This window comes from Melanotaenia boesemani, chromosome 4, assembly GCF_017639745.1.
Source record: "Melanotaenia boesemani isolate fMelBoe1 chromosome 4, fMelBoe1.pri, whole genome shotgun sequence".
NCBI classification, from domain to species: domain Eukaryota; kingdom Metazoa; phylum Chordata; class Actinopteri; order Atheriniformes; family Melanotaeniidae; genus Melanotaenia; species Melanotaenia boesemani.
The window spans coordinates 12,134,014-12,706,403 of NC_055685.1; the positions used below are offsets into that span (position 1 = coordinate 12,134,014).

The 572,390-nt window shown below is 38.8% G+C and overlaps 22 protein-coding genes and 2 long non-coding RNA genes across 51 annotated transcripts; 13 read left to right on the forward strand and 11 right to left on the reverse strand.

Moving 5' to 3' along the window:
- Window positions 1-10,479: 10,479 nt before the first annotated feature.
- Window positions 10,480-21,763, reverse strand: crmp1 (collapsin response mediator protein 1). 2 transcript variants are annotated; one of them, XM_041983710.1, is made up of 14 exons: window positions 21,284-21,763; window positions 19,484-19,572; window positions 18,184-18,368; window positions 17,918-18,082; window positions 17,099-17,160; window positions 16,890-16,970; window positions 16,221-16,289; window positions 16,004-16,124; window positions 15,724-15,880; window positions 14,187-14,328; window positions 13,915-14,085; window positions 12,842-13,021; window positions 11,854-12,019; window positions 10,480-11,746 (listed from the first exon to the last, which is right to left on the reverse strand). In XM_041983710.1, exons 1-14 carry the CDS (start codon window positions 21,632-21,634, stop codon window positions 11,655-11,657), a joined length of 2,031 nt encoding a protein of 676 aa, XP_041839644.1. In that variant the 5' UTR covers window positions 21,635-21,763; the 3' UTR covers window positions 10,480-11,654. The 2 variants fall into 2 exon arrangements, with proteins under 2 accessions (XP_041839644.1, XP_041839645.1); XM_041983711.1 differs by lacking the exon at window positions 21,284-21,763 and adding an exon at window positions 20,477-20,689.
- A 2,646-nt stretch (window positions 21,764-24,409) lies between these two features.
- Window positions 24,410-37,491, forward strand: wfs1a (Wolfram syndrome 1a (wolframin)). The gene is made up of 12 exons (XM_041983709.1): window positions 24,410-24,534; window positions 25,057-25,650; window positions 29,440-29,519; window positions 30,628-30,772; window positions 30,859-31,032; window positions 31,288-31,365; window positions 31,443-31,576; window positions 31,677-31,811; window positions 31,905-32,150; window positions 32,525-32,803; window positions 34,153-34,316; window positions 34,421-37,491. The coding sequence occupies exons 2-12, from the start codon at window positions 25,062-25,064 to the stop codon at window positions 35,610-35,612; spliced, it is 3,216 nt and encodes a 1,071-aa protein (XP_041839643.1). The 5' UTR covers window positions 24,410-24,534; window positions 25,057-25,061; the 3' UTR covers window positions 35,613-37,491.
- Window positions 37,492-39,788: 2,297 nt separating this feature from the next.
- Window positions 39,789-47,165, reverse strand: ppp2r2ca (protein phosphatase 2, regulatory subunit B, gamma a). 2 transcript variants are annotated; one of them, XM_041983733.1, is made up of 10 exons: window positions 46,880-47,165; window positions 46,124-46,317; window positions 45,886-45,983; window positions 45,588-45,771; window positions 45,228-45,340; window positions 44,833-45,010; window positions 43,727-43,891; window positions 43,463-43,632; window positions 43,104-43,195; window positions 39,789-42,861 (listed from the first exon to the last, which is right to left on the reverse strand). In XM_041983733.1, the coding sequence occupies exons 2-10, from the start codon at window positions 46,185-46,187 to the stop codon at window positions 42,570-42,572; spliced, it is 1,356 nt and encodes a 451-aa protein (XP_041839667.1). In that variant the 5' UTR covers window positions 46,188-46,317; window positions 46,880-47,165; the 3' UTR covers window positions 39,789-42,569. The 2 variants fall into 2 exon arrangements, with proteins under 2 accessions (XP_041839667.1, XP_041839666.1); XM_041983732.1 differs by having other exon boundaries at window positions 46,124-46,444.
- Window positions 47,166-48,120: 955 nt separating this feature from the next.
- Window positions 48,121-62,991, forward strand: pde5aa (phosphodiesterase 5A, cGMP-specific, a). Its single transcript, XM_041983731.1, has 21 exons — window positions 48,121-48,344; window positions 48,429-48,744; window positions 49,102-49,771; window positions 50,471-50,554; window positions 50,753-50,833; window positions 51,005-51,094; window positions 51,223-51,375; window positions 51,497-51,564; window positions 51,664-51,812; window positions 53,395-53,570; window positions 55,299-55,349; window positions 56,036-56,182; window positions 56,453-56,581; window positions 58,591-58,685; window positions 58,860-58,947; window positions 59,273-59,373; window positions 59,471-59,548; window positions 59,638-59,701; window positions 59,805-59,879; window positions 61,179-61,262; window positions 61,427-62,991. Exons 2-21 carry the CDS (start codon window positions 48,497-48,499, stop codon window positions 61,670-61,672), a joined length of 2,877 nt encoding a protein of 958 aa, XP_041839665.1. The 5' UTR covers window positions 48,121-48,344; window positions 48,429-48,496; the 3' UTR covers window positions 61,673-62,991.
- Window positions 62,992-63,147: 156 nt separating this feature from the next.
- On the forward strand, window positions 63,148-68,620 carry LOC121638132 (histone PARylation factor 1). Its single transcript, XM_041982646.1, has 8 exons — window positions 63,148-63,232; window positions 63,970-64,153; window positions 64,844-65,030; window positions 66,439-66,537; window positions 66,720-66,873; window positions 67,805-67,892; window positions 67,999-68,171; window positions 68,298-68,620. The coding sequence occupies exons 1-8, from the start codon at window positions 63,194-63,196 to the stop codon at window positions 68,430-68,432; spliced, it is 1,059 nt and encodes a 352-aa protein (XP_041838580.1). The 5' UTR covers window positions 63,148-63,193; the 3' UTR covers window positions 68,433-68,620.
- Window positions 68,621-71,097: 2,477 nt separating this feature from the next.
- ank2a (ankyrin 2a, neuronal) lies at window positions 71,098-151,138 on the forward strand. 4 transcript variants are annotated; one of them, XM_041982642.1, is made up of 50 exons: window positions 71,098-71,472; window positions 90,252-90,353; window positions 95,822-95,920; window positions 97,324-97,422; window positions 97,525-97,623; window positions 97,722-97,907; window positions 98,276-98,299; window positions 98,781-98,789; window positions 100,187-100,285; window positions 100,665-100,763; window positions 100,886-100,984; window positions 101,082-101,279; window positions 101,503-101,601; window positions 101,722-101,820; window positions 101,912-102,010; window positions 102,196-102,393; window positions 102,540-102,638; window positions 103,949-104,047; window positions 104,174-104,371; window positions 104,508-104,606; window positions 104,728-104,826; window positions 104,931-105,029; window positions 105,131-105,229; window positions 105,359-105,431; window positions 106,102-106,228; window positions 106,376-106,454; window positions 106,564-106,667; window positions 108,246-108,281; window positions 108,767-108,991; window positions 109,157-109,255; window positions 109,762-109,916; window positions 110,156-110,367; window positions 110,701-110,908; window positions 111,031-111,127; window positions 111,258-111,486; window positions 112,356-112,481; window positions 112,594-112,716; window positions 112,823-112,855; window positions 112,947-112,968; window positions 123,324-123,401; window positions 123,574-123,705; window positions 124,516-124,656; window positions 124,743-124,953; window positions 126,090-126,168; window positions 144,461-146,101; window positions 146,577-146,666; window positions 146,989-147,072; window positions 147,161-147,325; window positions 147,461-147,634; window positions 149,138-151,138. In XM_041982642.1, exons 1-50 carry the CDS (start codon window positions 71,341-71,343, stop codon window positions 149,150-149,152), a joined length of 7,290 nt encoding a protein of 2,429 aa, XP_041838576.1. In that variant the 5' UTR covers window positions 71,098-71,340; the 3' UTR covers window positions 149,153-151,138. The 4 variants fall into 4 exon arrangements, with proteins under 4 accessions (XP_041838576.1, XP_041838577.1, XP_041838578.1 ...); XM_041982643.1 differs by lacking the exons at window positions 144,461-146,101; window positions 146,577-146,666; XM_041982644.1 differs by lacking the exons at window positions 98,276-98,299; window positions 98,781-98,789; window positions 108,246-108,281; window positions 109,157-109,255.
- A 2,555-nt stretch (window positions 151,139-153,693) lies between these two features.
- camk2d2 (calcium/calmodulin-dependent protein kinase (CaM kinase) II delta 2) lies at window positions 153,694-209,610 on the reverse strand. 9 transcript variants are annotated; one of them, XM_041981963.1, is made up of 22 exons: window positions 209,038-209,610; window positions 205,065-205,159; window positions 175,167-175,226; window positions 174,168-174,222; window positions 172,460-172,525; window positions 171,850-171,922; window positions 169,438-169,540; window positions 166,565-166,648; window positions 166,343-166,437; window positions 165,870-165,992; window positions 165,635-165,718; window positions 165,345-165,387; window positions 163,081-163,118; window positions 160,185-160,244; window positions 158,893-158,937; window positions 158,187-158,235; window positions 157,620-157,718; window positions 157,113-157,133; window positions 156,611-156,686; window positions 156,422-156,516; window positions 155,401-155,629; window positions 153,694-155,300 (listed from the first exon to the last, which is right to left on the reverse strand). In XM_041981963.1, exons 1-22 carry the CDS (start codon window positions 209,097-209,099, stop codon window positions 155,297-155,299), a joined length of 1,659 nt encoding a protein of 552 aa, XP_041837897.1. In that variant the 5' UTR covers window positions 209,100-209,610; the 3' UTR covers window positions 153,694-155,296. The 9 variants fall into 9 exon arrangements, with proteins under 9 accessions (XP_041837897.1, XP_041837896.1, XP_041837899.1 ...); XM_041981962.1 differs by having other exon boundaries at window positions 163,081-163,121; XM_041981965.1 differs by lacking the exon at window positions 160,185-160,244.
- Window positions 209,611-213,506: 3,896 nt separating this feature from the next.
- Window positions 213,507-214,904, reverse strand: cxcl8a (chemokine (C-X-C motif) ligand 8a). Its single transcript, XM_041983059.1, has 4 exons — window positions 214,674-214,904; window positions 214,410-214,542; window positions 214,227-214,313; window positions 213,507-214,118 (listed from the first exon to the last, which is right to left on the reverse strand). Exons 1-4 carry the CDS (start codon window positions 214,738-214,740, stop codon window positions 214,106-214,108), a joined length of 300 nt encoding a protein of 99 aa, XP_041838993.1. The 5' UTR covers window positions 214,741-214,904; the 3' UTR covers window positions 213,507-214,105.
- Window positions 214,905-218,344: 3,440 nt separating this feature from the next.
- On the reverse strand, window positions 218,345-223,482 carry LOC121637620. The gene is made up of 3 exons (XR_006009910.1): window positions 223,336-223,482; window positions 221,079-221,090; window positions 218,345-218,355 (listed from the first exon to the last, which is right to left on the reverse strand). It is a non-coding gene; the product is annotated as an uncharacterized LOC121637620 (long non-coding RNA).
- On the forward strand, window positions 222,053-223,262 carry LOC121637619 (C-X-C motif chemokine 5-like). 2 transcript variants are annotated; one of them, XM_041981784.1, is made up of 4 exons: window positions 222,053-222,225; window positions 222,379-222,511; window positions 222,670-222,750; window positions 223,124-223,262. In XM_041981784.1, the coding sequence occupies exons 1-4, from the start codon at window positions 222,174-222,176 to the stop codon at window positions 223,143-223,145; spliced, it is 288 nt and encodes a 95-aa protein (XP_041837718.1). In that variant the 5' UTR covers window positions 222,053-222,173; the 3' UTR covers window positions 223,146-223,262. The 2 variants fall into 2 exon arrangements, with proteins under 2 accessions (XP_041837718.1, XP_041837719.1); XM_041981785.1 differs by having other exon boundaries at window positions 222,056-222,225; window positions 223,113-223,262.
- Window positions 223,483-229,549: 6,067 nt separating the features above from the next.
- fbxo10 (F-box protein 10) lies at window positions 229,550-236,273 on the forward strand. 3 transcript variants are annotated; one of them, XM_041982990.1, is made up of 11 exons: window positions 229,550-229,755; window positions 230,139-230,754; window positions 230,931-231,743; window positions 231,953-232,102; window positions 232,331-232,467; window positions 232,616-232,686; window positions 232,779-232,931; window positions 233,031-233,381; window positions 233,469-233,779; window positions 234,673-234,857; window positions 235,139-236,273. In XM_041982990.1, exons 2-11 carry the CDS (start codon window positions 230,170-230,172, stop codon window positions 235,317-235,319), a joined length of 2,937 nt encoding a protein of 978 aa, XP_041838924.1. In that variant the 5' UTR covers window positions 229,550-229,755; window positions 230,139-230,169; the 3' UTR covers window positions 235,320-236,273. The 3 variants fall into 3 exon arrangements, with proteins under 3 accessions (XP_041838924.1, XP_041838923.1, XP_041838922.1); XM_041982989.1 differs by having other exon boundaries at window positions 229,552-229,683; window positions 230,128-230,754; window positions 233,472-233,779; XM_041982988.1 differs by having other exon boundaries at window positions 229,554-229,683; window positions 230,128-230,754.
- polr1e (RNA polymerase I subunit E) lies at window positions 236,061-239,364 on the reverse strand. Its single transcript, XM_041982991.1, has 12 exons — window positions 239,225-239,364; window positions 238,864-238,967; window positions 238,683-238,759; window positions 238,513-238,598; window positions 238,325-238,377; window positions 238,066-238,210; window positions 237,859-237,969; window positions 237,647-237,743; window positions 237,425-237,555; window positions 236,949-237,030; window positions 236,679-236,810; window positions 236,061-236,471 (listed from the first exon to the last, which is right to left on the reverse strand). The coding sequence occupies exons 1-12, from the start codon at window positions 239,286-239,288 to the stop codon at window positions 236,306-236,308; spliced, it is 1,248 nt and encodes a 415-aa protein (XP_041838925.1). The 5' UTR covers window positions 239,289-239,364; the 3' UTR covers window positions 236,061-236,305.
- Window positions 239,365-240,812: 1,448 nt separating this feature from the next.
- LOC121638399 (zinc finger and BTB domain-containing protein 5) lies at window positions 240,813-247,598 on the forward strand. 3 transcript variants are annotated; one of them, XM_041983144.1, is made up of 4 exons: window positions 240,813-240,878; window positions 242,015-242,228; window positions 242,301-243,134; window positions 243,563-247,598. In XM_041983144.1, exons 2-4 carry the CDS (start codon window positions 242,019-242,021, stop codon window positions 244,727-244,729), a joined length of 2,211 nt encoding a protein of 736 aa, XP_041839078.1. In that variant the 5' UTR covers window positions 240,813-240,878; window positions 242,015-242,018; the 3' UTR covers window positions 244,730-247,598. The 3 variants fall into 3 exon arrangements, with proteins under 3 accessions (XP_041839078.1, XP_041839076.1, XP_041839077.1); XM_041983142.1 differs by lacking the exon at window positions 240,813-240,878 and adding an exon at window positions 240,890-241,333; XM_041983143.1 differs by lacking the exon at window positions 240,813-240,878 and adding an exon at window positions 240,890-241,172.
- A 111-nt stretch (window positions 247,599-247,709) lies between these two features.
- Window positions 247,710-251,020, reverse strand: grhprb (glyoxylate reductase/hydroxypyruvate reductase b). Its single transcript, XM_041983145.1, has 9 exons — window positions 250,793-251,020; window positions 250,254-250,387; window positions 250,080-250,152; window positions 249,844-249,960; window positions 249,662-249,750; window positions 249,473-249,577; window positions 248,433-248,568; window positions 248,022-248,152; window positions 247,710-247,919 (listed from the first exon to the last, which is right to left on the reverse strand). The coding sequence occupies exons 1-9, from the start codon at window positions 250,963-250,965 to the stop codon at window positions 247,798-247,800; spliced, it is 1,080 nt and encodes a 359-aa protein (XP_041839079.1). The 5' UTR covers window positions 250,966-251,020; the 3' UTR covers window positions 247,710-247,797.
- A 916-nt stretch (window positions 251,021-251,936) lies between these two features.
- Window positions 251,937-263,826, forward strand: uba6 (ubiquitin like modifier activating enzyme 6). Its single transcript, XM_041983140.1, has 32 exons — window positions 251,937-252,570; window positions 253,070-253,158; window positions 253,330-253,424; window positions 253,541-253,569; window positions 253,660-253,754; window positions 254,187-254,298; window positions 255,281-255,361; window positions 255,503-255,625; window positions 256,194-256,317; window positions 256,434-256,537; window positions 256,652-256,714; window positions 257,427-257,503; window positions 257,696-257,762; window positions 258,263-258,406; window positions 258,623-258,769; window positions 258,860-258,940; window positions 259,038-259,115; window positions 259,202-259,383; window positions 259,852-259,957; window positions 260,077-260,166; window positions 260,275-260,355; window positions 260,442-260,570; window positions 260,705-260,756; window positions 260,857-260,920; window positions 261,003-261,072; window positions 261,146-261,217; window positions 261,315-261,438; window positions 262,071-262,264; window positions 262,646-262,773; window positions 262,883-262,970; window positions 263,114-263,208; window positions 263,300-263,826. The coding sequence occupies exons 2-32, from the start codon at window positions 253,118-253,120 to the stop codon at window positions 263,439-263,441; spliced, it is 3,078 nt and encodes a 1,025-aa protein (XP_041839074.1). The 5' UTR covers window positions 251,937-252,570; window positions 253,070-253,117; the 3' UTR covers window positions 263,442-263,826.
- A 992-nt stretch (window positions 263,827-264,818) lies between these two features.
- Window positions 264,819-287,162, reverse strand: polq (polymerase (DNA directed), theta). Of its 5 annotated transcripts, none has more exons than XM_041983137.1 (35): window positions 286,900-287,162; window positions 286,659-286,758; window positions 286,051-286,286; window positions 285,714-285,949; window positions 285,062-285,238; window positions 284,634-284,764; window positions 284,381-284,537; window positions 284,136-284,247; window positions 283,849-284,050; window positions 281,422-281,563; window positions 281,108-281,254; window positions 280,795-281,007; window positions 280,563-280,705; window positions 280,183-280,372; window positions 279,839-279,981; window positions 279,490-279,683; window positions 279,183-279,307; window positions 278,603-278,846; window positions 275,893-277,378; window positions 274,196-275,801; window positions 273,875-274,009; window positions 273,588-273,790; window positions 272,028-272,235; window positions 271,748-271,941; window positions 271,532-271,660; window positions 269,768-269,942; window positions 269,501-269,624; window positions 268,812-268,912; window positions 268,618-268,700; window positions 268,439-268,540; window positions 268,237-268,348; window positions 265,943-266,067; window positions 265,697-265,832; window positions 265,514-265,620; window positions 264,819-265,410 (listed from the first exon to the last, which is right to left on the reverse strand). In XM_041983137.1, exons 1-35 carry the CDS (start codon window positions 286,962-286,964, stop codon window positions 265,297-265,299), a joined length of 8,097 nt encoding a protein of 2,698 aa, XP_041839071.1. In that variant the 5' UTR covers window positions 286,965-287,162; the 3' UTR covers window positions 264,819-265,296. The 5 variants fall into 5 exon arrangements, with proteins under 5 accessions (XP_041839071.1, XP_041839070.1, XP_041839069.1 ...); XM_041983136.1 differs by having other exon boundaries at window positions 273,875-274,006; window positions 280,171-280,372; XM_041983135.1 differs by having other exon boundaries at window positions 280,171-280,372.
- Window positions 287,163-288,331: 1,169 nt separating this feature from the next.
- ptpn9b (protein tyrosine phosphatase non-receptor type 9b) lies at window positions 288,332-309,609 on the forward strand. 2 transcript variants are annotated; one of them, XM_041982977.1, is made up of 13 exons: window positions 288,332-288,406; window positions 291,550-291,693; window positions 292,987-293,076; window positions 295,806-295,930; window positions 296,232-296,337; window positions 296,448-296,558; window positions 296,640-297,526; window positions 297,643-297,739; window positions 303,858-303,927; window positions 304,329-304,407; window positions 306,304-306,454; window positions 306,621-306,828; window positions 307,010-309,609. In XM_041982977.1, exons 1-13 carry the CDS (start codon window positions 288,374-288,376, stop codon window positions 307,231-307,233), a joined length of 2,325 nt encoding a protein of 774 aa, XP_041838911.1. In that variant the 5' UTR covers window positions 288,332-288,373; the 3' UTR covers window positions 307,234-309,609. The 2 variants fall into 2 exon arrangements, with proteins under 2 accessions (XP_041838911.1, XP_041838912.1); XM_041982978.1 differs by having other exon boundaries at window positions 288,381-288,456.
- A 1,981-nt stretch (window positions 309,610-311,590) lies between these two features.
- Window positions 311,591-320,209, reverse strand: adamtsl7 (ADAMTS-like 7). The gene is made up of 12 exons (XM_041981929.1): window positions 320,075-320,209; window positions 319,390-319,519; window positions 319,128-319,303; window positions 318,930-319,035; window positions 318,260-318,448; window positions 317,722-317,851; window positions 316,260-316,482; window positions 315,573-315,746; window positions 315,242-315,415; window positions 314,974-315,153; window positions 312,754-312,898; window positions 311,591-312,019 (listed from the first exon to the last, which is right to left on the reverse strand). Exons 1-12 carry the CDS (start codon window positions 320,207-320,209, stop codon window positions 311,865-311,867), a joined length of 1,917 nt encoding a protein of 638 aa, XP_041837863.1. The 3' UTR covers window positions 311,591-311,864.
- A 5,112-nt stretch (window positions 320,210-325,321) lies between these two features.
- Window positions 325,322-336,393, forward strand: melk (maternal embryonic leucine zipper kinase). Of its 2 annotated transcripts, none has more exons than XM_041981830.1 (18): window positions 325,322-325,438; window positions 325,663-325,787; window positions 325,862-325,947; window positions 329,533-329,649; window positions 329,723-329,866; window positions 329,983-330,051; window positions 330,254-330,346; window positions 330,599-330,697; window positions 330,844-330,912; window positions 331,195-331,293; window positions 331,577-331,663; window positions 331,848-331,973; window positions 332,143-332,304; window positions 332,538-332,817; window positions 334,760-334,856; window positions 334,986-335,142; window positions 335,385-335,488; window positions 335,578-336,393. In XM_041981830.1, exons 2-18 carry the CDS (start codon window positions 325,706-325,708, stop codon window positions 335,753-335,755), a joined length of 2,049 nt encoding a protein of 682 aa, XP_041837764.1. In that variant the 5' UTR covers window positions 325,322-325,438; window positions 325,663-325,705; the 3' UTR covers window positions 335,756-336,393. The 2 variants fall into 2 exon arrangements, with proteins under 2 accessions (XP_041837764.1, XP_041837763.1); XM_041981829.1 differs by having other exon boundaries at window positions 325,672-325,787.
- Window positions 336,394-348,059: 11,666 nt separating this feature from the next.
- Window positions 348,060-406,096, reverse strand: pax5 (paired box 5). The gene is made up of 11 exons (XM_041983976.1): window positions 405,614-406,096; window positions 392,287-392,452; window positions 387,007-387,204; window positions 386,331-386,395; window positions 383,593-383,718; window positions 374,754-374,938; window positions 366,252-366,384; window positions 361,503-361,604; window positions 357,596-357,682; window positions 356,924-357,010; window positions 348,060-355,027 (listed from the first exon to the last, which is right to left on the reverse strand). The coding sequence occupies exons 1-11, from the start codon at window positions 405,660-405,662 to the stop codon at window positions 354,945-354,947; spliced, it is 1,281 nt and encodes a 426-aa protein (XP_041839910.1). The 5' UTR covers window positions 405,663-406,096; the 3' UTR covers window positions 348,060-354,944.
- Window positions 406,097-414,030: 7,934 nt separating this feature from the next.
- Window positions 414,031-469,444, forward strand: zcchc7 (zinc finger, CCHC domain containing 7). Its single transcript, XM_041983734.1, has 10 exons — window positions 414,031-414,129; window positions 419,271-419,860; window positions 421,603-421,828; window positions 446,490-446,551; window positions 447,126-447,263; window positions 447,361-447,531; window positions 450,643-450,678; window positions 462,902-462,997; window positions 464,353-464,470; window positions 467,917-469,444. Exons 2-10 carry the CDS (start codon window positions 419,369-419,371, stop codon window positions 468,504-468,506), a joined length of 1,929 nt encoding a protein of 642 aa, XP_041839668.1. The 5' UTR covers window positions 414,031-414,129; window positions 419,271-419,368; the 3' UTR covers window positions 468,507-469,444.
- LOC121638766 lies at window positions 442,183-464,025 on the reverse strand. The gene is made up of 3 exons (XR_006010068.1): window positions 463,830-464,025; window positions 444,247-444,257; window positions 442,183-442,192 (listed from the first exon to the last, which is right to left on the reverse strand). It is a non-coding gene; the product is annotated as an uncharacterized LOC121638766 (long non-coding RNA).
- Window positions 469,445-472,630: 3,186 nt separating the features above from the next.
- Window positions 472,631-484,634, forward strand: pgm2 (phosphoglucomutase 2). The gene is made up of 13 exons (XM_041983010.1): window positions 472,631-472,826; window positions 475,247-475,414; window positions 476,030-476,221; window positions 477,047-477,130; window positions 477,307-477,500; window positions 477,679-477,868; window positions 477,985-478,082; window positions 479,076-479,256; window positions 479,884-479,977; window positions 482,598-482,727; window positions 482,816-483,008; window positions 483,248-483,381; window positions 483,674-484,634. The coding sequence occupies exons 1-13, from the start codon at window positions 472,752-472,754 to the stop codon at window positions 483,774-483,776; spliced, it is 1,836 nt and encodes a 611-aa protein (XP_041838944.1). The 5' UTR covers window positions 472,631-472,751; the 3' UTR covers window positions 483,777-484,634.
- Window positions 484,635-484,833: 199 nt separating this feature from the next.
- Window positions 484,834-549,950, forward strand: tbc1d1 (TBC1 (tre-2/USP6, BUB2, cdc16) domain family, member 1). 4 transcript variants are annotated; one of them, XM_041982483.1, is made up of 23 exons: window positions 485,380-485,407; window positions 485,521-486,137; window positions 506,033-506,629; window positions 511,662-511,751; window positions 511,837-511,941; window positions 513,206-513,338; window positions 513,677-513,768; window positions 514,706-514,822; window positions 515,012-515,137; window positions 518,416-518,564; window positions 518,776-519,039; window positions 520,085-520,201; window positions 520,490-520,603; window positions 520,775-520,905; window positions 527,667-527,867; window positions 533,994-534,155; window positions 534,847-535,005; window positions 537,840-537,940; window positions 538,089-538,232; window positions 541,298-541,457; window positions 542,535-542,704; window positions 547,403-547,579; window positions 548,533-549,950. In XM_041982483.1, exons 1-23 carry the CDS (start codon window positions 485,395-485,397, stop codon window positions 548,848-548,850), a joined length of 4,257 nt encoding a protein of 1,418 aa, XP_041838417.1. In that variant the 5' UTR covers window positions 485,380-485,394; the 3' UTR covers window positions 548,851-549,950. The 4 variants fall into 4 exon arrangements, with proteins under 4 accessions (XP_041838415.1, XP_041838417.1, XP_041838414.1 ...); XM_041982481.1 differs by lacking the exons at window positions 485,380-485,407; window positions 520,085-520,201; window positions 520,490-520,603 and adding an exon at window positions 484,834-485,112; XM_041982480.1 differs by lacking the exons at window positions 520,085-520,201; window positions 520,490-520,603.
- Window positions 549,951-572,390: the final 22,440 nt, after the last annotated feature.

The window sequence follows — 572,390 nt, forward strand, 5'->3', positions numbered from 1 at the left end:
GTTTTGGTTTTCTGTCTAATTATAGATTAACACACTTTTTTGTCCTGTGCTCATTGCCCCTGATTAAGCTCACCTGGTTCAGTTATCTCATGAACTTCACCTGTTCCCTGTTAGTTATCCTCTGTATATATATACCCATTGGTTTGTGTTACTCATTGCTAGATCATTGTTGTTGTTTCCCTTTGTTCCAGGCTGTGTTAGTTTACCTCGTTCTTTGGATTAAATCCTGATTTATCGTGATCATCTGCCTCGTCAGTCTACATTTGGATCCTCACTTCCGCTGTCCCGTGGCAGTTTCGTCTCATGGTTTTGAACAAAGAAACTTGTCTTCAGTTACAATCAACTTTTTGTCTAAATTACCGTTTCCAACAAATCAAATTCAGCTTGATTTATAACGTGCAGATCACATTTATTCATAATTAATATATTGTTCAAATATTAAGTGTTCCTTTACTCTCACCCAAACTGGTGAACGTGAATGGCCACACTGCCTCAGCGGTGACAGTGAGAATGTAAATGTAGACTTAAGAAGGCAAGATGATGAAGAAAACAGCATTTCATGAAACTTGTCAACAAAGGACAAAGCAGAAAGGGAGTCCATATTTGACGCTTCTTTCCATCTCTAATATACTGAATTCACTGAAGTACTACACAACTACTGGGAAAATGTTCTAATAACTGGTTTACATTTGCATGAACTTGTTTGGGAAGAGCTATTTGGACAAGTTGATCTTCCAGAAATGCAGTTTGTTCATATTGTTTTGTATTTACAATAAGTTTGAAATGAGTCCAACCGTCCAAGTGTGTCACCAACAGTATATCAGTGTAACATGCCCTCCTCTATAACCAGTTTTTGTAATGGAAAGCCTTTTTTTCTCCCCCAAACCAGTCACCAGAGACAAATGTGCATCCTGAATTGCATGAAACATTAAACATCATTTGCATTTTTTAGAAGTGGGGAAGAATACAGCAACAACAACTTGTCTTTTGGCAGCCATGCCTCCAGGATTGCAGAGAAAATGGGATCCAATTAAATATGTTATATATGCATGTGTGTACAGTACGATTTTAAGCATATGCATCTTTACTAAACCACAATGTTTTTTATTTTCTACTTTATTTTTTGTTTTAAATTAAGGATGAGTTTAAGAACTATTTTCATTCTAGGAAAAATAATGAAAGTGGTGGATGTCTACAAATACCTGGAAGTTCACCTGGACTTTTGCAACACAGAGGTATTTCCTGTCCACAGCCAGGAACAGAGCAGGCTATTTATTGAGGAAGCTTAGATCATTCAGTGTCTACAACAAGATGCTGCATATCTTCAACAAATCTGTTGTGAAGAGTGCAGTCTGCTTCACAACCATCTGTTGGGGCAGCAGCATCAGAGCCAGGAACCCAAGAAGCTGAACAAACGGAAAAAGAAAGCTGGCTCTGTGTAGGGGGGCAGCTCTGGAGCCCCTGGACCCTGGAAAAAAAGACTAGACAATACAGTAATGAAACAGCAAAGTATGGTCATTTAGAGGCTTCTTCTGGTCTGCTGTAATGGGAACATATTTGACTTAAAAAGCCTATTTCTGACCTTTTAATTACAAAAAATAAATATAAAATAAAAAGAAGAAAGAATGAAAATATTACAGAATAATATTTTTCCTTTGGGATTAATTATTATCCATTTCCTTTTCTTTTAATTGAAGTAAGGTTAAATAAGTAGGCTTGGTTACTAAACTTAAATCACTAGCAAAACAAATATAAAACATTGGATGAAACATTTTCTAACAGTATAATTATTCATCCACCTCAAACTCGATGTTGCTGTCTCTACCCAACTTACTGAGAAATAACGCTAAAAGGGACAACCAGATGTAAACACTAAAGGGTTAATTGTTTTTTTTTTTTGTCAGATTTACAGGACGTTTTCTTCAAGTTCACAATATCTGATCTCTCCTTTCTGTACTCAGCCCTTTGTGCTTTGGCTTTTCATTCAGTAAAAATGGAAGTGCAAGGTTACTTTAATTTTTTACCCAGAGACAGTCACCTCATTCTCAATTCTGCTGTCATGACTCCTGATAGTTACCTACCTTTACAAGCCAATCAGTCAGATTCCCATTCTCTGAAACTGTCCTTTGTTCTGTTGTTTTCTGTCCCGATCTGCCTCTTCACCATGTCCATCTCTATCAGATCTCCATGGAGCCTCATCACAAGCCTCTGACACCATCTGGCTTTCCCCATGCAGGTGGTGCTATCCTGGTTCATTTTGTTCTTGACCATTTAACTGATGATCCAGCAGTTTAGTCATCAAACAAAAACTGTTTTATATTCGTTTTTGTACATCAATAAATCATATTTCATCTTTTCAGCTGATGTTTCCTTTTTTAAATGGCATTTTAATATGAGCCAATAAAATACCATTTGTAAGGTCAGTACTTCTAAACGACTGATTTTCATACTTTTGCACCCCTTACCAACGGCTAATCAAGCATCCATCTTGCATCCTGTCTCTTCTCAGAGCTCTCTCCAGCCAGTAAAACCCAGTCCAATGTTGACTCTCATCTTATCTCTTACTTTCTCTCTTTCTTTTCCTTGCTTCCTCCAATCATTTCTTCTGGGGTTTTATTTGCTGAATCTTGCATTCAGCCTGCCCAAAACAGCTATTGTGTTGCTATCCAGTGTGAGGTGGTGTAGAAAAAGCGTGTGGTTTCTCAGTCTTGAGACACTGCAGGGCTCCAAGAACGTGCATAATGAATGTTAGTCTGCCATGGAAATAAGTCAGAAGCACAAAGTTTTAAGGTCAGAAATGTATGTAGTGTTGCTTTAATTGGACTCCAAATAAAATTGAAAATTTATTGTCCTTGGATCTATCTTACCACTTGCATCTAGATGTAAATGGTCTGTATTTATTGTGTTGCTGATGTGTCTTGTAGATGTCTGTCTTGTGAGAGATACTGTACTGTAAAATGCAAAGAATATGTCTGAATTTAAAATCTCTCTACTCATCTGTAACAGCCTTGACTAAACGTAGAAACATGTTTGCATACTGACCAAGTCCTTTATATGTTTCAAAATAAAGAAATAAATAAGACCGTTTAACAACACATTACATTGACAGAAAGGACCAGTTGCTCAGAGACCAGTGAAAAGATATCAGAGATACTGGCTATAAGGGAAAGTAGTTGTGAAGCATCACACACAGCATCTTTAGATGGCAGCTTAGCAGCACATGGGCAGATTTTACTCTCAGAAATATAAAAGACTTTTTGGCAAGGCATAAAATCCCACAGTGAGTCTAAAATCACTATCAGCCACAATTCAGAATCAGAAAGCCTTTATTGTCATTGTAAACCGGAGCATACAACGAGATTAGGGGGTGCTACTCCTTATGGTATTTGCATCAGAATAAAAAGAATATCAAAAATATTAAGAAAGAGCCTGAGTGATGTGCACTTGTTTAACTCTCTGTTGACCTTTTCCATAATACACACAGATGGTGTGTTGTTGCAGTCATAGTTGAATAACTGCAATAAAACAGACATTTTTTAAAAGCAAAGGGGAAAAATATGTCATTCATTGACATTCTTACCAAAGTTTATAAAGTTTTCAGGCTCTTTCACATTGTTCAAGCTTATTCTAGCCTTATTAATTAAAAAAAAAAAAAAAAGCTCTGTTGCATCCTGTTTCTGTTAGTGGCTTTTAAGGGGGTTTTAAAACTTGAGTTAAATTAACCCATGCTTGACTGGAATTACTGGAGGTAACTGGAAAAGATACATATGAGAATGGATCTTGTAAAGCAATGGATCTGAAGAGGGATATAAGAAAACTTCAGCAGCATGAAATCATCCATAACTCATATGAAAAATCATTTTAAACCACATGGAACCAAATTCAGTTTTAAATCCCTGTGACATGCAAACAGCGGAACAATGAGGTTTTTCTTTTGATTTAGTAAAAATCGTCATTTTTGTTTTCTCTGCATTAAGCAGAACCAGATTTCCTTGAACTCGTAAATTCCTCAAAAAACTAAACAGAAAGGAACAACCTTTGGTTAGCCGCTGGTCACCGCCAGTCAGATCCAGGGATTGCTGTTGAGATCAGAGAAATTATGAGAACCATAACTGCAGCACTGCATATTTTGCCAATGCATAAAAACCCAAGAATCAAAGACCTCTCTTGTACTTTTCAATTCAATTCAGTTAAATTCAGCAGTTACAGACAAATCAGTTCAAGCCAATTCATTGTGATCTAACCAGTATTCATACAAGCCAAATCATAAAAGATGATGGCCTAGCTAAGTAAACCAATGGATTGCATCGTATATTAACTTTGATTCAATCCCTCATCCTGAGCGTGCACAGGGTGCATTATTGATAATCCCAAACTTTTGAACGGTAGTGTACATGTCTCTTTATCATTGTTGCCACAGTTTGTCTGTTGGCCATGGAACATTTACATTTAGATCTAAGGAGTGAAATTAAACTGTTCTAAAATGCTATGCACCAATGCTCCCTATGGAGCCAACCTGCTGGAGCTTGAACAATTCTGGCAACAAAAATAAGAGAAATTTCCAAATAAAAGGTGTGCCAAGCACTGGGAACTCAAGAAGACTGGAGGCATCTGTTGGTGCAAAAAGTGCTTTAACAACATGAACTGAAGGGTCTGAATACTTGTGTAAGCAGAATATATAAGTTTTCTTTCTAAATACATTTTTAAAAAATACTTTCAAAGAATTGCCTTTGCTCTGCTATGAGTAATGTTAAAAAAATTACTGTACTGTGTAATACTGATCTATTAAACCCTAAAGCTTGAAGTACTATGGACAAGAATCCTCATCTTCCAGAGGACAGGAAAATCAATAGCAAACACAGCAGGTTATTTGTTGAGACATCTTTCTCCAGATCAGAGTATTGAACAGAAGGCTGCTGTCAGCTTATAGCCAGGAGCGGTCTTGCGAGCATTAAAAAATCTGTGCAAAGACTACAAAAGTAAGCAAAAAACAGATTCTTAATATGTGCCAAAATAAAACATTAATTTCTTAAAATGAACTAAAAATAAGTCTGCACTGCCCATTAACATGTCTTCAGATCATATTAAAGATGTCTTGTTGCTTTCAAACAAGACTCAATCCGAAAAGAAAATATGTAGTCATCCTAAATTATTAACTATACATCTCCCAAAATCAACAATGCAACATTTTCCTTTAATTATTTCAAAATTCCTTTTGAGTTGTTTAATCTGAAAACTTTTGTCTTTTCTAGTTTCTTTAAACCCAAAGGCAGTGTTTTGTCTCGACCCATAAAGATTGTGTTTTAATTTGATGTTTACTTGTTTCAGAGCAGTTTATTATTTACCTCAGAGAGTTTTTATTTTTCACTTACAGACTCTGAATGTGTTTCAGCTCCTTTCCTTCGGAGAAAGAATAAAAATGTTTTTCATTTCATTCATTTCCTTCTTTTTATAGTGTTCAGACTTTTATTATTGTCATCACAAACATAACTTACAGCTAATGATTTTTCCAAACCTAAATTTGTAGTTGGACAGTTTCCTGTAAACACTGCAGTCTTGACAACAGTCTGATTCCAATTTTGTCATAAAAAATGTCACACAGTATAAACCCTGTATGGGGATGGAATTATATCAGTTTAGCTTGGTTTAGTATTTATCTGTACTAAACAAAGGGACAAAGACAATGACCCAATAATGGATCTTGTGCTCTAATTGGAATCCTACTATTTATTTATTTTACAAAAAAAAGAAAAAAAAACTAAATTAAAAGCAGAATTAACATTATTCTGTATTCTATGCTCTCACAAAAATGCTGACAGATCTTAAGCATGTGTGTCTGGTACTTTGGCTGTTTTTTTGCTTATTTGTTAGAAACCCCTGATGATTGTCAGCTTTGTTTTTCTTTAAAAGCCGGGAAAATTCTGTGTTGTTCTTTTGTACAGGTGTAGCAGTTGGTTGTCTGGTGATAGTTTGAATTGAAGGGTTGTTGCCTTTTATCTGTTGTGTCTTTAAGTCCTCTTTTTTCCTTCTGCTTTCCTTTTGGCTTCTTTTCGCTGTCCTTTGTCTGTCCCCTCCGATCAGGTCCAGCAATATAACACAAATTCCATAATTCAAAATGAATAAATAAGATTTTTTTTAAAAAGACATTACAATTACTCTTGTCTTATCTCTGGTTATGTCTCTTTCTCTCTTTCTTTTCCTCTCTTCATCTGATGATATCTTCTTGAGGAGCAAAATGGCCGGTCTGTTTATTTCTGTTTGCTAGCATGTGATGCATAAAGTGAAACTCAGCTGTAATGTCAGAAGGCAGCCTGGACAAAATCAAGTTGTACAGTGTAATTTCTCAGCCTCAGGACACTGCTGGGAAGTGAGAGCTCCAGAAATGCAATAGATGTCTCTGTGCCATCAAACGAGCCCAAAATGTGTCTGTAAAGTAGCCTTTCCAGTATTACAGAAAAAATTTTAAACTTCTTATTGAATGTATGTACTCAGTTCAATAGCAACTGCTCTGATAGCAATTCTCTGACATTCTTCACTTATAAGTACAAGTTTTTTACAGCTTTTCCTCCAAGTGTATTTTTGCTGTTATACAATAATAGTTCTTATAACAGAAAATTGGGTTTATCTTATAACTGGTAATGCCAAAGTTCAGATAGCATTAAAACAATATATACATATATATATATATATATATATATATATATATTAACTGAATTTCCCTTTGGGATTAATAAAGTATTTTTCATTTCATTCATTTCATTTCATATCCATTTCTCAATAACAACCACATATCTGACCAAACTGGACTCTGTTGAGATGGAAAGATCTTGGCCCTTATTTATCAAATGAACATACAACAGAAACCAAATCTACACAAGGTTTGGCATTTATTTATTTGGGAGTGTGCATAGAATTACGATCAAATCTCATGACAGGCCTAAAATCGTGTACACAAGTTTGAGTCAGTGTAGATTTGCGGTGCAGCACAGCAGACCCTGAAAATAATTATTAAACAAACCTCAAGCCATCATCTAAGCATAAGCAGCCACATATTCAGTACTCAGATTTAACCCATTTCTAAAAAAAAAAAAAAAAAACATGTTAAAATGGATTTCTAAAAATGAATAAAATAAAATACCTTATTGATGTCACTTGGCGTGCACACAACACACTTAAAAATGATTTGTGAAAATAACTAAAATGATAAACAGCCTAAGCCCACACATGACACTTATGCTCAAATTTAATGAATAGGCCCATAAAATACAATATAGTTTGAAATAATGATAAATACAAACCAAAATGTATGTTTGCAAACAAACTCACACCTATATGCACTCCTGGAGCATCTCATCACCCCGCTGGCATCACCTGTCACAGTACACACATGCATGCATATCACGGTGGAGTGCTGCTCCAGGTTGCTGAAGGACAGGTGGTGGTGTCTCGTATCAGCGGGGGGGACGCTGCTGTATCTCATGAGAAAGTCTATGACCTAATTCTGTCCTGTGCAGTCCTGCACACCATGCTTACAGAGCCTTTTGATGCCCCAGCACAGCCACAGTCAGTGGATGCCCAGGGAACCGTGTCCAACACAAGGGGCTATATGAAGGAGACAGGAGCTGATCCGTCCTTTAGTAAAGTAGTCTATACCTTAAAGTTGTATAAGTACTGTATTCCCATGCTATGCACTAAAGACATGTGGAGTTCTTTACTACAAGTGGAAATGCTAGGCTACAAATTTTCTCTTTTGTAGACTAAAAGAAAGTGGTTTCATATAACAATACCTTGAACACAATAATGCTTAGCTAATGCAAGTAAACACAGAGTGTTTAGAAGTTTGAAAAAGTTTTATTCGCTGTTTAATGTTTTCAGAGATGTCTTTTAGCATGTTGTTTATACTTTCAAGTGCACAAAGTAAAGAATTGTGAGTTTGTATTACCAGGCATGGGCTTTTATTCAAATTAAAAATGTATATAGAATAAAACATTAATCACGGTTATATAGGCTACTTATTCAGAATTTTATTCATACCTCAGCCGGAGTCCATCCAACAACTGCGAAACTATTGATCCTCTTCCATGGCGTTTTTGTGCATGCCATTGACTCCAGTTTTCAGGCTGACCTCATTATTCTTTTTCACCTCACAATTAAGGATTTCAATCTCAACCTCCGAAAGGTTCCTTTTTTGGGAAGAACATCTCTGAGCTCACTGGGCCTCTGGACCACAAATAATTAAAGGCGTAATAAACTCAGATGGATTTCCACCACTGCATTTATCAAGGCCTGATCATTCGTATGCTGGGATCGGCCAGATTCAAATGTTTCATGAATCACATGTGGATCTAATCGTAAGATCATTCCTGCGATCAGGTGTGCGCTCATTTTCACTTTCATCTGATAAAAGAGGGCCCTCCTGTTTTCAATGGGACGGTTAGTAGCTGACTTTAGTGCTAATGAAAGTGTAGTTGACAATGGAAGAAATCCAACCTTCGTGAAGAGCTGTTCACTTGTTCTTCAGTGGAATGAAACTACTCGTGACTGAATGTGTGCTTTAACCATTGCATGATTGCATCTTATCTGGATGTCTATGCTAAAACTTCTAAAATGCGTCTTAGAGGGTGGTTATTTAACTCATTTTCTTCTAACTGATCTTAACCTAAGAACTTAATCCAGCTCAGCATATGCTTTGGCTTCAGCCTGTAAACAGATGACCAGAAGGTACAAAGGAGGGACAGGATCAAAGCTGTGGATAAACTGAAGAGAATGTGTACACTGTGTCCAGATACACTATTGTTTGTAAATCAGAACTTAGATTTATTCTTCTGGGTGATGGCAGCCGTCAGACAACTCCTCAGACATCCATACTGACAATCTGAACCCTACAGTTTATTTATGCTGTCTGACATATATGGTGGGTGAAGAATTTATCACTGGGGATAAAAACAAAACAAACGTAAACATGTTTAATTGGACAGCAAGATTTAAGTAGGAAAGACCTGACTAGATTTTTGTGTATTATGCATTTTTCCAAGACTACTTTTCTACTGGCAAGACATTCACACAGATCTAGAAGTTATATTTGAGGTCAATATCCATTATTTGTGGTTCTCTATACCTAGGGAGTATTTCATTTGGAGAGTGGTACACTTACGAAAAAAAATTAGAACTGATAGCTTTGTTTAAAAAAATGACTAATACAAGAAAATGGCTTGAACCACAAACAACTAATGAATGGGCAATATAATATTTTAAATATTAGTATGTCATGACGAGCCGTTGATACCTCATAATGTACTTGTATTGATGACTGCAAAGACAAAGCTTGATTGGTCAACGTGTTTAATTTCTTAAGCCAAATGTTGAATAATTACACATAGTTTAAGTTAATTGATTTATTGGTTTATGGTGTGTGTGTGTGTGTGTGTGTGTGTGTGTGTGTGTGTGTGTGTGTGTGTGTGTGTGTGTGTGCGGTAGCAGAGGCCAGAAATCTTCCATGTTATGCTCACCTGCAAAGACAAGGTAGATTTGATTGGTTTGGCTAAGTAACTAGTAAACAGTGCACTGATGATTTTAAGTAAAGTATTCAGTAAAGATACTGAAAAGTTAATTTAATATTTGTACTTACCTCTGGCTGTTTTCTGTCTTCCATGAGTGGTGCAGAGTCAAAAGATGTCCCCAGGTGTTCATGCGCCATTTCTTTGTTCCGGAAGGAGGGAACTATACTTAATAGACTTTTTATGGTTTATTTAACCATTGGTTTGGTTATTTAGTACTATTTTTGAGTAATTTGGGTTTGTGTAAATATATGTATAGTCTCTGGAAAACTTTTAGTGTAAATATTTTCCATTATTTTTTTGTATATAGCTGTCTTTGGAAACCCATGTAAATGAGCCATTTAAGCTTGTCTATATAAGCAGTCAGCTGTAGTCATTCTGGTGGTTGGTGTAGGGTGTCCTGGTGAAAATGTCAACATTAAAGTAACTCAACGTCACGTCCAGTCTTTTTGCCTCCTATGTGTTTTTCTCCATGTTTGCCTCCAAGACTGTGTACTGAAGCTGACAATGTAATGTAAAAGTTGCTATTCATTCTGAAAAGTTAACAGGCTGTAAATTATTTATATTTGATTTAAAAGTATCCTGATGGGCTTGTATGTATGTTTGTAAAGGTTTTAAAAAATATATCAAATTTTATCCCTTTTTGCATTTTTTTTCTTGATCATTCTAACCCTTCTCATTATGTAAATTTAATTAGACTTGAGTTATATTCCCTGTAACAACAACAAAATGTAAGTTTCCTTTCTTTTTTGGTATAAAAGCTTGTTTTGCTTTGTTTTCTTTTCCAATCAGGTTGCAATTTCCAAACTGTGCTGTAAAGATACAGCTAAAAATATACAACTTTGCCGCAAAAATTGACCTAAAAACTTGAGCAAGAATAATATTAGTGTTTGTTTTGCTTTAATTTACCATCATTTTGAACAACAGTCAAGTCTTTATTAATAATTAGTGGTTCCATTGGAGACATCAAACAACAACAAGAAAAGCAGAGCGGCACAGAAACACCAAATATAACATACTGAAGAAAACACCTGGAAATAATGAAATGAATAAAACAATTATTAAAAAGATTGTCAATGAAGTTTTGAAGAGCGGTGGTAGGAGACAAAGCCCTTTTACAGCAGTAAATTCAGAATATCATTATAAGAAGCGAAAGAGCAATTGGCAGAAAACGATGACGCACACGGTGAAGTCTTTGCTGTAAGCACATCATGTAATTCAACTGTTGTTTCCGCTTAGCTACTGATCTACTTTCACACCTCACAGAAGAGCATTGACATTGCATATAGTGTCTGATGGAGGAGACTCGCATTGCTTTTATTGCAGATACAGTAACATCTTATAGATGAATTCATGTTTTGAACAGGACAGCTGTTTGCATCCAAAGTAAATTCCATAAAATTTTCAAAGCATACATTCACCAGTATAATATGTTTGTGCTGTTGAATGCAGATGTGCTTTGATTACTATTTTAAGTGCCCCATCATTTCTACAATTATACACGAGTAGTGCAATGTGTAAAGTGTTGTCCATGCAGTACGTATAACTAAGCCATTGGAGTGACATCAAAATATACAGGAAAATGCTAAAGAGTTAAAATCAGATGCAGGAAAAAAAACTGATATTTCTTCAGCTGTCCACCAGATGGTGGAAAAGGAGCACCATATCTGAGCAGACCCATACATTAAGGAGTGGAAGGTGAGTAAGAACAAGTAGGAAGTCATGCTCAAGAGAGGATGGAAAGAAAAACATACATAAAAAAAAAACCCTACTAAGGTTGTGTTTGAGTGGATTGAGGCCGGATTTGTTTGTGTGTGTGTGTGTGTGTGTGTGTGTGTGTTAACATTAGCTTCTTCTAGATTTAAATAGTTGACTGTGAGTCACACTGTTTTTGGAAGTATTCATATGCATATTGCAAATGACCATGTCAAGCTCATAAAATTATAGTGGTCATCAAAGAGTGCATCACTATTGTACAAAAAAAATGGGCATTCATTCACGCCAGTGTGCTCACACACTCAGTCATACACATACACTTAGGCATACACTCAAGACCCCGTCCCAACTACCCCAGCCACACTGTGCACAGTCAAGTGTTTAGCCAAGGCTGGTGATGTTGGAGCGACCACCAGGGGGTGCTACAATGCGGTGGCCAGATCTGCGAGGGACGTTGTCGTCAATCTGAGCACCTGAGAGACAAAAAGACAAATTTAAACAGACATTCAGAGCCTCCTTAATTTCGTGCAACTGGAAAATTTCTGTATTTTTCAGTTCTAAGTGTTTTTATTCCAGTAACCTGAAAGGCTGAAGTTGGATTGATGAAGATTGCGAACTGGTGGTGGTTGGTGAGATGTGGGGGAAGTTTTAGCTGACGGAGCAGGAGTGATGTATTTGGGAGTGGGAGCAACATCATACACAGGGCCATCATAAATGCCACGAGTGACACACTGCAGCTTCTTCACCTAGATGGAAGATCCACACCAACACAAAACAAGCAAATTATAAATCACTGTTTAGAAGAAGACTATAACCTTTTGTTCACTATAACACAGCATTGAAGGACTTGTTTTTTAGCTAAGTCATCTAAATTGTAAACTGAGAAAAAAAGTGTTCTTTTTAAGTAAATCATAAACTGCTTTGTCCATGAATTTTGAGGAAATTCCCTGAATAGAATCATAGTACAGTATCCTTCAAGTATAAGGACACAAAAGTCTACTTCAAATCTTTAGATTCCTAATACATATTCTCAGAATTCACAGTTGTGACAGTGGAATTTGATAAATTCCCATCATGAACTTGAAAGTCAGGACAACATTTTTCAAGTTTTTCTTTTCACCTTTTTTGATAGAGCAGAAGACTTTCACGAAATACATCTAAAATAAAATAAATGCAGCCTATTTGCTGCAGTGTTGATTCAGTGTAAGCTTCCTGAAATTACATTAAATCCATTAAAACAGTTGAAAATAGCTAAATACACAACATTCCCATGACATTTGTGTCGTTGAATGATATACGCTTATATGTAAATTTTCCTGTATAACTGTATGATCAGGGAATTTGCAAGGATTGTAAAACTAAAAGCACTCAGAGAGAGCAAATGGCAAAATTATCCTTATCTCCCCATAGCAAAGAATCCTTTAAAAAAAATCATGGATCCAGGCAGAGATCTGGATCACCCCTAAAATCTAATACATTTCTTCCTTATTCCATTTCTGAGATTTATTTAAAAATTGAATCAAAGGAGGTAATTAAAAAGAAAAGAAAAAGTTCTCAATAAACCTTACCTGATTTCTGAACTTAACGCGTTGGTAAGCGTAGTCTGGGAAGGGCTTGCGTGGAATGAATCGACCAGTACCCTGCTGAGCCTGCAGTTTGCCCCCTTCACAAACTATCTGACCATGACTCAGCACCAGTGCTGGCCCACCGCGGCACTCCAGACCCTCAAAGATGTTGTATTCTACAGCCTATGAGGAGAGGGAGAGTTTATGAGACAGAGAGGAGGAATATATGAACAATATGAAGGCTAATTGAATGAGCATTCCATTAAAGGGCTCAGTAGATGCAGCAATAAAAAATAAATGGATGAGTTGTCGATATGGGAGATGGGTTGGCAAGATGGTAGCACTGAATGGGTGAGGGGTGAAAGGGGAATTATTACCTAAAGCTGGCACCAGTCTGGATAAGGAGCCTTTGTGAGATGCAGCACAGCCTGAATACATCAACAGTTTCTCTGCATTGTGCCAATTTTCTCGAGGCAGAATTTTTGATGTTAATTCTACTGAGTTTGAATGCATCATTTCATCTGTGAATATACAGAGTATATTAAGTCAAAATGTATTTACTACCATTGCCAATTAGATTTGCGGATTGCTTTTCTTTTATTTTCTCCAGGTTTTTTATGGCTATCCCAGAGGTATCTCTTGCCAACCCTAATTTACAGTGAAGTAAATGGAGCTTTGCTTATGATGCCCAAAAGGATCAGAGAAAATGTCCTGAAAATCCACAGAATGAACATTCTCCACTGAAACTACTTTCTGTGGAAGGTACAGTTATTTTTAAGGGCATTTTTAGTTGTTTCAGAGTGATTTTCACACAAAATTCAACTGGGCAAGGATTGTTATAAAGTAGAAAGAGAGATACAGTTTGGATCTTTTCAAGCCTGATAATAATATGAATTAAAGATGCCACCTAAAGTAAAGTTAAGATTTTTTTTTCTCTTTTTGTAGTTGAATCAAGTCTTTTTAAGACTCCAGTATTTTAGTTTTCCACTCTGCACATTTCACACCTGACAGACAAATCCTCCCTTTTCCCTGACTACCTTTTCTTTCCTTCTGCCCTACTTTCTTTGTGTCCTCACCGACTGCTGGAGTTTGGCAGTGATGGTTTTGATGCTGTCAGGGTCCCAGATGACAATGTCAGCATCGGAGCCCACGGCTATGCGACCCTTACGTGGGTAAAGATTAAAGATTTTAGCTGCATTGGTTGACGTGACAGCCACAAACTGGTTCTCATCCATCTTCCCCATGGCCTAAGTGACAAATAGGTTGATGTTAAGAATAATAAACAAAAAAGTCATTATAATCATTAATAGCAGCACAAAGTACATAAACAGACGCAGTCATTGCTCACCACAGCTTTGTCCCAGACAAAGCCCATCCTCTCCTCTACTCCATTGGTTCCCTCGGGGATTAAGGTGAAGTCGTCTTTGCCAACTGCTTTCTGGGAAGTGCTGTATGCACAATGAGCGCTGCCCACCACCTGAAGGTCCCCACTGGGTCGGGAAAACAAAGTAATACAACAACCATTATTAAAGAAAGGATTATAGGAAACTCATGCCAAGAAAAAGAAAAAGTAAAATCATTTTAAGACAATTATTGTCCTGCAGGTTTTAGATGTTTCCTGGCTTATTAACAGGTACGTGCAGAACTTGACCACCAGCTGTTGGAGATCAGTTTAATTTTAATCAGGTGTGTTGCAGCTGGGAAACATATAAAACCTGCAGGACCTTGAGGAACGGATTTGCTGACCCCTGTTCTAGAGGATAACACATAGACAGACGTTAATTTTAAATTAGCCACCAGGTGTCCTCATTGAGCATTTTATGTGAAGTCTGTAACTTAAAACCAGTCACCTGAACTGGTCAGAACATGTTACACAGCTAAAACCTTCACCATGAAATACAGTCAATGCACACACTCACTTTACCTCACACTCTAAAAGTGGCTCAGTCTAACTGATGAGATGGCTTAATAATCATTATCTTGAAAGCATCACATATTATTCAGTCATTAATTATAGTGATTAGTCTGTGATAGTGCACAGTGGGATCATCGTAATGCCAAGAGTGCTTATTACAGAGACAATAGGCCTTGCTGAAAACTGAGAAAGTGCTGCCATCACTGAAGAGGAGCCTCCTAAAAATAGACCCCATCATTTCAGGAGAGACTCAAAGACAACAGCAGTATCACACCACCAGGGTGACAAAATAGACCCGCCCTGAGAAGCTGGAACTGCAGACGAAGGCTGGAAGAACAGAGGAGGAGGAGGAGAGGGAGGAGGGGGAGGCAGTTGGTAGCCAAGGCAACAGATGATGAGGAACTTCAGTCCTTGTTCTATTTATGGAATCGGGGACGGTCCAAAATATGCAACTGGAAGATGCTAGTGTGCGTCTGTAAGTTTGAGGTGAACAGGTAGATTTAGTCTGGTGCACTTCATCCCTCTCTATGACCGGATTACAACTTAATATCAACAATATAATGCAGTTTATACCCAGTTAAACTGATTAGTAAATGAACATGTCTGCATAACCAAATTTCTTTCTGCCCAGCCTCTCTTCACGCATTCACCTTCTCTCCATCTGTTTCTCCATAATACTGAAGCTGATGTGACATTGAGTATCACACTAACAGTCATCTGTGGCATGAATACCAAATTAATGTGCAAGAGTAAACAACAGCTAGATCTTTGCACTTCCTCGCTTTTCCTGTCATCCAGCTTATTTGCATTTAACATTGTGCAGAGGTTATTGCATTAATTAGAAAAGTTTTTAACTGTTCAAGTTTGCATATAAACAAAGGCTAAATTTGTCATCAAGATTTAAAAAGCATTTCAGACTATACTTTCTAGAGGGTATATATATTATTCATTAAAAAAGCTTGAGTCTTACCAAGCCAGCAGTGTGTGGAGATGGTCTGGGGTTGTGGGGTCAGGACTCAAAGGTGGAGAGGTCACATAAGCAGCTGCTTTGGCCCAGTTTTTGCTCCAATAATGAGAGCCGTCAGTTGCCAAGCTAGCTGTAATTGGCTCCCCAAATACCACAGAACCTGTATAAGATGACAGTTTGACAGTTAATTTCTGACTTAAAAAGAATCCCTCACAAAACACAGAAAATAATGTTTTACAATTAAGATCCTGGTGACAAAAATTAATGGGAAAACAGAGCTTACCTTTCCTCCGAGCCTGAGTGATGGTGTCAGCTGCACTTTTGCTCATCACTTTTGTGATGTAGACAGGACAGTTCACACGGTTGCCAAGAACGATGGCACGAAACACCGCCTCAGCCTCCAACTGCAGGGAGAGGGGATAAAAACACACTTCTGAACTGTTCACTGATAGGTTTATTAATGGGCAGAAAGGCTGCATAAAAAAAAAAAAAAAAATCACCTCTTCGGGACGACTCAGAGGATGGCCTTCAGGACCAGTGATGCCCATTCCAAGGATTTTTCTCTGCTCCTAAAAGACAAATTACAGAATGAAATACATGTTTGCTATGAACCTTCTCGGTGCCTATGATGGCATCTCATGCCATCTCATGTTATCAGTAAAAGAAGAACTGTAATATTAAAATGTTGAGCTACTGTAGGGAACTCGTGTTGGAGACACAGATTGTGCTTCTGACAGTGCTGTCTGCACAACAATAAACATTTGTATTGAAACCTGTATTATCTATTTAAATTTTATTACTAAAATGAGTATCATTATCATACATTATCACTTCTCATTATGATATTATCATACATTTTTGTCTAAATAATCCTCAGTAAACTGGACCATTGTCTCCCTGACTGCAAGTAATAGTTGCTGCCCAGCATTATCAGCATCATCACCCTTGCTTTCTTAATCATAATTACATCATCATCATTATAACCATTATAATCATAATGTTCAACAGTAATTGTGGCCTAAGTTAAACCTGTCATCCTCTGCGGTTGCTGCAGCAGCGTTCATCCTCTATCTCTCCTTTAGAGGAATGAGAAGTTACATAACAAGAGCATTTCTCAACTGCAGTGCAGGTTGAAGGCAGATATGAAGGCAAGAGACTGCAGCACGTACCTGAGCGATCAAGTCTCCATTTTCAGCATGAACTAACACCACCGCACCCAGCTGCTTCAAGAAGGAGAACGCTTCATACATCTACAGGGGGTACAAGCAAAATACGAAGAGTAAGGATCACACACTAATGTAATTTGCATGACGAGTTAAGTCATTAATGAGCTTATAAAAAATAAGTAATTAATATTTTTCATTATTGTGAACTGTACCTGAGAATCTGTCATCTGGTACACATCCTTGTAAGCCATGTAGACTTGAAAGGAGTTAATACCTGACAGGAGTGGAAACAACAACGGCATTGTGATGACAATGTACACTGGCAAAAAAAGAGTCACCACCTGGATTTAACTAAACAACTTCACTTTGCTAGGAAGCATAATGATTGGAATCTGGAGCAATGGAAGAAGGTAATGAGATCTGATGAGTCTAGATTTACCCTGTTCCAGGGGGATGGGTTCAAGAGAGGCAGATGAAGTGATGCAGCCATCATGCCTACAAGCCTGTGGGGGCAGTCTATGATCTGGGGTTTATGCAGTTAGTCAGGTCTAGGTTCAGCAACATTATGTGTCCAAAAAATGAAGTCAGCTGATATCTGAATATACTGAATGAGCAGGTTATTCCATTATTGGATTGCAACTTTTTAAAATTTATTTATTTATATTTTTTGGCCAGGCAGTTTAATTACCAGGCATCAAGGATTAAGACAAATTGTGGGAGCAAAAACTTAAACAGAAAAAAAATGTAATCTGATCTACAGTTTATTTTGCAGCTGCCCCAAAAGAAATTTAGTTTATTTTTGCTTTAAAAAGATTACAAGGAAAAATTGCACCGTGCCACCATGACAGCATTATGACACAAACAATGGATCTCCAGTGCGCCTTGGCTATAAGAGGATTCAGCACTTGGCCAAATTGCTTCTAAATCTGTCCCTAATGTTCTTGTGAAATGTGTTCAAACATGGGAAAGAAGAGTTCCAGCAATGATGCTGTCACTGAAATATAAGAAGGAAAAATTAGAAACCAATATACCTTTATCCTGCACCAGCAGCTCCAGCTCATCTTTAACACTCTCATTCCACTGGGGGATGTCAACGTGCAGAGAGTAATCGCAACATGCCTTTTTATCTGCAGCCTCCTGCCAGCGCTCAAATGCCTCCAGCAGGCTGTCCCCAGGATGAGGGGTCACATGATCAACTGAAAGGTGGGAAGGATCAAATGTTAGGATGCAACACTTAATCCTACATGTTATGCTGCAGCTGACATGTACTCTTTTGTATCCAGGTGTCCAGACTCACTAATCATGGTGGTTCCCCCAGCAAGGGCAGCCTTAGTTCCCTGAAGGAAATCATCAGCAGGCTCTGTGCCCAGGTAGGGCTTCATCAGGCATGTGTTGACATCTATCCCCCCTGGTATTACCATGCGGCCATTGGCTTCAATCACCTTGACACCCCCCGGCACAACCAGATTCTCCCCCACCTGCCTGCCAAGGATTAGACACACAAAGAGGCAAGTGGATGGATGGCAGAGAAGAAAAATGAAGGTACAGTGATAACAAAGATCTATGTGTGTTCATGAACATACATGATTGTAGAGGTGAAGCATCTGCAAAAAGCAGAAACTGCAGGAAATGAAATGAAGTACTGTGCAGAAGTCTGGAGCCACTTTTCTCTTTCTTTTTTCTTTAGTGGTCTAAACTAGAGCAACACTTCTCCAGGCTTTCTGATGATATTTCTTTCTTTTTAACATGGCTCCTTTCCACTCATTTGTCAAAGACATTAAACAATGTCTTTACCCCAATAAGGCAATTCCCAAAGATCAAGGTAAACATCTGGCATATCTCAGCATGATGTGCAAAATGTCCTCAGAAAATTTGAGGAGGACAAAAAGGAGAATTGATAGGCCAAAGAATTCATCTATCTACAGCAATTTAACAATATCTGAAAGTGACATTCTTTAAAAAAAAAATAGGGAAAAACTTTTAAATGCCTTAGACAGGACCTGAGAAATGCATATGGTTAGTTAATCGATGTAGTTTGAAGCTTCATCAAAAATGTTTTTAGAGAGAAAGGTGGCTGTCAAGAAGCAATTCTTAATGAAGGGAAATGTGAAGAAAAGTATGCCACATTATAAATGAACTGGACTGAAAATCAGTGGTAAAAGGTTTAAGGACTGATTAATCTTCACCTTAGCCTATATTTTGGGATTGAGGTTCATATACACCAGAGAGTTGATGCTCCTGTTGTGAGGCTGTGATCAAAAAGTGAAGTATGTTCAGTCAGTTTTTCCAGCTCAGGTCTAACAAAGAACTGTACAGAAGGTCATTCCTGCACTCAGTTGTGCAATGGCTTTATTATAATGAGCAATGAGTAATGATTGCTAATCTCATGGGTTCTTTATCATGCAAAAACTTCATTTCCTTGGTTAAATGAAGTATTATTCAGTTAACTTAAGTTCAGTTTAGTGTATTTCCATTTATGTTGGCACATTTCAATAAATGCCACAACTTTATAAATTTTATTGCTCTGTTTAAAGAAATGAGAGACAGTTAAGACTTGCATAATGTAATACACTCCTGCAATGTTTCTACATACGCACTTGATGAGCCCATCCTCAATGTAGACGTCTGCATAGAAAGACTGGTCATCATTGACCACTCTCCCTCCTTTGATCAGCAGTTTTTCATTCTGCAGGACAGAAGAGGGAAAGCAGGTGTTTGGTAACTTGCACAATCAGTTATGTAGTCAACAACCTTACAGCAAGTATGGACAGTAAAAAATAATATAAGATAAAAAAAAAATCCATAGCCAGAAAAGTGTTTTGCATCTCAGAATCTCACAAAAAAAGAAGTTTTACTATATTTCCTTTTCTTAATGATCATCATAATAGAGTATCAGCATATCTCAAATTCACAATCTCATAAAGAATATTGTGAAGAAAGTTGTTAAATTATGCCTTTTTTTCTCTCTCTCTGACTACTATATATCCACACCCTTTCACCATGGAGAGTGCCTGGCAACAGGATTGAGAGGATGGTAGGTTTCCATGACAACGAGTGATCACCCATGGTTCCACATATTGACGGTTGGCAGTTTGCTGAATTATCAGCATCTTAAAAATGTATCCTTGCAAAAATAAAATAAACAAACAAATAAATATGCACATCAGATTCCTCTGAAATAATTAACGATATGAAGATGCATGCTTCATTTAAGTGGAGAAGGAATGCACAGTTTTTACAAATAAAGCCTCACATCGCGTTGTTTCTTTGTGCAAGCGATTCCAGTGCCATACTTCTGATTTGACGGTCACGTCAACCGATTTAATCCCGAAGGCAGGCGGTGGGATTACACAACACTGTCCAACCCAGAGAGAGTACAGGCTACCCACAGCATTGGGCACACATACAGAAGACTGTCAACTATCTTGGTAATTGGGCAAAAGTCTCACAAAGAAAGAAGCGACATACATGAAAAGGCCTTCTGCTCTTTGCCATTCACTAAGAATTTAATCCCCTTTCAGCCTTGCAGCAGGGATTTGCATACAAGAGAGCCTATCCACTTGCTGCTCGTTTCTAACCAGGTCTCTTACCGTTAGGTGGGGGATGCTGTTATTCCCCTGATAACTGCTCCCAGACATGCTCTCTCCGTCGCTCTGCCCCCCCCGACAGTCAGCTCAGAAGCGGATTGGGATGACACCAGCACCCCGTGCGTTCTGTGGCTCTTTATCCCTCTGGTTATGAGTTGGTTATTGTTGTTGGAAAGACCAGAGCGATGAATCCACCGCCGTGCGACTGCGTGGGCTTGCGTGGCGCGCGCAAGTGACAGGCAAGTGACGATCCTGTGCGTGCGCGCATTCGGACACCGAGTGTTTTATCCGGTGGCGTTCACGGTATAGAAGAAAAACATGGTTGTCAACGTCTACGAAGCGTACAAGCATCCCTACAGGCACACGCGCACACAGACGGTTCAAGGGAGAAGGCACCGAAACAATAGCTGTGGATGCTGACTGTCGCTGACCAGTTCAGCACCACAGTGAAATGTTGCACTTCGGTTACGTCTTTTTGGATGGATGCTTGTTTGAGTTGCGTAGACTCTGGAAGAGTCAAACTGCAGTGCAGCACAAGTTCATCATTTATGCAGACTGAAATATTTTCTGTCCTGGTGGGTGAGAAATTACTGAGGCAATACAACATTTCTGCACACTATTGATTATTTTTTTAAAAAAATGTATGGCTATTTTCATCAAATGAAAATTCTAAATAAGTAGCTAGGTTTCCACCTGCTATAGGCGATGGGCGTTTACTGTTGTCGTTTCTGTAAGCTTTGACTTATATTTACTGAGAACAGCCATTGGAAAATAGGTCACAGAACCCATGCGTAAATTCAACGCTCCTACCTTTCCATTTGGGCCTTCTTCTTCCGAAGAAAATCTGATCTCAATACCAGCCCGCGCATCGTCTGTCTCCTCGGGCGAATTGGTCTGTGACCCCCCTCGGGCCTCTCCGGGCGCCCTCTCCATGGGGTCAACAGTGTCCAAGACCCTCTCCCGACTCCCACTTCTCGGCGTGCGGCTCCCTTTCCTCCCCACAGCGTAGTTATCGAAATCGATGGTCTTGCTCTCAAACGCCCCCTCCACGGAGCTGAACATCCCGTAGGTTTTCCTCTGGTTTGGCCCGGTGGTGATTGGTCCCGCCAGGTACACCGGGAGCTCATCCTCCCGGTTCCACTGCCTCCTGCAGTCGGACATCGTGGCTTCTACGGGAGACTTGAACTTCCCCCAGTCTGAAGCGATACAGACAGTTTTGCTAGTTTTACGTCAAACCGGGTCACAGTCCCGCCTCTCCAGGCAAGCGCACTCATTCGACGCTGGGAACTAAAAAAGCGGCTCTCTTCGGGCAACCTAGAACCATCTCTCTCCAAGCACTCCAGTGATGCAATGATCCAGTTTTAAAGGGGCTGCTGGTGTGAGAGTGAACTCATTTTAACGTGTTGCATTAGTGCAGCAGGAGTATACCTATACCACTGTGGATAAATTAGAACAATACTGTTCTCATCGTGTGCGTGAGCAGGTCACTCCATCAGTGGATTAAAGCAGCATGTGTCGTCTTTTAACCCACATCTGCATGGGGCGTGGTGGGGGATGCAGTCTTTGATCTTTTAGGGTTAGCTGTTGTCACACAAAAAGCTGCTCAATATCAAGAGACCTAGGTTGAGTAAATGATGTAAAGTATACCCCTGTTATCATACTTTCCTGAGATATATTACATGCATGACCAAATACTTTTGTGATCCTTAATTGTTAGAAATTGATAGCAAATCATTCATTTAATTTGTCTGTGCTGTTCATAAATAAAATCACCCAAACAAGTTGTCTTTTTACTCGGTAATGTGAATGCAACCACAAGATGCTTTCACTGAGCACAAGGCAATTGTAATATCTTGATCACATCTTAATACTGAGGAAATAATTGGCTGATTAATTTATTCATTTAATCACAATACAATGCTTATGTATTGCCTAAGAACATCATTTGTGGCTCATGTATTACCATATCAAGACCATACCTAACATCTTAGCTGTCAGTTTTTTATGTCATAGTGCCAAATAGGAGACAGCCACACTCGATTAAGTGCAGGCTGACATATTGACCTAGAACCCCATAATCTACTTAAATAAAGGGACCATTCCACAGCATTAGCTGAATATAAAGCACACACTGTTACTGATGTATGTTTTAACAGACATCAGTCACCAACTTTTCCACTGCTTTTTAAACATTTAATGCATTATTATAGAAGTCTTGTGTTCAGATGCAACTTTGGAAACCTAAACTGTGCTGCCATGTTTCTCTTGCAAAGAAGAAACTTTTACACTTTTTCAAATTGTATAGTGATGAACTTTAACATTTAACAGAGACCTGTAGAACCTGAGGTGTAGTTATAAAGTTTTCACTGTTTTTTTTAATATTGTACTGCCTGACTTTTAGGTAAATTTGCGGGACTTTTGGGATTATTGGCATTTTTTCCCTTGTTTTCCACTGGTGAATACTCTTTCTCTGTGGGATGATAAACTACACTGTTTGAAAATGTCTGGTTTCCCGTTTCCCAGACAAGGTTTGAAAACTATAGTTGTCAATCCATCAAGATCTATGAATCATTCTTCGTCTCACCCCTCTAGTGAGAATACTGTCCTTTCAGAGACCCCACCAGGGGCTAGCACAGCCCTCAGGATCTTGAAGGTACACAAACCCCTCCATCATGTTAAACCTGAGATTCAGCTGAGGTGGTTCAGACATCTGATTAGGATGCCTTCTGGTTATCCTTCGAAAGTTTTCTGGCCATATCCTACAGGCATGAGACCCTGGGACAGACTGAGGAGAGGGATTATTTATTTAGAGAGGAGCTACACATTGTTGACGAGTTTTAGTATCTTGGTGTGACTTTGGACTTGACATTATCTTTTAAATATCATGTTAAAAAATTGTAAATTTTAATCTGTAATTTGAGACAAATTAGATCATTATTGTCAGCAAATACTGCTAAAATGTTTCTTTATTGTACGATTTTTTTTCACATACTTTACTAACTGGTCACTGATAAACATAGCTACTTTTAAACCAATAGAATCTTTATACAAAAAAGCTTTAGAAAATATTTGATAGAAACTGTTTTTGTTTCATCACTTTCTAATATTTCAGAAATACAATATACCAAATTTTGAAAAATTAAAAAAATGTAAAGTGGCATGTTTGATTTATAAAATGTTGCATGGGCTCTCTCCACCATTCTTGAATGTAAGTTTACATCCGGTATAAGTGGTAAAGTAACCAGAGCCTCTATTAGAGGCAAAGGAAGTGAAATTTTGAACAGCATCCCAGCTGATATTAGAGACTGTGCCACATTCAAAATATTTAATACAAAACTCAAATGTGGGTTAATGAGGAAGCAGACATGTAACCACCAATGACTTTTCTTTTATTTATGTCTAATCTCCCAAGCGTTGCATTGTGTAGATGTTTTTTGTCTTCAATTTTCTGTCACAATTGTTGTAACCTGTTTTTATATTTCCTGGACCTGCCAGGGACTACATGGAAAGTAGCTACTGGCTAATTGTGGCATATGTACATTTTTATGTCCATTACTGTCCCTTTTAAATAAATTAAATCCTTCCTCCTTCCTGCCCTGGGAATGCCAGTCTAGGAGGAGCTGGAGTGTGTCACAGGGGAGAGGGATGTCTGAGTTTCCCTCCTGAACCTGTTGCTTTTAAAGAAAGTGGATGGATGGATATCTATCTATCTATCTATCTATCTATCTATCTATCTATCTATCTATCTATCTATCTATCTATCTATCTATCTATCTATCTATCTATCTATCTATCTATCTAGTATTTCCAGCGATTACCAATGAGTCACCGTTTCGATGGACGTTCATCTTTGCCTATACCGAGAGCCTATTTTAAGAAGGCGGGTCACAAACTTGTGGCGTTGTTTATAGAGCAGAGTTTGACGGCGACAAGTGTGCGTCTCTGGTTTCGTGGAGTCGCCAGGTGCGGGCTAGAGCCTGCCATGGAATAAAACCTCTAAAATCTGGAGGATTATTGTCTTGTATGACTGTTCAGAGGAAATCTATCTGTTTAGTTTTCAAGTAAGTCTCATTTACGATATTTTTTTGCTGTCTTGGTGCAAGTGTTTTGGATAAATTGGTCGTTAAGTTCGTAGTCCTCGTGCACTCGCGATGCGTCTTTGTACGCGTGCAGGACCGTACTCTGAAAACAAATGTCATTTTATGGCTTATTCTCCCATAACTTCATTCATTTTTGTGATTATTTGCCACGTTTTTATCAATTACATTCTATTGCAATAAAGGTAAATAAGAATTTAAAAAGAATTCGCATTACTATCACAAAGAACAGAGTTTTAGCTGTATTAGTTGTGTCCAATTGGATTTGTTTCCTTTTTAAAGTAGAACATGTTTAAAAACACTTTCTTTTTCGCAGAGAAGCTGTTTTAGATTCAAAATATTAGCATGAAAATATTTTCAGTTTTCTGACAGAAGTTGACTGTCAATCTGTGTCTAAAACTGCAGCCTAAATTATTTTCCTGTGTTTGGTTCAATGACAAGATACTCTAACAATTTTACTTTTTTATTTATTTATTTTTATTTTAGGAAAGATGGAGGAAAATTCCCCATCAACACCAACTGCTGTCAACACCCAGTCACACTCTGTCCTGGAAGGACCCTCTTGCTCTTCCTTCAGACAAATTCCTCCTTCACTTGGGTCCAGTTCCCCCTCTGTTCCTCAATCTCAGCATGACAAATCAGCAGTTTCATCAGATCTTAAACTATCACTTGATTCCTCTCAGCCTTCCGCACATGCCACCTCCAAACAGATAGGCCCTCTCCCTTCATTAGATAAGTCAAAACCTGGATCTCCTGTTTTCTCTGAACCTACATCAAAAATGGAATCATCTATAACCCCCTCTCTTACTCCAAACAAATCTTCACCCCCTCCTTCGCCCAGCATCTCAACCCCTCAAATATCCAAAGTTTCTTCCTTTTCCCAGCTCAGTTCTGCCTCCTCTACATCAGCCAGCTCATCCTGTAACACTCAGACAGATTCCCATCCTTCTTCCTCTGCTGATGCCTCTGTGGGGGCCACCACTGCCCCCACAAAACGAACCTTTGCGTCTGTGGCCAAACGGGTGATAATGCAGGAAAGACTTAGAAAAGCAGAAGAAGAGGATGCCAAAGATGAAGAGGGTAAGAATGAATTCCTTCTATTAGAGTTAATGATAAATTGACTCTTAAGCCTCATGGTGCATATTTGAGGGGTCTTTCCACTTGTAGAGCAGCATAAACACCACTCTGGAATCACTTTAGAAAATAACTTAACTTTGTAGAAAACAGTGCATAAAAATGAATAACATAGAAATAAACTGCAGTGTATTTAATATAAAGGATGTATAGCCACATGTTGTGATTACTGTTATTACATTTAGATCCCAACTCATCTGGCTGATTACTGTTTAGTATTCAAAGGAATTTAACAGACAAGCATTGCATAAAACACATTATTACTATTTCTATTAAATGAAACGCACACAGACAGTTTTACAGCTGCAAGCCTTTTCTGTTTTCATGCATGAAACAGTCATTGCAGTCCAGACTGAAATATCTGACCAACTAAGAGATGAATTATTGAATTGATTGTTTCTGAATCATCTGAATCATTCTGAATCATGTTTTAAGTGTCAACACAAAATTTAATTCACAAAATCATCTATATAAAGATAATTGAAAAGAAATATACTATTATCTTTTTTCACAAGTCAGCACAGTTTTCTGAAGTCGTGGTGAAGTGTCTGTGACATGCTGTGGTCAAAATATCCCAGGGACACAGTACACGAAGCCATGAATTAACAGCTCTTTTCATAGTTACTGGTTTTTAAAAAATGATCTGAGCTATTTTATTTTTTTATTTATTTATTTTGCATTAGAGGTACAATAGAAAACAAAGACAACTTAAGACTTTTACCAGAAAACAAAGGAAGTGATCCATCATTTATCCGTCCACTTTTCTTGAAACTTCCCGTGTGAATCTTGCATAGCTCATACCATTCCTTTTTTCCATCTAACACCCCCTTTCCTCCCTTTCTCTTGTGTCTTCATACCTGCTGCAAGCTCAGAGCCATTATTTTCCTCAGTTGTTGGTGCACCTTGTGTTTCACCATCTGATTTTTTTTTAATTATTATTATTATTATTTTATTAAATTACAAATTAAACCATTTTTGGAGCATATAATAAAAACCAAGCTAACATTGGTTTTGCTAGTGGGCAAATGTTGCAAATGCATTCCAGTTGTTTCCAACTCGGAATTCTGAGGAAATTTTGCCAGAAATGTCGGAAGTGATCACATTTTTCCAAATGATGAACTCAAAAGTTTCAGAGGACCCCGAGATTCCAGATCTAAAGATGGCTTCAACCAGTACCACTCGTAGTCTATTGTTGTCTTTATTACAATTTCTTTATAATATATTTTATGTCTCTTAAGTTTCTAGTGTGAATCTATGTACATACATAGATTCCATGATTTAAAGTAAATAAATAAATGAATCAGATTATCAAGAGGAGCCTTACCCATAGGCCTCCCCTTGGCAGAGCAAATTTGTTCAGCACGATACAGCAACCAGATTATCATTTTGCTTGCTATGATGCTGGACAGGACATGTTAAAAAAAAAAACGTTTCTAGTGTGAACAGCAGTGAGTTGTTATCGATAATTATGTTATTATGGTGGGTTTGTTCATTAAAAATAGCATCAACATGTGGGATTTGTTTAAATCATTATCAGCAAAATTGGCTGCTGTTGTCTTGGTGCACAATTTTACAATGGGTTTGGGATTTTCCAGTTTTTATACTGTGTTTGTAGATGCTCATAAATTTGCTGTTTTGGAGGCGTCTATTTTTTCCGAGTTTATGCATCTGGAACACCAACTACCTGGTAATGACGTCACCAACTCTCGACCGCTCAGAATTCCGAGACAACTGGAACGCACCACAAGCACTGCTGCTAAGTTGACCACAATTTTCTCTTTTTAGCAATAAAACTGCTGCGTGTGTAAATCCAAATATTGCAAGGATATGCTGCATGTCTCATGCACTGTCTGCTGTATATATAGATTACATACATTTTATTGTACCCACACAAACCTACTATTTATTAACCTGCCTGTCATAAAGCAAAACTGTGTGGTGCAATCTGGGAACGTTGAGCAGGCTGTAACAGTTCCGTGTTTGTAATCTATCCTGCCATGTTGTGCTTGGCTGACATAGTTATTTAAAATCCTTTTTCAATATATTCACTGCCTGCATTTCATGAAATAATTAGTTACAATGCAAGCAACAAAATAACATGGCAAGCCATTGAGGTTTGTGCTTCATGCAATGACTAGCACTGTTTTATGCTGTGGAGTGAGTATCAGTGACTCAACTTCCTTCCCTTATCTTCCAAGTGTCTTAACTGATATCTGTCCAACAGCTTTGTACTCCCATTAAAAGGTCAATTTGGACATAAATTGCACTAAATAACTCTTAAAGTTCATTCTATCTAATAGTACTGATACAGTATCATATTTATCAATTAAGTGAAGTTTATAACTTCTGTTGAGATTTTCCTGTTCATAGCAACACAAAAAAGCAAAAACAAATGAATTTCAGCTTCCCATTTCCAAAGTACAGTGAAAGCACCATGATTTGATCTTGAAGTTTAGATGGCAATAAAAAAATCTACGAAAGATTTAAATAACACATTTTCAGACCTTAAGAACACTTTATAGAAGTGGCAGGGAGGAGAGCTTTTCAGGGGGTTTTGAACTTGAATTGACTGCAGACACCAATATATGTCCCCTCAAGCAAAGAAAGAGACTATTTTCAATGTTCTATTTTTATTTCCTATAAAATAATCAAAGAAGTGGCTTCCACTGGAGATAGAAATGGAAAGGCTGGACAGCTATTTCAGAGCTCCGCTAGTAGCTGATATTACGGCACATGAGAAACTGACACATTTCAAGTGAAAAGGTTGAACCTTTTTGTCTAAGGACACTGGAGACAGAAACATTTTTTTAAGTTCACGCTATCAACAAGTACTGGTGTGACATAAGACCTAAGCAGAGTTGCTTGAGCTCTGGGGTCTTGTCGCAAAGTGTCTTTATGGGCAGGCAGATGCAGACATGTTTCAAATAGATATTCTCTTGCATCTGCTCCACCTTTGACATTTTTGTTGTGCTCAAGTTACTGCAAATGTGTCAGGGGGATCACTCAAGGCTCTGAAGTTACTGTGTATAGAAATCAGTACTAGATCGAGACTCATTGCTCCTACAGTAATGTGATAAAGTACAAACATTTTCAATTAAAATGTTTTACATATCAGAATATAAGAAATAAAAAGAATATCTGGTCCTTCAAAGTTTGTTAAATAGTGTCAGATTAACAACAACACATAGAGTATTACATCATTACCTCTGCCATGGTGGAGGTCATGTATTCGGCAGCATTGGTTTGTCTGTCTGTCTGTTAGCAACATAACTGAAAGAGTTACGGATGGATTTTGATGACATTTTCAGGAAATCTCAGAAATGGAATAAGAAGCAAGTGATTAGATTTTGGGGATGATCCGGATCACCACATGGATCCAGAATTTCTTATTTTAAAGGATTCTTTACTATAGGGAGGTTGGGATCATTTTTCCATTAGGGCTTCTAACTCAAAAATTAATGCTTACAATCACTGGAGAAAAAAATTATTTATATTTATATATATATATATATATATATATATATATATATATATATATATATATATATATATATATATATATATATATATAATGGCTTGGTGGAGGTTTGCACTTTACTTGGTTGTTGAAGAAATTTTATTTCTTATCTTAAAGGCTATAATAAAACAAGTATATTTCTAACTATTTTATTCAAAAAGATGTTTTCGATGGATTGAGGTTGATCGTGACAGGCATCTCCTGTTTTCCTTCATCAGATGAAGAGCCAGAGGAGGAGCTGAGTGTGGAGCAGTTGGAGGAGAGGGCCAAAGCTGGTGATGCGCGAGCTCAGACCCGGGTAAGTGAAAACCCAGACTGGCACTTGGCATTGTTGTGAGTCCTGCTGGATGACTCAGCCTGGGTGTAAGAGAGTTTCTATTTTCTGCCACTCAGAAATTGATCGCAGTACTGTAATGTAATACACCGATGTGTGTGCCACACTTAGAAATGCTTAAGAAAATAGGTGGATGGGTGCTACAGGTGAAAGCTTTTACATTTAAGACCTTTCGCATCTGAGAGGGGAAATTCTTAAGTGTCTAGTCAGGCAGCTTTAAATTCTTAGACTAGATGACATGCATTCATCCCCTAAATAAAGAAAGTGTGTGTATGAACATGCAACTCGAGCACAACAGAACTGGTCCAGTGTTCCAATCCTCTCTCATGAATCAAAAGGCGAGTTACACATTATAACAAATATGCACTAGTGTTAATTAACTTTAAGTGTGTACCCTGTTATAAGTAATTATAATCAGTATAGCAATGCTTTGGCAATACTCAATTTAAAACATATACAGTGTTAAGCGATATCTGCATAATTACCACACATACAGAACAACTTCAAAGGAAAACTAACCTCATCCTGCACAAATGGGCACATTTGAAAATAAAAGTGTGAGAAGGAGGCTGTGTAATGCCAGTCAAGATTAGAAAACAGTCACTTGATATGCCACTGGTGCCTCAGCTGCCCCTGTTAGTCAGCCATGACAGGAACGCTGGAAGCAATGAGAAGGAAGAATACTGGATTTTGTTGTCATCTGTCTAAAAAGAGGCAGCATGTGTTACTGCAACTTCCCTGTTAACCAGATCTGTTTCTACCACAGAAATCCTGCTATAAACCCAGTTAGCCTTTGAGATTTTCACAGGAAGTCAAGTAAAGGTTTTTGTTGAATTTAATTTTTGAATACTATGAACATCACTTGTACTGTATTTATTTATTCATGTGCAAGTTTGCATAAACTAATCTGTAAAGTCAGTGAATTTTTTTTTGTTGTTATTATTTGCCAGTTGTTTTGTTTTTGTTCATATTTTCCACATCAATCCAGCTTTTTTGGAAACTTGATGGGACATTTTTAGTCCCATTCAAAGACTGAATGAATTTCACATTTCACTTCTCTGCTGTATTTCAGCTCGGTCAGCACTACTTGATTCTGGCTGAAGAGAAGGAGGCAGAAATGAATAATGAGCAGGCCGTTGACTGGCTCATTCAAGCAGCCAAACAAGGAAGAAAAAGTGCAGCAAGACTTCTTCAGCATTGTTGGATCCAGAAAAAAGGTTGGAATGATTAAATTTGTTAAATGCATCTTTGTATGTGTGACTTTACGTAAGCAGTTCCATCACAATCTGCCATCTTTGAGTAGGAATCACCCCAAAGAACGAAGCTGATGTGCGCAAGTTGTCGACAGAGAGTAGGTTTGAGCTGGCAGTTCGCAAAGCAGCCATGATGATGTACTGGAGACTCAACCCAGAAAGGAAGACGAAGGTGGCCATGTCAGAGATGCTGCAAAATGTCAGCCAGGTTAACGCAGTGCCGGGTAGGAGGCATACACTCTCACAGACACATTTGGATGAAGGTTCGATACCAAAATAACAAGTATATTTTGCACAGTGACAACAATCCTCTGTGGTGTACTACAGGCTTCTCAAAGTGCTGCAGCATGCTCCGATATAATAATCCCATTTATGATCTTAATGTTTGCAGCTGTCTTAGTGAACAGTTTCAGATAACAGGCTGGTGTAATGGGAATAGTTTGTAATTCACCGATGTTGTGATTATTCTTCACCAACAGGGGTCGCTGCAAACAGGATTCCTGCCCCAACTTCAGGCCAGACACAGAAAGTGTTGGAGAGCATGGTCAGCAGTGACTGTAAGTATAACAAGAGTGAGAAAGTGGCACAACATAAGTAAATACTTTATATAATTACCTGCTTTATACCCTAATAGCCAATACGCTGGTGGACCTGGATGATTTTGTTGAGATGACTAAAAGGTACGCACAAGGTATTGTCCCAGCTGTTCCTCGAAATGACAGCCAGGCCAAAACTGAAAGATCTGAATCGCTTTACACTGGCAAGGAGGTAAAAATACCCAGCTGCTCTGGCTTACATTTCTAATCTAATAATTAAAGATATTGTGTGTACATGAAGTTGTAAAAGTATGTGTGACTGTGTTTTAAAGCACAAGACGGAGTTAGTTCCAACAGGATACAAGAAGCTCCACAAACATTCATGGAGTTTTGACTGTAGTGGGATGCTGGATACCAGGCAGACTGGTGCCATTCAAAAGGCCATGGACATGAAATCCCGCTTAATGGTATTTTAATTTTACTGCTGAATGTCACACATTATAAAACATTTTTACATAATGTCTTTTTTTCATATATTTACATCTCTCTCTTAACTCCAGATACTGCAGTACCCACTGCAAGCTGTGCTTGAGATGAAGGAGCGCCTCATCGACTGGACATCGCGGGCTGGTGTCGTGTGGCTCAGCACGATCATCCCCACGCAGCACGTCAACGCGCTCATCTTCTTCTTCATCATCAGCAGTCTGACAGTTGACTTGTTTGCTTTTGTTATCCCTCTGCTTGTCTTCTACCTTTCATTCATCTCAATGATCATCTGCACTCTGCGCGTTTTCCAAAGCAGCAAGGTGAATGTTTTCCTGATTATTTCTCATTTGTTTTTGTTTTTTTGACATAGTAAGGCAAAAACATTTTTAAGTGTAATATAGTTAATATTACTAATAACTCAGTACATTAACATATTTCCATGAGAGAGACCTAATGAATGTTTTTGTTAATATTCGTCTTTTAGGTTTGAAACATGTTGGGTTTTGCATTTTTTCCATAAAATGGAAATTATCTCACAGTTGTAGACACTGTGAAATAACTTGATAAAATACAGAACATTAAAAAAAGGAGACCAAGAAATATTAGTTGCTCGTTTTAAATGCTTGTTGGTTTGGTTTTTTTTTTTCTGTGACACCCTCCTTGTCATTTAAAAACCTTTGCTTTTTGATTCTAGACTTGGGAGAACTTCAGAGCCCTGACTTCTCTGCTGACACGTTTCGAACCTGGTCTTGATGTGGAGCAAGCAGAAACCAATTTTGGCTGGAACAACCTCGAACCATACCTTTATTTTATTATGTCTGTCTTCTTTGTCATTTTCTCCTTCCCTGTTGCTGATAAGAAATGGATCCCTTGTTCTGAGCTCTCCACTGTGGCTATCTTCTTTACTGCTGTCAGCTACCACAGCCTCAGCCCAACCGCTGTGGCCTACGCACGCCGGGCAATGTTCATTGAGGTATTAAATTTGAGCAATTTGTATGACACCAGGATAGAGACTTAACTTTTACCTAAATTTGGTAACTGCATCACCGTATGCGACATAAGTACAAAACAATATAGATCAATTTATTTGGATTTTGCAAGTTAATTATTCCAATACTTCAAATAAAAAATAGCACTTTCCCACGATAATGGCAAACTGTAATTGTTTAATAGTTTTGTTTTCTTGAGATCATGATTTGATCAAGGTGAGCTTGAAACTTTTAATTGTTGCAGTTGGTGAGAATCTGTAACAGTAAGTTAAGACAGATGTTGTAAGATGTTGTCTTCTCTTCGCTTCCTGGCACTGACTTTCCAGAAGTTTAAGTTTAACTCGCTTTGTTTTATCTTAGTTTTTGAAAATAATTAAACCATTATCTCAAGAAAAATATGTTTTATTTTATTTATTTAAAAAGAAAAGGTTTAAATAAAGCTGCTCTCGTTTCGTACTCCATGATTTGGTTGGTCATAAGAAAAATCTAATTGGTGAATTATGATAAGCATCTCCACTGGATGTAAAAGGCAAGAAAAAAAATTATGTGCTTTAAATTTTAATCCACACTTTAAAAGTTTCGATCTGACAGCCTGGTGGATTAAATCAGTACTTGTGTTTCTGTCACACATTTAGATATGATGTTATAAATTACTAAACATATGTACAGGTTCTAAACCTAAGTTCTTATCCCAGCTTCATAGATGTAAAGATTACAATCATAGTTTTTCATGTTAGTACAACTTAATGGCAAATGCCATAGTCTGTTTTAACTATAAATGTTTAAATCAATAATAATAAGTTATAGTTTTTGATATTAAAATCAATAATAACTATAATTGTTCAAATCAAACACAACAGTAATTGTAAACTAATTTTACATCTTCCTGAAAGGAATTAATTTAATTTGTTTCAGTTCTGTTTAAAAATCGAGTTGCAAATGCTTTAAAAAAGCCTTGAAAAAAGTCTTTAAAATGCTCCATCACAACATAGTGATATTATCTTTATTTCAATTCAATTCAGCTTTGAGTGATCTCAAGGCACCTTTACAGACGCCGTATAGCTCATTGCAGTCTAATTACATCATAATGCAATTGAAACATCCACTATATGATCCATATTAGTCCAATTTTATAACTGTGTAAATAATAACTGACCCAGCCAAGGAAACAACAGACTGCCTCTCATCTTCTCGTCAATTTTCCCTTTTAGCATGATAGTGTTTTTAATATATTTTGAAGCGATGCAGATGGAGTTTTTCTTTAATCAGGATAAATATTTTGAGGTTTAATACAAAAAATATCTATATTATTACTGAGCTTTCTTCTCTTCAGGTAACATCAAATCTGTGCTGCCTGACCCAATTACTGCCGGAGAACATGACTGTGCTTCGCTTCCTGGGACGCACCTTCACCAAGTTGCCACTGGGAGACTCTGTTGTGCTGAAGCTCAGTCTGCCATGTCTCTTGTATGTTTACCTGTTCTACCTGTTCTTTAGGTAAGTGGTTATTTTTTTCACTCTTACATATATTGTTAACTTTCAACAAAATGTCTGTGAACTGATTTTTTTTCCTCTCCCTGTCTCTTTTCTTCCTTCGTCAGCATGGCGAGGACACGTGGTTTCCGGGGAACTTACTGCTTCCTGATTCCGTACCTTGTGTGCTTCATGTGGTGTGAGTTCTCAGTGGTCCTCCTCCAGAACTCCTCTGCTGTGGGTTTAATCCGCACTTGCGTGGCTTACTTTCTCTTCCTGTTTGCGCTGCCTGTTCTGGCATTTGGCCTTGCCACCATGCTCTTCATCCAGCTCTTTAAGTGGTTCCTTGGGTTAGAACTGACAAAAATGATTGTGACCCTTGTGGTGTGCGCCATTCCTGTCACCTTACAGCTTTGGACTCGGTACAGCATGTCTATTCTGGATATCATCCGATCACTGACCCACCGCGGCCCCGTCAAATTAATATTACTTTGTACATCTATGGCGATCTTGTTCTTCTCAGTATATGTGTACCACGCAGAGGGACAGAAGGTGTACAACTCCACCTTGACCTGGAACCAGTACAGTCAGACTTGTGGGCCCCCTGCCTGGGAAACCAAAGGCATTGCCAAGACACAGATCCTCTGTGGACACCTACATGGACACAGAGTCACCTGGACTGGGCGCTTCAAGCACGTCCGCGTAGCCGAGACAGAAAATGGGGCACAGTCTGTCATCAACATGCTGCCAGTGTTCATGGGAGATTGGCTACGCTGCTTGTATGGTGAGACGTATCCCAAATGCGAGCCAAAGAACGCGACGTCTTTAAACCTGTCAGCTGCAGAAGTAGCCACCAGTCCTGCAACTGCTGCCATTCCACTGCCAATGCTGCTTCAAATGCAAGAGGAAGAAGAGTTGTGTCAGGTCAAGGCTCTGGCCAAACACACCTGCCATGTCAAACGCTTTGATAGCTACCGATTCGAGGTAATGGTGGGTATGATCAGGGATGGAAGTCTGGAGGCAGAAGACCCAGCCAAGGATATAATCCTAATGGCCAGCCATGAGTTTAGGCAAGTTCTGTTAAATCTGGACTCTGGTCATTTGGTGGAGTTCAGCACAAAACTAGAGGGCCGTCTTGGAGCAAGAACTCCAGCTTTTGAGCTGAAGGCTATCCACTGTCTGGACTGTGTCCCTTCTCAGCTAACTGGAGGCAGGCAGGTGAAGATAGAGAGAGACTGGAGGCGTACCACGTTGAAAGCCTTCAAGTTTGCCTTTGATTTTTTCTTTTCACCGTTCCTATCAGCTAAACTCCCTGCCTGAGAAGAAAAACAAGAGAGGAAAGGCAAATTGATTGTGACACATCTGAACCTTAACTTCATCCTCTCCCTTCTGATGTGACTATAATAATCCAAAATCAATTTAAATTATATATTGACCGAACATGGATCTACAAATTCAGTTTGTGCACAGACATTTCATCCTCGTAATGCATGAGTTTATGTGTATGTAGGAATTTCATCAGTATACTGTGAAAATGTTTGCATTTACTGGACATCGACATCTAAATGTTTTTGCAACTGTGTATTTTTAAATAAAAAAAAACTTATTTATAAATAGTCGTTAAATAAATTATATATCAGAATATGCAATTTAGGTAATAATATACTTGAGTAAGAACACAGTTTTAATCATTTTGGTTCTGGACACTGGAGAAAATGTAGAAAAGAAACAATGAAAATGCAATTTAAGAGCACATTTTGAGGTTTAATACAAGGGTTCACCAGTGTCTGCTTCTTCTTTTGTTTTCTTAGTTAATTTTTATCAGTACCAGAATTTTCACGGTGGATTTGTTTTGGTTTTGTAATTTTGTAATTTATTATTTGGTAATAAAAATAACAACAAAACATTTCCCTGAAAAAGAAGGTTCTAAATTTTTCACCAACCACTTCTCCGGTTTTGATGCAAATTCCCTCAAATAAAATTTTGCAATCTGTATTTTAATATCCTGTCTGACCTAAATATATAATTTAATGAAAGTTGTACCAGTGTCCAGATATACAGTATACTGATCTAAAAATCTTCTGTTAGGCTACTTTCTTTCTTTAGATATTTTAGTTCTAATCAGATATCTCTAAGTTTTGCTGCAGTTCAAAAAATTGTTTGTTACAAAGTCAGACACCAACGATGGCATTGCAGATGACCAGAGATTCATCTTTCAGTAGGTTTGGCCAAACGTCTCACACATTCACCTCAGAGGTGACTTTTAATCAAATTAGTTTCCTAAAAAATCCTCCTTTTATTGATAGAATTTGTATTAAAAAACTTTTAGACATTTTGTTTTCATTCCAAACTGATCATCCCTTGTGTGAATAATTCATGTATAATGAAGTGGTTTGTTTTGTTTTAGAGCTTTTTCTGATGTCACGCTAGTTTAGAGACATTTATGTCAATAACTATAAAAGCATGTTCTTCAATCATGGAGATGAATCCTACGCAGGGAATTTGAATTTTTGACATATAAAGTAAGTAAAGAAGATGATTTTATATTTCTTAAAGACAGAGGTAAAGAGTTATCTCCTGACTGTATAGTCAGGAAGCTGAAAAGCAGATAGAGTTTTACATGTGGACACTGTTAGACAGTATTAAACTATATTTAAGTGTAACCTTAATGTGTGTGTGTATGGTAATTGCTGCTTATACCGTGTGAATATGTCTTTTTATTGTGTGACAAAGTTAATTGGGGGTGTCAGTTATTATTAAAAAATTTTAAATTGCTTTTGAAAGGTTTTATTTAATCTGATGACCAGGAAGTGCATTATAGGGATGATATAATTAAAAATGCATGGTTTAAAAAAAAAAAAAAAAAAAAGGAATGGTAGATTTTTTTTTTTTTTACATCAGCTTTGTTTCTCATTGTGCATCCATTTTTGCATCAATCGCATCACAAGTAGATTTATTGCATCAATGCTGCCATCATGCAGGAGTAAATAAGCAAAAGACACTGATATAATCCCACAGAGCCTGGCTGTTCCCTTCATCTGTGGTCTGGTACACACAGTGTCTATTTCTTTTAGAAATACGGCATGGCTCAGTGGGTAGAGTGGTCGTCCTGCAGCCCAAGGGTTGTCGGTTCGATCCCGGCCCGGAGAGCAAATGTCGAGGTGTCCCTGAGCAAGACACCGAACCTGATGGCTCGTGGTTGAGCGCTTTGCATGGTAGCTTCCGCCATCGGTGTGTGAATGTGTGTGTGAATGGGTGAATGTGACGTACATGTAAAGCGCTTTGGATAAAAGCGCTATATAAGTACAGGTCATTTGCCATTTACCATTAAAATATCCAATTGATCTGACCACAATACAATACACAATACACTGTGTTCTGTTCTATTCTATTCTATTCTATAGTCATTTAGCAGACGCTTTTATCTAAAGCGACTTACATTTGAGATCAAGAACAACACAAGCAAGAATTCAAACAAGATGGGACATGATAATTAAGTGGTAGTCAGACTGCTGTGAGTCCAGTTGGACCCAGGTGCTGTCATGTAGTGCTAGAGGCAGTGCATATATATATATATATATATATATATATATATTTAGTTTTTTGTAAGTCATTTTGTTTACATACAAGATCACGATTTCATCAAACAATATCAATTTGGGCATAAGTGCACACAGCTTATTCAGTACTTGGTTGAGCCAAAGAGCTTGACAAAAATTTTTCTAACTCATTCTGTTTAGTAGAAAAGTTAAGCTAAGTGCGGAAATGCTCCTTAAACAACTGATTCTTTGCTCTTAAAAGTGGATAAAAGTGGATATATCCCATGATCCCACCAAGCCCAGAGAAGTTAACAGAGCTAAATTTAATTTTAAGAGGAACTTAAAAATGAACTTACAAGTTAAGTTAATAAACACATTTCATATTTGTTGGTCAAATTTAATCATATTATATCACATCAATTTATATCTTTCCATTGAATCCAAATATTTAGATAAGTGGAATAAAATTTGTTTGAATTCATCCTACATTTGTTAAAAGTTAAACTGAATTCAATGCTTGTATCTGAAATTATACAAACATTGATACACACATCATGGAAATACTTCCTGGATTGCTTGACACCATTTTTTTTAGGGAGTTGTAGGCTCTCTTGGTCTTTATTTCACAGTCGCTTGACAGGAAAGGGGATCAGAGATAGTAGGGAATGACATTCAGCAAAGGGAAGGTCAGGATTCGAGCTTATGTCAGCTGCATCAAGCTGAAGCATTACTGGTGCAACAATGCCCCAAATTAGCCGACACATGCACCAAAGTCTCAAAGTTTCAGCACAGTACATCCCATCACCACTCAAGAGTTGATGATTTGAAGTAATTATTCTTAACTGGACTGAAGAAAGGAAATCTCGTTAATTAAATTTTTCATTGTTTCATGGAAAACCAACAATAAATAATTATTTGTAAACATAAATCCAAACTGTACAGGTTAAAATAAACAAATTTCCTTTTAGCAAATCAAACAGGTGCCTTAGCTGACATAAATGTATTCTGCAAGCAAAACAAAAGTTTAATTACATGTAAAATCAAAATTTTTCAGTTATTTTCCTTTTTTCTATACCATCTTTACTTGTATAGAATTATCTTTGCCAAAAAGTCACATTGCAGTTGATTTGCCAACAAATAACAGTCAGAATATTTGGGTATTATTTTGTCATGCTGTAGTTGACCTTTGGCCATTTGGTCATACACTTGCTTTATTAGGTCCATCTTGCTAGTACTTAGTTGGATCCTCTTTTGCCTTCAGAGCTGTCTTAATTCTTGGTGTCACAGATTCAACAAGGTGTTGGAAACATTCCTCAGAGATTTTTCTCCATATTGATATGAAAGCATCACAGTTGCTGCAGATTTGTTGGCTCCACATCTCTGATGAGAATCTCCCGTTCCACCACATCCCAAAGATGCTCTATTGGACTGAGATCTGGTAACTGTGGAGGCCACAGGAGTACAGTGAACTCGTCATGTTCAATAAACCAGTTGGAGATTATTTGAGCTTTGTGAAATAGTGCATTATTCTGCTCGAAGTCGCCATCAAGAGATGACACACTGCATTCATTAAGGAATGGACATGGCCAGCAGTAATAATCAGGTAAGCTGTGGCTTTTAAACGTTGCTCAGTATATACTAAGGGACCTAAAGTGTGGCAAGAAAATATCCCCCACACCAATACACCAGCGGCAGCCGGAGCCTTGATGCAAGGTTGACTGGATCCATGCTTTCATGGTATTTACATCTAATTCTGACCCTACCATCTTGATCCGACCAGGTAACTTCTTCCATTGTTCAGGTTTGGTGAGTCTGTATGACGTGTAGCTTCAGTTTCTTGTTCTTAGCTGAGAGGAGTGGCCTCCAGTGTGGTCTTCTGTTGCTGTATCTCATCTGCTACAAGGTTCATTGTGTTGTGCGTTCAGAGGCGCTAGTCTGCATACCTTGGCTGGAACCAGTAGTTATATGAGTCACTGTTTCCTTTCTATCATCTCCAACCAGTCAGCCCATTTCCCACAGACATTAACAAGACATTTTTGTCCAGACAACTGCTGCTCACTGGATATTTTCTCTTTTCCAGACCATTTTCTGTAAACCCTAGAGATGGTTGTGCATGAAAATCCCAGTAGATCAGCAGTTTCTGAATACACAGACCAGCACATCTATCGCCAAGAACCACATCACATTCAAAATAATTTAAATTCCCTTTTTTGTTGTTGTTTTTCTGATGCTCTGTTTAAACTTGAGCAAGTTCCCATGTAACCATGTATTTGCCTAAATGCACCAAGTTGGTACCATGTGATTGGCTGATTAGCCATTTGTCTTAGCAGGTAATTCAACATGTGGACCTAATAAAGTCAATGAAGTACATTTTATATGTGGCACCTTGCATATAAATTCTAGATTTGTTGTCAAAATATATTACAGGAGCTCACAGAAAGCTATATTTTTTAAGAACAAAGTCTTGTTAATCTTTGAGTCAGAGCAAAATTATTGTTTTTTTCAGAGATTTTATGCTCATGAGGCTCAGCAACCAGAAAACCTTATACCTGGTGCAGAAGAAGAAAATGTGCCCTACTACATGTCAGAACACAGACATAAAAAGTCCAACACATTTTTTTTCATATTTTTATATAATTTTATTAATGCACATTCCTTTCATTCACCTCATTTGAGTTATGATTTTGTACCGTTAGATTTTCTTTTTTTTTTCTTCTTCTTCTTTAAAGTATGATATACACGCTAGTAGCACTGAGTAATGGCAACATGCTGCTGCTGTGATCCTGAACAAAAATCCTATCTCTGGTTTTACTTGGTGGTGGTTATGAAGCAATTACAACAGACTAGACCACACTTCACTGAAGGACTGACCTCTGCAGGATGCTTTGGTGGCCAGTCACTCTGTAAACTCTTCTCTCATAGGTTGTTATGTTTGTGTTGCTCTGTGTTAAACCAATTAGAGCTAGATTGTGTCTGCATTCAAGAAAAAAGAGGAGAAAGGTGAGGAGAAAGCAGACAGCTGGAACAGATTTGGTGATCATTTCACCTTTTTCTGGGAATAAAGGTTTGCATGAGTGAACTACAGGTGCTCCATTAGATTTTAGATTTTGATAAGGTGCAAAGAGATGCTCCACCTTTTAACCTCATTCTCTACTGATTACAGTTGGAATCCGGACCAGTTAACAATAATCCTATCAGGACCAAGGTCACTTGAGAACAAAGTACTTCACTGTAAGCAATGCAATCTTGTCAAGCAGTTCAGTCCAACAATGGCATCACCTTAATGCTGTGCATCTTCTGCTTTCAGTGTTGCACTCCAGACTAGCATGTATCATTGTGAGGTATATGTTATGACAGCTGTGATACAGTATGATAAATCCACTTGATGTTATAGTTTGGACATGAAAAGACCTTTCAGTGATGTACATAAGGAGATATTGCACTGATGATCACCTCAGACCCTCAAACACATTCGACACAAATATAGTCATGTACAGTTTTGTTGAGTTGAATCAGGGGTCTCATTTACAAATAATGTACATGATTTTCTTAGTTGTGAGATCCTTATAAAAATGTGCTTACTCATCATAAAATGAACTATGCTCATTTCTGTTCTGCACATTGATTCCCAAGTAACCTTTTTTTTTGTCATTTTTTTAACGTTTGAACACTAATTAGCCTAAATGAGCAAACAATGGAGAACTCAACATTAATGAAGACCTTCTCTTCATTCTTCAACACGTATGCATGTAGATTTTAGACAGGAAATTATTTTTATATGGAAATTAGAACCAAATATACTCTGTAGCCATCAATAACAATCCAAGTATTGCTTAACACAGAAATTGTTTGATTCCAAAACCTTCCCATAAATGAGATCTTATGTACTCAACAAAATGTGTTGACTCTCTGGGAACCAAAGTGGTATCACTTGGAGAAAAAAAATAATAATACAGAATATTTACAGCTAACTGTAAAAGATTGTGTGTAACCTGTAGAAGAAAAGCTCATGTTTTAAAGCAGAAATACTACTGCACTGCTCTCTAGTGCTATTATTGCAAAGTGAATAGGGCAAAGATTATGAGTCAGTTATGCTTGCAATCTCCAGGAGCACTGCTCCAAAGGAGAGGTTCAATCGCTGCTGTTGCTCAACAGAGAAAAAGAGGACGTTATGTTGTGAGGAACTATACAATAACACCATTCCACATTCAAAATGCTTAGATGTTGATGCATTGTCTAGTAAAGTCATCTCAGCTGTCTCAAGTACGCATGTCTTGCAGCATCAGAAGCTTGTTCTCTGATGCTAACAAGCACTTATCTTCCATTTTAGTGTGAAAAGAGTACATTAGTGAGCGGTGCAACATTGTGTGATCAACAGTACTGAGTCACTGGAGATGGAGAGGTGTCCCTGCACCTCATTCACTGCCCCTAACTTGGGAAATTATGCAAACATCTTCAAAAAGTGGGAGTAGAGTGCAGCAAAAAACATGTCCCGATAGCCACAGGAGATGGCTAAAAAAAATTATTATTCACCTTCTTTGAAAATCAAATAAATTTGATATAATAAATAGTCTTGCAATTTTATCATTAATCTGATCTGAAGAGGCTGTATACTTGTATGTTGTGATACAGCCTGACTTACTGTTCTCTTAAAGGCTCTCAGCTCCACATTCATATATATCTGAGTTTATAATTTAGTAACACTTTGACAAAATGACTCCGTCTCCCAACATTCTCGTCACTGCATGTCGGTGTTGACGCGGTCCTGAAAGATGTACAAGTTGTTTGTGGCTGCTATAGCGATTATATTCTCAGATGGGTGCCAAGCCATGTGTAGGATTTTCTTGGTGAAGTCCAGGCTGTCGACGCCCACATCACCACGGCGACGCTTGCCACCGGTATATACACGGCGGGTGCGCAGCACAGCCCGAGGCTTGCTGCTCTCCCGCCATGCCTCCAGGGTTACACCTCGGCCCGTCTCCCTGTCAAACATCCGGAAGAAGCTGTTGTACGCCCCTGTCATGATCACACTGGATCAGAGAAGAGGAGAGGAGGAATGGCAGGATAAAGAAGTGGGAAAAGTAAATCAACACTGAAGGCAAGAGGATTGATTTGACATCTGCAAAGCTTGTCTCTGACATTGATTTAAATGTCAGGGAACAGTAGAGGGAAGGTATTAAGAAAATCACAGTAAGCACAGACAGGACCACCTACGTAGCGTTCAAATGCACTTGCATATACTGTTCATTATTCGTTTCCAGCAACTACTTACTTGTCTGAGCTGTTCCAGACACACTCAAACTTGTCAAAGATGCAGTCGTTCTCATACAGAGAACACAGCTTACTCCTCAGGTATTCATGGACCTGTAGATGGAGTGAAGATTCAGCTTTCAGGGATAACTTCTACAACACTGCATGGGTTCAAAATCCACATGAATCTCAAACTCCTCTTTTTTTTGCTCACGTAATAATGCACAATATTTCCACTGACAATACCTGAACCCATGCAGTTTAGTCTAACAATGAAGGGCTTCCTTTATTTCACAGATTGATATTGTTTAAAAAAAAATGAAGCAAGTTTTCAGTAAAAGAAAAGATATGAACACCAATCTGGAAACAGTGCTATCTTACTTGGTAGGTTTCCACCGGGCCTTTGTCCATATTCAGGTCCCACACCTTTGCGGTGAGGTAGTCTCTTGTCAGCAGGTAGCGCCCGCTGTGGCTGAACTTGACATCCGACACAGAGGAAATAATCTCTGAGAAGAAGGAGCGGCTCCCTGGATCCTCAGGCTCCTCGAAGACTATTAAACACAGAGTGGTTAGTTGCATTTCATTGATTTTATGCACATATCAATTAACTGCATGTAATTACAAAGAAAAGCTCTGTGAGCTCACGTTTGGTGTGTTTGTCACAGAGTGCAGAGGATCTCATGTCACAGAGGCGCAGAGTTCCCTTGCTGCTGCTGTACACAAACAAGTGGCAGTGCTGAGGGTGGAACTCTGCTGCTGTTATCACCTCCGTCAGATCTTCCATGTTGGCTGGTTTGATGTCAACAATATCTGAAAAGAAGGCCTGTAAAGGAACAAAAGACCTGGGGATGACTGTATTCATGTTTGTCACTCGTATTCGTTCATCTTTCTCAACCACGGCAATTTCAGACGAATCTCTTATTTTTCAGACTGACTAAGTTCCATCATCAAACCTAAGTACATAATCACAACCAAATAACACACCCCTACCAACCCCCAATATGCATGCACACACTGTTCCTCACTTTGTCCTATTTGTGGTAGTCCTATGTGGTTCAGTAGAAAGTGTACTGCTGAGTAAATTATTTAGACTCGTCTCCTCCATAGATGCCGCTATGATTTTCTGGGTCAGCTTCCATTTGAATGGAAAACACTAAAGGCAGCCAGTATAGCACGCTCCAGCCTGAGCTGAATACACACAGCTCTCCAATTGAAACATATCTAATCATACACTACTTATGTACTGTTTGCATTAGGTTTTGAGGACGATTTAAGAAGAAAACAAGTGTATTTTAGCTGTGTGCTAAAAGCTGTGTCGACAGTATAATCTTCAAATCTGTGAAAGATGTGGAAGACGTATTGCCACATTTATAGATGCTTGTGATTTACATGCATTTATGCTCAAACCAAAACATCATCACATTCTATGAATTTTCATTTGGGAAACTATTTACATAGATGTGAACTGAACCTAAAAATATCATTTATAAAAATCAGTAAAAAGCAAATGTCTTGCAGACATGAACTTGCGGTTTATTCTTCCTGTTGCAGAAATTGATTTTTACTATTCCAAGAGAAGCAAAGGATCATACTTCTCTGCAGTTTGGGGAATTTTATACTCTGACACCTGAGAAGCACCCCCCCAGTGATGGATTGAGTAGCACACAAAAATTTGAGAATATTTGTGACAGCAGCATTAAAACTAAAAACAAAACGGGATAAATATAGCCCAAGATGGTTCCAAAGGATACTAAAACTGCGGTCTGTGATGCCCAGGTGCCACATATTGATCCGGAGGTCATCGGCAGATAAGTAGGTTTCCCCGTCACTGTTGACAGAGATGGAGTTGACATGGTAGGTATGTCCATTTGAGAATACCCTCCTGGGACGGACCTCCACCATCAGATCTGTTGGTTTCAGTACTGGCACCTTACACAGAGAGATGTGGAAGATTGAAGGTAAGAAAAAGAAGGATAGAAAGACAACAAGGAAGACAAGAAAGGACATCAGAGGACAACAGAGTCAGCAGTCACACAAGAGACATCACAAATGTGTAAAAGGCAACCAACTGGCTTGCTCATTGAATGCCAACCTGATCCACAGATGACTGAACAAAATGAAAGTGTGTACACGTGTGCCATTGTACCTGCAGAGAGGTGATGGTAGAAATGTCCTTGATCCGTCCCTCCTCATCTTTCAAGTTGTATCCCTCTGGTCTCTTGTCTCTCTCACTCACCTTCCACAGTTTAATGGTCTTATCTATGACAGGAAGCAGGATATTCACATCAGGAATGTGCATTTGGAAAAGAAGGTAAATACATTTCTTGCAGTTTTAGAAAACTAGATGATCAGTGTTTCATCCTGCCATGGTAATATAAGGTACAGTCAGACTTAAATCATTTTAGGCTGTGGAGGAAGGTGTTTTTTAAAGCTCGATTGTGTCATTTTCAAAACCATTTAAAAATCCTCTTGTTACAGTTTGAGATGTCACTATTGCAATTCTCACCATTGGTGGAGAGCAGGAAATGTGCGGCATTCTGCTGTGGCAGCCACCGGATCTTGTTGATCTTCTCTTCTATTTCCAGACTCTTCAGGTAGTCAAAGTCTGGCTCATGGCTCTGGAAGGTGCTGTAGACATTGTACTCCCCAGAATCCCCTGTCTCCCCTGCCTCCTCTGCCTCCACTTTAGTCTGCAAAGTGTGACAAATACACAAATATCAGTGAACACATCTACAATCCATGTATGTATACCTGATAGGGACACTGCTGGGTACAGAGCTCTCATTGCTACAAAGTAGCCTGACCTCAGTCTCTCTTTGAAAGATGACCACTCGGCCACCTTTATCCCCTGTTGCCAGAAGGTCCCCGGTCTGGTTAAATTCCACCGTAGAGATGACATCAGCTGGGAGGGAGATAGGAAATTCAGATGCAATAAACAGAATGAGGCGATTAAAAAAAAGGAGACAAGGATAATCAAGCAGAAAAGTAGATGTGAATTTGATAAAGAAAAGATGTTTTTGCTGCCACAAACCAGCGACTCACCTTCAGTGACGTAGTCTCGCAGAAAGGTGTGGTTGATTTTGGGGCTCTCAGCGTCCTCGCCCATCTGAAGCTGAGGGAGGGTGACCCGCCAGTGCGCCCGTCCTGAGAGGAAGGGTCCAATCCGTGATCTCTCTTCCTGCCCAGCCTCCGCCCATGCTGCTAGGGCCTACCAGAGCGGCCTGAAGCAAGGCATCCTGGGAAACCGGCCGGCCACAATGAGAGGAGGTGTGAGGAGAAGATGAAGAGGAAGGAGACGGGGGTTTATGAAAGAAAAAAGGAAGTGATGCAAGAGGAGGGTGAAGAGCAAAATAGATGGTGAGGCTGGTGATGAAGGTGGATTTGGAAAGAAAAAAGGAGAGTTTTCATTAAGTAGGTTGGTAATACCTGCGCACAGCATCCCAAATGGTGTAAACTTAGAAATCAAATGCACTGGTTAGCAAAGACACGTGTGTAGAAGGCCTATTAGTACAGGAGCAAATCCCTGTGATGCAGAGTGGAGGAAAAGACAGAAATGAAGCCTTGCGTAACCTCTGGATGCATACAGAAATAAGTACAGGATGAAGACGGCATGAGCATCATTCATTCTGTGGTAATAAATGATCCCAGGGTGTGGTAATCATCTCCCCTACCTCTCTTGCTCTTTCACATTCACACATATACACTTCTCAAATAGATAGTCCTTGACGGAGATCAAAGGAGAATGCGATGTCTTGCCTGTGCTGTAGGAGGGAGTGTGGCAGGCCTCAGCACACCTACCAGTCCGCCTGCTGCTTGCTATTCCTGCTGCTGGTGTGTGTGCACGGTCCTCCGCTGCAGTGTGCTTGGGCAGGCCTGTGTGTGTCAGTCGAAGGGAGGGGAGAAGGACAGAGAAGAGAGAGCAAGGGTGGTGGTATGAAGAGGAGAGGCAAAGGAGGAGAAAAAAAGAGAAAGAGAGAGGGATAGCGAGGAGGATGGAAGACCGATGCCTGCTGATGCTGTAGATCTGATTCTGTGCAGCATCCACTGTGTCATGGCAGCCTCCTCCTCCTGGACCAGCCTATCACAGCACAGCTGTCACTGGTGGTTCCACCCATTGCAGGTGGTAAGGAGCATGTGGGACCAGCAGAGGGAGCCCTTCAATGCTGAGTGGTGGGCTGTAGCTGGACATAGTGTTTTCACATTTTATGTGAACAAAAAGTCACCAATTTTCATATATATAGTGTATTTTATTAATAAAAAAAACTATTTTTGTTCAAACACAATGCTTTGGTTTTTGTCTTAATTAAAGATTTGAATTATGCATTAGAAAAATAATTAAGGCGTTAAAAAAACAACAGCACACTGCTTTTTCAACTAATTTCTGTTAGGTTAAGATTTTTCTTTAAAAACACAACAGCAGCATTTTAAGCCTGGATGAGATGCCCTCAAACACTGCTCTTTATATATCCTCTTGCCTCTATAGAGAGAACAAGTCCCTATTATGATCATAAGTGATAATGCTTGACACTGATCTTCAGATTCTAACTGAACTTGACATTTCCTTCAAAAGTTTTCAGTATAAGCTATTCCAAAACAGTTCCTTTAAAATCCTACATGCATGATGTAACATGAAAAACATGAGTATGAATCAGCAAATGTTGTGGTGCCATTTCAAAAAGAACTATGCCAAATTTAGGACAAGCATTGGGCTACATATAAAAAAAAATCAGATATGATGACTGTGCAAGGCTAATTAGCTAAAATGAAGAAATACTTATCAAACTTGTGATTTGGCACAAAGCAAGTTTTTATTATTGAAGTTTAAGTTTTGATGCACCAGTGATTCAAAGCACACAATGCAGTAAATAACTAATGGTTAAAAAAATGATATCATTGGCTGTTTGCTTTCACAAAATTTCACTTTTTTTGTCTAAAAAAGTTTCATTTACACCTGCCACCCTTTTCCCGGTCTGTGCCACCGCCTGGTCCCCCCCTTTAAATTTTATAGCCCGCCCCTGACTAGCCTATGTAAACAAATGAAAAGCGACTTAAGACTTTTGCACTGTCACTGTTGACCGAGACCAATCAAACACTCAGACCTTCTGGTAGCCGGATGCACTTGATAAAATTAGATTAACAGTGGCCAATTCCTGATGGAGCAAAGCCTGAGCCTTCACCCAATCCATTAATTCTGTGTTGAAGTTTAAGTCGTTTACCTGTTCTGAGTAAACCTGTAGCGCCAGCCTAGCTAGCCTAAATAAAGGTCAGAGGATTATCTTCTTCGTAGATGTCGCCCTGCTCGCTGACACGTCACTAAACTGCCTCTCTACCTCCTCCTGCATGCCAGGTTTCTCCTTTTGCTCTACACGGACTGGGGGATGCTTTGCCAGCCTCTGAGCTGAAGCACCAGCGTTCATGGAGCCTGGCCGCCTGACTCCCCGGACATCTCCGGCTCCTGACGCTGGCTTGGACAAGTCTTTCCGCAGGATATCGGTAAACGACTCGCCGATGGTACAAGGATCGGGATGGCTCTTTTCCCCGCTGTGGAGTCCTCGATCAAAGATGCAAAGCGAAAAGTTTGGAGGCAATACGTCAAGCGATCAAGCATGGCTGGATGATCACTCTGACTTTACCAGGGCGTACTTTTCACGGAGAACTTCGGTGTAAGTTTTTTGTCCTACCCTAACCTAGGGACTTGACTTAATTGGCTACTATAAGTTTTATAATATTTAAAGGCAATAATATGCCTGAAAATGATTTAATTTGATTTATTTGAGCCTTTTTAAGGGTAGTGCATATTAATATACATCTATAATGTAAATATGTAGGATGATATCAAAGCTATTTTCTATTCTTGCCAGGTCAACACAATAAAATAAGAATAATAAAGAAATGAGATTAAGGTGCACAATAATAAGAAAATTAAGAAGGAAATCTATCTATCTATCTATCTATCTATCTATCTATCTATCTATCTATTCTACCACGTGAGTCATGTAATGTGTGCTGACTGATTCCAGGGTGAGTGGTCCCCAGCCAGAGATGGCCCCACATAGCCCCAGGTTTCCCAGGAGCAGTTCAGAACACTCTAACCTCCTCATGATGTCCCCTCATCGCAGAACTTCTGCCCCAGTTACCAGCTCACACCTGGACATGTCCTCATCACCAGACAGGCTCAACCCCCTCACTTCAAATCTCATGGCCCCTGAGTGGGCAGAACACTTGTGTCACTCCCCTTACTCTCCAAGATCTCCCCGCATCTCTCGCTTGAGTTTTTCCCCCTACCGTCCAATTTCTCCTATTTGCCCCTGCTCCCCAAACTTGTCCTACAGCCCACAGGTTCTGCCGCCAGTCGTGCCAAAGGTCGCTGCCTGTGGCCGCGGTGAGGGCTGCACGTGGATGATGGGGCTGCTGGGAGGAGGCCTAAGAGGAATGGGCTCTGTTGTAGAGCTCTGCCAGGGGGCTGTCAATCATGTTGCAGAGCTGCTGGTAGCTGAGGGTGGCAGCCTGTCACTTGTGATAAAAGACTCTGGTGGAAGGAGCAACTTGGAGGAGGTGATGAGCTTAACAGCAACTGGATGTTTGAGTGACAGCAGCCTGTGCAGTCATGCACATCAGGAGCTGTTAAAGGGCATCATGGAATGCGTGTTGGCTACAGGTTCACCAATGAACCTGAGGGATGCATCTGAGGTAAATCGTTTTGTGGATAAGTTGCAGTTTGTTGTAAGCTTTTCTCCTCACACAGCACAAAGTTGCAGGGGATTTAAAACCAGGAATAAGAGCTGGGCACATTTCCTGTGGCCTGATTTTAGGTGACAGCATGGCTGATTCGTGGAATGTTGGAGCGTGTCAGGGAGTCCCACATGATGCACCAACTTTTAATCCTTTTAGAGTCTACTTCCAGTGATAAAGCTCTGATTAAGCTACTAAGATGGTGATGTGCTGTCCTGAAGTGCAGTGCGTGCTTCACTGGCATGCCCTAACACATACACACCTGCATAATGAGGGAAGATGGCCCAACTCACTAAAAGGCTTACAACTGGTGCACTCTTCAACCTATTTGTTTTCACTGCCAATGTCATTAGGGATGAAGGCCAATTCTTAGCAGAGTTAATCCCTGGACAGCATGGGTGTGGACTGGTATTTCCAAGGCTGGTGAGCAATATCAATGTGGTTGCTTAAGCACACATTAGTTTAGATGACGCTAAATTGGGATAGGCGTTAAAATCTGTTGTTGCCAGATTAGTTGAAGATCTGAATGACGCAGTGGTGCCATGCACATGCTTACATGTCTGGCACATGTCTGCATGCTTGTGTCAAATTAGTATATATAAGTGATGTGCTACTCTGTGGTGTTATCTAAACATGCTTTCTTTCTTCATCTTGCAGGACCCCAGATTTAATGTATATAACAATCAGTCATCAAAGATCAGGACTGTTTTGAGCGTACCCATCAAGAACCACAGGGGAGAGGTAGAATTCATTATAATTATTTTGAGTGTATGTTTAGCATGTTGTGCTATTTTCTATTTGCACATGGCTCATGTTATTTATGGTAGATGTATTGAATATGTTTGTACTATTATGGGATAATTCACTGGATAGTGTCCATAGCAGACATTATTATCAAGGTTGTAAAACCATAAAAGCATGTCCTCTTTTTGTGGATAGGTGGTTGGCGTAGTGGTAATGATCAACAAAAGAAACGGTTGTGATGGCTCACTCTTTGCATTTACTAACATGGATGAAAAGGTGATTAGAGGTTTGGCTTTGTGGTAGTTGTTTTTGTGTTTGTTTTGTGTTTTTTTTTGTTTGTTTGTTTGGTTTTTTTGTACATTTTTTTTTTCAATAGTAACCTTAATTATATTTTTTTAGCTATCATCCAGCAGTAAAACTGGATTAAATTTGAATTTTATTGGTCAGGTGCTGTCAAATCATATGGATGTGTTGGGAATGGTTCTGGATAATGTTCAGCTCTATGAGAGCTCAAGGCAGGAGGCGAAACGCAGCCAGGTAGTTCAGCCACACATATATGGCTTTTTTTCTTCTTTTTTTTTTTTTTTTGCTATGATTAAATAAATGTCCATAATATCTGTCTTTGAATTTTTGTATGTGTGTGTGTGTGTGTGTGTTTCTGTCAGGCTTTAATAGAGATGGCAAAAGTATTATCAAGGGAGCATTATTCCTTTGAGGTTCTGCTGAGTAAGATGGCTGCCACTATCATGCCCTTCACACACGCTCAGTATTGCACCATCTTTATTCCCAGTGATCACTCTTCAGTTCCAGAGGATGAGGTGGATCATCCACATTGACTTAATTATTAGTTTAGTTTCTTAACAAAATTCTGAATCAAATCTTGTCTTATATAAGAAATTCTGTGTTTTCTTTTTTGTATTTTTCTGGCGACTAATATAGATTTTATTCTCGCGTGTGATACACTTGGAGTGTGAGGAGCTTGGATCAAGTTGCCAGATCTACAGAAGGTATTTCCTGCACACTGTGAAAGGCCATCATGTCAATAACTTTTTTCTTTCTGTTTTTGCTTTTGTTATCTAATACCAAATGAGTGGATTATTTTTCAGGGAGCGTGACATCAGCGACGTTGATCCATCGTATGCCTGTCGAACACTGATAGCCATGGAAACACTTAATATGGCCAAGAGCTCTGAGGAATCAATAAGGAGTATCATCTGCTGCCCTGTTAGGAACGAGAGGTCTGAAAATGTTATCGGTAAGTTCCTCTTTTGAATAGCACCACTGGATACTAAGGATTTATTACTCATCTGTTAGCTCTTCACATGGTTGCATGTTATAAACTATTACGCTTTCAAATGCACCAATAAGATCTTGTTTTAAAACTGTTTATATTCACTGTGTTTGTGGCTGTAGGCATAAAGAATCATGTTTATAAGATGGCTATTTCTATGTGAGTATAATTTGGGAATTATTGGAACTAAAAAGGATTATTTATTTATTTATTTTTTTTTGTAAGGTATGTTTTTTTAGGAGAAGAATTTAGGGTTGGTAGTCCTCAGCAACCCTGAACCTTTCTTTTTGGGGTTTTAAGCTGATCTTATGAGAGTAAAAAGGTCTTTTAATAATAAAAAAAAGAGTCTGAATTGGCAAGTTGCTCTTGTAAATATGCCCCAGCTTCTTTAACTATAATGGTTAGGAGTTGACAAATCCCCCTCGTGACCCTTGTTAAACCTCCAAAAAATCATCTTGCAAAATAGCCCTGCTGTTGTTTCCGCCGCAGATTTGATTAGATTGGTTAGATACGTTGATCCAAAACTGTATTTTTGACAGTCGTTGGTACACTGCAGTTCTTAGGTATAAAAAAAAAAAATCTGCTGATTATTGTTTGGCTGATGATGCTTTTTCATTTTTAGGGAATCAAAGTGAGTGCTGTTGGTATCCCTGACTTACTCAAAAGTTGTTGGTGTTGGTGCCCCTGACACAATGGGTGTGGCAAGATTAGCTTCATTATGGAGCTTCTAATCATGGCCAAGTGGCAAAATTTGATAGTTGGGTGGATTTCAATGTCCACCCACATCAGGTCATGTCTAATTTATGTTATTTCCACTCACAGTTTGTAACAGAGAACAGAGAGAGAACAACGACATCATTTCTAGTTTTGGATTCTAACCAAGAGCTGTTACAGCTAAGCTAATGCAATAGTTAATTAAAAATTTTACTTTCATCTTTACATCTGCTCCCTTCAAGATGTCATGAGGGCTTCCAATTTGCAGCAACATATAGATGTCTTTATTGTGTGGGTTTAATTTCACTTAACAATGCAAAATGAACTTTTAAGCATAGCAGCATACTGATTATTATCTTCTCTCTAGCTCTAACTGAAGAAGTTATCCGAATGATTATTATTATTATATTATATACGAGGACAAAATGTGAACTAACTGATGCTCACATCAGCTGGTACTTGGCTCCAGTGGATAAACTAGGATATCTTGTATAAAGCTGCATTATTTAGGTAGTTTAATTTCAAGCCGCTCCCATTTTGGTTTGTATCCCTCCGTTGCAGTTCACAGATAAGCCCCTGTAACAGGAGAGGGAGGAAAATCACAGGCTTTTTAGACAGCAGACCCAAGTTTGAGACTATATTGGGAAAGCTATGTATCACTTTCTTGTTTTCAGTTTACTTTTGGTTTAATTTTCTGTTTTATAGACTGTTGGCATCACAACTGCATGTTTTGTATTTAAGGTGGGCCAGTCTGAGATGGGATAGAGAAGATGGGACACATTTAATATTTCTTTATGACTTCTCCACCCTCTGTTTCTCTGTTATGATTTAGCTGTGTGTCAGCTCATGAACAAAAGGAGCAAAGACTCGGGTGAATTGGAAGCCTTTAATCGATATGATGAGCGGCTCCTGGAAGACCTGGCTGTGTACTGTGGCTTGGCCTTACAGTATGTTCAGGCTGTGCAGATCACTGAGGTGCGAAGGGCCAGTATAGAAGTCACACAGGAGGTGAGGAAACTATCTTATCATTATACTATTCATATCTTCAGCTGAGAGATTTGCAGTCCCAACCCTAAAAGTAAAAGTGCAATCTTTGCAGCACAGCTTTGGTTTTAGTTCCATTTCATTAACATTCAGCACTGTCAGGAAGTGCTAAATCCTATTTCTGAATGTTGCAGGACAAATCAACATGAGATCTTTTGATTCTTCAAAGTAACCACATGTGGTTCGACCACAGTTCTACAAATCCTGAGCATACTGCTAGGAAAGGTTTCAGGGTAGCTTTTTGCAGTCTTTCCCCATGCTATTTGAAGACAATGTGCATTTATTGGCTGCATAGTTCAAACCCTACAGGCAAGCCCATCTCAAACAAGTTCTGTGGGGATAAAGTTGGGTGACGGGCTGCAATGATAAGACTTATAAAATGATCCTGCTCTTTCTTTCCTGAGTAGTTTTTGCACAGCCTAGAGTTCTGCTTGAGGTCATTGTTGTGGCTTGTTAAGTGAGTCCCTAAGGTTATACCATGCCAACAAGTATGTCAGAGTTAAATCTGTCAGTTGAGTATGCCCTTGATTTGGTTAAGAAAACCTGCAGCAGAAATCCCCAAATGTTCCCTCATCCTTTCTTAACAGTGCATTTCATGCACTGAGTAATTGGGCTTTCATCTGTTCAATAAGCACAACATTCTGAGCCAAAGGTCTCAAACCTGGACATAGAAATCTGTTTTAGTCATCCTCGGTCCATTGGAGATGTTTCTTTTCCCACTTAGGTCTTTTCTACTTGGTTTGCTTGGTTAGAGTTCTTCTAGAAAATCAGATAAGTCAGCCACTTTTAGCCGTCTGTAGTGTGATGCTGACATGTTGCACGTGTCATTAGGCTGAGCTTTGAGCTGGGAAAGAGTTAAGCATCTGTCACGCAGACTGCAAACACAGAGAAACTCATCCGTTGAAGAGAAAGTTACACTGGTTACACTGTGGGACAGGTCAAAGTGCAACACAGTGAGCTAATGCTAATGCTAAACTACACCTACTGATCATTTCTTCTTCTTCTTTTCCTTCTTCTCCTCCTCCTCTTCCTCCTCCCCCTTCTTCTAACCCTTCTCCCCTCACCTGCAACTCCACTGTAAATATTATGTTCTTGCAGAATGACAGGACACAGTCTATTGATCCTGAATCTTTGGAAGCAGTTGCATTCCTTTCTAAATACAAAAAATACTGCCTTTAAAAGATGCTTAAGAACAATAATTGCACAGCTTTAACATTAAATATAGCTTTTTGTTGTGTTGTTGCTGTGCTGTTTTTTCATTGATCTATTACAAATCTACTATATGAGTTCACAGTAGTTAAATTTATAGTAATTGTGTTCATATAATAAAAAACCAAAGGATTGTGTTGTAGCTTCTCTTTGATTCAATGTCCCTTCATGGGTATGTACAGAAAGAATTAAACTCTCTTTTAACAGAAAGGAAGACTTCCAGTAGAACACCCTTCAGGGAGGGCGGCTATATGCCTCGACTGGTTGGGGGTGAAGAGGACAGCAAAGAGTAGTCAAGAAGCACTATAACTCTAAGCCAGGGATCCCTGCTGAGCAAAAAAAATAAAATAGAATAGTATACTACATGTAAAAAAAAGTAATATTTTACTAAATCTGTGCTGCAAAGCTTGAAATAGGTCTTTTTTGGTGTATTTAAACTGTGTTCAGCATTCAGATGTTTGTGTCTTTGCTTCGGTCTTTCAGGTTCTTGCCTATCATATCACTGCAGCAGAGCAGGAAATCCAGGCGTTGCAGGTGACTTTTAAATGAGGATTTTAGTCTTTGTAAATCTGGACTTGAATTCTTCATCCTTTAGTTTCTTAATAAAAGAAAAAATGTTTGGTGTCTATTCAGTTTTGCAAGAGAGCATTATAAAGGCAGCTGCAGTGTAATCCAGTAAGCAGCAGTCTGTGTTGAAGTTTTTACAGTTTAAGTCAAAATGAAAACACAGAATACGAAAAGATGCATTGTTACCCATTTAAAGAACAGCTACCCACAACTTCAGCATGTCCCAGTGATCTATAAAACTTAAACTGTTCTTTGTTATTTTAATCTGTCAGGTAGCATCTACATTTTCAACATGTCATCTTTCATTTATATTTTTCCAGATGGCGCTCTACTTCTTTTCACACATACTCTGTGGTGTGGCTGCTCTGTTCTCCTTTTTTCATTTGTTTTTATCAGTGTCAAAAAGTTGTGGATTTTGTCCCTTCAGGAGTGATAAACAGGCTTTCATCCTTAACATAAATCTAAATACTCTTGATCAGCTCTTACGTCTGCCTGAGAGTAGCTAAAACAAACCTTTCATTGCATGTAGCTTACACTGTACAAATAGAAAAATAATCACTTTTTATTTACTGAGAGTTTGACAGGAACATTATCTTTTTATATTACATTGTTTTGCCTATTGTTTGTTTGTTTTTGTTTTTTTCTGTTTTCAGGAGGCCAATATTCCCTCAGCTGAATCATTGAGTATTCTAGACTTCCATTTCTCTGATTTTGGCTTACCAGAGGATCGAACCGCCCAGGCCACTGTTCGCATGTTTCTGGACCTTAACTTGGTGCAGGATTTTAACATTGATTACAAGGTAACTGACATGCTGGTTTTTTACTAAAATAGATTGAGATACTGGAAATAATAAACTGGAAATAGATATTGTTTAGCCATAATATCATTTAAATATGAGGGTAAAAGATCCATCCAGATGGGTTTAAACAAAGATTCTGAAGCTTTGTTGCTAATAAAATCAACTAGCAATTAGACAGAAAAAAATCCCATAACCTTCTTAAAAGATTCCCAAATCATTTGACCATTTTCCTACTATTCACCACCTTTGATACATGTCCTTTGCTCTCAGAGTTTGTGCCAGTGGGTCCTAAGTGTGAGGCGTGGCTACAGGAGCAACGTGCCTTATCACAACTGGAGCCATGCACTGAGCACTGCTCAAAGCATGTTTGCCATGCTCATGGCTACGGACCAGCTCCAGGTTAGTGCATCTATATCTATCAAATCTGATTCTTTAATTGGAAAACCAATTTACAGTTTAGGCATGCCTACCCTGCATCTCAGGAGAGTAGGCCTTTGATAACTTCTTATATTTAGGTTACAATCCATTTTACTGTCTAATAATGGCAATATTTTGTTATTTGTTCATCTAAGTTTAGAAGCTGAGGTGTTTAGTGCAGCTGTATCAGATGTGAACTGACAGGGATCCTTTGTGGATTGTTCTCTGAATTTTTGTTGCAGGAGGTTCATTTTAAACCTCTCCTATTAGCTGCTTTGTGTTAGCTGCTTGGTGATTTTGTCCTTTTATATATTTTAATGCTGTCACTACAGCCATATGAAATTATCACTATGTAATTATTGTATGTATAATCTGTCTTAAAGTGGGATGTGCTTTGGTGTATGTTGTCTATGGTTTTGGGATTAACAAACATGTTATATCCAGTGTTTAAAGGTGGCCCACAATTCTGGATTCTTTGGGTCTGTCGCCAAACCTGCTAAGTCTTGTTGTGGAAATCAGTGTTTTGTTTTTTTGTTTTGGTCTAATTAAAGCACAAATAAGCACACATCACAGAAAATGGTGTAATTAACACCAAAAACATTAATGATTTAACCAGTCAAAACCTATTTTTAAAAAAATGAGCAGCGCTTTTACCAGTCTTTTACCATCTACTGCCATCTTACACTTGGTTTTTTATGCAAAACTTGGACTTTAAATTGATTTACCTATAGGACCTCAAAATCTCAGTCATATTACACTTTATAATCAGCATAAGTCCTTTAAATATATATGGGATCTAATTTACGTAATTCCTCCTCCTGATCATTTGAAGGTTAATATTTTAATGCAAAGTATTGTTTTTGGCAGGACCCTTCTCTAACACAGTAGTTGACTGGTGGTACATTAGTTATTTAGCAGACGCTTTTATCCAAAGCGACTTACAGTGGTTAGGCAGTAGCATTAAGGATCTTGCCTAAGGAGTCAACTAGGTCACCCACCTGGGAGACAGATGCCCTGGCAGCTGAGCTAACCAGTCCCTAAACAGGGTGGTAGACAGGGTTTATATTTCGGCTATGCAGGGGCAGATCTAAAAAAGTTTTGAAAGGGGGCTAGGCAGTGGCACTGACCAGGAAAAGGGGGGCACAAATGAGACCTTTTTTAGGTTTTTTAGGTCTAGATTTTATGAAATATTGAACTGATTGTTACAACTAAAGTGATCATCTAATGTAAAAAGTGAAGAAAACCTAGTTAAACAAGCAACCAATGATCTATTTTATCAACAGGTGTTTACTTTGATTGATGCTGCTGTAGGACTTTTATCACTACTGCACAAACACTTCAATGGCTCGTTCTGTTTATACAATACAGTAAATGGGCAAATTTCAGGCATTGTCGCGATTGGGGATTAATCATGATTAATTTGTATGCTGTGATTAATCATGATTCATTTGAAAGCTGTGATTATACTGATTAAAAATTTTAATCATTTCAAGCCATACTGCCGACATTTTCTCAATGACTTAATTATTACTTTCATGCATGTAATTTTTGGAATTATCCATCCATCCTTTTTCTGTACCGCTTAGTCGTGGGGGGAGCGGGAGCCTATCCCAGCAATTAGCAGGCGAGAGGCAGGGTCCACCCTAAACAGGTCGCCAGGCCATCGCAGGGCCTTTTATGGAATTAAAAATGTGAAAATTATTCATCTCTGTTTTGCAAAGATCAAGCTCATGTGTTTGAACTGTTTGTATTCAGTCTTCACGATTATTTGAATCGAAAAGTAGCTGTTGTAATAGCTGGAACAAACAGTAGTTTCCTGAAAAGTAAAATTATTCTTTTTATTCCATCTCACTATGTATGTTTTGCTGTTTCTAACTAGACCAAACTTCCTCTGAAATGATGATGAAATGTATATAAAATACAGCTATCAGCATACAGGTTTCCCAACTTAAATAGGTTTTTATAGCTGTAACTATTTCTTTGTATCTCAGGATATATTTTCCCGTCTGGAGATCTTAGCATTGATGATAGCCACCCTCAACCATGATATCGATCACAGAGGAGTTAGTAACTCCTACATAGAAAGGTAAGCTTGACCACTTTGCTGTTTTAATGGTTTTCATGATTTACTCTTTTAGAAAAGTATTATTATTAAATCATATCCTACATTAACTCTAAATTTATATTTGGTTCTAGATTGTGAGTCACTCTATAAATTTGCAGCTCGTATAGTATTTTTTTACTCTGTTTTTTCTCATAGGTCTCAGCAGCCTTTATCTCAGTTGTATGGACACTCCTCCCTCGAGAACCACCACTATAACCTGTGCCTCTTCATCCTAAATAATACTGTAAGATCTCATTCACTTATTATTATTATTATTATTATTATCTTGTCTAATTCTTCTTTTTTTTGTTAATCTAGAAACCTGTAAACCTTTTACTTTTTTCAGCTAATCTTCCCACTTTTCGATCATTCTTTTTTTTTCCTATTCCATCTCTATTCTTTTTCCTGTCTGTTAACTTTTAGATTATACTTTACCTGATGCCCATCTAGACAAGCTGAGCTAAGATATTCACATAAATGAACATATGCATTAATATAAAATGAGATTAACTTAAATTCATGTGTTGTTTGTACCCGGCTGGTCACTAAGTGGACACTCTGTCTTCCAGGGGAGTCAGATTCTCAGCAGTCTGTCAAAGGAGGACCACAGAACTGTGCTGCACATGATCAAAAGAGCAATCCTTGCCACTGACTTAAACGTCTACATGCAGTATATATCAAAACATTTAGTTTCATAGTAGCTGCTACTTAAGCTTTGTGTCAGACTCGTTCTGACTTGATTCTTGTGACTTGTTTTTTTCTTTTAGGAGAAGAAAAGAGTTCTTTTCTCTTGCTGAGAAAAGCAGGGTGAACTGGAATAGTCAGAAACACAGAGATTTGTTGAGGTGAGAGTCAAATTCAGGGCATATTACAGTGATGCGTGTGATGGAACAGATAGGGGAGTTATCTTTTAAGTTATGTATTTACCCGCCAGGTCGATTCTGATGACAGCTAGTGACCTCTCTGCTATCACAAAGCCTTGGCCTGAACAACAAAGGGTAGGTCTCAAAAAAAATTTATTAGTCATATATAAACTCCGTGCTTCATCTCTCAGTTGTTTTCAGTTAAACTAAAGCTTAACCTCAGATTTCCTCCCTTCAGATTGCCAACCTTGTTGCCATGGAGTTCTTTGCACAAGGGGACAAAGAGAGAGAAGAGTTCAAAATCAAGCCTATTGTAAGTCGTGCCAGCTGGAGTTTATCTGATAGATAAAATGTCTGGACAATAAAATCTACAATAAATCCTGGTATGATGTGTGGAAACAGAAACTACATATAGATCATGGATGCAGATGGATGGATGAGGCCAAGGTGGATGTGGCTCAGAGGCTGACCGCGCAGGACATTTGTAGAAAATCAAAATAACTAAGAACAAAAATAAACGATATAGGCTTATGGAAAAGTAATCCCTCACTGTGTTGTCTTCTGCTCCATAAAGGATGTGTCTGCGTTTTTCAGTCCAGACACATACCATTGTTCATTTGCTCATTATGTGCAGTACTGTGTAAAATTCCTAAGCAAGTCTTATATATTGCCTTGAAAAAAGAAATAGGTGTGGGGCTTTATTGAAATGTGCGAAAAGAAATAGAAATACAGCCCAAAAGTAAAGAAGAGAGTTTGTAGAATTCGTACAAGCTTGAAAGTCAATATTTGGCACGATCACTTTTATTCTCTAATACAGTTCGAACCCTCATAGACAAGGTTTGTGGTATTTTTTAAGTAGTCTTCAGAAATACTTTCCAGGCTTCTTGAAGGACATTTCAAAGCTCTTCTTTGGATGTTGGCTTCCCTTTGTTCTTTTCACTGTCAAGATGATCCCACACTGCTTCAATAAGGTCTGAACTCTAGCGAGTATTCATCACTCTATAAGACCTGTTACCACTGTGCAGTTCAACTCTAATGTTATTTCATATACCTCATCCCCTTCACCTTGAGTTGTGTTGTCTGGCCTTTACTGTTCATATCACTGCAGACAGATTGTCTGCAGTGATATGAACTCTGTCAGTATGACAAAAATGATCCAAAGAAGTTGCCGATTTTAACTACACTTTCACTCTACACTTTCATCTTCACAAATAGCTACAAGGTGTTGGTCATGACCAAATGAATGGCATGATTAAAAGTGCACTCTGAAGGGGGATTGGGATCATATAAGGTGACAAGCATAGTTATCCAGAAAAGGTTCAGAGAAGAATTTCTGCTCACCAGCATCAAAAGAAGCCATTTGAGGTTGGTCAGCGTCTGGTCAGGATGCCCTCCAGACATCTCTTAGGGAAGGTTTTAGGCAGACACAGGACTCATCAGAGAAATTAAATCTGTTTCTTATCCGGTTAGATGCAAGGCCACCTCAGTGCTCCAGCAAACCAGCTGGAGGATGTGAGTGGTATTAGGGAGGTCTGAGGATGTTATGTTTTTTTCCCATGTTAGAAAAAGGATGTGGTTTTCAAACTGTAACAGATACCTTTTTTCTTCTCAGGACATAATGAACAGGGAAAACAGCACACGTCTGCCATATATGCAAGTTGAATACATTGATGACATTTGCTATCCGCTCTACAAGGTGCGTTATAGCTATAGGTGTTCAAAGTGTGTGGATGAATGCACATTGTACAGTGCATGCTTGTATTTACTTGTGCACGTTTTTAAGGAAAATCGTACATATTTCTACTCTCTCTTAAATTCTGCTCTTATCTTCATGAAGCATTCACTGTTTGTGATCCTCAGGCTGTATCAAGACTGTTTGATGCCTGCTCTCCATTGATGAATGCTTGTAAGAACAACAGAAAAAACTGGCTGCAACTTGCTGAAGACAAAGAGGAAGAAAAAGAAGAAAGCAATAGTAATTCAGTCTTGGAAATACAGAAAAGCAGTGAGGAAGAAAGACTCACAGAGGATGAAGAAACACAGGACGAAGAAAAAAGCACAGAGGATGATGAAACACAGGATGACGAACCACAGACAGAGGATTAGAGGAATGGACAGACAATGAGGATGGATGACTTTTGAAGCAGAAAGAAATTTTACCAGGCAATCTGTTGGTCTCCATCTTGTCTTTGACACATCCTCTTAATCAGTTTAAGTGGCAAAGACTGTCAGGCCTACACATTATGCTGGAATTATGTCCAAAAAGATTTAAAGCAAATTCAAGCGTAAGTCTAAACTCCACTATATGTGGTGTCAGTGAGGTCAAGTCTTCAATCTGTTTTATAGGCACTGAAGCTGTAACTGCCAAATTAATTTGATTCCATTCTGCAATCTTTCTGAAGAACTATTTTGATTTAGTCACTGACATTTACAAATTTGCAAATGCAAAATGCTAAAATGTGTGTGCAAAATCTAACATTTGCTAAATGTAGTTCTTCCCTACCTCATGTTATCAACTTAATACAATCAATTTGCAGTTTTACACAGTTTTTGATGTACTCAGGGAGTAGATTTGCACTGATATGAAATAAAATGTGTTATTTTTATAATAAATAAATAGGCGGCCTATTTACAATAGCTAGTGTTATCACTACAATTGTAAAACAATCAATTTAAATATTATTGTGAGATTGTGTATTGTTCTAAAATTTATCTGTAAAGTATATATTGCCGACTTGATGTGTCCCTACCCCTTAGGGCGCACCCTTTGGTCTTCAGGCCAGAGCTTCCTGAAGGTCCTAAAGACCCGTTTTAAAACCTGAGAAGACCTGGCTTTTCAGGCTGTAGCCCCCAGATTCTGAAATGACTTGCCCCTGTCCCTCTGTGTGGTCGACTCTGTGGACTCTTTTAAAAAGCAGTTGGAAACATATTCAGGAAAGCTTTTTGTTGATGGTTATTTATTTTATTATGTTATTTTATTGCACCCATTTATTTACAGCACTTTGTGATTTTATCTGTGAAAAGAGCTTTATAAATAAACTTACCTACCTACTTTTTGAGATAGTGTTCATGGCTGGTGACACTTCCTCCAGCAGTAGCTGAGGCAGCAAAGTTGGTCAGATTGTTGGTTCAGTCCCCAGCTTTCCCAGTGTAGGTGTTTAATTACCCTTAGACAAATTTTTTAACCCCACATTGCTCCAAGTTTGTTGACACTGTGAATGAAAAATATTATTCTGCTCTATAAAAGTATTAGTATGAGAACCTGAAAAGTGTTTCTGCAGTTAATGTCACTGTTGATGCAGTGTTGTGATAAGCCTTTGATTCTGAATTACAAGCACAGTTTTTTTTTTTTTTTAATGAATAAATGTGGATTTATTTCAGTTAGGTCACTTTAAATAACTGACCAAACACTATTGTGCCACAGAGCTGAATCATATATCTATTTTTCTGAAAATAAAGAAATTATCATTTCTGTTACGGCATTCATTCATTCGTTCGTTCATTCCTGTGAAAACAGCATTTAACCTCCCAGGCCTCTAGGGGGCGATGATGTTCTTTAACGCTGCGCCGCTGCTGCCCTTATTAACCAACTGAAGAAGACAACAACGGAGAGACAAGAGGAAGAAAATGACAGGGCGCGCAAAAAGAAAACCCAGATCAGTTCAGGTAATTTTACTCAGCTTTGACCTCCTTTGTTGGGTCGCAGAAACATCAGTTTAAACGTCAGGTTTCGTCAAAACCGTAACTGTGCGGTGTGTGGTTATCTCGGGTGTTGAAGCAGCATCTGTGTAATGTAATGGTCACAACTGCTGGATCCTCTGACTGAACAGCGGTGCTTAGACAACATGGCAGCAGCAGCTCTGCTGACTGGTGCTGCAAAGCAGCTTTTTTCTTTTTTAATGATGCTTATCTTACATTTTTAACGGTGTTTCAAATAAGTAGCATTAATTCTTTTGCTTTTGTAGAGTACTTATAGCAGCTAGGTAAAGCTCAAGTTAAAACTCTCGCTAGTTAGCTGCAATAAAATTGGTCTTTATTTTGTTCAGTTTTTTTTTATCGCCTGTCCCCTTTTAAAGATAGCATTTGTAAGCTAATGTTTCTTATAACATTGTAAATATAAGATGTCAGTCCTTACACTCTCCTGTTGGGTACAGAGTACACAGATACACTTGCCTAATAAATAAACTTATAAAATTACTGTTATAAATCCAGATCCATCACGATTTACATCTGTTGTTTAAACGTGTCAAGTAGGTCTCCTAAACCAGGACAGAGGAGAGAAATAACATTTTATGAGTACCTGTCATAATAAAACAAAACAAATCAAGTTAATTGCACGGTTGCACGGTAGTGTTGAAACAAATAAACTGTCAAACTATAACAGTTGCTTCTCATTTCATCAGGAGTCAGGCTCAGCCAATGGAGAGGCGAAGAAAGCCCGAACCGGGGAAGCTAAAGCTGGGACATTGTCACAAGTGAATTCAGAGCAACGTGATGAGATGGAACAACTGTACGGTTTCCAAATGCCAGAAGATCTGTACCACTTCTGGGATTTCTGCAAGGAGCTTTGCCCTGATAACCCACGTGGTATATTCTCCACAATATCTGTATATTTTATTACTGTAGTACTGATGGGACAAAATGTGCATCGGGAATTTGTTTTCACTAGCCAATTCAAAGTCTGCAAAGATTACCTTAATGTGTAGAGAGCAGTTTTTAAAAGGTAGATGATAACAGTGCAGCATCTGAGTCATTCTGTGTTGGATGCTGTTACATTGGCTAGTTCATTGTGCTTGTCAGAGGGTTTTGTACAAAAAAAACCCAGTGTTGACAACTCCTTTGAAGTTAGAATGTTCATTTAGGTTGTGAAGAATCACAAAAGTTTGTTGGTCCTTCATCGATAAAACAATAATCTTCAGCTCAGATGTTAAACTGGTCATCCTGTGTTTTGTAAGGCAAGGGGAAGCTATTGGAGTATATGGTTATTTCAACCAGAGTAGGCCTGCTCCTCCACATTTAGGAGAGTTAGCGAAGGCACTTTTAGTACTTCCTCCAAAAGATTTGTTTGGCATGTAGAGACAGGTGGAGGTCTGGGCCTTTGGCAGGACTCATTAAAAGCATTAAATCTCCCAACTAGCTAGTAAGAGCTGGAGGAAGTTGTGGGAAAGGGAGAAACTTGGGCATCTCCTCTAACCTAATGACTGGAAAGCAAAACTGAGAACAGTTGACACTTTAATTTTTATGATTTTAAGCTTATATCTATGCAAACCTGTGTAGGTGCTCTGAAAGACACACTGGGTTTGCAGCTGGTTGGACCTTTTGATGTTCTGGCCGGAGCTCACAGAAACGCCAAGAATCCTCAGCCCAACTTCCACCTTCACTGGAGGTATTTTTATGACCCTCCAGAGTTTCAGACTATACTTCGGGGGAGTGAGGACAGCAAGCATCACATGGGCTACTACAGGTATTTTATAACAGTCTTGTAGGAAATATTGCTTCACATAATGTCACATCCACCTCATTCGCTAAATCTAGACAATCAGTTGTTCAAATTATGAAATTAATCAAGGTTCCTCGTAAAGTCATTTAAAAGATAGCGCAAGCCAAGGCTTTTATGAAAAGTCTTTTAAACAAAAAGTGGCTTGCAAACCTTTCATTCGGATCAAAAGAAGCTGAGTCATGTTTATAAATCTCTTTACTTCAGTTAGTAAGGGTCCTTCTTTATTAATTTCAGCTATTTTGGGGGTAAATTTAAAGCTCATGGGTTGATAAAAGCCATAGTTGCTTTTTCGGTTTACTTGTCAAGACTGCAATTATTAGGCAAGGAGTTAACGCGTGGGTTGAGCTAATATTTTTGCTTCACTCTGCAGGGTGTCTCTAGCTTCATTCATGATGAAGACAACATAGACCGGTCTGCTACAAAGCATCTAGGCTATGATAGCGTGAAATAGCCAGCCACAGTTTGTTTACAGCATAGACATATAGCAACAACTCTTTTCTTCTTTTCCTGTTATCTTTTTCCCTCGGGGGTTGCCACGACGTATCCTTTGCCTCCATGTAATTTAACTGATCCACATATTGATTTGGCATATATTTTATGTTAGATGCCCTTCCTGACCCAACCCTCTCTATCCAGGCTTGGGACTGAAATAAGGAGACATTGGCTTGTGTTCCTTGAAGGAACATTCAGAGATGTAGCAACGATGCTATAAAACACCAGGATGCACAAGCATAAGGGTCTTAATCCCAACTGCTTTCAGCAATCTACACACAAAGAAGTTATTGGCTTCCAAGCGTTTCCGTCTTTTAATCTGCTTTGCCGTTTTGCACACACACCATTGCTGAAATGCAAGAGGACATTATTGAAAGAAGAGTGGAAAAGAAAGGGAGAAAGTAACAGAGCTAGAGTAAACATTAGCCTGACTTGTATTGACTGGAGAGAGCTCAGGGAAGGGACGAGATATATATTATATAGACGAGATAGAGATATCGCTGATGGCAATTTGGCTGTTGTTAAAGAGTGCCATGTTGTAAAAAATTCTGCCAAAGTTCAGTGGTGCTACTTTAAATCTTACTTGGATAACTTGATCTATTCCATCACATGACTCATCATTTTTTAGGCATCTAATACATGAACCCACATCTAAACTTTAAGCATACTTGGGCAGCGTCTCACTTCTTTTTGACTTCCACCACTTCATTGGCTAGAGGTACATGAGCCTGCAAAAGTCACGTTATTGACTGCAAACTAATCTATCAGCTAAAGTCTGAGTGCAATTCAGGTTGTTAGAAATTCATGTGGAAACAATAATGTATTTTAAAAAGCATGAATGGGTTTAATTTGTATAAAATGTCATTGTTCGATATGCCAGAGATACTCCAGACTCCTTGCCTTCGTTTGTTGGGGAGAATGAAGCTAAGAAGGGCTGCACTATAACACAGATGGGGGATAACATATTTGCTGCTGCTCGGTAAATATTCTTAATTCACCATTTACTGTCTTCTTCTGATCTCATTCACCTGCCTGGTGTCTAAAGAAAATTGTTGAATATTTTTTGTTTTTAAAACCTGTTTTTTTTTTTTTTTTTTTTTAAGCTTTTTTCTTTTAGTGTGTTTGAGTTTCTGTTAATCGTTGCGATCTCTTCTCCATTAGGCTGTATCTGCTGAGGAAGAGGAAAGAGAGGGGCGGTAAAAAATCTGAGGGCGAGGCTTCGGAAAGCTTGGAGGCAAAGCTAAGGAACAAGGCAGAGACTCTAGGATTTTCTTTAGAACAGAAGACCAAAGGCATGAAGGAGAGAGACAAGAAGGTAAGAAACACAGAAGGAAAAGGGTAATTATCTGATGCTGATTATGGCTCAAATAGCTCCGTATTCTGCTTTGTACCCTTTCATCTTTTCCATCTTTTTTTATTCCAAGGGGAGTTTACTGCAAAATTCAAGTCGGTCCTCAATTCAAAATCCTCAATTTGTTTTGTTTTTTGTGATTTTCACACCAAATTTGATTTCCAATTTTTAAATGTTCTTTTTTTTCTTTGCTAATAACATTTTGAATAAAGAGAAAAAATATGTAAATGACTTGGATAAAGTACGACTTTTCCACTGTATTTAAAAGGCAACGTATCTTTAGCGACACAGTGCGACCACATCCGTGATGTCTTTCCACCGGGACTCTTTCTCATCTTACAGGAAATGATTTCCCTCATGATGTTTGTCTCTTAGCGGGAGTTTGTGGGCTGCTGCTGTCGTGTTCATCTTGTCGAAAGCAGCATTTCTCACTGCAGTCAAGCGTGCAGCTGAATTCCGCCTGTGAATGACTTCACTGTATATCTGTTAATACTTTCAGACGGACATCATTCTGGCTCTGACTCTGGCTCTGGCTTTGTTCTGGAGTCTCAGAACCAGGTGCTTTCTGGTGAACTGGCCTAAGTTTAGACCAGTTTTAACTCACCTCAGGTCTCAGCCTGCCGTTAACTACAGAAGCCCAAGTCGAGCGTTGGCAGTGCATATTACAGGAGAAAAAAGTCCAGATCTATGTAGAAACAAATAAATTCTAATTAATCAATGAAATCGATTTATTGCCCAGCCTTAAGTTCGCTGCTTCCAAACTATGTATAAACTATAGTAGTTTAGTATGACTAGGTTTCCATAACCCTTTCATACTGTGTATAAAACCAGGGCTTGGACAAAATGATTGTACTTTGAGTTGATTCTTGATAATAAGTCTGGTATTAAACTGTAGGTGGTCACCAAGACTTTCCACGGCGCCGGCATCGTTGTGCCTGTAGACAAAAATGATGTAGGATATAGAGAACTACCAGAGACGGATGGTGAGTTCACTTTTTTTTCACACAATTGGGATTTTGTCTTTTTTTTTTTTTTCTTTAATTTCATTCATTAATATTAATATAGTATATCTATTCCTTCCTTTCCTAGCTGGTCTCAAAAAGATCTGCAAAGCCATTGCAGAAGCAAAGAGTGATGAGGATCGTGTCAAAGCCTTTGGACCGGTCCAGGAGATGGTCACTTTTGTTCAGTTTGCCAATGACGAGTGCGACTATGGAATGGGTTATGAGCTTGGAATAGACCTCTTCTCTTATGGATCTCATGTGAGTATTAAAAAGTGCTGCATGGTCATATAATGCTTATTTGATTCCAGTCTGAACTGATTGAATGAGGATTTGAGTTCAGCGTTGGTCTCTTTAACTTTTGGTTTAATTTGTCTTCTCCTTCAGTACTTCCACAAGGTAATCAAGCAGCTCCTGCCCATGGCCTACAGCTTGCTGAAAAGGAATTTGTTTGGTGGAATTTTGGAGGCCCACCTCTCCAGCCGCAGCCATGACAAGCTGGACCAACTCTCTGCACATTAAAAAAAAAAGAACAAAACAGAATTGATTCCTAACAGAGTCTGTTCTGGCTCTTGAAAGTTTTCCCAACATGTCCTTTTCTGTTGTTTGTCATAGTTAATGTTTTTGGTGCTGCTGTCTGATGGAAACCAGTTCCGTGAAGTCTCCTTGTAAAAGTTAATGTCAAATAAACATTTTTTTATATATTTTTACATGATTGGTGTTACTGGCGTTTCATCGGCTCTGTGAATCTAGAGTTAATAAAAGTAGAATATTTTTATTCAGCAACTGGCTGAGTCGTCTCACAGGGTGGGATGGGGATTTTTAATGGTAAATGTCTGAAGACCTTCCTGTCATACCTGCCTACTGACTGGCACATTGGAAACGTAACAGCCTCTGAGAGTGAGACCAGATGAAGTGAATGAGCATCCAAAAGCAAACACTGGCCATTCTCAACAACGTAAAAGAACAATGGTTGCCAGTTTGATTGCATTTAGTCTAAAAAAATATATACCCATTGTAAACTGGTCTCGATTAATGCACCATGGATAAAGGTGCAGCACTTGGATCCTCTTCAGCAAGGGAGTAGACATTATAATTAAGGTCCCTGTTGATGAGTTTGAGCTTTTAAGTTCTGGAACAATCGTGCACTTCGCTGATCAGGCGAGATTAGAAGTTCTCAGTCCCTATCAACCAAAAAAATCTTCATATAGAACAAATGTCTCTGCCAGTAGGAGGACTGAGGAGACTTTTGCTGCTTTCCTTTTTTTTTATCTCATTTCTTTTTGTTTGTTTACAAAACAAACTTGCACCCTTTCAAAAAGCCACAATTACAGTCTGAAAAAAGCTTAGTTTTCACTGTGGGACTGTAGAACAGCCTGCCCATTTCATTACACTTTGATTTAGTAGGTTTTTTGTAAACCTTCGCCTCTTCATATACTTTCTTCTCGTCCAATGGGTCAATCGCAAATTCAGATTTAATCAAATAGACTTGCAGCTAAAATTAGTCTCTTGCATGCAGGTACTCCTCTTTTTCTTGATATATTACCAAAGAACAGTGCAAATGTGTTTTTTTAAACCTGCACAAACAATTTGAAACACACTATGAGGAAAAAATCATGTATTCAGCTGAAACAGTTTAGAAAGTCAAGATCTGGCATTTTTCAGCACAATCTAAAGCTTTCTTGTATTTTAGCTTTCAGCAGCTCTTCTCTAGGCTTCTTGAAGGATATGTCAAAGCTCTGCTCTGAACGTTGACTGTATCCTTTTTTTTTTCATTTTCTGTCAAAATGATCCCACACTGCTTCAGTTGTTTAGGTCTGGACTCTGGGAGGGATTAATCACTCCATAAGACCTGTGACATTGATTTTCAGTCCACTTCTTGTGTCATTTGGCAAATCTCACTCTTTTCCATCAGTTTCCCTTCTTTAAGACTGGCTTCTTGGACAGAAACTTATCTACTTTTATATACTAGTCAGACAGTTATCTTCAATATTTTTCACAGATGCTGCACAAAAGAAAAAAGGAAAAAAAAGGCAGAATTTAAAATAGGCTCTAGTTAATTGTCTGTTATGTGTCGATGCAACACTTGTTAATCCCTTGAGTTAGGTGCTTTTTATATGCTTGAATGATTCATGGTCAGTGGTAAGTGGCTTAACAAACAAAACAACAGCAAAAACAAACACATTCCACTAGTACTATATATATATATATATATATATATATATAAAGAAATATTTTGAAATAACTTCAGACAGAGAAAGGTCTTTCACGATTTCATGGCCTTCAGACAGTCATGATAATGAGTATTTTGAAGAAAGTCAGATTTCTTGAAAGCAAAATATAAGAAAAGGCTTTTGCAAATAAACAACAATAAACAAATAATCAGATGAATACAGGCAAAGTAAGTCACTGAAGACCAAATCTTCCCCTCTCCTTTATTCTCATTGTTAACTGCCACTTAAGGCAAAGGTAAATTGGTGTTTTCATATCTAACTTTAAAAACCAACTCTAACAATTTGCCAGCTGTGACGTTTATATGTCTCCTCTGTGTGTATCTTCTCTGCCTAAGTCCTGCTTTTTTCCCTCCATGCCTCCAATATGTGTTCTCATTGATTTTGCCCTGTCAGCCTGTATTACATTTACAGCTTAGTGAAGAAGCACAGGACAAGGTGGGGGCAGAAGAATACTAACAGATAAGATTACATTATGTAAGGCCAACCCTGTGTGTCTGGGTTGCCATGAGTGTGTGTGAGTGAAAGCAATGTTACAGCTTTTATACAATGATGGGACATTATGGACAAAACTGGCAACTTTCACGTCAGAATCTAACGAATGCTGCAAAAGCACCAAGAGGCGGGATCAAGAAAAAACATAAGTCTATGGGACGCACTGCTGTAGGTGCATTCAAGTCCAACTTGAAAACAATTTAATCACTATTTCCTATATGCTTTGAATTATTGGTACATTTGTAGTAGCAGAGCATGTACAGTTTGTGTTATATCTGAAGAAAAAAAACGTTACGTTTTCAGAAACTGGAATATCCACAAATCCAGTTTCTGTACAAAAAAGTCTATTTTGCACGGTGTCCGATTGTCCTTGAAGGCAACACGGATCCTGCGGAGTTTCGGGGAAGCGCATCTGAAGGAGGCGCGTTCATGTGTCTGTACACATACACACGCAGATAAAGCAGCACACCGGGAGCATCCCTGATCAGAGGGAATGCTCGTTTTGGTCTCGCACTCTGGAAGAATCGCTGTATTGGCTTTTTTTTAACGTTTGACAACAGACTGTCACTGACGACGCAGAATGATCCCGGGTCCAGCCGAGCCCTGTGGATTCTGAGGCCCCGCACAGAAATCCACCTTGCACCGGCAAAAAAAAAGACCCTCACTGACTGCGTTGCTATTAGTAACAGTCTTTCCAAGACGGAATGTCAAGTAGCCCCGAAGAAAGTGGCTCCAGGGGCGGCGGCTCCGACCGTGATTTGAAAACGGCCTCTTCGAGCAACACGTCCCTGGAGGGTGGACCTCCACCACCGCTGCACCAGAACCGCATACGGCAGGTGGGTGTCTGTCCGCAGCCTGCTCTCTCTGCACTAAGTGGCCCAGTCAGCCGTGTAACGAGGTCTTCAAACCGCTGCTGATGCTGCGCCTTAGACAGAGCATTCAAAGGCGTTGCCGTCCTTTTAACACATAGGATCACTGATCTGACAGTTTTTTTTTCTCAGTTTGTTACACAAATTAGCTCCTAATAAGTGAAATCCAATCTGTTCTTGTTAAAAGATTTAAAGTGGCCTGCTTCAGCGGGGTATAAAAAGACTCAGAGCAGAACAGAGCAGCTGTGCCAGCTGATATGGCCACCATAACAAACATCACATCTGCACCGACTCTAGTTTACCATGACAGGTTTCAGTGAGGAATGTTTAAAACTTTACTGGTAGCAGAAGAGCTTCACCTTTCTGGATGATGAGAATCACAGCTGTGACTCTGACGGGTTTGCTTTATTTAACATAATCCAAGTTTAAATAGGATACCAGAATTGTGTGCATTTAGGCTGTCTTTATCACACATTTGTTGGTCCTAAGACACACAAACATACAGTGACACACAAAGTCAGACCTATTTGTGATTATTCTGCTTCAGTTTTATACACTGACTGTATGTAAGTGTATGGATGTGACCTCTGTGTGACTGCATTGGCCATCGTGAGTGGGCTGGGCTGCTTTTGTTGCATATCTTGAAACTAAAATTATGATACAGGTATGCAGATCCACCCTCTGTTGTTCAGGTGTGTACAACAACATGACCACATACCTCTATGGCCATGCCCTACATAATGTATGTCACTTTAAAAAAAAAACAGGAATAGATAAAATTTGTTTTTTATCCACAAGTCGGATTTCAGTAGAAGAATAAAACTAAACAAATAAGGAAATTAGTGACTGTTAACATCTTCTCTTCATCGAGTTATGTGTGTTTGGATAGTCAAGTCGGCGTATGTGAGTCAGGAGATGGTAAGAGGGTTGTTTCCTGTCTCCATGCACCCTCTGAGGATAATGTGATTTCAGTAATGGACTCCTGTTCTACATACACACACACACACACTTTAGGCTTTTCTGGCCGGGTGGAGCCTTTGAGATTGGACACTTGAAGGCAATCAAGAGTTTTCATGATACAAGCTTTTAAAAAATCAGAATTGTTCCAGTTCTGAAGGAAGTTTAGATATCTGTGTTGAAATTTGGGGGATTTGAGTGCGTAAAGAGGGAAACTTTGTTTTTATTTTTATTTATTTGTTTGTTTTGTTTGCTTGTTTTTGTAATGATTTGTAATGTAACTGACTCTTTAAACTGGAGGAGACTCCCTGAAGTGTAGCAGATGCAAAAATACAAATCAATAGAGGATGCAGTTTAATATCGGGGAATCATTAAGATTCAATGTTGATATTGCTACAGCAATATTAACTCTATATATTTGAGACAAAAAGAGAAAATAACAAAGGGGACATGTGATGTGAGGATCTTACTTGCAGGGCTAAAAATACTGCCTGTCTCCAGCGTGATAGTCCTGGAGAAAAATAGCTACTTCCTGGCCAAGTGTGTCCACATCTCTGCATACTGGTCTGCGTTACTGGCCGGGCTTATCCCAGCTGCTCTGGGGTGGTGTTACATGGTTGCTTTCTGCAGTCAGCTCTTTCCTCTTTCTGATAAAATAATTAGGCTGTGTCATGATTTGTTAACTTTGTGTGTCACTGAACCTTCCTGTAGAAGAACTGTGAATTCTTAGGAGAACAAGAAGGTGTGTTCATTACTGTCTGATGAAAATATTTCAACTTGAGGTTTCAGTTGAGACATCTTGCCCCCCTTTAGGGGCAGACATTGAACTAAACACATATCTGGAATGAATTTGTGTCAAGAGATGACTCATAGTTTTAGGCAGCTTTACTTCTTTATAACTGACTGCTTGACAGGAAGATTCCTTTATAAGTGCTGTTTCCCTGTACTTAACAGTTCCTGTAGTCCCACTTTCCCTCCACACCTTGTGGTCAACTTGCCATTCATCCACATCATCCCCTTAGAGCCTTCCTCTTCTGCCCTAATATGGGGGTTCGGCACTTTACCCTAGTTGTCTCCTTGTCATCTTGGCTGTCATTCCTATACCCATCTCCCATTTCCCTGCAAAATACCTGCTGCTGCTCTCTCTCTCTCTCTCTCTCTCTCTCTCTCTCTCTCTCTCTCTCTCCCTCTGCACCCTGTCTGTCCCAGTCTCCTCCCCACTGGTCCCAGCACCAAGGTCCCGATATGCTAGGAGGTCAAATTACACTGCAGCCTTTGACATTTTCATCACCCTGTTTTCCGCCTCTCTGTCTGCATCTCTTATGCCTTTCTGTATCTGCCTGCCTATCTGTCTGCCTCTCTCCACTGGGAGTGGTGTGATGGGACTCTGCAGGAAGAGAGTATTAATGGAGCCATGGCCTTCATTACATTACTTCAGAACAACTACATCAACACACACCCACATATGACTACAGCTGCCTTCCCGTCCATGATATCAAATAGAAATGTTTGGTGGAATATCGGTGCAGTTATATAGAGTGAAGTCCATACATATGACACCGTCATACAATGAATTACAAGTCAGTTTACTGGAGCCATTAGAGCTCTTGCCTGTTCATAAATGCATTTATAGACACCTGTGAATAACCACACTCAAGCACTCCAGTACATCTACTGATGTTTACCAAGTATTTTTAAGAATTTGTAACTGCTTCCTATAAAATACTGGAGACCATATTGTTTGGACTTGTTATTGTGCTGACTTGATCAATGGCTCAATTAACCACTTATTGACTAACCATATTCTACACACCATATAATCAGCATGATTCACCTTAGGTTTTAGATAAATCTAAACTCCCTATGACCGAGGTCATAGACATGTCAGTCAGACATCACCTGCTGCTAGTCAAAAATGTAGCTGCCCATCCCCTGACAGGAAAGAAGAAGAGAGCCTGCATTACTCATGTGCTGTCCGCCCTTCACCAGCTTCCCGTCAGCCACGTAATTAGTTTTAGAATATTATTGCTGACTTTTAAATCCCTAAGCGGACTTGTGCCACCGTACCTCACCAATCTGGTTGATTTCTCTGCTTTAGCCCGTTGTTCTAAAACTAGTTAAAATGAGAGGTTGTCAACTGTTTGCTACCCCACCTTCCAACCCTTTAAATAGCATTTCTTCTTTTCTTCTTTTTTCTTTTCATTCATCTTGACAAAGTAACCATTTGTGTTTTTAAATATATTTGTCTATTTTTAGTATTTTATTATGTTATTGCTATTATTTATATGTTGTCGTCATACCATTTCACTTTGAGCTACTTTGGTCAGCTTAGGAGGTTTTAAATGTTCTGTATAACACAACTCGATGTAATTTAGGAGACTCTTCTTCTCCCAGAAATGACCCCATGGGTAAAATGTTTGTTACATGTTTGTAGTTTTAAAGACAGGCCTGCACATCGTTAGTCTGAAACACTCAATCAGTCAAGAAATAAGGAGCACATCCATTTCAGAGATCATTTCAGCTAATTTTAAAAGCAAAATTTACAGAAAATTCACTGGTTCAAGCTGATTAAATTTGAGAACAGTTCACTTTGTTATTGCACAGTATATTGTTGCGTTTTGATCAGTGAATTATTATTTTAGTTCTTGTTTAATTATCTTTTTTTTATGCTTAACAAACAGTCTGATCTTAAGATCTTAAGACTGGTGGACTCACACTGAAATAATCATACTTGATAAATTAACCTCAAACTGAAGCCATGTTAGGTTTGACACTCATCTCCCCAAACACCAAGCTCTGATGCAACCTACAGGCAACAGTCATACAAAGTTATCAGGGTCTAGCATTTGTTTCTATGCTTTGTAATGGTGATACACTGGTATCCTGTGGTATTGGCATTCCTGTCCCAGATTCAAATTGGTGCATTAGCATGTCTATGTTTGGGTACAAACAACTTCTTGACACTCCTGGACTACCTCTTTCAGTCATTCAGTCATCATGGCTCCAAATAACTGGCTTGTCCTAGTTGTGTCTAACACCATTTTGCAATGACACATTTTCCCTGCTGGAACCTCAGTGGCAAAGATGGCATCTTTTGATGAGTCACGTTTTGCCATCATTGTGCGTTTTGCAATTAAATTGAAATTGAAAAAGATAGAGAAGTCATTTAACTTTGATATAAGGAGAGAAATGAGCTGAGAGATTGCTGTGACTCCCCACAGCTTGTTGTGTTGGTTGGAGACGTGTCCTCACCTTCACAGAGGGCAGGTGTTTTTGGAGTAGGGCCAACAGAAGGCATTTTAGATGTAAATTATTCATTATGACCGTATAACACTTTTTCCAGTTCGTGAGAAACAGAAAAAGGGAGAGATAGCCGGGTGTGGTTGGTGATCAATGGACTTCTCAGAAGCAGAAAACACCTTCAAGTAAATGCGTCCTGTCTTGCTCTTGTCAGCTCCTTCCTAATGTACCTCCTCTCACCATCTCTCTGCTTCCTCTCACATCCGAGTCAGAGAAAGTTTTCTCCCAGGAAATAAACACATCACAAATGTTTTGCTGGGTTGTTGAGAGTTGTGCGGCTTACAGCACGGAATAGAGAAGGAGACAAACAAACACATAGCAGCTGAACATCAGACTGCTTTTTTCAGATGCTGATGACGCAACTGCTAACCCGGGCATTTGGAGAATTGGAGTGCATTTTACCTCGTCTGTCTTGTTTTATCCCCAAATTCTTGTTGTGTTTAATTATCTTGCTTCCTGAACCCAAACTGAAGCCCAAAAGAGAAATGAAAAATAATGAATGATAAATAAATCTTAATCAAACCCCATCTGTTTTATTTAATCTCCCCCTCACAGTGTGTTTTATTCTGTTTTTTTTTTTTTCTCTATCTCTCTCTTGGTCCAACAGCATCACTCACCATTTCTAGTCTGACCATACACTGCAGTAACGTTTTAGGTCACACGCTTCATTATTCATCATACATTTGACTTGGAGTGAAATTAGTTTCTGCCTCAATACCCTTTGTCATCTGAGGCTGCATGAGAGCAGCCAATCAGACAGAATACATTTAAATAAAAAAAAAAGAATAAGATTGTGTTGAGTGTTGGATGATCTGAGGGGAGAAGTCAGGGTTAAAGGACATATATTATGGCTATCTGAAATATCGATTCTTAATGCTGATAGTATCTAGAATTGGGTGATCTATTTACTTAAGCTTTTTTTGTTTTTTACTTACCAGTGAGCTCAAGGCCTCTCTTTCATCTAATTAACAGGAGCAGTAAGCTGACATCATGTGTTCCCAAGAGACAGGCTGCACTTCAAAGAGTAATGGGGGAAAACCATAAATTAGTGTGACTGCCCTTTCAAAGGTAGTGGGGATTGTAGCAACTCTCCAGGTCCACAGCGAGCTAGTAGATGATAGAGTTGCAGGATCAAATCTGATTATTCATAGCTTTTAGATATAAAATCACATCAAACCTGGTGTCAACTACAAGCGCCAAGTGATGTGTTTATGGACCTTAGCAGTTGCATTTTAATAATCTTATAGGCTGTTTGTAGTTTTCTCTGAACGATAGAAAAAAAAGCAGTGAAGTGATGAAGTGATGTTAATGTGGTAAAGCCACAAATCAGATGTCTCCTTCTATGAGTGAATGTGGACGGTGATGTGTAAACACAATGCTGCTCCAGTAGCGACAGGGCGTGGTCTTCTGGGTTTTCTCCTCCTCCAGCCAACTTTCTCTTTGGTGTATCATGTTACTTTGTCAAGGTTATTCGTCCCATCTCAGTGAAGCCCCTCCCACGCATCAAGTGGCTCAGCTTCATTATTTACTTGGCTTGGGTGTGGTCTGGTCTGAACTTCTGACTGTCTGCTTTGTGTGTTTGAGATCAAATTTGACTTTGTAATTTGCAAATAGAAACAAGTAGAGAGGGGGAGAGAAAATGTGGTGGACTTTGTGGCTCTGACCTTTTGTGAGCAGTATAAAAGGCTGAAAGTGACTGGATGGTGTGAACCAATCCTTCACTGCTTCTGTTCTATATTTTGTTCATTCTGTTACACAAGCATGACTAGGAGAAGACACGTGATATACATGCAACTGTATTTGCAGTTTGTTTATAACCAACAACCTGCTGCAAGCCATGTCAAATCTTTAGTGCGAAAATTATTTGATTTAGAAGCGGTTTTTGTGCTTTGTGTGTCTAGATTTTGTTAGCACATTTATGAAATTAGAATTACAATTAGAAATTAGACTACAATCAGAGAATAACTTACCTAAAAGTTTATATTATTTTTTTGGTTGTGCAGAGGCATACTCACAACCTGAATAAAAGGGGTACGATGCAGTAAAACTGTTTTCTCATGTTACAGTCATGTAGTGCAAAGTCACTGCAGCCGCAGTGTAGAAACAAAGGCTAGAGAGTAAAGGATGGTTTAGTGGTGTGTAACCATGTGCATATTCTCAGCATGCTTGCCTTGGTGTTGTCTTTAGCACAGGGCGTATATATCAATTATCTGAATGCTAAAGCCTCGGGTGCGGGTGACATTTAGCTCAGCTGTATGCTAAAGCACACCAACATGCACTTTGCTTTAAATTGTTCATTACCCTTTGTTGTTATTTATTATTTATTGCTCAAATTGTCCATTACCTCTTTCAGTACCACTTTTCTTTTCTTTCTGAGATGTAGTTTTGGATTTCTAAACCACTTCCTTGTCTGTGCATTAAGTAAAGAAGTGAAGTCAAGCTATACTGTACTGACCACCATCTTTAAAGTTCAAAGTAACCTCAGTTTCTTTTGTTAAATTCAAATGCCTTCCTTTCACTAAGGCCCTTTATTAAAACCCTTTCCTCACTCCCTGCTTGGGTAAAAACTGGTGTTTAGTTAAGGTTAGAAAATGCTCATGGTCAGAGCTACGGTACATTGTTTGTACTATAGCAAAGTTACTTCAATGGATGCCATTGTAAAGTGTTCACTCAGTCTAATGACCACTAGAGGTCACAAATGCTTTAAATGTATTTATAGGAAACTATTTCCTGAACCCAAATGACCCATGGGCTATTAGCAGGACAGGCTCAGATATGACAGCTATTATTTCACATCTGTTCTGTTAATAACACTTAACCAAAACAGTTTTGTTACATATTGCTTGGATTAGACAACGCTGTTACTCCGAAAGGGTTAAGAACCAATAATGTTTAGGACTAAAATACATTTTCTTTCTTTATGGTACCGTCACCTAAATTGAAGCTTTAAGACCCCTTTTTGCGCTGACTGGTCAACTAAATGGTTGGGTACATGCTCATTCTTTGAGGTTATAGCTAGCCACAAGCTGTAGTTTAGTCATGAAAAGATGACAAGAGAAAAAAAACAAAGTGTAAAAGATGGTTTAGCAGTGTCTTTATAGAAAATAATACCTGCATTTTAACTACCAGAGAATAAAAAGAAAGGTTCTTATGCAGTTTTAAATGGTGCAAACACACTCATTGGTAGCTGATTGTCCTTCACTTGGGAAGCACCTGATTCTACATACTGCTGGAAGATGCTGAGAGATTTCTGAGTAATAATTATATATGACAATAATATGACATCCAGACAATATTTTATAGGGAACAGTTACAAAGTCTTAGTAGTACTTGGTAAACATCAGTAGATGTACTGGGGTGGTTGATTGTGGTTATTCACAGGTGTATATATAAGCATTTATAAGCAGGCAATTATTATGTCTGCATTTTATCAAAGCTTCATACAACATTTCCCAAAAAAGATAAATCACAGTCAAAGGAAAATAAGAAAATATGGATATAAAATTATATATGGTTTAAAAGGTCTAAATGAGTTGTCCAAAAAAGAAATATCCTCTTTCCTAAAAGTGCAGATGCATTATGCAGCTTGACAATCATCACAAGCAGAACTTCATCGTCAGCACTGTAGCTCCTTTAGCAGGCAAACAAATTTTATGCAACTAGCAGATCAATCTTATGGCAGAGACATAAGTTAGAGATATATATGTTTTTGCTTATTTTGCAGCAAATTCTGTGCAACACATTTCATATAACTATTTGGTTCAATCAGGTTATTTTTCCTTTTTTTAACCTTTAGTTTATGATGTGTGGTTATAAAATATAAATTAATATGGAATACCAAATTTGAAACGAGGCATTTGTATTTGTGTGACAAATGCCTCGTGTGACAAGTGTGTGTGACAAAGGACTTGTAATCACATATTTGCAGTACTGAACAAGCACTTGCAGAGTTGCATGTGCCGGTCTCTGCTTCATCCATATCTGTCTATCAAGAAATCCTAATGGGCCAAATAAAAGCCTCTGGATCTATAATATGGAAAGCAGACCATTACCCCCTCCTTATGTATCAGATCCACTAAAACAAGAGAAACAAGAGCTCACATCAGCTTCTGTCTGGAGACCTCTGTCAGTGAAATTTGACTCTTTAATGGACAATGCACTCAGACACACTGTTTGAAATTTTATCATTTTTTTTCCATATTCTTATTGTCATGCAGAACTGATAAACAGAGGCATCTGATAGAGCATGGAAAGCCTAGTTCTAGATTTTTTTAGCTCAAACAATGGACCTGGTCAGTTGCGACAGATTTTCTTTCTTAGATGTCAAGTTTCAGAGGTTACGAAATGTTTAGATGGGCTTGCAGTCTCTAATAATGTCCAGAATGCTTCAAAAGAAAGGTACATTAATTGTTTTTAGCATACCAGATATAATAATAATAATAATAATAATAATAATAATAATAATATTACATTTTATTTGAAAAGTGCCTTTTAAAATACACAACAGTGTACAAAAAAAAGCAATTGCAATAAGAGTAAAATTCAAGGATAAAACAGAAGATAAATGAGAATAAAAAAAATAGATAACTAAACTAGTGATGAAGAGTAAATGGAGTTACGTGGGATAAGCAGTTTTGAACAGATAAGTTTTCAGTCTGGATTTGAAAGAGGAAGGTGATATTTCTGATGTAAAAAGAGATGTAAAGAATTCCAGAGCCGAGGAGCAGCAGCTGCTCTGCTCCCCATAGTGGCGAGGCAGGGAGAAGGGACAGAAAGATGGAGAAAGGAGGAGGATCTGAGAAAACGGGATGGACTGTTGATCTGAACTGAGTCAGACAGATAAGGAGGGGAGAGGTGATGGATGGCTTTGAAGGTATACAGGATTTTGAAGTTGATACATCTAACCAGTAGCCAGTGAAGTTGCTGTAGATAAGGGGTGATGTGGTGGGTGGAAGAAGTTCTGGTTATAATGCGAGTGGCAGAATTCTGGACTAGTTGATTTTTTAATAAGACCATACAAGAGCGAGTTACAATAGTCTATTTGAGAGGTGATGAGCTTGTGGACTAGGATGGCAGTGGTATGAGGGGAAAGGGCGGGTCGAAGGCGATTGATGTAACGTAGATGGTAGAATGCAGACCGAGTGACGTTCTTGATGTGAGATTGAAAAGACAGTGTGCTGTTGAAGATGTCACCCAGACTCTTGACCTGAGAGGAGGGGGTGGAGTGAAGAATTGCCAACAGAGATTGAAAAGCAGTAAGTTTTGGATAGTGTAGATTTAGTTCCACCCAAGAGAAACTTTGTTTTATTGCTGCTGAGTTTGAGAAAACTGGAAGCAAACCAGGATTTAAGTTCAGTAAGACAGAGAGAGAAGGGGGGAGGTGGGACTGTGGAATTTGATTTAGTGGACAAATAGAACTGGGTGTCATCTGCGTAACAGTGAAAATTAATATAATATTTGTCAAAGATATTACCGAAGGGAAGGAGACCCTGTTGATAACATCATGCGTATTTATTTATCTATTTATTTATTAATTCCTTCAACGCAGGCATCCTCAGAATTTGGAACCAAAACCTATTAACAGAAAAATTGTTTTACAAAGCCTTAATTGTAGAAGATTTATGGGGATTTTATTTTAAGATGGTTATAGTTTAATTATAATTATAATAAAAATGTGCTTTAAATTTAAAATTGCTCTCCTTTAGAAAAAAAAATTAAATTCTATATTTTTTATTCTGTAGTGTTTTACTTTGGTGTTTGTTATATATTTAGCATGATTTATGCATATTTTAAAGTTTTCTGTCTATGTCTCATCTCTAGAATACACAGTATCAAGTCACATATCTCCCTGCATGATAACATGCTTTAAAGATTTCTCATCATTCATACTCGCTAAAGTAAGTGATACACAACTTTCTGGCCTTAAAGATCCGACTCATTTTGATGGTACACTTACATTCCTGAGGTCATCATTGCTCTGCAACGTCCAGCAGCTGAGAAACTGCATTTCACAACTTTTTTTTTTTTTTTTCCATTCTATAGCATCATATAATAGCAGAGTTTTGCTTTATGACACCAAATCACACTCCAGCAACTGGAAATAAACACAATGATCGTTTTAAACACGACCGTGGCTGATTCAGCAAAGAAACACAAGAGAACATTATTAATGTATAACAGAAACATATAACAGAAATATTATGTAATTTTCTACCAGCACTTTTGTTTACTCTGAGTTAATTTTAATCCCTTCTGTGCATAAAAATGTGATCATCCTTATTATTGAATCATAATGCAAAATTAAATATTTTCGTCCATTTTCATCCCCACTTTATTACTCTGTCTTCTCTTCTGTGAGGTTAAATCTAAACTCAACAGATGTTTTCAGTGTCACCAGCAGAGAGTGCTGGAGGAACAAAGTCTATTCACAAATGTGTCCACTGCTCCCTCACAGCAGGTTTGTCATGTCACTAAATGAAGCACTCAGTTTCAGAACACCAGAGTCAAACACATTTTAGACTGCATTACACAGTAGTGTGACTCAGCAGATCTGTCCCATTCATGATTACTAGTGGAAAGAAATGTTGCTGATGCTGCTGTTGTTGACTGAGCCTATGAAACATATCAGGCAGAAGGTGTGAATAGAAATAGACATAAGATAGTGTCCCTGTCCCTGGTGCTGCAATTTCAAACTGCTAACATTAGCTGCTTTGACTGAGGACCTGGACAGTCATCTGCTGTCATATAAACACACACCCACTCACATGCATAAGCCGTTAAATTATGTTCTATCAGCTGGCTGCATAAAGGAAGATGCAGTTGAGCCACAGACCTGGCCACTTTCTCTCCATGCAGGGGGAAGTTTATGATCTGCAGGTGTTTGGAGGCTACTGATGTGCTTTTGCTGGTCCCCATTTAGGTTGAGTGATGTGTCCTGTTTTTGTGCTGGCTCCCCAGAGGACTGCTTGTACCCAGTTTTACCCTTCCTTCCATTGTTTCCTCTTTTATCTTAATTAATTTAATTCATTTCAATGCATCAACATTTTTCACTGAACTTTCTACTCTTTTTTTTATTCCTTAAAGTTGCAGGATGGTGTAATTAAATTATGCATCAACCATAGCGCACACTCTTCTAAAATGTCTTCACATCAGCATTAGTGAATGAATTAGTGAGATTTTAGAATAACTGACTCTAAAAAGCATCAACTTCCTGCTCGTGTCACAATGTACGAACATTAATCCTCTCACATCTTTTGTCAGTTTAGGCTTAATCGTGTCACTTGGGTTACCAACTGTAGATGATTGTGCTACACTTTGCAGTAATTTGCTGGTTCGGTCACTACCCACCCATCCTCCCACCTCCTCTCCTGATGTGAAGCTCTTTAATTCAGGATGCAGAGTGTTGTCCCTGCAGCTGTGGCTGCAGCAGTCAGCTGACTGTGGCACGCAGCCTCCTTAAACGGCTTTTATAATAAATACTTTCCTGTGTAGGTCAGATATTCAGAAGCATTCACATTCATGATCCTTCCAGCACACACACACACACAAATGTATTTCGCAGGTACATCTGTTCACAGAGTAGGGTTTTCATGTACATCTGGTCAGGATCATTCCCTGTATTTGTGCCAGCATGTGTGTCAGTTGGGACATGCAGTGAGTGATCTTGCTCTCGTCATTCAACAGCTCTTTTCATTCATCATCTCCCTTTTTCATGCTTGTGCACATTTTTATTTGGTATGTATGAGCAAGAGGACCCATATTTTGATGAGCGTGTGGAGATCCAGCTGCTTTTTCCTGGAAGAAGAGAAAATCATAAAGACTTTTTTTTTGTTTATCCTTTTGTCTTTTTGAGTTTGGATAAACTTTCATTTAAATGTTATTTTGTCATTTTTTTTTCTTCATTACTTTTAGTCAGTTTTCTGTTTTCTTGCAAAACTGAGGTCTTCTGGTACTTTAAGTACCTAATTGGAACAGGATGTACAAAAAGTGAACAAAGTGACTCTTCAGCACATGGTTTAAGCACTTTTTGGAGACAGATTGGATTAGAGAAGTGAGGTCATGGCTCATGCTGCCGCCCACCTGAAGAAAGCTCGTGAGCTTGAGCAACATCTAGAATACAGAGCTCTACAGAAAGCCAGGGAGAAGAGGAAACGGAGGCGGGAAAGAGCTGAGAGAAAGCGCCAGGTAAAACATGTCAAGTAGTTGCAATTTCTTAAACATTTGCTTAAAAGCTCATTGTAACAGCAAAATTGTCAGTATTAGGACAGAGTGTAACAGAAACCTGTGGGGGATGCACATTGATGTCATAGACGTTATGTGGTGCTGCAGCTAAAGTCAGGGATAGTATATGAATTAAATATGGTAAAAAAAAGTGGGAAATTGGGATTAATTGTCTGTTTTGGCCTTTTCTTTTAAACAGTGTCAGTCGGTTTGACAGGAAAAGAAGAGAAGAGTCAAAATAAGAAAGCAGCAAAGGATTCTGGCTTGACGTGAACCTATGCCTTTGGTTTATGATACACATGCAAAATCCACTGGACTACTATAAACACATGATTTGTCACTGCTGTTGACAGTGATGAAGCTAGTGATCTGTTTTTCTAGCTATGATAGCCAACAGATTTATGTGTACATGCTGATATTCAGTGCTTATAAAAAGGTTTTAATGTCATGTTGGCAGTTTTTAATGTTTCAGACTCATGCGACTCATGCTGACTTAGTTTTGTTTTGTTTTACATCACTGTACTCCACAATGACAAAAGGAAATCCGATTTTTTTGTAGTTTCTGTATAACATCTGCTTGCCTTCATTTGCACACCTCACACACTAAATGTGAGTCCGAAGTGTAACTGTGAGTGAGCGTATGGGCACTCTATAGCAGGGCTCTAAGATTCTGACCATATGTTTAAGAATTGGAACATATCTCTGTGTAGTGCTTCTAAATTGTTTCTACATATGTGTGACAACCTGGTTTAGCTTTCCACTGCCCCACAGAGGGTACTGCGCAAAATATGGAACAGCTTGAAATGTAAATTCTTCTGTGTTTCCTGTTGTTGGTTTTTGCTCTTTGCTAATTCATTAGCTTTTCTGGAGAAAAATCTTTTCTGTGATAAGCGAGTGCTTAAAAGTACAGATTGCCATAAGAGAAGGTTGTCACAGGAAATACTTTTGTGTTCATGAGGGTAACATTTCTGATGCTTTATACTGTTTGTTATAAAATCATTTGTTGTCAGCCAGAGTCTGGCCTTCCTGGCTTGAGTTTACTTTAAGCCAATCAGCATTTTATCAACACTTTGTTCCACACAGAGCCCGTGTTGTTAGGGTTTTGGGGGATTGCACATCTGACTCACTCAAACATTACCCAGAATGCTTCAATCTGCAGACACTAAGAGTGATGCAAAATATAAAAATCATTTAATAGAAATACTACTGAATTTTGGCAGATTTTCTCAGTGAGGTGCCCCCTGATGACGGCTAATCCATCTTGAATCCTACCTGTACTCTGAGCTCTCTCTACGTGGTAAAAGTCAGTCCGATATTGACTCTTGTCTTATCTCTTACTCTGTCTCTTTCTCTCTTTTTTCCCCACACTTCCCATGATAATGTGCTCTTGTGTTTCTTTGATGAATCAGCCTCTGTGTTTGTTCAATATGGCCAGTGTGTTGATATCCAGTTGCTAGGGAGTGATGCGTAGAGTGTAATTCAGTTGTAAAAGGATGCAGTGTCCCAGAAGAAAAAGTTGCAAAGTTGCAGTTTTTCGGTTTTGTGGTGCTCCTGGGCAACGATGGCTCCACGTATATAATAAATTTCACTTAATCATCAAAATGAGTCATAAACACACATTTTTAAGTTCAGAAAGTTACATGATGTTAATTTAAATCAGTTACAGTTATAAACCTCTTTAAAAAATAGCCCTTTCCTTAACTAGGCTATTATTTTTTACGAAATGGCTTACACTGATTTGTCTGTAAAGTTCCCTGAGATGACATTGTTTTAAAGTGCTATACAAATAAAGCTGAATTGAATTTAATTGAATTTTAGGATTAGTTATTGAATCTGCAGAAAATTTGCCTGAATGCTGTTGGTGGAAGAACATTTTTACTGTTTTGTTTCTGTTCTGCTCAGCAATACATTTACATAGTACACTTGTAACTTAGGAACTGTTTCCACATATGTGCCCACCTTTCTTTAACACATGCAGAAGCTTCGCTACTGTAGCTGATTTTGTTGATGACTCACTGGCACTGCCAAAAGTGCTGGGGGAAATTTTGTAAATGTATTTCCACAGAACATTGATTAGCCTTCATACCATAAAAATATCCTCACAACTGCACAAAAAATATTCATGTTGTAATAGTTAGGAATGAAGACACCCACTAGCAGACCCCTAGTCTCCCTCTTCCTGCTGCAGAAAAACATTCCCACAACACAATACTGCCACCACTGTGCCTGACTGTTGGGATCATATTAATGCTGCTCAGTGAGGCTCACTGTTGGGTTTTCTCCATGTGTGCTGTTGCAGAATTAGGGTAAATCTTTGGTTCATCAGTTCGGAGCCTTTTCTCTTACAGATCTAAAAGTATCTTGCTGTTTTCAGACTTCTTCCGTGTCAAAATGATGAGGGCAGCCATTCCTTTTTTGTTGTTATTGTTACGTGCATGAGCTTGGACACAGCTTTGTCTGTTGTATAGACGGTTCTCTCCACCTAGTTTTCTTGGTTTTCACACATCTTGAATAATAAAACCTTATATGCACACTATTTTGCAAAGAATGTCCTGTGAATTCAATTTGATCTACACACCAGACAAGCTGTAGAAGCACAGTGTTTAGGAGAAGGATGTACAAGAGCACAACTGAAAGTGTGTGAATGTGTGCAAACTGCAAATGGGATACTCTTTTGTTTTATTAAAGTTTATGATTTTACATTTAAAGGAACTGTGTATAGAATAAGAAGAAAATAAATCAATGAGCCTGAAGCTCCAAAATGTGAAAATCTTGAAAAGATCTGAGCTTTCCTGCCAATGAGCTCTAAAGTGTTCAGCATGTACTTGAAACAGTGTTACCTCACAACTTGACTGACTTAACATCAATCTACACACATCATGTACTGTAGCTAACTGTTTTTTTCTCTGTCACTCTGATCTGTAGTTGTAAAGTTTTTAGATGACTTGGATATGTGAATTGGCAGTTAATCGAAAACACTAAGGCCCAATCTAAGTTCCTCCCTTTTCAGCTATCAATACTTTTGCTGAGTTAAAGTGCCCTTTTTCCTTTAGGGGTGAAAGATTAGTAGTCATCTAGTCCTTCAGCCAGGGCTTAAAAGGGGCATTAAGATTTACCACTGAGCCCTAATAGCTATAAGAAAAAGGGCAGTTTACCTATGCAAAACAGGGGGTTGGGGGCAAGTGGCAGAGCCAAGGAGAGTATTTGAGATTAGTCCTAAAACTAAGCACTCATGCTCATGCATAACTCAGTGCATCAGCAATCTGATACCATATGAATTCAGAAAGGATGTTCTGATAAATATTACTCATCTTTAACATAAGAGCCTCTGCAGAGTAGTCTTACCATGCACACAAACACACACACATTTGAGTGCTGTGTGCATTATAAGCTGTTTTTACAATATTGATCACAAAGACTTAAAAGCACAGCAGAACAGCAGTAAGAGTGCTTTTACTGTCTGCAGTCTAAATGTTTTATAATAATATATAATCTCCTATGTTAGTGGATCGCAGTTAAGAGTGAGGTTTAGCAGTCAATGCCAGTGTAAAAAAAAGGTAGCATTTGATATTTTTGCTGGACATCTGGTGTTTTGGTGTTTCTGGGGAGCCTTGCAGACCATGCAGCCACATTCTGACTGCAACCCCAGCTGTCTCACACCCCACCCTGGTCACACAGAGCAAGGGACCGGGGACTTGGTAGCACTGATGATCTGGAATGATAAAAATAGCAAAGGCGGGAGAGACGGTGAGGGTTAAATGTTCAGTTGTTAACCTACTGAGAAAGAGGGGAGGTAGAGGAACAACAGTCAGCTTAGGGCCTTGGATAGATGAAGAATACAAACAGAGACAGAACTTGACTGAGGGATTTGGTTAATGGAATATGAGAAAGGTTATGGAAGTATTAATGGAGAATGAAGTAAGATTTGCCATGTTAACATAGTCTGGACCAAGAATTTGCAGGTATCAGGGGAATAGCAGAAAGTCTTTCACCTTAGGATGCAAGACAAGCTGTAAGGATTGGATTTGGGTGAACTGTATAAATATTATATAGTACAGTGAGTAAAGAGGGAGCACAGTATTCAGGTAACTATGGGTAATGCAGCAACATGTAAAGCCTGTGGATCAGCTAAAGCTTTAAAGGTCAATGGGAGTGACAGTGATTTAACCCAGCATACTGATTACTACAAGGCTGCTGACTCCGGACATGAACTGGATGATTTCCTGGTAAGATGTGAAAAAGCCGGTTCTGCTGCTTTAATGACTTTATGTTTTCTAAAACTTAGATGAAAAGTTCTTTTGCTAAGTTATTACAGCTGTTAGCCTTCACGTATGTGTGTGTGTTAGTGTAAGTGTGTGTGGGGATTTCTCATGTGAGAGGTTTGACCTGTGACCCCACACTGAGGTGTGGCTTCATCCACATCATGTAATTAGAAGCTCATAGAGCTTCTGAACACCCACCAGTTGATGACTTAAGCAATAAAAAGGAGGTTAAAACTTGTCAACATGCAATAGACCATCTTCAATATTTCTAGTTAGAATTAGAGTCTCTTGGGTATCCCATTTCATTATTATTAGCCATTGATTGTTACAGTTGATTGACGACTATTTTGATTATCTGTTAAACGTTTTTAGTTAGTTTTTAAGAAAACATGTCATTACTGACTATGGTTTTGATCATGGTGGCATTTAGCTGCTCTTTTCCCCAAAAAGGGACAGAAAACTTTCTTGTTTCAAGTTTTTGGCTGCTTTCAAGTTTTCATATACATTTTTTTTACAATGTTCAAATGTTTTATTGACTTAATAAATTAGAAAAATACTTATTTTTTTTGTTTTATTATATAAAGAAATAAATTAAACATTTAAAATGATTTAAATCAAATATTAACTCAAAATTTTATTTTGAAATTTTATTTTTCAACTTGTATTTGTTAACCATTTGTCACCAGAGTTGTTTTATAATGGTATTTATTTATAGTTTTACCTTTCTTTTTTCCCCTGCCACTAACATGTTATGGTTGCTGCAGTAGTATATACAATCTACATGAACTGTTGTCAAATTGTTTCTAAAAATGTGCTATAAAGAAAAAATGTTTGTTAATATCTTTTTGAAGGACAGTTTTGTTTCCCACGTCTGATCCTTTTGGACCTTTAAATATTCACACTGTTTTGGAGAGTTATTTCTGTTCTGCTGTGTGACTGGAATGTTAAGGGGAGGGGGAGTTGATTTTATTTCCAACACAGATGAGAAAGTCACGTGTAGAGCAGTTCTTCTGTTTCATCCTTTGTAGAGTTAAAGTAGGAGATCAACATTTTCTTTTGCTGGTTCAGTGTGAAACTTTAATTTAGAGGTTACAGACCTCATGTTAAATAATGACTTACTAAGAGAATTTCAATCTTTAAATCTTTTTTTTTTGTGTGTTAGAACTTGATTTGATGTAGAATACTGAGAGTCTGCAGGAAGTGAATTTTCATGTACCAGGATGTAAATGTGTGTTTGTGTTGCGACTGCTCTCTGCAGCTAACTCGTGGTTAAATTTAGAACGGCCTACAAAGATACTCTTACAAGCAGTATTACTTCCACAACCCCCCACAACAATTTCTGATCCCTCTAAATTAGCTCCTCATTTGCATTTTTGTTTTCAAACAATTGTATAGAAAATGTTACATAAGCATGAGACTAAAGCATCGTTTTAAAAAAATGATAAAGAATATTTTAAACAAACAAAAATTAATTATGACAGATTCACAAATAGCCAAAAGTCCACATGAGATCTATCTAACAAACCTTAAAAAGAAACGTTTTTTTAAGAGTATTTTATTTTCACATTTTTAAGAAATAACAAAAGACACATACAAAGCAGAACACAAACAAGCAAAACATCATTTTAATCCCTTTACCTTAGCCACCCACTAACAAAATAAGAGGCAGAATAAAAAATCTTATTACTGATGACAAAGGCTAATTCAAACTATCATTTCATAAGTTATCCAGAATGGGGATCGGTAAGGTGTCCATGTAAGTCAAATACGGCTGGCAAACCTCTACAAAAAATTGTAGTCTTTTCTAACTGTATGTAATCTTTTCAAGAGGAATACAACATTTACAAGATGGTCAGACGTCTGTGTGATGCTATGCACTTCCTGGCAGCAAACAAAGCTAATGCTAGTAATTTCTTCTGAGCTAAAAAAGAAATGTTGATTGTTTTGTGGAAATAATATCATGTTTGTGTTAAATTTTCTAATATGAGCTTTTTTTCACCTCTCCAGTCTGACAGTAACACCAGTTTCCTCCGGGCTGCTCGAGCGGGGAACACTGACAAAGTCCTTGAATTCCTCAAAAATGGAGTGGACATCACCACCTGTAACCAGGTAAGAAAACCTCTTACTAATGCTAACATAAGCTAACATCAGTGATGGATGGTAATTTTATTCATTTACTTAATTATTTATTTTGCTGCTAGTGGTGTGCATGCTACTGGTTTTGTTCAAATCGTGTGTTTTTAAACACCATTTATGTTTTTATATTGCAAACATATGAAACTTTACCTCAAGACGCCATAAGATGCTGAAGTTATGTAAATAATATTCACCATAACGTAAGCAGTGAATATCTGCTGACTCACAGAACATTTTCCACCCAGTTTAGGTTGATAATGTCATGGCTAATTTATGAAAATATTGCCATTTTTCAGTCTGAAACCGGCAACATTGACATAAGTTTCTGCGTCTTTTAAGTGTTGTTTTATGTAGAAGTGTACTTTATAAAGAGTTTTACTTGTTCACACATAATCATGTTAGCAAGGTTAGCACCAAGGCGATCTTAGCTAGGTCTGCTATGTAAAAAAAGAGCAAATGGGCTCATTTTCATGAAACCATAAAGGCAGTAGCACACAGCTAAAAGCCCCTGTGACGGTCCAGTCAGTGAAAATCTTAACTTGAAAGGTTAAAATTTAAAAAAAAAAAATTCTAACTAACAAAAAAAAATCTTCAAAAGTGTTTCTCAAAACATTCAGTGTGAAAAACAGCCTTTACATGTAGGTGAAAGCAAAGAAAAATCTGCAGTTATCAAAGTACTTGTGTTTATGTACAGGGCCACAATCTGTTGTGTAGGTTCTCAGTTAGTTTTGCTTTTGTTCTTTCCATACACACAATTTGCCAACTACCACATGCTTCTGCTGTGTTACTGATCTCCCCCGTCAATTCTTTTGCTCCATCAGCTCTGCAAGTTTCTACATTTCCTGCTATAAAAGCATAATTAATTTTCATTGAAATCAAATAAATCATTAGTCTACATTTGGGGCCTGGACTCCACCTCTTGTGCTGCACATTGTATGGGAAGTAAATTGTTAGATGTAATTTTGGGCAGATGTTGAAAAGGTAAAGATAGCTGATTCTTGCACCAAAGTGGTTATCAGGAAAACATTAACATACGTCTCATTTAAGGTAGAAACATTAGACAACAAAATATTTTCTGATGTCTTTTCTTTAAAGGCTACTGTGCACGTATTCTTAACCAAACTCAGCATATGTCCTTTAAACCAGTAGTCAAACCAGTTTAAGCTGACCTTCTCTATGCTGTGTCATGTTGGCGTCACATGAATTGGCTCGGTCAGCACATAACTAAACATACTAGGGCCCATTATAAGCACCCTCTTATCTAAAATTGCATCCCTCCACCACACCCACCCTCTCATTTCCAACACTAGCAGCATTTGAGGGGTGTGTGTCCCCCGCTGGCAGCTGTTCTTAACCCCCATACCCTCCCTCAGCCACATTCCACCAAGTAGGGATATAGAGGGTGAAATCCTTCCCCCCTGCAGCTCTGTCATCTCCTCTGCCGCTATGATTTACAGCAGTCACAAGGCAGCTTAAAAGGAGAGTTGAGCTAACGTGTTCGTGTGCATACCTTATATTCCACTGTCTCATTGCTGTTGGCCTTTTGTAATTCTGCAGCAAATTAACAGCAGCTATTTATACACTCGATTGCAATTGGCTGGTTGCAAGGAAGTGGCAAGTGACCACCCATAGCTGCTGTTTGTTGGCATGGACACCGTAAGTTTTGTTTTTGTACCAAGAGGGGCAGCTAACTCTAAAGGGCTGTGTTTGCGCGCGCGCACACACACACACACACACACACACACACACACACACACATGCAACTCCCTGTCCTGCAACATGAGAGCTCTGCCCTTGATATTTCATAGTGTCAGATGATCAAATTTGAGACCCTGTCGGGTGATCAAAAATGTGAATGACATTTTCATATATACCCCAGTCATGTCTGCACTTGGTCCTGAGGCCAATAAGCCTTAGCATAGATGGAATTTTTATTAGTCAATATATGTAAACACCCCAACGGCTCTTTTTAGTTTGGAGTGGAGATTTGATCACAGATCTATCTGAAATTACAGATTTGAGCATATTAGACATTTTTCATTTCTTTGTTATTGTCAAACAGCCACTCAGATCTACACTTGATTAGTCTGAATGAACTGGTTTGTGAGTTTCCATGAGTAGTTGTATCAGCTGTGTACATTCAGTTTCTTTTTTCTGTCAATTGATTGCACTCTTTCAGTGTCATATTCAATGCATCCTTATCTGCTTTTTGTAAATTTCAAGAGAAAAACCGCAAATGTCTGTCCTCTTGAAATTTGCAAAAAGCAGATAAGGACATTTAAAGTGTTGTCATGTCTTTAGTTATGTACAAAGGATCTGTAGCAAGTTTACCTGAAGCTTTTTTTAGAGTTGATGATGTGGTATCACTATCCTAACATTGATGATAATGATATTTGAATCTGATACTAATCTTAACAACCATAACAACGCAACCTTTCAAAGAAATGAGTGGGCCAATGTAGCATTAGAGGATAAGCAATTTGAGTGCAATTACAGAGACATTATCAGTAACAGGGCCATGAGGGATGTAGTCTCACTGGTCTCACTGATCTGATGAAAATACCATCACAAGGCATGAAATCATACAAATCTAAACAGAGCTGTATAGTTTATCGGATGAAACAATCATTATTTCTTTAAAGTTAAACTTGTGTGTTTTCTCATCACTGGTGTTACTCACTGTACATCTGCAAGTCACCCTAAATAGCTGGAAACTCTGCAGTGTGTTCATTAATAACTGAAGAATCCAGTCCTCGAAAGCAGCAACCGTGTGGCACTGGCCAGAGCCTAGTGCCAAAAGAAGCAGCCCTTCCAAGTTAGTAAAAGAGGAGGAAGGGGATATATTCCCACCCTGCCAAAGCCACAGTTGTACTACGATGCTGCTCTGTTGGACAGATTTTCTGAATGAAGCAATCAAATACAAATAATTCTGTTGACAGAAAATTTTATCATCAGTTTTTAAGTAGCATATCTTTTTTATCATTTTAGAGCTGCAGAGAAAAGAAGGGAATGTGCCATCTTGGTTTTAATATAATAGACTTATCTGTTTGTGTATGAGAGTGTGCATGGGCTGCATGTATGCAAGCTGTTCTGTTCCACAATTAAAGGCCAGACTTTTCCGCTAATCTACCACAATATTAATCCTTGGTGAGTGATATTACTCTTTAATCTGTTTGCATTTATATTATTCATTTTTTCTCTCAAAAATGTTTCCTTCTGTGACACTTGTGCCCTGAAAGCAACACCATATCAATGTGAACAGATAGGTCAGTGGTCAAACGTAGCGTGAGTTCAATCAGAGTTTCCATCCTGCTGGGGTGGGGGGGTTACGAACTGCTGAGGCTGAATGTCCATTAGCTAAATGAAGCTTTCAGTTGCAGCTCAGCTCACAGGAAAAGGAGCTTTAAATCACTTTGTGGGACAGAATCTGTCCACATGTGTGTCTGTTGGTGGTTTTGCTTGTCTCTCCTGGAATACATAATGGTTTAAATGTGATTGAAACACTCTAATAAGATTGACTCTTTTTTGCTGTGTCATGGTCCTCCATTTTACAGCTGATGCATTACACAAACTCTCTGCTTGGTCAAATGTCAGCAAAGAGCATCTGGTATCGCATTTGTACATTGTTTTGTTTCACTGTCGCAGTGAAAATGTCACCATCAGACAAGTACAACAAACATCTCAAGTTCAGGATAACACACCCATCACATGATGAATGGCAAAGATTATGGTGACAGTAACATCTGTGATGCAGCTGGTATGCTAGTCAGTGACTTATCAGTCAAAAAAGTGTAAGTGCCCATAACCATGTGTATTACATGTTAATATTTGTGCAACCAGAATCTCAGGTTTAATTATGAGCTGATTTAGAAGTAAGAATATTTTAAAAGTTAAAACATTACTTTCCTACATTTTTCAGTAGTAGATCATTAAGAAAATCTGGTTTTAAGATAATTTATGCCTAATTATATTATTTTAGGAGCAGCACAGCAGTATAGTGGGATTTTTACCCTTTAAAGTCATATCATATGCCTCTCAACTGACCATCCACTTAAATACTTTGGCCTTTCAGGAATAGCCTTGTTTTTTTTTTCTTTTGAAAAGGTTGACATATTCAGAGGCTTCTAAAAATGACTATCTATGTTTGTGTGTGTGTCACACATCATCTCTATGACTGTGCAGAAACATTACACCCTGTTGGCTGTTTGGCATTTGACAACTCAAAGAGGAAGAGGGAGAGCACCTATTTTTTTATTTGTATGTAGCAGAGACGGAATAGGGGAATGATATAAGCATCAGCAGCATAACAGCTCCTCGTCTACATCACAGTCAAGAAAGCTTCCAAAGCTGGGACCCAAGGTTTCCTTCTCTGTAAAACATCTCACTGAGCCTGCAGCTGGAGAGGAAATAGAGAAGGCACAAGGCGGGGAACTGAATCACCTCTAATTCCAATTAGGAGCACCATTTAAGAAGGCAGATGATAGCGAAGATCAAAAAAATCATGAGAAAGCAGAGCACTCTTGACAGGAGAAGACACTGAACGTAGAAGGTTGGTTTGACAAAGGAAGCAGGAAATCTGAAGGATAAACACAGTTTTAAGTTCTGTTTTTTCAAAGGGACACAGTGCAGAATGGAAAAAAAGGAGGATGAGGTGAATCATTTTTCTCTGTGTTTACAAATGTCTGTTTTGGAGGTGCTATATATATATATATATATATATATATATATATATATATGCATGTTTGTTGGCTAAATAGGTCAGTTGTGTTGTGAGCGCTTGTCAGTGTAAAACATTTACACACCACCGTCCTTGCGTGCTGCTGCTGCTTATCTGTAGCCCTGTTTTAGTGGATCTGAGGCTTTGATGATCCCAAAGGGGGGGGGGGGGGGGACTAAAACTTCTTTTGTTCCCTCTGATGAATTGAAGAATTTCCTGAGTATAAATAGTCGAAATAATTTATAGAAATGTATCTGTCTCAAATTTGTTGAATTAAAAAACATTATCACAACATGATACTATTGTTTTTAAGATGTAATGTTGGAGTGGCTTCAGTAAAGGGTCAGATGATGGGCTAAAATATTACATATAATTATGTTAAGATAGTTAAGATATTAAGATAATTATGTGTTTATGCAAGATGCTTTTTAGATCATCAAGTTGCACTGCCTTTCTATAATCTCTCCAAATCTATTGGATTCACAAAATTTATGTGCTTAATTGCAGAAATATTACATTTAAATGCAAAGGATTGTACAATTGTTAGTAGTCTGTCTATTTTTTTTTATGAAAAGCCTCCTGTCTTGCGGGAATATACATTTCCCAAAGTGTAATATATGATCTGATGTTTGTCAGTGTAAATTCATATGTACTCAGTAGTAATATGATAGCTGCTTTATCATATCTGGTTTATGTTATTCTAATGTTAATGTTTTCTCTCTAGAATGGACTCAATGCATTGCATCTGGCAGCTAAGGAAGGCCACACAGATTTAGTGGAGGAACTGCTGCAGAGAGGAGCACCTGTTGACTCATCCACTAAGGTATGCATGTAAATTAGTGCAATGTTAGTTGCTATTAACTTTCCCTGTACGACTATAGCAGAGCATTTAGCCCTGCACGGGGGAAAAACCAGAACAAAAAGAAGTGGGCCCATACTTCCATAGTATAGCGCTATTCTACTTTCAGCTAAATGGAACAAGAGGAATGAGTGAGTGTGTAGTATGCTGTTGGCAAGCTGTTTGATATGAGTCAGTGAACGTGTCATGCTTCACCTTTAACAGCTAGGCAACAAGTAAACAGCTGACATGGAATCTGTCACCATGCTGCTTATGTCCTTGGACTGACATGAATATGTTCTGTGGGATTCATCATAGAACTTGTGTCCTGATTTGCAACATACATGTGGTTTAGTTTTGAGAAGCATATATTAAATTGGACATTTCATACTGCATTTTTCAAATTTAATATACTTATAAATCAATATTATATGCTTTTCAAGTTTAAACTGTGTCTCCTTTGGCACTGTTATAAAAAGTTACAATATCTGTAACTTTAAATGCAATTAAACTGCTGCTCACTGTCTCACTGTGGAAGAGAACTGTGTTTCTCTGGTTGGGTGGTGCTTGAATGCATCGGCTGCGATTGGTTGTTAAAGTCAAACCCCAGCAGTTATTAATCCTCTCACCCGTGTTCAGTAAATTTTTAAAAAATTTTACCACAAAAAGGTTAACAAAAAGAAAAAGTAGCTCCTGTCAGCCAGACAGAGATATTGCTGTCAATGGCTTGATCAACCAACAAGCTGTACATTTGTCATTGCATTTACTGTTGAAAGCAACAGAAAGTTAACAGAATTTAGTTGTGCATCTTCTATTGTTACCATGACTGCTTGAAGCAGCTAACTACTCTTCATAGCTTGTGCTAGCTAAAAGAACCAATGCTTGCAACAGACATGCTGAAAAGGTTTAATATTAGTTTTTTTATCAGACAGGAATTTAAGGAACTAAAATTCTGGGTTTATTTGTGTTTTTAAGACCTAGTTAATAATATTTATTTTATATATAACTACATTTTTATTGTGTAATCTATAGGTGATTTATAGAAAATAGACAATGATGTATGGATTTGAGTGAGAAACCTCACTGACCATTTCTAATCTGTATTTCTCGGCTTAAAAAACCTTCATGGGGGCAAAAGGGTGAAAGACTAAATGCTCAGCACAGTTTCAAAATGAAAGGCCACAAACCAATGGATGATATCAGGATGCTTCATCCATCATACAGACAATGACAATGATTTTATAACTTTATGGCTTGTTTTACAGGCAAGATTTCTGATTTTCTACGTCTATTACACATTTAATATTTGAGCTTCTTTGAATCTGATGTTTATATTCACATAGGATGCATATTTGGTTGTACCTCTTAACCTTAGTTTTGCCTTGCAGAAAGGAAACACTGCCCTCCACATTGCCTCATTGGCTGGACAGAAAGAAGTTGTCAAACTGTTGGTGAAAAGAGGAGCAGATGTTAATTCTCAGTCACAGGTGAGAATTATCAAAAGTAATTAGTAAGCCATTAGAGCAGGATGTTAGTTTGTAATAAAGTCTCAGTGAGCAACGATGGACTTTATTCTCTTGTCTCTACAGAATGGCTTCACTCCGCTCTACATGGCAGCACAGGAGAATCATTTGGATGTGGTGCAATACCTGCTGGAAAATGAAGGAAACCAAAGCATTGCAACTGAAGTATGTTTGTTTGTAATATCTCATTATGTTGAATTCATTTCTCTATTTTAAAAAAACAATTATTACACCCTTTCCTTTTTGTGCTTTTTTTTCTCCAGGATGGCTTCACTCCACTTGCTATTGCTCTCCAGCAGGGTCACAACTCAGTTGTCTCCCTGCTTTTGGAGCATGACACTAAGGGTAAGGTCCGTCTGCCGGCTCTGCACATAGCAGCTCGCAAAGACGACACCAAATCTGCTGCACTACTTCTCCAGAACGACCACAATGCTGATGTCCAATCTAAGGTGAGGGAGGGAAATAGAAATATATTGTTCAAGGAGGGAGAAGCTTTGATGGTAGGGAGTAAGTAATTAAGAGAAATCAGGAAAAAGGAAGAGAGGGTGTAATTGTGAAGGCAGCATTAAAGCATAAATGACAGAAGTAAGCAGGAAGAAATGCACAATAATGTATTTAAATGCCAGTTTTATTCATTTTATTGAGTATATGCATGCACATTACTAATTTTAATAAAACTGGTTGACCAGGCCCCTCTTAATATGCCTGGTTATGTGTGTTCTTGTATTTGCCTGTGTTTTATATTACAGTTGTGAAGTCCTTTCCTTAACAGTCCTACACCCTATCCCCCCTTTCTCTCTTTATGCATCCTAACCAGATGATGGTCAATAGGACCACAGAGGTATACAGACTTTCACCTCTTCATCTGATTCTCTTTTATCACTCCTGCCCATCTCTTTCAGCTCTTTTGTCCCAATGTTTTCCCTTTTTAATGGATACTTTTCTGACATTGGGAAATCCTGCATGTCAAATTTGTGTAAATGCATGGATTTCACTATGCTGTGCTACATTCTGCATGGCTGACAGAAATAATCATTCCAAGTGTATGCTATTTCATTGCATTTAATTACTAATGACTTGTTTTCAGTTTTTATTTTTTTACTTTTAAATGAGTCGTTCTTTTAAATGACTTTGTGTTACAGATTTTTATTCCTAAACTCTGACAAATAAATTTGACATCTTTGTTCATGACTTTTTCTCTGCATCACCCACAGCATGAGTACTTTTAAGCATGTTAGTATTGTTGTTTTTCTTCTCTGAAACACTTTGTTGATCTTTAAGTTAACTGTGTTTTTTTAATTAAATTGCACCATGACTATCAGAATGGGAAGGTAAGGAGTTAACCGACCTACAAATGTGTACTGTAGATGTTTTTATTTGTAGCTTATATGTAAAAGTTCATCTTGTCTGTCCAAGCAGGTAAATAAACTTAGTACAAAAGCAAGGAAATTTGTGTTTGGTTGATTAATTCTTTGTTGTAAACATGCTTCATGGTAATAAATCTAGCATCTGTTTATTCCGCTTTTTAAATGGTGCCTTGTTTGTAAGGAAAATGCATTTGTGGGATGAGCAACAGAGTTGAGTATGTGGGTTGCACCCATGAAAACTTGCCAAATCTTCTCTACCAATTCTACTGTCTCAACTGCCCTTCAGCATCAGGGCTGTTTGTGTTGTTGTTTTCAACATGTGCACTGGAAGCTTGGCATGTGAAGGAACATTATGTCTAGTGATGAGTTTAGATTATGCCTACAGCAAATTGGATCATTTGCCCCAAGTATGGAGAAGACAAGGAGAATGCTATGCTGATTGTTGCACCAATAGGGTAACAGTTTTTGGTGGAGGCAGTTTGATGATGTTGAGCGCCATCTCCCTCACTGGAAAAAACTTAACCAGTGGCAATCCCATATCTCCACACTGTGGAACTGAACTCTTTCCTCCAAGTTTTTTTCAGAGACTACCTCCAGATTTTTGCAGTGTTTGAGCAAGTTGGAGACCAACATGAGGCAGAGGTGCCTTGCTGTTGTGGCTGTGGATCATTCGTCCAAATACTAAAGGCCCTGTTTGTTAAATGAATAAAAATTTTTTTAAATTGCCAACGGGTCTTATTAATTAAGACTTCAATCATCCCGTCCAATTAACCACAATAAACAAGAGTAAATAGTGAGAAGATTTGGCAATTTTATCCATGTTTAAGTCACACATTCAGCTCTGCTGATCATCCCACAAATGCATATTTTTTCCAAAGGGGCACTATTTAAAAAAGGCAATAGACCAGATTTATTGCCAAGAAGCATTGGCAGACCAAAGAAAATAATGAACCAAACACAGATTTCCTTGCTTTCTGTGCTAAGTTTAGCCAACATTTAGTTGCTCTGTGTTCAGTTTTAATTTAATGTCCTTAATTTCAACCTTTTTTCCAAAAAGACATACTTTAGTGTTTGTTGCTCTTTGTTCTTTTTTTTTTTTTTTTTTTTTTTTGCTTTTTTTAAGCAAGCACAGCTGATTTAGAAATTCATGCATGCATAATGCATCGCATGTGATATTTTGGTTTATCCTCATTTATTATGTTTCTTCTTACACGACTGTCTTTTTTCAGCATGCTGCCTCATCATTGCACTTAAATAGAAGCACTCTTCCTTTTTTCTTTCTTTCTTACTTTCTGCTGTTTTGTGTGTCCTCTCCCTCTCACCCTGTTCCTCTGCATTCTCTTATTGTATGTCATAAACAGAGTGGTTTCACCCCCCTGCACATCGCAGCTCACTATGGTAACGTGAACGTCTCCACTCTGTTACTGAACAGAGGAGCTGCTGTTGACTTCACAGCCAGGGTAGAGCCTCCTTTCTTCTTATTATTAGTTATTAAAGCTTGACATGTGTGGCTGCTTGTACTTTGACCATTATAGAGCAGTGTAGTTTCTATTTCACACCTTAACATTCCCTTTTCTTCTAAACTTGTAACAACTGCATTTACCTGTAACATTTCAGAATTTCTTCTTGCTGGTTTTCAGCTAACAACATGCAGGAGAGCCTGCATGTACATAGCTAGGGATGACCATTTTTATTTCCTTTTGCTCTTATTGAAAATTTCCTTTTCAGTGATTTTAGCTTCCACTTATAAAAAAACAACATATTGTTGACTTGAAAATGTAATTTGATCAGTTTTCTAGCAAAGCTAACTTCCCTTTGTGTGCTTATCTGCCTTGTCAGAATGGGATAACACCTCTCCATGTTGCATCTAAGAGAGGCAACACCAACATGGTGGCTCTGTTGTTGGATCGAAGTGCTCAGATAGATGCTAAAACAAGGGTGAGGCTTGTTGACATTCTGGGCATCAGCTTTAATTAGATTCTAACTATTCAGCCGTCAGCTTGCAGTGACTGCTTGACTGAGTGCAGTATCTCAAACAGACATTTATTTGTGTCCCACAGGATGGTCTGACGCCCCTGCATTGTGCAGCCAGGAGTGGACATGACCCAGCAGTGGAAATTCTCTTGGAAAGAGGAGCACCCATCTTAGCCAGAACCAAGGTAGTGCCCAACTTTGCCAATACTGTCTATGAAAAATAATCTCTCATCTCTCCCACAGCTTTCTTCTTTTTTCTAACCTGTCTTTGCATCCATACAGAACGGACTGTCCCCACTGCACATGTCAGCCCAGGGAGATCACATAGAGTGTGTGAAACTCCTGCTGCAACACAAGGCGCCCGTTGATGATGTTACATTGGACTACCTCACGGCGCTACATGTCGCAGCTCACTGTGGCCACTACAGAGTTACCAAACTCCTCCTAGACAAGAAAGCCAATCCTAATGCTAGAGCGCTGGTAGGGACATGAACAAGAACATAAGTATTATAAAGGATTGATAAATAAATGCAAATTGATGTTTACAGAGAGTCAAATGTCTGGGGATTCACCAGAGTATAGTTTATAAATAAGTTTTTCAATAAATGTCCATTGGTGAAGAGCAATTAACATTAGTCTAGCTATAAATCATACAGAAAAGTAATGTATACCAGTTAAATCTTCAAATGTGCTTCTCTACTAGAATGGTTTTACTCCTCTCCACATTGCCTGTAAGAAGAACCGAGTGAAGGTCATGGAACTGTTAATTAAATATGGCGCCTCCATCCAGGCAATCACTGAGGTGAGTTTTATGAAGATGGTATGTGGAAAACCAATTTTTTTCCTTTTATCGCTGCACATTTAAAACCCCTCACCTATCTTCTTTGTTCCCATATCTCTCCTCTCTCTTTTTTCGTTCCAGTCTGGATTGACTCCCATCCATGTAGCTGCTTTCATGGGTCACCTCAACATTGTTCTACTTCTGCTGCAGAATGGGGCCTCTCCTGATGTCCGTAACATTGTGAGTAGTGCCCACAGCTATTCTAGCATGCTTTGTTTTTCATTCAGCTCTGTGTATTCATGCTCTTTAATGTTGTGTCTTTGCATATCAGCGTGGTGAGACAGCTCTTCACATGGCAGCACGAGCAGGTCAGATGGAAGTGGTTCGCTGTTTGCTGAGAAATGGAGCGTTGGTGGATGCCATGGCCAGGGTGAGTCAGCATTATTAAACACAGTTTCCTTTGGTTTAACGGTAAGACCCGTTCACTGATTTGCAGAAAAATCTAGTATATGGCTACATTTTTGCTTTTTTTTTCCTACTCCATTACTTTCATACTTTTTTCTCCAATTTTCCTTCTCTGCTTACACATTCCACCTTTCCAACTTTCAACCACAGGAGGACCAGACACCACTCCACATTGCATCCCGTTTAGGAAAAACTGACATTGTCCAGCTGCTGCTACAGCACATGGCCCATCCAGATGCTGCCACCACCAATGGCTACACTCCTCTCCACATTTCAGCCAGAGAGGGTCAGGTAGAGACTGCTGCCGTACTGCTGGAGGCTGGAGCCTCACACTCACTGGCCACTAAGGTGAGCCAAAGGTAGAAAGTGATGCATAAAGACAGTGATTGACAGACAGAGACACAGATTGTGTGATTATGCAAATTAATGCAAAGACAACAACACAGAAGTTTGGAAACGTAGTAGATGAATGTGCCTCCCTTCTACCTCCACAGAAAGGATTCACTCCCTTACATGTAGCAGCAAAATATGGAAGCCTTGATGTAGCAAAACTTCTCCTTCAACGTAAAGCTCTTCCTGATGATGCTGGGAAGGTAATCTGAAGACGTACAGTTGCTTTTTTGTCAATGTTTCAGGTTATGTCAGAGTGCTATAAAGTTCTCATAGAAATTGACTGCTACTTTCTTGTTGCATTTTTTTTTTTTATTTCAGCACTCAGTTGTGACTCACTATGCTCAGATGAGATCATGCATGTGCTATGACTAACAAACTCTTCCCCTGTCCAGACCCTTCCAAACTCCTGACCCCTTGGTCCAGATTCCTGCAGCTTTGCAGATGTTTCTCTGCTGCAACACACCAGACTCAAATCAGTGGGTCATTAGATGCTTGTGCTGTACTTGACAACAAGCTGTTAAAAAACTTTTATTTGAATCAGGTGTGTTGCAGCAGGGAAACATCTAAAACTTGCAGGACACCGTATCTTTTCCTCTGCACAGATACAAAAAACTTAGATGTTGCTTTGGCCACCAATGTAAACTGAAACCATGCATCTGGTCTCCAGAGTGACTGTGACTTGCTTTGTTCTCTACCAAATTTACAGGCAAGGCTTTGTTTGAGCTTAGAGTTGCTATTAGCATTTATTTAGTATTTTAGCTTATGTGATTTCTTCTGTTTATGTAGATCTCCTGGTTGATTTATAATGCATTAAAAGGCACATTGAACTTTGATGGAAGTCACTCAGTAACTTGGTACGGAGTAAGCCTCCATAGCAAAGGCTAAGCCTATACGTAAATACAAAGTCAAAATAAAATATTTTATTTTCAATGATTTATGTTAAATATTGATGATGCTGACTAAAAGGTTATAGTTCAGCAATGATTGAAAATGTTAATATTTGAATTTGATACTAACATATGACCACTGTCTATGTTCTATAATTCCTTGTTACCCCACAGTAAAAAGTGACAAGGCTGCTTTCCTTTCCAATAAAGCCCAGACTGGTCTGACTGGTTTGCTGTTGCCTGATCAGGCTCTCCCTATCAGTTCTTCAACAATTAAAAAAGAAAATTCAAGAAAAGGTTGAACTATGTGCAAAATAAGTATCCGTCCCCCTTGCAGAACAAGTCATCCACATTTTTAATAATTTCCAGAACCTAAACTATATAAAATTGACTCACCACACGCTGGTGCATAAACAATGTCTCATGTAAGACTGGTCTAATAAAACCTCTGAAACATCAGTAGGATGCTGATATAAGTAAGCGATAGAAACAATTTGTATCTTTACTATGGATTTATTATGTAACTAGAATCAAACTGGTGTTTAGAAGGAAATTTGATGGGAAAATTATAAAGTCATGTTTTATCATAAAATATAAATTAAGTGACTTGCTCTCTTTGACAGAATGGCCTTACTCCACTACATGTAGCAGCTCACTATGACAACCAAGATGTGGCTCTGCTGCTGCTGGACAAAGGAGCATCACCTCATGTCACTGCAAAGGTAAGTCAAATTTAAACTTATTTAGGTACCCGAGAGTAAGAATGAACTGACATGCCATGTTCATTTTAGGAAGCATTTGCTCATTGATTTCAGATAGTATTGAACAGCTAACTTTCTCCTTTTCAGAATGGCTACACTCCTCTCCACATTGCAGCCAAAAAGAACCAAGCAAACATTGCATTAGCACTGCTGCAGTATGGAGCAGAAACCAATGTTCTAACCAAGCAAGGAGTCAGCCCTTTGCATCTGGCAGCCCAAGAAGGACATACTGAGATGGTCAGCCTACTGCTGGACAAAGGAGCTCATGTCAACACTGCTACCAAGGTGACACATTCGAAAGAAGCTTTCATTTTCATTTATGTTAATATTGTAAGCCACTTGCTTATCCATACACTGTGAAGATTTGCATGCCTGCTGGTTGCAAATGTACACTGACAGATCTGAGCTTTATGTGTTACAGAGCGGGTTGACTCCTTTGCATCTCACAGCCCAAGAAGACAGGGTCAATGCAGCAGAAGTACTGGCTAAACACGATGCTAACTTGGACCAACAAACTAAAGTACTCACAAGCAGCACTTGCCTAAATCAGCTATCATGTTATCATGTTTTTCAAGGCTGTCGCTGAAGTATTCGTGTTTGGAAATAAATACTTTTCCTTTTTCTGTGCTTTCACATCACAGCTTGGATACACTCCTTTGATCGTGGCATGTCATTACGGAAACCTGAAAATGGTGAACTTCTTACTGCAACAAGGCGCCAACGTCAACACCAAAACCAAGGTAGAAGTCATATCACTGTAAACTCATCTTAGTTTAAACTGCAAGCAGAGAATGTTACTTGTTACAGCAAGTAAACTTTATTTCACCCTTTTTTTATTGTACAGAACGGTTACACACCACTGCACCAGGCGGCACAACAAGGGAACACTCACATAATCAATGTTTTGCTACAGCACGGGGCCAAACCCAACACCACTACAGTGGTAAGATAGAAAAGACCATCTGGAGTGTTCTACTCTCATTTAAAGTATCTTCTATCAGAGAAAGAAAATCACATCTGGTTTTCCCAAACTCTGTCTGTAAGAACGGGAACACTGCCCTGTCGATTGCCAGACGCCTGGGTTACATCTCTGTGGTGGACACACTGAAAGTTGTCACTGAAGAAGTAATTACTACCACAACGGTGAGTTATCTTTAGATTAACAGATCTGGAGCCACTAAGTTTTCTCCTATATTTCATCTAATCTAACTGAAACATTCTGTGTTTTTGTTTTGTTGTCTTATTTTTGTCTATGAATGGAAATTGTGTCAGACGGTGACAGAGAAACACAAACTCAATGTTCCAGAGACCATGACTGAGATCCTTGATGTGTCTGATGAAGAAGGTTAGTTATTCGTAACGGAGGAAGCAAAAAAAAAAAAAAAATCAAAACACATGAACTTACTCTGCCCCAGTCCACATAGAGCTCACTGTTTAAAAAAAGAACAAAGGTTGAAGTTAGTGGTGTTATATAATCACACCCTGAAGAAGAAAGTGTCATCCCCTGTTTTTCTCTGTGCAGTGACAATAAATAATGCAGTTTTACATGAGTCCTTAAAATTGTCATATTTCATAGCTCTGAAAGTGGAAGAAGAGCCTCTATCTGAGATGTCAGTGGAGCTGGAAGGTACTGCTAAATGCTCTGCTTTGCTGGCTTGGTGTGCAGTGTTACGTCTAATTTCTGAAAACACAAGACAATTAGAAAAAGAAAAACAAAAAATCATGAGAATTTTGTCTTTGACCTTGTGCTTTCTACTAAAGCTCTCTACAGCTCATAGACTGTAATAAACTCCTTCTTTGCTCTGACATTCTACATGAGGATTTTGGAGGACATGGGAGATGTAAAGATGATTGTAACAATTATGATGACTGCTTTATTTTAAGCTGCAGCATGCACTAATTTAATAACACTGAATCTTCTTAACCAGGTTCTCAAAAGGGTTCATTACCTGATTTTATTTGCTCATGAGAATTGTTGGAATATTTGTAAGGTAGCATATATGTGTCTTTGTCAGGTGAGGACACTATGACAGGTGATGGAGGAGAGTATCTGAGAGCAGAGGACCTCCGAGAACTGGGAGACGACTCTCTGCCAGGACATTATCTGGATGGCTTCAGCTACATGAGCCACAACCTGGACAGGTCATAAAGAGCACACATGCATTTTCTTTTTAGTCTTACGTTTGATTTTTTTTATGTGATATAAATAAAGGTGATGTCACCTCACGTTTACTGACCAAATACAAAGATATTTATTTCAGGGAATCAGAATATGTTGTTTCCCTTCAGGCCCCAGCACACTCCTATCCATCAAAGCTTCCACCAGAGAGACGGAGTTCTCATTGAAGACTTGTTGACAAGCCACCAGGTGAGTGCAAAGCACACAAACAGTTGTATGTTACTATTTAACCTAAAATATCTTCAGACATAAGACTTGGATTCCACCAACTGTCCTGCTGATGTTTGTCGGTCGGCAGGTGTCTGCGCTGTCTAGAGAGCATGACAAGGACTCGTTCCGGCTGAGCTGGGGTGCCGAACACCTTGATAATGTTGTACTGTCCTCCAGTCTGCTGCACTCTGGGTATACCAATACACACACATACATACATGTTTAAATGAGCTAAATTAAATTGAAATGTCCAGACTTCACACACTTGCAGACTTAACAGCTGCTTTCCCATAATGTCAAGAAGTGTGGAGGGATTTCCAAATCCAAAAGAGGTCTCAAGTTGACTTTTTGTGGATTTTCAGAAGATCTATTTAAGGTGCAGACTTCGTCAGTCATTCCTAGAGAAATTATGCTCTATCTGATTTCATACTGATGTAAATTTGTAAAGTAAGAGTAGAAAGCAGCTAAATGAGAGAACATATGTGAGTTTATTTTGGCCTATTTGCACATTAAGGCTCCTGTGACATTGATGTTGATGCTACTTATGCAGCATTTTAATTTAACCCCTTAATGCTGTATGTATCATATATTATACAATTTCTGAGACACTTTATGGTAAAAACTAAAAACCCAGTTGTACTTGCTCTGATACTTGTTTTCTGCCCCCTGGTGGATATTTTTGACACTACAATAATTTTGATAAAACACACAGTAATAAACTAACTATACAAAAAAAAATTTAATTTTTCTTTAGAATTATGTTACAGGGCCAAAAGAAACTTCAGATTTGTTTTTTGGATCAGGTTAAAAAGGGTTTAGAGGGTTAGGAGAACACAACAAATTTGAATAACTTAAAGGATTCTGTGTAATAAAGTAGCCAATCTCATGCACAAATTGCATTACATTACATTAAAATTCTGTAAAAAAAATCCCTGAGAATTCTCTCTTAAATGAGCCAAACTTTCCATTAATCTTCATAGAAACACATGATGCAATTCATATCCTCACTGTCTGTAACCCTTGCAGACTTGGCATAAAAGAGGAGCATATCACTGTATGTAGAAAGGTTTGTTGGGGTGTTTGCAAATTTTTAGGAGGGACATTTATATTCAGACTAAGAACCTTTTTCAGTGTGCAAAGCTGTACACATTAGGTTCATAAACTATAACTGTGAACATCTGCTGTTTTGCTTCATGTATGTGCACCTGCGCATCATGTCTAAGTGGTGGCTGCATGCTGCAGCAATCACAGCTTCACACTGATTTTGTATGACAAAATTTAAAAAAAACATCTCCTGGCTTCTGAGACTTAAATTATAAAATTATTCTTCAGGCCTATGTTGTGTCTCTGCAGTGTTTAAGACACATTTCTATAAAAGAAATATCACATCAAAAACAGCCCCATTTATGAGCGTTTGCATCTGCATAAGCTAAGTAAAGCAAATTTCATGGTCAAGAAATTGAACACATTGTTCGTTCTGCTTGTCACCTTGACTAAAAAAAGGCCCCGACAGAAATCCATTGTGTCACTGCCGAATCAACTTTACTTTTTCTTCTGTTATTTCTCAGCCTTTCACGTCTGTGTTTCCTGCTTCTTCTTCTTTAATTTATGCTGCTGTGTATTCTTGTGTCCAGTCAGATTTGTCTCACTTTTACTCATTTTTTATTCTCTCTTTCTCTTTTTGTTTACTCTCTTGTCACTTCTTTTCCATTCTACTGTCTTGGTTTTGTTTGTGGTTGTGTTTGTGTGTCTGTTGTGTTCTGCTTCTAGCCGTTCCTCTCCATGCCTAGACCATGACAACAGCAGGTGATACTCTTTATTTTTTGGCATCGTTCTCCTTTTTATATCCTTTGTGGTCTTACTAGTTATCAAAAGCAAACTCCTCATAACCATCCTGATTCTCTGCATGATTTCAGAATGCATGACTTTATATTACCTGGCCTCAGTATTTTTTTAGCTAAAGATACTCATATCAATTTTTTTTATCCTTTTATGCTGATCTGAATGTATTAATCTTGACAATCTCCTGACAAATAATCACAACAGGATTTATATTTAATATATTTGGAATGAGTACACAGTACTTAGTAGTACTTGCCACTTAAGACTTAATGTTTGATGTTGTTGTGCTAATGTCTCTACTTGTGTCATAAATGTCGCCTGTGGCTCTTTGCTTTCTTTGCTTTGTCTGCATGGAGGTTTCTCCAACAAACTAAACATATGTTTATGTGTTATATTAATCAGTTGAGCCAAACTACCAGTTTATCCTTTGCTGGAATGTCTTTCTTTAGTTTCCTGGTCAGCTTCATGGTAGACGCCAGAGGCGGAGCTATGCGTGGTTGTCGTCACAATGGCCTGAGAATCATTGTACCGCCAAGAAAGTGCTCCGCACCTACGCGAGTGACATGCAGGCTGGTCAAGAGGCATCGTTTGGCCTCAATGCCCCCTATGGTGGAGGGTGAAGGGTTGGCTGGTCGAATCATAGAAGTTGGACCCACTGGAGCTCAGTTCTTGGGGTACGTGAAGGTTTTAGTGTGTGTGTGTGTGTGTGTGTGTGTGTGTGCGCGTAGACTGTGTCAGAGTTTGTGTTTGTGTATTTGCTTGTGTGACTGTGTTAACACAGTTGTGTTGTGCGTTCATATTGTCTTCTTCGCTTCTTCTCTGTGCTGCGTATGGATTAGTAAGCTCCACCTTCCTACAGCTCCGCCCCCTCTGAATGAGGGCGAGAGCTTGGTCAGTCGCATCCTGCAGCTGGGTCCTCCAGGAACCAAGTTCCTCGGGTAGGATCATGGAAAAGGGACACTGTGCCACTTTGGAATCCTGGTCAAATGCCCACCCATATATTTTCCCATCTGTGCCCCTTAAGATGTATACTTTTTCATAATTACACTATTTTTAGAAGCTTCTTTTCCCCATTGTCATTATTTTGTTAGTTTTTCTTCATTTCCAATTAGACATTTTTACTGATAACCTGAAGCTACCTGATGTGTCATCGTATTGTGTTGACCTACCTCCATGTTTTTCTTTGTTTCCAGTCTTGTTTCTATTTGGATTCTGCCCGTCTGATTTGGAATTGATGTTCTCTTTGTGTTGATGTGTTCTTCTTATTACTTTTCATGACTCTTTGTTGCCCTTAGCATGAATTGTTCAAATTTGAATTATGGGTTCTTTTTTTTGTTTTGTATGATCCTGCATATGTCCTCCCACATCATATCTGATGTTACATCTGAAGTCAACTCTTACTAAGTCCAATTTGCATTTGATTTCACTTTTTAACCTCTTTTAGGCCCGTGATTGTAGAGATTCCCCATTTTGCTGCTCTGCGGGGCACGGAGAGAGAGCTTGTCATCTTGAGGAGTGAAACAGGAGAAAGCTGGAAAGAACACCACTGTGACTTCACTGAGGAGGAGCTGAACCAGATACTTAATGGCATGGATGAAAGTACGGGACTATGATGGGAAGCAGTGATTGATGATCGGATATCATATCACACAGCATTTCTGATGCAAGAATACATGATGGCAAATCAGTGCAGGAACCTGCAGCCACAAAATAATCAAACAGGATCCAGTTACACAGCGAAACAGGACAGAATTTATATCTTAAAACACTTGGATGATAATATGAAGCAGGACTAATGGTGAAGCAATTTACTGACAATGCATGTTTATTTGTCACAGAACTGGATTCCCCTGAAGAGCTTGAGAAGAAAAGAATATGCCGCATCATCACAAGAGACTTCCCGCAGTATTTTGCTGTGGTGTCCAGGATAAAGCAGGATAGTCATTTGATTGGTCCAGAGGGCGGGGTCCTCAGTAGTACTCTAGCGCCCCAGGTCCAGGCTGTCTTTCCTGAGGGCGCCCTTACAAAGAAGATTAGAGTTGGACTTCAGGTACACACAGAACAGAAAAATTGTGTTCAGACTGATGGGTAAAACAATGTGGAAACCTTATGAATATTTCTCCATATGTTGGTTCTTGTTAGAATACAGGTTGTGAAAAGGTTTTGGTGTTTTTTTATGTTGTCCATGTCAAAATTACAAACAAAAAATGTCCCAAAAATCTGGTCCCATTCCCTCTGATTCTGCAGATTCATATGCAAAATCCGCTCAAAAAGATTACTAGTGTACCAGCAATAGCAGCAGATCAATAAACTATTCAGAATTATAGCTTCTACTAAAGATGATACTTTATTTTATTTATTTATTTATTTTACTTTGTTCCAGGCTCAGCCCATCAATGTTGAGGTTGTAAGAAAGATTCTTGGCAACAAAGCCACATTTAGTCCTATTGTCACATTGGAGCCAAGACGGAGGAAATTCCACAAACCAATCACCATGACAATCCCAATTCCCCAAAGCTCCAACAGTGAGGGACCCAGCGCTGTGTTCAATGGGGAGACACCTACTCTACGTTTACTTTGCAGTATTACAGGTAAACATGGGAAAACTCTTATTAACCTATGTTTGGAAGTCATATTTTCCCTTTCCAAAAATTACAAAAACTGAGCCAGTGTAACAAACTTAATTAGAAGCCCCCACCACTTTATGTTTCAGGTGGAACCACTCCTGCCCAGTGGGAGGACATTACTGGCTCCACACCTCTCACCTTTGTCAACCAATGTGTTTCCTTCACTACAAATGTGTCAGCAAGGTAAGCACTTTATTTATCTTAAAAAAAAATGAGGCATCTTACACCTAACGATGTAATCTATTTCTGAGCTCGGTGTTCACCCTGAGTATATCTGCCAGTAACAAACTAAATGTCTGCTTCCTGTTTACAGGTTCTGGCTGATAGACTGCAGACAGGTCCAGGAGTCTGTTAGTTTTGCCTCTCAGCTCTACAGAGAAATCATCTGTGTCCCATACATGGCTAAATTTGTCATCTTTGCTAAGACGCTGGACCCCATTGAGGCTCGCCTGCGCTGTTTCTGCATGACAGATGACAAAATGGACAAAACCTTGGAGCAGCAAGAGAATTTCACTGAAGTTGCCCGCAGCCGAGATGTTGAGGTGAAGTGTCATGATGGGGAAAGCATAAGTAGAGGGAACAGTGAGAATAAGTCAGGACTGTTTTGTACTTCTAACAAAACGCAGGAGAAATTTGGGAAAGTACCAACATTATAAAAGAGGGTCTTGCAGAAAAAGTTTGGGAACCACTGTTTTAACTCGTGACTGAAACCACACTAAAGTAAAGTTTTCAAATTTTCAAATAATCTGGCTGGAGATCGAATTACTGCTGTGTGCATATGTTCAGTGGGGTTAGGACTGGCTTAGGCTTTTAGCTCATGCTGCAAAGTATGGGCTTTGATAGTACCGGAAGAACCCAATACACAGAAGAAGAAACCAGAAACAACAGAGAATAAATAAGGACTGCGTGCAACAGTATCTCAACAGGAACCCCAGTCCAATATTTTCACCCATTATAACAAAGTCTCACATAATTTGAACAGTAATTTTAATCATGTCCAGAATTTATATACTAGAATAAGAAGATTAGTCCAACTAAATGGCCTAGATGAACTGCAACTGTAGCTTCACTTTACTGTATATGGAAAATACATGAACTGGCAAATTAGTCTGTAGCCTCACTGAGGTGGGATTAAAAATAGAACAGATTAAAGAATAAATTACACACACAAACACACACACACACACACACATATATATATATATATATATATATATAAATATATAGTAAACTAAAGGTTACATTTGTGGAGTAAATTAGAATCTGCTTCAGCTTATTGAAGCTGAAGCAGATTCTAATTAATGCTGACTTGTATTTGTGTATTTAATGATATACCAGTGCTGTTTTAAAATATTATACGTAGACCATAATGGATGTTTGAGCTTTAAAAATGTGTTTTATCCATACACAGGTGCTGGAGGGAAAACCTATATATGCCGACTGCTTTGGAAACCTGGTGCCACTTACCAAGAGTGGACAGCACCATGTGTTCAGTTTCTTTGCCTTCAAAGAGAACAGACTGGCCCTCTTTATTAAAGTGAGACTGCAAAATAAACTAACACATTTGGAAATTCACAGTTCTTTTCTCAGAGATTCAAAAATCAAAAGACATCATATTTCATAAACTAATAAGACTTAATATTGAACAGATCAGGGACACGGCACAGGAGCCATGTGGTCGACTGTCCTTTACCAAGGAACCACGCACATACCGATGTCTTAACCACAATGCTATCTGCAACCTAAACATCACTCTGCCAGCATACTCGAAGGTAAGTCTGAAAAAGCTTAATTTGCACTGAAATAACAATATTCATCACCGCTTCTAGCTTAAATGACCACAATGTTGCTTTCATCTTGTTTTATTCCCTTGTCCAGGAGTCTGACTCAGACCCGGATGGAGATGATGAGGTAAACAGAGTTTAAATAGCAACTGTTTTAAAGAAAGAGGGATACCATAATTAGTTTTGTGACTAACTAGTTTTTAATCCTGTTTTTGCAGAGTGAAAAAAGCGAAAAGAAATGTAAGTTTACGTTTGACTGTTAGAAATGAATGATGTGTAGTTTTTTTCCACAAACAGTAATATCTGAAATGCATGAAGGATTCAGACATTCAAGATCAAAAACATTTTTAAGGCTCTCATGATATATGTTATAAAGCATTCTTTAAAAATCAGAAGTAAAAAAAGATAAAATTATTTATCATAAAGGTTGTGATGTCTTTGTTAACCTGCTATGTTTGTTTATATTAATTCTGCTGTATTATTTTGCTCTACTAACACTGTATTTACATGTTTGTTAATGGCAGCTATGCTATGGCTGTATACCTTCAACCCAGACACTACTGACTCTCTCCTCCCACTACTATTTACACCTCTTCAATAATTTAATTTGTTTTGTTTTTTTGTTTTTCGTTAATCATGAAGATCAAAATAATACTACTTATGCAAATCCACTCCAGACTACTTTGATTTTGTGGTATTTATATATAAATTTAGTCTAAACGTAAAAACAATACATAGTAATATGTAAGAAGTATTAATTTTGATCTTTTTTTCCACTTTCCATCTCTAACAGTATAGCTTAAAAGAAAACATCTTTTGTTCTGTACAAACATAATTAACAAGCATTATACAGTTGTTATTTATTCCCAGTGTTTCCTTTTATTGCTGGTTCATTCTTATTGCTATCAAACATTTTGCATGACTTTGACCATAATACACTTTTTTTAATTTAATTTCCACATTCAGTTTGCATTTTGCATTATTTCATTTGCATCAAAAACACAACAAATTCGTTTCTATATAAGTTAATAGAGCTATAAGGTCACAAAACATAACAAATATAAAAGCATCATTTACAAATTCTCAATCTTGTAACCAAATAAAATTACAAACATCATAAATAAAATGTTAATTCTACTTTACACATTTTACAATATTGCTTACAGATAATGAATATTTTGAGTAGAGCATTATGAGTGACATTATTTGACATTATCTAACTGCTTGTCTCACATGTTTCTCTAAACCCCCTTAATTTTATTTAAATGATTCTTATAGACAGACATAACTTTGTCAGCAGCAATTTTGAGAAGGTTTGCTTGTCTGTTATCGCTTCTTGTTGTCCTTCTGTTACATATGAGAGTTTCTCTGTTTCATTTAGTCCTGTTTTTTGTGTCAGACATCCAAATACAAAGTATAGATTAATGTCATTCTTGTCCACTTTCTACCTATCTTTTGTTTCTCCTTGTGCTTTGCTTACGCTGTTGCTGCTCTTCTCCCCTTCAAACTTTTCTGGACTACTTTATCATCTTCTTTTTGGCCTTCTTTTCAAGACCTTCTTATCTTCTGCCCTATCAGTCATCTTCTTACTCTGTGAACTTAACATGGATTTTTGATGGCATTATCTTGATGACAGTTTTCTGATGTCTCTCTTTCCCACTTCATTTGTCCCTTATGTCCTTTACCCTTTTTGGTTCTGAAACTTTCCTCATTGAAGACGATGAGTCTGCGTCAACTGATACACTCTCCTTGAGAGCTAATCAACCTCTTGACCCTGCAACTCTTGCAAGTCCAGACCTTCTGTCAGACATTTCAGACATCAGAAGCTCTGCAGCTTTTACTGCAGATGTATATAAGGAGAGAATTGAAGTTGGAGGGTTGGAAGAGAGAGACCAGTTTAAGCCAGACAAAGGAGACTATTTACTGTATGAGGCAAAAGTTTCTGAACCACTCTCAGAATATTTTGTTAAAACTTTAAGCAGAACTGACACAGAGGAGAAAGACTTAACAGACATGATCTCAAACTTCCATACAGACATGGAAGACAGCCTAGAACAGAGACTTGCTCTGACATATAGTTCTCAGGAAGATCTTGCTCAAGACAGACCTGAGCAGGCAAAGCGTGATGGCAAACGGCGTCCCCCTGAAATCAAGAAACCTATAAGAAAGAAACTTAGAGATAGAGAACACTCTAGATGTAGCAGCTCTGAAGGAGAGCTACAAAGAATGAGTTCTGAGGAGTCTTTGGAGGGTGATGCTCTTCTCAAGGATAGTGCTCTTGTAACCACCTCATTAATAGAGCCTCCAGCCTCTCCTCTAGTTGTTGAGACACCTATAGGGTCAATAAAGGACAGAGTTAAAGCTTTAGAGAACAAAGCTGAAGAACAGGAGAGCCAAAAGAAAACTCTAGGTTTAGCAAGTGAGTCAAAATCTTCTGTCACCACAAATAAGGCAGAGGAAGTAATGCCAGAACTTCCCAAAGTTCCCAAGTCACCTAAATCTCCAAGATCGCAGACAGAAAGATTAGAAGAGACTATGTCAGTACAGGAGCTCATGAAAGCTTTCCAAACAGGGCAGGACCCATCAAAATATAAATCTGGACTTTTTGAACACAAAGCAGTAGTTTCTTCTCATACTACAACAATGATATCTGAATCAGCAGATTCTGAAAAGCCAGAGGAGACAGAAAAGCATCCTACACATGAGCCCGAATCACACATCGAGACTCAGACCCCCATCACTCTCCGTCAACAGAGTGATGTAAAGAAACGTGATGAAACAGACATAAGGGATGAATCTAGAAATAATGTTGAGGAAACTCTATTAACTTCAGAAAAGGTTTCCACTGGAAAGACAGTTACATTTGCTGATACAGTACTGTATGATGTTGAAAATGATAGCCCACAAAGAGAGGTGCATGACAAGGAGACAGTGTCCGTGAAAGAGCGGATGAAAATATTCCAAACTGTGAAGGATATCCCAGAAACTAAGCCACAGCCTTCAGAACGCAAAACAATGGCTCCAAAAATTATATCTGAATCGGAAGCCTCTGAAAAGATACAGCTAACTGAACCCCATGCTGATAAATTGCTGGTAATATCAGATGACACCTTTTCTGGACAGATAACACAGTCTGCAGATAAAATTCAGTATGACCCAGGGTATGGTGACCCACAAAGAGAGGAGCCAGAGAAGCAAACTATGTCTGTGAAGGAGTTGATGAAAGCATTTCAGAGAGAACAGGACACTTTGCAAAGTCAAATTGGACTACTTGAATCAGTACATCCTGGAGAGATTCAGGGAACTGAACAAAATTATATCTATAAATATGAAACACTGGATGGAACTACTGATGAATCCCAAAGTTCAGACATTACTTACTTTGTAAAGACAGCAGAAAATGCTGACAGGATTCAGTTTGGTGATGGAAGGGTTAGCCCTGAGAGAGATGAGCAAGAGTTGCAAGAGACAAATCTAGACAGGATGCAACTACAGAATCCACCAATAAGCACTGTTCGGAGCTTATCTGTTGATGCTCAGATCAGTCCTGATCGCAGACCTTCTGAGGACTTTAGTGCTGACATAAAAGCTGAGCTGGAGGACAGTCCTGAGTATCAACTGTTCAAGAAGACATCAACGACTACCAGTGTCAACTATCAGCTAGAGGCACCTGAGGATGAAACTTTGGCTGATTTCGATGCACATCCAGTATCCATCTACAGTCCCTATTTTGGTGAAGAGAGTCCTGAGAGTCCCAAGCATGAAGGCCTGGCAGAGTCCTCAGACACCACTTGCTCCAGCTCAGAAGAGAAAGAAAGTTCTGAGAGACTTCCAGCAACACATCGCATGGAGAACTTTAAACAAACTACTTTTTCCAAGTTTGGTAAATCATCAAGTGCTGATATAGAAGATGAGATAAGTGCAGAGACACAATCTAATATGGTTGAAGATCGGATTTCAAGTATGGTATTAGAGAGTCCAGTCAAAGAAGTCTGCATCCAGAGAGAGGTACAAGAGTCTAAAGCTGAGAAGAATGTGGAAGGGATGTTGTCTCTTCTTAGTAGTGACCTAGATGAATACCTGAAAGAAAATCCAATGGCAACACAAAGCCACGCAGAGAAGGATCTTGTCCATGAAAGCTGCAAAGAAATAATACGGAGAAGTGGAAATTTCCAAGACGAGATAGAAGACAAAGCAAAAAAAGACTTGCAGAATGATGAAAATGAGCTTAAAGAACCAACACCAAGTTCAGTTTCAGAAACTCCATTCAAAGACGTTCATATCGAAAGACAGGTGTACCAACAGTCTGACAAGGATATGTCAGGCATGTTGACACTTCTCAGTTGTGACTTAGATGAATACTTAAAAGAAAATCCATTGGCAACTCAAAGCCACATAGAGAAAGATCTTGCCCATGAAAGCTGCAAAGAAATTATCTTAACAAGTGACCAGTCAGAGGATCAAATTAAGGCAGAGGGAAATGTAAACCTGCTGAATGATGAAGCTGGAGTCAAAGAACTAACACAAAGTCTTCCATCTGAGATTCCATTCCAGCAAGTTTACACAGAAAGGCAGGCACATCACCAACACCCTACAACTGAGAAGAACATGTCGGGCATGTTGTCACTTCTCAGTAGTGACCTAGATGAATATCTCAAAGAAAAGCCAGGGTCAAAACAAAGCTATGCAGAGGAGGATCTTGTGTATGATAGCTGCAAAGAAATAATACTGACAAATGAACATTTGGAAGACAAGACTGGGGAGAAAGCATACTCTGCTACCGAGAAGAATATGTCAGGCATGGTGACACTTCTCAGTAGTGACTTAGGTGAATATCTCAAAGAAAAGTCAATGGCCAAACAAAATTATTCAGAAGAGTATCTTGTCTTTGAGAGTTGCAAAGAAATTACACTGGCAAGTAAAAGCTCAGAAGAGCAGATGAAGAAAGAGGATGATGAAAACCTACAGACTGAGGTAGCTGAAAGCTTTGTATGTGAGACTCCATTCCAGCAAGTTTCCATTGAGAGACAGGCACATCACCAACAGTCTGCAACTGAAAAGGATATGTCAGGCATGGTGACACTTCTCAGCAGTGACCTGGATGAATGCCTCATCCAAAAGCCAGTGTCAAAACAAAGCCACCCTAAAGATGAATATGTCCATGAGAGCTGCAAAGAAATAATACTGACAAGTAAACATTTAGAAGACAAGACTGGTGAGAAAGCATACAAAGGCTTGCAGAAGGATGAACATGAAGTCAGAGAAACAACACCAAGTTCAGTATCAGAAGCTGCATTCCAAGAAGTTGACATCAAGAGACAGCCAGACCACTCTACTACCAAGAAGGATATGTCAGGCATGGTGACACTTCTCAGCAGTGACCTGGATGAATGCCTCATCCAACAGCCAGTGTCAAAACAAAGCCACCCTGAAGATGAATATGTCCATGAGAGCTGTAAAGAAATAATACTGACAATTAAACATTTAGAAGACAAGACTGGGGAAGAAGCAAATCAACACTTGCAGAAGGATCAAACTGGAATCAAAGAAACAACATCAGAATTAGTAACTGAGTGTCAATTACAAGAAGTTCATATCAAAAGACAGGTATACCACCAGCTGTCTGCAACTGAAAAGGATATGTCTGGCATGTTGACACTTCTCAGTAGTAACCTAGATCAGTATCTTGAAGAACAGCCAATGGTAATGCAAAGCTACTCAGAAGAGGAAATGGTCAGTGACTGTTGTGAACAAATTATACTGACAAATGACAATGTGGCAAGTGAGACAGTAGAAGAAGCAAATGAAGACCTACATACGGATGAAGCTAGAATCAAGGAACCAACATCAAGTTTGGTATCAGAGCCTCCATTCCAACAAGTTCATGTCAAGAGAAAGGTACAACACCAAGTGTCTGCACCTGAGAAGAACATGTCAGGCATGTTGTCACTTCTTAGTAGTGACCTAGGTGAATATCTCAAAGAAGATCCACTAACAAAACAAAGCTACCCAGAGGTGGATCTTGTCTATGAAGCCTGCAAAGAAACAATACTGACAAGTGGAGATTCAGTAGAGAAGACTGGGGAAGAGGCAAGTGAAGATTTGCAGACTGATGAATATGGAGTTGAAGAACCATCGCCAAGTTTGGTATCTGAGCCTCCATTCCAACAAGTTCATATTGAGAGACAGGTACAACACCAAGTGTCTGCACCTGAGAAGAACATGTCAGGCATGTTGTCACTTCTTAGTAGTGACCTAGGTGAATATCTCAAAGAAGATCCACTAACAAAACAAAGCTACCCAGAGGTGGATCTTGTCTATGAATCCTGCAAGGAAACAATACTGACAAGTGGAGATTCAGTAGAGAAGACTGGGGAAAAGGCAAGTGAAGATTTGCAGACTGATGAATATGGAGTTGAAGAACCATCGCCAAGTTTTTTATCAGAGCCTCCATTCCAACAAGTTCATGTCGAGAGACAGGTGCAACACCAAGTGTCTGCACCTGAGAAAAACATGTCAGGCATGTTGTCACTTCTTAGTAGTGACCTAGGTGAATATCTAAAAGAAGATCCACTAACAAAACAAAGCTACCCAGAGGTGGATCTTGTCTATGAAGCCTGCAAAGAAACAATACTGACAAGTGGAGATTCAGTAGAGAAGACTGGGGAAAAGGCAAGTGAAGATTTGCAGACTGATGAATATGGAGTTGAAGAACCATCGCCAAGTTTGGTATCAGAGCCTCCATTCCAACAAGTTCATGTCGAGAGACAGGTGCAACACCAAGTGTCTGCACCTGAGAAAAACATGTCAGGCATGTTGTCACTTCTTAGTAGTGACCTAGGTGAATATCTAAAAGAAGATCCACTAACAAAACAAAGCTACCCAGAGGTGGATCTTGTCTATGAAGCCTGCAAAGAAACAATACTGACAAGTGGAGATTCAGTAGAGAAGACTGGGGAAGAGGCAAGTGAAGATTTGCAGACTGATGAATATGGAGTTGAAGAACCATCGCCAAGTTTGGTATCAGAGCCTCCATTCCAACAAGTTCATATTGAGAGACAGGTGCAACACCAAGTGTCTGCACCTGAGAAGAACATGTCAGGCATGTTGTCACTTCTTAGTAGTGACCTAAGTGAATATCTAAAAGAAGATCCACTAACAAAACAAAGCTACCCAGAGGTGGATCTTGTCTATGAAGCCTGCAAGGAAACAATACTGACAAGTGGAGATTCAGTAGAGAAGACTGGGGAAAAGGCAAGTGAAGATTTGCAGACTGATGAATATGGAGTTGAAGAACCATTGCCAAGTTTGGTATCAGAGCCTCCATTCCAACAAGTTCATGTCGAGAGACAGGTGCAACACCAAGTGTCTGCACCTGAGAAAAACATGTCAGGCATGTTGTCACTTCTTAGTAGTGACTTAGATAACTACCTCAGAGAAAATCCAGTGACAAAACAAAGCTATCTGAATGAGGATTTAGTCCATGAGAGCTGCAAAGAAACAAAACTTTCCAAAGACTGTATAAAAGAAACTCGTATAGTCTCTCATGAACAGACGATTTCCCCAAAAGATTTAAGTTCTAACACAGCGAACATCCAGGAAATGGAAGCTATCGAAAGTAGATGGCAGGCATGCTCTGATGAAGATGAGAGTCCCAGCAAAGTCCCATCAGAGGAGGGTGATGTTAGCGCCTTACCAAGGGCTGCAGCACCTTTTACTGAATCTATTGAAAGGGCAGTAGATTTCAGGGAGTCCTACAAAACAACGACTGGTAGTGAAATTGATCAACAAGATGTCAGTCTAGATGTTCCTTATTCAGTTCTAAAAACACAGGATTTTTTACAACTATCAAGTAGTTTTAACGCACCACAACGACCAGCTGATTTAGAGAACATTATGACTGCTATGGTTGATGACCCAGATAAAGAGCCATGTGATAAAGATTCATTAGAACCAAGTCCTCTGATGGAGGATAGGTCCTCAAAGAAATCCCCTGACTCTATAGAGCCAAGCCCTACCAAAGAATCTCCATGTCAAGACTCGCTTGAAGCAAGTCCTACTCAATCACAGGACACAGAACTTATGATGCCAGCCAAGACAGCTGTGTATGAGGACTATGCTTCCCAGGTCAAAGCATGTTTTGCTTATGATGATAAGCAAGAAACCAATGTAGAGATCACCCAAATGGACAGTGAAATAAAAAAAGACAGTTATTCCAACTCCAGAGACAGAGCAACTGATGGCAATATGTGCTCTACCGAGAGTCTTCACATGCACATCAAGCAAGACTCTGTTGATACCGATGACAGTGAGAATGACACCACCAATAAACAATTCACTCCAGAGGAGGAGATGTTCAAAATGGCTGTAAAGATTAAAACATTTGAGGAGATGGAACAGGAAACTAAAACTCACAAAGAGGAAGCTGATAGAGATTGTGGGGGCTCTGTGTCTGTCATAGCAGAAAAAGAAGCAGAAATTCACAAAAACAAGACAAAAGATGTGTGTTCCTTGGTCACTGACACACATTTTTCCCACTCTGTAACAGATGAGCATTATTCACATGATGACAAACCAGTTGAGGCACCGCTGACAGAACTAGAACATCATGCAGGATGTGAGAGCCACAAAAATGTAGTTTTCAAGTCAGAGGCTGAAGAGCCTGAAGAGCACATTGATTGTGGTTCCAGAGAGGGGCAAACAACACCAGAAAAAATGCTTGTTCAGACACCCGGTAGTGAGAAAAGCCCTAACCCATTTCAGTTCCAAGAGGGGAAACTATTTGAAATGACCAGAGGTGGAGCTATTGACATGTCAAGAAGAGCCTTTGATGAATATGGGGAAGGTTATGCATTTTTTCATATTGGGGAACAAACAGTTGATGAAGTTGCTCAAGAAACCTTAAAGGAATCTCAAGTAAAGTCTATAACTATCCAAAGCAGTGATTCTATTTCAGACAAAACCATTCAAGGGACCCTAAAATCACATCAAACTCAAGCTAGTCCCACATCCAAAACTCTAATCAGCCCCTCGCTTGACAAACCGGAGCCTGAAATAACAGCAGGCATTCATCTTACTTCACCCAGTGCTCTAAAGAGTCTATCAAATGTTCAAACTGAGGGTGGAGGTCTTCAAAGCATCGGGCTTGACTATCTAGACTCCACAATAGCAGACCTTCAATCAGATGCATCCACAGTTGCCCAATGGATTTCCCCTGAAAAGGATGATGATTTTTCAGACTCTTCCTCTGATGATGATGAGTTGGGGGAGGATGAAGATGACCTGTGCTCAGTCATAGAGATGACTGTGCAGCCTGGCATTCAAGGCCATGATTCGCCGTCACCCCTGTCAATCAAACCAGGCACTACAAGTAGAGTAGAAATGACTGAAACTGACTCACAGATATCAGAGTTTGATCAAATTAATAAAATATCAGGAATAAGTTCAACAACCTATCGTAGGACTAGATCTGAAGCCAGCAACACAAGTAGAGTCTCTAATAAAGAAAGTAGGAGTTACTCTGACAGTAGTCCAGTCATATCCAGCCATTCCTCTTCCAAACTTGCTGTCACAATTCAAGAGAAACCTTTAGCTGACATGACTTCATTCTCTCCCCCAAGAAAAGACACCCAACTCTCCAACATTTCAGAACTATCTGTTCACTCTTCTTTGGAAACTGATGATATGAGCAGCGCTAGTCACATGAGTCCAGATTCTGTTATCTTTACATATGACATTCCAGCCTCACACAGTTCAGATTCTGATGGCAGTCAGTTGCCAGTTACACATCCAACTGGTGGGACAGAGGATGTGTTTGAATCCAGGCCTACCTGGGATGACTCAGTGGAAACTCAGATGCAGAGAATGGTTGATGATCAAACTCCAGAATGTACACCAGGTATGGTCTGACCTACAGTGGGCTTTTGCTTTATCTAGTTTGTTTCTTAGCAGTGAGATGTTTTTTTTTTCTTTTTTTCTCTCTCTTTCTTCCAAAGAATTACATCACTATCACTCATTTGTTGTTGATTTAACAGTATGATTTGTTTGGTCCCATCTGTTTTCGTATTCTGTGTCCATCTTTGTGCGTGTTTGTGTGCAAGTTGATTATGATATTTGGCTTTTTGGTAAGTTACTTCTCCCTCTGAGTTTGTGTAAATGCATTTTCAAGACTGAATGCCTATGTCAGTAAAAAAGCTTGCTTTGAAAATTTTGATGCAGACTGTTGGTATTACCAGAGGTAATAATGCAGCTTCACTAATATTATTGCACTAATATTAACCAGGACATTAACAACATTGCTCACACTAATGATTAAACGCATGTTGGGGTTATTGTGACCAAATGCAACTTCTCTAAAATCCAACCTTTATGTTTTCATTCATGTCACATCATAGATCCACATTTAATTTACAGCCTATAGCATAGCGTCTTCAGGAAAGTAACATGTTGTACCTGCAAAAAAAAAAAAAAAAAAAAAAAAAAAAAAACAACCAAAAAAAGAAACTTTATATATTATTTAAGGCTTTGAACACCTTGAACACATGTTAAAATGTTTTTGTTTTGTTTGTTTTTTTTGGCTATGATGAATCTTTTAGTTGATTGGCAGGATGATGCTGACAGAAAAGAGGAGACATTAGCGATCATCGCAGACCTTCTTGGCTTCAGTTGGACTGGTAAACTGTCAAATTAAGTTTTTTTTAGATGCTTTTTTGTTGTTTTGTTTGTTTGCTTACTTCATAAGTAAATTAGCAGAAGTGGGCAAACATATGCAAAGTATGCTATATATAGCATAATTGTTTTTTTCTGCTTTATCATCATCCCTTGTTATTTTATCCATCATCTCAGAGCTGGCAAGAGAATTGGAATTCAATGAGGATGATATTCAGCAGGTGAGAACAGAGAATCCTAATTCCCTGCAAGAGCAGAGCCATGCCTTGTTGCAGCGCTGGGTTGAACGGGAAGGCAAACATGCCACAGGTACTTGCAATTTTATTGGATCTTTTCACTTAATATTTTACAACTATGCAGTTCTTCAGACTTTGTCCACACTGCTAAATTTTTATTTCATACTGAATAACTTTGGCTAGGTTAAAACCTTGCATGACATCTGAATCACAGACTTTTGGAAAACCTGCTGGTCAAAAGTTAGTTTAAATACTCAAGGATTGTGTCTTAGTGTCATTCCAGTGAAGAGACTTCTGGGCGCAATGAAACTGGTAGCCATGCTTGCTATTGGCATTTTTTCATTTGTTGCTGCATGTCTGTGATGATCTATGTTTTATCCTAACCCTGCTTTGTGTGCCATTTTGTTAATTTCCAGTCCAATCAAAAAAATTTTATGTCCTCATTTTTATCAGAGCTGCTTTTCTTCTGTAGAACCTCCTAAAATTAAGCATTAAAGACCCCTTCATGTTTCACCAATACTGGTGTGCCAGTTGCTTGAATTCAATATGTCACTCCTGCACACAAAATTAGTCCCTCTGGGATAATAGAGACTTTTTGACTAAATATATGTAATTTTGAGCCAAATTCTTCCAAACTATAGCAGAACTAAAGACACTAGAGCCAGTTTTTGGTTAGGAGTATGAGCTATTATAATAACATGGCAGTGCAACCTGATAAAGGAGACGAAGATTAAAATTGAATTTAAATGACCTGTTTTGATATTGTGAAAAATTGATACAGTTATTCAACTCTCTAACTAGAATTCTACTTAAGAATATTGTAGCCTTTCTGCTAGTAGACTGTCCTAAAGGTTGTTAAATTAACAGGATTATCCTTCCACAGAGGACTGTCTGGTTAAGAGACTAACCAAGATCAACCGCATGGACATAGTCCATCTCATTGAAACCCAGATGAACAAGTCCATTCAAGAGCAAACATCTCGGACTTACGCAGAGATAGAGAAGACACTGGATCACAGCGAAGGTAGTAAACACCCTACTAAAATGACATTAAAACACCAAACTATTTTTATGTTTGCTTGCACTCTGATTTCTTGTTGGTGTCTTCAGTGTCAGTAGCTCTATCATCTGTGCAAGAGGATGCAGACAGTCCCAGAATTGTGAGGCGGGTTGAGTCAGACCGCAGACCACCCCCAGCTGTTTCTGAAGAAGACCTGTCAGTCGCTTCACTACTGGATATTCCTTCATGGGCAGAACCTGTAGGACATGTCCACTCAGAGAGCATGCATGGAGACCTTTTGGAGGAGCCTGAGATCCCACAGTAAATATTTACTTTTAACCGATTTAACCGATAAACCGATTCTTGACTCCATAACACAGATCTGCAGTGTAACATGAGATGTTTTTTACACAAGCCATGCAGCGTGAAATTTTATTGACATCACCAGATAGATAGATAGATAGATAGATAGATAGATAGATAGATAGATAGATAGATAGATAGATAGATAGATAGATAGATAGATAGATAGATAGATAGATAGATAGAATGACCTGAAAAGTAATATTTAAGTCTCTAAAACCTACATAATGACATCGAATTAAATTTTTAGACAAAGTCAAGAGGCTCAATTTCATGACCCAATTAGAAACTGAGTGTGTGTGTGCAGCATACTTTTTGCATCATATTTTGCCTCTTATAAGCAGCATTACTTGCCTAAACCTAAAAAGTATTTGGACTAGCAAGTACATGACTGAGACTAACAATTTTCTTTTGGATGCTTAATTTCTAGCAAAGACAAGGTATACAAAAAAAAAAAGAAAAAAAATGTTGGTTTTCTGGAAGTCATTATTTTTTTCTAACACTGCCGCTGCTTGAAAACAGATTGTGGTTCCATGTCCTGGCACCACAGAATTATTAAAAATTGCTACTTTTATTTTAGTAAGTAGACAGTATGCACCAAATTCTAAACTTGGTATTTCTAGCTGGAATGGCATTATATTATATATATTAGAATTTTATACAGATTGGATTGAAGGTTCAGTTTCAACTTAATCCCACATGTATGTGGACTCAAGCGCTTTCAAAAACTGTTTTTTAAAGAATTTTCAAAGGGTTGTAATTTGAGTCTATCCAGGTTTTCTCTTGCTTAAAAACATCATGACTGTTTGAAAATATACTGTAACTGGTAAACTCCCTCTCTAACAAAGTCTTATTTTTTGTGTTTTCTTTCTCTAATGTGTAGATAGTTAATAGCTAGATGTTTTTCTTGAAAAATAATGGCTAGGCGCACTGTGAGTCCCCCCAGCTTTAACTTTAGATATGCCATCAGATTATATCAGCATTAAAAGTACCGTCAAATTGTATACCTTGTTTAAAAAAAATAAAAGACCAGCATAAACTAAAAAGTTGTTATTTAGCTTTTTTTTTAAACATGTTCTTTTATGTTTCCACAGTGAATCAAACCCTGATCTCTGGACCTCTGAGGATGCAATTTCACAAGAACCTGCAAGTCATGACAACTCAGATGAACAAGTAAGTACGCTACAGACTTCGAAAGAAGCAGCATTGGGGAACCAAGCAACTCAGATTTATGTCCCCAAAGTGAAACATGCTCAAGTCTGCAGCAGAGTTGAAGGTCGAGCTGTCAGGTCTTTCCAAGGTGGTCCTCTAGTCAGAGATGACTGCAGCCAAACCTTACCATTGAAGCAGTTTGGTTGTGAAGATAAACAAGGCCAGTCACATGAAATCCTGAAGTTGCACTCACATATCTCAATCAGAGACTTTAGCCTGAGTCTGTCTGAGTCAGGCAAGGCTGAAACTGACTTCAGTGAGCTTTCTGATGAGTTTAACTTTGCATCTCAGCTTGGCAGTACAGAGGCAGCCAAAACCCCTGTAAGAAGAAGCAATGAACCAAGGCTGTTGGCCTCAGCACCACACTATCCTTATCCAACTTTGGCCATGACTGAAGATGACACAGACGTAGTTCAAAAGCGCAGGCTCTCTCAGAGGAGTACTGATGAGCTCACAGCCCAGTTCTACAAAATACAGTATGGTCATGACAAAGTCCCACATGTTTCAGATGTAGACGTGGGACTCAAACGCTTCAAATCAAGCAAGGAAGACAGCACAAAAGCCCGAGTACAAAAGGATGGGTTTCCAAAAAACTTGCCCTTCATTGATGAGAGTGATGATATACAATCAGCTGAATCCCTTACCACCACAGCTAAGCTCAGCATGGTGAAACCAGAAAAAATGGAAGTAACAGCAACCATTTTGCCAAGCTGTCTTACAAAAAATTCTCACATGGCTTGTGACTCAACTAACAGATCCTGTAGTTGGTGTTGTCTTGGTCCAGGTAGTGACGATGCCACAGATGAGGCAAACACGCCCTACATCTCTAAACCGAAGATTGTCTCTTCAGGGCCTTTAACCCATCTTACACCACAAAATGGGCATAAGACAGTTGAGACATCGCATTCTGCTTTTAAAGAGTACCTCCCTTTAAACCTTGATTGTTTGGAGTCTGAGAAGCAGCATGGTTCACTTTCACCTGATAATGAAAGGGATGTTTTCCCTACAAATGCATGGATATCAAATAACTCCATGTCTAGACTGTCGTCTCCTGAATCTGTCATGTCTGTTAGTGACTATAGAGCAATGTCACCTGATTCGCCCCTGGGTCAGAAAAAGGTTTTACCTTCAGACTTTTCTAGTATATGGGAAGACAGTCGTGCTTCTCCAGTTTCTCCAATGTCTGGGAGAAGCTGTTCACCAGAAGTATTATTGAATTTTACTGAAAACAAACCCGACCCCCAACAGTTACTCACAGACAAACCCAAACAACCATTTGGTTTGAAGGATTTTACCATCCCTGCAATCTCATACCCTCATTGTTCTGAGTCCCTTGAATCATGGAATAAATATAGGCTACTGTCACCTGACTTTAAAGTACCTAAATATGGTCAAACTGTACCTGAATCTGAACATGTAAAGACAGAGTGCAGAATAGTCTCACCTCTGATAACAGATGTTGAATGCGATGAGATTTTCTGTGAAGATATCTCTCCTGACAAAAAAACATTTTCTTTGGACTTACTTACATCTTTTTATGTGTCAGAGAGGGATGGTCGACCATTCTCCCCAGAGTCTCAGTCCTCCCAGTGCAGTTTCTCATTTCTTGAACTCTTGTACTCGGAACCAACCCGCGCTCAACTGAGGCAGCAGTACTGTGATTATTTTCTTCTATATTCAGGAGAAAATCCAATGGCTAGTCAGGACTCAGCGAGTACGAGAAAGCATGAAATTTCATTGGCATGCCATGCTGAAGTGCCTAAAATCCAAAAAACAGAGACAAAAAATACTCAGTCTTACCTCAGTTACTGGTATGAGAAATTGGTACCACAAACTTCTACAAATGTTGCATCATCTAATCAGTTGGATAATGAACTAAGTAAAAGAATGAACTATTCAAACAAAGATGAGAAAACTTTGCATAAAGGTAAATGTTCCCTAACTGACTATGATGCACCCTCACCAAAGCCAATGGTGTTTGATTTAGTAGAGAAACCAATCTATGTTTTAGACTTTCCACTTGAAAGGTCAGCTGTCCAAAAAAGAGAAAAATCTCTATTAGAAAATGAAAATACAAACTACGTTACTGGCATATTAGAAAGTGGAGAAAAGAAAGAAAAATGGCTTGTCAAAAAAGTGGATTCACTTCCATCAGGTTGTGCAAGTGTAACTGTAACTGCATCTCCACAGCTGTCTGCTAACAGACCTCTGACATATGCAGATGTTGTGCGACGAGGCATTACAGTTCAAACACAAATCGAGCCAATTTTGACCTTCAGCGCTTTCCAATCTAAAGATTTGTGGCCTCAATCTGTGTCATCAGAAGATCAACACAGTCTCTCCTTCATAGATGATTGGATATCTGCCTTAAGACCAGATTCCCAGGACTCCATGGACTCTGAGGATGAACTAAGAGCCCTCTCTCCCGACTCACCAGTTCCTCAGTTCAGATGTACCCATATTGATTATTGTGCTGAATCGTCAGGATCCAGGTCCTTTACACCAGTATCTACATTATCAGACTGGGAAGACACTGATTTATGTCTGGAAGTTCTTTTTGACCACAACAGACCAGAGTCTCCACAGTCATTTTCATCAGACTTTGAACTGGAGAAGGTATTTAGTAGCAGGGTGTTGTCCCCAGAGTCCTTGTCCTCAGATTTTGACTATTCCCATTTACATGAATGGCTGGCTGACTTTAGAGCATCCTCCCCAGAATCTGTAGCATCAGATGAAACTCAAACTTTCACTCCTCACGTGACATTTGGCCAAACGAACAATCAGCACTGTGACTATTATTTACGTTATTCTGAAGATAGACCAACATCACCTCTGTCATCATTGGCAGATGGTGAAGATTTTGACTTTTGTCTCCAGGACATGTTTAAGGAATGTAGAGCAGATTCACCAGATTCACTACCTTCAGGTTTTCATGCCAAACATTCAAGTGTAACTGTAACTGCATCTGCACAACTGTCTGCAAACAGACCTCTGACATATGCAGATGTTGTGCGCGGAGTTGCATATGAAAAACGAGAGCCGATTTCCAGCTACAGAGCTTTACATTGTAAGCGTATGATGTCTCCTTTGGAGTCAGCAGATGAATACAGCGTCTCCTTCAAAGACGATTGGATATCTGCCGTAAGACCAGATTCCCAGGACTCCATGGACTCTGAGGATGAACTCAGATCCCTCTCCCCCGACTCACCAGTTCCTCAGTTCAGATGTACTCATATTGATTATTGTGCCGAAACGTCAGGATTCAGGTCCTTTACACCAGTATCTACGTTATCAGACTGGGATGACACTGATTTCTGTCTGGAAGTTCTTTTTGACCACAACAGACCAGAGTCTCCACAGTCATTTTCATCAGACTTTGAACTGGAGAAGTTATTTAGTAGCAGGGTGTTGTCCCCAGAGTCCTTGTCCTCAGATTTTGACGATTCCCATTTAGATGAATGGCTGGCTGACTTTAGAGCATCCTCCCCAGAATCTGTAGCATCAGATGAAACTCAAACTTTCACTCCTCACATGACATTTGGCCAAATGAACAATCAACACTGTGACTATTATTTACGTTATTCTGAAGATAGACCAACATCACCTCTGTCATCTTTGTCAGATGGTGAAGATTTTGACTTTTGTCTCCAGGACATGTTTAAGGAATGTAGAGCAGATTCACCAGATTCACTACCTTCAGGTTTTCATGCCAAACATTCAAGTGTACCTGTAACTGCATCTCCACAGCTGTCTGCTAACAGACCTCTGACATATGCAGATGTTGTGCGCGGAGTTGCATATGAAAAACAACGAGAGCCGATTTCCAGCTACAGAGCTTTACATTGTGAGCGTATGATGTCTCCTTTGGAATCAGCAGATGAATACAGCGTCTCCTTCATAGACGATTGGATATCTGCCTTAAGACCAGATTCCCAGGACTCCATGGACTCTGAGGATGAACTCAGACCCCTCTCTCCTGACTCACCAGTTCCTCAGTTCAGATGTACTCATATTGATTATTGTGCCGAAACGTCAGGATTCAGGTCCTTTACACCAGTATCTACGTTATCAGACTGGGAAGACACTGATTTGTGTCTGGAAGTTCTTTTTGACCACAACAGACCAGAGTCTCCACAGTCATTTTCATCAGACTTTGAACTGGAGAAGTTATTTAGTAGCAGGGTGTTGTCCCCAGAGTCCTTGTCCTCAGATTTTGACTATTCCCATTTACATGAATGGCTGGCTGACTTTAGAGCATCCTCCCCAGAATCTGTAGCATCAGATGAAACTCAAACTTTCACTCCTCACGTGACATTTGGCCAAACGAACAATCTACACTGTGACTATTATTTACGTTATTCTGAAGATAGACCAACATCACCTCTGTCATCATTGGCAGATGGTGAAGATTTTGACTTTTGTCTCCAGGACATGTTTAAGGAATGTAGAGCAGATTCACCAGATTCACTACCGTCAGGTTTTCATGCCAAACATTCAAGTGTACCTGTAACTGCATCTGCACAGCTGTCTGCTAACAGACCTCTGACATATGCAGATGTTGTGCGCGGAGTTGCATATGAAAAACAACGAGAGCCGATTTCCAGCTACAGAGCTTTACATTGTGAGCGTATGATGTCTCCTTTGGAATCAGCAGATGAATACAACGTCTCCTTCATAGATGATTGGATATCTGCCTTAAGACCAGATTCCCAGGACTCCATGGACTCTGAGGATGAACTCAGACCCCTCTCTCCTGACTCACCAGTTCCTCAGTTCAGATGTACCCATATTGATTATTGTGCTGAATCGTCAGGATCCAGGTCCTTTACACCAGTATCTACGTTATCAGACTGGGAAGACACTGATTTGTGTCTGGAAGTTCTTTTTGACCACAACAGACCAGAGTCTCCACAGTCATTTTCATCAGACTTTGAACTGGAGAAGTTATTTAGTAGCAGGGTGTTGTCCCCAGAGTCCTTGTCCTCAGATTTTGACTGCTCACTTTTACATGAATGGCTGGCTGACTTTAGAGCATCCTCCCCAGAATCTGTAGCATCAGATGAAACTCAAACTTTCACTCCTCACGTGACATTTGGCCAAACGAACAATCTACACTGTGACTATTATTTACGTTATTCTGAAGATAGACCAACATCACCTCTGTCATCATTGGCAGATGGTGAAGATTTTGACTTTTGTCTCCAGGACATGTTTAAGGAATGTAGAGCAGATTCACCAGATTCACTACCTTCAGGTTTTCATGCCAAACATTCAAGTGTAACTGTAACTGCATCTGCACAGCTGTCTGCTAACAGACCTCTGACATATGCAGATGTTGTGCGCGGAGTTGCATATGAAAAACAACGAGAGCCGATTTCCAGCTACAGAGCTTTACATTGTGAGCGTATGATGTCTCCTTTGGAATCAGCAGATGAATACAGCGTCTCCTTCATAGATGATTGGATATCTGCCTTAAGACCAGATTCCCAGGACTCCATGGACTCTGAGGATGAACTCAGACCCCTCTCTCCTGACTCACCAGTTCCTCAGTTCAGATGTACTCATATTGATTATTGTGCTGAATCGTCAGGATTCAGGTCCTTTACACCAGTATCTACGTTATCAGACTGGGAAGACACTGATTTGTGTCTGGAAGTTCTTTTTGACCACAACAGACCAGAGTCTCCACAGTCATTTTCATCAGACTTTGAACTGGAGAAGTTATTTAGCAGCAGGGTGTTGTCCCCAGAGTCCTTGTCCTCAGATTTTGACTATTCACTTTTACATGAATGGCTGGCTGACTTTAGAACATCCTCCCCAGAATCTGTAGCATCAGATGAAACTCAAACTTTCACTCCTCACATGACATTTGGCCAAATGAACAATCAACACTGTGACTATTATTTACGTTATTCTGAAGATAGACCAACATCACCTCTGTCATCTTTGTCAGATGGTGAAGATTTTGACTTTTGTCTCCAGGACATGTTTAAGGAATGTAGAGCAGATTCACCAGATTCACTACCGTCAGGTTTTCATGCCAAACATTCAAGTGTACCTGTAACTGCATCTCCACAGCTGTCTGCTAACAGACCTCTGACATATGCAGATGTTGTGCGCGGAGTTGCATATGAAAAACAACGAGAGCCGATTTCCAGCTACAGAGCTTTACATTGTGAGCGTATGATGTCTCCTTTGGAATCAGCAGATGAATACAACGTCTCCTTCATAGATGATTGGATATCTGCCTTAAGACCAGATTCCCAGGACTCCATGGACTCTGAGGATGAACTCAGACCCCTCTCTCCTGACTCACCAGTTCCTCAGTTCAGATGTACTCATATTGATTATTGTGCCGAAACGTCAGGATTCAGGTCCTTTACACCAGTATCTACGTTATCAGACTGGGAAGACACTGATTTGTGTCTGGAAGTTCTTTTTGACCACAACAGACCAGAGTCTCCACAGTCATTTTCATCAGACTTTGAACTGGAGAAGTTATTTAGCAGCAGGGTGTTGTCCTCAGAGTCCTTGTCCTCAGATTTTGACTATTCCCATTTACATGAATGGCTGGCTGACTTTAGAGCATCCTCCGCAGAATCTGTAGCATCAGATGAAGCTCAAACTTTCACTCCTCACATGACATTTGGCCAAACGAACAATCAGCACTGTGACTATTATTTACGTTATTCTGAAGATAGACCAACATCACCTCTGTCATCATTGGCAGATGGTGAAGATTTTGACTTTTGTCTCCAGGACATGTTTAAGGAATGTAGAGCAGATTCACCAGATTCACTACCGTCAGGTTTTCATGCCAAACATTCAAGTGTACCTGTAACTGCATCTGCACAGCTGTCTGCTAACAGACCTCTGACATATGCAGATGTTGTGCGCGGAGTTGCATATCAAAAACAACGAGAGCCGATTTCCAGCTACAGAGCTTTACATTGTGAGCGTATGATGTCTCCTTTGGAATCAGCAGATGAATACAACGTCTCCTTCATAGATGATTGGATATCTGCCTTAAGACCAGATTCCCAGGACTCCATGGACTCTGAGGATGAACTCAGACCCCTCTCTCCTGACTCACCAGTTCCTCAGTTCAGATGTACTCATATTGATTATTGTGCTGAATCGTCAGGATCCAGGTCCTTTACACCAGTATCTACATTATCAGACTGGGAAGACACTGATTTGTGTCTGGAAGTTCTTTTTGACCACAACAGACCAGAGTCTCCACAGTCATTTTCATCAGACTTTGAACTGGAGAAGTTATTTAGTAACAGGGTGTTGTCCCCAGAGTCCTTGTCCTCAGATTTTGACTGCTCACTTTTACATGAATGGCTGGCTGACTTTAGAGCATCCTCCCCAGAATCTGTAGCATCAGATGAAACTCAAACTTTCACTCCTCACGTGACATTTGGCCAAACGAACAATCTACACTGTGACTATTATTTACGTTATTCTGAAGATAGACCAACATCACCTCTGTCATCATTGGCAGATGGTGAAGATTTTGACTTTTGTCTCCAGGACATGTTTAAGGAATGTAGAGCAGATTCACCAGATTCACTACCTTCAGGTTTTCACGCCAAACATTCAAGTGTAACTGTAACTGCATCTGCACAGCTGTCTGCTAACAGACCTCTGACATATGCAGATGTTGTGCGCGGAGTTGCATATGAAAAACAACGAGAGCCGATTTCCAGCTACAGAGCTTTACATTGTGAGCGTATGATGTCTCCTTTGGAATCAGCAGATGAATACAGCGTCTCCTTCATAGATGATTGGATATCTGCCTTAAGACCAGATTCCCAGGACTCCATGGACTCTGAGGATAAAATCAGACCCCTCTCTCCTGACTCACCAGTTCCTCAGTTCAGATGTACTCATATTGATTATTGTGCCGAAACGTCAGGATTCAGGTCCTTTACACCAGTATCTACGTTATCAGACTGGGAAGACACTGATTTGTGTCTGGAAGTTCTTTTTGACCACAACAGACCAGAGTCTCCACAGTCATTTTCATCAGACTTTGAACTGGAGAAGTTATTTAGTAGCAGGGTGTTGTCCCCAGAGTCCTTGTCCTCAGATTTTGACTATTCCCATTTACATGAATGGCTGGCTGACTTTAGAGCATCCTCCCCAGAATCTGTAGCATCAGATGAAACTCAAACTTTCACTCCTCACGTGACATTTGGCCAAACGAACAATCTACACTGTGACTATTATTTACGTTATTCTGAAGATAGACCAACATCACCTCTGTCATCATTGGCAGATGGTGAAGATTTTGACTTTTGTCTCCAGGACATGTTTAAGGAATGTAGAGCAGATTCACCAGATTCACTACCGTCAGGTTTTCATGCCAAACATTCAAGTGTACCTGTAACTGCATCTGCACAGCTGTCTGCTAACAGACCTCTGACATATGCAGATGTTGTGCGCGGAGTTGCATATGAAAAACAACGAGAGCCGATTTCCAGCTACAGAGCTTTACATTGTGAGCGTATGATGTCTCCTTTGGAATCAGCAGATGAATACAACGTCTCCTTCATAGATGATTGGATATCTGCCTTAAGACCAGATTCCCAGGACTCCATGGACTCTGAGGATGAACTCAGACCCCTCTCTCCTGACTCACCAGTTCCTCAGTTCAGATGTACCCATATTGATTATTGTGCTGAATCGTCAGGATCCAGGTCCTTTACACCAGTATCTACGTTATCAGACTGGGAAGACACTGATTTGTGTCTGGAAGTTCTTTTTGACCACAACAGACCAGAGTCTCCACAGTCATTTTCATCAGACTTTGAACTGGAGAAGTTATTTAGCAGCAGGGTGTTGTCCCCAGAGTCCTTGTCCTCAGATTTTGACTATTCCCATTTACATGAATGGCTGGCTGACTTTAGAGCATCCTCCCCAGAATCTGTAGCATCAGATGAAGCTCAAACTTTCACTCCTCACATGACATTTGGCCAAACGAACAATCAGCACTGTGACTATTATTTACGTTATTCTGAAGATAGACCAACATCACCTCTGTCATCATTGGCAGATGGTGAAGATTTTGACTTTTGTCTCCAGGACATGTTTAAGGAATGTAGAGCAGATTCACCAGATTCACTACCGTCAGGTTTTCATGCCAAACATTCAAGTGTACCTGTAACTGCATCTGCACAGCTGTCTGCTAACAGACCTCTCACATATGCAGATGTTGTGCGCGGAGTTGCATATCAAAAACAACGAGAGCCGATTTCCAGCTACAGAGCTTTACATTGTGAGCGTATGATGTCTCCTTTGGAATCAGCAGATGAATACAACGTCTCCTTCATAGATGATTGGATATCTGCCTTAAGACCAGATTTCCAGGACTCCATGGACTCTGAGGATGAACTCAGACCCCTCTCTCCTGACTCACCAGTTCCTCAGTTCAGATGTACTCATATTGATTATTGTGCTGAATCGTCAGGATCCAGGTCCTTTACACCAGTATCTACGTTATCAGACTGGGAAGACACTGATTTGTGTCTGGAAGTTCTTTTTGACCACAACAGACCAGAGTCTCCACAGTCATTTTCATCAGACTTTGAACTGGAGAAGTTATTTAGTAGCAGGGTGTTGTCCCCAGAGTCCTTGTCCTCAGATTTTGACTATTCACTTTTACATGAATGGCTGGCTGACTTTAGAGCATCCTCCCCAGAATCTGTAGCATCAGATGAAGCTCAAACTTTCACTCCTCACATGACATTTGGCCAAACGAACAATCAGCACTGTGACTATTATTTACGTTATTCTGAAGATAGACCAACATCACCTCTGTCATCATTGGCAGATGGTGAAGATTTTGACTTTTGTCTCCAGGACATGTTTAAGGAATGTAGAGCAGATTCACCAGATTCACTACCTTCAGGTTTTCACGCCAAACATTCAAGTGTAACTGTAACTGCATCTGCACAGCTGTCTGCTAACAGACCTCTGACATATGCAGATGTTGTGCGCGGAGTTGCATATCAAAAACAACGAGAGCCGATTTCCAGCTACAGAGCTTTACATTGTGAGCGTATGATGTCTCCTTTGGAATCAGCAGATGAATACAGCGTCTCCTTCATAGATGATTGGATATCTGCCTTAAGACCAGATTCCCAGGACTCCATGGACTCTGAGGATGAACTCAGACCTCTTTCTCCTGACTCACCAGTTCCTCAGTTCAGATGTACTCATATTGATTATTGTGCCGAAACGTCAGGATTCAGGTCCTTTACACCAGTATCTACGTTATCAGACTGGGAAGACACTGATTTGTGTCTGGAAGTTCTTTTTGACCACAACAGACCAGAGTCTCCACAGTCATTTTCATCAGACTTTGAACTGGAGAAGTTATTTAGTAGCAGGGTGTTGTCCCCAGAGTCCTTGTCCTCAGATTTTGACTATTCCCATTTACATGAATGGCTGGCTGACTTTAGAGCATCCTCCCCAGAATCTGTAGCATCAGATGAAACTCAAACTTTCACTCCTCACGTGACATTTGGCCAAACGAACAATCTACACTGTGACTATTATTTACGTTATTCTGAAGATAGACCAACATCACCTCTGTCATCATTGGCAGATGGTGAAGATTTTGACTTTTGTCTCCAGGACATGTTTAAGGAATGTAGAGCAGATTCACCAGATTCACTACCGTCAGGTTTTCATGCCAAACATTCAAGTGTACCTGTAACTGCATCTCCACAGCTGTCTGCTAACAGACCTCTGACATATGCAGATGTTGTGCGCGGAGTTGCATATGAAAAACAACGAGAGCCGATTTCCAGCTACAGAGCTTTACATTGTGAGCGTATGATGTCTCCTTTGGAATCAGCAGATGAATACAGCGTCTCCTTCATAGATGATTGGATATCTGCCTTAAGACCAGATTCCCAGGACTCCATGGACTCTGAGGATGAACTCAGACCCCTCTCTCCTGACTCACCAGTTCCTCAGTTCAGATGTACCCATATTGATTATTGTGCTGAATCGTCAGGATCCAGGTCCTTTACACCAGTATCTACGTTATCAGACTGGGAAGACACTGATTTGTGTCTGGAAGTTCTTTTTGACCACAACAGACCAGAGTCTCCACAGTCATTTTCATCAGACTTTGAACTGGAGAAGTTATTTAGCAGCAGGGTGTTGTCCCCAGAGTCCTTGTCCTCAGATTTTGACTATTCCCATTTACATGAATGGCTGGCTGACTTTAGAGCATCCTCCCCAGAATCTGTAGCATCAGATGAAGCTCAAACTTTCACTCCTCACATGACATTTGGCCAAACGAACAATCAGCACTGTGACTATTATTTACGTTATTCTGAAGATAGACCAACATCACCTCTGTCATCATTGGCAGATGGTGAAGATTTTGACTTTTGTCTCCAGGACATGTTTAAGGAATGTAGAGCAGATTCACCAGATTCACTACCTTCAGGTTTTCATGCCAAACATTCAAGTGTACCTGTAACTGCATCTGCACAGCTGTCTGCTAACAGACCTCTGACATATGCAGATGTTGTGCGCGGAGTTGCATATCAAAAACAACGAGAGCCGATTTCCAGCTACAGAGCTTTACATTGTGAGCGTATGACGTCTCCTTTGGAATCAGCAGATGAATACAACGTCTCCTTCATAGATGATTGGATATCTGCCTTAAGACCAGATTCCCAGGACTCCATGGACTCTGAGGATGAACTCAGACCCCTCTCTCCTGACTCACCAGTTCCTCAGTTCAGATGTACTCATATTGATTATTGTGCTGAATCGTCAGGATCCAGGTCCTTTACACCAGTATCTACATTATCAGACTGGGAAGACACTGATTTGTGTCTGGAAGTTCTTTTTGACCACAACAGACCAGAGTCTCCACAGTCATTTTCATCAGACTTTGAACTGGAGAAGTTATTTAGTAGCAGGGTGTTGTCCCCAGAGTCCTTGTCCTCAGATTTTGACTATTCACTTTTACATGAATGGCTGGCTGACTTTAGAGCATCCTCCCCAGAATCTGTAGCATCAGATGAAACTCAAACTTTCACTCCTCACGTGACATTTGGCCAAACGAACAATCTACACTGTGACTATTATTTACGTTATTCTGAAGATAGACCAACATCACCTCTGTCATCATTGGCAGATGGTGAAGATTTTGACTTTTGTCTCCAGGACATGTTTAAGGAATGTAGAGCAGATTCACCAGATTCACTACCTTCAGGTTTTCATGCCAAACATTCAAGTGTAACTGTAACTGCATCTGCACAGCTGTCTGCTAACAGACCTCTCACATATGCAGATGTTGTTAAGAACAATATCGCATGGTCACAAAAACAACCTGTCCATCCTCTAACAGAGATTTCCTTTCTATATAACCCTTTTTATTTCAAATTCCATCCATCTTCTACTGAGCACCCTTCTTCCCTGCAACCATCACCAAAAAAATGCAAATCTGTACTTATTTCTCATTTGTATGATCCAATGTATAAAGGAAATTGTTCTCGTTGCCTAAGATTATCCGAAAGCTTTTAAAAATTGTTTTCGCCTTTAGTCAGGATTTTGGAGCGTATATCAGCAGTAATGTACAGCTCCTCAATATCTCTTATATGTCAACTCATTCAACACTTTGTCCCCTTTCACTAAGGTTAGCATTTTTTAGCATCAATAAACACTTTTAAAATGCAGTGTCAATAATGCCCCCAAAAGAATACAATGCCAACACAATTGTTACTGAAATGTAAATTCAAAATGTTGTGATCATTATAGCTAAATTTATTGCGTCTTTCCTTTCCATATAGTTAATCTGTAGGAAAATTGTTTTCATGTAACATCTTGACATCAGAACTTTCTCCATTCTAACCTATGGGATGCATGTCTGGATCTTGGCTTCACATACAAAAGAAGTCAGAGACATAACATTTATAGATGGCAGCACAAATATTAATCCACGTACCAAAACACTGGAATGATGAGTTGACTCCCAGTTACCAAAGGCTTAGCAAAGGAGAAATATTCCAACACACTAATGATCCAAAACACCAAAGTCAAATTATGGCACAGCTTGACTTAAAGTTCTGCTGAAAACCATGGAGTATTTTGTTTGTTTATTTGTTTGTTTTATAGAAGAGTGCAGGGCTGCCAACTCTCACGCATTTGAGTGGATTCTCACGCTTTCACGCTAATCTTCCGATTTCTCACGCTGAAACATACATCAAGAGCAATACCGGCTAATCGGGAGGTTCGGTAGGACCAACGATGCACAGCTTGATGTGTGTGTGAAGCCAACAAACTTCATTAAACATTAGAGAATCTACAATCTCTATAAGCAGAGGTGATGAGGCGAAAGAGAAGAGGAGGAGGACAGGTCTCCTCCCGAGTCCTTTGGCGCGCTGCAGACAGGTACTATCAGAGGGAGAAAATGTGGAGCTAGTGGATCCTGTATGTGCAGTAATGTTACTGTTTTGGGGGGAAGTGATTTACGTCTGCCTGCTTCTAGATCTAAGTTTTTGTGTTGATTTTTAAACAACAGGGGTCCCTACAATATTAAAGTTATGGCTTCCTGTTAAGTTCAGGTGTGTAGTAATAAATATCAGCCACTCAGACATTGCTAACAGCTGAGTTTATTTGGAATCTGTCTGTTGAGGCTGAAAAAGGCTTTTGTGATCAATAAGTTATGCCTACAGAGACTGAGGACAGGGACATTGCTAGACATAGGGCTTTACAGGGGCCCAGGCCCCCTATTACTCTTATTTATGAGCATACAATAAACAGTGTTATGTTCCATCTGCTTCCCTTTGCTAATCTGACTGTTACTGTTGCTTCCAAACCACTGCTACTAAAACTGAAACAATAAAAAATAAAAAAATAATAAAAATAAATAAATAATATGAATAATAATAATAATAATATGGTTGTAATAGACTTTCTAGAGACATCTTTTTTTGTAAGTTGTCAAACAAAAGTGAAACAAATAGAGAATTTATAATCTAATCAAATGTATTAATTCATATGGATTTAAGTTTGAAAAAACTTTCAGATAAATATCAGATTATTGACTGACAGAGAACTGTCTGACTGTGAACTTATTCTACTCTGTATCTTTCTGATTCATCCATCCATCCATCCATCCATCCATCCATTTTCTATACTGCTTAGTCCAGATTAGGGTTGAGGGAATACAGATCATGAGAAATTATGATTATTGTGAAATTCCCTCTGTCTTGTCTCAGTGTCACTTCCTTTGTGTAGTTGAGTTGGTTCCTGTTTTATTTTAAAGTTTCTGTTGGTACTTTAAAGACCTATTAGTAACCCCCCCCCCCCCCCCCTTTTTTTTTACATGTTGTTACTCCTGAGCGCCATATTTTATGATTAAATCGGCACAAAATTATGAGTCTTATGTCTTGCTGCTGTGTAGATTTTGGTTGGTTCCACCAAATCTCACTCCAAGGATTATTGAAAAGTTGGCAGCTCTGGGAGAGTAACTGTGTCCACTGAGTTCTCATTGTTGGCCAAAGTTTATAATGAAATAGAACAAATCGTTTTTAAATTGCTGTCATAAAATAATCCATCTTTCAGCTTCATACAATTTAGAGTTAATTGGTATTTAAATTCCTGGTATAGTAGTAAATATAATTGCATTTTAGTTTTCTACACCATAGAAAAATATGTCAGTCTATTTAACAACCATTAGTTAATAAATCATCTTCAATTTTTATAGAATGATAAGAAAATCACTATTTATCAATGCTCTGAGACATATGCTTGACTCCAGACAATTAAATCAATCGATGTTCTGAAATAGACTAATGAAGCTGAAAAAGGGGTAACAGATTGACAGTTCCATCTGAAATCAAGCTAACATGGGGTGTATCTACTGCTGATACTGACTGAGTTTAACAGATGTCAGACCCGCTCAAATGAAACATCCCAGTAGGCTCTAAGTGACCAAACTTAACACTGTTAGGTTTGAGACTGTTTGAGACTGTTGATAGGAGACTCTTCAATTTCTATCCGTGGACTAGACTTCTCACTAAAGGTATCATCATTAGCTAGCTAGATATCAGAAGGTAGCATGGTTTGCTAGTTACACTTGTTAGCATCAGGGACTGCCTGATCAATATGCTTCACAGCATCGCTGGGTCTGGACTTCTGACCTGTAGAAAAATGTAACTTTAAACTGTACTGAACTGTAACTGTAACAGTTCAGTACATCATATTTCTTGATATTTTCACATTTTAAACAACAATTATCAACGATATATTGCAGTTTTTCTTTGAGTTCGCCAGTCAGGGATTCTTTTAGTGAATAAGGTTGTAATAACTTCTGTTGTAGCTATATTGTACAAAAGATACCAAACAAAAAGTTGCAATATAGACCATATAAAGTTTTTTTCAGCGTCTTGCAAACGTTTTCTTTGCCTATCAAATGACAACATTATAAATCTTTCAAAGAAATTGTCTGTGATATGCTCATTCTTTGATAAAGGGATGAATATTCAAAATATTAAAGTTAGTTGGAAAAGCACATATCCTAGTTGGATGTTTTTGAAAATTCCAAAGTTTAATTTCCTAATAGCTTACGGTAGCAGATTCACATTCTTATAATGATGACATGAACTGAGACACCTCTAACAGGATCCTTACATTCAGTATCAAACACAAATAAAGTATTTTTTGTTAGGTCTCTTCCCAAGAGACCAAATAATCTAATATTGTTAGTTTTGCATAGCTGAGGCACATGCCATTTTGTAGAATTAAAAAAATGGTATCATCATGCTGTCTGGCTTGAAGAGACAGGCCATGGACAAAGAAATAACATGTGAAAAAAGACCACTTGTGTACAAACATAAATGGACAGTGACTGAGTCACGAGTAAAGAGGACATCCATCCAAGATTTGGTACCCCAACAACGAAAAGAAAATCCATGTGCAAGAACAAGAAAAAAGGTTCCTTGGTCATGGTAAGACAGCACAAGCTCTTGCTTGTCAGTGAGTGCAGTGTTGCTTTCAAAGGTTTTAAAGAACATGGCAAAAAAAAACAAAGTTTGAATGTATCAGGTGCTCCTCAAGCTTCTACTAATAAATATAAAGGCTCTAGTGTCTTGTTGTGGCATGTTTGCATTTCAGCAGATGCGATGGCCCTGTTGTAAAAAAAAGCTAATAGAATTTACCTTTTAATGGTGCCAACTTCATTTTTTTCTATTTTTTTTTATCATTAAATGATCAAAATTTAAATAATTTGCTTTGCACTCTGAAGGTATTTCTTAACAACAAAGTTACGACTGTCAGAGGCATGTGCTGTTTGTCATGCTTGTTCCTGTTCGTAAGCACATGCTCTTCTTAACAAATATAAAAGGATTATTCAAACATACCCCTTTACTGGCTCTGGAAATGTTCAGAGGCTATTCCCCGGTGGTAGCCATACAGTAATGCCAACTCATGAATTCACTTCAAATCCAAAATTGAATGGGATGACATAACTACATGTCTGGATCAATATGCTATTCCCCTCCACACATATTTTAGCTGAAAACACAACATTATGGGTTAATCAGGTTACTTCTTTTCTTCTCTTTTTGTTTGTTTTGTCACTAAAGTGGGTGGTTATTATTTTTATGACAAGCAAAACTGTTTACCCTTCAGGAGATGGGGCAGACCTGCAGACAAGTACAAATTTTTCTGACCTGGAATTATCTACATGTTTACTATTTGTTGTTCCAAATCCTGATTTTGACTCGTTTATTGTGTCTTTCAAACATTTGACAAAAGAACATTATAATGATAATATAATAAGAATGTTTGAAAAATACCTTTAAGCATCTTAATCAATGATGTCTTGCTTTTTCAATTGTATGTCATTAATTGAATAAATGTTATTAACATACAGACAGGTGAAAAGATAAGGGGATAAAAGCTTTAATGAGGTGTTTACCTCAACCCAGAATCACCAGAAAACATGTTATACATTTTTCCACTTGTGCAAAACAAAAGCATAAGCTTCATGCTTGTATATAAATCATCAAGTTGAAACTGGTATAAAGACATAGGACATTAATGTGCTGGTAGAAAAGTAATTTTGCAAGTGTTTAGGGAACAGAGTAAGAAAAAAAAAAAAACAGTGACTAAGTTTTTAGTATATATTGTGTACTTATATTTAGTATATGAATATTATGCTCTGTGAACATGTCATGAGATCAGGTTGCCTGTTCCACCATGTACCATTAGAACAGCTTTGATGCTCCTTGAAAGGGATTCTTTGCAACTATAAGTGGTGCGTTGATGATTGCAGCAGTGTCCTGTCAAAATTTCCTATGTGGGTTAAATTGGGTTAAAGACACTATACAGAACATTTTTCTAACTATCAGCGGCTAATTCTGCATCCTTCTTGGATCCTACCTGTACTGTGAGCTCTCTCCAGCCAGTAAAAGACAGTCTTATGTAGAGTCTTGTCTTATCTCTTGTTCTGTCTCTTTCTTTCTTTTCCTATCTCCTTCCAATAACCCCTCCCCCCCCAACATGATATACTCTTACTACTGACAAGATGAGGGGTTCAGATGTTTCCTATCTTTTCTCATCTGTTTGCTACAACGTCATGTGGCATCACTAATGAAAAAGTTATATAGCTCAGTTTCTCAGCCCCAGGACGCTGCTGGGCAGTGACAGCTCATAAATGCTTGATGGCAAGAAAAATGTGCATAATAGACATCACTGTGCCATCAAATGAATCTGGAACGCTTCGTTTTAAGATTGGAAAGTTACGTAATGTGTCTTTAAGATATGATCATAGCATATGATTCTCAAACTGTGCAGTGTCTTGTGTTCTATGGGAGTATTATCAACCCGTATGAGATCATTTCCATCAGAATGAAAGGTTTCATAAGCTTCTATATATCAGTTTGTTCAACCCATTTGACTCTTTAATCCATAAGGGCGAAATAACCCAAACCATGCAAGCAACTCCCCCCAACATGATATACTCTTACTACTGACAAGATGAGGGGTTCAGATGTTTCCTATCTTTTTTCATCTGTCTGTTTATGTTAATAAAATGTTAATAATTATTACACGTAAGCATGTGGACTACAAATGACATATGAGACCTTGCTGTCATTCTTAAACAATCTTTGTGACGAATGCATGTTTCATTTGAGGTTTTTCATCACCAAAGATACCATGATCATTTTTATTTTTAATTTGTTTTCCCATTCCATTTCACCATTTCTTTCAGATTTCACCTTCATCTTCCAAGATCAATCTTTCACAATCATCAAAACCAAATAATGTAGAGTTAGGACAGACTAAGGTCTCTCCGACTGAGACACCACTCTTGGCACGAGATTCAAATGCTCTCTCCACTGCAAAACTAGAATTAGCAATTCCAGATATCTTGGACTTGAGTAAAACACAATATGGCGTGACAGTGACCAGTCAAAGTAGCTCACCACAGGGAAAAGAAGATGAACTCTCATTGCCCAATCAGAGGGAAGAGTCTGGCTTAGATAAACACGCCTCTGTGATACCAGATTCACAAGACAGCCCAGACAAACTCAACCTCATTTCCTCAGACTCAACGCCAACCTCACCAGGGTCGGGATCCCCACAGCTTGATCAGCTTCTATCAGATCTGAAGGAGATGAAACTTAAGTTTATACAAGAGACACTTGACAAACCTCTGTCAGAATCTACTGTTAACAAACCTGAGGCTGAAGAAATGTACTGGTTTCAAGACCATTCACAAAGAGATCAGTACCCTACAGAAGAGCGTGATACCCAAGGAGCCAGCATGTCATCTGTTGCACAACTTGCAGAAGATAACACAAATGCTGCAGTCACTTCTAATATGACAAAAACTTCAGAGGCAAGTTTTGACATTAACAAAGAAAGTTTTGTATCCCCTACTGAATCCCTCCCAGTTTCAAAATCTCCCAAAAGCTTCAGTGAAGAGATTAAACCATCCAGCAAAAACACTGTAAATGTTGAAATATCTCCTTCAGTAGCTGGTGCACCTGAGAAGAATCTGACTAATCTTTGCAGGGAAGATTTTATGAGTGACATTCCTGTAGATCATGAAGGACATGGCTCAACCACACAATCTAATGAATTAAATGGTGTGATACAGAAAACATCAACACAGAGTATCCAAGAGAATTATTTATGCCATGGAGCTTCCTTTGAAACTATTTCCTCTCAGTCACTGTCTGATTTGACTCCTGAGACGGTTACAACTGCCAGACATTTCAGCTTTGACGAGCTGGCACTAGATCCTTCCTCTGGGAACTTTGAGATATTCTCTGATGATGGAGGTCTAAGGACCTGTGAGCAACAGTCTGAAGAAACTCCGACTCCAATCGGCCATGACTGTTCTGCCATTCAGTCTGCTTCAGTCCAATCAAAAACCGACTTGGCCTCATCAGCTTCTGAAGAGGAGTACAGCGTCCCTCTTGGGAATGTCGACACCTCCTCTGTTCACGATGCCTTTACCCACATATATCTAGAACGTGCAACAGTAATGCAACATGGCACAGAAAGCCCAACCGTTGAATCTTCTGACCCGGAGTCTTACTTCGACTGCAAACAAGGGGTGTCTGATTTCTCTGAGACTGAACCTGACGGATTTGAGGCAAGAACTAAATCAAGTGGAAGTCATGGCGGCCATGTTGGAGTGCAGGAAACATCTCATCAAAAAGTGCTGTTGTCTTCTGGAAGTGAAGATTATGAGGATGCTCCTTTTGTCCACACACCTCCTCTTCATGTGGACAAAGAAAATGAGGAATCCCTGCACTCTTCAGAGACTTCAGATGAAGAAGTCACCTTTTGTGAGACTTCACAACTACGTGGAACATTTGACATTAATAAATCTCTGAGAAGGGTAAGATGACCTGGTGAAAACTTGCAAGCTTTTTTTCCCAAAGCTAAGCTTTTTTTCCCCCAAAGCTAAGCTTTAACATTTGCTTCAAAGATAAATGACTGCTAACGCTCTGGCCACACAAGCTGGATCTAAAACTCCCTGTAACCCTATTTTTTTAAATTCAGAATCATGCAGTTCTAACTCAGCATGTCATTTTGTTGCTTCTAATTAGCAGTATAGTGATCAAATGAGCTGTTTATTTTTTCACTTTTTTCATTAGCAGTTTGTGCATTCTTTATCTAAATAAGTAAAAGCATGGTTTCTTTTACAAATGCTTTTTACATTTATAGAAATTCCTTGTCATACCTTCCAGTGGAACCAGAAAATGCCGATTGGAAAGTGCGCTTCTGTTTATGGCTTGCTTTGCTGCAGACACAACTTACATACATTATATTATCACCCAGTAAATCTGAAAGAATTTGTGTTGCTTGCTCAGGAGATCACCACAGAGCTTGGATCAATATCAGAAAGTTCAGATGAGGAATTTTTCACCACCAGAATAGTACGAAGGAGAGTTGTCATTCAGGTACCCGACCTGGCGTGGATGGTGGTGCTAATTCCTAACCAGGCCATGTCTTCACTGGTTAATGTCTAACAATGTTTAATGCATTCAATTTGAATAATAATATGCCTTACTAGACATATTTTATTTGCACTGATGGCTGAAGTTGACAGTGTAACCCTGTTTGTGATTTCTTAAAATCCCTTCGTGTCACTGAACCTTGAGTGCTAGTTTCGTGTCATATTTCCTCTCTAGCATGTGTTTCCATTAAGCACCGACTTAAGCACATGAACATCACACGGACCCAAGAAAATGTTCCTAAAAGTTCTTCCTGTTTTTCTTACAGGCTGAGGAAATTGCTGACCTCCCTTCACAGTCAGTAACGGAGGAGAGGTACAAGGATGAAAATGGGCACATAGTTGTGAAAAGGGTAACGCAAGATTCTACATATGCTTCAACAAATATAGTGAGTTATTTCCTTAAATGAATGCATCGTGCAAATACATTATCCCAATCAGGTCACCCGTAAAGTTATACGCAAGTGTGTTTCTGCGGATGGTGCGGAACATGAAGAGGTGCCACCAGAAGGAACTCCTCATGGGTCCGTCACTGTTTCGGAGAGAGATGGATACTCAAAGGTGGTGAAGCGGACTGTAGTGAAGAGTGAAGGAGATCACACAGAGGTGTGTAAGATGCACATTGCTGTATATGCCCATTATCATCACCTTCAGTTTCTCTTTTTAACAGATTAAATCTGAAAAATAATATCTGCACTAATAAATGCCTTAAATAAACCTTAAGTTTTCATTTTGACCAAGGTAACATTTGTCGAGCGTGAGGGTTTCCACTCATCAAGGCAAGATGGTGCTGAAGCTTGTAAGGTCCGCCGCTCAGAAAAGACAACATTGTTAGAGGGTGACAGGACAATGACTTCCCAGGGAGATCTGTCTTTGGCCTCCGACCTCCCATCAGCCAACGATGACTTCAAACAGGTGTGTCTATAACCTTTTTGTTATTATTCTTCAACCCAGATTTCGTGGCTGAGATTTAATATACAGTTTATTCACTTCATATATATTCATTCAATCTAATTTCCAAAAGCTGAGACACTGTGTAAACTATAAATACACATAAGTGATCTTTTAAATCAGAATCAAAAAACTTGATGACAGAAATTCATAAATAAGAATAAAAACCAGACCATTCAGCAATCATTCATGTTTAATAAAAGTTGAGAGGATCATATGAATCAGTGTGTTTTATCTTTTTCATAGAGTTAGAGATCAATATCTGTGGTTCTGATAGTGATATGATTACTTAATTCTATCTAAATTGCTTAATTTAAAAATTTGAGATGTCTTCTTTCCTGTTTTCCATCAAACATAGAACTTAAATAATTAGTAAATTATTGCTTTTCGTCATCATTTGCATATTTCATGGTGTCCCTGCTTTATGAAAACAAGAATAAAACACGTATGTCTCATTATTCATCAACATAATGCAGCTCAACATCCATCCCTGTGTATTTTCTTGCAATGTCTCCCTTTCATGCCACCAGGCACCAGGTTTTTTTGGTGGTTTTTGCGGAACAGAGCTCCCTCCTGTGGTAGAGCGAGAAACTGTAAGAGAGGATGGAACTGTGGTCAGGAGGTGTGTGTGTGTGTGTGTGTGTGTGTGTGTGTGTGTGTGTGTGTGTGTGTGTGTGTGTGTGTGTGTGTGTGTGTGTGTGTGTGTGAAGCAGGGCCCCTGTTTAATCATATGTGACTGTGTGTGACTACTTTTAGTGTAGGTGTGAGTTTTCAGATTCAGTAAATTCACTAAGTTTGCTAATTTAGCTGTGGGTAGTGAACTGTAATGTTTTTTTTTTTGTTTTTTATCGGCCATCAGAAACATCAGCTTCAGAAGAAGATGTGACACAAAATAGAAAAGAAATATTTATTACATTTCAGTTTATCATTCTGCTTCTGTGGACATGACATTTTCTAAGATTAGTGACTTTTTATACACTCTTTATATCCAGAGTGAAATTACATATTATCCTATGTACCAGCTGGAATTACATTTATCACACAGTTGAGATGGATCTTACTGACCATGACTGTCTAATCTGTTTCTATTATTTTACTGAATGGTATTGTAGATGCAGATGCACTGTAGCAGTAGAAATGTAGTTTGTTAGGAGTCAAATTTAAGTCATTGCTGCATAAACTTGAGGCATCTGCATATAAAAAGCAGCTGTTAAGTGGCATGTGACACAAATTAATGCTGGATTTAAAAAGCATGACGCAATCTGCATGGGAATTTACCATTTTTCCTAACAACCACCACAGCAGATGAGAAGGATTTAGTTGACTCATCTGGTTCCACTTTGTAATTTATACTACTAGATGATGTCATCACATCCTTCACACTGAACATTCAATATCCATTTAGCTACATAAGACTCTGAATTGTCCTTTTTTTGTGTTTTCTCTCTGTCCTTGCTTTTTCTTTAGGGCCCACATGCGTAAAAGTCGCACCCTCAGACGAACAGTGGTGAAGAGAGCTGGGCAGAACCAAGAGGTCCTAGTAGAGCAAACAGATATCTCCAGAAAAGAGACAAAACCCTGTGACCTCTAAAAGCAACTCCACCAGCTCTTTCATCGCTGCTATGAACAAGGAGGACAATGATAAGGACGAAACAGAGGAGGGAGAGTAGAAGAAGAATGCTTAAAACTCTCCCCTGCTCCTTGGCTCGTCCACGCTAAAGTCCCTGCTAATCCTATGCATCAGCCACATGCAATCCCAGTGTGTACCTCGCACCTCAGAGTTACCACAGTCTTCCCATTTTTCAACCTGGAAGATGACCTTTTTGTTAACAAAGAAGAGTTTTTCTTCCCTGACTGGTATTATGTATTTCTAATTTTCTTTTCATGTTCTGATGTTGTTTTGCCTTTTCTGTGACCAAAGAAAGCCTTCTGTTGTTTTCCTGATTCATTTTATTATGAATGTCAAAATCTTGTCTTAGTTTAGTCTTTATCCTGTGGTAGAGCAACAAAGAAAAAAAAAATCAATTAAATACAAGAAAACAAAGGAACACAACTAACATTAGCCGTCTTACAAACCTCCCGAAGGTGAAGAGCATTTTACAGATAAAATACTGCTACTGCTGTCTGAGTAGGTGCTCGAAATGAAAGACAGTATTTCACATTGCACTGCCTCTCACAACTCAGATATTCCTTTCTGAAAACTTTCACTCACTTTCTAGCCTCTTTTTTGGTTATTTTCTTTCATTCAGGTGGTCAAGATGTCACAAAGAGAAAACCATGCTGTATCGACACCGAATTTAACTGCTGCTGTCGTGTTTCGTGTAGACTACGTGCATTCTGTCTTTAGTAATTGTGTATTCTCTATAATCTGAAAATGACTGACATCTATAGCCTAGGAATTATTAATCACTCATGTGAAGTAGAACAGGCATGACTAATCAACATCTGTCAGTTTGATCCTAGCTTTGACTGCTTTGTCATTAAGTAGATGGTCCTTTAGCCTTTCTTTCCCCACTGTGTGTCTCTCTTGATTGTGTGTACCTCTTTCTTTCTTTTTTTTTTTGCTCTTTCTCTTAAATGTTTGATAGACTCATATTGTATGGATGGAGAATGTGTGAGTGAAGCTACACTGCAGGCACTGAATGTTTCTCTTTGCATGTGTTGAGTGAAATTTTGCATTTTGGTCAGAGGAGAATGATGCTGGTAATATCTTGACAGGATTATGAATTCTGTTGTTTGAAGTTGTCTTATTTTAGAGTTTATCATTGTTTTATTTGTATGTTGGCTTAGTTTACAAGTTATTTTAGAGTATTTGTTCATTTATCAGGTCCCTCATTATTGTAGTTGGGTAATGAAATCATCACAGACTTCTGATATGGCATCTGTGTTGAAATCAGTAGGCATTAACAGTTTTATTTAGGAAAAAAAAGCTTTATTAGTTCACCTTTTTCAATAAGGAAATGCTGGACTAAGTTTGTAATATGTTTTAGAGTGAATGGATGTATGTATGGTTGAAAAGTGTATGTTTATTTTACACAAATTTTACACTCTTGAATGTCGGGTGGAAACACTTCCATGCTTTCTGTGCACAGGATATGAGGTATATTAGAATGATAAAGTAACACGGGACAAGCAGATTGAGAGCTTAAATATGCGGTTATCCACACCCCTGAGCATCGCTGATGTATGTGTCTGCAACATGTATTTATTTCACTATCACTGTTTCTTTGTGAGTTAGAAAAATGTAAAATACAAATTAGTGGAAGTTCACTGTGACAGGTATGCTTATAATTTGACAAATCAGCATCCCTTTTTTCTGTGATGACAGTTATATACATATACAGCGCATATATAAATAAATAAAAGGGCATGTGTTACTGTATCAAAATTCAAAAATGACAAAAAAAACAAAAACAAAATGACTGCAGTGTATCTATGACAGATAGAGAATAAAAATCTACAAACATACTTGTGTTTGATTATATCTTATGAATATGTTTATCATTTTTTAAGTTCTCAGTATTATTTGGAATAATCAGTGCTACTGTGAAAAGACTTTAAACTGATTAACCAACTGAAGAACAATGTAAGCAGGACACGCCTGCCTTGAGTTTGAGGGGAGGACACACCTTGTGCTGCCCCCTGCTGGACATCAGGAGAACTTCAACAGGAGATATTAGTCAAACCAAGTGTATAAAATTTTGGTCTGAAATATAAAATATGACATATTCTACCTCAGTCAACATATTTATTAAGACTCAGTTTGAGAAGAAATATCAATTCACATAAACAGAACAGGGTAAAAGTGGGATGGGAAAAACATTTTCCATCAGTTCACAGGCTGTTTTTTAAACTCTTTCCACTTCATGAATTAAAGCAATAATGGATCATTTTTCAGTTCTATTTTAGCTATACATACATACATATATATATATATATATATATATATATATATACTGTACACATACATACATACATACATAAAATCAGGGCCATTATCCAAGATGAAACATCTAAACTCCATGAATATAACAGGAAGATGGCCCCACTAAGTGAGTGTCTCAGGCAATGGAACCTGGAGGAGAATGAAATGGAGGAACCATCATGGGAGAACAAGCCTCTGCATGGGATGTACCACCGAGAGATAGCCGAAGTTCTACCAATGGCTAAAGAGGGCTGGACTGAAGGATAGCACAAAAGATCTAGTCATGGTGGCACAGGAGCAAGCCTTGAGCACCAGGGCAATCGAGGCCTAGATCTACCACACCAGGCAGGACCCCAGGTGCAGGCTGTGCAAAGGGGCCCCTGAAACAATCCAGCACCTCACAGCTGGGTGCAAGATACTGTCTGGCAAAAAGTACATGGAACACTATAACCAAATAGCCGGCATAGTGTACAGAAACATCTGTGCAGAATATGGACTGGAGACCCCTAGGTCCCAATGGTAAACACGTCCCAAGGTAGTGGAGAATGAGAGAGCTAAGATCCTGTGGGACTTTTAGAAACAGACTTAAAACAATGGTGGTGGCCAACCAACTGGACATTGTGATCATGGATGAGCAGCAAAGGCAAGCCATAGTGATCGATGTATCCATCCCCAACGTTGGAAATATCAGGAAAAAAGAACACGAGAAACTGGAGAAATACCAAGGACTCAAGGAAGAGCTGGAGAAAGCTGGAAGGTGAAGAAAACAGCAGTACCAGTGGCCTCCGGAGCACTGGAGACCATGCCCCCAAGACTGGACAAGTGGCTCCAACAGATACCTGGAGAAACATCAAACATCTTCAACCAGAAGAATGCAGTCCTAGGAACAGCTAAGACTGCGTAGGACCCTCAAGCTCCCAAGACTCTGGTAGAGGACCCGAGATAGAGATGAACAGCCACCCAGCCTACCCAGGGATGGTGGGTGTGTGGGGGAAGAGAGTACTATCTGTGAGGGACATAGCTGTCATTTAATGATGTGACCAGAAGTCTGGTCAGGACACTGTTCTTTTAGCTGCCCCTCTGGGACTGAGTACAGTTGTAAAAACATATCAAAGGACCTTATTACCCTCCTGCTGTGGTCGGTCAACGTGAAACCTCGCTCTTGGGGTCCTGCGCAGAGATAACAGCTCCCAGATGGGAGCAGGGTATATAAAGAATTGTTCTGAACTGGAAGTTCAACATTATCTGTCAACCTGTGGGTTTAAACTCTGTGTGAACAGCTGTGTCTTCTCCTCAATCTGAGAGTCTGTTGTTCATTGAGAGTTTTTTCCTAACACAAAGATATTTATTTTGGTCCTCTTTACTACCAAAGGAATTAGATTCTAAGAACAACCACTTGAAGAGAACAAAATGCTGTTTTTAGTTTATTTCTGTGTAGTTTTTAAGCAGAAAATTAAATGCAAACAAAACATGAGATCAGTGACAACCATGTCCTCATGTTGCATTCATGTACTTATAATACAGTAGCTTTAATGGCTCGATTCAATTTAAATGTGCTTATTAATATAAATATAATACCTTCTACAAAACTGTAGCTAATAAAACTGCTGACCGATTTATTAACTTGTACTACAAGGAATCCAACTTGTGGTTTCAAGAAGTATGAGATAAATACAGATTTGGACAAACTGAATCATTATTCCTTTCTTTTACAGAACAGCAACTACTATGGACCTGCCGACATTTTTATATTCATTTTTTAAATGAATTAATTAAATTGTTTTTATTTATATTATTATTTCTCTAAATTCTTTTCCACATGGCTTTCACGTTTGTTATTTCTCAGTGGAATCTGAAGATTACACACAGAAGCAAAATTTTAAAAGCAATGCATAAAAGGAAAGAGCAAAAGCAATGTGAAAAGGAATAGGGAAAATTATATATACTAAACTAAATCATAATGTAATTTATAAAATTAATAATAATAATAATAATAAATCTCTTTAGGTTCCTAATTCATTCAAAGCATTTTGTTCTGGCGCTGCTTGCATTCCATACTCATTCCATTACAGCAAATGAATCAGCCACTCAAGCCAGGTTCAAACTCATTCTTTATCACACCTTTTAGCTGATATATTTATTTCTTAAACATGTTAAGCCATCCATTGCCATGCTGGCAACAGGTACACACCATTTAAGGAGTGGTGCATTGCATTGACATCATACTTTTTGTCAAAAGAAACATTTATCATATTTTTCCCCCTTAAAAAAAGAAGAGACAAACCATTCTGAAAATAGCAAACAGTAGGGACAACAAAGACACTGTCGTAGTCCTGCCATGGTGAAACCACTGGCTAGCAGAAGCACTGATCAACAAGGAAGACATTCCAACTTTTACCACCGTCCAACTCTTGTTTGACACTCCTTTACTCTCCTGATTGCAACATTTTTCAGTCCAATCCCTTTATGACGCTCTCAGGTATTCACTTGAAATGATGGAGATGGAGGGGGCCTTGGCTCCATCTTCATTATCTGCACCTTCTCTATGCAGCTGGCAAAGCAACACTGGTATGACAGCAACAGAAACCCTACAGACAGTCACACAATACAAGTACAAACATTATGAAAAATTAACTTGTTTTCTTCCAGGATTTATACAAAATGTAAGAGGTGCTTCGGCAACCAATACTTTATTTTTCCTCTTGTTCGACACAAGCTTTTGATTGCACTGGATGCTATCCATAACAGTGGATTATTGATTCGACAACAGTTCTGTGATACTGGAGGACATAAGAAACATTTGGGAAAAGACGGATGCACAACAATAACAAATGGAAACAAACAAATCAGTGATTGACAAATTAAACAGAAGATATTATAGTTTCATATGATCTTACTCATAGGAACACCCCCTTCCCCCATCATGCACTACACAATAGTTTTCATATGTTACATATATGCTACATTCTCTTATTTCTTATTTCACTGATATAAAGGCAAACATATCTCAATGCAAAGTGTAAGCTGCTTTGCTTTTCTTTACATTTAAATTAGTACTATAGTTTGAAATCTGACAATTTAAACAGTATGACTTGATTCATAGCAAACATAAATGTAGCTCATTAACTGGATTTTACGTAAACTCCTCTGATAGCAAGAATAGCAATTTCAGTGTTTTTTTTTTTTTCTTTTTAAATGTACTTTTCATCAACAATCACAATGTATATACATCACCAGAACTAAAGCAAGCTCAATTTTTAACATTCTGATCTTCCAAATGTTTTTTTGAGTTGCACACACATAAATACACATAAAAATACAGAACTTATTTCTGGGAGAGGTTACAATAGTAGAATTTTTTTAAACATCTCTATTTTATATTTCAAATGCATACCAAAACATCTTAAAAAACAAACAAATAAACAAACAAAAAAGGTCTTAATATGCTTGTGTCGTTATGTCCAAATACGGTGTGCAGCCACCCTGTGGTGGTTTCAAAGGATGTCCATTCATAAAATGCCTTAACAGTAAAATGTAATAGTATTTGTGTCCTGTGTGACGTCATATCCTTATAGAAGGGTCAAAGGTCTAAAGAGCAGTCATGGGTTGGCTAGTTGACTGCTCCACTAGATATGCTGATGGGATTTCTTCTTTTTTTGTATTTTTTTTTTCTTTTTTGTTGACCACTTATTGATATTCCATTAACTGCAAAAAGAGAAAAAGAACAAAAAATGTGGAAATAAAACATTGGTGGGTGTGACAGCAAATTTTCAGATTAAAACCACTGTTGTTGTGTATTTCTTACTGGGAAGGGATGCTGGGGGAGCCTGAGCGATGGAAGTGAATGTTCTGCCACTTTCCATCCCGGCGGTGCCACACACGGGTCTCTTCGGACTGCATGGTGCGTGGCATGCCGTTACCATCCATGTACTGGGTCAGACGAATATAAGCGATACACGCTGCATTTTCCCCAATAAGGTGGACATGTGGGTTCAAGAGGATGGTGTGCACTGGCTTATTCCCTTTGGACAGTGCTGCAAATGACAGATTACAGAAAAAGAAGAGTGAGCGAATATAATTTCCTCACCTACAACTCAATGTTAGACACCTGTTATGATAATCTAATGCAGCTGCATGGCTGTTTGCCAGCAAAACAGTGATTATTCCTTGTACTACTAATTTACACGAGGAACTGAACTCTCCATATGTTGTTTTTGGGTAGCAGACTAGCACAGGCTTGCCAAGTGATTGAGGTTTCTGGGACATATCTGGTTTATCTGAACTATTTTTACCCAAACCAAGAACACTCTGCCATTTATGGCAGTCATTATTCATTAGCGATTCTTTGCTCCAAGGTTAGCCTGTGCCCTTGCAGCAAACACAAACTGTAAACTGATAGGACTAAGCAGTAGTCTATTTCATAACATGCACTTTGCAGATCTCTGCTGGAAGTTAGAAATCTTTTGAAATCCACTTTAAATTCATTGCACTGAAAATCAAGTCAACAGGAAACCAAAATGCCTTTCAGCAATTTCCTCATGTAATAGATCATTTTGTTTAAATAATCCCAAGCAGCTGAAAAAAAACATAAATAAACTGATGGGAACAATAGAGCATTCTTTTTACTGACAACAAATTTTGATGGCTAGCTAAGTGGCTTTTGCACAACTGGGAGCAAACTCAAGTTCAACTTCCAGCTACTTTGCTTAGCAGCAGTATGAGAATGATTTTGATCTCAAATGGTTGTGTCCTAAAAATGTGCATATATGGGGCCACTTTCAGCTTATTGTGTGTCAATATTCAATGCAAAATTTTCTTAAACTCACCATTCTCAAAGTAAAAACGATGGAAGTCATGTCCTTCCACCAGATTACCCAGGGCTTCAGGCTCAAAGGAAGTCAGACCAGGATCACAAATCTTCCTGTTGCACCAAAAGTGGACAGAATCAGAAAAGGTAGTAGAAAAAATTCTTTATAAAGTTAAATATTATTGCAAGTAAACATATGAGAACTTACGCATAGGCTTCAAAGTCTCCATTGTTGATAGACTCAATCAACTGTTCAGTGACTTTAATAATTTCCTGTTTGCGAGCTACAACAACACAAAACCAAAGATTTCATCATCAACAAAGATAGAGAACACACCGTGGCTTATTTTTCAAGCAAACGCTCTGAGTGCAGATAAAGAAAATCTGACATCCAATCAACTTCAAATGGGTTCTAGTCTAAACATCTGCAGGATTTCAAAGGTATTAGAAATGGAAGGCGCTCAAAAAAAGAAAAAGCTTTTCACATTTTCTTTTTCGTTCCATATATGTTTCATATCTGAGTAACTAAAGAAAGAAAGAAAGAAACAGAAGGAAGCCTCCCATGACTAATAGTGATATCAGGCAGGGAAATGCAGGATGACAGGATTTCTTTCACTCAACAAAGCTGAAAAATGGACAGACAAACCAATGCTCAGATGCAATGTATTTACTATAAAGGTAGTTTTCACTACGTATGATTTGACAGTTACCTTTATTGTTATTGGTGCAGGCTGGGGGACATTGAAAAAATTACTTAAATTGTGCAAAAAAAACAGACATGTTAAATAATAAAAACTGCCCGCCAATTTTAATTCCCTCACAGACAACAAAACTGAATGTATGGGAGTGTATATGAGTTAGCTCTTCACTGTAAGAGACTTTTTAGATTTGGTCAGAACAAAAGGCAAATAGAAGAAAAAAGGAGACCTCTATCTAGAAAGCACAAATATGCAAAGCAGAATCTTTTACAAACAGCAGAAAACGTAAGGAAAAAAATATTTAGGGATCATGAATAGAAGTTTAATTTTACCGAAAAAGGGAAAACGACTGCAGCAACAATAATATCAAACTACAGACAATATTAAATATCAAGCTGTATAAGCAAAACAAATCATTCTAAAATCAGGAGCACGGGATTTGAGACACTTTACAGAGAGGTCATGGTTCTAGATGATGTAAACGAAACAGGGCATCTCCCCTTCTGCAGAAGGACTTACTCTGAACTGAGGAGGTGGGAGTCTGTCTCGAGTCAGACATCTGTGAGGAACGACTCTTAGAACTCAAGATACCGCTCACTAAGCCGCCCAGACGAAGGGCTGACAGACGTAGCATGAAAGATGGGCGTGTGATTTGGGTGTCAAGTGTTTGTATTTGTTCAGGAAAGGAATTAATGAGAGGGAGAATGATATTTTCAGCAAGACACAAAAAAGGGGGAAAAAATAGAGAGGGGGCATTAAAAAAAAAGCTGAAAACATAAGATCATACACAGAAAAAAAAAGTTGTCCTTAACATTCTGGTATCAACTTCAGGCAATAAATGGGGAAAAAGAGGATGCATTTGAGGGTAAGTCAGGAAAAAAGAATGAAACAATGAAAAAGAAAGAGAAAGAAATCAGGGAATTTTGCAGACAGCCAAAAGGAGAGCTGCAGTAGTTAACTTGATATCAACTGTGTGGTTAAACAGAATGAAGAAACACATACAAAGGAGTGATCAGACCGGTTGGAAATGAAGAGGGCTGGCTGTTGTAACTGCTGTGTTGTACAACTCTTGAGGGTCTTTCCTACCTTTAACATCTTCATCCTCAATGGTAGTGTTGGCACTCTCAATGGACTCCTGTCAAAGAATGATAAACACATCATGTACTTGTAACGGACGAATATTTAAAGGGAAAAATCCACTTATAAATCAAATGTAGACAGTCATGGAATGAGATTGTGGATTTTTGAGTGGAGGTTTGTGAAGGGGGTGGGGTGCTTTTAGCTCCAGATAGTTCAAAACGTTGCAGTGCTTATATAGCCTTGTGTTTAAGTACATCTTTTACCAAATTAATTTATTTCAGCCGATATATGAACTAATCAGAGCCCTAGAAATGTGCACATGACTTGATTCATCCTAAAATTTAGGTCGGTAATGAAGAAGCTTCCTGTGCATGGGCATGTACATTGTGAAGGTGTGAATAATGGAATTTTCTACAAAGTTTTTCTTCAAAACAGGCGGCCAAGTTGTTCTTCTGCTAATCATCTTTTTTTCCTGAATATAAAAACATCTAGCCCCACTAGCACACTCAGCTGGCATGGGTTTAAATTGTTGGGCTGTGTGGAGCCACGTATAGTGCAAATGATGAAACAGGCCTTGTTGTAATGGTGAAAGTGCTGACAAGCCCTCAGTTAAGTGATATTCACTTAATCCAAACCTTCAGAAAAATTATAAAGACATATTGATGAAAATGGTGGTTTTTTTTTGTGTTTGTTTTGTTTTTTTGGGTCGTACCTTGTTTCCATCCACAGGATTGTGAATCACAGTTGTCTGTGGCTCCTACAGAGAACACATAAAAAAGAAGATGTGGTATCAAATAAAACAAACAAAAAACAAATATGATGGCATTGTTTATGGAAATGTGTATGTGTACTTGATGTGTACTTTAAGATATTTAGTTTAAAACTGTAAACACTATCTATCTATCTATCTATCTATCTATCTATCTATCTATCTATCTATCTATCTATCTATCTCATTGTTGTCTTATATGTGTGTGTGAATGTTCTACATCAGTTGTCTGAATTTTTGTTGAATCGATCCTGATGACCAGCTGAGTCCTTCTAATCACTCACCCAGATTACACTAGATTATAACATCAGCAGTCTCTACTGTGTGTTTGCATATATATATATGTGTGTGAGTGTGTATGTGCATGATGATGAAGACAGAAAGGAGGATAGAGAGAGAGAAAGAGACAGATGTCATGTGCCTGTGTTCATGCGTAATCAGTCTGACAGCAAATGAGGGGACAGAAAATCTTCAACATCATGCAGAGCAGCAGTCATATGGCCTGACGCACGCAGCCAATGAGCAGACAGTACGCAAAAGCCAATCAGAAACAACCCAGGAGCCCACACACACACACACACAGCCATGCACAGATGAACTATGCCAGCAACAAATCCTGAATGATGCACATGTAGAATCTTGTCAGGAATTGGTGCTAGCCGGAATAAATAATGTTACTGACTCGGAAAGAGTTCATGCATGGAATGGGCAGAAAAGACAAGGAGAGGGGGTTTGGCATGAATGGGGGTTGCCCTAATCACACCAATTGAAGTCCAGTGTGTTAAATAATGATATTATATTAAATTATGTAAAGCCCAACATTAGCTTTGCACAACTCTATATACTCCAAGCATGCTCTGCTAATTCAGATGAATGTGTGAATGAATACATCAATCTGAATTCTCAACATCTTTCAAGGTTAGCTGTATTAGCTGTATAAAAGACTTTATAGGACATGCTAGGCACTCACAATTTGTTTTACATACTACTTCATTCAGGGATAGCCTGACGCTGAGCTAGACGGCTGTTTAACTTTATGTTACTTCCAATGATTTTATCAATATTCTCACACAGCCTGTCAAGAATTGAAATCTCGTCAAGCAAGGTGGAGATCAAAGAGAAAATAATCTAACTTTCAAAAAGCAGTGAGCCTGCACCTCCTGCACAGCGGGATGTGAGGTTTAGATGTTTTATGAAAGAAGGTGTGGGGTGTGAATGAGACTGAGTGTGTATACCAGTGCAGGGGCAGGGCCTGTTTCTTTAGGACTGGTCACTGTGTTGGCTTTGTTGTTGACCTGCAGGGGGCAGTGTAGAGGGGACATGACACACATACACACTTTCAGGCACGCAGAAGCACATCCTCTCACTCTTTATCGCTTGCTCTCTCTCACTTCCAACCCAACTCATGTGTCCCAAAGGTCTGATGCTACTGAGCATTACTTTAACCAAATTATGGAAGTTGCGCTTCTTACATAAAGTGGATATAAGGATGCAACGTGTATGGATTAAAGTTATGCGTCATTTGTTGGTAGCAGCAATTAAACTGAGATGTCATGTAAAGCTGAGCTGTAAAACCAAACTTCAATGTGCACAAACTCACTATGCATATAGGACATTTTCAATTGAATATAACAATAAGGACATATGATAATAATGAGTATATTTTGACCCAAAATCTTAATATTGTCATACTGGACTTTGAAGAGACATGAATTGGGCCTATTCAGAGGAAAACCACTAATTCTAAATGAGGTGATGATGTAGCATGTTTCATACTGCTGGCCCTCTGACCTAATGTGCACATGCATTTCCTGTAAAGTGAAAGGATATCATTCCTAAACAAAAGATATGTACTTTTGATTTTCTAAATTTAATCTTAAAGAAAATGTTGTTGTAAAATGGGACTTACTCAGAGAATGTCAAAGTTTATTTTCATTAATGTTATTATTTTTAAACTATTATCTCCCCCTCTAAAAACTAGAAACTTCATCTCACTGAAGATGCTAACACTAGAAGGGGGAAAATAAACTAAAAAATTGCCTAAGTTTACTAAGTCATAAACATGAGGGGGGAAAAGAATTATAGTGTTGTTTTAAAGTAACCACATGGTTTGATTTAAATAGTTGGATCAGTATCATCACACTGCTGAGACCACAGCTTCCAAAGTATCAGTAGGTGGTTAACTACATTAAATTTTATAGACAGTTTACCAAATAAAATGTTGCCTTTAGGCTGCTTGAGATTTTAACCAAAACTTTGTAAACAACTGAAGAGTTTTAAATAACACTTTCTAAAACACTTTTCATGCACTTGTGCAACCCAAAGTGCATTACGGAGCCAAATAAAAAACTCAAAAGAACACAACAATGGAAATAAAACAAATATTAAGAGGAAAGTAAGCCAGTATACATAAAGATACAACCCTAATTCCAAAAGAGTTGGGATTCTGTGTAAAATGGAAAAAAAACAAAACAATATTTGTAAATTTTGTTACTCAAAACTGAGACATTTTTCCATTTAATGGAAAATATTAGCTCATTCTGAATTTGAATAAGTTGGAACAGAGTGATGCTTAACATTGTGTAGCAAGAAAATTCAAGTGTTCGTCTGACGACTGAACACTTTTCCATGTTGCCTCTGACCATTTTAAATGAATCCCGGTCCAGAGACGATATCAGCGCCATTTACTCGTGGCTTTTGCAGTGTGATGGCATTTATCCAACACTTTTTAATAATGTATAAAAACCTACAATGCTCTGATTTGGTCATTGTAAACATAGTGCAGTAAAATGGAAGAAAACATGTAATGAATAGCTGACCACTTGTGAATATGTGAAAATGTTTCTTTAAAAAAAAAAAAAATAAATAACAATTTTTATCCATGAAAGTGTTTCAGAAAAATGTGCAAAAAAGGCCCTCTAAATACAATATAAAATATAGATAATCCTTAATAGTGCAGAGGTTGCCCTTCATTTATTTATTTATTTATTCACTTAACTTTTTTTTTTTAACTAAATGAGGGTCACATGGTTGGGAATAAGGTCCCCGGGATGGATCTTGCCATGTGATATACTGTAGACCCGATTAAAGTCCAAACACAATGATGCTAATTTAAAGAATGTAAGCAAAGGTCCAATATCAAATAAACACTGAACTGGATGAAAAACAGACACTCAGAATCAGTCAGTTGAACCAAACTCTTAAAATCTTTACAGAACCTGCACAGACATCAACACATGCATCTTGCTTGTATGCCAGGTGCAGGAAAATACACTCAAAGGCCTTGGAGAGCCGCAAATTCAGAAAAAAGGTCAGAGCATAATAGAGCTTTTGCAGTAAAGATTAAATGATTATGGAAAAATATGAGACATGGTAAATTCAGGAAATACACACAGGTAGGAAACTAAAGAGACTTGTAATGAAACTAAAGACTAACTCCTATATTATTTTATATTTTAAGTTTGACAGGTCTATTTATTCCTTTCATGCTCAGCTATTGAACTGCTTTCTATATAAACTCTGCCTTCACAAGCTGCATCTATATATTGTCTGCTTTACCCCAAAATTGTGTTTCCATCCTGAGATTCACTGCTGCAGGGACAAATGTTCTGCACAGCCGTTTCAGCCCTTCTACTTGCTTTCAGCTTCTTCTCTGCAAAAACTTTGGCTTTGAATTCTGAAAGACGTATTTCGTAACAATTCAAGAAAAGCAATTATCTGAATGTTTCAAGCCCAAAGAAGAAATCTGAAGGCATGGGAAAGGTCTCAAGTTTGAGCAAACAACAGGGAAACTGAGAGTGGAAACAGATTTTAGTTGAAACAGAACACATGTGCATGCAAGCCAGAACTTGATAACAAGGAATGCTGCTTTTAAGAAGAAAAAATACACTCTTGACTGAAGACATAATCACCATCAGTGTGGTCTGCTGTGTCTCAAAACAACATTAATATCAAATGAAGAAGAAAAAGAAGAAAAAGAACACTTCCTGCAGCTTTGAGTGACTGTCCCTGAATGATGATGTTAAGTGCACAATGCATCTTAATAATCAATAAGGCCCCACCAACGCTGAACATTCCAAGAAAAATAATGCAAAAAACAAGCAATTGTCCTCTCTGTGCAAAGCAACCTACCTTAACGCCATCTGGCTTCTTGTTGAGCAAACTCTTAGCTGCTGCAGAGGCAAAGAGGGAGACAAGAGTTCAGCACTGGAGTTCACAAACAGAGTTACATGCCTGAAGCTTCTTTAACATGCAGCAAGCATATCCATTAACAGTGCTCATCGTCAAACTCCAGTTGCGAATTCTAACTGCAAGATCCATAAAGCAAGGTAAAGAAATGTTTTGTGTAAAACTGATCTTTTATGCAAGGCTGCTATCCAACTACATACTAATTCATAAGAGAGGGGCTGAAGAGATGGTGGTTACTGCAGATGATGGGAAGGACAGCTTATGTGTACCAGACTTACAAAATCCTTAAATTCACATTCACACACATGCACTTAAAACCAAGCAGTGAAATTTACCAACACACTTTCAGTAAGAGAATTAAAACATTAAATTGCCTTTGAAAATGCATGCCGCATCCTTGATTAAAATCATGAACTTGTGCAGTTCAATATTACTATTTAAAAGAATGGATGTCCAATCTTCATGCATCTTTAGCAGGCCTTTAAAAAGCCTAGTCATCAAAACTTATTGGTTGGACCCAACCCCACACATTTCCTTTTCATTCCAGAAAAGTCTTACCTCAGATGGATACCAAAATCCAAAACCAAAAAAGGAAAGAAAAATGAAAACAAAGAAGAAAGTGATGAATAAAAAGAGATACAGATGTTCTGATTTCTCTGTAAGAGTGAAGAGTGAAGTGGGCTAGTGAGACCCAGAAAATTAGAAACAGATCAAAAGGAAACATGCAAGAAAGTATGGTAAAAATAGAGATTGAGCGACAGAGCAGCTATAAAAAAGATAAAAGGGAGATGTTTCTGCTTACAAGGGGCCTCTTTTGTGCCAAAATCCTCTTTGTCCAATACAAAGAAAAGGCTTTTCAGTATATGGTAAACATTTGTCCTTCTTTTGTTTCCAGAGTTATGGTTTCTCCACTCTTTTAGAAGGTACATGCTACGTTGTTAGCAGAAGCAGAGCTGGAGGGGTGGTCAGGGTGGCATTGGCCACTTCTAACATCTAATTGGACAACGCAGCTTCCACCTGAGGTGATTGACAACTCACTGGAGGAGACAAGCGTGGCTCACCAGCGCCACTACACCAGTTTTAAGCTACATGGCACTGCTAATCAAGTTACATGGTAGCACGAGATTAGTTTTAAGATAATTTAGGGGAACCATGTCATATTTAGTTTTTTTAGTGAAGAACTGTTTACACCACAATGCTAAGACAGTAAAATGCAAAAGTTTTGTTGCATTCTGGCCTCTTGTTTACACAGTAAGAAAGTTTTGGGTGGATTAAACTGAAAATATTTGATAGCTATTTTTGACTGATTTGCCAGATTTAACAGCCTTCAGAGTGAAATTTTCCTGCAACACAACAACACTGGCAGACCTCATTGTCATATTTGTGCTGCTATATCTTTTTAATTCGTTTGGTCTGTAGAAGCAAAACCTGTTTCTGGTAGAGTATTTATGCCGTCAGCAAAGACGCAGAGGTTACATGCGTCATATAACTAGCGGCTGACACATAACGCTTCTGCATTAGGCCCATTTATCGATGCAGACTGACGGACAGTTTCATCTATCAGTATACGCATGAAATTTGGTCCATTTGATGCTAGTTATTTTAAAAGTAAGCTATCACATAAAAATGTGGCAAAATATAGCTTGTAACAAACTTTACTTTGTATAGACACCTATAGCAATAAAGAAACGGGGAGATATATCTGACTTTTTGTAAAGAAAGACACAGATCAGGCATCAGCAGTCCTGACAGCTCCCACCGTGGAGCGTCATATACTGCACCCCAAAATTAACCAACTTATCTGTGTATGGACTTTTTTTTTTTTTTACTTGTAACAAATATTTCAAATTATTGATTCAGATTATTAATATAAAGATGTTTTATTTCTCATGTCTCCCTAATGTCTAATGTCTCTAATGACCAGTTATCACAACAGTGTATGTGAGTGTGTGTGTTAAAGAGAAGAAATCAATAATTTTCCTTCTTAGTAAATGGCTCCCCTGATAAAGTTGTGCCCACACTCTGACACCCCCAACCATGTATAAAAGTATAGCTTTGCCAGTGGCTGTTAGGAGAACAGTACTTTACCATACTACAAAAGTATAAAACCCTGAGAAAAGGTCACTCAACCTTCTTATTGGACTAAATGTTTCTATCTTGTATGTTTTGGAAACTGGTTCTTGGATACCAGGCTGAGAGAAACATACCTGAGAAGTTTCTTGTGACCAGCAAAGTGGTCAATATTGCTCCCTGCAGTGACAGAAGAGAAGGAAAAAAGGAGGAAATGACGATGGACAAAAAGGAGGAGGACACAGAAAGGAGACTGATTATAAGGTTGCAGCAGGAAAAAGAGAAGCACGGCAACAGGGCAACGTGGCTTCCAGAAAGTCATTTTAAAGTTATAGCAAAGTCTGGAGTAAGAAAGACAGAGAAGGGGGGAAAAATGGCTTGATGGCTTTATCTGCATTAGTGGAAACATGACTGAGAGAAGCCTCACCTTGAGTTTCCTCCTGGCATTAAATTTCTTCAGGCACTCCACAGTCTCCTGCCTGTGCATCATGGAAGCTACAGTGGATCGTTGCTGCAGGAAGAATAGAATTAGACATACTATGGGTAATGCAGTATTTACCAAAACTTATATACTGAAACAAATCATTATTAATGTTACTGTGTGTGCTAATGTATTTCTGTATTTTTATCTATGTGTGTGTGTGTGTGTGTGTGTCACATACGCAGATCCAGGGGTGTTTGAGGGCCTCGGCAGCAGTGATGCGTTTGCTTGGGTTGATTGTTAGCATCTTGTTGATCAGATCTTTGGCCTCAGGAGTAACGGTATCCCACTCTGGGGATGGGAACTGTGAAATAACATTTCACAACATTACACAAAAAAAGAAAACACTCAAGAGTAGGCCACAAAATTAATAGACCATGCTAAAGGAAAGAAACACACAGAATGTGTATCCAGCCATGCCCCTGTGGAGCAAATCAATTGAAGGAAAAAATCCAGATAAAAGATATAATTCACTAGAGGTTCATGGTTATAAATATATATATATGGGTTTGTTTCTATGTGTTCAATGAGCGGGTTTCTTTGTTTTGTCTGAGAAAGAGAATAAATTTTAACAAATTACATCTGCTTGATTTTTTTCTTTATCAATGTTAAGCCATTTTGCACCAGTTCATGTATGTTTGTGCACACACTTACATCATAGGCCCCAGCCTTGATTTGCTGGTAGAGGCGATGCTGATCTTCATCCCAGAAGGGAGGGTAGCCCACCAGCAGGATGTACAAAATGACACCTAATACAAAGTGACATGTGAAGTCAACTCATGTGAACCTGTGTGTATGTGTGTATACATATTACAGCTTTTATAAACAGAAGCAGTTTTTTTAAACAACATGAAGGTGTCTGTTTGAGTTGTTTACCACAGGCCCACATGTCCACTGGTTTCCCATATGGATCTTTCCTCAGAACTTCTGGAGACAAATAGCCTGGAGTTCCAGCAAAGCCTGGAGGAGTAAGAAAGGAAGTAGCCAGTAAGGAATGGGTGTGTGGTTAAAAATTCCAGTATGTTGCTCTTAGTTTGAAATTCATTGGAATCGTAAACAGACGTTTAAAAAAAAATTTAAACAAGAAACATCTGGTAGGAAATCTTTACTGCGCCCCACAATTGGCTGGACGATTAAGACTCTGATTTGTGCACACACTTAGGGAAATCTCTAGGTTGAATTAGGACTGAAGACGGTTTTATATCCTGCACCTTTGTCAGTAAGTTTATCAAAAAAACACCCCACTCAATAAAGGGCTTAACCATACAGTCCCATTCAAAAATGCTGGATACACTAACAGATTAATTTTTAATGAAGTATAATAATAAAAAATATTAAAGAAACCCAAAACAGTAGAGCCACTGGGATACATTCACAAAAGAAAACTAACATTTTGATTTTTGAAATATCCTTTACTAATAAACTTTTGTGCACATTTGTAGCCCCTCTGTGATCTAATCTGGCAATCTGGTCTGTAAAAAGGCTCCAAAATGGAAAGGATAAAGTCAAACAGCGAAAAATGGCAAATCTGGAGCATACATATTAGGAATTTAAAAACTCCTAGGGAGAATTTAGAGTGACCAAATAACCTAACATGCATATCTTTGGATGGTGGGAGGAAGCTGGAGTACCCGGAGAGAACCCTCACGGGAAGAACATGCAAACTCCACACAGAAAGGCCACTGTCTGAACTTCCCTGCAGTCAAGGCTCGCGAGGCCGCGGTGCAATACAGATGTATGGACTAAAACTTTTAACTGATACATTAATACAATACTTGCCCGATTCCCTTTCCTGTTTCTAAGGACATCACTTTCAGATACTATTTCTCTGTTGTAGATGGTGTTATATTTGTCATTTTTTGTAGCTGCAGCTCAAGAAATGAACAAATTATGTGCCCTTGCAACAGACTTCCAATTAAAAAGTTTTTTCAGGCATGTTATGTATAGAGAAAACATTGGTTCATTACTTGAGTTAGCAGCCTTTATTATGTTTGAATGGTTTATATATTAGTCTTAGTGTTAAGTGAAGAAGAATATAAACAAATGAGAAAATTTGGAATTTATTTGTTGTAAATCTGGAGTTAAATGTATAGAAGTGCTACCGGAGTGAAAATGTCTGGCTCACAGTATGAGAAAAACTCATAAAAAATATTTCTAAATAATAAAAAAACATAGCAGAATATTTGAAAAATCAATATCTCACAAAAAAAAAAAAAAAAAAAAAAAAAAGAAATCTGGACTGCATCCTGAATTTGTTCCATAAAAAGATTTTTTTTTCTCACAGCTTTTTATTTTGAGCATTTATGCAACTGGCCTGTTGATTATAATATTAACTTACCTACCAAGACTAGGAAATGTGAAATGGTTCCCATTACAGTTAAGCTATGTTTTTATGTCTGGGCAAAATTTTAAATTTTAAATTTTAAATTAAAAATCCCGATGTATGTTATGTATATGTAGACAAGATATCTGTCCCTGGAAGCAAACTGACAGATGGTAAGTAGTTCTGGAGTCTTTTAACTTGCCTTGTTTCCTAAAATCCCTTTACAATGTTATGCACACATTCATACACTCATTAATACAGTGTTTTTTATTATTCTCCCACATGCAAAAACCACACATGCAAAAACCAATAATATGGAGAGAAAATGCACTCAATATTATTGTCTGTGTGTGAGTGTGTGTGTGTGTGTGTGTGTGTGTGTGTGTGTGTGTGTGTGTGTGTGTGTGTGTGTGTGTGTGTGTGTGTGTGTGTGCAATATATGATTTGCAAACAGTATAAACTAATTTGTGTGTAACTCTGGGTACTTGTATGCGTAAGACATGGTTTGTAAACTATATAAACCATGTTGTGTGTAACCTTGGGTATTTGCACATGTATGTTTAAATACACACACAAATATCTAGAAATTACACACACATAAATTTACACATGCACAAATTATGAAAATGCAAAAACATTCATATTTTAAGCACAACTTTTTCACCTTTAACCTCATAAATCTATTACTTTCGTTTTCAAAAAGGCTTCTGCGCATACAAATCATTAAATATCCATGCACAAATCCTAGTACACACAAAACCGTATTAAATTATTTTTAATTAGTTTACAGAGTTTGCAAATCCCTTATTAAACATACACAATGACACTGACTCGATTTTCTCTGCATACAATAACCACTTTTAGGGGTTGATGTGGGATGCAGCATCTTTGATGCAGTAACGTGTCATATGTAAAGACACATATCTGTACTTTTGGATAATTATTGGTTGTGTTGTGATTTGCTTTTGATTGAAGCGAACACCTGAACCCAGTGTTACAAGTTCCTAAACCATACCTGCTACTTACATTTGTCTTCAGTTACAATTTCCATGAGTTGCAGTTTATTAAAAAATTTTCTTTACTTCTGCTGAACTTGATGTATCTCCACTTTTATCATTGCCTTTCAGGCTAGGTTGTGACCAAATGGGAATGTGACCTTCTTTTTCTTTTTTAATTTCATGTGGCTTTAATATTTGGGATGTTACCAGTATGTTGATCAAAAAATTAAAACAAACATTAAAAAAGAAGATAAAGTTGGGATGCTTATTAGCATGGAATAACCCAGTCTGAGCTGAATTTCTCTTTATTGCTACTAAGAAGAAATTCCCCACCACTGTCAACCATCAAAATGAGTAGCGGATCAACTGATTGGTTGTTTGAGTGACAAATTGTCTATGATTGAAGAAACAGATGGGTGAATACTCACCAAACCATGCCTGTTGGTCCCCCTGTACTTCGATAGCCAGCCCAAAGTCAGCCAACTTGACCGCCGCCCCCTTCAGCTTACTGGCCAATAGAAGGTTCTCAGGCTGGGGGGGGCGGAGTCAAACAGGTTAGAAGTGAGAGGTCACACGCTCAGGGACCAAGCTGCTCACAGACACAGATCTAAAATCAGATTAGCCAAACCAAATCCTAATCAAAACCATTAGGGGTCAGTGACACTAAACTGCTCTTAAATCAGTGTCTGAGGCAACTCCCTTTCTGCCACACAAATGACAGAGACACAAACATGTGCACGGGACCAACTCTCTAGGTGACCATGGACATTTTGTATGCTTGAGCTGTGGACTTGTTTCCTCAGTCTCATGGATTCAGAGGGAGTGACTTGGCAGTGGATGTGATGTTTACGTCCACAATACCACCAATTCACCATTAAAATCCATAAGTGGGAACAAATTGCACAGTGAGGGGAGAAAGATACAGGGGGAAGGTGTGGTGTCACAGAAGGTGTGAGTGTAAAAACAACTGACTCAGCCACGTAACAACAAACACACTGCACACTAACGCAGTTTTGCACAATCATGAATATTTCTCAGCCCACAGCAGCAAGACATGAAGACACACAATCTCATACACACACATGGGCACAGGTGCAGAAAGGTCTTTGCTAACCTAAGGCCAGAGAGACAGTGTGCTCTTATGAATAAAACATTTCCTAACATTTAGAGACCCTAAACACAGACAGCCTGCAAGCAGTCGGCTTATAGACGACATATAACTTAACAGGACACAGACACTAACTGACAACACAATTATTAGCATGATGATGAATAAATCGTCCTTATTATGAAAGACTTAGAAAACCCCACATCATTCTAGCAAAAGGTCTCTCTCATGACCAAGTCTGCAGATTAGAAATCTAACAAGCAATTATAACTCTTTAAACTGTTGTTTCCTGTTATAGTAAATATATTCAAAAGAGCTTCTCTGTCCTCTCGTTCCTCCACATCAAAAATGCTGATAGGAAACAATGAAAATACAAACCAGCCACTAGAATATTCATGACATTAGAAAATCTTTTCCATTCCAACAAAATGTGTACATAATTATGCAAATGATGATAATTTCTGTCCATCTTATTGTTGACTGCTTCTATTGTTATGACCACCACTATAGCACACATAAAAAAGCACAGTAATGTAATATCAAGCTAGTTTGAAAGTGGCAGCTTGAGTACTAAACTAAGAATAGAGACTATTTCAACAAGGATCAAACATTAAATTCCAGTATTTAAAAAATAAGGTTTTATGGTTTTATGCATCAGGAAATGATTAAAAAGTATCAGATCCAACCAAGGTGTCTATTAAGCAAATATAAACTCAGATAAAAAATATTTCACACTGCACAAACCAAAATAAATGGATAATGCAGAAGCAGTAAGAAGCAAATTAAGTCTTTATTTGGTCTTTAAATAGAATGTAAAAAATAATTATAATAAGGTATTCACCAGGGGGACATGTGTCAGATTGCAAACAACAGGATTCTGAGCAAAGTTTTTACCATATGGTGATGCAATACGTCTCAGAAACTGTATGCGTCAAATATAATGTATTAAGAGTTAAAGGGTCTCATCACAACATTTCAATAAGATTGGCATATGAATTTTGACTGGAACACTGCGACACCTTGATTCTTTTATTTCCAACTAAGACTTTCTTGTTTGTCATTGTTCTATTTCATGACCCAAATCGAGCCAAGCTTTAGCTGTCAGACAGATGGCCCTACATTTGACCTCAGAATACTTTGGTATATAGAGGAATTTGTGGTTGACTTAAAGACTGTAAGATTCCCAGGTCCTCTGCCTCCAAATCAAGCCCATATCAAGACCCTCCACCACTGTCCTTGACCGTTGGCATGAGGTGTCATCTTTGAATTTAACCAAAACATAGTGATGTACATTCTGTCCAGACATGCCCATTTTAACCCTAACCCATCTGATCAAATAATAAGGTTTGATTAGCAGCCTTCATTATTGTTAGATGAATGATGTGGCGTCACATTGTGTTGTTCACTGGCATTTGTATTAACCTATTTTCATTGTTTTTAATCTAATCCTGATACATTAAACCTTAAAATTGAACAAGAGTATACTTTCTTTTATGTATGACTATAGACCAAGAAAATAGGGTCTAAAAAATATGCCTCCAAAGTATGCTGCGAACAATCCATTTAATGATCATATGTTTTCTATCAAATGAAAAGAAGAGAGAAAAAACACATCTTAAATTCATCAAACTTCAAAAGAAGCAAATGACAGAAAGATAAAGAATGCAGATCTTTCCGAATGTTATTTGGTTCGAATGATATGGATTGCAGCTACATCTGAGGACATACAAACCTTTAGATCCCTGTGAACGATCCCGTTAACATGGCAGTGATGGACGCTTTCCAGGATCTGCTGTATGCAGTGGCTAAGGGCAAGGCATGAACAGGTTTGTGGGTGGAAAGAGAGAGAAAAACAAGGAAACAAGACAGAGAAAAAGAGTAAATGGGAGATGAAAAAAATAATAATAAAAATGTGCATTTTCTCATAAGAACCTTTATATCTGACATGGTTTGCTTGACTGATGGCAGAGAGTAAAATGACAGCAAGTCACATTTCACTAGATTAAATGTATTAAACTGTAAGGTAACACCTATATGAAGAACACTATATACACTCTTACTCTGTCTCTTTCTCTTGGGAGGCCATATTACAGCAAAAAGCTAAGGTAGGTTGTGTATGATTAATACTGCAGACTTTATATCATTAATCATCTGTATAAATAACTCTATGAGATGCTGCAGAGACGGGGTAGCTGTATCATACCTTTGAGACGACCATATGTGAAGCACACAAATATGTAAGCACATAAAGTTCCCTCCATTGGCAGACAGAGATGCATGATGGCTGCTGAGCTCAGCGGTGTGTGCCTGTGTGTGTGTTTGTGGTGGTGGTGGGGAGTTACCTGGCATCAGCTTCACTGTAGTACTCCCTGGCTACGATGTCCTCAAACAGCTCTCCTCCTGTCACCCTACAGGGACACAGAGACAGCAAGGCTTTAAACAGGATTCAGTTTTTCTCTGAAAGAGAACTGAAAGAGTACACATTCGTGTTCTTCAACTGAAGGCTAGCAGACACGTATGGCAGCTTGTGTTGTCATAAACATAATCAAACAGCATAAACTTAAATTACATATGCTAAATGTAGCCAAATCTAAACACTAGCAGGCATGCTTCACTTTACTCTAAAAAGGACCTGCTCACTCTCTTTCTCCATCACCTTAGAGGATTACTTCCAAGCAATCTGTTGCTTCACACCAGTACAAGTCTTCTGGAAAGAAATCAGTGATAAATTGTCCCTCTTATTTGATTGCCAGACTCGACTTACTAATAATTGCTTTAAAAAATTGAATCCAGACCGTATTTGATATTGAATCTTTGTGTTTTAAATGTGTATTATAGTAAAGTTGAAACTTTTGTATTTTAAAAATTTGTTTCCTTAATTCATTTTCGTAGGTCAGTTTCAGTTCTCTCCATTCAAATTCAGATCTGAAATTCAAATTCAGATCTGAAATTCAAACTTTTGTGCCACACATCCGGGACCTGACGTGAGGCAAAACTAGTGGATCGCAGATGGAGTAACGTCCGTTTTGTGCGGTTGTTCTCAATTGCTACCAGCAGAGAGAGGGCGAGGGGAGGGTGGCGGCGGGGAGAGAAATTAAGAGTCACCGAGATCCAAAAACAGCAAACGGCCAGCCACTCTCACTACAACGTCAGTTACCATTCTTGCAATGGCACTTGCCATTTGTGTAGCGGTAGTTGCCGTTTCCTCAACAGTCTCAGCGGTTTGCCACTGTGGGTTGGTTGCAGACTTTTCACATTAGTGGTAACACCTAATACACTAAAAAGTGATAATGGGCACCTATAAAAGAAGTTCCGGTTAAATAGCCTTATTGTTGCAAATTACTGCGCTGACTAAACGTTAGTTGGTAACCATGGCAACAGAAACTCAGCCGCCAGGCTGGAGACACACCAGATCATGTTTGACAGCACATCGCTGTGAAAGCAGCCTGCAGGTTTATTGAGTTCCATCAGTCCAGGACAGACGAGAATGGAGCAACATTTTGTTGTGCCGCAGCGTCCCAACCAGCAGTGGTCAGGGTCCACAAACGTTAAATCCCCGTCCTTCAAACGCCACTATGGACATGTCAGTATCTTTATAAAATGTCACAATCAACAGCAATGTTGCATTTAATTTTAAATAAGTTGTCGCCTGTCTTTCTGTCTTGATTACCTTACTTACTTACTTGCTTGATACAGAGTGAATGGTGGACAATATTATAAAAAGGATTTAGGATAGACTTACTTGAAACACTTTTTCTTATGAAAAACTTATGATTTTAACAGTAAAAAACAACATTAACGCATTAATAATTTATTTAATATTTTTTTCTTTCGTAAGTGACTATGGTGAAAGCGGAGCGGGATAATGCCCTCCGAGGTGTCCATTATCATAAATTAATGGACGATGCAGAGGCGTGAACAGTCCGACACAAAGCAATACAGTTATTTCATATGGTGTGGGGGGGGTTGAGTGACGATAAGTAGTTGAGAATGTTAAAATGTTTGTGTGTGTGTCTGAAAGATACACAGACTAAGAGCTTGTTTACTCACAGATCAAACACCAGATAGTGGAAACCCTCTTCTGATATGCTGTCATGGAGTCTTACTGTAAAAAAAAATAGATTTAACAGAAACAGTCAAAGGACAGATAACAAAATCAGGGACAGACAGGAAAAAATACACTGGCTTAGCAAAAAAATTCCAATTTAAAAATAAGTCATTTCTTGGAAGAGATTATTTTAGAGCAAAGATGGGAAAAACTACAGAAAATAACTCAGGCCAAGTCAACCGCAAAATCTGCCATCAAAAAACATCCGTAATTGGTTCAAATCTTCGTGAACTAAAATTTAGCTTTTAAATTATTAAAATTAAGAAATCCTGTGGTGTTCTTTAGTAATATAGTTTCAGGCTTGGATCTTTGCAGCTTTGATGACCAAATGTGAACTATTAAAATACAATTATAGTGTATTGAGACCGAAGCTTGTAAAGTTAATAAAAACCACTGAACATTTGTTTTTTTTATAATAAAAACTTATATTTTAGACTTTTTACAGTATTTCTGTCACAATTTTCCCCCCTGCTTATATTTCATAATATAAGGCCAATGGATCATAAAATTCCAGTCATGGTTATTGTCTGATTTTATATAAGAACAGTCATCTTGAAAGGCTGAATTGAAATTAATAGAGAGATCTGAAACAGTAACAAGGAAGAAATGAAAGAGCTTCTGTAGATGAGTGTGAAAACAAAAAAGAAGAGACAGCTTTTATCAAAGGAATAATGAGGAGGAAAGAGTATAGAGGGTCAGTGGTTTAGAGAGGGGGCTCCTGTGTCTTTCTGATGACTCAGCGGGGACAGCATTATTAGATGCATGAACACACACACACACACCTCCACAAACTTGTTCTCTCCTTCTCCCTAGCTGTCGCATAACTATGTCTAGAAGATGAATAGCCACAGCAGAAATCACAAGAGACCTGAACGAAATGTGCGTGTCTTCATGTGTGCAGTTTAGTGTGTGCATTCAGAGACTGAGGACACTCCGCTCACCGATGTTGGGATGCTTTAATAAACGACAAATCCTCGCCTCTCTCTCCAGCTTTTGATGATCTGAAAGAAAAGCAGAGGACACACAAACACAGACGGGTTACTGTAATGCTCTTCATTGTTTCCCGCAATGACGGGCTCGCTAAATCATCTGACATGAAGTTGGCCACTACTTAGTTTTGCCTCAGTGGAGGATGCGGTCCAGTGTTTGGGCATCAGCGTCAGTGTGTGCTGGCTTTGTGTCAGCCTGCCCTTTTCCTTATCAGAGCAGAAATACTTGACAGAAATAATGTGACCTGCTATGTGTTTGGTTAAGTGCCACAAACAGGCAGGCCTCAGCAAACAGCCAACACAATGAATCAGCACAGTGGGTTCATAATGACCTTTGGTGTGAAGCTAAACGTCAGCTGCCATAAGGAGTTTCAAAATTCAAAAAGCAGTAAATATAAAAACTGAGATTTCCTTTCTTTTTAAGTAATTTATGTGAATTAAGAATTTGGACCCACTTGTTCCAAGGGTTTAATGTGGGTCAGAAAGATAACTGGCTTTAATCAGCACATTCCAGATAAAGAACTATTTAAAATGATCAAACCTGTATTACTAGTCCTCTAAATTTCCTCCAACAGCACTGCAAGGACTCTCTGTGATGACATTTATCATTCAGCAGAGCCTTTTGAAGGCTTGGCTTTTGACAGGTTCATCTCTGTGTTATTTTTTGTTGTTGTATCAGAGTGATAAATGATCATTTATTTTTTTGCTTGATACTCATGCTTGTTTGGTTGGGTTACTTTATGGGAACACAATATAATTTCATTAATTTAATTTCATTACTTAAATACAAAAAAAGCCTTTATAGACAACTTTGTTGTATTCATCTACTTTATAACAACTGAAAATGCTAAATATATATATGCATAACACATGGCAAAAGTGTGTTATCATTTGACCAGTTTTATTATATTAAGTTAGTAAAAATCCTTCAATAAGGAATAAAAGTTTTGATAGTCACTCACTAAAGGTTTAATCCAGATATCATTACAGAATGAGATTTCATAATCTTTTGTTTAATTGAGCAAACTTTTTCTAGATTTGATCTAATCTAACAGCAGGAACCCAATCAGAGTGCAAACAGAGACTTTGGCAGGGGAAAGTGCTACAAACCAGTATCTCTTAATGGTTATAGATACCCTGTGGTTTGGATTAAGAATCACTGGTTGTGTGTTTTTAGCCACAAATTTGGCCACAAATTAATAAGATCAAATCTTGAAAATCATTCCAAACATTCTTTATTTATTACCTTTTCCAGGGGAGCTATTTGAATTAAACCTGTATTAACATTATTATGTATTAATACAACAGTTTGTCCATTCTAGATTAGTGTTGATCATAGTTTACTATACCTGCCTGAATACCCCAAACCCCAACCTACATGTTTAAGTTTGTGAAGTAAACATTAGTCCTGTTAAACTTTTTAAGCTACCATAGAAACTATATATATATATATATATATATACCGTCAATGGACGATAGACAATATGGGTTGTCTTTGTCAGTTATCTTCCCAGTACAACAATGAAATCCACATTCTAATTGGATTACAACATATGCCAAGTTAACAAGCAGGAAAACCACTCAGTTCTATGAAGTAAACAAAGGAAAGGACAACATGGAGGTTACTGGTATTCATGCTCTGCTGTTACGGAATCTGAGACAGGAAATGTGGCAGCATACACTATCACATCTATCTTCAACTAGATCAGACTGATTTTATCTGACATTCTTGACGTGAAGTGACACACAAATCTGTCTAACAAAAGAAATACAAGTCTAGAGACTCTGGTTCCGAGAAAGGGAGTCAGAACAGCAGTCATTACAATGAGCAACACAGTATGGTTTTGAGGCGACCCATTTCAGCTTCGCCTCAAGGCACAAGGAGCTGGAGAAAGTGCAGGAGAGAAACAAGAGCAGCAGGTTCTGCTTTCCTATTCCCCAAATAAAATAGGACGCCTATTTTTTACTCTCATCTGTGTTCTCTCCTCCTTTTTTCGAGATGTTGTGGAAACTGCACACTCTGTGTAGCACCAGGAATTACCAAAAAAGAGACCAAGCAGCTTGTTGTCATTAAAGACATAATCCAGCTATCAGTTTGTGTTAGTGTGCTGTGCATTGACGTAAAGCAACAAGCATAAAACCTGTAAAAAAAAAAAAAAAAACTCAAAATCTAAAATGGAAATCAAACTTGACAGGGAAATGGAAAACATATGAGTTTCATGAGCTGTTGAGGCACTACTGTTACAGTGAAAACAGAAAAAGAGATTGTAAACAATTAACAGCTGTGTTTGTAGAAGACTGACAATCAGTGTCTTAACCTTTGAAAAAATTATGACTTTGAATGAGCAGTATATAATAAAATATATATTGCTGTAAACTAAGAATTTCTTAGGTATATATTCTAGCTATATATATATATATATATATATATATATATATATATATATATAGCTCTGTTGATGTTGCACCCACACCAGAATCTGCCAGGTCCACACCCTTTCCAACCATACACCACAGCAATCACAATGCTGATTGTCCACACCTGTCCCAGCCAGTCACTCTACAGACTCCTAATCTTCCACACCTGTACCCATTCTAATCACCCTGCTACAAATACCCCAGCACCACACTCACTCCTCGTTGGACCTTGTTTGCACCTACATAGACTTGTCCTCTCTCCCTTCCTGGCTCTGTGGTTCCAGAATGATCGGTCTACTCCTCAGGGTCAGCCTGTCGTAAGTCCCTACTTCTGTTATCCTGAGTTTATTTAAAGTCTGTTAAAACTCCTGTCTCCGAGGGGTCCATGCTTAACATTTGAGTTGTCATAGAAATGTATAATCATGAAAGGTTGTCTAAAGTTCCTTATTCTGAATAAATCTAAAATAAAATTTAAAAAAATTATTTGAAAAAAAAGCTTACCATTTAGATGGTTCTTGGCAATGCCAGAGGGTTTGATTTTTGCCTATGTCTTTTATAATTGTTTTTTCTTAATTACATTTCCAAGGAAAGGAAACGTAAAGGCCTACCTCGCTGCATGAGAACTTGATAGAACAATTAAATTATGTCTAAATCCGTCATCATTTCATCACCTATGAAATGCAGCAGCTTGCCTTTTTGACAAAAAAGAAACACCTGCATTTGTCTAACTAAACGGGCTCCCAGTCCATTTCAGGGTTTAGTTTTTTAAAAAAAAACAAACAAAAAAAAAAACATTTTACTTGTTTTTGATGTTCTAAAGGGTATGGCACTGTCATTCCTGTCCAAACTTTTAAACTATTACCTTTCAGCAACTGAGATCTAAAAACCAATTTTTAAACATTTTTCGCTGGCTATGTCTTTTTTTATATTTCATAAACAGATGAGCACATATGTTTTTCTGGTTGAATAACCACAACTACAATTTTTTTTATTTTGCTCTTGGTTTATTTGACTTTTGTTTAGTTAGAATTTAGTTATATTTAGTGATTCTTTTCATTGGTAAAACTAATACAGCAAATCAACTGTCAGCTGAGATTATTTTAAATGTGCTTGGGGGGGAAAAAAAAGCAAATTATAGAAAGAAATAAACTTGATCTTCAAAATTCTTTCCTTACAGGCTTTGCAGGGGTAATGAAGAAGACTAAGTGGAAACGACATAGAAGACCCATCTTTATTCCTGCACACTCAATGTAATGCAGCTCTTTTGTGTGGTTGCAAGTGTGCCATATTGCCTGTGAGAACACGCCAATTCCAATTTTGTTGAAGTGTCCTGCCAGCTGTAGAGACAGGCACAGCAGCATGGAGGCAGAGCCAGAAACAAGGGCAACTCAGACATTATTGCATTATTAGCAGGACCCTCTGAGCAAGGTCACTAACCTCTCCATCTCTGTCTCAGTTTTACCATGACACAGACTAGCACGTTATGCTTTAATGTCTCTCAGTCACAAACTCTGTTTCTCATTCACTAACTTCATACATTTTTCTTTATTAAAACTATCTTTTTCTCTAAATCATAAACTTAAATTTTCTTTAAGCTTTTAACTCTTTTTGTCCCACATTTGTTTGCTACAGCCACAGGGCCTTACAGCCATGTTGTGGACATGACTACTTTGATTTTTGTGTGAATACATTTATGGTCTTTTATAAAAATGCTAATGTACAATGATTTTTATCACTGCATATGTTGTATTTTCTTCAGTGTCCTTACTGGCAAAGGGAATTCTATAACTCAATAACTATATATTTTATTTATTTTTTTTTATTACCCTTTCCATACCCGTAAATGTAATGTATAGGGACATTCACATTTTCCAGTGTTTTCACATTAGAGCAGACATAATCCTCAAGTTTTACTTTAACAACTTTTTAAGTCCTCCATAGGACAATTGGGGGTCTCTCAACCAACCTGCTGTTTAAATTTTATTTTGGGTTACTTTCATTAAAAGTGAGAATGCTTTACTAAAATATATTTTTCACTTCCTGGTTTAAGCAAAAACATTATTTGATTAGGGAATAAAATCAAAACTTCCTGGTTAGGATTAAATTATATTCACTGCACCATTTTCACACTCCACATGCATCTGGACCATAAAACACTCCACATTCTGTATTGTTCATTTGTGTTACCATATTTAAATTACAGTGCAGAGGTTTGGGGAAACATTTATAAAACTACAGTACAATCACTTTACCTACTTCAGAAATGAGCACTAAGAATAATTCACAACACTGGTTATAGAGATCACAAAAATTCCCTATTCTTAAAATCAAAAATATTGAAATTTAATTAACTTGTTGACTTTCAAACAGTACTAATCATGTAATAAGCAATTCATAACCTGCTCCCTAATAATATTCAAAAAATATTTTTTCACAGAGATGGTGGGTGTAACTTAAGGGGGAAATTACATTTAAAGCCTCTGTGTGCTCCTACAACATTTAAAAACTTTTTGTGTCTCCGTACATGGAGTAAAGTTTTGGAACAGACTGAGTGGGGCGCTGAAGCAATGTCAAAGCATGAACTAGTTCAAAAAGCGCTACAAACACTTGGTTTTTACATGGTACAGGAAAGAAGAAGGTGTTGACAGTTATTGGGGGATTACACTTATTGCTATATGTTTAAGTTTTTGTTTTATTCTATTCTACAGTCAGTTAGCAGACGCTTTTAGCCAAAGCGACTTACATTTGAGAGTAAGAACACGAGCATGAATTCAAACAAGATGGGACATCATAATTAAGTGATAGACTGCTTTGAGTCCAGTTGGACCCAGGTGCTGTCATGTAGTGCTAGAGGCAGTGCATATATATATATATATAATTTTAATGTTATGTAAATATTATCTTTAGTTGTATCTGTAAACATGTTAAAACAGGATATGAACTGATATAATAGCAGACTTTTGATGTAAAATGGAATATGAGGTAGGATTAAATAAGCCTATACTTCTTTCTTCTCAAGCGGCAACCTCCGCCGGTAAGATGGGAAGCCTATGCGGAAAAATTGCAGTTCACCCCTCATCAGCTAGAGGCTGGCTCCGAAACAGAGCAGATTCCCATAGACTCCCATGTTAAAAAGACCAACTTCACAGTAGAAATAAACATGTTTAAAGCCTGGTACAAAAATCCATTTTAGGATTAATAGATCAAGTTTACGTTCATGACAAATGTGAGGGGGGTGAATTTTTTCTCATTCATTTGGATGTTATTTGATCTTGAAATCCAGCATAATTAGGGGTGTGTTCTTTTGACTGACAGGTATCCAATACCCGCAGCAAGCACAAACGCGGTTTTAAGCTAGCTAACAGCGCACCTTAGCTTTAGCCCACCTACCTCCGTTAGCTGGTTAGCTACCATTAGCTCCGGGTTAGCTTGGTTAGCTCTTAGTTACAGGCAGCTCGGAGTTTGATGGGTGTCAATCATCCACCCCCACCTTCATAATTCCCCTCTCAGCTCCACCTCTTTGTCCATTTTTAGATTTTCTGAGAACAATGACACATGTGACGCTGCCAAGATGGCGACGATGGGAACCGCCCAATGAACTTCAGTTCAGCTCTTCAGAAACCTACGGGTGACATCACGGAGGCTCCATCCATCTTTTATATACATATATTTATATATTCCTACTCCTTTTCAAATGTGTTGGTTAGCAATGTTCCATGAAGCATGTAATCAATCCATGTAATATGCTAACATGTTTGACATAAACATTCACTCACCATCATTAAGATACTCTTGCGACTAGTAGAGCTGCATATTCTTTGAAAATAATTATAGGTCACAACTGCCTGTGTTACACCCTGGTACCTCGGCTGGACTCTGCTCCGTGACGGCTGTAATTGGAGATTTAAGGAAGGACACTCAAGACACGATGCTTCATCTGCAGCAGCTCTGGCGTGAATTTATTTTCATTTTTGAATTCTTCACAACCAAACAAATCTTCTTATGACAAACAATAACATCCGTTATGAGCATTTTGAATTTAGTGTCTGTCCTCATGAAATAAAATCCATTTCCCCAAAAGGCAAGCTAATCGCTTCTTATATGGTGCATCCTTTTTAACAGTAAATCCAAACAGAGTTGATGAATAACATAACATAATAAAACACAAAATCCACTTGAAGATGAGGAATAAAATGTCAATATTACATACCACATGTTCGTATGTCTACCAGTTAACAGACTAATAATTAGTGAGTTAATCACTTGCTCATTCTTGAACTGAATACATTTATAAGAGCAGTCGCACATCATTTGTGTCTTGCTGGACCGCACAATCACAGCGCATGGTATGCTTGATGTAGCTAGGAGAAACGTGGTTGAGCTAGCTGCTAATGGCTGACAAAACTGTGCAAACGGGAATACATTTTCTACAGAACACCCTTAACATTCACTCCACAACTACAACTCATTTTAACACGTTTTCCAACGGGTTCATGGCATTAACATATTCACGTCATACCTGTAATTGGAGATTTAAGGAAGGACACTCAAGACACGATGCTTCATCTGCAGCAGCTCTGGCGTGAATGAAGCATGCGTAGAGAGCTCCCTCTCCTGATCTCTACAGGCATTACCAGTCCCATCCGGATAATTTCCCAGACTTAATTAGTAGATCACTGATCTCAACCTCTTACATATGAACAGATGTCATCGTAGAAAACTATTAATTTCAACAAGTATAAGACACATCACTTCAAGGTTTAACTAATCAACAAACAATTATTTAAAGTAAATATACCTATTACACACTCCCCTGCAAAATTAGATGTCGTCCCGACATCACAACATTGGCAAACAAAAGTCCTTAAGTTCAAAACAAAAGTTCTTAACTTGGAGTGCCCCAAATATCTTCTTTGTTTCCAAGATAAATAAAAAAACATGTTTAACAACTGCCTAGTTCCGTGATCTTTACTCTGTATTACACAGCTCTTTTAGTGTACTAAACAATCCAACTTAGTCATCTAGTACCCCTGTATAAATAAAGGCTGGTAGACTTGAAACGGGTTCACCCACACAGGTTGAACTTCCCTATAGGTTACAGGGTGATAATGGTGACATGTTTCACTTGCATAAGCTGTGCTATAGCAAGTGGGAGACCCAAGCTCATCATAAGTGAATATTTTAGGGGCTCGTCTCTCTCTCTTTGGACGGTTAAACCTTTGCTCTCTGCTGTCATCACTCACATCTGAATGTAATGTTACCAGGGTCTCATCCTGGGGATCTGGAGCTGGTTGCACACATCTGCTCTGATCCTCAGTTTCCTCCTGCTGCAGTTCTGATCCACCTGTGTTTGTATCTGCTATGGATTCCTCTTCAACTGCAGGTCCGTCATCATCCAATGCTGGTGCTTCTGTGCTATCATCCCTATACTGCTCACCATGGTTGTCCATCCCAGTCACTTGAGGATACAGGACAGATGGATAACAGTACTCATCCTCATCCTCATCACCTTCCTCCTGATTTGCATTCTGTGTGTCTGTCTTTGTTCTCTTTTTGCTCTGGTCATTTGCTGCCTCGTGTTGGATATCAAGGGGTAGGTGATCACACGGTAACAGCAAATTGCGATGAATGACCCTTGACCTCCCTCTTCCTTGTTCAGGCTTGACCTCATAAACGGGGATGCCCTCACCAACTTGCCGAATCACAACATGGATAATCTCCTCCCAGTGATTACGAAGTTTTCCTGAGCCTCCTCTTGGTGTCAGATTCCTGACAAGCACACGATCACCTGGGTATAGGACTGAGCTTCTGATCTTCACGTCATAATGTCTCTTTCCCCTTTCGGCTGACTTCTTTGCATTTTCTTGCACAATTTTGTATGCCTCCTGCATTCTTTGTTTCCACTCCTCCATGTATGTTCGATGGTCTGCTTTCCCTGTCTCAGAAGTGAGACCAAAAAGGAGATCAATAGGCAACCTTGGGGACCTCCCAAAAAGAAGGTAGAAGGGAGAGAAACCAGTTACCTCGCATCTTGTGCAGTTATACGCATATATCAGTTTGTTTAAAGATTCTTTCCAGTTTGTCTTTTGTTTGTCTGTTAGTGTCTTTAGCATTTGCAGTAAGGTTCGATTAAATCGTTCAACCTGCCCATTTCCTTGTGGGTGGTAGGGTGTCGTCCGTGACCCCAGAACACCACAGTTCTTTTTGAGTTGTGCAAAGAGCTGGTTCTCAAATTCACCACCTTGGTCATGGTGAATTCTTTTTGGCAGTCCAAACTTAAGGGCAAAATCATTGAATATACGATCAGCAACTGTTTTGGCAGACTTGGAGGTAGTAGGGTAAGCCTGAGCAAAACGGGTGAAGTGATCTACAATGACCAGTATATATTCATACCCACCTCTACACTTGTCTAAGTGCAAAAAATCTATTGACACAAGTTCAAATGGCTGGGTGGTGACAATACTAGTGAGAGGTGCCCTTGTTTCTTTGCTTGGAGTCTTTTGTTTAAGGCATGTACAAGTGCTGGCTACATAATGTTCAATGTCTTTTTGCATGTAAGGCCAATAGAATCGATCTCTGATGAGTGATGTTGTTCGATCGGTGCCTTGATGGCCCATCTCATCATGTAGCTCTTTCAGTACAGTAGCCTTGTACTGTTCAGGTAGCACAAGTTGCGCTTTGTTTGTTGTCCTCCGGTGGAGAATGCCATCTTCATCAAAGCTAAGTCTTTCCCATTCACGCAGCAAACACTTGCTTTGCATACTGAGGGCATTAAGTTCATTTCCTGCAGGCTTACTGTTCCTCAGTTTGTGATGTATGATCGGACCAATGTTGTTGTCCTCATTCTGTGCTTGTCGAATCTCAGCAGAAGACAAGGGTTTGTGTGTGTCTTTACTCACAGCAGCACACTGAACGGTGTCAAGTGCTGGGCAGACCCATGATGAAGTGGGGTCTTGAACCTCAGTAGCTTGGGTTATTACTGCCACACAGTCTGAGGCTAACTCTGCAGTACACTGTCCCATCAACTCCTCTATGTCTACAGGCATCCTGGACAAACTGTCAGCGTCCACATTTTCTCTACCCGGGCGATATCTGATAGTGAAATGAAAGTCTGCTAGCTCTGCTACCCACCTACAACCAGTTGCATTAAGCTTGGCACTCGAGAGGACATATGTAAGTGGATTATTGTCTGTAAAAACTGTGAAAGTAGGGGCATAATAAAGATAATCTCTGAATTTTTCAGTGACTGCCCACTTGAGGGCGAGAAACTCTAATTTCCCTGAATGGAGGTGATAATTGCGTTCAGAGGCAGTCAATGTGCGGGAGCCGTAGGCTATTACACGGAGTTTGTCATCCTGTCTTTGGTATAGAACGGCCCCGAGACCCTGGTTTGAGGCATCTGTGTGGAGAATAAACGGCTTTGAAAAGTCTGGGAACCCAAGAACAGGCGGCTCAACCAGGCAGCCTACTAGCCTCTCTAATACCTGTTGGTGCTCTTCAGTCCACACAATTGGTTTGTGTGATGGTACGCCTTTGTTCTTTCCTTTAACTTGCCCTACACTAGTCCTGTTTTGTGACATACTGTTGTCTGTCGTCCCTTTCAACAACTCATACAGTGGCCCTGCAATACGAGAAAAGTCCTTTATGTATTGTCTATAATAGCTCAATAAGCCCATGATAGCTCGTAGCTCGCCTACATTTTTCGGTCTCATATCTTTTAAGGCTGTCACTGCAATAGTGTCTGCTGGGTCAATTTTGCTGCCTTCTGCTGAGACAACCCTCCCCAGATAGCGAACCTCTTGTCTGAATAATTCGCACTTACTGGGTTTCAGTTTGATCCCGCTCTTTCTCAAAAGTTGAAGCACTCTCCGGACATGATTCACATGGTCTTCAAATGACTGACTGAACACAAGTGTGTCATCAAGATATGGGACACAGATTTTGTCTCGCACTTCCTCCAAGCATTCCTCCATACAGCGTTGAAACGCTGCAGGAGCATTCATGAGACCAAATGGAATCCTTATCCATTCATAAAGGCCCCATGGAGTCACAAATGCCGTCAAATGCCTACTGCTCTCATCCATAAAACCCTGATGATAGACCTTTCCTTGGTCTAGCAATGAAAACCACGAGTTGCCACCAAGGCTATCAAGGATGTCCTGTACTCTAGGAATCGGTTGTCTATCAGGATAAGTCTTTTTGTTCAGCTCTCTATAATCTATACAGAGGCGGAGGCTGCCGTCTTTCTTTCTTACACAGACAACCGGTGAAGAATAAGGTGAGTTGGATTTCTTCACCCATCCCTGTGCAATAAGGTTGTGCAGATAGTCCTTCATTTCTTTGTACAACGGCTTCGGAACTGATAGATAAGTGCGTGCTACAGGGTCCAAATCTTTTAATGATATGTTTAATCTTAGCTTTTCAATGCAACCAATATCATCATCGGACTTAGAAAAGGACAGACACTCTTCACGAAGCATGCTCTGTACAACTACTCTTTCTGATTCATTCAAATGGCTTAGGTTGATTGGTGGATCCCATGTGACGTCAGTGGTCTGCTCGATCTCTGTACTTACTTGACTCACCGATACGGGGGGACAGTTATCAGGTTTTTCTAAAATAGTGGCAGGATACACTGCCTGAACTTCTTGTAAAGTACCCACAACAGTTCTTCCTGACAACTCAATATCGTGATCAGTGGGATTTTGCACATCAAGAACAATGTAAGGTGAAGCACCACTCCTTAGCTTGACTAAAGTCTCACAAAACTCAAGGCCTTCAGTCCACTGAGGGTTTACATCAGGCTCAAAAAGGAGTGTAGCGTCTGCTTTAAGTGGCCGTGTTAGCACCTTACAGTCAACTTTAACAGAAGTGTGTTTTGGCACAATGACCTTCTCTTTTGTTGTTTTCACAACATAGTCACATGACTGTTCAGCAGTCATCAAATCAATTAAGGCTGCCACACCTCCTTTCTCAAGGCTTGGAAAGGCTGCCTTTAATGTCTCATGTAACTGCTTCCTCCTCACAACATCTGGCAGTTCTGTGGTGCTGCTTTTTACAACTTGCTCAATGACATTAAAGCCTAGAATTGGCTGTGACAGGTTTTCACCTCTCATCACCAGCATGGGGACAACAAGTTCTTTGGGGTCTGCTCCCTCTGCTGCCAATCCAAAAGCGACCTCAATAAAACCCTTATATGGCATGCTTTGGCCATTAGCAGCTGTGATTTTCAAATCATCTGGTGCATCAAGCAACTCGGAGACATCTCTTAGTTTCTCATGCGGCAAATATCTCTTTTTCCACCCCTCATCGATAATACTAACTTGAGACCCTGTGTCCCATAGTGCTTGGGTTCTATGGCCGTGTATGTAGCATTCAACCATGCACCGCTTCCCTATCAAAGCAACCGGATTGGACTGACTGCCATCTGTCTTTTTAGGGGTTATTTTTGCCTTTGCATGAGAGTACTGAGTTGACTGTTTTTGTGAATGTTTACAATGCTTTCTATGTTTTGGCCAGTGTTGAGCTTGACAGGTTTTGGAACAATAAATGTCTGTTTTACAGGATGCACATTGTCTAAACTTTTGCTCTTTCTCACTGAGCCCACAGTAGGAGCAACAGTATTGGGACATTCTAAAGGTTCTGGTTACTCCCTGTCCCGTGGGGGTAACCCTCCGTCGTTTAAAGATTCATTTCTCTCATGTCTGGTTCCCCTCGCCCTACAACCTGCCAGGAAGTGTTCATCACTTCCACATCTGTAGCAATGACTACAGTACTCACTCCCATTTTGCTGGCAGCCAATACATCTTCGCAGACGTGCACGATTTCGGGTGGGGTAATAGTGCTGTGGTGCAAACCTCTGTTGGTACTGAGCAGTGTCTCCTCTCCGTCCTGGGCTTGGCGGTGGCCAACAGCTTTGAGGGGGATGCTGGAACAGGGGAGGGGGGAAACATTCCTGCGTTACTGTTGGGGCCAGGTACTGTGCCTGCGAGGGGTTGGGGGGTCTGATTGACTCTTTGATTTGTGCTACTTCAGCACCGAAAATTTTTAATGAGGCCATTTCAGACCGCATCTCTTTTAACTCATTTAATACATCAGACTGGATTTTAGTGCTGTGGTCCACGTTTGCATTTTTCCCTTTCTTATCTGTAGCCATGTCATTAGACTGAAGTGAGTGGACAGTAGCTGGCCGCTGTTGGGTAAGGAGTTTCTTTTTATTTTGTCTCTCTGCTTCATTTGCACATGCAATGTTAAGTTTCTCAAGGAGCAGCTCATCACTTGTCGTTGTTTGTTGCAAGTATGGTTGTAGATCACTTCTGATGCTGTCATTTTGCAGGCCTGTCAGAACTGTATGGCGAAACATACTCTGTACAAGGGCAGGATCGTATCTTAAACCAGATTCTGCTTCCTGTGAAGCAAAGAGGATTTTTTGCCTCAGGTCTAAAGCACGGAACAGGAAGCTTTGTGGGGTCTCCTTATTATTTTGGACCTCTGAGGTGAGCTGTTTATACAGTTCTGTCGCACCCTTCTCCTGGTAGTGGGACCTGAGAATCCTCCTCAAGGTAGGTAAAGTAAGGTTGCCTTTGCCCTCAAGGTAGCTGCGTAGTTGTAGACCTGGTGCTATCGCCCTAATCACGGCATCAACTATTTCAATTTCAGGAAATCCCTTGGTGATGCCTTGTTCAATTTGATGTGCTAGACTTGAGAAACTGAGTTTGTCCCTCTGCCCTGGCTCACCAATCTGGCCTGATATTTTGAATTCTCTTCCCCACTGTAAAGAGACTCGATTATGGGGTATGGACTGAATAGGGGATTGGCCTTGCCCAATACCGCTACTTTCATCACTCAAAAGAGTTTTGGCCTTGTTAGTTTGACTTTGTTCGTTCCGTAATGACAGAGCTAATGCCACTTGCGTCTCCACCTCTTTCCTCAGTTCATCTTCAGTGAGTTGAATAGTGTGCATATCCACATCTCTCCGCGTTGAATTGGGAGCTACATAGTCTGATGCACTATCTTTAGCAGATTGTTGTAACTCTACAATTTTATCACTCAGGCTAAGTAGCTCTGCCATACCTTGGTCTTCTAGTTCAACCAACCCATCTCTCTCCAGGTGCCTGGTAATATGTGAAATGAGAGAGGATCGATTTTTGTCTGAGTCCTTGGTAAATGCTGAATCAGCAATCGAAAGAAACCCAAAAATTTCAATTAAAGCATCTTTTGTCAAGGTGTACAAAGCTGCACCAATATTGAGTTTTAAGTCCTCCAACTCTGATGAATCCATTTCAATCATTGAACCGAAGACAGTGTCAGTATGATGAAGAACCTTCTCTGTGCAAAGAAACGATGCAGTTCTCCTGGTACCTGATGGTCGACCTCAGATTCAATGCAAGTCCCTCTGCGCAGCTCTTTCACCACCACACCTTATCGTCGTACCAGGTTGTAGATGTGAAGGGTTGAATGATGACAAGGATGTCTATCTGGGACAGCTGACCCTCATCACCTTCATCCCAGCAGTGCCTCCAAAATGTTACACCCTGGTACCTCGGCTGGACTCTGCTCCGTGACGGCTGTAATTGGAGATTTAAGGAAGGACACTCAAGACACGATGCTTCATCTGCAGCAGCTCTGGCGTGAATTTATTTTCATTTTTGAATTCTTCACAACCAAACAAATCTTCTTATGACAAACAATAACATCCGTTATGAGCATTTTGAATTTAGTGTCTGTCCTCATGAAATAAAATCCATTTCCCCAAAAGGCAAGCTAATCGCTTCTTATATGGTGCATCCTTTTTAACAGTAAATCCAAACAGAGTTGATGAATAACATAACATAATAAAACACAAAATCCACTTGAAGATGAGGAATAAAATGTCAATATTACATACCACATGTTCGTATGTCTACCAGTTAACAGACTAATAATTAGTGAGTTAATCACTTGCTCATTCTTGAACTGAATACATTTATAAGAGCAGTCGCACATCATTTGTGTCTTGCTGGACCGCACAATCACAGCGCATGGTATGCTTGATGTAGCTAGGAGAAACGTGGTTGAGCTAGCTGCTAATGGCTGACAAAACTGTGCAAACGGGAATACATTTTCTACAGAACACCCTTAACATTCACTCCACAACTACAACTCATTTTAACACGTTTTCCAACGGGTTCATGGCATTAACATATTCACGTCATACCTGTAATTGGAGATTTAAGGAAGGACACTCAAGACACGATGCTTCATCTGCAGCAGCTCTGGCGTGAATGAAGCATGCGTAGAGAGCTCCCTCTCCTGATCTCTACAGGCATTACCAGTCCCATCCGGATAATTTCCCAGACTTAATTAGTAGATCACTGATCTCAACCTCTTACATATGAACAGATGTCATCGTAGAAAACTATTAATTTCAACAAGTATAAGACACATCACTTCAAGATTTAACTAATCAACAAACAATTATTTAAAGTAAATATACCTATTACACCTGCACAAACAAAATGACCCACGTTGTTATCACAACTTCGAACTTTTATGAATACATTATTTAAGACAAAGATGATGTAGCCTTTTGATGATGTAGCATAGTTTGTTGGCAGACTGAGGGCACTTGATTTGTCTTGTTTTTTTTTATAGAAGACCCATAAGGCTCTGCTGTACGCACAGCCCACCGACTGCACTCTCCTGCTCTGCCCCTGCACTAGGCTCCTCCACTACTTCTGTTTTGTAAATAGATAACAATTGTTATATTCTTTTACATCATTAATATCATGAGGTAAACGTTAGGAACATTTAAATATTACACTTGCAAAGGTACTCATCAATATCACTTCCTGTTGTTCTATTCATCAGAACTTGAAGACATAAAAGTCAAGAACATGGAACTTCTCCGTTATCTTATGTAACCTGACTCTTCCTTGGGTTCCTTACTCTTTCTTTGAAAATATTTTAATAAAGGCTTACCTTTATAAAAATGCACCCAAGAATGATTCATTACAGAAAGCAAACTGACACTGGTTGAGGTTCTGAAAAAGTACAAAAATGTATACATCACATTTTGCATTTAAAGACATGAACACGGCCGTGTGCACAACCTTGCAGTGCCACGGACAAAGCTTCTCGTGAAGTATTAATTGATCGGATCAAAATTAAATTTATTCTTGTTTTTGCGGCCTAGAGAACAAGAACACAGCTCTCATTTCACATGGAGTATGTAGCAGGCTTTACTCCGCTCTATCACCTCTTTGTCACCACACTCGAGCGAGCTGCAGTAGAACCAGACAGGAAATTGAGTCTCCAACGTTAGTTTTTTTTTAAATTAAATTATTTGCAGAGCAGTGCCACATTTTCTGAGTACAATTTCACACTCTTATTATGGGCTGTAAATGTACGCAGATATATACTTTATGTTCATTTGTATCCATTCATATAATTTACATTCGTAACATCTGGAAAAAAAAATTATTCTGAAAGCATGGCGACTTTTATTTTGCTGTGGCGGTGCCCAACGATCATTTACATGTAGCGGAAACCCTGGATTCATCACTGGGAGGAGGACATTCTCTGAAAACACACCTGGCTAGCAATATTGATGCTGTAGCAATTATGCATTTCCCAAAATAAATACGACTTGGCAACCTGAAAATATGAAAACTAGATTACCTTTGTACTCCATAATAGTTCATTTACATGCAACCAGCAGGAGCAAAATTATGCTTTTCAAACAGGGAATTCTATAGCCATATAAGATGTAAAAGCTCTGAACCTGTATAAAATATCTGACATCCGTCGTTTTTTGTTTCTTTGTTTTTGTCATTTGGTCTCTGCGAGGCGCATCAATCCAGACTGTGACTTGAATTCTTAGGAAATGTTACAGCAACCCACATGCCACATCAATCAGAAGCAAATAACCAAGTTTGGTGTTTTATGAGAAAATGTTTTCTCTTTTAATGAATTAAATCATAACTTGTTTGTTTGGGGGGGGGGGTTTGTACTGGTTGATAAACTGAACATTGCAAACATCTGTCATATGACAGCTTCAGTTCTTCTCTCCAGCATTTTCCACCTCCACTTCCCCCACTCTCTCTCTCCTTCCTCCACAGGTAGTACACCTCCTAGCTGGCTGGACATCTGTTGTCTAGCAACTCCTGCACCAATCACAGCGTCAGGCCTCCCCTCTCCTCTGCAGTGGAACCAGCCTTGCATGCAAATGGCAGACATCCGAGAGTTCACACACAACTAGCAAACTCTACAGGACAACAGACAGAGCAGCAAAAATAACTACGTCAGTGGGAGCATGTATATATCAATTCAAACACACCTGATTTTGAGAAATGTAACATGGAACACACGTGTCAACTTGGATAGCAATGAGTGGTGCAGAATTGAGCTTAAAAGCAGTTAAATTTAGGTCTCTGCAGTATTTTATTTAAATTATACAATATGAGCCATAGCTAATTTCATACAGATGTGGTGGTAAAAATGGAGCAGTTACAGCCTCTGCCAAAGTTGGAAAATGTGGAAATACTATAGTGAACTGGAGTTTTGCAAACAACCACTGTACATTACATAAATTAGTATTGAATCGCAAAAACCTGTTTCAAAATTTCAAAAGTATGACTTGGTCTAACTGGTCATTATTACATTTTATTGGATGAGTAAATAATTTTTCATTTAACATGTTTCCAGCTGCAAGCAACTCTGAAATTTGGCTGACCTAGAAAATAACTAAACCTGACAACAATGAGCTGTGACTGGCTAACAAAATGCTTTAGAAAACCTAAACATGTGCAGGTTTGACTTCTGTTGCCACACACACTTTGAGGGGTACTTTGCTTACGTGGTAAAAACTGACAGCAGCATTTCCACAGAATATGTAGCCGCTGTAATTGTACAGACAAATGGAGCTACTCCAGTCAGCTGTTTTCATTCAGGAACGTCTGGAGCCATTTAGCCTGATCTAAACTGACTGTCTGAATGTCTGTCTGTACGTTTGTTAGCCTTTGCAGATTTACTGTATAAATACTGTGATAGTTGGTCACATCATTTACAAGGTAACACTGCATCGCCATGCATTTTTTTTCTTTATTTGTCTAACCCAAATGTAGATGACAGCCACTTACTAAAAATGAACAAAGATAAAATTTACCTACAGTTGCATGCAAGCTCGATGAAATAACCTCGTTTGTTTCCAATCTTTCTGCAACGTTTTTCATGAAAAAGGGGCAGATTGGTCAAAACCCTTTTACCCAATTCAATGTGGATGAGCATATGTATCAGAAAGCAACAAAAGATCACAATTATCTCTGGTAACTGCAGGTACACTACTTACTTTTTATCAGAGATCTAAGTAGGCACAATGTTGTGCATAGCTGTAATAAAAGTGCAGATGTCACAAAGTAGTAACAAAACTTTAAAGAAGACTAACAAAACATTTTGCATTGGCCAGTTTTTCAAGATAACAAGATCATTTATTCCTTGCTAAGAAAAGTAACTCATTACAAGTATTTTTACATAACAAAAGAACACTTTGCATTTCCTTGTCCACTTTAGTTTCTTAGAATACATCTACAGTAGGTATGGGTATTTTAGGTGATTTTTCAAGTCAACTAGGTAGAGACTCTGCTGTAACTAGAAGAGCTGTGTGGTGTTTATTGCTAAAGCTTGTAGCAAAAGCTTTCACAGATAAACAAGCAGTTTCTCACAGCGACTTTCTCTGATCCTACCACCCGCTCTGACCCAGACCTGTGCTGTGAGTCAGACCAGCTGTCTCTCTCTCCCCCTCTCTAGCTTAACTTTAAAGGGACCACACTGTTTGTTTGTTTGTTTGTTTTTTAACACAGCAGCGTAAACAGCACCATGTGTCTGTGCGATGAGACATAATTTTCTTCCAAACAAAACCAGCAACTTTTAAAGAAAGGTTGTCGACTTTGTGCACCGTGTTAACTAATCAATTAGTCGATTACTCATGCAAATCCCTAATCTACGGTCCATTGTATTGGTTCTATTTCAGTAAAAAAAAAAACAACAACATGCCCTTTACAGCATTTTATTGATGACTAGGTTGACAAATAAAGATCAAGCGTAACCATCAGTGCATATTAGTTTGAACAAGTTGCATGGACTTGCAAGCTACACAACTGAATTTTGAAAGATTTTCACAATTTTTGGCACCCCCTAATGAAATTAATAATATATGAGGGTTTAAAGCTAAATGGTTACTGCATTCAAATTTTAGATGCAACTAATTTAATAACATTATATTGTAAAATATCTATATTATGATAATACTGCATCCCCTTGGTGAGGATTATACATCCATCTTGTATCCTGCCTCCTCTCTGAGCTCTTTCCAGCCAGTAAAAGTGATGCCCTGGGGTGGGGCATCATGCCACCAGAATATTGCAGGGCAATGACATGAATATATTGAATGTCAGTTTGCCACTAAATTTAGTCAAAAGCACTGTTGAAGTGAAGAAATTTATTTAGTATTTCTTTAACAAACCATACAAAATGATGGTATCTCTACACTTGATTGTGTTTCTATGATTCTATGATAGTATTTCCTTAAGCATACAGTATAACCACCAATGTATCAATTTCCTACAGAGCAGCAACTTTAGCCAAGTTGAAAACCGACTGTTGTTGTTTTGGGGTTTTTGCATCACCGGTGATGTGGAGCTGCACTTGCTTTTGTCTTTTCACTGACAGATTTAAAATATTGCAAGAAATTTCTTAGCATAAACTTTGCTCTGCCTCCCACCTCACTTTCTTTCTTTCTTTTTGTTTAAGTCAGTTTCATTCTACAAAATGTTGATGACAAATAAACTACTGACAAATTATTTGAAATGAGAAACTAACTCATTAGAATTCTTGTTAAAATAAATAAATAAATAATAATAATAATAATAATGTGAATATTTTAGAATTCTGTGAAATTTCTTCAATACTGTTAATCATTAAGTTGTGATGGCACTCATAAACTGTTTTGCTTTTTTTTAAGAGTTGCATCCATAAAAAAAAAAAAAAAAGCGACATGACATGATGTAAAAAGTATGCTGTGGACATTGATCTGTTTTGGTTGCAGCACATTGAGAACAGCAGACGAGGCTCTTTGATAACTGTTTTTAGTATTTATATCAAACCTTTTTGTATTTAAGCATAACCACAGTATCAAGATGTGCTGGAAAGCAACATATAGGTCAGTGAAATAAAGCATTACACAACAACAACACCTACCAACAACTGGAGGTGTGCAAAGAATTCAATCCATGGCTGATGTAACAAGAAGAAAATATATGATTTAGATATCAGCTTAAAGACATACAGACATGAAGTTATTCTAATATACAAGCACATTTAGGGTATACCGCTTATATTTTCACTCTTTCATTTTAACTGTTTAGATTTACTGCAAATCATCATATTAAAGAGTAAGTATTAAAATAATTTCATAAGCCATGAGTGTTGGCAAACTTGTGGCTCATTGCAGTAACTAATGTGCTTCCAGCAGAAGGCTGAAAAAGGCTGGGAGATATGAACCAAATTTCATATCTTAGTCTTTTTTTTTTACCTGACTCATGATATACAAATAACCAAAGCATTCTAATTTACAGCCTTGAGTGCTAAATGTACCTTTATTAATAAATTAAAGTAGCTGTGTATTAAATTAAATGCTCTTATAACAAAATTAATGAAAAATACTTTTCAATGACCATAACAAAGTCATTGTGCAAAATGCAAAATGATCTCATGATCTCAAAACAAGCTATCTCAATATAAACCATATTCCCTCATTCTATATCGTGAAAAAGTCTTGATGTATTTAAAAATCTTAATATACTGACCAGCCCAAAGTAAAAGTATCTGGAATAATGAATGAAAATCCTCTCAATCTGCATCCACCTTTGGCTGTGTTAACTGTGTTGTTTTTTTAATCTGGTATATTTCTGCATTTATGTATAATCACGTGTCTTTAAAGTTGATTTTGAGCACAGTTAAAACAGTGTGAGCAGTGCAAGTAGTATTGAGGATTGTTGCTATACAATATAGTCGCCCTGACCTATTAAGAATTGCACTGTTCCAAATTTAACTGACAAGGGACAGCGCTTACTATGAAGATATTTACACTAAACACAATTCCATATATCTTTGGGTTTTGAAAACTGTTAGAAACAATATCCGTAATAGTTTAATTGTGTAAAAGAATCATTATTGTATGCCTGTAGGGCCTGCAAACTGTATCAAAAGACATTAGCAGGTACAGATGTATTAGAAAACGTGGTATTAAAACTGTGATTAACATAAATATTTCCCTTAACTCTTATTATAAACAACTTAATTTTTTATTAGAATTTAAGGATGGATTATCTCCTGTTAGCATTGTCCTTTTGGCATGTTTTGTAACTGTATTCTGTAAAGATCTTTAATGTATCTGAATGCAAGATAGTTTGCTCAGACTCTGAAGAGAGACATGTTATTCATCTGAAGCTCTCTTAATAACTCTTTACAGGTATTGTTAGCAGGAGAATGTGTGAAATGATACCCTGGAAATGACCACAACCCACAGAATTTCTCAAGAATTTCCACAGCATACCCCTACAAACACCCATCCCCTTTTGGCTCTCCCCACTGCTGCCTTTTTTCTCTTTTAGTTTCTGATGTGTGGAACCGCACTGCAGCAGTGTACTGTCTGTGTTTACTTTGACATCCTGCAAGTCCAATGCTACCATATTTAGGGACAGACAGAAAGGACAAAGAGAGTGAATAGAAAAAAAAGGTACTGGGACTAATTGAGATTCAGCTATAAAAACAGGTTAGCCACATAGACAAGGTTGATTTTTTAACAAATATAGAAGCGTGTGTATCTAAACAGAGAAATATTTCCTCAGACAAACGCAGTCTAATAACCGGGCCGTTCTGGTTTTAAGAACATATTTGTAACATACATAACTGCTGTTCACTTTTCACCATAATTGAAAATGCTATTTTTCATAGAAGTAGGAAAACTACAGAACAGGTTTGGTTGGAAAGAAACTGGAGAGATGCTTCTAAAAGGAGAAAATTATCAGATTCGCTTAGCTGCGGTTGTGGCAACAGTAATTTTGTCACAGCCGAAGCAGCAGAAGACAAGACAAGGACAGACAGGCTGCATACAAATCAACACACTAATGCAAATATTAGTTATTTTGATTCTGTATCGGTTCTGTAGGCCTGCTGTTCAAACACCACGGCTGCTTTTATTTCCCTGTCTGTGCTGGCATGAACTATAATCTTCCTGCTTTGTAGCTTCACTCTCAAGTTATAATGACTGTCTGATTTGTGTCTTATTTCAGAAATCAGGACTACATATTACTGTCAAGAACTCATTTTCTGGAACCTGACAAGACCAGAATAACTTGTTGCATTTAATGTAAGTAGCATCTATTACTGTAGAAAGGAAATATTTACATTGCTTTATTAAAAAAAGCAGATTATTGGCTGACCTGATGTTCTCCTCAGCATATTCAGTGTATTACCAATCATCAGGAGAGTTAATACCAAATAATTATTGAAAATTGGAAGAAGTAGAAAATGACTATTATTCACTTCTAACCATTTTATGCTAAAGCTGCCATGAGTTGTCCCGGTCTGATGGCTACAAAGTGGTTGATGGTGGTTGATAAAACAACTAATCTTGTTTGATGAAAATGTAATCTGTTTTAAATCATTGTGGAACCATATTTGACAATCAACATTAAACAAAAAGGGTTATCTGAAGTCTTACACACACAAACACACAAAACAGTTGCAACAAGTTGTGGTAATTGCTGTGCTGCAGTTTAATTAAGACTTTTAATTAAAAAGATGCAGTGGGGCAAAGGTAACATCTTCTGTGGCCAGTGGCCATTCATCCCTCCGTACGGTTCCATGCTACACCTTGCAGAACACAAGGGCCTAATAAAACCATCAGAGGTACTGAGACACTGTCATCCTCGGCTGCTTCCTAATAGAGGAAGAGTTATGAAACTGATAACTCCCTCCTCTAAGGAGAAACAAAAGGTGGCTGGTGTCAGAGATAAAACTGCTCAGAGAGTGTGTCTTGGAGGTTCATAACTTCGGGAAATGTCTGCCGTTATGGTACACAGTCTAATCCAGACACACACATTAGACTAATAAGTAAAAGAGGCTTAATTGGAGAAGGATGGTCTGAAGGCATCCCAAAACCAAGGAAAAGAAGGCAACACAGACAAAGTCACATGTAAATTTAAATGCATCAACACCCTATTATGCAAGCCATTTTTTATTAGGATTATAACCACAGTACTGAGCTAATAGTTATGTGCTGCAGCTGAGGTGCACTGAGAACACCAAAATACCAAAATATAACCATGATCATCCTAATACAAACAATTCAGCTTGGAAATAATTACTAGTTCTGACGCTGTCTGACTGAATTCAGTGATATGCATATCTCATTAACTTCACACACAGCATCCCGGATGAAATAGTTGAATAGGGCGGTTTCTCAGCCTTGGGATGCTGCTGGGTAGCGACTGCACAAGAGATAAACATAATTGGTGTCACTATGCCATTAAACAAGTCCGAAATGCAGAGTTTTAAGGTCAGAATGTGAAGTAATGCTTCTTTAAAGAGGTCACATCATTCTTATGAAATGGCACTGTTTCGCATCTCTCCATCTAACTCTCCTGCAGCCACAAACAAAATTTGTTGAACTGGTAAAATAGAAGCCAACTTTGTGCACTATTTGTATTAAGAGCCATTGTGGAAGGTCCAGAGAGCCACTTGCTGCTCCAGAGCCACAGGTTGAAGACCCCTGAGCTAGGAAGAGGCACCATCAAAGGTGAAGGGCATATACAGGTTTTAAAGCAACGTCTGTTCCGATCTAGACAATTCATTTTCAGGGAAGGCCTTGCCTCTTTCAGCAACACAATGCTAATCCTCATATTGCTGCTGAGCCATTGGAATCCTACATCAGACAAGAAAGGGACAAGATTTCTCTCCTACACATCGAGCAGCTGGTCTCTAACTGCTGTTAAATGAAGAGGGAATGCAGAACATTGGTAAACATGGCCCTGTTCCAACATTTTTTGAGATGTGTTGCTGCCATCACATTTCAAGATAAGCTAATATTACCCATCAATCTATCCATTTTCTGTACCTACTTATCCAATGCAGAGTCACACAAACTAATACCAACTAATTTAACCCCTTATCAAGCGGGGTCATTATGGCAAAAATGCCAGTAATATGAACTCTCCAAATTAGAATTACTGCTGTTATTGAACCCTCTGGATTGTAAGTACAGGCTTGGGCTCTTTGTAAAGGTAACACTCTCTAGTTTCACCCACAGCAATCAGAATCACTGTAAGTATTACTGATAAAAAGGTTATACACTTTAGAACACACAGAATTTTTTTTTTTTTTTTTTGTCCTCGCCTAACCTGTATGGACAGAGTGAGACCAATCTTGATGGGAATATTGATGTTTGACCTATACAGAGCCCTCAAAGGTAAGGAAAGTCAACATTTAAACTTTCTGCTTTTCAGTAAAAAAGGCTTTAGTGTTAGCGTTGTGGTTGTTGCGTGTCAAAATGGTTTATATCATCGGAAAGACGAGACTTTGAGCTTTCATTTGATGTGTATATTGTGGGCATTCATGACGGAGGGGCTTGCACACATAGCTGCAATGTTGTTGATTAGTAGTCATGTACCGGGACCGGTACGTCTGCATCATAAGGGGTTAATATTTAAATGTCTCATCTTAAACATTTGATATGTTTTCTATGTTATATTATGAGCAAGATTTTGGTTTATGAGATTTATAAAGTGGTGCTTTCTTGTTTTGTTGTCGTTTTTACATTTTATACAGCCTCCCACTTTTTTTTTTTTTTTAATTTGGTTTGAAAATGAACAACCGTAACAAAATGTTTCCCTGCTTAAACAGAACAGACTATCTAGTCTTGGAGGTTACCACAAAAACTGGCAAAAGATTGAGGTCTTGTGGATTCCATAACTGAGTAAGACCTACATGCAGAGAAAACTTTCTATCTCATATCCTCTGTGTCCATGTACATCAAAGCTAAATTCTTTTTTTATTTAGCCTCACTGCCTTCCAACAATCCCCTGGAGTCTGTCTAAACATTGAGATTTAGCTTTTCACTCACAGGTTGGGAAAGCAATAGTTTAAATGTAATAAGAGGTGAGTGTTGAAGCTACACTGCTTTCCACAGCATATACAGAAGTAATATCAGTACATCATTTACTTCTCTTTGTGCAACAACAGTGCCAAATCATACATCTAGAGAAGGCTTGCACAGCTGTACTGACAACCAAATGTGATCTTTATGGTTTATATTTTAAAAATTGAATGTGTGGAAGTTGTTGATCTGTATACAAATCTCCATCTATTTGAATGGCATCATACACAATGTTAATAGGATTTAGCTGGAAAAATAATAAAAAATTACATTTTGAACAAACAAAATGCTCTTCATGGGTCATTGTTGAAGTCTTTAAATAGGTGGCCTTTGACTAAAAGCATATCAACATCTTTTCAATCACACTAAGCAGCGCTTTGTGCAACAGCATGAATTGTACCCACCTGCAGAAAGAGATCAGAGACTCATGTTTAAAATACACAGATAGCAGCTCTGCACTGAAAACAACATAATGCAAGTGAAGCCAGGCAAGGAGAAAAAATAGAGGCTGACATACAATATGCAGAGAGGTAGGCGGCACATACTGTGTAATTAAGAATGCCCTTATGTGCAGTTTATTAAGCTTGTTAGTCACACTGTGGGTTCTTTACAGGCTGAACAACCTATTTAAATCTTGAATTTTTAAAATGTAAGAGCTTTTATAATAGCTTGCATAAACAGCAAAGTTTTAGGAAATTAGATTTTTCTCTGACAACAATCACTTTGCAGTTTATACTATTGCCAGAAATGTTGAAGCCTAGGCCTTTGTCTTGTTAAAAGACCTCTCCAAAGTACCTTTTAACGTCTCCAAATCTTTGATTTTAAGCAACAGCAAAAGCACTAATGGCTGTTTTATGTTTGTACTCATTTTTGTAAACTCATTGAGACCTTCCGTGGTATAATCACCAACCTTGTTGGTCCCAATAGTCTTTACAGGGACCAAAGCCTGATCCTAATAAAGAAAATTTTGTTTTCTAGGGTCCTGATTAGGGTTATAGCTAAAGTAAGTATTAAAATTAGGATAAGGTTCGGGTTAAGCATGAACTAGTTATGGCAAAGAGTAAAATAATGAAAAAAAGCAGCGCATAATGAATGAAAATCGACATGATGTCCTAATAAGGCTACATGTCCAAGTCTGCACTTTTCCTAGGCTTTTTGTTTCCTCTTCCTCTACAAATTTCTAATATGAGTGAAACTCAGTGCACTGTAACGTCTCTTTCTGTCTTCCGTGATGTAAAGGTCAGGTAAAATGTGACATTACCACTCAAACTGAAATTGGTTTGAAAAACATCAGAAATGTATCCGATTTAGTACCACATACAAAAGTGGTCTGGGTCAGATTTGAAATAATCCGGGTCACATATGGACAAGAAAGTCAGATTTTCTCCACTTTTGCCTGCAATATGAACCCAGCCACATTGTGGCTTTAAAGCAGGCCAGGGTTACTTGCTCCGCATACCTACACTTAAACGTACCTTCACGTAATTTACATACACAGTTTACAGGTAACTAATCTAATGTCTTTAAGCACTTGAACATTTACTCATAACCTTTAAAAATAGTAGGTTTACAAAAAAAACAACAAAAAGATTTCATTTCCAGATTTCTTCCACAGCTTTAAACCACATCAAAAACCCTGAATCAGAGAATGAGGTTGTTTCATTTGTCATAGAGATGATTAGGTTGCTTTTAAATGGCATAATCAAGCTCACTAATAAGGGCTAGGAGGTGAAGCTTAAGTCTTTGGAAGAAATAGTCACTGGCAATGTTAGTTGCATAAATTTGACATGTCAGTATGTTATAATTTAATTTAGTCAAATAGGTTTGGAATTCAACATGGTGTTGATACTTTTATCACATGGTAATAAACACCTGGAGTTGTCAATCTACTGCATTGAGTTTCACTCGTATTAGAAATATTGAAGTCAGATTTTTCATACAACACCTGTGTACTCTAATATCTAAATGTCACGCATGCATACATATGTATACACAGGCATACAGTAGATTCTCTCGGAGCACGATTCCTTATGTCTACTGTCAGTCTGGTTTGCACATGGGGGCATTGGCTGAAACCAGAAGCCTGGCTTCTTTTTAAAAGATGGGATATTTTCAATACTGTGTACATGCACATGTGTGCGAGTGTGTGTGAAATAGAGACACACAGCGTGAAAGCACGGACGGCATTTATTTTTAGCCTTCAAGTACCCAATGAGTCATGTGATCCCCCTCCGAGTCACTGATCCCTCCTTCCTTTCCTTCCCCTCCTGTTTCTCCATCTCCATATCTTTGCCTTTCCCATAATCGCACACCCTCCCTTGCTCCACTTCTCCTTCAACTCACTTCAAAGTGAAGCGAAACAGGGTAACCGTGATACCTGAAAAACACCAGATTAGAAACAATAAAGCAAAAATTATGTAACTGATCAATATCTACCTACATAATGAGGGAAACCACCACATGCATAAGAACACAAATAAAAATACAGAAGATATCTCTGCTGGCATGACACTTTAAAGGTCAGTTGCAAATTGGTTAGCCAGGACTGAGATAATTCAGCCGCATAATACACTTGAATGAATATGGAGAAAATGAGAAAAAAAATTTCATCTTACAAGGAGGATATTCGAATGCTCAAAACAATTATTATTTCTCTCTTTTTTTTAAAGAAATCTAGACACTTTTGCAAAAACACTCAGATAAGGGATTTTAGGCAAATACAAGCACCACCAAAGCTGCACACACACACACACACACACACAGCACACCACAGGCAAATATTAACTGACAAGAGATAGCAGACAGAGCTGTAGTGGCAGACACTGACACATGCATGAAGGGAGAGGACAAATATTCAACTGCTGTGAGGAATATTCTGAACGCAAAACAAAAACTCCTACGTCCTGACTTGCCATCATCATTTCATTCTTTCTCTCTATTATTATTTGTCTCTGTCTGTCTGCCTCCTGTTTCTTTCCCTCTTCATCCCCACTGCCTCCTCTCATTCACTGACTCATCCCCTGCTCTTAATGAAATGCTGTATAATCAGGATTGTAGATTGCAGGACTGTGACTGGACCTGCAGGCCCACCACACATGCGTGCCTGCATAACCAGAAACATACAGTGCTTTGATCTGCCTGCATTCAAGCCACCAATCCTATCCTAAACCCCTTTCAATTATATATACTCGTGCACATGTACGCACATACATAGGCAAACAGAAAGCAGTGGAGAGTGGTTGGGGGAGGTCATGATCCTGCCAGAGAGAAGGGAATCAGAGTTGCAATTCTAAAGCTTATCGCAGAAAGAGGCTAAGACCATATCTGACATGCCAGCATGTCCAGTATGTAAACCTTGAACAGACTTTCTTTATATCTTTGTGTATGTGTGTCTATGCAGACACACATGCATAAAGGGGAGAGATTATTTTATGCGGTATTCTTGGAAAATCTGTCAATGCAAATGGCGAGACACTGATCCGTCTGCAGAGGTATCTTTTAGCACCATTGCAATCAGTCAGCAGGAGGATCAATATGGACAGAAGACAGACAGAAAGCGAGGAAGAGATAAAGGGCTGTTGAGACAAGAAACAGGAAAGCAGAAAGAGAAAACGAGAGATAAGACAGGATGCAGGAATAGATGGTGGGGAATCTGTGGAGAAAATATGCAAAAAGGATGTGATGGGTACAGGTTCCTGGTGAAAAACTATAAATAGAAGATTATAAAGGAGAGAAAAGAAAATGCCCAACAGCTGAGAACAAGGAGATGGAGGTTGTAAAGTATACAAGCGATACTGGTGGAGTGAAATGAAAGGTCAAATACTGCAAACTTCTTAATACGTACATCAATTACTTAAGATAAAACACAAAATTGTCACATCACAACGGGTAAAAACATTTGGTATACAATACCCAATAAGATGTGTGATTATTGTGAATTAGATTACACATAAAAAAGCTAAGATCACATCTACAGAAGTCTGACAACCTTGAACCAGATCCATGAAGGTTATGTACAAAAAAATAAAAAGATGTGTGTGATTCTATACATCGTACTGGGATAAGACGTCAGACTGGCTGCTTATTTGCGGCATTGCAAGTTTTGATGAATTCTTGGATCATGCAGCGAGGCCAGTCTGCCTTGTTCTTTAGTTAAATCAGGAGTGTCAAACTCCAGTCCTTAAGGGCTGCTATCCAGCAGGTTTTTGTTGTTTCCCTGCTCCAACACATCTGACTGAAATGAATGGGTCATTGTGAAGAAGTTGACAAGAAGCTTTTGGATCCATTTGATTTGATTCAGGTGTGTTGGAGCAGGGAAACAACTCCTAACCTTTAACTGAGGTGCTGTACATTTGCAATTCTAAGTAATGGTTGGGTCAGCAAACTGCAAGGCCTGGCCTCACTGACAGACCTTGTCGAGGTATTTGCAGTCTAACAATTTATTTCTATGACATATGCATCCTTCTGCTGTTGTATGTCTGTATGGTTTAGTTGCTATAGTTGTCTCATGACAGTCGCTGGTTTTGACAAAAAAAAGCAAGTAGTGACAAAACTCAACACTGGCTGAAGAAAAGAAGAAACCTTAGAGGCACAACACACCATTGGTTAGTATTCACAAATAGGCTGGGTCATATCTGTGCTTGAGCGTGCACGTTTGAGTGTGTTCTTATGAGCTAGTGTATGAATATGTGTGTGTTTGTGTCTGAGTGTCCCAAGCCTTAGGCAACCAGGCCAGCGGCTACAATTACAGTGACGGATGTGAAAGAACTGGGTCGGCTTCGCAAGAGATCTGCCCCTGGGACAACAAGACCAGCCAGAGCCCTGAATCAATACGGAGCACATGCACACCCACACAAGTTTGTGCGTGACAAACATTTACATAGAAACCAAAGGACAAATCTGAATAACACAAAATGAGGAGAGAATCACACCACATAGAAAGTCCAAGTGACCAAATACAGTATGACATATAATTTGATGACTTCCCCATTTTTTCAACATACACAGAAAAGTTAATCACCAAAAATCCAGATGAGTCTCGTTCTTTCTATCTTGGCTATTTTACTCACTGACATTAAGAGCTGCATAAATGTGCGTGCGTGCGCACACACACACGTGTCCTCTTTTGGAGCCTCAAGCCTGTTTCAGGGGCAGCAATGTTCAGAGCTCATCAGCATGTAATGCAGTGACACTCAGTGAATGTTTTTCTGCACATGCGTAGTGTTTTTGTTTCCTACCTCTAGCAGAAAGCTTCTTGGTGTTGATGATTTTGGCAGCATATTCCTGTCCAGAGGAGATCTTCACGCACCTCCTGACCACAGAGAATGCACCCCTTGAAAAGAACACACACATAAAGTCAAGTTTTTTTGTTTTTTTTTTTGCTTTTAAATGTCAGAAAAGCAGGGCTTTATTTGAAAATCCTGGTTTGAATGACCTGTAAATGTCCCTGTGACTGTAAACCAGAGATTAAGGTTCTATTTTTAATTAACTTTTATCAGAGGCATTTGTCAGACTGTCATGGTTTGGACATTTAGGACATTTTGCTTCTTACTTGACTGCTTAGGAGACATTCCAGAATTATGCTGAGTTTCAGCTTGACTGCTAGATAGCAACAAAAGTTGTGAAGCCTGAAGCTGGATTTATACTCGCCCAACATCTGCGTGAGGTCAGTTTAAGTGTCACCGCCGTATGCTCCACGTAGGTCCACGGAGGCTTGAAGCGCACCTCTTCCAGACCTGATGTGCACCCCTGCTTGCAGAGTGGTTATTCAGAAGTACTCCATTGTGATTGGTTGGTTTGTGATTACATGTTTTGGATTTCTAGAGCTTCTCGCTGAATTTGTGTGGTTACCATGGTAGAGAAACTGCAACATGAGGCCGTAACCATACGCTCTAGTGCAAGAACACATTTCACTGGCATCAGCTGTGCTGACCCTACGGTACGCAGTATAAATCCAGCTCTAGGTGCACCTACTCCTTAAAACTAACCCAATCAGGCTAGTTTTGATGAGGAGACGCTTCGATTTCAAGTTCGAAGGTAAACTGTGATTATAAAAAGTCACGGTTTTTGAAAAACCACTGGCAAAAGAAGGTGAGCACCATCCACAATACTTCAAATATGATTTCACATCTATGGCAGCCAAATGCGAGGCAGCACTGTCATGAAATGAAAATGGCTAACATGGCTAAAGCTAACACCAGATCTGTACATAGGACATCAAACTGCTAGCAGTAAGTTTTTATTATATTTCAAGACTCAAGATTAAGAAAGCTGGCTCTGTGCTGGGCATGGACCTGCAGCTGCTGGAACTGATTGTCCAGAGAAGAAGTCCAGGAAAAGATTCACAATGAATTATTCCTTTTTTTTTTTTTTTTAAAGGTTAAAACCCTACTTAATTATATTTTCAGGGGATTAAGGAAGTATTTTTCCATTTCATTTCATTTTATTTCACTTTAAAGACACAGTGAATGCTAACACTCACTACTTGGATGATTTTAGAATCACTAATGAGCCAAACATGCACATTGTCAGATGGTGGGAGGAACCCAGAGCTCCCAGTTAGAACACATGCTATAACATGAAGAATATGCAAACAACACACAGAAGCTTCAACCAAGCCAAACCAACCAAGATTCAAACCAGGGTCCTTCTTGCTGTAAACTGTGGAATTTTGCTTTAGATTATCAAACCGTCATCCCATACCTAGTTTGGAAATGTGTTACAACTTAAGTAAACCCTCCTTATTCAGCAGTGTTTCGTTATTGAAATAAACCTCTCACATGTTTAAAAAGCATTAATTATTTTCTGTAAACTACTTTATAAAAATGACCAGAAGTGCAGATGCAGCAGCTACGAGATCAATCGCAAAAACTCACTCCTTCACCACTCTTCAACCCAAATTTCTTCAAATAACTATTAACACCTACAGCACAAATGTGCTGTATTGTTTCAGCTATGTGCTGTTCTCGAGTGTCAGGGACGTGTATGAAGATCAAAAAACTAGGTCATCTATATTTGAAGGAGGAGAGGAACAGAGTGCTGCATCTCTCATCTCTAAATGCAGCCATGGAGCAGTCCACCTACCTTAAATCTGCTCATCTCTGCAGCCATGCAGGCAGCTTTAGTATTCAACTTCACTTATCCAGAAAATATCAAACTGGGAATGCTCACCCTGAAAGCAACCTTCACATTCAATTATTCTACTTCTAATATCTAATAGCTGTGGTTACTGCACATTATATTAGTTTACTTTTATCTGTGTTGCAATATGAGAGATAGATACTTTGAGTCTCTGTCATGACTAGCTGGTGCGTACACTATGATGTGTACTATGAGCATGTTACCTAACATCCTCTGGAGTGAGCAGCTTGCCACTAAAGCTCTCCTCTAATTTATAGAGGATTTGTTAAAGGAAAAAAATCATAGCACAACATGTTACATAAGAATTTTAGCTTACAGTGTAGTTGCATAGCGTGGTACTGTGATGAACATATGTTTGTAGATTCCTACAGGAAAGAATATACAGTAAGTGCTCGTTAACTGAAAGTAAATAAGGGCAAAAGGTGAAACCTAGTTTAAGAGTTAGAATATGAACCATCTGTCCTTGATCATTTTTTTTATCCCATTTGTTTCCCCCTGGTTCTATCACATATGGATCCTAAATTAATCCTAAATTAAATGGAATATGAAGCAGATGATGGGACTGGCCCATCAGGTCATTTAATTATATACAAATTATGAATGAAGATGAAAATACTTCTGCATACACATGCAGAGAAGTAATTTTGTAGGAACCAAAGGGCACAGATAAATAATAGGGTAACCCAATTTAAGGTAAGGTAACCCAATATTTAGCACTCAGTATGAAAGCATGTTAACACTTAAGATTTTGTTAACTGATGTACAAATAGAACCAGAAATAAAAAATATATTCCATAATTTTGTGTATCAGGAAAAAAGTTATATACATTAATATTAGTAGGGAGGTTTTAAAAAATGTAAACATGGTGGTATGGTACTTTAAAAGCTGAATCCTAATGAAACTTTTTTCTATATTCACTTTACAAAGATTTCTATCATCATGCTGTAAATACTATTTGTTTTCATATTATAAAAAATGCATATTCAAACATTTATCAGTAAATGGTGCTGCAATGCTAAAGAGATCAGGTGAGTTTAAAGGTACAATAAAAGCAACATGATCATATTATTATTGATAGATTGGTGTAAGATAAATCTGTATAGGATTAGAAAGGAAGAGGGCAAAGATGTAGAACAGATTCCTTCTTCAGCACTAGAAACGCAGGCTTCCATCAGGTTGATAACTAAGAGACCAGCATTTCAAGAAGAAACTGGGTAACTGGAAGTACAACGTTAGAGGCTAAATCTCATTTTTATAGAGGTCAACACGAGCTGCAGACATCTGGGACTAAGCACAGGGTGCTGGGCTGACTGCAGGTCAGGCAGCACATGACCATCAAAACACACACACGCGAAGGCCTAAAAGATTAGCATCAACCTAAAACACTGATTTTTAGAAATAGATCCAAACATCTGCATATGCGTGCGAACACATGCAGGTCCGTCCACCTCTCTCAGAGGGGTTCCCTGCCGGAGTCTGATAATTGACCACAGGTCGGTGCTTGTCTGAGGAGTGTGTCATCTTCAGCTACATGGTGTGCAATCGCATTACAGAGTGTGTATTTCTGTCATGTGGGTGGAGGGTTTCGAGAGGTGAGCGATGTAGGTAGAGAAGGTAAGGAGGGGTGGGTTACCAAATCCCCCCTCCTCCTCGCGATGCTTTCTACCCTGGTTGAGCTTTTTAGGGGACAGGGGGCTCCTCGCCTTGCTGTGGCCTCGCAAATGTCGAAATGCATCAGCTTCTGCAAAGGACGAAGAAAAATGACGACACGCGCTCAATACATCTTCTTTCGTAAGAGCGAAACGTCAGCAGGGCTTCAGATGTGGGATTAAAACAAACAGAAAGCCTTTGCAAAGGCCCGCAAGATACACACGACAGCGTATTTACCCCGCTGCATCATAGGCTCCTGGCTCAACTATCAGCGGCGCACACACGCACGATCACAAAAAACAGACACTCAAGACTCAAAATCCGGGCTCCTAAACCAAAGCGGCCTATTGCATAACAAGTTGACATTTCACTGAGGGATGATGCCAGGTGATTTTGGGGGAAATAAAAAGCTTCCTTACTTCCCCAGCTCCTCGAACAGCTGATATTCGTCGGTAAATCGTGTGCAGATCGTTAACGCCATTCTGAAGCTCGTGCCAAGAGATGAATGGAGGAAGCGGATAAGGTGCACACACAAGCTGAATCCCCCTCACTCGGTCGTCAACACCGCCCGGTTTTGTCCTGAACCTGCAAACCAAACGGAGGGACTCATGCACAGCCAAAGCGCATCAGCAAAGAGCTCTGCTGGAATGATTTCTGCGGCAAGAAGGCTGCCTGCGCGAGCTGCTTCGGTCTGGAGCTTCCGGGCGTTATCGTTGGTGGTTGGTTTCCTTTCTTCACATCCAAAGGTTTGTCACAGCTCGTGGACGCAGCATTTTGTGTGCATTTCGGTGTCACCGGAGCGTGTCCGTCCAGAGCTGTGAGTGTTGTCTTCCTGCGCGCATCAGACGCCGCACTACCGCACCTACCCCCCAACTGTGCGCTCAGTCCCGCCCCTTTGCCTGCATCCTCTCACAAACCAATAACAGTGAACACAGTCTAAAATAAAACGCGTTTAAAGGCAATATTAACAACAGTAACCTTACAAGCTGAGACTATTTACAGTGCAAATGTAATTAATAACCATGTTGCATTTGCCTAAAATCAAATTAACGTACAATGACTTCACTGAGAGCTAAGGTGTACAATAATTATTTGTTAAATAATAATTATAGTTATTTGTTTTTGTTATGTAATAATCCGATTTCAGAGCATAGCACAGACAGCGCTATTGTTCAACAGATCAAAAGACTCAGAGAATTCCATTTTAGTTCTGCAAGATCTCACTTTGGCACCATTGAGTGTTACTTCTAATTTCAACAACTTTATGACTCAGTTCACATTTAGGTTCAGAATTGGTTTCTGTCATAATTAGTTTACATGTTTCAATAGGTAGTTTCAGATTAAAAAAAAAATAAAAATTTAAAAGGAGAAAACATCTCTGGGATTCCACAGGGCTCAGTTCTTGGTCTCTTCTCTGGTATTTATACTAACTATACAGTAATTATATACAGTCTTGACAATCAACATCAGCACAACTGCTTTACGGTGAAATCAAAAGGGACATTTTTATCAAACTGACTCTGACAAATTTATGTATCTTCCAAATTAATAACACTTTATTTGGATAGCCAAACTATCAATGTTTCTATAGTACTGATGTGGTGCTTTAGGTCTCTCAGGACATCGATCGGCCTTTTATCTAAACTACAAGTCTTTAAAAGTGTAATCTATTTTCCTGTATCATTTGCTTTGTCTGTTGTTATTAGCATATAGGATCTATGCATTATCAGCTGATATACTGTCATTGTTTTTTACAACAAATTATATTTGGGGGGTTTTGTAAATTTTAAACTTGTGCATTTATAAATGTGTAATTTGGGTTATGAATATATTTACATGTACATTTGTATGTTTATGCAGCAAGGTATTATATGTCTTGCTTTTTTTTCTCCTTTTTCATAATACTATATTGTGCACATTGAGTTTACGTGTAATCAAATGTGCTATATAAATAAATTGCCACTGCCAATTATTAAACTCTACACAAGCTTTGATAAAACAAACTGTGTTGACATGAGGATAAACTCACAAAACCTCATTTCACTATCCTGTTGATCTTGTTATTATTAGTGATGTTCTTGTGAAGTGTTGCAAAGAGTGCTCAAGGTAAAGATCTTCTGTTTTCCAAACTTGCCATCACTGTTGTCTGGTTAGGTTTTATCTACTATAGTTTGACCTAAAACGTTAAAAGAGTCAAATTTTGTGGATTAGAGGAGAAATAGAGATGATGAAAGAGAGACAAAGTGGACCTTAGCTACAGAAGTTGTATACCACTCTGTGATTTATTTATTAGAATGGATTATTTATTTAATTAATGCTGAACATCCACCAAGATTTAATGAAAACTATGTTTTTGGATTGACTAAATGTACTTTAAAATTAGAAGTTAGAAATCAAACAAAGCCCACAAACAGTTTGCATGGTATGGATAAGATGTGCTAATTACATTCAATTCTTTTTTTTTTTTCTTTTTCTTAAAGTATACTAATTCTAGCATGTTCAAACATATTCAGTATTGTTTTCATATGGTGGAGTCAGTGGGTGTTAAAAGTCACATATTATTAATAAAGATTGCTCTGATTCTGTAACTTGTCAGATTTTTTTTTAATTTAATGAACCAATTTAATGAATACATTTAATGAATTACAACAGTGTGTATTACAAACCAAATTAAAATCCATTGCACTGTTAAGTCAGCCTCACACACTCACCAGCAAGTCAGCTATTTTACAGTCCTGTTCAAAATTTAAAAGGTAATGTTTTGTCTATGAAGCAGTGTACTGCAAATTCATCATGCCAAAAGTAGTATACAGAGGCTGTGCTTTGTAAACAGTTACGCACTGCAGTCTGGGGGCAGTGGCCAGAGAGCATGCAGATCCTGCTAACACTGTTGTCCAGCTCATTATTCTTTTCCACCACCAGAGAATGTTTTAGCATAACAATTCCTGTAATGTTCTAAACTTTACGATACATACTTATGAATACCCGACACAGCTGGAGTACAGCTGTCCGTGCAGCTGCCTTTACTTTGTAGTGAGAACTTTACAGGAAACATTGCATAGTGAGTTGCTGAGTGAATTGATGACCACATGTCAGTGCAGACCATCATTGCACAGACATCCTCTAAACAAGTGAGTAAAATAATTAAGACATGACCCACATCCTGTGTAAAGAGTATGAGCTCAGAAAGGAGAGTCCCTCAACTCAATTTAATATACTTAGAAATGAATTCATTCCTGTGTCAATTAAACTTTTAACATAATTAGATAAAGCTAGAGACAGATCAATTATCCTAGTTTAACTTCTGTCAACTTGACATATCTTGGTTTGGTTTGCAGCGTAAGCTTAAAAACTGGAAAAGTAGAGAACAAAATAAGAAGAAAAACAAAACTATCTTAAGCATCACAAAAATGGACTGAAAGTCAGTGGAAACAGGTCTCATGGAGTAATGAATCCTCCTTAGAGTCCAGCGTTCAATACAATTGAAGCAGTGTGGGATGATCTTGACTAAGAATGAAACAAAAGACAGACAACATCCAAAAAAGAGCTTTGGATTGACTTTCAAGAAGCCTGAAGAACTTCATAAGAATTATGGAAGACTACTAGGAGAAATAAAATAAAATGCTTTCCTAGGAGGATTGAGACAACACTGAATAATAAATGTGGCCTTGCCAATTACTGATTTTCATCTGCATTAGAAATGTACAAACTCTGTTTTTGCCTTGTATGCTGCATTTCCATTTATGTTTGCACATTTCAATATTAACCACTGTAGATATTTTCTGTTTCCTTGGCAATATGTAAAGACATTAGGGGAGGTTCAAGACTTTTGCACAGTACATGAGTTGAATGAATGAACTGCCGAAAGTTGACAAAATTATTATATTACATATTTTCAAGCTGCATCAGCAGAATAGCAGATTTTCCAGCATGTAATATGCACTGAGCTGAAACTCTCCACAGACTCAGTTTGAATAAAACATACACCAGATGGAAACTTGCTGTGTAGTTATCATGCCAAGTTAAGATGTCTTCACGTCGTAATTAGAAAACTAACTTCATCATGATGAAGGCCCAGTTATTAGACGTTTTTAAGCGAAACTTGAAAACATTCCAATTTTATTATAATTTTTATTATTATTATTATTATTATTATTAAACTCTGATTGCTGGACTGTTGACATTTGACAGAACTCCGTGCAGACTTGTTTTTATAAAACTGTGATTAGAGTAAAAAGTCATCAGGCATTAAGAGTTACTCTGTGTACATCTTCATAACTCAGGCGATAACTTTTTTATCCTAAGTTTGACCAGATGTTACATTTACAGCAATAGATGTCATTTGTACTAGTTTAGATGAAACAGTTTATGTTTATTTACCCATGTTACTATTAAATAGGAATATCTGTAAGAAAGCAACACACTGATTTAAATAAAGTTGTTGCATTAGTGCATCAAGAACTATAACACAAAGTTCAGATGATGGGATGAATCTGGTTACATTAGATTCAAAGATTGTGAAAGTTTTTTTTAGCTACTTATACTTAATTTTCAGTACATTTGTGTAAAAGCCTTGGTTACTTTTGTTATTTGGATTTTTAAAAAAAAAAAACTAATTAAATAAAATAAACATACAGCCGATACATTGAGACATAGGGACCCACTTCTGGTGAAGCTTCTTGTCCCATCACAGAGTTCCTAACCATTTCACTCATAAAAAAAAAATCTGTGTGAACTTCTAACTTAGTTTAATTTAGATTTTAGAGTCCCAAATAGGTTATATTTTTTTATCAAGAAAAAAAGGGGGAAAACCAAACCTCTGTGGAAGCTCTTGACTAAAGTAGAGAATAGACAAACTAGTGAAAACAAAAGCACTTACACACTCAGACATCACTAATAACTGTTTAATAATGTCATACACTCACATTTACATTGTTGAACAGAAGAAGAGTTTGAGAATTAAGTAACCTTACTGTTAAAACTTGTACTTAAGGCAGGAATCTTACTTTAGATAGACTGTTATGTCTATATAACAGATACATTTTACTGTATCTGAGGATGAACTTCCAAACCAGCTTTAGATATCCAGATAATATTTCCTTACAAAGGACATACAAAACACAAAACTGCTTATAATGCTAACTTATAAACAAATAAAACATTTATATAGTTGATTAAAGGTGAGTATTTAATTTAAATAAAACAGAATGCAGAAATAATTATATTTCATAAATACATACATAAATAAATATGTTAAGCCATAATAAAAGAGAACAGTAGTGCAGTTTTACACCTAACAAATGCAGCCAAAGTGAGACACTGACCACAACATATGTAACATACAAACAGACAGTGGACTAAAGTGTGTGTTTGATACAAACAGCTTGAGTAAGTAAATTCTGTTGTCGTTTTCAACAGGTGATGATCTTGGAAATGTGTTCTGGTAGTTTCAATTTGTTGACTCATGAAAAGTTGCATCTTGTTTCCTCATTTCTTTTTGCTGCAGGAAAAAAAAGAAAGAAAATAATTATTATTTTGTCTAAAAGTGGAGACAAATGCTATATGCTTGCATAACTTTTAGCAGACATATTAATAAGATAAATCTTACTTTGACAAGATCTTCTCAATAACTCTCTTCACCCAGGGAGCGTTGGGATCCAGGCAAACCTTCTCGTCTTTCTTTTTCAGGGTAGCACTGCAACACGAAGCAGTAAACAGAGATGTGAGACAAAATCTGAATGTGCAATTGTCTTTTTCACCATCAAGTTAAGATGAAGGCTTTGCTTCTTACATGATCTCAGTCTCCTCACAGTGGGAATTTGCAGGAATTAGCTCCACCTTCTCAATATGCCGACCGATGGGTCTGCTCTCCGTCTGGATGCAGCGACAGTGCTGCTCCACTCCCAGACTTCTCAGACTCATCCCTGCACAGAAACAAGAGTTGCATGTAGTCACAAAGTGCAGCAGAGTATACTGATGGGTTTAGGTACATTAAGGAAAAGGGGACAGAGACAAAGAGAATCACTCATTAATGTAAATATTAAATGAGGTTTACCTTCACTGATGGCAAGGAAAGCCAGGAACACCACGGCAAAGGTGACAATAACTTTGCGGCTCATCATTTTTCCCCTTTACAAATTCTGCAATACAATATCAATGAAAGCTAAGAAAGAGAGAGAATATGTTCTATATTTTGCTGTTTTCTTCTTTTTTTCTCAGTTGTTTTTTTCTCCTCTGCCTTTCCAGCTTCTTCCGCTGCTCTCTCCTGTTGTTTGAGTGTAGCACTGAGAACTATCCCTTTTATAGCCATCTAAAGGAAATGAGTCATTTTCCTGGTTCAAACAGATTGCGCAAGATTGGACTGTCACTTGCTGAGTGGGAATTTACATGCACGAGTTCTTCTAAACCTCTTTTATTGTCGCTGATTAAGGAAAGATAAGGTGTCATAAGGATAAATACTGTGATTCAGGTATCAGTAATAACGTGATTGATGTGACAGAAATTCTTTAGATACAATCCTTTTTTCAATTGTACCTCTGTCTTTGTGTTGTAACTTGAAATCAACCTGTGCTCACACCAGGCTTGCAGGTCAGAGATTGATCAACTGAAAACTGATTCAGAGATGGCGCATCATAAAAAGAACAGCTGGATGCAATGGTGCATGAGAAGCTGATGAATGTTGCCATAAATTTATGTCATAGCACTATAACTCACAAAGAGGAATTTGTCAAACTTTAAGTTGGCATGTCTCTGACTTTGTCACCTACATTATGAATACTTTCAAATTTACAGCCGCTTACCGGCCACTTTATTAAGTACAATTCTAAGTAAATTATTAAGTACTATTCAATTAGTGTTAAAACAAATAAAAAATCATCCAATCACATGGCAGCTACTCAACATATTAAGGCATGTAGACATGGTCAAGACAACTCGCTTAAGTTTGAACTGAGCATCAGAATGGGGAAGAAAAGGGGATTTTATTAAGTTTGAAGATGGTCTGAGTATTTTAGGAACTGTTTATTTGCTGGAATTTTCAGACAAACATCTCAAGATAGAGTTTCAAGAGAATGGTTTGAGAAGAGACTTTATCCAGTGAGCGATTCTCTGCACAAAAATTCCCTGTTCATGTCCGAGGTCAGAGGAGAATGGGAAGACATTTTTTGAGATTATAGAGGTCAAAAACCCCCAGGTTACAACCAAGGTATGCAGAATACCATTTCTGGAAGCTTAACAAAAACCTTGAAGCAGATTGGCATCAGAAGCAGACCCACGCCAGATGCCACTCCTGAAACTGAGGCTATAATTTGCACAGACTGACCAAAACTGAGCAACAAAAGAGTGAAAAGAAATGTCTGATCTGACCATTCAGTTGAACTGTTTAGATGGTAGGGTCAGAATTTGTTGTATAGTAGCAACATGTTCAGGCTAATGTTGGTGGTGTAATGGTGTGGGGAGGATAATCAGCCTGTCTAAGTATTGGTTTTGGACATGTCCATCCCTTTGTGACCACAGTGTATCCATCGTCTGATGGCTTCTTCCAACAGGATAATGCACCATGCCATAAACCTCAAACAATCTTAAACCGGTTTATTGAACATGATAGTGAGTTCCTTGTAATCCAATGACCTCCAAAGTCACCATCAAAGCAGCTTTGGGATGTGGTGGAACAGAATATTCTCATCATGGATGTGCAGCCAACAAATCTGCAACAACTGCATGATGCTGTCATGTCCTGTCAATGTGGAGCAAAATCAGATGAATGTTTTCATCACCTTGTTCAATCTATGCCAAGAAAAATTAAAGCATTCCTAAAGACAAAAGGGTTTCTAACCAGGTAGCAGCAGGTGTACTTAATAAAGTGGCGGGCGAGTGCACATGCACACAAATACAAATCTTTCTGTTAGGAGAAAATTTATTTATAATTGAAGGAGAGAGCGAGGTAAAAAGTTGATTTTCCAAGCTTGTTTTTACAAGACAATTTCTAGACTCATCAAAAAGTTTTGAATTAGTCATTCATGGATTTGACCGTGGTTTTTGGCAGGATTTAGACATGGATTAGGAAGTATGTCAAAAACTTTCATGGGATCGAAGCCTGGAGCAATCTGAACAAGCTGGAACACAACCGTTATACGTCAAAGGGGCACTCTCACCAAGCAGAGGAATGTCTTGAGTAACAAGCTGACAATTGTGGCTGTTTTTCACATAAAAGTTGCCTCACATAAACCACATGTTTGAAACTAACGTTTTTGGTTAGAGAACAAAATTTGGCACCCAGAAATGTGACCTTTTAAAATAAATGTAGTTGTGATTATTTGTTCTTTTCTTATTGAGTGGAAAGTGAAATAACTCTGAAATGAAAAAAGGCCACCCACAGTTTATAGAATGTTTCCTTTTTTTTGGTCTGATTTAATTTTATACAGCAGCATTGAGTGATTCATTGCAAATTTGTTCGCTTTGACACACACACAAAATAAAGGAAGCAGACACTGACAGCTGAAGGCAATCACAGAGGAAGTAAGAGATTTCAAAGAGGAAATCAAACAGGATGATATAATGATTTTTGGATATTCCAAAACTCCTGACCTCAGAGAAAGTCATTAGTGCAGGAAAAAAAATCCCTCAGACATGACAAATATATGTGTCAAATCACAAGGTACTCAGAGATTAATCTTTTATCATTTTAATAAAAATGACTTGGATTTGCTCAAAAATATTTAGTCTCCTTTTCTTCTTAAGCAGTTTTCATCAGATTCAACAGACAGGCAGATTTACAAAAAATACCTCAACCTCAGCTCTTTACTTGATGGCAGAAGTTGGTTTTGTATAATAACTTTTTATAATTTAACATTATTGACTAGGAAATAAAAACACAAAAATTCAAAATTAGCCCAGAACTTTAAAAGAGATTTTACCTCACAACTTTCCCAGATCTTTATATAAACATTAGTTTAAAAAGTTTATAATATTCACATTTTGGGTGAAATTCACAGAAAATGTTAAACAATCATACCACACTGATATTATATCATAAATGTAGGTCATTTAAGGAGAATGAAGCTATGAAAATTCCTTCATCTTAAGCAAATAACAGAAACAGGCTAACAACAGTGAATATACAATGTCTCAATAATAATGTCATGTGTTTAATGTCATTTTGGTCTTCTAATGGTTAACATGTAAACAGTATGATAAAGAGGACTGTTTTTAATACAAGCTGTCATTGAACCAGAACATTTAGTGGTCATTTCATGGTTCAGACACTTTTTTGTGAGCAATAAGTAGTTGAGAGACATTCAAATAAAACATACCGCTTAGTGTTTAGGTATATTCTGAAGAGCAGAACATCACAACATTTTTGTGATTAGAATATGTGAAATTCTTTGGTCAAAGCCTTGTCACCTCCAGCCTGGATTACTGTAACTCTCTCCTCTTTGGCCTCCCACAAAAATCCCATCAGAAACTCCAAATGGTTCAGAACTCTGCTGCCCGCATCATCACCTGAACTCCTTCCTTTCATCACATCACTCCCATCCTGCAAGAACTCCACTGGCTTCCCATCAAGTACAGGATAGAATACAAGATCCTCCTCCATACGTACAAATCCATACATAAACTCTCACCCCCTTACCTCTCAGATCTTCTCCACATAGTCACCCCTTCCAGATGTCTTCGCTCCTCCTCTTCTATCCATCTCTCTGTCCCTCCTGCCCGTCTCAGCACCATGGGGAGCAGAGCTTTCAGTCGCTCTGCTCCCCAGCTCTGGAACGCACTTCCTCCTGACCTCCGCAATACCGACTCTCTCCTCACCTTCATCTCCAAACTCAAAACCCATCTTTTCAGAACAGCATACTATCTGTAACATTATCTTCAATCACATCCTCGCCACTCTGCCCTTTATGTTTAGGTTTTTAGATTGTGTTGTATATGTCTGCCTCTCCTGTACTGTTAATGTTTTATTATTTGTTTGTACAGCGTCCTTGGGTGCCCTGAAAGGCGCTTTAAATAAAATGTATTATTATTATTATTATTAAAACACCAAAGAGATAGAATTCAGCGTCTCCTTTTTCAAACATGTTTATACAGCTCTGTTCATAGCTGCTGGTTTTATAAAAGTGAAATGAGCCACTTCACTTCATGCTAACTATTTCTTAATGAAGGTTTTCCCCTTTTGAGATTCTTTTAAAGCTTTGCATTTTGTTGCAAATGTAAATTATGTCACAAATCACATGCACTCAGTAACACTCAAAGCATATTATTGTCATATGAGGAAGTGTACAGTATCTGGCACATGAGCTCTCCAGCACTCCAAACTGTGGGGATTTCATTCTGAAAAACATATTTTCCCAGTCTGCAGTTCAGCCACAGACAGTTGGCACTGAGCCCTCTATGTGGGCACAAGTTAAATGTAAGTCCTGCATTAAACTAGTACAGCACCACAAAGAACACTGAAGTAACAAACAGCCAGTGGGTAACCAAAACCAAACCAAAAACATGAAACTTCTCTATCAAAAACAGGCTTGATAAACCCCTAGCATAACTTATGGTTCATCCCTCCATATTTGAAGTTTTTAGAGGTTTTAGAGATATGTTGCTTTTTATACCCAAGACTTTTTACTAAGATTTACAAGTTGGTTTTTTTTCCAAATGGTGAGCTTCACATTTACACTTGTGGTGCTTTATTAAGTAAATAAATGAGAAAATATCAACGTAGAGATGTCAGCTTTCTTTGTCAAGATTTGAAAGAATAAACAAACCATGGGTGAAGCATCACAGCATTTTTATCAAGTCAGTTGAACTATGTAGCTGCTGTTGAGAATTTGCTCTCAGCAGCAAAACAAAGGGAAAAAGTATATGTTCTTATAACCCATTCCCAAGGTTCAGTGAATTCCACAAGATCAAAAGATGTGGTTGAAGATATATAGTGATAAAGATGGGGAGGCTAATTCTAACAGGATTTGTTTTGTGTTTTCCTCCTCCCTCCTCATAGCTCTTCTGTGTGGCTGATCTTTGGGCACAGCTGTTCCTGATTTGGCTCCACCATAGAAACCTGAGATTGCTCTTAATTCAGCACCAGTTTGTCTTCTTACTTGCAGTATTCTACGGCCATCTAACAGTTGAGTTTTATTCTCTGTTTTGACTTTCAAGTGACCCTGTTTGTTTTTGTCCCTCTCTCTTCAGCTTAGGTCAGACTGTGTGACCTTTTTGTTTTTCATTTCGTGGATTCAGCCACCAGATCTTCTGTATTTTGTGAGAACTCCAGCCATTCTGCATCACCACAGTTTTTTCAGGACTTGACCAATTCCCAGATTTTTGTTGTAATTAAACCTCTTTTTACGTTCATCATCTCTTTGTTTCTGTGAGGTTCTTGCCATCCACCCTTAACCCTTAACATTACAAAGCAAATCTGATATGCTCACTGAATAACATTTTTTCAGACTTAGTAGCTACATCCCAAGTAAAGCAAAAGCATTGTTTGAGGTCAACATTTTTGAGTTGGAAACCCAATTATACAATGACTGTCCATTTTTATTAATTCAGCGTTGGGGTAGGTCCTTTTTTTATGTTCAGAACTGCAATAAATCTTTCATGAAAGGTTTAACACCTTGGAGTGCATTGTGCAGGCCAATGAAAGGTTTAATGAGACTTTGGTCCATATTGATATGATAGCATTACACAGTTGCTGCTGATTGCCCACAACACACCCATGATACCAAATCCCCCGTTCCACCACATCTCAAAGGTGGTTTATTCGACTGAGATCTGGTGACTGTGGAGGCCATTGGAGTTCAGTTAACTCATTCTCATGTTCAAGAAACCAGTTTAGGAGGATATGAGCATTGTGACATGGTGCTGGAAGAAGCCAACAGAAGACAACAAGTCACCATGTCTCTGTCTACATGACTAAATGTATTGGGTTGCTGCCATGTGACTGGCTGATTACTTATTTGTGTCATAAAGCAGCCAGTGAGTCTATATTCACAAATACTGAAAGTGACATTTTCTTTTCATGTAAAATTTTTTGACGGAGTGAAATTTGATCACTCTTTAGCTAGAAAAAAGCATGATGTTAAGCTTTTAAACCAGGTAATTTTTAAATATGCGTCTGTAAATATTTAATGGATGTCAAAAAATTGTATAGATTTGAAAAGTTCACAGGTAAGTAGGCTATATATAAATTATGCAGGTAAATTCCAAGAAATATGACGGCCGTTGAAATGACTAAATGGGAAAGCGACTGATGAGATCTTTCACTGTTTCTTTGTCACGTGTGGTTTAAACCAGTCTGCAAACAAAACTTTGCAAACTGATTACAAAAGCCAGTGATAATGAGGCTGAAAACGAGGACTGGGAAAATCTAAAATATGTCGCTGTTTGTGTGTGTTTGTATAAACCAACAGTGTGTCACTTTAGTGTAAGTCACTTCCATTGTATTGTGTTTATTATAGTATGCAAATACTTTAAGCAATGGCTAAATTGTTGCTTAACCACAACAGGTGCATGTGACAGCCTGCAGAAAGGAGACTCAGTGGCAATTAACCACTGCAAATTTCTGGAAATGTTGGAAAGTTTTTAGACTTACCAGGAGAAGAGGATAGATATAACTAATTCATTACTTACCCTTTTGCCCCCCTTGGTACTCATAATTTGAATTTGGGGTATCTATCTGAAGGTCAGTGGCCCTGCAGGTTGCATTCCACTCATGTACAGCGGTATGTCTCTGACGTTAAGTGTCTTGTCAGGACAAGACTGTTGGCTTGTAAAAACAAAACTGCTGTGGATAATAAAAAAAAAAACACACACACACACACACACACACACACACACACACACACACACACACAGAATGAATTTATGAATTTAGATTTGCCTGCACAGCAGTAACACAAGTAATATGTTCAGTGAAAGTTTAATGCTTTTGTGTGTGTGTTGGGGGAGGGGGTGTGACTTTGTGTGGGTGGTTGTGCATGTGTGTGTCTGTGTGTGTGTGAGACTTTGTGTGGGTGGTTGTTCACTGTGTGTGTTTAAAATGTTTATAATAAAGCTTTTTTAAATTTATAGCTATTTAAAAAGCCACAAGATAAACATTGGCTCATGGATCTCACCAGTTCCAGAGAACTAACAGCTAAGAGGTCTGGAACATAAACATGACTCCTCATAAAGCACTGTGTTGCAGCTTTGGCAAACTCAAGAAGAAACTAAACATCTGTAAAGTGAAATTATAACTTTAATGGTAGAGAGCAAAAATGACATTCAGATGAAGAATAAGAACAATTAAGCAAATTTTTTTGGATTCCTGTATCCCATGTGGTCATTTTATTTCCCAGAAATCTAAACAAGTGTTTTAAATCAGCCTTGCATAAAGTACTTATCACCAGTTCTATGAAGCAATAAAAAACCCCTCCCTCCTAAATGAGTGGAGGAGGGCCATATAAACAGAATCTGCAGAGCAGGCTTGCAAGAGTTTTTAGCTGCAGAAAGAACAGTTGAGCTTTGTGCAAATGTTTGCAGTTTAGTTAAATTGCTGAAATCTGAGTTCACACTCAGGGCAGACATGTCCTACATCACTATCGTGGCACTCCTGGTTATTTTTACCATCCCTGAAGGTGAGTGTATCTTTCTAACTAAGCTTATCTAAATTCACATTCAAATTTAAAATCTGATGTGAGCATGTCATGTGCAAACAGATGCATGATTTCCTCTGTTTGTCTATGGATATTTATTGTTTGAATATGACCCTTCTCTATTAAAAATGTCAGTTAGCAGTGAAGGGGATCCAGGAGCAATTCTGCGATGTCGCTGCCTCATCATGGAGACTAGACCCATCGGGCGTCACATAGGAATGGTGGAGGTGAGCCGTCCAAGCTCCCACTGCAATCACACTGAGATTATGTAAGTTCTCTGGACAAAGTTGTTCTGATAATTTGTGATCATTAAGCAGTTCCAGGCATTTCTAAAGCAATTGCCTTTGGCTTAATGTGTATGGGATAATCATTAGCTTGTGCGCTCTCAGACTGTCTGATGTTTGGGATGTGTCTTTGATTCTGCAGTGCGGTTCTTAAAAAGGGTGGGAAAAAAGTCTGTCTGGACCCTGATGCTCCATGGGTCAAAAAAGTGCTCAAACATTTAGGGTAAGTTTATCTTCATTTTTGTGGGTGAGCAAAGCTGTATTTGTAAGTGAAGAAGGAACTTTGCTTTTGTAGTCTGAGAAATGTCATGCAAAAGGGTGTTTTGTTAAATTAGTGTCAAGTAGATGGCAAGTTTTTCATGTGTTTTTCAGTAGTTATTCAAACATAGTCGTAGATCAGAGATGGAAGACAATGTTTGCAAAGGAAATGTTAAACACTTGAACATTCCAGATTAATTATGAATCAAAGCCGAGTCCATAAAGATGTCAATGTGATCCAATAGCAAGCAGAAATTTTAGATCTAGTTTGTGTAAGTAAATTAAATTAACTTTCCCTATAAAATATGTTAATTTTTCTCTCTACAGGGAGAAACCTTGAAGAACAAACCCTCACTGTGAGGATTTTCAACATGGAAGCTCTGGCTGCAATGTTGGAACACAAATCTTGTTTTATATGATGGGAAAAGTTTGTGTGGCAGATGGAACATTCAAGCAGCAGTTTTTGAATTGTCTAGACCAGAGATTTCAAACTCCGGTCCTCCAGGGCCACTGTCCTGCCCATGTTTTAGATGTTTCCCTGCTTCAGCACACATGATTCAAAGTAATGGGTCATTGTGCAGAACTCAACAACAGTTTGTTGAATCTGTTTCATTTGAATCAGGTGTGTTGGAGCAGGGAAGCATCTAGCCTCCAGAACATGGGATTTCCATAATTTGAGCTTCCTTACATATGCATGTGGACACAAACTCTTTTCTGAATAAAATATTACTCACTTTGAAAGAGCTTTTTTGTAAATCATTAAATGTTTTGATTTTTGTTTATTTCTACATGATGCACCAGTGTTTGAATGAAAACAAATATGTCAGGTCATTTGCTGCTTTGATAGCTTTGCTCTTGTGTTTTTTCAACAGAAGGGATCAAGCATATCATAAACAGCCAAAGTCGAGCCCGTGCCAATGTTTGTAATATGTAAAAATACACTTACTTGTGCTTTATACGGTTTTTATTTTGTGAATAATCTGATATTATTTTTATATATCCATCTAATCTATATATATATATATATATATATATAGATATATATATAATCAAAACAACTGTTAAATTCCCTACACTAGAACTTTATTTCTTGCATTTTATCTATTTTATTTGAGCTTTTTTCTTTGTTTTTATTTAATTTCTTTGATTTCTTTTAAAGTTTGTTTTTAATGCACTTGTTATTGCTTTCTGCACCTTGCTGTAATGCCTTAAATGTTTTATGTAAAGCACTTTGCATTATCTTATACATGAAATGTGTTATACAAATAAATTTTCTTTGCCTCGTCATGCCTCGTCATGCCTCGTCTTGCCTTCTTTGTGGTAACCTTGTGACAGAATGGTGACCCACTGTAATATTAGTAAGCTTCAGTCCTCTTTGACCATGAGCAGGATAAAGCAGCAATATAGCAAGCACATTAATAAACTTTCAAGTTGGACTTCCTGTTATTTTGCTTAGAATTCAAACAAGATCTTTTTGGGTTTCCTTCCTCAAATGTCAAACAGAATAACTCACCAAAACTGTTTAGATTTGTCTAGAAAAGCTCATCATATTTTCTAAAGCCTTTACCAAAGAGACATCCATCTTGACTGATTATCCTTTCCTTCAAAAGTGAAATGGTAATAAATATTTCTTGGAGTGCATCGTGCAGGTCAGTGGATGTACATCGCCATCTCTTGGACATTGGCGTTCACTAAAAGGAACTTTAATTTGTTTAGCTGCAACATGAACTACTTCAGTCATGGCAGACATTATTTTATTTCAAATAGCTTTTAATGAGGTAATCTTAAAGTGCAAGAACTCAGTCAAAACATCATTGCAAGAACCAGCAAACATTGCTTTCTTTTTTTATTTGCTTTTGTTAATTATCTTAAAGGACTGCCATTCTACACATTTTAGATAATTCTCTGCTCCAACACATTTGAGTCTAATTGAATGGATCTTTTCAACTAAACACCTGATTGTCAAGTTCTGCCCAAGCTTGTTAATAACTGATTAATCTGATTCACATGTGTTGAAGAAGGAAACATCTAAAACCTCCAGGACGGTGGCCCTTGAGGATCAGAACTGGACATCCCTGTCTGAAACCACTCATTTAGGTGACTGAATAATCAGCAACTTTGTTTCTGAAAAGGTCTCCTCAGGAGATGTAAAAGTCTTGTGTTTTTGTCACATTTTTAAAAGGAACTCAGTGAAACTGGACTATCAGTGGACTATCAGGGCCTCTGTATTTATTTATTTGTTTTAAACCTCTTTTATAACATCATTAATCTAGGTCCAGTCTCTCCCACCTGTCCCTCCCAGTTTCTTGTAACTTCACTGAATTCACCCACCTGCATTTCAGCAATCAGCTTTGTCGGTAATCTCTGCCAATTTCTAAGAAGCCCTGAAGCTAAACAGTTCTGTGCTTATGCGTGTTTGCCTGTTCTGAACTCTAGCCAACCCAAACAGAATATAAAAAGAAAATGGTAAATGTGTTGCACTTTTCATGTCATGTTTGATCACTCAAAGTGGTCTAATATCACACACCACATTCATCTAATCATTTTCTATACATTCATACCCCAATGGACACATCAGGAAGAAATTAATTCCTGGCTATATGCACTTTGACTTACATTCAGGAATCAATTCAGTAACCTTCCAGACTGTAAATGACTACTCTTCCTCCTGAGCTACAGCATTGAGAAAGACCAAGAAAAAGAACAGGGAGACAGCACTGAAATTTTAGTAAAAATCATACATTAGGTATAAAAAGTAAAGCTGGATATAACAAATAAAACTTTTTTACACCCTTCTATTACAAGTGTTTAATTAGGGCTTGGCAAACTGGAGCCCAACACAGCTTCTCTTCCTGATCCCTCTTTGAGCTCTGACTCCTCTGTATCACAACACTACCAAGTGAAACCAGCTTTCAGACACTGTGTTTGAATAATTGTTGATAGTCAATTTCTTTTCTTTGACTTCTGTAACTTGAGTTATTATTGACATCTTTTGGTATGTCACTTTAATTTCTCATAACAAAAAATAAGTTATTTTTCATATAAACAACTTTTGAGTCATTTATTTATTTATTTATCTGCCCATGGACAAATTCTGGACGACAACCACCCATCAGAGTGACTTTACAGTCACGACAGAATCAGTCCCAGGATGGATTCTGAAAGGACTTGAAAAGCTGGTGGAGTGGGCCCGGATGCATTTTTAAACTTGCCAAGTCAAGATCTATGGTGCCAAGGAAAGGAAAGGTGGAGAACAAGTTACAGTTTTATATAACAGCCATCCTGACAATCACAGAGAAGCCAGTTAAAGGCTTAGACAAGGGTTTTGATAGGTCTCAGAGCCACAGCATCAATTCAGTCAACCTGCAATGAGTCCAGCTTATCTGGAAAGGTCAAAGCCTGAATCTATCAATATGGCATTCTTCCCAAGATTCTAGGGCCTCTTCTCACATCTATGTTATCCCAATCTCTACAGTTCAGACCTTAGATGTTACAAACCCCCAGCTCGTCAGGTAAAAGGGGTTGTAAACATTAAACCTACAAACAAAGTTCTAATTAAAAGTATTTATTTTCAGGTGATTTGTCAGTGACAACAAGGCAGAATATTAAATGCAATAATAGAAAGTATGTCTCAGTGAAACCCAGAAGCTCTGCAAGCCAAACACAAAATTGGAGGATTAAACAAAAGGGCCATCAATATAACAGCAATAGAACAGAATATCTTTATTGTCATTGTAGCAAGTACAACGAGAATTAAAAGTACCATTCAATCAGACACTTTATGTATAAACTTAGTATAAACCGTACAAATAAAAGCAACATAATAAAACAGAGACTCATTACTCATACACAAGTGTATATTCTGCTTTTGCACTCACCCCTTTGTAAACATATTGCACATTATATGGCAAGGCAAGACAAATTTATTTGTATAGCACATTTCATGTACAAGACAATTCAAAGTGCAGAAAGCAATACAAGTGCTTTAAATAATACAAAGATAAAAAGAAACGCAATTAATGAAATAAAAACAGAAAGGAGGTGCTAAAATAAAGTAGATAAAATGCAAAAAATAAAGTTCCAGTGTGGGAAAAGACAATATTAAAACATGATCCCATCTTAAAAGAACCAGATGTAGATTATGACTTCTAAATAAAAACTAGTGAAATGCAGCAGAGAACAGGTGGGTCTTTAACCTGGATTTAAATAAACTGAGTGTTTCAGCTAATCTGAGGCTTTCTGGGAGTTGGTTCCAGACATGTGGAGCATAGAAGCTGAATGCAGCTTCTCCATGTCTGGTTCTGACTGTGGGAACTGATAAGAGACTGGAACCAGATGACCTGAGGGTTCTGGTAGGTTCAAACTGGGTCAAGAGGTCACTGATGTATTTTGGTCCTAAACCATTCAGAGCTTTATAGACCAGCAGCAGAACTTTAAAATCTATTCTCTGATGAACAGGAGCCAGTGTAAAGACCTCAGAGCTGGACTGATGTGATCCACATTCTTGGTCTTAGTGAGGACTCGAGCAGCAGAGTTCTGAATAAGCTGCAGGTGTCTAATTGATTTTTTTTGTAGAACCTGTAAAAACTGTTACAATAATCAAGCCGACTAAAGATGAAAGCATGGACTAGTTTTTCCAGGTCCTGCTGAGACATCAGATCTTTTACCCTTGATATATTCTTAAGGGGATAGTAGCCTGACTTTGTAATTCCTTTAATGTGTTTCTCAAAGTTAAGATCTGAGTCCATCAATACGTCCAGATTTCTGCCTGGTTGGTGGTTTTTAGGTGTATAGACTGAAGCTCTGTGGTGACTTTCAATCGTTTCTCTTTGGCTCCAAAGACAATCGCCTCAGTTTTGGTTTTGTTTAACTGAAGAAAGATTAGAGACATCCAGTCATTAATCTCCTCAATGCATTTACCAAGAGCCTCTACAGGGCCTCGGTCTCGTGGTGATATTGTAATATATATCTGAGTGTCATCTGCATAGCTATGGTAACTAATTTTGTTTTTCTTTATGACGTGTGCCAGTGGGAGCATGTAGATGTTAAACAGAAGAGGCCCCAGGATGGAGCCTTGGGGAACTCCACATGTAATTCTTGTCTGCTCAGATGTAAAAGTACCTATTGACACAGAGTATTTTCTATTCTCTAAATAAGATTTAAACCAGTATAGTGAAACTGTATTCTGCTTGACTCATATCCTTGGATAAAACCAAAGTTAAATGAACAACATTTAACCTTAAAAAAGGGACAAATCCACTGCTCCATGATGTTTCTCAAACACATTTTCTTGGTTAAATGTTGCAAGAAAACTCAATGTTACCAGGATATAGATAAATTGCTCCACTGCTATAGCTCCACCAGCTTACTGACCTCACTAAACCACTGTACATGGATGAAAATTGATTGGATGCACAAGTTGTAGCCTTATAAGGGGCTTTGTTTTATTTTTTATTTTTGACTAAGGATAGATGTGTTAAAGTGTACCCTAACCCATAATAACCCTAACCCATAGAAGATTTTGATGATCCCCATTGATTCATCTGGGATCTGATTTACAAAGTTAGGGTTTTCATACTCCCGAAACACCAGTTCCATGTAAACAAAATGTCCAGATGACTTTTTTTTTTTAAATGAGCAGACACTCTTCGGCTCATCTCTGTTTGGACATGGTCTTAATTTTTAATCACAATGGCTCTGAATGGTCAAAGTCTCGGGGTCACCCTGTGCTCTTTGGGAGACCCCCTTGGAGGGGGTCCCAGACCCCAGGTAAGGAACCACTAGCATAGAAAATGTGGAAATGTCCTTGTGATGTCACAATGTATAATGGTCCTTGTGCTATCACATTATAGGATGTGTCACAATCTCCTTGTGTTTCTATAGTGTAGAATATGGTACAATCTCCTCATGATGTCATAGTGTTGAATGTTTCACAATCTCCTTGTGAAATCATAATGTAGAATCCTGTCTATTTTCATAGGGTGGAGAGTTGAAAAGTTCAGCAGGTGTGCGTGTGTGGAAGGTTTTTGTTGAAAGGAGCTGGTTTAAGTCAGTTCTGTGGTCAGGACGTTCTTATCAACCCCCACATTTCTTATCTTTCACGGGCAGATAAAACAGTCTGCGCTCCTTTTCTGCTTTCCCGGAGAAGTTCGTCTTTGGATATAGATGTGCCACTCCCAATGATTGGCATAACTTACAGTCTGCTTGCAAGCTTGCTACTCCTTTTCTACTGCATGAATACACATTCTTTCTCAGAATGCCCTAATGAGCTTCTACAAATGCAAATGAGATATACTTGTAAATTATAATATACTTGTATAAATTGATTATCCCATTAGGATACTATCATTGGTAAATTCATTACAGTTATTAAAATTTGCCTCCACGTATGTGAGAGTGTAGCATATGTCACAACTTCCTTGTGTTGTCATAGTGTAGAGCAGTGATACCCAAATTAATTTCCTTGAGGACCCCCATCATGCAAATACTAAAAAGCCATGAACCCCCTGCCCAACGTGAGCTAAACCCATGCTTGGTATTATGCTTTCAAAAATGAGATTCTCACAATAAATAGTGTATTGTGGCTGAGTCCCGTCCTTCAATAAAGCCAAAGTAAAATTAACAACAAACCTGATTTCAAATGTTAGAGTTTATGGGCTTCCAAAAACGCCGGTTTCACAAACGCTGGTTAAATAAACCTGTGTGCGCGCGTGCGCGTGTGGTGAAGGGTTATGGTAAACGCCCACTTTTTGGAAGCGGAAGATGCCGGAGATCTGTCTCTTGCCGTAAAGTGAGAGCTTTCGCCTGAGCTCCATTTCGATGGCACATCTGCAGTCATCATGGATTGTTGTGAAATATGATGGAGGCTGTGAGGAGAAAGTGTCGCAGACATGTACCGGTTGGTAGATAGCTGATGTAAACATTGAGTCACCATGTGTTGATTCATCGAACTATGGCAAACTGCTAAAAGGTAAGACTCATTCATCGTGTTTGTGGCTAGTATTAGTTACGCAGAGACTCGCAATAACTAGCCTTACCTCGCTAGCTAACCATCATTTATCGCTGCAAACTTTGAGGAAAATGTTGCAGGCCTGTGTTTCTCATTGCTCAGTAGAATTAACTTTAAGGAAACAAACCATGGCGGTTGTTCATTGTTTTTGTTTTTTGTTTGTTTGTTTGTTTTTTTTTTCCTTTAAAAACAACACACGGCTGCTAGTACAGTGAACACGCATTACGAGCATCAATAAACGCAACTCTATGCTCGGATATATTTATTATTGTTATATAACGGGTGAGCGGTATTATGTTACTTTAACTGCGCGTGCGTGTGTATGCATTACACGCTGTTTCCAGGTACCCCCACCGTGACGGTGTCTCTGCTGCCATGGAGGTGGGTAGCCTCCCCGTGGAGCTGTGGAGGGTTATATTGGCCTATCTTCCACTCCCTGACCTGGGCCGCTGCTGCCAGGTGTGCCGTGCCTGGAGGGAGCTCATCCTCTCCCTGGATAACACACGCTGGAGGCAGCTGTGCCTCGGCTGCCCCGAGTGTCGGCATCCCAACTGGCCCAGTCAGCCCCACCTAGAGCCCCCATCCTGGAGAGAGGCACTGAAGCAGCACGCCCTTGCCATCCGCACCTGGACTCGAAATGGACCTGAGCTCCAGTCCTCTGCTTGCCTCTTCTTCTTCCGTCGGAGAAAAGACCGCAGGGTTTGGCACGTGGGTCCTGGGTGTGAGTATGAGACCCTGCGCGGGGCTCTTGGGGTGGTGGGGCCATATGACCGTGTGGTTCTCCATCCAGGGGTGTATGAGGAGCAGGCTGAGGTGACGCTGAAAGTGCCTGTGGAGCTGGTTGGTCTGGGGCGACTGGGTGAGGTGGCCCTTCTAGTGTGTATGGAGCAGCAGTGCCCCACTGCCAGGCTGTGTAACCTGGTGTTCATGCCACCCTGGTTCTCCACGGTTGTCTACAAGGTGGAGTAACAGTTTGTCATTGTCCTTTCTTAAGAGCATGATTTCTCATTACAGATTTGACATTAAAAAAAAACACTTTCTCTTGTATCCACAAATGACTGAACCACATATTTGTATTTCTTTTTTTGTTGGTACATCTGTCTAACTCCTACCACATGTCTCTCGTTGCTCTCTAGACATCATGGGGTCACATCCAACTTGACAACTGCAACTTTGAGGGAGCCCAGCTGCAAATCCGTGGCCCTGGGACCTGCCAGGCGCGTTTTTGCTCCTTCTCGCAAGGCAGCTCTGCCCACTTGCTGGGTGTAGTCCTCAGTTTATTGGACAGCTGCGACTTCTCAGGAAGTGACACAGCTTCAGTGACTGTGGAAGGGCCCCCGGTGTCGGAGAGAAACTGGGCTTGTAAACACTTGGCTGCCCTAGCTAGGACATTACCATCTGGGTTTCATGGCTCTTCTAGAGTTGCCCATGCCTGCTCCACTGATGAGACTGACCCCTCAGGTGGGAATGTTAAAAAGGAGCATGTGAGTATGGAGGACTGGAAGAGAAGGACTGGCGGAGATGGGGCATGTCAGGGCACAGTTATTGATGATGGCTGGAGTGATGCTGAGCACAGTGAAGGAGAGGAGGAGAACCGAGATGTAGGAGAAACTGACAACATCAAGAAACTACGTGCAGCGGATTATAAAATCCCTTATGACCATCACGGTTTATCCGATTTGCTCAAGCCACGGGCAGATGGCTCATTGCCACTTGCGTCATCCTCTGACCCTCCATCTGTAATTCCTGAACCCCTCACCCTTCAGCAGGAATTAGAAAGAGATCCTGAGGCCCTGATACTGGCATCTACCCTTGGCTGCATCCTCAGACGCTGTCTCTTCAGAGACGGAAAGGGTGGTGTACATGTGTCTAATTATGGACAAGCTCGTCTGGAGGAAAATGTGTTCCGTGGGCTGAACTATGCTGTCCGCTGCATCCAGAACTCCACTGTAAATTTAGCCATTCTAACTTTGTTTTCTGCAAAACATGTGAAATTTAGATTTCTCAAGTTTAAATCCAGTGGCAGAATATCATCTGAGTAACATATCAAGTTAAGGAAGTGGCTCACATCATTAGTAATTTAGCAGCAGTTTCCTGCTCAAGCTGTTACTCGAGCTCCCTCTTTTTTCTCTCTCTCTCTCCCTCTCCCCTCCTTTAGATTGTGATGCTGAGAAATGAGGTGTGTGAGTGCCGTGCATCAGGTGTGTTTCTGCGTCTATCTGCTCGGGGCCTCATTGCGGAAAATAACATCCACTCGAATGTTGAGGCTGGACTGGACATTCGGAAAGGGGCAAACCCAATCATCCTGGTAAATGAAGAGGCACCGCCTTTATCAAAGTCCAAAGTTTTAAGACTGAATGATCCACATACTAGTCTGTCCCTGATATTTCAGCAGCATTTTTCTGTTTCTCTTGGGATTAAAATTAAATCACCCTTTTATCTGTAATATGCAATTATATTTTGACTCTAACCCAGCAAGGTTTCAAATAGGCAGAGTTTCAGATGTTTTGTTTGTGTTTTCTCTTTCTTTTCACAGTGCAACAAAATTCATAGTGGTTTGCGTTCTGGGATTGTTGTTCTTGGCAATGGGAAAGGTTCAATTCGGAGCAACCTCATCTACAACAACAAAGAAGCCGGTGTGTATATTCTCTTCTGTGGGAATCCTGTGGTGAGGTAGGTTGGACTCCATAAACATGGAACTTGTGTTTGTGATTGTATTAACTCTGCTGTTGCCATTATTTAGATATTAGATATTTTTCAGCATAAGGAGTTTTTGCATTTTTAAGGGAAAAAAAAACTGCTTCTAAACCTTCTCTCTTAGAGGAAATCACATTTTCCAAGGCCAAGCAGCAGGGATTGCTATAAATGAGAATGGCAGAGGGATGATAACAGGTGTGTAAGTCAGACAGTTTCATCTCTTCACCCTTGTTACTCATCAGCATAACTGGCTTCATTATGCCCATGTAATGGCATTTTAATTCCAGAGAATGTGATCAGGGAGAACCAGTGGGGGGGTGTGGACATCCGCAGAGGAGGTGACCCCATCTTGAGGAACAATTACATCTGTTATGGCTACTCAGATGGTGTTGTGGTGGGAGAGAGAGGACGTGGACTTATTGAGGGAAACCATGTCTACTGTATGTCATTTCAGTGTGATGTATATAATATCCTTATATAGCAGCTCATTTTTAATTGCTATGCTACAGATGTTTAATTTCTTCCTTTGATTTCTTTAGGTAACAAAGGCTGCGGTGTGTGGGTTATGTCATCCAGCCTCCCACAGCTTTTAGGAAACTACATCATCCATAACTGTATGTATGGACTGGCAGTGTTCTGCAGGAAGGATCCAGAGAACTTTGAAGCTCGTGAGGGGAACTGGCCTGGACAGGAAGGGATTGGTGGAGATGCAGGTCGAGGGGAAAGGAGGGGAGTGGAAGGAGAAGGAAGAGATGGACAAGAAAACTTCAATGAAGAGGGTGAACTATTTGCTTGGGATAGTGATCTGGACAGCGAGGATGAGCACCTCTGTGCTCGCCGCTCCGTCAGCGTGGCCTTAGTGGAGGGTAACTGCGTGAGCTACAATGGAGGTACCAAACTGACCTGTTGCATCAAAAACAAATAGTCACTGTCAATCTCCAACTTTTTCTCCTTCTGTTTGTCTTTGTTTTTTTTAGCAGTTGGCATATATGTGAAGAGCAGCGAGGCCTTGAATGTATTCACAAACCTTGTCAACAGCAACCACGGCCCTGGCATTGCTGTGCTGCAGAGCACTCAGTTGACCCGACTTGTTACAAACTGCATTCTTAAAAATAGCCGAAGTGGTGTTACAGTGGAAAAAGACTGCAGAGTGGAGCTTCGTGGTAACGGCATCTATGAAAACAGCGGCTATGGCGTAAGGTTCAGCGGTAATGGGCAGATATTGGAGAACGATGTGGTTGGTAACAGTGGCTATGGGATCCAGGTCTCTGCAAGCACTGATATCAAGGTGAGATGGAGTGATGCAGGACTTGACTAACCCCTCATCTCTTTATAAATTGCTTGAAAAGCTGTAAATATTGGCAATAATTTCCTAAAACATACAAACATAAATGGAAAAAAACCAGAACTAAGTCAGAAGACTCTAACAAGATTGTAAATCTCTGGCTTCTTAATGGATTGTTCTTCTTGGATGTTGGCTGCCTTTCGTTCTGCTCTCTGTCAAAACAACCCCACACCGCTTCAATAATGTTTTGATCTGGGCTCTGAGGTGGAGTCAGCACTTTATAAGTCCCATTACTGATTATCAGTCCAGTTTTTGTGTCCTTTGGCATACCTCAGCCTTTCCCATCTGTTTCCCTCTTTCTTGAGAATCCCTTTCTTTGGGAATCAGTTTGTTGGCACAAAAACAAGATTTTCTGTTTGTCAGACTTTTATCTTAAGTCGTTTTTCAAAGATGTACTTAAATTAGAAAATAAGTGGAGTATTGCAAGACGCTGCTACTAACAAAGTAACAAATCAAAATAGGTTCCTTGCCAATTTACATACAGCGCCCATTAATCTTGAGTGAAATGCTTTTTAATGCTTTAATAATCCATAGGTCAGTGTTAAATATCTTTACAGGCAAAAAAAAAGACTCATTTCCCTGAAAATGGTCAGATACAAGAACCAGGCTGGGAAAAAAAATGAAAATGAAACTAGTGTCTAAGAACTGTCAGAAAGCCAACACAACTATTGCTCAATCGCTTTGGAAGATTACAAGAAAGTCTGGCTCTTTGACAGAAAAACATGAAGAAAAGAGTGAATCAAAACCACTGCACAGGACTACACTCATTTCAGATATAATTAAGATAACGATAATTACTTTTGTACATAATTTATTTTGATCATTCTTGTCTTTAGGTAGTGCGAAACCGTGTCCAGCCAGCACAGGGCTGTGGTATTGCTGTGCTGGGGCCAGTAAAAGGTGTTGTTCATGACAACATTTTGTTCCAAGGCCACCCAGAGAACCAAAAAACTCTGCTACACATGGACCCTGGGAATGAGAGCTGTGTGTTGTGCAACAACAGTATTCTAAGGCACAACAAGTAAGTTGCTACTTAAACCCAGCAAGCCATCAGTGGCTTTAGCATCTCTAATTTGTCTTTTATGTCAGCAAAGCTTGTTGATCTGTTTATATTGGTTAACTTGGAAGTTTAAACTAATGTCTAAAAAATAATTTATTTTATACCTTCAAATGCTTAAAGCAGATGCTTCGTAGAAGTTCGAGATAAGACATACATTTGCCCCTAACAAGTGTGCAAAATTATTTTCAGAGGAAAGTTATTTCATTTGTCTGTTTTTCCATCTCTTTACATTTTTTTTTTAGTTCTACATCTGTTCCACCATGGATTTTAGAAAACCCTCCTCCTCGCCCACTGGCTAGCTCTCCAGCCTGCCTGTCCTTATCCCAGTATCCATCCCGACATGGAGTTTCCAAGACTACAAGGGTTGGTGCTACAGTGGAAAGCGGTTGCCACAGTGGCAGCATGTTCTGCTCCATCCTGTGAATACTGACGAATACTTCCAAACCAGTGTGGATGTTGGTTGCTAGTTGTCAGCACCTGGTCACTTGTAAGATCCAAGTAGAGTACTTTGACTTTCCAAAATGATGCCCCTCAGTGTAGTTAACCGTTGTTAGGTTTAAGGAAACAAGAGTTAAGGCCATCAATCCATTATGTAAGGGTAACAAATTATGTAAATCACTTTGTTTTAATTATAATATAAAGTCAGTTCATTTGTAAAATATTGAATGAGGTGAAACATAAGAGCAACACTTTTAAGCCTTTCATCCTCCTTTTTGTCGGGGCATTTCACTTAAGCTTTACATTAACCATGTTCTTTTTCACTGTTAAGACTTTGTTGGTTTTGTGAGTTTGCTTCTTGGACTCCAGTTAGGAAGTGCACATTTACAAATCCTAGTGGAAGTCAGAGGTTTTAGAAATGCCAGCTTCAACCATGGTACAAAGAAAAGGTGTGCCTTGTTTGACTTTTTAAAATCAATGATTGTAGCAAGGGTGGAAATAGAGTGTTTAAAGCCTGAGGCATTTATGCAAAAAAAAAAAAAGCCAAAATTAAGCTTTTGCCTCTTGCACAGAGCTGTTGTTTTCTGCTGAGTCTAGATTTTTACAGTGTCCTCAAAGTTGTTTGTTTCCTTGGTTTTCTCTGGGGAAAAGTTGGTTACTGGTCAAGATACTGTCAACATGCTGCACAGTGACACACAATCACAAAGACTCATTTGGCAACAATCAGAAGGAAAAGGATGTTTAATGTGCAATATGTGGTGGCTACAAATGTGCCTATACGTTTAAGCTGGATGTTCTGTCATCTAGAGGTTGTTTACAGCTTGTTAGTCTTTTTTTTTCCTTTTGTACCTTTCAACTGTAAGCATCAATATGTATAGCTCAAAGTTAACCACTTTATTTGTCTACAAAATACATTAACAGCTCTTTGTGCGATTTCCACTACAGTCTCTTCTCTGTCTACTTGTGGGTTTTTAGTGCATTTTCTTGCGCTTCCGTCTCTCGAGGAACTGATCATATTTGACCAGAGGTAAAACAACAGAGGCCTGTCTGTGGTCATCATGCAGTCCAGCCTCGTCGCTCTTGGCCCGGACTGGTTTGCTTAAAGTCAGTCCCATGGACTTTGCAACCTCGATCATCCTGTAGGAAAACATTTATTAGTTCTACTGGCAAACACGTCTTATACTGGCTGGTCATTAAAGTAGCTGGTGTCTAATGTGAATACAACATAAAACAACAAATCACAAAGAGACGATATGAGAACGGACATGATAAAACAGGATTAACAGTCTTACTTTACCAGATAATTTCATATTTGCCTTGTTTATACACACTGTTCTTTCTTACCTGGTCTCTGTGATTCCTAAGTCACGGTGCAGTAATGTCAGGTCAGCAGTCATGTAACCCATATGCAACAGCAGAGCAAGGCTGTATGCTGCCAGTTTGGCACGCATTGATGTCGACACCATGTTCTGCACCCTAAAGAAAAGGTTAAAAATCCCATTTATTTTCACCAATTTGTCAAATTAGTCATTAAACTCAATACAAAAACATCCTGGTTTAGAAAGTCATGCAAAACACTGCGAGAGATTATTCCAGTCCCTCTGAACATCTTACCTGCCATTGTTGAATGTTCCAACAGTGAATGTCCTGAGCAGTTTGTTCTGAATGATGTGAGGGCAGTCTTCTTCCTGCCCAACTGCAAACAAACACAGCTATTATCAACTGAAGCTTACAAGTAGTTTTCAGACTACTTTTTACACACATTCAGTGCTGTCTGAGTTTCACACGCGTTTTGAACATACTGTAGATTTTTTTTTTTTAATCACTATTTATAAACAATATTCCACTAAAAGAAAAAAAAAAGCTTTATCACATGTTAATTCTTTCAATGTGTGCCAAAAAATCTAGCTTGCAGTACATGTTACAGCATAAGCACCTTGTTTGATGGTAATCTCCAACTCAGAATAATGAAGACTTTAAATGCAATAGAAATGTTTTTGTAATATTATCAGATCTGCACCTTGACACATCGCTGTCATGGAGAAATGCCTTTCAGCACTTTATATGATAATGAAAGCAACATTACTCACACTTCCGGGTGACGTTCTTTTGCCTTGCCAATTTGAGAAGCATAGAGAGATAAAAGGCGCAGCGGGACGTTTTGTCTCTGGCTTCGCCCACAGTTGCCAAGTTCTCTAGATGTTTTATAATGCACTGGTTCCTTCAGTAAAAAGCACAAATATAAGAATGGCGGGAGAAAATAAATACGCCTACAGCAAGCCAGAACAAGTTTCAGTTGTTTGTTGCCCTACCTTCCTTCATCCTTCATCTTCTGCAGCTCTTCAGGGGTATGTGCTGCCATCTTCGAACCTGCCTGCTCCAAAGCAGCAAATTCTTCTGGACTCAGGACTGTGAAAGTCAATCAAGGATGAAGCCAAAACTCGGCTGCAGTCTCAAACACCACACTATTACATCTAAATTCTCTCTCTCACACACACATAGTGGCATAGTGAATAAAACATACGTTCATCGAATGGGTAGACGTTTTCTCGTTTGTCTGCATCCGCGTTGCAAGGAGGCAGGTGGGAGGACAGAGCTGCCTGAGACTCTGTCTCAGCCACTTCCTGCTGAAGAGCTGAGGAAAAAAAAGATTTGAAAGAAAAAAAAAAGACAATTCTGATCATGGTGATGTAACAACACAAAGGAAAAGATGAAAACTTGGGCAGCTTACCTTCCAGACCCTTGCTGTCAATTACAGAGCTGGCAGCTTTAGCTACTGCTTGATGCAAAGCATCGCTGCCCACCTGATTTAGTCTACGGGAGGCCAGAGCTCTCTTCTGTTTGTTGGTGCCAAAGGCCTCAATCAGTGAGTCAACCTAAAGAAAAAATAAAAATGACATCTTACCTTGAGGTTTTATTTTCTTTCTCAAAGACAGTTTTGTTTTACTTTCATTAAAAAAATAAATGAAAGAAAAAACAAATCATTGTACCTTGTCTCTGTAAGAGTTAGTGTCTTGAGGTTTTGCGTTCTCTGCCATCTCCCCTGTTGGCAAAATCAGAATAGTTGATATTGCTTAAAGCTGCTTGAACTAATATTGATTTGGTGCATGCAGGGAGGTTGTATGGCATTTATGTTACAAACCCTGTCAATAACTGCAAGTGAGTGCTTTTCTTTTACCTGGTATCATAGGTTGCATGTTGAATAGCTGAGCGCTGTGTACCTCCATTTGCATAGTCTGTCTGTTCAGCACTCCGACATAATATCTGAGGAAGCACCAAGATAAGCCTTCTTATTCCCCTTTACACTGATCATGAATAAATATGTCCAAATTTCCAACGTTCACCTACTTGCAAAGACTGTTGCATTTCAGTGATGTCCCTCCAAAATTCTGCCCAACATAACACAGCCGGTCTGACTCAGCAACCTGCAACAGGTGAAAACATAAGTAACACCGTCATTTAACACCGATCATAAAGCAACAGAACCCGTTCAGTAAATAAACACATCAGATCCACCAGTCTTCCTCACCAGTATCTGTCTGTTCCTTTTCTTTGGTTTATTTCCATCTGCGTTCCTGTACATGCTGAAATCCAGGCTGTCTGCATTGTTGACACAGCCATTTGAAAAACGGACTGTGTATGAGGAAAAAACAACGATAATCATGTTATTGGCCGATTTGTGCAATGTTTAATACTCAAGTAAATAAATACGAGAACAATTTCGGACATTCATCCACAGTCCTGGTTGAACGCAGCAAATGAGCGAGCACCACGTGTGCGGGCAAACAATTATTTAAACACAGCTGACACCAACACAATATTAACTGTCAGAATAGAAAAGAGGGGGAGACTTTTAAGACTTCCGGTATGAAGTGATGAGAGATAGTCACCTACGACGGCTTTGTCGGATTCCCTCTCTTCCCCGCAACACACTAAGGAACAGGAGGCAGCCATGACAGTTGTTACAAGTTTCACGCGAGACGACAGTTGCTAGTAACTACTTCTTCTTCTTCTTCTGCTGCTGCTGCTGCTGCTGCTTCTTCTTCTTCTTCTTTTGATTCAGCAGGCTAGACGCGATATTGGCGCATTGCTGACATCTACCGTTTGGTGTTGTCTCCATCATCTTGTCCCACACAGGTACTTCCACATTTCCAGATCCACTCATATATGTCGATCTGATGCAAATAGTCCACCACCTTCTCGGTTTTACCCCAGCTATCCAGACCAATAGTCTTCTCATTTCTTCATCTGTTTCACCTTTCAGTTTTGTGGTGAAATTCAAACGGAGTAAAATATGCATTACTGCCACATACTAAAGTGGAATAAGGACAAGAAAGAATATATGCCATCAGTTCATCACAGACCCAACACAGAGAGACAAGCTAATGTTTACATTCACTTGTCGCTACCACAGATCATTTAGAAACACCAATCAACCCAACATACATGTTTTCTGGGCTGTGGAAAGATGCTGGCATTGATTATTACATGGATTCACATTGGCTTCATTTGGATAAGCTTATGCAATGTTGCAGCATTCATTTCTGTCCTGACTTGCTTTGACTGTTTGCCAAGATTTTGTGGAGATTATTTGTTATATTGTTCAGTATATTCAGTTGACAGCTGGCCTCATTTTTTGGCCTCATAACGTTGCTGAATGTAGACACGGAGAGCTGATGCAACTCTAGACAACTTGCTCTAATTTGAGTTAAACCCAGGTGAATTTCTTTTGGTCAAGTAGTGTTGCCTGCCCTTTTCATCATAAATAAGAAAACAGATCAAAGGTAAAAGGTAAAGGTAATCAAAATCTCTGACAGTAATACATAATTAATCAAAAAGTAATTTTGAAGTGGGGTAAAATCAAAAGGCAAACACTGAAACAACTTGCTGTTGTCTGCAGATTCACCAAACTACAATAAGATCAGTGACAGTATCTTCGTCTTAAAATAATGAACATTTGAAAAGTCATAAAACATTTATATCATGTTGCAATTACACAAGCTGAGATTCATGGATGTTAAATTTACCCATCAAATTTACAGTCAGATCTCTACCTCTAGGCAACATAAATATCTAAAGGAATTCAGAGTAGTGACAGTCGTTTTGCAGAGCCCAAGTAGTATGTATCATTTTCTGCATTAAAGAAAAAAGCATTTCAAAGGTGAGAGGGTAATATTTAGACCAGGACTACTCAATTTGGTTCTATAAGGGCCACAATCCAGCAGGTTCTCCATGTATCCCTGCAGCAACACACCTAAGTCAAATTAATTAGGTACTGTGCAGAACTTGATAGGCTGTTAGATCCACCTAATTTAACTGATGTGTGTTGGTGCAGGGATACATGAAAAACCTGCTGGATTGAGGCCCTCATAAGACCGACATGAGTAGTCCTGATTTAGCTGTGGCGCTATACAGAATTGACCCTGATGTTGCATCAGCGACATCTAGTGGTAAATATTTGGAACTGCAACACGTCCCTTAAAGAAAGTGGAACCTCGCGAGCGCCACCTCGTGAGTCTGGTTGGAAATCCCGTCTGAGTGAGGGTAATTGTTGGAAAATAGAACACACGTATTTTTACCGCCAACAGGATTTATGTTTTTTTAAAATGATTATGTTAGAAGGTGGTTATTTGTGACCGTGGCCGTGAGAGTGGCAGACGTGTGTATCTGTCTGTAAACACCAATGATCACCGTGACACCGCACATCTCAGGCAGCAAAACCATCCAGACAGTGCGAGCAAACTGCGAAGAAGTGGACCGCGGGGGAATGTAGGACGCATTCGCAGACGTGTTAGCTATCTGTACCTATATTTGAGGAGATATTTTGTGGGGCAAAGGGTACGATAGAGAAAAACAGGTCGTCCCGGTGAACCGTATGCCACTGCTTGGGTTTTAGCTAGCTAGATTTTGCTGGGCTGCAGCCAGCTAATTTTAGCCTCTTTAGCTTCTGAATATTACTTTGCTCTGGGTCTTGATATCAAATTTTCGAAAAATTCAAGGTAATGCTATGTAAACATTTGCTTTATGTTCTCCCTTTAATTATCGCTGAATGCTGTTTTATATAACTGTACTCGAATAAGCGATCTGGTCATGTGTTGTCTAGTCAGAGTTGCTAGCTGCTCGTCACGGTGGGTGTGCTTTGTAGCTACGGTGTTATCAGTGGAGTTGCAATGATTAACCACTCACCGTACGCGTATGTAAATGGCTCTACTAGCTTAAATATGCTTTGTTTCACAATATATTACTTTGCAGCAACATAATGAACCCACTGGAAGACAATACCTTTGCTGCGGCTAATAACCCTAATTTTTTTTCTAGGCCCTCATTGATAAGTTACCTAATCCTGCCTTCCAGGCAAAAGTAATAACAGTTTATTACAGTACTATCAAACTAATCAAATTAGTTTTCACCTGTGCAAACCCTCATTGAAACTAGTTTTAATTCTATGCGGGTTGCTCTCATTTAAAGCCCTCAATCATAATTTTAATCAGTAAAATGAGCCTAATGATCCAAAAGTTGGTGTTTGTGTTTTGATTAAGTTGATCAGAACTAAACATCAAAGGCAGCTAATTTTTCAAATGTTTCGTGTTTTATTTACATGTTTTAACTTTATAGGGACTCTTATGTAATTTGACTTCCCTTTGCCTCATCTTTTTTTTTTTCTGCTCTTTTGTCTTTAGGGCCATGGATTTCCCAGGCCACTTTGAGCAGATCTTCCAGCAGCTCAACTATCAGCGCGTGCATGGTCAGCTGTGTGACTGTGTCATCGTGGTGGGCAACCGACACTTTAAGGCCCACCGTTCAGTGCTTGCAGCATGTAGCACTCATTTCAGAGCGCTGTTCACAGTTGCAGAGGGGGACTCCAGCATGAACATGATCCAGCTGGACAGCGAGGTTTGGACGTAAACAATGACAATGTCACTGCTATGAGCTGATAACATTATAATAAATGTTCTGTGTTTGCAGGTGGTGACTGCCGAAGCATTCGCTGCTCTAGTTGACATGATGTACACATCCACACTGATGCTGGGGGAGAGCAACGTCATGGATATCCTCCTTGCTGCCTCACATTTGCACCTCAACAATGTTGTTAAAGCCTGCAAGCACTACCTGACCACAAGAACCTTGCCTATGTCTCCCTCGTCCGATAGGCCCACACATCATCATCCTCAGCAGGAACAGCAAAGGCATAGGCAGCAGCAGCAAGTGGCAGATTTGGCAGCGAATCCAACTTTAGCAGCTAATGCTAACCTCGCAGCCAGTGCTGCCACATCAAAGTTGCAACGCTCCTTTTTGTTGCAGCAGCTGGGTCTCAGTTTGGTAAGCTCTGCTTTAGGAGGGATGGAGGAGGATGGGGTTGGCGGCAGAGTGGTTGAACAAAAGGCCTCCTTTCCAATCCGACGCTTCCACAAACGCAAGCCCTCTCTTACTCTGGGACTTTCAGATGAGAGACCCAGACAAAGGCAGCGTCCCTCTGCCCCGAACATGGGCTTGTTAGGAGAAGACGGTGTAAGTGCAGAGCGAGAGGAGGGAGCGCTTCTCTCACCCGACTCTCACAAGATGGGGGATGAATCCAAGCTGGATCCAGCAATCACTGGGCTAGTAGCAGTGTCCCAAGATGACCCACAGATGCCAAGCCAGTCAGACAGTGGACACTGTGAAGGGGAGAACTTGGGGAGATTGCAAGGGGGTGTGAACAAGGAAGAGGACATGGGTGACCAGGATCATCAGGGCAACAGAGCAGGGGTAAAGATAAAATCAGGAAAAGAGGAGGAGGACATCGAAGAAGAGGAGCACAAGGTAAAAAAATGTCGCAAATCACTGTAAATCCTCAAGATGTACAATATGTGTGTTCTAATGAATACTGTTTAAATTTTATGTCAATCATGCCTCATTATTTATTTAATTTTAATTTTGTGGAACATCTTCCTCCTACCGTCCAAAGACATGCATGCTAGGTTAATTGGTCACTCTAAATTCTCCCTAGTAGTGAAAGTGAGTGTAAGTGGCCCTGTGATGGACTGGCGACCTGTCCAGGGTGTACCCTGCCTTCTGCCAGCTAATTGCTATGATAGGCTCCAGCTTCCCTGCGACCCTGAATTGACTAAGAGAGAATGAATAAGGGACATCTTAAACTCTATTTTAATTAAAATTAACCACTGATAGTGTTTAAATCTACCTCTAAATCTTTCTTGGCCTTTAATGGAGCTCCCTTTTTCTTTATGTAGGTGGTGGTTAAACGAGAACCGCTCAGTTCACCTGAGCCAGTAGATGAAAACAGCGATGTCACATCCCAAGCGGAAGGCAGCGATCCGGCTGAGCCGGGATGCCACGAAGAGGAAGAAAAAGTGGAGCTGAGCCCAGAGAGTAGCGACCGTAGCTTCACTTCTGAACCTCAGCCCAGCTCCGACCCTCTGCTTCAGTCCAGCTCTCAGCTACTCCTCAAGAGCAGCATGGGAAGCAGCACTGGTGTCACAGGAAGTTTTGGCTGTAATAACCTACTTGGTGGAAAACCTGGTTTCAATATTTCCAGCTTCCTCAGCCCAAAAGATTTTGGAAGTGGTGGGTCGGGGTTGATTTCAGGAGAAGATGACCTTCCCAATACAACAACTGGAGATGCAGTCACTCATCGCTTTCTGCTGAGGCAGGATGCTGCTGGACCATCTGGTTCCGCTTCTTCGTCTCTTCTGCAGTCGGGTCCACTCAGCAGTGAAAATAGAAGCAGCTTCGGAGATAACCTGCAGGCTGATTCTCTGTTTCTCCGCCCGCTTCACGATGGCTTGGGAAATGCCAGAGGAAGCGGTGGAAGTGCAAGTGAAGGACGTGGAGGGGTAGATCCCTTTGGTTTGGATTTTCAGCACTCCAGTCTGGGGCTTCACTCCTTGGGGCGCTCCCCAAGAGGACCAGGAGGAACGACTGGCCCTGCTTTGGGTTATTCAAGCTACAGACGTATTGCTCCAAAAATTACCAACGGCATAGGAGAAGAAGTAGTAGGTGGGGTTCTTCAGGATGCCGCCTCCTCTTCCTCAAGTCTGACCGGTCCGCTGCTGCTCAACGAGAGCGGCGGATATGACATTAACAGTGGCAGGCCCACCTCCCTACCGCCTCAGCTTACCAGAGCTTCAGCAGACGTTCTGTCAAAGTGCAAGAAGGCTCTCTCGGAGCACAACGTCCTGGTGGTCGAAGGGGCGCGAAAATACGCTTGCAAGATCTGCTGTAAAACCTTCCTCACGTTGACCGACTGCAAGAAACACATCCGCGTCCACACAGGAGAGAAACCGTACGCTTGTCTTAAGTGCGGAAAACGCTTCAGCCAGTCTTCACACCTGTACAAGCATTCCAAAACCACATGTCTGCGCTGGCAGAGCAGCAACATGTCCAATGCTCTGTTGTAGGGTCCACTTAAATAGAGCAGGGGAGTAGAAGAGAGCCAATATTTTGTTTATCAAAAATGTAAAAACAACAAAAAAAAAAAGTCTGAAGCTTTGATAGAACTGTTTTATCACATCATCTGCTCCAAACCAACCAGTCCTGACAGCAGACCAAAGAAGGGATAATCATGTAATCATAGACGCTGTTTGTCAGGACAAGCCCATACTGTCAAGTTATTTTATTGTGAACCCATTTATTCTGCAGAAAATGATAGCAATGCAGGACATGCAAAGTGAAATATAAACTGTTTTTGATTTATTGTACTGTATTATATTCACTGTAGTATATTCTGTAACTCCCTGTATGAAAATAATTAGATTCTAATTATAATGAAGATGTTGCATCATGCAGCACAAGGACTTTGCACAGTATGATTCAGGCCAGTCAAGGCTCAGCTCTCAAAACTCTTGATAAACAAAATATAAATTGAAGTGATCACTTCATGATGTTTTAAAGTTCAACTACAAAGCAGATTTAATGCAGTTTTAAGTGAAGTATTTGCATTATGTAATTGTACAACATGTAGCAGCAACATGTAAAATCCCTGAGTTCTCCCAGCTGTACAAATTAGCTGTGCCTTGTTCAGGCCATAATACTGTGTAGAACTGATTCAGTTTGTGTGCCACATCCTTTATGTTTGTAAATACAAAGAGCTGACGGTGGTGTGCTCATGATATGTGATGTTGTACAAAAAAAGGGCCAGACTGAGTCTGTCCTGCAGGTGAATTACTGCATAATGCTGACATCTGTAGCTATTTGAAAGTGTAACCTACAGAAGATGACAAAGAATCTAGTGTGTTTTATGTTTTGTTATGCTGTTGTGCAGTTAAAATGTGACGTAAATATCGACAAGTGAAATGAATACTTGTTTACTTATGGAAACAGTCATTTTAAAGCATTATTTAACAGGAAAAGAGGTAAAGAATGGTTCATATATAAATTCTCTGCATTTTCTTTTTATATCTATGGTTGGATTTTTTGTGTGTATCAGATCAGATCAAGATGAGGAGAGATGTTCAATCTCTGTAGCTGCCTTTAAGTCCAATCATATTTATATTGATCTTTGATATTACTGCTTAGCCCAGTTAATATTAAATATTTCTATTTGCAGCCTAAATTAAACTTATTGGACTAATGGGGCCTTACTTCACAAGTCACCGCATATAACACTTCCAAAAGTCTGGTACTTGGACTTTGGGACATAAAAGTTTTAAAAGCTTTTAATCGCTGTTCCCCTCCTCGGTTTGTGTGACTCATTTATCTTAGAATGAAGCTGCACTGTTTAGAGGAGCAAAATTAATATTCCAAGCAATCAGGACAAAATATAACATGTCATTCCTTACTAAGAAAACACACCTGTCTTCACTCTGTTTTTGATTAAACTATTATTACAAATAACAGTCATTTTACGACAGTCACGATTTTCAGTTTATTGTGGTTTATGATTGTAAAAGTTGGTCAAAGTTTCATTTTTCATTGTTGCTTTTATGTGTAGTGAAAGCAACAAAGTGGTGCTTTTGGACATGAGCTCTTAGAAATGTGAATACTGCACATTTATGGCCAGTTGTATCATTTCCGTCTTGAAGTAGACGCTCATAAATGACTAAATATTTATATAGGTTTACTACTGTACTACATCTGCTTGTTGCATCTGATACAGAAGCACTTCGACAAATCAACCTTTTATATGACTAAGATATTTACTAGAATACTGAACTATGTGAAAATGTTGACCTGAAGGGTTGAGCTCTAGTAATTTGTTGGGTCTAAAAGCCAGGAGTTTAGCATTTTTGTTCTTCTGTGGGCTCCCAGTCATGCAGGGTGTCCCCTTTCCCAGTAAAGGTGAGGGAATATTTCACAAGCAGATGTTTAAAAAAAAAAATAAAACTATTTTTACAGGACTTTTCCTTTTTTGCTCATTAATTTTAGGAGTTTAGAGCTTTTTAAAAATCTGTATAAGTGTATTTGATTGTCTACATGAAGCGCTGCCATATACTGGATATTATAGGACTCTAAGATTGACAAGAGGGTGTGCTGGGAAGCAGTTAAAACTTGCCTCTCAAAGAAAACCCCATCATGTTCAGTTATCTTACATCAACCAGTTCACCTCCTTTAGCTTGTAAATAAAAGCAACTTTATTGGTCAAGAGTTTAACAGATTGCATTGCATTGCAAGGTGATCTGAATGCATTTGCCCTTTTGTACTATATCTGCTTGATGTGGCATCAGTCACTGCTTCAATCTAGAGGGTCACCTTGTTGTGGAGTCACTACACTGTTAGCAGAGTACAACACCTTTATTTGAGACATCAATCAGAAGTCGAGAGTCTTGAGAATGTTCCCTAAGTTGGATGTCCCCCCCTTAAACACTGCTAAATCTGCTATTCATGACATGCAATCAGTGGTAATGTTTTTTGTAGTTTGGCTGCAGAGAATGATGGTTGAATCTCTAACCTGATTTTTAACTATCAGCCAGCTTCCTCTAACATCTCAGAAAAATGATCCTGCCAGGAGGAGTCATGATGGTGCTGGATTCTAAAACCTCATATGAATCTCTGAAAATGCACTGACTGTACTACCACTCTATGAATATGCCAGATTTTTAATAATATTTCAAGGGCCTCAATTGATTTAAAAAGTCACTGCCTTAAGCCTTCTAGCTTGAAAAGCCAGGCTTTTGTTCATATGCCAAAACTGAAGGGTATTTGTTTCTGTATAAGTCACATAGTGTAACCATGAGATGGTTAAATGTTTGTCTCTTTACTGTTGAAGGTTATGAAGATTGTAAAGTATGTTCAGTTACTGTATAGACTGAATAAATACAATTAAATTTAGATTACTTGGTCATTTGGATGTTTGAAAATGCATGGAATTGCTGAAGGATGAGTGAATGTGGGTGTATATTAAGCTTAAGAGTCAGAAGTAAAAAGAAACCATCACAACACTCAATGTTTAAGATTTATGTCATTACTTATGCAGGTTGAACTAATTCTCCAAAGCTTAGTCTGTTCTCAGGCTGGATCCAGTTTCTTCTTATAGTTTGAGCTCTTTGATCATTGGCTTGCCCTGCAGACCGAGGAGGAGGTTATTCACTGCCAGGGCAGACATGGCATTACGGGTCGTGTAGGAGGCACTAGCTATGTGTGGAAGAATCACTGTGGGGCAAGAGATTTTAAACAAAAGAAGATTAAAAAAATGACTGAAAGATAAGAACCGAACATGGTGATGAAAGCGGCACAAATATCTGACGGACTCACCGCAGTTTTTCAGGGTAAACAGTGGGTGGCTGGTGGGAAGGGGCTCGGGGACAGTGACATCTAATCCAGCTGCTGCTATCCGCCCCGTGGACAGAGCCTCGTAGAGGTCATCCTGGTTCACCACCCCACCTCTGAGACAGCAGACAGAGCGTACTTATCGACAAACACAGATACTGCACGTGTTGCTCTGGTCTTTTGAAATCAAACTGCCTACTAGGATACACATGTTTTGGAATATTACTGTCAGATTTATTTATTTGGAAAAATAAATAACCAGAATAAACGGTGTATTAATCAGTAATTAATAAAAAGATAAGTTGCTTTGAGTTGTGCTTGAAACTGTTTATGATTAGAGAGCATTGTGTAAAACGTGCGTTGAGGTTTTGTGAGGTGCGTTTGTCTTTAGGTTACCTGCTGGTGTTGATGAAGATGGAAGTTTTTTTCATCTTGGAAAAGAGGGCCTTATTACAGATTTCCTTTGTTTCTGGTGTTAAAGCGCAGCATACAGCCAGAAAATCTGACTGCTTTGCCAGCTCATCCAATGACACTGGAATAAGTGACAGGGTCAACAATATCAGCATGCTATGTCAAAATTCAAATTTATTTTACACCTACACACCTATATATATACACACACAAATATACATACATACATAACTGACTTAGATGCCACTAACACCATTATTAATGTTCGGTAATTGATTTATTTTAAGATAATTTTTATCTCTATGATAGTATTGGTTTCCTTTGCTATCAACAAAAAAGGCTTTATTATTATTATTATTATTATTATTATTATTATTATTATTATTATTATTATTATTATAAGAAGAAGAAGAATTAATAATACAGACATGTTAACATTGACTTAGGGAGAGGTAGAAGGGCTAGCGAAATTTCTGTCTTCGCTTTTTTACCTCTTAGGTTTATTTGGGGTGTCTTTACATGGTGCTGGTAAAAAGTTAGTGATTTTGTTTTTTTCTTTGTTTATAGTCTGTGGTAAAAAGGGAAGGTCTGCTAATATTTTTACACTGATTTTGTTTTAGTTTAATCCAGCTGTGATCATCTTTCTGAATCCATTTTACCAAATACTGTAACTGAGTAGCCAGGTAATTATATTCAAAGTTAGCGGCTGCTCAACATGTTTCGGGAGTGGCAATAATGTTGATTTATTCCAGTGTATTGTGTAATTAGAGACTTTGGAGAAGGAAATAATAGTATTGAGAGTTTCCTGAAGAGAAGCATGTTGATGCTGTAAATACAGTAATAACTCGTCTTTCTATAAACTAATTTCGTGTTTTGTTGTTTTCTGCATGGTTAATTACAATAATTCCATTGCACCTGTTAGAATAATATCTTTACTTCAGATTAGTCACTGTTTTAAAGCCCCCTTGAATTTACTTTCCTTCCACATAACATGCTGGCTCAGTGACTATGAATCCCCTCCTCACCATATTCTGCATTAATGCCACTGGCCAATTCAGGTCTGGGGGCAACATCAGTGTAGATGAACTTCTTCACTTTGAAAGGTGCCAGACGCTCTGCGATAGCCACACCTAAGTGCACACACACAAAAGAAAACATCAAAGTAAAAGAAACAGTGGCTCCATGATACTCTAATGCAAATCTGTTACACGTACCAATCCTTCCTAGACCAAGAATACCCACAGTGCTGTTGGCCAGCTCATATCCACAAAGCCATAGAGTTCTCCATGTACCCCAGCCACCACTGATACAAATAAGAGTAGGAGAAAATGTTAGTTATTTGAACTTTTTACTTTGAAGCAGCATGCATTATTAGGTGTGAGGTATTTAGCGTTACGTCTTGGCTTCGTGTGTGGCCTCAATCAGCCTCCTGGAGGTTGTGAGCAGCAGAGCTATAGTCAACTCAGCAACAGCATCTGTCAGAACCTCAGGGGTATAACCTATGCGTATTCCTCTGTGGGGAGATACACAAATATTACAGACAATATTACACGTATACTTAAGATGTTCCTTTTCTTATGATACACCTACTGATGACAATGTGTGCTATTAAACCAGAAAAATATGAACCACCTTTTTCTCAGCTCCTCCAAAGATAAATGATCAAAACCCACAGACATGGTACTGAGGACTTTCAGATTTGGACCTACAGGAAAATGTGTCGCACATACAAAATGATGCATCAATTAACAGCAAGACTGTTTACAACGTCACGCAATTCAGTTAATTCAAAGACTATCCTCAGACCTGCAGCATCCAACAATTCTGCATCAATTTTTTCAGTCAGCACACAGAGTAGACCGTCAACACCTTTGACTTTCTGGAGAAGTTCCTTTCTTGGCACAGGGACATCGTCTGAGTCCCACAGCTCAAACTGCACCCTGGGGGTAAAAATTAACCATAACTAAAGATCTGGCATATTTTCAAATTTGTCAATTCAAAACAAACAATTATTACATGGATAAGTCCTTGTTGGATGTACAGTATCTTTAAATGAGGCACACTTATTTTCTATAGAAAGACAAGCTCTTTAATATCCAGTCATCTTTGTTTAGCACTGATGTGAGGAAACATTCAGACAAGTGTCATCATACCAACCTACTGGAAAACATTAACTGTCCTGTTTACTCAAAGTAAATAAACTTTACAAACCAGGCATTCAAACTACATGTGGAATTCTTTCCAGATTACATGCATCAGGCATTTAATTGATTATCCATGGAAGATGTTTTATGTTAAAAAAATCTATATTTGCAATGACATTGAATGGCATTTTATTAACTCACTGTCCAGATTCTCTGAGGATCTTCAGGCCCTCGGGTGGGATCTGTCGGGTGACATACACCCTTGGCAGGGATGACATCTCTCTCTGCGCTTCACTTGTCACACTCCCGTTTATTCTCAAAGGAGCTACAGCGATCCTCTGGAGCCGATGTAGTGCTATGCGACTGCTCCACATTGCCAAAAGAGAGTAAGCCTATGGGCAGCTATCCACGAGATGAAAGTGGTACTTTGGAGTTTAGAGTCTGTTGTGGGCATGTGTACAGTTCTGGCTTCACTTCAGGGGGAGGTTCTCATGTGAGTTTGACCAATATGATTGAAGGGAGGATACCTGTGCAGTCTGAAGGTGAGGGGTGGACAAACAGCACAAAAAATCTCTGAGGCCAGGGTTAAGTGGAAATGGAGGTCTTTTGTATTTCAGACCAAATGGAATTCAAAACAAAGACAGAGAGATATTTCAAGCAAATATACTGAAGACTGAAATTGTGTTGTGTTTTTCATACAACTTTACCCAAAACTGGGATCAGACAGATGTAAATGTTTTACTTGGCCATTGACCTTTGTTTCTTCAAACATGTTCTGTTCTCAGCAGGAGACTATTGTCTGATCCAAACACTGATCAAATGCATTGATCAAATTAAAGATTGGATGTGCCAGAACTCCCTTCAGCTAAATGAAGACAAAACTGAAATAATAGTTTTTGGAGCCGAAGAAGAAAGTTTAAGAATTAGCACTCTGCTACAAACAGCTAAGTTAAAAACCACCAACCAAGCCAGAAATGATCATCGTCGTGGACTCAGACTGGAATTTTAGCAATTACATTTAGACAGTTGTAAAAGGACTGATGTCTCAGCAGGATTTAGAAAAACTTGTGCAATCTTTGAGGAGTACTAGCACACAGGGGCTTCAGTGAAGAGGCCACCGCAGTCAGTGTGGGTCATACACATGCCATTTATTTTACAATAGCTAAAACTCTAAGAACACAGACAAGAAAGGACTGAAAGGGTAGACTGTCATGCTACAGCTGGGAAACCAAGCACTCACTGCGAAGGGACTGGGGTAAGTACTCAAAAGAATGTGCTTTGTTTTCATAGGCATAATACTGACTGTTGTTTATTTTAGTTTAGTCCCTTTGCAGGGAGTGGCTGGTTTCTAGCCTCTACAGAGTCCTTGTGACCTACTGCTACACTTGTCCACTCATTTATCTTCAATAGACTAGACTACTGGAACACTGTCCTTACAGGTCTCCTTAAAAAGTCCATTAAACAGCTGCAGTGAGTCCAGAATGCTGCTGCTCGAGTCCTTACTAAGTTCCTAACACCAGATTCGGGTCGAAGGAGGTGTCACACCTCAAATCCAAAATTATTAAAAATGTAACCCCAGGCGTATACATTTTTTTTTTTAATCAAGCTATTCCTCTTTCTAATGGTGTAATGAATGTTCACAATTTTAGATGAGTTGCTTTACCCTGACAACTCCTATACTACTTTTAGTTTTCTTTATATTGTGCATAACATAATGCCAAATCAGAGAATGTATCAATAGAAATTATGGTAACTTTAAAAGTACAAAAATGCGCCACTGAAAGTCTTTTAAAATACATTTTCAAGATTTTACTATTTTACAGCTAAAATAACAAATATACAAGATATATTGAGCGTTTAAAAATACTATAAAATCATTGGATAATATTAGTCATGTGATAGTGGTAACCCGGAAACGCTTCTAGATTTCAACCAGTCACAGCCATTCATTCGTTGTGTCTCGTCTCGCAAACTGTCAGGTATCTACGTATAATATTTAGTCTAGTTCTGACTATATTAGAAAGCTATTTTAACATTTAGTTTAATGGAGATTATCACACCTAAAGCAGCTGGTTTATATTGGGATTTTTATGTAGCCGAACACGTGTGTCATCACTTTTAACGAGTTCAGAAGAAGTGTCCTCGCCACCGGCACCAGGCAGTAGTGGCACTCAATGCTAGCTAGCTACAGTTGCTAACGTTGAGCTTTCCTCCGCAGCTTCATGAACTAGCGTTAGTTATTAAGGTTGTCACGTTTTTAACTGTTACAATACTGGCGGTTAGAAATAGTTCAAAACGACTTATTCCCTTTGTCGTGGGGTTGACAATAGTCGATTCAACAAGACTGCTGACATTTAGCTGGTATTAACAGTTAATTAGCCATGTAGCTAACCCACAACTGGGCGTTGGTTTTAAAATCATTACCACGACAGCTGTAATGATCAATGTCCGTATTTTTTTAATACATGTTTTTAATAGGCAGAGTACCTGTCTCTAAAACTGCGGAATTCCCCTTCCCCTCCCAGTATGGCTGCAGACCTGATGGAGATTGATGACTCTCTTTACAGGCAAGTCTACCGTTTGACAATTTATTAAACTATCTAGTTAATTAATTTAAGACTGCAGGTAGCATGATGACACTCAAGTCAGGAAATGACAGCGCTGTTCTGCATGCAACAGTCGGTGCGGTTATTGTACTTCATTAACTACACTCTCGTGTCCATCATCTCTCCATCCAGCCGCCAGCGGTATGTGCTCGGAGACAGTGCTATGCACCAGATGGCCCAGTCCTCAGTATTTCTCAGTGGAGTGGGAGCATTGGGAATAGAAATCGGTATGCAACACAAAACCTTTTTACAAGACAGCACTCTATTTTTAACGCCATAGTCATCAGATGACCTGTCTAACCAACTTTGATGTGACACAAAGCTTTCACTTCTGGTTTTACAGCAAAGAATATCGTCCTGGCTGGTGTCAAGGTAGGGTTTCTCTGTTGTGTAATATCCCACATCCTGAGAATCAGTTGAGCACATGTACAGTAATCTGTGTATAATCTGTCTTCTGTACAGACAGTCACTCTTCATGACATAAAGCTGTGTGAAACCTGGGATCTTGGTTGCAACTTTTTTATTCGCAAAGATGATGTATTGAATCAGAGAAAGAGGTAATGCCACAAGGCTGAACTGCTGTGATTAATTTACAAGTGTTTGATTAAGGAGTCCCAGTAAACTGTTGCGACACCAGATTAACTTTGTTTGTATGTTGGGATTGACTTGAGATAGTTGAAGAAGCTGTATACCGATACACTGTTGGCTGCATTATGCATTGGTTTAATTAAAACAGTGGCAGTTAACTTATGATTTCTTTGCTCAAATAAGAGAAATAAGTAAGAGATCCTCAAATATTAGTTTAAACTGTAGACAGGGTGATTGTTTTTCTGTTTAGTCAAGTGGATAGTGACTATTATTTGGAAGCGGAAACAGCTCATTAATCATATAATCATTAAATAATGTAGTCGACAGGTTTTGTTCATGTACACAGATTCTGTCTCTGTCACTACTAGGTGCCTAGTTAGCCTCTTGTCTTGCTATCATAGGGTGGAGGCAGTGTGCCCTCGGGTGGCTGAGTTGAACCCATATGTCCAAGTTGACATGTCTTCCTCTCCTCTGGACGACAACACCGATCTCAGTTTTCTCAGAAAGTATCAGGTAAGTCAATGTCTGTCACTGTCTGGATTTTAAAAAGCTCATGGGAATATTGAAAGAGTTGCTCCCAGTCTCTTATTGTTTATTGTTGTTGGGGAAATGGTGGATGCAGCCTGTGTATACTTGTGTTTCCAATGAAATAGGGCTGAACGATTAATAGTTTATATATCAAAATTGCTATTTAAAATGTTGCAATTAGAAAATCGCTAAGGAGCGCAATACATTATAATGCAACACATCGTACCTAATCCAGGTTTCAAACCTGCAGAGTCTTGTGCGGCAGTCATTTAGACATGTGATGGCTACACTCACCTATGAAGTTGTGTCACATTTTCAAACCTCATGCCGGACTTATTTGTCATAAATAACTGACAAAAAAACAGAAGACGATGTGAATGTGAACTATAAAAGTGAATAAAAATGGTTTTACTGAGTGGAGTTGCTCTAAATATCCTTAAATTTCAGATCTCAAATAAAAACGGTAATGAAACATACAGAAAATATTGGATCCATTTTAGGCTGTAATATAACTCAGTAATTACCACAATGGTCGGTTCAGCTTGTTCAGCCATATCTCTGTGATGGCATAAAGTTCAGAAGTAACAGAAGTGTTGCATTCTTCACCACCCTGGGAGAATAAAAAAAAAAGACACTGATTTTTGTCTGCTTTTTAGGTTGCTGAAGCGACATACAGTATTTTCCTGTGTGTAGAAAGCATGTAGAGAGAAATGGTTCACTGTGGTATAAATAAGATAATATCAGACTTTTAGTTTAAAGGGAAAAGTCTCAAATTGTCATCAAAACCTTTGAAGCTGCTTTGGAGTTCCATAACTCTTTTCCCCAGCTGCAGCACTTGGCTGCTCAAATTGATTTTTTCCCCCCGTTTTATATTCCTTTTTTAAACGAATACCATATAAATAAGTAAATCCCTCAATGCAGACTACGGGTAATATTTGGTGTCTGACTGCTGTGATTTCTCTTTCAGTGTGTGATTTTGACAGAGGCCAGTTTGAGCCTGCAGAAGAGAGTAAATAAATTCTGCCACTCACACCAACCTCCTATCAGAGTAAGTCTACTGTCCCTGTTGTGGTTTTACAGAAGCAGAGTGTCTGCTAAGCTCTATCTTGCCTTTGAAAAACACCCAACTGGTTAATGTGAAACCTTTCCTGTCAGTAAACCAAACCATGTGTTCTCTTGTCTTTGCCAGTTCATCTGCTCTGATTCATTTGGCATCTGTGCCCAAGTGTTTTGTGATTTTGGAGAAGAGTTTGAGGTGTCTGATTCCACAGGAGAGGAGCCCAAGGAGATTTTCATCCAAAGTATATCCCAGGTATACCCAAATACATGAGCTCCAGCTCACAAACACTGTGCATTAATGTTTAACTAATCATCTGTCACTCTTTTACTACCTGCATGTTGGGTGGGGGTTAGCACTGCTGCATCACAGCAAGGTCACTGGTTTGACCTTGGTTTGGCAGGGGTTTGGCAGGGGTTCGAACAGTGGCCTTTCTGTGTAGAGTTTGCATGCTCTCCTTGTCTATGTGTGGGTTCTCTCCGGGTACTCCAGCTTCCTCCCACAATCCAAAGACATGATGTTTAATTGGTCACTCTAAATTCTCCCTACGAGTGAGTGTGAAATGTTGTTTGTCTCTCTGTGTTAGCCCTGTGATAGAATGGCGACCTGTCTAGGGTGTACCCTGCTTCTTGCCTGATAATTGCTGGGATAGGCTCCAGCTTCCCTGGGACCCTGAATTAGAACAAGTGGTATAGAAATTATCAGGTCTAATGTTGATAATGAGCTACATGTTTCTGTGTTGGTGCTGTTGAGCTGGATTTTTCAGACCTTTGAATGAACTTAAAGCCGTTTGTAATAACCTGTTTGACTGTGTCTGTCTCAGGACAATCCTGGGGTGGTAACTTGCATGGACAACCAACCTCATGGTCTCCAGACAGGCCAGAGTGTGATCTTTAGAGAAGTCAGTGGCATGGTGGAGCTCAATGCTGCTGTACGACAGGTTTCAGGTATTGTTTAGTTGCATCCCAGAGTAGTTTTTATATGTTTTCAGTATGATGTCACACAATGTAAAGTGTGGTAATGTAAACTATGCTTTTCCTGTTTTGTATGTGTGCTGTTTTAGTCCTTTCCCCTCACAGCTTTGCAATAGGAGATACGTCACAGCTCCAACCATACGAACACGGAGGTTTCTTTGTTTTAGTGAAAACCCCTAAAACGTACAAATTTGTGAGTTAAATAATTTGCCTTAATGATATCGCAGTTGGCCAAAATGAATACCCACATAGATGTTAGAATAAACCTATCTTGAGTATATACCTTTGCATTTGTCAACTTTTGCAGGAAACATTAGAGCAGCAGTTGTGTGATCCTCAGGTCCTGATTCCAGACTTCAGTAAACCAGAGGTGAGGGTTTAACCCATTGGTACCAGACATCATGTGGGAGGGACATGACAAATAAAGATGTGTTTCACTCAGTTTCCCTTCCAAATGCATACACATGATATACAACATTCGAAAACTAAGATTCCTGAGATGATGTATACTATCCCACATTCTACAATCAGAACTGCAGATTCAGTAAATGCTTATCTGAGACCAGTCACAGATGCAATTTATCTTTGAAGGCATACTGTACTCCAGTAGCAGATGATACTGCAACAGAAACAGTCCTGTTACACCAGCAAAGGTCCAGTAAAAGTAGTCCAATAAAATAGTGGGTCCACAACAAGATCTATATCCATGAAAACTTGCTCTAGGTGAAATTTGAAGGATTTTAGGGTTAAAGAAAGCTGTGCAGCTTGTATCTCAAAGGGAAGCTAGTTTGCCAGTTAGCCAGATAACCTTGCGGTAAACAAGAGTTTTCTAGTGCCATCAAGTTGGCCTGGCTCACCCGGCCAGTTACCATGGTAAACTAAGCAGCATGACTAATGTGTGATGCTGTTTTCTAGTCTATTAACTCTCTAGAGAATTGTTCAAAATCAGTGCCTTTTTGTTGTACACATGCTTAGCTGAGTAAAATCAATGTTTTTATGTGTTTAAAAGACAGAAATATGGTTTGTCTCATGTTGTAACACAAACTCCTTTTTTATTTTCTTGTTTTAAATCTACACATCAGGCGCCTCTGCAGATCCATGCAGCCATGTTGGCACTGAACACCTTTCAGGAGCAGCACTGTAGACTTCCCAACATCGGGTAAACAAACTTTCTCTATGTCAGCTCTTTACCATCCAGTACAATCTGCTGCTCTACATGCTGTACTGCAGCAGAACCAGAGGATGGACTTACACCTTGCTCTGGTTTTGAATTTGTGAAGCTGGTGAAGTGGGATGGAATAAGCAAATATTTGAGCTGTTTTTTTTTGTTTGTTTTTTTTAACATCATCAGGTGTTTACAGGATGCTGAGGTTTTACTAAAGCTGACTGAGGAAGTGAGTGCAACTCTTAAGAATAAGGTAAGTTTTTTTTCTTCTTTGTCTTTAATTACTATATTATAAAGGGATGCTTGATAATATTGGCTGAAACAAGGCTTGACATTGACATGTCAGCATTACAGACTGATATGGTACGATTTGTCGTCCTAGACTCTAAGCCTGTAAAAATAGAGAGAAATTGTAGTTCTTGAACTTTAATACAAAATAAATGTAGGATGTTTTATTTGCAAGTTGAAGTATTTATAAAAACATTATAAAATATTATGTATTTCTTCATTTACTACTAGGCAGCACAAGTTGGTTCTGCTGCAATAAGGTGGAAAGTAGCTTGTTTGTGCATTAGCAATCAGTCAAAATAAGAGAAAAAAATACTGCTGTTATGGATATCAGCTGTCCCAGTATCATGCATTTCCAGTCTGATTATTTTTATTCCTCACAGACAGACAAATGTTTTCGGTGACAGATAATTGCATGCCACACTGACTGTTTCCTTTCCTCTCTCCTCCCTTCCTTCCTCATAGACTGCTGTGAATACTGAGCTGGTGCGCTGCCTGTCCAGAACAGCAAGGGGAACTCTTCCTCCGTTAGCTGCAGCCATAGGAGGAATAGCCAGTCAGGAAGTTCTCAAGGCCATCACAGGGAAGTTTGCGCCACTGCAGCAATGGGTAGGTTACTGAATTTGAGCTGCAATCCTCTATTTCAGAAGTGAAACGGTGCTGATTGACTGTTCTATATCTGACTTTTTTATTTCCCCACTTCTGTGAAACCGTCAAAGAATTGTATATGCTCAGCATTTTTGTATCAGTTTTTCCTTTTAACTCTTTTTATTTTCTCTCTGATGACATTAAAACTCTGTGCCTTTGTCTTTCTCACGTGTTTAGTTTTATCTGGACACGACTGAAGTAGTCAGGCCTCTTCAGGCTCTTTCTTCTGAGGAGTTTTTCCCAAAAGGTGATCGGTATGATGGATTACGAGCTTGCATTGGTGAATCATTGTTACTTGATCTGCACAAGCTCAGGGTTTTTATGGTAAGAACTGGATTTATCAGCACAATAAAGAAATTCATTGAATCAGTTTTGAGGTAATGTCAAAATTAACCGCAATTTATTTGTTCTTAGGTTGGATGTGGTGCAATAGGATGTGAGATGCTAAAAAACTTTGCCCTGCTTGGGGTGGGACTGGCCAAGTGTTCGGGAGAGGTAGGCTTCTTTGTGTTCACTTGTCTTAAGTTTGGTTTCTTTAGCTTTTGTTTTGTTTTTGCTACAGAATGACCATGCTGCATGTTTCTTTTCTCAGGTGTGCATAACAGACCCAGACCTCATAGAAAAGTCCAACCTCAACAGACAGTTTCTTTTCAGACCCCATCATATACAGGTAAATAGATGTTGCATTTATGGCTCCCATATCAACTAACATTGGCACTCATGCACCTCTTTTAAATATAAATTTTCATGTCTAAGAAACCAAAAAGCACGACAGCAGCTGAAGCCACTTGTGACATCAACCCAGACCTGCAGGTGGATGCTCACTTACACAAGGTGTGTCCAGCTACAGAGGGCATCTACAGCGACTCCTTCTACTCCTCGCTGAACGTAGTGGTCACTGCGCTGGACAACGTGGAGGCACGGAGATACGTGGACAGGTTTGTAAGGACCTTGTGTAGCTGAAAACTTCAAAATTTTAAAGCGTGAATACAAAATATTTTGAACATAAATACAGCAGAATAATAGTTTTTTGCTTTGTAAAGCAGGAGTAATTGTGTGCTTACCAGAAAACTAAGTCATTGTCCTCTGTGTGCTGTCATATAAGCTTCTAACTGACTGCATGTGAATCCCCGCTGTGCAGATGGGGCAGTAATCTTCAGAATTTCCTCTCCTGAATAGACTATTTTTACCAGAGTCTACAATTGTCTAGCTTTTATTGAAAAAGAGAGAAGCTCCAAGTTGAGTCTGAAGCTCAAACACCCAGTGACTTCTTAAGTTTGCTTATTGTATAAGTTTTTAATCATCAGTATCCAGTTTCTCATTTTAAATTTGCTCATGGCATGAATGTACAAATTTAAGTAAAGAGAAAGTTTCATGCAACTAAAAGGTTTCATTGTTATTTCCAGCCGCTGTGTGTCCAGTCAGAGACCTCTCCTGGACTCTGGCACCATGGGAACTAAAGGACACACTGAGATCATTGTGCCAAACTTGACAGAGTCCTACAATAGCCATGTGAGTCTCAGAAAGAGTCTGGCTTTCTGTTTCTTTTTTTAAAAAAAATTCTAATTTGCTCTTTTTTGTGTGTGTGTTTCTCCTGTCACCATTCTAAAATCAGTATTTTTGCCTCATAGAGGGATCCCCCGGAGGAGGAGATCCCCTTCTGCACTCTCAAGTCGTTCCCTTCTGTTATAGAGCACACAATCCAGTGGGCCAGAGACAAGGTTTGCTGCCTGAAAACCCACCAGCACTCTTCTGCATGTATACATGTAATGATTGCCATACTTGTAGAAAGACTACCTCATTTCTATATTTTTCATTTGGTTGTCTAGTTTGAGAGTGCCTTTTTCCATAAACCCTCCATGTACAACTCATTCTGGCAGACACACTCCTCGGCTGAAGTTGTGCTGCAGGTAAGATTTTGCGTCAAAGATGTTCTCGCTTACTTAACGCGCCTGTAGGTCTGTCACATATATCTGTTTTTGCGTTACCTTTGTAGAGGATGCAGGCGGGGGAGAGTCTGGAGGGGTCCTTCCAGGTCATTAAGCAGCTAAGCAGACGGCCCAGTCAGTGGGAACAGTGCATCATTATAGCCCGTTTGAAATTTGAAAAGTATTTCAAGAGAAAGGTAATTGCTTTGCACCTAAAAATGTATGTAAAGCAAATATATTTATCTGCATGATGATGGTAAGATTCACACAGTTTTCTTAGATGTTATTATGTTTTATGTACAGTTTTTTTTTTTTTTTGTTCTTTTTTAAGGCCCTACAACTGTTGCACTGCTTCCCCCTGGACACCAGATTAAAAGATGGAAGTATGTTTTTAAAAAACTTAGAAACCTATTAAGTTATTGAATATTTACTGAATATTGTTCTACTGCCACATGACATGTGCCTGTCTTTCCCCCACCACAGGTTTGTTTTGGCAGTCTCCAAAAAGACCTCCAACACCCATTGACTTTGACTTGAACGACTCTTTGTGAGTTTGTTGGCATTACTTGTCTTCCTTTTTATGAGGTCTGCTGTCATCCAAGCTTAACTAACCCTCCTATTCCCATCAGGCACTTCACCTTTATTGTCAGCACTGCACGACTCTTTGCAGGGATTTATAACATCTCTTACACAGAAAAGGTAGTTCACGCATACGTGTGCACATACTAAAAAACTCATAATCACTTGCTGACGAGGCTTTTTCATGTTTCAGGATCTTTCTGAAGAGGAGGTGACGAGGATCCTTACCAATGTCAAGATTCCTGAGTACACGCCCTCAGAGAAAGTAAGCTTCTGAGTATGGCCTTGATTTTTGTCTGAATGTTTAAAAGAAAAAGAAAGAAAAGGAAAATTTTGATTGTTTTTTTTTCTACCCCTACCAGAGCATAGAGACGGATGAGACAGTGAAGAAACCTGATCAGATGAAGTTGTCTCTAAGCAGCGAAGAGGAGAGGGAGGCCATCACACAGCTGGAGCAAGCCATCGCCGCTGACATGGTCACACCAGGTATACAAACATCTTAAACTGGCACTCAAGCTAATTAATCAAATTAAGATGTACTTTATTGATCCTTTACAGGAAACTGTTGAGTTGCAGCAGTTTCGGTTCAGTTTGTTGTTCAGTTGCACCACAGGATGTCTCTACCTGGAAACAAAACCCACCTCAGAACCGTGGAGGAAAGAATGAATAGAAATAGGGACAGTTGTTCTACAGCTGAACATATTGTGGCCTATCAGTCAGTCTCTGACCCAGGAAACCAGAACTGTTGTTGGATGATTTTGGATGTGCTTGAGAAGTCAAAGAAGCTGATCCTCCATGTTGCATCAGAATGTTAGCCCTAAACAACTGGCAAGAAAGGGTGGTGTTGTCAAAACTTTTAAAGAGCAGGTTCAGGTCATTAGCAAGGTCCAGATCCCCACATCAAACAGCTCTGCAGCTTTCTTCTCCAAACCTATGATCTTCCTTACGTCATCCCACACCTGCTGCACCCCTCCTTCTGCAGCTGTTGCTCAAATTAACGTGTGTGTATGTGACAACTCAGGCTGACAAATGTGTATGAATGTTTTGACAATCCATTTTCTTTTCATGTAAACAATATTTATCATTAATTAGTGTTGTGTCACTGACTTCCTCTGCAGAGGGGTTACAGATGCATCCCCTTCAGTTTGAAAAGGATGATGACAGCAATGGCCACATAGATTTCGTCACATCGGCGTCCTCCCTGAGAGCCACGATGTACTCAATTGAGCCAGCTGACAGACTAAAGACCAAACGCATAGCTGGAAAGATCATCCCAGCTATTGCTACGGCAACAGCTGCTGTGGCTGGACTGGTGAGAACGCGATCCAACCCATGCTTCAGTATTACTCTTGTCCACTTATTGTGCTTGTCCTGCAGGGCTGTGATTCACAAAATATTTACCTTGACACATATTTTAACCTTTTATCTAATGAAAATTTTATTTTTAATGTTCTGATTTTATATTTGTGAAATTTCATTTTATTATTCTGTTTTGAATTTTCAGTAGTTTCATACATCCAACAAAATGTGTTGAGATTTAGTTTTCCATTAATTTATATTTATCTAGAAATAAACTGCATTGCACATAGCTGTCAGAAAATCTACAGTTTGCATTCAAATGAGTGTTTCTGTTGAATTTATTCCTGTTATTTATTCTCAAACTGAATTGTAACATTTAGTTTTTATTACTTAGGTGGCCCTGGAGTTGATCAAAGTGGTTGGAGGCTACGGGTTTGAATCTTTCAGGAACTGCTTCTTTAACTTGGCCATACCAGTTGTCGTGCTGTCAGAGCCGGCACCAGTTAAAAGGACACTCATCAGGCAAGACGACATCAGTCTCTTGAGACTGCTTCACATAATCTGTTGTCCTCGTATCACTTTTACAATAAAAAACTGAAAATCTCTTGAATAAATGTGGCATCTTTTCCAGGAACAACATCCATTTCTCCATCTGGGACTGTTGGACCATCTTTGGCCATGAGGATTTTACCCTTTCTGACTTTATGAATGCAGTGAGGGTGAGGATTTCATTTCCCTTGTTCGCTTGTTGTCTTGATAACTCAGGCGTGATTGCAACACTTTTAATTTTCCATAAGACTTTTTGTTGGTTGTATTTCTTTCTCAAGCAAAATGTAATTAATGACTTGATGCATCATTGTAGGAGAAGTATGGGATTGAACCCACTATGGTTGTCCATGGAGTAAAGATGCTGTATGTGCCTGTGATGCCGGGACACTCAAAGAGACTTAAACTGACGTAAGTGCTTTACTCTTGTCTTTTTTTTCTTCTGTAATGATTTATCATCCACTTCAGCTGAACTGATGCGTTTAACCTCTGTCTCCTACAGGATGCAGAAGCTTATCAAGCCATCGGTGGACCGTCGCTATGTAGATCTTACCGTATCATTTGCACCAGAAGCAGACGGAGATGAGGACCTCCCTGGTCCTCCTGTCAGGTACTACTTCAGCCCAGATGACAAGACGCCCTGACAGCTGACAAGATGTCATCCTCAAGCCTCTTGTGTCCTTAATTCCCTTCTTTTACTGTATGTACACCGTTATACCCGAGAACGTAGGCCAGGAGTTCCCTGCAGGATGAAAGAAGCTCCTGGCCCCCCGCGTAACCCCCTCCCTCCCAGTACTTCATGAAGCAAGAGGGGACAGAACTGGTCTCAGTTTTTCTCGCCTCACATCTAGCCAGTGGAACACAAGGCTGCCTGAGTAGCACTTATCGTACCTCTGTACATATGTTTTTTTTTTCTCTGTTCTGTTTTCTACTCTGGTTAAATGCACAGCTCTGCCTGTGTTGATGCCTTAACTGATAACATTTTTTTTCTGTTTGTGGCTGCAAGCCTGAAAAAAATGACCACTAAAGGAAAAAAAAAACAAAACTGTTTACAGAAAGCCTCATGCTCCAGCACAGTCCAGTTCTCACTTGTTTTAAAATATGTTTGGCTCTAAAGTAGAGAGCAAGTTAGACTGTTGGTGCAATAAAGAATTTGGTTGGTAGTCATCAAATCATCCTTTTGAATTTTCCAGTTGCTGGTCATTCTTTTATAGAAGCAGACTGATGCTGAAGGGGTCAGCTGGGCAGAGGAAAGTGGCAAACCCACCAAAGATACTGAATATCAGTGCGTCTGCTGATTGTTCTTTTTTTTCTGGTCACTTTGCATCATTAAAACATGTTATATTGCCTGTAAAGAGTGAGACACATCAACAGCACATGTAGATGGTACATTAGCTGCGTCAAAAAAGCAGTGATTTTCATTATCACATTGCATCTGAGAGGATGTATCCTATGTGTAGCTGTTAAAATGGGTACAACCACCCGGTTGCAGCTACAAGTCTAAGTTTGGAAAAACAATTTTCATTAGGTGAAAATGGTGCGAGTTCAGCAGCTGTTGGATGCAGAGAAAAGCCTTATTTTTGACAGACATGATGAAACATCGCTACCAACATCAAGGATCACACTCCTATTTTAATGTAAAATTGTTTCTGAAAGAAGCTCGTAATGATTTATTCTATGTTCATAGTTGCTTTTCAAACATGTTTTTACTTGTTACTCATTCTGTGTCAAACTGAGCCTGTTGATGAGTCACACTGTGCTGGTTGATTCTTAGTAATGAACACAAGTCAAAAGTGTTAATCCAGATAAATTTATCATCCTTCTGTGTAGTGCTGCTTGATAGGTTGTGAAGGGGTCTTTCAAATTCCAGCACTGGTTTGTGTTGGCAATAATGGCCATCTAGTTTTGAATGGAATCAGCAGACTCAGTTCAGAATTTATTGAGACACATTGGAAGTTAAAGTAACAGGTTATCTGCTTTCAATAACTGAAATCTGAAATCAATCAAAAGCCAAACAAAAATACTTCCCCAGTTGTCATTTATTTCTCTACCTGTAATGAAAGCGGTGAATTTTGCTTAAAGCAGATGACTACTGTATAAAGAACTCTTCTTGTGCAGTGAATCATAAATGTAAAACAATGATGAGAAGATGATGATGATGATGTATGTTCTTGTGACAACCAACTCACCCAGTGGTCCAATAAAATGTGAGATTTCAGGATTTCTTCAAGACTAAAATGGCAGAATCTTTGTTTAAAAAAAAAATCATGACCTCAATGAGTACAAACTCTTCAGGTATTACAGATGATCATACTGTCATGTAACGATTCTGTTCACTGGTAACAATCTGTACATAAATATATAAAATAGTTGTGGTATAAACTGGATTTATTTTACATTTCATTGCTGTCAATGTAGCGATTAAAAATGTGCAAATGATTGTATCTACATATCTTACAAAACAGTGGTCAAAAATGGCTTCAATATAAAATATTCAGTTCATATGTCAAGGTCCTGCAGGTTCCCCCAGCTGGGTCCAACTTTTACTTTGGCTTTGAGCTTCACGTAGAGTTTCACTGCTGACTCCATCTCCCTCTTGACTATCTGTGCAACCTGATGGACAGAAGAGTTTGGATGGCAAAGAATCTCTCAATAACATACTGATTGTAGACATATTTATCAGTCAAATGAACAACCCAAACAGCACTTTTCACACCTGTATGAGATCCCGTTCTGTGGTTTCGTAGATGAGCTCATCGTGCAGCTGTAGAACAAAGTAGGCTCCCCTGATCTGAGCCATCCCAGTTTTGGGCTGATTACGAGCTGATGTAATTACAGATATGATTAACAGAGTTAAATGTGGTCCTGTTTATATGTTCAGGTAAAAAGTTAAACTTACCTGTGTGTGCGTGCTGGTGAGACAGCTGCGCTGCAGGGTACATTTTTCGTAGGCGTTTCTGAATGTTCACGGTAGCAAGTTTAACAATGTCGGCTGCTGAACCCTGTACAGTCGTGTTCACTGCCTGGCGCTCCGCCTGAACGGGCAGTGAGACAAACAGGAAGAACAAATGTTTTTATAGTAGACAAAAAAGCATTTTCTGTTCAATTTTACATGTAAACATTTGGTGTGTACAAGCATGCTTACATGAGCTTTGATGTGTGTATTGGTGCTGGTGATTCTAGCTAAATATCTCTTGCGCCCCATCAGTGTCTGAACATAGCCATCCTTCATGCAGTTCTTTACGGTCTGTTTCAGAAAAGCATTAATCCCTGGGAAGGAAAAAAAAAAAGAAAGACATGGATTTAACTGTTTCAAAACAGCAATTATAAGTGCTTTTTATTCAGAGACCTCATGCATTTACACACTGATCCAGGCAGAAATCATGAGGAACACTTAGCTTTTCCCAGTACTTGCAATTTACCAGCACATATTCACTTAACTTGTAGCTGATGTGCACTTTTCCTTATATTGCTTCAAAGTTGGATTTAAAACTAAATGCATCTCATTTTCACATGCTCTATTGAGCCACATCAGTCCAGCTGTTGGACCATAAACTGAAAGATGAGACATTAAAAAGTTTGTGTTTGTATGAATCAATTCATATTTTCCTCCTTTATCAAACTAAATGGTATTTTTTTTCCAAATTTGGTCTGAAATGTTTAGATATCACAATTATATACAGTAAATCTATACGCTTCTCTGTAATAAGGATCTTTATTCATTGTGTGCTACCAGTCCACTCCTTAATTTGTATCTTTACCATTACCATATCTGAAACCTTAATAGTCAAACCTGCTTACAGGGACATGAAAAAGAAATAATTTTCTCAATTCTAAGGTTTCATGTACTAGGAGACAATAAAAAAAAAAAAAGAATAGCAATCCTTGCCAGATCTTAAACTTGGATAAATACACCAGATGAATACACATTACACTTTGTAATTATTTACTTAACTATGTGATAAACTACATACACGTCATGATTCAATGACTCGCAGAACCAACTTTAGTGGCCATTTTTTTACATTACATTTTCCATTTCTCATGTCATTCCAGAAAAACTTCGGTCTATTTTGTTTGAGTTTATTGAGGTTTGCAGCCTTTCATGTATATAAAACAGTCTTCAGGTTATACCACAGTATTTTTTAAATCAGACTGAAGTGTGACTGGGCCATTGCAACACCTTTATTTATTTATCTTTTTTTCCATTTTCAGCTATTCTGTCACAAATTTCTGTTGCTGGACCCAATTTCAGCCCAGCTTTAGCTGTCAGACAGATGGACTCACATTTGACTTAAAAATACTTTTCTATACAAAGAAATTCAAGGTCAGCTACTGACTGCACGGGGATCCGGTTTTGTGCCTGCCAAACAAGACCAAATCATCAGCCCTTCACCACCGTGCTTTACAGCTGATAAGGAGGTGTTTGTACCAATATGATGTGTTTGGTTTTCATCTGCTGTGCATTGTGGTCAAACATCTCTACTGTGGTCTCATCTATCCAAAGGACATTCTTTCATAAGCCTTGTGTTTGTTCAGATGAAACTTTTCGAAACCTAAGCTGTGCAGACATGTTCTATTTAGAGAGAAGAAGCTTTTTCCAGGCAAAAAGACTGAACCATATTAGTTCAGTCTTTTTCTAAGTGTACACTTAACATGCTAACTGAGGCCGGTAGAATCTGAGATGTAGCTCTTGGGTTTGTTTGCAGTTTCTCCTACCTTGGAGTAAGGGGTGAACTTGATGAAATGTCCACTTTTTGGAGGACTGACAAATGCTTGGATATTTTCCACTTGTGAATAGTCTCTCTCACTGGAGAATGATTTGTTCAAATTGTTTGGAAATGGCTTTATAACCCTTTCCAAACTGATGGACAGCAACAATTGCTTCTCTAAGATTACTGCTGATGTTGACGGTGAATGTGCCAGATCAGCAGACTGCCCAAATTTAATCAAATGCATTTGATTAGCAGCATCTGGCTGCTAGTTACCCTCTTGATACCCACGGAAGCAGCAAGAGTACCTTTTTGTTCACACACTGGTTTTGCATTTTGGATCAGTTTATGTTGAGAAATAATGATATAGTATAATATGATGTGTTGTTTTTAATCTGAGGTTGTATATACCTCAATTTAAGAACCATCTGTCTGTTTATTTTTATTAATAATCATTATGATTATGATAATTATTATGTCCTGATATAAACACCTTTAGGGCTAAAAGAGATATCATTTCTTTTTCTAATTGCAGAACATAATATGAACTGGATTGTGCTAAAAACAGGACCCCCTTATTAACTAGTAATGGGTCCAAGATACCTGATAAAGCATGATGATCTTGTAGTCTGAGGGAGTGCTTTATGACAGTAACAGTTTGTAAAAGGATTCATACAGCTCGGTATTTGACTGCTCAGTCCTACTGCGGTGTTGGTTTTGGTGCTACCTCTGTATCGGGCTTTGAAACTCTCGATGTAGCAGGCGGCATCGTTCTCCTCCACTCCCATTTGCTCACCCAAAGATTTTGCTCCCATTCCGTAAATGATGCCATAGCAAATCTAAAAAACACAAGTATACCCAAGTGAGCTTACAAGCTACAATCCATGTTTCTCCATTTATCTTGTCCTCTCTTTCCTAGCTTGTTGGACCTGTTTTGCCTGTTGTCTGAGGCTGTCCTGCACAGACTCTGGGTCCACACTTTTCCACTCTGCAGCAATGCAGCGAAACACATCTGCTCCTCCATTCAGCACCTTTCAAACACAGAGAATCCGCTATTTCACTTTTATTGATTAACTGAATTATCACATTGTCCTGCTGTGACACTGACTTGCAGGAGGCGTTGATCCTTTGAGAGATGAGCCAACACTCTCAACTCCAGCTGGGAGTAATCCGCTGCCAGTATCATCCCACCTTCAGTTCAGTACAGATAAGCATGATTGATGATAGTCTGAGACAATCTGCTTACATAAAGAGGAACAAATATCTCTTTAAAGCAATAAACAACTATATCATCATGCAAACCTGAAAAAGGAATGAAAGCATGTCGCATGCTGACAGAGAAGGCTGGGCCTGGTTCTGATGGTCCAGATGTGACTGTTGGCACCACAGAGTGTCTCTTCTTTCTGCAACAACATTTTAATTAAGTCTATAATTTTTAACCACTTTCACTCATCTCAACTCTCATCATAGTCAACTTTGAAATTACCAGAAAATTAAATGCATGCTCACTTGAACAGGCTCTTAATAATTATAAATGTTTTTATTCAGAAATACTACATGTAAATTTCCTATAATATTTTAATTCCACTTTGAATGGAATTTCCTTTAGGTTCAGCAGGATTTACGTTTAAACAGACCTTCATGTCTACGAACATTACCATTGTTATTGACATGTTAGTCTTTCTACAGGAAGAGCAGAATTCCCAGACATTTAAAGACAGTTGTTAAAGGAAGAGGAGATGTTACACAATAACACAACCAAGTTGTGGTCGTCATGGATGTGCACAGGAGCCAGCATCTAGTGGTGCTTCTCCATGGGCGTCACAAACAACTGAAGGTTAATTTTACCACAGAAATAATCCCTTCATGCCTTTATATGGCTCAGTTTTAACTCTACACCTGCATTGTTTTCAATTTTTCAGATCTATGAATTTCCTTTCTGTACATTATTTTATTTACTATAAAACTCATATTTTGAAGAATGCACCTACCCTGCTTTGGTGGTCAAGTGGAAGCCGTTGTGTGAAGGTGGGCTCTCACCTACCGCTGTGGGCATGCATATCTCAAAGTCTTTAGGGACATTTTGTATATTGGGCTCAGTGAAGCTTACTCTACCTAAAAACAAAAAGACACTACAAGTTATATAGCTACTTAAAGTCTACTTCAAAGTCACAGGATATGATTGATTACACTTATGTGTGTCTAGATTAAATACACATTCCAGTAAATCTTTGTGCATTATTGTGTACGTGTTTCACCTGTGGCCGTGTAGGTCTGGGCGATGGGGTATATCCTGTCCATCTCCAGGATAGGGTGATACTGCCTCTCCCTCTGCAGAGGGAACACCACTTTGGTCAAGGCGTTGGTGATCCGCCTCCACTCCAGAATTACACCTGGCAATGGGTGAAGGGGACGAAGCTTCTCCAGAATATCCTGATGTGGGAATTAAATCTCTTAGATCTCGGAAGTGATTGTACTGAATTTGGGATTTTTTTTTTTTTTTTTTTTTGTGATCAGTCGAGTCAGACCATAGGTGATATTGGTTGAAGAAATAAGCACAACTGAGTCACCACAATTACTGCATATGTATTTTCCCCCCCTACATTCAATATTTTTATGTAAACTTTGAACAGTGACATGTGGTCAGGGGAGGCAGGTGAGGCAGTGCCTCAAAACATACAATAAATATTAATATTTTCCACTGATCTGTGTTAAAAATGCATTTTCAGTATGACTAACACGTTTTTGACAGTTTATTAAGTAAAAATTACCAAATTTGAGTATTTCCCGATCAAATCCAGTGCAAAAAACCCCGGTGGAGGCACGGGCGAGCTGTGCCTCAGCTCTGGCTGTGCCTCAGCTCTGACTGTGCCATCCAATACAAACTGGGTTGCATGACAAGTGCCGTTTTCTGTTCCTCAGCATATCGTCAATATGAACTTTACAGAAATATTTGTTATACACCATGACTGTCTACAGTCTGTGTAATGTATTTAATGTATTTGTGAGAGAAATATTCCCGTTTCTCGTACAATAAAGTGCAGAGAAAAGTCAGCAGGTGAGGCAAACAGTACTCTGCCTCACATCAAGGGGTGTGTGAGTGTTGCCAACTTAGCGACCTTTTTTTTGTTTGTTTTTTTTAAAGCGACTAGCAACAAATCTACGACTTTCTCAGTATTGGAGACTTTTGTAGACTGACGTATATGAAAATAGTTTATTCTTCTCAATGAGGAGTGGGTGCTGCTACGCAGGCTCCTCTCCTGTCCAAAAGCAATCAGAAGAGGCTTCTGGCAGCAGCAGCAGCTGCATTCAGAGCAGGAGATGATCACCTGTTTCATGACCAGGCTGAAAATGAAACGTTCAAAGCTGGTGAAGGATGATCTCGCTCTGGCTTACCGTCAGATATTAATGTCTATTAATGAAGAGTGTGGAGGAAAACAAATGTTGTGAAATGTTGCAGCCTCCTAATTAGAAAACAACCTATACTTAATAAAATTAAACTAGAATAAAAGAAAATATTACCCAAAGAATTTGTTTTATTTTTATTAGTTTTGCCTTTTTAAACATTTTTAGCTTGTCTTTTTGTCCATTTTTGCCTTTCCCATGACATTCCTCTCCACAGCAGCCTCCATTATTATGTACCAGGCTATAATGCACATTAGATGCTGTCATTTAGCGATTTCTAGCGACTTTTAGGACAGCCAGTAGCTACTTTTCTCACTGAAGAGCTAGTAATAGTAGGTGTGTGAGTATAATTGAAAGAGGAATGCTGATAGGATATGAAGCATTACCAGTAGTTACATGCTGTTGAATGAATATTGAAATAAGATGCTCTTTTCAGTTCTTACAATTGTAAATCAGTGCCTCACCAGCCATAAACTTCACTGACTTTGAATCACCTTTTTTGCTGAATTGTGTCTAATAAATAAATAAATTTGCCTTTGTATTTTAAAAGAAGGAAAGAAAATTTTATTTAAATATGGGCAACATAAATTATTTTGCAGTGTGGTAAATAGTTGCACCTTGGTAGTGCTGAATTGCTTTCCGAGTCGTATTCTGCCACCACCTCTCCTGGTGTAGCCCAAGGTTTTCTTACTTCTTGCTCCACCTACATCACCATTTGGAGGAAGGTGGAGCTCCAAGAACAGCACCTATGATGTAAATGTGAACAAACATAGTTTAGAAAGTGCTACAGTTGTCTCAGAAAGCATAGCTGGGGTAGAGAAGTCGTCTCAGACCTGTGCTATGTCATCAACGCTGGTGAGGGAGAAGCTGTGTCCAGCCAGGCTGTAAGCTTCAGACTCCAGCGCTGAGAGTTTGGCCTGCATCACATGTTTTTGTCTTTCACACTCTTCAACACTGAAGCCAACTCCATTCAGTTCTAGCAGGGCCAGACAAACCTGAGAAGGCATCTCTATTCTCCTGAAAAAATCTGACATAAACGTACAATAATGCTGAAACAATATCCAAACACCTCACTTTCACCACAGGTCTTAAAGTAAGCCAGTTTTTTTTTACCGAGTGTGCCGTCTTCCTCCAGCAGACCAGTGAGATGGTTCATGGCAGCGTGTGTGAGCACACTCTTGGTCGCTGCTCTGACACGAGGACAGTGCGAATGCTCGTTCCCAAATCCATCCAGCAGAGGTAATTCTTCAGGACAGTAGACAGTCACCATGTTGGGGAGAGTCCTCTCCTCACTGCCAGGGTCCAGCAGCCAACATGCAACCTACAGCAGACATCTGTCACTTGCTGCAATGTGGAACTTTTCTAAGAGATTAATTATTTCTAAACAGTGTATATTTCCATTAAAAAACACAGTTTTAAAAAAAATTATTGTTATGGCAAAAGCATTGGTATAAATATGAGATAATCCTACAAACAGGAGCAGTCCTGTTTAACTATTTGGACAAACATCTAATGCCCTTTCAAAAAAGAATGCTGACAAACAAATGTGATATATCTGAACACAAAATTTCACAGAAAATCTTTTTTATTTATTTATTAAACACAACCAACAGTAAATGTTTTAATTCTATGTGTAAATATCTTTCAGAAAATATGACGACCTCCTATAGTAGAAAAAAATATCTTGGAGGTGCTCTGCGCAGTTGTTTATAAGATGTTTTAGAGTTTTCTTCAACATCCTTCCTGATTTAAATGGCCCCATTTGGGCCTTAAAACATCATTTCCATAATTCAGCTTTTTCAAATAAGCAGTTTGATTGTGGGCGTTTTGGAAAGTCCACTATTGATATATTTTCAGCTATTAGATAACTAGCCTTACATTATCTTTAAGTATTCTTTGATATGTTGCAGTATTAATGTCTGCATGTGACCGGCTCAATTGCTGAGATGGAGGATCAACTCTTCCACCACCGTGCAGCACAGCTGGTATGAATTATCATCCTTAAATTATGCCTTTACTTGTTAATTTTGCAATAAACAAGTCAAAAGCATTTTTGCTCTGATTTAGAACAGCAAAGGCTGTTTCCCTGACACTCCCTCCACGCAGGTCAAATTTTAGCAATCTCCATCTCATTGTAAACAAATGCCCTCTGTAGTGCAGTAGTTACCTCCAAGCCGGTCATGAAACACTGGGGGTCTTACAGACAGATGAGAAGTTCTGAATGAACTGGCAGTGGTTTAAAATCTGTTACAGAGTTTGGATTTATAAGTAGAATCATATACTTGTATGATTAAATCAATAGTTTGAACGTCATCTTTTAGTCCCTTGCAAGACCTTTTAAACACAATGAACAGCAGACCCTGGGTATCAGAGGTTTAATGACTGTTCTGTCTAAGGAGCTTGTAATAATTGTAGATTTATGAATTTAAAAGGTCTGATAAGTGTTTTACCTTTTTTTCCATGTTCTGGTTTTCCACTAATTTACACCAAGCTTACAATGCGAAATATGACTTTTAGGTGTCATTTGAGTTAGAAAATTTTAATAATAAGCTCAGTTTTAAAAATGAAAAAAATTTCTTTGTCAAAATATGGTTTGTCCAATAAATAAATGCTAAATGTTTCACAGAATTTTCTTCAACCCTACTCTTTGCACATATGATTTAATTTCCTCACCTTTGGATCTTCACAATTTCTCTCCAAGCTGATGTTGCAGCTTCGTACAAGCGTCTTGTACATCCTGATGATGTCATATGCGACCACCACATGCACCTCATTTCCAGCTGATTGTCCGCTCAGACAAACCCTCACCTGTTCCAGCCTTTCACTTACTGACAAATCCTCATCCAGTGGAGGAGGAGCCAGACTTGCGCTCAGACCTGACAGGTATCGAACAGGGTGAATTGAGGAAATGCTTTTAAAGGCATCACTGTGTATAACAATGTGCACGCGTATGTCGGTACCTTTGCTCTGCTCCTGCTGTAGAGATATATAATATGCATCTCTGGCTCCCCAGCAGACAGATAGTCCAATCAAAACAAGCCCTTCATCGTCTCTTACAGGAAACCCGTCGGCCATGTTAGACTTCTGATGAGCTGCTGCACAGAAAGGAAACATGGATGACGAGCCTGCATTCAACAAATATGAACTTCAGTTGGGTAATAGTTGAAGAGGCAAGAGCAACAATAAAAACCTCCCTCCACAAGTAGTTGTCAAACAGGATGAGTGCTGGATGAAATTTTAATACTCTAAGATAATGTGACATTTGCTCTAGTTTCGGTTACCTCTCTTGTGTTTCCACCCTATTTCCTCCTCAGGCTGCTGTCTGTGCTCTGTCCTCTTGCAGGCCAAAGCTAGAGAGAACCTCTTCTGTGTTTTCCATTCTTTAATGAACGTGTCAAACAGGCACTTATCACTTGCTACATCTATGATGGAGAATGCCCCGGAGTTGCTGGAACAGAGTGATGCATCCTGGGACAACTGAAGAGTAAAGCTTTCAAGCGCCCCCAGCGACTCTGTGTCAGAGGGAGGCCTTGGTTGCAGGGAGGGAGGAGAAGAACATGCTGCAGGAAAGACGAGGTTCTGGCTAGGTTTGGTTTTTGAACTTGACTGTGGAGCAGACTTCAGTTCCATTTTCGTTAACCTAGTTTCCTCCTTTTTACTGTCAGATGCAGAAACAGCTGCTGGCAGATGATCATGGTGTCCTGTGTGCGATGTGGGACATTCTGTGGTCGTCCATTTCTCTTGAAAAGGGTTTGAGGGAGTAGATTGTTTAAGTGGCTGAATGGCAACAGGTGACTGGACAGATGAGGTGGTCAGTTTGACTCTTGGTGTTACAGGAGGGTTTTCTTGAGTTGGAGGAATGAGGTCACCAGCAGAGCCTGGTCTCTCTGTTAAATTCTTGCTGTCTTGATTTGAGATTTGTCCCATTTGAGAGTCATTCTTTGAAGCATCACACTCTTGTGACTTTCTTCTTTTTCTTCCCAGTTGTATCACTGGTTGTGGTAACACTGGACAATCGGCTGTCCTTGTAGAAGCAGCTTGTGTTTCATAAGATGAGGGGCCTGGTTGGTCTGACATACTAGGCCAACGGTCAAAGATCTCTTGTAAGCCTGGACTGCAATGAAGAGCACTTTCAGGAGCATTTTGGATATGTGGATTTTTAAAAACTGCAATGTCTGAAACTAAAATCTCAATTTCTTCTTCCCCTTCTGTCTCTTTATTTGTTTTCTTCTTTATCTGCTTTGCAATTTCACTGTCTTCATAAACCCTTCCATGATTTTCACCTGGATCAACCTGTTCATTAATAAATGGTTTAACTTGTTTAGTATGGACTTGATTACTATCAGCTTTCTCCTTATCATACTCATTCCTTGTAGTGGTATTAAGTAGTTTTGGACAGGGTCCAGACTGTGAATCTAGCAGCAGTTCTTCACACAGATTATGGTCTTTGTTTAGCTGCTGCATCTCTTCCTCCCTTTCAGTCCTCTCTGTGTGTCTCAACAAACTCTGCCTCTCCAGAAAGTGTTCACCTACCAACAGTGAGTCACCCCACTCTGACAAGTTAAAGAAGGACTCGCCCCACTGGACTGCCTCTTGCTCTTCAGCTTCCTGGTTGGCAAGAAGCTCACTGCGTCGTCTGTGTTGGGTTGATGGAAGAGGAGACTCAGCTCTTACTTTCTGGCTAACAGATTCGTCTTCATCTGATTGATCAGGCAGCTGGTGCATATTTGGAGCTGCCAACAGCGGGCTGTCATACATGCTGTCAAACAGGAAGCTGCTGCTTCTGTTAGGACTCTCTGGAGCTGCTTGATTAGCATCAGGAAGCTCATAATCATCTTCATCTTTACCTTTGTCCACGCTGTCACTACCAACTGGACCAGGTGACATCTGTTAAAATAGGATGCTTTTGGTTTTTAAAGATGCTGATCATTTCACTGTATTCATGACCACCACATAATAGATGACTGCAGTCACTTACCTGGTGGCTGGCATTAAGGATGAGCTCCATCTGGCTATCTGTGACAGAAATATTAAATCTTGGAGATGCAATGCCAGAGCCTTCAAAATCATTTCTTCTCTCATCTGGGATCCCCTCTTGCTCGGCAGCTGTTTCTACCCTTTCCTCGTCTCTTACTTCTTGCATTTCTACCAACTGATCTGTACATCCATCACTCTGATCTGTGCATCTGTACTTCTGCTGAACAATCATTCTTTCAGTCTGAGTGTCCAATTCAAAGCTGTCACCAAAGCTTTCTTCTCCCATGTTAGCTTGTCCTTCAGTTTCTTCATCTGTTTTATCACCTACATACAGCTCAGGCGATGAAAACTTCTCTACCTCTCTGGCATCAATCCTCCTCCTCTTGGCCTCAGGAGAGAGTACGTGAATAGAGACAGGAGGGACAGAGGGGGGAGAGTCAAACATATCTGCACGTGAAGGTGCAGGAACAACACAAGTGTTTTCTTGCACAGGGCCAGGATGAGGAGCAGCAGTATGCATCTGACCTATTGGTGCTGAATTTTGAACAGATGAAAACACTGTGGGTTTTGAGTTTAATGTCTCAGCAGACTGTTCTTGCAGGCTTTTGTCAGTTTGTATGGATTGGAGAACTTTGCTTAGGGCTCTTGAGTGCTTTATTCTACCAGGCTGCAAAGGTGATATAGTGAGGCTTGTGAGACATTCTCCTTTTACTGTGCTTGTGGACATAGTTTGTTGTTGTTCTAGTCGGGACCTCGGGGCTCTAAAGCGTGGGGGTGACGCTGGAGGAGGTGAGGGTCGAGGTTGTGGCACCAACTGAGGGAGGGGGCTGGATATAATCTCAGCCAACTCCTGTGTTAGGCTCGTTTCAACAGCAGGGTGATTTAACTGATGATTCTCTTGTCTAATTAAAACACTTCTTTTACTTGGCTCTCCTTCTTCTGTCTCTTCTTTTTGTCGTAACTCTTTGTTCTCTTGGTATCCTGAATTTTCTCTCCTGCTTTGCACCGATTTATTTATTCTTTCTTTGGTTCTTTCTATGGACACCTCACTGACTGTTGGTTCAATAATGTCAACATTTCTGGCTCCTCCTTTTTGCCCATCACGTCCTTCAACCATCCTCTTCTTGCTTTTAACATCTTTCTCACCCGCCTCTCTATGGTTTGTTGTGACTCCACTCTTTTCATGACGTTTAGTGCTGTCTGTTGGCATTTCATGTGGGCTGAAATCAGAAGTAGATGAAGTGTCTGAGTCCTTATTGCAATGATTGTCAGAGATGGAGACAGAAGGAGACTCTGGTGGAAGTGCTGCTGGATCCCATCGAACTCCTAACTGAGCCAGGTCTTCTTGAAGAAGGAGCCTTGCCTCAGACACAATCTCAACAGCTGCTTCTTCTTCTGTCAGAGCCCGTCCACCGCTGACCCACACGCAGCGAAGTCGTCGTCTTTCCGCTGCCTCCATCTCACTTTCATCAACAGCACGCTTAGAGCTGATGAAGACACAATGGACAAAACTTTCAGAGACGTTTAAAGGACTGTATGCTGTTAATCTTTCAGATTTTTTTCTAAATGAACTGAGGCTAATATGTTTTTTAAGGTGTGTGGAGCAATGTGTACTCACACCAAAGCAAAAAATACAATCAAATAAAAAACTTGATCTTAAGTATATTGACACTTACCATGCTTTTAGGTTTAAAGTAATTGTTTAGATGTTTGCCACCCTAGATGGATCAGATTCCTAACTGCATATGTTATCAGACACTATACAATCATTGCTGTTTTCATTGGTTGTTTGTCATTCTGAGAATAACACGCCTGCTTTGGTAGAAGCATGAACTCGAATGCATCAGGACGTGTGAATGATATCACTTTTAAAATTACCGTGAGCCGAGCTAACAAGTTTTGCATTATAGCACTTTGGTGTCTTTGAAATTTCTAGCCCTTATTAAAACAAACTAAACTAACTAAACTAAAACAATAGGCAATGTCAGTTTTAGTTTGTTATCTTTTAATATCTCTATATTAAAACTATTCCTGTATAACTGCTGTTAAAAGGAGCATAACATAAACTACAGGAGATGCTCTGTAAGTTATGCTGATATAGAAAATCTACCTATTAGTTTAATTTTAAATTAACACAACAGAACAAAATCCTGTTTACTGCTGTATCGTATGACCTCTATCAATACTGTAAGCTTTGGGGAAACTGAGGAGACTTACTGCTGTAGTTGTAAAAAGGAAAAATCTTTTTTATCTGTGGTTGAGGGGATTTTAGCTACTTTTTGTTTCATAACTCACCAAGTGTTTTAATTTTTTCAGAAATCAACTGGCTTCAACATTTGATCTCTTCCTTTTGTAGTATTGTCAATTATATATGAATGATTTGCAAATTATTAGAATCTGTTTACATTTCCATTTTGTAAAACATCTTATTATCATATTAAGTATTGTGAGGGGACTTTTTCTTTGAATTACTAGAATCAAGTAAAACTAATCTGTGGCCTTTCTTAATGATCACCAGGAAACGCTAAACAACATATATCCTTATTTAATTGGACATTTTTACTTAGCAGGTTGCTAAGTAACCATAGTAGGTTACTTAGAATTAGCAGGTTGATAATCATTACACAATAGCAGAATAAGCATTACACTTGAACAAATATCATAAAGTTAAATTACATCCTTTTGGGACACACAGACAGATAAAGACCTACCTCTTAAATGGGATTGCATTCCGCAGAGCTTTCTCTACATCAGCTACAGTAGCTCTGGCTAGTTCAGCAATGGTGCAGAGACCTTGGGCGTAGAGCGCTCTGGCTCGTGTTGCGTTCAGAAGGGAAACTCTGACCAGGTCAACAAGTTCCCTCTGGACTCCAAAGCTCAGCCTGGTCTGGTACTGAGACAAGAGCAGCTCCATGTTGTGCCAGCCTAGACGCTTGCAGAATACCATTACCATACCTGAAAGAATGGCAAAAAGGTGGGAAATTTCCTGGTTGCGTTCACATAGATTCCACTAAATTCCTTGGATAATATGAACCCAGAAAATCTTGATCTGAACCACATTTAGGTTTTACACTACAGTCACACAACCATCTTAAAGCATGCACACATTCCTCTAAAGAAATAATGCCAAAAGCCTGTTTCTTGTTACAAGACGTCATTGTTGTTGCTGCCCTTCCTGTCTCATTGTGCAGAATTAAAAGACAGTGTATTTTATATTGTAATGTGCTGTGTTCTAAGTTTCAGAGACGTTGTTCTTTGTGCATCCAAACTCTTAGCAGGCCAAGTATGTACCTGCATATGTGGAAGCAGACTGCTGGAGGGACTGTAGCTGTCCGCGATTGCAGTTGAATTTAGATGCAACAGTTCCCAGAGGTACCTCATTCACCAGATCCTGGAGAACAAGAGTGGTAAAAAACCTGAAAAAGGATTGAAAAGAAGGAGACCATCCATCAGTGTGGCTATCTTTAGCAATCATATATTTGGTCAATGTTTTAATGTTTTAACAATGAAACAGAAGAAGAATATCTGCAAAGTGCAGTTAGCAAAGAGAAGATGGTCATATATTTTGTGTGCAGTAATTAACTAATGTGTGATTCACCGTTTATGAATGGCCATCTGTCTACTCTGCTTCTCTGTCTTGGCAACAAGTTTGCCACTGACAGATCGTGCGAGAAAGCCTTCCTGGACACCAACCAGCTCTGCCACCCTCTTCATCGATGAAGGCAGCTGCTCCCACAAACAGAAGAACTGATACCAGTCTATGGTAGTCCATTCTGCATATAACGGGGTGATCTGAGAAGAATTCAGAGTTTTTTTTTTTAAGTTTTGTTACATTAACAAAAGAAAATTTTTGAGTAATTCTATCATTTCTGTTTGTTCACAACAAAATTATGACTGATACACTACTGGGCATGTTTTCAGATGAGTGAAAGGAATCAAATGTGTACCAGATAAAGAAGGTGCAAATCATTTTCTAGTACAAATCCTTTCATGGCCCGCTGGAGATCTGCAAATATTCCTAGAGCCTCTGGAGGAGAGAGGGAGGAAGAAAGGGTGGCAGAGCCGAGTTGGGTTGGACAGTACCGCTCATCTGGAAATGACATGAGGGAAATATGAGAAAAGCTCACAATAATTAAGCTCCGGCTACATATATGAGCTATGATCAAAGAATGTTTGAGTTTTTATTAACTGTGAGAATGACTGTAAAATAGCTACTCCAGTGTCAAGTAAAGAGTAAATATAGCAGATGATAAGAAAAAAAAAATAAACACTGTCAAAACTGTCAAATCACCTGATCCGTCCTTCTGAATACTAATGAATTCATTCTCCATCAGCCATTCAACACAGGCCTCAATAGCTCCTCTGTTTGTCTCTTCATCAGCTTCTTTCTTGCTGTCGCATTTCATGCTGGCGGCTAGAAGTGAACAGGAAGCATACAGCCGTACATCCTGTGGAGTGCTGGCCACACCTCCAACAATTATCTGTGAGTTTGAATTATGCAAATAAGGGCCATAAAGCAATTGCAGATATACTGAGGCAGCCATTTGTAAACTAACTTGACCATAAATCACCTAAAATGGTTATAAAAAAATTTTTTGCAAAAGAATGAATTAACTGAATCTATTAACACAAAATTAAGTGTTCTAAGTTTAAGGAGGATATTAACAATACCTCCAGGATGGCTCGGAGCATGCTAGTGGTGACACCTTCGCCTTCCCTTCTCACCAGGCAGCTGCTGATGGGCTGAAGAGCCCCCTGAAGGAGACTAATACCTCTTTGGCGCTCTGATTGCTTACATACCAGCACACTTTCTCCTGATATGATGCCAAAGAAAAGATACTTTAGAAACCCATAACAGCAAAAAGCCAGAGATAACCCACTTCTTGTTTAAGCCATTCTATACCTGTAGTGTCCACTCCTTTTCTTCCTGCTCGTCCAGCCATTTGTTTGTATGTGAGCGGGTCCAGCAGGCGTCCATTGAAAGTTGGGGTTCGAATGATGACTCTGCGAGCTGGAAGATTAACCCCTGAAGAGAGAGTAGAGGTAGCAGCCAGGACTCTTACCAAGCCCTGACGAAAAGCTCCCTCCAACACGTCACGCTCATCAAAAGTCAAACCTGTAATGTGAAATACTTTATTATTTACAAATAAGATAAAAGAAAAATCAGTTCAGTCATTGAGTTTGAAGTTGTTAAAGTGAGGCATGAATGTCTTCACCAGCATGGTGGAATGCCACCCCCCATGGCACAGTGCGCTGCAGAATGGGATCTAAACCGGCTGGAGTTTGTCTTAACTGGGCTATTACATCCTCTAGTCCCTCCTGATCCAGACACGCCGGCTGAGGCCCAGCCTCACTCTGACGATCTGGAACAAAGACAACACATTTTCTAAAACACAACACTTACATGCAAAGAAACATGTACAATCTGCAGAAATATCACATATTGGAATGTAAACCATTTTTTATACAAGCCACAGCGTTACTTCATCTCATTCTGAAAGATTATATATAGAAAATAATCTTTACATACCAGTATGTCTGAGTTTATAAAACTCTCTAGCGACTGTATCTGCCAGTTTCTCACACCAGTTCTTGGAAGGGCAGAACAGCAGCACAGAGTGGCCCTCTCTGACTGTCTCATAACACAAGCTCACAATGTGGTCATCATCACCCTTTAAAGAGCAAACACATCAATCAAAACACATTCAATCTGTTTCTTATGAAGTTGGCATGATTTGCAAAGTGGAAATAAAACAGAAAGCAATTATTTTCAGATCACTGAAATATTCTGTTTACCTGAGGATAGTGAACAAATATTGAAGCATAGTCTTTCTTTTGCTCATTTGAGTTTGGTCCAAAGGAAGCATTTTGGGGAGAAAAGATGAAAGATAATATGGAGCATTTCTTAAAATACCATGGGAAAGACTGGGAACTTAAACTTACAGTAGGAGTCATTCAATCAAAACTTCTCTTTGGAAATCATGGACTATGTGTCGTCTGATTAACAGTTTAATTGCCCTTTTCTGTTCATTTTAAAGCCCCATGTATTGTAAAATCTGAAAATTAATTCAATAGTTCATAAAACAGTTACAAAGAATAAGCAGCAAGTACACCCTGTCAAAAATATCCATCAGTCAGTCAACTCTATGACATGGTAGAAAGCAGTGTTATGACATTTATGTAAGTTCTCCCAGCTTATATTAAATAATCACAACTATACATTTCATTTAAAATTGCGAAAGCCAAAAGGAGAGTCTCCAGCATTTACCAGGGAAGGCCTTACATAACTAAAACACACTGTATTACTAGAGAACAGTTCCAATGAAAAAAGCCCAGGTGCCTGCCTTTAATCCAGATCTGTTGATACTAGAAAACTTTTGACTCATCATATAAAGAAAAATATACCAACTGAAAATGTGTGCTCTTGAAATATTTCCTCAAGCCAGAAAGGGAAAAAAATCACTTTCAAAACCACAGCAACTGATCTATTCAGTTCCTCTATACCTACATATCTGCTGAAAGATAAAAGTGAGGCAACACGTTGATAAATATGTCCCACCTTAATTTTTCATAAACTACTGGCATTAAGTTCAAGCTAAAAACATTCACTGGTCACTTTATTAGGCACAGCTGCTACTACCTGGTTGGACCCCTTTTAGCCTTAAGAACTGTTTTTGTGTCATAGATTCAAGGTGTTGGAAACATGCCTCAGACGTTTTGCTCCATACTGAGATGACAGCATCACAAAGTTGTTGCAGATTTGTCAGCTGCACATTTATGAGGCCGCTGGAGTACAGTGAACTCCTTGTCATGGTCAAGAAACCAACTTGAGATGATTTGAGCTTGCCTGCTGGAAGTAGCCATTACAAGGTGGTACAAGGTGGTCATTAAAGAATAGACATGGTCAACAATAATACTCTGGTAGATTGTGGTGTTTAAACCATGTTCTGGATTGGCAAATATTCCATTGGCGCCTTAGTGCTTTTCACAGATAAGAGCAGGTTCACACTGAACACATGTGACAGAGGTGAGAGAGTCTGGAGACACATGATGAACGTTCTGCTGCCTGTAACATTCTTCAGCATGACTGGTTTAGCAGAGGGTCAGTGATGGTCTGGGCTGGCATATCCTTGGAGGGTCACACAGACTGTGTACCCTGACTGCCACTAGGTACCAGGATGACCATATACTGCTACAGTGGGACTTGGGTTCCTTCTGATGCATGACAATAGTAGGCCTCATGTGGCTGGGATGTGTAGTAATTTTGCTGCACTTTTTGTTGGAATGACAATAAAGTTCTATTCTATTCTGTGTCAGCAGTTCCTACATGATGAAGATTTTGATGCTATAGACTGGCCTGTCTGTTCACTAGACCTGAATCCAATCCAGCACCTCTGGGATATCGTCTCGTTCCATCCACCGTTGCACCACAGACTGTCCAGGGTTTGACTGATGCCCAAACCCAGGTCTGGGAAGAGATCCTTCAGGAGAACATCTGTTGTCTCATCAGGAGCATGCCCAGACGTTGCATACAGACACGTGGAGGCCACACACACTACTGAACCTTATTTTGAATTGTCTTAAGAAATATCCATAGAAGTTAGGTCAGCCTGTGATCTGATCTTTCCGCTTTTATTTTGAGTATGACTGTGAATCCAGACCTCCATGGGTTAATGATTTTAATTTCCAATGATAGTTCCTGTTATTTTGTTCTCAACACATTCAGCTATGTAATGAATAAACATTTTCAAATGGAATATTTCATTCATCAAGATCTAGGATGTGTTGTTCAAGTGCTCCATTTTTTTACAATATATGTTTGTTTTTTCACACAATGTCTTATCAAATTATTGTGTTTAAACTATTTGGAAAACCATTTAGTCGTTTTTTGAATGTCACATCATTAAAAATGGGGAGTTTATTGGATCATCTGTGAACTGCTATCCACTTCTGTTACCTTGATATGGAGAGCAGGGGTAAACTGCTGGACCACAGAGAGGCTCTTGTCATAGATGTTACAGCCCACTTTAAGATGCTCCTGCAAAGGTACAGGTCTGTAATCTGACTGGTAAAGCTCTGCATCCAACCAGCCAGCCAGGAGTGAGAGGTTTGGCAAAGTGGCACTCATACCAATTATCTGTATACGCTCAGAAAGAGACCTGTAGAAATATCAACAATTAACACATGTGGCAGAAGCATAAAATTAAAAAAAACTGTCCATCAAACAAATTAATAGACACAGACCCTGTGGTGTTTTGTTTCTGTGCGATATAGAGGATTTTGGTTAGCAGCAATTCCAGCAGGTATCCCCTCCCAGAATCTCCAACCATATGCAACTCATCTACTACCACCACACCTAGCAACATAAAAATAACACCTAAATGCAAAGTCTGTAATGTGCTGTAATACCTACCACAAGGTGTTCATGAGCAGGTATTTCTATGAGAGTATATGTGATTGCCTTTGCACAATTATTGCAAATGCCATACCTAGGAGACTCATGCTATTTTCTTCAATGAGTCTATTAATGAGAGAATTGGCTTTTTCTATGGTGCAAACAGCCACATCCAGCTTTGTGAATCCTCCAGCAGCCGACGTGCTGCCCATGTACCCCTCCACTCGAACTCCTGCCTCTTCAAATATGCTCTATAAGAAAAAAGAAAATAGACTGACATCTATACATAAACAGCACATCAATAAAAACATACTTGACTTTTATGCTTCTGTCCATCGCTCCTTCACCTGGAGGTAGTGCATCTTCTCTTTGGCCACAGAAACAAAGGGCAAAATGAAGAGAGCTTTTCTCCTGGTCTCCAGAACACGCTTCAGCATCAGCAGCTCTGACACTAGGGTTTTGCCGGCACTAGTAGGTGCTGATATCAAATAAATGGTGAATGAAATAAAGAACAGTGTTTTGCACAGCAATGTGTAGAGCAGGGTTACTCAATCCAGTCCTACGAGAACCGCAATCCAGCAGGTTTTCCATGTATCCCTGCTCCAAAATACCTGACTCAAATTAATGAGTCAGTGTGCAGAACTTCATAGGCTGTTAGATCCATTTTATTTGATTCAGTTGTGCTGAAGCAGAATACATTGAAAACCTGCTGGATTGTGGCTCTTGAAGGACCGGACTAAGTAACCCTGGTGTCGAGAGATGTTATGTTCCATACCCGAGTACACCAGGTTACCTCCCTGCAGCACCTGTCCAACAGTGAGGCACTGAGCCTGCCACTCAAACATTTGAGTCACTCCATGTTTCTGATAGCGCTCCAGAACAGGCTTTGGTAAACCCCAGTTGGATAAAAAGAGCTTTTCAGCTTTATCCACAGGAGCACATAAGGCCATGACTGCAACAGAGCAAAGGGTACAACCGTTACACCATTAGGTTAAACTGTTGACAGGAGTCTTAAATATAAACCCTACACTTGCCCTAAAATCTGCCTGGCTCTTAGATCTGGTGTTATATAATATACATAATTTTGCCTTGTCTTTGGCTTATCTAATAGAAATATGAAGTGGAAACTCTAAGGAACAGATATGATACAAAATAAAAGTGTAAATGTGTGTTGAAGCCCTTATTTAAGAAGGATCTATGTATAAAATCTTCTTTCAGTGCTGTCTTTGCGTGTCCTTTGTGCTTACAGGATTAAAAACCCTAAATTAGCATGTGGCAGCAAGTTTCAACACACCAATTTTTCCTTCTACGATAAATGATCTACACTGGCAAAGATGTACAAGGGATAAAAAAAAAAAAAAAAAAAAAAAAACACACAAAGAGAGAAAGATGTTCTTTTTTTAAAGATTGTGCCTAAAACACGTTACCTGGGTGTGGTAGGGTGTCACTGACAGTGCTGAGCTCCAGTCCACTAGGGACAGTGAGCACAGAGGTGGATTGATTCTGTAATATTTGCTGGAGTTTGGCCTTTTTCATAGCTGCTGCAAGACGGGTGGGACTGAACAAGATATAGTCTCTGGAAACATCCAGAAGTGGGTCAGTATTCTTATTTGACCCATGTTTGTCATTTCTAGGAGAAGAGTCCTTTCTTCCGAGTGTCTGTCTATTTAAATGGAGAGAGTGAGTAGAAAATGCTACCAAAGAATATAACATGTAATCAATATGAAGGAAAAACAGAACAATGGTATTCAAGCAAAAGCTTACTTGCTTGAGCTGACAGCTTTCTGACTGTTTTCTGTTTCTTGATAAGACAGAAGGTTGACACAAGTGGAAGGTTTTGAATGGCTGTTTTCTTTATCCATCTGAAGATGATCCATTTCCCCAGAGTCTTCACTGAAGAGAAGTTTCTGAGCAAGGTCTCTGCATTCTGCACTCCATCCTGGTCTCTTACAATCCTTCTCCTTTGAACTACAGGCCTTGTGGGGTCCCCCGTCTGTGGGCTGAAGAAATACCTTGTCCCTCATCTGCACTAAGCCACTCTCAATTTTATTGTGTGAAGTCCGTGCAAGGGGTCGTGGAGGAGCAAAGGCATCTGAAGATGTTGATTCTTTGTGAGCATGTCTGTTTACTGTTGTTGGACAAACATTGTGGACCACGGCCTTTACGGGATCGGCAGCATCCAAAACCTGCATATCTTCATCAAGAGCTAAAGTAGATTCCCCCAACTGAAACTCAGCTCCACCAGCCTATTACAGGAAATAATACACTTTTTCTATCTAGTCACAGATTAAAAACAAACTGAAAACAAAAACAAAAAAACAAAACAAAAAAAAACAAAACAATGAAAACTCCGACTAAAGTGTCATACTCACCATTTGGCTATTTCTGCTAACGTTCTGGGATTTGACAGTTTTATTTGACCGATTCCAGGTATTTTGCAACAGTCCATCTCCATCTGGGGGTTCATCATTGCTGTGTTCGGAAGTAGGTAATTTTAGCACACGTACGATTGACTTATTTAAAGATTTAAGGGTTTGCCATGTATTAAGAGTCACTATATTTTTGTTAATCAATCACTAACAAATGCCAATTGAAATTATTATCTACACGTACCTCATTTTCTTTTTTATCTGATGCTGTCCCATGTAAGTTTTCTTTTTCAGAGGACCCGAGGTCATGTCGAATAACTTGTACTGGTTTTGACAAAGGCCAGAGTAAGTGGATGTTATTCAACATGACATTCAAAATAATTATTTTAATTTAATTATAAACTGTATCTTAAATTTGGAAAACAAACGTCACTGTCTAACTGATTATTTTGCTGCTATGTATAAACATTCTTTCTTCTGTGCTTAACAAATATCAAATCAAAAGGACCGCCGGGGTGTCCTGCCGGTGTTTCACTAAAAACTGTCCGATGTGACATTGGAAGCTACCTATTAGTGTTCCTATGTCACTTCTACTGGTAGAACAACAACCCCTAACCCTAACACAACATATTTGAGTTGAAACTAATTTGTAGTAACATTAAACATTTTGAAAATTTGCATCAGATATCTGAGTGTTGATTAATTTAGTTTTTGAGATGTTTTGAGTGAAAAAAAAGGAAAATTAAATCGCATCAGTCAACATTCACCGTTTCTGAATAGCCAACTACATGTGGTGAAACATAAGCACATGCTAAGCCTTGTTTTAGGTCAGGCTCCATGTATATTTTTCTCATTCTTTTCTGATAGGGGATGTAAAAAAACAGTGGTCCTTTGATCTGACTTTTAAAATTCTGAAATGCACAAATCACAATTTGAAATACAAGCCTTTTTCTCCTTTTTGTGATTCCAGGAGGGCTAAAAGATTTTAATATTTGATTTTAATTTATTTCCATTTATTTAGATAACAAAACTAAATTCATTACAGAACAAATGGTCAAGAAAAAGTCCAAATATACGATTTGCTTATACGTTATGGTTTTTTTTGTTTGTTTGTTTGTTTTGTTTGTTTGTTTGTTTGTTTTTTTTTGCGTGTGTGTGTGTGTGTGTGTGTGTGTGTGTGTGTGTGTGTGTGTGTGTGTGTGTGTGTGTGTGTGTGTGTGTGTGTGTGTGTGTGTGTGTGCAAAATAATAAATGTAAGCGGACTTTATTCTACTCTTGGTCAGAGGGGGTAATTTGAGCGCTGGCACAAGAGTAATTGACATATCACGTTTCCATAGTTACACAGAAATAATAATAATAATAATAATAATAATAATAATAATAATAAAGAACCATTTGACAAGAGCTAGAGAAAAACTGGGGAGAAAGAGAGAGATGTACTTCAATATAGTTTTAAAGAAAATCACATGTACTCCTTTGTATTTTACAATTATCGTTTCTAAAAAGGAAAGACAAAAGTTTTCAGAAGATTTCACATACATTTCTGTTTTGTGGTTGACTATATTGATAAACACAGTTTTGTGCTTTCAGCTTGTCACAGTTGCTAATGTTTGTGGTAATGCCAGTAAAGGCATGTGGACGGGGCTGCGCTTGTTTGTCACAGGGCGTGAGCGAGCGTCTGGTGGGCGCGTCCGTTGCGACGTTGCGGAGGCTTCAAGATGGCGGAAGCCTTGACAACTCAGGAGCAGCTGGTAAGGGTGTCTTGAGCATTTTTTCCCCTCGTCATCCCGTCATGTTCATGGTAAACATATGCCATTGTTGTCTTTATCTCTGAACGGCGTTACTTTAAATATAACACATCACACATTTTTCCCGATGATGTGTGTGTTGTAGTACACGGCCATGGCCCGTTCTCTCCCCCCTGAGTCGACTGACTTCTGCGTGACTGACAGCAGTTAGCATGTGTGTTAGCATGATGGCGTTTGCTGGTAGTAAATGGGATAATTTAGCCGGCAGAGTGTCTCGTGTATCCGCTTTTATATCCGATTGTTGCAAGGCCACCATGCTTATTTTTATACAGTCTATGTTGTTTTTACAAGAAAACTTCGTTTCCTTCGATTAATCTTAAATAAGTGCCTTTAGTTTGTTTTTGGTGTTTTGTTTTTATTTGTTTAACTGCAGCTATTAAGCTACCACATGTAACCTAGCCGTTAGCTAATGCTAATAGCTATTGTTGATCGATTACTGCATTGTCAGGACCAAAACGCTGTGTTAGGGAAATTTCAAGACAGATCATGGGAGACAAATCTTTATTTCAATAGTAGATATCCATTTTATACAATGACAGTGAAAACTGACTAAGATTGTGGGTCTCATTGCACAGAGCGAGTGTTAGCTGCTAGCCAATTAACAAGCTGTGCTCTGTCTATCGGATATACACTCACGAATTCACAGAAATGATCCACCGATTCCTAGCACTGATGTTGACATCGCTTTCTAGTAAAAGGGGCGGACCTGAAATTAGTACTCGATATCAAAAGCCACGCTATGACTGAAGCCGGTGTAGTTATAAGACTGCTTGTCTAATCGTCATTTAGTAATGATGATAGCTAATGACGGGACACACACCGATTACATACTAGACTTAAAGATAATTCGTTGTAGCAAACATCTTTTCATATTAAGTGAATATGCTAAGCAAAAGCCTGAAACATTTTAAACTCGGATCCCTCTTGAAACTAACGACTTGCTGTTTTGATCTTTGCTGTGAAGGCAAGTGAACATCCAGGTGCCGATGATCAGTCACTGGGGCTTTCCAACACCCCAACCAGGTTTCTCATTGTGTGACTTACAAGTATAATCTCTTACAAATTAGGGGAGTGTTTGTCAAACTATTGGATAGCAGAGCAATAAATTGCCATTTCCTATCTATGTTCAATCCTTTGTAAAAGTATTTCTCAAGACTTCACAGAATATTTAAAGTGGTCTTCAGCAGTAGTTCTCCAAAGTGTCCTTCAAGGTTTTCTTTAAACATGCTGTTTCACTCATTTTCAATCAAGTTGGGGTACCTGGCCATTAAAAAGAATGTGTTTTTGTTTGTTTTAAGTTGCTTAACGCTGCCATATGGATCCTTCAATCATTAAAAGGCACTTGCATCTAGGGATGAAAAATCTGTCAGATGCATCTAAACGTGAACACTGTTGAAACATTGTGCGATAATCTTGACAGAGAACAAAGTAAAAAAAAAAAAAAAAGCCAAGTTGCAAAGACCTCTGAAATGACATTGTAGAAGCCCAGGGAAATATTTCTTTAAGACTGTCTTAAAATGGTTATCTCAATCATTCAAAGGGGGTTCAGGCTATGATAATGAATAAAGTTGCTCAGTCCAATAGTGCAAATTCAGTTTTTTTCATAATATACTGCTTTTAGTTTCTGATAAACAAGTAGTTTTAGTAAATTCCACCCAATTCCCTGCTTTCCAGAAATGTATATCAAGAAGTCAGGGGTAACTCAAGGCTTTTGTGCATTCAGTACCTTGGAATGCGTTAATTCCTTACTTCTCTTGTTTTGGTTAAAATGCTGGGAACAAGCATTGGCTCATATGTCTTCTCCGTCAAGTATCCACTCAGTGTTGTAACTAGATTATTTTTTGGTACCTAGTTCAGATCAGATCACACTGTCAAAATATATATTTGTAAGTACAGATATGGGGACTGTTTATGAAAAATAACCTTCAATGTGGGCAATAATTTGTTGTGAAATTTCCATTTAAGGGAAAAGGGAACAGAGGTCCTCATTTTCACATAGACAAATCTAAAGCTCATGGTTTTGGGGGTCAGGTTATGTGCTATGGTAACATGATAGGCGTTTCTCAAGGTTTACATAAAAACTGTTAATTCGTTATTAATTAACTGTTCTTAACTGTGATATTTTATATCAAACATTGTAGAGATATGAAAGTATAATATATTTAAAGCTTATCCTTTTCTTGCCATAAACAATTTAAACTACGGCAGCTTGTTTTCAATTATTGGGACTGCTTTAGAGTTTTGTGATGGTTTTTTTTTTTTGTTTTGTTTGTTTGTTTGTTTGTTTATGGAATAAAACTTGTTAGTTTGTTTTCTCCAAGTTTCAAGAAACTATATAATCAATACATAAAAGCTTAATTGTCTGCATTGAAAAATATTCTGAATATATTGAAAATGTCTTAGTATTTATAACCAGCTCCTTACTTACCATTTGCAGTAGAACTTTAAGCTGGTTCATTTTAAAAAGAGGCATTAGATGTCACTATCTGGCCAAGAGACATGGACGTATTAAGCTCCACATAATGGGTTTAACTATTGATCTTAGGTTTTCATCTAATACCAAACCTGACGAGACAAAAGCTTCAAGATCTTTAGTGGTTTACCACACCTGCCAACATACTATCCACAAAATCCACTTTGTCCTTTAACAGTTACCTAAGGGATAATAAGCATTTTATCTATCTTACTTCTGAGAGAGAGTAGATTCTGGTTTTCCTGTGACATGAGTTCAACTTTTGTAACTATTATTACATTTGCTGGTTTCAAATTTACAGGACCAGTGCGTGCCATATTGGGACCCCGAGCTCAGTGTATTGAGTACACTCACACATCTTTCAGCTTTCAGTAGCACAGTCAGCTGTCGTTTCTGCATCAGATCAAATTTAACTTTGGGTTGGAAAGAACTGCAGAGATGACTTTTTGTTTCTGTTTTAACCCTTTTTTTACATCTGATTTACCTGTTGTTTCCCTGCCTGAAGTACAAAACTCTAAAGGACTAATTTTCCTTGCACATACGTCTACTTTTATCCTAACCCATCCACCATCTCACTTTTTCCCCTTTATCTTTTTTTGCCACGTCTGTGCAGGTTGTGGAGGAGTTCCTGAGTGAGGTGCGAAGCAGGGAGCTGCCTCACAGCGCTGGGCTTGTCTCCCAACCTACAGCCGTTAAGTTTCTTATGGCCCGCAAGTTTGATGTCTCCAGAGCCATTGATTTATTCCAAGCATATAAGGTACAGTTGAATTTTGATTGGTGATGTATTTGGGCACATCTGTTTAAAAATGTTATTACATTTTTGACCCTGCAAGTCCTCTCCTTTTTAGCATCAACTAAGTAACAGTGAGTTTTCTGTAGAAAAGCATTTTAAAGTTAATACTGAACAAAGCATAACATTACTAATCATTTATATATATTTAATAATTAAATATGATTATGATTTATTGGTAGTAACGTTGTTATTCAGTTCCTCACACTAGAAATAATCCTGCTCAGTGTCATACAGTTAATGAACTGATAGCAGGAGTAGGGATGTCACGATTAGAGATTTTCTGGGTACAATAAGAAATCATGATTTTACAATTATCACAATTATTATGTGTAAATTAATTTATCAACACTAATGTGTGAAATCACCTGAACTCTCATGATATATCTATTAGTTTTATTTATTTCTATCTTTTCATGCTACAATAACTAAATAATAGAACAACAAAGTAAAGTAACTATTAAGTCTGATTCCAGCTAAATCTCCTCTGCTGTGTAAAGAATGAATAAATCCTACATATTAACTCTGGATTTCTCTAAGAGAAAACAGATGGAAAAGGCTAAAAGACCTGGTAAGTTTCTTTCTGTAAACCATGTTATAAAAATGGTTTTCAACCTGATTAGAGGATTTAGAAACACAGGAAAAAACATCCAGCTAGCTTAGACTTCCAGCTGTCCTTTAGCATGGTGAGCCATCTTCCCCAATGATACCTTGTTTATCTTTTTTTTTTTTTTTTTCTTGAACCCAAAAGCAAAATAGGAAAAACTCTTACAAGGATCTCCTAACCCATTTGTTTGGAGGGAAAAACTCTTCCTCTGCTGTAGTGTCCTGCTCAAGCAGCCTCATCTGCAGTCTTCATGGAGCTATAACAAATCAACACAAGCAGAAAAACGTAGCAGTGGTGTAACATTGTTTTTGCTTCCAGCAAAAGTTGCTCTTGTCTGCTGTTATGGTTTATACATAATCTTTTATTAGAAAGGACAATATTGATTGATCTTTACAACTAATAATCGTAGCATTTAATACCACGCTTAATGGTAAAATGAAAAAATCGTGACATCCCTAAATAGGACATGTCAGATGTCAGTTCTGATTACTCAAACTTAATTTAATTAACAAAGTCACAGGTCTTTTAAACTTCAGATTTACAATTAAAACTAATGTTTTTTTTGCTGTTTTTAAAGTGATCTCTTGATGTTAAATTGGTCAGAGGATGCTAATTTTTGTATGTTTTTTTTCTTGCTTATCTATTGCAATTAGAACACAAGAATCAAAGAGGGCATCATAAATATAAACCCAGACGAGGAGCCTCTGCGCTCTGAACTGCTGAGTGGCAAATTTACAGTCCTGGTGAGTAATTGTGAGCTAACTAACAAAGCGGTACCAGTTTATTCTTTTGCAGTTCAGGGCTTCAGGCTGCATCATGTAACCAGAACCAATGTGGTTTAGGACCCCCCCCCCCCATGCTTTTTATTTATCATTTGTCACATCTAAGTCATGTGTGATTTTTTTTTTTATAAAGAAGACAAATATTTGCATATATAATCCATGAGACCATATTTCCTTAAGATTACACAATAGTGAAATTGTGTTGCCTTTATCTCTGAGATTTAAAGTGTCTGCACAAAGACTGCAGTGGTTTGAGTGTAGTGGAATTGGCTTGTGACCAGCTTGTTAAACAGTAATTCATGTGTGAGAAAATCATTAAATGCTTGTATACTTTAGTTGCTTCAGTTGACATTGAGTGACATGAATCTGAAATTTGCAATACTAGTTTTGACCCACTTGCAAACCATTCTGACCTGAGCTCTGAATTTCAGATTTGAGTCCAACAGAATGCCTCAGTATTTGAATTCTTGTACAATCTGTAGTCGTTCTCCAGAAACAAAGACATATGGGTGTGCACAAGCATAATTTGTTTTTTAGAAGTGCGTGTCTTTGAGATATTTAACTGGAGATAGTGTTGCCTCAGCCATGTTGTAACATTAACCATGCACTTTGTAAGCTTGGCTGTAACATCTGTTTTTGTGGTACCCTGTACATATAACACCATGCCATTTATGTATGCAAAACAAAAGATGTTCCAATTTAGATCCCAGTGGAACACCAGTAGACAAACCAAGCACATTTGATTAATAATTAAATACTGTTTAAGTGTGGTTTGAAAGAAAAGATTCTAACCATTTCAGGGACAGAAAAATTAATGGCAGCAAACTTAGATAGAAGAACTCTATGGTTAACAATATCATAGGCCTTTTTGAGATCCAAAAATACAGCACCACCAGTACCATATTTATCTAACAGTAAATTGATCTTTTCTATGAAAAAGCAATTAGCTGTCTCTGAGTGGTTTGATGTGAAGCCAGATTGCACTGCACGGAGACGGAAAGGACTGTTATCCAGATACTGTATGATTTGCTCAGCCACCTATTTTTCAGCCACTTTAGACATAGCGGGAAGAATATTGACTGGCTGATAATTCAGATGAACTTGGGATCCCCAGCTTTGAATACTGGTATAACAATTGCAGATTTCCAGTTGCAAGGAAATTCCTTCTGAAATAATAAAAGATTAATGACTAGTGATGGGTGAAGCTAATGATAAATGGAGATTTTTAATATTTGTATCCATTCCAAACACATCTTTTGCCTTTGAATTATTATTATTATTTGAGAGTTACCCTTAGCCTCAGCAATTTTTGCAGTGAAAATTGTGCCTTAGCCTTTCTTAGTTACCTTATTATGTTGTTCCTTAAGACATTATAATGAAATTTGTGATGAAAACATTTGGTCCTTAATGCATTTTCAAATCATCATCCAGCTCCTTCATTAACTTGAAAAAAATCTGCATTAGTCCTTTAAACACTATTCTTTTTCTTTCAACATGTGAACTTACAAGTCAGCTATTATACCCTGTAAGTTGTTTGATAATGTTTGACCATCTTCATTTGCATTTTGACTCAACAACAGGTCGTTTTAATTAGTGTTCTATGGTGGCCTTGAAATGCTCCCTTTCACTTTTTGGAGTTTCATAAAACTGCTGTCCCTTTTCATTGAATGGTGCCTTTATTTTATCTGTTGAGTAACATCGTTTATTGCAGCTGTTTGTGTTGCATGTTTTATGTTTTTAGTGTGTTCAGTCTGTCACGATTGTTGCACACTGCCAGCCTCTTTTTCTTACTTGTTTAAAACTTGTAGAATCAGCATCCTGTCCATCAGTCAGAATGCTCAGTCTGGTTGGTTATGAGCATAGCAAATGGATGCATGAGAACATGCAACAATAAGGAAAGAAAGCAAATTGTTAATTTAACACGTCACGTTTAGGCATTTCTCATTTATCATCTTCCCCAAGACATGAAACCCTTTCGTGACAATGTGGCAATGTTAAGTGGAAAAATAAGCAAATTTTTGTCATGTTTACTTTTTCCCCCTTCCTGTGTGGCCTTCTGCTTTTCCTTTACTGTGTGACATATGTTCTTCCAACCCGTTTGCACTGGCAAACCATGTCGCACAGACTGTATGTCCTGGGTTACAACAGAAGTCATCTTTGTGGTGTGTTGAAGTGTTATTTTGTTTGTTCAGATGCTGCTGATGTTAGGACACCCAGCAGATGGGCTCTCGTTGGTGCTTCTTCTTCTCATTGTGTTAAAGTAAATTTTTAAGCTGTGTTCCCAAGTTTTGTGCTGGTGCTTCTGAATTTCTTTTGTCAGAGCATCAGGTCTACTAGTGGAAAGTGTGGGCAGCTTGTTATACTCTTTCAGAGGTGCTGTCGGCAATAACGATACCCTAAAAGTTAGCTCAGGTTAGCAGGGGTCCAACTCCAGTCAACAAGGTGAACATATTTTTTTTTTTAAACAAAGAAGGTAATGCACCAAAAATGATAAAGGCCAGGAAACACAAGTTTAAATCGCAGACAGCAGATGCACTGGAAAGTCTTCATTAAATAACTCTTAAGTTTCACTCCACCACATAGCAGATCTTTGTACTTGGTGTTTTCAATAGTAGACTAAAAGACTGAAGTGCAGCAAATGTACTTCAAAGAATTCACATTGGTTGTTATTACACGTTTGTTCCCATCAGCCTGGCCGAGACGCTAAAGGTGCTGCGCTAGCACTCTTCACTGCCCGCCTCCATCGGCCAGACGTCACCACCCACAAAGCTGTGCTGCAGGCCATCATCTATCAGTTGGACAAAGCCATAGAGAGGTGAAGTGCTAAACAAAAAAGTACCCACCCCCCCCTTAAATTTTACTGTTGCTTTTTGTTCTGTATTGATAAATTTATTTTTCACTTTGTTTCCATTATTGGCTGTCTTCTTGTAATTCTAACTTTTCTTGCGCTCAAAGATAAAAAGAATGAATCCTATGACTTGTTAATTATTTAAATCAAAACATAAACTCTGATCATTGTGAAAGTGTCTTGGAAAACTTGCTATGCCCCCCTCCTGTGATTTTTTTTTTTTTTTTATATATTTTTTATTCAGCAATCTTTTCACTTTCCTTTCCAGTATACAAACTCAAAGAGACGGACTCATATTTATTTACGACATGACAAATTCCAGTTATGGAAATTTTGACTACGAACTCTGTGTCAAGATTCTCAATTTGCTCAAGGTAAATGTAAGGATCATCCTCTGCTGCTGTCTCATGTGACTCCATATTAATTCCTACTGTTTTCTGAAATGAAAACCCTTTTTCATCATTTTGTTGTCTGTATTTTCCAGGGAGCATTTCCAGCTCGTCTGAAATGTGTCTTCATTGTGTCCTCACCGCTGTGGTTTCGAGCACCTTTTGCAGTTCTCCGCCTCTTTGTTCGAGAGAAACTGAGGGAAAGGGTATGTGTTTTTATTTTCTGTCACTGATTTACATAAATGTCTAATGTGTTTTAACTGCGTTTTCTCTCCACCATTTGCTAGGTATGCACAGTGAAAGCACATGAGTTGGCCAGTCACATCCCAGTCTCCTCCCTACCTGAGCACCTGGGTGGGACTTCTCAGTATAGCCATGTGGCTTGGATCCAGTCCTGTGTTAACATACAAACAAATGCCATTAGAGGCGACATTCAAGAACATGACACGCATGACTGTGTGGGAAGCCTGTTGCGCTCTTACAGCTTAGACAACAGCAACACAAGCATAGGTGAAACCTTGCCCCACCCCGATATGAATACACAACTGGATACTGAGCACGCCATGGCTAACTCTAACTGCTATGATGACAACAATGCTAACCCACACAACCACTGTGATGCAGTGGGGGGCAGGACTCGAGCACCAGGCCAGTACCAACAGATTTCAAATACTGCCACAGAGAGGCCGCAGGGGAACCACCAACATTGGAATGGCTCGGCAGTGAGCGAAGCCAGTATTGGTGGTCCAAATGCAAACAAACATGGGCGTGGTTGCCAAGCTCCGCCCCAATCAGACACACCCCCTAATACACCACTTTCACAGAAAAATGATGGAGCAGCTGGAATTACAGCAGACGCTCCTTTTAGGTCTCAGACTGAGGATGGAAAGGATGATGAGGAGGATGAAGAGGAAGGAGTGCCTCCGTTGCCTCAGAAATCTCTGCCCCGTCCACCCAACCAGCCCTCATCACAATCCCCACCTCTGTCCTCATCATGGGGTCCTGATGATGATGAGACCTGCTGCATGGAGGTGTCTGTTCACATGCCAGGGCAGGGTGGCATGTCAGTGAATGAGTTAGTGGAGTATGTGAAAAGGAAGAAGAAGAGAGGGATCTATCAGGAGTATGAGGAAATTCGCAAGGAGCCTCCAGCAGGCACATTCGACTATTCCAAGTAAGACACTGTACACTCATCATAATTTTGTTTCTCTCAGCTGATAAGGTAACATTATGCGTTAGATGTGTAGCACGACTCATAGCCGTGTGTTAAAGCTAATTCTGCTTTTGCAGGAAATTGTCCAATCAGATCAAGAACCGGTACAGTGATGTTCTCTGCCTGGACCAGTCACGAGTGCGACTCTGCCAGCTCTCTGATGATGAGGATGAGGTATTGATTAACTTCTCTGTTATCTCTGATTATATGTTAGTGCTGCAGACACATTTAGGCAAGGCAAATTTATTTGTGTAGCACATTTCATGTACAAGACAGTTCAAAGTGCTTTACATATAACATTACAGCAGGGTGCAGAAAGCAATACAAGAGCATAAAAAACAAAGATTAAAAGAAATCAGATAACAAAAACATGAAAAGGCTAAAATAAAATGGATAAAATGCAAGAAATAAAGTTCCAGTGTGAGGAAAAACAGTATTAAAACATGATCAAGTTTAAAGATTCCAGCTTAAAAGAAAAAGATGCAGATTTGGACTTCTAAATAAAAACTTTTGAAATGCAGCAGAGAACGGCTGGGGCTTTAACCGGGATTTGAATAAACTGAGTGTTTCAGCTTTTCCAAGAGTTTGTTCCAGACATGTGGAGCATAGAAACTGAATGCAGCTTCTCCATGTCTGGTTCTGACTGTGGGAACTGATGACCTGAGGGTTCTGGTAGGGTCATACTGGATCAAGAGGTCACTGATGTACACTACTCAAAAAAAATAAAGAACACTAAAATAACACATTCTAGATCTGAATGAATTAAATATTCTTATTAAACACTTTGTTCTTTACATAGCTCAATGTGCTGAGAACAAAATCACACAAAAATCATCAATGGAAATCAAATTTATTAACCCATGAAGGTCTGGATTTGGAGTCATTTTTAAAATTAAGGTGGAAAAACTACAGACTGATCCAACTTTGATGCAATGTCCTTAAAAAAAGTCAAAATGAGGCTCAGTAGTGTGTGTGACCTCCACGTGGCTGTATGACCTCCCTACAACGCCAGGACATGCTCCTGATGAGGTGGCGGATGGTCTCCTGAGGGACCTCCTCCCAGACCTAGACTAAAGCATCCGCCAACTCCTGGACAGTCTGTGGTGCAACGTATCCAGTGTGATCTGGAAAAAGTGAGTCTGGATAAATTTCGTTTTCACGTTGAAATCTGCGTCAATAAATTGTAGCGCGACATGCGGCTTGACCACAGGTCCATAGCGCTGACAAAACATTGAACTGTAGCCTCGTCCTTCACACCACACTCATCATACAGGGCAGGGAGAGACACTCCACAAACATGGTGTCAAGATGGCAGCGTTACCGTTTGTCCAAAGTGTTGATGAGGTTCTTAAAACCCGGGTTGCTCACTGTGTTAATTGAGAGAAGTTATTTGTTTATAACGTTTGTTATCTTTCTGTGTCTCTGGGAGCTGGTGGATTATTTAGTCACGACTCACAAAATTTGAACATTTTTCTATTGTGTCGCGTCGCAAGCCCCGTGTGCATGTTTCAACATTTCACATGCACAAATGTCGCCTGTCGCTGGCTGCTGGAGGAGGGCAGCGATTTTTCGCCTCATTGCGCAATTTCCATACAAAATGATGGAGGAGTGACGTCGCCTCCCGTGTGTCCAGCCCTTAACTGGCAAGGTGTTTGCAACTCGCGCTGAATAAAACTAAAGCAGTCAGGGCTGTGGGAGGAGTCTGCACCAGAGCACTGCAATGCCAGTGGAGCTCGATTTGCAACTGAAAACAGCACAAGAGGAAACTGTGAAGGACAAAAATAATCGGATCCTTTCATTTTTATGATCGTTGAAAATCCAGATCGTAATTGTGATTAAAATTTGATTAATCACCCAGCCCTAGTTTAACCTCTTAAACCCTAGGGTTTTTGGAGGTGTAGTTCGCCTGAACAGACCTACCCAAATTAAATAAAAAAATGACTGTAATTTTCAGGTCAATATACATAACCTTGGTCTCAATGAATAGGTAAGACCCTATGTCAGAAACATTGTAAATGTTCATATGCCTGTGCAAATTGTGATAAATTATAGGTAAAAATAAAAAAATTATCCTTGCCTAATAGTTTTTTTTTTTTTTTTTACACAGATGAAAACATCATGATAGAAATAATTCTGTGCATAAAGATACCACTGCATGGATTCAACAACTCCTTGACTACAAGTGTACAAAGTTTCATGAGAATAGAACAAAGCTCATAGCTTTTATGCAGGTTTTAGTGTGGATAGTACCAGGCAGACTCTCCATTTGGCCACTTGGATACCCAAACTGTGCCAAATTGTGCTGTGTCTGTATTTCCTCCAGAGCTTCTAACACTGTGTATTTGGTTTTTTGTAATTTCTTGGACATGTTTATGAAGTCAAAATGAAGCAAAGAAATGAACGCTGTTCGATATTCGCTCTTTCCGGTGCACCCAAGCGTGTAACTGCAGCAAAATGGCAATGATGTTCCTTTGTTTACGTGCAAGCATTTATACCTGACAGGTAAAGTCTCTTTCAAGTGTAAGATATCGTTGGAAAGCTTGTAAGATGTAGAATTTGACCAAACTTTATTTACACTACCAAGACCCACAACAAGACAACAAAATGGCTGTAAATGGGAACATATGACATGTTAGCGCATGACGCAGTTTCACGATTATGGATTACTACAAAAGGTAAGGAAATAAAAAATATCGCTGTTTGTGAGAATAGCTTTGGGATTTGGTGCTGTATTTGGTGATAAACATGCTATCTGATAAGGCTAGCTGTGATATGTGAAGGTTAGCTTTGTGTTTGTTTTGAGACTGACTAAGGTGCTTGAAAGTGCAGCTTTTCTAGTTTCATTTGATACCCACTATGTTGGGGCGGAGTGAACAGATTACGCGTTGTGTTTAATTTTGTTTCGGGTGTTACTCGTTATGGTGGCGCTGTTGTTTGTGGCATACGTATTTTAAAGTTGTTATTAAACAAATACTTTGTTGACTAAATGCACTTGGAGTGTTGATTTAGTGGCATTAGGTATTCTTTAAGACACATAAATAAAATATCCTTACATCACTAAAGTAACTTTTTTACACACATGAACTTGTGTTTATACCTGTTGGACCCACCGGTGGGTCCCTCGGGCTTAAGGGGTTAAGCAGACATATGCACATTTGTGGCCTGCTGGAGATCATGTTGCAGGGCTCTGGAGTGCTCCTCCTGTTCCTCCTTGCACAAAGGCGCAGGGAGCGGTGCTGCTGCTGGGTTGTTGCCCTCCTACGGCCTCCTCCACGTCTCATGATGTACTGGCCTGTCTCCTGGTAGCACCTCCATGCTCTGGACACTATGGTGACAGACACAGCAAACCTACTTTCCACAGCTCGCATTGATGTGCCATCCTGGATGAGCTGCACTACCTGAGCCACTTGTGTGGGTTGTAGACTTTGTCTCATGCTACCAAAACATCAGCCAGAAAGTATAGGAACTAAGAAGTGGTCTGTGGTCACCACCTGAAGAACCTCTTTTTCAGAGCTTTATAGACCAGCAGCAGAACTTTAAAATCTATTCTCTGATGACGAGGCAGCCAGTGTAAAGACCTCAGAGCTGGACTGATGTGATCCACTTTCTTGGTCTTAGTGAGGACTTGAGCAGCAGAGTTCTGAATAAGTTGCAGGTGTCTTAATTGATTTTTTAGGTAGAACCTGTAAAAATACTGTTACAATAATCAAGCCGACTAAAGATGGAAGCTGGACTAGTTTTTCGAGGTCCTGCTGAGACATCAGCTTTTTTGCCCTTGATATATTCTTAAGGGCATAGTAGTAATTCCCTTAATGTCTTTTTCAAAGTTAAGGTCTGAGTCCATCAATACACACAGATTTCTGGCCTGGTTGGTGGTTTTTAGGTGTATAGACTGAAGCTCTGTGGTGACCTTTAATCGTTTCTGTTTGGCTCCACAGACAATCCCCTCAGTTTTGTTTTTAACTAATGAGAAGTTCAGACACATCCAGTCATTAATCTCCTTAATGCATTTACCAAGAGCCTGTATGGGGCCTCGGTCTCCTGGTGACATTGTAATATATATCTGAGTGTCATCTGCATAGCTATGGTAACTAATTTTGTTTTTCTTTTTGACCTGTGCCAGTGGGAGCATGTAGATGTTAAACAGAAGAGACCCAGGGCTCCCGACTGCGACCAAATGGTCGCATTTTGCGACTAAAATGTGAGACAGTGCGAGTGAATTCTTCATATATGGTGACCAAATAATTTGCCAGTCTTTTTCTTGTAGTAGTTATAATTTAATTTATTTTGTTGCTAACAAACTTCTGATCCCCTCTTCAGCCAAATAGTTCACAGTAATGTGCAAATTAGCTGCTGGTTTGCTGACTAACTTCAAAATAAGAAGGAGACAAGCACCAACGAAGAAGACGGCCAACGTGTGTGTAAGCGGAGGACGAACGACCAAAAAAAACAACTAGCGACAAATCTAGCAACTGTTTTTGGTATCATTGGAGACTTGGAGACTGACGTGAATGAATGTAGTTTACTCTTCCCAATGAGGAGGCGGTGCTGCGCAGACCCTTCCCCCGTCCAAAAGCACTCATACGAGGCTTGGTCTTCTCGTAGCAGCTTCCAGCTGCATGCAGAGCAGACGACGTTCACCTCTGTTTCATGACCAGGAACAGGAACTGTACACTCAAAGAAAACACAGTAATGATCAGACAGGCCTACATCACACACAGTAACCTTGGACATGTCCAAACCCTTCAAAATCACCCAAGTCTAGAATGCGTCCTTTAATGTGTGTGGGCTCTGTTATATGCCCAAGGTTGTCCAGACTGTTACTCAGGTCTTTAGTCCCTCTGTCCTGAGGGTTGTCTACATGGATGTTAAAATCACCAACAATAATTACACAATCAAAATCTAAACAGACTGTAGCCAGCAGTTCACTAAACTCATCATAAAATGCTGCCCATTGTCCTGGTGACCGGTAAATTGTAGAAACATTGATCCAAGATTAGAGAGCATTCACACTGATCATCTGTTTGTTCCACTTTAAGCAAACCCTGGTCTGCTTTCATTCAAAGTACGGTTCGTTTAAAGCATCATGAACGCAAATTTAAACTGGTGCAGACCAAAGGAAACGCAACCAAAGGAAGGCGTGAGATTTTTTTAAATTCCACACCCAGTCAAACTAAGTCTCAGACTATCCTGCTGTGAATGCATCCTGAGATTCTGTTTCTTCTCAGAAGAAGCACTCAGCTTTTTTTTTTCTATTGTTGTATTTAATTGAGTAATTGTGAATGGCATTTCCCTCTAAATACAAATGTAGGATTTTTGACATTTTATGAACTGTTAACTCAGACGATGTATGTCTGGACAAACACTTGCAAAGTTGAAGGTTTCTTTTAAGTGTGTGTATATTTGCAATTACCAAATCTCAATCCAGTATACACAGCACAGAGTTACAAACTGCACATTTTTAATGAGTAAAATATATTAACTGAAAGCTATTACCAGTAATCCAAAGTTCATTTTGGATTTTAACAGTTTGTGAACAATATTAACACATCAAAATAAACATTGTGGCTGTTTTGGGAACTACCTACTACATAATATTCATACAATTTACATTTGTTGCCAGCATATAGCATGCAAGCTTCTAAGCACTTCGTTTTGTACCATGTTGCAACATCTTTTTTTTTTACTGGTTTAAAATATGCATACAATAGCATAGCAGTACTTAATACATGTAGAAGAAATTTAGAAAATGTGCTTCTTAAAATACAGCTGTATATCCTGACCCAAAAGAGGTGATGCCTGCTTGAATGTGTAGAAGAGTAGCAGGTAGTCAAATAATAAAACAAGACTAAGAAGTTGTTTCATATGTTCTAATAGAATAAAAAGAAAAAAAAAAAGAAAAAAAAATCTTTATGAGATCATTTTGCACTGATTAAGTGATATCCATGAGTTGCAAATGTTTTAATAAATGTGTATTAATAAAAATAAACACTTAGTCTATTATCAACAACTTCTAAATACTATATATGTACAGTGGTTGGGAATCGGCTTGGCAAGCCCTGTCTGTATTAATATGCTAGTTATACTGCTACTAATAGCCATACTGTTACCATACACTGAACACCAGTGTTGTGGCTATATCAGATCAGGATGTCCCTAACATGCAAATTTGTGCCTACTCTCCTTACCCCCCAACCCCACATGAACAAAAGTATTAAGTGTCCTTTCAGAGGGTAGATTTTACCTTTTTAAGTAGTGAATCCTACTTTTCTTTGTGTTGTGTGTTTTACAGACATCAGATTACATTAATGCCAGTTTCATGGATGGGTACAAGACACGCAACGCCTACATCGCTACTCAGGGTAAGAAGCTGTACACTTGCTGTACTTTTGAATAACTTTATAAATTGGGTTGTGCTATTTATTTAAATGTTTTAATATCAATATTTAATGGTTCGGGACCTTCATACATGTTTTTAATGTTTTTGGCTGGTAGATTGGCTCAGCCTGCTGAAAAGCTTGCTTAAAGGGATTATAAAATTACTGTTAATGTTCATTTCAAGGCTTCAGATTTGCATTTAGAAATTATTGTAATTTGTATCAGTTTTAATATGATAATCTAAACATCCAAAACCTTGAAACTTTTTGCAGACTACTGTAGTTCTTCATGCAGTATTTTTCCTGTGTGACTCTACTTTGTCATTAGACCTTAGCAGAACACAATCTGGTACTATCAAGATTTTACAGTCTTTTGTGTCCTTAAGGTCCTTTGCCAAAAACCTTTGGTGACTTCTGGCGGATGGTATGGGAGCAGATGGTACTTATCATTGTCATGACCACAAGGTGAGACTATAGATTTCTAAAATCAACTTTTGTTGTTGTTAATAATCATTACTTCATGCACAACTGAAAATCAAAACACATTCTCACATTTCCTTTGACTTTTCTCATTGCAGACATTGTGAGCCCAGGATATTTCGTGTTTTGTCTGTACAGCTTAAAGCAATTAATGGGGCAGTGCACCCTAAAATTTGTTTTTTTAACTGTAGACATCACAGTATTGATAAAGTTATTTTTATTTTATTTTAAAACAGGAATTTGTGGGTAAGAAAAGGCTCATAACGCCCTCTACAGGTTAAAACCCGGTTATGGTTTTCATGACAGATGTTATCTACGTCACGAGAAAATTTTAAAAACCCCACAGTCCCTCCCTCCAGATGCAGATAGACGGGTCCTCGCCTTGCAGGCATAGAAACCACGTCCACCAACACATATGAAGGGATGTAAACTTATATGGTGTAGATTTGCTAGTTTCAGATTTCTATTCTTTCGCAGAGTTTCTGATCAAATATTCCTGCAATGAGATGGGTTTGGCCTTTTGAGGGGTGTAATAGTAACACTGGGCTTTATTCTTTTTTATTACCTGCTGATCCTCATCTAAGGAGAGACAGCAGCTCAAATCGTAGCAGCGGCAACATACAGCAGCACGTCCTGCAGCTGCCACAACCTGCCACGAGTCGCCACAGCTTTCCAGAGCTGCTGGAGCTGCTGACAGGCCAGCGTAACAGCGCTAACGTCTCAGACTGATACGGTTCAGGACCACCTTGTTCTTGTGTAGCTGAGGAGATTTAGGAGGGGAAAAGTCTTCCACCTCAAAGACCGCTCTGTGGTGTAGGTGCTTTATGAATCTCGCTTTGCATCTTGCCAGTGAGCTGAGCTGCTGTCTGTCAATCATTTCTGCCTGTGTGTCCCGACTCGCTCACTCTCTGCTCCATGATCACCCCACACCTCCCACCCCAACCCTTGCAGTTTAAGGCATTTTTCAAATTCGGCAGTGGGTGGAGATATGCAAAAAGTAGGGTGTGTAATTACACTTTAATATTGCCATTCTTTCTTACAACAGTGAAAACAGTGTGAAGAATACAAACAAATTAAGTGTTTTTTTGAGTCATTGTTTAGTCCCATTCTTGCTGCAACTCAGTACTGCAGACACAACAGTCCAGCATCTGTACCCTCTTCTTCTTTAATCCAGCATTTGTAACATGCAGAATGTGGCTTTGCATTGTCTTGATGAAAAATGCATTGCTATCCCCTTGAAAGGATGTAGTCATGAAGGCATTTCACTGTACTCTTCTACTTAAATTCTGCCATCACAGAAGTTTAAAGCAGCTTCAGAGGCATCTTTTGGACTTGTGGATGGATGGGCCTTCTTTTTTTGGGAGGTTCTGAGAAGTGGCATCCATCTCTTTTAAAAAAAAAAAAAAAAAAAAAAAAGGAAATGCAGGTTTACCGGACCACTATATACATAGTCATTGTTTAAAAAAATCTTCCCAGATGCATCCAAGCCTGAACCACCATCTCTGAAGAAGTTCAATATATTCTTTTTTTTTTTTTTTTTGCACCGTTTAAAGTTGTATTTGTGGGTGAAACATTAGATTGTTATGCTTAACAAATGATTCCCACAGTAATCATGTCATCCATGTGATTATATCTGGTATTGATGAATGATTGCTCTCAATGGCTCTGAGGATTTAGAGATCACGTGTCAACGTTAGGGTTTTGTTTATCTTTGTTCATGTACATATGTTGGGTTCTGCAATGAAAATTAAGTCAAAGGAATTGGGAATCAGTGTGGGGTTCTTTATGTTTTTAAACGCTCTCCCAACTTTTTTTGTTTTTTGTATAAAATGCTGCAGTAATGTGTTGAATAATGATAAATGGTTTAACTTGGTTTCATAGGGTTGTAGAGCGTGGACGTGTCAAATGTGGTCAGTACTGGCCTCTTGAGGAGGGCAGGACGGAGCAGCATGGATACTTTTTGGTTAAGAATAGACATATCCAGGTGTTCCAGGACTTCAAACTCTCCTATCTTGAACTATACAACACACAGGTAAATCAGATCAGTCTTGCATTCATTTAAAGTCATTTTTAAATTTATACAACTGCATGACATGATACCATCTTCAGACTGTGAGATTGCTTTTGTCAATTAGTTTGTAAGATTTCACTTGGCAAAAAGTCTCATATCTTGTTCCATCCCTCTATGAACCTGATAGTCTGGAGAGAAACGGGATATATGCCACTACCTCTATGTCAGCTGGCCAGACTTTGGGGTGCCTAAAAGTGCGTCTGCTATGTTGGATTTTCGTGAGCATGTAGTTCAAACAAGGGAGGCTGCAGTCCAGAATCTGGGGTCCAGCTGGAGGGGGCCTCCATGGGGTCCTCCTGTGGTTGTACACTGCAGTGCTGGCATTGGACGTACAGGTAAACACATGATACTGTCATATTGTAAGTCATGCTGAGGGCAAAATGGGGTCTGAAACTTGAAGCTGTTCTTGATTTTAGTTTTGGATTTTCCTTTGCTCATTTTTTATTATGACCTGCTAAGATTCTGTTACATTTTTTGTTTTGTTTTTCTTGATCATCTTTCCTGCTTTCTTTTAAGGCACATTCTGCACTCTGGACATCTGCCTGTCCCAGCTGGAGGACGTTGGCACTGTAGATGTCCATCAAACAGTGCGGAGGATGCGTACACAGAGGGCTTTCAGCATCCAGACCTGGGACCAGTACCATTTTTGCTACATGGCAGTTATTGAGTATGCCCAGCGGCATGGGAAAATGGCCCCAGTACAGTGGTCTGACTCAGACTTGGAGACTGACAGCGAGTGAGAAACGCACAAAGAGATGGTGAAATAATGGGTTAGTCAACCTAAACAGAAGTCATAGGAATTTTAAGATAAGAAAAGAGCAGTGTTTGAAAATGGAGGAAGATGGTAAACCTTTGGCCATAAGTGCGACAAGAAAGGATGGTAGACTCCAACAGTTGTTCTTCCTTCACATGAGTGGACAGGTGGAGGAGATGACAAGCTCAGGAAGAAAGTACATTGCTGTGGAGACTATGCATTGCATCATTAAGGAGCAAGCTGACCTGCCAATATCCAATCCCCTTGTTATATAGCAAACTATGTGGGGACTTGGCTTGCCCCCAAACCTGTCTTGTAGACAAAAGCGTACGAGTTGTAGCATTTTTATATTGACTTGCACATGAGAAATGACAAACTTGAACTTAAGCCCTTGAAGCCCTCCGAACTCGTCTTTTTTTCCCTTGTATTTCTTGTTCCTTTTCGGCTCTGAATATGTCTGATTCCAGATAACTTGTGAGGGGTGTGAAAAGGTGAAACTTGAAAACATTTTTCTTTAGTTTTATGTTTTTATTTGTTGTTGAGAAAATGTTTCTTTATGAGAGAGTGGTTGTGAAAGATAACTGTGTGAGCCATTTAGTCAATTTTTTTTTTTCTATGACAAGTTTTCTATGTGCATTTCGTATTTGTGCATATGTAGACTAACTTTTCAAAGCCAAAGTCCTTACCCTGAATGCTTGGATGTACTCCTTACTGAGATGCTATAGACTGAAGCCCTGTATATTCTTGTAACATACATTTATACTTTATTGTGCATAATAACATCCTCTGAAATGGCAAAAAAAAAGCTTTGTATAATTGAGTTAACCGTGAGAAAAAAAGTCTATGTAGCGAGCCAACCAATGACAACAAGAGTTCTGATTTTATGAGGTGAATCTCAAGATTTGTCAGCTCTAACATTATCTTTGCTGTCTGAGCATTCTGATTGGAAGTTCTTGAGTAATCTGGCCTTAACTTAATTCACTGCCTCGTCGTCTTCAGATATGAACACCACCTTAAACTGTATACTTCCTTAAACTGTATACTTGTATTATCCCTCTTTTTCCTACCTGTTTTTAAATCTCCCTCCCTTGATAACGCAACTGTTGTTTGATTATTGAGGCTTATCCTGCCTCAAATAATTGTGCCTTCACATTTTCCCTTAACTCAGTTTCTTGCCAAGTGACGAATAATGCCCAAACTAGTGCACTTGCGTAGTTCATGTTAACTGTCATACAGGATAATTCTTAAAATCCCGAGTATAGTACGCTACTTGGTAAAATAAAGTAGTGAATATCCAGAAGGAAGCTCTGGTTGGAGACATGGCTACTCTTTTATCATTTGACCTCAGGGGTTAACTCTTGTGTTTTTTGTTTTTGTTTTTTATGTCAAAAATCCGTTTCTGGGTTTGTATCTGATAAATTATCATTTAAGGAAAACATCCAATTTTTGTATTTTTTTTACTGTATTGTATCCTACTGTATTTGTCTTTGTACAACTTCTACAATATTGAGTCAGTGAATGTTGGTACGATGCTACAAAGAAAACCGACCAGCTATTGCGTTTGATAAGCTGAACAAATCAAATGAGTGGAATATATATATATATTTTTGTTCTTCACAGTGAAATTTAGGTGAAACATATTTTACTTGCCATAACATTTTACATATGTGGTGATTGTCCCGTTTATGGACAATTAAAGGGGAGAGCTAACAGTTGTCTCATTTTTTATTTTTTTTTATTTTATGGAAGTCTTGAGTAATAACATCCTACTGTTATTATGCCAAGAATGAAGCAAAAAAAAAAAGCTGTCATTTCTTTTAACAGATATACTATATATATATATATATATATATATGTATCTATATTAAATGAGTTAAAGTTTTATCAGCATGGAAAGAGAGCCTTGAATGTTTTTGGGGTAATGGTGTCAGAATATAGTCAAACATACGTGGATATTTTCTCATGAATGTGGACCCTCTAGCCCTCAATGCCAAAGGCCTAGGCTCACCCTGAAGACATAGATATTTTTTCCTATTGGACATCCCAAACAGCCTACTCGCATGGACCCCACCAGTGTAGCCTTGCAGCCATGGACACAGACTCTGGAGCACCTCGGGAACATTACTAACGTTTATCTATAGCTTCATATTGGGAGAGTGTATGTAAGAGTTCTGGTTCTCTAAGTTTTTTTTTTTTTTTTTTTTTTTTTTTTTATAAGAAATGGAATGCAATGTGGATTTACTATTGGGTTCATTTTTTTCTATGTTTTCTTTCAGTGTTTTAAGTTTATGTATTTGAATTATGGCCTTTTACATGCTGTCAACCCAGCTGTCCCATTAAAGCAATGGTCTTACTGAATGAATGCAGAAGTAATGTGACTTTTTCCTCACTGAATAGAAAGGTGTACAGCTCCAGTTCTCCAAAAGTTGGGATGATGTGTAAATTGTAAGGTAGTGATTTTTTTTTTTAATTTCAAACCTATGTTATTCATGATAGAACAGAAAATATGTGAGAATAATTTAAATAACATCTGGGAAGTGAGACTGGTTGCTGGACCTTTTTGAAGAAAGATGTTCCATTTTCTGATATAGGATTCAACAGTACTGGGTCTTATTTATTTAGTGTTTCATGATGTTTTCAGTGGGTGGAAGGTCTGAACTTCATGCCAGCCAATCCAGCACAGAGACTACTTTGAAACCGTGATGTTATAATAAACACATGTATAAATATGCAAGGCCTTCCCTAAAAAAGATGTGTAGATGGGAACACATTGCTCCAAAACCTGTACATATCCTTTAGGAATGAAGGTGCCTTCCCAAATGTGCAAGATACCAGTTCCATAGATATTTTTTGTACTCCATACCATCAGTGATGCAGGCTTTTTAACTGGATGCTGGTAAGCTAGTTGGTCCCTTTCGTTAGTGACGAGGGATTCTTTATTTCCAAAAAGAAGTTTGAGTTTTTAATTAATCACAGAACAGTTTTCTATTTTTCCTTTTTTTTTTCATTTAGAATTAATTTTGGCCCAAACAATGATGCCTCACATAGTCCTTGGTGAGGCAGTCACCATAGGAAACCGTTGAGATCAGGGCAGGCCAGGGTCCCCACACCACCTGGACCCAGACCATGGCGATCCTCACGGTCATCAGCCTGAAGATCAGTCAGCAGTTACTGATTTTAGGCCTTTTTTAGTCCTTTGTGCACACAAACATTTCCAGATTTTTAAAATCTTTTCTTGATGACATGTCTTGTAGATGATGAAATATTAAAAAATCTTCAAATTTTTACATCAAACTTTTTCTACATCACTTCACCCCTGCCCATCTTTACTTCTGATAATAAAATAATTTAAAGTCTTATTCTCAACTATATGTTCGTTGTGAATAAAATATTGGTTTAAAATATATGCAAATCTTTGTATTGCTGTGTGTGTTGATTGAATTTTACACTGCATTCCAACCTCTTTTGAACATATTTGGATTATTTCCACTTTGATGCACAATGAGTGTGATAGTGGTAGATACTTTAAGGACTCATTCAGTGAAGCAAATCTTCCAGGAAAAAGTTTGTTTTTCTGTTGAGAACAGCTGACAGAAGCTGCCACAATAGGTTAGTATGTTCTGTATGTTTTTCTGGATAATGCTCTGTTCCATACCAGTGCCATAATTATTTCTTTTTTTTATTTATTCATTTTTTTGTAGTACAGTTAAGCTTCTATACTGTATATAATAAAGCTTCAGTGACCGGAATGACCACTAATCATTCATATTGCTTTTTATTTTTGTCCACACTAGCATAATATACAGTCTATAAAACATACATATAACAAAGAATTGTTTGGTCAGCGGTTCTGATTTAGAGAACAGGTTCTAATCATACAATCCTGATGATGATGAATGGAAATGATGCCAGAGATGATACCAATTCTAAAACAGGTTGTTCACACTCCTGCATCACTGAAGTTCTGTACTAAATATCTCCTTCCATGGCTGTAGAAGGAAAAAGACCTAAAAATCAGGATGCATACGGTTTAGCTTTTGAGCTCATGATGTCTCTGTTGGATCACTGCCCATTCAGAGATGTCTGACAGTTCAAAGACCAGACAAAACCTGGAAACAGTGATATAGTAGCTTCACTTGCTGCAGCTTGCAACATGTTTCTATTGGTGGAGTGTAGACCATAAGCGACAATCATCATCATTTTTGTAATAAGACAGTAAATTACCAGAAGTTCTATACCTTTTATTGAGAATAAATATACAAGTACATTAAATATGACATGTACATATGATTGGTTATTTGTGCATGTGGCTGTGAGGTTACGAAAGCCTTAGTTTTGTTTTCTCATTGGTGGTTGTTTGGAAGCAGGATTTTAACAGAAACAGCCATTTTCAGAGTGAAAAATAAAAAACGCAGAACAGGTCATCAGTGGTTTCTTTCAGACTGTGTGACTAAAATCTAAACCACTGTCAACATTTCCACAGTAAGACTCTTTGAAGAAAATGTTACTGTCATCAGCACACCTACAGTGCTGTTACCTTTGGGTTTTTGTTTTTGTGGTTTTTTTCTTATTCTTCTTTTTCAGTTATGACCTAAATTTACCCATCTTCGGGCAGCATCACCTGCGGACGTGGTTTCTTTGAAATGAGCTGGGGTATGTTTTTTGAGCATGAGAGCAGGAGGCACAGCAAACACCTCTGTAGTATGGGTAGATGCAGAGTCGGGCTTGAACCACCACCATGCAGTTATGATATTGGTCACTGCATGAAACATCTGGATGAAAAGAAAACACAAGATGGAAAAATTTCTGCTTCTTGTCAACATGTTAGCTATCTGATGTGTTGCAAATTCACACATCCTACAAAACCCTGTTTGAGTACAGTTATATTAAATTCAAAATGAGTGGGGATGGATCATTTGGTTTTATCAAAATAAAAGGAAGTTCACAGTTTTTCCTTGAAAAATGTTTGCAGAAGAAACTTTGTGACAATACATCTGTATCAGTGTCTGCGGTCTGTGAAAATTTGTTGGATAAAATCTGCAGATTTGATATCTACAAAAGTGCAATGTTGCGCATGCATAATGTGTCAGAAAAATATCTTTTGAAAGATGATTTAAAATTAAATGGAAGAGCACATTTGAACAAAAACCATGTGGTTGATTCTCAGAAATGTTGAGCAGAAACTTCACTACAAATGTATCATGTAAATGATCTTCACGCCTCATTGTCGGTTTCAGTTTTATTTGTCAAGTTCTGCAAAGTGTAGTGAATTAAAATAATTATTTCAATCCAAACGCGAATATATTTTATTAACATTTGGAAGGTCAAGTTAAAAACTATGAACCTTCCTTGCCTCATCCTTAAGACCTCTTTTTCCCCCCTGGTCAACACAGCTTGCCCTGCGGCATCCCAGACTAATTTCAGTCCTGCCAGGTCTTTGACTCAAATGCTACACACACCAGAGTACACAAGACCACAGCAATGCAGTAGCAGTAAGCAGACTTACTTATTTCAGCCAGACAAGGTTGGTTGTTGCATTCTTCTTGACTCCCTGGCATTGAGCTGAGGTCACAGCGGTCACTTGGGACAATGTTGTCGGCAAGACAACGCACCTCACGTACACGGAAGCCACCATTACAGGAGCGGGAGCACTGGTGGGATAGAAATGATCACACATAATCAACATACATAGAAATGTGGATGCCACTTTTGTCACATCTTGTACAGGTGGTGGTTCAAGTCCCCAGGCTGGCAATAAAGAAGGTCCACTGTGGGCCCCTCTTAAACCCACTAGCCACATTGCACTGGTTTCTGGTAAATTTACAGTACTTAGAGTAATTATAATCAAACTGTAGGAAGAGTTGGGATATTGCAGCTCTTTGAGGGTAGCTTTGTGGAAAGATGTGAGCTAGTCCTTCCTTTGTTTCTCATCAAATTAGCAAGGTTATTCAAAATGTTGCATTTGTAGCTGAAGCTGTTGCTGTGAATCCATAAATGCAACAGAAGAGATCCCAGTGGAAGTGAAACAGACTATGTTTAGGCTTAAAATATAAATGCACCAGAAACATAAGTACATTTATGAATGGTCATTAATATTCTTTCTCAGTGAAGAACACTGTGGCTGAAATGAAAAAAAAAAATTGATTTAACATTGTAATCTTTTAAAACTTGAGGCCCCTCAATTCAATTGATGGACTTGAGGAACAGATGATGTCAAACTGTTTCTTGAGACCTTACTTGTACTGTCTATACTAAAATGTTTCTCCTTTTTCATTCAGAGATAATGTTCACATATTGTACAATGATTTCACTGAAGCTTGGAGCTACAGCTCTACATGATATTCAATTTCATCCTGATAGTGTTTGGATTTTCTTGGGCCAACTTTAAACTTTTTTTAATTTGTCCTATGTGTCATCTTCATTTTTTCTTTATCAGTAACACAGCTGATAGTTAAACGTCTTAACACCTCGCACAAGTGTTCCCTTTACTATGACTCCAAAAGTGTTCAAATAACCTTTGTGGTTACGGTAATGTACTAATTTCAATATGGGTATGCCATTCTTGAGTTTGAAATAAAAATAGGCACAGGGCTCAAAGGGTTAAATAATGTCTACTGTATGAAGACATGGGGTCTTGAAGCAGCCCCTGAGCTTAAGAAAAGAATATCACTTGAAAAACATATAAAGGCAGTATGATGGTATGGGCCTAAATGGGTCTTCCGATGGTACTGGATCACTCATCTTCATCACCATGTGACAGAAAAAAGAAACAAATTAAATGCCCACAGACACGTTGCCAAGCTGATTAGACAACACCTCACAGTGCAGAATGAAAACACAGTGAAAACACTGGGAATCTGTACCACCTCTACTGTGTGTAATGCTTGTTTATATTGTTTTATTAATTATCTTATTGTTATTATTGTTATATTTATTGCATTCTATTTGCCTCTATTTTGCTTTGTACCTGTATATATTGTGTCTTGTCCTGCTTTACTGTTGGTGTTATATTGCTACTGGTACCTAAATTTCCCTTAGGGCTCTCTGAAGGGATTAATAAAGTATTTCTATTCTATTCTATTCTATTCTAAAAGCCTAAATATGATAGAAAAGCAATCCAGGAGCTTTTGAGAGTGAAAAAGTTTAACATTTTGTGGTGGTCGATGCTGTCACCAGGTCTCAAGCTGATTAAGCTGCATTTAACCTGCTGAAGACAAAACTAGAGGCAGTTTCACTAATGAGAAGCAAGTGATGAGAACTGCAGTAAAGCATCATGGAGGATGAAATCCATATAGTAATGTCTGTGGGCTGCCTTCCGTATTTCATATTCCCATATTAACGACAAAGAATTAGAAAATTTGCACCTTATGTGTGTCCATGTTAATTTATCACATTAAATTTTGAACCGCTGAAAAAGAAAAATAGTTCAGAGTTTCACTTTCCGCAAATTAAATTTGATTCTGAAATTTAAGTCTAAATTAATTTTATGACCCAAAATTAACGTGATCTGATAAACAGCGAAAATCACAAATATTAAATGTGTGTACTTTACCTACCTGTGGTGGTTTCTGATCATACAAACATCTTCAAGTTTATGTTATGAGACTTTGAACTATTAAATGCATTTTTTAAAAAAAACTTTTTTTTTCATAATTACAGGGATGGTGAAAAAAAATAAACTTTATAAATAATTTGAGTGAACTGGCAAACACTGAGGGATACTTACTGCACTCCACTCTGTGACATACCACTGGATGCCACAGGGCTTTAGTCTGCAGAGCTGGGCTGTGATCGGCTTAGATAGACTGGAACATTTTGACTGGTCCACAACTTCCTTTCGACCATTGCTGGTAAAAATGCAAGCCAAGCTCCGGGTCTGCGTGCCATTCCCGCACTCTGCAGAACACTTACATAACCCATGAACAAAAGCAAGGCTTTAAGTGAGTATTCACTTAATGGTGTGTGCGAGTTTTCTTCGTATGTATGTGAGTTACCTGGCCCCAAGGTCCTGTATACCACTCAAGCTGATTTTGACAAGGGCCTGAATCACATGGTGTCACTTCTGAGGGGCGCTCCCCTTCACAGCTGTCCAGTGGCAGGTCAGTCACGTGATCCATCAGGCATACAACTGACCTGGTTTTAGTGCCTTTGCCACACTCTGCAGAGCACTGAAGAATATTACACATAGACAGTGCTATTTAGTGTCACTTTTCTCTACTAAGATTTTCACTTTTATATTTATTGTACCCCCCACTTCTTTCTCTCTCTACTCACCCAGATACATACACACACATATTTCTAGACACAAACGCAAACATTTGTTACCCGCTGGCTCCAGAGAGAAGTAAACCAGCTGCGTGCACAAACTCCCATGTCACAATTTTGTAGAGTTTCTGGTCTTAGGTTCATGTTACACTCCTCATCATCATCCACATCACCCAGGTTGCTAACACACACAACCTCCCTGCTGCGCTGGCCCACTCCACATGGTACTGAACACTAAAAGATGAAAGAGAGAGGTGTGATTGCTGCATTGATTTTGTACAGTAATAGTGTGGAATGAGCTGCCTTTATACATTAGACGGGCCTCCTCTATATCTGTTTTTAAATCTCTTCTTAAAACCCATCTGTTCACCGTGGCCAGTAGTACAGAAAGATATGCTGACATTTTTAACCGGTTTTAGCTTATTTTATTTAAATGTTAAAAAAAAAACATGTTTTTTATATGCTGTTTAGTTTAATAATTATGAATGCTATGTGCACATTGTAGCACTTTGTTCAATTTTATTTTTAAAGTGCGTTATAAATAAAGTTGCAGTTGCATAGTGTGTATGACTGAGCTTTCAGTCATTGTTTTTAAAGTGTATTGCTTATTACGTGTGTGTGTCTTTCTAAATGCTTGTAGAAATCACTCCTGGAGGGATGAGCAGTGATTTGGTTATAAAGGAGTGCAAATATTCTGCTTAGTGCTGTGTGGCAGATTTTTCTTTATGAAATGTGTTTTTTTCTTACAGGGCTCCACTCAGATCGTATCTCCCACTGACTGCAAATCTTCAGCTGGCATGTGGCCTTGGTCACTGGACTATCAGATGACCCGCATAGCTCCGACGACACAGTAACTGAAGTCTCAGTCCTGTTGAGATGAACGTGGGTTACCTGGCGACAGATGACCTGGCGTTGCTGAGTGCTGGGGCCACACCTCCTGCCACATTCCGACCACTCCCCAACATCCCAACTGACAGGACAGAGACAGGGTTGGATGCATTCCAGGGTGACTTAAACATAAACTCAGAAACTTGCTGGTAACTGAAAGGGTGGCAAAAATCTGTTACAGATCCTCATCCAAACACACAGTTAATGCACTAACATGCTGCTACATCTTGGCGACTGCAAAATTACGTCTCGTGATGTTTACCAAAAAGCCACACCAAAGTAAGTCAGAGTGATTGACTATGACTGGTGATTGACTTACGAGTGTGAAGGATCACTTCTAAAGTCACTGCTCCATAACAAATGTGTAGCATGTGCCTGTGTCTGCCATGTATACTTGTATATGTGTCACAACTACTACTAAATCTGTAAATTAAAGATGGACATAGCCACCATGTTATCACCCATTTGCTTGTGGACTGTCATTTCAAGGCTTCAAATTCTGCAAAGTCCAAGACTTCAGAGAGGGAAAGGATTTATATTTCAATGGGTACAGGCACGGTTCATGTTGCTGACTTCCCATTACTCAGGATCTGCAGTAAGGAATAAGATTGAGAACCTAGACACATGCACAGTGGTGACGTCACCTAAACAATATCTTACATTACTGTTTTGTATATTTTACAATAAATAGGGCCATAACTTACTAAATGATTACCATGCTCTATTTAAAAAGAATTGAAAGAAGCAATTGACACACCTCAGCCATTCTTTAGGTAAATGACACTGGTAACAAGTGTTGGGAATCTCAGTCGCAAATAGGTTTCAATAGGAGAAAACATGGAGTTTCAGTTTTTCTTATCAGTTTCTCAGTGCACACATAGACAAGCCTTACCTACAATCCCCAATCCACACGATGCCATTTTACATTTAAAAGATACTTCACTGTCAGGACTTGTGTATGTGATTATGTTGGACCTGTCTTCATGATAACTTGCATCAACATCAAATAACTACAATGATCATAACAATAATCTGTATTTATGTGTGTATATATATATATATATATATATAAAACAATCCTACACAGATCTAGGGAGGCAGTCACTTTCCAGATTATCTATCAAATGTTAGATGTTGACCCCTTCTGGCTGTTAAATATAATGCAGGAATGCCCTTGTACAAGCTGTATCCATCTTTTATATGTAGTTTACAGGCACCAGGTTTCTGTGATTGTGTGTGCGTGTGTGTGTGTGTGTGTGTGTGTGTGTGTGTGTGTGTGTGTGTGTGGGTGTGTGTGTGTGTGTGTGTGTGTGTTGCTTACTATGCAGGACAGGGCTGTTTGTTGCAGTCCTCTTCCTGGTTTGTTGGTTCGGTGGCAGGGTCACAGAGGTCAGCGGGAACAGTCATCTGGGAATCCCTGTCAACACACTTCCAAAACACCTGATGCTTTCCTGGCGAGAGTGTATACACATACACACACACACACCCACAACCATGCACACATGCACACACGCATACACACCACACAAACATAAAGGCTGACTAAGAAACTGTGGGCTTGCATTAGAAGAAGAAGAAAAAAAAAACATCTCTGGTAATATTAAAGGGGTCCATTTTATTAAGCTGGCATTCTTTTGCAATTTGACAACTCCTGTTATATTTATGGCTCTCTTTCATATTTGTGCTCTCTATCTTTAATTTTCTATATTCTTTTTTATCAATTACATGTTCTTTCTTTGCAGTGTGTCTCATTGATTTTAGTGCCTCATATAATTTGTGGTTTTAAATCTGCATTAATATTAAGACTGAATTTATTGTGAGGCTATCCTTATCTTGATTTATCGTCTCCCGGTCCTCACCAGTGCCACAGGTCGTGCTGCATTCTGTGTGCCCACTCTTTGTCCAGGTGTAAGTGGGCTGAGTTTTGGAGGCCAAACCTGGGTCAGGGGAATCCTGTTTGGGATGGACTGTCTCCTTGATAATGTCATTTTTGCTGATGTCGTCTTCATCCACCCTTTTATCTGTAAAGGATGGACCTACAGTTTCAGCTACAAAAAAAGTGGAGGTTTGTGAAATCTAGCAAAACTGTTGCAATTGAAGAAACTAGGTAGCATCAAATAGAATAACATTCAAAGAAGAATAAAGTATAGAAGACTTTATACACTATTCAGATTCCAAAAGCTGTTTACTTCAGAAAAACCAAAACTCATTGCTCTAGTTAGACTCAGGAAGCAGGAAAAAGCTAACCATTTATGACAAAAACTTTTTGCTGTCTTCATATTTCTATTATATGACTATATTTTAAGTAGAATATTTTAAATGAAGATATTTCTCAGTTTAAGCAATTAGACTTTCTGTAGACACAAATTATTTTAGTGAGGGTCAAATATTAGTTAATCAAATAAAATGTGGCTCATATACCTTTCCTTCCTTTCCTTTATCAAATGATACTGAAATCCCAGGATAGATATGTAGAAAAGGATACATATATTGACATATGAATAGTTGCATATCAGTGCCTATACTCACCCATGAAAAGAAGGTCAGGATGAGTGCCTGTCTGAAGAGTGGGATTTGTATTTAAAGGGATGCTGTACTCATAGTGTACACTAGGACCTGGTTGCTGGTAGATCAGCTGTGAGAGACAAAGGAAATATGCACCTTAACACGTTAAGACACATAGAATGGAATTGATGTTGGTTTGTTGTGCGTGATTTTGCATCTCACATAAAAATGCACGTCCTCAGTCAACGGCCCTTGTGCAGTGATGGACTCTCCATTTCGTGAGCGGATCTCATTAGGCCGTCGATATATTAGCTGTGTTCCCACAGCAGTGTAGGTGCCAGGCCTGTCAATCACCCAGTTTCCATTGATGATGGAGATGCCACTTTTGGTCTGGAGAGCTGTAAAATCCCCAAGTATGTCAATTACATTCACTTTTGCCATTCTGAGGATTTTTCTAGCTTTAAATGTGGTTGTGTGTATGGACCCAGATAGTTTCGGCTCTTCACTGTCTCCTGGATGCTGATGTTACGTGCCCCTGCAGGAATCTCTGCAATCTTGTGGTAGCCAACGCGAAGGAAGGTCCAAGAGAAATTTCCCCTCACCACCTCAAACCCCTGCCAACACACACATGCCAGACACAGTGCCAGAATCTGATTCCTCTCTTTACCATAGATTTTACTTTGCAGGTATGACTTACAATGGTACCACCACAAAGCCCTATTTTCTGTCAGCTGTGCTGATCTACAACATTCCCCTCGCCACTCTGTCTTGATTTCTTGCTTCTCACTCGGTTCACCTTTCTTGTCTTCCTCTTTGTTCTTTCTCTGCACAACTCTTGATTCTTTAGTTTTTAGCTAACCTCTCCTCTGTCCAAGTCTCCTTTAATGGACCTCTGTGGTTGTTTTCTTTTTATGCTCCTTCCAAACTAATCTGAATTTGATCTGTTTGTGATTAGCAAACCCAAGTGACAAGGATGGACAAAATCTAACCTACTGGTCTGTCGTCCAGTAATTCTGACTCTCTGAAATGAAAAGAACTTGAGTTCTAGTTTAAATAAGAACACGACATTATACTCAAATTAAATGAAGGTGTGACTTGGTCATTTTTTCCCATATAGCAGCACATAAGTGTTATTTTCAGTTCTTGTCTCATTTCCATTTATGTCTTACCTTCACCTGGGTTGAGATGGTTTTGGTATCCAAAGGAAAAGCTCCTGAGGCTGGGGGGAGAAGACAAATAAAGTGGATGAGAAACAGGGCTCGACCCTGCCAGAAGGAGCAGAGCTGCTGCCACAATCCAGCCATGGAGAGAGTGAAGGAAGAGGACAGCCACATACACACGTTCAATGAGGGAGTGTGTGTTTGTTAGGTGGGGTTGGCTTAAGGATCGGGAGGGAAAAACAAGGTAAATTTTGGGAGGGATGTAAGGCAACGATTATGACAAAGTGAAAAGCACGAGAGTGTTTTATCTTTTTAAGATATTTTAAGTTCAGGTTGTAGCTATATTTATTTTATTTTATTTCTTTACCTCACATCAATATGAATATTAAAACAGCTCATAACATATGGCTGTGAGTGCGTTGTCTTAATGATATATTTTCTGGAGTTTTGATTAGGGTCACAGTTGTGTGAGATAATGTTAGGTTAAGGTTAGGAGATGGCAGGAAATTGGTTATGGTTGTGGTTCAGGGGTAGGCAACTCCAGTCCTCGAGAGCCGCAGACCTGGATGTTTCCCTGTTTCAACACACTTTTCCCTGCTGTGGTTTGAATTGGAGTTTGAATTAGGATGTTTAAAAAGAATGAAAGGAATTTAGTGCATTGTCAAAATATGAATAGCTGTGAAAGTGTGTTTGTGTGGCATGTGAACAGGTTCTTGCAGTGTAACTTACGAGCTCATGAAGCTTTTGAACTCTTTTTGCCTTTTCTAATTTAATCATATTTCTTTTGGAGCAACTCTTTCTTTAATTGAAAGATGATGGGAATAATAAATAGAAAAAATACACCAGCAAAACTGGAAGCTGCATAAATATATAAAATACTGTGTTGAATCTATTCTCACACAACTTATCACTTTTTCTGCATACATGCAGTAACCATGTGCCATGTTTCTCTGATGATTCAAATTCTCCTCATCAGGGATTCACAGTCAAAAACTTGTAATTTTACATATGACTCAATTCACCATACCCCATCATTAAGGGTGAGATCACAAATTATTGTAAATTCCTGGAAAGGTATCAAAAAACTTAAAGTACAGAAAAAGTTTCAGTTTAAAGTTTGGGTTAATATTTTGCACATCATATTTAGAGGAGTTCAAACATGGCTGCCATAAATGACCTCAGCTAAATATTTTATTTGTTTTATATTTATTGATTAAAAACTTTTATTTGATGAGAGGACTGCTTTGGGCTTACAAAGAGAAAATGACGCAAAGCTGGCCTTGTTATCTCACCTCTACCTGTTTTGTGTTTAATGTTTAACGTTTATGTTTTGTTTATCTTTTTTTAAAACCTCTCCTTTTAGCACTTATTATTTGACCTAAGTTATATGTGGACACTGATGAAATACAACACAAATCAATATGACAGCACAGATCTAAGTTGTCCCCCACAGTAAAGACCTAGTAGCCAAAAAGTTATTACACATGCATTCTGGGAGCCTCCAAATGTCTGTAAGGAAATACTGGAAAATCTGTCCAACACAAGCGTCTGAGTTCCACTGTGACAGCTTAATAGTCTGATTATACGTTCTCCCTGAGGCTGGAAGGGGTTTGCCAGCTCTATAACACACTCCTGCTCTAACTGAAACAAATACAGACAGGACAAATGTAAAATAGTGCTTGATCAAATTTAGAAATTCAATGTTCCCACCAGTGTACTTGGTACAGATGATGGTCTTTTTTCAGTTTTGATGTGATTACACTGGGAATTACCAATTTAGGCTTCAGCAAGCCTGACTGCTATGATTTGATTGCATGCTACTGTAGAGGTTAAATATAAATAGCAAACCCTCACCCAGAATATAAAAGAAAAAAATGGAGGAAATCCTGAGCTGCCTGTTGAAATAATTTGAATGAACAGGATTTGCTTTCTACAGCTAATCAACATTTATGTTTTTTATTCATAATATGTAGGAGAAAAGATAAGGGAACATCCTCCATCTTACGTTATGCTACACTACATTAATACACTCTCACTGGCCAAGCTGATAGGTATGCCTTGCGAGCATAAAGTTGGCCCTTGTTTTGCTTTCAGAACTGCGATTTTGGCCTGTATTATCATGACAGCATCACATAGTTGCTGCAGATTTCTCTGCTGCACATCCATGATGAAAATCTCCTGTTCTACCACATCCCAAAGGTGCTCTATTAGATTGAGATCTGGTGACTGTGGAGGCCATTGGAGTACGGTGAACTCATTGTCATGTTCAAGAATCCATCCATTCTCTTGCCACTTATCCAGGGTCAAGTCATGGAGACAGCTGCCTAAGGGAAGCCCAGACTTCCCTATCCCTCTCCTTGGCTACTTCTTCCAGCTCATCTGAGAGGATCCTGAGGTGGGTGTCCTGGTGGCAAGTGCACATGTAGACCTCTTATGCTTCAACATGGTGTTTTTTATGGACATTCTGTGACAAGCACAGAAGTCCAGCAACTAAACAGCACTCAGTTTCAGATCAAGGGGGTTGTTCATCTCAGTCACGCCTCTCCAGGTCTCACTGTCATGGCCCATGAGCATTGAAGTCCCCAACAGAACAAGGGAGTCCCCAGAAGGAGTGCTTTGCAACACGCCATCCAAAAACTACAAAAGGATGGGTAGGCTACTCTGAACTGTTGTTCAATGCAAAAGCACAAACAACAGTCCCCCCACACAAAGGTGAAGAGAAACCAACCTGTTCCTGACCTATACATTGAGGTAAACCCTAAAACCCTAATGTACAGGTACCATAAGGTGGCCACTCAGGGAGGGGCAAGTGCCAAAGTGTTGCTAAAAACATCCATTTACACCTCCGCCACCATCAGATCAGAAGTTTCTGAAATGCTCAGACCCACCCGTCTAACACTAAAAACCGTGTCACATTCAGTCACTTAAATCCACTTTTCTTACACATTCTGATGCTCAGTTTGAACTTCAAGTCATTTCAATCATGTCTACATGCCTAAGTGTGTGGTGTGTTATGTTACTGCAATGTAATTGGCTGTTTAGCTCTTTGTGTTGACAAGCAATTGAATAGGTGTACTTATTTAATAGTGTACACCTGATTGTATGTTTTAATGTGCAATAAAACTGTGAACTTATGCTGATTGGAAATAAATAGATCCTTTTACATGAGATCTGTAAAAGCAAGCAAGAAACTTTCCAGAAAATCTCACAAATACAAGTATTTAGATCCTGTTTAAGTTAGTTATTCTCTGTGGAGTCAGTAATTTGCTCTCATTGCTGACCACACCCATCACGTAACATCAAAGCAACACAACAGCAGGAGGACAGTAAGGATGATTAAAAGAAAAATCTTTCTCACTGAATTGAAATATTTATTTTTCTTGCCTCCATACCCCCTGCTTTTCCAATTCACCTCCTTTTTCCTCTTCTATGACACCCCCTCTCCCGTCCATCGTCCTCCTTCCTCTCATTCGCTTTCCACTCTCTGTTTTTTCACAGCTGTAACTTGTTTGATGTCCCTCTGTCCCATCCTGGCCATCTGCCGCTGAAACCAAAATGAGAGGTTTTTGTTATCCTGCTGACACCTGGATGTCCACTAACCACCAGTTGCCTCCTCAACAACCAGCTCCTTTCCAAATAACCATGAAAAAGACAGGATGAGCCACCGATCAGTCACTGAACTTTATCTCCAGCAGTACCACTGTCTGCCAAGTATCAGAACATTATATTTGTATTTTATAAAGGCTTCTTATAGATGTGATCAGTAGTGAACAGCTGTGAGAGAAATATTGTTTATGTGGCATTTATAGTACAAGACGAAGACTCTGGCAGTAAGAGTGGTTGTATTACAGGGTAAAGATCTATTAAAATGCATTTAACGGTACCTGAGCTCACCTCTCACCTTTTCCTAATTACAGGCTTGAGTTGAGTTCAGCTGAAGGTGCACACACCTTCTGACATCATAAATTCATCTCTCTGGCCAGTTACTTCAAACACATACCAACAGGGTCAGCAGTACAGTTTACACAGGTAATAGGATTCTTTCCATTCCACAGATGTATGAAAGGATTTGATCCAAATCCAATGTATCTTCTGGGTAGAAATGTTTATTTTGCTGCCAATTTTGTAGTAGGCTGTTGTTTGTGACATTGGTACCACATGTCCTGAGGTTGGGATGTTACAAATAAAAATATATTTTGTTCAGTCTTCCTTCCAAGTGCTTACACATGTTATGCACCATTGGAAAGCTAAGATTCCTGAGATTTGAATGATGTATATCATTCCAGGCTACAATCATAGCTGTCAATTCAGTAAACACTTTTTTTCTGACCAGTCTCCAATGCAATTTATCTTTGAAGTCATTCCGTACTCCAGTAGCAGATGATACTGACATAAAAATGGCCCAGCAAAATAAAGTGTGCACAACAGGTCTTATATCCATAAAAATCTGTTTCAGAAGAAAATTGAAGAAATTTAGGGGGTTAAGGCACACTTAAGAATAGAAATGGCAGTGGATACTTAAATAAAGTGCTTTTTGGTCCCAAACAAATTTTGAATATCTTAGAAATACATGTAAACACATCAAATATATGATGACAGACTGGTATTAGACTGGTGACAGAATGGTGTTTGTGCATCGTTTGAATGTTTTCTAGAGTCCAGACTGAACTAGGAAAACAAGCTTTTAGCTTTGCTGCTAAAACTGCCTGAAACACCTTACAAATTGTGCTGATGATCTCGCAGCTCATTTGCAAATAGAATAAATTGTAAATTTCACCGTTGAGGGATAAACAGTCTTGTTTAGTTAATAAAAAACTTGGGGAACATAAAAAAAAACCCTTTTTTCACTTTTAGTGGTAGGATAATGTGATCATAATCATTCATAAACATTTCTTTGTTTTCTCCCTGTAATTATTAACTTTCCCCTTTGTTTTTGTTTTAGAGTATTTATAGTAACATGGTATTTTTTTCTTTATTGTTTTGTTGTTTTGCTTTTATTGTTTTTCATTTTGATGACTGTTTTTGATGGTGCTACATAAATAAGGCTGGCATTGACATTGACATTAGGAGCCAAATTGACCAATTATACCTCCGATAGTACGCTTTAAATAGTTTTAAAAGATTGTAAAGAATATACACAATAATCAAAATATTCAAGCGTCCCAAAATTTTCCATCAGCGCTGTAATTATTTTCTTCTGCTGTACCGGCATTTACCACAAGGGGGAGACGAAGCACAAACCGGAAGCCGGAAATGTCGTCGTCATCAACGTGCGAAATTCAAACTTCTGGAACAAAACATCCCTGCTCGAGGGTTTTCCTCTATATGGTTAACTGACTTCCCTGCCTTCGTCTATTTTAATAAAGAATCCAGGTAAGGAAGGTCGTAAAGTCTAGTAAAATATGTTAATTAGTTTGAAGAATATTTCCCCTAGTCTTTTTTTTTTCTTTTTGTGATAGTTTTAACGACTTTTCGTCGTTACTGTGTCGCAGTAGTTAACGTTACGCTAATAGTCAGTGTTAGCATAAAACGTTGAACTCAGAAGCAGTTTTCTCAGTTTATCAGCTGAGCGTATTCCTGACCTGAAAATATTTTAGTTGTCGCAGGGAGGTTTATAAACGGCCAGTTTTAGCAGAGAGCATGCCTGTGGAAAGAACGGAGCACCGCGGAGGAGCCGCAGAGCTTTACAAATATTATGAAGTTTATGAGACTATCGGCTCAGGTAATGACCCTAACAATTACTGCTAAAAATACAAAGCTATGTCGTTATCTGTCTTAAAATATGTCTGTTTTCAGGTGGCTTTGCTAAAGTCAAGCTGGGTCGACATATCTTGACAGGAGAGAAGGTTGCCATTAAAATCATGAATAAGAAAGATCTTGGGGTGAGTCACAGAGTCCACTTCAAGTAAAGTAATCAAATAGAAAAAGGAACAAGGAAGGGGGGTGGCTAACTAACAATATGATTAACTGATGCTGTTAAAATCAACCATGGTGGAGCCTGCTGTGAACCACCCTGTCATTGGTGAGTATTTTGTTTAAAAAAAGAAAGAAACACAGATTTGTAAGTACAAGAAAATTCAGAGCTCTAAAAAAAATTCTGTGGAGATTTTGTCATTTGTGTAAGATACTTTACCCTTCAAGACCGCTGACTGTTTTCCCTGTTTTAACATCTAAACTCCAACATTGCTGTTAGAAAATGTGTGTTTTTCATAGAGCAAATTGGCTTGTTGAAATAAAGGCACATAAAGGAAAATCTCTGTCAGGCAAATGCATTGTATTAAAAGAGCAGCTATTTAAAAGCCACTGATGAGCAGCAAGCAGATATTTGAAGCTGTTGGTGTCTCTGTAATTCCAACTATCTGTCCATGCAGGCATCTCCAGAGGTTTGCATATATTTACAAAGCTGTAATTTGGTTACCCTTAACCAATGCTCACAAAGAGCAATGCTTATAGTGGACTCATCAATACTTGTAGACTACTTTTCAATCAGTTTTATTTACTGTTGAATGCCTTGCTACCCTGGATGGAGTTCTGGATGTTTGGTGGATGGCCAGCATGAGCCAACAAGGCTGTGGTGTCAGCAAGGTGGTAGTGGAATTATGATGATAGGCCTCTTTAGGGTGTCTGAAGGAGTCCAAATGGCCTTAGCAAAATATGTGCAGTTTCTAAATATTTCCTGCCATGGTATTAAGGAAGAACCATGCCTTCTGCAGTATCACCATTTTAATGCAAAAAAACACCCAATCCCATCTTGCAAATAGTGATGATGGGACAAAGCCCCCGTGAATGTGTTGAGTCTTTCTGGCCAATTGCTTTGCCAAAAGTGTCATTACTCGAGGCCCCAGTTAACAGCTCATTTGGTAGTACTGACATCTGCTGGTCATTTGTCCAATGTCCACTTAATTGCGTTAATATTTTGAATGTAATTAACACATGCGCGGCATGACAAGCCCCATACATCCATTATTTCTCTGTTAGATGGCAGGCCGTGGCGAGGTGAGATGGAAAAGATGAACACACTCGCACTTTTCCCACATTCTTTTTTAAACTTATCCTGCACCAACGTTTGCACCAACGTGTCTGCTCCAGTGGCCCCCTGGTCGGCTCTGTGCAGCGCTGCTTCTTCCCTCCTCTCATGTTGTTCAGTGAATCAATATTTACAGCGTTGACTCTTTCTGTTCATACAATGCAGTAGAAACGGGCAAATTTCAGGTATTGTCGCAAATGGTGATTAATTATGATCAATTTGAAAGCTGTGATTAATCAGATTAATAATCATTTGACAGTCCTTAAACACACACACACACACATATGTGTGTGTGTGTTATATATATATATATATATATATATATATATATATATATATGAATATGAGAGGGAGACGCTGGCACAGCAATGTTGCCACCAGTGTCATCACACTCGGTGTCTCTAAACCAGCCAGATGTTCTCAGTCTACGGATTACTGTCTGCTAACAGTTAGGCGGGGTCAGTCTGTAACTTTTGAGGCTTCACATTGAACCCTGTGGCAGAGCATTTTCGTAAGCGGTATAACCTTAGAGGCTGACACATGTCTTTTGTCAGAGAGTTCCACTGTGGCCAGGTGGAAAGGACCCAACACCTGTACTGCTTCCTCAGTTGTCTAACATTAATAAGGCGCTATTCCATCTTGTTTTAACTTCTATAACTAATTTATGTTTTGGTCTGCGCATCGACTCCTGTATCTGGCACAAACATTCTTTTGCAGTAGTGCTGCTCCGGACGTATGTGATTATCTTCCATGATTTTGCTCATATGTCTGCAAGGATGGGGACCTGGTCAAAGGACTCTAGCACTATTAGATTTAGTGAGTGGGCAACACAGATGCTGTGCCCGATCTGCTGTTTCCTTGCACAGGCTTTCATGTTGGAGGCAGCATCTGTGACCAAGCATCTCACCTTTCCCTTGATTTCCCACTCTTCCATGACTTTATCTTTTGCCTGTGCCAAGTTGTCAGCTGTGTGAATTTGAAAAAAATGCTCCACACCTAACAAGACTGCAAGTATCCTCCTCTGTGATGTGGTGGCATGTCAGGCATAAACGAGCCTCCATATTCATGGATGTCCACATATCTTCTGTCAGACTCACAGCTGCACAATTCTGGACCTTTTCCTTTGCTTTGTCTTTCGCAGTTTTATATCTTTCATCACATGATATTCAAGAAAATTATACGGATCTCGATGCAGGATTAATTTGGAATTGCTCCCTTTACTCAACAGGGCTTTAATGTCAGACGTAACATCACCACTTGAAAAAATATTATTAAATCTTTGTCTGCTATGGCTTTAAAAAGAGAAAAACTCATGGTGTGGCCACCCTCATCCTCTGTCCTCAACTCTATTGACAACCTGTGAGCATCCTCCAAACAAAAGATCTGAGAGTGTGCAACCGTATATTCCAAGCTGCAACTTTAGGAGGCAATTCTGGTATCCTTAAATGAGACCCAGACGGCAACTGTCTGTAGAGTTCCAAGTTCAATGAATGTAAGAGTTAAGGTTATTTCAAAAAAGAGCTCCTATGTTAACACAAAACTTTAGAAAGATCTCTTTTGAATTGTTTTTAGAAAAATAACCTCCAGTGTATAACAAAAAACACAACAGGTATACATTTTCAGTTCTTTACAACCAATTAATTGTTTTAAAATGGTTTATTAAGAATAATTTGCATTACTGTATATTGAGTGATTGGCAACATTATGCTGTTTTTATCACTGATATTTTTTGTTTAATGAAACCTAGGTTATTATATAACCTAATATAATGTTAGGTCATTTAAAACAATATATTCACTGTCGTAATATAACAGCATATGCATAATAATTTGGAACACTTTTTCACTGAACTGTTCTTGTTGCCTTTATTTAGTCGGTGGAATACTCAAAAAAATAATAACCTCCGAATAACCTCAATAATAACCAAATTTTTTTAAGATACATTGAAATAATTTGGTTGCGGCATAATAGAAAGGATCAACACGTGATAAGAAAAACAATGACAACATTTGCCAGAACTGAGAAATTAATATATACAACATTTACATGTAAATAGCATTTAAATGAATTAATAAATGGGGCCATTGCTCTCTGGGATCACTGTTTGCGCTTCAGACAGATCAGTCTGACTACTGTCCAGTCAGCTGAGCTGTGTTTTATGTATTTCATTTTCCCCAGAAGATTTACAGTAATTGTATCCTCATAAAATCTGATATATTTGTTGTTTGTTTGCGGCTGGTGAATTTTGTTAAGAGAAACTTACTTCACTCTCTTAAGTTAAAAATTAAAAGCTTACAGGGTTTAATTAAGAATTTTGTCATTAATTTATCAACTGTATTATGATATTTAAGTGACAATGAGTCCTACATAGAATTCCAATCAAAAAACAAAGACAACATATTAGAATGAGAAAATAAAAAAAGACCATCTCTCTCCACAGGATGACTTGCCACGTGTGAAAGTGGAAATTGAAGCCATGAAGAATCTGAGTCATCAACATATCTGTCGACTGTACCACATCATAGAAACTTCCACTCAGATATTCATGGTGCTCGAGGTAAAGTCACATACAGTATGCAGAGTAAGTCAGAGCATGACATCATTTTAATTATTTTTTCTTGTTATCTCAGTACTGTCCAGGTGGGGAGTTGTTTGATTATATCATAGCAAAGGACCGGCTATCAGAGCAGGAGACCAGGGTGTTTTTCAGGCAGATCGTATCTGCGATGGCCTACGTCCACAGCCAAGGATATGCACACAGGGACCTGAAGCCAGTAAGAATAACTATAATTTGCATGTGTTTAAAGAGACAAACCAGTAAATATGCATTTTGGTTCTAAGTGCAGATCATATTAAAGTCAACTGAAATGTTTGTTTTTCTGAACCTCAGGAAAATCTGTTGATCGATGGCGACCATAACTTGAAGCTCATAGACTTTGGCTTATGTGCCAAACCTAAGGTACAGCACTGCATTCCCTGTCCCACTGTGGGTGGATCAAACATAGAAAATGAATGAAAATGGTTTAAAGGGCAAAAGTCACACAATGTCTTACATGTCACATTTTCTACAAAATAATTCCTCCTATTATCTACCTTTTAAAATAGAAAACAGAAAGAAAAAAAACCCTCTTAATATTGTTGTGTAATTACTTCTGTCCCAGGGGGGCTTGGGTTATGAGCTGATGACGTGTTGTGGAAGTCCTGCATATGCTGCTCCTGAACTTATCCAGGGAAAAGCATATATTGGTTCAGAGGTAAGGCATATAAGCTATACATCGTTTACAGCTTAGAAAAAAAAGTTTTTTTTTTTATATGATGATGATTTCAAGTGACAGAATTTGCATTTGTTCTCAGTCAGAATAATTATTACCTGCCTGTTCCACAAGTCTGCACTTTCATGGTGTTCAGATCATATTCGCTGGTGCATGACTCGGTGCAGCTGAGCTGTGAAATCCTATCTGTAAGACTTGATGTTGAAATGCTGCTGTGTGATGTATAACCTCCAGGCTGATGTGTGGAGCATGGGAGTTCTGCTGTTTGCTCTGCTCTGTGGATACCTGCCCTTTGATGATGACAACTGCGTGGTCCTTTACAAGAAGATTACAGTAAGTGCACTGCTGTGTTTCTATCACTTCCAGTAAAATTCCCTGCTGGAACACAGCTGCCTGAGCAAATAACAAAACTGAGAGCATTTTTGTTTGTTTCTATTTCAGTGTTTTTGTAATCTTTATTTTGTTTTTTTCATTTTCAGAGGGGTAAATATGACAACCCACAATGGCTTTCTCCAGGCAGTGTTCTCCTTCTCAACCAGATGATGCAGGTTTGTATTCAGTCCGTGTTTTCTCTTTTTATTTTTTTTTTATCTACATCTGTTGACCGCTTTGCTCCTGACTTTCTACCGTTTACAGAGTTTTAGAAATGTTGACACAGTTGTAAATCTGTTGTGGATTTGCTGTGACAAAAACAGGTATTCATTTAGGACTTCAGACAAATCAAAAACATTTTACATAATTGAAATACTGAGCTGTGATGTAAAACATAAGATTACTATGAGGAATGGTCTTTTAAATGTTGAGTTGTAGTGTCTCTGTCTGTCCTGTAGGTGGAACCCAAGTGGCGTCTGACGGTTCGACAGCTACTGGATCATCCCTGGGTGATGAAGGACTACAACAGCCCAGTAGAGTGGCTCAGCAGACAGCCGGTACAGACACACAGGACATAACTGCATAAACACAGCAAAATTACCTGCATAGCTTAGCTTGTTATGAGGACAGGTGATAGTCATCTTAAACTGTTTCCTTCATACTTTGTTTTGGCTGGTAACTTGATCCTTTTCGTGAGGGGTTTTTCCTATTTTCCCAAATCACCATATAAGTAAATGAATTCACATTTCACCATCATACTCTTAACATGACCATGTTGTTTAGTCTTTTTATTATTCTAATTTCAGGGGTTACATGTCTGTGTTTATTTTCCTCTTGTAGCTTGGCCACATAGATGAAGACTGTATCACTGAAATGGCCGTCAACATGAAGCGATCAAGAGAGAGCACCACAGCGCTGGTTAAGGAGGTGTGTGTTTGAGCGTACTTATATTTCAGCTTCTCCTTCGCTGTATCCTAGTTTATCATGCTATTGTCAGTTGGATTGGTTATGAATGGTGTATTGAATACAAAGATATATGGTTTATAAATGTAGAATTACATATAGTTTTCATTAGAAATGCTGATTAATTGATTAACCTTGGCTCCCTCAGTGGCGGTATGACCAGACCACAGCTACCTACTTGCTGCTACTGTCAAAGAAGCAGAGGGGAAAACCTGTCCGTTTGCACCCTGAAGCATCTCTCTGCGAGGATTCTCCTGTTCACCAAGGCCTGCAGGTCAGAAACCAGACCACATCTCATGTGATGCTTCGGAACCTTTAGGACTATTCATGGCTATTTGGTCGGTCAACCACGTTGTTTTACTTACTTACTGATTCTATTTACTGAGTTCTAATGTGAAGCTTTTGGTACTGTTTTTTTTTTCCTTTTCCCTCATTTCTTTCAGACAAGAGATGTCCTTCGCTTCAGCAAGGATGACGACGCTGTGATTGTTGGTTCTTTGGACCTTTACTCAGAATACATCGACGACTGTCCATGGATGTCAGTCCAACAGCACACACCCCAGGGAGTCAGAGGTCGGCCAGATGGAAGCACAAACAAAGACACAGTAAGCGGAAAGCTCAGCTTCTTTATCACATGTAAATGAGTAGCTTCAATAAACGACAGGATAAGTTAATATGTGTTTAACATGCTGGAATACCCGTTCTATCTGATGACTAATGTGGAGGAAATGGTGAAATTTTCCAGCTGAATGACTTGTGTAAAATGTATCAGTAAACCCAGCTTCATTCTTTAAGAGAAAGGTACTCATTGCAAATATTTCTCTTTGCATCTCTAAAGAGGTTGATGTCTCCATCAGTGGAAAAAAGATATGGTCAAAGCCCAAAAGCAGAGAAGGGGAGGGCAACACCACACCGTCAGGAGAGGAGGGAGAGAGATCAAGTACAAACCACTGAGAACAAGGAGAATATTGCTGAGGAGAAAGGAGCTGAAAATTTTGTTTTGCCTCCCCCCTGGACCCCCGTGTCAAGTAAGAAGAATGCACGCGCCAACAAGAAGGTGTTGACCACACCCAATCAAAACATAGGTGTTACCAAATCTAATGTGGGCACACCTAAAGGTAAGAAGAAATTTCTCTTGTTGCTCAACCAGTGGCAGTAGAAGTGTATAGACAATACAGAGCTTCAGTTTATTTGTATACTGTAATTGTTTGTTCTTCTAAACAAGGGACTGAAGTACATTCTGTATTAGATTAGATTTACATTAATCAAATGTCCTTTTCCCCATTTCCTCCTCTCTTTTATCCTGTAGCCTCAGTCTCTTGCCACTTTCATAATCACAAGTGCCAAAACCACATGCTACACATTTGCAAGTAAATTGTCTTCTGGTAATAAACTAATTTATTGGGCCTGTTGTTTTTATCCCAAAGCCACTCATATTTCAATGATTTGACTGTCATTACGCCACTGAAAATGGACACACATTTGGATTCACACATGCACACACAATTATCACTGTCAACTCAAAGGTGAGGTTATTATCAGGAAGCTAATTCTATTCACTATCTCTAAATGAAGGGCACTAATATGAATGGAGAATCATTAAAGTCTTAATTATTTGTCACAGTGACTTTCTGCTCAGACGTCCAGCCTCATTAGTTTCCTGTAAAAATTTGGCCAACAGCCGGCGAACTCGCTGCAGCTGACCCGGCTGATGTTAAATCCTTGCAGCTCAGCGCTGCTCTCTTTGCAGCCTGCTGTTTTGTTGGCTGCAGCAAAGAGCAGACAAGCTCCCTGTGACATGCTTGTCCACACACACACCCACCCACACACAGTGGACTGTGTATGTCTGTCCCCAGGCGTGTGCTGTGACAGGTGTAGCTGTCTCCTCCCTTTGCTCATTGTCCCACATGGGCTGTAGTGACATGTGTTCTCTTGCCTCTAAAGCCCAACTCTCCATTGTGTGTCTATATTTGTGGGTTTGTATGGGTGTATGTTTGTCCACCTTAGTTTGTTCACAAACCTGAACAGTTTCACATCCCCGTTGGTTGTCATTGAGGTTATTCCATATTCGAGCCCCACCTTGTTACTTTTGTCTAACGTTTAAAGCTTTAATAATAAGGGAAAGATTTAATTTACTGAATGAATTTTTCATCAATAGCAGCTCTACAAGAACTGGAAGATACGGACAGATCTTTTTTTTTTTCTTACTTATTTTCTCAATGCCTTATGCAGAATATTAACTAATAATAAAAAAATGTACTTTCCAAGTTGTCAGATTAGATTACAAAAAGACTGACAATTACAGTTTATGATTTACACAACAAAAACCCGTATACAACATTATAATTTCCTTTTAGGAATTAATAAAATATTTTTGAATTTCATTTGTGAATGTGTATTATAACTTTATCGTTAATGGTAGGTTTGAATAAAACAGAACACGTGTGATAGGTCATTTCAGAATAAACGTGCATAAATACAGTAGAGTTAAACCTTCCTTTACTGTACTGTGGTATTCTGTTGTGGTTGAGTGTTTGGACAGAAGTGGGATGTTGCTTGTATAAAATCAAACATTTCACTATTTTCCTTGCTGGTACCCTGTCATGTGACAAGGTATAACCCAGGAATGAAAAGCAACTAAAGAAGGGCGTGTGTGTGTGTGTGGTTTCCATCCCAACGCCTGTTTTTGTTTCTAATCTGCAGCAGGTTTGTTGTATTATAATTTTTTTAGTTACAATAGAAAATTTAAAAACTTTAAACAGTAGTCCAGACCACATTGGACCTTTTAAAAGCCAAACTGTTTCCATAATCATCAACAGCTAGCTTAGCTACCCTATCTGGTATTATTCCAAAATCTTCAGCAGCTGTGGCTACCATTACCCATAACCACAAAGAAGATCTGGTTCTGACCTTCGAGTGACAAAAAATTAAAATAAAGACTAGAAACTTCAATTTTGACACATATTTCATTTGTTCCAAAACTGAAATGCTTTTTAAATTTGCTTCCTTAAGGTCTTTGTGGTTTATTTTGATTAAAAATGGCATCATGTTATGTGGTAGGTGGTGACATCACATCTAAGGACCAAAGTAAGAAGACCACATCAGAGAACAAGGATCCTGCAGACATTGAAATACTAGCCTTCAGTCCAGAGCGCAGGTGAGTGGACCACAGAAAAGATGGAGGCTAGGGGGGATTTGGAGGTTGGGAAGGGATTTATTTGGGGGGTTAATACTGATACAGGATGGAGTTCAGCGTTTGTATTCGGGATGATGATTTGTCTTCCAGGTCCAGATCGCTAGACATGGCTGTCACAGGAGACAGTGGGAAGAAGAAGCGGGGAGGAAAGATGTTTGGGTCCCTGGAGAGAGGCCTGGATAAGGTGATCACCATGCTCACCCCGAGTAAGAGGCGAGCTCTACGTGATGGTCCACGCAAGATTAAGGTATAAATACCAAAATGAAACAACTCTGTCATATATAGATGGGGCTACACATTCCAGTTAATTTAATTTCATCTGTTATACAAGTACATAGACTATTTTCTTTATTTTTTCTTTTTTTTTAATTTTTTTTATTTATTGATGATTAGGAACAAATTCGTTTAGTCTCTCACTGAATTTGAATTGCTGCCACTTCCAATTGCATTAAATCCCCAGAATTTCTCATCAGTGGGTTTATCTTCTAGGCTCAGTATAACGTCACTCTGACCAGCCAGACAAATCCAGACCAGGTCCTCAACCAGATCCTGTCCATCCTGCCAGAGAAAAATGTTGACTTTATACAGAAAGGGTAAAAAGACACACTTTCTGTCCCAACCGCTCATCTTTTGATCAAATAGTTCTGTCCCTACACTAATGTTTGTTTCACACATCATTCAGGTACACCCTGAAGTGTCAGACCTCGGGTGACTTTGGGAAGGTAACCATGGCGTTTGAGCTGGAGGTGTGCTTGCTGCAGAGGCTGGATGTCATTGGGGTTCGCCGCCAGAGGCTGAAAGGAGATGCTTGGGTCTACAAGCATCTGGTGGAGGACATCCTCTCCATGTCCAGTATCTAAACAACGCACCTTACCGACATTATCCAAGACGCTGGTCTTTTGTGTCAGTCATGAATTTGGCTGATAGGTGAGGGAGGCAAGAATTCAGACACATTAAGGATTACGTCTTTAATATTCATTTGAAATAGTAAAACCAACCCATAGGCCAGTCTGCAAAATGCATCACACACTGAGGTTATAAAGATTACATGTCAGTATCCTGTACAATGCAAATTATTGTTGACTAGTTTTTTATTTAACTTACATTTTCTTACATTATTAAGCTAAATATGATTGCTGTAAGTTCTCTTGAGATGAATGTTTGAGTGTGAGAGAGACATGTAACGGGAATATTTACATCATACCTCGCAGCTGCTTGTTACCATATTTATGTCTGTTATTCACCCCTAAAGGTGCAACATTTAATTGAACAACAGACACAGCATTGCTAATTTACCATTATTGTTTTGTTTGTTTTGTTTTTTTATGTACATGTGTTTACACTTCTGTCATTATGTTTTACATGCTTAGTGTATGTTTTTATGTTTTCTGCCTTCCATTCCCACAGTGTGTCTAAGATTTTTACTGTGTAAAAGTAAAATAAATGATTTCTGTATTTATAGTGTCAGATGATTGAAATGAATTTAGTTACTTCCTGACATCCAGTGTTTTGTGTTTTTTGTTATTCATTCAGCAGTCAGTGGAGCAGTGGTGTGTTTACACTCTGTCATCAGCCTTCTGTTTTTACAGGCTTCACTTCACTTTGAGAGAGATTGATGGTGATAGCTGAGCGAAGTGACTGAGCCACACAAATGAGCTGTGAAAAATGCGGAATATCTAAGATACTTCTTATTTCAGATTATGTTTGTACAACAATAAATTAGTAACACTGAAAATAATGATTGGACATCAGAGAATGATTGTAATGACCAAAAGATGTTGATCTTACTAGCATTATCTTTACAAATTCAATTAACTCCAGCAGCATTATCTTTTCTAAATAAATCTCCCTCCCTCTGATTTCTGAACAAAGTGCCACTTATCAGCTGATCAGCGTTTGTTTGTGACAGGTTCTCCTTGGTGTCCCAGCAGGGAAGAGAAGGGTAATTGTGAGTTCAGCTAATAATAAGGGGAAGGTTTAACCTTAATGGGAGTCTGAGCAAATGTGCGGGGGTAGGGTGATCATTTAAGACAGGTGAAGGTTGGAGCAATAAAGAAACATGCTCCTCAGCTTATTGTGGTTGTAAGGATTCCTGTTTTGTTGAGGTTGGAGGATCAGAACTGGACTCAACCTAATGTCTTAAATTGTTTTATTATTAAAGCACCTTTTTTCCTCACATTCACTAATTTATCAAATTTATATGCTTTCCGTTTAGCTTTTCTACTTTTAAGTTTTTCATTTTGACTCATGAATTTGAGGCTTTTCAGATTCAATGTTCTAGTTTCGTAGAAGAAAAACATTAAGGCCACTTGGTGATTTATAAAAGAGTGCATGAAATAATCCGTCATTATCCCCTCCACTGAAACAGGTGGGGCCTATTTTCCTAAACTGTCTGGAGTTGTTCAGTCAGTCCATTCTTGGTTGAAAACTGGAACAAGCGAGCCTGTGTCTTGCAGAAAGAGGATTACTTGATTAAAGCTGAAAAACTTTGCAGAATCTAGACCAATGTGAGAGATGAAGGAGTGAGCTCACAAGGCTGGGTGAGAGGAAATTTTATTTAATAAACTCATTATCAAATTGGTGAAATGTGTACTTTCTTGGATTATGTGGGAATGCTTGGATAAACTGGTGCAGCTTGGTGTTTCATTGTGTCTCCCTCATTTCCAGGTTTGTGAATGTGAGGGCATGTAAGAGAAATGCGGCTTCTGCTGGCAACCATTCTCATTCTTCTTTTCCTTTGTAAGTTAATGTCTCTTGCATGAATACCGTTATATCAATTTGACTTTCTCATGGGTAGCTGTGGTATGTGTTTTTCTTTTGTCAATAAACTCCTCATTTTGCAGGGCTTCTGAAGGCTCAGGGGTCAAGTGACAATGCAAATGCTTGTGAGGTAGGTTGATGGTAAATAAGGTGCAGAAAGTCAGTAGGCTGATTTGTTTTAAGGACAATAAACTGTAAATTGGAGGAATCAGAAGATGGATGTGGAGGGAGGGGGGGGGGGGTTACACACATTTAGGATCATTTGTTTAAAAGAAAATCTTCAGGGTTTCTTCTTTCTGTGAATTATTGGAAGTTTTAGCCTCTAAAAATAAAAAATACTAAATACAGCTTCCATTTTCAGAAAAGTTGGGAATTTTTCTAGCAAAATCACAAAACTAAGATTTAACATTTTCTCTTGATTGAAATCATTTTATACTGACAAACTTCATTGTGCTGAAAAGATATAATTTAATGCAACCAACACACACATGAAAGTCTACAGCAGGGGTGTCTAGCTCCGTCCTCTGGGCCACAGTCCTGCAGTTTTCAGACGTCTCCCTGCTTCAATTCACCTGATTCAATTTAAATGACTCTTTGAAAGCTTGTTGTAAAGTTCTACCCAAACATCTGATTCAGGTGTGCTGCAGAAGGAAACATCTGAAGCCTGCAGGACAGTGGCCCACGAGGACCGGACAACCCTGGTGTGCAGGGATACGGTTACCTGAAATGTTGCATCACCCTTCTTTTAATTACTTTTTAATTGATCGGGACCTGAGGATGCTATGTGGTAGGAGTTTTTTCAGAGGAATCTGTATCTATTTATGCTCCATACTAGATTTAATTTTGCTCCACAGTCTGTTGTCCGACACTCCTTTCCATGATGCTCCATAAATGTTTAATAGTAGACAGATCTGGACTGCAGGCAAGTCAGCCAAGCTCAGTGTGTGCATGAAGCTACTCTATTAGAAGTTGTGCAGAATGAGGTCTAACTTCGTCCTGCTGAAGTTACTACGGATATTCAGGGGGAAAAAAAGACTTGATAGCAAATAATATTCCAGTAAATGTCTCTGCATCAGTGGTCCCTTCACACATATGCAAGCCAGTCATGCTTTGGGAACTGATGCAGCAACACTGACGCTGGCTTTTACACCTTTCGCTACAGGAACCTGAATGCTCCTTCTCATCTTTGGCACATAAACAGGTGTCAGTTTTTTTTTTCTCCCAAAAGTAGCTTTAAACATGGATTCGTCTGACCACAGATGCTGTTTGTCTGTGTTTCTGCTCATTTGAGAGGAGCTCATGTTTAATAAATTCAGAGTGGATGTATGGCTTCCTCTTTGCATAATGCAGTTTCAGGTTACATTACATACAGACACAAAATGATTTTCCAAGTACTCCCGAACCCCTGTGGCTGTATTGATTATGGTGGCATGATGGTTTCTCACACAGTGCCGCCTAAGGGCTTGAAGGTCACATGCATCCAAATGTGGTTTCCGTTGTTGGTTTGTGCACACTGGGATTTTCAGACTTTCTGAATCTTGCTTTTGTTTTTGAAAAACTGAAGCTTTTTACAATTTTGCACTGAAAAATACTTCATGTATAGACAGATAGAAATGCCTCATTTTAAAGTACAGCTATCCTTATTTAAGTAGTAACACTGAAAAATAAGAACTTGCATGCAAATTGTGATTTTAAAAAAATTTAAACGTGATAAGGTTTCACTTTGCAGTATTCCTATTTCTCATAGAATTAAAATCCAGTTTGCTCTTTCCCTGAAGTTGTATTCTGGATAGCTGCAAACTGAACTTGCTCAACAAAGTTAAGACGGATAGAAAGGAACTGGTGAATAACTTGGAGCATACTGCAGCTAGACCAGAAAGCTGTTAGAAAGTGACATGATGGACAAAGAACCCATCTTCAAAGTGATGATAAAGGTGCTGCGTATCTGCCGGCTGTCTACACAGAAGTGCAATTTGAAGAAATCACAATCGCACGGTTTGTAAAAAGGAAATGCATGTTCTATCTTATCAGCTCTGTGTGTCACACATCCTCCTTGCATTTTATCTTGCAGGCACGATCCGTGAGCGAAGCAGTGGTATCTCTGCTATTATCGCCTCTGTCTCTGTACTCCTGGATGGCCTCCATGCTGCTCAAATTTGTCATGTCCATTCCCGCTCTCGTCTTCAGCTCCCTCTATCACTCCCTGCTGCTTCTGCTGGCTGCTCTTTGGTGTGTTGCCACACTCTGCGTCTCCGTGCTGCTGACAGGGCTCCATGTTGGGCTGTACCTGTTTCACATGGCCTTGGTAGTTGGGGTGGTGGCCATTTTGACACTTGCACGGCACAAGATGGCTGATGGCGACACTGTCAATGAAAGGAAGCAAGATGAAAAGCCAATCGTATGGAGAAAACTGGAAGAACAACAAAAAAAGCCCCGATTAAGAATGAGTGGTCAAAGAATTGCACAAGGATGAATTCTGTAGTTTGGTGATGTTATTGTGTGTTTATCTGTGTTAGAAAACATCCTCAGTTGATTTGGTTCTACTTTTACCTTCATTTATATAATGAATGTAAAACTGGTTGTTTTTTTTTTTATATAGCCTTTGTGTTTTAAATTGGTGTTGAGACAATTTATATGAAGCAAAATAAAAGAAAAGACACTGGTATGAGTCCTTGTGATCTAAATGAGGGTGAAATATATCTGCTAGCTGCTACTTTAACAGACCCTGCTGTTGTCCACTTATCTATCCCTCTCATTTTCTCTTTCCTTGTCTTTAAATGTGGCCTCCCAATTATCTGAGGATTGTTGTGCTGTTTGCTCCCCATCTGCAGATGTTATCATTAGACATGTCTGTCAAAGGGAGATGAGCGGATAAGAGCAGAGGAAAGGAAGAAAAGAAAATACTCTGCATTCATTGTGTCAGTGCCTTTTTAATGTTTGCATGTTTATACAGTGAAGTCCAACAGTGCAGGACATGCTAACCATGTTCCTGAAAAACACCAATAAAGGGAGTTAACAGGGAGAGAAACTATATGTGGTGGAGGCACTGAGCCACAGCGGTGAATACTTGCCCAACCAGTAAACAGCATGTGCAGACAAACTGGGGCTCTCATGGAAGCATTAAAATGGCACAAAAACAATTTTTACCAAAACTATTAACACTCTTGCCGAAGGGTGAAGCCATAAGAAGAAGAAAGGAGGGGGGGGAAGCAAAGGTAGCGGGGGAACTTTCTATGCTGTTGTTTGTACGAGTGTGAATGAGACAGAGAGACAGAAGGGAAATGAGGCTGGATCATAGAGATTTATTACATAGCCGTGGCATCCTAATTAGCATAAAGACTGGACCAACCCACTCAAGCAGAGAATTAAAAACCTTAATTGTGCTGTCAGCCTTCCTCTCTCTTTCTCACTGTTGACTCTACTTCATTCCACTCACATTCGACTCTGTTCACCCTCTCGTCTCTGCTTACGAAGTAGCTCGCGTCCATAATGTTTAATTGCTGGTGATAAATGGGAAGCTGGGTGTTTGTAATTGTCTCAGAGATGGGAAAAGGCTGACGGAGATCATCTTGACGAATGAGAGGAAGAGTTGTCCTTTTTTGAGGTCATTTATCAAATGTTTGTAAGAAAGGGGGAAATTTGCTTGGCAGAAATAGGGGTGGAAGTGTTAGTCAGATTTGATGCCTGTCCGGTTGGAAGCTGCATTGTTTTCCTGTGTTCTGTCCATGTCAGAGAGATGACAGAGGAAATTGTTATTGCAAATGTTTCTGATGCTTGTGTGATTGCACAATTAGGCTTGTGAGAGTTCATCTGAGATGAGAGTCCCATCTAAAACTTTTATTTTGTGTTTATTTATTTATTTATTTTGCTAAATAGTAAGTGGTTAAATTCCTACCAGACAAATGGAAGTATAGTACTGGCTGGTGTTGGGTTGAGAGCCACTGCAGTCTTGGGTTTCTAGGACAACATTCTCATTGTTTTTGTTGTATTTCTGCAACAGAATTCTGACCCTACCATCTGTATGTTGCCGCTGAAATAAATAATCATCAGATCAGACCATTTTTTCCAGTCTTTACAATTGTCCCACTTTGGTGAACCTTAGTGAATTGTTTCCTCAGTTTCCTGTTCTTAGTCGACAGTAGTGGCACCCGGTGTGGTCGTCTGCTGCTGTAGCCCATCTGCTTCAAGGTTGTTTGTGTTGCGCATTCAGAAATGGTATAATGGCATACTTTGGTTGTAACCAGTGGTTATTGAGTCACTGTTGCATTTATATCGTCTCCAGCCAGTCTGATCATTCTCCTTTTGACCTCTGACATTAACAAGGCATTTTTATCCAGACAACAGCTGCTCACTGGATATTTTCTCGTTATCAGACTATGTGTGAAAATCCCAATAGATCAACAGTTTCTGAAATACTCAGACCAGCTAGTCTGAAGCAACAATCACGCCACGTTCAAAGTAAATCCCCTTTCTTCCTCATTCTGATGCTCAGTTTGAACTTCAGCAAGTCTTCTTGACCATGTCTAAATGGCGTTGTTGCCAAGTGATCGACTGATTAGCTATTTGTATTAACAAGCAATTAAACAGACGTACCTAGTAAAGTGGTCAGTGAGTGTATTTATTACTGAAAATCCCTCTATTCAAATGAAGTGTTTATTTAAAAGTCATTGAAACTTAATGTCTTACCATTAGGAAAAGAGTTAGGCTGCAAAAAGTGTTGGTAAGAGGAGGAGGAACACAGAACGTTGGTGAAAGGTCCTGTTTGTGTGTCTCTCCTGTCAAAGCCTCTCCTACAGCAGCAGACGAGGTTAAGACTTAGGAGGCCAACTCCTCTCACACCGCGTCTCCCTCAGCTCTGACAGCTCACACACACCCACACACACACATAGACAGCAGCACTTCCAACATGAGCTTAAACTTTGCACTTTATCCAGTCCTCCTAACTCCCATGTCCTTTTTAATGTTTGCTCTACCTTCACATCTCTTTTCCCACTCTCTCTGGCTCGCCCTTTGCTTCACTTTCGCTCATTGTTTTATCTGTTTCTATCTCTACTCTTCTTCTTTTTCTTCTCTCTTTCTCTAATTGGTCTCCGCTAGGTTAGCTTAGACAGGCCTATTCATCATAGCACCATCCTCAGAGACAAACCCTCAGGGAGCAAAGGGGAGATAGACGGAGTCAGACCGGAGGGCGATAGGGTCTGCCGCTTGTCAACCCACTTCTCTCCTCTTTTTTCCCTGTTTCCTCCTCTCCACCCTCCCTTGTCTCTTTGCTCAGAGCAGAGATGTCAGTTTTGCAGAGAGAAGAGGGGGGGTAAGGGCGGGGAGAGGGACGTAGACACATTAGTTAGGCTATTAGTTCAACAAGCTGCTTCCATGCCTGTCAATGGTCCAACACCCATGCACACACATACACAAACTCTATACACACAAACTCTGCTCTGATGTCTGACATTTGTAACATGTAGTATCTGTGTGAGAGGGGGACCATGAGTGACAGGTCAAGCTGCAAAGAAATAGAAGAAAGTATTTTGTCGTTTAATGAGTAAAAGACTACACACAAGCACTCTGTACCAGTTTGACTCATTTCCCAACTGTTTTACATCTCTCTGACTTCTGTGTGTGTGTGTATGAGAGAGAGAGAGAGAGAGAGAGAGAGAGATAGTGTGAACAGTTCCTGAAAGGGCAATGAGAAGCATGTAAAGCTTCATTGTGTGAAGTCCAAATGTCTTCTGTGATAAGGTCAAACCTGATTTTCACCACTGTAAGCAAGGAGTTTCTCTTCATTTGATGAGCCCAGAGTCTCTGAGCTGCTGACAACTGACTTCTTTATGATTTCTTTATGATAAATTTTTAATATTTACTTGACTTGCACAGTGATTAAGACCTAAAGGGAAAATAGAACAGTTGGGAAGCTATTTGACATTAAAGTGAGACAAACATCAAAGATGTCTTTTGCTCTTTTGGTCCTCAACGTGTTTCATATGTAACCCCTTTAAAAAGTGACACTGCAGTGCCCACCTGCGGGTCCTCAGAGAAGGAATAGGGAATTCCCTAAGCCTCAATATGCTTAATAACCTAACACTAGCTTAATTTCTTCTTTACACAATAACCATATATATATATATATATATATATATATATATATATATATATATATATTCATAATATTGAAGCAATAAAGGCAATGGAAAAAGAATTTCAAAACAATGAATATGGATAGACAAAAAAAAAGAAAAAAGAAAAATTGTGGGTGTAGTCATCATTAGATTGTTTAATGGTCAGTTCACATTAAGCCTTGAAATGGGTATTTTTCTTCTCCAGAACCGTCAGAGAGGTCCGTTAATAGATTTACAAGTACCTGCTTACAGCAACAAACAGCAACGTTGCTCAGACAAAAGATTTGGCTTTTTGTTTGGTAATTCATTGGAGACAAAGCCAGCACCTGGCTTCCTTCAGTGAAACTTAATTACAGTTTTATGGAATATAATTATGGATAGTATTGGCTTACTTGTTGGATATTTTCACTAATATTTATACATATACTATATGGATGCCAGACAAAAATGCACTTGGAAATAAGAGAGCAGAGATGTCAAACACAACAGAAGTCATGAATATGCAGCACATGAATCCGCTCACCCCTGCTCCATCTTTTCCTTCTGTATGCTTTGTCAGATTCTCTCTGCCTTCTCCATGTTTGATTCAGATCTCCCTGCTCTCCCATTCCTAACACCTCTTCAACATCGTTTTTCCTTCTCTTTTTCTCTCCTACATGAGGCCCTCTTCACTAATCATCTGAGGCCCAATTATACTCAGTTGGCCCCACACCTCCTCCCTACAGGGGCTCTGGAGGGCCAAAATATACAGACGCTGACTGACGTTAATTTGCATGACTTCTTGGCCTCCGTAAGTACCACTGTTGTCTGTCTTTTGATGGTGTATAGGAAGCGAGGGGAGGAGCAAGATAAAATTGAGGAGGAGAGGTAGAACATGTCAGCAGTTAGTCATGTTATGTAATGCGAAGCAATCGGAGGAGAGTAAAGAGGTTAGAGGGTGTTGCACTGCTCTCTAGCTACCTATATAGTTATTTAGCAAGCAGTCTTTGATTTGACATATTGTACAACAAATTTGTTCAACTAAAGTAACTGCCAGTAAGTATTTGGACTAATCACAGTGAAATACTTGCATAACTTTTCTTTTTAAATTATGCATTATTAAGATCCCCATCAACCAGTGTTCTACCGCAAATTAAAGTTCATTTTATATTTTTCACCCAGTGCTTAGCCCATCTATCAAATCTGCCATAATGCAAAATCAGATTTAATATAGTGATTCATCAACAATTTCCACATCATTTCCATTGTCCTTTAACAAAGTCAGCAGTTTTTGTGTTATCTATCACTAAAGGGAAATGATCTACCAAGGGCCTTTCTGCCAAACCATGTACCAGCAAATTGACTGAATAGTTTAGATCATTTAGTTGATGTTATAAGAGACAAGCTTCATATACAAAATTTTAAAAGCGGCAACAGCAAAGGCACAGTTATGCGAAATGTAAGGGAAATGCATCTTATGAAACTAAGAACATGTTATGCATCCCGTGTGTTCTTAGCACATTGTTTCTGCACAAACATTTAACTTGTACAATTTGGTGACTTTGTTTCTAATACTGATTATTTAAATGAGTGAAAGAGGTTTCATGACATGAAAAGTGTTGTAGTTGAAATGGGAACAATAGCTCCCACTCAGATTAATCCCTGTTAGCATGACTGTGAAAATTAACAATGTTGTTGCTTCAAGAAATTGGATAGGCTGACATCATCTATGTTTTTGAAAGGATAAGTGACTCCAGTAAAGGAAATTAACAAGAAGGCATAGAAGACCCTTCCTTATCATTTAGAAACTGTGGCAGCCACTAGATACTAGAAAAAAAAGTCCCCACACAGACGACTATCAAAATGCTTCCCTAGTTTTTGCCAACCTTGCTAAAACTCCCACTACTTTTACAGATAGTATTATTCTGCTGCTTTTTACTATTTTCTTGGAGTTCCCTGTGACAAATGTGACAATGTGCCTTTATATGATGTAGTTTAGCGTTAAGATTTCAGATAACCATTTCTCTTTCAACTTTACCCTGTCAAGGGCCATCAGGGGCTACAGCCTATTCCAGCTGTTATCAGGTGAGAGGCAGGGGGACCCTGGGCAGGTGAGTGGAGCATCACAGGACTATCAAAGCAACTATGCACATTCCCACAGACAGTACCCTTTCCTTTTTTTATTCTTGGAATATCAGAGGAAGCTAAGGTATCTGAAGAAATTTCATGCTGAAATCTGGAACCTTCATCAAGGGGGATCCCAAGGCGTTCCCATGCCAGCCAAGAGATGTAGTCCCTCCAGCGTGTCCTGGGTCTTCCCCAGGGTCTCCTCCCAGTGGGACGTTCCTGGAACACCTCACCAGGGAGCCGTCCAGCTCCTCTCAATGTACTCTAAGCCCCTCCTGGATCACCAAGCTTCTCAGCCTACTCTAAGGGAGAGCCCGACCACGCTTCAGAGAAAACTCATTTTGACCCCTTATATTCGCAATTTCGTTCTTTTGGTCACTTCCCACAGCATGTGACCATAGGTGAGGGTGGAAACGTAGATCGAGCGGTAAATCGAGAGCTTTGCCTTTTGGCTCAGCTCCTTCTTCACCACAAGAGACTGATGAAGAGTCCACATAACTGCCGACGCACACAATCTGCACGTCAACCTCCCGCTCCATCCTTCACTCTAACGCCTGAAGCTAACAGCCTAAACTAACTGCAATTCCTAATTTGTTCATCTGAGGTTCCATTTTTTATGTTTAAATATAAAACATTTACAAGACAGTGGAATAACTTGCTATATGTTTTATCTCTCCCTTACTTAACAATTTAGTTCTAGTAATAGTTCTTACTTAACACTTCAGTTATGAGATGAGTCAGTTCAGGTGGTCAGGATTACCACACAGCTGTAGAAATGTACAGGTATGTAGAATTAAAAAAACTTCTGCTTCTTGACAAGTTACTCTAATCATAATATGAAAATCTGTATTTTCCAGTTCCAGATACCCACGATTAATTTTGATCTGTAAGCGGTTCTGCATGTGTAAATGACAAACTGAGGTAAAATACAGTTAAAATTCAGATTGTTCATAATATGTTGTTCATGTGGTCTCTAATAACACCTCTGTTGTGTGCAGTAAAACAATATATAACACCTGGCTGAGAACACAGTGTGAGCAACTATAACTGTTGCTTCTCACATTACTGCTGGTTGTGGCTGTAGCCATGACTGCTCTCCTGGTATTAGGATTACATCTGCGAACCACTGTGATGGATGTAACACTAACTACTTCAAGGGGCAATGTATGTGCAGTGGATTGACATGGTCGTGTCGGTTATGTGTCATATTGACACTACTAACTTCCAGTGATATGATGACTTAACAAGGCTGTCTTTGCTTATTTAAACAGAGGTGGTAGTAAGTACGTACAGGGCAGCTATTCACCCACAAATTCATTTACAGTACGTACACCTACAAACTGCAGGTGTATTATAACTGAGCAGGAGCAACCCACGAACTTCCTGTGGATCAGGGGTTTTCAAAAATAACATTATTGTGGAGGAAACCCACAAGCAGTATAGAAAAAACCCTCAGGGGCTTCATAAGTACTGGTGAGTCTCAAGGGCTCTGAGAAAAACATGTGTGGAAGCACCCATTAGGAGTTCACAGCTCATTTTGCATTGGAATTCCACAGTAGGTTAGCCCAGCCTTGATGTCTGGAATAAAGGTGATTGTCATCCTCCTCTTAAATGCTAATCCTATATCATATGATGCATTCCTCCACAGTCTTACAGGCTTGTCCTTTGTTGGCAAGGAACCAAAACAAGGTCACACACACACAAACACAGACGATGTTTGCCATTCTGGTGTCCTGGGCAGGCACCCAATCTGCGGACAGCCCAGCCTGTGTCTCAAGCTGGATATGTGCTGTTTTCTGTGTGTGTGGCGTGTTGTTGCCATGTCGTGGCTTGTGTCCTATTATCACCCCTCTCCCCCTTCCTCCTCCTTCTCCTCCTCCTTACCTCCACACACACAAATACTCACACAGATACACTTGCACACACCTCTGCCCCCTCCTGGTCTCGGCCGGCAGCCAAGACTGCAGCACTGGGACACTCCATTCACTGAGATTGGTGGGGTGAGAAAAGGGAGGGAGTGCGATGAGATGTTTGTCCTCAGGATGAAAGCCGCGCTGCAGGGTCACACTTTAGACACAAACAGCCAGCAGCTCTGCTGCAGCTTATGCACTAAGGGGGTGTGTGAAAGCATTCACACCAGAGCAAGTAGTGGTAAACATTTAAATATGCAAATAAGACTTCATTAACTTCCAAAATTATGTTTATTCTGAATGACCAATAAAATTATGGCAAATATTTACAAATAATTACTTCTTAGTTTCACATTACAGGTACATAAATGGAATAATTCACCAACAACAGTCACTCAGGTGGACAGATGGACAGGTACACAGACTGAGTATGAAGAGATGCATCAAGCAAACTGCAATTTAATATTTCACAGTTAACTCAAAGGCAGGAAATAAAATAATGATATTACCAATAGAAATATTAAAAAAATAAGCATAATATCAAATTCACCATTTAATTCCAGTTCTCTTAACAAAACCAATCACAAGTCAGGAAAAAAAAGAATAAAAAAGAAAAGAAATCAAGTGATATGATATCTTTGGCAAATTTGCACTGGAGTAAAATACATTCAAATATTAAGACAACACACAACACACAAAGAGAAAAAACACCAAGTTTTGTTTGCAACTACTAGAAAATTGAATAAAAAACATACACATTTTTCTTAAAGAAGCATTTCTTTAACTTTTTTTTTTATCATCCCCTCCAGAATAGTTGAAGGCATTACTTTTCTTCATTTTGTGTTTGTATCTGTAAGTCTTTTCTGCTATTTTATATGTTTTTTGTACAAGAATTTATTATTTAAAACAGGCATCACAGGCTTTGGTGAATGTTACAGATATGTTTTCTTTTCGTCATGATTGGATTTTGAAGAACAAGCAGAATTTGTTGAAACCGAATTTCTTTATTTGCATGTCTTTGCATGGTGACGTGTTTATTTCAGTATTTTGTTTGTTCATTTTTTATTTCTATTTTTTACCAAAATGTCACAGATATAAATATCTCTTCAACACCCCAGATAGGAAGCCAAGGACACAAAATAACTCCAGATTGTTACACGAAAGGCCACAGTAAGGTGAAATATCATGTATTTTTTTTATTATCCTTTTTTTTTTGATTGAAACATCTGCTTAAAAAAGCACAGTCGATTTTTGTAGGCTGAGTCTTATGTATTACTCCTCTTCCACAGATGAATAATATTAAGATGTACAGAACACTAACACTTCAGCATGAGATCTGTCCAGAGCCTAGTTATATCAGCAAGCATGAAACAGATTGTGCCACTAATTGCTGTCAAGATGTGATGCTGAATTCCCCTCAGGTTTTGGAAGGCAGTAGCTATCTTCATGGATTCATATTGAGATACAGTCAGGCAGTGCACACTTGGTAGGAAATCATAATAAAGGAAAAACCAAAAAAAAACAAAAAAAACAAACTGATTTGCATTTATTTCAGTTTCCTATCTGACCTAGAGTGGGGATTGAAATTCACTGACAGTAAACTGTAGAAATACTGGAAATGAAATGTCTGTTTGGTCTGAAACAGGTAGCTGTCTTTGAAATTTGAAATTCTTTAGCTAAACAACGGAAAACTGAGTTGTAAAATAAAAACTTCATAACTATTTTTGACCAAATACTGGCTGCAGTATTGCCAATGAAATGACCTCACCTTTGTAAAAGCAGCAAAGAAAAAAAGATGCCCTTCACTCCTATGCAGAACTCCTGACAGGACAGTGAGCATCACGTCTGAATAGTCAGAAAGAAAAGTAAGAGAAGGAGAGGATTAACAGGACAGACTAAGAAAGAAGGGGGACTTTTTTTTAAGGAAGGTCACAGGCCTGAAATCAACAGAATAGTTTTAATATTTCTAATCCTGGTGGTGTGGCAGTCCTACAGGAACGGAGGAGAGAAGGGAGGAAGACGAGTGAGATATGATGAGATTAGGGCTGAGGAAGGGGGATGATAGAAAAGACGGGATGAGCTTCTGATGGCGCAGCAGGTCTGGCCTCCCCTGGGAAACACAGGGGCATAAGAGGAGGGGCGATCACCACTTCACAAAGGACAAAGGGAGGGAGAAAGTGTGTGTCTGTACTTATATTTGTATGTGTGTGTGTGTGTGTGGCCTCTGCCTGCCATGCTTTCTACAGTACCACCCGCAATGACAAGTCCCGCATCAAGTCCCCGCAGTCAATGTCACAGCTGCCAGTCGAAACAACTGAGAATCCACTCTCTCCCCACGTGAACCAGTTAGGTCAAAGCAACAGCAAGGCAAGCTGTGTCGCTATGAGATGCATAGTCACCAAATTATCCTGTTAACATATCATCAGATTCTTGGCTAAACTGGATAACAGGTGTTGAGTTTGGTGCATTTGATGTTGTGATTTAGTTGTCTTTACAGATGAGTGTGCGTGTAAGTGTGTGTGGTTTGATGAGGAATAAAAGAAACAACGTGTAATTTATAAAATATTCTGGTTAAACAGTGTTACGTCTGTCGCTTTTTATCTTTTTTGCTATATTTTGTGTTAACAAACCACTTGCTCATGTGTAAGCCCAATATATTTAGCATGATCCTGCATGGATTTCTTCTTGAATTTGGACATTTCAGTCACAGATCTGATCAAGATAAAAAAAAACTCATGCAGGAAATATGCACTTAGTGGCTGAGAGGTCACCTTTTTGACTTTGAAGAAGGAAAATTTTGTTCATGTCATCTGACATGATAATGTAATAATGCATATACGGATGTAATAATACATATATACTATATATAGTCAGCTGGGAGGTGAATGGTTCATGAATTGACTGGTTGGCCATTGTAAGTCTTTGTGTCTATATTTATATCCTACTCTTGTAAAATAAATTTATGATGAATTTGAACATCAAATCAAATATAATCCAGGGTGAATTGCAGATGGTTTATTTATGGTTTTGAGTTGAAATGTCAGCAAGTGTCCAAGTAATGTAAATTTTGTAATTTGCCAAAGTCTGCAAGGGTCAATGTGTTGAATTTGAAGGTGAAACCATAGCAACGGGCCATCCTTATGTGCTTTGCAGCATCAGGAATGATTCTGTGCTACAGCCCCACCTGTAACTTGTTTACTTGTATATTTTTATACAAGTAAACTAAGAAATAAAAAAACACTGGTGGCCTTTCTGAGTTCAATATAAAATGCACAATGACAATATGCAATAATAATAATTTAAGCCAACAAACACCCACAATTTTTATTCTTTGAATGTAGGTGTAGAGCTGTGTGAACAACACTCGTCCATTTATTAGTGATAGACACTAAAGTTAAATTGGTAATCTCCTTTATGCCAATTGCAGTAATAAGCACTCTGCTGCTGAGCATGACAAAAGCTAATAACTGGAAAAAGAAGTCCTGCAGATCTGTGACTGAGAAGTCTACATTTATGGAAGCTTTCAGGTCTGTTGATCAGTTGTAGGTCCTGTTGTGCGAGCTATAATGTTTCTGTTGATGCATTGTGGAAATTGCCGTTTGTGTGAAGCTTTGTATAATATACAACCCTGTGTTTGCCTGGACAGAGGGACCAGAGTTTTGTAGGAGTAGCAAGGGAGGGACGCTGAATCATGTTTTAGTGACTCGTGGTCAGTCAGGGGATGTTGACGTATAAAGCTAAAGGCACTGTCCTTGTTTTCAGCTGGTGTGGTTCAGGTTCAATAATGCCTTTGAAGGATCAAGAGAAAAAGACAGAAGGAAGGAAAGGCTCCTGCTGAGATACACAGCGGCAGCCCAGCAGGTGGGCCATTATAAGAATCTTCTTTAGAGTTGTGTATGCACAACTTTTAAGGTCTACAAATGTAGATGGATCAACTCTATTCCTACTAAAAAAAATGAGGAAGCAACAAAGATTGAGAAACTAACAGCTTTGTTCAGTGTTCATAGTTTTGTTTATATAGCTATATTTTATCTTTCAAACTGCAGATTTGGTGCCTCCAATCTGTAAGCTGGTAAAAACTACACAGTAGCAATGATGCGCTACAGTCACCCAAAGCAAAGAGGAAAACAAAAGATATGTAAACACTGGCAGAAAATGGCTAAAACAACATCACATACCTTTAGTCTTTTTTTATGATAAAGAAAACTCCAACACTAAAAATCTAAATTTAGATGTGAATAATTGTAATTGCCATTGACATTCTGACTTCTCATCTCTTTCACTGTATATCAACTAAATCTTATGTGTACAGAATTAAAACAAGAAGCTACATACAGGTTTAGTGAGACATTGCCCTCTCACAAGATCAGCATACTGGACTCTGACATTTGGGAGAGATAACACTGATTTCAGATCAGTGCTGAAGGGCAAATCTGTCCTACTCTGAACATGATGGGTAAGGCCTCGACCCTGGTGTCAAGCATTGTCACAGCGCAGAACTGATGTAGGAACAAAAAAAGAAAAGAATAAAAGAAAACTTTCAAATATTTTTTTCACGAAAGCAGTGTTTTATAGGAATTATTTCAATATGTCAAATCATACAGCACAAGGACAAGCACTCAAAAAGGGGAGAAGAAGAACTCAGCGGTTCTAAAATAGGTCAAAAATGGCGCCTTCAAAATGATGATTGAGTCTCTTTGTGCTTTTGTCAGCCGATCCACTTGGGGGGGCCATCTTTGGGGAGTTTCAAGAGAGAAAAAGAAGGAGAAAGACAGAGAAAGAAAGAGAGGGTGCCACTCGTTCCTGGTTCTTCATCTGAACTTACAGGAGGCGGATAAAAAATGGCGTGTTATCAAGTGGCACCTGTGTCAACGGATACCAGGCAACAAACTATAAACAGGAAAATCTCAGTCTTATCACATCTATAAACAAAGACTTCTTATACTGAAAGTTTTTCAGATTTCATATTTCACTGCATCATCATCATATCATCATCATATCATCACTATTCTAGCACAAACAGTGTGACAATATTATAAATCATTACAGGCATTCACTCTCATCACAGAGTGCAGCGCAGAAAAAATGTCTTAATATATTACTCTGTGTCTCCTCCATTATAAATAGCTCTTAATCGGGACTACTAAATCTTGGCTGGGGAGGTAGGATAGCACCTTCCTGTACAGTAACGCAACCTTGTGTAAGGGGTTTTGGTCGGATGTGAACTTATGTTCTGATGTTTGTCTTTTTACATCAGTTTATAGGCTGTGCTTTGCTAAAAGGCCTGTATGTTAATTGTATTGAAGCCACTTGAAATGTAAAAGTGTGCATGTGAGGCATGGATGTATTAAGAGAGCTGGGAACAGAGCCATCGCTCTGGCTGGCTGTCACATTTTCCAGGTGATTATTGCTGAGAATAATCATCCCTGTGGCTCTTCTATAAACCAAACATAAAAGAGTTATCTTTAAAACTGTTAGCAGGACATATCCAACCCCTAACCAGATCTGGAATAATTAAGAATTTGTGGGTTTTCTATGTAACATAATCTCTCCAGTGTCTTTGCAAATAAGTTTAATTTTGGCTACATCATTATAAACATATGTGCAGGTCCAGTGCATGAAAACACCTTTGAAAATGGGCAGTGGCAAACCAATCTGCAAGAACTCTTTTTGGCTCACCAGTCAAACAATTTTTTGTGAAATGAGCAGGTGCCATCTTTGGCATCAGGTGTCCAATTCTCCTTAATATATCCATGATGTGAGGATACAGTTAGGATAAAGTTTTCCTTTTAAGGGAATAAATCTGGCCTGGCTTCAACTAATTAAACTGAGTGTTCGCTAAACCCCACCTATCCATGCACTGATCCATCTATCCATAGGAGCCTATCCCAGCTGCTATCAGGCACAAGGCAACTCTGCCTATGAACAAGAATAATCAAATACCAGTCTAGCAACCACATCTAGTCATGACTGGTTAATCAAGCTCTGGATTTCCACAGCATGTGGTAGAAGTTTGACCTCAGGCCTTTAGGGCACAAATTCTTTCTAATATATTTTAAAATTGTCAATAAATTTATCTAAACCCAAAGTATGGCCTTTTACTAAACCTGTTAAAGTAGTTTTGGTTCCTAAACCTAAACAAAAAGCAACTGAAAATGAAAGAAATAAGTGTAAGTCAACACTGATTTTCACACTTGACTCAAATCCCAGTCTGCTGGGTGAAATTCCAGTATCTGACCCATTCATCCATTCTAACAGCTCTCCATATGGACTCCATGGCTCATTGTACTACATCACCTGACTTTGTGAAGCCTACGATAGAATCTGCAACTGTCCCTTTTAATATAGTTTAATGTAACTTTTATTACATCTTTAATTCCCTCACATTTGACAACTAAATATTGTCTTAGATTTTAAATGAAGAATTTATTACCTTTAAAAATAGCTTTAAATTCTCTACATACGTGTTCTGCAAGAATGGAAAGCTTGGCAGTTTCAAAAGCTAACAAATGGAGTGGGGCATAGCGAACATTTGTTAGAAAACAACCCTAATTATTGTGATCCCAGAGAAAATTAGTTGAATCTACAGCAAGGAGATTACAATAATATGGTTGATTTTGGTCATTAAAAAATTTATGAGGATTGGATTGTCTTTACTCCACTGAAGCATGACATAAAAATTTGATTGATGTCAAGTCATAAAAATAGTTTCTGAAAAAGTGAATTTGTTCTCATCAGTTCAAAAAGAAAAAACATTCCCAGCCTGTAAACACATCATTTTGCTCAGAAGATCACAATAAAGTTTCAGTGATGCACACACAGTCCTGACTTCCTGGATTTGTGGATTACTAGTTAAAACAAGATAGTGATATTAAACCTTGATCTTTTTTTTAAAGGTGGACAGACAAAACTGTTGACAAAACGAGTCCTTTATCCTCACTGTATTGTATACCCTGACAGTATTGTGCTAAAGCAAAGGAGTCTGTTTGTTGTTTTAAGAGTCAATCAAAGAAAATGCAAACTTTACTGACGTCAAAGTTTGAAATCTTCTCCTCATTGTAGTCCACACAAAGGCGAGTTTTCACTGAGCGGTGCTGGTGCTATCCATTTCTCCCTCCCTTCCTTTATCATCCTCGTCTTCTCTCTTCTGGAGGGGGTCAGTGGCGATCGTAGGCTGAGGCTGTTGCAGTGGCAGTAGGGCCTGCCCCCCGTGATGTAGCACTGTAATAGTATGGTGACCCTGCAAGGAAACATGGACATAGATATCTTTAAACAAATTTACAGTTAAAAAAAACTGTATATAAAATATTTTCAACAAAAGTTTATAAAAACATGATGTCATATTTACTTATGTTTCCTTATTTCTCTTTATATGCTTTAAAACTGTAGCATTATGAGCACAGTCTAATGGCCATTAGAGATTCCTTCAAGTGCTGCAAAGCTAAACAGGACTTTTTTTGCTTTGGATTTTTTGCATTTGCATTATCTGTGGTGTCTTTTGTTAACAAAGATAAATGCTAATTAATTTTTGTTTTAGAGGGATGGGTAAAGTGTGTAGTTCTGCTGCAGACTGTCCATACATGCATGTGTTAAGGATAATGGTAAATTATATTTATGTCTTAAATATGCTAAAAATAAAGAACAGTGTTACCAGAAATAAAGTCTACAAACATCTGATTTATAGCTAGTAAAGTACAAATCCTCCATTTAGCCTTTTTATTTTCTCACCAGCTCTTAAATATGCAGTCAGCAGGCTGTAGTGACATCTAGTAGCACATACTGCAAAGTGCAACCACCTAAATACATCTATTTCCCCTTAACCCAAACAGTAGCATTAACATTTGCATTTTTCAGTTTTAAGGGGTTTTGGGCCATGAATTGGTTAATATATTTAGTATTTGACATGAAATAAGGAATTTGAGGATATAGCACACCAAGTTATTTGATCTATATATTCAAATCACATTCATTAAAAGCTTCAAACCACATCACTGGGTATAAAACTGGGAGTATACGTGAAAGCATTACTGCTACATGGGCAATAATCGCCTGCAGGCCAGGAAAAGTTCCTTTTTTCCAGGTACGTTTAGCTAATCTGAAGATTTTTTAAACATTTATATGAATGTACTCTGCTGGTTTCTTTTCTTCGTGCACTTCCATTGCAATGTCATCACGCTCACAAATCTCAGCAATTAACTTGGAGTTATTTCTGTTATAGATAGGAATGATGGTTAAAATGACAAAAATATGTCTCAGGTTGTAATAAATCTGAATTCTCCATTAAAACACAGTGTAAATGTTAAATGAGGAGCTTCAATTTTCTGTTAAGATTATATTTTACTGTGAATGTGAGTAGTGAAAGGCAAGGATGAGATGACATGACCTGATGAAGCAAATGGCAAAAAAAGAAAAAAAAAAAGAAAAAAAAATAGTCTCCCTTTCATTTACAACCAATAGAACTGGCTCAGTCTGCTCTCACTCTCTCTCCCTCACACACACACTCACACACCATCTAAGTGACAGTCTAAGTTGACACACTGAGTACAGCTCTACCATCACTGATCCCTTGAGTCTATTCTCTCCCCAGGGAGGAGGTCAATTCAATACCTTAACCCCGACAACACATAGAAACCCACACCCACACACCTTAATACACACAGAAAAAAGCCACCTACACACACCTGTCTCTGTCACTTCCATCAATCAGACTAGCTGTGTGCTGACAGGTTATGTCTGTCCACAGTCCAGGTAATCTCAGGAGCCTCTTTGGGGAAGTGAGGCATTAAGCCAACCTGACAAACTCTTTAGTCTCACTCAAGACTTTAGATGCCATCTCTCCCCTTTTGCCTCCTTTTTTATAAACTCCTCATCTTTCTTTTTATTTCTCCGCTCTCCCTTCATCCCACCCTACTTTTTCCTTTCCCCTGCTATCAATCTAAAAGCTTCCTAATGTGCATCTTGTCTTCACATTATGGGTCCACTCATCCGTTTTCAAGCTAAAGTGGGCTTTTATCCTCTTGCTTTTCTTTTTTATCCTACGTCTTTATATATACTGGAATCTCACACATGCGCTTGGCTTTTTGTTTTTTTTTTTTTTCCAACTACCTTTTTCTCTTCTCTTTCTTTCTCCACCTACCTTGCATCTGTCCTGCCTGGCTGGTGAAGAGACTGGACGAGCAGCCGATCTCCGTCCCCAGGAGAGACCCATAATCCTGCTGAAACACTGGGGACAGAGGGTTGAAGGGAATAGGAGAGATGAGGCTGGGAAATGGCGGGGACATATTAGAGGTCATCACAGCCTGACCTATCTTAACTGCTGACCTTTTATGCCGTCACCCCCCTGAAGATCTCACCTTTAAATGTGACCCTTGAAATGTCTCCCAAGATAATAACTCTGATGCTGGATGTTTGTTAACATCTCTTAAATGTGAAAGCAGAGATGTTAAGATAGATAGTGCTATCGATGCAATGATGCTAAATGGGGTTAGGATTAATGTAATAAAATAAATCAAAGCAAAAGTAATGACCTAATATACCTAATCCTTTCTTCAAAGTGCATACACAACAAATTTCCAACATTTTAAAAGAAGTCTGTCCACAGAACCATTAGCATCTTTATAACACACTATGCTGAGCAGCATAATGAAAAGTAATGTGATGAAAACATGAACAGTGGAACATGATAGATACAAGACTATTACAGGGGGAGAAATGGCTTGTGAGGCAGAATGAAATGAGATTCCATGATACAATTATTGATCAAGTTATGGGAGCCAGGAATGGCTTTAACAGTATGGGATATACCAACCTAATAGGCTTGGGTTCGGAAATCTCCATGACTCATTGTACGTGGAATACTGTGGATGGGAATATGGACTTCCAGAAAAATCACCTCCTGAAAGAGGGCACAAAACAGTGCATATTTATTAACAACATAGGGAATAGCTGATGACCCAGTCCAGTTTCTTTTAGTTTTCTTTTTCCAGTTTCTCGTAGTAACTGGCTGCTAAGCATTTTTTGGTTGTTGTCTTTTAAAGCTTTCAGGGTGGCATTACAGAATCAAATCAAACTTATTGTCAAAGCACATTTAAAACAACCACAGTTCACCAGGTGCTGTAACCTGAACACTAATGCAGAATAAAGATAGTAAAACCAAAACAAATAAGAATAAACAGATTAAAAGCACATAGAAGCAAATAAACGTAAAGTAATACATGGAAAAGTAAAAAGGTAAAAAACAATTAAAATACTAGGACCAATAAGTGCAGATTAGAGGGGAACACAGATGTCTTCAGCTGTGTATTAAAACTGTTAATAGAAAAGGAATATTTAGACAGTGGAAGGCTGTTCTGCAGTGTTTGGAGGTCCCACTGCAAAGTCAGGATCTCCCTTATTAGCTAACCTCGATTGGGTAACAACTTGCAGTTTTTCAGAGGATCTAAGTGGTCTGGAATTAGAGTAAGAATGGAGGGGTTCAGAATATTCAGGTACAACTCATCCAAAGCTTATTATTTTAAAATCAGTTCTATATTTAACTGGAAGCCAGTGGAGAAATGTTGTATCAGGGGTAATACTTTGTCTTTTTTCTGGGACTAGTGAGTAGTTTGGCTGCTGGATTCTTTACCAGCTGTAGACAGGATAATGAGACAAGCTAGTATCCCAGTGCAGGGAGGTAAAATAATCCAGCCTTCAGGTGAGTAAAGCTGTTATAACTGTGATCAAGTGATTACCAGAAAGGGTGGACATGGATAGATCAAAGGACAACACTCCCTGCACAGTTAAGTAGAGCTTCAGTTTTGGCTCGCTGACGACATTCAGTTGGACTTCTTTCTTTATCTGAGTATGCAAACACTGTTTGTCCCTCTACACCCTCCTTCTTCTTGTTGGTAGTGGAATTTTTGGGGGTTCATTTATTATGTTATAGATGATGATGATAATAATAATAATAATAATAATAATAATAATAATAAGAAGAAGAAGAAGAAGAAGAAGAAGCTACAATTACTGATTACCTGATTCATAAAGTACCAGGTTCAGTGGTTAACTGAAAACATTTACAATTTACAAATCAGATGCATCCTCTATTATCAGCTTCACCTAGTTCTGTGTGCCAACTTCTGTTATTTCTGGGCCAGAGACCTGTGAACTGTGGAGCAGGCAATGATCGCCTAGACTAGCTTGAGTCCCACTAACATATATATGCAGAAAGAATTGGACTTCCAATCTGGGTCTGTAAGCTTGACTTTAAAAAAGTTTAGTATCATGTTCACATAAATATGAAAAGTCCAATTTTTGTCAGAGTACCAATAATTCAGTTTTCTCCAATGTCATTTAAACCCACTGACTGTTGCTTCATAGCAAGAATGTCCAGAAACAAGCATGTTGAGTTTGTTATTTGGTTTTAACTGGATGTAGGTATGAGTGCAAATGAGAAATTTGACTAAGTGGATATGTTCCAATCCTTCATTCTAGAGTTTTATGGAAAAGTTTGGCAAATTTTTTTATTGTTAATAATAGCTTTTCTCCCTCATTTACTACTCACTGTCTGGGGTCTACTCTTCCCTCTTGTCTTTTTCCTCTCCTCCCTTCCCTCTCCTCCCTTCACCCCTTTCTCTTTATTTTTCTCTCTTGTCCTCCGGCCTGCCTGACTACAGCCCACCCATCACCCTTCACATCAAAACAACATTCTTCTCCATTTCTTCTCTTTTTTTTCACCCCCATTTCTCTGCTGACTTGCTCTCCTTTTTTCACTCGTTTACTCTTTCTTTCTTTTCTCCTGAAACATCCCTCCTCCCAGGGGATCCCTCTCCCATAGCTGACAGTCACAGACCCTGATGCCCCCTCCTTCCAGTCTACCCCCCTCCACCCATTCCTCTTCTCTGCCTCTCGTTCTGTCGGTTCTGCCTCACTGCTCTCCTACACCCCCTCTGAGTGTCAGCCCCCCTGCTGCAGAGAGAAAGACAGAGAGACAGAGAGGGAAGGAGAACAGCAGAAGAGAGTTGCTTGTTTAATGAAGGTATGATATTAGACAGAGAGAACAAAAAGGAGGATAATTTGCCCGAGAATTGCTGAGATAAAACGGGCTGGAGAGGCAAAGTTTGTAGATTATCGCCTTTAATATTTCTACTCAGCTCATGGATTCCGGCGGCTTTAAAAATTCACTGAGAAAAAAACTTAAACACTGACACTGTTAGTGTGTGTTTGTATGTACAAGTTTTCTTTGTGCAACTATGCACGCCTATATGTGTGTGTATGTTTAGCTGCATCTGTCAGGTGGGGTCAGGATGTGGTCTCCATGGCACCCCTGGGTGCGAACATCCTCTCCCTTGTCATCACCGTAGTGACGGCAATGTGTCAGGTTGTTTAGGAGACGGGAGGCGGAGGGGAGAGAGGAGAGGAAAGATGGATCAGGGGTCTCCCTTGTGTAGCTCAGTGTCAAGGTCGCACACACACACTGTCAAAAACAAACACATGCACACAAACAATCACATACACCACTCCCAAACACACAATCAAATATACTGTCAAACCTGAGGACAGGACGGGGTGAGCACAGGGGACAGGGCGACAGGGTTACCCATCTTTAGACGTGCTGTTCCTACACGTCTACTGAGACTGTATGTGTGCGTGCCAGCCCATGGGTGTGCATGTCACATATTGAATTATTGAGAATACACAGAGACAACAACTTGTAAACAACATGGTTGTTTTTTTTTAACTTTGTTCCTCTGTGCTGTTTGTATTTCTCCCTTTCTTTTGCAGCAAAATACTTCACACTGACCATGAGCACTGCTGCAAGAGTGAGCAAAAGAGATGAGAGAGAACAAGAATAGCGTTCCAGGATTGAAACACAAAAGCGCCGTGGAAAGCAGAGTGGAAGGGAATGAATGAATTAGTCGTGGGTCACTGGTGATTCTCATTAAAAACAAATTACTAATGTTGAGGAGGGACAGCTGTGCTGCTGTGGCTGGTTTCTAATGATACACAGGGATACACACACACAAAACATCGGCACAAACACATGCATACATAGGCACACAAACACACACATGCCACCCCTGGGGAGCACCGTCAGCCACAGTGTAGACAGACAAGAAAGAGGAAGTAGAAAAACTAAGTACAGTCTCTGAAGACACACACACCCACACACACGATACATGCAATAAGAACTCAACAGATATATAAGTGTAGATCTGCTGGCTTTTTGGTTTGCTAGAATTAGAGAATTAGTTTAAAGGAAGGCAAAGTTTGCAGTGATATTGCTCTTACTGAGTGAGCTAAAACAGTTAGTGTCTGCCTCGCCTTTGGTGACAAAAAAAAAAAAAAACAAGTCTCAAATATATGTAAATTAGTTATGTCTGAGCTGAAAACTGTACTTCAGGTTTGGTTTAGGAAAATTAGTATGGTTCCTTGAATCTCTCTGGTCTGTAGTTACTGGCTTGACCATTGAAAAACTAGAAAATAGCAGGGGTTTTGGGTTGAGCTGAGGTTGAGCTGAATTCTTCCAATGAGATTTCTTACCGTTAAGAAGAGGCTTTTCCTCCCCCCTGTTTCCAAGGAGTTGCTCAGAAAGAACTGTTGTTTTTCTTGCTCTGAGTTTACATTTTATGTGAATTAATACTACATCAGACTGAGCTGAACTAAACTGAACTGATTGTTATTGATATAAAATCACTGTTTATAAATTCACTGTATGTATGTGTGTTTCTACTCACCAGGTACCATACCAGTGAGGGAAGGAGTGGAGTAGCTGCCCTGTCCTGTGGGAGGGACATGAGGAGGGTAGCCTGGCAGAGTTGTGCTGGATAGGTCTCGACCTATAAAGACATGTGTGTCATGCCGTCAGTATCTTATTGCTTAGTGTCATCAGTATCACCACAATCACACATTTAGCAATATCATATTTATAATTCATATCTCTGTACCATGTGGTTCAGGTATCTTTAATGAAGTGCCAAGAACAGAATTTGTCCAACTTATAGCCCAAAAGCTAAAGAAATGTGAGCCTTACCTTAAAAAAAAAAAAAAAAAAAAAAAGATTATGGGATGAACTTTGAGACTGGGTTGCTTTGATGTAGGCTACCTTATACAGACAAGGTCCTGGTTTGTTTGTTTATTTGTTTTTTTCTTTCAAAAACGCACTTAAAATACTTAAAAAACTTGGAACCCACAGAAGCTGTGGTTCATTTTATCGTGTACATAAACAGTTCTTCCTGCCTCCTGTTTCTCTGAGGGAACATCATTTGCCAAATTCCTCTTTCTCAAACATTTCACTAAAGTACAAATTCATTCAATCAGACAGCAGTCTCTGCATGTATTATACTAGCCAGCCAGTTAACTAAAATGTCACGGCTCCTCAGCACAGAAAAAGTAAAAACATTAGAAGTTTCACAGCTAGCCAAACCAACATTAGCCTAGCTTACTTGTAGACTAGTTACAGTGTCAGTTTGTTTCCCTAAAAATATTATGACATTTGATTTAATATCCTAACTTCATTCGCTCAAAATTTATTACAACAAAGTGTATATTTAACTGTTTAGCAACCTAGCGCTCTTTCTTTTTGTTTTTTCTTCAGATCTTAAGTGGGCCACAATGACTAATAGCTAATGTTAACTTAACACATGTTAACATACTTTTGCTATATATTGTCATTAGTTCTGCTCTTCTGCATTTATAGCTTATGTTTGCCCCTTATTTAAACCTATAAGACTAAAACTGTATGATGTAGCATTAAGATGCTACAAGTGTCATCTAGAAACTACTAGACTTCCCGGTAGCTTATTCTGGATGCGTCTCTTTCTTTTGTTTCTTTCCTCCTTATTTTTCATCTTCTGGCATCTATTAATTTACCAACTCCCCATTCTCTCGTTACCTCCACCTCCTCCTCCTTCCTCTGTCTGTCAGTTGGTGGAAAGGATATATAACTGTATTAGACTACATGACAGTGTGTCGCACCAAATCATTTCTCTATGTTTGCCCACAGTAGACACTGGGAGTGCGTAAAGAGGGTGCCCTCCATTCATCATCATCATGAAAACACACTCAGCCACACACACATATGTAGACGCATGAACAACCTCCTCCTGCTGCCTGCACACACATTTATCATCATCATAAACAGCTCAGATCCTACCACCATCAATCCCATTCACTTCCCCTCCACTTAGTCACCACTAACTAAATGAAAGGAGGTGAAGGAGGGGGAAAGAGGGGGTGAGGTAAATAAATAGGAGCCCATATAAGATAAAGGGAAAGGGAAATGGTATTTAACAAATTAAAGACCATGGAGAATAAAAGAAAAAGCTGTAAGAGCTTGAAGAACATGAACAAGTTTCTGAGTTTTTTTTCTTCTCAAATAACAGCATTATTAGTCAGGTTACACTAGTCTGTCTTAAGCAAATGGTCAGTATTTAAAGAACATTTAATCCTTTTATCCTTATTTTTTCTTTTATCTTAAAAATCATGTACATACCTGCTCTCTATCTGTCTGTTTGGTGTTTTTTCCCCCCTTTTTTTGTACTTAGTTCTCACATCACGTCCTCATTTGTAAGTGTTCACATTATTACAATAAAAAGGCAGTTTAAGTTTTGATTCATTAGCCCGTCAACGTTTGACATCCAAAGACATTGTCCTACATGATGATGTCTACTTTCCGTGCCTAAAGTTAACAGGGCCAAATGTGTTTGTAAAGAGGAAGGACCAGACAGTGGAAGTTGCTAATGTTTGGACTCTTTTGCTGAAAATTGCTGCATAATGTTTTTCACTGTCAATGGCTTTACTTTCTTTCCATTCACAATTTCTTACTTTTCTATTTCACATATACTTAGAGTTGGAAGGTAAAAGCACGTACTTAGTGTTAGAACTATGATTCATTCATAATTCACAGCCAAGGATTTTGATAGCACTATATTTTAGGCAAGTGGATAAGCACATATAACATGTTTTCTGGTGAGACCGGGCTGCACAGACAGTGGAGGATGATGGGACATGTTCATTTTTAACATGCCTTGTCATAAAATGAAAGCATTGGAAAATCATTAAAGAAGATGGCAAGCAATCAAAAAGGTGTCAAGATATTTTACTCAAAACAATAAACTGTCCAGTCAGCTCATCTGGACCAAAGATGTTCAAACAGTTCCACATCACTTTTATAGGGACCATTTAGACAAATTTAGTTTAGAATATATATATAATTTAATTAATAAATATATGTATATTAAGAGTACTTTATATTTAATTGTGGCCATCACTTAATTCTTACATATCTATTTTGGTCAAAGATGCTCTCTCTACTCTAGCCTCCCTCTGTCCCTCTCTGCCTCCTCTCTCCTGTCTTGTGTAGTAAAGTTTTTCTCGGTGTTTGACGCGACAGCGAGGCATTAGTGCAGACGGGCTACTCATCCGCTCAGGGTCAGTGCACAGGGCACGGAGGAGAGGGAGAAGAGTGTGGAAAAGCGGAGAGATGGACTCTCTACAGCCAACTTAGAGGGGGCAGACAAGGCCAGATCCTCAGAGATGTGTGTCTGTGTATGTGTGTGTCTGTGTATTCGTGCATATGTATGCCAGTTGTATTGATGTATCTGTTCTCCACAGCTTTGCTTTAGAGGTCAACAAACAAGTACAAGTCTCCTCAGCGCTCACTTGCAGCTACAGATGAACAGACATCGTCTGCCTCGCTTTCTGTCCTACTGTCTGCCTATCTAACTCCTTCATATCAAATAACCATCAGAGCAACACATGTCAAACCTGGAGGGATCAATGGTGCACAGTGTGTCCCTTCGTGTGTTTGCACTGCGGTACACTGGGTGAAGTTCAGAGTAAAGGGAAATACCCTACAGATTTGGAAAAGCCTTTAAAAAGGAAGACTGAGCATGTAAATGTTGCTCTACTACAGCATGTGTCCAGGGTATCAAAAATTCAGCTATGCAATAACACTGCGTCAAACACATAGACATCTCTTCCCCTAGAGGGAGCTCTATTCTGAGGGAAAAGACTGGCATGGAAATGTATGCATAATATTCAGAATGTGAGTGTGTGTATGTAAATATGAATGTGTGTATTTGCATGCATAAGCAGAAATGGAAATTTTATCCCTCTCTCTTATTTTCACACTTTGCTCTATGTCTCTTTCTCTCCTCCAGCAAGTGCAGGTAATATCCCTCTGTGGTTTCAGAGAGTAAAAAAGGAACCCATTCCCAGATATCCCAAATTCCCAGATCAATGATTCTCCTCATTACATATGGGAGCGTCGAAGCCTTGTCCAAGTGCTCCCTGGTCTACTTTTAATTAACCGCTGCCTCTCCCAGTGCCCCTAAATGGAAAAAGAGGAATAGACGAGGCTCTCACTTTTCCCTCTATCCTTACACCTTCCGTTTCCCCCTTTACTGCCCTCTCCTGAGATCCAAAGCACTGAGCTCTTTAAGCACTTAGATCATGTGGTTTTAGTCATAGCTAAGGTAAAAGATAACGGCTTGCTGTGCGTATATTTTATATTAACACAGTCCTTGTGATCTTACATTTAAATTATAGGTATAAAATGCCACATGTTTTAGATCCATGTTCAGATATTTTGTGGGAGATTTTTTTTTGTTTTGTTCATTTGAGAATAACTCAAGATGAGGTTGCTTAAAGAATAATAAGGATTTCCTTGAATTTTCTCTACATTCACCATTTTGTTTTTATTTTGTTTGCATTTTTTACATGACCAAAAAAGAAAATAGTGATTTCATAATGTCTGTTAACATCTGGATTTTCCTCTCCTCATGAAATTACAAAGCCTGGGAGATAATTTTATTGCTGTCTTGTATTCTTTCTCATCTCTTAGCATTAATCAAATATTCCATGCGATTTAAAACAGACAGAGCTAACTTTGCCACAATATTTTTTTTAAAGGGGCTCAAAATGCATGGATTTAATATACAGCATAAATCTGTGCATTGCTGGCAATATGCAGGGGAAAAATTTTTATGTACAGGCGCCATTCCAGCCCACTCTCTCGGATCCTCCTCCTTCAGCCGCCTCACTGTGCCCTCCTCCCTGCCTCAGTACCATGGGTTGCAGAGCTTTCAGCTGCTCTGCTCCCAAACTCTGGAACTTCTTACCACCTGACATCTGCGATAGTGGCTCTCTTGTTACCTTCAAATCTAGACTCAAGACTCATCTGTTTAAGATCGCCTTCTCACTTTAAGCCCAACTACACTGTCCTCTATTACTTATGCTGTTTTTTGTAAAGTGTCCTTGGGTTACATGAAAGGTACTTTTCAATAAATTGTATTATTATTACTAAAATAATATAGAAATTTCTTGAGATAAACATGTAACACAGCAATACACAACTTTTTGGGGAGCACATATTAGCTAAACCTTGTTTATTTGTTTTTATAACTAATTCTAGAAAGAAACACGTCTAAATTTCACTAAAAGCAAAAGTACAGTCAGTAGCTTAAAGTCTTTTTTTTTTTTACCTGGAACTAGAGAGTAGGATTGTGGACCGGACACGCTGGCTCCTAACTCTGCCCCTGTGCCTGGATTGGCCAAACTGTTCTTCATCTCATCCAGTCCGCCTGCTAGTGAGGCCATGGCCGAGTAATCTGATGTCTGGAAAGAAACAGAAAGCAGGAAAGTATAGATTTATTAAACAACAAATCCAAATCACGACACTGTGTTGGATGTAACATGACGGTACAGCAGTGCCCTGCGCTGCATACAGCTGTGATCAATCTGTTTGTTATATCCCACCATATTTCCAAAGAGTTACACCTTCCTCACAGCAGAGTAAAGGAGCTTTTCTATGTGCACACACTCACACACACACACACACACAGAAATCAAGAAACACACCTACAGCCGAGAGTTTATTGATCTGTTTACAAAGACAGGGATTTACTGTACAACCAAGTCCAACAGTCTATAACCACAGGATCAACTTGCGCTTTCTCTTCATCCCTCTCATCCTCACATGCAGGATGTACACAGCACATACACACACAAACATATATATTTACACACATACACGGTGGCATTACATAGACCAAAGCTAACACAAAGCCTCTTGTCTCCCCAGATACCAACAACAATAAGAACTGTGATCATCTGAGTGCACACACACACACACACACACACTCCCAATAGATATAACACACACTCATACACACAGTATTGAAGTTCAAAACTACAAACAGCAGAATAGACCGAAGTGACAAAGTAATATGTGGTTTGTTGTTAGCTGTACAGGTTTTATTCTCTCTGTAAACTCTCAAATCCTCTTGCTGATGTAAAAAGATGTCAAAAAGAAATATGGAGAGCTCTTGATAAAATCTCACTGTTCCCTATTTAATTACTTCTCTTATGGTTCAAGCTAAGAAAAAGAGAAACTTTGGAAAACAGTGATAATACAACAGCATTTAAAACGATCCATTGTCCCTGTTACACTGTTGAAGTGTGATCTTTAAATCTATTACAGCTCTGCAGACTAAATTTTGGCGCAGCTACCATTAACAACTCAAACAGACCAGAGTGCTGCTAGACGGACAGATAATGAAAACTGTCCCCTCACCTGTGGTCGACCCCAACTCCAAACCATGACCATCCATCCTCATCTCTCTGCCAGATCTGTGTTTGTGTGAGAAATTATGAGCGACTGTGTGTGAGTGTAAATGGTGATTGAGAGTGATGATGCTGACACTGATGACCTAGTGCATATACGGATTAACCAACAGCCAGGAGATTCCACAGGGCTGCTACATATACAACAAACTAATGACTGTTTCCTCATTAGGACCTTTTAGAGAACTGTGGTCCTTATAGATACCAAAAACTAGTCTTAGTTGGACAGATAGTCATTTCTGAGATCCAGATCAGGGTTTGGGATAAGGTGTAAAATAGGTGGTGTGTTTTCATCTTCTTATTTATTAATTACTTAATTTACTGTTTTTTTCTTTTTTACCGTTTCCTCTCAGGCATTTTGACTTGTAACTGTAAATGTGGGTAATGGAATAACAGACATAATCCAACAACATCCACCAGATATAAAAAACAAAATTAGAGGTCCGGCACACAAAGTGGAATTAACAGAAATCTATTTTTTAGGTACAACTATTTTATTTATTCAGAAAATTAAGGCTAAAGTTGATTCATGTTTTGTCTGTGACGATAACTGATTGAGCACTTTAACATTTAAACCCACTTTACTCTGTCTACCGCATCAGTAAGATGGGTCACAGAAAATCAAAAGCACAAACACAAAGGTCTCATTTTAGATCCTGCTCCTCTTAATCCAAAACTAACTACATACAAAACTTTTTCTGAGCTGTTATGACTCTATTCCTTCACAATCATCACATTCTGGCACTTTTTCTGGCACTTAAAACCAGGAAACCATGATGACTGACTTTACTGAGCTGCTTTCAGTCACCAGAGCTGAGATGTCCTCAGTCTGGACTTAGATATAAGCAGACAGCTAGTGGTTTGGATCCTGAACTTCTCATATCTGTGTATTGATGTATGTATGAGCACACCAAACCCCAAACTGGTCTAAATAAATGAACTGCTTTGTAATGAAACCCACTGCATACACAACCAGCTGGTGAAGAAACACTGTGTGCTCCTTATCTTTGAGTTAAAATTCATTAAATTAGATATTTAACTGCTTTTCCCTAAACGTCTTTTATCCCTCTTTTCCATGTGCTGCTTCTGACAAAAGTGTGTGTGTGTGAGAGAGAGCGTGAGTGAGTGAGTGAGAGAGAGAGAGAGAAAGAGAGCGAGAGAGAGAGAGAGAGATACACTAATGGCACCAGTCAGAATTTCCTTTAGGTGATGAGGTGAGAGTTTTGCACTGACCCTTTTAATACGTCTGCATCTGTGTGTGTGAAGGTGTAAGTGTAGGCGTTTGTTTGTGCTCACTGACCTCTTAAACACCCCTGTGCTCGTCAACACACAATACAACCACTGGACTGTGACCTGCCAAATAAGAGCTTACCCTGTACACTACACACTCATCTCTCTTTCTTCCCCTCTTTAGACTTCAGACACAATTTAAGCCCCTTTTTTCTATCATATATAACCCATCACATCAGCAGCTTTTCTTCTTTTTTATTATTCCAATCAAACATGCCATCCATGCACACCCTCCTGTCTTGGCCACACTCTGTCTTATTATAATGGTATCTAATGTGTTCATGTATTCATGTGTAAATGGGGGCCGGGCAGCAGTACCAGCAGAGAAGAAGGGGTCTGCCGTGGTAATTGGCCATGATGAAGTTTGGCCAGTGGGGTGACAGGCCCGCTAAGGAAGATGGATCATTCTCATTCGCACCCGTAAATGTTGTCAATTCCACCGCTCATATAGCACCATCAACCCTCATCAAAGGGGAGGGACGCAGCTGCCGGGTAGGGGTGGGGGGTTTGGACTGGGGGGTTGGTAACACTAGTGGGGATGAGTTGTACTACAGTGCAGGACTGAGGGATAAAAGATAAAGTGGCAGGGGGAACTGGACCTGATGTTCTGGACTGTACTACAATAAAAGTGTTTCCTATGTTTTATACTTTTATATTTGTATTTTTTTTATTATGTACCAAGAATGTAAACATGATAGTTTTACTGATCTCTTGTAACCAAGGGGATGTATTGATGTTGGTCACAAATCTTGCATCGTTTTCAACTTCTAAAAAATCTTCAGACTAATGAATGCCAAACTGAAGTTTGGTAACTTACTGTTAGCTAAAGAAATGTACAAGTCAACCTAGTTGCCAGAACAGAGGTTTGCCATTTTATGCTTCTGAAAACCATGGATGCATATGAGCTCAACTTTATTTAACAAACACTCCATCAGTATGCACAAACATGCATGAGTTTGTTTAACCTTGAACAACATGGTTCGGTTATCTTATGATTCCTGCTTTAGACAATTGTATCTAGCTATTTTGTTGGGTTTGGATACCATAACCACTTGGTTTGGGGGAGGAAATGACGACTGTTTAGCATAAGATATAGTTTTCCAAAACTGTGTACCCACATTGTATCTGTGGGATAAGATGGGAGAGAAACAGAAATGTTTACATGACATGTATATATGGTTTCAAGAAATTTAAAATAGCAATATTTCACTGTGGAGACTAAGACAACAAAAACAGCTGTATTCTACGCACAGCTGTTGTCAGTCAGAATGAAAGTGTAATTTCTTAGTTAACTAGTATGACACTTGGATACTGCAGCCTTCTGCTAAAGTCAGCACTGAAATTATGCAATATGATTACTAGCATGTAAAAATCTAGAAGCTTCTCATTGCCTAATTATTACTGACAGTTTTGTTTGTGTGTGCAGCAGCAAAAAAAATAATAATAATAAAATAAAGCTAGTAAGCTAAGTGCTAATAATGGACAAGCATGGCCCACCTGCAGTTTATCAGTAATAACGACACCTCTGCTATTTTACTCCTCACTCAGTCTCTCACCATCTTCTTTTCTCACAGCAGGTTGGCTGACTCAGGTGAGTTTGGGAAATGGTTCAGTCCAAATCTCACATCAATAACAGATGAGCCCTAATCGTCCCTCAGAAACACACACACAGGCACACTCAGACAGGCCCTGCTGGCTTGCATCATTTGCATAATAGTATTTCCCTTTTTCTCCATTCTCCAAATAGCTCCAGATTTCTCCATCTGCCTCTCTGCCTCTCCCGCCACATTGTCTTCTGTACTCCTGATGGAAAAAGGCTTGACTATAAACAAACACAATTCCCTCAGTGGCCCGCAAACAGAGACGGGGATTGTCAGGGAAGGATTTTATCAGCACTCAAACTAAGCGTGGCTGCAGTGAAGATGATATTCATTTTCAGACAGAAAAGCCACACAGACCAAAACTCTTAGAGAGGCAGAAAAGATTTAAAAAAAAAACTTCAAATGAAAAATTTAACCAACATAACTTTTTTTGTTTTTTATTTATTTATTATTTTTAACCTTTAATAAAGGCACCAAGATAAGCATAAAATGCCTTTTGGCATTAGATTCCAGTAGACTTTTCCTGGTGGAAAACTGAAACATTGCTAAACTTGCTAAAATAGGCTGTGCTGTTGGGAGATGCATTCCTGCATCTCATAGACTTGGTCTGACTCCTAAAAACGGAATGTGCAGTACGGCTGCATGTCAAAGCATAAATTAGCTTAAATCTGCTGTCAGGGCCTCTAAAGGAAAATAATGTAATGAGTAACATCACAACGCATCTTGTGTTGGTCTTTTGATATGATTTGTTTAACATATGAAAAATACCAGTGAGTGTAGCCTTTAAATTATGTCAAGTTGATGGTACAGACAGATGTGACTGGTGTTTAGTGTTCAGTATGAGACTGCCTCTTTTAAACAGTCCATCCTTTAGACAAGGCCACCTTTGACTTCAATGAAAAAAGACAAATTGGTATAAATTCCTCTCTTTCTTCTTTTCCTCTGTGCCAGTGTAACTAGTCTAGTTGGTGCTGGGATGCGCACTTGGACCTGGGGTAGCTTGGATGGGTGGGGGTGTCGTCAGCCCTCCTGATTTATCAGCTGGGTAATAGGAAGTGATTGAAGGGAAATTCAAATGAACTCTCTCTGGCAGGCACACTTGCAGACACACATACGAGCATGAACACATAAATTAATAGTGGAGCTTAATAGACTACGGGGAAAGGGGGTAACAAGAGCAGAAGAGAGAGATGAGATAAAAAAGGGTGGCTTATTAGGGAAAAAAATGAAACAAAGGTTTGAGACAAACAGGATAGAAGAGTAACTAACAGGGACAGACGGAGTAAGATTTGCTTGTTAGCAGTTTTACTTTCTATATGTTCAAGTGCAATGAAAGAAGAAGAAATGAAGCCAAGATATTAAAATCATACAATATTAGTATTCACTTTGGCACTTGAATTGAGCCTTTTGCAGCTATGTTTCTCTGCTTTTTTATTTCTTTTAAATATACACTCCAAGTCTCACTTTGTTAAAGTCACTACAACACAACACCATCTTTACGGCCAAGTCTATCAGGCATCTTTTAAGTCTGTCAGTCAGAACATAGCAGGACCCTCCTTGACCATAACCCTGTCAGTACTGACTCTCATGCAGAAACACACACATTTATACACACACATCTTAGCCCACATACTTAAGAGGCTGATCTGTAGCCGTCAGTGTCAGTTTTTAAGAGTATGACTGTCAATCATCTCCTCTGGGAAAAAAGGGGGCTTGGCAGAGGTGAAGGCACAGATAGTGATTTAGATTTGTGTGTGTGTGCTTGCATTTCTTTTGTAATGCAGTTCCTAAAGCTAGTTTGACCCCCAGTGCGACCTGGATTTTAAAGCCCCTATCCCAGACCCCGACCTCATCGGCTTGATCAGGCTCAGAAAGGACACTGACCTATGGATCATGGTTTTTATAGTCTTGAGTTTCAGTCTATAGAGCAGCTACAGCCAGTCCCTGTCGACCTCTCACCCTATGCTACTACACTCCTCGTGTTGGTCATATGGAAGTGAATGGGGTAAGAAGCCAAACTCTGCCCTGTAGGTCTAAGGCTGCAACCTATTTGTGCTTCCATACACTGATACTCCTCTGGAGCGTGTCTGTCCTCTTGTCCTTGACACTGACTGAATAAATAAACCTGAAAAGGGATATCTTAAAAAAATTAAAATAAAAAAAAGTGTGGAACAAAAGTGTCATTTTGAGACATTGGAAAAATATTTCCTTAATACTGAGTGGGGGGGCTGTAGATTAGAAAACAACTGAGAAAAGGTAGACAGAATACAAATGATAGCTTGCTCTCATTTTGTTATTCAGAGTACTACTTAAACCTGTCTATTCCACTCAGATTTACATTAATTTGGTGCTAGGAAAGGGCGGGAGGTCAATTTAGATGCAACATTAAGAAGCTCTTGCTTTTCTCATCTCTGTCTCTCACATGCTCACACATATGCAGCTCATTCCCATGTGCATCAGCATGCCGACAGCTCCATCACTGTCCACCAAGCAGCAGGAAGTGAGGTAATAAAAAAAGCCAGGTCAATGTGCTCATTAACCCCTGCAGTGTGTGTAGATTATAGGAACATCAATAGAACAGCCTCACCCCGGGTCTCATCACAGTCTTTCAGACCACAGGAACACCGCCTGTGTCAGGCTAATGGAGAAAACAAAACTTGATGTTCACATTTTCAGGTGAGCATGCAACATGAAAGTTTTGTTGTGCAATATGACAAATTTGTTTTAAATTGACATGGCATGGCAAGGCATAGCAGGCAGGCTTTTAGCTAAAAGCAAAGGTACAACATGAGGCATGTTAGCTTGCAAATGTTGAAAATGAGTTGTCTGGTTCAATTGTAGATCTGCATCAGCTGTTTCTAATTAATTTTAAGCCTACTGATCTTACTCAGCATGCTTCCGAACTACAATATGAGGACTTACCTCTCTAAAAATATCAAAGTGATCCCTTGTCTGTCCATGAAGACTCATTATATCTTGACCCTTTCTGTGCTTTTTTTATCTGTTTTTGAAAAATATAAATGTTGCAATTGTCAAGTGACAGAGCCTAATAATTTCTCCAGGCCGGCTGTTAGTTATCATTCTATAAATGTAGCTATTGTCAACATAAACACCATAAACAGCTATATTCAATATGGTTTTCAATTCCTCATCACTTTCTTTGTGAGTGTAGCACTGAGCTCCTATAATGTGGTTAACTTGTAGCTTAATTACTACAGGAACTGTTAATAAAAAAAAAAGAAAATAAGAGTGGTTTATGTGGAACTGAATTGTGGCCATGTTCATTTATGTTACTGTGAAATCTGGAGCTCAATCATAAGATTTTCTTTGTGTAGACAGTTTTATAGAGCTTGTTGGATCATTGAGTGGCTGTGATGGTCATCAATTCTTAGCTAAGCTAACGGCTAAGCTAATAGCTGTTAGCTTAGAGGCACACTTTCATAATCTAAAACTTATTTAGTTTACATAAATTCTAAATATATAATTAATTGACCTAATTATTTATAGTTTGAGTTGATTTAGATGCCAAAAATTAGTTTTTGATAACTAAGTTTTTTGCATGTATATATATATATATATCAAAATGTTGTTTTTTATCTTTTACACTGTCCAAACATGTACTCCACAGGACCATATCAGGTATATAGACTTTTATTACTGCCCACAAACAAATATGAGTGAGAACCATTGTTGCACTCTATAACAATTCTCTTAATTATACTTCACATGGCCACAGTTCAGATCCACATAGAGCGTGTTGTAATAAGCAACCCATGAAACAAAGGGATACCTTAAAACTACCTTTAGATAAATGAGTTATTTAATTAATTTTGAGAAACAGTTACTGTAGTGAGTAAGTAAAAAGTAAACCACAGTGTGGGAACAAATTATTTGGGAGCTTTGCCAAAGACCTAAAGAAAATTATAATGTATTGAGTGACATGAAATGGTGAAATTAAATGTTTGTTTTGTTTTTTGGTCTTTTTGTTGAGAGCAACAAAATAGAATATATATAGAATGACACCAGTCTTATCCTTCAGCAGCTGATTAAAGGCTTACTCAGCCTGGGTAGGAAAATTAATAGACTCTGCCAGTGTTTCACACAACATTACGTGAAATAAAATTTACATGTATCCTTTAATTGTTGCATTTAGTGCTTTTATGGACTTTGTTAACAGCATATAAAATAGAGAATATTGGCACATTTATCTTTCACTGCACTCACCCAAGCAGCAATAATTGCTAAATGAGCCGCAAGCATGCATCGAAAATACAAAGCTGTTGCACGAAATTGGCTGAACTCAGCACAAAGGACAGGGGTGGAAAGCTGTTTTCATCAGTTTTTCATGGACAGTTCTTGCTTGCACCAGTCATTTTCCTTAACAAAGCGCACTACAATCATGCCAACCTGTGATTTTTTTTTCCCAAAACTTAACCTAAGCCCAGAGCCTGCACAATGCCTCGCCCTTACCTTGCCAGAGTCAGGGCTCACATAGAGCTCAGTGGTGGATTGGATTGGACAGGATGGCTGTCTGTCAAAGAGGCGGTCCAATACCTCGATCTGCTGTGGCGAGAACAGCTCCCCTCTCATCTGCTTCCTGAGGAAGTCCCTCCCACTGTGGCCATGCCCATTTGCCAGTGGTGACTCCTGCAAAGCTGCATAAAAAGGACCGGAAGAAGAAGAAATGATGTTAGAAAGGTTGTAACGAGAGAATATTTAATGGAGGAACAAGATGTGAGAGGAAGCAAAGAGCAGGGAGATAAAGGATGGGTTTGTTAGTCTGGTAAAATGAAAAAGAAGACGATAGAGGAATGAAGGGAGGAATGAAAGCACGAGTTGATAATATAAATCTCTAAGACAGATTTGTAGAAAGAAGTCTGGGAACTTGAATGAACTCCAGCTGATTTAGGATTGAGTGACTTCATAGATTGTGGAGACTCAGAGAAAATGGTATACAAATGCAATCCATTACCAAGCATACGCTGTCTCTTCTTCTTGATCTCTCAGAAGTACACTCTCTCCTCACATATAAACACAATTCTCTGCCCGCTTGTGGTGTCACCCATACACACACATACACACAAATATATATTGCTTTGGTATCAGTATTAGACTGTGAGCTCTCGTATCCTGAAGTTATTGCGAGGCTGAGGGACTGAACGAGACAATTATAAGAACTCTGAAGAGTCGCGGACCACAAATGATTAGAAAAGAGAGAATGAGAGAAAAGATAAAGAGAAAAAGGGGATGAGGGTGAAAATCCCCTGCTATAGAGCCAATTCATCGCTCCAAACTGCTCCTGAGAGCCTATTTTAGTCCCGGGGGTCACTGTGAGTTTGGTGTGTGCCAAAGTGTGTGTATGTGGCTGATCGTGTGTCCGGGGCAGTGATATAACAGACAGGTGGAGAAGGCTGGTTGGGGGGGACTTCAAATATATATACATTTATATATTTCTAATCTTTTTTTTTTATCTGGACTGAAAATACTGATTCATTTGGGCCAAGAAGTAGTCTTAAAGAAAAAATTAGAGTGATGTAGTGAGAAAAAGCAGAAGAAGAAATGCATGGAGAAAGAAGGGAAATTATAGCTTTGGGATTTGTGAAAATATTGTTTGACTTAAAATTACACTCAAAATCAAAGATGGTTTCTATTAGGCTTGTAGCTGGTAGTAATCGATCCAGTTACCAGTAAAGCCTTGCATATACCAGTAAAACTTGAAACAAAGTATGTGTACAATACATTGTCAGTTTTTCAGCAAATAGTTCTGCAACATGAATGAACACCTCTGTTATGAACTTGTGGTCAAGCTTTGGAGGTTGAAAAAATATCTCAAGATGCAATCCCAAAATCATGACTATTCCTTTATATCCAAAAGAAAAGGGGCTCCTTATCTTTATAGGATGGAGGTGTAGGGCAAGGGGAGTAAAAGCTTTTCCTTTTTTCCACAAATCTAAGTGTTACTGGAATGTGAGAATGATCTCAGAAATATGTCTTGGTGCTGTTGTTCGTCCTTTAGCTTTACTCTGCTGTAGAAACATCAAAGTTGAAAAAGATCTGCTTTGTGATGGGTTGAAACTGGGTCAATATGATGAAGATTGTCCACTGCAGTTGTCTGTGTTTTTACCTGTTTTTTTTTCATCAGTTTTTGGTATTTCTTTCATTTTTTTTATGTTATTGGACACTTTCACTTCAAGCTAACGTTCAGTTATTCAGCATTTCACCTGCTCGTAGCATTTGCTCTACAAGCTGTGCACTGGTAACTTGTCGGAGAACTGCATTGCTTATTACTTATTAGCTTGTTCTAACTGGAACTGGCATGTTCTCATTGCATTTGAGTGTATTTTCTCTGGGTTTCCAACCACAGCCCAAAGACATGCATTTTACCTTAACAGGTGATGCTACATTGCTCACTGATGGAAATATAAGCATACATGGTTGTTTGTATTTGTGTGTCAGCCCTATGATGGACTGGAGAACCGTCAAAGGTGTTCTTTGCCTCTTCTCCAAATGTAGGCTAGATACTAATGACAGTGAAAAGGATGATACTGATATTGGATGAATTCAGTGAAGAAATAGTAGCAGAGCTGGCCTGTGATGCCAAAGTTAAAGTGGAGAGTTTGTTAGCTGTTTCTTCTGACTAACCACGGGATGACTGAGATAGACAAGCTGAAATAAAATGTTGCAACTACTTGACATAGAAATATCTAGCAGTGCAAGCCCCACATTGAAAGTTTCAGTTTCATGTAGAATTAAGCCTTTAAGGAGAGATTTTGTGGAGGCAAAATATGTTTCGTCGAACTTAATATCAGCCTTGGTCACTGCTGTGGAAAAAAGGATAAGTACCTCTAAAGGTTAAAAATACCACAGTGGAAACACAGCTTAATAATTTAAAATAGTAAAAATCAGTCATACATGGTTTTAAGAGGACAAACAAAGTCATAGCTAAAATGCTGTAATTACAACTTCTGAATTAAACCATGTTGTAATTGCTAACCAAATACAGATTTTTAAAAAATACTTTGGGGGTTTACAACGTTACCCATAAGTGACATTCTAACATGGTCTTATATTAAGCTCTCACATGATTTGATGGGCTGCTTACAAGAAAGTTAAGATGGATTATCTAAAAAAAAAAAAAAAAAACTTCATTTTATGTTCAATAAAAAAAGGAGTTTACTTAAAAAGATGCACAACAAACAATTTTGTGTTCAAGCCTATGTAAACTATCTATAATATCTATATTTCAATTACAGAAAGAGACTTATGAACAACTTATCTAGTTTTTACCTGATTTAGTTTGGCCTTGTCACACTGCTTTATGGCAAAAAAAACATGTTTAAACTACACAGTGGGTTGTTGGACCAACATTAAAACGTAAATAATTGTTATAAATGCTACATTAGCATATCTAATCTAGTAAACAGCTCTATGACAGGTCTAAAACTAGTTGCTGAACATTTTACCCAGTTGGATGACCATGAACTACATTAAAAAAAATATAAAAGGATGAATCTGGATCTGGCACATTGGCACAATAAAATGTTTTGGTTTATTTCAAGGACATCTAGAAAACCTCATATCTTAAGACAGCATCTATAGCTCACACTCACACGATGCTTGCAACTCACAAAATCTTGCTATACATTTTCACAACACAAAACCTCTTTCAACTACTCTCTCACAAACACACTCCATGATCATAATCTCTCTTTCACTTCTGTAGTCACAAACACACACACATCATATAGAGATGCTGAGAGTGGTGTGAGGGTATGGTCCAGGTCTCTTGTGACTGACCAATCAGAGGGGAGATAAAGGCGGTGTGATGCTTTAGTCTGGTAACCCACAGCAACCCATTTAATCCCACCGGCCAGTCCTCATGATGGAATTCAATTGATCAATCATGTAGCTCTGATGGCACCATTTCAGTCAGCTTATTGCTTTCTGCTTTCTCGCTTTTGCACACACACACAAACACACACACGCACACTTACACTCTCAACTGCACTCTGAAAGACTGACCCGAGCTTGCCACAGTGAAGAATCCACAAATGACCAGAGAAAAGCATAGTCTACTGTAGTTGAGTCAGAACAAAGCTTTTACTTATTATAATCAATATCATCCGTTTATGTGTATGAATGTGCGTAGATGTTCACGCTTGTTCTCGAACTGGATGTGGGTGTGGGTGGTGGGTGGGTAGCTTGATATCCGGCTGGTCTCATTGTATCCATGGATGGGTAAAGAAACTCATTGCCGTGACGGGTTAAATCCTATTCACTGTCGGATGCACACACATGCGCACGCACACACACGTTCACAGCTGCCTCTATCTCTGTGATTCAGTCTCAGATGGGAAGCGTTTCTCTTCCCTCTTTTTCAGAGCAGAACAAAACAAACAATGAGCCTTCATTGTTCCCTTCTTTCTGCCTTTTCCTCTCTCTTCCGCCTTCTCTGTCTCCCTCTCCATCATCATCTCAACTTGTCTCTGCCATTTTTTTAAACTACCCAGAAACAATCAGAATTATTAAATCCCAACGTTCGTAAGAATTACAGTCGTCACCTGCTCAGCATGCATGTGTGAGCATGTGGAGGCTAGGAACCAGCTAGTTGAGATCTTATTGCACTTGACATGGTGATAGGTGTAGTAAGTCTGACCTCACCGCCCAAGCCTGTAGTTAAATGTGTGTGTGCGGCTGTAGGTCTGTCTGTGGGTCCTGTCCTAACTCCAAAGATCAAAGTTTTTGGGAGGTGCCGAATTGAGCTCTGGGTGAAGGGCAGAGATCACCCTCCCTGCTCTCCTCCTTCCTCCATCTCTTGCTCTCTCCCAGCTTCTTTTATTTGGTAAGCTGCTGCATGTCACAGTGGATGCACAAGAGGGTGAGAGGTCAGCTTGGCATTCTGGGTAAATTCCACTGAATATATTTCTTCTTGGCGCAAAAGAGCAATTTTTACAACCACTGCATGCTGCATGATTATCCTTCAAACATGCTGAAGTTAGTTTGTTGTTTGAAATGGTTGTTAAGAAAGTCATTGCCTTCAGTAACTGACCTACCTGTCCTGGAGTCCATCTCCATGTTGGAAACACACACATACACACACACAGGCAGCTTCAGTGAGTAAAAGAATAGGTTAAGTTACAATAGCCCCCTTTTGGCCCCACAAGTCAAGTTCTTGCATTCAATCCCATTCAGCCCCATTTTGCCCCTAGTCACCCCCTACTTCCCCTTGCTTTGGCTGGGGGCACAGGTCACCACAGGGCTTTACCCCCACACACTCCTCCCACCAACACACACAAACACACACATGCTGCTGAATCCACCTTCCAGTGTTCCCACCACTTGCACAGCTGCTGTTATTTGCTTATAGGTTCGAGAAGTTTCCCGCACAGATGTTCGAGTCCAGTTAAATACAGCATATATGATATGATATGATATGATATGATATGATATGATATGATATGATATGATATGATATGATGTGAAAAGTGGAAAGAAATCACTCAAATGCAAAATAATTACCTCTAACATTAATTTATAACTTGATTTCTTAACTTCTAATGGAATTCTAACTTGAACCAAGGAATTAACAAGGGCTTTGTGCATGACATTATATTTTGTTGAATTTCTATCACCAAGCCATCCAATTTTTCCTAAATTTGTTCAAGAAAAATGAACACATTGCATTTCTTCATACATGAGAGGCTGAGTTTACACTGAGAAACATGTTGTATGAGGAAAATATTCCCTTTTCTAAACAAAAACAGACATTAAACAAATTCAACAAAAGAACAGTGTGATTTTGGGCCACATGCATGCAACCATTGTATGTGTATGTGTGCAGGAATGCCAGCATAAATAAACATATGGGTGTGTGTGTATGTGAGAAGCTGGCTTTATTGTTTGTCGGTGTATGTGTTTGTCTGTCCATGTCAGTGCATGCTGTTCCTGCTGTTGCCCCTTGCTGTGTGTGTGTGTCATTATCCAGCGGGGGCTGTTCTAATGGAAGCTGTGATTAGCAATGCTGTTAATTAGACCACAGAGCCAACCGCTCAGACCTCTGCCACAGAAACACTGCAGATAAAACACACAAGCAGAACGTGACACTGAGCAACATAATGCCCAAATTACGTTTTCTGAGTGCCTCAGTGAAACGTGAAGTGATCCGAATTCTGAAACACAAGGCCCAGCCATTGAAAACATAGACTGTTCATGGGACAGTGCAGCACACAATGTACATAAAGAACAAAGTTAAACAATGATGCTGCTAATTAGATTACAGATCATCGCTCTCTGCTACAGCTCTGACTAAAGACTCTTTGCTGAAGTCATTAGGACTCATATTATTGTTGATCTGATTCAAGAGTAGATATAAGTTTCCATCTAAATTTAGTGTTAAATACAACAAAATACCTAGAATTTTAAAATAAATAGGGTAAATTAAATTCCTCGAGTAGCCTAAAAGGTCAGTTTTGTTATTCTTTTTAATTTATGTATTAACGGACATGAAACTTCCCAAGATAACAACAAAATAGATTAATGTTTTGCACCCTCAGATTGATGTTTTCTGACTCTCTCAGTCAGGTGTACAAACATGTTGTGTTGGGCTGTGTCTGACAAATAATATAGACAAACATGATTACACAGCAGATCTTTTCAGATATCAAGAAGCAGCTAAATTTGCCATATTATTGTCCCACCAGCCATAACCATAACCGTAGCTCTAATCCTGACTGAAACATTTGACTTGCAGTCTGTCAAAATGTTAAAAAAAAATGGCTATAAGCTGAAAAAAACCACTGTGACACTTGGACAACATACTAATCCGAAATGGCCTCTGTGTGCTACCATACGCTGCAAGCTTGAGGCTGTTTGCTTAAAATCTTTTGGCATGGCAGGCAAATTGTCCTTAAAGACTGAAGCAGGATATATGTTAAAGAAAGCATATACAGTAGAAAATATCTGCTATGTTGCATATGGTATACATAAAGCAGAAAATAATCAGGTCTTAAATTAGGTAAATGTATCAGCAATTAAACAACAGCATGTGACAAAGTACACATTGTCATTGTTTAGTTAACAAAACTAAGCCAAAATGCTAAAGCAGCGTGTGAATAACTAAGTCCATCCACATGGATTTCCATTGGAATTAAGAGAGTAAGTGGCAGTCACTTCCAGCTCTTCGAATGTTCTTGATTTATCATCAACAAGCGCACCTCTATAAAAGTGGAATTAGCAGTTTGTTGATCTGGAGCATTCGGGTTAGTCCATCCATCCATTTTCTATACCTGTTTATCTTAATGCATGCTCGTGGGGCTGGAGCCCATTCCTGCTGCTTGACGAAAAGCAGGGTACACCCTGAAAAGGTCACCAGTCCATCGTAGTTGCAAATAATAGGTAAAAGTTTTCATAGCTTAACAGAAAGTTTACTTTGATCAACTTAAAAGATTTCTTAAGGAGTGTCCTTTGGAAAGACAAGACCAAAGTGAGGATGTGGCCATAATCACCACGTTTGTATGACGCCAAACACAGCATACCAACACAAACACCTCATACACACTGTCAAGCATGGTGGTGGAAGGGTGATGATTTGTACTTATTTTTCAGACACAGGACCTGGACACCTTTCAATCATTGAGTTGTTCACAAATTTCTCTTTGTACCAAAGTATTCCAAAGTCAGATGTGAAGACAAATAGAAAATAGCTAAGTGTTAAGTATTTTTGCCAGTATGCCTTTTGTTATTATTAAAGGACTTTTCACACAACTCCTGCACATATCCACTGAAAAATCAATAAAGTCTCAAACTAAAGAAAAGACTCTTGCTCAGGATTTATTAATCCTGCTAAATGTTTCAGCTCTCCTGTGAATGTTTTGTCTGCTATACAAGTTAAAATATATTGGACAAAAATCAATTTTTTTCTGTGGTGTGCATTTAATGGGTCACTCACTTTCTGCACCCAACCGTTCTGCCATGCTGCAATATGAACGCAATAAGAACATTTTTTTAAAGATGAAGAAAAATCTTAAAAGAATGAGAAAAAGCCAAGTTTAAACTTAACAGAAAGACGTTGCTTACTCTACTTTTGCTTGCAGTCAGTTGTTTTTTTTTATGATACTGAAAAAGGCTACCAGCCAAAGATACAAATATCTAACAACTGGTTTTCATGTCTGTGCACAGATACAAAATGGAAAATTAATTTCCACACACAGGAACTGTTTTCATTAAACTTTTTCATTTTAAATAATTTTCCAGATCTGACATTTGGAATTAAAATGCACAATTTAAGACAAGGTATAACCCTCCCAGCTGGAAATGAAAGTGTAAATTGCTTGATCAAAGTTTTTGTCTGATCTAAAAGCTCCCAGTTATCCCAGGTATTGAGACAGAAACACTATAGCAACGGAAGCTTTGAGCAATATGTCTCGAGTATATATGAATGTGTCTATGTATGTGTTGGGTTTCAAGACTTTGTGTTCCTCTGATGGGTAAATGGGGTGTATCGAGCATATCACGGTTCATCTGGTATTCACCTGGAACCTGCTGGAATGATTTGAAAATTCATCAGCAGTGGGAAAAGGAACCCATACAGTATGCATGTATGTATTAAAGTCTGTATGTGTGTGAGTTTGTGAGCGTCTATGAGACAGAAAACTAGTGTGAACTAGTGTGAAGGAGGAGAGAGAGAGAGAGAGAGAGAGAGAGAGAGAGAGAGAGAGAAGTAGCCCCTAGTGGCATTCTGTCGCCCCCCCTCCTCGCTCCAACATCTGGTCCTGTCTCATTTACCGCAGGAGACTGTCTGCGTGATGGCTTTTTAATGCCACTGACACTGCCACATACACACTCATGATCACACTCACACATATGCACACCCACATACAAAAGTATACAGTACATGTGAGAACACCCCCTCACACACGAGACATCTCCCACCTCTATCAGCATGCAACATTGATCCAGTATGACAGCATATATGATCAATAGTGCATGCATAAACTGGCTGGTCAGGTAGCCCCCCAGTGAAGCTGTGTTAGTACACAAATGTGGATTTCTCAATGAAGATGCTTGGTTTACAGCTCTCGCATTACTTATGTGAACACACACGCAAACACACTCAAATACATATGTCATCGATCTTCATGTGTTGAGTTTTTTTCTGTGTTGGTAGGAAGAGAACATCCTTAAGAAGTCTATCTTCATATCATATATTGTTTATGTGATATATGTTTATATACTCTTAGGGAAAAAAATCCATTTGCACCAGAATACACAAAGATTAGCAGACCACCGTATCAGGGGAATAATTGCTCACCTTCATCCCTCTTCCTCTTGCCCACATCAGCAGCTGAGCTGATTCCCAGGATGCCGCTGATCGAATACGAAGAGCCGGCGGAGTCGCTGGTCACGGCTGAAACCTGTGTGGCAGCCACGGACGTTGCTGCAGACATATCACATGATCACTTGAAGGAGCCATTAAGAAATCAAATGACATGTACTTTTTCATTATCTGATTGGGATTGCTTTGCCCTTTTGTTGATTTATGTCATAAAATAAGTAAAAGCAACCCCTGGTGTAAACAGTCTTCATTGTGTGTGTTTTAAGGCTGCCCTTCTGTTATTGACTTCTATTTAAAGCCTTCTCTGTAGAAATGTTACATGATGAACTCATAAATGGAATAAAATAAGGAGATAAGAAGAAGAAGATTTAAAACTTTAAAATCAACTTTAAAACCTGAATCCCTAGTTACTAGTTAAAGTGAGCTCTTTGCTTAATAAAACTCTACATTATTTAAATCTTAATCATCTCTTCATGCCCTTAACAAAGATGCTCTTCATTCTTCCTCAAGCTAGACAAGAGGAAAAGGAAAAAGACCGTCTTCTGTTGGTGTTTTGCTGCTTGATGTCTCCTCCTCTAATCTTTCCCCCTGGAGGAGACAAGTTCCTCGCTGGGCGACATAGCGACATACTTGTCACCGCTTCAGTGACACACTCACACACACACCCTGCAACCTCCTGACACACAATGACACATACAGTCACACACTCTTTGGTCCCTTATCTGAGCCCCTGTATGCGGACGCCGGGGCTGAGTGACAGTATGGCATCCCAGGAGGGACATAAAGGTGTGGCGACAGACATCCTAATCCTCTCTCCCAGCAGACCCCCCAAACACAGAAAGACGAGACCGAGAAGGGAATAAAAGAAGAAAAAAAAAAACAGGATCAAAGTCCCCTTCAGCCGTTACTCCTTCGCTAACGACAAGCAGAGTATAATGAATGCATATCCCTTCTTTTCCCATCACTTGATTTAGCACTTCAATTATCTGATTTTCCTTTCTCTTTCTTTTCACTCTTTTTTTTTTTATCAGAACGTAACATTCTTATTCTGCAAATCCAAATGTTCAATTTTCCGCCTGGGAGTGGGACCCATTTATCTGTGTAATCTGTGAGCGTGCATGTGTGTGTGCATACATCTCAGCATGCATGCATGTGGGTATATCTGGTAAATGTGAGTAAAAGGCAGGAGTCAGGGAGCAGTGTGTGAAAATTAATTTAGATTAATAGACAATCTGCGATTATAAAGATATGAGAGATACTGAGACACAATCCACTGCAAGGAAATGTGAGGAAAAGAGAGGAGGGCTTTCTTTTTTTTTTCTTTTCTTTTGTAATCTTATTAATTCAAAACGTAAAAGAGAACAACATTTCTGTCATGGCTTTGTTTTTTATTTTGTTGTTTGTTTGTTTTCTATGTCGTTTTGCATGATGTGCCCTGCTGGAATGAATGAGAACATTTACACTTGTCCTAAGTACGCCATTTATAATGAACAGAACTGAAACATAAGAAAATGGCGTGCTGTCATACACAATGCCATGACATGCTGTTAAAACATGACTAGCTTAATTTCAAAATAGGATAGATAGCCGAAATTGGAATGGAAAGTAATATGTGGTAATGCTACAACTTGAACAAAGTTTTAATAATTCTGTGGTGAAGAGATGCTTGTTCCAAAATAAATATAACAAATGACTCTGTCTGCTGTCATAATCTTTAAAAGAATGAATGTTTAATGGCTATTAGCCTTGTTTTATGAGCATTGAACTGGTAAATATCCTTGTTTCACACTGATTTGTTTATTTCTATTTTATATTAATATTTTAGGATGATTTGGTTTGATACTGTGATCTCATATACCATTTTTAATGTTTCTTTTTCTAATTGTACCTCCATTTAACTATACTTTTGTACTTTTTCTTGTATGGCTCTAACATTTTTGCCAGTGTGGTCTCAATAACAGAAGTGTGAGTGATGCACATGCTGATCCAGTCTCACCAGAATAGTGAAAGTGTGTTTTGTTAAGTTGTTTTTAGTAGTTTCCGGTTTGAAAAACTAACAACATCCAGTTGTATGAGTTGAATGGTTGTTGGTGGAATATCATGTTGGACTTTCACCCAACAGATGAGGGTCCAAGTCCTATTTGGAAGCAACATTATTTCATTATATCATTGTGTCTTGAAACTTTACTTGCATTTTAACTCCCTGTTTACTTGTTTAGTTAATTTTAGACACCTAAAGCACTTAATCATGGCTTGGCTTAAGCTCACCAGGGTGACAAATCCCATTACTTCCAAATTACATTAAATATTTTTAAAGTCAAGCTGACTGTTATTAAGAAAATTGGCAATTTGTATCCATGCTCACAGAAGAAAAACAGTGCTGAACTGCAGTGTTTTAATTTAAACTCTGATTTAACATCTTCCTAACTTTGTCTTCAGTCATCTCAGTGATCATCACACAGCACTCATGTTTTCATTACACTAATAAAAGAACCAAAAACCTCTAATTCAGTTATAAATGGACAAATATAGGACAAAAACCTCATTAAATGAGGCAGTAAACGTAGTGGCATGAGCATCTCAGACAGTGCTGGATATGGAGTAGATGTAAAGGTTACACTGTTCAGCACATGGCTCAGCATGAGGGGATTCAGAAACATTTTCCCAGAGAAAACTTGCTTCTTCAGAAACAGGATTTTACAGCAGAAACCTACCTAAGTTATGAGCCGACACTGAGCCCGTCTGACCAGGCTGCTGTTGAACCTTAGTCCGAATGATCCTGCAGGAGGAGAGAGGAGATATTAGTGTGTGTGAAGTGGTTTGCATGAGATTCTGAATGACAGAGAGAACATGACCATCGTGGGAGCAAAGCTGTGTACGTGTGTGTCTGTGTGTGTGTATGTTGTGTGAAGTGGCTGAGGCAGCCTGACATGGCAGAGGGGCCTCACACTTCCTGCTTGGCTGCTCATGCAAACCCTTTCTTCCTTTCCTCCCCTTTTCCTCTCCTCTTCTCTCATTTTCTTTTCTCTCTTTCTCTTTCTTTCCTTACATTTTGTTTCTTTTTCTTTCCTTACTCCCGCACACTCCTTCCCTTTTGTCTGCCCCTTTGGCTCATTCCTTCTCTCTCTTATTTCACTATCCCTCCCTCTTTCTCTGCCTCTATGCTCTGGGGAAAGGGTTGTCATTGTACTATCGTGTTGAACCACTGAGCTGCAGCCACTTCATACATATGGAGGCTGGGGCCTCTTTGCAATTCTCCTTTCCACTCCCACACTGACAAACACTCGCACATGAAACACAGTAATATTGTTCTATGCCCTGTCTACGCTCAGTAACTGTTGCTACAGTTTGATACTTGAACAAACATCCAGATTACACAGACTGCAGTACCTGTTGATGGAGCTGACGCTGGGGACGCTGTCGTTGTCGCAAACTCTCTCGGCCAGGAGCCTGTCCCTGATCTCCCAGGCAAACATGGTGGGATTTTGGCGTTTGTAATCGGCGATCTTGTCGACCACTTTGGGTGTAGCAACCTTTGGTTTGGATCCCCCAATTACCCCGGGGCGAATACTGCCCGTTTCATAGTACCTGTAGTTGAACCAAAAATGTTTAGTTTGAGGCAGAGACACAAACTGGAATATAAAAAAGCTTTTAATTCATTCTTCACTATGTAACGCTTCATGAATTTGTATGCTGCTGCAACACATCATTTACTTAATGTGTTTCTCTTTTCTAGTTTGTGCTTTTGCTCTCTCCCTGTACCCTTCTGTGGGTATATCTGACTTCTGGTTATCAGCATGACCATTCTGCCCAGTATCTGTCGCATGTCACATTCTTTTTTTTTTCTGATATTCTTCTCCTATCATCTATAGTTGTCTCCTCATAACAACTGGCTGAGGGGGGTGGCCGTCCTTCCTTAAATCTGGTCCTGACAAACGATTGTCCAGTTAAAAGAGGGTTTTTTCTCACTTAAAAAAACATGGAGAGGTATCAAACTTGCTTAAAAGACCACAACAAGCAAATAAGAAAAGGTATCCATGTATTATTATTTTATTTTAAATTGAATTCAAAGTCAGAAGTAAAAAAAATAAATCATCAACTTATTTTTCATTATTCTTTTAGAAATCTAAAACAACAAACTAAAATCAGGCTGTTCTTACACTTTTAATTTGAAGTTAATATTTTAATACATAAAACTAGAAACATGACCCACAGAAATAGATTTTTATATTTAATTTGACAGATTTCTGTAACCCTTAAGTTTCTGTTTCCTGCTTTGTTTTGTCCAAGTAGCGATATAATATGTAAGAGCTCAGAGTAGAGCAGTGGTTCCCAAACTTTTTGAGCCACAACCCCCAAGATAACATATGTTGGTGTTCATCAGGTTTTATTTGATTTTTCCATCACACTCTGTTACAAGCAAGGACACGTTGAAAACCAGCAGGATTGTAGCCCTCGAGGACCAGAGCTGGACACCCCTGGGTTAATATATCAAATGGGTCATCCTGCGGCCATCCTCTAAATGTAAGGTCTGAAAGCAATCACAATCTTCAGAAATAATAAGCCTAAAGTGATTTTCAGTGCAGTGACAAGGCACTTAAACGCCAAAAATCAGCTTCTCTTGAAAAGATAATGCCAAATTTGTATTTTTAATATAGCACGACTAAAGACTTTGTTTCCGGACACCCAATGATAAAATTCTAAATGTAAGGCTTGAAAGGTATCAGAATCTTCTTATGGATGGGGGAGGGGCCTACGGCAGCACATGCTGCCCCCTGAGAAGAGTAAACAAAACAGGCTTTCACGTCAGTCTCCGAAAGTCTCCAATAACACCAGTAAACGTCACTAGATTTGTCGCTAGTTGTTTTGTTGCAAAAGAATAGTAGCTAGCCCGAAAACCAAGCACCATTGATATGGTGACTGCAGGGCATGGAGGCCAGCTGGGAACGAGCGAACGACCCCAACAGCAAAGGCAGCAGTGCCGGTTTGCAGAAAGAAAATCTGCAGCAACTTCCAGGTATGAAAATCAGACAAATTAAATATTAAAAACAATTTCTGTCCATCGGTCATTTTTCTAGTAATTCTGAATTAATTATTAAATGAATGAATGAACATGGGCTGATAAAAATGCAATTCAATTGCAGTTCACAATGTTCTTCCAAAGTTAACCATGTAGTTTTAGTGCATATACCTAACCGGGAAACTATTTTGCCTAAACCTTAAGTAAACCAAAGTAAAAAAAAAAAAAACATAAATATTACTCAAATTTCTATATCCGTTGACTTTCCGATACCTCCTAAACTATTTTTTATGCAACATTTCTCAAAAAGAATAAAAACAGAAAAAGTTCACATGCTCTCCCCTTTTTGCTTTTTTGTATGTTATGGTAAATGTCACCGGCAGCTATGATGCATACAACCATCTATCCAAGTGGAAGAACTGCCTTTTTCTGCCAGTTTCTAGAGCTTTCTAAAAAATCGATCAGGGTATCATTTAATTCGGTCTCCTAAGACTTATTTTTGTAATTTTTTGTTGTTTTAAACAGTGTATCAAATGATGATGGGAAGAGCTGTTTTTTTTGGACAGTTTCACAGAGCGCTGCATCACTGCCAAACCCAGCGATAAGCAGCAACATGCTACATAACAGCCTCTTCACTTCAGCTCTTCTGGTGGCCGTTTGAACTGCGTTGCACTAAACCTCAGGTCTTTTTCCTCCTGGCTCTCCAGCAGAGGAATTACCTTCCCTGTGCAGCCAGGACTTCTTTCTGGCTGAAATTCAAACTCTTCAGTAGGTATTCTACATCCCACCAATCCAATCACACCAGGTTTATGCCTCATTTCTTACTGAAGTTCTTGAATACTCCTGTCTGCATCTTTCGCAGTGTCTGCAAACATGATTAAGAGTTATTGTTAGCAATGAATGCTTTTGCTTTCATGTTGAAGTGATTCACTTTCAATGACTAAAATGAGTCAGATTAAGATGTTGTCGTTCGAAGTCCCAGCCCATTTACTTCAATTTTGTTTACAATATATCCCATAAGTTTTTTATATTCCTCCACAGCAGCTTAAAATGGGTAAAACAGAGTGACACAGACTATGGAAAACTTTCATATTAGTTCATGTTTTTCTAGAGAAGAAAGTTTGTTGAATTTGTTCCCCATCTCATATTTGCAAGAATTTTGTGTCTTTTATATCAACAAACTTTTCAGCAAATCTGCAAAAATCTGATGATCCTGATGAATCAAGTGATTTAAGTTTCCTGTTAATTTAAGGGTAAATGAGTCTACGGGTATGTTTTTTTTGGTATTTTTAGTTTTGTTTGTTGTAATATTTTCTGTTTGGCTGATTTGTCTGGTTCTTACTCTCAAAAGAGAAGTCTGGATTCAGAGGCATTTATGAATGAGGCTGACCTAAAACCTTTTCCTGTTCGTCACGTAATGTGCGGTGGTCTGATTTTGCTGGAGATCACACTGTCAGCCAAATTGCTTAATGTGAGCATATCGCTCAAAAACACCTGTGACAAAACATTTCTAATGCCTGACTCAATCTGGCTGATGTTTTCTTATGCAATTTCACATTGTGGCACAGAGGTGGGAAGATGATACTGACACACACACACACACACACTCATACAGATTCAAGCGTTTCGTGTCCACTGTGGCTATTTCATGAATGTATTTGCATCCAGAAGGGGCATGGGGGCAGGGGGTGGGAGGATGGCGAATGTGCTACACAGCTTGCAGAAAAAGGGGGGATGCAGTGTGTGGATGCAAGCTGTCAGTCAGTCTTAAACCTGCTGCTCTCTCTCCACTGTACAGCAGAGTAATCCTTTCCGTGAAGATGTGAGTTGCTGTAAATGTGCGCTTCCTTGTCTTACTTTCTGTGTGAGAGTGTGTGAGTGTGTGTGTCAGTGTGTTGCCCATTTTGACTACTCGCAGCTGGAGCATAAGCACAGCTAAAGGGAAAACAATCTATTTTCAAAAAGAAAACTATTTAAATTATTCACAGCTGAATCATTGGTGAATAAACGAGTGTGGTTATTGATATCCAGCGCAACGGTGAGCCAACACACACACACACACACACACACACACACACACAGGCTGGTAGAGTTGGTGTTTTTGTTCTGCTGGCACCGGAGAGACAGAGAGGAGAGGATAAAACAACCCTCCCTCCCTCCTTCCATCCCTCAATCCCCTCTCCTCCCCCTAACGGTAACGCTTCAGTGAGTTGAACGGCCAGGAAAGGGGAGAGAGAAAGAGATAGAGAGGGAAAGACAGAAGAAAGGAGAGAGAAAGAGAGGCATGGGAGAACAATGAGCAACACATTTTTTGATATAGCTGAGGGTCGTTGCTGCTAATCCTTCCCCTCCGTCCCCACAAATGGTCTCTCTGTTTCTCATTCATTTTTCTTTTTGCTGCACTCCTGTCCCTTAACACGCCTTTTCCCTCTTTGATTGTCTTCCTTGTTCTTGTCGTCTCCCATTTGCCATCTCACTCTCTTATATATATATATATATTTCTTTTTTTTTTTGGAAAGGTGGGTGGGGTGCAGAAATATGGTGCTACTTTCATTTTGATGCTAATTCCAAAAAGTGATGAATCTTTTCTCTTTTGTCCCCTTTTCTTCTCTGGAGGATGGAACGAACAGGGATTTACTCTTGAATTTAGCTTTGAAAAGCCACAGTGAGGGAGAAAGACAGACAGACAAAAAGAAAAGGAGGGGTGAGGAGAGACAGAAGTATTGAGAGGGGTTGGACAGGAAACACAGGATACAGAAAGGGCAGGAGAAGGTGAAAAGGTAAGAGCAGAGTATGGAGAACAGAGAGGAGTACGAAGAAGGGAAATAAAAGGCAAATGAAAACGAAGACAAACATTTCTCTGAAAATGCGGCATGTGCATGATGAGGAAATGGAAGCACACATCAGAACTGACGCTGAGAGTCAGTGTGTCCTAAAAGAAGCTTCAGTTTGAAGAACACTTTGCCAGCACATAACCAACCAAACCAGTGACCCAAGAGTGAAACAGAAAACTGACATGATGTCTAGGAAATTACAATGTTTCTAGAAACCATAGACAGAATCTAAAAGTTTCTCACAAGGCCATTTTACATCTCTTGAAGCACCGATCATGTCTTTCAGATGCAACAGACAGGTCCACATTCAGAGGCTGGAGGGGTGGTTGTGGAATAAGTCATTTGCTTTGGGCATGTGAGACTCAAGTTCAGCTCTGGTGAGGCACTATTGGTAGCTTTGCATGGGACGACATGGTTCTAGTCTTTCATAAGTCCTGTTTCAGCTTGGTTTGATTCAGGAAGAAAAGAAAAATCATTCCTTAGCATAAAATTCAGCCTTTCAAAACCCTGCACGTTCCTTAGAAATGGAGACAACACCGAAGTCACTCTGAACTCCTGTACTGTTGGGATTACATGTATCAGTAGCTAAGAGAAGTTTATTTCCTCAGTTCCTCACCATATGACAGCATGTTTTACTTTAAAAGTTAATGTTAAACTATAATGAAAATACCAAAATATATATCAATGCGTTGACAAATTTTACACCTTTGTCATCTGTCTGAAACATGCCACCTCACAGTTAAAGGGAGTGCTTCTGGGAATGTCTTCAGGACTGCCGCTACAAAAGTGTACTGTTGGTGTTTGTGTGCCTTTTACCTGCCCAGTATCTTGCTGACACATCCATGGCTGACCCGTAGCTGGCGTGAGATGTCACAGGGTCGAACACCTTGATGAGCGAGCTCTACTATTCGCTGTCGGACAACGTCTGGGAGGGGCCTGCCATTTACAAACACACCTCCAAGCTGGTTCACCCCACCATGTCCTTGAAATAAAAAGTTGACACAGTCAGAGATGGATGAGCACGAAAAGCAGAAAAGGCATCTTATGGTTTGGTTCGAACTACTAAAAATGTAAAATACTATCAGGCTGAAACAGAAGGTAGATGTAAATGTGACTGATGAAGATGACTGATGAATCTGATTGAAGATGCAGAGATACAGTTTTAATAGTCAAAACCAAGAGATTTGATTAGATTTTACATATAAATGGCAGAAGATTGGACCAGCAGAACAGAAACACAAACACATGGTAACCTCCAGTTCAGTCAAGTTAATGAATCATAATACAATAACAAAAATAATAATAAGACTGACAACAGTTGTTTAAATATGAACCCAACACAATATCTACACTAAAACCTTGTTAGAGTTAAGTTCTGTCCTTGAGCTACTGCAGTCCAATCCAGCATCTATCTTATATCCTCTGCATCAATACCACCTCATATTTTTTTCGTAACACCATTATGCTAGCACGTTGTTTATTTCTCACAGTCCAGAGTTGGCAAAGCTGCAATCTGGCATCACCATCTCCCTTGAATCACAAACTAACGCTGAGTACAAGAAATTGGACAGGCTGAACTGAATTAGCTATCTCAAATACATCTAATCTCACCCCACCTTCTCATTTATCCTGCTCTGCATAATAATGCTACTCGGACCACTGCAAAGTGCAAACTTTGCCCAATTTCACCGGGGGCAGGCTAAGCAAAGATTTCGAGTAAATGAAGGGATTTCAATTAATTATTGACCAGGGCCTAGTTCTTGGCCCGTAGTGAAAGATACCACTAATATTCCCCCTGAGGGATGAGGCGATGAAAGTATAGCAGGAAATGGATAAAAGAGGGGAAGAATGGTATACACTAGAGTAGAACAAAAGACAAGCATAATTGAATAACCCAGTGGAAGTAGGATTTTTCTACACTGTTTCTAATTCTTGTGCTGTAGTGATGACACTATGAAAATTACAGCTGCCTATTTGAGAGCTGCTGGAGAAATGTCCATTTTTAACTTACAGATTTAGGCCGAACAGCAGCAACAAAGAGGAGAAGGCAGTATGGAGACATATGCTGTAAATAAAAGGAGCTTAGCAAGTTGATTTCTAACTTCCTTACATTTATAAGCAGTAAATGACAGAGTTTGCTCTCAAACAAAACAATGGTGAGAGTGGTGAGAGTGTCAACTACCATCATCCAATAGAAACACTGTGTGTCAGCAGCAGCCTGTAAGAAACAGTTTCTCCCTCTCCCTCCACTATATGTTTATACTGTATACATATGAATCTCACCAAAGGCAAAGAGTAAATCAACCAGAATTTCTCTATCGTTTAATCCACTGGCTTTTGTATTACCATAGTGATTATGTCTTTAGGGAAAACACACACTCTCTCTCACACACACTAATCCTAGCTGTGGGGGTAATAGATTTTAAACACATAACCTCAGCAGGGATACTGCCTAAAACAGCACGCTGTCCCCCTGAACCAGTTCCCCTGTCCTCGTCCTCTCTTCATCAGCATAAGTTCCAGAAGAATACCCGCAAAAACACACATACAAACACACTCACACAAGCTTTCGCAGGCTAAAATATAAGTAGGTCAATGTGCGGCAGATAAATAAAGAAATGTGAATTCGAGAGAGCTTCCTTCTGTGAAATCAAACAACAAATATTTCCAAAGCAGCTATTGTGGATGGTCATTCTCTTCCTTACTGCTTTATTTTTCCAGATAGAAGAAGCCTCATTATGCAGACGGCAGCTGTAACAGCACAATTTGAAAAGCAATCACTTTTTACAAAAGACGGCATTATATAGAAAGAGTAATATCTGTCTCTGCAAAGCTCCTGCGAGCTGGATACAGCCAAGGCTCAGAGACTAAACAGCATGAAATTTAACAACCAATATGAGCTTTAAAGACAATATCAGCCCATCAGCTGCGTCAAAAGACTTCAGTGTCTAATATCATATCGCTCAACCAAAGCAAGAACCTCTGGAAGTTGTGCGTTCTCTAGCCTGAGAAAATAATCCTGATGGTGTCAGCAGAATGATGTCATTTTTGTGGTCATAGGCTCATAAAAAAGAGAGACTACTTAACTGGAATTAAGAATTTTGTAGGACAAATTGGAGGGGAAGATCTAGATTATATTAAGCTGCAGGACTGGAAAACTTTGACTCCAACATATTTAGAAATGAACTCATTATGTCTTATTAGCTATTTTCTATGTAACATGGATTTAATTAACATGTAAGTATTTCTTTACGGCTGTTGTATGTCTTATGGCCAACACCGTATAAAATCATCATTAATACACAATTCTCTCTGAATTAAAATCATCTTTCATGACAGACAAAAAAGTGCAAACTGCATTTTTTTTCTTTGTGGGCTAGTTTAAGAAAACACTTTTATCCTTGGAGCAAGCAGGACATCATGAATATAAGGAGTCACAACCTGTTTCCAACCTGCATATCACCAATGATGTCACAGTTTACATTGTTTTAACAGTACAACATGAAATTTGAAAGACATACAAAGGATGCATGCCTTTCCTTCTATGTCAAGCTGTTTTGCAAGACTTTGGTGCTATGCACATATGGGCAACTAGCTGGCATCCTTTGTGATTGTGTTTTTTATATATGTAAAACTCTTTCCTCTTTACAATGTGCATCATATATAAAGTCAGTTTTATGTAAATGGCCTAAACACACTCACCAAACTACACTCTCTATCCTCAGACCTTCAATTCAGTGGAGATACTGGGACTGGCACATTTTATGACTTTAATAGTACGTTTATAATCAGAACGAAACAGAACAACATGCAACCAAGCTCCCAGGCTGCCTCACAGTCAACACTCTGGCCTCTAAATCAACAGCGTGCCTCTGAACGCTACTGTTTTTCTTATGAAGGAGCAGTCCACTTATTTACCATTACTTCTCCCTATGACTTTACAGAAAATCATCATCAAATCACTACAAGTCCCATTCAGTCTCTGCAGAGGGACCACACCAGAAACAGCCCTCTGACCTACATGGACCAGCTCAAGTCTTTTAAATGTCTTGCATACCTTATGTGAATGCTTTGTATAGTTGTATGAAGGCATTATTCCTTCTCCAGCCTGTCCTTATTATTATTTCTTGAAACCACTCAGTGAATAAAAGCACAATTTCTGCAGGGACATTTATAGAAGCCTACTGTGCTATGTCCTCCTCACCACAGGTATCTGAAGAGAAGACTCCCCTTCCCTTTACCCCACCATTCTCCCTCATTCTCAGATAAGAGTAAATGAAATGGTTCCTTTCACCCCTCCTATCTGGGCCAGGGCATGAAATACGCCTTGCTTTGTAAAGAGATGGAGAGGAATGACTTGTGACCTACAAAAACCTCCAGATAACTATTTATTCACTTATCTGTGTATTTACTGTTGGCATTAGGCGTTCAGACTCTCACCATTCTTGGGAAAGGGATGGGGATTATATGTTTGAAATTTATTTTCCAAGCCTATAAATACTGATACGGGCAAACGCAAAAACCGACACATTCTATTAAAGTATTTGTTTATCAGTGTAGCATGACTCTGAATAAGTCATGCAAGTTTTTATTTTAAGCCTGTATGGCATGTTTTATTGGGCATTACTGGGAAATAGTGCCTAAAGTATGGTTTTAATGTGATTACATAAAAAAAAACGTGTTCTTTCTTTGTGGTCAGGGATCTAAATATATTTATCAGTGCTGATGCTGCCTCACAGCTGGGTGAGTTTGTCCCACTGACCAAACAAATTAACAAATTGCTCCCAGAAATTCAATCAACTCGGGCCAGCTCAGGAGGTGTTGTTGCAAATTAGACTCAAAGATTTTTGCCAAATTAGAGGTCTGGGCTTTAAAGTGTCTTTGTAGCAAAGCTGCAGTGTCTCTGGAGGGAGCAAAGTGTTGGCAGGGGCAGCAGCTTCATTGTCATCCTGCTGAATCAGAAAGGGACAGAGACAGCCAGGGGACTGTCGGTCATTATGCATCCCTGTTGTATTTTATTTATTTACCCTTTATAGGAGCTGACTTGAGAGCCCAGCACCTCCTTACATGTTTGATTGATTCGCTGTTTCCGGGAGGAGTAAAAAAAAAACTGAGATAAAGCAGAATATATTGAAGCTCCCCCATCCAGAAAATAAGCTCTATTAGTCTCTCTGTTTCTTATTTCCCACATTCATGTGTCCCTTTCTCTCTTCTTCCCAACTCTCTCTGTCCACCAAAACTCTTCCTCTTTGCTTCTCATCTCCCATCTGGCTCGTCACGGCCTGACGGTTCAAAAATAAAGCAAAAAGAGAAATCGCAAACAAAACGCCACCGGATTTTGCTCCCGCTTTTCTCAATATTCTCAGTCCCGGAAGAAGGGAGGAAAAAATAATAAGAGAAAGCGGACCTATAAATTACTTTTGAATGAAAGCTGTTTAGAAAGTTGCCTGCAAGAATACAGATTCAATAAATTTCCTTGAGCAAACAGCGAGGACGTGTTTCAGACATACAATGTTATTCTTTTTTTTTCTTGGTGTTGATTGCGGGATTATTAATATTTTTCGGAGAGATGTTTGTTAATAAAGAGTTAAAATAAGCTTCCCAGTGAGTTAAAGGCTTATTAATTAAAATAGTTAATAAAATGGAAGACAAAGTAGAAGAGTTTGACACAGTTTAAGATTAATGCTTTCATTTAATAAATTGTTAGATGCTCCCCCGCAGTTTATGCATTTAAGTCAGAATTCAAAATTTTCGTTAACTCAAGGCTAACTAAGGTAGGCCACAGGCTGGCCCACTTAATATTCAGCATGCCTCTATTTCCATTACAATGCGTGATTATGAAATGCAGCTCATTATCATCACAATTACCTGGAATAGATTTTTCAAATATACCCTATATAGCCAAAACTCTTTAAAGTTGGAGCTGACTCACAAGCTATAGAAATGTTGTAATTCAGTAGCAATTGTTTTGAGATAGCAACAACAAATGAGGATAAAAAATGTGGATAGTAAAGATAAATAAATCAAGAATAAAAACAGAAGGGGGAAATTAATCTGACCGCTTAATAAAAATTGAAAATGTCTGTCATTTTTAGGGCCACATCTAGCCGAGCCTAGAAATCTGTAAAAACTCATTAAAACCCCCTGCCACACGTAGACACACACACATAGTTATTATTGCACGTTATTTCCTGCTGATGTGAACTTCAGGCCATTATGTGCACGCGCCACACAGTCTCATGCACGCACAATGCCACACCGCGCAAACTCACACAACAACATTTCCACGCGTCACACTCGATTCATTCCAACCTCTCTGTCTCTTCCTCTGACATTTTTTAGGTGTAATCGTTTTAAAGCGTCTCCGCGCTTTGACATATATAACTTTAGCTCCGCTGTTACCGTCAGCCCCGCGGATCACTGGCTTAGCTGAAACGGCAGGGGATAGGAAACATGATTCGTTCTAGCCTTTAGATAAGTGTGTGCATTTGTCTTTTCTTTCTTTCTTTCTTTCTTTCTTTCTTTCTGTCTTTCTTTCTTTTTTTTTTTTTTTCTTTTTTTTTTTTTATCCTGTAGCCATGGGAACCTTTCACATAAAAGTGATTTTCATGGGACTAAACTGCAGGAGAATAGTTATAATCTGTTAGAAAAGTGGTTTTAATTGCGTTTTGAACACAAAAAGAAAATGTAGCCTAAGCATACTCAAGCCACAGTAAGATTTTCAATACGAGGCTCATATTTAAATAGATTTTTTTAAGGTACTATGTCTTGTTACTTGGGCCTGCGCAGCCAATCTATCGCAACAGTTGCAGTTTTGCACAAGTTTGAGACTTATTGTCTCATTATAGTGCCTTTCCTTTAAAATCGACTCTTCAGTGTATAGCACATGTATGAGCTGTTTTACTTTCTGTATACATGTAAAATAATGATTGCAGCGGGAGGTATCCGCCATGTCACGACTGAGTTGTGTCCCTCCCATTTATAAAGCTTCTCTTATGCAGCAGCTGTTCCGCTGAAGTGTCCTTGAGCAAGAGGCACGCTGTGAGTTGAACCTGTGTGAGCTTTGACCTGGGTTTGATAGCAAGACATTTATTTGTTTGTTCATAAAAAAATAAAAATAAAATAATTTGAAAAACTGAGTAGATCTCTGTCTTTACCTGCAGACCTGTAAAGCGGAGTGCGGGTCAGACTAACTTGGTTATGTGCAGAAACACTGTTATTTTCTGGTTGTGGCTCAAGTTCAGCTTTTAGTCATGCTTTGTTACATCACTGGGTCTCTCTTTCTCTCTCTCTCTCTCTCTCTCTCTCTCTCTCTCTCTCTCTCTCTCTCTCTCTCTCTCTCTCTCTCTCTCTCTCTCCGTGACCCCTGCACCTCCTTCCTCTCTCCAAACCTCGAAACACAGCAAAGGTAGCAACACAACACAATGCAGGCCTGCACAGAGGAGACATGTCTTCACCCGATTTAGAAAAAAAATCCCTTCAGCTAACTCAAACCCCAAAATACACCTGGATACCATTCCCTGCATGCATGCGCACATTATCGTGAAAGATAGTAAACTGCAAAAACAAGGGTTCAGATGAACGAAAAGCATTTATGAGCTGAATGGTATCGAACACAAAATTTAATTTGCACCAAAATATTTTCTATTTAACTGTACAGAGAAAAATGTGTGCACGGTTAATGGTCATCAGCTCATACTGGGAAATTAATAAATTTAGGAAGTTTTCCATGCTAGATTTAAATATAATCATCATTTTCAAATTTCAACACTTCAAAATGCAGTGAATTACTTGTGTTTTAATTGCAACTTTATTTAATTAATAGAAAATGACAAATAACTTTTAGAAGAATATTAAATCAGATATTTGCAGCGTGCAGTGCTGTTGCGGATGCGCGCACTCCGCGGTTATAACTGCATATGCACGCATTGTTGGTGGGATGGGGGTTCAGGGCAGGTGGGATCATGCAGATGAAGAAAATTATGAACATATTAACTTACTGTGCATCGCCGCAAACGGGTCGTGCTTACAGTGAATCTCCATCGGTAAGAATGGGCACAGGGGGCCCCGGTTAGCAACAAGGGGGTCTTAAAAAATGCCACCCGCTACAGCCGGCTTCTATACTGACAGACCGTGATGTCCAATGAATGGAGAGATTTTTTTTCTAACTTGGAAAAAAAAAACTTTCACTGATTTATGGGTTAACACTTTGATTAAAAAATAACATAGAAAGATTTTTTAAAGGGAGATGTGCAAGAGCAGGGGGCGGGGGTTGGGGGGCGAAGGGAAAAGGAACAGCGTCAAAAATAATCTATCAAAGACGGGCCCCCTTCTCATGAGGACGGGACACAACAGAGGGTCTGTTCTGGTGTGCCCGAAACCAGAGGACGAAAATGGCAGCGAAAGTGCTCATTCCTTCAGCGGTGCGTCAACGCCAAGTTGCGCAAGTCCCAGGACGTCAAAACGTAAAAGTTTAGAAAATAAAATTGAAAAAATTATACTAAAATATGCAGACCAAACAAAGTAGTCTCCCCTCCTTTCTTTCCTTCTCGGTTCAGTGGCCTTGACCCCTGAACTACACTGATGAAGGCTGAACTCTCCTCTCAGTCTGTTTGTAAATTCGCAAAATTACAAAAAAATAAAATAAAAAAAAACAAAAACAAAAAGAAAGTATGACAAAGAAAAATGATCCGTTACAGATCCACTTTGGGGGTTATTTCTTTTCCAGGTTCTTCTTTGCGCATATCTTCTCGTCATAAATCGTCCTCGGCAGTTGATTTCACATCAACACTTGGTTATCTCCCATCAATACAGCGAGTGAGAGCGAACAGAAGCTCGCGTCCTGAAGTGCCATATTCCACCGTGCCGAAGAAAAAGAAGTAAGAAAAATAAGAAAGTTTACACTGTAGATAAATTATGGATAAAAAAATCCTCTCTGGTATAATTAAAAGCAAATGGAGCTGACTTGAGAGCTGTTTTTGTGAGAACGAAAAGCAGTTTGTTGCGTCCCCCTCCTGAGTTGAGCAGGACTCGCTGCACAAACTGACTCCCGGTTTTAAAAAAGAGTGTGAGTTAGAGACGAAATTCCTCGCGCCGGAGAAGGAGACAGTCCAGTCCAAATTCAAAAGCTACTTTTCTCCGCGCTCCTTCTTCAAAACACAAACGACTGTGATGTAAATGTGTTTACAAACGGGGCGTCTTTAACTATAGAATGGAAAGGTGCCTGCGCCCAGCTTCTACGGTGGCGCACAGCGCGTTTCAGGACCTGCTCTCGTGCGGACAGCGCCCGCGCTCACAACCCCCTGGAACCCTAACCTACACGCGCCGGCCAGCTGCCCGTCACTCACAAGGAAGCCAGCCAATGACAAGGCGGAAACTGCTCCTACGTCACCGCCAACCCCAGATAGGATCGGGCGGGGGAGGATTTTGATTGGTTGAAGCAAATCCCGTGGGCCAATGACGCTCTTCGTGTATTGGCCATCCACCAATGGGGAGGCTCGGTAAAGCGACGCCTGGCTCTGGGAGTAGATGATCATATGTTTAATTTCAATTAACGAAGTATAAAAACCTAATGCCTTTATAGCGATTTGCGCTCAATTTATTCATGTCAATATTAAATGGCTAATTAACTGAGTATTACTAAAAATGAGGCTTAGTTGCAGAAAGGCTTTAGAAATTAGGGAATGCTCAAGAACTCCAGCAATTGTCCATCTTTCAGAGTTAGCCAAAAGAATAAAAACATTGGGAAAGAATAAAAAGAAGAGGGCCCAAGTAAGTTAAACGATTTCAAGTTAAAATACCTACTTCTCTAACCATCTTTAGACCCACATGCATGCCAAGTATTATGACAACAATTGACCCTCAATAATTTCTTTAGCTTGGGGGAAATCAGAAGAAAACATATGAAACATGCATTCCTCTCTCATTGCCTAATTGATTGCGGATCCAAACTATGTTGTGTTTAATGAAATGCAATTGGCGAGCTCCGCATTTACGCTCCAAAGAGAAGGGGGGTTCAATACATATTCGTCCCACCTGATTTGAGCGGGCATATCAAAGCCTTGCCCCTGCAATATCAACCACACAAATAGCCTAAAGCATGAGCCAAATTAAAAAGTGTTATTTACCATCCTCTACTTTCTAGACATTTAATCATTTCTGTTGCATGTCAGGGCATATAGCCCTCACACATTAACTATTAGATTAGATGCATTTAGAGCCACATGGAATGAATCATTACACCATTTCTGCCTCTGTAGCCACATATGCAATCAAACATTAACCATATAGTAAATTTGTGTTTGTGCATTAAACAACACCTATAACAACATGTCTATATGTCTCGTCTTAATTTTGCCTATACTTTTCTGTTTTATCCTCAAAAGACTGACGTGTTTGATGTACCTCAAGGTCATGGATCTGCTATAGAAAAGGTCAGCATATCCTTGAGTTTATTAAAATCTTATATTTATTTTTTTTTCTCAAAATTATTATTAGTTTCTTTCCTTTCCCCCTTTTCACAATAAGTAGATGGGTCGTTTTAAGCAGCACACAAAACTCTTTAATATACAAATGCAACAAAGCGGACCCCACGCGCGCAGGGGTTATAGGAAATTGTTGTAGACCTATAAAAGCAGACTCCTGTTTAAAATTAAGCTGGAAAACCGGAAGATTTCTGGTTTTCTTGCCTTGTATTTGAAGGAAGTTTCAAAACCACAAGGGGGCGTCTTGCCAGTACACCTCCCCAACCCCCATTCACACGCAAGAGCACACATTATTGGACATAGACAACAAACAAGCTTGGACGTGGGAGACTTCTTAGTTGTCCGGCGAGGGAGTAGGACTAAAGTATCAGAAAATGTGACTCTGGAAACACAATCAACAACAAATTAGATCAGTGTACATGTAGTGCTGTTTTGGCTCTTTTTTTTTGTCTCAGCAAAATATTCAGCAATAAATATGGTTTCATGAATCTTCATTGATTCCACATCTCCGCTCTTTAATCCACTGTCAGTAAACCCTGATTGCCAAAATTCACACTAATCCTCCTTCATATTTCACATCTTCTCATTGAGGATTCATCCACTAGGCCTAAAAGGCTTCATGCAGACCTGACAGGAACCAAACCAGCTTCATTTTCTTTTGTGGTTAAAAAAGACTAAATTAGATAAGACAATAAAACGTTTATAGGGCTGTGCTCTATAGGCCATAGAGGTTTGAACATTAACAAAATGACCCAAAGCAGACAATTTGTCAATATAATGACTGTATCTAGTTTGAGAAAATAGCTTAAAATCTAAAAAGATCTCTTGGCTACTTTGCCCTTTTTAACACCTGACAAAATATGGGTTTATTTAAATATATAGCTTCGGCTTTGCTTTCACTTCCTTATAAATAATTTAAAATAAATGCTAATTTGCAGGACCAGAGCAGAGAGAGACTGAAAAGCAGAACATGATACTGCGTGTTGATTGCAGTGTGTTTTTATTTACAGAGATTCTCGCCACAGAAGTAAATTGCAGCTCTTGCTGTTGTCTCTCTGATTTGCAAACTAAATACATAAGCAATTAAAAAAAACCAAACACAATCAACCATGTATACAAATTGTTGTTGCTTTAGGGTTGGAAATTTGGAGAAAACTTCCATCAGGGTAGGACGACTTTAATCCGGGGATCCAAATTCATTACCATATTTCATTACCTCTCCAGAGCTGGAAATGGGAGGATGGAAGGGTGCGGTGCTGGAGACGGAGGAAGAGGGTTTGTAGCTATACTTTTTCAACATTAGTAAGAATGTTGAGTAGTGATAATCATGTGGAGGCAAATTGAAGTCGGTGTTGTTTAAATGTTCCCTCTCTCCCTCTCTTTCCTTCCTCTCCTTCCTCTTTCCCTCCATCTACCATGAAAGCTTCGACTGTTTGGCTTTTTTTCTTTCCACCCGAGCCACGAAACGAAAAAAGCAATGAAAAATTAATAGCGCATGTTAACTGCACCAGCTCGTTTATTACACGCCCGCTGACTGTAAACATAATGAGAAAGCACCCGTATCTCTTCTTAAGTTTTCATTTGCTTATAAAATATAAAAAGTCATAACTAATAAATAAAATATATGGACTGGAGAACTCGTAAATCACACTTACTGCTACTCCCATCTGCAGGCCTCATCACGCGGACCTATTTGGCTCTTTGATAACGCAAATACAGACTGTCACCTGCGTTAGCCTATCTGATGGGGCTACTTGAGGTCAAACTGAAAGTAGTCAATGCCATGCGAGGCCACCTCCTCTCCTTCCCCTATTCCTCTCTTCTATCCTCCATCTCTGTTCATCTTTTGCGCTGACACGTGAGAATCCGCATTTGGTCAAATCCTTGGAGAGTTTAGAGAAAATTTTTGGCAAAAACTTGCACGGAAGAAAAATCAAATAAATTTGGAAAATGTGCTGAATGAAGCCTGAAGAGTCAGAACGGAAGTCAGTTTGGTCATCAGACAGTAAGGAAACTGGTTTAGTGACAGTTTAACTACACATTGTGTAACATAACATGAAGCAATTTTATTGCTGGTATGGACTGGAGAAAGATTTAACTAAAATAAAATCCTGTTTGGGTTTACAATCAAATGTTTCTTTCAAAAAGAAGAGAAAATCCAGCTGTAATAGAATTGATTGGAAATTCTATTCTACAGTCATAATTTACAGAAATTATTTACCAACATTAGCTGCAAGACAGTGACTGGAATAACAATTGTACTACTACTAAAATAAAAAGATAAAAGAAGACCCACGCACTTTTACGCACTGTCTTGCAGGGCACGAGGAGAGGGAGTCCGATTAGATTCACTTTCACTGAATCGTTTTTGTACCCCAAGCACGTTTTAAGGGGAGAGGAAAGGGAGAGGCCGTAAAGGCCTTGGGCCCATATGACTTTTTACATCAACAGAGGAGGGCCTCCTTTAAATTCTGATTTCCTTGGTGGTCAGAAGGTCATTATCCAACTGCCACAAATCCAACCACTGTCACCATTTGTCAGAGGTTAGGTCCACTTCACAAAAAAAAAAAAATCCACAAAGAAGGCATTATTTGTCCTAAAGGCTTCTGGCAACAGTTGGTGAGACATTTCAATAAAAGATCATTTTTTTTTTATCATACTTGAGGAATCTGAATTCCTGATCAATATTTAGAAATTGAATTGAATCTAGTGCATCCTTATGAATACATTTACAATGCATGCATTTCAGTATTTTAGTATTAAGCAAACAGTTAAAATGATTAAAACCAGATTTCTTAGCTTTTCTTGAGAAAAAAAGCAGCATGAGGCGCAATCCGCGCTCAAAGAGGCTGATCACCTGCCCACAGTTTCTTAATGACAAACGACGTTTTATCAATGCAGACACAGCGGGCAGCAATATGAAATGATGTGATATCCATTGGGTGCCATAACAAGGTCGATGGCCTGATCCACTGCTGTACTAGACCCCGCTGTTTTATGAATAGGCCTAAAGGAGATTAACCTGTTGAATAAAACCATAGCGAAGAGAAGAAAAACAGCACGTGGAGCTGAGCTGAAGCCCAAAACCAGTAACTTCACCCAGTTCAGCTCCTACACCAACATTTTTATCTCAAAGGCAATTGTGATTAACAACCTTTTGAACAAACTCACTCAATGCTTACATTTTAAATTATTACCCCATTAGCAAAACTTTTTTTTTTTAGTTAAAGGGATTTTATAACCACAGCAAAACAAGAATTGACGGTAAATCCTGAAGAAAGTTTTCAGCACTTGTCCACGAAAGTGACAAACTTCAGGTAAAACAAGGTGAACGTGATATCTGAACAAGAAACTTTTAAAACTGTTAAAAGCTGCAGCGTTTCCAGTTTTCACCCTCATTTGAGAATACTTTAGAAAATTGTGTAACACACTCTGAACAAATGTAGCCATTAAACTTAAAACACCACACAAAAGTTAGCATAACTTACATATCCACATATAACTCCCACAACATACATTTAAGAGTAGTATGAACCCAAAGGACTTTTAAATTAAAGTAAAAAGAAAGAAAGAAAAAACAAAGAAAGAAACTCCACCACAAAGAAAAAATGATATAACTCCTGATTAAAGTGAAATGGACTGAGCCAGTGCGATCCTACCTGCTCTCCCGAGTCTCCCGAGTGCAGGACTCTTGGGCCCCTGGTCCATGTTACCCGGTTAGAACAGGGGGAGGCGATGGAGGGAGGAAAAAAAGGGGGAAAGAACAAAAACTTTTTTCCAGTGTTTCCCTCTCTTCCTCTCTGTCTCTCTCTCTCTCTCTCTGGCACTCTTTCTCCTCTCCCTCCCTCTCTCTCTCTCTCTCTCTTTTTTTTTCTTTCGTCCTACAGTACTTTTGGGGCGCCTTGTAGGTTGAAATAATTCGACCCTTCCGCTCCCTATTGCACTCCCTGCAAGTGCTCAGTCAGCTGCAACTAAACGCTTTAGGTGGAAAAAAGGCTTCGGGGGGAAGCGTGAAATGATCACGCCGAGTAAAAGAGCCGCTCTCTCAATGTGCGCTCATGTCCTGTTCCTTTCCTGCACGAGCCCTCACACACGAATGAAACTTGCGCGCGCGCTCACGTGCGCGTATTCACGCGCGCTACAACGCCTGCGCCCGGCCACACATACATACACCCAAGATGCAACCTCCACCCTTCCCTGCAGGACCGCGTCCCCCTCCCTGTCCCCCTCCTCACTTGCATCTGTTACCAAGTTCCACTTTACTAAACTTTCCCGCCCCCGCCCCACTCTCCCTCTCCCTCTTTTTGTTAGATTCGTTTCCTCTGGCGCACACCTCATCCACAGCTTTAGAGGTTGGTATCATTAAATTATGTGCGTAAAACCAGTTTGTTATCTTTTCAATAAGTTTAAAATAAGAGAAACTCACTTCTAAAATTGTTTTTTTTTTTTGTTTTTTTTTTTAATGTGGTCTCGGCTTGTTCCAAAATAAGCCGTCACAAAAGTTTCTGCAGACTTCTAACCTCCTCGGGCAGCGCCCACCTGTTACACACTGCGCTCTTTACGCACGGAGCAAAGCGTATGGAGCAGGTGCACCGAGTTACAACGTGAACTTCACCGCCCTGTGGAGGGAAATGCAGCTCTCTTGTCCTTCGTGCGCTGTAGGCAGAGCGTTTGTTACAAAAACGGATAGTTCCGGTCCTCAGCTCTGATTGTTCGCAGACACACACCTGTGAACGCGTAACATTTCATTTAAATATTAATTTGCCAACTGAAAATTCACACTAATACTGATACTCACAGCTTTGTTTGGCTGTCGTGTGGAACTTTATTCTCTTGTGGAACAATATCTTTATTTGCTTTGTTTGTTTTCACGTTTCTCTCTCTTGACTCCTCTGTGTTATTTTGATCAGATTTTGCTCTCAGTTTTGTTGTCTGCATATTTTATTTCTTCTTTTCCTGACTCCTGGCTCAAACCAAGCTGAAAGAAAGAAAGAAAGAAAGAAAGAAAGAAAGAAAGAAAGAAAGAAAGAAAGACCTTTTTGCCTTTTAGTTGACACATTCTCAAATCAAACTACAAAACAATGTGAATATTAGCGCCTCCCAGACAAAAGCTGAAACACCAGTTTGTCTTTAGGGGAGAAATTATAATTGTGTGGCATCAGTGTGTTTAGTCAGATTTCCGGCCTGGAGGCTAGAGCCGGAAGTAAAGAATGTCTTTGCCTGATAACACACCCAAATACCTCTTTTTTTTTTGGTGAATGAAATAATTCATCTCCATGTGCTGTTAAAACATTCGAAGAAATAAATTCAAATGATACTAACATTTATTTTAGATGCTAAGCAGCTTCACCCTGGTAACAACGCTCATTGGAAAGCAGACAAAAAACCCTAAAATATCACATTCCGGCCCTGACAGTGAGACAGAGGAAAAAAGTTTTAAACGCAAAATTTAAAAGGTGTCTCTCTCCTCTCCTCTTCTCTCCTTCCGGCCCTCCGCTTCTGTCCTCCAGACAGCTGCAGGTCTCAGGGTTCACGCTCAGCCCCGAGACAATTGAGTGCGGAACAAAGCGCGAGACAGCGACCCATTTTGCTCTGCTTGTCGCCTCGCGCTGCTACACTACGACCCTGACCTCCGGCTCGCGCCCACAACATCTAAACATAAACAGCCGTGTTTCTGATTGATGAAGAAGGACAAAAAGAAAAAAAAAAAAAAAAGAAAGAAAGAAAAACCGGCTCATCTCTGACCTCCAGGGCACCAATAAACCAATTACAGATTTTTATTTCCAAAAATTGAATATTTGCTGCCTTGGGGTGGGGTTGTGGCTAAAACGGGTGCTCGGGTGGAAAATGGTGAAATGGGTCTTTCCACAAAATATAGGCCAAACTTCATGAATTTAGTCTTACACTGAGCTTTTTACGTCTAATCAGCCTGGACTCATAACCAAATTAACCTTCCTTAAGATCTCGTACAATAGGAGAACTGCCTTTATTTTTAACCCCGGATCATGAAATTTCAATCTTTTTAATCTTTTAACCTGTATGCATTGCCACGGCTGCACTGCAGAAACATATGCTGAGCTATTTTTTTTAAAAAGAAACAGTAAATACTCTTCCTATAAGTTCTTTTTCCTTATGGATATTTTACAGCAAAGAATATATATATATATATATATATATATATATATATATATATATATATATGTGTGTGTGTGTGTGTGTGTGTGTGTGTGTGTGCATTGATACAGTATAGGGACGATTAGTAGCATAAAGCTTGTTTTAAGTAACCTTTTCTTAAAAATTTGAATTTTGAAAATTTAAAATATGTGAAGAAAATAAGTCTTCACAAAAAGTACTATTATTGTTAATAATAATAATAATAATAATAATAATAATAATAATTTAGTTTTTAAAAAAGAGACAGACCTAAAATAACTCGTCATGTCATTGGCCTATAATCCAAACATTCATTTAGAGTCAGAGATCACCCAAGTGCTGTAAACAGAATAAAATAGCCTAATGTCTTTAATTTCAACAACTAATCTTTTTTTTTTTTTTTACTTTTCTTGCACCCTCTGCAGTCTCTCATCATGTGTCTCTTCATATTAGGGTTGCCTGCAGCGTCTCTCTTCAAAGGATTCGCTATAGTTTAGATATTAATCACCTCTTGTTTGTTTTTCATCCCCACGCTAATTAATGTAATTAATATGAGGGGGGAGTAGTTGGATCGGTGACCCGCTCTCTGACCGAGCGGAACCGGAAAGAATCGCATTAACGCGCGAGACACAAGAACCAAAGGAACGATTAGAACAATAAGTAAACACGTCAACACTGGAGGAAACGCTCCCTGCCTCTCTGGGACTTCTAGCTTTCAGTGGACCATTTAGATTTTTTAAAGTTTAAAGTTTAAAGACCAGCAGATATCAGAGAGCCATGAAATGAAGAAGAAGAAAAAAGGTTTATACAAACGGGAAGTAAAAGTTCTGTCCTCATTTTAACATTAACAATATTCATCATCAACAGAAAGAGTTTGAAGTGTAGTTTCTCAGAATGCACTATGTTTTTGTCTTGTTATTGTAGATTATGGAGTTCTATATTCATTGTTGCAGCTTATTCAAAGTTGACGTAATCCTGACCAGAATAATGTATTTGATCTGCAGTGCATCCTTACCTTTAATCTCCTTATTCTTAGCGCCATAGACAGGAATACTTCAGTAACTGACTCTGAAATCTTAGAATAAATTAAATTAAATAACATGAAAAAACAAGACTTAAAAATTATAAATTGTAGATAAAATGTACAGATAAATAAGTGTTACTGGGGTAAAGAACCTGGATATCTTTCCTTATTTGTCATTAACAGTTTAAGAACAAACATGAATGCCCATTACAGAATTTTTCCTAACCTCAGAGTCAAACATTCACAATTCAGATAAAAAATATTGGGATATTCCTTTGGATTTACAAAGACAGCAGCCCAAGCTACCAAGCTTTTAAATGAGTTAGGATAAATAATGATAATAATAAAGCTTTTCAGGGAGTAATGCTAATAATTTATAATGTTATTTTCATTGATGTTTCTCTTTTGTTCATTTTTCAGTTGCTATTCATCTGTCTTATGATTTGTGCATTTTTCAAGTTTTTGTTTTGTTTGTATGGTTTGTTTTTTGTTGTTATTGTTTGTTTTTTTCTCTTTCTCTTTTTATTTATTAACTTTTTAAAAAAGTTAATAAAATATTATGTCCTTAACCTCTTAATCAAAAAGTTCAAATCAAGCTTTCATATGTAATATCATATCATAATTTCATCAATACTTATTGGTCAAAATTCTTTTTACAAGTTATTTATGTCACATTTTAATAGGACCGAGGCTTGTAACATTTTGTTAAAAACGTTCCCTCAGTGCTTATAATTGCCTTTGCTTTCCTTCAGAGAGTCCGAGCCACAGAGCTGGCTGGATTTACCTCCATATCCCCAGGATTTAATTCAAAGTGGCACTTCACAGTGGCAACACAAGGTTTCCTTTTTGCAGCCACAGTGCCTGGGTGTTGTTGCACCTATGGAGGCTAAGGGAGCTTAAGGGCTGCAGGGTGGATTGGCAAATGGGACACATTATTTGTCCATGAAACAGTATGTGACACAACATGACATTGGGCCATTTGTATGTAAAGACAAACATTTCAGCGTGACAACTGGACAAGAGCAGACAAGGTCCCTGTCAATGTGGTTTTCTATTCTAAGATGAAAAAGAGTTGTTGTGGCATCGAGTGGTGATGAAGTGTATATATGGGACTTGTGTGTGGGCTTCTGTTCACAAATGTAATCCCTATAGACGCAAGTCTGCTTGGTCCAGTCTGGAAAGATGTTGCAAGATTTGTTCTCTTACTGTAACTGTTGATCACAGAGCTTCACAAAAAGTGTTTCTTGTGTGGTGTGTGCATGTGTGTGCTTCACTGCATTGCATATGAGACAGTATGAATGTCAGAGACCCCAAACGACAGTTTTTCAGCACCAGGCTGAAATCTACCAACCTATAAAGATTGTCTCATCTAGATTTTTACTGGGACAGGCTGTTGGTCTGCAAAAACTGACACTGGTCCACAACTTTTCTGGCTTGTGTGGCCTTTTAAGGGAAAAAAATAAAGAACCATCTCATGCACATCACAAGCTAAAAAACTCACTATGAGGGAAAAGAATTGACAGCATTATAAGCTAAAGATAATAATTGCCTCTGTCTGAAGATAGTTTCGGTTATATGACAATTAATATTTCTAGTAATTATATTAACATTTTCTACCCACTGGGTGCTTAGTGATCCCCTGATATTTGTAGGTGTACAGAGATGTGTTCCAAATCAATACGCAGCACAGTTTAAGGGAAATAATGGATTTTTATACCATTTTTACTCATCATCAGTGTGACATTGATTCATTTCTTTAACTGAAGAGTCAAGCATTCACACATGAAATCGGATTCTTTTATCCATACACAGCTTCTGAACTCATCAATACCACATAAAAAAATTACATATGATTTCACTGAACTTTTTTTTTCCAGAATTAGTGAAAGCTAAGCAATGAAGGAAAGAAGGTCAGCATGGAGGGTATATAAAAACATAAAAACAAAGAAATGTTTAGCTAGATTTTTTGAGAAATTCTCATCCCTCTGGTTCTGCACTATTTGCCTGTTTCTGATTGTAAGCTCTGCTCCTGATTAAAACATGCTCTGCTTGGCATATTAACTCCAGAATCTACTGAATCTCGCTAATACACCATCCGTTTCTTATCCTGCAAAGCTATTTGATGCTGTCATATCTATTGAATTAATGAAAATTTAACACCTACAGTATATTAATGCGTCTGAAAAACATCCGACCTCCGCTGAAGTGATTCCACGGAGCATGTGTGCTGCAGTGAAATAAGAACACCAGAGAGAGCAGAAGAGGGCCCCATTTTTGGGTGATGCATGGCAGCCATTTTTGTTCAGAAGCACTGATCCAGGATGAGTCTTTTTTTTTTTTTTTTTTTTCTTCCAGAGGGGATTCCTCTTAACTGGGATTGGTTTGATAGTTGTGTTTACATGCATGCAGGAAGTATAGCTGAAGCAAAAGTTGACCAATTAGGAAAAAAATGTGTCATTACAGCTCAGACCAACTGTGCTTCTAAGCAGACAGAGCTTCAGCTATTAGTTTCATTCATTAAAATAAATCTATTAATTGTCAACTCTAAAACATTAAGTGATGTTTTAAGCTGTTTTACTTTTTGTTAGTTTGCAAACACAAAACACCTCATAATGCTCATTCTATTAATCTCAAGCTAATTGTGTTTAAAAACTAATTGTTTTAATGCAGACAGAACTTACAGAAAAGACTGAGTCTTATAAACAAAATGAATAAATGACCATCAGATGCAGAATATTGTCAGTACACCGGAGTGTCTGACTAGAATCTTGTTTTGATAAAAACCTTTTGAGAGGACGTTGTTGCAGCATCTGGCACCAAATGGAAGAAGAACCCACGATAGCACATACAAACAGTGTCAATGAGATCAATGACATGCTTCTTTTGCCTCCTTCTCCTCAATAAAGATCATTCATCAGGTAGAACCATCCCCTCTGGAATGTATGATTGGAAATCAGAGGACTTTAAACCCCTATTCCAGACACTTCATCCATCTTCAACACACCACTGGTCTAGACTCCACTGGTGTGGTGATGAACCGCTGAACCAGATGCCTCCATTTCATCCAGTCTCCTCCATTTTTAGGGAGAAAAAAAATAATAATGATAAATACCAACAAATGCAGGGAACCCTAAATCAGGCAGGCACTTCACAATTTCACTGAGGCAGTGAGGCATCCCGAACCTGCATCAATTTTGGTGAGATATGGGAAGCATGGGAGGCAGAGGGCCCCAAAAACAAAACAGATGCAGACTAATAAGTATGAGGGTGGGTGTGCATGTGTGTGTGTGTGTGTGTTTATGACAAATGCAAACATGAGCTAAAACATCTGATAGTGTTGTGACATGAGGTACAGCCTAACCTTTAGAAGGAAACAATCCAACTCGGTGATGGCCTTTCCTGGGATGACACGCATGGAAAAACCTCTGGAATCAGATGGTATTCACCCTTTTCATTCCCTATCATAACGTCAATTGCTTACCATGATTATGATGGAGACTGCTGAAGTTGATATAAAGATTTCACTACTATTCTCATGATATAGAACAGAAGAAAAGATGGATGTAAATGTTACGCAGTCTGCAGGAACACCAGGGTTGCATAATTTTGCTGTAGTCTCCGTGTTATAAATAGGACTGATGGCGATAGCCAGGCTGTTGAATTACATTTACATACAGATTTACATTCCCATCAACATGTCGTAATAGCACAAGCCTGAAAAGTCTGTGTGCGTTACTCACACATGCACATTTTCTGACATTTTATAGCTAATATTTGTGCCTTATTGAAGAAGCATTTATCAGAGAGGAAGGTCTGTGTAGTTAAGAAAAGCAAGGGAGCCTGCTGAATCTTTTGTCTGTAGAAAGAAATGCCTCCAAAGTGAAGCAGCCCAGTTGATTTATTCACTGTCATCTTTGCTTATCCCATTTTATAATCAGTTTCCAATAATATAGTTTCAGGGTATTCCCTGAGAGCCGAGAATTTCCACCAAAGGTTGACAACAGATTTCAGTAAAGATTCTGCCTGATGTTATGCTTTTTGTTTTTATTAATTCTTTCTTTTTTTTTTTTAACCCAAGTGAATAATAAGAGAAAGCCAACAGCAATGGAGTGAGTAGGATAATGAGAGGAGACATGGAACCAAGTTCTCCAGCTGGACTTGGACCAGTTATCTCCTGTCTATGACTGCCAGTGGTCCCACAACATCTTTTTATATTGTTTGGAAAAGCAAAATTTTCACTGACTATAATGAATCTTATCAAACTCTTCCTCTTGGCTTGGGTTTGAAAAAACAAAACTATGTTATCCCATTACTGTTTTAGGTTTTGATTATTTAACTATTGTTACTATATTATTGACTCATTTCACATTCAGTAGTTAAAAAGCAATTGATCATACTGGACTTATTGTTTCAGTGAAATAAAAAAATGCAAAGAATCAGTTTTCTATTGTTTTTTTCTTGGTGTGACAATGAGATATCAAAATGATCTAATTGTTATGTCAGACCCTAAGCAGTGGTTTCGTATTTTTAAGGGATGAGCCTTGAGAGGAAGGTTTTAACAAATTACTTCTTCAAAAGCAAACAAGCAAAGAAAGTCACTAAGCAAACAAAATCTGAAATCTTAATTAGTCTTTAATACAGAAACTGCATTATTGTACATACATTTACCTTCAAAATACAAAATGACAGGAAAAGAGGTCAACTGATAACCAAAATTTTCTATTTTCTTTTTCCTTTTTTGCCTTGCAGGGTAAGACTGGTTTAATTGTCTGCGTTTGGGAGCTGTTGAACCCTTTGTATAATTATTAAGTCAATTTTGAGGTGAAGAAACCTGACAAGAGTTTCATGTTTGCTTCTAACGTCCTTCTGCTGTCATACCGAACGGAGGGAAACGTTACGGTTGGCCAACCTATTACGTCACACAAACCCGGAAGTTGTTTGTCTTCTCCTGACTGGAAGCAGATGAGCTGCAGTGAAATCTCCAGTTTATCGATAAAGGTGAGCCAGAGCTCAATGACAATTAATATGAATGTTACTCAGCAATGGCTTTCAGTAGGTATACTTCAACTCCACGTGTTTGTTGTCTTTCACTTGTTTTTGGACTTGAACTGCTCCATTGTTTACATCCGACCGGCTGCTTATAAACACGTGCAGACAGGAGGTGCACATGCTACCCAAGCTCCACTAATATAACGAAATAAAATGAAACAGTCGCTGCTGGGCGACAGATTTTAAGTTCGATGTGTTTGGGATCAAGTTAAATTTTAGACACACTGTACTATTTAAGAAGAAAGCGTGTTCGTGTGTGAGTAAGCCAGCTAGCTTGTTAGCGTATAGCTTGCCGGTGCTAACACCAGTGCTAACTACAGTTAAGGGTCAGTGGCATCTGTAGTGAATGGCTATGTACAACACGCATGTTTGCAATTTTGCTTGTCATTTAGGTGCCACCAGCTGACTGTTTGATAGATTATTTTGGGACTCCATTATGTGAATTAACTTGCTTCTTTTATATACTTGTTGATCTGAAAGAACATTGAAATCAGTGACCATGATGCTTTGGTGGTAATTTAATTAAATCCTGTCAGCTACATGTAACCACAAAACTAGATTACGGTGTAAGGCATAAACAAAGTAGAAAAACACTACAACCAGTTTGCCGTCTGTCATGGTATTACTAAATCACTGTTGCTGGTGTGTTAAATCTAAAGTCATGAAGATTTTATTGAAGCATTGTGATGTGAATGAATTTAAATCTATAAACTTATAAAATTCTAATCTAAATGTAAGCACATTTATGTTGTTTTTAATGTAATAATGAAGGGATCAGTCTTTGTTTTTGTGGATTAGAAATGTTGTAATATAACAAGGTTGCATAAAAGACAAATATTTAAAAAAATAATCAAACCTTCTTCCATAAAGGAAACAATTATATTGTAAGTGATTCTCTTTCAGCTGGCATTGTTTTGATGGGAGATTTTAAGTCCTCTGCAGCTATAACAAACCCAAGTTGCTTTTTCCTCAGTGACTGGTATGATCTCGTTTACACATAGTTCAGCTTTCTATTTATATCCAACCCCAAAAAAGGGAAACATGTTTTATAGATATTTTGAATGGTATTTTAGAGCTTATAATTTCCAGAAAACAATTAAGAAATGTTCAGGACTCGTGCTGTAAAAGTAGCTATAAAGTGAATTCAGCCATCAGTGCATCTGTAATTTAGTCGTGCTTGCATCTCTCTGACATATCATAAGGATTTTAGTGAAAAAACCCTCTTTGCCTCATGAGAAGGAGTTGTTGTGTTTCTGTAATATAAGCTGCACAGCTAGTAAGAGTCCAACTATGTTCATCAAGTACGGTCCAGGCAGCCCTGAGCAGAGCTTTAATTAGGCAGATTAAGTGAAATCACCTGTGTTGGTGGACCATAACTGTTCAGGGGCTTTAAGTACAGTACATCAAATTCCAACTCTGTAAAACACAGTTAGTCATTTGTCACCTCCCAGTCCCTGCATGATGCTAAACTTTGAGCACATAACTGTCACCCCTCACCAGCCGGTAAGACTCTACTTTCTGTCCCTCTAATCCCTGGTGGCCGGCTTGTGACCGTGTAGCGTGGCGTTTATGTAGTGTGTGCGGCCGGGGAGCCAATCATCTCCAGCCATCATGGCACAGACACGCAGGGCTGGACAGAGCAATGGGCCGGTGCGCCTTCTGCGTCCACTCTGTGTGTGTGTTTTGTGTGTGTCTGCGTGTGTCTGTCTGTGTATGTATGAGAAAATGAGCTGCAGGGATTGGGAAAATTAGCAATACAGTGTTTCTCAGTGTAGTAAGTAGAAGATTTAACAGTTGCTGATTTAATCATTCAGCGCTCAGTGTGGATTGTGTCTTAGTGCTGGTTGAAATCAGCACCTGACAGGTTATAAACTTTGATTCAAACTGTTTCCTATCAGCACAGTTGTAATGAAAAAGACTACAGGTTAAGGTTTTAGTGCAGCTGAACCATGCTATCTCAGCTTTCTTAACAAGGCCTTATGGTTTTCAGAACAAGAAGCAAGTCTCTTGTAATTGACTTTGGCCCGTGTCTATTTCTGCTCTTCTGTGCTGTTGATGTGAGATGAGAAAGAAACTAGCAATTACTCCTTGGTAGTAATACAGGCCCACAAGTTTAATTTATTGACTTGGTTTCATTAGATTGGATCAGATGGGGAATAGTGGTGAGTGTACCAGGAGTGAATTATATAAGTTTGATTTGCGCGGAACGAGAAAAATTTAAAAACACTCTTTGTGTTCAAGTTTATTTATATAGCACATTTTCTGCAACAGCAGTTGCCCAAAGTGCTGAACAATAGAACAACAACAAATAGAACACCCCATAGTTGAAAATAAAACACTGCACAATAAAACAATAAAATAAAATCAGAAAAATAAAATGATAAAACTGGAATAAAAAGTAAAAACACGTAAATATCAAGCTCAATTTTGTTCAAACGCCAATGCGAAGAAGTGGGTCTTGAGTAGAGACTTAAAACCAGAGATAGACTGAGCAGCTCTGATGTGAAGCTGTTCCACAGCTGTGGAGCGGCAACCGAGAAAGCTCCATCACCCCTGGATTTGAGTCTAGCAGACGGGACCTTCAGAAAGAGCTGCGAAGAAGGCCTCAGAGTCCTGGCTGGAGCATGCTGGTGTAGCAACTCTGACAAATACGAGGGAGCTAAACCATTTAGAGCTTTAAAGACAAGTAATAAAATCTTGTACTGGGTCCTGAAACTAACAGGGCGACAGTGCAAGGAGGCGAGCACAGAGGTGATGTGATCACGTCGTCTCGTCCCTGTAAGCAAGCGAGCCGCAGCGTTTTGTGCGAGCTGCAGTCGGTGCAGAGATGACTGGTCAGTGACATAATACAGAGAGTTGCAATAATCTACGCGGGACATGATGAGCAGGTGGATGACGTTTTCTAGGTCATGCTTGGGCAAATAGGGCTTTAACTTGCCAAGCAGCCTCAAATGGAAAAAATACTTTTGACTACAGAATTGACATGCCAGTGGGAGTTAAAGGAGCTACAAATAATCACACCAAGATTTTTAACATGGGTTCGACAATGCGAAGTAAGCGGACCGAGAACACATACTGTACCATGTAGAAGCTCAGAACTCCCAAAAAATACAATTTCCGTTCTTTCCTTATTTAAGTGGAGAAAGTTTAAATTCATCCACATTTTTAGATCACACAAGCAACTGGTATTATAAAGTTATTTATATAATCTGCGTCTGATATTGGGACAGAAAACCACAATGAGTTTGATTTAAAAATGGCTTATTAGAGAAGCAAACTATTGCTAGAATTACTACATTCGTCCTTTGTGTTTTTAATACGTCCGTGTTTATTTTTTGCTTTTAGTTTTGATTTTATTTTTTCAAATACACAGTTTCTAAATAACATACAAAGACATGAGGTAATGACCTGAAGGTATCTGACTTTTGTCCGGCATTTGAATGCACAAGACATAAAGGGTTAATGTTCTAAACTGTATTAATATTTAGTGAGATCACAGATTTAAGATTCAAGATTTCTTTATTTGCCTCTCTTGGGAGAAACTTGATTAGTTTTGAAGGCCACTGCTGTACAATGAAAACAATAAAACCAGCAAACCTATAAAAGCAATAAAAAAGCTAAAATAATAACAAAAAAAAACAATAAAATGAAAACATTACAAGTAACACAAAAAAAACAGATTAAGTCTGTGTGCAAAATTTCCATACGTTCCATCGTTACTAACATGTCACCATGTTTGATCATTGACGAGTTTAATGGACAGAGGAACAAATGAATGCTTTTACTTGTTGTGTTTGCACATGGGGACCCTATAGCTCCTCCCAGATTTTAACAGTGTATATTAGGGGTGGTTATCATCACTAATTTCCTGAATTGATTTGATTCACAACAGCCTAACTTCTTTAGATTTCGATTAAATTCAATTTAATATCAATTCATTTACAGATATTTATGTAACAACACCAAAGTTTCTTGAATATTAAAGACATTCTCAGATAGCTATGTTTATAAAGAAAACTGGTGCAACGGTTCAGTTGTGTACAGTACAACTTTCTCATTGAAGCTAATGATAAGATATCTAACCGAAGATCGTGCTGAGCATCGGTCAGTCACGTGAGAGTAGGGTCACTGTTGTCACAAGAAAAGTAAACTATGAAAACTCAATCTCCAAATTTTTTGAATCGACATCGTATTCATTCATTTTGAATCAATTGAAATAAACTAATCAGTTGTTTTATTTATTATTATTATTTTTTTAAATCCAGTTCTAGTGTATATTATGTATGCAGCGCATGAGCTGCCAGTTAAGATGTGTTTTGCCTGTGACATGACTACCTGGTCAAAAAGCTTCTGGGGGTTAGGAGTATGCCTAACGATCAATGCCCAATAATTTTGGCGCCTTATCCTTCAGTTTTTTTTTTTAAATAAAATTATTTATTTTCATTGCATTTTAGCTCTACGTTAACAAATTCTAGCCTATCGGTGCTTTTTTGTGTTTCCTTAGTCTTAGTCCTTAGTCGTTTTGTAGTCTTTCTTGGGTGAAGACTCTGTGGAAAAGTAGGCCGAAAGCTGAAAGCTGTTAGTTTTGCATTATTTTCTGTTAATTTGACTTCTGCAGATAAGATTTGTGCTGCAACACAATTTCACTTCAGAATGCTCTGTTTGTATTTTCAGATCAAACAAAGTTTTGAGTTTCCTGAAATTGTAATAGCATTTAGTTGCACAATTATAGTATGTTAACTAATGCTGATTAGTAGGTTAAATCGAGCGGAAGGTGGTGTAACAGCATAGAGTGTCATGTACCTATTATTGTCCAAGGACTTTTCCCTTTTCTACTCTTAGTTGTGCCTTATGCTCACATTTTTATTTTGTTTTGGGAACGAGGAGCTGTGAGGTTTTCTTGTGAGATTGGATTTTGTGTAATCTTAAAGGGAGATTAGTTATCTGACTAATTGTTGTTGCACTTTTTTTACAAAGAAGCATTGATTCATTTACTTGATATTTAAATGAAATGAAGGCAAACATATACATTCTATGATTACTTTAAATGACTTTAATGTAACATATATTTATTTTTTTTATCCTTTCAGTAATCTTCATCCACCAACGTCACTGACTCCTGGTGTGTGTGTGTGTTTGAAGAGTTGTGTGCATGTGTGAGTGTGTGTTTTGATTGTGCTTTGGGATAATGTACAGTGCTGATCAGGACCAGGAAGAGTTGGAAGATGATCTCTATCAAGAGGATGAAAGGGACTCTGAAGGGTCAGAGGTCAACAGTGAGCTGGAGTTTCACCTCTACAGTCAGCTTCACTACTCTTCCAATCATGGGGATTTGGCGGATGAAGAGGAGGAGGATAGCCACCAAAAAGGGGAGCTTGGGAAGCATACAGATAAGGACAATGACCTGAAAGATTTAAAAGACAAAAAGCCCCTATCCTTTTCCAATGATAATGTTCAGGAACCCCCTAAGAAAAAGAAAGCGGAGAAACAGAAAAAGAGGAAAAGTGAACCTAAAACTCAGATGTTGTCATCATCACATTTTGAGGAAGTCATTGTAATTGACTCCAGCCCTGATGTCATCTCCATCTCTGAAAATGACACTGCAGATGATGATGTGGGAATCTGTGCCTTAAAGGGCCAAAGCTCCCACCTGCAGCAGACCTCTACCCCCGCACAACAGGTAGGTGTGGGTGGGCGGGGGGTAGGATTCTCTATTTGTGATTAAAAAAAAGGTATTAGTCAGAAGCTGTTACAAAAGTGTTTTTAGCAGATAAAAATAATTATTTAGGTAATTTTTGTTTTATGGTATTATTTGCCAGCATGGTTATAAAACTGAACTACATCAGGTGAATATTTAAAATGCCTAAACACATTGGAAACAGTCACTTAACTGCCTGAGGCATGTCCTAATATACAGTATCTCACAGACGTGAGCACACCCCTCACATTTTCATGAAATTAAACTTTTATATACACTACACCAAACTATGGAAACTAAACTTTGATATTCTTTATGTTAAAGTTCAATTTCTATAGTGCTGACCCATGAAAATATTTAATAAAACATTTGAAGAAATGTGAGGGGTGTACTGACTTCTGTGAGATAAGTACAATATATATATATATATATATATATATATATATATATATATATATATATGTAACACATAAAAAAGTGAACCCATTTAAAGTGTAGCTACAACCTTACTTTTTTGCATAACTGCCAAATTTTGAAAAAGCCAGAAACTGTAAGGGTTGGGGTATGAGGTATGGGAGTGATCACGGGGCGGAGAGTGGGCGGGTCAGAATACACAGGCAGAAATTATTGAAAGACACACAGCAGCTCAACGGCCTCTAGCAAGATGGATAGATACAGATTTACAAAGCACCGACGCCAAAGAGCGGTCTTTGAGGTGGAAGACTTTTCCCCTCCTTAATCTCCTCAACTACACAATGCAGTAGTGAAAGAACAAGGTGATCCTGAACTGTGTCAGTCTGAGCCGTTAGTGCTGTTGTGCTGGCCTGTCAACTGCTCCGCAGGCTCTGGAAAGCCGTGGCGACTGGCGGCAGGTTGTGCCAGCTGCAGGAAGTGTCTATGTAAGTGGCCGCTGCTAAAATTTGAACTGCTGTCTATCGCCAGATGAGGATCAGCATGTAAAGAATAAAGTCAGGTTTTACTCTTACACCCCTCAAAAGCACAAATCCGTCCCATCACAGCGATAATTTCTCAAAAGCTCAGTAAAAAGCCTAAAAATCTGAAACTAGTGAATCTGCATCAGATAACAAGTTCACTTCCGAGCATATGTGTCTTTGTGCGCAGTTTCTTTGCCTGCAAGGCGAAGACCCGCCTTTTTTAATGTGCACTACCCCTTTAATTACAGTTTGAATTCCAAACCACGCGGAATGTTTCTCAGTGCACAAGTTTCTGGTACACTGAATACACTGGTGCACACATCAGAGCTCGGCTAACAACTTAGCGCTATATTTAACAAGTTTTAAGACCCCTCTAGCAACTCTATTTTAAATAAGCGACTAGCAACAAATCTAGCAACTTTTTCTGCTGTTATTGGAGACTTTTGGTGACGGACGTGAAAGTATGTATAGTTTACTCTTCTCAATGCTGCCATAGACCCCTCCCCTGTTCAAAACAAGACATTGGAGGCTTGGACCTCACGTAGGATGCAGTTATAGCTCCAGGCAGAGCGGGAGATGATCACCTCTTCTCCATGACCAGAGCGAAAGTGAAACATGCAAAGATGCTGCTGATCCGGCCCTGGCTTACAGTTTACATTATTAATGTCTGTGTCTATTAACAACATGTCAACCAGTTTACACAAACTGACTTGTGCTTCATGTCACATTTAATTTTTTTAGTTAGGTGGTGGTTCTTCTCATTCACATAATATATGATTGGTTTTCTAGGAAACCCGAAAAAGGAAAAGGAGTCTTGTCCCAGTAAATCTGGTCTCCAGCTGTTCAGATTCGGATTCAGAAGAGTCTGAGTCCGCATCAGAGTCTGAGTCATCTGAATCATCAGAGTCGTCTGATTCAGACGGGCTGGAAAACTGGATGATACTGGGTGGAGGAAAGCATGATGGAGACCAGTCCATCTCACTCAATCTTGAAGGGGAGCCTGACAGCAGCACAGGTGAGTCTTAGATTTTGAGTTTCCTTCAAAACGCTTAGTTTACCTGCCTCATAATGATAAGAAGCAGCCACAGCAATGGCCTCTGCATTGAACAATCTTCATGAATGCGTGTTTGTATGTGCACCATCTGTGCCGGCGTGTTTACGAACTTGTAAGCTGTTAGTGTTCCTTGTGCTGTCTGCCTAGGCTTGCCTCAGAAACATCTTTAAGCATGCTTGTGTGCATTATGTATTAATATGTGTGTGCGGCCTTGTGCAAGTGTGAAAATGTGTGTTCATAAAATATTCCCGTTCTAATCAGCATGCCTGTGTACATACACGTGAATACCAACAGTCGTAACGCTAATGCCAAAAACAAACAAACAGAGAAACAACGCAGGAGGAGAGGAAGGGGAGGCTGGGGGAGATGGGAGTAATCAGAAACTGAATAAAAATGTTCCCTGCAAATCTCTTCAGATCTACACATCATCTTAACCTGCAGCCTCAGCAACCTCCCTAGCTCCTCTTCAGACCCCCCCCCCCTCTCCTTTTCCACCTACCTAACGCTCTCCCATCTCATTCTTTTATCCTATTTTCTCACTATTGTGCTCCTGCTTTCCCTCTCTCTGTGTCTCCCTCACCGTTTCTTCCTCATTTGAATTTCCCTGGGCTGATGTTTCTGCAAGAGTGCTCACTGCCTCCTCTACACACAACCGGGCTAAAGGAGGGGGTCTGGGTCTGGTGGGAGGGCTTGAAGTTTTGGCCTGGTTTGAGGAGGAAAGGAGGATTTTAGGTCTCTGTCTTTTCTGTCTCTCGTCTGGCTTCTCTCTGTGATCTTTGGAGCTTGACCTCATGTCTGCACATTGGGGGTCATGGGTGTGGTGTGGAAGGAGTCTTAAAATGAGAGGAATGGGGGAGGGTTTTGTCAAAAGAAGGGGAATAAAGGCAAGGAAATTAAGGGACGAGCCTCAGTAGTCGTGAACTGTGCCCCAATTCTTTACTTCTGACTTATTTAAAAGAGGTCCTGGATATATTCACCCTGGAAAAATGTCAAAATCTTTGTTTTTAAATTTTTTTAATTTTTATATTTTTAATGGCCAGATTCTCCTAAAAAAATGAACAAACTGAATTCCTTAAAGCAATTTGTCTGTTTATCCAAAGATCGATACCTGTACTACTTGTTCCTTCATAACCATGAGTCTGGACACTGTCATATATTTCCAGTATGCCAAAAGCTTGTAGTAATCCATTGCTGAAAGTACTCCCTCACAAATGCATTATCATTTTTTAAATCATGTTTGCAAAAACTCATGTTGAGAAGCTTTTGGAAATGACCTGTCCTTGTGTTGCTATAGTGATATCAATCTAATCAAATTTTATTTATAGAGCACTTCTCATGCACAAAGCAACACAAAGTGCTTATAATAAGTATAATAAACACAAATTATGCATATTAAAAAGCCTTCACTCACCAAAGTATATAGCAAAAATAAAAAAACACACACCTCATAACAGTTCACAATCGCACACAAACTCACACGCATTCAAACAAAGCGAATGTATACTCCCCCCACCCGCACATACCCCATTCTGTACAAACATGAACTCCCTTCCCTAGTTACTGTCTCTGAACTTAATGTAAGTATAAAAATAATAATAAAATGAAAACATTGGACTTGACGCTGCAGTGAGGAAACAATACCTTGAGGATCCAGTCACACCAGAAGCCAGCCCACCCATGACCACAGAGGGCGCCACCACAGAACCACCCAGATCAGGGCAGGCCGGGGGTTTACACCACAGCCACAGGGCTGCAGTGCAGGACCCCCAGCCACCCAGACAAGGGCAGTCACCATGGCAACACCCCTGCAGACAGAGCAGGTAGACCCACTGGTGTGGCGGATCCCCAGGAGGAAAACATAGGCTTTAAAGAGTTAAAAACAAGATTAAATAAACTTATAAACAATAAGAACTGATAAGAGTGAAAATAATATTAATAATAATAATAAGATGTAAATTTGGGTTTCATTACTTCAGTAAGAACAAGTCTCTTCATGAAACTTTTTTTTGAGAAAAGATAAAAAAAAAACCAAACAAACATCCAAAAGCATCTTCTTTGGAGATGCCTTACAAAAAGCATATGCTGTTGTTTTGATTTTGAAGGCAAAGATCTGCTAATTAAGCAGCTAATTAACCACATATCTGAAGATCAGAGTGGGTTCAACCTCTTCTAAACATCTTGTCCTTTAAATAAACTCACAGCAATATGACATAATAGTAGAAAAAGTTGAGTTTTGGATGGTCTAATTATTTCCATAGGGCAGTTCACAGGGTACTGTTGCTGTAATGTACTGTACTGTATTTATTTGTTAACTAAATATCTTGGATAGGGTTGAACTCTTACTGTCAGATAGTGTTATGTTGCTATAGGTTGTAGCATTTTTTTATTGCTGAGAATCCAGCACTTTGCCATTTGGGTTTCAACTAAAATGTGGTCACAGTGAGGATTTAGTGAATGTCTTTGCAATGAAATAATGAAGATTAAGTCAATATGTTCTCATTAAGTCAGGTGGTTGATTCCTAGAAGGTGAGCGTGTTGACATGAACAGTTGTTGCTAATAAACTGTAGCAGAAGAAACCGTGAGAAACAGTTTTGGCAGTGATGAAAACATGACAATTATTGTACATTTTATCCCGCTGTTCTTATATAATATGTAGTTATTTAATAAGTGAGACAGGCTTTTGCTTTTAGGAAAAAGAGGAGTTTATTAAAACTTTATCAAGATGTCAGGTCAATTGGAAATTATAAGGATTGAATCTATAAACTAAGTTTCCTCTTTGCTAAAATAATTAGAGGTGACAATCATATGGCATCATTTTATGTTAGTACAGTGCACTATATGTGTAATATGTACATTTGTACTAACTGTAGAATCTATATACAAGAACATTTTTTACTGAATAAAAATACTGTGCAGAGTCAGCGAGTAAAGCAGCATTAGGACACATTTCTGATTATTTGTCATCTTCCTCTCTGTCAGTGTACTGTATGAAAATACGTATGCTTAGCTGTATTCTTCTTCTTTTAGAGTTGATCTCACACTCTATTAGAAAAAGAAGGATCAATTATATATAGAGTATATGCATTCTTAATGACCCCAGTAACTGATATGTCTATAATCCTGGGCTTCAAATCTAGCTTCTATTTTCTTTTTTCTTCCTTCTTTTATTATTTTCTTTTGGATATGCCATGTTGTGAGTTGACTTTTGTGTGTGTGTTTCTGGATAACAGGTTTTCACAAGAGTGACTAATAGTATTTGTACGCCTAAAGCCCATCTCAGCACCACCATCAAATCACATTCACTACACTTAGTCTCTCCCTCTCACATACAGAAATTGAATATTTTCATCCCTCTTCTTCCATTTTTACACCCCCTCTCTCCTACAGGGTTTCACTTGTTGACATACTTTCGTTATCTCATCTTTATATATATATATATAAAGGGGCAGCTGTTGGGAGGTGGATCTGTAAGGACATCGGATGAGTAAAAGAGAAAAGGGGGATAAGCTAGGGGCAGCCTGCCTGTCCTGCAGCCATGCAGCAGCAATCAGACGGAACAAGAGACTGAAAACAGGCCTTCCCAAAATCCAGCTCAGTGCCTCTCCCACCCGGAAAAGGTGTGCGTGTATGTCCCCATGAAAGGAATCCAGGGTGTAGGCGGGGTGTGCTGAAGCTAAACTTGAATTGTAAGTGGTTAAACTTCACTCAGTGGTCACCCTTTTTTCTCTCTCTCTCTCTGTTGCTCCCCACTACTTCTCTTAGCTTTTTTTGTCCCTTTGGTCTTGGTCAGTGCACATCAAACTTTGTTTGAGGCTTAGAGAGTGAGCTCTGGTTCGCTATCGGGGTGGCCGATCACATCAAAGTGTGCCCGAGTGTGTGTGTGTGTGTGTGTGTGTGTGTGTGTGTGTGCTTCAATGAGTCTTGTTGAATTCAAGAGGAGATTCTGTGTTAGTGTGTTTGTAAGTAGAGGTTAGCTTCATCTCACAGAGAAGAAAGGTAAGTTCTTTTTGTTCTCTTCTCAAGTGTAATTTAGCATCTGCTGGTTGGTATCATCTTCAAACGCTGTTCAGACTGTCTCGGTATAGTTTCAAATTTGTTTGTCAAAAATAGTTGAAGTGGTATTCCCAGCCTCTATATTGGTGTGAATAAGGCAACTTAGGGCCTGCAGCTTCTTTGATTCAGAGACCACCGTTGGCCTATTATGCTTGAGGTCACATGCCCACATAAAATGTGTGAAATATGGATTGAGCTGGTCACACTGTGTTCACGGCTCTGATTGCAAGTGTGAGGGCATATTTCTGCACACAGCATAAGGATTGCAAAGTTAGAAAACAGTGGGTACTGCGTTAGCTGTTTGTGTGTGTGTCAGTGTTCATTTGTGTTGTCTGTGGATGTGTGTGGGTGCGTGGGTGGGCGGGCAGGCGCTGCAGAAGGGAGACATGGATAGGATCAGCTCTTATCTTGGCTGCCCAGTGCCACACGAGGTGTAACGCCACACCCACACTACCGCACAGTGTGTTTGAACAGGCACACACGCTCACATACACACCATGAAATCACTGTGCCATAGTTTGACTTGTATTATCCAGTTTTTACAGAGGATATGCAAATGAGGCGAGACTACTGCATAGACCTAATTTTAGCACATGCAAAATGAATTGTAGAAGTTCTGTTGAAAGCCTGATGTGTTCATATTTAAAAAAAGCTTTTGATTGAACAATTATTTGATGCCAGCGGCCTCAGAAACGTAACCATAGCTGGAATTTTGTAAATCTAATGACTTATTTCTTTGAAACATGAAAAATCTCTTCAGTAAGCTGCTCTGTTTGATAAAAGTCTTATTACTTATTGAGTTGTGAGATTTATTTTTCTTCTTTGTCAGTGTGAGTTTAGACTTTGGTTTAATTATGAAATCACTGGAAATATTTATCTTACCTTTGTATTTGCCCTTTTAAGTGACTTGTATGTACACTGTACACTTTTCCTCTAAAGTCACTTTCATTTTAAACTATACTTTTGTTTTATAAGCATCAACAACCTAATATACATTATGTAATCACTGTTGAGTCACTAACCTGTATTCTTCCCCTGCAATAACACCTAAAACTTCCAAAAAAGATTACACACATGAAGCACAGCCGGTGAAATTCAGTTCACTTGAAGATATGCCAAGAGGCACTTAAGTTGAGTTTTAATCCCCCCCCAAAAAAATCTGAGTGGACGAACAGCGAACGGAGCATCTGCATCCCAAGATGGTGGGAGTGAGAGATGAGAGTGGGAAAGCTAAAGTGGATGAGACAGGCCTTGAAAACCATCGGCCACGGTGTCGGCCCTGTCGGGGTCGGTTTGTCCCCGGGCTAAGATCTGAGAGTGACTCTAACACGGCTGGAGTTCCATCCCCACAAACTGAGATCTGGCTCCGTCTGTCAGTCGTCTCCGAGTGTGACCGACGCTTCGTCTGTTGAACCTTCAACGGATGACTTGACTCGATGTGGCTTCGTACAAAGCCGCAAATCTGTTAATTTTTTAAGTGTAATGAATCAAAAATTTATGTCTGGTGACATGTCGGATTCGTAATGTGTATAACACATTTGAGTTGGTTTGTGAAGCCTATTATGAGCTGGTTGGTTGCATTGACTGATTAGGTGAGCATTTTGCTTTACATTGGGTTGTCATCATTAGGTTTTATTTTTTTATTACTTAAAAAAAATCAGTTTTCATTTTCTGATTTAATTGCAACATTTTCTTATGCTTGCATTCACAGAAGCAGAATTGCCTTCAGATTATTGCTGCTGTGCTTCTCCAGCTGCACATTGCCTCTCGTTTCTTTCTTTTTTTTTTTGTTTTTTTTCTTTTTTTGCTGATAAGCTGAGCTTATTTATATCACGTTTTTAAACATCTGGATAGGACAAGCCATCCTGTCTGAAAGTCAAATAGATTGTCAAAATAATCTATGAAAATTTCTCTTTTTTTTTCTTGGAAACTCTGACTAAAAAACACCCACTGACATCTGCGGCTGTGGCTGCAGGTGCTCATTTGTATTAGTGCTGTTTGTTCTTCAGAGGGAGTTACAGGGGAGCATTTAAATATAATCTTCCAAAAAAACATTTCGACCAGATTTACAAACGCCACACACGAACCATCTTTAAAACAACATTCACAAATAGATGGATGGTGTTTTGTTGGATTTAAATAATTTTTTATGTTTTTTTATTTTTTTATCCTAATATGATGGAAAGCCATTTTTATTTACAACATTTTAATGGCCTGTGATAGTTATCTTTAAAATTTCGTGTTTCAGAAATAAGGGGTCAGTTTAGAGCGAAAGTGAAGGTGCGATGTGAGGTTGTGTGTGTTGGAGTGTGAAGGTGTGCATCTAAAGACAAAAGTGTGGGTATGTGTGAGAGCCGTTGTCAGCCTCACCACGCCTGAGGTGAGCCCAATAACCGTGCCCTGGCCCAGTGGAACGAAGTTTCACCGTCTTTAGTTTCGAATAAAAAAAAAAAAGAATGGGACATCGATTGTGATTGTTTTCAACTGTATTTATTTATTTATTTGCACAGTTTTGTTTTTTGTAATTATTTTTAAAATGTCAGTTTTGGTACCAAAGATGTCAGGTTGAATAGGAAGCAGATTTTACAGAAACGACACTCGACTGCCTGTTTGCTGTAACTGTAGCCTGAAGGAAGGGGTAATAAACTGGAGACCTAGAGGGTCCCTACTGTAGTTAAATGTGGGTACGTGGGGTGGGTGGGAAGAAAAGGGAATCCCTGTCTTCTTTTGAACCTTTATTTAAGCAGGATATCCCATTGAGAGCAAAATATCTTTTTTCTAAGGAGACCTGGAGCAGACATTGTGCCCTGAAGCTACAGGATAAGACATTTAAAAACACACAGAGAGAGAAACACTCATGTGATTACATAAAACTTCAAGCCTCATTGTGTGTTCTAATGGACAATGCAATGTGAAACTATGAAAGTGGTTTACATTTATATTATCTGTCTGACTGGATTTACTCCACTAAAGATTTTTTTAAACATCTTTTTTACTCCCTTTTGTATTTTCTCTCTGCTGAGTCCTTTAACAAGACTTGAGGAGAGAGATTGGAGGGAAGGGACGGAGCGGTGAGGAGAGGAGAGTAGCAAGGGAAAAAAATGTCAATTACAATTACTAATAATAATCATTATAATTAAGCAATCACTTAATAGGAAATCAAATTATTGTGAGGGGTGACAGTGGGACAGAGGGAGGTCCCGTGGGACTGTATTAATTTCTGTTCTTTTATTTGACCAAAGAACTTTGCCTTTATTGTCTTTCGTCAATTTTTGGGCTGGGAAGGGTCGTCGAGAGGGCTTTATTAACTGGTAGCCTAGGGTGGTGATATTTTTTTTTAGGGGGGAGGATGGAGGAGTTGAAGGGAAGGGGTTGAAAGGATGTGTATTAATATTAATACATTTTTTTGGGGATGAGAAAAAGGAGGAAGAGGTTCTAGCAAAGGAGGGGTGGTGGGGGAGCAAAGCCAGTCATGGATCCACAAAATCACCCCTTCTCTCTTCGTATCCATCTACTCCCCCCTTCGCTTTTTTGGCTCACCTTTTCCTCTGTAAGCACTGCCTGTCGCAGAGTGAAGAGTTGTTTTGGAGCCGGAAATTCAGTTTAACAGTCAACAGGATAAGAGGGAGAACCCCAAACACACGAATACACACATTTGGGGTTAGTACATTTGCTTCGGTATGCAAAGGGTTACCTAATAATAGCTGGCCAATGTTTTTCACAAGGTCCCCAAGGATCGCTCTGTGTGCATGTGTGAGGGAGAGATTCTTAGCAGTATACCACACACACACAAGTGTATCTGTTTAGCAGTTTTCTCTCCAGAGGCTCTTGGTGGTGGTGGTGTGTATGTGGCCATTCCAAGGCTTTTCCCCGTGTCTCTTAATTAAGGCACTCGTCAGACAGAGACCAGCTGGGCCTGGTCTTGCCTCGCTGGCACTAACTACAATTCCAGTCAGTCTCACACTTCCCCTGCCCTTCTTTCTTCGTCACCCATTCCCGCTTTCCAGTCACCCGTTCTCTTCTTTCTGGGATTTCTCAGCCTTATCTCACTGACTAAGTTATGAGTTTTGCTCTGTGTTTTAAATAGTTTGCTGAATATTGATAGTGGAGTAAACTAAACAGTTTGACCTTTCTTTCTCACCTGCTTTCGGTAAAGTGCTAATTCATTAGCGTCCCATTATGATAGGAGAGATTGCCACCGAACAGCCTCCTAAATGCCAAGACTTAGATGTTTAGTAGAAAATGCTATGTAATTAAGCAGTCATCATTGGAAGCAAATGGCAAATCTTAATTGATTAAATTCTCTGTAGGATGATGTACTTGTAGAACGTATACAAAATGTGTTATTATAGGTTAGTGGATCAATTTCATATCGGATTGCAATTAAATTTATGTCGATCTTAGAGATAAGCATGAGCCATTAATCTACAGAACCAGCTGTGTATCCCTCAGCACACTGTAGTTTCAGTGAGACTGAAACTAAAGTCACATTATCTTCCCAAACAGTCAAAGTAAATGACCAAAAAGACAACACTATGTTAGCAATATGAAATGGGTTCGGATTCAATAAAATTGATGAAAAACAGATTATCCCACTGTGAAAACTTTGATATCGGTTAGTGAACGGCAAAACAGGAACACAACTAATTTGTTTAATGACCTGAACAGGTATCGCCCCGGCGGTTATGCAGAAAGCATGAAAATACAGGTCAACGTGACTCATTCTTTAGTTTGACGTTGCAAGCATCAACCGAAAACATCATGCAATCATTTTTAAGTAACACCTCATATGACAAGCATGAAAAATTAAACAGAGATTACAACAGAAGCTTCATAATTCATAGCTAAAGATATGACGCCCCTATTGGTTATGTTTAGTATTCTTTTTTAAATTGACTGGATCAACAAACTGTATCATGCTTAAGATTGAGCTTGATCAGTATGAAAATACTGTTACGAAACTATTTGCCATATCATCCAGCTCTAGTGTTGAGCTGGTCAGATTTATCAGGATTTTGGGTCATTTTCATTTACACATGTATATTTCTGATTTTATTTTTTATCTTTTTTTTGTGTGCATATTAAAACATTTGTGTATTTGTATGTAGCCTTTTTTGTCTGTTTGCATTTTTTTTTTAAACTTTTTGCTCTGTTTTTGCACCCGGCACAACTAATTCCATGTTTTGTACATTTTCATTACAGGAAATTGAGGTAAAGCCTTTTTCTCATAGTGGTACATAGAGAGGGATTGTCATATCTTTCTGTAAACTGTCAATAAATGAGGCTGAAATGTGATGTTAGTGTTTAAAACAACACGTGATCGATAATGAAGGGACTGTCATGCGGTCATAAATGTAAGTTTTTCTTCTGGATCTTGTCTCTTGTCAGATTGTTAAAACAAGGAGTGTGCCAGAGATTTAACATCAGAGTGTAACTGTACCCATACTCCACCTTTCTTCCTTTAACTCTTCAGTTTCACCCCTCCCTCGGTCCATCCCATCTTTGTATTCCTCCACTCCCATCCCTAAACCATCTTCCATACAACAAAACCATGCCTTGGTTACGTAGCTGTTGCTATGCTAGGTTTGGAGGGTTAGGACTGATACCATAGGCTTTCTTGTTCTGATCCAACTTGTATCTGTGATGTTTTTTTTAATTATTAATTGATTTATTGATTTATTTTCAGCAAGCACTGTGTTCTTTTCTGTATTTTCTGACTTCTAGAGTTTTAATGTGTCTACATGTGGGGATTATTTTCTCAATATTGGAATGAGTAACTCGTTTTAGATCTGTGCAACTGGTTTATATCATTGTGTGTCTGAGTGAAGTTTAAGTCTTAGCTTGTGTTCCTGCATGCACACATGCCCTGTGCATTAGCACACCTAGGCCGCCCTTTATCCGGGGGATTATGGTTAAATGGAATGCTGAGATTCTTGCAGCGAGCACCTGATAAAGGCAAAGTCAGCGTTGGGAGAGAAATTTAATTATTGGGGATAAAATCAGAGCGAAGGAGATAGTTACTGACTCGTTGGGGAGTTCAGTCATTGATATTTCTGCACAGGCTTCCTGGCAACATGCAGAGTTCATCACATCCTTAATGTGAGACCTCTTTTGTGTGTCTGCAAGTGTGTGTGCGTGCATACACCAGCTAGCTTAGGATTTCAAACTTTAAATGGTTTTTGTTGATGGCTCAAACAGCATTTTGGGTTTGCTGAGCCTCAACCCACTGCTTAAGGTTTTATTTTTTTCCCCCCTTTTTTTGTGTGTCGTGTCCTCCGGTCTCTTGTATGTCCAAATTATTTTGACTGTTAGCACGATGTGTAGTAGTTTTAAGTCAAATGTGAATTGAGGTTTGCAAAACTGATGCAAAAGTCATTTAGTCATGACTTAATTTTTTTCAGACAGGTTGAAAAAATCATGCTGAACATGCAGTTTGATTCTGAATTTTGGTGACTAAAATGTTATAAATATTATCATTAAAGTTCGACTATTACTGTTCAATTTTACCACTTTTTTTAGCTTATTTAGATGCATTTTAAATTATTTTAATTACTCCATGTTTATGTGACTTGTTTTTTTTTTTTTTAGCCCTTAAGGGTTCTAGTTTTAATTAATAATAAAATATTGACCCTAATTTATGAAAATAGATGCAAATATAGAACATCCAGAAACAAAGGTAAGCTTAAAATATTTTTAAGTGCATAAAAATAAAAGTAATATGCCACAAAATAAAGGGCAAGCTTATCTCAAGGTAATAAGTAAACATATATTAAAAGTACATTAATACTTCATTGTTTAAATTCAGTTTAATTCATTGTTGTCTTTTTCAGTGATAACACAATATTATTTAACCAAATTGAAAGTAAATTAATCTTATGCTATCTCATATCTCATTTTAAAAGATTTAGAGCACCAGTTTTTAATATTTAGTTTTTTTGTAATGCATGCTATGATAAATAATGAGCCAGACTCTTGCGTAGTTAAATGACTATTTTGGGGTCATGTAGCCTGAAAAATCACTACAATTATTCTCCAGTTTTAAGAGACTTTTGTGGGTTTGTGTTTAAAAATCAGCTCTGAACAAATAACCACCGCTTACCTTATAGGACTTGTTTTATCTACACAGATTAGCTTGTGTGTGTTTGAGTGACTGTGTGCGGGTTGTTTGAGTGACTGTGTGCTGGTGTGCAGGTGAGCACATTTCTGTCCTCTGGAGTGCAGACTGATCAATAGTAATTGGGTTGAGTGTCTCAGACCTGTTTCTTGGCTTTGTATTGTGGGCCTTTTGTAGGCTGACACAGGGCCAGAAGAGAAAGGGGACAAGAGGAAGAAAGAAAAGGAGAAAAAAGGGGGGAGACAGAGAGAAAATGGAGGATGTTTGCAAGTCGACGAGCATGACTGACTCCCTCAACCAAAACTCCGGATATTTATTCAGCATTACTCACTAATCTAAAAAAAGAATCTTCCTGCCTTTTTGTGTCTCTTCTTTTCTTTTTATTCAGACTGGAGGGATGAAGAGTGTCTGTATGTATTGCCATGGATTTAAATGTGTGGGAGTATGTGCAGGTTTCTAGAGGAAATACTGTTGGAAGATCTTTTAAAGTGGTGTGATAAAGCACATAAGTTGTTATGATGTATTAACAGGCATCTCGCTTCTTCTTCTTTGTCGCTCTTGTTTAGAAAACACAAGCTCATTCCCAGAGTATCTCATCCCATCCTCATCCCTCTCTATTCTGTTTCTTTTATGACTTCCATAAAAGCGATGTGTGTTGAGTGAGGGTTGAAGCTCCAGTGGTATTAGCAAGGAGGCATTAGGCATAAACTCAAAGGTATATTAAAGCAACGGCCCTGTTGTTCATATAAACACAGCAATTCAATTTAGCCTGCCCCACGGGGAATGGGATTTCAGCAGCTTCCGAGAGCAGGAGAGGGCGGAGGAACAGAGGCAGCAGTGGATGAGGTAAGACAAGAGGAGGAGGTGGGATGAAGGGATCTTGGATAGGTGCAAAGGCAGGAAGAGGGAATAAGGGAGAGGGGGGTGAGGGAATGTAGGGGAAGAGGTTGGGCCCAGATGTGGAGATTAGCATATTGCATTGGCATGGTGGCTAGTTGCAGGAATTCATTATTAGCGTTGCATTACCACAGCACGAGCACCTGTGTGTGTTTGTGTGTGCATATGCATCCATGCAGTGACGGGAACTGCACACGCACGTACATACACACACACACACACACATACATAACCCACACTGGCAGGCAGAGGGGCTGCCAGCGTCTGCAGTGTCAGTGCTCCGTTGCACGGTTGGACAGAACGAGAAACCCTACACTTCTATTATTCAGTCCAAATTCAAATAGGCTTGTCAGGAAAGCTTCTGCTTTTTATTACCTGTCAGAAAAACCAAGGGATGGATGGAAAAGGGGGGAGCAAATTAAACGACACTAAATGAGACCCCCTATCTCTCTGCACTTTACCCTATTCCACCATTCCTCCCAGCTCTGTTGACACACACATTTGGAGACTTTGACAGTATGTTGTTGTTCAGCTCTATCTGTAGTTTACCTTAACCAGGTTTTATGTGTCAGTCAGATGCTGAAAGGCAAAATTATTTTGTTCATCACTGAATATAATCTCTAGGCAATATGACATCAACAGAGCCAAGGCCTGTGTTTGATGTGAAACGGAAACATGTCTAAGACATTTATTGAGATTGATCCCAAGTTCATTTGACATCTATAAAAAGAAGCAAGAAGAAGAGATTAATGTGTGTGTGTTTTTTTGGGCAGTGTGAGATATTGTTAAGGAATGGGTTATGGCTGCATGAGGGGAAACTGACGTGAGACCCCCTCTACACGCACCCAGAATAACCTCCTCCTATCTTGCCCCTTTCAACCAGGCATAACATCTACCATCTGTCCACTCTCCTCTTACCATCTTCCTCCTGTTTTTCATCTCACCCCGCTCCTCCTTATCTTCTGCCCTTCCACTTCTTACCCCGAGCACCTTCCTCCCCCTCCTGCACATTTAGGGCCTTTGTGAGTGCCCCTCTGCTGGCATCCAGAGATGCGGAAATATTAAGTCTTGCCTTGAGAATCAGAGGAATATTCATGTATTTGTGACAGGAAGAGGAGGGGATACCATTTGCCATTAGTTGTGCAGTTTGATTCTAGTTTTTATATTTACATCATGTTCAGTCATTTATTTTTAGTAAAGTTGGAGGAAGAAGAGGAATCAATTGAGTTGTTATAATTTAGTCAATGGTGATACTTTAGTTTTGTAGTATATATATTTTAGTTAGGTCTCTGGTAATTTAACAACATGCATATTGGTTACATATCATCTGAGTATGTTGTCCATGGTTGGAGCCTTCCATGTTTAAACTAACATAGTGTCCCTTTATTTTTATGTCTCTTATTTATTATTGATCATTTGAAGACATACATCTGTAGAAAAAATTTAAATAAATGATTAATAAATGAATAAATTAAATCATAAAATGTGGCAGATCCAGAGGAGTAACATTGTTTTGCTTGTCTTCTCTGCCCAATCTGCCATCAGTTATAACTTTAGACTGCCAGGTTCAAAGGACAGCTGGATGCATTTATAAACTGTATTTTACTGATGGGCCATATTAGGTGCTCCTCTTCTAATCCTCTATTGTTCTTTGTCTGTCCCCTGTCCCACAGAGAGGCTGCTCTAATTAAAGACTAATAATTGTATTGTTTTATAAAGTCTATAGAGACAGAGATTCGGCTCTTCAATAATTTTTCTCCCTCCAGTGTACCCTACCCATGGAGAGTTATCTCACTGGATAAAGTCTATAAACACATAAAGACTCACTCTTTGGGTGTGTGTGCACAAGTGTGTATGTGTGCCAGAGAGAGAGAGAGTGTTGTGTAGCATACAGTAAGAAGAGGAAGGAAAAGGCAAATCTAAATTAAAACTTAAAGCACCATTATTTAATTACCCCAAAGGCTGTGGATTTGAAGGATTGAAGGGTGGCTTTGTGTGGGTGTGTGTGTATGTTTGTTCACACAAACGTGCCGCTGTCCAGGATTATTTCAGTTTTTCAATTTGCCCTTTCCCTTCAAAGTGTGTGTGTGTGTTTGTGTGCAATAATATGTGCGTGTCACCATGTAAACCCTTATTGGTTGCCCTCTGCCATTGCCCCTCCTTCACCTCCATCCTGCTCTTTTTCCTCTCTCTCTCTCTCTCTCTCTCACACACACACACACACACACACGGATGCATGCACACATGCTGAAACGCCGGCAGATAAAAAGGCATTATGGTAAATTCCACTTAATGACAAATTTTTAATTTGGGGAACAGGGCCTGGTGAATGGAGCTTAATTACCAGGGCCAAAGATCCCTCAGAAAAATAACCCCCTCGACGTGCCCAACCTGCCCGATAATGGAGCGCTCTGCAAAATGGTTCAGATTAACCAGCACCGTTTATCTACCCTCCCACACCCCCCTTCTGTATAATAACAAAAATAACAATCATGAAAATTCTATCTGCCTCCCAGCCCCCATCACCCAGCTTCCCTCTCCCGCCTTTCTGCCCTCCCACCCTCTGCCTGGCTCACTCCCGCAGGAGGAAATTCATCAAAATGAAATTGAGGTTGCAACTCAGTGGTTTTATTAAAATATATTTGCCCCTCACAGACGATGCGTGCTTGATGTGTTTGTGTGCTTCGCTGCAAAAGACAAAAGGGGCTCCATGAATAATTTGGTCAGTTTTATTGGAGACATTTTGCATGTGCGTAAACAAGTATGGCCTTACTGATAAAATACAAACACTTGTTGATTATGTGTTGCTCTGCTACACAGTTAAGTTAGTAAAGTTGAGTCTCACACTGTCCTCTAAGTCCTACAAACACTCTTTTTGGGTCAAATGTATTTTATGTTGCCACTGATGCAACAATTTTTTAATAATTTGGGTTTCTATGTAAATAAAAAAAAGCTTAAACTTCAAATAAGGGTTGTGATGAGTGATTATTTTATTTTTTAACAAAAACATCTAAAAAAAAAAGAGAATTTTTCAAATGCAGTGTGGCATCTTTATAGGTTAAAAACTGACTCACTTCAGAGTAGGTCGGTGATTTCAGTAGATTTTAATGAAGTGTAGGATATTTAATCAGGTTAACTCTGCAGTGTTATACTTTGCACGATTTTATTGCAAACCAGGGTTTCACTGCATCTTACTTCTGGATTCACAGCTGCTAAAATCAGAGTCTGTTCACCTGGTAGCACATGCACTATATGCTCAAGGGTCAAATCTTGGATGCGGCAGCTTGGATTTGATTCCATCTTGGGCTCTTTGCTGCATGCTGTCCCTTTCATATGCTCTTTCCTTTTGTTGTAACACTTCATCACTAAAAGAAAAAAAAAAGCTAAAGAATCTCCAAAAAGTGTTTGAAATGTTCATTTGAGGAATTTATATAATCTGACTGAATTATTACTGGATTAGTATCAAAGTAGTGTAACTTCTAAGACATAAACAAGATCTTATAAGATAAATTTAATTGTTCAGTATATAATAGACACAAGCCAGCTGATCATGTTTAGGCTAATTAAATGAGCCATGTTTCAGTTTAGTCTGTTTGTCAGTATAAGTAAAGCATGTATTTCAGACTTCATTCTTGCTAAAATAGCCATCTAGGTCTAAAGGCTTTCATAAAATCTTTAATTCTCACAAATCCTTTTTTTTATTTCTTAGCCTCTAAAGACAGTCAAAACATAAAATAAACGCCATTTTATGGGTTCAACATATTGCCTTTTTCAGAATTTATGCATTTGTACTTTGTCGGTGATTCTTGAAAATGTTGGTGTGAGGCCCACTCTGCATCAGGTGGGAATAGTAAAAGCATGAATGTGTTGCATCAGTTCTGAATGGGTTAGTAAGAACCACCAGACTATCAGCAAATCAATGGAGATTTGTGTTTTTGAACAAAAAATTACTAAATATAAATCACAGTACTAATTAAAAGACACAGTCACTAAAACCTGTAGATGCTGGTTCAGCTTCGGATAACTTGACCATGCCTCTGTACACACGTGTGTGCACATACACACACACACATAGCACCTTAATTTACTTTTCTTGGCATTCTTTGGTCCCTGTTGTTGTGTACCCTGATTGGACCATGTGGTTGCCATGCGGTTGCCAGGCCGCGCCCCTGCTGTGTGGTAATTGGTGTCTGTGGTGTTGCCGCATGACGACGGTGCTTTGACTGACAGGTTTGGCCACCTGCCCTGCCCTCGCTGCCAACATGGTGCAGAAAAGGGTGATGAGGAAGGGAGGAGATGGCACAGGGGGAGAGCACTCGGCATGTCACATAGGCAGGGTGGGGGAGCTGGATATCAGATCATCAGAGATGGACTGCGTTGATGTATGTTTGCCATACACAAAGCAGACTCAACAGGAATCTGAGTGATGGCATCTACCTTTATTTCAGAAATCCACCTACGTGAAATGGCAGAGATAATGATGTAAGATTAATTATCACAAAGGCTTTTTGGGTTTCTGTTTAAACATCATCTTTGCTACATGAAGGTTCAGCTCAGTGATGTGTCTTTGTTGAAGTAATTAAGGCAGTTTTCTAACATCTTGTAGCAAAGAGAAATGGATGCCCGACCAGATGTTGTGGGAAAATTTAGACCAGTTTAGATATTTTCAGATGTTTTACTTTTCATAATTTGGCTAATGTCCAGCGATTAACATGTTTTGATTTATGTGTTTCTTAAGATACTAAATATTGGCCCCAACTCCTAAAATAAAGTAATTTTCTTTTATGTATATGGTAGCCGTCCCCCCCCCCCCCCCCCCCCCCCCCCCCCCCCCCGGTTCCCCCCATATTGCTTTTTACTTGGAGGCAATAAACTTCTAATATGTTTTGGCAGTATAAGCATAACTACCTTATTCACCACATAAACATGACAGACAAAAATGGACATGCTGTCTACTTCAGTGTGTTTTAATGTGACACTTTACCTTTTGACTGCACCTTCTCCATGCACCATGTCTTTCAACTAATTTAAGTGAGCAATGCCCAGCAGACACAATAAAAGAGGTAGAGCAGTTGATAACATTGTTTTTAATTTGGTTTGTAAATTTAGCTGCAAAAGTCAAACATAGCTGGGTTAAACATGCAGGGATGGGTAATGTTATGGTTTCAGTTTAATGCCAACAGAAAGACCACTTTTACTTCAGTGTATTTTCTTTAGCAGTTCATATTCTCGACTAAATATTTAACAATTAGGGTTCAAACAAACTTCATGTGTATGGTTTATTTGATGGTTATCTAGCAACATGAGTTAACAACCACATGAATCCCATCTGGTTTAGATTAATATTTGTCTCAATATTTCCTACTTGAATTGATAACAAAATCAATTCAATTCAATTAAGCTTTATTTGTATACCACCAATTCACAACAAAGTCATCTCAAAGAAGTTTTACAGACGCAGTCTAATTCATCTTAATTCCAATTAAAATCCATCACTGGTGTGAATGTGTTTGTCATGTTTCTGCTCCAAGGTAGCTTTGGCTACACATGTAGCTCACCATCACCAGGTATGAATGGAGTGTGAATGAATAATGGAGTCACTTTTAAGTGCTTCAGGTGCTGAATAGAGCTATATAAATCATTATTATTATTATTGTATGGCTGCACAGCAAGAAGATCGCTGATTTGACCCTTGGCTGGGGGGAGATTCGAACATTGGCCTTTCTGTGTGGAGTTTGCATGTTCTCCCTTGTATGTGTGGGTTATCTCCAGGTACTCCAGCTTCTTCACAAAGACACGCATATTAGGTTAATTGGTCACTCTAAATTCTCCCTAGGAGTGAGCATGAGCATGAGTGGTTGTTTGTCTCTCTGTGTTGGCCCTGTGATGCACTGGTGACCTGTCCAGGATGTACCCTGGACGGCGTGGCTCAGCAAGGTAGAGCGGTCGTCTTGTAACCTGAGGGTTACCGGTTCGATCCTCGGCCAAGTCGAGTTGTCCGAGGTGTCCTTGGGCAAGACACCGAACCCCTAATTGCTCCTGATGGTTCGTGGTTAGCGCCTTGCATGTGTGAATGTGTGTGTGAATGGGTGAATGTGATGTATCATGTAAAGGGCTTTGGGTATCATCCCAGGTACAGAAAAGCGCTATATAAATACGGAGTATTTACCATTTTACCATTTACCCTGCCTCTCACCTGTTAATTGCTAAGATCGGCTCCAGCTTCCCCACAACCCTAAAAGGTCCCATATTATATTTTTTTTTCAACAATTTCATATAGGTGTCAGAGGTCCAACAACATTGTTTTCAAAGTTTATTACCCCAAATTCAGCCCTGGTCCTTAATTTTCCATTCCAAATGTGGCTCTAGTGAGCGTTAATGAGAACAGGCTGTTTCAGTGTCTGAACCTGTCAATGTTCATGAGTGGTACCTGTCCACGCCCACTCAACTACCCTCTCTGGGAGAAAATCAGGCTTTTGCTGGTGCCCGCTTGGTAATTTTAGAGGGCAGGCTCAGCTAGCCGGGTGTTAATGGCAGTATCTACTAGCTTGGATAGTGGTTTTTTCCCATTGTGAGGTCACAAAGGGAAAGGTCTCAGACTCACCCGTTTGAGCACGCATTCGCTAAAAAGTGGAGCAAACAAGTGAGAGAGGTGAATTTTCTCATTTTTGGGCCTTATACACAGACTATGAGGACACTTATGACTGTTAGAAAACCTTTAGAAAGTGAATTGTGCATAATATGGGATCTTTAACTGGACTAAGTGTTACAGTGAGTGAATGAATGAATGAATGAATGAATGAATGAATGAATATTATTATTATTATTATTATTATTATTATTATTATTATTATTATTATTATTATTATTATTATTATTATTATTATTCATCCATTCTTATTAATCCACTTTAGTCCAGTTTATAACCCGGTTCATATAAGCTAGTTCATTAAATTATTATTAAAATTATTGTCTATATAAGGAAACCAATGGATTAGATAGAATCTTCTCTAAAATTCATCCCACCATCTTGAGCAAAGGGGGAAAACTCCCATTTAATATTAAGGAAAAATCTCCAGGACAACCAGACTTAGTAAGGATAGCCTTAGAAACTTATTGGAAAAGTTTTTAGTTACATTAACGTTTCTCAAAGCCTGAAACCCAAATGTACAAACTAAACACATACTTGATGTACTTTTTTTTTAAGTTTTGGGCTTGAAGCTTTATTTTCCCCCTTTAAATCACAGCAGACATTTTCTGTGTAATAACAGGAAGAGCATGCATGAAACAAAATCCAGCTGTTTCTTTGAGTCTCATTTTAGAAATATTTAGAAATATCACCATAGATACTTTGATTTATCTAACAGAGATTGGTAGAAATAGGCAGAGAAAGGGAAGCCCAACGTGCTACTTTACTCTGTCATAGCTTTGTCAGGCTGTGGTCTCCTTCCTCTTTGGCAAACATCTGCACAAATACATGTACGCCAACATACAAATGGTTTCTCTCTCCTTCATGTTATCATTTCATCTTCTGTTCTTTTTCTTGCCTTTTCCTCCTTACTGTCATCCACAAGTCTTTCCTTAAACACTTTAATCTGGGTGATCTTGCTTGATACTCATCCTGCATGTCTCTTGCTGTGTTGCAGTGTTTTCCATCTCCTCCTTTTCCTCATCCTCTTATTGTTTTTGTTCATCTCACTTGTTCTCCTTCTCTCTTGTGTTTTACACTCTTTTGGTGTGTTTAACCTAACAGAGGTTAAGGCTGTAAGGCAAGGGGGATGTCACAAAGGAAATGCTTTTTCACACAGAGAGCCTGCACACTCCCACCCACCCTCACTATTGTCATGTTTAGTGTTGCTAATCCAGCCCTGTCGCTTCTGTATCAAACATAGCCTCCATTTAGGAGGAAAGGCCCCTCTTTCTTTCCCTCTGTATATGTGTGTGCATGCGCGTGCACAGGCTGGTCAGTGTATTAATGGGCCAGCAGCTTGTACAATGGACGGGCTGGCTCTGCATGCCTGTTTAAGTGTCAGGATAGGGGAAAGAGAGATTGGATGAGCTGGGTCAGTCTACATCTCTAATGTTTGGATGGAGAGGCAAATAGCTTTTAGATGACACACAAACATCTTAAAAACCTAATTAAAATTGGTTGGAGTCGTGGGTGAGTGTGAAGAGAGCAGCACATTCATGGAAGGCTGTGTGTCGTTGACGTTTTCCATCTTGCCCTTGGTTTATCAGACTTAAACCATCCTGTCTGAACCTCATCCCATTTGTGTGTGTATGTGTGTGTGTGTGTGTGTGCGGGTGTCACCCCAGGAGAGCTGGGTGTTCATGGTTCATTAACCACACGTACACTTCCGTTCTGCTCTCGCTGGTGGAAGGGACAGATTCAGTGGATTCACACACATACACACACACCCCATGCATGCACATGCTCAATTCCTCTGTTTCGTTTGGTTCTGCCGGCTCTGATGAACAGGCACGCATCCTCCTCCCTTCATCTTCTCATCTTCCAGTAATCAGGGTACCTTTGAGACAGACAGGTAGCATCTGTCGCCTTGTCTCCCCGATCAGTCCCTCCCTCTGTTTCTCCATCTCCCTGGCTTCCATGGCGTTGTGTTGCATTACCCTTGACAATGGAGTGATGAGATAATGTAAGAGTTGTTCCACAGAATCAATATCAGTGGAACCCCATTAGAGGGTACTGCGAATGGGACATTTTGGTGAAAAATTTGGAGATTTCTAGCAGATGAGACCATTTGGCACATTAACTGTGTCCTAACTGGGGATAACACGAATTACTTCGCTCAAGATCTTTGGGGTAAGACCTCTAAGTTCGATGTAAGGACAGGTTCTCTGTTAGATCAGTCGAAATTGTAATCTGCAGTCAGCATGGTGAACGCCTCTCATGAGCCTGTTCAGCTGCTCGGTGAAGCTGACGCCATCTGCTTTTTGAGCTCCAGACTCCTTCAGATGTGCCGGGCCATGATGGAACGAGGCACTGATGGTTTGATTTTTGAACAGGGCCTCAAGGTTGATTAGCATATTTTTACCCTGTGTACAGAAAACAGACCCCCACCCACCCTCAGCTCTTTCCTTTCCTCCACCCCCACCCATGTGTTTGATTTCTCGGCCGTGACAAAGAGCTTCACCCCGTATCCGTGTGTGTGTTGGTTCGGTAAGATGGGGGGGAGGGTGGGGTTGGCCCTTAGATTAAGGGAAAGCTTCCTGCTCTTTATTTGGGGAGTCCCCCTGGGAGACGCTTTGGGAATGACTTTCGTTGAGTCACTAACGCCTACTCGCATTCACACATATACACACACACACTCAGTTGCACTTACACACCTTTCACCCATGCCTTTTTTTTAAGCTGCCCATTGGCTGGGTACTGGTTGTTGTGTAACACCAGCTAAGCGTGCTAAGACACATGCGTGTGTCCCACAGAGGGCCCCCAGTCTACTTACAGCGGAGCGGTGCTGGGAGGCCCCCCATCCTGTTCTCTTTTCTATACAAAACTAACCATAACTAACTACACTTTAAATATCTTACTCTAGCGTGACAGTAAGAGAAAAGACATGCAAATACACATTAGTATGCAGGTATCCAGAAAGCTGTGATGTGCAGATCTTTTTCTGACATTACACAGTAAACCTGAAAACAGCTCAGATTTGAGTGCTACAAATTAACACGCTGGAAAACAGGAAATATTCCAGCAAACTAACAAACAAAAGAACAAAAAAATCACATAAATAAAACTGAATATGTAAAAGTTTTCCCACTATGTATAGACATTTGAATATTGGAAGCAGGGATATTCCCCTGAATTACACTTATGGTGAGCTAATTTATCATGATTTTGACAATATTTGTTAATTAAAAAGTGGGCCTGACAGCAAGCGTTAAGCAAGGAAGTGGTTGAAGTGATTTCAGTTTTGCAGTGGGTGTGATTTATGTCTGCTTCTAAACTGCAAAATCTGATATCATTTATCAAACTGTAAATAAAACAAGGTAACGCATCCTTTTTTCTCCACACCAGTCAGCCATTGGATCCATTTGGCATCTTACAATACAAACCTCAAAAACTTCATGGCGCTATCCTGTATGTCTGTATTAACTCCAAAGACTCCATGACTTCAGTTTTGGTCTCGTTGTAGAGTGTGGGGGTTAAAGCTGTGACATGACTTGTTTCGATTACTCTTTGAATGGCAGCAGTTACAATTTCCCGGCTGGATATGCAGTATAAATATGGTTTCTCATAAGTATTTTAGTTCATTTTAGCCAAAGTGTTGCAAATCGTTGAAGCCGGGTTCTGACTGAGGTTTTTTCTTCCTGTTAAAAGGGAGTTTTTCCTTTTCAATGTCGCCTCTTGCATGCTCAGGATGGGGGTTTGGATCGAAGTTAAGATTTGATCACCGGAACACTGGAAAGTGGCAAAATTGATAAATGGGGCAAAAGGGGCAAAAGGACTGGGGTAATGTAAGGACTGCAAGTTATAAGTCCATACTTAGTAAAAGATAGAACGACTGAAGGGGTCTTTTTTAAACTTAGAAAAAAATAGATGAAGAATTTATCCGTTATTCAGGAATGGACAGGGGCTACAAGTGACCACTGCACACTTGACCTTATTTAATTGTCACGTTTAGTTTCCTGTTATTTTATCTTGTGTTGTTGCTTTTGTCTCTTAATAAAGACGTTGCAATGTTAGATTAAAAGAAAGAAAATTAACAAATTTGTGTTGCTTGGCTAGATAAAGGTACTTTCTAATGCCAACTTCATTACTATTTTTTTAAGTAACTTTTTTGATAAAAGGACTTAATAGTACATCAGGAGAGTAATTCATATGTTAGGCAATAATGACAATAATTATAAGTTGAAGGCCAAAACTATAGCAAACAAACCAAATATGTTTATTATTTATTATGAAATCCTCTGTTGTAGCTTTTCAAGATATTATAAAAGGCGTAATTAGGACATGTTCCTTTCTGAAGTGTTTATCTCCAGTTTGTTTCAGGTTGGACACCATACAAGGGTCATTATTTGAAAATTTTTTTAAGAAGACTTTGTCATCAAACCGTTATTTTCAAATCACACCCTTATCATTGTTGGGAGGACTGTGTGACCCACAGAGTCCTATCATTTGGTGTCTGGTACTTCCTTTACTGGAAGGACTGAAGCCAGACGAGGAACAGTGTCCTGTCCCTCAGGATAGCAACAGGACAAAGAAAAAAAGACTGTTGGATACTGATGTAGTTTTAATGATTTCTACCTTTGTTAATAGTGCTATAGGGTGATGTTCTCTTTAATTAAGCTTGTCATAAATTCTCTGTTATAGTTGTGGACCCTTTCAGAGATGAGACATTATGCTTGTCTTTATTGTGTTGGTTTGATTAACCAGTATCTAAACAGCTTTTTCATTCATTCAGTGTGGATCTACTAAAAGTGTAACCTCCAAAATTTGAGTCACAAGCTACCTGTGTGGTGACAATACTGGATTGCTGGAATTTGTAATTGTATATGTGTGCGTGTGTGTTTGGAGGTGAAGGTCGTGGCAGAAAGGAGCCCCATCCAAACAGCAGCCATTTTAATTTGTTTGACAGGGAAGAGAGGTGATAACCTCCCTCTGCAGTCGCTCACCCGGGGAAGCGGAGGGTGAGATGGGGGGGTTAGAAAACAAGGAGAGAAAGCAAAAGCAAAGGAAGGAGGGCTGAGCTGAATAGCGATAAGGGGGTTGGATAGAGAGGAAAAGAAAGAAAGAGAAAGGTGGAAAGGAGAGTGTAATATTTGATTATGGCTCAAGGCTGTATGTTTGTCCAAAGGCTAAAGACTGTCAACCAGCTAATCGCAGGGGTCGACGTGTGGGTGTGTCTGTGTGTGTTTGTGAGAGCATGAGAGCGTGTGTGTGTCATTGCTATCAGCACATAATTTATGCCGTGTACACGTGTCTGTGCATTTCTGTGCGTGTGTGTTTGTGTGTACGTTAGGATTTCTGGATGTCAGTTACAGTTGTGTGGGCCTGAGGAGAATACAGCGGCCTCCCTCAGGGTGCTGTTAGTGCCACTCTCATACAGATGTGCTGGGCTGCCACTGTATCAGTTTCAGTATGTGTGTGTGTGTGTGTCTTTGTCTTAAAAGAAAACAAAACTCTTTCCTCTGGGTTTGAGTTCTTAATAAGGTTGGTTATTGTCACACATATAAGTGTTATTTCCTCAGATTAAAGCTCCTGTTAGCAGTCCATACATACTGTAAAACTAAAATAGCTCCAAACTCTGTTTTCAGGTGTTGAAAACATCATTTTATTTCAATCTCTAACATATTTTTTGACTATTTAAAAAAAATTCAGTTTTGAATTCATTAATATTTTTTATTTGTTTTAATGTAGCTGCGATTTTCTACCCTTACTAAGTTTATAAATACAAGCTGCTTTGTTGGATTGCAATTCATTTTACAGGGCTGCCTTATAAAATGGCCAGGTCCCTCATTTTTAAATCATCACTTAAGAATAATAAGTAAACTTTGGCACCTTTTTTTTTAACATGCATTTTCTTCTTTTTGGCCAGATGCTGAAAAAGAAGAAGAAGAAAAAGAAGAAAGCTGGTTGGTCTCAAGCAAAGACAAGGAAGTATGCACCAAAATCAAGTTACTGTTTATCATCTTTACTGCATAATACTTATGTTTTCTAAAGCAATGTTAACATTGTATGTGCGTGTGTTAAGTACAAAAGGTCATAATTTCAGTCCAATTTCTTTTTAAAACAAATATTTTGCACCGGGTTTGATCATGAGGGTATTTGAGGACATGTGCTCACAGACCCTGATCAAGGCTGAATTTTCCCCCCTTCACTAGGTCTTGCCATGCTCTGTGTGTAAGGTATGGTGACAGAGATTGTAACAGAGCTGAGTACTCTATGTGTGTGTAACAGAGAGTCGGGATAGTGGAGCACAATGATTCCACAACCAAGACATGGAAAGGTGTTACTTTGTTTAACTGGGACTGAGCAGAATCTTATTTTTTCAGTTTTACAGCACAGTGTGTACATGAGAAAAGCTCACATTTGTCTGTCAGTTGGAAAGCATTAACATTCAAGCCTTAAAATTAAAATATTACACCTTTCTCCTCATTATCTGAAAGTTTTCAGGCTCTGGCATACACAGTCTTGACTTTATGTTCATAATACACTTACTTTGTGTTTTAAGGCTCAGATCTATAACAAAGACAAAGGTCCGAGGTTGGCAGTGCAGCGAGTATCAAACAGATACTATACTGGGAAGAACGTCCAGTGTAGAAACTGCAACAGGACTGGACATCTTTCCAAGAACTGCCCAGATCCTAAGGTCAGTTTTCACCGGTGCACAGCAGCAAATTCAGCTTCTACACAGGCTATGTAAGGGTATACAACTAACTGTGTTGTGTGCATTTGTGTGTGAGCAGAAGCTGTCGCCCTGCTTTCTGTGTGGCACAAATGGCCACATGTCCAGTGCGTGTCCCAATAAGCACTGCAACAATTGTGGTCTACCCGGGCACCTCTACGAGTCCTGCAGTGAGAGGGCTTACTGGCACAAACAGTGCCATCGCTGCAGCATGACAGGACACTTCTTTGATGTGAGTATATCATTATCTTTTATTTTCCTTCAAGTTTTAATAAGATTGTAACACACAATATTAAACAAATCTGATTTATTCAGGGGTTCAAACAGGTTAAATATATGGCAGTTGAGGTCCCTACTTGTGTAAGACTTAAGCCTTATTTTGGCTTGCATTTAAAAAAAATTTCTAGCTTTTGGGGGTTAGCAAGAGTCAATAACTTGGATCTTATAAACAAATATTAATTATTTAATATAATGAATATTTTTAAACATTTTATTGTATGTGAGGTAGATATAATCATAATTTTAAAAAGGATGTTTTCTGACACCACCAAATGGTAGTGCAAGTTTCCACATTTGTTATAACAGGTTTTAGTTACGCAGAATTTAGTATTATGGACCTCATATGAGGATGCCAGGTCTCAGGCGGTTAGAGTTAGGCTTGTTCTAAAAGTCAGAAAAAAGTCTCCTGATGTAGAGGCTGGAAAGGTCCTAATAAAAGACACCATGTGACTTCAGCCAAGACACTTCAGTATGAGAAGTGATCAGACAAAACTGTTATTGCTAAAGACATGCTGACTTATAGGTTGCAGTGAATGATGCCTGCGAGTGTCTTTATGCTGACTTCACTACAGAAAGAACTTTCTACATATGTTCTGACATGCTTCCAGAAATAGTGAGACAAGTTTTCTCTGCCTGTCTCTTTGTACCAAAACATGAAGCTTCCACATGAGCAAGATTTCATTATTTCAAGTTTACAGCTCTGAGTGCATCTTTCTGAATCTGTTTTTTCACAACTGGATATCAGTGTGTCCTGAGTGAGTTACCACGTATACTACGATTTGTCCTCTTGTGACCAGGACACATGATAATACAAGGTCTTAAAAAGTCTGTCTGTAAGCAAGGGGGAATTTAAAGTTACATAACAGAACCAGACGCACCGGCTTCATAACACACGTACACACATTTTGTGGATTGTGATTAATTGTGTTGTCTAACACAGAAAACTACAGTATAAGAGTTAATTCACCTTTTGCATTTCCACAAGGATCTTCATAGATGTATGTGACACAAATATTGTCATCTTTGTGGACCCGTCAGAAAACCAGAAACGTGCATAGAAAATACTAGAGATAGACTAATGGTAAGGTAAGGTGCTGATGGTAAGGATTTTGAGTCGATACTGATACCAGTATTAGAAATGATCGGTCAGTTTATATTTAGTTCCTTTTTCCATTAAATTATTAAATATGCATTAAAAATAAATTAACATATTTTGAGTATTCCAAAACACACATTTATTCACAGAAATTAATTAAAAACAGCAAAAACATAAAGCATTTACAAAAAACAGTTTTAATAGACTTTTTATATCACCCAGCCTGAAACATGCAGACACAGTCAGCTGACCTGTATCAGAGTTGTAATATGAATCAATTGCTTGCACATCTGTAAAGTCCCAATCACCCCGCAAATGCTTAAACTATGAATTAGCACTGAATAAGCACATTAGCAATTACGTCTCACCCCCTCCACTTCCCCCAATCCCCCTCTTTCTCTCAGTAATAACAAGTGGCCAGGGGTCAACACACGCTGCTGTTCACATTAATTGATACACTTCAGCAATTACAGCTTAGTTATGCTCCGCCATGCTGTATATTTATTCCAGCTGTGTGAGGTATTTGTGCGTATGTGTAAGTGTGAGCATCCCCACTGAAGGGTAAATCTAATGACCATCAATGACAATTATCCCACTGCAGCGTTCATTACCTGGTCCGCTTATGCAGATGCTATAGGACAGAAAACTGTGTGGAGGAAGCTGCCGCCCTCTCCCTTCTCTTTTTTCCCCGTGGTGCCCTCCCTCTCCGTCAGTCAGTCGTGTACTGTGCTCTGTGTAATGGATGAGTAGCCAGGTGAACACCAGAGGGAGAGGGTATACCAGGACACACACAACCCAATTTTTCTTTCTCACTGTCTCTTACCCTTCTTTCTCATCTCCTCATTCAGATTCATACATTCTTCTTGTCTCTTCTGCATACAAGTTTTAATGACAAACAAAAGTCCAAAGTTGTGCACTGTTGTAATTACCCTTCTTCTGTAATGCATAACTTTATTTTCTTACAGTTGCAAATTATACTGAATGTATTAGTGTGTGTGTTTGCAGGAGAAAGAGTCAGGTCTCAGTCCCCTGGGCCTCTCTGTGTCTCTCATTAAAGACAGACGGTTGATGGAGCGCGAGTGTGTCGCTCGCCTCGCCTGTCGCCCTCGACAACAACACACTACCCTGGCGGTCTGGAGGGATAGAGCAAATGGGAGGGAACGTGTGTGGGTGGGGGGTTTGTTGAAGAAAAGAAAGAGCTGGATGAGAGGTGGAGAAAGATACAGCTGTCGAAATTCATATTAGTCCTTTATTCAAATCCAAACAGATCCGATTTAGCCGGGAAAAGTACCTGCTGTTCTGTACAAGCTGCAGGATGTCAACACACACTTCAGGCCAAATTAGCCACTTTTTGATGCGATGGGAAATTTTAGATAATTTCTTAGAAAAAGAAAAGAGTGCATGGAAGAGCAAATTACACCCAGCCTCTTTTCCCCGAACAGACTTGAATATATAATTTAGTCTCACTTTCTCTTTCACTCAGTAGGTATGTAAGTAGATAAACCTTGTTGCCTGCGGCGACTGCAGCATTTTCAATTTCCCAGTGGGAAGTGGCGGTGGTTGGTAAAGGATGTCGGAACGCTTAAGGAACAGCGTGGAGAAGCCCCAGAGATAATGCTTTAGCCACACTGGCACAAAACAACTGTCTGCCTTTCTGACTGACTGTTTAACTGACTGCCTTGACTCTCTGCAGAGCGATCGACGGTGAGAAATCTGGGTGATGAAGGTTTTGGCCTCCTCCCTTTTTCTCTGTTCAGTCATCTCATCAGTGCATCTATCCCCCTGTAGCTAAAATCAGTTTTACATATTAGTGTCCCTTCCTTATTTTGTCTCTGGCTCTGGTTTAAGACACATGCAGACATTCAAACTAGAGGGGTTTTTTCTCTTCAGTGTGGCTCCATTAAGTATTCTCTCTGTAAGAATCTGTCTATGTATTTAATAAACTCTATTGTATGTATCTCTTTTCAGGCTTGTCCAGAGATCTGGAGACAGTACCACATTACCGTGAGTATCTTCCCACAAAACCAACACTGTCATGTCTCATAAAATCACTGTTAACATCTTCAGATGAGCACTGCTCTACCTCTTCATGTTTGATCTCTTTGTTTGGTTTAACTTGTCTCGTGAAAGGGAAGGAATTCTACTTAAGTTGTATGGAGATGGCAGTCTTTCATAATTAGAGTACTATATAAATTCTCTTTGGAACAAATACCAATCTTAAAGTCAAACAGGCTATCAGATGATGGTATCGTGGTACATTCGTCAATATTGTGTTTGGAATATAGTGTGTGGAAGTTTCTTCCTCTTACCCCGCTCACTCTGAGAATTCAGTGTTAAGTTTATGAACCTTGTCTTATTTATTTTTGTGCTTAAGAATAACTTAAAAGTTTTGACATACATCCTAAATATAAAATACATGTTATAATATAACAGTATATTGTAATTGTCTAATTAGAACCACCAATTTCTAAATGTATAAACTCATTATTATTATTTCAAGGCTAGCAGTTTCAGCAACATGGTGAACACATCAGAATCAGTCTTTCTTGTCATTGTTAAAGTGCATAAATAAATAATAAAAATAAATAAAATTCAATGTAAAATGTCACATTTATAAAAACCATTGAATAAAACCCATTTAAACTCTAGAGTTATTTATGGTCCTGAGTTTAGAGCATAAATGCTATTTGCATATTTTATAACTTTTTATATAACTATTACTAAATTTGTTTTTGTTTTCAACTTAAGCCATGAGCTTACCCATGAGCACCTTTGGTCTTATATCAAAAGTCATTTGAACCCCAAATAAGTGGGCTATCTTTAAGGTTTTTTGATGCTTAGTTTGATGTTTCACCTAAGAATAGGTCGATTGAAATGGCAAAACTGACAGTGATCAGGGCAGATGTAAAGTAAGTTTGTTTGTTCCTAACAAGCTAATGTTGAGCTGGAGGGGGGATATTGCTAATATGGTTTGGATTACAACAAATCAATCCAAGGTTGTTCTGAAATGTTCACCTTTATCCAACAATGACACATTTTAATACCCATCAGAGTGATGTCGGTGTAGTATGTGGATCATATACTAAGACCTTAACAAGCACCAGATATCACCCCAGCTTATCTAAGGCTTTTCAGCATCATTCTCAAAACACAAGGGAATATCCTAAAAAAATCTAATGTTGTTGGTGGGTGGGCATACTAAGCCAGCAGCTTTCTGAAACCAGGTCTGTTTAAAATCAGTCACACTTTTCTGAAAGTTTTTTTATGCAGAACACGACTGATCAGAGTAGATGTATTAAATCTTACCACCTAAAACATGTCTGAAGTAACAGAACATTCAAATATATGTAATGATTTACATGGAAAAAAAAGTGTGTTTTCATGGCTCTCACCATACCCTCAGCTTTTACCTGAGTGTGTGTAACCGAGCAGGTATGCTGGCATTCGCAGTGTAACCAGGCCTTCTGAAGAACAAGATCATTGGTCATTGAAAACCACCAAAGAGAGCCACAATTTTTCATGAGCACTGTGAAGAAAAATGTTTCAAGCCTTCACTTCAGATCAATAAGTTGGTTGTGACTGGTATTGACATTGGCCTGTAGCAGATGAGCTATCCAACCCCCTCCCCAAATAAACCATATTACATATTTGAAGATTACCAACTTGCCAATAGTGATATGAAACTTGTCTTTTGGGTTTCTTTTTTTCCCCCTTCATTTCTTTTATTTCAATCTAAATGCACATGTGACATCACTAGTGTCTTAGTGTGTGTGTGTGTGTGTGTGTGTGTGTGTGTGTGTGTTAGTTTGAAAACAACGTGTCAAAGTAGAAAAAAATCTGTGCAGCAGTCACTTGGGCCACATGTCAGCAGGGAGGCATTTGCCTATTTATGTGTGGTTTCATCCAAAATTTGAAAAGATAACTAGTTTTCATGGCTCTGTTTGTGTACGTGTGTGTGTGTGTGCATCTGAGCGAGGGGGTGATATAGACCTCAGCCTAAGAGAAAAGAGCAGCTTGTTTGTCAATTAAAAGACGTGATAAAGCATGAAATGGGCTGCCAGCACCACGCGGGACGAGGGAGTGAGAAAGAGGGAAGAAGAGTGTGTGTTTGCATATATCTTGGCGTGCACTTTGTGTATGTGTGTTGGGGGAGGTCTGTCACTCTCATCTATGGAGATTAATTAGCAGGGGCTGTCTAATGAAAAGGCAGCATCGTTAGCGCTGGGGCAGCACGGCGGGAGAGATGGAGAGGAGGAGGATGAAGGAGGAGGGAGCGGGACAGAGAACTTCCAGGGGAGATGCTGGCAGAGAAGACGGGAGTTGAGTTTAATTGTTGCTTTTTTTTTGTTTGTTTGTTTTGGCGGAGGATGCTGTACCATTTAGCACAGTTTCACTTTGAACCACAGGCGAGAGGAGACACTGCTGATGAAAGTCTCCGGTCGCCTTGTGCCATGATGAAACTACTTTTGTGTGTCTACTTGTGTGTGCTTTAACGGGTGGAGGATTGTGACCCAGGTCTAATTGAAGTATTTAAGCCATTTAAGCACTGGGAACAGAAGGTCGTTACAGATCCAAACTGGCATGGGGGTTAGGGGCCTGCACAGACATAAACACGCACTCACACACTAACACACCTACACACATGCATACACAGGCCTCCTTCTGTTTAAGACAGCCTCATTTTATTCATGATGCTGCTTATGACCCTGAACTCCCCAATGTGAGAAGGTGTGTGTGCGTGTGTGAATGTGTGTGTTCGCTTTGGGAGATGTGACTCTGTCACCTTCCGCTGGGCTCAGCCAGGTGTGAAAAGGCATTCTGTCAGACCTCCCTGCTACTGGGTCCATTTATCCTTCGTTTCTGTGTGTGTAGGTGTGTGTGTGTGTGTGTACTGGGTCCGTTTATCTTCCATGAGTGTATGTGTTGTCTTCCTGCACCTGGCCCTCAACTAACAAACTCCTCCAAACCACACAGTATAGACCACAAAGCCCTGGGGTATTTACTGAGAAAGGACGATACTGACACACATGGACACACACAAACATGTGCTCTCCTACAAATATATAAAGCAGCAAATGGAGTAAAAACATACCCACAACATTTTCATCATCTTTGTGTTATAAGGATTTGGGCACATTTTTATACAGCTGTATTATTTATTCGTTTTTAAGATGATTTTTTTTTTTTCTGATTCTCAGTCTGTTTCTCTTTCACTCACCCACTCACAAACACACCCACAGACACACTGGTTTTACTTCTTTGTTTTTTGTGCCCCTTAACAGTGTGAGATTCTGCACACCCCCACATCCCGCCTGACTGTTGGCTTCACCACGTACAGCACAAATTAAATAAAAATATAAAGGAAATGCATAATAAAAAAACGTCATTTTGGCTAAATGCTTACTTCTGCCATCCACATATGGGGATTTGCCTTCATATCCCAAAATCCCTTGCTACAAACCCAGACAATTTGAACATTTTCTTCAGCTAAATTAGATTTTTCTTCATGTTTTTCTTCTTCAATGACTTCAAAGAAGTAGCCTTTGACATCTGATGGTCTCAGTTGTCAGTCATCTGGACCTCTGCAGGCTGAGTTAGAAATATCAGGGTAATGTCATGTTTTTTTTTTTTTAACCCAAAACAGGAGCCTAGAAATCAATTGTTGAGCTACAACTTTCATAGAAATCTTCCCATTTGGAAGAATTCAAATAGTATAACAAAAAGAAAATATCATCAAATTCTTACATTTTACACACAGATGAGTTATCAAATTGTCTTGATTAATGGCTTTAAATTACAAGTCGCTGATCAACATTGCAGTTTAGCTAGCTGTTTTTTTTTTTTATTGCACCACATATGTGTTTGAACTCAGCAGAGTTTTTAAGAGAAATTCCTGGGGGCAAAAAGTACCATGTACATGAGGATTTTGGACAGGGAGAAAATGAAAAGGGTGGGAAGAAGGAGGAGAAATGGATTGATCGATGGATGGGCTGCACTCACAAAAAGGCCAAAGTGTAGATTAAGTGATCTCCTGTCTTTATACAGGCTGCATGAATACATTTAAAGATCGTACATTAGTGTGTCCATGCATACATTCCTGTCACAGTGACTTTGTCCTCCCCTTGCATGGACACCGGAGTGTTGCGTTAAGACCAGAGTGCCGCCTTCTGGCTGCTGCGGGAAGCGGAAGCATACTTTCTTTAACTTGCTCAGACATTTCAGCTTAGAATGATAATTTCATTTTGGGATCCTGAAAATAGCTTCATCTTTATTTTCCTATCTGTTTATGTTTTATATGTTTTTTTTTTTGTATTTAAGCTGTGTGAATAAGGGAGGTTAGAAGGCAGAGTGAGCTGGAGAGAGGTGTGTTGCTAAGGAGTGAGTGTATTAAACTGTGAGAAAGAAACAGAGTAAATCTGAGCGTGCATTGTACAGGTATATCTGTGAGAGCATTGATTGGTCACTCTTTAGATAGTGCTGGTGACACCTGTACATAGCTGTTTATTGATCGGCACCTTGGCCCACAGTGATGTGTGTACGTATCGAGCAGATTTTCTCCTCACGGTGATATCAGGCTGTGTGTGTGTGTATTGATCTTGTCCTTAGGGACGTGTGCATATGTGTCTCGAGGCCTGTGAAAAACAGTCTGTGACCCACTTGTTCGACTCAGAAATGAAGCTGTTTGAACTCCCCTCTTTCCCACCTGACTGCCTTTCTTTTCCTTTTCATTCAGCATGTTGTACCTTTTTAATACATTTTTGTCTCATTGTCTTTCTTCAGAGGGTTCACTCATGCTTTTGTTAGCCCAAGGTTAGGACACCTTAGTCCCCTTAAATCCTCTTATTTTCATAAAAAGAAAATATCATTTCATTTCCATTTAATTGGTGGACAAAAACCATGTTAACACAGAAGACTATTTCAGGTTGTCAATGTCAAATTTTAAGCACTTAGTACAAAATATTTCAGGAGTGCTCATTTCCTTTTCTTTGTGTGTTTTTGGCTGAGAAGAATTAAGACTTTCAAGAAGTCATTAAGTTTCACAAGTTAAAGAAACACTCAAATATATTGTGTTAAATTAAGTTTGCTCAGATAGTAAAACTATTAATTAGTTTTGAAGCATTTAAATATACCCACTGTTTACAAATGATTTATTGTTTACTTGCTACCATAGCAACTTTATTTGTTAATCACTTTAAAACAACCACAGCTGAAACAAAGTGCTGCACACAACTAAAATTAATATAAATACAAATAAAAACATGAGACATAAGAACAGCAAAACCCAACACAATAAACAATTACAACAAATAATAAATTAAATAAAATAAAAATCTAAATCTTGCTGGGGTTGAAAGCCAAAGAAAAAAAAGGGTTTTATGACAAGTTTAAAGGACAGCGAATGGGCCTCTCCGAAGTGTTATTCCACAGAGAAGGCCCTGCCCCCTCTGAGCTTCCTCCAGGACCTCCGTACCTGCAGGAAAATTAGTATTTTGTCAGCAAAATTTCTGCTTTCAAAGACAAATGATGTAAATTCTTAATTCATTTACAAAAGGTTCAGGGTGTTTTCTAAAAAAAAAAAAAAAAAAAAAAAAAAAAAAAACAGGCTGTTGTTCTCACTGGATATTGGTGTATGGATGTGGACAGGAAGGTTAATTTTGTGGTTTTTAAATGAGGTATAATTAAAAGTAAAATATACTCTGTTGTTCCAGGCCACTGTTTATTTCCACTAACTTGTGGGGGAAAAGTAAGCCACATAAAATGTCCAGGTGGTTTTATGTTCAAGAGAAGATGGATAAAAAACTGCATTACGTTTTTTTTTTATGTTTTTTTTATAAATACATGTCCTCCCCAGACCACCTGCACTAAAGACAAACAACTCTAGCATGTTTGTCTGTTAATCTGCCTCCTCAGATGTTCTTGTGGGATTCTGCATCCTGTATAAAGAGATGAAGCGCCACTCAGTGGTCCCACAGGGAACCACACTCTGAACCCACATCATCAGGAGAATTATTTTATTCTCCTTTGTCTCTCGTGTGTCCAACAGTATGTTTGTTTGTTTGTTTGTTTTAGATGTTCTTTGTGCTGACAGTAGTTGTAATATTTTGTGACAAAATGAAATTTCATTTGGTTGCTGGTTTGGCTTCATCACCTTTAAACAAATTGTCCACACACTTCCACCACCTCAGTAAAAGCCATAAAATGTTGTTTTTTTTTTTTTAATCAACAAAAACACATTAAAAAAGTAATTTAAAAAAATAAAAAAATGGAAATGGAAATGTAAGAAATAAAACATTATATATAAAATGAAAGCAGTGAAGTCTTGTAATAATAAAACCTATTAAACCCAATAAAAATCTAACCTATTTATTTACCAAACCTCCCACAATTCCCAGTTATTCTCAGTCATAAGCCATACTGACTGTAAGTCCTCCTCTCTTTCTGCTGAGGTTTAACTTTTTATCTTTCTTTCTCTTTTTATTCCATCCTTCCTTCTGTCTGGCTGACCTCCTCCTTTCATTCCTCTTATGAGGATGTGCTCAATTTGAATGGTGTGCTGTTAAAAAAATCCTTTAACTCCACTTCCGTGCTGTAAGCTGTTTTTTGCTGCCTCATCATTGTACAGTAGACTGTCCTGTGTTCTCACCTCCAGCCTGTCAAAAAGCTCTCAACTCATTTTTCTCCCTCCAACTTAGACACTGGCAGCACTGCAGACAGAAGAAGGTAGGTTTGTGAAAGGAAGTAGTTTTTGTTGCATGTGTTTAGTTTTCTTGGCAGTGGGTGGTCATTAGGGAACTGTTAGTGATGGCATACAGATTCACCTCATTAGGGAACGTATTGGAGAAACTCATCTACTGTCATCTCAGGTCATTTTTACAGGGATGAACATGTGAGAGTTAATGGGTATGGTAATCAGCTGTTGCTGTTGTTTAAATCACTGGCTAAGATAAAAAAAAAAAAAAAATATATATATATATATATATATATATATATATATATATATATATATATATATATATATATACATAAAATACTTGCACCAGCTCCTTAGAGTCCTTGTTTCTCTGTTTTATATAATTGTCGACTAAATTTAATTGGGCTTTTTCATCAGACTGAATGAATGATTTCTGATACCACATATAAAAATTCTAATACCAGATTAACTGATTGGGAAAGTGATCCTTAACTGCAGAATTATGACAAATCTCAACTTTTCCTTTCAACATTCTCAACAAAAAACTGTTTGTAGCAATAATTAAATTGATAGACTGCTTAAGATTCAGTTTTTTTTAAGGTTTTTTAAAAATCTGTTGTGTGTACATGCAGAACCATAGGAATGTACACACAAATGCACATGCTCAACTACACACTTCCTCATTCACAGGTGCAGTGTTATCAGAGGTCTTGCAGGCGTTCCAGGTCATTGTGACTTTCCACTTAGGTGGATGGTGTCGATTTTGTAGCTGGTGTGTGTGTGTGTGTTTAGTTGGCTGAGATGTAAAATCTGGGTTTAACATCCTGACTAGAGCATAAGAGACTCAGTCCATCTGCATGTAGTGCATCTAAATCCCCGTCTCTGGTGTCCATATGTGCTGTCTGTGTTTAATTGGTGGGGATGAAGTGGGTACTACTGTATATTTCCATAAACTCAGCATCACACAGGCCACAGCAGACAGAGGCCTCTGAGCTCAGCATCAAGCACTAAGAATAGAAAGCATACAACTTTGCTTTGAATAGATTAGCTTGTGTCCTCTGTTCTGCTTTCCACGGTGTGACCAGATTACCGCCAGTTGCTGCCCCAAAAGAGGGGTTTTCTCCAGAGGTGCTGACCCACCACCGTTCACCCCACCATCACATTATCATCACATTCCAGGAGCTTTTTTTCCCCCTATCTCCCCATATAAAGAGAAAGTCAGGGCTCGTCCTGGTTTCCGTCAGATTGGTTGACTGACTGACGGGAGGAGATAGAAAGTGCATATGGGAATTGGATCCTGTGTTGAGTATGGGTCCTTGCAGGGCGTGGAGTTAGGGCCTCAGACTGAATCTTTGTGAACCGGCAGACACAAAGGGGGCCAAAAATCACATCTGGTTATTTCAAGGACCCCTCCTCCTCTTCCTCCTCCTCCTTCTCCGTCTTGCCCTATTTCTCATCTCCAGCCCCCGTTACTGCACATGTACACCTCCACTATAAACAGTCTCCAAAAATTTTTTTCTTTTGTCTTTTTTCTTCATATTTAAAAGCCGTCACTTTTTGTCCATTTCTATCTTCTGTTATAAACAACAATAAGCGGATTAATGGTAACGTATTCAGTGCTTTTAATATTTTGTGTCTAAGATGTTCACCTTATAGCCATTTCATCTCACTAATTCACAACAGTCTAATCCTCACTGGTATCCTAATATTTGTACATTCGGGCATGTTTCACACACACATACACACACTTGCACTCACACAACTCACTCACTCTGTGTTTGTTTTGGTGTGAACCCAGTAGTTTTGTGTTGCGTCGGGGACCTGCTCTCTATGATAAAGCATGCAGAGTTAGTCCCCTGTGGGCCCAGTAACATATGCAAACCTCTCCCCATTGCTGCAATAACATATGCAAAACAGTGCTGCTGGCCCTGGCCCCCATGCTCCCGCCATCCGTTACTGTTCAGATCCCACCCCCTCTCCTCTTACATGCACAAGCCTGTTTGCTACTTGGATTGTGTTTGATAACTGTGTGTGTGTGTGCGTGTGTGTGTGTTCCTTTAGATTGTGGTCTGTAACAGTCGGAGCTTTGTGTTGGCCGAAGGATTATCACAGCTTTGCCACCAGCAGCTAAGGCAAGTAGCAGAGTAGATCGGGGCTTAGAGAGACACTGTGTATGTGTTGGGACAACTGTGGGAAAAGGCGTTTGAGCGCGTGTGTGTGTGATCGAGAGAGAGCGCTGATGTGTCTGTGTGTGCATGCATGAGAGGCCACGGATGGTTGGTTGTCTGTGTCCAAACAGTGAAGCCCTTAGGACACTCTCAAACATCCCTCTTACACACACACACTCACACGCACACACATCCCACACCCAAACATGTGTCTTCTTCCCTAGCTTCAGTCTTCTTTCAGCTAAACCAGCGTTCTTTGTCTGGGAAGCTCTGACAATGTTTGAACATTGGTAGAGTTGTCCAAATATCCAACTAGGTCATGCATTTTATTAATCAGATATTTATGTTATCTACTTCATGGGTTTAGAATATTTCATATTTCTGCATGGATATGACACAAAGTATTTATGACCCTGAGCCCTGGAGGTAGATAAAAAGGGTCCAATATAATAAACATGAGAAAAAAATATACGTTTTCATCTATTTTTTAAAGAAAATTTGCCATAAATGCGGGTCTGTGAACCTCTGGGTTAAGGATTCAAATTGAAGGAGAAATTTAAAAAAGGAAAGTTTGATTTTTACACATATGGAGTACCAAAGGTTATGATGAGAAATTACTTAAGCCCTTAAAAAAAAAAAAAAAAAGTTTTGGTGTTTTCCCCAGGCTGGGAGCATTTCCAGAACATGATAGAGCAAAAGGAAAGTGTCTGGACATCTGAACCAAATTCAGGAGCAACAGCAAAGTAAATTAAAATATGAATAAAGTTCATGTTTCAGAATGACCAGTCAACCTGAACCTGAACATACACCATTTGGTTGTGTGTAATTATATTGTGTGAGAAAAACTGAGGAAACTATAGCGCACACATGTCTAATTCCAGTCCTCAAGGTCCACTATCCAGCAGGTTTTAGATGTTTCCCTGCTTTAACACAGCCGATGGAAATTAATGGATCATTAGCAGGTTTGTGCAGGTTTGACAGAAGTGTTGTGGCGATCCATTTATTATTAATTAGGTACTGGAGCTGGGAAATGTCAAGGAATTTGGCATCATAACCTTTTAGAAGTTGAATGTGTTGATTTTTTTTTTCCAAATCAGATTTTATTTATTGGAATTTTGCTCACTAAAATATTTTTCATCCTCACTGCAGCCTCACAGCAAGGTAGCTGGTTTGAGCATCGGGGGGGGGGGGGGGGGGGGGGGGGGGGGGGGGGGGGTTCTCCCTAGAAGTGAGTGGCTGTTTGTCTCTCTGTTGGCTCTGCTATAGACTGGCAACCTGTCCAGGATGTACCCTGCTGGGAGAAGCTCCAGCGACCCTGCAACCATAAAATACCCTTATAAAAGTTATTTTCAAGGAAGTGAATTATCACTAATCCACTGAAGTGAACAAAGTTGAGGAGCTTACAATATTTCTTTTCTGTCACCATTGTTTTTTTTTTAGTTTGAAATAGTTTTAATTATCATTGCAAATTAGTCCCATGTAAGATTTAGATCTAGATTTAAAACTAAACAATTTTGTGGAACAAACTTAAATCTGTTATTTGTTTTTTTTTTTTTCATATTCAAGCTGGAGTTGAAATACATCTTCCTATTATTCAACACTTTGTCTAGTTTTATTGCTCTAAACTTTAAACTCACAATGTTCCTACACTTATTGATAACTTGGTACCTACAAATGCCATCTCTAAAACAGAAGTATATGTAACTGAGACAGAAGCATCTGAAGATGTGGCTGTATTCACCTACACTGCACAAACTTCTCTTTTCCCACTAAAACGCACCAAGCCAGTTTGAGAAGAAGTTTGAATTTGCTACCCACAGTTGAACCAGTTTTTCCAATTTCAGCTGAATTAGCACGATTGTGTGATGGACCAACACATTCCTAGTTTAATACATCGTGTTGTTCTACTTTATGACATCACTCATTTCTGCATGAGCTGCTTTTTAAAGCTTTCTTTGTTTTTTGGGGGGCCCAGAAATGACCATGATTAGACAAAGTGGTAGTGACCAATAATGCATCTTTAAAGTCTAATCAAATTATTCATGTAATTATTTTCAAACCTCCAGCACACTGTTTAAAAACAGTAACTCTAAGTAATGACTCCATAATAACTTGTGAGAAAAAGATATTTAAAGTTTAGAAAGAAACCAAACTAATGTGATAAACACTGTGAGAGTGGGAATCTAACAGGATGATGGTTCATTTAGTTAGTTAATGTTACAGGAGGTAGACAACTCTTCACACAAACACACATTCAGACACACGTTTATGCCAGGTTCTTCACATAACTATCACAGGTTGATTAGAGACTGTGGGGGGATTTAATTTCTTCCTTTTTGTCGTTCTATGTGCTGGATCGGTCTATGGAGATAACACAAGCCCAAGGTCAGGGAGGAAGAGACAGAGGGAGACCTGCAGCCAATTTACATGAAAGATGAATGGGAAGAAGGGCAAGACGGGTGGAGGTCGGGGGGCTTGAGACGGGGGCTGTGATCTCCTTAGGATGCACATGTGTGTGTGAACGTATGTGTGCGCGCTTGCGAGAGGTCTGTGATCTCCTGGCCTTTGTGATGGAGATGGGCCCGGCAGGCCTGACCCGATAATGACGCGACGCTCTAATAGCATTCATCCCTTCTACTGCAAAACTACTCAAGCGGAAAAGAGAGGAAGAGAGAGAAGGTGGGGGGAAAAAAACAAGTGTGAGGGGTAGATGTTGGTTTGCAGGGGTGTGTACAGAGGCTTGGAGGAGGCAGGTGGGAGGGGAGGTAAGCTAAGCTATGTTTAAGAAATGGCGTGGGGCACAAATCATTTGTAATCTCAGAATCAGGGTTGAGCGAGGAAGGAGGGGCCACCTTAGAGGATAGTGTTGAGGTGCGTGCAGCATTGTGTGTTTGTGTGTGTCAGGAAATGGCATTTGAGGTGTGTGTAACATTAGCAGTAAATGCACTCTGCCTGTGTCTCCTTTCTCTCTCTTTATCAGTGTATATTTGCTGTGGGCGCTGAAGCGTGGAAGGCTTTCAGAACACTGGCCCATAGGGGACGGGACCCTGTGTCCAATACACACTCACACACACACAGTTACTTATCATACTGGGTCATTACAGGCCTCTAACTATACCTCAGTAATCACTGGTTTATATCAGCACCCATATTCACCATACGATACACAGCAGTCCACAACAATGGAGAGCATGGGAATGATGTCTGAGCAGAGGGAGAAGGGGAAAAAAGAAGGGACCAGGAGACAAATGCAGGGATAAACCCCCACTTTATTCTATCCATGGCCTTCATAGAGTCAGTTTGAATTTACATTAATCACACAGACTTTCTAATAACAAGCCCTTTTGAATATTCTGTCTGTCCTCAGACTAAAACTGGTCCTCCTTTAAAGAAGCAAGGAAAAGACACGGGTCAGTCCCCTGCCTACTGCTACAACTGCTCCCAGAAAGGGCACTTTGGTCATGTGAGTATTTCACTTTCATTCATTTGATTCCAGTAACATCTAAATAAAAAAAAGTTGCAGTACAGGGTTAAAAAAATACTACAAAATTGTTTACTGCTGTTAAGGTTAAATTTTAACATGCCAGTGACAAACGTCCTGAGCCACCCATCAAATTTCTATGTATTGCAAAGAAAGAAGAAAAATGTGAAACCATGAATGGAAATGCATTATATAAATGAATAACAAGTACAAACCAAAGACAATATGTACAATAGAAATCAGCTTAAAAGTCTATATACTCTTAGACAAACCTTATTTTTACTTTAGTCTTCAGGAGTAGTCCTCCAGGCATCTTGAAATGGACTTGGACTTATATAACTATATAAGTCCAAGTCCATCTTGAAAGACATCTCGAAGCTATTATTTGGATGTTGGCTGCCTTTTGTTCTGTTCTCTGTCAAGATGATCCCACACTGCTTCAATAACATTGACATCCAGACTAAGGAAGGGTTCATCACTCCATAAAACCAGATTTTTTACTTATTTTCAGTCCATTTCTTGTGTCATTTGGCATATCTTCGCCTGTTCTGCTTGTCTTCTTTCCTTGAGAATGGTGTCTTAAAAGCCACCACTTCTGTAAACAGATGAGCAAATAGAACATGGCCAGATGCCTCACTCAGGTCCTGTGCCAGAACTTTGCTGGCTTTTTTCCCCTCAGAGCTTTTAAGGACACACTGCACACCATGCCAAACTGTGCCAAGTTTCCAGCTAACAAGAATAACCTTGTAGGCTCAAAAATACCATTTCATGCCTGTCAAACTGTGTTAGCTTTGTCATTTTTCATAGATGCAACTAAAGAAATATGAACAAATAAGGTGTCTTGCGACAGGCTGCTGGTAACAAAGTGCCTAAAGGTACTATTTAAAATTGGTTCTGACAAGAGCACTTCAACATTAGTCTTGGCAAATAGGAGTTCACACCTCTGTGAAAGACAATAGGTCAACAATTTCAGGCTAATGTTTTTCACTTTACAACTGCATAGAAGTCAGGGGATGTCATCATTGCAGAATGCAGTGTATCATGGGAAGATTTAGAGATCTCTGTCTAGAAGGAACAAGGATCTTCTGACGTTCAAGTAGCACTGCATCAACAACAGATCTGATTCTGTGGGAGAAATCCCTCCATGGACTCAATCATGGACTCAATCGTATGGTACAACTGAAATCCTATATGAAGCGTAATGAGGAAAGCATTCTACTTCATAGACTATCTCAGTCTCAACAAAAGTGACCCTGCTCCCCTCCTAGCTTCTCTACAATTTTCAATATCACTTGATAATTCTCTTTATGTTTGAATTTGTATACATTTTTTCTCAGGAGTGTACACGGCAGAGGATGTTCAAAGGTGTTTATCCCAGCACACCATTCATCAGCTACTATGACTCGGTGGAGGACATTAACTGCAGACAGCACAGGCTAAGGCTGAAGGTTAAAGGCAAGTCACTCATACCAACAGTAAACATACCCACAAAAAGTTGAAGAGCCAAAGAAGTTTGTTTCAAAAATGAAATTGTACAGAGGTATCGTGTACAGAAGATAAAGCTTTACTGCGTGTCATTCTCCTTTCTGTGGCCCATTTCCTGTCTAGCTACTTTCAAATAATCTTTTAAAATGATGCTTGTTGTAAACAGCTTGAATAAATTGTTTTCAGTGGGATCTCTTGTCAAGGTGAATACTCGGGTATCTGTAGTCTTCCTTCACCCCCATTTTCTCGCTCATGATGAAAATAGAGTTTGGCTTCCTCTTGGTTCAAGCTGTGTACCTGTTTGTACGTCATGCCACAAAGTGGTCGACAAGCTCATTGTGTTCAGGCTTTTGTCCTTCACAGCACAACTGCAGAGTCATTATTAAGAGTTAAAATAATAAAAAAAATAAATAAAAAGGAAAGTTATACTTCAGCACATTAGCTTAAATTCCTACAGTTTAAATGGATGCCTTAAGCATACAGTTATACCCATACCATTTATAAATTATGACCAACAGCTCTTCTCTGCCTTGAAATAACATAAAGGACAAATAACTATTACGCATTTTTGTAGATGTGTTAGTTTATATTTCTATATTTTGAGATAAATCTTATGACAAGCTCCATATCCTGATTGTATATTCCATTTATAATGGTCTGAATGGTAATAAATCTGGTCTTGTTTATGGTCTCTGGGCAGTCCTTACAAGAGATGACATGTTAAGAGTTTGGGGACAAATAAATAACTAAATAGCTTAATTGTTTTGGAACATATTTTTTACATGCAACCCTTACATCTATATTACATAATAAACATAGCTAGCCGGTTCACTTACTTACGGTAAGCTTACTAAAGTATTGAGTTAGTGGCATCCATATCTGACTGGAAAAAAATGCATATTACCAAAATGTCAAGTTAGTGCTTGACAATGGCACTGATAAACTGATTTTAAAATTAATTTAATATAACATCCCCTGATGATTATTATGGATGGTTTTTAGTATTATTTACTTATTTATTTATCTTTTTCCCCTCATTTATATATCCTGTATTTCTAAATGTTTCTTAGTATTATTATTACTATGACAACTGAGATTATGCTTTTATTGTTTTTTTTATATATATATTATTATTTTTGTTATTATTATTATTATGTTATATTTTCATCTGGATTGTGAGTAGTTACACTCACATTGGTAGCAACGTACCCACATTAACACAACACATATCTGAGTTATTTGTCCGTGTTTGTCCATGTGCTATGTCATGTCATGATGTTGCACAATGTTTGTTTATATGTAAAGTTGAAGAAAATGAGATAATAAATATGAAAAATAAGACATCAACAGACTAGAATGAAATTGACATGGCAATACTCGAAAAGGTTATTCTGGGAATTTCTAAACCGCTAAAACATATATGCAATTTATCATTTCAAACAGGAACATTTCCAAGTAAAATGAAAATTTCATAAGTCAAAACAGGAGACAAACACCAATTTACAAATTACAGGTCTGTTTCATTGCTTTAAATGTTTTCTAAAGTCCTGGAAAAGTTATCTATAAAAAGACTGGATATATTTATAGACAAACATATCTTATCAGAAGGATTTAGAAATAACAGATCAACATGTTTGGCAAAAAATTCATTTAATAGAGGAAGTAACTAACTGTATAGATCAGAAAATATTTGCAGCAGGAGTATTTATTGACCTCAACAAAGCTTTCTAAACTATTGATTATGGCATTTTGATGTATAAAGTGGAGCAGTATGGGATAAGAGGAGTTGTGCTGAAATGGATAAACAGCTATTTAACAAAAAGGCAACAGTATGTGATTTTTGGTGAACACGTCAGATTATTTGGACATTGTTTGTGGAGTCCCCCAGGGGTCAGTGTTGGGGCCAAAACTCTTTATTCTCTACATAAATGATATTTGGAAAGTTTCTGATATTTTTAAACCTATCCTGTTTGCAGATGATACCAATATTCTGTGCACTGGTGAAAACTTGCAGCAGGTTCTGGGAAAAATCACACAGGAAATGAAGAAAGTAAAAAGATGATTTGATAGAAATAAATTATCAGTGAATTTAAATAACACAAAAATTATGTTATTTGGAAACCGTAGTACAGATATTGGAAGACAAGTAAAAATAGAGGATGTAATAATTGAAAGTGTGATTATCAACCACACTAAATCTGAACATTTTTTTGGATCAAAAATCACTTTTTTATGATTTTATGATTCATTTTATGATTCATCACTGTTCACTGATTGTGCCATATTTGAATTATTGTGTTGAGCTTTGGGGAAACACTTATAAAAGTTCTCTGAAACCGTTAAATATACAACAAAAAAAGCAATACGGGTTTTCTGCAAAGTTGGATATAGGGAACATACAAATGTACTATTTTGGAAGATAAAAACACTATAATTCAGTGATTTTGTGGAAATAATTCATTACACGACCACATACAATAAAAGTTTTTTAACCTTGAAGTGAGATATAATCTGAGGGGAAGATTAAATCTGACGATTTTAAGTGTGAGATAGACTATGAAAAGCACATGCCGTACAGTATATGGTGTTAAATTATGGAATAATCTTCAGGAAGAACTCAAACAATGTCCAAACATTATCCAGTTTAAGATAAAAGAAATGTTATTCAAAAAGTATAAAGAAAGAAAACGTATGTAAACCAGTACAATTAAATATGTACATAAATCCATATGTATAAGTATGTGTGGGTATATGCATATGTGTATGAGTATGCAGAAATGCAAATGTATATGTAGGCATATGTCTATGTGTACATGCATGGATGTACGTATATGTACTAAAAATATATGTGCATATGCAGGTACGTGATTATAAACATAGAGATAGGTATTTGACTCTGAATGTTTGTGGGTATGCATGTGTAAGTGTGTGTACATGTGTATGTATATATGCAGATGTGTACATGAGTATGTGTGCTTACGTGTCTAAATTTATTTATTCTCTATTTTTATTTATGTATTTTTTTCTATAACAAAAGAAAAACCTGAAAACTGATAATAAGGTATTATTGTGACAATTGTAATGAAGATAAAATTATGATTATAATCTGGGGAGGGGAGAGGCAGGAATAAATAAGTTTTTTTTACTTCATCCTTCTCCTTTTCAGACTCTATAGCAACTGTTATTTTTTTCTTTAATCTGTAATTAATTTGTGTTATTTTTTGTTTGAAATAAAGAAATATCAGTCAATCAATTAATCATGTTTTGCATGAAATAAAAAGAATCTGACATGCAGGTAATGCAGTAAAAAAAACTGCTTGGGTTTTGCTTTACTATGTTAATTTTACTGGGGGAAAAATCCTTGGGCAAAACAATTAAATGTGTCATTAAATTCTTGTTTCTTTTTTTTTTCTCAGGGATGAGGAAAAATGGTTACTTGCCTACTCCTTCTCAGTCCCCTGTCACTCCTGGGCCACCAAAGAAGAAACAGAAAATTAGCCAATGCAAAAACAACCACAAGCTTTACCACACACCTCACAAAACCCCAAACGACCACAACCCGAGTCCCAGTCATATATTTTTTAATGATAAGTTTAGGGACTCAACGCCCAAAGCAAAGAGGTTCAAACAGCAGGATGGTGGTGGTAGCGTAAAACCATGGAAACCTAAAAGGCCCGTACCCACCTCAAAAGACCCACATCCACCAGCTAAATTAATTGTAGATGAAGCTGATGACTTTCCCAGAGGGGGTGGGCCAGAAGAAAACAGAAAGAAGAAGAGGAAGAGGAAACATAAAAAGAAACGCGTTTCTTTATCTGTGCCAGAGGGACAGGTATACTCGAGACCAGACCAGCTATGTTGGACTGGGAATGGGAGGAAGCATGGATCAGCATCAAAGCATCAGAGAAATCATCCCCACAGGGTCGCTAATAAAAAACATGACTCACAGATGTACCCAACAGATGAGAATCTGTTCATCATCAAACAGCGGAAGCGCAGCAGATAGCATCGGTTGGTGTGAGATGCAGAGGTGTCGCGCAATTTATTCACTCTGAAACAGTTGATTTGGTCATTGTGGCTTCGAGGCTCTTTTTACAGATGTTTGGACATCTCAGTAGGAAAAACAAATGTGCAAACAGTGGGATCAGTGAGAGCTGAGTTCCACTTGATTCACTCTTAATTCTGGCTTATTGTCGGAGCATTCTCATTTCTAATTATTAGTAGCACCTGTACTTTTCCTGTAATGAAAACTGTCAGAGCTGCTTTTTCAGTTGCACAGCTGCTCTAATTCATACTGTTCAAACAGGAGACGTCATTAATACTGAAGTGATCAGTGAAGAAATGCAGTCTGTGGTCACTCTGTTGATAAATTGTTAGTAAGCTTCATTTTTAAATACTCTCAGTGAAGCTGGGTGACGTGTCTTTAAGGAACTGGGATTAACTTAGTTTGACCAAGCTGTTATCTCTACGGTAGACTACTTCTTTGGTATTTGCATATTCTTTTTATAGCTTTGTTCTAGTTAGTTGCCACACATTACAGCATACAGATAAGATAATTTAGTTGTTGCTTCTGCTGTAATCATGGGTGTTAAGCTGTCAATGTTTCTGACTGAAGCCAAAACGATGAGGGTTTTTAGAAGAAGAAATTCCTGTTTTGTTTTGTTTTTTTTGGTAACTCCTCTAATTATTGATCGAACAATGTAAATACATCTATTACTAACAGTGTTTGACAAATATTTGATGCTAATCTTCAGTCACAAGATAAGTGTCATTTACGAATTACTGATTGTATTAGCTCTCTATCCTTTAATGGTGTGTTTTTTTGTTTGTTTGTTTATTTTTATAACAAGCAGAAACCCTAACACTCAACACTGAACAGTTGGAAACACTTAAATAATTTCTGATTGCCCAAAACCCTCTGTGAAAATAAAAAAGTTGAATCTTTGCTGTTTGCTGTGAAGTTCTGTAATTCATGAAGAGGGAAGATTGGGATCAAGATGCTGCTAGTTTCATTCTCTCTTTGGTCAATTTTCACATTATTCAACTTGAAATAGCAAAATAATCCCCATTAGTACTGGATAAAGTTTCTGGTAGTAGTACAGAGTAAAGTAGTAATGCAGATAACTATAATGAAACAACTAAATCAACTGGACAAAGGTCAAATAGTATAAATAGCTTTTTTCTTATTTTGGGGGGTGGGGGATATTTTAGCCACATTAAATTGTGCAGTGTAAAACTGATATGTTGACAGCTCTAATACAGTGTCTTTGGAGGCTGCAGATGGCATTCACAGTGCTCTCGAAGACACCAGCTGCCACAATTGCTGGATTAGGACTTGTAATTGTAGCACGAGTAGTAGGCATAGTGACCCTAAACTAGGACCTGTGAAGTCCATCAGTTATAATGTGACGGGGGAAAACTGCAGGATGAGCTTGAAAACATTCAACCCTTCAAATGGAAAAAAAAAAATAATAAATTGAAACATTTCTTATTCTACTGAATTTTGACCTTTGATTTTGTTAGTTTTATTCATGCTGACAGTACAAGAGGTAGAAATATGAATGAGTGAATGTTACAGTTCTTTTGGACCACATTATGTGATCTCTGCTGTGCTTTGGTTAATATGACTGCTGCCATAAACAACACCAATATAACACAATTAAAAACTACATACAAACAAACAAACAAAAAAGTGCTTTTATTCAGGCTCCCTCAATTATATTTCATGTGTTTTACTTTCAGTCATTTCTGGTTAGTAAAGTACATAATCAGCATGCTTCATTGCTTAAAATGCTAAATAAGACCATGCAAAGTTTAAAATAAATACAACAACAATAGATTCTAAGAAAGGTAGACCTTGGTCATGCATATGTAGTTGTCTGTACACAAAGTTGGTGGACTTGACTTAGTTATTGGAACTCTTCTGTCCAATCTCTACATTCTTTAGTTAAACATATCAGAATGATGACCCTGAAATATATGTCTGTAACACAGTGTATGAAGCTTAAGTAGGAGTCTTAGAAAGTGTTTGCATGGATAAATTTTTTACAGCACATACAAACACACACGTGGACACATTTATGTATATGCACATGTAGTAATTATATATCACAGGCAGTATTTAAAATCTGTTTATGTATGGTGTACACAAAATAATAAAAACCAAAAACTTTTACTGGTGTTTTAAAGTGCATTACATATGAAAATGTCTTCTCAGTACTGGCAGGAACTACATGGAAACTGTTTATGTTTGTCACCTGGCTCTGATGTACAAAACTCAAGTCCAGTGAAGTTGGGAAAGTGTGTTAATTGCAAATAAAAATTGATTCAAGTAAATTGCAAATTCTTGTCAACCCATATTTAAATGAATGCACAGCAAAGACAACATATTTATTGTCTTCACTCATAAACTTTATTGTTTTGGGAGAAAATCATCAACTCTATAATTTGATGACAGCAACACGTGCCAAAATAGTTGGGACAGGTGTCAATAACTACTCAGAAAGTGGATGAATGGAAATCAAACAACTATTTGCAGGTGAACAGATGAATTAGCAACAGGTGAGAGTCGTTACTGGGTATAAAAAAGGGAGACCCGAACAAGCTAAGTCATTCACATGCAAGGATGGGGCGAGGTTCACCTCTTTGTGAACAACTACGTGAGCAAATTGTTGAACAGTTTAAAAACAACATTCCTCAAAGTACAATTGCAAGGAATTTAGGGATATCATCATGTACAGTCCATAATATTGTGAAAAGGTTCAGGGAATCTGGAGGAATCACTGTGCGTAAAAGGCATGGCCGTAAACCATTATTGAATGCCCGTGACCTCCGAGCCCTCAAGCGGTACTGCATTAAGAACCGACATCAATGTGTAAAGGACATCACCACATGGGCTCAGGAACACTTTGGAAAACCACTGTCAGTCAATACAGTTCGACGCCATATCCGTAAGTGTGGGTTAAAACTTTATGTTGCAAAGCGTAAGCCATTCATCAACAACATCCAGAAACGCCGCAGGGTTCTCTGGGCCCGAGCCCATCTAAAATGGACTGATACAAAGTGGAAAAGTGTTCTGTGGTCTGATGAGTCAGTTTTCCAAATTGTGTTTGGAAATTGTGGACGTCGTGTCCTCCGGTCCAAAGAAGAACAGAACCACCCAGACTGTTACGCACGCAAAGTGCAAAAGCCAGCATCTGTGATGGTATGGGGGTGCATGAGTGGCCAAGGAATGGGTAACCTGCACATCTGTGAAGGCACCATTAATGCAGAAACGTACATTCAGGTTTTGGAACAAAGTATGTTGCCATCCAAACAGAAACTTTACCATGGGCGCCCTTGCTTATTCCAGCAGGATAATGCCAAGCCACACACTGCGCGTCTCACCACAGCGTGGCTTCGTAGTAAGAGGGTGCGGGTGCTTGACTGGCCTGCCTGCAGTCCTGACCTGTCTCCCATTGAAAATGTGTGGATTATTATGAAGCGCAGAATAAGACAAAGGAGACCCCGGACTGTTGAACAGCTGAAGCTGTACATAAAGCAAGAATGGGAAAGGATTCCACTATCAACGATTCAACAACTAGTCTCCTCACTTCCTAAACGTTTATTGAGTGTTATTAAAAGGAAAGGTGATGTAACACAATGGTGAAGAAGCCCCTTTCCCAACTACTTTGGCACTTGTTGCAATTATATAATTCTAAGTTTATCATTATTTGCTTATGAAAATAAAGTTTATGAGTTTGAACATGAATAATCTTGTCTTTGTGGTGTATTCATTTAAATATGGGTTAGAAAAGGTTTGCAAGTCATTCTATTCTAATTTTACTGACATTTTAAACTTTTTCCCAACTTCACTGGAATTGAGTTTTGTAGAAGCCCTTAGCCTAAAACCTGTTTGTACCTCAATATTTTTCCTATAAGACTATTATATTTTCAACTCATTGTTTGTTGTGTTTGCGATGGTCCACATACAGTATAATGAATCTTCAGTCATTATTACCAATACTGTAAGTTGGCTGAAACAGCCCATGAAGCTTTCATGGTTGTAATTACCACATTGACGGCAGCACGTGAACGCCACACAAAAGACACCACTCGTGACGGAGCACGTCGCAACCTCCCCACTTCGTCCACTATAGTATTGTCAGGTGCTCACATCCGGGGTCGGATAACTCTTCCGGAGGAGACCGTTTCTCCCGTATGAGCAGAGAGGAAGAGCTAGAGAGCGTGTTGACTCGGGCAAAGAGAAAAAATGGATAACGGTTTGACCCCAACTGGCGACTCCAGGCTGGACCAGGCTGTCCGGCAGTGGCTACAGTATGATAAGGTAAGCTGACAGCTAGCCGGTTAGCTTACTGCGCTTTGACTGTGTTCTAGTTTACCTGAATATAGTAAAAAAGAATTATATAATAATAGGAAAATCTTTAACATGTTGTTTCAGTTTCAACTTTTATAATGAGGATTTTCTTAATGCTTTGCTTGTCAGGTCTGTCATTATACCCCTATTTAAAAAATAGGATCAGATCTGTGTAATGATGTGATGTAACCAGAGACAGTTCTCAGCTAATGAGTAACTTTGGTTTCACATATTTACTTCTTGTCAGTAGGAACTGAAGTAAGTTTTATTCATCCTCATGTACACAGACAACATATACACAAAACTTAGTTATATTTTTTAAAGAGAAAATGTAGCCTATCTGAAGAGAGTAATCACCAAATACAAACCACAAAGCGAGCAAAACAGCAGGCTACCAAATACAGGACAGTGGAAACAGACAAATTATATGTTCTTTGAAGTAAGATACGTTATTGCCTTATCAAAAAGGGGGGAAAATAAACCAAAAGTCTGTATTAAAACCACTCAAGAGATTAAAACCATTTTGGGTCTTTTAACCTACTAGATACATGATAAGCTCCAGATGAGCCATTGGGTTACATTCTTGATTCACAACACAAAACTTTTACCACAATAAACAGAAAGAATTGTCTAGTTTTTACATGTTTCCAACTTCTGTTTGTCTTTGCTTACCTTAATCTGAGTATATGGGAGATGGCTTTATTTTCCAGTCACTAGAGACCTTTATGTCTAGAAATAAATTTGGCATCTTTTTATATTTATTGCTAAAACTAAATGTAATCATGACTTAAAAAAAATACTCAGCATACCCCCCCCCCCCCCCCCCCCCCCCCCCCCGTCAGTCATTAGTTTTCACCGGACAAACAGATGTTTATGATGTGTTTTTAGAGGAATTATTAAATGCATTTGAAGGTCTCAATGCAAGCTGGAATAGCCAAACTGAAAGATAAAAAAAATGTAAAGGTGTGCATTAAAAACAGGAGTGCGAAGGAATAGATTTTGAAGTGGAAAATAAAATTACAATTGGCCAATAAATGATGCTGCTTTAAAATTCATCTGTAACGAATTTTTGTTACTTCTGCCTGGTTTCACAATGAATAAATGAATGAATTAACAAGGGACAGTGCCCCGTAGACAAACTGCAGTGCAGATATTTCCCCTCTGTAATTATGAATAACAGCTCAGTAATTATTGTATGTCATGCTTTTTAGATCAGGTAGTCTTTTAATTAATCTAAAAACTTAATTTGCATTTTCTTTTTCTCTTTTGTGTTGCTTATTAAAATAAAAAAAAAGTAAAAATTAGTTCAAAGGGCTACATGTTTCTTGTTTATTAAATATCAGTCACTTGCAAGTCCTAGCACCCTCTCAGAAATTATAGCTTTATTACTATTAGCACTACTACTAGTAAATGTTGTTGTGGTAGTACTTTTATTTTTATGATTATTTTAATTAAAAAAACAATAGTTCTAATTCAGCTGTCATCAGGAAAGCATGTCAGATGTTTTGCACCAGGACAAAGCGTAACGTTAACTCTCTTTATACTTTAAAGACCATATCAACGCTCCATACAGACTCTCACAATGGTCGAATATAATTTAATGGAGAAAAAAGGTTTAGTCACATGACGCTCACACACTCAGATCAGACTAGCATGCAATTAACCATCTGACCAACACAAGAAGAGTCCTTTTTGGCCTTAAAGAGACATGCAATGCCACCAATTAGATCACATTGGAACAGGGGCCCCAATTCAATTAGTCTTAGGATAATTTTTTACTGTGGTTTCTCAAGTGCCCCACTTAACAAGAAGTAGGTTACTAAATGGACACCGTCATTGTAATTAGGGTCTCCATTGTTAATCAGATTAATTATTTAACTTTTTTCAAAGTTTTTTACACACTTTTTCGCCCTTTTTCTAATATATTTTAGCAACGATTTGTGTGTAAGAACAAATGTCCTTCTGTGAACTTTTCCATTATCCAAGGACTTTATCTTTTGGGACAGGACAAAAGGTATTTTTTAAAGAATAAAAGAAAAGATTTCAATTGTACAAATTATAGTTATTTCAGATATGAGTAGCAGTTTTTTCTCTAAAAAATTGGGTGTGCTGCGGCTGTTTAACTGTTGACAGTATTAATCAGAAGTCGCACATCAAACCATCAACATTAAACCAGTCTCCAATTTCTGTTCCAGTCTGCAATTAAAAGTCATCTGACAGCACCTCAAATTTACATGATGTTATACAGAAAATAACATATTTTTTATTATGTCATCTTCATCAACAGCATCGAGTTACAAACTCTGGTCCAAAGTAAAGTTTTCGGTAATGGTTTATGATCAGTTTTGAATTTGTCTCTTAAAACCGTGGACTTGTTTGGTCTTTCTCAGAACCCCAAGACTGCATCCATGGTGCAGGACCTGGCAAATGAGGGAGCGGTGGAGGCTCTGAGGAAATGTTTCTCCTCCAGGATGGAGTTTGGTACAGCAGGACTGAGAGCAGCCATGGGCCCCGGCATTTCCTGCATGAATGACCTCACTATCATCCAGACCACGCAGGTTGGTTAATAGATAAACTACTGCTGCACATTAAGTACCAAGTCACATGAACAACCACTCTCTCCTTTTGAAGGAATCCTACTGTATTGTACATTGTAGACTTCATAGCACACAAGGAACTGTTAAAATATTTGGCAGTAACTTTACATTTGGAAAAAAACATTTACAAGTCATCCACTCAATTAATTGATCAAGTGATTGATCAATTAAAACTTAGAAATTGTTCCCAGTCTTTAAACACGACATTATCTGGCTGGCATCAGTACAAGTATCAGCCCAGCTCTCTTTGAAACGTGACAGAGTTGGCACCAAAACAAGCCATCGGGTTTAAAGGAGATTTTGGTTGTTGCACTCTGAAGGAGCAGCAATGTTATACTGAAGCGCACCCATGCTAATCACTTCTCACTTTATCAAAAAGCTTTTTTTTAGCACTGGCATCTGTTCTCTCAATACATTTATTTACTTTTGTTTTCATTACAGATAAGTACTTCATTTTGAAAGGTGCTGTAAAGTTTAATATATAGTGTATAATTGTTATTCTGACAGACCCTCTTTTAAGTTGTCTACTTCATCTTAACAGCTTTCTCTCCCTTTTTCTTGTCTCCTCCCTGACAGGGTTTCTGCTGCTACCTGGAGCAGAGGTTTGGGAACCTTAAAGAGCGCGGCGTGGTGATTGGGTACGACGCTCGAGCCCATCCTCCCAGCGGGGGCAGCAGTAAGCGATTTGCCAGCCTGGCTGCAGCGGTATTTATCAGCCGAGGAGTTCCAGTCCACCTCTTCTCTGAGATCACCCCAACACCATTTGTGGTAATAACTTGAATTTCTTCTTATGATTTCTTCATCTAAATTGTTGCTGTTGTGGTTGCCCGTGGGACAGAAACTACAGGGCAAATGCCATTTAAAATCCTCATTTCTCACTGTTACACACCATGTTGCATAACACACATATGATCTGCCAGGTTATGTGTAAGAGCTGTGAAGGGGGCACCATTCATGTAACTCTCTGTCTGCCTGAAACATGTTTGCACTGCAGAGTAAAGCTCAGAGTGATATAAAGTTCTTAACACTTTGTACTAAAAGTCATAGATAACACTAAAAATTAAAGTAGTTGAACTGTCAAGAAGAACATTTCAATCAGAAATCTATTTTTTGGTGCCAGTTAGAAAAGATTTTTTGGACATTCTGGATTCATGTTAGCCTGCTTTTACTTTTTATTTGACATTACAGTATATAACATTGTCAAAATATTTCATACAGTTGATTTTAAGAAGAAATTCACTTCAGTCTGTTGTTAAAAATATTTACAGTAAAGGTCTGAGAGGCACAGACAGGCTTTAAGCAACAAAAAGTGAAAAGGCAAATTCAGAGAAAGTTCACTGATTAATGATCAGATGATAACATTTTGTAAACACATGAAGATGGATATATAAGTGCAGCCTGATTAGAGTTTCTTTATTCCATAACAAGTTGGTTCCTAATGGTAGAACGGTATCTGAGTATCAATATTGCAAAGACAAAGAGAAATTTGTGCCAGTTATTCATGATTTATGTTCAAACATCCTTGTGTTTTTACTTTTTCTTCTGCTCTTCAAATAGATATTAAATGCTGTGTATTTTTGTCTTTTCCTGCAGCCATTTACTGTTTCCCACCTGGGTTTGTGTGCTGGTATCATGGTAACTGCTTCACACAACCCCAAACAGGACAATGGCTACAAGGTAGCACCTACTTATTTTACATTTGTCATTTTATATTTTTTACAGAAAGTTTTTCTCGCTCTCTGCAATTAATTATCAGTAATCATGATCTTTCTTCTAGTGGTTTTCTTTTTATTTAGTAATGATTATTTCCCATTCATTCTACAGTGTGTATTTTCTGATTCTCTGTTTTCCAGGTATACTGGGAAAATGGTGCCCAGATTGTTTCTCCTCATGACAAAGGGATCTCTAAAGCCATTGAGGAGAACCTGGAGCCTTGGCCAGAGTCTTGGAACACAGATAAGGCCTTGAAGAGCCCTTTGCTCAAAGACCCCTACCAAGATATCCACACGCAGTACTTCAAAGCCATCCAAAAACACTGTCATCACAGGTAATCCATGGATTAAGCTACCTGTTGAGCAGCACATATATTTTAAACATTTCGCTGTGTTCCACTGATTTGCCACACTGAGACATTTCAACTGCCACACAGACACAAATAAAAAGAGAAAAACCTGACACATCTAAACTAAAAATGTATATTTTGATCTTTTTTTTTATCTTTACAGGGAGATTAACAAAACCTCAGAGGTTAAAATAGTGCACACATCTGTGCATGGTGTTGGTCACTCATTTGTTCAGTCAGCATTCAAGACCTTCGATCTTCCCCCACCATACGCTGTGGAGGAACAAAAAGATCCAGACCCTGAATTTCCCACTGTCAAATACCCCAATCCTGAGGAGGGAGAGGGAGTCCTGGTGGGTACTGGACATACTGGACATTCACACAACATTTCCATCATGTGACGCGTCTAGTCAAGTCTAGCAGACGCTGCGTTTTGGCCGATGGTGAAAGATGTGTGTTTGCTTTGCAGACATTGTCATTCGCACTCGCAGAGAGGAAGGGCGCCTCTGTAGTGTTGGCGAATGATCCTGATGCTGATCGACTGGCTGTCGCTGAGAGGGAGGAGAGGTGTGTGTTTGTGTGATTTAACAAACATTCCTGATGTTTCACTAGCAGCTCTTGAACAGCAACAGTGTTGAAGTGAAAGCCAGCCTGTTGTCATGTGATGAGTGACATTTTCCTCCTGCTCTCACACACACCCAAACAGCAAGGCGAGAATTTCACAATAATTTGCAAAATGGCTCAAAGTTCAAATAAGAAGTGGGATAAAATCAGACATGTTTAAAAGTGATTAATTCAAAATTATTTTTTAATAAAAGCATAGTATTTTTAATGATGCACGACTTAACTTTTATCATTTTCTCAGTGACACACCCCTTATCGACGGCTAATTTGGCGTCCATCTTGCATCCTACTTGTACTGTGAGCTCTCACCAGCCAGTAAAAGACAGTCCTATGTTGACTCTTTTCTTATCTCTTGCTCTGGCTCTTGCTCTCTTTTGTTTCCACTCCTACTCTGATGATGCACTCTAATGTTTCCTTGCTGAATCGGCCACGGTGCACGTTAAAAACAGCCGGTTTGTTTATGTCTATTTGCTAATGTGTGACGCATATGCAAAGCGATAATCAGCTGCAACATCACGCAATCGTTGGTGGCCAGTGATGGCTTCAGAAATGCACATAATAAATGTCACTGTGCCATCAAACGAGTCCAGAATGTGGAGTTTTAAAGTCGAAAAGTGGGTCTTTAACTTGAACTTGTTTGATAGTTCAGCTACTTATTTTCTCTTCTTCAGAGACTTAAACAGGATTTTGCTCAGTTTTACTTAAAACAAAGTTTCAAATGTGTTTTTATCGATAACTTTATTGTATTAACCGGCAAAGATCCTTTATTTATTTTCTCACATTAATAAAACCCTTACATTTCAAACCCCCTCTTTCTTTAGCGGTAGCTAAAACCCTGATTAAAACACATGACTACAACATTACAGCTGAAATGGTTTGAACATGAGTCTTTTTTTGCCTGTATTTCCTTAAACTCTGTCTTTCTCTGTGCCTCAGTGGTCAGTGGCGAGTTTTCAGTGGTAATGAGTTGGGAGCGTTGCTCGGCTGGTGGTTATTTCACTGCTGGAAGCAGCAGAACCCCGACGCTGCTGCAGTGAAAAACGTCTACATGCTGTCAAGCACTGTTTCATCCAAAATACTGCGAGCCATCGCTCTGAAGGAAGGTTTCCACTTTGAGGTAATACATTCAAGTTTTAAAGTTTTATATCATATGTTGGGGCAGCCGTGCATAATGATTTGAGCCTAAACAGTGCACAAGATCTAGATAAAAAGACCGGTAACAAAAAAGCTGAAAGCGTCAGGCACCACAAATCTATTAAAACAAGAACACAAACATCCTCAGGTGAAGTTTCCTTTATAGCCCAGCCCATCTGGAAACAGCTTTATATCCCACCCTATGAATGATCACATTCGTCCATAAATGGTTAAATCAGAGCATCTCATATGGATGGATTCTTAGAAACGAGTCTGCTGATTGGTGACGCTATACTGGATCATGGCAACAATCTTAAGAGAGAGCCCTATTTATATTTATACACACAGGTTATAAATGAGGCTGCTGATCAGCAGTAATTTTCTTCAAGAATTTTACAAGAAGGCTGCATCATTTGCTTTTTTAAAAAATATCAGGCTTTCTTACAGTGAAATACCTTAAGTAATTGTATTTAAAGGTGTTTTTCTTTGTTTATGAAATGTATTTAGTTAAATATTATTGACAAAATTAAAACTGTCTATTATTGTTAGTCTTCACTTGTAAATTTCAAATATACTTTATTACAATTTCTCTCACATGATGCTTGAACAGGAGACGCTAACAGGTTTCAAGTGGATGGGGAACAGAGCCAAGGACCTTTTGGATCAGGGCAAGACTGTTCTCTTTGCTTTTGAGGAGGCCATAGGTATGCACACAATTTAATGTCTTTTACAAATTAAGTCACAAGCTGGCGAGAGCATTAAAGATTTTTGATAGCTCCTGTTTAATTTTTTCTGATAGTTAACCCCTTTTCTGTTCACAAATATGTCCACCCATGCTTTTCTAGCCTGGCAAATCACAGCAGCCGATTCATTATTTATCTTGTCTGAGGCAAGTTTGATACAATAAGACTGTGTGCAGGGATGCACCGTAGAGACACATTTCTCAAGACTGCATGACATGTTTCATTGTTCTGATTGGCTGTAGGTTTATGCAGCTGCATCACGCAAGATTTTGGTCTAAGCCTGCTAATAAAACCCAATGGAAATCCAACATGACCGGAGAGGTTCCTCACTAATTAACATTTGCACATTTGGCCAGCTATGCTGAGCTTACATGGGGAAGAAGTCCTAATTAATTCTTTGAGGTATTACATTATAGGCCAGATTTACAAACTGCACCTGTTGCAAACCCTGTTTTGAGATTTGAAAAATAAATAAGCAAATAAAAAATAACTACTGTTGGGATTTATTAAGCAGGCATAGTGATGAGTTACTGAGAGTAAATGCTGTGGAGACACTGGTTCTTGCAGCTTGCCTTATTGCATTTCTATTTATGGTAGTTTTCCTTTCAGAGCACAGAATTTGCAGCAGCAGTTTAGATCAGTCAGGGAGTGTGATATATTTAGGTTTGTGGGAAGATTTTTTTTTCCTTAAGTAACCCACCATAACTTTCACTGCTTTGATTTTATTTTCTCCATTTTCTTTATTTCCTTGAGCATGTTGTCCTTCAGTGTCCTTCAGTTTCCACATAAAAAGGAGGCTTTCCAGTCATTTCATTTGGGGATTTTGTGATCTAAAACAAGTCAAATCTAAAACAAAAAATCACTGTTGTTGAAGTGAACTCCAAATATAGTGTCACTTTTGCATAGAACAGTTGTTTACTTTATTGTTTACATTATTTTCTTCAGCAAAGAAAGTTTGCCATCCTCATTGCATGCACAGTAGCTGGTTAAGATGTCTTCCATTGCAGCTCATGTTTTAACAACATAACATCAAGACCATCTTGTGGATTATCATGTTTATACCAGAAAGGAGCAGCAAATCTACAGATTTTTTTTTGTTAAAACTCTGCAGATTCATTTGCTTATTATTGTAAACAGATGACAACACCTTTATTTAGTGTTGGTAGATCACCCTCAGATGTGGCCACTCACACCTACACTTTTTCTGGATGGAAACCTCAGACTAATTTGCCCATCTTAATAAATGTCCCCAAGTATCTGTGCACAGAGTATACTTCACCGTGTTACAAGCTAAATATCCTCAGACAATGTAAAGTTTTGGTTGACGGCCACCCACAACAAGACGTTGCAACTGTGTATTTGCAGCTTCTTTATTTATTACAAATCTACTTCTTTTTCTTCAAATCCCTACCATCACATCCTGCTTTGTCCTTGCTCTGTCATGTTAGATTTTTACAGGGATATGTTGTAGGATGGGAAAGGATTTCTGTAGCTTACTTCACAGCCAGAAATGTATAACCCCTTTATAACCCGTAGGGAATTTGAGATGGTTAGCCTTCAGGGACAAACAACTTAATCTGGAACTCAGACACTTTACTGTACAGAAGAAATAAAATCAGAAGTCATGAATTCATCAATCCAGGCGTTTTCTTCCATTTATTAGCAAACCAGTTGCAGAGGCCGCAGATCCAGGAAAAAAAAAATTGACATCCATCTCCCTAGTGACACCTTGCTGGGGCATTCCTAGGCCAAGAGGGAAGTGTACAGTATATATTCTCTCTACAGAGTCCTGGGTCTGCTTCTGGGTCTTCAACTAGATGGACATGCCCCAAAACCCTCCAAAAGGAGGCCAGAAGGTATCCTAATCTGATGCCGAACCACTCCAGCTGACTCATTTCGACAAAGAGGAGCAGTGGCTCTTGTCCAAGCTACTGACCTTATCTTTAATGCGGAGCACAGCCACCCACTGAAGAAAACTCACTTCTGTCTTTTGTATCTGCGATTTCATTCTTTCAGTCACCATCCAGATCTCATGGTCATAGGCGAGAGCTGGAATGTAGACGGTCACAGATCCTTCAAATGATGTGTTCCAAATTTGCTTCACAATTTCTACCGTGGTGACCACAGTTTGTTTTAACAACCTATCCTCATCTTCCTCAGAAGGTTTTCTTTCAGCCAGACTGAAGCATGTAACAGTCACTGTCTATTGTAATGTGTTTACACAGGTGCTTCGACCATGTTGCACAGCCTTGATTATTCGTTAATGGAAAACATGAATCATGTAGCAGCAGATTTGCGTCAGCTAAGGACCACTGTCCTTTCTGAAAGTCATGAGCCATGCTCACAGTCAAACACAAGTCACCGTGTTAAAGTTTAAAGTCATCTGGGGTTAAGATTACAGAGTTAGTCAAACACACAACATAACATAGTTTATAACATTCCCATATAACAAGATTATGATGCTGTAATTAGAATCGCGTGCCTTTGCACACACACTGTTATTTAAAGAAACAACAGCTGACTACAGCAGCTGGAGAATTGACTGAAAGACTGTGCATGTGTGTGTGGTTGTGTGTTGCAGGGTATATGTGTTGTAACTCCGTACTGGACAAGGATGGCGTCAGTGCTGCAGCCATAGCAGGAGAGATGATTTCCTATCTGGCCACTAAAAACAAAAGCCTCACACAGCAGCTCACTACCATCTATGAAGAGTAAGACGCATGCATGTATTCATATTTTCTCTAACTTTGAATCCCTCACTGCAGACCAACTCTCCCTCTGTGCACTTGTCATTCTCAGGTATGGCTACCACATCAGCAAGAACTCCTACTTTATCTGCCACGACCAGGACGTGATCCGTGGTCTGTTTGAGCGTCTGCGCAACTTCGGTGGCAAGGAGGACTGGTATCCCACCGAATGTGGCCGCTTCTCCATTTCCGCTGTTCGAGACCTGACCACCGGCTACGACAGCAACCAACCCGACAACAAGGCTGTAAGGGCAAAAAACCACTCACATAGTTTATACAGCACCATGTAGGTTATTGACAGAAATGATGTCTGCCATCAGAGAAGTGCTTTTTTTATCATTATTAAACAACATACATCAATGCTAGAAACTGAAAGCATAGGAAGAAAGAAAGTTATGGACCCTGGACTCCATGTTATTTGTCTTAGAAAAAAATCCTAAGGATGGGATCAGGAGCATCAAATCAAAATATTTTTCTCTTTCAGGTTCTGCCCACCTCCAGTTCCAGTCAGATGATCACCTTTACTTTCTCTAACGGGGGTGTTGCAACCATGAGAACAAGTGGCACTGAACCGAAAATCAAATACTACACTGAGCTCTGTGCAGCTCCTGGTAACAGGTAGGTCATCGTAGAGAAGACACCATCTGTCTCTCTGATGTTGTTTGTTGTTGAAATGATTGAATTCAGTAGATGCCTTTTCATGTCTAACTTTTGACCAAAATCTTCATATAATATTTAAATCAAAGAAATAAAAAATGGTCTCTGATGATAAAGGTTGAAACAAAAAAAATTTCAGACTCAGCTAATAGTTTAACTTCTGAATGTCATACCTGGTCCTGGGACCACTGTACTTATTCACAGACTTAACTATGACATATGTTTTTGTTTTCTCCTTCTGGGTCCTCATCAGTGATGTGGTACACCTGAAGAAGGAACTGGATGACCTGGTTGGAGCCATTATAGAAAACTTTTTCGAGCCAGAGAAGAACAGGCTGCAGCCCAAGCCCGAGTAGAACTGAGAGATAAACAAGTAACAGGATAAATAGTGAATGGTATTTCTGACCACCATCTTAACTCCAAGAGAGATTCTTGGTTCAATACCAGCTTGAGTTTGATTTTTAACCATTTTGTTTTTATCACCATTTGGACCAGTAAAGACACCTTTCTGTATCATTATCTACTTATCCTGTCATGTTTAAATAATCTGCAGGATATACATCTTACCTCCGCTCTGTTGTTGGGTTTGGTGTTTGGGATCCAGATGATGTTTTACACTCAACACCGTGTGTTAGATTTGGTGTACCTCAGTGCTAAAGATCCCCTACAACTGCAAAGTGCTGAGTCTTTTAAGAGCCAGTCATTCCTGTTTCCATAGATCCAGTCTGCTGCATAGCACCTGTACATCACAGTTTACATGACTAAATACACTGTGCACTGCTGCTGATGTAGAGTTTCAGTGGCGTATTAAGGCTAAAACTACTTGATGTTGCAAAGTATTTTCAAACGTGTGATATTCTGCTGTGACTCGGCTGAAGTGGTAGTGAATTTTTTTTATTTAGAAATGGTTCCTGCTAAATTGCTAGTGTGCAAAACCACACAGCTTGAGGCACCACTAAGTGGAGCCATTGTGCATGGATTTTATACACCCTCTTCTTATTACTTGACATAAATAAAGTTAACAGCTCAAAGGGATTCTTCACACCTCTCAGTTAAAGGTAAAATTAACCCTTCTGCATTCCAGTTTGTGCAATTAATTGAACTAGAAATGTAATGTGCAGATAACAGCCAGATATAATGAGCATTATGTGCCTGCTACCTAAAATGTGCTAAAATACAATGTATTGCAAATAAAACGGTTTCTAACTGTGAAATGTTGACCATTGCATCTTTTGGCAACGCACGCGGGCGGCATGCATTTGACATGCAGGGGAGGGATCTCGGGCTGGCCGGCCTCTAAATTTAACCCAAGCTAGAAGGAGGGAGCGATGTGTAAACGTCCCTCGTGCATATGTAATGCTTCTCTACTCATTTCTGTTTGAACCATCTAAGTTACTCTTGAGCAGATAGGTAAGGCTGCGCCAGGAGGAGAACGCGAATTTTCCACTGGTCAGTTGTGCGCTTTGGGACCCCTGGTGTGTGTGTGTGTGTTTTCCCCCAACTGCGGGTGGTTTACGTTACGCATAACCTCGCGCGTGAAGCGTACTTGGGAAAAAATCAAAGCAGATGAAATAGGGCATCTTGTACAGCGCTCATCTGAAATGTAGTTTTCACTTCCGCCTGATGTCCTCGCGCAGCGGACGGAGCTGAAGTTGAGGAATTAAAATATCGCCAAGGTCACGCAGGAAGCAGGTAAGAAGACGCTTTATTCAGACCTTCATCTGGTCGTTATGGTCTGGTCAGACATGGTTTGATTATTGACATTTCCTGTTGTCCGCTTTTTTTATTTTTTTTTATTTTTTTTTTTTTTGTTTGTTTTTTTTATATGTGAACCAGGCTGAAATCTGGACCCGTCTATTGCAACCGGCCACTGACTATATGATATTGGCAGTATAGCTGTCATGTGTTAGTTGTCCTGAGATCGTAAATGTCACTCAGCTGATTCAGTGTCCTGGGAAAAACTTCCCCGTTTCAATGACAAATGTAGGTAAATGAATGTTTTCCTACTACGGTCTTTAATTGAAAGAGTATAGGATAAACCCGTGCCCATAGCTGTCTTGTCCTCGCCGAATATAAAGGTTTCTGACCTCTCGTTTGCAGGTGGAGTCATGCAGCTGCCTCAGGGCTCAGAAACCATGGAGGGACTGTACTTTGAAGTGAAGCCAAGAAGAAATGAAGCCCAGAGGCCACAGGGCTTTGATAAACCAAGTCGCCTTCTAACCTCTAACCACCGCTCGTGTCCATCACTGTCCCATCTCACCTCTTCCACTCAAAGCTCCCATACATGGAGGGGACAGGTGGATGAGGAGGCAGAGGAGGAGATAAAATACAAACTAACAATGATTGGTTCTCGGAGAGTCCACCATCTAACCACCATGGCCATGTTGCCCTGGGTGGTGGCTGAAATCTGCAGGTCTGCAGGGAAGGATTCAGGTGCAGGGCTGCGTTGTGGTGGGGCTGGAGGTGGTCAGCTGGATTCTACTGCATGCAATAAGACGATTTTATTATGCGTGTCGGCTTCCTGGGTACGGTGTGTGTCTGCTCTAGGAGAGCAACGTCTTTGGGACCCTCTGACACATACTTTGTTGTTTGAATGTCGTCCCCACCAAGTGACCAAGCTAATTCACAACAGCCAGGAGCCCAGTATCTTTGCCTGTCTGGTGAGAGACACACCAAAGTGTGCCTGCTATATCTTCCAGTGCCAGGACAGTACCAAGGTAGGTATGCACCAGGGTATAAAAACAAGTGTCTTGAGCTGTAGACATACTACTTACAAAAGGGGATATTTAATTTTATGCATAAAGTCTGTAATGTCCCTAAAATGCACTATAACCTTTCCAACTGAACTTAATTTAATCTTCTCTAAACTTTTAATGCACATGTCCAACTGTACAGTGTTAAGTATTGCATAGCATGCTGTAAAACAAAAGAAGTGTCTGAACCATGAATTGACTTATAAATGTTCCTGTAATTAAATCGTCCTCTTTTTCATACTGTTCACATTTTGACATCATCAGACCAATGCGACACATAACACATGACAACTTAATGAGACATTGATCTTATTATGTTGTGGTGTACCCACCACTGTTGTTAGTGTTGGTTTAAAAAGATTGTTTGCGATGAAGGAATTACCATTACATAATTCTACTTTAATGCACCATATGCATGATATAGTATCAGTGTAGTATGTACTTTTTACTAGCCTAACTTTAGTTGTAGTGAGTAGTGTATATATGTGTAATGGAAGGATAAGAGGGTTTTAAGTTTCCAGACACACTTTATTTAATTGGATATCATGGCAAGCTAGACTTTGAGCAAATTCTTTGATATTTTCCTTTTCTGGGGCAAAATGGCCACACGTCATGTATCGTTATCGGTATTTCAGGTTTTCTGAAATTAGTGCAGTAAACAAACTATATATATATATATATATAAATATACTCAAAAATGTAAACTATAATACATTTTGAGTGTCTCACAGCAAGTGGCACCCTTGCCAGATACTTTTGGCAGCATTGAAAAGTTCTGGCTGAGTATTTGAAGTTGAGTTGACATACTTTCAGTAACATTGAGGTCAGATCATGAGCTTATAGAAGTCTGGGATTTTCCTTCATTATGCTGTGCATTTTGTTTTTTATAAAACAATCCCAGAGCATGATGCTACCACCTCCATCATTAACAGCTGATACAACATGTTTCAGGAGGAAAGCCTCACTTTAGGTCATCCAAAAATAATTATGGCCAAACAGCTCAGTCTTTATGTCATTCGATCTGACCATAAAACCTTCCTCTAGTTAGAGACCTTTGTCCAGTGGCCAGCTGAAATGTTAAGTTAAGATTGAGCTGGAGCTGAGCAGGAGATCCTTTCTTAAATGTTAACCTCTCAGTCCTCTGGGACGTTAAATATTGCTTCATGTATCTAGTGACCCTCATATGTGAGCAGCTTCCAGTTTAATTTCCTTTTAGCTTTTCAATGAGGTTCTCTTATAAATCAAAAAGGGGCTTGCCGTGATGCCAAATTGCAGATAGTACGAGCTTTAAAGAATGCATCTCAAATGTACTCCAGTAGCATAAATAAAGTAGAATAAAATGTTTTTCCTAAATCAAGGGGAACAGGCTCATAATTAGGAAATATATGCCAGTAATAAACACATCAACACAAGCTCAACTTATAAATGTAGAGGTAGTGTAAAAGAGATATGGCGTGTCAGATAAACATCAGAGTGACATGAGGAACAGGGTCATCCTGGCAACAATCTCTTTTCTATATTTATTTGAATGACAAAAAGCTGGCTGAGCATTGTGTGTGACCCTCTTAGTATTTACCAGGACATCCCACTGAGAGAAACTCTATCTGGCTTTGGCACCACTGCAGCCAACATGTGCTGTGTGTTTATTCCATTCAGCAACACCAGCAAATGCAGGTCCACTGAAAGCGTGTACACCAGCATACTTTGCTGACCAGCACACTCCTGACCGTTAATTCTTTCACCTCTCCTCCACATGGCACGCATTTCCAAAAGCCTTTGTATGAACAGCAGAGGCGCAGCTGGCGTCCGAGTCGGGTCAGAGACATTTGATAGCATCCCGTGCCCGACATACCAAAGACAATGAGTTATATAGATGTGAAACTAAAGAAAGCCAGAAGATTAAAAAAAAGTCATTTTGACCTTAACCCCAGTGTCTCTCCTGCTCCTCACATGAGTCACACACACTCGTAGGGTCTCATGTAACAAATACCTGAAGGCTCCAAATATATTAACAGCCTGCGTGTGCTGTGTAGTGTACTGTAAATATAGAATGAGTAAAACTCAGTCTGTTCTGTGGCAAAAAGGAACTCGTTGGTAAAATGTACGTCCAGTATCACAGGATCATATCTTGGTGTGTATGTGTGCTGCCTTGGCTGTGAGAAAATGTGCCTGCTTAATATCAACCAGCCAGGATGTGAAACCCTGTTACCATGGGGACCGCTTCCTGTGTTGCAAAGTGTTTGTTGTGTAGTTCATGTGCATGTAAGTGTTTGTTGTTATCGCTGTGTTTTCTGCCCTTTAGAAAAAGTGATGGTGATGTCAGGCTATGACCACCTGTTGCTTTAGCTCTGTCATATTTGGCTTAAACACACACACATGCAGACATGCGGATTATAAATACAATGTTTAAGCTGCACTGTGTGGCTTTAAATGATTAACATTATCTAGCTTTTTTCTTCTGGTGGTTCTCTTCTTAGTTACATAGAACATATCAGACTGTAAAACATTGTTTTTCACATCTGGAAAACAATACAAGCACATGGAAAAACTCAAGCATCTGGAAGGAGGGAGATGAGAACACCTAGAACACTCCGGGGAGAAGAAATTATGAGGAGAAGCTGAATATCCTGGAGAACAAAGATTGATGTTATCAGGAACAAGGCACCAAAATGAAAAAGGAGAGGCAAGGGTCAGCCCAGAGAAGCCTGAGCGAAAAGTGAGGAGACAGTACCAAGAAAGGGACATTTATAATTGTATCACTTTGTTGTATTAAATAATAGGCATCTAACGATGTGCAAAGATACATTTTAAGTTAGGAATCATAGTCTTCAACTGAGGGAAATTATCTGATGCCAACATGGAGGTTATCCCAGGGAAACATAGGATGGTGAAGGCCATACAGCCCTCTTCTGAGAGTGAAGAGCACAGGGTGGACATGAGGTTAGTGTTTAGTAAAACAGGCATAGGAAGCCAGCGAAGAAATGTTTAAGATGTTAAATTAATCCAGTTTTAGTTCATCTTTTTGCATTGTGCACTACAGACACATGGCAAACAACAGACTGAAAAACAAAATGTTGGAAAAAAATCGTGACTTAGTATCTCTGTTTCATGGACAGACTTTGAAAAATCAAGTAATTGGCAAGAGATTTTGTGAAGTGGTCCAACTGGTGTGAAGTAGCTGGAATTTCAGTTTGAGCGAACACATACATATACACACATACACAGTGGCTCTGAGAATGCTGTCACTTTGAAGTGGGAGCAGTGAGGGTACACTAACCAGCAGCTCATATTCACCACACTTTCATGTGCTGAAAATATTCAAATAATTTAGTCTCGCATTAAAAACTAGAAGCCTGGCATGGTTCCTTACTCATTAAATTAGTTTTTATTTTCTTGTCATAGTATCAGTAAGATTATTTTAGGGAAAATTTGTGAACTTAAAAATACAGTGGCACTCAGTGCAGGGCAAGATATTATCATTTTATGGTCTGTGTCATAGTGTGTTCATGCATTTTTAAAAAGTTGATTAAATTGAAAGAGGTGCTGGTGTCTGAAGTTCAACCTAAGCTGTCAAAACAGCTTTGAGGTGGGACGTTGTAGCTGTGCTTCATGCTGCCCCCATGACAAACGTGTTACATTTGCTCAGTACATTTCCAAATGTCTATGCCTACAGTTTAGAGCGAAGTCATTTTAGATGGTTTCATTTAATCAAATTGCTTTTTCAGAGTTAAGACCCTAAGGACTTTTTCATATGAAGTTTCACATGCTGCATAAACCGCTCCCTCTGGGTTCCATCCACATGTTTGTGAGGATGTTTAGGTTCATATGTTCTATTGTGGATTATTAAATGCATTTAGGATAATTACCTTGCTATAAAAGCCATTCTCCTAAGTATTTTAGTTTTTCTTTTAGAAATTGTGGGAAGTTTGCTTTCAAACATTAATATTAATTATTAGAACCCATTTCCTTAAAATACCTTCCTTGTTACTGTCTGTAGTATAAGTCCAAATCATTAGTGATCCCTCCTGTGTTAAATTGTGGGAGAGGTGTTTATATTCAGTTTAGCACCTGTTTTCTTCAAACAGACCTTTACATGCAAGAAAGTTTTTTTTTTCTTCTTCTTCTTTTCTAGAACGGTTCTTCCGTGTAGTCATTGCTATACAGTAGAACAGTTCACCACCACGCAGGGGTTTTGTTTTTCGAGTAAATCAATGAGCAGTTCTCTAAAGGTTTTTGTTTTCAGTCTTTTAAACCTCAGTTTGACTTCCACCTGTCCTGTTAACTGCTCATTCTTAATCACCTTACAGTCACCTGAGCAAGTTTTGCCCTTTTCTTCATTCTTTCAGGTTTTACAGGGCCGATCAGCAGTTAAGAGGAGCTTATGGCTGCTTATTGATGAGATAAGAGTATTTATAAAGCTCCAAATTTTTTATGACCTTGTTTTTCTTGATGACAACCCTTAACAGGGGCTGCACAGTGGTGTGGTGGTTAGCACCACAGCCTCACAGCAAAAAGGTTGCTGGTTTGATCCTCGGCTGGGGGGAGATTCAAATAGTGGTTTTTCTTTGTGGAGTTTGCATGTTCTCACTTTCTTCCCGTGTCAATCAAAAGTCAATTAAAAAAATATATATTGGTTAGCTTGCAAATTGTGCTTTGCGTTTTAATATACATGGCTATTTTAATTGTAACAATCAGTTAATTATTTTACATGTTCCATCCTTATGTGTGGGTTCTGTCTTCCTCCAAAGACATGGATGTTAGGTTAATTGGTCACTCTAAATTCTCCACACTTCTCTTTCTGTGTTGGCCCTGCGGTGGTGGACCGCAGGGCTGGACTGGTGACCTGTCCAGGTGTACCCTGCGTCTCACCCCCAACAGGCTGGGTTAGGCTCCAGCTTCCTCACGACACATAATGGGCAAAGCGGTATAGATAATGAATAAATGAACAACCCCAACAGACTAATTACAGTATACCTTGTTAAAACTTAAGTGATAGGTTAAACTCTTTAAAGTGCACCAAACATTTTCATGATGCTTTTTTTTCTATAAAAATCTTCAAATAAAAGAAACAAAATCAAATAAAAACTAAAATCTTAAGTTGCTGTTTTTCATTTTTTTTCTTTACTCACTTAAGTATTCAAATAAATAGAAGCAATTCAAAAATACAAATGTGCAGATTCCATGAATTTTGAGTCTTTTTTTCTCTTGTATTTCATTGTGTTTTTCTTGTATTTATTTAGTGAACCTTTGTGAACAGATATTTGAAACTGGTTAAAGTTGATGTTGGTTCCAATGTTGTAGTTTGTGTTTGTGGTAAAAATTAAACTCTGTGGGAAAAAGTAGGAGTGATGAAGGGAAACTTCCTTTTCTGGAATAGAAACGTTCTCAGGAGGACTGCTGGATTTCCCCCTCTGCTAAAGTGTCAGAAACAAAGTAACCACTGGGTGTCACTACAGATGTGTGTAAAGTTCACAGAGTATCTGGATGAAAATATTTTTTTTCGATGTCTGATTTCAGTTGCTGCCAAGAAATGTTTCACTTGCATATCTATCATTAGTTTAATATTGTACTTGTACCTATTTAATTGATTTGAAGAACAGAAAAAAATACTATTGTCACATAACTACTACTTTTTTGACTATTACATGGCAGTGACTTAGATAACCTCTTCCCAGTAAATCTTTCTTTACAGCTATATTCTTGTGAAGATAGCAGCTTTGTGCAAGTCAAAGTTAATTTCTTACAGACTGTGTCCTTGAAATCTGATATTTTTTTAACTGGTAACTATAACAACATGAAATTCCACTTTAAGGCATAATTATTAGTGTTTTTGATAGTTGTTGAACATTTAAAGGTACATTTTTAGGTTTTTCACAGCATCACAGATGTTTGACTTGTTTTTATTAAGTAATTAAAAAGGTGAAACTGGTGCTGCTTTATAAAAAGTTCAGAATTAATCATTTGAATTAGATATGGGCTAGTTACTGTAATTTATTTACTTATTTGGCCTTATTAACATGCAGAAAATTAGATGTCTTATTTCTGGATGTGCGCTGTCAATGTACTCTGTTTGCAAACAAAATCTGAAGGTTTTACTTTTAAATGGGCATTTACATGTTTATCAAAGGACTTAGACAAGTAAAAGGCTGGAGACATAGCCTAGCAAAAAGCTTACTATTCCCATGTTGCATGGTTAATTACACCCAAATGGCAATTAACCTACATGCTTGAATAGGTCAGGCAGGAAATACTGTTTACATTGATGCATACCAATGATGATAGCATCAAGGGATAGACAGTGCTTTTTTTTTATAATTCTTTATTATTATTATTTTATCAGCAAGTATTTGTGCAGCAGTGATTAAAGCCATCCAGTTTAAATCTTATTAAGCAAATGGACAAATAAGTCATTCAACAGTCAATTATACATTGCTACTTTAATTGTAATAATAATAACCCCCCCCCCCCCCAAAAAAAAAAAAACCGCCCAGGCCGCCTAAACTTTTCCGGGACATAGACAGTGTCCAGCCCATCCTCTGAAAGCATTGGATGATTAATTTAGTCAATTTTACTAGAGTTACATGGAAAAACAGAAGTTCCTTTAAAATAAGAACCTAATGTGCACGATTTGATGGATATTCCATTTAAAGGACGCGCTTTTCTTTTATTTTGAAAGGATTAAACCGGACATTTTGCAGGGTGTTGTGTTGACCAACTTGACAACCAACCGCAAGATCCTCCTTGGTTTCAGGGAAGACATATGAACTTTCCAAAGAGAAATTTTGAAGTTTCTTGGTCGGCAAGGACCATGTTACCTTGAAGTTAGCCGTTCAAATCTGTTTTTTGTAAAGTTTATGGCTAATGGGATGAAAGCGCGACTCCAGCGATTCAATTTGTTCAACGTTAAACAAGAGGAGAAAGATGTAAGTGAAGTTAACATACTGATTAGTTCGCGTAACATATTAGAAGACAGTTAGCTAACCGAGCGTTAACTTCTGTCAAATTAGCTCAACCTGTTGTTAGCCATTTTTATCAAAATATCGTTCTTCAGCGAAGTGCTCATTTTTATACATTACCAGTTTTTTACGCGAAATTAGCTTTAGTCCACACACGGGGTTTATAAAACATGTATTTATTTAACTTTAAGATAATGTTAGATATGTTTGTTTGACAGTGTTAATAAGGTAACCTCTTCAGTAAGTTGGATGCTTCATTGGGTCAAACAACCTAGCTTTACATTTGTGTGCTAATTCATATCTGGCTGGTTGTTGTTGAACTGGTTTTAAACCATGTAGGTTCCTCTAGTCATGAGTTTTGATCTAAAATGAACTCTGAACGTGTTTGGTTTTTAGACTTCCTCCAAAAAACAGAAGATAAGATTTCAAATTAACTTTGGTACTTTTATTCATGGCTTGAAATATACATATGTGCTAGACAGACAGCACCAAAAGTGGTAAGAAATGTGCACAATTATCTTGTCTAGTAGTGATTTAAGTTTTCATCATCCTGAATATTGACATTTAGGATTTGGATTAGTGGCAGGACACCATATGTCCATAGACATGTTTTTTTTTTTTATTATTATTGTTATTATTTTATTTATTTATTTTTATACCAAATCTGTAGATAAATCAGTAAAAAAGGCTTCCAGCATGTATTGATTTTTGACAAGTCTATAGACACTGATAATGAGGAACATCACTCCTGTTCAGAGATACACAATAAATAAAAATTTAAAGTTGTCACACTACAACCTTTTTTAATTTATGATACAAACTGGAACAGATCTATTTTCCCAATGCTAATCTACAGATGTTTTCCAGATTATCACAATATTTTGTAAGATTTCAAGACTTTTGGATTTGGATTTTTAGCATGCACAACAACATGAGCAAGGAGCAGGATAAGAATTCTGAAAATTAAAAAAATGGCTGTAAATAAATAAATAAATAAATAAAAAAGACTTTAGAGGCAAGTGAGTTTATTCACATGACCAAGGCTTCATGTTGGATCAGGCTCATTTCTCTCAGACTATGGATGCACCACTATGTAAATTTTGGTAGATACAGATATCTGATATTAATGTTGTTATGGCCAATAACCAATGTTTAAGTTTAAGAGAATCGAATTTTATACAAAATGAAAGTTAACGTTAGCAGTGTTAGCTTCTTGGCCCTCGTTTGTGAACCTCTGGAGTGTGGTTTTTCAGATGACATATCAAATTGGTGGTGCTAAATAATTTGACACCATCCTCCACACATTAATCCAACTTTACCTGACACACATACACAAACAGCCAGAAATAAATATCTATTGGATCGATACGGATATTAGCACCAATATATCTTGCATAACTATTTTAGACCAAAACAAACAAAGTGGTCACTTTGTATCCTCAAGTGACCAGGGTGTACCTCTCCCGGGGTGCTTGCTGGTTAATAGTTATTTTGAAATAGGTTTGTATTATTGCAGATGGGGTTTTTATGTATCATTAGATTGCTGTGAATATATTGCAGAAACCACATAAATTGCTAGCAAGTTTTTTACAGTATCATCTAGCTCTACACTTATTCCTTCTCAATTATGTGTAGTTCAAACTAAAAAAAAGAAAGAAAATTAAGCCAGAGTTTAAATTGCAGACAACTGTTGGAAGTCACATATCAACCTGATCTAAGGCTAATCAGCTATTGAATCAGAAGTTATCAGTCACTATGTGTTAATGCTCCTATGATGTGAAGTGTGAGGCTTGTGGAGTCTCAGACTAAATAACCAGCCAGCTGGATTATCATGGGAGGAGTGTTGATGGAGCAATCAGCAAGTAGTTGCAGCCATGACAGGAAGAAACATGTATAATGAAAATAAACAAGCATACAACTAAGTGACAGACAGCATGAACAGAGAAACTACAGCCAGAATTATCTGAATTTGGTAAAACTTTGGTTATAAAAAGGAAGTACCAATACCTCTTTGGAGTTTCAATCGTCCAGTCTTATAGACTACAAAGAGAAAGGCCATGGAAAGAAAACTCCAGCTCTCTCCTACAGCTCTTATGGACAAAGTAAATAACGGAGAACTTCTGTTATTGTGTGTAGCGTGACCCTTGTCAGAGATTGAGAGTGAGACTTGTCTAAATGCCAAAGTTGATTTTGGTGATGAATCTTGTAGTGTATGCTGCAAATCAGTGGTGCGTCAGTGGGCATCTTAAGACTTTTAAAACTCCCAAACACAAAAGAAGCACATTGTGTCGTGGGAATGAAACAATAACTTGATCACACGGAAAATCTTTCATTTTGAATTTTGCTTGATGGTGTTGCTCATTGTAGTTTACAGTATAGTGTTTAAACACTCCAGAAATAAACCATGTGAGCATGCTTGAGGTAGTGATACCAATATCATGCCAGAACTTGTAAACTGTTAGGCGCATCATCTGTCTCAAGGCTCATGCTTTACGCAGTGTTGCTCCATTGTAGCTGCTTTAATGCAAACACTACTTTTAGGACATCAGGCCTGTTGGGTGTTTTTAATTTTCTTATTCTGAGACACTGATGTCATTTAACAGATGTAAGAGCTTTTAAGTCTTTCTTTGATTGTATGTTGAGTTGTCATGGTTGTTATACTTAGTATTGTGACTATTGATTAGAATTAATTGCATCATCCAGAAATGTCTTCTTTTAAGAGGTAACATTCGACTTCATGGAATAAAAATTATTCATTTATGTTAAGCTTAAAAAGTGTTGCAGGCAACATTTGATTTTGAAAAAAACCCCCAAAAAAACAACGTGAGTGGAGGAAATGATTGCCCAGATTTATCCAGAATGACTTTTGATGGTGGATCTTAAATCCCCCTTTTCCTTTTTGGCTGTACCTTTTTCTTGGAATTTCTTTGCTATCACATGCTTTTTCTTTTCCCTCACTTTATGTCACCTCATGTGACACACTCTTTGCTCTGTAGCAAAAACAAGCTAGTAAACTGGACACACTTTTCTTTGTTTTTTTAACTGGGGGTTTATACATCAGACCTGTCCAGTCAGTGGCTGCTCATCCTGTTTGTCATAATGTGAAACTTAACATGTACACCGTTTATACCCTTTTTGGTTTTTCAAAATGAAAAGATTAGGGTTATCTCGAGCTCTGATATAAATTAAAATACCACAAATTGGTTGAAGGCGGAAGTGATATTTTTGGCTTAATGATTATTCCCTGCCGTTGAAGTTTTTTTCTCTCTCCTTTGCACTGTCTTTTGGTGATGCGTCTCTTCTTTTTAAAGGCATTGAACTTTGAACTTGGCTGTGGTTCACTAGGCACAAGACTGGGCACATGACCATGGGAAGTGCAGTAGGCAGCTTTTAGCTGTCTCATTGTTGATGATTTCCTAGAGTAGATGATGTGTCACAGGGTTTTCTGTGACATTTTCCTGTAAATGCCAATATTTTCCTATTTACTACACAAATAAAATGTCTGTTTAAGCTTAAGTACAGTATCTGCAAAAATGTTTTGTTAAATGTCTTCAGTAATGTTTCTCTTTGTGATGATTTGGTTCCCTCTGTTGTGCTCCATTCTCTGATAAAAAGTTGGTTGAAATTTGATGTGAAGTTACTTTTAGACATAGTTCAGTGAGTTCATGGTTGGTGAGTGGAAAATGATAATGCTGTGCGTGAGCGTGTGTTTTATTTATTTTTTGTTTGTTTTTTTTCTTCCCACTTTTAGGGTAAACTTATTGTCATATTGTCACAGGTTCCTTTTTTAAAGAAATGTCACATGTTGCTGTTCTTCAAACCTTTAAATGGCTTCAGGAGACCTGACAGATGAGTGAATCTAGAAAGGAATTGCAGATGTGAAAGGTGCTATATTTTAAATCCACCTATACATGAAACAGAGTTTCTTTGAGTTGAGTAATTTGTTTAGAGTTTGACATTAAACAGCTGAAACTGGAAAGTTTCTCAGCGCTTACCTAAATCAAGATATAAGGTAAATATTATTTTGTCTAAATGAAATAAGGGTGCAGCTTAGAAAAATGAAGAATTGAAGTAGTTCATTCTTACAGATGACTAATCAAAGAAAGTTCTAACCCAGTAGGCAGCTTTTAATTGTTTAATAAAAGCCTGCATTTTACAAGGAGTAAGAGAGGACTACATAGTAGTAGATATCTTAAATCAAGTGGCTGAGCTTTTCATCCTAAAAGCATGCTTTATCATGACCCTTTTTCACACTACCTGTTCAAAATAGCGCTATTGCCCCTTTCTTGAGTCTTGCTGCTCTGTTTATAGTCATTAGTAAGAGTTCAAGGTAAAAGTTAGCCATGGTACAATACATGTGTGTAAGGGAGAAATGGCACAGGAGAGCACACAAATCTAGACAGCTGCACTGTGACTCCTGATTCTTCAACAGTGATGAAGCACACATTGATAGAGCACTCCGTCACCTCTGTCTAATCAGTATGACGAAGAAAAGGTAGCAATACTTTGGTATTTTCTTTGCAGTTCTGTAATGCTTTAGTTTCTTGCTTAATAATTTAGCTTTTTATGGAAAAAACATTAAGCACAGAATATCAAAATATGCAGATTATTTTAACTAAGTTTTATTTAAAATAGAATAGCTTTTTACCTCTTTGGCAAAAGCACAAAAAAGTTTATTTATTACACTGAGCTGCAGCTTCTCCATTTTTTCTGAAGCTACTTGTGTAACTTCCTTCCTCTCAAAGTTAGCATTACAGTAGTTCTACTTATTTCTACCATGGTAAGGGACACCCAAGCTTTTTCAGTGCAGTTTTTCTATGAGAGGCCAGGTCTATCGATGTATGCCTGAGGTTGTGTCCAACTGCCTTCCTGTCTAAGATCAGCCACATGTAAACCTTTCACCATAAGATATAGGGTATGCTTTGTGCCTGTAGCTGAGGCAGGCCTCTGGCAAACAAATACTGCCAACTACACTACTCTGATTTATACCTCTAAATCCATACTAGAAGAAAGCGACTAGGTGATGCTAGTGTAATGAGAACTTCAGAAACAGAGTCTATACTTTATAATAATGTACAAAAAAATGTTTCAGTCTGCTCTCATCAGTCTGGGAGAAATCTGCCTTTCTGAAGAGCACTTTACAAAGGGAAATCTCATACATTGCCTTCAGGCTGTAACACATTTACATATTAATTGTTATTGTTACAGTTTCTTGTGATCTCATCATACTCATTGCCTGTGGGGGGAAAAAAACTTGACCAGGACTGTAAAGAAAACTGATTCTCCCCATTGTTAGTATCTTTACTTAATAAGGAGTACTCAAGTGGGGTAAGAGAGACAAACGCACACACTAAACTCAGCTTTTGTTTAAGTGTTTTTAGTTTTAAACCAGTGAAAGGGTTTATGAGGCGAAAAAAGAACTGCGAAAAGTCTTTTGTCAGAGACTAAACTTCTAGACCAACATGATCTAAAAGAAGATGACATGATAGGATGATAAGCATGATGTGTGGGTGGTGATGTTGAAGGAAGTAACATTTAGAGAAGCAGCAGTAAAGTTTTAGTTGAAGAGAACGAAGGAGGGGATAGTCAAGACATTGAGAAGTTCTTTGAGTCTATAGGTAAAGGTTGGCAGAAATAAATGTCAAAAGAAGGCCCTAATGAAATTAAATGCTACGTCACTAATGCACTAAGTTTGGATTTGAACATAATTTAATCAAACACTTTTGGATTATTTTCAAGTCTGTTATTTAATTTCTTTTTCCTTCTCCATTTTATCTGCTCAAGTATTCGAGATATCAGAGCTCTCCAAAAGACCACAGGGTCATCTTTGAGGTAAAACTGCAGTCCACTATCTAAATCAAAATTCTCTTCAGAAGTTAAGTTAAAACTGTGCAAGTCCATGGTTAGTTGCTGGATACAGTATCTGTAACTTCAGTTCAAGTTATAGAGTCAACTCTCGAGTGTCTGTATCCTGCTGGGATTTTTATACTGAATATTCTGACCACAATTGTGTATTGAAAATCTGCAGGTTTGACATTTTGAGTTGCCCCCTGATGAGACTAGCTGAATAATCACAGATCATCTTCACCCAGGAGAATAACGGGACATTAACGGGATTTGCAGATATTTCTTTGCTGCAAAGATCGTAGTTGTTGTAGTCCCCAATATTAGAATGACTGTTTTTTATATAACTTCATAGTGTTGTTCTTGCTAAGGTTTCCATTTCATAGTAAAAATATACATTGATTACTGATTGCTCACATAGTAAACATACGCAGCTTGCATAATCTTGTATAGTTACTAACAATTTGCCTAGTATTTGTGAAAATAATGTCTCAGTAAATTGGTCTTTTCACTACTGTTCATATGCGTTACTGCCTTTTTGTTTATGAGTTGTGTTCAGTGTGCCTCTTATTTATAGTGGCATAATGTAAAGATTTTAGATTCATGTTAATTTCATAACTCTGGAAAATTATTTGAATGATTGGTTTATTGACACAAGCTGTTCACTTCATTTGAAATTTGAATCATATACTAAAGTAAACTGTAGTAACAAATACCAAAGTTTTAGCTTAATTAGGGTCCGAGCCATACAAAGTATGGCGGGGCCCTATTGTTTCTGCTATGTTTATTATTCTCGTTCTCCTAAGCGCTTTGACCCCAAATTTGACCCCCTAAACACCCATGAAAAGTTGTGAAACTTGGCACAGACGTCACGTCCGGCGTAACTCGGATATTACAAGGTCCGCATACACTTCAATGCAAAATTGGCTCAACAGCGCCACCTAGAGTCACCAAAAATCACCCCATGAATGGGGCCCCGGAAGTCTACTTCAACGTAGGAAGACGAAACTCGGCACACACGTGCACCACCCCGAGTTGACCAAAAAACTCAAAGTAACACCGGTCGCCATGGCAACAGGGCGCCCGCCATCTTGGCGTGTTCGGCCATTTTTTTGCCATTTTTTGCACTTTACACACATCGTATTTGAACGAACTAGTCTGAGGGGATTCGTGCGACTGACTCCAAACTTGGTGGGAAGCTTCCTGACAAGTTGGGGACCAAAAATTGTTCAAATCTTTCTAATAGCAGAAAGCGTGTTACCGTGGCAACCGACGGAAAACCGCCTTCTCGCCATGAAACACGGTTTGCTCATATCTCCATAGAAATACGTGGGATCTGCACCAAACTTGATAGGATTCATACTTGTGACACCCCAAGTCCAGCAAAGAAGTCAATCGAACAGCTGTTGCCATGACAACGGCGTGCCCGCCATCTTGGATTTCACTGCCATTTGAACGAACTAGTCTGAGGAGATTCGTGCGACTGACTCCAAACTTGGTGGGAACCTTCCTGACAAGTTGGGGAACAAACGCTATTCAAATCTTTCTAATAGGAAAAAGCCTGTAACCGTGGCAACAGACCGAAAAAGCCTCCTCGCCATGAAACACGGTTGGCTCATATCTCCATAGAAATACACGGGATCTTCACCAAACTTCACAGCATTCATACGTGTCCCACCCCAAGTGCAGCAAAGAAGTCAATCGAACACCTGTTGCCATGGCAACGGTGTACCCGCCATCTTGGATTTCACTGCCATTTGAACAAACTAGTCTGAGGGGATTCGGGCGACCGACTCCAAACTTGGTGGGAACTTTCACGACAAGTTGGGGACCAAACGCTATTCAAATCTTTCTAATAGGAGAAAGTGTGTAACCGTGGCAACCGACGGAAAAAGCCTTCTCGCCATGAAACACGGTTTGCTTATATCTCCATAAGAATACGTGGGATCTGCACCAAACTTGACAGGATTCATACTTGTGACAACCCAAGTCCAGCATTGATGTCAATTGACCACCTGTTGCTATGGCAACGGGGTGCCCGCCATCTTGGATTTCACTGCTATTTCAACGAACTAGTCTGAGGGGATTCGTGCGATTGACTCCAAACTTGGTGGGAAGCTTCCTTACAAGTTGGGGATCTAACGCTCCTCAAATCTTTCTAATAGGAAGAAGCGTGTAACCGTGGCAACCGACGGAAGAATGCCCTCGCCATGAAACACGGTTTGCTTATATCTCCATAGGAATACGTGGGATCTGCACCAAACTTGACAGGATTCATACTTGTGACACCCCAAGTCCAGCATTGATGTCAATAGAACACCTGTTGCCATGGCAACGGACTGCCTGCCATCTTGGATTTCACTGTCATTTGAACGAACTAGTCTGAGTGGATTCGTGCGACTGACTCCAAACTTGGTGGGAACCTTCCTGACAAGTTGGGGACCAAATGCTCCTCAAATCTTTGTAATAGGACAAAACGTGTAACCGTGGCAACCGACGGAAAAAGCCTTCTCGCCATGAAACACGGTTTGCTCATATCTCCACAGGAATAAATGGGAACTGCACCAAACTTGACAGGATTCATACTTGTTGGGTCCCTAACGCATTACACCACCTGTTGTCATGGCGACATCGGGTGGCGGGGTCCAGGCCGCTCGGACCCGATGGATGCCGCTTGCGGCTTTAATTGTGCTTGTATTCAGCCAGTGTATGAGACTAATATATTAGATTACATCTGGAGCATCTGAACCAGATGTTATTTCTAAGCTACCAACATTTCAGAGCTGGTTGAACTTATGAAACATTGAAGAGCTTGTTTTCTTTTCCATAAGCCCTATTTGCAAAGGCAGAAATAAAGGTCTGTTGACGTTATTCACAAATACCAGAACACAGACCAGTGATTATGAAATAAAACAATTCATTACACTTTGCGTATTTAGCTTAAAAGCTTCCAGAGTAGCTTACACTTACAGAACAAAGCACCACTGTGTTTGTGTGAAGAGGGTGTTGTGATGTTTAAAAAAAAAAAAAAACCCCAAAAAAAGAAACAGGAGTGTTCATGCCTCATACCGAGGCAAGACACAGCAGGACCTGCCTGTGAATGTGTCTAATACTTAGCTGCTGCTTAGGCAGTCATCCTTAATGACCTCATTGATATGAGTCAACTAGTGCTTCTGCTCTGCCCGTCTACTTCCTCTGGTCTGACAGACTGCCATTGTGGTGGTGGTCACATAATCCACAAAAGGAGAAGCATGGTAGCCAGATGTTTTTTTGGTTTTGTTTTTTTCTAATGCACCGACATCCATTGGTTATTTTTTGATTTGAATCTTGTTTTTGTTTTTTGAGGATCTTTCTTTGTTAGAGTTTTTTTTTTTTTTTTTTTTTTTTTTTTTTAGAATAAATAAAAACAAGGAATAAGACCAAATATGTTGATAAGCTACAACAACATGTTATTTCCAAATAAGTCTGCAAACAAAATGATTTGAATGCAGGATGTAATCAGGTACTGCATTGTTTGTTACGGCTAGTGTAAAAACCAGTACTATTTCATACCCTGGACTCTATTTTCCAGTTTTCTTTGTTCCTGCAAGTCAGTGCAATAATATTTTTTATAGAAGAACTTGTTCCTAGCAGTCGGAACAATGCTAGAAGTCAGAGTGAAATGCTATTGTGATAAAGAAAAAACATAGTGAGTGTAAGAAAACACAGTGCAGGCCGTTGGTTCACCAGTAACCTCGACCAAATCTTGTCTAGCAGATAGACCCGACTGGTATCTGAGATTAAGTACAAACCAAAAGGAACTTGGGATGCCACTCATGCAGGTTTTACTTTGTTGCAGTAATGATCCGTCTCCTTATACAAACTCATTGGATAGTATTGTTATTGTATTTTAGGCTGGCCTGCTTTCTGTATGCTAATATGTTTTTGTTGCCTTGGGGTTTGGAGCGAGCCAAGTTCATGGTCAAACATGGCTCTTGCAGCCTCAACTGAGTTTTTCTTTCTTTTTTTTTAAAAAAACAAACAAAAACAAAACATTTTCCTTTCAGAGAGGGTTACTAGTGCAGATTAGGCTGCAGTTGCAGACTGGAATGACTAATTGCCCTCAGAACAGCCTCTAACATGCCAAACAATTAAAAGGCCACATTTTGCAGATCCTTAAGGGATGTGGAACATACTGGAAAAATATAATGGTAACAAGGAACCGATATTATACATATAAAAAAGATGGTTCGAAAAATCTATGGAGATGGTTTTGGCACTGGGATTTCCCATCCACTGACATGTACTGTACCAAGTTCAAATTAAACTGTAATCCAGATGTGATTTCTACTTTTTTGTTAGAGCTCCTCACAAAAATCCAGATGCTGCTCAACCACCAAATGAACTGCTCCTGACTCTTGCCACAACCATGATTATACTGGATAAATGGCATACTGTATATTTTGTTCATCAACAGCCTTTTTTTTCTCCTCTTTTCTTTTTTTTTTTTTTTTTTTTTTGGTTTGTTTATAGAACAGCACCCTCCAAAAGTACACCTTTGATTTTAGTACTTTTAATCAACATTTTATTTAATTGAAAGGCATACTGGTCTGAAAATGCCATTATTAAGAAATTGTGTTTTTGCAGACCTGCAAATCAACATAAACTTCAGTTTTACAGGTCTTTGAGTCCCAAAAATCTCAGCTTTAGATTCGACCAGTTTTACAAACTGACCATTCTGGCCTAAAAATTTCTCATAGTTGCTTCTTGTAGTCTTGCCATACAGTTTGAAGTCGGAGCAGATATGTGTCTGTTGGCTGCTTTTGGATAAGTTGGGTTGCTTATCAGTGTTACATAGAGAGGAATCATGCTTCATTCAGTATGATGTTGAACATAAAAACATGGTTTTAACCAGAGTTTTTGAACCTTAACTTGTCTGTTTTGAAGACTCTGTAAATATCATTATCAGTCCAGTGTTAATGGTCCTTGGCCCACTTATAGGCCAGACACAAAGAGAGGCATGTCCTGTTGCTTTCAGATCAGATTATATTCGTGACATGGTGCAGATTAACTGTCTTCTTCATTTAGTAATATATTTTAGATTTTTGTCACTGCTTTTTAGGTCTACTATTCTTGTTTTAAAGCATGTTTTTCATATATTTTATTTCTTATAGATACTTAGAGATCTTGAATAAGATTGTTGTTAAATCATTTTTTACTCTAGTAAAAACAAGATATTTTAATTCAAAATATTAGTGTAAATTCAAGAGTTTCATCCAGAATTAGCAATATCAAGCAGTTAGGAAATATCCTCAACCCCCAGCCCCCCAAACCCAAACCTTTTCTCTGTAGACAGTTCACAGCCTGTAAAACGGAGTTGTCACCTGCATTTGAGTAAAAAATAGTTTTATGCACAGTTATTGCACACCATTTTTTACACATCTGTGGATGTTGATGTTTTCCTCTGACTGAACTTCATTCTGAAAGTCTTGGATCCATATGGTCCTCCACAATCTGACCTAGATTTATCTTCTTTGTTTGTTTAGTGCGAACATAATGGGTCCATTCAGTCTTTCTGTCTCAGTGTGCTCGTGGACCTTGAGCTCAATGAACTCCTTACAGTCAAAACAGCAGCTACCAACAATGTCAGAAAGTTAGTGCACACAGAGGTTAAGATGGAAAGGACCAGTGTTAGCACTTATCCACACCAATCTGGTGGTTCTGTGACTTTGTGGGTAGCTATGATTTTAAGTAACTAATGTTACTACAGTATGAGGTGCATTAAATCATTTATTAATGTTGATGCATTTAGATTCATTCTGGGATAAATCTTTGTCCTCTGTCATTCTCTTTCTCACAGCAGAAAGTCTTTAACTATATGCAAAAAGTCAATATACACAATGTAATGCAGCATTGTAACATGGTGTACAAATACTGCTTTTTATTTAAGCAGATGTTACTGGGAAAAATGGGTAACCAAAGTTATTAGGGAAAAGAAGGAAGGATAGGCCAGAACAGAATCAAATAAATGAGAAAGTTACTACAAAGCCTGCTTTGAGACCAGAGATCCCAAATTGGCTTCTTTTCACTGCAAGACGTCACAAGGGCTGCAGTATTCCAGGGAGCCATAACACACTTGACATTAATGTCAGGTTAGCTCATTGCAAGGCGTGAGCTCAACATTTATGCATTTGAAAAGTTTTCTTCCTGTGCTGTATTGTCTTTTGTATTTATTTTAATCTTTATCCGTTGATGCCTTTGCAAGCAGCCACTTTTTCTTAATGTGTACCTCAGTGCCTTGTCAAAAAAAATAAGACAGTCAGAACCCCGCCAAATTTCAGCTTTAGAAGCGTAGAATGCAATTAATTTTCACTGAAACACCAGATATCAAGTCATCAAGTTATTGGCCATTAATAACAACGCAAAGCAGTCATGACCCCCAAGTCCTTGGAATATAAAGCATAACCATATATTGCAAGACTAAAAAAGGTTTCAAGCCTCAGATATTTTATCATACTTGCAGAATGACTCATGTTTTCAGAAACCAGATTAAGATATAAATCATGATCGACTTTATAACATTTTAAATTGTACGAGCTCAGAAACTCACAATGCCTAAATAAAAAGTTTGAAATGAAGCTTTTTAAAGATTATTGTCCTTTAACACAGAAATAAGTAAATTCACACAGAAATAAGTATTTATTTTATATCTCTAAATGTAGAACTTGAGATAGACGGTATGACAGAACCATGTTTTTATTAAAACAATACAACAGGCTTTGTTTATGAGTATAAATAGATTCTCCACTGTAGTTGTAGAGAATGAAAACAGATTGAAGGCTGCGTTTTAGTTTTGCCACCTTTAGATTAATCTTTCTGCCAAAAGTCAGTAGTGTATATTTAGGTAAGTTTTTTGTTTTTCGTCTTTGTTTAGGCTCATTTTGATGCATGCGTTCATGTTTACATGAACAGAAAAATTTTCCTTCCCAACTGTTAAACAGCTAAATGTCTTGCGTCATACAAATCTGAGTTATTATGGTCATTACAGCGGTTCTTATCACTTTCTTGCTTTCTCTCCAGGTCCCTGAGATCATCAGTACGTTAAGGCAGGCCGGCAAAAGCTCAGCACGCAACAATGACATCACCGCTGTTTCCAACGAGACTTCCACGGGTTCTGGAGGCAGCAGTGACTCTGAAACATGTTTTTCCTCTCTCTCCACTACAACAAACTCCGCAGCTCCCACTTCTGTTGTGTCTCCAACAACCTTTGCCAAAAAGTTTGAGGTACTGTTTTGCGGCCGAGTGAGTGTTGCTCACAAGAAAGCCCCACCTGCGCTGATAGATGAGTGCATCGAGAAGTTTAGCCAGCTGCATGGCTCGGGGACAACTGATAAAGGTGGAAGTGTTGGTGGATTGGTGGTTGGGCTAAAGAGGGCATTTTCCTTTCAGTCCAATGGACTGGGAAGTGGTTCTGTCGGTAATGGTGGAACTGGGAGCGCCACCCCAGGGGCACGCCCTGTTCTGTTCAAGCGAGACCCCAGCTTCCCCAGTCTGCATGCCCTTGATGAAAATGGTCTTTCACCAGAGATATCCAATACCAACACTTCAGATCCACTCACCAGCTCCACTAAAGTGCAGCCCACCAGCCTACAGGAGAACAGGACCATGCTGTTTACGGTAATTTTCACAAGGGAACACACACACACACACAATGCTAAAGGAATACCCTGATCACTTAAGTGATATTTTCATGCAGTGACATTAATTATCACTAATGCCATAACCAGAATTAAAATATTATTAGAAAATTGAATATTCCACTGCTTACAGATGCATTTTGACATCAGTATCTTGATAAAAGATTAGTTGAGAATCATTTAGAAGGACATTTTTCAGCTTAAATTTAATACATTGTGTACCTCCTGAAAGGAAAAAGTATCATCTTTATCAATCAGCTACTTCATTATTTGCATTTTTATACCTGGCCAAGCTGGGAATTATCATTTATTTACAAGTTTGGGACAACTGGTGGAGCACACAGACTGTATTGTTGAATAATCTAAATATTTTGGTCTTAATTTCACTTTTCATTGAAAACACAGAGGACATAATCAAAGGAACATGGCCATCGTTTGTTTACTTGGATTGTGAAGGCTTGAGTTCAGTATTTTGTGTGGCACCAGTTAAGAGTGACCAGTGGATCTGACCCAATAGATTTTGCACTCCCTGCTTTATAATCTGTTTTAATGAAAAATATCACAAAATGAACATAATGACTTGTTGAATATGATGAAAAGATAATGACATCATGCACTCAAAGTTTTTTTTTTTTTCCTAAAGTCTTAAGTCATTTCCCTGTAGAAAACTTGAAGTTAAATACTCATGTTGATTTGTTTAGATGCCCTATTGTATTCCCACCTGCTCTGAGTCGTGTCTACAAAGAAACTAAATTCTAACTTTAAGATGGGTTCAAACTGTAGGATCAGGCTCTAAAATCTTATCTCAGTATATTTCTAACCCTAATAATAAAATGTTAAAAAATATCTCTCTACCTCTCACATTTTCAATTAGTTTTAATATTAAAACAATATTTTCCATATCGTGACTCATAAAAACCAGTATATAAGACTCAATGAAATAAACAATCTGTGTAATATTACTATTATAATCTGTATTCTTTAATAAACGTAGGTAAATTTTTTATGAGGCTTGTTTTGTTTTAGCAATAAGGTCCATCTTCTCTTTTATTTTCCCTTTTTTCTTCTTCCCTTCTTCACTGGATTTCACCAGTTTTAGCCAAACAAAAAAATCAAACAAGCAACTATAGGTACATCTAAAAAAAAATTGAATATCATGAAAAAGGGGAAAAGGCCAATATTATTTGTCACTCATTTCATTAACTGAAAACTATATGTTATATAGATTTATGACAGTAAAATATTTAAAGTCTTATTTCTTGAAATTGTGATGATTATGGCTCACAGATAACGAAAACCCAAAATTTAGTGTCTTGGAAAATTAGAATATTACATTAGATCAATAAAAAAAAGGATATTTAAACCAATATGTCAGGCTTCTGTAAAATATGCTCATTCTAATGCACTCAGTACTTGGTTGGACTCTTTCTTGTATGCGTTACTGCATCAATGCAGCGTGGCGTGGAGGCAATCAGCCTGTAGCACTGCTCAGGTGTAATCGAAGCCCAGGTTGCTGGTGCATCTTTTTCTTCCACTCAACCTTCAATGAATATGCTTCGATTCGGTACTCTGAACAACCAGCGTTTTTAGACATTTTTTGTGGCTTACCCTCCTTGTGGAGTGTCACTGACTATCTTCTGGACATCTGTGAACTCAGGAGTCTTTCTCATGATTGTCTAGCCTTCTGACCTGGACTGTGGCCATTTAAAGCCATTTAAAGATTCAGGAAGCTTCTGCAGGCGTTTTGAGGTAAACTTTCCAATACTGAACTTTTCACAATATTGTCATTTCTGAGACTGAATTTTAGGCTTTCGTTATCTGTAAGCCATAATCCTCACTATATAAAACAAACATAAAGGCTTGAACTATTTCACTCTGTTTCATGAATCTATATAATATATGGGTTTCACTTTCTGAAATGAGTGACAAAAAATGGTGACCTTTTCATGATATTTTTATTTGTTTTAGATGTACCTTTTTGGTGGTAATAGAAGACCATTCCTTTCGAAATGGCGCTCCCATCCCAGCAGCACTCAGCACGTTGTGACATACCATCCCATTCTTTAGACTTTTCTAAAGACTTTTTTAATCACAGAAATTGCCCTCTGCTGACTAATAAACATAAAGCAGGTTTAAGGCACTTTGGCTTTAACTACAGTTTTGACATCAGTGTGCAGGGCAGTTACATTTAGATCCTACAATAACACCAACAAACAAAAATTTGACTGAAAAACACAAGACAGCATCTACTTTCAGTTTAGCTCAGACCTGTCATTGTTACACATTTTGCATAGATTCTGTAAACTCCTCATACACACTGCTTTTTAAAGGACAAATGAGAAGAGGACAAAAAAATGAAAATGTAATCTCAGCTTAGCAAAAGTATATGCTGACGTCTGCCCAAAATGACTACAGCCTCACTCATCTGTTTGACCTTCGCTTGCTCCTTGTGGCATTTTGCCAGCAGGAATTTTCCTGTTTGCACATGAAGGAGGAAGTGGTCATCATTGGCACAGGATCCACCAGGGCTTGTCACTGTCCTAGTCAGCAGATTTGCACATCTTTTTGACACTGGTGATACATCCTGCTGCTGCCAGAGTGACCTCATCCATTTGACATCTTTCCCCACCCCCAAAGCAGAGCTATTGTAAAATTAACCATTACTTTTTAATAAAGAAATAAAACAGTTTCTTCTGATTGTTTCTGATATAAAATTAGATGCTGGTGGTGGATTTCTTTTCCTGTACCGTCCTTTTCATTCATGGTGCCAAGTTTAAAATTCAAAGAGGGCAGAACTTTATAACATTGTCTAATTGTTAACGTAACACAGGAATTAAAGCAGAGAACTCACATTTATAGCACAGCAATAAAAAACAGGTTAAATTTCAGCTGAATCTGCATCTCCAGTGAGCCTTTGCGTTCGGGATATGTTGAATTTGAAAATAGCCCCTCCTCCTCTGACAGAAACTTAACATGTTGAGTTTTCTTTGCTAATCATTATTATTACACTGCACAATATAGAAAACTATTAGAAACAACTTATTTGTTTTATTAATGAGATATTGTTATATAAAACATAAAATGATAATTAGTAACTACTAAAAAGTTTATGTTCAAACAAAATCTGGGCTAAGAGTGCGGAGTCACTGTGTCACGTAAAACAAGCGCACCCTGAAGAATTATAGAATAGAATAGAATACGAATTATCTCGTATTCTATTGGCTGGAGGAGGTTTGACAGACAGCTCTTTCTGCAACCCAAGAGAGAGGAAAACATATCCAAGAGCAGAAGTTTTGAGAGAGCAGAGAATGTGTCTGAGTGTGAGGGAAAGAGACCAAGTCTGAGCGCAGAGTTTTGAAAGGAAGAACAATATATTTGAAAGCAAGAGGGACTTTCAGAGTGTGAGATCAGAGTTTTGAGAGAGAGCAAGATGATATTTGAGCGTGAAAACCAGAAATCTTGCTCTCAAAGCAAAAAATTGTGCTCTTGATTAAAGATAGAAAAATACCCCCATATTCATGTTGTTTACAATGAACCGGAAACGCAGGGAAAAGGAAAAGGTGGAGGTGTGGGTGTTTATCAATAACAAATGCTGCTATCCTGCACATATATCAACAAAAGCAATGGATCTGCACGAAGGATCTTTACTTACTTTCACTTAGTTTAGGGCCTTTGTTTTGTATGTTACACCCTCTGCGGACACACAAGCAGCCACCTCCACTATCCATGATTTGATATTTCAGGGACCATCTTCTGATATATGAGCAGTATGTCACTTGTTGCATTCGGGATAAAGCCTGCCTCTGTTATGGAAACCTCCAGAACAACTTTTTCTCCAAGGCTCTGCCCGGCCTGGGGAGTTCAGATCATAATATGATCAGGCTAATCCCAGCGTATGTGTCGAGGCTTTAATGAAAGAAAACCAAAAAGGTGGATATTAAATGCTGAACCACCGCAGCAATGGAATGGACTGAGACATGAAAGCAGGAGGGGCTGGAAATATTGATGAAACAGCACTTGTTGTCTAAGAATATGTTAAATTCTGTGAGGACACTATTATACCAAAGAAGATTGTTAAATTGTTTCCTAATAATAAACCTGGGGTGACTCCTGAGTTAAAAGGACTTCTGAACAAGAAAAAGCACCTGATCAAAGAGGGGGGGTGATAAGGAGGAAAAGAAAGAATTGCAGAAGGAAATTAAAAGTATGACTAGGGAGTGCAAAAACAACTTCTAAATGTAAATTAGAAACATTTTTTAAAAGTGTTGTGAGGAAGGCATGGCAGGTAATTACTGGATACATGCCCAAGAAACACCCTATGGTTGTTGAAAATGAGATGGACATGACGAATAGGCCAAATGGTTTTCATTTTAAGGCAGAAAAGCTGAGTTGAGCTGAAAAGCATGACTGGGACTCATATTAATACTTCTGTTGAAGATGTGAGGGCCCTTCTCAGATTTATAAAACCCATTAATGCCAGTAGTATCAGCAATAGGACACTGAAGGTGTGCTTCGGATCAGCTGGACCTTTGATCGGCTGTTTCAGCTGTCACATGTACCTGTTTTTGGTTTTTGTATTGCATATCACAAGATAACAGTTTTATTGTACTGTTTTTTTTACTATTTGTCATGTTTTCCATTATTTTTAACTATACTTCTTTATTTTTTATTCTCCCTTTAACTCTGTTTTTATAATAGGGGTCTTGTTTATCTTCCGTCTTTGTAAATTGCAGCGCAAGATGTGAAATGACCACGTGAATTTCCCCTAGTGAGATAATAAAGTCACCATGACCTTGTGCCTTGTTGTTTGCAGTTTAAGAATAAAGTCATTGTTTTTTGCCGTTAGCCACAACTCATTTAGTTCTTTGAGTAGTTTTGTGAATGAAATTCAAATTGCAAAATTATATTACAGCAGAATCAAACATTGCAGAGAGAAGTCTGCAAAGATGCAGGTAACCAGTACACACCCACATAGTCATTACTGTATTTTATGTTTTTCTTGGTGTTTTTAGGTGGGCAAGTCTCAGATCTTCTTGGTTAGTCCAGACACTAAGAAAGTTGCCATTGAGAAGAGTTTCAGAGAAATCTCCTTCTGCTCACAGGTATGATGCTCTGGATTTTAAAAAAAGAGACCTTTTTGTTTGTGTTTAATTTCAAACCCTTTTTCCTTTTGTTATCGCTCTCCAGGGCATTCGTCATGTTGATCACTTCGGCTTCATTTGCAGAGAAACAGTTGAAGGGGGAAACTGCCACTTTGTGTGCTATGTCTTCCAGTGCACGGATGAATCTCTGGTATGAATTCTTGTTTTTTTTCCCCTCAGAACATAAATATTATACTTTCTTTGGTGTACTAGGTAAGGATTAAATTAGGCTTTAGGAAGTTGCTTGGTGCGAGTTAGTGCATCAGAATAATATTTGTTTTACAGAAAAACAGCATTCACAGCACAGATTCCAGCAGCCCTTGCCAAAATGTGAAAGTAAGCACAAAGCACAGTTTAAAATGTGTATTTCCAGCAACGAATGTAACGACAACTCATATTTCCAATGTCAGTAGGCATCTGTCAGCATATCAGAGTTTGAGTTTAAGATGCTGAAGATGATGTCATAGGACAAGGCATCCTCATGCATTTTTTTTTTTTTTTTTTTTTTTCCATACAGGACTTCTTTTTTCTTTCTTTCTCACCGTGTTCCTACTTTTTACTTTCAAAGCACAGTATTTGTCACATGCTAGAATTGATTTGCTCTCAATATCTTTTATTTATTAAACAAATGATAAGTTTCTGCTTCTGGGGCTGGAAGACTGTTAAGGATAGAAGAAGGAGGCAGAGAAATATCCAAGCAGCTCTGACTAAAAGTTACAGAACATGACATTTTTTTGTAAAATTCCTCCCAAAAAAGCTGCTGTTGCTACCGGAGGTGTTTCGACTAAACACTAAATGAAAGCACTTTGATAAATGGAAATAATTTCTTACAGTAATACACATACAGTATTGCATCAGATCTGAGTGCATTGTAATTTCTATTTAATTTAAATTTTAAATTTAAGTGCTAGAAAACACAAAGCTGATATTTCCTGCCAATGTGGGTTTTTTTTTTATCTTTTAAGATTTAATGGCGTTCCAGATCATAGGATCTGTGACTCAGTGCATCTGCAGTCCTCTGAGTCAGGGTGTGCCAAATGGACTCACTTCGATGGAACTCTTTAATAATTTACTCCAATGTATGATAGTTAAATAAAAAGTACTGCATATCCTCACTATTCTTGCATAATTTATATACCTGTACCATGATGCTTTCTTCGTTATTGAACTAACACCTTTCCCCACATCAATTACAAGATTTTTTTATATAATTCTGTGTGCAGAAACAAAATTATTCTTAAATTCTCAATATTTATTTGTTAGAATTGTAATCGACAAATAGGATAAATTCTATCCGTTTTATGCAACAGGATTAAATGTACATATGTACAGAAGTTAATAAGATCTACACCAGTAAATAAAACTTATTAATCCACCGTCATGTTTATGAAAAGCATCTTTCTTTGCTGTTGTAGGTGGATGAGATCATGCTAACGTTGAAGCAAGCCTTCTCTGTGGCAGCCTTGCAGCAGAATGCAAAGACCCAGAGCCAGCAATGTGACGGCTGCCCCATGCAGCAGCTCCACAGGCTGTGTGAGAGAATAGAAGGTAATAAATTATACTTTACAGTGCAAGACAAAGGGAATTGTTAAACTATTTCTAAACTTTTCAGACATCCCTTGCAGTAGCTAATATTCAGGTCAAATTAAGCATTCTGGTTTATTTTATCTTCACAGGTTCACGGCTGTGGTGTCCTCAATTGCATTTTAGCTTAATCATAAATTAATTGTGCTTTATAGATAACAGCGTCCCTTTAGACCTAATTTCTTAGCAGGTAATATGCTGCTAAACTGGGCACTCAAGAAGCCAGAATCCCTGGACCATATAAATGTATCCTAAACCTAAAATGAGGCTGGGCTTTTGATCTTTAAATTAATCTTTTTCAGGTCTGCATCCATCTAAAACAAAGTTGGAGCTTCAGAAACACTTGGCCACTTTGGACAATCAAGAGCAGGCATCAGTCTTTGAAAACACTATGGTAATGTGTGTGTTCTGTCTGTGAACCTGAAGGACGAAGTGTAAATTCCTAGAGTTCCCCTTTAGATGACTGCAACTGGAAAACAAACCAGTCTGTCTGCAATTCCAGTTCATCATGGCTGATCACTGTGGAAGCACATGGTTTTCTTGTCACAGTAACGCAAACATCCTTCGGTACATGTGACTAAAATATTTGAGGCATCTCCCTTTCTTCGCATTATCTGATGGATTTGCTTTCTCTGTTCAGATAGTTTATTACCATTCCCTTTCCCCAAAACACTGCTGGAGCTGTTGAATTAAACTTTTCTGTTTAAGGAATAATTGTCAGTCTTTGTTTTCCAGTAGTGATGTCCTTTGATTAAAACAGTAGCAGTAGACATGTGACAAGGGGGGAAATTCATGTTTCTCTTTGACTTAGCTGACATCTGCTGGTGGTGCTGCCTAACTACAACACCACAACAGTGCTGAATAAACAGATTAAATGAGGAAATATTTGACTCTGGTAAATAGGAAAAGAGGAGAAGCAGTTTTAATTTGTCTGGAGTTGTATGGTTTGATCACATATCGTGTATGTGATACACATATACTAGTACTTCTTGTATTGATTGGATGGAACATTTTCTGGCTGTTTCAGTGCTTCTCCACCCTAATGCACCTGATAACTACCTTTATTTTAATTCACCATTATTTTTAAAACTAAAAAGTTTAAGAAAAAAGTCAAAGTAACTAAAAGCAAATTTCATTTCCTTAATCAGATTTCTGTCTTAAACTCCAGTTCAAGTTATCACAGAATATCCTGTCGTCTTGCAATTTATCACAGTTGTTAAACTCAGAGTAAAAAGATTTTAGTTTTGTAACATTTTGATAATTTGTATACAAATCAAATATTTGCCATAGATGAGCAAATATTAAATGTCAGCTTGTTTTTGTGTGTCCAGCGGGCTCGTCCCAAAACCGATCAGGAGGAAAATGAGTTGGTGATGGCCTGTCTGCGGAATCTTTATGAGGAGAAACAGAAAAACCACCAGCACACACTTCCTGGAGAAAACAAACAGGTCTATACTTTTAAAAAATAAATACTGTAAAAACATTTTTTTTTTTTCAGTCCCAAATTTCTTTGATTGTGTGAACAATATTTTTTTTTCTTCTTCAGCTACCATAAAAAAAAAATCTGACTTTTTTAAAAACCTTCCCCACTTGCACTTGATCTGGCATTTTGACTGAATCTTTTTCATTACACATAGGTGTGTGAGGACGCAGTTCCAGTAGCCCAGGAGGTACAACTGCAGAGTAGCAGTCGGCAGCGTCTTGAGCAGTTCAAGAGCCGTGCAAAGCGTTCTCTCACAGAGTCCTTGGAAGGTATCTGGAAGGTATGTTGTATAATCATCTTGGTTTGCGAGCAGTCACGCATATCTATCGACTTCTGCTCAGCTGTATGACGAGTCTTTTTTCGGGGTAAATGATACCTCAAAAGTTCTTATGTACCAAACTGGTGTGAAGACCCACTGACAACAATAGGCCCTCAGGCTTCCTGATAAAGTAGTGTTTGAACACATGGCAAACAAACCTTTTCAACCGAAATAGTTCTAATTCTGGTTCAGGGCTGATTTTGGTTAAAGCTAAGAAGTGGTTTGGTTTCCCAAAGCCCTAGAACCACCACAGAGCCACACATTGCATCACTTTAAACTTCTTCTAACACGTTTGACCCTCCAGGGTATTCTGAATTTATGTAAAGGACCACAGTCCAAGGAAACAGTTTATCTTTACAAAAACAACAGATTAGTGTTTGTCTTGTTTTGCCTACAAACTGATGTCGTAATATCTTTAGTCTGGTTTTTAAATGCTGTTTTAAACAATTGGTGTGAATGCTTTCTGTAACACCAACAGGTGTTTCCAAAGGCTAACTAGTATTCATCTACAGCAACGCACACATGATTTATACAAGCTGTTTTGGATCTAAATGCCAAACTTTCTTAAAACATCTAACAGTAATACATATTAATATACATAGTAGGGCTGGGCGATTAATCAATAAAATTGATAAACCGAATTTTCCATTTCTGGAGATTTATTTTTATGAAAATCAAGATTTTTTTCTATAGTTAGTTAGCAGCAGACTTAGCCTTCCCTCCACACCAGAACAGTGTTTGTCTGACAGATTTTCAGTGAAGTGACCCTTCACTCACGCCTGGGATTTAGCTGTGCGTATAACTGCAGTGAGAAATGTTGCTCTCTATGAGATGCAGAAGTCAACTTAACCCACAAACCCTAGTTAAGAGACAACCTTCATCAGGGGAATTATTTCTGCAGTGGATCCTGTATGATAAAGATCCAGATGGAAAGAGATCACGGATGCAATGTGTCGCATATTTCTATGTAAGATATGAAGTCGTTTATATGGTGGAAAAGTTACGACATTATATGCTTTATTTTTGCTGGCATTCATCTATATAAAAAATGTTTTTAATAAGTTTATGTTTTGTAAAAGAAAAGAAAAAAAAATCTATTAAAATCGGAAATCTGATTTGGTTATAAAAAATCTGAGATTTTATTTTTAGGCCATATCGCTCAGCCCTAATACACAGCTACAAACACTTAGAAGAAAATTCAGCTGCAAACAGGACTAGTGAAAGCAGCACTGTTCAACACATCAGGCTGCATTCACAGACACAACTAGGCCTGTCGCGATAAGCAATAAGTCAATTAATTGAACGGTAGAAAAATATGAGCGCGATAAGTTCGCCGGCCGCGATAATTTTTATTTGTCCCCCCCTTACTTTACCATACACTGTGTATGACAATAAGTTTCACTATGGAGTATTTCGACTGAACGCTCTGGTTTCTTGCATAGTGATCTTAGTGTCATACTTGACGGCAGCATGTTGCAGCACGAGACCGTGGTGAAGCACCTGTGCGAGCCGGTAAGCCGCATTTGTTTTGCAGGGCTGCCAACACGCATTGGCCGTGAGACTCGCGTATTTAAGTGTCTTCTCACGCTCTTGCGCTAATCCTCTTATGCTGAATTATGTAAATAAGTCGAATGGAGAAATAATAGCTGCAAGCACCTCCTCATTTATTGTTTCACTGCTCCCCACATGTAAGCAGAACACACAAGTAGCCTACAACATCAGTACAAAGCCCCCACTTCCTGGTCTACCGTAATAACCCCTGTAATGCGCAAGCACATATACATAGGCCTATATACTACCGTAGGTATTATTATGGCATTGTCATTATATTATTATGTTAGTTGAAATGGTCTCAAAATGACAACATTATAACTTTGCACAATATTATCATTTATCACGATAATATCTGAGAAAATTTATCGTACAGCAAAATTTGTTATCGTGACAGGCCTAGACACAACTGGCCATATAAAAACTTAAACAGCTGGTAAATGAGAAGACCTCTGAGCTTATTTTTTTCCTCTGCTGCGTCCATCTGATATTAATGTTGCGCAGGGCTCCAGACTAACTTCAAACATTTGTTGCACTGGTGTGTCTAACTTTTTAATTTGGGTGCACCCTGCATTCGTCTTGCATTTTAGTTTATTACAAAATGAATCCAGTTTTTCTTTTTCTGATGGCACATCTGTAGTTCAAGTAGAAAACCCAAGCTCTCCAACTAACATCCAGGAAAGATGCACTAAGGTAACATTACTGGTAATAAAGGCAGAGCAGGCAGCTAGCTGGTTCTGTTCTGAGGCTAATTCACTTTATAATGTTGCATTTTTAGGGATGGGGTTGGCTTTTGTTTGCCTTAACTACCATTATAAATCCCACTGGAATGTGGAATTGTGTTTATTAGAAAAGCCCTAAAAATCCTGAAGAGAAAATGAATGCAAATTTGTTAAAAAGTCCAACTGCACAATTCAATACAACTTAAGTCTCATTTCCACCAAGAGGTCCGGTGCGGGACAGGGTACATTTCTTTGTTTTCCACAGGCAAAAACTGGGAAAGATGCCAGACTATCTGATCTGAGTTGACCTAGTTTTTTAGGACCCTTCTGTTGGGATCCCATTCTTACTGATCTGACCCTAAAGGGTGTAGCTTAACACATTGCAATCTATTGATTGGTCGAAGGAATCGTCACCATGCAAATCTGCATTAAGAACAGCGCCGTGTTAAAATATACTATGAAGTTTTTGTTGTTTATTCTTGTCCTTTGTCTCCATGTCTTGTTCAACATTACAATTCCAGGAAGGCACCTCTATGATGTCAGGCTATTACGTAGCTAGCGTTATCCCACTTATAGCACATTTACACATAGACTGAACACGGATTAAAAACTGCAGAATCCAAAAGCCTCAGTTTGCTGATACTGTACTGACACAGCTCACACATTTCTAATTTCATTTAACAGAATTTCTTCATGTTTCTATCTTATAACCCATCTGTCACATTAAAAAGCCGGTTAAAATATTTGCCCGCCACAACTGACTGTGTGACACAGTCAGCCTATTATTTTGCTTATAGAACAGGATTTGATCTAATCGCAAGACTGGACACACATGTGGAGACATAGCACTAGGTCCAAACTAACACAGAAATGTCTACTTGTAATCTGACTAACCATCAAGGTGTAAATAGGCTGTTTGGTTACTTGTATAAAGGATTTCTGTAATAACTTCTCTGCTTTCGTTAGGGAAGCAATAAGACCAAACCTCAGCGGGACAACAGCGAAGGAAGCGAGAGCATCTCTTCTGTTAGTACTGTCAACAGCAGCCAGGATCAGCCCTATTTTGATGACCCCTTGCCTGCCTCCTCTCCTCTACGACCCACCAGCCCTCTCAGGTAAACACCTAAATCCACAGTCCCTCACGTTGGCAGTGAGGTAGATTATGCTGAAAATTATTATAAGTTTTCCTAAATTTTTTTAAGAAGCCTCCATAGTACATCCCGTAAACTCAGCTTACTGGTTTGTGAAAAACTACAGTTGGCCTGTTTGCACATTTTATCCTTGCCATGCATTTCTCCTCACCCCGTTTTCTTATCAAATCATCAGATGTCACAACTCGACAGGAGACCTGAAGCGCCTTGATGCTTCCCTTCTTTTGTCACCCTCCTCCTCGTCTTTGTCCTGCGATACTGAGCCGCAGGGTTTCCGCCGACGAGCCAGCACCTTCAGTCATTCCCCCACCTCCTCCTCAGTACTTGAGTACTCCCCACCACACAAAGTAACTCAAACACCACAGGAACCTGGTGCAGCTACCAAGCCCAAGCTTGTACGACACTACTCTGTCAGCACAGACTCCCCTCACCAAAGCAAGTAAGGAGAGTGTGTGTTGGTTTCTGATTGTGTGTGCAAGCATGTTTGTGGTTTTTATGGTATATTGTTTTGTTGTCAAAACAGACTAGGCAACAAAAGAGGTGTTGAATATAGCTTTAATGAGCCCTGATTAACATCAGTCCTAATAAGAAGTGTACACCATTTCATTTCTTTGCACAGCCAAAAGAAGCATTGAGGTTGATATTACAGCAATTTGTATCCTGTATGTGAGTCAGTAACTGAAGTTTAATATCATTTTCACAAAGAGAGTTGTAAAGCCAGTTTGGGCAGTATGTCTTAATCTACCCACAACTGAAGCAAGAAATGAAAAATAAACCAGTTTGGTATTCACAGTAAGTACTGGAATCACATCGTAGATGTTATTGTTGTTGTGGTTTATTCTTGATGTTTATTAGAGTGCACTCACTGACCTGAATGTATGCAAATGAGAAATAACCTGTAGCCCAAACTTTGTGGGTGTTTTAGCAGTATGTGGCGGCAGTGAGTTTTCTGTATTACAGGTGTGTCAGTGTAGATGTACTTTAGGATACTGTCTTTAGGTATTCAGCCACCATAATGATCCAGCTTTAGCTCCCTTCAACCACAATCTGCTGCAGCTACTTTTCCTATTGTCTCCTCCTTTTCTTTATCATTATTATTATTGTTTCTTTTTATTATTTTCTTTTTGACTCTTTAACATACTCGTTGCAAATTAGTAGAAGTTGGGCATACTGGCAGGATAACTTCAACTACTTGATATAACATGCAGAATCACGAATTAAACAAAGGAGGATGTGTTCATTTTCTGAAAATATGACCTGAAAAGTGAAATAAACAGAAACAAAGCTTTCTGTATTTTTACAGTTATCAGAAAGAGTACGATTAGCAGCCAAAACCTTATGTGACGCTAAATGATGTACGCCATCTTTGTCCAAGCTCTACTGCTTTTCTTTTATTCCAAATATTTTTTCTGTTTTCATCCACTGCTCAGTGTCTGCTACCCTTTCATTTCTCTCATTCTTTCTGTATTTGCACTGATTCTCAGAAATTTCCCAACCGACTCTACCCTTCCTCCTCTTCCTCCTTGCTCTTCATCCCACTCTCCTCTTCTCCTTCACCATCCCTCTTCACCTTCCACTGGAGCCCGGTTCAATAAAAGGAGGTGAGAGTCCTTTTTTTTTCTGTTCAGCTCTTTGCAACTATCCTCTATTCTCTGTTGTATTTCATTCATTCATCATACTTTCACTAGATCTTGCTATTCATGTCATGTACACACCCATTCAGACAGAGAAACATTGAAATTGTCAGTTGTTGCTGATTTGAAAGTCGATTCCGTTTAATCCTAAATTCAAACAAACATAACCCTTCAGGCAACCTGTCTCTGTCTGAAGGGGGTCCTGGTTTCTTCTGTCATCTGTATTTTACTTCTTTTTTATCACCTCCATCTCAGTCCTCTGGGTGGTCTGCGCGCCCGACTCCACTCCTCTTCTTCTGTCCCTAATTTTTTGAAATTTCAATTTCTGGCCCCTGTCCAAGAGAATGATTGTGCTGAACCAAAACAAAGGTACCCACACACACAACATATGTCTATACTATTGTGTTTAGCATGGTTATTACTCCTTTAAAAAAATTATTATACATTTATGATACATATGTTTACTCTGTACATTCAGAGCTACCAGTTTAATGCTATCTTTTACACGTACAACTAAATGTATGTTTCTTTTGGTTTCAGTGATGTAGCAGCTCTCTCTACAAGAGCTGCATATGTGATCGGGGAAAGCCCACTGCGCAGCCACCGGCACTCTTGGAGACAGCAGATCTTCCTACGGGTAGCTACACCTCAGAAAGGCACCGACACCAGCGGTAAGAATAGATGCAAACAAACACATCCACTTTAAATCAGCCTGTGGTTCATTTTATGGGAACTTGGTGGATCAACTAATAAGACGGGGTCAGTGTCTCGTCTACCATTGTCACAACATTGTCAGTCAGAAGAAAGCACGGTTTGCCTGATGTCTGTCACCTCAGCAGCCTCCTGTTTCTCATACAGGTTTGCTTTCTCTTAAGGCTTACAGGGAAAACTAAGTCATTGCTAATGAAATACACCACCAGTCAAAAGTTTGGACACATTTTCCCAATTGATTTAACAGAAAAATGTTTCCAAACTTTTGACTGGTGGTTTAAATCACAGTAGCCCTTTTCAGTAAGGCAAGTCAAGATGTCTGCTTTGAAAAAGGCTTGTTAGAACTGGTCAAATATCTGGTAACTTGGGGATAACCCATAGAAAGCATTTCACAAATATAATACTAAAGCCACAGTTATTAACATAAAAAGAAAAAAAACTCTGTTCTCATGGTGTGTTTTACAGTTTGCCACTATGTGTTGTTTTAGTAGCCTATGTGGATGATTACATTGGGAAAGAAAAATAACATGGTTACTTAAAAACTGCAATGGTATATCATGGTAATAATGTTGTACATGGACCTACATGATAGAATAATAACTGGATTATGTCCATCCTTTAGACCAGCCTTTCCCAAACTGGGGGTCCAAAGATAATTTAAGGGTGTCACCAGATCATTGTAAAATATATAGCCTAGTTTTATCAAATAAATAAAGAGTTTGTTTTTTTTTATTAGGGCTGTAAAATTAATGTGTTACTACAAAAAGATTAATCGGTGAAATTATAAGTTATTACTCATGCCATATTAAAAATCCAAATTTGGCATTATATCAGCGATAAGCTCATTTTGTGCATGTAGGTGCTTTGTTACAGCGGCGAATCAAATCTACCCAAAACCACTTTATCGTTTTTCTTTATGAAGTTTCTGATGTGTTTCGAGCCTTACATTTAGTATTGTTATCATCAGGTGTCCAGAAAAAAAGTTATCAGTGGTGTTATTTTAAGAATCTGATTTTGGCATTATCTTAGCAAGAGAAGCTGATTTTGGGCGTGTAGGTGCTTGTTTACAGCTGTGGGAGGGTTGTGAACACCAGCATGCGTTATCTTGGGGGTTGTGGCTCAAAAAGCTTGGGAACCACTGCTGTAGACTACATACATACTTCACATTACAAGTTTTCTTTTGCTGTACTTAGTTTAAAAATTGTGTTAAATTAGGTAATTAAATTTCTCTATTGTTTTAGTTGATAGAATATGGAGAAAATAAAGTGAACTGACAGCCATTTAAACATGCTAATTAGGGGTTGAAAATAGTCAAAGAAGCTGAAAGCCAAACATTCCACATTAAGAAAAAACACAACTCTGCACATTTTGTTTCAAGAATGCACATAAACAGGGAACTGCAGTGACAAAGCCTTTCCACTCTGTGTCACTCTTTCTCTTGATGTGATTTGAAATATTCTATCTTGCTAGCAAAAGAGTACAGGAGTGTGGACACATTTCACCAAAGTGCCTTCCAGTAAGAACTCTGTTTTGTCACCATCAGACACCTCTTGGTAGTTTTACTCACTCTACAATAATTTAGGTAATTTTTCAATATGCTGATGATTTCTGTTTTTACATTTAGTTTATTTTACAATTTCTGTTTATTTGAGTGCTTTTGGAATTAAACATTTGCTACTAGCTGTACACTAGAATGATGTCTAGAATAGAATAGAATAGAGTCCTCAGGGAAATTTGGGTCATGCACAAAATATATATTTAAATGATTAAGTAATTGGGTTATGTTCTTTTTTTTTTCTTTCAGTGCAGCTGTCAACACCTCCTCATGTAGTAAATGTACTCAATTTCATAAAATTTTGAAAGAAATTGAGGATAAACAAACTGTGCTAAAAAAAACTTTACTTGTTTAGAATTGTTAGATAAGTTAACTTTGATGTGTTTTATTTATTTATTTATCAGAGCTAAGTTTTGTCAATGACCACATGCTTAGAGTGGTTTATTTGAGCACATTTATATTCCCTGCTCAAATAGAAATAATGTGGGTATGCTGGGAATTGATAACATTGTCAAATAACCAAGTTGAGCAAAAAATACAAGAGGATAACTTTTTTTTTTTTTGTACTGTCATTGCAACTGTACTTGCTGACAATAAAATGTATGTATGTCAGCTTTTGCATTGTGCAAACAGACACTAGAAACATGCTTGTTCCCGCTTGTCATCATTTGTTTAGATAATTATATGTACTGAGTACATATGGCAACATAAGTGTTGACAGTTTAGATAGTTGGGTAGGTCACAATGTAACACCTCTGTTATTTGCATAAAATGTATATCCTAAGTATTCTGTTATAAAAACATTTGCATGTATGACATGTCAGTAGACTAGAAAAGGCTTTCTGAACTGTCAGTTTCTCGCGAACCCAAAAAGTAAATAAAGACATGTCTCGCCACTTAGTGGTGGATTTGTCTGTAGTGTCAGGTCACACCAGAAATAGGAATGGCTGTTGAAAATTAAAACCTCTATTAGAGCCACAAGCAATCTAAAGAATAACACCACCTTCTTATCACCGCGTAGCTCAGTTTATTTGCTCCAAACTGAAGAAAATGTACAAGCCTAATGCTTTTTTTTTTTCTTCTTCTTTCCAAAAGTTGATTTAAAATATAAATTAAAAAGCCAGATATGTATCACATGGGCCACTGGATTAGTGCAGAAAACTACATTCTGCTGCTAATGTTACAGCAATTTCCTAATCATGCATAATGGCTTCAACAGCACATTACCGCTCATTTTTTTATGGTTCAATTAACATCTCTCTGATTGATGCAGTCTCAACAACACTTCTACCAGCACAAAGGTGGTGTTTTTTGTGGGTGTATTTTAACTGTAAGTGCTTCCATTAGTTTAACTGCCATACACACCCGTATGGATTCTGCTCAGGAGTAGTAATTGTATCTAATAAATGCATTATGGAATGTGGGATTATTTTTTCTCTTTTGTCCACCATCTAACTGAACATGCTGTTCATTAGGGATTAGTGAGGTTTACGCCTGTTTTTGTGCATTAGGTTTCCCTTTTAAATCAACAGTAAACAGCAGAGGAGACATCCATCTGCAGCATTAATGAAGTCTGTATCCAAGATTTAGTTTTCAGCAGTCATCAACTGTAGAAAAAAAACTGTGCTTTTAGCAGGTCAAAGTGACAGTCTTTGTTCTGGATGAATGCAGTGCTAAGTTTGGCCTGTGAGTTGGGTGTGTTTTTGTGTGTGCATACACGCATGGGGTCATGGGTGTGCCTAGAGAGAGAGCGTATGTGTGTGTGTGTTGGCAAGCAATTGCGGTGTCTCAAGGTTATGTTGACAGTCCACACACAGACAGCGCCAGAGGAAAGCACCAGCTTTGTTGAGCCTCTTTGTGCTTTGCAAGTGTTTGTGCTGCGACCTGGTTCTGGCCAAATTGTTTGCTTAGGAAATGGACTGTGCCACTTCGAGGAAGAATTCTTTGCTATAAGTAGGCATGCAAAGTTAAGTGAGCTGTAAAAGGTTAAGTCAGGGGAAGAGGTTATAGAATATTATATATATATATATATATATATATATATATGTATATATATATATATATATGTATATATATATATATATGTATGTATGTTAGGGCTGTCAAATGATTAGAAATTTTAATCAGATTAATCACAGCTTTCAAATTGCTCATGATTAATCACCATTCGTGACTATGCCTAAAATAACAGAATGACCCAGTGCTACAAATATTTAGTGTTAACTGAGCTTCCCTTGGCTAAACGTCACATGTCCAATGGTCAGTAAATGCAGCATGTAATGTAGTTCTATAAGTTGTTCTAAATCATCTCTACCATGTTCTAGATCATAATTCAGAATTTGTATATTATAATCTAACCAACCGTCTCCATGGTGATAATTTCTGTCATAAAACGAGCAGATGTGATGACTGAAGTCAAACAGCCAACATTGATGAAGAAAATCTGATAAAACGGATGATATGGATAAAAAAGTGTTTTTCCTTTTATCATTGAAGTATGAGTGTTTGTGCAGCATCACCCAAAGTAGACAACTGTTGATAAACTATATCATTGGCTGTTTGTTATACAAGTTTTTCTTAACTTTTTTTTTACATTAGATGATCACTTTAGTTGTAATAATCAGTTCAATATTTCATAAAATCTAGACCTAAAAGAAAAATTTCCCCCCCTATTCCTGGTCAGTGCTCCTGCCTGGCCCCCCATCAGAACTTTTCTAGACCCGTCCCTGCATAGCTGAAGTATAAATCCTTTCTACAGCTACTTTCTGTTGACAGCTACTGTGATGGAGAAGAGTCCTGCCAAAAGCAACACTTTTTGGGTAAATATATAATGGTGTGAAAAGAGTGTGTGTTATAAACCCTGTTTCTCCATGGAGGTGACATCCATATGTTGCTCCATTAATGCTGTGTTTATTCTCTCACAGAAGTGAGTACACCCCTCACATTTTTGCAAATATTTTATCTTTTCATGGGTCAACACTATAGAAAGTAAACTTTGACATACAGAATATCAAAGTTTAGTTTCTATAGTTTGGTGTAGTGTATATCAAAGTTTCATTAGACGATATTGCTATTTTTAGCTGTTAATAAAGGACTTTGACAGTGAATTACTCCAAAAGTACACAGGAAAAGTGTTACATATTTCATATTATTACCTACATTTACTATTAAAATACATCCCCTAATTTTGCCCCATATCAGTGAGACTGAGTGAATCAAAATTAATTTCAAAAAGCTTTCCAGGGCTGTTCCTTTGCTTTTACCACAAAGTTAAAAGTCAAAAAGTTAAGTTAAAGAGTAAATGCTCACTGGAAATACAGTGGCAGCTGGCTTGACTGCAGTAGTTTGAAGCTGAGTTCATAAAGTTTCTGCCTCCACCAGCTGCTGGTAAACAGTGGCAGCATATGCTTCTAGTGACAGACAGCAGTCTGTGTGGTGGCTAGCGACGGTTGTTTGGACTTCGTCCAGTTAAGTTTTTGGAAGGACGTTTGAGCTGGGACAGCAGGGCTGATCTGTGGTCAGTTAGTAGTGCTGTAATGTTGTCTTTGCTAACATGGGCCTCGGACTTTTTACCTGGTTTAGTGGTTTTTAGTGGTTTATACGTTTATGCTTCTTTTTTTTTTTTCTTTTTTTTTTCTTCTTTTTTTTTTAACATTAATACACTAATGTCTTTGCAATCAAATGTAAATTTGACAGCACTAGTTTTTTCACATTGGTATCGGTTTTGTAGTATCAGAGCACTTTTATGAATACTTAGTATAAGTACACGGCCATGGTATCGGGCCGATACTGGTATCGGTGCATCCCTAATATCCATGTTTTAGTGGATAGAGTTCTATATTAAGTACATGGATGCCTTTGTGTGTTTAAGTATGTGTATTTACGTTTTTCACGCGTAAGTCTTTGTTTGTCGAGCAAATTCACATCTGACTTAAGAGATATCAATATCTGAGTAGGTGTGTGTGGGTGGGTTCATTCGTCCTATTCATACAAATCTAGTAATCATTCGTGTACAGTAACTCTGCTGGCTTCAACATTTTGTGGTGCCTCTCTCAGACACAGACATAATGTAGAGATGTTAGTGCGTTACACAGTGTTACCCTTCCCCAAATTCAACATGAATTGTGTCTGTGTGCATGTGTCTCAAGCCCAGTAGCATTACATGTAGGTTTGTCTTTTCCAGTTTAAAGAGTTCATTTGCTTTGCATATTTCCAGAGAAGACTTTCTGTAAAGATAAGCATCAGGTGTGCATGCCTAAGCCAAGCCAAGCTCAGGTATGTGCATGCGTGTATGTGCACAGGTGATCAAACCTCCTACTGGTATGCCCTCAGGGATCCATCCAGGTGGAGTTGCACAAATACCTTTTGTTTCTTATTGTTTCTTGTTTATTTATTTATTAGTTTGTTTGTTTATTCATTTATTTATTTAACACCACACCACCTAAACTATAGCTTTCTTCAGCCTTTTTTATTTTTTCAGTTAACATACAGTATAGATTTAATTATTTATTTGAATACTCATTTATTTATTTTTTGACATAAAGTAAACATTTATTAATTCCTAAAAAAAAAATACAAGCAAAAATGTCAAATGCAAATGGAGGAGACACATTTAGCTGAACTCGTTATAGCAAAATAAGCTTTGCATATGGCTCTCTAGATACAAATCCTGTTGCTTTAGTTTAAAAGGGCCAATCTGTGCATCCAGATTTTGCACCGTTCTTTGTGCAGAATATTCTGATTTAGGAGTATGTAAATCTCCACCATGGTGACACTTTAGTTTCCACTTCATAATACTGTCACTGTGAATTTAGTGCACCCATACAGATTAATCAGATAAGTCCCACTTCTACAATAACGGGACTGTTGGGGGATTTTAAATGTCTGTCAGACAAATACATTATAACATGAACTTGGAACATTAAAACACCCATCTGGGGAACATGCAGTTTTTTAACTCTTGATCTGCAGCTTTATACTTTCATTAATTGAATGATTAACTTTATCATTTCTGTACAGGCCCCTGTACAATTCTGTACAACTCTTTGATGATTTAGGCCATTATGCAATGTTTTTACATTATATAACACAGAAAATAAATAATTTTTCATTTCTCTCTTCAGTGAACACATTTTTCATTTTACGGTATAATATTTGGTCTTTCAGAGCGGGTGGATCCATGTCTAGAGGGGAGTCGAATATGTGTCGTCCAGGTGGCCAGTGGTGCAAGCGGGGACTCATCCATGATGGCAGTGCCAGAGGAGGGGACAAAGAGGAGCAAAGAGGAGCTGAGGGAGCTGTGGAGGAAGGCCATCCTGCAGCAGATCCTGCTGCAGAGGATGGAAAGGGAGAACCAAAAACTACAAGGTGAGCTGGATGAAGGGAAGGATGCAGTCATGTTCAAAAAATTCACTAAAGAAACATGACTATGACCTATAAACTCAATGTACAAAAAACAGCCAGCGTTTAGAAACTTGAATATTGGTCTTATGTTGGAGGCATTAACTAAATACCTTATACGAGCCCACACAATACACTGTCTCTTCAAACATTCACCGATTTGAAAATAAGGAGCTTTTATTATTATTATATTAATTTTTATTACTTTCACTTTCATTAATATTGAATATTGAATGGTGGATTTAAAATATGTGCACATTTATGTTAACATTCTAGGTTTTTTAAAAGCCTGTCAGCAAGTGGTTGGATCCATTTAATTTGAATTGAGTGTTTTCCAGGACCAGAGTTTGAGATCCCAACCCCAAGACATGTGGAGAGAATGGGTTATGGTCTGATGAGACCAATGTTGGTTTCACCAGGTCACCAGATATGCTACATGATATGCTTTGGCCTGGTGAATGTTCTTTGTTTTAATATTTTGTATGTTTTAATATTGTTAGGCATTGTTAGGTATTACACAGGATTGGAAGGTATCCTGTGTAGCCCCCCTCTTGTTTGTGTTACTGCTGCCATGTTGTCCAGGCCGTGCCCGTAAATTATTATTTAGATTACATAGATTATTTGATCTCAGCATCTGCTAGATAAAAATAGTTGTTAAAGTAGAAGCACTCAAAGAGTGCAGACCCCTGCCAAGCCATTGTAGTTTGTGTTTTTTTTTTTTCTTTTGCCAGATTGTGAGCATTATTTTTCAGTTTGAAGCTTTAAAAACTATTCCCATCTCCCCATGAGCAGGTGCAAACCTAAGTCAGAACCAATGGTCATATGACCATGAACAGTTCGCCGGTGAAAACAAACCCCGCATCGTACCAGCGTCCGAGTTGAAGTGTGCAACTTGTTCTCATAGTTTCAAGTTTTCCTAATTTTTGATAGAAAATTATCCATAATGTCATACAGTTGTAATGATATTCTCAGTGTCTAGAAAAAGATATGAGGCGAAGCGAGTGGCAGTATAACTGAACAAATGCGCCTATGTCTATCTGTTATCAAGCATGTCAATCCGTGCCAGCATTGACACGCTTGAATGCCGTTAGCCAGTTTTAACATCTTTCTAGGCTTTTATGTCTTTTTGGTAGTTTGAAGAATGATCTTGTTCTCTTTGGAACAACTATGTCTATGGCAGCCAACCACAACACAACTGTTTGGCATATTTAAAGGAAACTCTACAAAAATCATAGAAAAATCTATGAGGATAGAGGCTGAAAATCCAATGGCGTCATGTTTAGGAACCTTTTGTTTCCACAGGCAAAAGACCCTGATGTCTGCATGTCAGCTGGTTTGACAGACAGGCAGGTCTGGGTCAGAGCAGGATGCTGTTAGAGCAGGGAAAATTAGCTGTGAACTGCTTCCTGTTTAGCGGTAAATGTTTTTGGCACAAGCTTCAGCAATAAACGCCACACAGCTCTTCTAGTTACAGCAGAGTCCTGTAATCACCTCGCCTCTGACTGCTTTCGGTTTGGAAGCAGAAGCAGGAAAGTTGTTACTGTAAGACTTTTCACTGATAGTGGAGGCAAAAGAGTCGGAGTCTCAGTTACAACCGTTGTGTACAGACAAAACAGGCCTGAAAGTGGCGTATGCCACTCCCCACGCCAAAGTTAGGATATATGAAAACAGACATAATAGGAAAACGTGTGCACCTGTATATAAAATCTGACCCATGCATAATAAGGTGGTGTATTGCAACCAGAGTGCATCATAGTCCTTTAACACATTAAATTTCTCTTCACATCAAACCTCACTTATAGACTCACTTTATCATTCAATCCAGTAATGTTATCTGTACTGCTTGCAGTGAGCTATAACTATTCCATAAACATCTTTCAATATGAAAATGTATAAAACAACTCCAATCTTAAACCCAGGCATACAGAGAAAAGGGCCAGTCTGTGTGGCAACTAAACCACAGATTGATATGATTATTTTACTGAGGTGGGAAGAAAACAGTCTCCCTCCTGCACTAACCCCAGCCAGTATATGGACCACAACCCAATATAAAGGCTTCTAATGGGAGCAAGGATCTGTTAGGATGTGATGCGGTGTTTGAGATGACAATGATGCAAAGGTAATTTTTTAAGATTTTTTCATATATTAGATGTGTCACACATAACTGGCACTATGTTGCACATCACAGCCCTAATTTCTTTAAGCTTATCAGCTATGATATTTTTGATGCTGATGGTGTCCCTTTGTGTTTGGAGTACAGCTTCAGTCAGAACCCAACCACTTCCAAATGTGCCATGTGCACCGGATGTAGTAGTGCTGGGGACAGCCAGATGCTTGCAACCACACCTCCCTTACCACCTCTCGCCCCTTACTGTGGAAAAACTGAAGGACATGGCACACAAGCCTGATGTTTTCTCTACATGTGTCTAAAATTGCTTATTCAGTCATGACATAAAATATGTAACAGTGCTTTAGTTCATCTGTAGTCTCTGCAAAATCAGTCTCGCTCTCTTTTTTTTTTGTTTTGTTTTGTTTCCACCTTGAGGTTTAACCACTCTTCTTTTTTTATTACCCACATCAATGTGGTGGTCATGTATTTGGGGTCGTTGGTTAGTCTGTCTGTCTGTAAACATAACTCAAAAAGTTATGGACTGATTTTGATGAAATTTTCAGGAAATGTCTGAAATAGAATAAGTAACAAGTGATTAAATTTTGAGGGTTATCCAGATCACCCTCTGCATCCAGGAATTTTTTTTTTTACTATGGGGCGATAGTAAATTTCCCATTAGAGCTTTTAACTCAAAAATAATGGACACGATCATTGGCAAAATTATTACACTGGGTGGGCATAGCTCTCTGACTGCTTCTAGTTTATTTATGCTACAGTTCTGTCAGTTGCGCTGACAGACTTCACCGCACATGGAACATGTTGCCACTCGCAGCATTTTCTTTTGTTCAATTTCTTTTCTTCATTTTTTTTCTTGTTTGTTGCCATGAATTCCTCTTTTGATCAACCAGATTATTCATATGCAACAAAATTCATAACCTGCTTTGCATTGACCATTTATCGCTGGGTTTGGGCATGTTCAGGGTGGGATATAAGGCTAATTCAGGTGCGGACATTTCCAAAAATAACTGGTGTTTAGGTCATCTAGCATACCAGCAGCCATAAAATTCTGGCATTATAACATGGCTGTGTACACTTTTTATATCTATTGGGAATAAATATTAACTGCTGCAAGACCCCACAGGCTTGTTTCATCAATCATTTGTAATGCCAGTTAATTAGATAATGAATCCGTTACCGTTGAGGCTGAAAAGCAAAACAACTTCATCTGTCAAACTAACTTTGCAGATGTCAGTGGATGTTATTCATTTTATGACACATCTGCTGTCACTGCTTAAACAAGGCAGCTGCAGATTAATAGGTTATATAATGCTGTTATAATTCTGTGTCTGTGTGCACCTGTGTTTGCTGTTTTGGGGTGTGTCAAGTGCACCACCTCTTTGGTGACCCATTTGGCTCATACCTAATCACACCTACTGTATCTGTGTCACAACCCTAACAACCCATCTTAAATATAAACCCTTAATTCATACACTCAACACTTGGATAGATAGAAATAATTGCCTATGCGGCAGGGTGTGGTTGAAGATACTTCTGGGTCACTAATGGGCAGCAACCTCATTATCCAGACTCAAATACAAACAGACTTACGGTGATCCTACTGTACACACCCATATGTGAATCTTCAGTACACAGTGGCTTTTCTGCGGGTCTGTTTTCCACAGTTTATTGCGTGTTCCACCTTCCTGTTCCATTTGTCCAATTGTCTGGATAAAGCTCATTTCCCAGGCCTGGATTGTCTCCCACTACTGCCTCGTTTATGGGTCAACTGTGGAACTGTGTGTGTGTCCACTTCCATCTTTATGTGCATCTTTGTCAGCCCCAGGGTGGGGTATCCTGTCCTGTTGTATGTTATCTAAGGTGGAGTGTTCCGGCGACAGAGAAAGGGAGAGAAATGGAGAGTGGGAGGTAAGTGGAGAGAGTTTGTGCCAGCTGGGCTGCTGCCAGTGAGCGAGGCCTGATGGACTAGACTCTGCTTGCTCCAGACAGATAAGACAAAGCACTCAACCACAGCTTCACCGACAGCATCTATTCTTACTCTGGGTGTGTCAGCTGTCTGCTGCGTCCAAGTTTTCTGACTTTATCATCCACACTGTGCTTTCCAGGTCATTCCTGCTACTTTTCTTTCTTGATTGCTGAGGTTATAACATGCAACATTTCATGTAAAAATATTAAAATCTTTAAGGTATTCTTAATTTCATCATTCCTTATTTTAAGAGTGTTTTTTTGTTCGGTGAGCTTCCTGTAACACAGCCTTCGAAATCAGCCATGAGGTTGTTGTAATTGCTCTTTAGCTAATTATAAAATATGCTAAATCCTTCCTGTTGGTCCTGTTTCCAGGAAAGTATCTGTGCAGTTTGGAATCCAACATGGCTTATTGTCTTGAGCCAAAGTGATGATGTCACTCTCCTGAGCACAGTCCGCTCGCAGATGGTCACTGGGTGGACATGAAACATGATTGAAAAGGGTGGAGCATTCACTTGGGAAGGAGGGAAAGAGAGAGTGCAGCTCATGGATGAGACAAATGTGGGATTGACTTAGTAAAAAGGTTCGAAAAAGAAAGAGCCAGAAAGAGATGTGTTGTGGGGTAAGAAACTAATGGAGGCAGAGAGGAAGGGTGTTGTCAGAAAGAGAGGAACAGAAGAAGAGGGGTGGGTGTGCCCCCACCTTCTTTGATCACTGGTGTCAACACGTTCTAACTGAATTCACAGTTGATGCGTTTCTCTTCTGTTGTTGCTTTCTTTCATCAGTTAGCCTTTCACTTAGCAGAGAGTGGTTGCAGTTAGTGACACTAGATGACCCCAATTAATAAGAATATGATTTTAATATAATTTTATATATTTTACTGCTGCCCTCAACTTTGCAGAACTTCGTGGTGAATAACAGCGCCAACTTCAGTGATTCTCTAAAATTTGTTAGACTTTATAAAAGTTTTCTTATTAAAGCACTGTTTCCACGTTTTGCTGTTCTTAAGGTTAAGAACCTTACTTAGTAACACTAAAGAGTTTATGTGTGTATTAGTAATGTAGGGAAGTGCATTACTGCAACATGAAGTTCATGTTGTTGGTTTAAAGCAAAACCGACAAAGCAAAAGTGTCCGTGAAGAGTAGCCCAACAGAATCTTTACTGACCTCAGTACTTGATTTCCATAACAGTGAATGTCAACTTTTTATAGTCTCAAATTTCTTTATAATATTTATATTCAGTGCTTGAAAGAATTAGAAAGACACCTGAACAGAACTGGTTGCCTCATTTTGAATAAAGCATGCATCCAGCAAAAAACCCTAAAACCAGAGGTTTTGCATTTTTATTACAGTTGTCTATTATATTATTCTTAAGTCCATAATTATAATGTATAAAATTGTTTATCAAACTACTGTTAGTTGAGTATTTGAATACTGATATCAACATCTGGTGCTATTATACAGCAGCAGAAGGGTTGAGCACAAACATCTGGAAAGCAAATTTAAAAAGTGCTGAAATATCACAAGTTTGTTGTTTCAGTCCAGCAGGTGAATTTAAAAATTCTAACGATGAAAAAAAACTATCAAACCATCGTCATTAAGTAATTATGCAATAATTGTGACAGGTGTACCTGTATTCAAACACGTGTAGGAGTACATCTGTGGGTTTGGACTGGTAGAATTGTGGACTTGTATTGTCTGTGGGCTGCACTTGTGATATCAGTGTTAAATATTGAAGTGATTATTTAAGTTGCAATATGTAAACAAATACTTCAATCAAATTTATGGTGCTAATTTCATGTGTACGATTAATAAATTACTCCACTTCTGCACGTGTGCATTCGAGTTGGATGCAGCCTTCATTCATTCACTCATGCTTGTCCTAGTTCAAGTCAACATATCTTTGCAGTATTGTTTGACTTTGTTGTTTATAGTGTGAGAACGATACATTTCTCATATATAGTGCAGGCCTAATTGTCTGTATGTGGTTTTATATTGTAGCCTCAGAGAGCGATCTGCAGAACAAACGTCTGAAGTTGGACTATGAGGAAATCACTCCATGTCTGAAGGATGTCACTCTAGTCTGGGAGAAAATGCTGGGAACTCCTGGAAGAACAAAGGTCAAGTTTGACACAGAGACTGTACATGCTGCAGTTGCACAAGGTACATATGCAGCTTCACAATTTATGTATCAGTGCTTTGTGGAATTGTTTTTTTCTCTCAGTACTGACCAAAGCTTAGCTCCAAAACCAAAAAAAAGATATGTTTCATAATGTCCTCTCTTATGGTCAGCCTTGGTCTACACTATTTTTAAAATAACAACAACACCTCACCCCAGTGTGTTTAAATGTGTGTGCTCCTTTAACATTGCTACACTAAATGTCTGTTTCCAATATCTAGACCTGTCTGTTCTGTCCATTTTCCTGAATCAGCATGTTCTACACAGATGCCCACAACCTCAAACAAAAAAGCTCTTAACCCTTTGAAAATCAGATGCTACTGCCGGCAGATTCTGAAAGCTCAGAGGCACAGATTTGCTCTGATATACAGCACATTACGTTAGTGGCACTGCTGATACTGTATCGTAATCTGCTGCATACCAGTGCAAAGCTGCACTTTTCGGCTTTCAGAATTTTAAGAACTGGAGAAATTTTAATTTGTCAAAAAAGTGGAACAAATCCACCCTCACCTGGCAGTGAGTTTAGTTAGTGAGCTAGGAGCTGATAACTTCACATGATTATGAATAATCTTTTTATGTCCTGGTACCAGATCCTCTCCGGATTTGGTCTCTACAGGCACAATTTGAGTGTAGTTTACTCTTGTCTGTGTAATTTTTGTCTATATTCTCTGGCAGGTGTCCCACGGCAGCACCGAGGAGAGATATGGAAGTTCCTGTCTGAGCAGTATCTGCTCAGACAAACAGTCCCTTCCCGACCTCCCTCCAACCATACTCCATATAAGGAGCTGCTGAAACAGCTCACCTCGCAGCAACATGCCATCCTCATAGACCTAGGTAACACATTTATTTGATCATTTTAGGGAATCTGCAGGTCCTAAAGTCTTTAAAATATTGTCTTCAGCTCTTTCAAGGGAGGAAATATTGTACAGCTTTAAACTGATGCATCACTGTTGAACATAGTGAGGAGTTAAATAAAACTAAATTGACAACTGATTCACTCTTTCACAGGTAGTAGTTTATTCAGTGAGATTTATTAAGAGACATCATATCTGAGGTCCAGATGTTATTTTGTAAAATACACGAATTTCACATCTCGCACTCCTGTCTTCTGATTAATTTTCAGTATTTTCAGTCTTTAATTCATGAATTTATTTATGATGATATAAAAACAAAATAAATATAGGGGAGGAAAGAAAAAGACTGGAATAAAAAAAACAGTTTAATATTAAATTAATTAATAACAATGAATAAAAATAAATCATAAATATACAATATAAAAATAATGTATATAAAATCAAATAAATGCATAAAATAAATTGATTAGATAAAAAAAGATAAAGTTACAGAAAGGCCAAAAGTCCTTTATAGCAAAGTTGCAACAATAGGCATCAAGAGGTTAAAACTCTTCTTCTGACTCACTCTGATGGCATACTGACTTTTATGTACGTTCCAAGTAAATGTACATAATAGACATGCAGCAACCTGCAGCTTCCCGAGGCTGAGAAACAACACTACACAACTTTCTTTTCCATACCAGCGCATCACTTCACCGCACCATATCACATGCCAGCAACTGGATATCACACACTGGCTGCTGTGAACGCTCACTTAGGCAGATTCAGCAAAGAAACAGTGCAGTGGTAGCCTAGAAGTTAAACAAAGTGGGCTTAGGTCTAGTTGACTAGGTTCCAACTCCCTGTGCAGGCAACTGAGGTGAACCACTGTAGACCCCTGAGATAGACCCTTAACCCCTACTTCCTGAAATGTGGATGAGTTAAATGCAAAGAAGAAATTTCTCAGCTGGGATTAACAAAGTATATATTTTAAAGAAAAAGCCAAGAGGACGGTATTAGGAGAAGATAGGAAAAGAAAGGGATAGAGGAAGACATAAGACAAGGGTCAACGACATACTGACTTACTTTGGAGACAGAATGCAAGATGGATGCTGAATTAGCTTTCTTGAAAAGCTCTTAAAAACATTTTTAGCCCACACATTGTCTGCTGGAATTTCAACTCACCTCTTGAGAATGCTATCGAGGGTCAATGTGCAGTTTTTTTCTTTAGTATTGTTTGATGCACCATATCTTCAGCACCTCCAAAGGCTGGTCTTACGCATTATGGCAAGTTCCTGTCTTATTGCTTTCTTTTTCAAGAAATATTACTAATGAATGGAGATGCGAAGTTAACAAACTGCTCCCACTCTGCACAGAGAGTCTCTTGCAGCATTTTTACTCAGTATATTTGATTAACTAAATCTGTAACTGCATTTTGGCTGTAGCCTTCCAGTTGCACAAAATTTATACTATAAAATCTTCTAGATACCGCGACCAGTTCATTAGTTTAAAGTATATGCCAACTGAAACTGAATGTATTATTATTCAACTGGTAAAACCAAATCACATTTCTTAACCTCCTGTTTTAATGTAAGTTTTATTATTTACACCTGATTTATACAAGAAAAAATAATAATAAAAAAAAAATTCCTTCATGTACCGGTGTAAGTGATTGAAGAGCTCATGGTATCAGTTAGCTTTCTGTCATTTTTTGGGGGGTAAACGCTGTTAAACTGTAGTGAAAAACATGTTATTTCCGCCCAAAATCTTAAAATGAAAACTATTGTAGCTATGTTTATTATTATTTACTTTCACCTTCATAAGCTCCTAACACCTGCCACCCAAAAACGACACATACAGTACTCACTACCTACACCCCACCCATATAACACCCACATACTTGTATATACACATCCACCCCTGTAGCACTTTAACCTCCTGCGTTTTGACTGTTGACTCTGTGTCTTTTATCTTCCTGAGGTGTTACTGACTCAACATCATATGATAGTGATATCACAGGGACAGTTTACTTACATGGCTGAATGTGAAGGTGTGAGATGTGTGGGATGAAGAATAAAGACACATGGTGTTGATGTTATTAAGGCAGCAGGGAGGTATGCAACCCTAAGTTGTGCGCAAGAGTTGAAAGTTAAAAGGTTAAGAATTTATGTGTCTATTTGGAGCAGTCTTTTAATTTGCATATTGTACGTACACATTTTCCTTCAGGCTGGGGACAAAGCATTATGTTCACTTACATTCAAGCCCCTCCAAAGTACATTCCTCACATACAAGTCACAGGGCTGTCAATATCTTCTTCACAAGCTGTAAGTCAAAAGTCCACAATCCCAGGGTATACATACCTGTACTGTTTGTTTATTTATTTTATTTTATTTTTTAAATTTGTACTCTATATGTGCCATATGTTAAGCTTTTAAGACACGGTTTACAGTGGCCACATAAAGCTACATTTATGTTTACATCATAAGGAACAGGAACAGGTTTCTAAGCTTGTTTGCTAGGTGTTAGTTGACACATGGTCATGCATCGAGCTGCTTGGTTACATCAACAGCAAAGTGTGAAATCTAGCATCCCAAGGCGAAGTTCAGCTACATGTATGTTTTGTTCAAACATGTGCACACACCTAGAGGCTTCTGTCTCTTAAAGATCTCTTGATTTTACTCAGATTCTCACAAAGAGGATATCAAACAAAAGCCAGAACATCCAGTCCATTAAAGTTTATTGTGTTACTGTGTTTTGCAGATATCAGTTTGATGTGCTTGAATATTGTGTTTAATGCTGAGTGTGATGTATGGATGATGTCTTCCTTTGCTCCAGGTCGCACTTTTCCCACTCATCCATATTTCCAAGCCCAGCTTGGGGCAGGACAGCTGTCTCTATATAATATACTGAAAGCTTACTCATTGCTTGACCCTGAGGTAACACACTCTCTTTATTTTCTGTCATTTTTAAGATTTGTATCATTCCTTACTCAGGAGTCGACTAAATGTCAACTGTCTTTTTGGCTTAAATATTAATCTCTTCCCTGTCAAGTAGACCTCAAGTTTGTTGTCTTTGTCATTATAGGTTGGCTACTGCCAGGGCTTGTCCTTCATTGCTGGTGTGCTGCTTTTACACATGGGGGAAGAAGACGCTTTCAACATGCTCAAATTTCTCATGTATGACATTGGGCTTCGTAAACAGTACAGACCCGATATGATTATCCTACAGGTAAAATGCAAACAAATTCAATATCTCTTTGTTGCATTCATACTTAGTGTCATACGGAATCAATCTTCTAAATTCAATCTCAGACATCCCAACTTTCCTCCACGTTAAGCATATTTACATTATATCAAGAAAATAACAATGACAATCTTTCTGTTTTTAGGGACAAACAACCATTCACACACACAACCACTCCTAGGGAGAATATAGACTTACCAATTAACCTAACATGCATGTCTTTGGACGGCGGGAGGAAGCCGGAGAGAACATGCAAACTCCACACAGAAAGACCACCTTCCCCCAGGTTTGAACTTCCCCCCAGCCGAGGCTCGAACCAACGACCTTCTTGCTGTGAGGCTGTGGTGCTAACCACCACACCACCATGCAGCCCTTTTCTTAAATTTTCACATTCACCCATTCACACACACTTTAACACACTAATGGCGGAAGCTGGCGTGCAAGGCGCCAACCACAACCCATCAGGAGCAATTTGGAGTTCAGGTTCTTGATCAGACACCTCGACATGAGCTTGACAGGCCGAGGATCGAACCGGCAACCCTCAGGCTATAAGACGGCCACTCTACCCACTGATTAAGACTTTCAGTATTACTCATTAAGGCTCAGGGCACTCTCTTGACATTGTCATCGGCATACTCATTTCTTGCTCCTGGTCTTCAGTTCATACTCTGTGATTCGATTATTGATGCTTCTGCTGCAGATACATAAAGTACAAGCTAAATTTGTCCTTCAGCAGTTAATCTTTTGCTGCACCCAACCCTCAGGGCTAGAGAGACTATTGATATTTTAGAAAAGAGTTTAAAGACCTACATTTTTAGTTTAACATATAACAAATTAGATTTATCATAACCTCGGCCATGGCAGAGGTTATGTATTTGGCGGCTTTGGTTTGTCCCCCTGTCGAACTACAGGGGGGCTATTGCTTTCACAGCTCTGGGGAAGAAGCTGTGGGCTGTCGCGGCCCACAATCCCCTGAGCTGTCTTCACCACCCAGCATAGCTCCTCTTGCCATGTGCTGTACAGCTTTTTTATTTTATCTTTTAATTTTTAACTCCAGTGTCCTCCACACCGAGAGCTATGTCTGCTCCATCTGCAGAGTTGTTGCCATGGTGATCAGCCATGTTCAGGTGGTTGGGGGGGCCATGCTTTGCAGCCACAGTGTGGGGCCCTGTCTGCCCTGGTCTGGCAGTTCCTGTAGCGACGCACACTGTGGCTTTGGGGTAGGGTTTCTCTTAGTATGGATGGATCACTAAGATATCATTTCCTCACCTGGTTTAGTGGTGCAAAAACCGTATGTTGTTGTTTTTCTTTTTAACAGACATTTTATTATTTATTTTATGCTAGCGACAGTGACTTGGTGTAAAAGTTTATGTTTGTGCAGATAAGGTTCTCTGGTGTGTGCATTCAGCGGCTTTGGTTTTTTCCCCTGTTGAGTTTGAAAGTTGATATTTAATATAATTGTGTGTAAAGGCTTGTGTTTTTAATAGGGGTGGGGCTTTAACACATTAATTACAATGAATTGATTACCCAAAAAATTACACGTTGAAAAAATTGACACATTTAATTGCAGTTGCACGTTTGTCAGTGCACGTTTTCCGTTGCATCGATTAAATTGATGGACACCTCAGAGCTAAATCAGTGTTGCTAATTTAACCACTTTGGTGCTATATTTAGCAAGTTTTCAGACCCATCTAGTGACTATTTCAATGAAGCGACTAGCAACAAATGTAGTGGCTTTTTCTGGTGTTATTGGAGATTGTTGGAAATCAGCATGCATGTTTACTTCTTCTCAATATTGTTTTACGTTTAAAATTCAATCAATCTAGATGAATTAATTACAAAGTCTGTAAATGATTAGATTAACTTTTTTAATCGAGTCCAAGCCTTTTTTTTTTCTTTTTTTTATGGGTATTATTATGTAAAACACTAGTTTGTTCAGGTTAGTTGTCATGGCCAGACTGGGTTAATTTGAGCTTTCATGACTCCAAGTCAGAAGATAACAGTGAATGTGTCAGCTTGCATCTTTCTCTGGCTGCTTTGCTGATGATTAATCTGAAATGTTAACTTTTTTAAGAATTATTTTGACATTTTTCTGTTGCATTAGATTTCTTTTCTTCATTCTGTCTTGTAAAGGTAAACTAAATGAATGCAGCAAACAGTCTGAAAGAAGGAGGATTGTAGTGGAAGCACGTAGGTATCAGGTGTGACTGCTTGGTAGTGGTAAATGATTTACATGGTTCATAGGTCTGGTTGCAGGACCCCTTCGAAAAATTTTCCATTTGGCTTTTACACACCAAGCAGAAACAAAAGGCCTCCTGCTGTGTCTCCTCGTGTAGCCGAAGTCTGGGGGAAACTAATACTTAAAGTAACCACAAAGACTGTTTTTGTGCAGATGTAGGCTCTAGCAAAAGAGGGGTAGTTAGTACCTACATATTTAATAAAGGAAATTGAACACTGTAGTTTGTAAAAATGTAAACAAAGCAGGTCTAACTTTGCATATCTGACTGCTTATGATTATTTACAGGAATATTATGTGCTGTCTGAAAATTTAATTAATATTTTTGTCCAAATTATGTCCACCTGGATTTAAAAAATAAGTCAGAATGTCAGCTTCAAATTTGAAAAGACAAGGAGTTGAAGCATCTGTCCAGTGTGAGAAAATATGTATTAATAATATTTGAAAAGAGGTAAGCTGAAAATAGCCTTTTAATAAAAAATGAGCTTCTGTTACACTGAAAATGGTTATACAGACTATTCATTTATTCATTTTCTATACCGCTTAGTCCAAATTCGGGGTCGCGGGGAAAGCTGGATTTATATTTAAAATATAAATATATAAATTTATATGAACTGAACTTTAAACTAGTTCAATGTTGAAATGGTGAACTGTGAACATGAACTGTTCATTTTAGCCTGTGGGAACTAGTTCATGAGAAGCAGGAACACTGGTGGCTACAATGGCTCTGTGATAAAACATCACCAAAGAACAACATGCTGACCCATGTCACAACTTAAGAAATAAATCCACCTCTTGGTGTCTTTCTCGTCAGATTCAGATGTACCAGCTGTCGCGGCTGCTTCATGACTACCACAGGGATCTGCACAGCCACCTGGAGCAGCAAGAGATCGGACCCAGCTTGTACGCCACCCCCTGGTTTCTCACTTTATTCGCCTCCCACTTTCCTCTCGGCTTTGTGGCCCGTGTCTTCGGTAAGATCTGAGAGATCTATATTTCCGCAATCAGTGAAACACAGTCCTTTTACTTGGAAGCCAGATTGTGACTAAGTAAACTCACTTCCTAAGAGGAGCCCAGCTGTATTGATGTAGAACAGAAGCAGAACAAAGTGATATTTACAGAGATCCCTGGTTAACTTTTATAATTAGATGTTGAACCCAGGGTGGTGGACGGGCAAGAATGAGAAGTTTTGGGTGAGATATTAAAGATGCAACATAGAGAAATTGAGTAAGTAAATCTAAACAATAGTGGGCTGAAGTGGCATGGAGAACTAAGGAAGGAAATGTTTTATAACAGTAGTTTTTCTTGAAACCACATCTTATCTGTCTCGAGATTCAATTGTCAAAAGTGAGTCATGGAGACACATTTATGTTAGTCTTGTTAGGCAGATACTGGAGGTTAATTTTCAGTAACCGTTCATTTGTCTGTAATCATGCCCATTGTAAGTTTATTTCTCTTTCATATCTTATCTTCTTCTCTCCCTCATTCCTCCCCAACTACTGTTTCCATGCCTAATTTCTTACATGGTTTAATTCTAACTGAACCAGACTTGCTGGCTCCTCCTGCTCATCTGAGCATAACACTATACCGGCGTTTGTTTACATGCACCTCAGTGTGAGGGCGTCATGTCTGCGCTGTCATGTGTTTGATACTGTACGTAGGGCTCCACACCTTCTCTCCTTTTCCTTAATCTTGTGTATGATCTCATGCGATCTGCCCAACCCATACCACACCTTGCTGTATTCAAAGAATACTGCACACACAAATCCACTCACCTGTTCTTGACTCTTCAGATTCACCCTAGTCTATTTTGTGTTTGCTTAAGCATATATAGTGACGTCAAATCATTCCTCTTGTGAAAAAGCTTTTAAGTCACTAATAAATACGGTAATCTTACCTGTCGACACCTGGCATTATTCATATTACGTTGTTACATTACCTTTAAAAAGAAAAGAACTCTTACCTCAAAGCCTTGTATATTCTCTAATCCTGTTGTGCTAAATGTCTTCATCTATTCTTCTTCAAAAACTTTTTCTTTTGCCCTCTGTCAGATATGCTGTTTCTCCAGGGCTCAGAGGTCATCTTCAAGGTAGCATTGAGCCTGTTAGGAAGCCACAAGCCTTTAATCCTTCAGCATGACAACCTGGAGTCAATAGTGGACTTCATCAAGACCACGCTGCCCAACCTGGGCCTGGTGCAGATGGAGAAAACTATCAACCAGGTAAGAAAGAGTTGTGCAGTGATGAGTAGCTACCCCTTTGACAGTTTGCCTGCTTCACTAGAAAACAGAGAGCAGTCCATCTACCCTTGAGTAATTTTATATACATGTTTTATTTTATTGTGAATTTAGTAACTTTGAGTCACATAATTCTAAGAAAAGCAATAAAGATAAAACAGATGTTTGCCAACTTTATCTAGTTAGCGCTGAAAGATTTGTCTTTCATTACTCCTTTACTTTCACATTGTCAACAACTCTAATAAAAAGGCTATAAATAACAGTCCAGAACAGGTTTATAACTTCTTAATTTCCCTTTGTGTAGCTCAAATCCCGCCCAGAGTGAAGAGTTACAGGAGTACAAGAAATTTTGAAGCCACAGGATTTGCATATGTGTTAAGTCTCCTCAGCAGCTCAACTGCTTGGCACATTTGAGAGAAATAAAAAGGCTGAGGATCAATGCTGACTGAGCGAAAGTTGGCTTGAACCAGAGTACACCGCAACAGCACAGTTCACCATGAAGGTCATAGGCACAGATAGCAACAGCTCATTTAACAGGTTTACTACAATAACAAACAGCAACATTTTTCCACATTATCCACAATTACTTCTGTTGATGTCTTAGCGTGAAGATGCAATAACAGCAAAAAAATCCAAAGTTTAACCTGCATTTTTAATTGTTCCACAAATATTTTAAGGTGCCCTCTAGTGGTAGAATATAACTACAGCATGTAGACATGCTTCTGCAAATCTGTGTGTAGCACCAGTCCAAAACAATGAAGTACCCTTCAGTGACCTTTTTTTTGTCCAACTTCACCATCCTTTTCGTAGCACTTAGACACAAACCTGTTAGTTTCTCCTTAAACATAAATCCTTCAGACGATGATAATGCCACTCGAGCGGTAAATGCTATCACTGTGAGCCACACCCGGTCTTTGATGAGAACAGCTGCTGGGTGTGAGCCCATCCTTTAACTCTTATGTCATATGTCAGCATTTGGAAAACTACTTTGTCAATAACATGACATTTGACTGGCTGTCCTTGTGTGGCATGCCCTGAGTGGAGATATAATGTGATGAGCCATGTGATGTCATCAAGGTATTTTGTTGCATTTACCTTTACATTTTCCATGGGACTTTTCCACTGCTTGTGCTTTGTCAACTTTGGTGTGACTCAAAGTTTCACCACAAAAAAGACAACAGTGAGTGAGATCAAGTGTAAACTTTTTTTTTTAAACCCCCAACTAGTAAGGTCATGTTGTTGCAGGTTGGTGCTTAATGATGATATAATGTCATTTGACATAAAAAGAAAATGAACATCTGGACAAAAAGATGAAGGCATACCTTCATACATTATACTGAAATTAAAGCAAGGTTAATTTAATTATATATCACATTTTATACAATAAAGGTTGATTCAAAGTGCTTCACATTTAAGAAAAATAATACCATAAAAATAATCAAAAAGAAATTATGGGTAAATTGAAAGCTGGGAGTTCCTATAACTAGGGCTGCCACAATTAGTCGACTAGTCACGATTATGTCGACTATTTTAATAGTCGACAACTAATTTAATAGTCGAAGCTTCGTTATTTTAAAAAGAAACCTGCAGCGGCATTTTCCACTGCCGCCTCTGCGTTTCTGTCCATGGCACACATGCGCAGTAGAGGTAATCGGGGTCAGACGTGATGTCACCGGAAGTAAAACCAGACGGGCTTTTGTATCATCATGGCTACCCGGCAACGGACTTCTAAAGTGTGGGAACATTTTAAGAAAACAGAAGAAAAAGCTGTCGAATGCGTTATCTGCAAGGCAAAACTTGCCTTCCACAACAGTACAAGTCCGATGCACGACCACCTGAAAAGGAAGCACATTGTGGCTGATTGCGACAACGAGGAAGGTGGACCGTCGTCTAGGTAAGCTAACTGGCTAAGCTAACAACATTAGCGTAAAACTTACTTTCTCATACCGATGATGGAAAAAAAGTATTTTGTGTTGTTTTGGCCAGTGCCTTATCCTTATTCCATCAACTGTTTGCACTTTATGATACGTGTTTGTTGCTACAGGCTGCATATTTCATTAAAGGTTTAATGAACTACCATCTTAATCGTCTTTATTTTAGTTAGCATATACCTCATAATATAATCATATGTAAATTAGATGTAAAATCTAGGTTTTGTATCCAATTTATATATGATCCGATTAGTCGACTAATCGAAAAAATAATCGATGACTAATCGATTATCAAAATAGTCGTTTGTGGCAGCCCTACCTATAACCATCGAACGCAGCTTGAATGCTGAAGTAAGATTAAGAAATCAGAAGCTAAACATTACGTGCTGATTGTTTTAGGGCATTAACACTTAAAACATGCAAACATAGGTCCACAACTTCACACAACCCACAGGAAGCTGCTTTGTTGGTGGATTTTATCTTAAAGTCCACTTTTAGCCGACTGACTGTGTGCATATATAATTTTTTTTTTTTTTTTTTTTTTACTCGTCCTGTCCAGCAGAACGAGGGTCTGGCTGCCGTGTTGTGCTAAACAACTTTACTTTGTCAAGAGGAGCCTTTTGACTATGGGGCTCCCCTTGAATCTTAAATGTTATTCTTTATTATTATTATCATTATTATTATTAGAGTAATGAAGAAAAGATAGAAAATGGGGAGAGTGAAACAAAAAGTAAAAAACAACAGCTTCAATCTAATCTAAACAGAAAAGCCAGAAAACCAGTTTCTACACCTGTAAAGAAACAGTAAATATCCTGAGGCTTCTAATAAAAAACAATCTTAGTGATGAAACGGCAAACACTTCTGTGGATCTTGAAATTTGACTGAAAGAGACTTGTTTTAGTTTATTACTACAAGTTTGCACAGCATGTTTTTTTTTCGCTGCTTTTGTTTTTAAGACCTTTAAAAGTCTGTGTCTGTTAAGCAGTCTGGGAGTAATTTCTCCTGATTTAATGCTCCACCTCTCTGCAAGTTCATCAGATTCAGACTGCTGGGTTTTTTTTCGATGGCAAACAAAGGGCACTGAAAAGAGATTTGCGTCGTGGCTGCAATAAACCAAACACACTTAAGTCCTGAGTATACTAGAAAGAAAAGCCCTTAATAGTACGTGACTGATGACAGTGCTGTTGAGTGACAGCTGCCTCCGCACTGACAGCTGCCTCCGCACTGACAGCTTTCTTTTTAAACTGTTTGTTTTCCAGTCTGCCCGAAGTATTGGCTCATGTACAGCTACCTGTGTTTGCCTGCCTGCAGTTAGTTTTTACAGAAGTGTTATGATTACAGGAATGATCCTACAAATGACCTGTCATGCAGCAGAAAGCTACAGCGAAACAAATAAAAATGCTGTTTTGCTCAGTTTGATAAAAATATATCAAATCATAGAATGTTTTTTTTTTTTTTTTTTTATCTAATGACAGTGGAGTACATGGATACCGAAACATAAAAAATTAAAGTAAATAATTGAAGTAAAGCTAACGTGTTACCTTAATTCATTCATATAGTTCATCCATATTTCTTTCTTTCTTTCTATTTCTTTACACACACACACACATATATATATATATATATAAAAACAGTGAGAGAGAGGGAGCCAGTGTGACATGTGAAGTGTTGTCTGTGGTAATACAGACTAGTTTCTTTCCACCAGGTCTCCATAGCCATTGTTTGTCTCAGACCAGCAGCTATGTTCTGCCCAGTGTGAGCTGGAAAAAATGAGTCTGGAAACATTTAGTTTTCACATTGAAATCCACATCAATGAAATGTAGTGTGAGATTTATTTACGGCTCTATGGTGCGGCTTGACCACAGGTCCGTAGCAGTGGTGAAACACTGGACTGTAGCCACGTCCTTCACAACACCCTCACCACACTTATCATCCAGGGCAGGGAGACACTCGACTAACATGGAGAGGAGATGGCTGTGATGCCGTTTGTCCAATGTGTTGATGAGTTTCTTAATCTCGGGTTCTAAGCACTAGTCTTTGGCGAGAAAATTAAAAAGCTGTTTGTTTATAACATATTGTGTCTCCTGGAGCTGGTGGATTATTTAGTTGGACTCTTCAGTCTAACTTCAGTGTTAGCAACTCGTGCTAAATAAGAGCAAAGTGTTTGGGGCTGTGGGAGGAGTCTGCAGCAGAGCGCTGCAATGCCAGTAGCGCTTGATTTGCTACTGAAAACAGCACAAGAGTAAAGTGAGAAGGAGCAAAAAATCAGATCATTTCATTTTTATGATCGTTGAAAACCCAGATCTTAATTGAGATTAATTTTGATGAATATTAGTATTAATTTGATGAGTATTTGATGAATGGCCCAGCCCGATGTCTGCTCCTATCTTGGTCCTGTTGTAGTAAGAGGAGCTGATCATTTCTCCCTCATCTGAGTCTTCCTCATTTATTTGTTGAAGCTAAGCCAAAGTTTATTCTGCATGCATTCTTCTGCTTCTGTTATTTTTTTTTCAATATGTCTGTCTGTCTGTGAGCAACGTAACCCAAAAGGTTACAGATAAATTTAGATTAAAATGGCTTGGCAGAGGTCTGCGCTCGCTGAGTGCTTGTAGTTTTGTTTGTTTTTTTAAGGACACTGGGAAATCCCACAGGTATTAAGTAAAGATGGTCTCAAAACAATGAGTTTGTTTTAAAAAATTATAAAATTTGAGAAATGCAGGGGCAGTAATAGTGTTGACACACACTGTTTCAGGTTTGTGAGATGGACGTATCGAAGCAGCTCCAGGCCTATGAGGTAGAGTACCATGTGCTGCAGGATGAACTGCTGGACACACCGCCAACCCTCAACCAGCAACAGCGAGCAGCACAGCTGGAGAGAACCAACCAGAGCCTGAGACAGCAGAACTTAGACCTGCTGGAAGAGCTGCAGGTACACACAAACACAACAATAAAACATCCTCTTGCGCTTTGTTCATTTGAAGTGTAACTACACATCCTACTTTTTGCATAGCTCCACCCACTGCAGAATTTGCAACTTGCCCAGAACTGCAAGGGTTGGGGTGGGAGGTGTGGGGTGGTCATGGAGCAGAGAGTGAGCGAGTCGGGACACACAGGCAGAAATGACTGACAGACAGCAGCTCAGCTCACTGGCAAGATGCAAAGCGAGATTCATAAAGCACCTACGCCACAGAGCGGTCTTTGAGGTGGAAGACTTTTCCCCTCCTGAATTTCCTCAGCTACACAAGAACAAGGTGGTCCTGAACCGTATCAGTCTGAGCCGTTAGCGCTGTTATGCTGGCCTGTCAGCAGCTCTGGAAAGCTGTGGCGACTCGTGGCAGGTTGTGGCAGCTGCAGGAAGTACTGCTGTAAGTTTCTATTGCCACAATTTGAGCTGTTGTCTGTCCGCCAGATGAGGATCAGCAGGTAAAGAATAAAGTCCAGTGTTACTTTTACACGCCTCAAAAGCACAAATCCGTCCCATTGCAGTAATATTTCATCAGAAACTCTGTGAAAGAATGAAAGTCTGAAAATCTACACCATATAGGTTCACATCCCTTCATATGCATTTTCTATGCCCGTAAGGCGAGGACCCGTCTATCTGCATCTGGAGGGAGGGACTGTGGGTTTTTTTTAAATTTTCTCGTGACGTAGATAACCCCTGTCACGAAAAACATAACCTGGTTTTACCCTGTAGAGGGTGTTATGGGCCATTTTTTCCCACAAAATCCCATTTTTAAAATAAAATAAATAAAAAGAATTTTTGTCAACAGTATATGTAGTTTTTAATCACAATTAAGTATTACTGTGTTGTTTACAGCTGAAAAAAACACATTTTTGGGTGCACTACCCCTTTAAACAATCCTTCCTCATCCCTCCCACCAGGTGTCCCACGCACGAGTCTGCAGCCTGGAGAGTCGACTGGAGGCTTTGGCCCAGTCGGAGGGCCAGCTAAAGGAGCAGGTTTCTTCACTTGAGGAGGAGAAGAACCAGCTGGTGAACACCGTCACACACCTCCAGGCCTTCCTCACCAGCCTGGGCATACAGCTCAACCTTGATGGACACACACTCCCCTCTTCCTCTGAAATACAGACAACCACAGCAGCATTGGACAGGACAGCAGACTCTGCCCCCCGACCCAGCTCTGCTTCCAAAAGATTCATAACTGCATCTGTTACCTGTCAGAGCAGCAAAGTTATCTGACGGAAGAATCAGTTGTGATCAACCCAACAAAAGAAGGTTGCTAAGATGATTCCCGACATTGACCACTTCCAGAATATTGTAATTTAAGAGGGAAAAATAAAACGGAAGAGAGGAAATAAAGCAAAAAAAAAAAAAAGAATGAGGTGAAAGGAAATTACAGGATAGGATGTCTTCCCGCACTGTACGAAGTATAAACATGATATAGCTGCAATCCCCACAGTTAGCACTGTTCCACTGGGCCTTTAAAAAACAAGTTACATTTGCACCTGTACTTGTATTTTTGTATCGTAGAACGCTTGTGTATTTTACCTTTTCTTCTCTGAGTCAGATGCAACAAGGCTAATGTGGCCAAAGAATGTCATTGTGCTTAAGCTCAAAGAACAAAAACTCCACTGCACAGTATTCTGAGACATAGTAATAATTGTTGTTACATAAAGCAAATCAAAAAAAAAAAATCAGCTGTGTGAGAAGAGATGGCTGGAGAAATACACGATTTTCTTTTTAAATAATCTCTTCTAAAGGTTGAATTAGTTAAGTGATGTAGGTCTTGGATGGTGATGCATATATTGGGGGGTGGGGTTATTTTTGATTCTTTCCCTGCAATTCTAGTTTTGTTTTCTGACCCTGTGCATTTTAACTTCATTTAGCTACAGCCGCTTACAGGAAGAGTACCACAATAAATCCAGTCCATTTCACATCCTGTTATTTCACCTTTGAACACACGTCGGTTCATTTGTGTCGATGGGAAAAAGTGTAACAGTCGCGCTGCCTTTCCAGTGAGGGGGAGAACAGACTTTAAATTATTGCAAAAGACGCTCAGGTGTGAAACCTTTTGTGTTGAGACAATCAGTCACCTGTAAATCATTTACTGTATTCAGCACACTGATTCCTTCAACCCGAGCTGCAGCTTGGTGTGTTCGTATGTGGACGTCAGAATGTTTGTGTGTGTGTTCTGGTGCACTTCACTGTCTGCAATAAACCTGTAGGTTTACACTGTAAAGATATTTTGCTTTTACCAAACACTTGTTGCACATGCTTTCTGTTTTATTGATTTATTTTTGTTATTCTGTACTTAAAATACAATTCCTATTCTTTCAGCACATCTGAAGTCGGACTTGTGTTTGTGTGTGGCTATCTGCTTACGGTGTGAACTTGTGTGTCAGGTGTGACATTGAAGATTCTGCCCACCTCCTGTCTAAACATGCCAATCATTTTAAATGCTGTGGGCTTGAAACAAGGCTCCGAGCATAAAGAAACACAATGCACACCAGACGTGCAGCATTTGTTTTCAGGAATTCAGCCATAGATGGAAGAAAACGCATGCTGGGACAAGTTATGTTTCTCTTAGTAAGCATGTACTGTAAGTAGATTTACACAACAGAAAACGCACAAGCAGCAGAGGTGTGGACCTTTACAGCCAATACTTTGTTCTGCCCAAGTGATTATGGTGGTGGTAGGATTTCTGCGAAAGTCTAGGTCAAAGTAACTGGAGTGTGTCCGTTTATTGAGCTTATTACAAGATCGTTTTCTCCTCACATTCCTAAACCTATAGGAGGTCTTCTGACTGCATTTTCATCAAGCAGTTGAACAGAGTGGGCCTGCCTTTGTTTACTGATGTACAGTTAGCTCTATAGTCAGTGGCCACTTATTAGGTACACCCGTGCAGTTATTTGTTAATACAAGTAACTAATCAACCATTCACGTGTAGCAACTCAATTAATTTAGTCATGCAGACATTGGTCAAGATGACTTGCCTAGACCATGAATAGGATGGCCCAGGCTCTGTTGAGTGTGGTCTGTACAGGTATCCCAGCCGCTGAAAATGGGAACTACTCATGCAGGTAGCTGATAAAGCCAAAGGGTCTGACCCAAAATGCTCTTTCTCCTCGGAAAGCCCTTCTCAGTACGAGTGTTCGTGATGTATCACAACATTTCTCAATGTAAAAAATGTGTGTGTGTGTAAGGACTTCGTGTATTAGGCTCATCACTGATGGACAATAAAAAGTGAAGCAGATAAAACGATGAAAACATGGATTAAATGTTTCAGATAAGTTTAGAAAATACAAGCATCACCAGTACCAATACTGGGCTGACTCCTGCCTGGAGAAAGTAAAACCCACCTCGATTAACTAAACCTGGCTTTAATTGGTCTGGACCAGGCTTGCTATACAGAATGAATCTCCATGGTAACTTTATTTCTCACCACTTCGTAAAACCAAGTCAAAGATAATACTTTATCTTTAGCGTTCATCCAGGATAACTGGAAAATCCCAGCTTATCCCACTATTTAAGTTTTATGAGACAGTCCTCTGGAGGCGAAGTCCAAGTTTAAAATACAGTCTACGTGTCTCATGTTTGGAGAGGCCAGCCAACAACGTCACAGTGTGTGTGAGAAAATGTTTTTGAAAGTTTTCCAATTGCTTTTTCTATAGATCCAAAAAGAAAGAGCAAATAAACCAGTTTGAAATTTGCTGTGGAAATTTAGAAACAAGAAAAGTGAAGAGGGTTTTTTTCCTGACGTCATGATGCATTGCTATCATTAACGGTAATAAACGATGGATTAGAAATCTACAACGCTTATAGAGTCTCCCGTTCCATCACATCCAAAGATGCTCTACTAGATTGAGATCTGGTGACTGTGGAGGCGATTGGAGTAGAACTCATGGTCATGTTCAAGAAACCAGTTGGAGATAATTGTAGCTTTGACACATGATCATAGACTGTATGGACATGATGCATTATCCTGCTGGAAGTAGCCATTAGAAGATGTGGTCATAAAGGAATTCTGGCCCTGCCATCTGAATGTTGCAGCTGCACTGGAGACTCATCACTCACCAGACAACATTTTTCCATCATCTATTGTTCAGTTTTGGTGAGTCTGTCTGAACTGTAGCCTCATTTTCCAGTTCTTAGCTGAGTGGCACCCGGTGTTTGCTGTAGCTCATCTGCTTCAAGGCTGTTTGTGTTGCACATTTCAGAGATGGTATTCTTCATACCTTTACTGTGGCTTAGGTGAGTTGCTGTTGGCTTTCTATAATCTCCAACCAGGCTGCCCATTCTTTTACCTCTGACATTTTCATCCAAACAGCTGCTGCTCACTGAATATTTTCTCTTTTTCAGACCATTCTGTGTAAACCCCAGAGATGCTTGTGTATGAAAATCCCAGATCAGAAGTTTCTGAAATACTCAGACCAATCCGACTGACTCCATCAACCCTGTCACGTTCAAAATTCCTTAAATCCCCTTAATCCTTCATTCTCGTGCTCAGTTTGAACTTCATTAAGTTACTCGACCATGTCTACTTGTTTAGATGTATTCAGTTGCTGCCATGTGATTGACCAATTAGCTATTTGCTATTAGCAACTAATTGAGCATGTAATAAAGTGACCGATGAGTGTACAAAGCCTACCGTACTTATCAGCTCAGCAACAACCAGTGTTGCCCACAAACAAGTGAATACGTGTAAAGTGGAGCATGTAACAGCTGTTTTTCTCAGATGGAGAGCAAAAGCAGTGTGACACCTGCACAAAGTCTGTGTTGTGTTTGTGACCAAACAAGCCAGTATTTAAAAGTTAGTTTAAACTTTAAATACATCTGCCAGTCAAATTAAAAGCATTTCACTTTTGACTGCTTCATGTTGTCATATGCGTCAGCATTTTTCTTCTGAACTGTACTCCCTTCTTCTCTAAAACAGCACATATGTCACAGCGACATGCCCAAGTGAAATAAAAAACAAAGATATGCTGGCGTTTAGGACATGACTCCTGTTAGCTCCTCTACTGATGACCTTTGTCCTGCTGCGAGAGACAAGATCTTCCTTTGGGGACTGACGAAAGCCCTGCATTAACATAATACCAGAATTAATACTTTCAGGGAAGTCTGACGGGGATCGGTGATGCTGCTCATGTCTTGATCCAAAGCAAACAGTCCAGATGAATGGAGTTTTCCATGAAGCGGCAACAAGGAGAGTCAAGTTCTTTACATAACATCCAGAAGCCATGTGCTGATGTAACTGATTAGCATGACTGCTCCACATGTGGCCCCACCCTGCAGACCACCAGAAGCAACCTCATTCAGCCCTGATAAAGCTTATCTACACTGATCTCTTTTTTAAGTCAACAACCTTGCAGTGTTATAACAGCTAAGAGTTTGCATGTGTGCGCGTGTGCACCTGTTATGATAGAGCAACTGTTAACAGGTTGGAAAGGCCACAAACGTCTTGTAGGCTCAGGAGAGGTGGTTTCTCACGTGACTGTGGTTAAAACTCCACATCTGTGGATAGATATGATGAACCAAGAGGGATCAGGATCACCGGCTGTCTAGGGCGATACTGCAAATTTTGGTGTCGACATAAAACCATGTAAATCCAGACCAAACATCACCGATACCAATACTTTTTGCTTGAAATTTCACTATCATTGAATGATTTTGCCTTTAATTATTGCTGCATGGTGGTGTGGTGGTTAGCACCACAGCCTCACAGCAAGAAGGTCGTTGGTTCGAGCCTCGGGTGGAGGGAAGTTCGAACCTGGGGGTGGCCTTTCTGTGTGGAGTTCGCATGTTCTCTCCGGCTTCCTCCCACCATCCAAAGACATGCATGATAGGTTAATTGGTTATTCTAAATTCTCCCTAGGAGAGAGTGTGTGTGTGAATGGTTGTTTGTCTGTCTGTGTTGGCCCTGCGACAGACCTGTGACCTGTCCATGGTGTACCCTGCCTCTCACCTGTTAAAATGCTGGGATAGGCTCCAGCTCACCCGCAACCCGTAATGAAATAAGCGGTCAAGATAATGGATGGATGGATTTTGCCTTTAATTATTGATTATTATCATAATCAACCACAGTATAAAGATTATTGTCAAATAAACATTTTATTATCAAATTGAAGGGCGGAACTAAACATTTTTAAATTTATGTTATTTTATTTGTTAACAATATAAAATAACATCAACAATAATAAAATAACCCGGTTATTTCCTTTTATTATCACATCACTGTTTAAGAAAGCTAAAGCCAAGAGTGCAAATTAGCTGAACAAAAGCAAAACCTACTACTGGATGGCTCTCATTCACATTCTTTGGCATTTTGCCCCCAAAGCACTCTGTAAGAAAATGTCGATCTCACCATGCTAGTATCGATCGATACCGATACTCGCCTAGGTATCGATAATATTGATATTTGGATTGATCTGCCCAGCCCTACTGGTGTCTAGAGTGCTGCCATCAGAGTGTGTAAATAGTGTTGTCAGCCCGTACGTGTGTGTGTGTGTGTGTGTGTGTGTGTGTTTCTGCCAGAGCGAGCAGGCTGCCAGGGCTTGTGCCGTTGCTTGGAGTTTTGTTTTACTTGGCTTGGCATCTGTTTACCTTCCACACTCCACCTCAGCCCTGCCCTGCCCAACTTCATTACATGCCTGTATCCCCCTAGAAGCCAACCTACATAAAGAAACTGACAGAGGGAATTTTAAAGCTAATGATTCTATGATTTTATATCAGCTTTGTAGTGAAGCATCTTAATGGCCTTGTAATGGTGGGAAATCAGAGGTGGTTAGGTTATGGCTAAGCCTTATTGTTAATCATACATTCGAGAAGCTTCCACTTTTTCCTGTATCGCTGCTTATAGAAAGTAGCTGATTTTCAGTCCACCTGAAAAAAAAGTCAAACTATCTTCATCCTTACTGGTATGAGCTCAGCTGTACAAGCTCCTCCAACCTACTAAAACTGACTTAGTGCTTTGTAACTACTCTTACTTTATTTGTGTGTAAATTTATTTTAAAGCAACATGTCTGAACTTTGGCAGATTTTTTTCTCTAAGAAGCCCTCTAATGAAGGCTAATTCAGCATTCGTGGAGCATCCTGTCTCTTTTCTGAGCCCTCTCTGGCAAATAAAAGTCAATCCCAAGTCTACTCTTCTCTTATCTCTTCCTCTGACTCTTTCTCTCTTTTCCTCACTTTCTCCAATAATATCCTGATGGATTTCTTTGCTGAATCAGCCACGCCACATGTTCAAAACAGCCAGTTTGTTGATATCTAGCATGTGACGTGGTGCTGTAAAGCAAAATGCTGCTGTAAAGTGTTACGCTGGGGCAGAAAAAAAAAAAAGCTGTGAAGTGCGGTTTCTCAGCCTCAGGAGGCTGCTGGGCAATGACAGCTCCGGAAAAGTACATAATAAATGTCACTTTGCCATCGAAACAAGTCAGAAGTACAGAATGTAAGAAAGTTGTGCAGTGTTGTGTTAAAATATGTTTTTCTTGGCTCAATCTTGAAGCTTCACCCTATGAATTTTATCTGGTGGTGGATTTATTTAATCGATGAAGCTAAACTTTAGCTTCAATTTTAGTGTTATGCACTTAGTTTGTGTATTTTGTTTATGTACGGTATGACTTGCAACAATAACTTGCTGCTAATCACTCAGATGATATATCTTTTTTTCATCTTTTTTTAAATTTTTTTGGAGTCAGTTAAAATGTTTTGGGTCATTTTTTTATGATTTATTAAAGCTCCCTGATAACCTGCAGTGATCAAAGTGTAAATTAAGGTACACTCTTCCTCATTACAGAGTTACATGTCCTGAAAGTGATCAAATCCAGAAACCATTTAATTTTAACTGGTTTTAACTGGAGAATATCCACATCAGTATTGATGGAGTCTGAAAAATCTCCTGCTAACCAATTGTGTGTAGAGGAAAAGTTGGTGGGGGATTCATCCTCTGGAAACCTTAAAACATCATAACATTCAAATATGCTCAGAGCCACTCCTTCAGGTAAGTAACAAGCTGTATTTAGGACTGTTTGTGCTCACCTTTACTCAATAACAATTACCAACTTGTCACTTCAGTGTAATATAAAAAGTAATTCAGGTGGTTTATGATGATCAGCGGAGCTCTGTTTAAAGAGCTGTAAAAAAAAATATCAGGCACTGACTCTGTACAAAGGGTCAAACAGTAAGAGATCATAAAGTATTGCCGTACCACTAAGTTCCGATAAGGATCTACTTTACCTGTGACGTCTGGATAATTCATGGTAATAAATACTTTACACATGAACTTTTGTAAAGTAGCTGACGTTGGACTATCCATGCTCAGTGTACTTTCAATCTAACAACAAGCTAAATATTGAAGGTATTATTTTAAATAAATATTTGCTTTAGAAGCATCATCACAAAATGACAGATTTGTTTAATCACATGTTCTTTAATGCTTAATTATCTGTGCACATGTCACTAATTATGAAACTTACAACTCATCGCTCCTTTTAATGCTCCCTTCAGCCTGTTGTATGTGTGGTTAATGTCATCCTATAGAAAGAACCAAGATCTTCTCTTCAAACCAGCTCTCTGACACAAGTAACACAATGTCTTGATAATATTCTGATTTTATCTGATTTACTGCAGAAGCCACTTCAACTTTTTTTTTTTTTGTTTATGCCACAATAACTATTGCTAATCATTTTTTATAGAACAGCTTCTTTTCCTGCTTCACGGCAGTGCAGTTTCCCAACATTAGCGCAACCACTGGTAACATAACTCTATACTGATGCATCCAGCTGACTTATGTAGCCTATATTTCACATAGGATTTACAGCATGACTCAGACAATGACTCCAGCATCAGCATCGTCTGCGACACAAAAGCTGGCTGTAACTTCACCATTCAAAAATGTGTTGCAAATTTAGCCAGAAAAAAACACTGGGTGTGTCTTCCTGTAAATCACATGAACTGTTTAGACTGAATGCACCTTTACATTCAAGGCCTCATCGGCGGTGGCGACAAAAGCAGCCGCCAGCAGTATGATAACAGCTTCGCTATTTTATGGTGGTGTTTGTCTTATCGTCTTAATAGAGTGTGATAATTTCTTTTTCCATTACTCGCAATCTTTACTTTTATGTTGGCTTATTCATGTTATCAAAAGCAAAAACTGGTTTCCCTGTCCTGTGTTTTCTTTTTCCTGTTTTTTAACACTAGAGATAATTGACATTTTCTTATTCCTCCATTAATCATTAACAAAATACTAACAAGGCCAAAAAAAAAAAAAAAAAAAAAAAATGCAGTGATTCACAACAAATCTGGAATCTGGTTTCTGTGTCATATTCTAGTGGGTTAAACCAATCTCTCTGAGTTCCAGTGAGATATAACAAAAACTTGATTCAAAAGAAAAACCACAGGTAGTTCTGTGTGTAACATATATCTTACCCTATGAATTTCAACATCACAATGTGTGTGACTGCGTTTCATCATACCACCTAGACATTGCCCCAACACATGTTTAAACTCCTTGTTAGCAAGTCTCTGTTTCGTAACACGTCTTTCAGTGAATTCCAGCGTAATCCAACAAACCACATATATGTGCATGTGTGCGCACATGGGTTGTTTGAATAGCAGCAATTCAAAACACTCCCTCACACTTAGTGTTTTATCCTCTTTGTTCAGTGATCAGTGGGAACATTCTTCATTTTCTGTTTCATGCTTTTATTTGTGAGCTGCACATGATTTAATATGTGACTCAAAAGTGTCATAATTTTGACACCCTTCATGTGGTGCTTATGAATGTAGTATATGGTTTAGAGATGCCTCAGTCTTGTCTCTGTTTTCCTTTCTTAACCTTGTAAAACCCAGGGTCCTCCAGTTGGGGGACATGAAGAACAGATGATCAAACTGTGCCAAAATGACCATTTTGAACCCCTTGTGTGAACTATCTGTACTAAAACCGCTTTAATTTAGTTCTTCTTCACTTCATTAGAATGGCTTTGTTGGAGATAATGTTTGTATTCTCTAGAGGTTTAAAGCTACAGCTGCATCAGTCCAAAGAGATATTCATATTCATCCTGAAAGTCTTTGTTTTTTGAAGGCAAGCCTAAAACTTTTTTCATTTTTGCTGTGTGCCATCTTCATTCATTCTTCACCAGTAACACATACCAGTAATTACACGTCTTAACATATCACATAAGTCTTCCCTTCACTATAACTCATTTCAAATAGACCTTGTGGTTGTGGAAAATACTCTTTACATTATGAGTATATCATGTTTGAGCAAAGTTCTAGAAAAAAAAAGGATTGAAAATGGCTTCTTGACAGTCACCCTTCCATGGAGATCATTTCTGATTTAGGTTCAATAAACCGTAGCAAGGCAAGATGCATCTCGTCTGATAACTGGAAGGTTGACAGTTCAAACACTGTCTTATCCCAGTCATCAGGTCATTCACGTACTTTTCCTCTAATGTTTTCTACATTGCTGTATGAATGTGAATAAATGTTTGGTGTGCCGTAAGAGGACGCAACAACACTGTGATGCAGTGACATTCCTAGTGATACTGATAGTAAGCGTAATGCTTCAGTGAAAACATTCAGGTTTTTTTTTTTTTTTTTACTCAGCTCACAATTGATCTTAGATCATAGCAAAAAAATGCAATCAAAATGTATTCTTGCATTAAGTTGCCCTCTAAAAAAATGGCAACTTTCCCACTTTTGTTTGTGCCTCATTGTATGCTGAAAAATATAAGCTGCATTTTTTAAATTCTGCCTTTTAAGTTGGAGATTTTGTTTGTCAGTCTGTATCACAGCAGTTTTAATGATGATATAAATTCAGTTGTAATTAAAAAGGTTGACTGCTTAATCCTCAGACTTGTATTTCCAGAACTTTCCTGTTATAAAATATTACCCTCCTACAAAATGAGCCCAGTACTTTTTTTCTCCAAGTGTTAACTGATGTCGTTTATAGAATTTCTTCTTCTTTAATTGTTGAAAAAATATTGCAGCAAAATTACAAAAATGTCTTTCCGCTCATAAGTATAAAGTGGCATTAATGAAAACTCCAAAGTAAATATGGTGCTTGGGTAAACTGTAGTTTCTGAGCAAGTGGCCTCAGAAAGAGTGTGAGAGGCCCAGATTATGAAAGAGACAGTTTGTAATCGTCCTGCTGAGTCACAAACTGGGAACATGGAGCAGCGGTGAAAACACATCCTCACTAGAAAACTGCAAGATGATGTTACACACATTGTGTGTGTGTGTGTGTCCATGTGTGTGTTCATGTCAGTATGAGAGTGTGGAAGGGTGTTTCTGTTTGTTGTAGGAGGTCAGGCGCCACAGTTTGGGTGTGACCACCGCTGTCCTGTCAGCACATCAAGTGTCCACAAAACCCTCCCTTTACCCCCTGCTCCCGCTCGCTGTCTTTCTCTCCCTCTTTCTTCCTCCTTTCCTCAAAGCCAGGGTGTAACCAAGACTACTTGTCAGTTTCTCAGATCTGTAAAAGGAGGGGGGGGGGCAACTGTGTGTGTGTTTGTGTGTGTGTGTGTGTGTGTGACAGACAGGCAGAGGCAGCAAGCAGGTTTTCGTGAACAATAAAGCTGTGGGTTATTTCTGAACTCTGGAGAGGAAGCTCCACTCCCTTCAGGGTGGGGATACGATTCGTACGGCCCCCACCCAAATCACACAGTCCCATGTGCATGCACTCACACAATAATGTGCACACAAATGCTCACACACAGATCCACGGATATGCAACTCAAAATGTGCACATGCTGACAGGCCGTCACTGCAAATTAGATTTTGTTTCTCATCATTTTCCAAATCAAATGACTCTTAAATGATAAAGCACGCTTGTGTTTGATCCTTTGGGGAAGAAAAACAGTATTTGTTTTGTTAAAGGAGCTGAATTAGGTTTAAAATATGGATTTATGTGAGGATTCTTACTGTGGCCATTTTTATAAACATGCCTTCTTTAATATTTGAGCAGAAGGAATGGTTAAGTGTCAGTTGAACATAAGTATGCTTGTAAATTTTGACATCTTATAATCCATACACAGCTACTGGTTAGATTTTCTGTTTGCTGAGGAGAAACAATAAGTTGATTGCACAAAAATGGGGGTCATCATTTAATAAGACATTAGGGAGGAAAGCAGTTTTCTATTATGCTTTCAGATGGCAAATTTTTCATTAAGTTCTTCTAAACACAATGTCTCAAATTTTGATTTTACAAGCTAATTATTACAAAGTTTGAACTAAAATGTCTATAAAGATAAAAACTGAATGACATGGCAGCATCACATCTACATGAATAAATTAACTGTGGCATTTAAATGTTCTGAATAAGCAATTTTATGGTCATTGATCAGCGAAGTAACTGAGGAACTGAGTACAAACTGGAAGTTAGCAAAGGAAATCAATCAAAGTGGTAATTCTAGTTTTGCAACTGACTGTTTCAGACTGGAAGTTTGGCAAATGTTTGATATGAACACAGCATGGACCCGTGAAAGCTTTAGGCTACATTAAACCTGTAATGTATGCGGACCAGTCCTATAGCAAATTTTTTTTCTGGCTGCACCTCCAGCAGTAACACGAGAAAGAAAAATGGCTTGAAAAAAGTTGAGCTCTCCCTTTAAATCAATGTTTTAAAATCCTATTTTAATCCAAGTTATATGGATGAGCTTTTATCTGCAGATTTTTATTTAGAAATACTTGACATGCAAAATAAATGTTGTCATTGCTTGTGTTTTTTTTTTACTTTATTTAAAAGATATATTACCAAATGCACAAAGCCCTTAAGGAAGACATATTTTGATTGTTTTTATACTTTGGTCAAGATGTCAACATATTAGTAACGTGTGATCACAACTAAACTGCCATGTTTTTACGCCTTAGAATTCTGTGTCTCTTCTTGTTCCCTGGTGCCTTTCTTTTACTGATGTAAAAAATTTGGCAGCAGTCAACTATGATACAGTCTGTGCAAATTACATAGTTTGTGTACATAAAGTTAACTCAAGTGTCCATCACCGTTCTTGAGGTGATGGACGCAGTGTGTTCATGGACATGCTAACAGCTAACATACAAACATGTTTGAGTAAAACGTATCTTGCTTATTGTCTCAGCTGTAGTGTGTTACTGTAAGTGTACAAACTGGAGCTTAACCTGATGGAAATGTTATTAGATTTGCAACTATTTGTTCCTGAACTGAATTGCTAGACTGGTTTAAAAAAAAAAAAGATGTTGAGCCTGTGTGGGTGTTAAAGGAAAATTCAGTGAAACTCACCGCAATTTAACCAGAGGGAAACATTAAGGCAGACTCAAATCAAATCAAAACAAATCATGCATATTGAATACAACATTTTAAAGCCAAAAATTATAATAAAAAATAAAAAGGCACACCCATAATTTTTTACACACTATCGCACACAAACTCACACACATACAAACCAAGCTTCATGCACACCCGCCCCACCCACCCATACCCCATTCTGTACCAACATGAACTCCCATTACTAATAACTGTCTCTGAACTTAAAGTAAGTATAAACATAGTAATAAAATGCAAACGTCTGATTCTGACTCAAAATGATTTAATCACAGTACATGAATTACTTCTTGCAGATATTTTTTCCAGAACAACAAATATCAATATCTTTATGGTGAAAGATGAAACACTATAAAAAAAATATAAAAAGACTTCAAAAATACATATATGGAAGCTTTTCATTTGCACAAACTCTATGTACTTCTTGATAACTTTAATGTGCAGGTAGGTTGAACAAGTGTTCAGCCTGCCTGCACGTATCTTTAGTTTATGTAACCCACATTAAAGCTTCAGTGTGGCTACGGCACCTTTTTCTACAACGTGACACGACAGCACGCACTGTTAAAAATGTACCATTGCTTATATGCAAATCAGAAGTTTCCGTGCAGGGAGGAGCTGGTATTTAACTGATAACAGGTGTGTCTGTGTGTGTTTCTGTGTATGTGTGTGTGTGTGTGTGTGTGTGTGTGTGTGTGTGTGTGTGTGTGTGTGTGTGTGTGTGTGTGTGTGTGTGTGTGTGTGTGTGTGTCTAAAAGAAAGAGAGAGAGAACTTTGTTTTGAAGAAAAAAACACGAAACTTGATACAAACATTTTGTAATTAGAGAACTAGGAGTGCCTTGAGCCACATGCCACCTTTCTGAAATTCCTGTAGTTTAACTGTACGGAATATCTGAGATGTTTCCGTGATGCCTGATATGTTTTGTTTAATACACAGTTTATATTCACCTTATACCTTACCATTCTCAACCTTGCAAATGGGGGTGCACAAGAAAATTGATGTCATGATATCTGTCGGGTGCTTTGGGTTTGTTTCAGTTGGTTGTGCAACTTTTGATCTTTTTAACCTCAAACACAATGCAAAAGTCCTTAATTTAAAACAAGAAGAGCTGCTGGTAAGAGTGTGCACATAGAGTAAGCTCTTCAAGCGTTTGTAGGACACATCATGGATCAACCATGACCCAAAACAGAAGAAGATGTTCAAATTTTTCAGTCCAGTTAAGTTTATTTGCAAAGTAAATTCTTACTTATTAACTTTCAGCCATCAGTTTAGTTTACCACCCTAAAGGCTGGTACATATGTAAGGATTTTCTAAATTTGAAGAGATTTTTTATCTATTAGGAATCCCACACATGTAGATAAAAAACCAGGCATTTAACAGTTTTGATCATATCGTGTGTGGTGTATTCCGACAATCTCAGCACCAAACAAAACACACATAACAATTCGGTCCCACAACCGATCTAGAATCTAGTCCTCCGAGCCAGAAATCTTGCGTGTTCAAATGTGATCTAACAAAAACAAAGAAGATTGTAACAACAACCGAAAAACACAACACCCAGCTAAAGAGGAGATACATAAAAAGTAATGATGGTGGTCTTGGGACAGAAAATGCAGAACTGAAAAAAAATAACAGACTGGAGACAGTGTGAACACAGACTTTATATCCTTCCTTGCTTCCCAGTCAGCTCGCGCTCTGATTGGCTACATTCTGTTCCACATCACAATCCACACGGTCACAATTCACGAGTCGTCGCTTTTCCACACACACGTGAAGATTTTGGGTCTTAAATATTGAACATGTTCAATACTTCTGATTGTCGGTCACGACCCATTTCAGAGACGATTGTCGGGACAAATTCGGTCTTAACACACCTCAGACCAAATGATAATTTTATAGGATAATCTCATAAGACTAAAGATAATCAACCCCACTCAAAATTAATTCAAAGCCTTTTAAGGAATTTGACCATTTAAATAAAAATTTGCATCCTTGATCTCACTGTCATTGCTGTCCCCACTTTGTAGGACAAAAATGATCCATTAAACTCACATTTTTAAATCCAATGGCTATAACAAAATATGATTATGCATTCTGTGATGTTAGGGCTTCAATTTCTAGATAAATAGTAAAACTTGTTATTTTTACAGAACCCAATTAAAATCAGCCCCATTATAGTCCTGTGTATAAAATACTAATAACCAAAACCAAAGCTGATTTCCAAAATTTGTGAAGAGAGACTTTCTTACAAAAAACTGTACCAAGTGCACTAAGAGAGAAAAGAGAAGGTGATGGAGCAAAAAATAAGACTGAGTCAACATTAAACTGACTTTTATTGGTTGGAGGGAGCTCAAAGAAGACACAGGATGCTAAACAGAGGCTGGATTAGCCCTTATTAATTCAATTAAAATATGATTTAATTTAATATAAGAACATATGTAATTTTTCACCATTTAATTAATTATTTCATGGTTCCAATGCTGCAGTGCATCATAAATTAATTCTACTGTATCTGTGAGCCTTAGCCACCCAACATGGTGGACAAGGCTAACACTGAGTGTTAACCGAGCCATTAAACACTTAGCCTGAAGTTAAGGTTCCAGCTGAAATAACATTCTTCTTCTTGATTTTGATTTTATTCATGGTAACTAATAGGTATAGCCATCAAACGTATAGCTAAATACTGCCACGTAATGTGTCCAGAGTATTTGGACTGGCTCTGCAGGGACCTTTTATTTGGGATATGTAGTTACTTGCAGAGCACAGCAACCAAACAAATGCCCTGATCTGTTGATTAGCTGCAGTAAAGGTTTAATTAATTCATGCACTTTGTCTGAGGAAACATGAAATAATCAATTAGTGAAATAATTATTCATGTTCCAACATCAATTTAATGAATTTAAATGGCTAAAAACACATTCAGTTATTCTAAATTGAATACATTTACAATTAATCATGTATTCGGTCTGTCTAGTTAGCAACATAATTCAAAAAGTTTGGGGTGAATTTGAAGAATTTTTTAAGGGAAATGTCAGAAATGGAATAAGGAACAAGTGAAGAGATTTTGGCGAATGATCTAGATCACCACCTGGATTTTTTCATATAGGGAAATAGGGATAGTTTTACTATTGGAGCTTCTAACTCAATAATAATAATAATAATAATACATTGTATTTATATACATAAAACAAAAAAAATTATTACAATGGCTCCTTTGTGAAAGTTTTGTTTGGATAAATAAATTTATTTATTAGGTTTTGGTTACTTCCTCTCAGGATGACTTCTCTCAGTTGTTGATAGTGATTACACCAACAAAGCAAGTTCACTTTCAAGTAACATGTCATTAGACACACCCTGCTGTGATTCTACTTAATTCTACCTAAACACCTCATCTGGGAACATTGGCACCAGAGATATTTTGGAGCCTCTAGTAAACATAAAAACAAAAACGTGATGTTCCCAACTGGAATTTCAATACACCATACAGTTACGTCAATGGAGTGAGTCAGTTGTTACACAAAACATACATACATAATATGTGGCAGTACTTTATATGATTTTAGAAAATAGAAAATAATGGAGACAGACGCTCACACATCCACCTCTCAGCTGACAGATAAGACAAGGGTTGTATCCTTATTTTACTATATCTTCATTTATGAAGACTGCAGTTAGCATTTATGATAGGATCAACTAAAAAAAAAAAACATATATGCACCCTCCCTGCATGTCTGCCACAGGCTTGTCTTTACAAGTCAGCATAAATAATCTCATCAGTCTAGGAGTGAATTTACATTAAACAAGGAGGGGTTTAGATAGGCTGTCTTCTGTCTGCAGATCACATCTTAGTTTCTTTCTTGGAGGTGGAATATTTCACATGATTAACTACAGAGAAATTATAGACTGGTAGTAAAACAACTACTATTACATAGCAAACAAAAAACACAAGATTCTTTTAGTTTCCACCTGTTCTTTACCATAATTGTAAGAAATAACTAGATGCACTCCGAGCGCAGACCTCCACCAAGCCATAGGATCACTCACCTGAGAAAAATCCCAAGTAAGTCTAGTATTTAGCTATTTGACATTTTCTATTTGAAATACTGGCCCAAAGTAATCCCACAAATCAAATAATTATTTATTTACTGAAGGTTTGTCTACTTCTGCATGCTGAAAAATATTTTAACACCAAAAATAAACAAAAAACAAACAAAAAAGAAAAACACCTGCAAACACCACCTTTATCATTTTTAATCCTGCGTCAGCACAGTGTCAAAAACAACCCACTCTGGTGGCTCTAGGGGCTATTGAAATGTTGGAGGTTTCAGTGTTAAAAAAATTCCTGGGTCTAGACTGAGAGACCATTTAAAAGCTTTTGCAGGGGTTTTGTGATGATTAGCTGAGTAGGGTGTGGCACCAGGTGTCTTCAATATTGAACCTTTCCACAATATTCTAATTTTCTGGGATACTTAATTTGGGGTTTTTATTAGTTGTCAGTTATAATAATCAAAATTAAAAGAAATAAACATTTGAAATATGTCAGTCTGTGAGGAATGAATGTCTAAATTATACAAGTTTCACTTTTTGAATGGAATTACTGAAATAAATCAACTTTTTCATGATATTCTGATTTTATGACGCGCAACTGTATATAAATAAAATACAAGAGGTGGCCCATGATACTTGTACAGTATTTTATGAGTACAGTTTAAGTTAAAATAGGTTTATATGAAATTCAACAGTCATGGGTTTTATTCTCCTTGGGGATGGAAATTTACATAGCTACAGTGTAGAAGATGTTGAAACTTGGTTTTCAGTTTTTTCTGCATAAGTGGCCAATCGCATGAACGTCAGCTCTGAGTTTGTTGCAAAGTTATAGAAATGACCACATTCAAAGCACTTATGACAGTAAAATAAAAAAAATATTCACATAGAAAATAATGAGTTGATATAAAAAATAATAATAATAATAATCTGATTTTAAATGTTGTGATTGCTGCAATATATACCACAACCTAGTTGTGTTTTGCCATATGCTCATAGTCAGAGATTATCATTGCTGGAGCGATGCCTCAGCAAGTTCAAAGCAAGTCAGACAACCTTAACCAGTATGATCAGCAACATTTAGTTGGAGAGTGGGAAAAGAAATCTAAAGAAATGAGTGCTACAACTTTGACAAATACAGAGCTGATAATGTTGAAAAGCTGAGAATCACAATAAAAATGTAAAGCATTAAAATGAACTCATCAGTAATGGATAAACCCTGGCAGGAAATGCCAAAAAGCCATCAAACCATTTCAAAGCCTAGTATCTTCATTTACCTTTGGAGCTGCAGCCAAAACTACAATTTCAGTAGTGCTGAGGAATGAAGCTATCATTATGTTTAATCTCACCTGAATGTTTTTGGAGGCCTGCAGTTCCATTGAAATCTCACCATTTAACCTCATTTAATCTCTGTTAGCCTCTTCCACAGAACTGAGTTTCTGCTTCATTTTGGTTGTTGGCGGTCGTAATCTATCCAGTCTCCCTCAGCCTAATGTCAAAGTTGTACTGAGTTAGGCTTTTCTGGGAAAGCAGATAATAAAGGAATTTGCTATTAAAATAAATAAATAAATTAAAAGCATAAAAGTGAACAGATTCACTTCTCTACTCATGTTTCTGTTTTCCTGCTGATCTGATGAATTGTGGATATGATACTAACAAACATGGATTGTCTGGATATCTCGACAGCAGATAATAAAGACGCTGTTGTGACTCCTTGGGCTGACTTATCTCTGCCATCACAGTAAAATGCAAGTGCTTAAATGAAAGAAAACATATGTGATCTTGTAATCACACCGTTGTTGAGCAACTGTCAATGTTTTTACTGAAAAAACTTTTAGATGCCAGAGTTTTTAAAGTTTTCTAGTCATACTGTATGAGAAAAAAATGTTGAATATGAACCAGATTTTATGATTGCAGAAAAATTACTCATCTAATTTCATATTGTGGCATCACAGTTTGGCAGCCATATTAGATTCCATAACTTTCACTATGAACTACTATATATATATATATATATATATATATATGTATATATATATTAGGGCTGGGCACTGTTATGTTTGGTTTTCTACCAATGAGTTGACAGGAGGACCAAGTTTCCATTGGCAGGGACTCAATCGTCCATGTCTATACCGGAAGTACTGTGTCTTCCGCTTAGCCTTCACAATAATACAACAATACACTACAGGTACGTTCCCGCATTAACGCAACGCTTAATTAACGCCGTTAATTTTTTTAATCGTGCATTAAGTTTTTTTTTTGTTTGTTTTTTTTGTTTTTTTTTTTTTGCTGGCCGCTGGCTTTGATGACAGAAACATGGCGTCCATGTCTGCCTTCCCTGCTGTAGCGGTGCGTCTGATGTAATCAGGAGAGAGCGGGTTTATTAACATGAAGAGACGTTTTCTGTCTGGAACTTAAGAAGGAAGAAGAAGAACCGACGTTTCTCTTTGTCTGCCAAAACTCATACAGATGGCAGAACATCGTGATTTTTGGATGGGAAACTGCTCCCAAAAGACAATGAGAAACTTTTTATTTGTTTGTTTATTTTTAATAAATGCGGTTTTAATTTAGGTAAGACAGCAAAGGTAAGACATGCTTTCTGACTTTTACAAACATGAAGCATAAATCGGGTCTTCTTCTGCCTCTGGTTCGGTGAATCTTGGTCATAGCGAGATGAAACTTCCAGCTGTGGAATCTGTGAGATGTGAGCTTTCAGTAGAGGAGTCGTTTGTCCATGTTCATGAGGAGACATCATCTGTGTTTACATATTTTTTTTACTTTATGTACCTGGTCTTTGTATTATTTGTTGTCTTAACTTTGTGTGTTGGTGATATTAATGGTTTTGCTGAGCTGGCAGCTGAGATTCTGGACTTGTGGATACCACACATGTTTAGTTGCACATCTGATGCTACAACCCGGAAACGAGATGTTAACCCCTTAACTCCCGGTAGTGAAGGGTGCAAGTGCAGTCAAGCTAAGAATGAAAATTTAGAGATATTATAGGCCAAAAATCTTGGTAATGAAGCACTGAAGGTGCATGGATGGAAGTTATTGTGCATATTGTGAATATTTCTCTCTCTTCACCATCTAGAAGCTGTGAGATTCTCATCCTGCTTTCTGTCTGTTCACCTGATGCTGATATTCATCACATATTGTTCCTTCTGTGTTTAGAAGGAAGCAGCTTCACAGCTTTAAATTCATCCTGCTGACTTTTTACCTTTTAGTTAGTAAATCCTGAACATTTCATCCTTCTTTGTCATAAATATTTGATTTTATAAATATATATGAAGAAATATTTTAACTTTTGTTGTTTAAAGAGAAAACTGCTGCTATATCTGTTTATGTGTTTAGTGCAGGGGTCTGCAACCTTTCCAATTCAAAGAGCCATTTTTCCCTCAGCCAGCTAAATAAAACTACTTTAGAGTTGCAAATGTTATGAGACTTTTCAAAATAGCAACTTAATATATATATTTTTAATGAATAGCTACCATAGGATATATGTTTTTTTTTAAAGAACCCCATTTTTATTTACATTTTTAGGTTTTAATATGAAGAAAAACATAAAACCTTTATAAAAAAAAGAGGATAAACAGACTTTCTTCTAAGGGATGTAGATATTTGTGGAAAATGATGTAAAAGAAAAAAAGTCCCTAATGACAAGAAAGATAGATTTAAAAAAATATTTTAGCCACGTATTTAGATGCATTGTGGAAGGTCCATAGAGCCACTTGCAGCTTCAGAGCCGCAGGTTGGAGACCCCTGATATAGTGTTTGTAAACAAAATTTACTGCATTTTCTTTATAGCCGTAGGCCTTCTTTTAAAGGAAAGAGACATTTTGTGCATAACAATGCGATTAATCGCGATTAAAAAATTTTAATCGTTGCCCAGCATTAATATATATATATATATATATATATATATATATATATATATATATATAGCCCAGTGATCCAGGGCTACAACAAAAAAAATCTTATGTTACAAAATCTGAAAGGCTTCCTTTCTCCTTCCTTATTTGCTGTCTTAGAAAAGTAAAGAAAACAAAATCTACAGAATAAATTTGTCTTCGCGCTTATTATTTATTACTTGCAGGACCCACAGAACCAAACATAAAAAACTTCTGTAACGCTGATAAATTCTCAAAATTATTATAGAGTTGAAGTATTCCAGAGACTCACAGAGAACTACGTATGACATGGTTTCCACATGTTATTTTAAAACTAAACTAGTGCTAGCACTACATTAGCACTAATGTACTTAGCACTGCTGACAAGGTCTCCTCTAGAAATGTGCTGAAAATGTCATTAATTTTACAAGAAATTAGGAAACTACATTTAAATTGACTTCAACCTGGTGTATTGACACTGCTAAGGACATGTAGCCAGTTAACAATTTGCTAACCTCTCAGCTGTCAGCAAGCATACCAGCCGTGATCAGCTCGTATCCATGTGGCAGTAACATGATGTTATCTGCTTATTGATGGTTTGCTGTCCTGGACCCTGATAGTAAAAGGAAATATGAAGCAAGCTGCTGGATTATTCAGCTCACAACTGCAGGACCGCGGTTAATTCTAACTTTTCTCTGTTTATCTCATCTAGAGTGTAAAAGACTTACCGTATACTCACAACACACACAAATGATTTACTTCCTATGTTGATGGTTTGATGACGATAAATCCTAGCATGACAAATGTGAGTATACAACTATTAATTTCCCTCCACAAGCTACCTATCATATTCCCAGATGTTGATACATACTTTAGATTTTTTCATTCTTAATACACTTTATACACATTTATTTTATCTTCAGCTTGTTTTCCTACAGTAGGCCGATTTCTAAACTCATACCATTAACATACCAGACCAGTCCTGGAGTTATTGAAACTTTTTATGTATGTTATTGTGTATTTTAACATCAAAATATGACGTTCTAACCCCAACCAAGTGCTTTCATTGCCTACACTGAATGAAGCAAAATGATGGAAGTGAAATAACAATTAGAAGTCTAAATAAAGAAATGAATAAAAGGAAATGAAAACATCTGACTTGAAGTTGGACTTAAACACAAGCTTAAGAGCTTAGGAGTTATTTGTCTATCCTTCTCCTCCCTTCCAGTCTCCTTATGCAACCCTTGTTAGACATTAACAATCATGCTTTATGGAATGAAATTGTCCTGTCATCATTTTGTATTGGCACAACTACTGAAACACTTACCGCTACAGATGTATAACTGGCAATATTCAGCTCTTAAGGGAGGTACCCCTGTGTCAGGAAGTGAAGACGAAATGGTACCCTGTGCATTGAAAATGGACACAAAGGGTTTCTGATCAAGTGGCAGTGTTTAGTGAGTTAAGGATTAAATGTTCTGTCCAGCTTTTTTTAACAAGCTAAATGTTGCTCTTGGTTATTAGACCCACTGGATCTTCAATAAATGCAAAATCATAATTAAGAAATACACAGTAATATGGCTTTAACACTGTAGTGCATTTGTTTTGTTATGAACCTTCTTTTTATTGTTCATGATCATTTAACATAGTCAAGAATTGCTCACTCACTTCCACAGAAACAAATTTTAGCCTATCCCTTCATCAAAAGAACAACATAACACACATTTGACAGATAATGGCAAACACACCCACGATGGACTGTTGACTCATATCATTCCTTGCTTTCATATATAAAATTCCACCTAACAAAAAACCTGCACAATGAAAGCATATTTTTGCTGCTACGTACTCAACACAAACATGCATGCAAGCACAAACAAACTGACACGGATGACGAGCAAGTTAGATTCTGTGGAACTGCAACACAAACTCTTGGCTCCAAAGTGTGCATCCTCTGTTTAAAACTTTCTACTATGATTTCTTTGCCCCCAAAAAGGTACAAACATTTGCTATATTAAGTTGTTTTTTAGGAAAATATTGGTTTTACAGAAAAATTTCAGTATTCTGTGTTTCTGTGCTTTCTTTGTTGCCGTGCATGCAGTGATAAGAACCATACTGCAGTAAGGACATGAACAGACATTGACCACACTGCAGAGCCCTGCATTGTAAGCTGCAGCTTCTAATCTCTGTTGTAGCTCCTTACTGTATTGTCACTGTGTATTAATTGGTTTCTCTTTCTCTTCTTGCACCCTTACTGCATATTTCCAGGAAAATATCCTCATAGCTGTAGATTTCTTCCTGGAGGCAGGTTTTTTTTTTCCTTTGAGTAAACTAAGCCAACAGGTATGACACTGCTTTCCAGTCATGCATGTTTTTAACAACTGCTTAGTATGTGTTCTTGTTGAGTATCACTATGTGTTTGATCAAAGTTATAACTTTTCTTTGTTAAGCTGTTACGGCCCCTGCTTGTTGCAGGCAGCTGTGGCCGTTTATGCGCTGATTAGGGGCTGCAGAGCGCTGCCCGGAGTGGCCAAGGCCAGCGACTCTGCCCCCGCCCCGTTTTGACTGGCACCTCTCTGGACCAGTCAGGCTGCAGCCCGAAGGAAAGCTGAGGCTGAAAAGGCTGCAGTCGAGGCAGGTCTGGAGGGGGAGATGCCAGAATGGCTTCGGTCTCTCCCCCCCCTCATGTTGTGCACCGGGTGTGTGTGTGTCGCGACCACCTCCTTTTCCACAATGGGTGCCTTAAGTATTTAGTTGAGTTAAGTTTACTTTGTGTTTGTGTTAGAGCTGGGCTAGGTTAGCGTTTTATTGTGTTTTGACGACGGTCACTTTAGTTTATGGGCCTGTTGCTTTTGTTTGGTTTTAGTTTCCTCACCGAGTTGCGGTTGTGTCTGTGTGTGCACTCGGTGAGTGTTTGGTATAGGTTTTGGTTTGTTTCTTTCTGCAGGTCCGCTAACCCCAGCTCATCTTTTGTTTTACAGGTTGTCCATCACTTATCACGGGAATTGTAAATATATGTGCTTTTATTTTGAAATACCATCTGTCCTCCACGTGTTTTTTGTTACGCCCGTCCCTACCTGTAGAAGTCGGGTCGTAACATAAGCTAAATCGCTGGATTAAGATTTTTCCTGCTTCTCTTCATTGTCTCTTATCACCTTAAGAAGACATGGTTGTTGTCAGGGCAAGTGGCTGTGATCGTTCCTACTGATAAAGTTAAATCCTGTAGTTCTTGTTCATTTGGATGATGCAGAACCTTTAAGCAAACTTTTTTCTTTTCTTTACACAATTTGTGATGAAGGAAAATCTTCTGATTATGTCATGTTCCTCCATATTCACTTCAAGCCATGCCAACTTTATTATAAAGCACTTTTAAAAACAGCAGGTGCTTTATTTTATGCAGGTAAGACATAAAATAAATAGCAGTACAACAGTTAAATGACAGAACAATGTAGCATGTAAAATAAGACCATAATACAAACCAGATAAAAATAAATAAGATCAACATAATAATAAAAATAATAATAATATCAACTCTCGAGCTGAAAAGGAAGGT

Excerpts from the sequence above, each read along its gene's own strand:
- ptpn9b (XM_041982977.1), top strand. The coding sequence starts at position 288,374 with ATGGCGGAAGCCTTGACAACTCAGGAGCAGCTG. Across the intron at positions 293,077-295,805 it reads GTGGCAAATTTACAGTCCTG|CCTGGCCGAGACGCTAAAGG; the intron begins GTGAGTAATTGT and ends TGTTCCCATCAG. Across the intron at positions 304,408-306,303 it reads ATCATTGTCATGACCACAAG|GGTTGTAGAGCGTGGACGTG; the intron begins GTGAGACTATAG and ends TTGGTTTCATAG.
- LOC121637619 (XM_041981784.1), top strand. The coding sequence starts at position 222,174 with ATGTCCTACATCACTATCGTGGCACTCCTGGTTATTTTTACCATCCCT. Across the intron at positions 222,512-222,669 it reads TGCAATCACACTGAGATTAT|TGCGGTTCTTAAAAAGGGTG; the intron begins GTAAGTTCTCTG and ends TTGATTCTGCAG. Across the intron at positions 222,751-223,123 it reads AAAGTGCTCAAACATTTAGG|GAAGAACAAACCCTCACTGT; the intron begins GTAAGTTTATCT and ends GGGAGAAACCTT.
- zcchc7 (XM_041983734.1), top strand. The coding sequence starts at position 419,369 with ATGTACAGTGCTGATCAGGACCAGGAAGAGTTGGAAGATGATCTCTAT. Across the intron at positions 419,861-421,602 it reads CCTCTACCCCCGCACAACAG|GAAACCCGAAAAAGGAAAAG; the intron begins GTAGGTGTGGGT and ends TTGGTTTTCTAG. Across the intron at positions 462,998-464,352 it reads AGAAAGGGCACTTTGGTCAT|GAGTGTACACGGCAGAGGAT; the intron begins GTGAGTATTTCA and ends ATTTTTTCTCAG.
- melk (XM_041981830.1), top strand. The coding sequence starts at position 325,706 with ATGCCTGTGGAAAGAACGGAGCACCGCGGAGGAGCCGCAGAGCTTTAC. Across the intron at positions 330,347-330,598 it reads AAGCATATATTGGTTCAGAG|GCTGATGTGTGGAGCATGGG; the intron begins GTAAGGCATATA and ends TATAACCTCCAG. Across the intron at positions 331,664-331,847 it reads CCACAGCGCTGGTTAAGGAG|TGGCGGTATGACCAGACCAC; the intron begins GTGTGTGTTTGA and ends TGGCTCCCTCAG.
- pax5 (XM_041983976.1), bottom strand. The coding sequence starts at position 405,662 with ATGGACCAGGGGCCCAAGAGTCCTGCACTCGGGAGACTCGGGAGAGCA. Across the intron at positions 383,719-386,330 it reads AGTGTCGGCTCATAACTTAG|CAACGTCCGTGGCTGCCACA; the intron begins GTAGGTTTCTGC and ends ATATGTCTGCAG. Across the intron at positions 357,011-357,595 it reads TCCGAACCCAAGCCTATTAG|TGTTTCAGCAGGATTATGGG; the intron begins GTTGGTATATCC and ends CTCTGTCCCCAG.
- LOC121638399 (XM_041983144.1), top strand. The coding sequence starts at position 242,019 with ATGGATTTCCCAGGCCACTTTGAGCAGATCTTCCAGCAGCTCAACTAT. Across the intron at positions 242,229-242,300 it reads TGATCCAGCTGGACAGCGAG|GTGGTGACTGCCGAAGCATT; the intron begins GTTTGGACGTAA and ends CTGTGTTTGCAG. Across the intron at positions 243,135-243,562 it reads TCGAAGAAGAGGAGCACAAG|GTGGTGGTTAAACGAGAACC; the intron begins GTAAAAAAATGT and ends TTCTTTATGTAG.
- polr1e (XM_041982991.1), bottom strand. The coding sequence starts at position 239,288 with ATGGCTGCCTCCTGTTCCTTAGTGTGTTGCGGGGAAGAGAGGGAATCC. Across the intron at positions 238,968-239,224 it reads ATCCGACAAAGCCGTCGTAG|TCCGTTTTTCAAATGGCTGT; the intron begins GTGACTATCTCT and ends CCTCATACACAG. Across the intron at positions 238,378-238,512 it reads CATGCAACCTATGATACCAG|GGGAGATGGCAGAGAACGCA; the intron begins GTAAAAGAAAAG and ends TTTTGCCAACAG.
- wfs1a (XM_041983709.1), top strand. The coding sequence starts at position 25,062 with ATGGAGGAAAATTCCCCATCAACACCAACTGCTGTCAACACCCAGTCA. Across the intron at positions 29,520-30,627 it reads ATGCGCGAGCTCAGACCCGG|CTCGGTCAGCACTACTTGAT; the intron begins GTAAGTGAAAAC and ends GCTGTATTTCAG. Across the intron at positions 32,804-34,152 it reads GCCGGGCAATGTTCATTGAG|GTAACATCAAATCTGTGCTG; the intron begins GTATTAAATTTG and ends TCTTCTCTTCAG.
- pde5aa (XM_041983731.1), top strand. The coding sequence starts at position 48,497 with ATGGAGCCTGGCCGCCTGACTCCCCGGACATCTCCGGCTCCTGACGCT. Across the intron at positions 59,702-59,804 it reads CTTGGCCTGAACAACAAAGG|ATTGCCAACCTTGTTGCCAT; the intron begins GTAGGTCTCAAA and ends TCCTCCCTTCAG. Across the intron at positions 61,263-61,426 it reads TTTGCTATCCGCTCTACAAG|GCTGTATCAAGACTGTTTGA; the intron begins GTGCGTTATAGC and ends TGTGATCCTCAG.
- tbc1d1 (XM_041982483.1), top strand. Across the intron at positions 486,138-506,032 it reads AGTGCCAGGACAGTACCAAG|GTCCCTGAGATCATCAGTAC; the intron begins GTAGGTATGCAC and ends CTTTCTCTCCAG. Across the intron at positions 538,233-541,297 it reads CCGATATGATTATCCTACAG|ATTCAGATGTACCAGCTGTC; the intron begins GTAAAATGCAAA and ends CTTTCTCGTCAG.
- crmp1 (XM_041983710.1), bottom strand. The coding sequence starts at position 21,634 with ATGTCCGACTGCAGGAGGCAGTGGAACCGGGAGGATGAGCTCCCGGTG. Across the intron at positions 18,083-18,183 it reads TGGGGGAACCACCATGATTA|TTGATCATGTGACCCCTCAT; the intron begins GTGAGTCTGGAC and ends CCCACCTTTCAG. Across the intron at positions 14,329-15,723 it reads CTCCACACACTGCTGGCTTG|TGGGGACCTTCAGGTGGTGG; the intron begins GTAAGACTCAAG and ends TTCCCGACCCAG.
- LOC121638132 (XM_041982646.1), top strand. The coding sequence starts at position 63,194 with ATGACAGGGCGCGCAAAAAGAAAACCCAGATCAGTTCAG. Across the intron at positions 63,233-63,969 it reads GAAAACCCAGATCAGTTCAG|GAGTCAGGCTCAGCCAATGG; the intron begins GTAATTTTACTC and ends TCATTTCATCAG. Across the intron at positions 66,874-67,804 it reads TGAAGGAGAGAGACAAGAAG|GTGGTCACCAAGACTTTCCA; the intron begins GTAAGAAACACA and ends ATTAAACTGTAG.
- grhprb (XM_041983145.1), bottom strand. The coding sequence starts at position 250,965 with ATGTGGAGCAGTCGCATAGCACTACATCGGCTCCAGAGGATCGCTGTA. Across the intron at positions 250,388-250,792 it reads ATCCTCAGAGAATCTGGACA|GGTGCAGTTTGAGCTGTGGG; the intron begins GTGAGTTAATAA and ends TTTTACCCCCAG. Across the intron at positions 250,153-250,253 it reads AGAATTGTTGGATGCTGCAG|GTCCAAATCTGAAAGTCCTC; the intron begins GTCTGAGGATAG and ends ATTTTCCTGTAG.
- pgm2 (XM_041983010.1), top strand. The coding sequence starts at position 472,752 with ATGGATAACGGTTTGACCCCAACTGGCGACTCCAGGCTGGACCAGGCT. Across the intron at positions 477,131-477,306 it reads AACAGGACAATGGCTACAAG|GTATACTGGGAAAATGGTGC; the intron begins GTAGCACCTACT and ends TCTGTTTTCCAG. Across the intron at positions 479,978-482,597 it reads TGCTTTTGAGGAGGCCATAG|GGTATATGTGTTGTAACTCC; the intron begins GTATGCACACAA and ends TGTGTGTTGCAG.
- ank2a (XM_041982642.1), top strand. The coding sequence starts at position 71,341 with ATGTCAAGTAGCCCCGAAGAAAGTGGCTCCAGGGGCGGCGGCTCCGAC. Across the intron at positions 102,394-102,539 it reads CACACTCACTGGCCACTAAG|AAAGGATTCACTCCCTTACA; the intron begins GTGAGCCAAAGG and ends CTACCTCCACAG. Across the intron at positions 108,992-109,156 it reads ACTGGAGCTCAGTTCTTGGG|TAAGCTCCACCTTCCTACAG; the intron begins GTACGTGAAGGT and ends CGTATGGATTAG.
- adamtsl7 (XM_041981929.1), bottom strand. The coding sequence starts at position 320,209 with ATGGCTGGATTGTGGCAGCAGCTCTGCTCCTTCTGGCAGGGTCGAGCC. Across the intron at positions 319,304-319,389 it reads GAAGAGCCGAAACTATCTGG|CTCTCCAGACCAAAAGTGGC; the intron begins GTCCATACACAC and ends GGGATTTTACAG. Across the intron at positions 315,154-315,241 it reads ATACAGGACCTTGGGGCCAG|TGTTCTGCAGAGTGCGGGAA; the intron begins GTAACTCACATA and ends GGGTTATGTAAG.
- polq (XM_041983135.1), bottom strand. The coding sequence starts at position 286,964 with ATGACCTCGGGTCCTCTGAAAAAGAAAACTTACATGGGACAGCATCAG. Across the intron at positions 286,287-286,658 it reads TTAGCAGAAATAGCCAAATG|CCCACAGACGGGGGACCCCA; the intron begins GTGAGTATGACA and ends GTATTTCTTCAG. Across the intron at positions 278,847-279,182 it reads GTCTGCTTCCACATATGCAG|GTATGGTAATGGTATTCTGC; the intron begins GTACATACTTGG and ends CCATTCTTTCAG.
- camk2d2 (XM_041981962.1), bottom strand. The coding sequence starts at position 209,099 with ATGGCGTTAACGATCTGCACACGATTTACCGACGAATATCAGCTGTTC. Across the intron at positions 205,160-209,037 it reads CTGTTCGAGGAGCTGGGGAA|GGGTGCATTCTCTGTGGTCA; the intron begins GTAAGGAAGCTT and ends GTTCTTTTCAAG. Across the intron at positions 165,993-166,342 it reads TCAAGGCTGGGGCCTATGAT|TTCCCATCCCCAGAGTGGGA; the intron begins GTAAGTGTGTGC and ends GTTATTTCACAG.
- cxcl8a (XM_041983059.1), bottom strand. The coding sequence starts at position 214,740 with ATGATGAGCCGCAAAGTTATTGTCACCTTTGCCGTGGTGTTCCTGGCT. Across the intron at positions 214,543-214,673 it reads TTTCCTTGCCATCAGTGAAG|GGATGAGTCTGAGAAGTCTG; the intron begins GTAAACCTCATT and ends GTTTCTGTGCAG. Across the intron at positions 214,314-214,409 it reads TGTGAGGAGACTGAGATCAT|TGCTACCCTGAAAAAGAAAG; the intron begins GTAAGAAGCAAA and ends TTCGTGTTGCAG.
- fbxo10 (XM_041982988.1), top strand. The coding sequence starts at position 229,642 with ATGATGGAGGCTGTGAGGAGAAAGTGTCGCAGACATGTACCG. Across the intron at positions 230,755-230,930 it reads TCTCCACGGTTGTCTACAAG|ACATCATGGGGTCACATCCA; the intron begins GTGGAGTAACAG and ends GTTGCTCTCTAG. Across the intron at positions 231,744-231,952 it reads GCTGCATCCAGAACTCCACT|ATTGTGATGCTGAGAAATGA; the intron begins GTAAATTTAGCC and ends CCCCTCCTTTAG.
- uba6 (XM_041983140.1), top strand. The coding sequence starts at position 253,118 with ATGGCTGCAGACCTGATGGAGATTGATGACTCTCTTTACAG. Across the intron at positions 253,159-253,329 it reads ATTGATGACTCTCTTTACAG|CCGCCAGCGGTATGTGCTCG; the intron begins GCAAGTCTACCG and ends CTCTCCATCCAG. Across the intron at positions 260,356-260,441 it reads CGGCTGAAGTTGTGCTGCAG|AGGATGCAGGCGGGGGAGAG; the intron begins GTAAGATTTTGC and ends TTACCTTTGTAG.
- ppp2r2ca (XM_041983733.1), bottom strand. The coding sequence starts at position 46,187 with ATGGGCGAGGACGCTGAGAGCCCCAAAATCAACCACACCTTTCTGCGA. Across the intron at positions 45,011-45,227 it reads CTACCATCACCTCTCTGCAG|GTGCCAGTACTGAAACCAAC; the intron begins GTACAATGGCAC and ends TCTCTGTGTAAG. Across the intron at positions 43,633-43,726 it reads CTGTGACAAACACACCAAAC|TCTTCGAGGAGCCTGAGGAT; the intron begins GTGAGCTCACAG and ends TGTGTTTAATAG.